The 540,978-nt window shown below is 50.2% G+C and overlaps 175 protein-coding genes across 175 annotated transcripts in view; 85 read left to right on the top strand and 90 right to left on the bottom strand.

Annotated features, from left to right (window-relative positions):
* The window catches only part of J7T55_013091 (glycoside hydrolase family 28), a gene marked incomplete at both ends in the record, with an annotated part of 1,729 nt that extends 1,096 nt beyond the window's left edge, over positions 1-633 (bottom strand). Inside the window, 2 exons of the mRNA XM_053141745.1 lie at positions 1-21; positions 146-633. The exon at positions 1-21 is cut by the window's left edge and continues 122 nt beyond it. Coding sequence (XP_052995436.1) covers positions 1-21; positions 146-633 — 509 coding nt within the window. The remainder of the gene's footprint in view (positions 22-145) is intronic.
* Positions 634-3,316: 2,683 nt separating this feature from the next.
* J7T55_013090 (uncharacterized protein) lies at positions 3,317-5,709 on the bottom strand (the record flags this gene model as incomplete). The annotated part of the gene is made up of 5 exons (XM_053141744.1): positions 3,317-4,462; positions 4,518-4,883; positions 4,951-4,972; positions 5,031-5,371; positions 5,488-5,709. The coding sequence occupies 5 exons, from the start codon at positions 5,707-5,709 to the stop codon at positions 3,317-3,319; spliced, it is 2,097 nt and encodes a 698-aa protein (XP_052995435.1).
* A 4,237-nt stretch (positions 5,710-9,946) lies between these two features.
* Positions 9,947-10,315, top strand: J7T55_013089 (uncharacterized protein; the record flags this gene model as incomplete). The annotated part of the gene is made up of 1 exon (XM_053141743.1): positions 9,947-10,315. One exon carries the CDS (start codon positions 9,947-9,949, stop codon positions 10,313-10,315), a length of 369 nt encoding a protein of 122 aa, XP_052995434.1.
* Positions 10,316-11,914: 1,599 nt separating this feature from the next.
* On the bottom strand, positions 11,915-13,491 carry J7T55_013088 (uncharacterized protein; the record flags this gene model as incomplete). Its single annotated transcript, XM_053141742.1, has 4 exons — positions 11,915-12,088; positions 12,157-12,281; positions 12,603-13,371; positions 13,435-13,491. 4 exons carry the CDS (start codon positions 13,489-13,491, stop codon positions 11,915-11,917), a joined length of 1,125 nt encoding a protein of 374 aa, XP_052995433.1.
* A 2,421-nt stretch (positions 13,492-15,912) lies between these two features.
* J7T55_013087 (uncharacterized protein) lies at positions 15,913-16,761 on the bottom strand (the record flags this gene model as incomplete). The annotated part of the gene is made up of 1 exon (XM_053141740.1): positions 15,913-16,761. One exon carries the CDS (start codon positions 16,759-16,761, stop codon positions 15,913-15,915), a length of 849 nt encoding a protein of 282 aa, XP_052995432.1.
* Positions 16,762-24,675: 7,914 nt separating this feature from the next.
* J7T55_013085 (uncharacterized protein) lies at positions 24,676-26,481 on the bottom strand (the record flags this gene model as incomplete). Its single annotated transcript, XM_053141739.1, has 2 exons — positions 24,676-25,382; positions 25,479-26,481. The coding sequence occupies 2 exons, from the start codon at positions 26,479-26,481 to the stop codon at positions 24,676-24,678; spliced, it is 1,710 nt and encodes a 569-aa protein (XP_052995431.1).
* A 1,126-nt stretch (positions 26,482-27,607) lies between these two features.
* J7T55_013084 (uncharacterized protein) lies at positions 27,608-29,422 on the bottom strand (the record flags this gene model as incomplete). Its single annotated transcript, XM_053141738.1, has 1 exon — positions 27,608-29,422. The coding sequence occupies one exon, from the start codon at positions 29,420-29,422 to the stop codon at positions 27,608-27,610; it is 1,815 nt and encodes a 604-aa protein (XP_052995430.1).
* A 1,118-nt stretch (positions 29,423-30,540) lies between these two features.
* Positions 30,541-31,623, top strand: J7T55_013083 (uncharacterized protein; the record flags this gene model as incomplete). The annotated part of the gene is made up of 2 exons (XM_053141737.1): positions 30,541-30,955; positions 31,040-31,623. 2 exons carry the CDS (start codon positions 30,541-30,543, stop codon positions 31,621-31,623), a joined length of 999 nt encoding a protein of 332 aa, XP_052995429.1.
* A 784-nt stretch (positions 31,624-32,407) lies between these two features.
* J7T55_013082 (uncharacterized protein) lies at positions 32,408-34,573 on the bottom strand (the record flags this gene model as incomplete). The annotated part of the gene is made up of 1 exon (XM_053141736.1): positions 32,408-34,573. One exon carries the CDS (start codon positions 34,571-34,573, stop codon positions 32,408-32,410), a length of 2,166 nt encoding a protein of 721 aa, XP_052995428.1.
* Positions 34,574-35,027: 454 nt separating this feature from the next.
* J7T55_013081 (uncharacterized protein) lies at positions 35,028-36,609 on the bottom strand (the record flags this gene model as incomplete). The annotated part of the gene is made up of 5 exons (XM_053141735.1): positions 35,028-35,192; positions 35,253-35,680; positions 35,806-36,229; positions 36,285-36,359; positions 36,589-36,609. The coding sequence occupies 5 exons, from the start codon at positions 36,607-36,609 to the stop codon at positions 35,028-35,030; spliced, it is 1,113 nt and encodes a 370-aa protein (XP_052995427.1).
* Positions 36,610-38,863: 2,254 nt separating this feature from the next.
* Positions 38,864-40,765, top strand: J7T55_013080 (glycoside hydrolase family 76 protein; the record flags this gene model as incomplete). Its single annotated transcript, XM_053141734.1, has 4 exons — positions 38,864-38,956; positions 39,229-39,340; positions 39,394-40,109; positions 40,160-40,765. The coding sequence occupies 4 exons, from the start codon at positions 38,864-38,866 to the stop codon at positions 40,763-40,765; spliced, it is 1,527 nt and encodes a 508-aa protein (XP_052995426.1).
* Positions 40,766-40,977: 212 nt separating this feature from the next.
* Positions 40,978-41,873, bottom strand: J7T55_013079 (uncharacterized protein; the record flags this gene model as incomplete). The annotated part of the gene is made up of 2 exons (XM_053141733.1): positions 40,978-41,774; positions 41,837-41,873. 2 exons carry the CDS (start codon positions 41,871-41,873, stop codon positions 40,978-40,980), a joined length of 834 nt encoding a protein of 277 aa, XP_052995425.1.
* Positions 41,874-45,234: 3,361 nt separating this feature from the next.
* On the top strand, positions 45,235-47,652 carry J7T55_013078 (uncharacterized protein; the record flags this gene model as incomplete). Its single annotated transcript, XM_053141732.1, has 2 exons — positions 45,235-45,560; positions 45,639-47,652. 2 exons carry the CDS (start codon positions 45,235-45,237, stop codon positions 47,650-47,652), a joined length of 2,340 nt encoding a protein of 779 aa, XP_052995424.1.
* Positions 47,653-49,371: 1,719 nt separating this feature from the next.
* On the top strand, positions 49,372-50,439 carry J7T55_013077 (uncharacterized protein; the record flags this gene model as incomplete). The annotated part of the gene is made up of 3 exons (XM_053141730.1): positions 49,372-49,601; positions 49,656-50,103; positions 50,395-50,439. The coding sequence occupies 3 exons, from the start codon at positions 49,372-49,374 to the stop codon at positions 50,437-50,439; spliced, it is 723 nt and encodes a 240-aa protein (XP_052995423.1).
* A 678-nt stretch (positions 50,440-51,117) lies between these two features.
* Positions 51,118-52,864, top strand: J7T55_013076 (uncharacterized protein; the record flags this gene model as incomplete). Its single annotated transcript, XM_053141729.1, has 4 exons — positions 51,118-51,123; positions 51,346-51,495; positions 51,555-51,771; positions 51,828-52,864. 4 exons carry the CDS (start codon positions 51,118-51,120, stop codon positions 52,862-52,864), a joined length of 1,410 nt encoding a protein of 469 aa, XP_052995422.1.
* Positions 52,865-53,083: 219 nt separating this feature from the next.
* J7T55_013075 (uncharacterized protein) lies at positions 53,084-53,362 on the bottom strand (the record flags this gene model as incomplete). The annotated part of the gene is made up of 1 exon (XM_053141728.1): positions 53,084-53,362. One exon carries the CDS (start codon positions 53,360-53,362, stop codon positions 53,084-53,086), a length of 279 nt encoding a protein of 92 aa, XP_052995421.1.
* A 323-nt stretch (positions 53,363-53,685) lies between these two features.
* Positions 53,686-55,200, top strand: J7T55_013074 (uncharacterized protein; the record flags this gene model as incomplete). Its single annotated transcript, XM_053141727.1, has 4 exons — positions 53,686-53,837; positions 53,901-53,956; positions 54,051-54,407; positions 54,545-55,200. The coding sequence occupies 4 exons, from the start codon at positions 53,686-53,688 to the stop codon at positions 55,198-55,200; spliced, it is 1,221 nt and encodes a 406-aa protein (XP_052995420.1).
* Positions 55,201-55,440: 240 nt separating this feature from the next.
* Positions 55,441-56,749, bottom strand: J7T55_013073 (AB hydrolase superfamily protein B1A11.02; the record flags this gene model as incomplete). Its single annotated transcript, XM_053141726.1, has 4 exons — positions 55,441-56,040; positions 56,097-56,157; positions 56,278-56,621; positions 56,687-56,749. 4 exons carry the CDS (start codon positions 56,747-56,749, stop codon positions 55,441-55,443), a joined length of 1,068 nt encoding a protein of 355 aa, XP_052995419.1.
* Positions 56,750-57,210: 461 nt separating this feature from the next.
* J7T55_013072 (uncharacterized protein) lies at positions 57,211-58,181 on the bottom strand (the record flags this gene model as incomplete). The annotated part of the gene is made up of 2 exons (XM_053141725.1): positions 57,211-57,765; positions 58,038-58,181. The coding sequence occupies 2 exons, from the start codon at positions 58,179-58,181 to the stop codon at positions 57,211-57,213; spliced, it is 699 nt and encodes a 232-aa protein (XP_052995418.1).
* Positions 58,182-58,511: 330 nt separating this feature from the next.
* J7T55_013071 (uncharacterized protein) lies at positions 58,512-59,595 on the top strand (the record flags this gene model as incomplete). Its single annotated transcript, XM_053141724.1, has 2 exons — positions 58,512-58,700; positions 58,774-59,595. 2 exons carry the CDS (start codon positions 58,512-58,514, stop codon positions 59,593-59,595), a joined length of 1,011 nt encoding a protein of 336 aa, XP_052995417.1.
* Positions 59,596-61,282: 1,687 nt separating this feature from the next.
* Positions 61,283-62,261, bottom strand: J7T55_013070 (uncharacterized protein; the record flags this gene model as incomplete). The annotated part of the gene is made up of 3 exons (XM_053141723.1): positions 61,283-61,828; positions 61,906-62,187; positions 62,241-62,261. The coding sequence occupies 3 exons, from the start codon at positions 62,259-62,261 to the stop codon at positions 61,283-61,285; spliced, it is 849 nt and encodes a 282-aa protein (XP_052995416.1).
* Positions 62,262-63,640: 1,379 nt separating this feature from the next.
* J7T55_013069 (uncharacterized protein) lies at positions 63,641-65,529 on the top strand (the record flags this gene model as incomplete). Its single annotated transcript, XM_053141722.1, has 2 exons — positions 63,641-64,756; positions 64,807-65,529. 2 exons carry the CDS (start codon positions 63,641-63,643, stop codon positions 65,527-65,529), a joined length of 1,839 nt encoding a protein of 612 aa, XP_052995415.1.
* Positions 65,530-65,892: 363 nt separating this feature from the next.
* Positions 65,893-66,192, bottom strand: J7T55_013068 (uncharacterized protein; the record flags this gene model as incomplete). Its single annotated transcript, XM_053141721.1, has 2 exons — positions 65,893-65,982; positions 66,082-66,192. The coding sequence occupies 2 exons, from the start codon at positions 66,190-66,192 to the stop codon at positions 65,893-65,895; spliced, it is 201 nt and encodes a 66-aa protein (XP_052995414.1).
* An 801-nt stretch (positions 66,193-66,993) lies between these two features.
* J7T55_013067 (uncharacterized protein) lies at positions 66,994-67,203 on the bottom strand (the record flags this gene model as incomplete). Its single annotated transcript, XM_053141719.1, has 1 exon — positions 66,994-67,203. The coding sequence occupies one exon, from the start codon at positions 67,201-67,203 to the stop codon at positions 66,994-66,996; it is 210 nt and encodes a 69-aa protein (XP_052995413.1).
* Positions 67,204-68,091: 888 nt separating this feature from the next.
* J7T55_013066 (uncharacterized protein) lies at positions 68,092-68,949 on the top strand (the record flags this gene model as incomplete). The annotated part of the gene is made up of 3 exons (XM_053141718.1): positions 68,092-68,232; positions 68,483-68,548; positions 68,608-68,949. The coding sequence occupies 3 exons, from the start codon at positions 68,092-68,094 to the stop codon at positions 68,947-68,949; spliced, it is 549 nt and encodes a 182-aa protein (XP_052995412.1).
* A 1,636-nt stretch (positions 68,950-70,585) lies between these two features.
* J7T55_013065 (uncharacterized protein) lies at positions 70,586-71,689 on the top strand (the record flags this gene model as incomplete). The annotated part of the gene is made up of 1 exon (XM_053141717.1): positions 70,586-71,689. One exon carries the CDS (start codon positions 70,586-70,588, stop codon positions 71,687-71,689), a length of 1,104 nt encoding a protein of 367 aa, XP_052995411.1.
* A 118-nt stretch (positions 71,690-71,807) lies between these two features.
* Positions 71,808-72,986, top strand: J7T55_013064 (uncharacterized protein; the record flags this gene model as incomplete). The annotated part of the gene is made up of 1 exon (XM_053141716.1): positions 71,808-72,986. One exon carries the CDS (start codon positions 71,808-71,810, stop codon positions 72,984-72,986), a length of 1,179 nt encoding a protein of 392 aa, XP_052995410.1.
* Positions 72,987-73,109: 123 nt separating this feature from the next.
* Positions 73,110-73,525, bottom strand: J7T55_013063 (uncharacterized protein; the record flags this gene model as incomplete). The annotated part of the gene is made up of 2 exons (XM_053141715.1): positions 73,110-73,264; positions 73,363-73,525. 2 exons carry the CDS (start codon positions 73,523-73,525, stop codon positions 73,110-73,112), a joined length of 318 nt encoding a protein of 105 aa, XP_052995409.1.
* Positions 73,526-74,410: 885 nt separating this feature from the next.
* On the bottom strand, positions 74,411-76,321 carry J7T55_013062 (uncharacterized protein; the record flags this gene model as incomplete). The annotated part of the gene is made up of 4 exons (XM_053141714.1): positions 74,411-75,950; positions 76,009-76,124; positions 76,182-76,214; positions 76,280-76,321. 4 exons carry the CDS (start codon positions 76,319-76,321, stop codon positions 74,411-74,413), a joined length of 1,731 nt encoding a protein of 576 aa, XP_052995408.1.
* A 4,426-nt stretch (positions 76,322-80,747) lies between these two features.
* J7T55_013061 (mucoidy inhibitor-like protein) lies at positions 80,748-83,372 on the bottom strand (the record flags this gene model as incomplete). The annotated part of the gene is made up of 3 exons (XM_053141713.1): positions 80,748-81,890; positions 81,969-83,183; positions 83,259-83,372. 3 exons carry the CDS (start codon positions 83,370-83,372, stop codon positions 80,748-80,750), a joined length of 2,472 nt encoding a protein of 823 aa, XP_052995407.1.
* Positions 83,373-84,408: 1,036 nt separating this feature from the next.
* Positions 84,409-86,251, bottom strand: J7T55_013060 (DNA repair and recombination protein pif1; the record flags this gene model as incomplete). The annotated part of the gene is made up of 7 exons (XM_053141712.1): positions 84,409-84,549; positions 84,623-85,134; positions 85,216-85,357; positions 85,415-85,506; positions 85,571-85,702; positions 85,762-85,881; positions 85,954-86,251. 7 exons carry the CDS (start codon positions 86,249-86,251, stop codon positions 84,409-84,411), a joined length of 1,437 nt encoding a protein of 478 aa, XP_052995406.1.
* A 1,198-nt stretch (positions 86,252-87,449) lies between these two features.
* On the top strand, positions 87,450-89,822 carry J7T55_013059 (major facilitator superfamily transporter; the record flags this gene model as incomplete). The annotated part of the gene is made up of 8 exons (XM_053141711.1): positions 87,450-87,700; positions 87,849-87,916; positions 88,035-88,124; positions 88,184-88,198; positions 88,246-88,496; positions 88,607-88,781; positions 88,886-89,654; positions 89,708-89,822. 8 exons carry the CDS (start codon positions 87,450-87,452, stop codon positions 89,820-89,822), a joined length of 1,734 nt encoding a protein of 577 aa, XP_052995405.1.
* Positions 89,823-90,627: 805 nt separating this feature from the next.
* On the top strand, positions 90,628-91,458 carry J7T55_013058 (uncharacterized protein; the record flags this gene model as incomplete). The annotated part of the gene is made up of 2 exons (XM_053141710.1): positions 90,628-91,001; positions 91,125-91,458. 2 exons carry the CDS (start codon positions 90,628-90,630, stop codon positions 91,456-91,458), a joined length of 708 nt encoding a protein of 235 aa, XP_052995404.1.
* Positions 91,459-93,447: 1,989 nt separating this feature from the next.
* J7T55_013057 (high-affinity nicotinic acid transporter) lies at positions 93,448-95,166 on the top strand (the record flags this gene model as incomplete). Its single annotated transcript, XM_053141707.1, has 4 exons — positions 93,448-93,956; positions 94,012-94,196; positions 94,287-94,671; positions 94,737-95,166. The coding sequence occupies 4 exons, from the start codon at positions 93,448-93,450 to the stop codon at positions 95,164-95,166; spliced, it is 1,509 nt and encodes a 502-aa protein (XP_052995403.1).
* Positions 95,167-99,195: 4,029 nt separating this feature from the next.
* On the bottom strand, positions 99,196-100,910 carry J7T55_013056 (cytochrome p450; the record flags this gene model as incomplete). The annotated part of the gene is made up of 2 exons (XM_053141706.1): positions 99,196-99,273; positions 99,345-100,910. 2 exons carry the CDS (start codon positions 100,908-100,910, stop codon positions 99,196-99,198), a joined length of 1,644 nt encoding a protein of 547 aa, XP_052995402.1.
* Positions 100,911-101,717: 807 nt separating this feature from the next.
* On the bottom strand, positions 101,718-102,248 carry J7T55_013055 (uncharacterized protein; the record flags this gene model as incomplete). Its single annotated transcript, XM_053141705.1, has 1 exon — positions 101,718-102,248. One exon carries the CDS (start codon positions 102,246-102,248, stop codon positions 101,718-101,720), a length of 531 nt encoding a protein of 176 aa, XP_052995401.1.
* A 1,711-nt stretch (positions 102,249-103,959) lies between these two features.
* On the top strand, positions 103,960-105,543 carry J7T55_013054 (gdsl-like lipase acylhydrolase; the record flags this gene model as incomplete). The annotated part of the gene is made up of 4 exons (XM_053141704.1): positions 103,960-104,216; positions 104,284-104,816; positions 104,908-105,095; positions 105,163-105,543. The coding sequence occupies 4 exons, from the start codon at positions 103,960-103,962 to the stop codon at positions 105,541-105,543; spliced, it is 1,359 nt and encodes a 452-aa protein (XP_052995400.1).
* A 402-nt stretch (positions 105,544-105,945) lies between these two features.
* Positions 105,946-108,021, bottom strand: J7T55_013053 (glutaminyl-trna synthetase; the record flags this gene model as incomplete). Its single annotated transcript, XM_053141703.1, has 4 exons — positions 105,946-106,026; positions 106,098-107,344; positions 107,396-107,577; positions 107,636-108,021. 4 exons carry the CDS (start codon positions 108,019-108,021, stop codon positions 105,946-105,948), a joined length of 1,896 nt encoding a protein of 631 aa, XP_052995399.1.
* A 527-nt stretch (positions 108,022-108,548) lies between these two features.
* J7T55_013052 (macro domain-containing protein) lies at positions 108,549-109,431 on the top strand (the record flags this gene model as incomplete). Its single annotated transcript, XM_053141702.1, has 2 exons — positions 108,549-109,201; positions 109,263-109,431. 2 exons carry the CDS (start codon positions 108,549-108,551, stop codon positions 109,429-109,431), a joined length of 822 nt encoding a protein of 273 aa, XP_052995398.1.
* A 381-nt stretch (positions 109,432-109,812) lies between these two features.
* Positions 109,813-114,616, bottom strand: J7T55_013051 (uncharacterized protein; the record flags this gene model as incomplete). Its single annotated transcript, XM_053141701.1, has 8 exons — positions 109,813-109,885; positions 109,974-112,129; positions 112,251-112,493; positions 112,550-112,939; positions 113,161-113,316; positions 113,393-113,474; positions 113,573-113,640; positions 113,714-114,616. The coding sequence occupies 8 exons, from the start codon at positions 114,614-114,616 to the stop codon at positions 109,813-109,815; spliced, it is 4,071 nt and encodes a 1,356-aa protein (XP_052995397.1).
* A 692-nt stretch (positions 114,617-115,308) lies between these two features.
* Positions 115,309-116,139, bottom strand: J7T55_013050 (isoepoxydon dehydrogenase; the record flags this gene model as incomplete). The annotated part of the gene is made up of 2 exons (XM_053141700.1): positions 115,309-116,036; positions 116,100-116,139. The coding sequence occupies 2 exons, from the start codon at positions 116,137-116,139 to the stop codon at positions 115,309-115,311; spliced, it is 768 nt and encodes a 255-aa protein (XP_052995396.1).
* Positions 116,140-116,971: 832 nt separating this feature from the next.
* J7T55_013049 (uncharacterized protein) lies at positions 116,972-117,883 on the top strand (the record flags this gene model as incomplete). Its single annotated transcript, XM_053141699.1, has 1 exon — positions 116,972-117,883. The coding sequence occupies one exon, from the start codon at positions 116,972-116,974 to the stop codon at positions 117,881-117,883; it is 912 nt and encodes a 303-aa protein (XP_052995395.1).
* Positions 117,884-118,858: 975 nt separating this feature from the next.
* On the top strand, positions 118,859-120,361 carry J7T55_013048 (nkyrin repeat-containing; the record flags this gene model as incomplete). The annotated part of the gene is made up of 1 exon (XM_053141698.1): positions 118,859-120,361. One exon carries the CDS (start codon positions 118,859-118,861, stop codon positions 120,359-120,361), a length of 1,503 nt encoding a protein of 500 aa, XP_052995394.1.
* A 2,273-nt stretch (positions 120,362-122,634) lies between these two features.
* Positions 122,635-126,260, top strand: J7T55_013047 (uncharacterized protein; the record flags this gene model as incomplete). The annotated part of the gene is made up of 3 exons (XM_053141696.1): positions 122,635-122,789; positions 123,180-126,119; positions 126,179-126,260. 3 exons carry the CDS (start codon positions 122,635-122,637, stop codon positions 126,258-126,260), a joined length of 3,177 nt encoding a protein of 1,058 aa, XP_052995393.1.
* A 1,240-nt stretch (positions 126,261-127,500) lies between these two features.
* On the top strand, positions 127,501-127,904 carry J7T55_013046 (uncharacterized protein; the record flags this gene model as incomplete). Its single annotated transcript, XM_053141695.1, has 2 exons — positions 127,501-127,572; positions 127,698-127,904. 2 exons carry the CDS (start codon positions 127,501-127,503, stop codon positions 127,902-127,904), a joined length of 279 nt encoding a protein of 92 aa, XP_052995392.1.
* A 1,128-nt stretch (positions 127,905-129,032) lies between these two features.
* On the top strand, positions 129,033-129,581 carry J7T55_013045 (uncharacterized protein; the record flags this gene model as incomplete). Its single annotated transcript, XM_053141694.1, has 2 exons — positions 129,033-129,167; positions 129,243-129,581. The coding sequence occupies 2 exons, from the start codon at positions 129,033-129,035 to the stop codon at positions 129,579-129,581; spliced, it is 474 nt and encodes a 157-aa protein (XP_052995391.1).
* Positions 129,582-130,104: 523 nt separating this feature from the next.
* J7T55_013044 (uncharacterized protein) lies at positions 130,105-131,981 on the top strand (the record flags this gene model as incomplete). The annotated part of the gene is made up of 2 exons (XM_053141693.1): positions 130,105-130,716; positions 130,788-131,981. 2 exons carry the CDS (start codon positions 130,105-130,107, stop codon positions 131,979-131,981), a joined length of 1,806 nt encoding a protein of 601 aa, XP_052995390.1.
* A 2,878-nt stretch (positions 131,982-134,859) lies between these two features.
* On the top strand, positions 134,860-136,959 carry J7T55_013043 (uncharacterized protein; the record flags this gene model as incomplete). The annotated part of the gene is made up of 7 exons (XM_053141692.1): positions 134,860-134,997; positions 135,051-135,121; positions 135,178-135,313; positions 135,375-135,435; positions 135,492-136,068; positions 136,173-136,353; positions 136,555-136,959. 7 exons carry the CDS (start codon positions 134,860-134,862, stop codon positions 136,957-136,959), a joined length of 1,569 nt encoding a protein of 522 aa, XP_052995389.1.
* A 432-nt stretch (positions 136,960-137,391) lies between these two features.
* Positions 137,392-138,788, bottom strand: J7T55_013042 (uncharacterized protein; the record flags this gene model as incomplete). Its single annotated transcript, XM_053141691.1, has 5 exons — positions 137,392-137,458; positions 137,581-137,674; positions 137,733-138,137; positions 138,186-138,527; positions 138,584-138,788. 5 exons carry the CDS (start codon positions 138,786-138,788, stop codon positions 137,392-137,394), a joined length of 1,113 nt encoding a protein of 370 aa, XP_052995388.1.
* A 1,675-nt stretch (positions 138,789-140,463) lies between these two features.
* On the top strand, positions 140,464-142,693 carry J7T55_013041 (uncharacterized protein; the record flags this gene model as incomplete). Its single annotated transcript, XM_053141690.1, has 7 exons — positions 140,464-140,711; positions 140,771-140,961; positions 141,019-141,236; positions 141,562-141,668; positions 141,735-141,854; positions 141,912-142,048; positions 142,479-142,693. The coding sequence occupies 7 exons, from the start codon at positions 140,464-140,466 to the stop codon at positions 142,691-142,693; spliced, it is 1,236 nt and encodes a 411-aa protein (XP_052995387.1).
* A 601-nt stretch (positions 142,694-143,294) lies between these two features.
* On the top strand, positions 143,295-144,986 carry J7T55_013040 (tp-dependent rna helicase; the record flags this gene model as incomplete). The annotated part of the gene is made up of 1 exon (XM_053141689.1): positions 143,295-144,986. The coding sequence occupies one exon, from the start codon at positions 143,295-143,297 to the stop codon at positions 144,984-144,986; it is 1,692 nt and encodes a 563-aa protein (XP_052995386.1).
* A 5,425-nt stretch (positions 144,987-150,411) lies between these two features.
* J7T55_013038 (uncharacterized protein) lies at positions 150,412-150,849 on the bottom strand (the record flags this gene model as incomplete). Its single annotated transcript, XM_053141688.1, has 1 exon — positions 150,412-150,849. One exon carries the CDS (start codon positions 150,847-150,849, stop codon positions 150,412-150,414), a length of 438 nt encoding a protein of 145 aa, XP_052995385.1.
* A 901-nt stretch (positions 150,850-151,750) lies between these two features.
* On the top strand, positions 151,751-153,809 carry J7T55_013037 (uncharacterized protein; the record flags this gene model as incomplete). The annotated part of the gene is made up of 3 exons (XM_053141686.1): positions 151,751-152,147; positions 152,224-153,147; positions 153,208-153,809. The coding sequence occupies 3 exons, from the start codon at positions 151,751-151,753 to the stop codon at positions 153,807-153,809; spliced, it is 1,923 nt and encodes a 640-aa protein (XP_052995384.1).
* Positions 153,810-153,910: 101 nt separating this feature from the next.
* Positions 153,911-154,696, bottom strand: J7T55_013036 (acetyltransferase; the record flags this gene model as incomplete). Its single annotated transcript, XM_053141685.1, has 1 exon — positions 153,911-154,696. One exon carries the CDS (start codon positions 154,694-154,696, stop codon positions 153,911-153,913), a length of 786 nt encoding a protein of 261 aa, XP_052995383.1.
* A 610-nt stretch (positions 154,697-155,306) lies between these two features.
* Positions 155,307-156,350, bottom strand: J7T55_013035 (kelch repeat-containing protein; the record flags this gene model as incomplete). The annotated part of the gene is made up of 1 exon (XM_053141684.1): positions 155,307-156,350. The coding sequence occupies one exon, from the start codon at positions 156,348-156,350 to the stop codon at positions 155,307-155,309; it is 1,044 nt and encodes a 347-aa protein (XP_052995382.1).
* A 2,029-nt stretch (positions 156,351-158,379) lies between these two features.
* Positions 158,380-159,509, bottom strand: J7T55_013034 (uncharacterized protein; the record flags this gene model as incomplete). Its single annotated transcript, XM_053141683.1, has 3 exons — positions 158,380-158,700; positions 158,762-159,205; positions 159,267-159,509. The coding sequence occupies 3 exons, from the start codon at positions 159,507-159,509 to the stop codon at positions 158,380-158,382; spliced, it is 1,008 nt and encodes a 335-aa protein (XP_052995381.1).
* Positions 159,510-161,458: 1,949 nt separating this feature from the next.
* Positions 161,459-162,736, top strand: J7T55_013033 (major royal jelly protein; the record flags this gene model as incomplete). Its single annotated transcript, XM_053141682.1, has 1 exon — positions 161,459-162,736. One exon carries the CDS (start codon positions 161,459-161,461, stop codon positions 162,734-162,736), a length of 1,278 nt encoding a protein of 425 aa, XP_052995380.1.
* A 998-nt stretch (positions 162,737-163,734) lies between these two features.
* On the top strand, positions 163,735-164,772 carry J7T55_013032 (kelch repeat protein; the record flags this gene model as incomplete). Its single annotated transcript, XM_053141681.1, has 1 exon — positions 163,735-164,772. One exon carries the CDS (start codon positions 163,735-163,737, stop codon positions 164,770-164,772), a length of 1,038 nt encoding a protein of 345 aa, XP_052995379.1.
* Positions 164,773-165,370: 598 nt separating this feature from the next.
* Positions 165,371-165,972, top strand: J7T55_013031 (ubiquitin-conjugating enzyme; the record flags this gene model as incomplete). The annotated part of the gene is made up of 2 exons (XM_053141680.1): positions 165,371-165,394; positions 165,493-165,972. 2 exons carry the CDS (start codon positions 165,371-165,373, stop codon positions 165,970-165,972), a joined length of 504 nt encoding a protein of 167 aa, XP_052995378.1.
* Positions 165,973-167,309: 1,337 nt separating this feature from the next.
* On the bottom strand, positions 167,310-171,251 carry J7T55_013030 (uncharacterized protein; the record flags this gene model as incomplete). Its single annotated transcript, XM_053141679.1, has 1 exon — positions 167,310-171,251. The coding sequence occupies one exon, from the start codon at positions 171,249-171,251 to the stop codon at positions 167,310-167,312; it is 3,942 nt and encodes a 1,313-aa protein (XP_052995377.1).
* Positions 171,252-175,712: 4,461 nt separating this feature from the next.
* Positions 175,713-176,636, top strand: J7T55_013029 (uncharacterized protein; the record flags this gene model as incomplete). Its single annotated transcript, XM_053141678.1, has 3 exons — positions 175,713-175,795; positions 176,230-176,309; positions 176,383-176,636. 3 exons carry the CDS (start codon positions 175,713-175,715, stop codon positions 176,634-176,636), a joined length of 417 nt encoding a protein of 138 aa, XP_052995376.1.
* A 767-nt stretch (positions 176,637-177,403) lies between these two features.
* J7T55_013028 (gnat family protein) lies at positions 177,404-178,200 on the top strand (the record flags this gene model as incomplete). Its single annotated transcript, XM_053141677.1, has 2 exons — positions 177,404-177,716; positions 177,830-178,200. 2 exons carry the CDS (start codon positions 177,404-177,406, stop codon positions 178,198-178,200), a joined length of 684 nt encoding a protein of 227 aa, XP_052995375.1.
* A 38-nt stretch (positions 178,201-178,238) lies between these two features.
* J7T55_013027 (uncharacterized protein) lies at positions 178,239-180,197 on the bottom strand (the record flags this gene model as incomplete). Its single annotated transcript, XM_053141675.1, has 2 exons — positions 178,239-179,473; positions 179,582-180,197. The coding sequence occupies 2 exons, from the start codon at positions 180,195-180,197 to the stop codon at positions 178,239-178,241; spliced, it is 1,851 nt and encodes a 616-aa protein (XP_052995374.1).
* A 947-nt stretch (positions 180,198-181,144) lies between these two features.
* Positions 181,145-182,639, top strand: J7T55_013026 (Clavaminate synthase-like protein; the record flags this gene model as incomplete). Its single annotated transcript, XM_053141674.1, has 5 exons — positions 181,145-181,442; positions 181,501-181,805; positions 181,864-181,942; positions 182,012-182,105; positions 182,174-182,639. The coding sequence occupies 5 exons, from the start codon at positions 181,145-181,147 to the stop codon at positions 182,637-182,639; spliced, it is 1,242 nt and encodes a 413-aa protein (XP_052995373.1).
* A 625-nt stretch (positions 182,640-183,264) lies between these two features.
* J7T55_013025 (uncharacterized protein) lies at positions 183,265-186,203 on the bottom strand (the record flags this gene model as incomplete). The annotated part of the gene is made up of 7 exons (XM_053141673.1): positions 183,265-183,392; positions 183,454-183,649; positions 183,718-184,080; positions 184,155-184,673; positions 184,777-184,858; positions 185,241-185,712; positions 185,765-186,203. 7 exons carry the CDS (start codon positions 186,201-186,203, stop codon positions 183,265-183,267), a joined length of 2,199 nt encoding a protein of 732 aa, XP_052995372.1.
* An 857-nt stretch (positions 186,204-187,060) lies between these two features.
* On the bottom strand, positions 187,061-188,396 carry J7T55_013024 (uncharacterized protein; the record flags this gene model as incomplete). The annotated part of the gene is made up of 3 exons (XM_053141672.1): positions 187,061-187,212; positions 187,296-188,074; positions 188,152-188,396. 3 exons carry the CDS (start codon positions 188,394-188,396, stop codon positions 187,061-187,063), a joined length of 1,176 nt encoding a protein of 391 aa, XP_052995371.1.
* A 494-nt stretch (positions 188,397-188,890) lies between these two features.
* J7T55_013023 (uncharacterized protein) lies at positions 188,891-189,242 on the bottom strand (the record flags this gene model as incomplete). The annotated part of the gene is made up of 2 exons (XM_053141671.1): positions 188,891-189,000; positions 189,071-189,242. The coding sequence occupies 2 exons, from the start codon at positions 189,240-189,242 to the stop codon at positions 188,891-188,893; spliced, it is 282 nt and encodes a 93-aa protein (XP_052995370.1).
* Positions 189,243-190,061: 819 nt separating this feature from the next.
* J7T55_013022 (potassium ion channel yvc1) lies at positions 190,062-192,158 on the bottom strand (the record flags this gene model as incomplete). The annotated part of the gene is made up of 2 exons (XM_053141670.1): positions 190,062-190,133; positions 190,206-192,158. 2 exons carry the CDS (start codon positions 192,156-192,158, stop codon positions 190,062-190,064), a joined length of 2,025 nt encoding a protein of 674 aa, XP_052995369.1.
* Positions 192,159-194,295: 2,137 nt separating this feature from the next.
* On the top strand, positions 194,296-196,503 carry J7T55_013021 (uncharacterized protein; the record flags this gene model as incomplete). The annotated part of the gene is made up of 3 exons (XM_053141669.1): positions 194,296-195,139; positions 195,284-195,976; positions 196,046-196,503. 3 exons carry the CDS (start codon positions 194,296-194,298, stop codon positions 196,501-196,503), a joined length of 1,995 nt encoding a protein of 664 aa, XP_052995368.1.
* Positions 196,504-198,702: 2,199 nt separating this feature from the next.
* On the top strand, positions 198,703-199,740 carry J7T55_013020 (uncharacterized protein; the record flags this gene model as incomplete). Its single annotated transcript, XM_053141668.1, has 2 exons — positions 198,703-199,337; positions 199,392-199,740. The coding sequence occupies 2 exons, from the start codon at positions 198,703-198,705 to the stop codon at positions 199,738-199,740; spliced, it is 984 nt and encodes a 327-aa protein (XP_052995367.1).
* Positions 199,741-200,090: 350 nt separating this feature from the next.
* On the bottom strand, positions 200,091-203,149 carry J7T55_013019 (phytanoyl- dioxygenase; the record flags this gene model as incomplete). The annotated part of the gene is made up of 10 exons (XM_053141667.1): positions 200,091-200,304; positions 200,394-201,104; positions 201,317-201,370; positions 201,449-201,575; positions 201,626-201,844; positions 201,944-202,033; positions 202,178-202,312; positions 202,361-202,741; positions 202,800-202,997; positions 203,125-203,149. 10 exons carry the CDS (start codon positions 203,147-203,149, stop codon positions 200,091-200,093), a joined length of 2,154 nt encoding a protein of 717 aa, XP_052995366.1.
* Positions 203,150-203,810: 661 nt separating this feature from the next.
* On the top strand, positions 203,811-204,326 carry J7T55_013018 (uncharacterized protein; the record flags this gene model as incomplete). Its single annotated transcript, XM_053141666.1, has 1 exon — positions 203,811-204,326. One exon carries the CDS (start codon positions 203,811-203,813, stop codon positions 204,324-204,326), a length of 516 nt encoding a protein of 171 aa, XP_052995365.1.
* A 387-nt stretch (positions 204,327-204,713) lies between these two features.
* Positions 204,714-205,019, top strand: J7T55_013017 (alpha beta hydrolase fold protein; the record flags this gene model as incomplete). Its single annotated transcript, XM_053141664.1, has 1 exon — positions 204,714-205,019. One exon carries the CDS (start codon positions 204,714-204,716, stop codon positions 205,017-205,019), a length of 306 nt encoding a protein of 101 aa, XP_052995364.1.
* Positions 205,020-205,294: 275 nt separating this feature from the next.
* Positions 205,295-206,151, bottom strand: J7T55_013016 (uncharacterized protein; the record flags this gene model as incomplete). The annotated part of the gene is made up of 4 exons (XM_053141663.1): positions 205,295-205,363; positions 205,428-205,494; positions 205,589-205,944; positions 206,008-206,151. The coding sequence occupies 4 exons, from the start codon at positions 206,149-206,151 to the stop codon at positions 205,295-205,297; spliced, it is 636 nt and encodes a 211-aa protein (XP_052995363.1).
* Positions 206,152-208,182: 2,031 nt separating this feature from the next.
* Positions 208,183-209,343, bottom strand: J7T55_013015 (sorbitol utilization protein sou1; the record flags this gene model as incomplete). The annotated part of the gene is made up of 5 exons (XM_053141662.1): positions 208,183-208,297; positions 208,373-208,505; positions 208,576-208,959; positions 209,047-209,247; positions 209,310-209,343. The coding sequence occupies 5 exons, from the start codon at positions 209,341-209,343 to the stop codon at positions 208,183-208,185; spliced, it is 867 nt and encodes a 288-aa protein (XP_052995362.1).
* A 1,067-nt stretch (positions 209,344-210,410) lies between these two features.
* Positions 210,411-212,543, bottom strand: J7T55_013014 (cell cycle control protein cwf19; the record flags this gene model as incomplete). The annotated part of the gene is made up of 1 exon (XM_053141661.1): positions 210,411-212,543. One exon carries the CDS (start codon positions 212,541-212,543, stop codon positions 210,411-210,413), a length of 2,133 nt encoding a protein of 710 aa, XP_052995361.1.
* Positions 212,544-212,899: 356 nt separating this feature from the next.
* Positions 212,900-214,087, top strand: J7T55_013013 (tpase npa3; the record flags this gene model as incomplete). Its single annotated transcript, XM_053141660.1, has 1 exon — positions 212,900-214,087. One exon carries the CDS (start codon positions 212,900-212,902, stop codon positions 214,085-214,087), a length of 1,188 nt encoding a protein of 395 aa, XP_052995360.1.
* Positions 214,088-214,525: 438 nt separating this feature from the next.
* Positions 214,526-214,839, bottom strand: J7T55_013012 (metallothionein-i transcription activator; the record flags this gene model as incomplete). The annotated part of the gene is made up of 2 exons (XM_053141659.1): positions 214,526-214,550; positions 214,610-214,839. The coding sequence occupies 2 exons, from the start codon at positions 214,837-214,839 to the stop codon at positions 214,526-214,528; spliced, it is 255 nt and encodes an 84-aa protein (XP_052995359.1).
* A 497-nt stretch (positions 214,840-215,336) lies between these two features.
* J7T55_013011 (HIT domain-containing protein) lies at positions 215,337-215,978 on the top strand (the record flags this gene model as incomplete). Its single annotated transcript, XM_053141658.1, has 1 exon — positions 215,337-215,978. The coding sequence occupies one exon, from the start codon at positions 215,337-215,339 to the stop codon at positions 215,976-215,978; it is 642 nt and encodes a 213-aa protein (XP_052995358.1).
* Positions 215,979-216,759: 781 nt separating this feature from the next.
* On the bottom strand, positions 216,760-217,708 carry J7T55_013010 (aldo keto reductase; the record flags this gene model as incomplete). The annotated part of the gene is made up of 2 exons (XM_053141657.1): positions 216,760-217,633; positions 217,686-217,708. The coding sequence occupies 2 exons, from the start codon at positions 217,706-217,708 to the stop codon at positions 216,760-216,762; spliced, it is 897 nt and encodes a 298-aa protein (XP_052995357.1).
* A 2,608-nt stretch (positions 217,709-220,316) lies between these two features.
* On the bottom strand, positions 220,317-221,069 carry J7T55_013009 (guanyl-specific ribonuclease; the record flags this gene model as incomplete). The annotated part of the gene is made up of 5 exons (XM_053141656.1): positions 220,317-220,468; positions 220,573-220,635; positions 220,712-220,775; positions 220,837-220,998; positions 221,067-221,069. The coding sequence occupies 5 exons, from the start codon at positions 221,067-221,069 to the stop codon at positions 220,317-220,319; spliced, it is 444 nt and encodes a 147-aa protein (XP_052995356.1).
* Positions 221,070-223,251: 2,182 nt separating this feature from the next.
* J7T55_013008 (uncharacterized protein) lies at positions 223,252-224,226 on the bottom strand (the record flags this gene model as incomplete). Its single annotated transcript, XM_053141655.1, has 3 exons — positions 223,252-223,487; positions 223,966-224,040; positions 224,223-224,226. The coding sequence occupies 3 exons, from the start codon at positions 224,224-224,226 to the stop codon at positions 223,252-223,254; spliced, it is 315 nt and encodes a 104-aa protein (XP_052995355.1).
* Positions 224,227-224,900: 674 nt separating this feature from the next.
* On the top strand, positions 224,901-226,178 carry J7T55_013007 (uncharacterized protein; the record flags this gene model as incomplete). The annotated part of the gene is made up of 1 exon (XM_053141653.1): positions 224,901-226,178. One exon carries the CDS (start codon positions 224,901-224,903, stop codon positions 226,176-226,178), a length of 1,278 nt encoding a protein of 425 aa, XP_052995354.1.
* Positions 226,179-226,478: 300 nt separating this feature from the next.
* J7T55_013006 (uncharacterized protein) lies at positions 226,479-233,497 on the bottom strand (the record flags this gene model as incomplete). The annotated part of the gene is made up of 9 exons (XM_053141652.1): positions 226,479-227,106; positions 227,256-227,572; positions 227,652-227,970; positions 228,027-229,028; positions 229,095-229,188; positions 229,697-229,765; positions 230,198-230,285; positions 230,465-232,943; positions 233,043-233,497. The coding sequence occupies 9 exons, from the start codon at positions 233,495-233,497 to the stop codon at positions 226,479-226,481; spliced, it is 5,451 nt and encodes a 1,816-aa protein (XP_052995353.1).
* Positions 233,498-235,619: 2,122 nt separating this feature from the next.
* Positions 235,620-237,117, bottom strand: J7T55_013005 (uncharacterized protein; the record flags this gene model as incomplete). Its single annotated transcript, XM_053141651.1, has 2 exons — positions 235,620-235,679; positions 235,738-237,117. 2 exons carry the CDS (start codon positions 237,115-237,117, stop codon positions 235,620-235,622), a joined length of 1,440 nt encoding a protein of 479 aa, XP_052995352.1.
* A 2,772-nt stretch (positions 237,118-239,889) lies between these two features.
* Positions 239,890-242,154, bottom strand: J7T55_013004 (transcription initiation factor iib; the record flags this gene model as incomplete). The annotated part of the gene is made up of 1 exon (XM_053141650.1): positions 239,890-242,154. The coding sequence occupies one exon, from the start codon at positions 242,152-242,154 to the stop codon at positions 239,890-239,892; it is 2,265 nt and encodes a 754-aa protein (XP_052995351.1).
* A 3,481-nt stretch (positions 242,155-245,635) lies between these two features.
* On the top strand, positions 245,636-246,901 carry J7T55_013003 (aquaporin; the record flags this gene model as incomplete). The annotated part of the gene is made up of 3 exons (XM_053141649.1): positions 245,636-246,130; positions 246,190-246,490; positions 246,558-246,901. The coding sequence occupies 3 exons, from the start codon at positions 245,636-245,638 to the stop codon at positions 246,899-246,901; spliced, it is 1,140 nt and encodes a 379-aa protein (XP_052995350.1).
* A 1,249-nt stretch (positions 246,902-248,150) lies between these two features.
* J7T55_013002 (kinase pkk2) lies at positions 248,151-249,858 on the top strand (the record flags this gene model as incomplete). Its single annotated transcript, XM_053141648.1, has 2 exons — positions 248,151-248,553; positions 248,633-249,858. 2 exons carry the CDS (start codon positions 248,151-248,153, stop codon positions 249,856-249,858), a joined length of 1,629 nt encoding a protein of 542 aa, XP_052995349.1.
* Positions 249,859-250,840: 982 nt separating this feature from the next.
* Positions 250,841-251,494, top strand: J7T55_013001 (uncharacterized protein; the record flags this gene model as incomplete). Its single annotated transcript, XM_053141647.1, has 2 exons — positions 250,841-250,916; positions 250,980-251,494. The coding sequence occupies 2 exons, from the start codon at positions 250,841-250,843 to the stop codon at positions 251,492-251,494; spliced, it is 591 nt and encodes a 196-aa protein (XP_052995348.1).
* Positions 251,495-253,531: 2,037 nt separating this feature from the next.
* J7T55_013000 (uncharacterized protein) lies at positions 253,532-254,536 on the bottom strand (the record flags this gene model as incomplete). The annotated part of the gene is made up of 1 exon (XM_053141646.1): positions 253,532-254,536. The coding sequence occupies one exon, from the start codon at positions 254,534-254,536 to the stop codon at positions 253,532-253,534; it is 1,005 nt and encodes a 334-aa protein (XP_052995347.1).
* Positions 254,537-256,661: 2,125 nt separating this feature from the next.
* Positions 256,662-257,911, bottom strand: J7T55_012999 (uncharacterized protein; the record flags this gene model as incomplete). Its single annotated transcript, XM_053141645.1, has 5 exons — positions 256,662-256,729; positions 256,803-256,980; positions 257,036-257,464; positions 257,522-257,743; positions 257,822-257,911. 5 exons carry the CDS (start codon positions 257,909-257,911, stop codon positions 256,662-256,664), a joined length of 987 nt encoding a protein of 328 aa, XP_052995346.1.
* Positions 257,912-259,149: 1,238 nt separating this feature from the next.
* J7T55_012998 (microsomal signal peptidase 18 kda subunit) lies at positions 259,150-260,081 on the top strand (the record flags this gene model as incomplete). The annotated part of the gene is made up of 7 exons (XM_053141644.1): positions 259,150-259,204; positions 259,264-259,300; positions 259,360-259,454; positions 259,547-259,655; positions 259,743-259,801; positions 259,859-259,909; positions 259,969-260,081. The coding sequence occupies 7 exons, from the start codon at positions 259,150-259,152 to the stop codon at positions 260,079-260,081; spliced, it is 519 nt and encodes a 172-aa protein (XP_052995345.1).
* A 754-nt stretch (positions 260,082-260,835) lies between these two features.
* Positions 260,836-261,318, top strand: J7T55_012997 (uncharacterized protein; the record flags this gene model as incomplete). The annotated part of the gene is made up of 1 exon (XM_053141642.1): positions 260,836-261,318. The coding sequence occupies one exon, from the start codon at positions 260,836-260,838 to the stop codon at positions 261,316-261,318; it is 483 nt and encodes a 160-aa protein (XP_052995344.1).
* A 1,992-nt stretch (positions 261,319-263,310) lies between these two features.
* On the top strand, positions 263,311-264,513 carry J7T55_012996 (glucanbeta-glucosidase; the record flags this gene model as incomplete). The annotated part of the gene is made up of 1 exon (XM_053141641.1): positions 263,311-264,513. One exon carries the CDS (start codon positions 263,311-263,313, stop codon positions 264,511-264,513), a length of 1,203 nt encoding a protein of 400 aa, XP_052995343.1.
* An 856-nt stretch (positions 264,514-265,369) lies between these two features.
* Positions 265,370-266,322, bottom strand: J7T55_012995 (uncharacterized protein; the record flags this gene model as incomplete). Its single annotated transcript, XM_053141640.1, has 2 exons — positions 265,370-265,951; positions 266,032-266,322. 2 exons carry the CDS (start codon positions 266,320-266,322, stop codon positions 265,370-265,372), a joined length of 873 nt encoding a protein of 290 aa, XP_052995342.1.
* Positions 266,323-272,289: 5,967 nt separating this feature from the next.
* J7T55_012994 (uncharacterized protein) lies at positions 272,290-272,661 on the top strand (the record flags this gene model as incomplete). Its single annotated transcript, XM_053141639.1, has 2 exons — positions 272,290-272,433; positions 272,530-272,661. 2 exons carry the CDS (start codon positions 272,290-272,292, stop codon positions 272,659-272,661), a joined length of 276 nt encoding a protein of 91 aa, XP_052995341.1.
* Positions 272,662-273,178: 517 nt separating this feature from the next.
* On the bottom strand, positions 273,179-274,940 carry J7T55_012993 (sugar transporter stl1; the record flags this gene model as incomplete). The annotated part of the gene is made up of 2 exons (XM_053141638.1): positions 273,179-274,763; positions 274,840-274,940. 2 exons carry the CDS (start codon positions 274,938-274,940, stop codon positions 273,179-273,181), a joined length of 1,686 nt encoding a protein of 561 aa, XP_052995340.1.
* A 2,952-nt stretch (positions 274,941-277,892) lies between these two features.
* Positions 277,893-278,203, bottom strand: J7T55_012992 (uncharacterized protein; the record flags this gene model as incomplete). The annotated part of the gene is made up of 2 exons (XM_053141637.1): positions 277,893-278,011; positions 278,071-278,203. The coding sequence occupies 2 exons, from the start codon at positions 278,201-278,203 to the stop codon at positions 277,893-277,895; spliced, it is 252 nt and encodes an 83-aa protein (XP_052995339.1).
* A 1,174-nt stretch (positions 278,204-279,377) lies between these two features.
* Positions 279,378-281,242, top strand: J7T55_012991 (uncharacterized protein; the record flags this gene model as incomplete). The annotated part of the gene is made up of 5 exons (XM_053141636.1): positions 279,378-279,744; positions 279,882-279,986; positions 280,047-280,286; positions 280,342-280,600; positions 280,657-281,242. 5 exons carry the CDS (start codon positions 279,378-279,380, stop codon positions 281,240-281,242), a joined length of 1,557 nt encoding a protein of 518 aa, XP_052995338.1.
* Positions 281,243-284,536: 3,294 nt separating this feature from the next.
* J7T55_012990 (glycoside hydrolase family 62 protein) lies at positions 284,537-285,505 on the top strand (the record flags this gene model as incomplete). The annotated part of the gene is made up of 1 exon (XM_053141635.1): positions 284,537-285,505. The coding sequence occupies one exon, from the start codon at positions 284,537-284,539 to the stop codon at positions 285,503-285,505; it is 969 nt and encodes a 322-aa protein (XP_052995337.1).
* Positions 285,506-291,447: 5,942 nt separating this feature from the next.
* Positions 291,448-292,586, top strand: J7T55_012989 (gdsl-like lipase acylhydrolase; the record flags this gene model as incomplete). Its single annotated transcript, XM_053141634.1, has 2 exons — positions 291,448-291,733; positions 291,802-292,586. The coding sequence occupies 2 exons, from the start codon at positions 291,448-291,450 to the stop codon at positions 292,584-292,586; spliced, it is 1,071 nt and encodes a 356-aa protein (XP_052995336.1).
* Positions 292,587-293,830: 1,244 nt separating this feature from the next.
* J7T55_012988 (lpha-mannosyltransferase) lies at positions 293,831-295,555 on the bottom strand (the record flags this gene model as incomplete). The annotated part of the gene is made up of 1 exon (XM_053141633.1): positions 293,831-295,555. The coding sequence occupies one exon, from the start codon at positions 295,553-295,555 to the stop codon at positions 293,831-293,833; it is 1,725 nt and encodes a 574-aa protein (XP_052995335.1).
* Positions 295,556-297,062: 1,507 nt separating this feature from the next.
* J7T55_012987 (uncharacterized protein) lies at positions 297,063-298,878 on the top strand (the record flags this gene model as incomplete). Its single annotated transcript, XM_053141631.1, has 5 exons — positions 297,063-297,578; positions 297,631-297,716; positions 297,916-298,399; positions 298,505-298,741; positions 298,816-298,878. The coding sequence occupies 5 exons, from the start codon at positions 297,063-297,065 to the stop codon at positions 298,876-298,878; spliced, it is 1,386 nt and encodes a 461-aa protein (XP_052995334.1).
* Positions 298,879-299,200: 322 nt separating this feature from the next.
* Positions 299,201-300,973, bottom strand: J7T55_012986 (laccase; the record flags this gene model as incomplete). The annotated part of the gene is made up of 4 exons (XM_053141630.1): positions 299,201-299,419; positions 299,574-300,360; positions 300,503-300,894; positions 300,953-300,973. The coding sequence occupies 4 exons, from the start codon at positions 300,971-300,973 to the stop codon at positions 299,201-299,203; spliced, it is 1,419 nt and encodes a 472-aa protein (XP_052995333.1).
* Positions 300,974-302,975: 2,002 nt separating this feature from the next.
* J7T55_012985 (uncharacterized protein) lies at positions 302,976-303,941 on the top strand (the record flags this gene model as incomplete). The annotated part of the gene is made up of 2 exons (XM_053141629.1): positions 302,976-303,217; positions 303,410-303,941. The coding sequence occupies 2 exons, from the start codon at positions 302,976-302,978 to the stop codon at positions 303,939-303,941; spliced, it is 774 nt and encodes a 257-aa protein (XP_052995332.1).
* Positions 303,942-306,189: 2,248 nt separating this feature from the next.
* Positions 306,190-306,809, bottom strand: J7T55_012984 (uncharacterized protein; the record flags this gene model as incomplete). Its single annotated transcript, XM_053141628.1, has 2 exons — positions 306,190-306,452; positions 306,524-306,809. 2 exons carry the CDS (start codon positions 306,807-306,809, stop codon positions 306,190-306,192), a joined length of 549 nt encoding a protein of 182 aa, XP_052995331.1.
* A 412-nt stretch (positions 306,810-307,221) lies between these two features.
* On the top strand, positions 307,222-308,915 carry J7T55_012983 (uncharacterized protein; the record flags this gene model as incomplete). The annotated part of the gene is made up of 5 exons (XM_053141627.1): positions 307,222-307,224; positions 307,313-307,521; positions 307,813-308,155; positions 308,333-308,446; positions 308,697-308,915. The coding sequence occupies 5 exons, from the start codon at positions 307,222-307,224 to the stop codon at positions 308,913-308,915; spliced, it is 888 nt and encodes a 295-aa protein (XP_052995330.1).
* Positions 308,916-309,783: 868 nt separating this feature from the next.
* Positions 309,784-312,662, bottom strand: J7T55_012982 (rip defective; the record flags this gene model as incomplete). Its single annotated transcript, XM_053141626.1, has 4 exons — positions 309,784-311,020; positions 311,078-311,448; positions 311,538-312,164; positions 312,222-312,662. The coding sequence occupies 4 exons, from the start codon at positions 312,660-312,662 to the stop codon at positions 309,784-309,786; spliced, it is 2,676 nt and encodes an 891-aa protein (XP_052995329.1).
* Positions 312,663-313,614: 952 nt separating this feature from the next.
* On the bottom strand, positions 313,615-318,056 carry J7T55_012981 (uncharacterized protein; the record flags this gene model as incomplete). The annotated part of the gene is made up of 2 exons (XM_053141625.1): positions 313,615-314,113; positions 314,200-318,056. 2 exons carry the CDS (start codon positions 318,054-318,056, stop codon positions 313,615-313,617), a joined length of 4,356 nt encoding a protein of 1,451 aa, XP_052995328.1.
* A 3,019-nt stretch (positions 318,057-321,075) lies between these two features.
* J7T55_012980 (carbohydrate-binding module family 50 protein) lies at positions 321,076-321,385 on the top strand (the record flags this gene model as incomplete). The annotated part of the gene is made up of 2 exons (XM_053141624.1): positions 321,076-321,208; positions 321,279-321,385. The coding sequence occupies 2 exons, from the start codon at positions 321,076-321,078 to the stop codon at positions 321,383-321,385; spliced, it is 240 nt and encodes a 79-aa protein (XP_052995327.1).
* Positions 321,386-322,251: 866 nt separating this feature from the next.
* Positions 322,252-324,371, bottom strand: J7T55_012979 (cytochrome P450; the record flags this gene model as incomplete). Its single annotated transcript, XM_053141623.1, has 7 exons — positions 322,252-322,268; positions 322,396-322,672; positions 322,738-322,971; positions 323,029-323,095; positions 323,147-323,252; positions 323,474-323,821; positions 324,038-324,371. The coding sequence occupies 7 exons, from the start codon at positions 324,369-324,371 to the stop codon at positions 322,252-322,254; spliced, it is 1,383 nt and encodes a 460-aa protein (XP_052995326.1).
* Positions 324,372-328,254: 3,883 nt separating this feature from the next.
* Positions 328,255-328,948, top strand: J7T55_012978 (extracellular serine-rich protein; the record flags this gene model as incomplete). The annotated part of the gene is made up of 3 exons (XM_053141622.1): positions 328,255-328,324; positions 328,395-328,746; positions 328,819-328,948. 3 exons carry the CDS (start codon positions 328,255-328,257, stop codon positions 328,946-328,948), a joined length of 552 nt encoding a protein of 183 aa, XP_052995325.1.
* Positions 328,949-329,569: 621 nt separating this feature from the next.
* Positions 329,570-330,287, bottom strand: J7T55_012977 (uncharacterized protein; the record flags this gene model as incomplete). The annotated part of the gene is made up of 2 exons (XM_053141620.1): positions 329,570-329,934; positions 330,047-330,287. The coding sequence occupies 2 exons, from the start codon at positions 330,285-330,287 to the stop codon at positions 329,570-329,572; spliced, it is 606 nt and encodes a 201-aa protein (XP_052995324.1).
* A 979-nt stretch (positions 330,288-331,266) lies between these two features.
* On the bottom strand, positions 331,267-332,824 carry J7T55_012976 (tp-dependent rrna helicase rrp3; the record flags this gene model as incomplete). The annotated part of the gene is made up of 3 exons (XM_053141619.1): positions 331,267-331,527; positions 331,590-332,135; positions 332,189-332,824. The coding sequence occupies 3 exons, from the start codon at positions 332,822-332,824 to the stop codon at positions 331,267-331,269; spliced, it is 1,443 nt and encodes a 480-aa protein (XP_052995323.1).
* A 500-nt stretch (positions 332,825-333,324) lies between these two features.
* On the top strand, positions 333,325-334,803 carry J7T55_012975 (brix-domain-containing protein; the record flags this gene model as incomplete). The annotated part of the gene is made up of 2 exons (XM_053141618.1): positions 333,325-333,768; positions 333,823-334,803. The coding sequence occupies 2 exons, from the start codon at positions 333,325-333,327 to the stop codon at positions 334,801-334,803; spliced, it is 1,425 nt and encodes a 474-aa protein (XP_052995322.1).
* An 88-nt stretch (positions 334,804-334,891) lies between these two features.
* On the bottom strand, positions 334,892-336,671 carry J7T55_012974 (major facilitator superfamily domain-containing protein; the record flags this gene model as incomplete). Its single annotated transcript, XM_053141617.1, has 6 exons — positions 334,892-335,115; positions 335,169-335,648; positions 335,698-335,785; positions 335,843-335,884; positions 335,940-336,129; positions 336,283-336,671. 6 exons carry the CDS (start codon positions 336,669-336,671, stop codon positions 334,892-334,894), a joined length of 1,413 nt encoding a protein of 470 aa, XP_052995321.1.
* An 862-nt stretch (positions 336,672-337,533) lies between these two features.
* Positions 337,534-339,851, top strand: J7T55_012973 (uncharacterized protein; the record flags this gene model as incomplete). Its single annotated transcript, XM_053141616.1, has 3 exons — positions 337,534-338,775; positions 338,833-339,529; positions 339,664-339,851. 3 exons carry the CDS (start codon positions 337,534-337,536, stop codon positions 339,849-339,851), a joined length of 2,127 nt encoding a protein of 708 aa, XP_052995320.1.
* Positions 339,852-340,317: 466 nt separating this feature from the next.
* Positions 340,318-341,655, bottom strand: J7T55_012972 (uncharacterized protein; the record flags this gene model as incomplete). The annotated part of the gene is made up of 2 exons (XM_053141615.1): positions 340,318-340,473; positions 340,798-341,655. The coding sequence occupies 2 exons, from the start codon at positions 341,653-341,655 to the stop codon at positions 340,318-340,320; spliced, it is 1,014 nt and encodes a 337-aa protein (XP_052995319.1).
* A 659-nt stretch (positions 341,656-342,314) lies between these two features.
* Positions 342,315-343,176, top strand: J7T55_012971 (ino80 chromatin remodeling complex; the record flags this gene model as incomplete). The annotated part of the gene is made up of 2 exons (XM_053141614.1): positions 342,315-342,365; positions 342,580-343,176. The coding sequence occupies 2 exons, from the start codon at positions 342,315-342,317 to the stop codon at positions 343,174-343,176; spliced, it is 648 nt and encodes a 215-aa protein (XP_052995318.1).
* Positions 343,177-344,036: 860 nt separating this feature from the next.
* J7T55_012970 (leucoanthocyanidin dioxygenase) lies at positions 344,037-345,195 on the bottom strand (the record flags this gene model as incomplete). Its single annotated transcript, XM_053141613.1, has 2 exons — positions 344,037-345,062; positions 345,160-345,195. The coding sequence occupies 2 exons, from the start codon at positions 345,193-345,195 to the stop codon at positions 344,037-344,039; spliced, it is 1,062 nt and encodes a 353-aa protein (XP_052995317.1).
* A 1,390-nt stretch (positions 345,196-346,585) lies between these two features.
* Positions 346,586-348,362, bottom strand: J7T55_012969 (uncharacterized protein; the record flags this gene model as incomplete). The annotated part of the gene is made up of 2 exons (XM_053141612.1): positions 346,586-346,914; positions 346,973-348,362. The coding sequence occupies 2 exons, from the start codon at positions 348,360-348,362 to the stop codon at positions 346,586-346,588; spliced, it is 1,719 nt and encodes a 572-aa protein (XP_052995316.1).
* A 4,188-nt stretch (positions 348,363-352,550) lies between these two features.
* J7T55_012968 (serine carboxypeptidase s28) lies at positions 352,551-354,396 on the top strand (the record flags this gene model as incomplete). Its single annotated transcript, XM_053141611.1, has 3 exons — positions 352,551-352,820; positions 352,881-354,297; positions 354,353-354,396. The coding sequence occupies 3 exons, from the start codon at positions 352,551-352,553 to the stop codon at positions 354,394-354,396; spliced, it is 1,731 nt and encodes a 576-aa protein (XP_052995315.1).
* Positions 354,397-355,427: 1,031 nt separating this feature from the next.
* J7T55_012967 (snf5-domain-containing protein) lies at positions 355,428-357,339 on the top strand (the record flags this gene model as incomplete). Its single annotated transcript, XM_053141609.1, has 2 exons — positions 355,428-357,167; positions 357,244-357,339. The coding sequence occupies 2 exons, from the start codon at positions 355,428-355,430 to the stop codon at positions 357,337-357,339; spliced, it is 1,836 nt and encodes a 611-aa protein (XP_052995314.1).
* Positions 357,340-358,074: 735 nt separating this feature from the next.
* J7T55_012966 (uncharacterized protein) lies at positions 358,075-360,537 on the top strand (the record flags this gene model as incomplete). The annotated part of the gene is made up of 4 exons (XM_053141608.1): positions 358,075-358,127; positions 358,205-358,273; positions 358,409-358,555; positions 358,632-360,537. 4 exons carry the CDS (start codon positions 358,075-358,077, stop codon positions 360,535-360,537), a joined length of 2,175 nt encoding a protein of 724 aa, XP_052995313.1.
* A 582-nt stretch (positions 360,538-361,119) lies between these two features.
* J7T55_012965 (cytochrome p450) lies at positions 361,120-363,122 on the bottom strand (the record flags this gene model as incomplete). Its single annotated transcript, XM_053141607.1, has 6 exons — positions 361,120-361,233; positions 361,306-361,863; positions 361,948-362,014; positions 362,076-362,196; positions 362,306-362,758; positions 362,954-363,122. 6 exons carry the CDS (start codon positions 363,120-363,122, stop codon positions 361,120-361,122), a joined length of 1,482 nt encoding a protein of 493 aa, XP_052995312.1.
* A 970-nt stretch (positions 363,123-364,092) lies between these two features.
* Positions 364,093-365,582, top strand: J7T55_012964 (S-adenosyl-L-methionine-dependent methyltransferase; the record flags this gene model as incomplete). The annotated part of the gene is made up of 3 exons (XM_053141606.1): positions 364,093-364,399; positions 364,459-364,588; positions 364,808-365,582. The coding sequence occupies 3 exons, from the start codon at positions 364,093-364,095 to the stop codon at positions 365,580-365,582; spliced, it is 1,212 nt and encodes a 403-aa protein (XP_052995311.1).
* A 357-nt stretch (positions 365,583-365,939) lies between these two features.
* J7T55_012963 (ion transporter) lies at positions 365,940-368,229 on the bottom strand (the record flags this gene model as incomplete). The annotated part of the gene is made up of 3 exons (XM_053141605.1): positions 365,940-366,551; positions 366,613-368,050; positions 368,123-368,229. The coding sequence occupies 3 exons, from the start codon at positions 368,227-368,229 to the stop codon at positions 365,940-365,942; spliced, it is 2,157 nt and encodes a 718-aa protein (XP_052995310.1).
* Positions 368,230-369,937: 1,708 nt separating this feature from the next.
* On the bottom strand, positions 369,938-372,274 carry J7T55_012962 (uncharacterized protein; the record flags this gene model as incomplete). The annotated part of the gene is made up of 7 exons (XM_053141604.1): positions 369,938-370,173; positions 370,246-370,473; positions 370,559-370,670; positions 370,739-370,834; positions 371,020-371,663; positions 371,978-371,994; positions 372,129-372,274. 7 exons carry the CDS (start codon positions 372,272-372,274, stop codon positions 369,938-369,940), a joined length of 1,479 nt encoding a protein of 492 aa, XP_052995309.1.
* Positions 372,275-373,059: 785 nt separating this feature from the next.
* Positions 373,060-374,280, bottom strand: J7T55_012961 (ldo keto reductase; the record flags this gene model as incomplete). Its single annotated transcript, XM_053141603.1, has 3 exons — positions 373,060-373,473; positions 373,563-374,057; positions 374,116-374,280. The coding sequence occupies 3 exons, from the start codon at positions 374,278-374,280 to the stop codon at positions 373,060-373,062; spliced, it is 1,074 nt and encodes a 357-aa protein (XP_052995308.1).
* A 714-nt stretch (positions 374,281-374,994) lies between these two features.
* Positions 374,995-376,676, top strand: J7T55_012960 (Aquaporin-3; the record flags this gene model as incomplete). The annotated part of the gene is made up of 5 exons (XM_053141602.1): positions 374,995-375,037; positions 375,133-375,346; positions 375,408-375,523; positions 375,577-376,310; positions 376,434-376,676. 5 exons carry the CDS (start codon positions 374,995-374,997, stop codon positions 376,674-376,676), a joined length of 1,350 nt encoding a protein of 449 aa, XP_052995307.1.
* A 10,794-nt stretch (positions 376,677-387,470) lies between these two features.
* On the bottom strand, positions 387,471-388,455 carry J7T55_012959 (uncharacterized protein; the record flags this gene model as incomplete). Its single annotated transcript, XM_053141601.1, has 3 exons — positions 387,471-388,153; positions 388,339-388,351; positions 388,426-388,455. 3 exons carry the CDS (start codon positions 388,453-388,455, stop codon positions 387,471-387,473), a joined length of 726 nt encoding a protein of 241 aa, XP_052995306.1.
* A 228-nt stretch (positions 388,456-388,683) lies between these two features.
* On the top strand, positions 388,684-390,298 carry J7T55_012958 (uncharacterized protein; the record flags this gene model as incomplete). Its single annotated transcript, XM_053141600.1, has 4 exons — positions 388,684-389,110; positions 389,166-389,485; positions 389,543-389,993; positions 390,165-390,298. The coding sequence occupies 4 exons, from the start codon at positions 388,684-388,686 to the stop codon at positions 390,296-390,298; spliced, it is 1,332 nt and encodes a 443-aa protein (XP_052995305.1).
* Positions 390,299-390,480: 182 nt separating this feature from the next.
* Positions 390,481-391,011, bottom strand: J7T55_012957 (uncharacterized protein; the record flags this gene model as incomplete). The annotated part of the gene is made up of 1 exon (XM_053141597.1): positions 390,481-391,011. One exon carries the CDS (start codon positions 391,009-391,011, stop codon positions 390,481-390,483), a length of 531 nt encoding a protein of 176 aa, XP_052995304.1.
* A 546-nt stretch (positions 391,012-391,557) lies between these two features.
* Positions 391,558-393,145, bottom strand: J7T55_012956 (criflavine sensitivity control protein acr-2; the record flags this gene model as incomplete). Its single annotated transcript, XM_053141596.1, has 2 exons — positions 391,558-392,576; positions 392,767-393,145. The coding sequence occupies 2 exons, from the start codon at positions 393,143-393,145 to the stop codon at positions 391,558-391,560; spliced, it is 1,398 nt and encodes a 465-aa protein (XP_052995303.1).
* A 717-nt stretch (positions 393,146-393,862) lies between these two features.
* J7T55_012955 (membrane transporter) lies at positions 393,863-395,769 on the top strand (the record flags this gene model as incomplete). The annotated part of the gene is made up of 4 exons (XM_053141595.1): positions 393,863-394,054; positions 394,118-394,929; positions 394,991-395,044; positions 395,244-395,769. The coding sequence occupies 4 exons, from the start codon at positions 393,863-393,865 to the stop codon at positions 395,767-395,769; spliced, it is 1,584 nt and encodes a 527-aa protein (XP_052995302.1).
* Positions 395,770-395,928: 159 nt separating this feature from the next.
* On the bottom strand, positions 395,929-398,691 carry J7T55_012954 (uncharacterized protein; the record flags this gene model as incomplete). The annotated part of the gene is made up of 1 exon (XM_053141594.1): positions 395,929-398,691. The coding sequence occupies one exon, from the start codon at positions 398,689-398,691 to the stop codon at positions 395,929-395,931; it is 2,763 nt and encodes a 920-aa protein (XP_052995301.1).
* A 3,213-nt stretch (positions 398,692-401,904) lies between these two features.
* J7T55_012953 (histidinol dehydrogenase) lies at positions 401,905-404,237 on the top strand (the record flags this gene model as incomplete). Its single annotated transcript, XM_053141593.1, has 5 exons — positions 401,905-401,937; positions 402,110-402,272; positions 402,352-402,515; positions 402,821-403,894; positions 403,965-404,237. 5 exons carry the CDS (start codon positions 401,905-401,907, stop codon positions 404,235-404,237), a joined length of 1,707 nt encoding a protein of 568 aa, XP_052995300.1.
* Positions 404,238-404,486: 249 nt separating this feature from the next.
* On the bottom strand, positions 404,487-405,658 carry J7T55_012952 (Pectinesterase; the record flags this gene model as incomplete). Its single annotated transcript, XM_053141592.1, has 3 exons — positions 404,487-405,000; positions 405,115-405,476; positions 405,536-405,658. 3 exons carry the CDS (start codon positions 405,656-405,658, stop codon positions 404,487-404,489), a joined length of 999 nt encoding a protein of 332 aa, XP_052995299.1.
* A 2,040-nt stretch (positions 405,659-407,698) lies between these two features.
* On the bottom strand, positions 407,699-408,299 carry J7T55_012951 (uncharacterized protein; the record flags this gene model as incomplete). Its single annotated transcript, XM_053141591.1, has 2 exons — positions 407,699-407,816; positions 407,890-408,299. The coding sequence occupies 2 exons, from the start codon at positions 408,297-408,299 to the stop codon at positions 407,699-407,701; spliced, it is 528 nt and encodes a 175-aa protein (XP_052995298.1).
* An 838-nt stretch (positions 408,300-409,137) lies between these two features.
* J7T55_012950 (uncharacterized protein) lies at positions 409,138-410,832 on the top strand (the record flags this gene model as incomplete). The annotated part of the gene is made up of 1 exon (XM_053141590.1): positions 409,138-410,832. One exon carries the CDS (start codon positions 409,138-409,140, stop codon positions 410,830-410,832), a length of 1,695 nt encoding a protein of 564 aa, XP_052995297.1.
* Positions 410,833-410,935: 103 nt separating this feature from the next.
* On the bottom strand, positions 410,936-411,691 carry J7T55_012949 (ribosomal protein s5 protein; the record flags this gene model as incomplete). The annotated part of the gene is made up of 1 exon (XM_053141589.1): positions 410,936-411,691. One exon carries the CDS (start codon positions 411,689-411,691, stop codon positions 410,936-410,938), a length of 756 nt encoding a protein of 251 aa, XP_052995296.1.
* A 691-nt stretch (positions 411,692-412,382) lies between these two features.
* J7T55_012948 (ATP-dependent RNA helicase dbp-7) lies at positions 412,383-414,758 on the top strand (the record flags this gene model as incomplete). The annotated part of the gene is made up of 1 exon (XM_053141588.1): positions 412,383-414,758. One exon carries the CDS (start codon positions 412,383-412,385, stop codon positions 414,756-414,758), a length of 2,376 nt encoding a protein of 791 aa, XP_052995295.1.
* A 1,065-nt stretch (positions 414,759-415,823) lies between these two features.
* Positions 415,824-419,315, bottom strand: J7T55_012947 (uncharacterized protein; the record flags this gene model as incomplete). The annotated part of the gene is made up of 1 exon (XM_053141586.1): positions 415,824-419,315. One exon carries the CDS (start codon positions 419,313-419,315, stop codon positions 415,824-415,826), a length of 3,492 nt encoding a protein of 1,163 aa, XP_052995294.1.
* Positions 419,316-422,386: 3,071 nt separating this feature from the next.
* J7T55_012946 (uncharacterized protein) lies at positions 422,387-423,331 on the bottom strand (the record flags this gene model as incomplete). The annotated part of the gene is made up of 1 exon (XM_053141585.1): positions 422,387-423,331. The coding sequence occupies one exon, from the start codon at positions 423,329-423,331 to the stop codon at positions 422,387-422,389; it is 945 nt and encodes a 314-aa protein (XP_052995293.1).
* Positions 423,332-425,187: 1,856 nt separating this feature from the next.
* J7T55_012945 (phosphomevalonate kinase) lies at positions 425,188-426,808 on the top strand (the record flags this gene model as incomplete). Its single annotated transcript, XM_053141584.1, has 2 exons — positions 425,188-425,462; positions 425,734-426,808. The coding sequence occupies 2 exons, from the start codon at positions 425,188-425,190 to the stop codon at positions 426,806-426,808; spliced, it is 1,350 nt and encodes a 449-aa protein (XP_052995292.1).
* Positions 426,809-427,627: 819 nt separating this feature from the next.
* Positions 427,628-428,272, bottom strand: J7T55_012944 (uncharacterized protein; the record flags this gene model as incomplete). Its single annotated transcript, XM_053141583.1, has 3 exons — positions 427,628-427,910; positions 428,047-428,105; positions 428,162-428,272. 3 exons carry the CDS (start codon positions 428,270-428,272, stop codon positions 427,628-427,630), a joined length of 453 nt encoding a protein of 150 aa, XP_052995291.1.
* Positions 428,273-429,283: 1,011 nt separating this feature from the next.
* J7T55_012943 (ldehyde dehydrogenase) lies at positions 429,284-430,844 on the bottom strand (the record flags this gene model as incomplete). Its single annotated transcript, XM_053141582.1, has 3 exons — positions 429,284-429,397; positions 429,458-430,342; positions 430,440-430,844. 3 exons carry the CDS (start codon positions 430,842-430,844, stop codon positions 429,284-429,286), a joined length of 1,404 nt encoding a protein of 467 aa, XP_052995290.1.
* A 480-nt stretch (positions 430,845-431,324) lies between these two features.
* J7T55_012942 (pre-rrna-processing protein esf2) lies at positions 431,325-432,320 on the top strand (the record flags this gene model as incomplete). The annotated part of the gene is made up of 1 exon (XM_053141581.1): positions 431,325-432,320. The coding sequence occupies one exon, from the start codon at positions 431,325-431,327 to the stop codon at positions 432,318-432,320; it is 996 nt and encodes a 331-aa protein (XP_052995289.1).
* Positions 432,321-433,193: 873 nt separating this feature from the next.
* J7T55_012941 (nonsense-mediated mrna decay protein 3) lies at positions 433,194-434,771 on the bottom strand (the record flags this gene model as incomplete). The annotated part of the gene is made up of 1 exon (XM_053141580.1): positions 433,194-434,771. The coding sequence occupies one exon, from the start codon at positions 434,769-434,771 to the stop codon at positions 433,194-433,196; it is 1,578 nt and encodes a 525-aa protein (XP_052995288.1).
* Positions 434,772-435,328: 557 nt separating this feature from the next.
* J7T55_012940 (uncharacterized protein) lies at positions 435,329-436,311 on the bottom strand (the record flags this gene model as incomplete). The annotated part of the gene is made up of 4 exons (XM_053141579.1): positions 435,329-435,401; positions 435,641-435,653; positions 435,711-436,032; positions 436,282-436,311. The coding sequence occupies 4 exons, from the start codon at positions 436,309-436,311 to the stop codon at positions 435,329-435,331; spliced, it is 438 nt and encodes a 145-aa protein (XP_052995287.1).
* A 1,752-nt stretch (positions 436,312-438,063) lies between these two features.
* J7T55_012939 (polygalacturonase 5) lies at positions 438,064-439,286 on the top strand (the record flags this gene model as incomplete). The annotated part of the gene is made up of 3 exons (XM_053141578.1): positions 438,064-438,279; positions 438,332-438,913; positions 438,966-439,286. 3 exons carry the CDS (start codon positions 438,064-438,066, stop codon positions 439,284-439,286), a joined length of 1,119 nt encoding a protein of 372 aa, XP_052995286.1.
* A 438-nt stretch (positions 439,287-439,724) lies between these two features.
* Positions 439,725-441,829, bottom strand: J7T55_012938 (gmc oxidoreductase protein; the record flags this gene model as incomplete). Its single annotated transcript, XM_053141577.1, has 3 exons — positions 439,725-439,774; positions 439,991-441,455; positions 441,506-441,829. 3 exons carry the CDS (start codon positions 441,827-441,829, stop codon positions 439,725-439,727), a joined length of 1,839 nt encoding a protein of 612 aa, XP_052995285.1.
* A 1,915-nt stretch (positions 441,830-443,744) lies between these two features.
* On the bottom strand, positions 443,745-446,210 carry J7T55_012937 (exo-beta-D-glucosaminidase; the record flags this gene model as incomplete). The annotated part of the gene is made up of 2 exons (XM_053141575.1): positions 443,745-443,850; positions 444,118-446,210. 2 exons carry the CDS (start codon positions 446,208-446,210, stop codon positions 443,745-443,747), a joined length of 2,199 nt encoding a protein of 732 aa, XP_052995284.1.
* Positions 446,211-448,401: 2,191 nt separating this feature from the next.
* On the top strand, positions 448,402-449,694 carry J7T55_012936 (uncharacterized protein; the record flags this gene model as incomplete). Its single annotated transcript, XM_053141574.1, has 1 exon — positions 448,402-449,694. One exon carries the CDS (start codon positions 448,402-448,404, stop codon positions 449,692-449,694), a length of 1,293 nt encoding a protein of 430 aa, XP_052995283.1.
* A 3,377-nt stretch (positions 449,695-453,071) lies between these two features.
* J7T55_012935 (fungal fucose-specific lectin) lies at positions 453,072-454,715 on the top strand (the record flags this gene model as incomplete). The annotated part of the gene is made up of 2 exons (XM_053141573.1): positions 453,072-454,302; positions 454,360-454,715. 2 exons carry the CDS (start codon positions 453,072-453,074, stop codon positions 454,713-454,715), a joined length of 1,587 nt encoding a protein of 528 aa, XP_052995282.1.
* A 423-nt stretch (positions 454,716-455,138) lies between these two features.
* Positions 455,139-455,908, bottom strand: J7T55_012934 (cetyl xylan esterase; the record flags this gene model as incomplete). The annotated part of the gene is made up of 2 exons (XM_053141572.1): positions 455,139-455,312; positions 455,372-455,908. The coding sequence occupies 2 exons, from the start codon at positions 455,906-455,908 to the stop codon at positions 455,139-455,141; spliced, it is 711 nt and encodes a 236-aa protein (XP_052995281.1).
* Positions 455,909-457,105: 1,197 nt separating this feature from the next.
* J7T55_012933 (wd repeat-containing protein) lies at positions 457,106-458,521 on the bottom strand (the record flags this gene model as incomplete). Its single annotated transcript, XM_053141571.1, has 1 exon — positions 457,106-458,521. One exon carries the CDS (start codon positions 458,519-458,521, stop codon positions 457,106-457,108), a length of 1,416 nt encoding a protein of 471 aa, XP_052995280.1.
* Positions 458,522-462,401: 3,880 nt separating this feature from the next.
* J7T55_012932 (uncharacterized protein) lies at positions 462,402-466,025 on the top strand (the record flags this gene model as incomplete). The annotated part of the gene is made up of 4 exons (XM_053141570.1): positions 462,402-462,612; positions 462,675-463,379; positions 463,465-464,968; positions 465,068-466,025. 4 exons carry the CDS (start codon positions 462,402-462,404, stop codon positions 466,023-466,025), a joined length of 3,378 nt encoding a protein of 1,125 aa, XP_052995279.1.
* An 845-nt stretch (positions 466,026-466,870) lies between these two features.
* Positions 466,871-467,889, bottom strand: J7T55_012931 (haloacid dehalogenase-like hydrolase; the record flags this gene model as incomplete). The annotated part of the gene is made up of 2 exons (XM_053141569.1): positions 466,871-467,798; positions 467,873-467,889. 2 exons carry the CDS (start codon positions 467,887-467,889, stop codon positions 466,871-466,873), a joined length of 945 nt encoding a protein of 314 aa, XP_052995278.1.
* Positions 467,890-468,310: 421 nt separating this feature from the next.
* On the top strand, positions 468,311-469,341 carry J7T55_012930 (tetratricopeptide repeat protein 1; the record flags this gene model as incomplete). Its single annotated transcript, XM_053141568.1, has 3 exons — positions 468,311-468,442; positions 468,521-469,156; positions 469,237-469,341. 3 exons carry the CDS (start codon positions 468,311-468,313, stop codon positions 469,339-469,341), a joined length of 873 nt encoding a protein of 290 aa, XP_052995277.1.
* Positions 469,342-469,903: 562 nt separating this feature from the next.
* Positions 469,904-471,742, bottom strand: J7T55_012929 (uncharacterized protein; the record flags this gene model as incomplete). Its single annotated transcript, XM_053141567.1, has 1 exon — positions 469,904-471,742. One exon carries the CDS (start codon positions 471,740-471,742, stop codon positions 469,904-469,906), a length of 1,839 nt encoding a protein of 612 aa, XP_052995276.1.
* A 685-nt stretch (positions 471,743-472,427) lies between these two features.
* On the top strand, positions 472,428-474,305 carry J7T55_012928 (mfs quinate transporter; the record flags this gene model as incomplete). The annotated part of the gene is made up of 2 exons (XM_053141566.1): positions 472,428-472,518; positions 472,882-474,305. The coding sequence occupies 2 exons, from the start codon at positions 472,428-472,430 to the stop codon at positions 474,303-474,305; spliced, it is 1,515 nt and encodes a 504-aa protein (XP_052995275.1).
* An 898-nt stretch (positions 474,306-475,203) lies between these two features.
* Positions 475,204-475,758, top strand: J7T55_012927 (uncharacterized protein; the record flags this gene model as incomplete). Its single annotated transcript, XM_053141564.1, has 1 exon — positions 475,204-475,758. One exon carries the CDS (start codon positions 475,204-475,206, stop codon positions 475,756-475,758), a length of 555 nt encoding a protein of 184 aa, XP_052995274.1.
* Positions 475,759-476,835: 1,077 nt separating this feature from the next.
* On the top strand, positions 476,836-478,645 carry J7T55_012926 (cellobiose dehydrogenase; the record flags this gene model as incomplete). The annotated part of the gene is made up of 2 exons (XM_053141563.1): positions 476,836-477,118; positions 477,195-478,645. 2 exons carry the CDS (start codon positions 476,836-476,838, stop codon positions 478,643-478,645), a joined length of 1,734 nt encoding a protein of 577 aa, XP_052995273.1.
* A 142-nt stretch (positions 478,646-478,787) lies between these two features.
* Positions 478,788-479,704, bottom strand: J7T55_012925 (sir2 family histone; the record flags this gene model as incomplete). Its single annotated transcript, XM_053141562.1, has 2 exons — positions 478,788-479,305; positions 479,386-479,704. The coding sequence occupies 2 exons, from the start codon at positions 479,702-479,704 to the stop codon at positions 478,788-478,790; spliced, it is 837 nt and encodes a 278-aa protein (XP_052995272.1).
* Positions 479,705-480,676: 972 nt separating this feature from the next.
* On the top strand, positions 480,677-481,963 carry J7T55_012924 (uncharacterized protein; the record flags this gene model as incomplete). The annotated part of the gene is made up of 1 exon (XM_053141561.1): positions 480,677-481,963. One exon carries the CDS (start codon positions 480,677-480,679, stop codon positions 481,961-481,963), a length of 1,287 nt encoding a protein of 428 aa, XP_052995271.1.
* A 1,236-nt stretch (positions 481,964-483,199) lies between these two features.
* On the top strand, positions 483,200-484,379 carry J7T55_012923 (uncharacterized protein; the record flags this gene model as incomplete). The annotated part of the gene is made up of 4 exons (XM_053141560.1): positions 483,200-483,273; positions 483,473-483,566; positions 483,659-483,701; positions 484,198-484,379. 4 exons carry the CDS (start codon positions 483,200-483,202, stop codon positions 484,377-484,379), a joined length of 393 nt encoding a protein of 130 aa, XP_052995270.1.
* A 723-nt stretch (positions 484,380-485,102) lies between these two features.
* Positions 485,103-493,278, top strand: J7T55_012922 (uncharacterized protein; the record flags this gene model as incomplete). Its single annotated transcript, XM_053141559.1, has 15 exons — positions 485,103-485,239; positions 485,421-485,640; positions 485,738-485,833; positions 485,897-486,001; positions 486,065-486,205; positions 486,357-486,619; positions 486,669-487,134; positions 487,267-487,509; positions 487,563-487,592; positions 488,326-488,365; positions 488,681-488,772; positions 488,950-489,197; positions 489,680-491,605; positions 492,003-492,077; positions 492,132-493,278. 15 exons carry the CDS (start codon positions 485,103-485,105, stop codon positions 493,276-493,278), a joined length of 5,229 nt encoding a protein of 1,742 aa, XP_052995269.1.
* Positions 493,279-493,673: 395 nt separating this feature from the next.
* Positions 493,674-494,981, top strand: J7T55_012921 (pantoate-beta-alanine ligase; the record flags this gene model as incomplete). Its single annotated transcript, XM_053141558.1, has 1 exon — positions 493,674-494,981. One exon carries the CDS (start codon positions 493,674-493,676, stop codon positions 494,979-494,981), a length of 1,308 nt encoding a protein of 435 aa, XP_052995268.1.
* Positions 494,982-495,177: 196 nt separating this feature from the next.
* J7T55_012920 (glycerol-3-phosphate acyltransferase) lies at positions 495,178-498,045 on the bottom strand (the record flags this gene model as incomplete). Its single annotated transcript, XM_053141557.1, has 4 exons — positions 495,178-495,675; positions 495,736-495,786; positions 495,895-497,881; positions 498,014-498,045. The coding sequence occupies 4 exons, from the start codon at positions 498,043-498,045 to the stop codon at positions 495,178-495,180; spliced, it is 2,568 nt and encodes an 855-aa protein (XP_052995267.1).
* A 365-nt stretch (positions 498,046-498,410) lies between these two features.
* Positions 498,411-499,118, top strand: J7T55_012919 (ribonuclease p protein subunit p29; the record flags this gene model as incomplete). Its single annotated transcript, XM_053141556.1, has 1 exon — positions 498,411-499,118. The coding sequence occupies one exon, from the start codon at positions 498,411-498,413 to the stop codon at positions 499,116-499,118; it is 708 nt and encodes a 235-aa protein (XP_052995266.1).
* Positions 499,119-501,039: 1,921 nt separating this feature from the next.
* Positions 501,040-502,143, top strand: J7T55_012918 (uncharacterized protein; the record flags this gene model as incomplete). The annotated part of the gene is made up of 3 exons (XM_053141555.1): positions 501,040-501,739; positions 501,825-501,877; positions 501,961-502,143. The coding sequence occupies 3 exons, from the start codon at positions 501,040-501,042 to the stop codon at positions 502,141-502,143; spliced, it is 936 nt and encodes a 311-aa protein (XP_052995265.1).
* A 2,780-nt stretch (positions 502,144-504,923) lies between these two features.
* On the bottom strand, positions 504,924-506,824 carry J7T55_012917 (uncharacterized protein; the record flags this gene model as incomplete). The annotated part of the gene is made up of 2 exons (XM_053141553.1): positions 504,924-505,906; positions 505,963-506,824. The coding sequence occupies 2 exons, from the start codon at positions 506,822-506,824 to the stop codon at positions 504,924-504,926; spliced, it is 1,845 nt and encodes a 614-aa protein (XP_052995264.1).
* Positions 506,825-510,194: 3,370 nt separating this feature from the next.
* On the bottom strand, positions 510,195-511,851 carry J7T55_012916 (uncharacterized protein; the record flags this gene model as incomplete). The annotated part of the gene is made up of 3 exons (XM_053141552.1): positions 510,195-510,443; positions 510,552-511,600; positions 511,701-511,851. 3 exons carry the CDS (start codon positions 511,849-511,851, stop codon positions 510,195-510,197), a joined length of 1,449 nt encoding a protein of 482 aa, XP_052995263.1.
* A 1,605-nt stretch (positions 511,852-513,456) lies between these two features.
* Positions 513,457-516,462, top strand: J7T55_012915 (kinesin motor domain-containing protein; the record flags this gene model as incomplete). Its single annotated transcript, XM_053141551.1, has 6 exons — positions 513,457-513,819; positions 513,905-513,991; positions 514,057-514,266; positions 514,401-514,426; positions 514,497-515,229; positions 515,281-516,462. 6 exons carry the CDS (start codon positions 513,457-513,459, stop codon positions 516,460-516,462), a joined length of 2,601 nt encoding a protein of 866 aa, XP_052995262.1.
* Between the last annotated feature and the right edge of the window lie 24,516 nt (positions 516,463-540,978).

Below are 540,978 nucleotides of genomic sequence, written 5' to 3'. Positions count from 1 at the left end.
ACCTCCAGTCCAGCAAACTCACTATTCATTTGTTCGTTAGCAAATGTGGAAAACCACTCGCCGCAAGAGCCTCCTTTTTCTGGAAATTTTTTGAATTTTCGAATCAGGCATTACGGGTGATATGGCCTTGGAGATGAGCACCTACTTCCACCATCTCTGCCCATTGCCATTCAGAGTACCCTCGCCGTAGATTTTGATATTCTTGCCACCCCATTTCCAGAACATAATCGTCTTCTGAAATGGGTGCGTAAAGGCAACGCTCTGCCAGTAAGGAGTGTCATTGGTGAACTTGATCTCCCCGTCAAGATGAACATAGACGTCATCGAGGAAGGTCAGGTCCAAGGGCTGGCCGATGATGAAGGTCTCGTTGGCTGGCAAATAGAGCGTTCCTCCATGGTTGGCGCGCTGGAGGGCCTGTTTGAAGTCTGAGGAGACGTCATCTGTGTCGTTGCGACTGGACCGGATCGTTACGACGCGTCTCTTGCCATGATTTCCTGAGGGCTTCGACGGCTTGTATGGGTGTTTTTCTCTAAATTCCAGGATCGACCGGGGGACACCTGCAGGCAGGGCGATATTGCTGGCTGCCGCGAGGACGGCCGCTGTGAAGACGGCTGTCACGGTGGCGAGCTTCATGTTGGTGTAGTCGTCTGAGGCCCAGAAAAGATATTGTCACTGATTGTCACCAGATTGGTCACCTGGGCAAGGACGGTGAGGATGAGGTGAACTAGATTATCGGGTCGAGAGCTATCTTTTTGTATTTGGTAGAGATGTTGCACTCATAGGTCTGGGCCGAACGAGATCAGCCAGGAACGTGGTCACATCGTGGGTAAACGCATGTTGCCCATACCCCATCCGACTCCAAATACCTGGTATGGGCTGCATCGTCGGTTTCCCCATAGATAATCAAGGATCGTCTGCAAATACCCTGCAGTGGTCAGCCAACGGAATCTTAGCAACGGGAATTTGACGAAGCAAGATCCCGCCTATCAAGACGACCCGAGGCAAAATCCCTCCGTGACATGTCGACTCTTCGAGGGGTTGGTCATCGAACTTCTTTTGCAGTAGTTCATGAAATAGAGTCGTCACTTTAACCCTCTTAGAAAATGTTGTCATATGGGCCGGGCCAGCTCCATTAACCGTCTTGGCTCGACGCCTCGGACCCGTAGCTGCAGGAGATAAGTCCAATTCTCTTCTGTTATTGATGGAAAATGATCAAAGACATTTCTCCGGCTCTATCAGATTGTGCAGTACCCCAGGTTCCCCCTAACCTTCCTTGTTCCATTCAATTGCTCCAAATCTCCGCCATCAAGCTTTCCCCGCATGTTTCCCAATCTGGGGGAGCAAAGCTGGGGAAATGTGCGGGGAGGAGGAGGGCCAATCTTTTACTGCCCTGTCTACTATAGATTCTCTGGCACTAGCTATTTGCAGTAAATTCAAGGTCATGACCAGATATTCCCATCACCTTTCAGGGACAGTAAGTGTGGCAAATTTGGCCGAAGCGTGACTGTTCCAAGTTGGCGACTACGAACATCTGGGTACCTTTTATAATTTATACGGCGTGGTTCACCGACACCTCTTAACTCATAACGCAAGACATTCACATCTGTTGCTTCAATCACGTTTCCATATAATCAAGGAAGAAAAGCGAGGAAGTTGCATGCTGGGAGCCTAGTCCTTGGACCAAGAGCTTGCGGGATTTCGCTATCTCTCATGCAAATGTCGCCCACACATGGAAAGCTTCCATGCTTGCAAATTGTCTAGGTAGACGCGGACTCCAAGGTCAATGCCAACAAGCGATCTCAAGAGCTTGGGCGCATATGTGCGCCCTGTCACAAGCAGTTTGAACGCATTCGCGCCCCCATCTGGCAGCTATGTGGCATTTTGGAAATAATTATTCATGCACCATTTCGAAGATTGAGCGCTTCATCAAGCTAAAGAATGACAGAAGCGATTTCCTTGGGACATTGGTAATAAAATGAATAGGAATCAGAGATAATGTTCGGGGTTTTGATGTTGCCCGCGCATATCGCTGAGTTCAGTGTGAATCGACATTGATTGACACCAGGTGTACAGGAGAGTGCTATCTATTTAAAAGACAAAGAGCAGCCTTTTATGATGTTCATTCAATCTCTCTTTAGAGACTCTTGAATATGACTTGCGCAAGACGAAGTTCCCCACACTTGGACGGGGAAAGTGATAGCTAGACAATTAACACATGCAAATGGTTGTTCATTACACCACGCTGAGCAGTATCAGATCAAAGCCTATCTGATGGTCAATTCTGAACCATTGTGTAATTTTGGGAAGAGTCGCTCGTCGTCCACTCAGCACGTGTCGTCCTCTTGTGGGTCACGACGTCGTGATCCCGGAAGTCTATTCATTAGCACCTCGATTGAGTTCACCGAAACAGCTTGGCAAGGATCCATGGTAATGCGTGAGATTGAAGCTTAGTTGAGCCTCACTAAATGCGCTATCAATCAGATCTCCGTTTAGAAACATGAGAGCTCATGCATGGCTGCCGAGACATGTCTCATCTGAGTAGCTCTGTTCTGGGAAAGACCAATATCACCATTGGGAAGGAGATGAATCACGGTAGTATGACAATTCGGCTATTGGTACATGTTGATGCATATTGATGCATCAATGGGAAATGTTCGATCTTGCTGGCCAGACTTTCGGGCCGATGCTGCATTTTTCTTTTCTTCTGGAATAGTATCCGGCAATGGCTGTCCTCTTAGCTCGCATAAATTTCTTGAAATAGCTTGTCAACCGCTAAGAACTGTGACAATGCGATGGGCTAAGTGGCTCGCAGAAGTGGATTAGTTCTATTTGGATAATACCAAATGCTAGACAGTATTTGCTTCTGTTCTGAGATCGTTATCGTAGCGGATGGGTGACTAGAGACCCCAATTAGAAGGAGCCTCTAGGACTGCAAGTAATTCAAGTATGAACAATCCGATGAGATACCCCAAGCATCTCGATTCAAATTCACAGACTATCATTGGAAAAAAAAAAAAATGGAAAAAAGGGTATTCGTGAAGACTATCTCGTACCCCTTCGAAACATTTTTGCTAATTCGATAGCTCTTTTACTAAATGGAGAACATTGATTGAGTGCCCAAATTGCAGGTTTTGCTTAAAACTTGAAGAAAGTTTGGGAGAGTTGATTATATACTATCCAATACTTTGTATTCAAAGATCGCTGTGACCCGCAACCCACAGAAACGTATGTATATAGTTCTTGGTATCATAAGTTTTCAACGTGCAACCTCAATTGTATCCCCCTAATAAACGAGCGAATGAAGTGAAAGATAGACTCAGTCCTCCGTCTCGAAAAAGCTCCCCTGCATGCTCGCCCGGTTGTTCAAAAAGGTTAAGTCAACCCTGCATGCCATCGTCCTCCCGTCCAACTTGCGAATATTCTCCTCATACATCCACCACACAGCAGCCAGAGCGGCTGCCACGAGGACTTGCACCACAGAGACGCCGATCCCGGTGCCCTTCAGCCCGGCGGCGGAGGATGGCCCCACAATGGCGGAGGGAATCGCCATGGCGAAGATGCCCGCGAATAGGGCCCGCCAGACAGTCAGCCCGGCGTCCATATCCGCGATGCTGCGCAACGAGATGGCCAGGTTCGGCGAGGTGAACTGAGCGGAGCGCTTGAGAAGGGGCTTCGCTGGCGCATCGAGGATGTAGGCCCCCGCTGCAAGGAGGCCCAGGAGAAAACTGACCGCTGAGAAGCGGAGGGTAGAAGCATTATTATTAGAAACGTAGAGGCCGAAGCCTAGAATCCCGATAAAGGATAGCGCCGAACCGGCGCCGAGGACATAGATATGAGTTGATCGGGTCTTGAAGGCCGTCATCGTGTTAGACCATGACGGCCACAGCCCGAAAACCGCGACGGCGGTTGTGGAGAGAGTGAAAGGAAATGCAAGGAGGGGCCCGATGGTCGCTGGGGAAAGCGAGGCGGGCGCGGGCACGAATAGGCCCGAAAGGGAGGCAGAGAAGCCCCAAAGTAGGGCGTAGGGCAGGAATGAGGCCATGAAGGCGAGGACGGTCGTCGGTGCGGCCATCGCGCGGGGCGCTTGGAGGAGAACGTCCCTGCTGATGACACCCTCCGAGGGCCCGTGGTACGACACGGGCCTGGCGACCGTCTTGACATAATTGATGACTGTCTGCTTGCTGAATCTCCTCCTCGCCCATAGAGGGAACTTGCTCCCCGCAGCGGTAGACCATCCCGTCGTGGGCGTCCTGAGCATCGCGTTTGTGCGGTCGAACATGGTCTCGGGAGCGCCCAGCACAAGCAAGGGGATTGAGACGATCTGGAAGACGGCGAGAATTTCGAACTGCAGGCTGAAGCCGGCTTTGGTCTGGGAGGTGACTCCTCCAATTAGAGGTGGGCCCCAGAGGGTCGCCACTGAGACGATACGATGAGTGGCAAGTTTGGTGGAGCGTTCATGTTCCTGTGTGTGTTTTGTTAGAAACAGGGAGAAGAGGACTGAGTTCGCGAGGTCTTACAAAGTAGGTGTCGATGATTGACCCAACCACCAAAGTATCGAAGGCGCCCCAGCCGAAACCCTGAAAGATCCTAGCTGCCATAAATTGTCCGTAACTTGTGGTCACCCTGGTGTTCCACACCAAACCGATGAATAATACGACCATAGATGCCAAAATAACTGGTCTCCTTCCCCATATTCTGGCGGCAATGGAGCTCGCCAGTCCCGTAATGGCCGAGAGCATGAGTGGCACGCCTGTAAGTGCTGCCACAGCTGTGTAAGAAACAGAGTACTGTCGCGCCAAATCCTCGTTCACGCTGATCAATGCTGTCTTCATGACGTTGCAAATGGCCACAGTCGTCAGCAGAGCATACAGGTTGAGCTCTTTCTTTAAAATCGACCAGCTCTGTTTGACGTCAGTAGGGCTCGGTCCTTACTCACGGCAACGGACTTACCAGGGGATCGTCAGGGTCATCACTGGGCTGTGGAATCAACTCTGTAGTGGCATACTTCCCTCGCCCATACTTGATCCGACCACCCTTTCCTGTTGTCGAGGTACTGTACGTCGTATATGAGGTCTTGAGCTGAGACCGATTGGACCTTGCGGTAGACGGCCTGCTCGAGTCGACGATGACCACCCTGTCCGTCGTAAGCGGCCCATCCCGTGTCAAGGAGGACAGACGTAGCGAGGATGGCCTTGCCGGCCTCGTCGGCGCTGGAATCGAAACTTGTGGTGAAGCCGGTCTGGTCAATTCTGGCGGCGACATTCCTAAAGGGTGAGGCGTAGGCGTTGTGTCTTTCGGTTTCGTCGGAAATATATTTAATGTTGAAGCAGTGATCCCTATCGGTATGGCCGCCGATGTGGCCGAAGTCCATCTCGCCAGATCAATATTGTCACCACTTTCTTCTTGTTGTTCGTCTTCTACCGCCCTTGCGTCCGTCTTCCCTTGGCTTGCTCCAGGTCGGCTTCCCTCGTCCCCGGCATAGTCGACTTTGCGCTTGATATAGATACTGTCTTTTGCCGGTACTGGCGGTGGAGGTCCATATGCGGATTCCCGAGGTAGTACTGCGGATTCGGCGAAAGACTCTGCTAATGACTCTCTCGTATCTGGCTTCTGCTTGATTACTCTGCTGTCCCGCTCGTTCAGACCCAGCTTTACATCCGCGTTGGCCAGATACGACAGATCCCGCAGATCATCCCCCTCATGATCCATGATGAGCGGCGATGAGAACGGCGACGTTCTTGGGTATCTCGAGATTACAAAATTAAATAAGAGAAAGTGCCGCCAGCAGCAACCACGTCGACGGCCCGGTCAACGGTTCAAGATGAAGCAAAGGGACCCAAGAGATAAGGCATGGGTTGAAAGAAAGTAGAGGGTAGCAACGAAGCAACAGTAGGCTTTGCTAGGTGACACCAGAAGGCAGCAGAGTAAGTATTCGTGTTAGAACACGGCCGGCTTCTCAGGCAGACTGGCCTGCAGTGAAACGGGCATTGACGCAACGGGTGCGGGTGGCTGCCCGGGTGGTCAAGGCGTTGGTGTTATAAGATTATTGCGGGTCGGGCGGAAGAAGAGAACGTGCAGGTGTGGGACGTAGGGCGTCGTCCAGACCATCCTAGTCGTTTTTCTTCCCAATATGCATTGCATTGGTTTGGTTTGAATAGTTCATGTAGACTTATGGCCGTGCCCTCAGGTAGCGGGACAGATAGGCTGAAGGAGATGGGACGAGATGAGATGAGACTTGCCGCCACATGCCGACTAGGGCAGACACATGGAAAGAGGGGCCATGTGTGGGCCTGGGCAAGGACGACCAAACGAAGAAAGTGACGGACGGGCCGTTGCTGAAGCGCAACCTTGTTGCACACGCAACATGCAGGCGAGCTGGTGGAGGAGGAGGAGGTGGTGGTAGTGGCCCCCTCTGCACCGGGTGGGAGCGGAGCTCAGGACAGAACCAGCCGCGGAACGGGCGGAGTGACGTTCTTGACGAACGGTGTGGAGCCCTTCCGTCTGTCAGTCTGTCAGTCACACAGCCTGTCTGTCAATCGCTGCCTCGAAGACTGCGGGCGTGGACGAGGGTGTACGGCCAAGGTGGGTGTAAGGACATGGACGGACCCCTGATGGATGATGGACATGGGCCCCTGATGGACAACGTCGTGTGCCTCACCCTGGCTGTCCCCTGGTTGTCCCCTGCCTCCTGAACCCCTTGTTCCCGACTCATGAGAGCAGGCACACTTGAGATCACCGAGAAGAGTTTGGCTCTTGGCATTTGTGCCACGGGCGTGTCTTGCAGGTGACAGTGCTCGGGCCTCTCATGCGGCTGAAACAAGCTTGACGTTGGCCCGTCGTCGCGGTGAGGGGTGATCAACGGCCGGCCAGCAGGCCAGTGAACTGCTAGCTGCTAGCTGCTAGCTGCAATGTAATGTAACGACCATGAAATAGTGGCAATGGGAAGACGAGCTGGCCTTTGGCTACCAGCCTAGCACCTAGGCATGCAGCCGAGGCCAAGATTGCCATCTCGCCGAGTCATCGATCACTGGTGGTCACGTCAAGCAGGGCAAATCGACGCAGACCAAGACAGAGACGGCAGGGGTCCTGTGACAATGACCTCGACCTCTGACACAGGGCCGGAGGGCCCAGAGGCAACATGTGGGGCTGACATGCCGCCCAGGGATCAAAGCTTCTCGGTAAGGGCGTCCGAGGTGACAGGAATCCTCCGAGTGGACAATTGGGGGCGACCCCCGGAGTGGAGTATCTCTGGTCTTGACTCTTGAGCCAGCCTCATTTTTCGTCTTGCACACTCATCGATGTTAGTCGATGTCCATCCCAGCCATTTGGCCAAGACCTGCCAAAGACAGAAGTGCAAACAACAGCGCAAACCTTGGAAAAGATCGTGAGCGTATCTCACGACTGCCGTTGTCTGTGTGCCCTTTTGCCTTTTTCCCTCTTCGTTTCCGTTTCGACTTCTCCAATCCACGCTGTCCACGCTGTCAGACTCGGAGGATGAACTGGACAGAATGGTCCTGGCCCTCTCTCACCGAGAGAAAACAAGGCATAGTCCTGCACACCTAGGTACAGCACGGCTTGGTCAAGCCGAAACTCCCGTGCATATAGACTAGGGCTCTTCAAAGCTAGATCCGCTCCCTGCACATGGCTGTCACTTGGCAGCCGGATGCTGGCTGCAGATCTCCAGGCACGCGCTCTCGGCCCCGTCCTGCCGGTCTCTCTTTCGCTATCCGGCCGGGAACCTCATGATCCAGGGCCTGAAGGAGTAGACCAGTGATCAGGCTGAATTGCTTCGTCGCTTTAACAAACTTTACGAGATCAGTGGCTTCGCTAGAGGTGTGAGACCAAGCTCCGTGGCGGCCAGGCCAAGCCGTCAGCTATTCTCATCGTCCGAACACCTCCTCAACCGCCAACGCAGCCACCGAATGTGTAACACTCAGACCTTTAGCACCGCACCATCCGAACAATTTGCACACCCTCGGACCATCTGACGGAGCGCCGCTATTATGCAGAAAAGCTGCAACGTCCAATTCCAGCCAACGCCACAGGAAACAATCCTGTTTCCATCTCTTCGCTGCGCTGCCAGTCGCGATTGGCTCATCAGTGTCTTCCATCTGCATCTGGATCGTATCCATTCCGGCTGGCCTCAAGCAATGGTCCGGTCCGGCCAGACAGGCACTATCAGCTAAACTATCAGCACGTAGCGTTAAATGGACGGACTTCGGCCCAAGCCCAGCAGGTATGGGATGGGTTGGTAAGGAACGATTCTAACTTGTTCCATGGCTAGATTCGAATATTTGATTCGAAGTCTTGGCCACAGGAACGTCTTTGCCCAAGAAGCATCGTCCTCTTCAATACCATTACCAATCCGAGAGAGTCCGTTCCAATTATATTAAAGGTTTCCTCAATACGCATCGGACCATGTTCGTCACTCTTCAATTTTGCCTGATAATTGTAGACCTGAATAGTATGTAATCAACAACACCTCTCTTCACGGCCTCAACCCTTCTGTATCTAAATTTCGGCATCGTAATGACAACTCGGATCGAGAAGTCAAAATGAATGCGGCTTTTGGTGAAGAAACACTAATTACCCCTCACGGCTCCCTCCCTTAACACCTTATAAACAACGTCAAATAAGTGTTTGTGCGGCAGGACCCGTCGCAGTCAAAGATATCACTTTGCATACCTACTGCACTGAAAAGGCTCTAGCTTAGCCTTTGTAACGGCGATCATACTATCACACCCTTTATACGTGAGCCACACTAAATGTGTACACAAAACGCCCACTTAGTCCGCAACCAATAGGTGGGTGCGCGAGCGTTGCCACTAGTCACCGAGATCGTCGGCTCTAATGCAACAAGAAACGTCAAAACGGCTTGACGGCGCATTAGTTTCTCCAAAAAAGACATATATACCGCCCACATATCAACCAAACAAGAGCTTTCCTCCGAGCAAGACTACGGCCAGCCAAGGGCCAACGGCTCCGGGGCGGTGTGACAGTGTCAGTTACGTGTATTTGGAAGAAACAGTGTGGGGGTTATAGAGGAAAGGAGACTAATATCACCTTCCTGCACCAACAAGGCTCGTCAAACCCCGTGACCGGCCTCGACGACGACCAGCCGATGCAGCCAAGCATGCAGGCGTCCCGGGAGCGCGTCCCAGGTGCAAACTCAAAAGTGATGAGTTGGTGGCCATCCAGTCCTGCCCTCAAATAAACGGGCCCCAGCCCCAGCCCCGGCCCAAAAGCCATCGCCAGATGTGACCCAGTACCTAGGTACGTAATGAACGTGCACATCCCGAGCCAGACGAACGGCGAGCTGTCAGATGCAATTTGTTTTCGGTCCAGAAGAACAGATCAAAGACATGTGCGTGGCGATCGTCCTCGCTCGGACGGCCGGCAGTTCGACTTAAGTTCGCGATCCCATCTCCCACTGGGAGCTAGGCGCCTCATATAGGCCGACAGACTGCCTGTGCTCGAGATGGCACCAGAGTGCCCGTCCCAAGTTGCAGATAAAATACTGCGCATGTGTAAACATGCACGTGTGCAAACAGACCGAGCTGTTTGTAGAACATAGATTGGATCGAGCTGTATTGAGAACTCCTTCACATAGCCATTTGCCGAGACGCACAACGATTGGAATTACTGCATCAAGGAAGTTATTGCATCGGGGTGGCGTTGTGCTGTAGAGCGCACGTTGCATCGACATAGTCAGGATGGAACACCTCGGAGATTACTGTTGCCTATACTGAGACGTATAGGATTCTTATACGTTGATTGCGCATGTAGGCTTAGATTTCTGCGCAACACTATTGCAATTCCCGGCTTTCAAAGAGCCTCACTCTGAGAGGAACCGAGCGCCAGGACGACACCTAGTCAACCTCGAACAGCCCGTATTCTCCTCCACACTGCTCGGGACTCGATTGACCAATTGGCCAGGCTGCTCCTAATGATCTCGGCTTTTGCTATACTCCTTCGAGGCCTTTCGTCCGTCGGCATCTACATCCTTGACGGCGACCTGCATCCAGATGCGTCTCACGAGCCGTATCTTCTGCAGTTACCTGCTGAAGAAGCCGGCCACAATACCATCTCGCAAGAGCTATTTACCGAGCCCAAGGTCTCCTTAATCTCCGAGGCTGTTTCCGATTTGGAAGACTACACGATCGTGTGTTCCGACGGCCACGATTCGCACGCAGGTCCGATGAGCTACAGCTGTGTATTTGACACACTCGATGGAGGTGCTGAGGGTAACAGAGAAGGTATTAGCGAGCTGCTCAGGCGTTTCGTAACGGAACAGAAATTGCCCAACCACAAGTGACAGCCTTAGAAGTGCCCCATGTCATTGTCTGTGACTATTTCGCTGCGTTGCATCCCTGGCTGGTTGGTCTACGAGCTAAGATATTCTCAAGTATCAACGAGCTGCGGGATCAATAGTAAGTTCACTGAAAGGTACCGATCATTTGAAGATCGAGGAGGAGGACGAAGGGTGCTCACACGCGAGATACTTCTACTTGGAACGCAGACAATTTGCTCTTTATCGATTACATTCTTGGTTTCGCTATAACTGTGATATGTCTGCATATGCAATTTGGGATGACTCAATGAATTGTATAGGTCTCATTCCACCGCAATTTGTATGACAGAATCAGACAGTGCTCACATGCATGAACTATTCTTCTCCACAAAGCCGATGTATTTAATTTATTTCCCCAGACGTTCTAGAAGGGCATGGGATATCATTCGTCCCATAAACATTCAAAACATTCAAAAAATAGCTTTTCATAGATGGGGAAACAAAAGAGCGACGCTCCGAGTCTCAGAAACCAACGGTCGCTCTGGCTCGTGAACCTAGCTTGCATGGCCTGATCCTGTTTTGCAACGTCCTCGTCTCGTGGTCCTCTCTCCACGCCCGCTATTTGGGAAAGCCGTAATTGATTGACTTCGGTCTTTGACAGAGATTTGGTGAATGTTTACAGCTTGTCACTCAGTGAGGCCGCTTCCTCGTCACTACACTTACCAACCCATTTGTAGTGTGTGGGCTCTCTCGGGCCACTATAGAAAGAGTGGTTCTGTCTCCTGTCGCAATGAACGATAACAAACCCAATCTTTCGAATTTATCAGTCGTTGCGAGAAGACTGGCCTTGTCCGTGCTTATTTAAAATAGGCTCGGACTTGGATTTCCATTCCCGGACTTCATTGACATACTCCTGTGGCGAACGAAGCGTTTCAAGCGGAGATCACATAAAGTTTACCATCACTTCGACGAGATACTCGGGCATACTAGTATGCTGCGGCGACAAGGTAAGCTACCCTTGGCAGGACCAATGGAGATATGGCTTGCCTTGAGTGGTTTGACTTTCTCAGTTGTTGGGGGAAGGTCTGAATGTCTGGCATCTTGTTTGAATAGTAGTTTGGAATCTATGTTCTCCTAAGTCTATGTGCACCCAATATTCTTCCAGAACTGGATAACCGGCACTCTAGTTGTGTCTAGCACTGCCCCTGGTCTGTGGTAGGTAGCATGCGCTTTAATGTCTATGTTTGCCCCCAGTCCGTACCAAAATTCGCCACTGAAAGAACCTCGCAGACTATTCCTTCCGAACTCTTTGCAGGAATACAACGCGGCGCTGCAATCCTGCAGGCGCAGTTGAGTCCCAACGTTCGGGGAATTTGAAAACTATCTTATGTATTGCCCACTCATTGGTCTGTTCACGGATAAAATCCTCCTTGATTGGAGTTTCGTGCCCCAAGGCATGACAGATCTATGGGTATGAGGGACGGCCGCGACGTTGCAGCAGGACCTGTCCCGAAATAAGGTTTTCTCAGCGGGCTGCAAGGGGCGGGTTGCGTCCACAGGTCCGCGAGGACACCCTGGTGAAGTCAATCTAATCTTGGCTCCACTTCCTCGATGTCAAAACCTTCAGGTTTTGCCTGGCGACTCTAGCCTGTTTCCGTTTCGCTTTCTTCGGATGAATATCGGGATGTCTGGTTTTCGTCCGTGTTCGTGCGACGAGGTTTTCGGACGGCTGAGAGCGACCCGTTGCGATTCTGGAGTGGCGATCGAGGGCGAGAGTGCACGTTCGGTGGTCCGTGACTAATCTCTCGTGGGTGATATTGTGTTGATGAAAAACATTTCGAAGAAGTCATTCAGGCGCCACCTACCCAGATAGAAGGCGCCGATCCACCCCAAAGTTGTCGGTCGTAGGTATTCGCGGGTGGCATCCAGAAGTACATCTGTTGGCCCTTGCAGGGGACTTTGCTGCCGGTTTCGCGCACAAAACCGAGATCTGGAAGAGAATGTGAGTAATCATGATCATCAATATCCTTAATTTCGTCCATTTCGTTCTCATGGCGATGGTTCAGGTTTATAGGCCTAGAGGCGGCATCATCCTTGTGGTGTCGTCGACGTCGGTCTCCTTGAGCCGGACTGTATTGCAGTTCTGCTCGTTTTGACGGAGGTGCAGTGCCGTGCACAGCGCGCAAAGAGCCTTGCCCCAAACTCAATGCGTGACTGTTTTCGAGCCTGGCCATCCTGCCAAAACGATGCAGCCATGATCCCCTTCTGGACGGTCTATCCCCTTAGAGAGATGCAATGACGATTGCTTTACCTGTATTGTGGACTTCCTGGTCCTCTGCCTTCTCCACCTTGAGAAGCAGCTGGCCCGTTCGGACCAAAACCTCCTGGTACTCCAGCTCGTATGACACGGGGAGATCCTCGTCCTCGTCCGCCTGGGTCCAGATCGCCGGGCCGGGTCTCGCACCAACGTTCTCGCGAACCTTGAAGCGCAGCCCGACGTTCTTTTGCCGGTCGGTCCACAGGATCTGGTCCTGCTCCTTCAGCTCGCCCTTGTGGCACTGTCGCAACCACCGCCTGAACACGCGCACCACGCCGTCGTTGATGTTGACGTGAGAGAGGAAGAGGCCTCTCCTGGACGAGTTCTTGACCATATTTGTGACTGTGCACAATTGGCTGAACATCTCGCCATCGTCAAGATCCACCGTCACCGTTGCAGTGTCGTCACCCTCAGCAGCACCACCACTCACGCTGGGATGTCTCGACCTTGACCTGCGGTTATCCTCCTGCAAGACGGGCCTGAAGCGCGAGTAGAGTTGCCCAAACTGGCCAAAGCTCAGCTGGTGGTCCTCCTCGTAGCCGCTCAGGCCGTCTGTACCGAGGTAATTACACTGCAGGTAGGGTGTAGAGATCTTTGCGGAGGGGTGGTAGCATTCGAGGATGAGCTCATGCTCTGGCAGGAAGGCTGCGTTCGTCAGGCGGGTGTGGATCAGGCGAATGGCCAGGTCGTGGAAGCGGCGGTTCACTCGGGCGAGCGGAAGGAGCTGGATGGTTGTCATGGGAGAGAGGATTTGCATGAGGATCTTGGGTTGCCTTGTTAGCTGTGCTGCAAGAAGTGTTAGGGGCAGGAATGTGAGAAAGCTCACCTCGCTGGGAAGGTCGTCTATGTTCATGGGTATGGAAGCCATGTTGAGCATGTCCATTGTGATAGTGTTGGTGGTGTGTTGCAAAGAGGCGATAAGGCCGACTTGGCTGATAGAGCTTGGTTGGATGGTTGACGAAGAGTCTAAGTATGGTGCAGCAGACTCTCCGGGGGCAAGATTCAAGATTGGGGGCTCTGTTGATATTTGAATGGGCAAGTGAGGCGCAAGCAAGGACGGCTCGATGGCTCGATGGCTCGACGGGTGGCTTCCGAGCCGCAAGTCACCCTGGGCGTGCCCGATCAGGATGGCAAGGGCAGGGTGGCCCAAGCTCGGTCTTCGGTGGATTGGATGTTCAAGGCGTTGAATGCGCTGAGTGAAGGTATCGAGAGGGCTAGGTAGGGGGTGGTTGTACAAAAATGGATACGGATGTGGTGGTGCGATTAGGATGGTGGGCAGACAATGTCGTATGGTATGGGACGGTCAGGCTGTGGTGGTGACGGTTACTCGCAGGTGGCTGGTTAACAGAGGCAGGGCCAGCTTCGCGGTTGAAGCAGGCCAGATAGGGTGATCAACTGTTAAGATGGAACTTTAATGCATGGGTCGCGGACGGGAAACGTGCATGGGACAAGCAAGGTCGAGACTCGACAAACGGACGAGGTGAGGTGGATCTCGCGCCGCGAGGTCGCGCTTCCAGAGCTGGAATGGCACTGAGTGGCCCGCGGGTGGGGGCGCCCCTGGGCCTTCCCGCACGCTCCCGACAGTGAAACGGGTCGCCTTCAGCCCTACGGGCGGGCCTGGCTCGGGAATTCTCGACAACAAATTCGGGCGGAAGGCTGACATGACACCACCAAATCTGCTTTTCCCTGTCTGGCCCTGACAATGACAACAGTCTCTTCATTTTCCCTCTCTCCCTTAATAACTACCAGATAAGCTGACCTTGACATGCTTGACTTCCCACCGCCAGACCAGCACAGCTACCGCTCGTCACTGGGCTATTCATGCGCAAGCATCTTACCTATGCCAAGGGCCAGTTCCGCAGACGACTTCCAGATCATGAGCACGAGGCTTGCTGCGAGGGTGCATCCCATCCATTTCCATCTATCTCGTTTCCTCCCCCCCTGACTCAGCTCTGCCACCTCGCTCCACCACACTCCACCAAGCGAGCTGCGCTGGATACACGATAGATGATAACAATCAGCCACCATGGCGTTTCGACATGCGCATTGATAGTTGCAGTGCAGTGCAGAGCCTTTCACATGTGCGACGCAACGCGATGGGCCACGACTCGCTTCGCATCGCGTCTTGTCTCGCTCTTTTCTTCAACGTCGACAGATGCCGAGTCAGCCCACATTCGGAAAAGACCGGGCCCGAGAGGCCACGGCCGTAATGACTGCATTTGCATTTGATGGACGGCGACGACGTCAAGTCATGACCATCACGTAGAATGGCAAAATTACCTGCTTTTTTTATTTTGCATCTCCAAATGATGAGAGTCAATGAATTGCCTGCCACGGAAAATTCGCCAGAATGGATGCCTTTCGTGGTCACCACTCCTGGATTGAGCAACGTGCATCCTGCACGGCTATCTCCGAACAGCTGGGCCTCACTCAGCTGTGGCTTCAACGCCACCTCTTCTTGTGCGTCCAAAGGACAGCCAATACAACTACACACTCTCTCTACGTCTCACATCAGGATTGCCCTGCCTAAATTTTGAGATTTCTTTGGACTCAATACTTCTAAGAACACACCTCCATCGCAAAAATGCATATACTGCAAGCCTGAGTCATCATTGCTCCATAGTCGTCCCAACTCAACCCTCCTCCAGAGTATCCTACATGGGCCCACGTACGCAACGCATTCTGTATGGGCCTACTCATCACAAACCGGTGCGGTGCGCCAGGTGAAGTTGCGGTTTCCGATTTCGGATGAAGTAGGTCTGTCATCACTAGAGTCTTTCTTGACTGCGCCTGGGCAGCATCTTCTGCTTGCTATTGTTGCAAATGCGTGTCACAGTGGGGAATGGGTTCCAGGGCTACGATGTTTCTAGCGATGTCGTATGTAGCTATGTTTGTTTCGGAGTACAAAGGACCCTTCAAGCATTGAAATCTTTTCCGGCCCACCGAGAGAGAGGTCTGACCCCCTGTCAGCACTCCATGAGTACTCTACCAAGGCGATTCATACAATTGTAAGTCATGTAAGTCACCGCTTTGGGCTCATACTGGATCCAACTATTGTGGATAGCGTAAAGATCCTTGCCATCACGACGCCCTGGGATTTCATCGCGAACCCAGCAATCGACGGAGGGGCTAAGGAGCCCCTGTTCCTGCTCCTCACTTGCAAATCCCTCTCGCATCACACCCACAAATCTTGTGCCTTCCATGATACTCCCACCAAGGTGCAATATAAGTTGCGTTGCAGAGGCATTATATCGCGCTTTAAACGTGCTCTGTACATTGCGAAACCTCGTGTCCACTCGCCACATTAAGCACGCCTCAAGAAGTCCTCAACAGCGCCGTTGAATTTATCTGGGTTCTCATAGAACATGAAATGGCTGCCACCCTCCTCCTTTTCGAAGTTGACCAGCCTCGCTCCCGAGATCTGCTCACTTACCCACCTCACCCCTTCAGCAGGGAATACGCTGCCCTCAGCGGCGACGACCAAAGTCGGAACATCCAGGCGCGGCAGCAAATCCCTCCAGTCCTTGGCTGCATGGTCGCGCAGCAGTGCCGACGCCGCCTCGTCGCTCATCAGGTTGCTCCTTTCCAGCGCGAAGTCAACATCCTTGGCGTCAGCCGCCGCAGTGAACATGCCCTTGATCAGGCCCGCGGTGGCCGGGCGCATGTCCTTGCCCAGCTCGAAGCTCGTGCTGGGCGAGAAGATGGCCGACAGCTGCTTCGCCTGCTCGGGTGTCCAGGCGGGGTCGGCTATCATGCAAGGCGACTGGTCCACGAGCACGACGCTCGCGAACAGGTCCCGGGCCTGAGCTGGGTAGATATCAAAGAATGCCCAGATGATGGAGCAGCCCATCGAGTGTGCCACGATGTGCACCTGTCGCAGCTTGAGTTGTGTCAGAAGGTCTAGTAGGTCTGCTGCAAACCGGTATACGCGATAGCCCGAGTTTGGCTTTTCTGAATCTCCATGTCCGCGGTAGTCGTATGTCGTGACCCGGTAGGAGCCTTGGAAGTGGGACACTTGCTTGTGCCACTGAGCGGCGGTCTGCCGCCAGCCGGGGATAAACAGAAGGGTTTCTCCCGAAGCTGGACCAGTCTGAGTGTATGAGAGACGAACACCATCGTTCGTGGTGACATGCCCTGTGGTGGGTGGGTCCATGGTTGATGCGCCAGCCGAGGCCAAAGTCTGAGCTGTAAAATGAGGCGATTTGGGAGATTGACGCTGGCTAAATCCACAGCAAACGAACCTCTTGCGGAAGTATGCGGCTTATATACGGTCTTGGGTAGCACCGCTGTGCCCCCTTAGTAAGCACCAACGTGCTTCAAGCTGGTCAGAAAGTAGGCTTGGCAACAGGCTTCGGTTGTAACCTGTCGTCTTAAGAGCAATACAAGCAGAACTCTAGCAGGAATACCTGGGCGGTCGTGAATGTTTTAAAACCTCTCTGTCTACTAACTGAGGGGCACGACGATGGACGCAAGACACGGCAGCACAGCTTAGGACCGCTTGACTAGCACAAGTGGATATAAGTAGGCCAGACTGCCAGCACATAGATCCAGGTTAGGCTGCATCTGGCTCCACCAGCAGGATCACCTAGAGGAGTTCTCACCTGGAAGCGGTAATCTCACTGCCCCCTGTACGATTATCCACACGGGGATGCCACAAAGGAGGAGGCTTAAGATATCTCCCAGTGGGCGTAGTTGCTCGTGATGAGTTGCCGACACTAATGTCCTATCCATCGACAAGTGAGTGCGGGGGTGCCTTGCTATATAACAGGCATTGGCGGTTGGGCTCCCGAAGATTGGCCACAGCGCCGAAGAGTTCCGGACAAATTGACACTATCGAGCTTGTTTCAAAGCTAAGGGCCTCTCCAACCAGATGGCTCGTGTTTGGAATAGAGTACTGATAATTGGAAACATTAGGGAAATGGACTTCAAAGTGGGAAAAGTTTCTCCAGTCTAAAATGCGGTTAGCTGGCTTGGAAGGATACAACGGATTGCGATGTTAGAAGAGCTCTTTACATAAATGCCTTAATTGATATGTGCGAGGACAATCTCAACTCTTCGCAGAATTCCTCGCAAAAGAAACGTTAGCTTTGAATGTTTACATACAGCATTCAAAGCACTGCGTGACTTCCTTTGATTTCAAATGCAAATGCCGTCACTCTATCCACCGTTCCCAACTCTGATATACTTCTAGATGTTGCATTGCGATCGTCCTCATCCGTCAAAATCTAGAGGATCCGAAGAAATCGTGTTCGTTCGGCCTCATCGATTGTTTGGTCTGTCCAATCGAAGCATAAGTCCCACTTGCCTTCACATTGTGATCAGTCTGTCCTGCTGAAATGTTGTGGTACGAATGTCCGTTACGGGTGTCGAGGGAAAAGCAAGAGGTGCATATCATGGTACAAACGCACAGCTGAGCTCTTGTCTAGAGGAAGGGGCCTAAGATTCCCCGTTCAGCAGACGCGTTTGCAGAGTTCTCGACTAGCTTGCTGTAGAAATTAGGACTGTTGACACCACTGGCGCCACGATCCCTCATAACAACCATGAAACTTTAAAATTTGACACTTTTCCCTGTATTTGCCCTCCTTAACCAAGCCTGCGATTACTTATCCTGTACCATGCAGGCGGTCTTGGTGCAAGGATAAAGTGGCTCACGCACCCAACCCGACCCAAGCTTTACTCTGGACCCGGGCGAAGGCCGCATCTGAAAACGCTTTTCGTCCCCTTGACAAGCCCATTCTAAGCTCTTGACCAATCCCTCCCAAACCAAAAACTCCGGCTTGGATCTCTCTACCAGTGCGTCAGGGCAGTCTCCTGTCCTTCCCAACAATAGAGTTCGACCTCATCCAGATCTAGAAGAGTTGACATCATCGGCAAATCGTCATTCTTGCACCCCAAGCCTCTAAAGCAAAACTGACTTGGATCAGCCTTTGAAATAAGATATGTCTGTTCATTTCATTCTTCTAGGCCTTTGTGCCTACCTGCTTCACGTCGGCGCCCTTCCCAACGTTCGAGACGACCGCCACTCCTGGCGCGCCCCAGTCAGCGGAAACAATATCACAAACTCTCGCGCCATAATCACGGACCATTCCGCATTTGACTACCTGACCCTGCTCTCTGCGCCATACGCTGTCAACAATCCCAATCCTGTCGACCAAGGTTATGTCCACGATAATTCTGATGGTCAGTACTCCTAAAAGGTCAATGATTCCTTGGCGAATTTGGATATGACTTCATCAGAAGCTTGCTAGCTCAAGACATCCCCAACTGTGTTCCTTCTATCTTCGTTAGTAGAATGAGTTGGAACTGGATTTCTGACAGAGCCTCAGGTATGGGAACTACTATCTTCGTCCTCGACAGTGGTTTCAATCTTGAACGATTCCCCGAGGAGCAATGCTTGGATCAACGAAGGATTGATACGGCCTTGGTCCCACGTTTCGTTCGTTTGCAGCCTTTGACCGATGATCAGGTGCGGGATGGCTACTCATTTCCACCCGATAATAGTGAGTAGCTTCTCGCTGTCTTCGGGGATTCCTGATGTATTGAGACCGCCGCGAGGCTCTTGAAATGCATCCCGTGCGCCAGAATCGACTAACGCCAGATATCGTAGTGGACGACACGGCTTTGGTAACACCAGACAAAAAGTACCATGGACACGGAACTATGGTCGCGATTTTCGCGGCCGGCTGCAAGACTGGTGTTGCACGCAAAGCCAATCTATTCCTCATCAAGATCTCCGAGACCGTGTTGAAGAACGGAGATCCCGTACAATCGATCATGTCGCCACAGGCACAGATTCTGGCGCTCAAGCGTGTCGTCGCCGAGGTTCGAGCCTCGTTGAATGGCGGTGCTCACCCCCCGGGCAAAGCTGTAGTGGTGATGTGCTCTGGGAATTGGCTCCTTGATCAGATGAGGAGAGAGCTTGGTACAAAAGCAGATATCATCATGTCAACCTTCGAGGACACGCTGAAACAGCTGGACCAACTTGGAGTCACCGTACTTATTTCGGCAGGTAATGCAGGCACCTATCAGGATCCCACGAAGCCCGACGACCCACCTCCATTTGCCGACCAAATATTCCCAAAGAATTTTGCGACAGCAAATAGTCCAATGCTAATGGTCGGCGCTACAAATAAGAAAGGTCAATTATCGTCTTTCACGAGCCCTGGTCGAGGAGACAACCCTATTTCTCTCTACGCCCAAGGCCAAGATGTCAGCTCCTACGACCTTACAAAACCCGGGCCTCAGCTCTGGTCAGGCACCAGTTATTCAACACCCATAGTGGTAAGTACTGTTATTCTAGAGCCCCCGACTCAATTATGCTGACGCGTTCAGGGTGGCCTGGCTGCATACGCACTCGGCCTTCCTTCCAACTGGAGGCTCTGTCCCTATAACCCCTCGCCAGCTGCTGGCGAAGACTCAGTGGCCATGTGCCTCAAGAAATACCTGATCAGGACCGCGTTTCAACGGGTCACTCCCGACAACCTGCTTGCAGATGATCCTTCAAAATACAAGTACCCTATCCCGGCGAGCATTCTTGTCGCACACAACGCTGCCAGCGCACCCCAAGCCACACAAACTTCAAAGGGAGAACCATTTGGCGATCCTACTCCTTGTTGGTCGGATGAGACTCGGAATGAGTGCAAGATGGCAAGAGCTGATCGCAACCGACCTCGGGAGTAATGAACAGAACAATGATTTTGGCCTTGGGCTCGGGACACAGCAGGGTGGCAGATTGATGAGTTGGTCAGCAGCGACCGATAGCGCTTTGGAATCCTTCATTTTTTTTTTTTTACCCGGCTGCTTCTTTGATCAAATAGATCACATTCACTGAGGTAGCTTTGTGCAACTGTGCGGCGATCGCCGTCGAATCGATTGGAATTGCCAAACGTGATTCGTTTCGGGTTGTCAAGGACCACTACCGACTGCCAAGTGACATGTACCCGCCGCTAAAGTTTCCAGAGCTCTTGACCTTATCTCACCGACAATCTGCCGTCTCGACTTCTGACACCACTCACTTTGAATTCATAGCGACGCAAACTAAGATACTCTCAAAATAAGTTAACAACCGAGCCTTGCATCATGGCTTGTGGATCTGGGTGCTGTGCGCCTCCAGAGCCTATGCCTATACCGCCCGCCGCCCAGGATCAGCCCATGAATGGAGGCCCCTCCACTGTCGGCGTAGAGACCTCTACCATGACGGACAATTGCTGCGATGCTGAGCGCGGCACTGTCTCCGAGGACTCCTGCGAGAAGGGATGTTGTGCCGGCGAAAGGCCCGCTTCTCCCGAGCCAGCGCTAGCTCCGAGCGCGGCAAGCTGCGCGGATGCTTGCTGCGCCGAGGACAATGAGCAGCCCAAGGCTACAACCGAAGCCAAATCCAACGGCACCTGTGAGGATGGATGTTGCGCCGGAGGCCAGTCCTCAAAGACCAACGCGCCTGACCTCGATGCCACGTGCGGGGATTCCTGCTGTGATGAGGAGAAGGCCGTGGAGGTCGTCTCAGACGCCTCTTGCAAGGACGCTTGCTGTGATGACGCTAAGCTTGCGCTGCAGGACCCAAAGGATCCGAGTTGTTGCAAGGGCAAGACCAACCCGTGCTGCGACGTGTCCTGCCTGGACCGCATTGCTGCTCGCGAGTGCGGAGGGCAGACCACGGGCTCATCATCGAAGGGAGCCTGTGACAAAGGGCGAGACGGGAAGCCATGTCGGCAGCACAGTCAATCGACTCGCCAGAAATACGCAGCCAAGCTAGAGGCTCTCGGCTGTCTCTGTCGGGCCCTCCTGGCCATGGGCCAGGAATCGTGCTGCCCACCCCCCAAGAGATCCTCCCTGGAGAGGAAGCGGTGCTCTAAAAGGTCATCGTCAGTCTCCCGCAGATCAGTCGACTCCTGCTGTGCCACAGGCGCTGCCGCAAAGGGTTCCTCACCTATGCGGACCAGAGTCAAGGGAAAAGCATGTGCCCAGGATTTGGGACAAAACCCCCAAAAGGACGACTGTACAGACAAGGGCTGCTGTGCGCCAATCGCAACAACCACTCGTCTTTCTATAGAGGGCACCCGTTCCAAAGATATCAAAGGTCTAAGGCAGGGCGGGAAAAGTTCGACCGACCTCGAGAGTGGGATTTCGGGCAAAGACCATGTCATTCTTAGTATATCTGGCATGACCTGTACTGGATGCGAGACGAAGCTCCAGCGCACCCTCGCAAGTCTCACCTCAGTCAAGAACCTCAAGACGAGCCTCGTCCTCTCGCGTGCCGAGTTCGATCTGGACCTGAACACAGGATCCGTGGCCGAGGTCATGAAACACCTCGAGAGGACCACTGAATTCAAATGTGAGAAGGTCACTAACAAGGGGTCCAACATCGACATCATCATTCCAGGCGACGCGGCTGAATTTGCCAATGACAGCTGGCCACTGGGTGTCACGGATGTTTCGGTGCTTGGAAAGAACGTTGTGAATGTCGCTTTCGATTCTAAGGTTACAGGAGCTCGGGATCTGCTGGAAAAAGGATGGGACACCCCCATGACCCTGGCACCCCCTAGAGGCGACCAGAGTCTTGCCGCTGGCAGCAAGCATGTTCGAAATGTTGGATTGAGTACAATCCTCTCCGCCATTCTCACTATTCCGGTATTAGTACTGGCGTGGGCTCCCCTGCCGGAAAGGGAACTCGCCTATGGGTCTGCGTCCCTTGCACTGGCAACGTTGGTCCAGGTTTTGATTGCTGGGCCATTCTATCCCAAGGCTCTCAAGGCACTCGTGTTCTCGAGGGTTATTGAGATGGATCTGCTCATCGTCCTTAGCACGAGTGCCGCCTACATCTTCTCAGTCGTTTCCTTCGGCTACCTCGTCGCTGGTCAGCCGCTTTCGACAGGCGAATTCTTCGAAACGAGCACCCTATTGGTGACTCTTATCATGGTGGGGAGATATGTTGCTGCGCTGGCCCGTCAGAAAGCAGTGGAGTCCATCTCCATCCGGTCCTTGCAAGCATCTACTGCTACTCTGGTTGGAGATGTGGAGCGCGAAGTAGACGTCAGACTCCTTCAGCACGGAGACACCTTCAAGGTTCTCCCTGATTCCAAGATACCGACAGATGGCACAGTTATCTCTGGATCCTCTGAGGTCGACGAGTCGATGGTCACCGGAGAGTCGAGGCCTGTTGAGAAGTACGTCAGATCCGCCGTCATCGCTGGGTCGATCAATGGTGCCGGGACCTTGATGGTGCGGCTGAACAGGCTTCCGGGTGACAATACGATCAGCGCCATCGCCAATATGGTTGACGAAGCCAAGCTTTCCAAGCCCAAGATGCAAGAGATTGCCGACCGTGTCGCTTCTTACTTCGTCCCCGTGATTGTCACGCTCACCATCATAGTCTTCTGCGTCTGGATCGCTGTCGGCATTACGGTACAAGGCAGACCCGCATCCGATGCTGTTATCCAGGCCATCACATTTGCAATCACGGTCCTGATCGTGTCTTGCCCGTGCGCTATCGGCCTCGCAGTCCCTATGGTAATTGTCATTGGAAGTGGCGTGGCTGCCGAAAGAGGTGTGATCATCAAATCTGCCGATCCATTAGAGTTAGCCTACAAGACCTCCCATGTGGTGTTGGACAAGACCGGAACCCTCACACAAGGGCGTCTTACCATCGCCCGAGAAACGTGGTTGGGAGATCAAGAAAGTCAAGCTAGCTCCAAGTCCTTGCTACTGTCCTTGCTCGTCAGCAGCAAGCACCCCGTATCTGCAGCTGTAGCAGCACGACTCCAATCCGCGGGTGTTGCTCCTATTGCAAAGGCTCTGAATGCCAGCACGTTGACTGGGAAAGGAGTTGAGGCAACCACGTCCTCAGGATCCATTCTTCGTGCTGGTAACTCCCGCTGGCTTGGGCTCGCTCAGGACTCTCGGGTCCAGTCCATTCTCTCCGAAGGCCACACCACCTTCTGCTTCACCGTAGACGGCACCCTCGTAGCGGCATTCGGTCTGCAGGACTCACTCAGACCGGACTCTCTCGGCACTGTCGAGGAGCTGCACAAACGAGGAGTCGCAGTCCATGTCATCTCGGGCGACGATGACGCAGCTGTGCGTGCGATCACGAGGCAGCTCAGCATTCCGGACGACCGCGTCCGCTCTCGCTGCACCCCAGCAGACAAGCAGACATATATCCAGGACCTTCTTGCCTCTCCTAACGGCAAGTCCGCCCCAACCGTTATCTTCTGCGGCGACGGCACCAACGATGCCGTGGCCCTGGCTCAGGCGACTATCGGCGTGCACATGAACGACTCCAGCGGCACCGACGTAGCCAAGTCCGCGGCGGACGTCGTCCTCATGCGACCTAGCTTGGCCGGGATCATCACGCTCATCAATGCCAGTAAGAAGTCCATGGGCAGGGTCGCGTTCAACTTTGGCTGGAGCTTCGTCTACAACATCTTTGCGATCTTGCTCGGCGCCGGCGCATTTTCCACCCTTCATAACGCCAGGATCCCGCCTGAGTTTGCGGGTCTAGGCGAGCTGGTCAGTGTGCTGCCTGTCATTGTTGCCGCTATGTTGTTGAGGTGGGAGAAGATCTGATGGATGCCGTTGTCTTGGTGTGATGCGCTATTGTGACGGTGCTTCAACACGTGCAGTTTGCGTTGGACACATTCAACATGGGCCCAAGATTTGTTTGCTTTCAAGTACCAGGAGGAAGGGGAGAGAGGTTAATCCGCGTCCGGCTTTTGACGAACATCATTTTTATTCTTTGTTGTTAAGCTCTCGACCCATGTCGGGCTCACCTTCTTTTTGCATTTCTCAACTCTTTGAGAATAGGCGTATGTCGCCCTGGTAAACATACCAAGGAGAAATATAAAATATTTCCTTGGGAATTTCGCAAATATCGTTTCATAATGCGCAAGCTATGTGGCTGATCAGAAACGAGTCAGCATTTGCCTTCGAGTTGATATGCATGCCCCCGTAAATCTTGGCTTGAATTTTGTGGTGAGCGCACCCGTAAACTCCTATCCCTCCTTGGATGTAGATTTCGTGTCCTTGATTATCAAACTGGCTTGCATTATTCCTATACACAATGAGAGCAGACTCAGGCCGCAACCTTCCGCAACCTAACATAACAGTCCTTGGGTCCATGGACAACTCCATCAACAGCATCGTATCTAGACAACTCCGCGGGGCACTTTTGAAACTCAAACTTCCACAAGAACACCGTCAACAACAGCCTCAACTCCAGGTACGCCAGGCGGCGGCCATAACAGCCTCTGGTTCCAAGACCAAAGGGCATGTCCGGTCCAGCTTGGCTATCAAACACCTCCCTACCATTCTCCTCCGTAAGCCACCGCTCAGGCTTGAAGGCTCCGATGTCCTCGCTCTCCCAAACACGCGCCTTGCCCTCCCGGGCGTGCGGGCTCCTCCGCGACTCTTCGATATCAAAGGCCGGCTCGAGGAACGAGGGCCCATTGGCCAGGAAGAACACTTGGGTCCCCTTGGGGACAAAGTGGCCCAGGAGGGTGGTGTCCTGGACGGCATCGCGGTCGGTTATAGGGACCGTGTTGCCCACGCGCAGGATCTCCTCCATGGTGGCCTCGAGGTATGGGATGGACACTTTGGTGATCTCGGTGACGGAGGGCAGTCGGCCCTCGGCCTTGGCCTCGGGGAAGGCGGCTTGCATGTCGTCGCGGACGCGTTGCTGGACTCCTGGGTGGTCTGCCAGGAGCTTGACGCCCCAGCAGAGGGTGGTGCTTGTTGTATCGTGGCCGGCGATGATAAAACCCAGGATCTCTTCCAGCATGTCTGGAAATTAGCAGAAAACGTTAGCAATTTGTGCATCAGGGGTGCGCTTGGCTTCAGGAAGGCTTTGGGCGTGGATCTTCGAGGGCATTTACATACCTGGTGAATGGGGATTCGATTGTCGCCCTTCCTTTTCGGCCACACGAACTTCGCGATCGACCATGTGATCGACCGCTGACTGGACCCATGCGTCGTTTCCACCTTGCCCGTTCTTCCGTCGAGCTTGGATGGCCTTTTCGATTTCCCCGTGGATAGCTTCATCCTTATCCTTCTGCGCCTTCTTGAACCCAGTCTCCTTTTGAATGAACCACCACTTCAAGCGCATGCTAGCAGCCCCCCTCACGCGCTCCACGGACGCGGTTAGGAAAAGTATGCTAGAAATAGCTGTGCCCAATGTCGCGGTCGGGAATTTGACGGGGACGTCCGCCCCGCCGGCAGCGATCTTTCCGCGCTCGAGACTCTGCATCAGTTGGATCTGGCGCGTGGTGGCGTCCTCCTTGAAGCCGATTCCAAATGTGAAAGCCAGCACAGCATCCAAAGCGGCGTGGAAGATGTCCTTCGAGGCCAGGAACGGCCGCCCATCAGCGAGGTCAGCCTTCAGCTCCCACAGCTTCAGGATATTCAAGCTGCTGGCATAGACAGTAGGTGCGGCAACGTTGTGAAGGAAGCTAGGTGACATGAGGTCCTGCAGAAGTTTCCTGCGAGCCTTCCATTCAGGCCCAGTCTTCATCGTGATATGGTGATTCTTGCCCGTCCCGTAGAAGAGCTCGCCGACGAACCTGGATCTGTCGAACTCCTTGCCCCGGTGGAGGAGGACATCTTGGGCCTCTCTGAAGTCGCAGACCAGAAGAGAAGGCTTTCCAAAGGGCGTCATAAACAATTGGGTGATTGGGGAATTGTGCTTCCTGCTCTGCTTGCGGATATAGTCCGCGAAATCTCCAGTTTTCGAGACCTCTTTGACGAGTTCGGGTATATCGCCGAAGATGTTTTTTGCGGAAGCATTGTTGTAAGGAATGTCGGGCAGTGGTTTTGGGAGTAGCCACTGGTATAGGCCATACAAGAAGAGTGTAGCGAGAACACCAACGATGATGACGGTCGCCATGATTGAGGATACCGACGTGATGTTGTTTCACCGACTTTAGTGTAAGGAACAAGGAATGGCCTGGAAACTCACACAAAAATCAAAGAGAAATGGGCCTGTGAATGTTGGCTAACGCAGTTGTGGTGGCTCTGATGCTGGACCAACAGGACAAGAGCTGATAGGGCCTTACTTATCTAGGCCTGGTCAGCGTCCATCGCGGGTTCTTTAAATGGTTGAGGCCTTGCACTATGTAGGGATCAAGGTTCAATGGACGGCCAGAGCTTCTTAATTTTCCAACGGAAGGATCCAATATCCTCCGCTGGTGGAGATTGTGGATCTCATGATATCAACGAGGGAGCGAGAGAGGCAACAATTAGGGAGCCAGAGTAACAATAGGGACTTCAAGACTCCCTGGAGCGTGTAGATAGATGTAGGTGCCGAGGCCATGCCTTAAAGTTCAAACTCAGTGAGACCCACCCAGCCGACCGGCACTGACTCAACCCGCGGTGGTGAACAGGAAGGTCGGCCGAACTTCATGCTCCGTCTCCGGGTTTGTTTGGATATCACCGCGATCCCAGACGGAGCATAGCAGATGCCCCGAGACGGACATTGGGACACGTCCAATGTATAGAAGGACAGTAAGCTTGGGTATGGAGATAGAGTTTCCGGAGCCGAGGCACTCCGCACCAATGCCTGAGGTGCCGGGTTAAAGAGTCAAATCACATCGAAGAAGTCCCAATGGCCATCTATGACTTTGGCTTCCAGCCCGCCCGAAATTACAGATGGTTTCATTCATTGGCATCTAGATGATCCATGATCCACGACCAAGCAGTGACCTGGGCCTGGAAGGTTGCCCCGGTTATGCCATACTAGGCTGTGACTCCATGATGGAGATTACTCGGAAGCAACAAGTATGCAGGCGACTGTTGAGTTGGCGTGGGACCGGAAACTTAAACAAGAAAATGCTGTATCCCGAAAGAAGCATCCAGAATAACAAGATTCACTAAAACTGGTGGACGGCCTGGTAACTGCCCATAGTAGTTCTCGTTCCCCAAAGTGTGAAAAAGGTGTCCATTCATCTTCTTAACATCTCATACTCTTCTAGTGTGTCTCGTTGAGTTTTTCAAGGCCTTGGTTCCGCTAGGCCTCATCTCTTCAACCGCCTGAATGGGTGTGCCTCGGTGTTGAAGACAAAATCATCGAGGCTGACCAAAGCCGGATCACTGAAGATCAAGTAGAAATATTTCAAGGTTTCTCCCAACCAGAAGCTCTCCATTGAGTTCGTCGCTGACGGTTTCTCCGGAGTCATGACATCCGCAACCGCCGAGTTCCCAAATTGCGTCGATGTCACCCTGTCAATAGCCGTGAACATCTCCCAAGCCGTGTCTAGCAGATCTGCGCGACCCGTCGCGCGATACAAAATGAACACACTTTCGATCGCCTCGGGCCGCAGGATATAACGGCCGTCCGGAATTTTTGTGAATCCTTCTGGCAGTCTTTTTTCGGCGATGATTGTATTGGCACGACCGATGTCAGAGTCGAAGTCGCCAGTGGGCTGTTCGCCAGCCGCAGAAAGCACTTGCTTCTTCCATTCAGCCCCATTCCATTCACAATCGTCCTTGGATCCGCATGATGCCATGTACAGTGTCTCGGGCATGACCCCATGTGGTGACGCTTTATATGTCCAAATACATCCTTCGGTAAGTTTCCTGGCGATGTCAAGATGGTCTTGCCTATCGTAAAGCTTTCCCCCAAGGGCATAAAGGCCACCGACAAAACAAACAAGATGTTGACCCTCTCGCTGAGGGGTAACATAACTGGTACCTCCCTCCTGGTGAGTTTCGATGTGACCAGAAATGAGGATGTCCTCATTTGTGGGCGTCATTGGGCGGAATAAAAGCCAATCGCTCGCTACATCCATTGCTTTCTCGTACATTTCCTGGTACTCTGGGAGTTTCCCTCCCAGCAAAGCCGACATCTTTGGCAGATACTCAAATACAGAGTCGGCCATGGCTCCCAATGTGAAATGAGACCCCTGGTTGAATACCTCCTCCTTGGCATTCACGACCAATGGCCACATACCGGCTAGCGAAGTCGTCATCTGCTGTTTGTGGAATATGTCGGTGATGCGCTGCACTGCGTCGAACCACTTTGGATCTCCTGTCAAAATCGACAGCCTTGTGAATTCCATCGTCAAGCTGCCAATCTCAGCCACAAGTACACCATCGGGTGCTTCTTGTCTCTCGCCTGCTGCAGCGGAGTTGATGTGCCACCTGGTAATTGGCATCCTGTTAGGCGTGTCGAAGGCTTTCATCAGCATCTCGCCGACCTCATTTGCTTTCCTTAACAATCGCGGATCGCCACTCTGGTCATAGGCTGCCAGGAATCCACCCAGGTAACGAATAGTGGTCTCGAAGACGTTAATTTCTTCATGCTGGCTCTTGGTGAAGTCGATTGTGACTGCAGCGTCGACTGCCTCCGCGAACTCGGCCTTCAAGCCCATGATCCACAGTGTGTCAAGCGAGTCGACCAGTGTTGCGCCCCAACCGCCAAAAGTGTTGCGCGACTGGCCGCTGACAGGCGTGAGTTCGTCAGAGAGCCAGGCCTTCTCCCTGTAAGACTGCCAACACTTTTTGAAGACCTGCTTGACCGTGTCCCGATGGAATTCACGCTTTTTGCGTTGTTCTATCGTCTCGGTTGGGAACTTTTTCGCTTGAACTTGGGGGTACGGTGCGGCCTTCCCTGTGGGAAGTGGCCGTATCGAGGTGGCGGGATAATGGGTCGGGACTTGTTTCCAGAAGTAGTCATCCGAGACCTTCCATTGTGTGCTGTCTGGAGCCGAGAAAGAAGCTGGCGTGAGCCAGTATCGTGGGCTGTCATTGTTGAGAAGATAGAAGGTTGTGACGAGGGAAATCACAACAGCGGCAATAAGCCACCTGGGGCTTCTTCTAGCAGCGAACATGGTGGAGATGGTAACCGCAAAGGTCCTGGCGTACTACACCGCCAGCTCTTAGCACATTGGGGATGCTGAGCTGCGAAGACTTGGCTCTCCCCTTCGAGGTGGGCAGAAGTGGTCCAGTCTTTGGCGGCAGTGATGGCAAAGGGCGGTAGTAAATCCAACAAGAGGCACAGCCTTCAAGGAATCGGTGAAGCGCACAATTCAGTCGGACGACAAATATCTTGAGCGTTGATCAAAATGGAAGATTGATGATGTCTTTGCTTCAGAATCGCGAACCGAAGAAGGCAAGGAACTCTGCGGTGAATGCTCGCTTCAACGGAAGGAGCTGGTGAGGCACAGCAGCGTTACAACCAAGAAAGAGCAATTTCGCCTGGGCGAGGACAAGCTGCAGCTCCGCGGCGTTTGTTTTGGGAAATGACTCGGACCGCGCTTCAACAGCCAATTGATGCACTTGGCGTAACAGGAAACATGGGTCTGGAAATGGAGAGAAGGCGGATTGCAGGCAGGTCGCACGCATGCAAGCCTGGCAAGTTGAGATATTGCAGTCCCACCGCAGCGGTAGGGGGAGCCTGCCTATTGGCCTGGGGGCAGCCAACCTCTTGGCGTACCAACGTGTCGGGACGCCGTTATCTTTATTGATGTTGGTTGAGCGTGCAGTTGGTTTGCACCCTGTCATGCCATTTATATCCGCAGCGCACTCAGTTCTGCCGGCTCAAGCGCTGGCTTGTCTGTGCGAGCTACGGAAAATACCTGTCAGGTCCTGCTCTCGTACTGTGCAAGATGCACACAAGGCATCCTTTGCTCGCTCGCTCACAATTCGGCTAACATCAGCCTGGCAATGCGGCGGCCCACGCCCATTCCCTTCTGGTCAGCCAACAGCTAACAACGGTGGGGCTCCAGGGGTCGGTTGATTTTTTCTTGTTGTTCTCTCGCAGACCATCTCAGTTTTCCCGCCCTGCATTTCCGATGAAACCTTGTGGCGGGCCAACAGCTCAGCCTAAGGTTCAAATGACTACCACGCTATCCCCTGTGGCAGGAGGGCCGCAGCCTCACTCATACTCCTTCCGATTCTTTTCAGACCTCAAAGTAGAGCCTATTTCTCGTGGATGTGAAAAGAGACCATGGCGGCAGGTATACGCATGCTTGTTGTATTCCTCTCACTTCTAGTATCCCAATGCTTCTCAATATGCTACTACCCGGACGGCTCCGCAGCGTCCCAAGATACACCTTGCAACGACGAGACAGCTGAATCGGCATGCTGTGGACAAGGGTACGCCTGCTTGTCCAACGGTGTCTGCCAGGCCACTGGAGAAGAATTGCAAAAGGCTGGAGCATCAATATATGTACGCGGCTCTTGTACAGACTCGAATTGGCGAAGCTCGTATTGCCCGAATTTCTGCGTCAACCCAGAATATGACAACGTGGCCGGTGGAGAGGGCATGGGAATGTGTGAGGACACATCCCAGGTCTTATTCTATTGTATCGATGGGCGATCGGTCAACTGTACCAGTCAGGAGAATGTGCTGCTTTTTGTGGGTAAGTGAACGAGTAGCACCACCGTTCAGCTAGTATGGAATTGAATTGGACTCAAGTTCGTTGACTGATGGAGCGCTGTGACAGATACTCCAACTGTATTGACGACCATCGGCATTGCGGCCTCTACATCGACAACCGCTTCAACTTCGAGCACTACGCCGCTGACTACCACCACTCATTCATCATCGATCCTGTCCACAACGTCAACAAGCACAAGTAGTATTATAGGTTCTTCAACAAGCATCTCACCAACGGACACGAGCGTCTCAGAGAATACGAGTCAGCCAAGCCAAGCCACCACAATTGGTGCTGCGGTGGGTGCCTCCATAGCTGGCATTGCAGCTGGTGCTGCAGGCTTGTGGTTTTTCCTTCGCGCCCGGAAGAAGCGTAGGCAAGCGATTGCTGCAGATCATACCACGGGTGGACATAACAATGACTTTTCGTTGGCCGAATATCCATCACAGGGGTATTGGGATCCTACTCAGATAAAAGGCACGCAGAATCACCCAAGTCACCAGAGCCACCCCAGTCACCAGAGTCAACAGAGTTACCAGACCTCTGAACTGGACTCGGTTCATCGCAATTACCAGACTTCCGAACTGGATCCCACTGCCGTTGTGCAGTCGGTGCACGAGCTACCAGCTTGGGGGAGGGAAAGCCGATATTAATTTGTTTAAGAAGATAATAGACATTGGTATCCCGAGATGCACCATTTGGGATCAACATGCGATGTCGCAGTCTAAAGTACCTCACTTAGCGCTTGTTCAACCGCTAGTCTCAGTATCGATGCAGATGTGCCGGCTAATCCAAATCTGTGAAAAGTCACGTTATGTGTCTCGCACGAACATATCATGCCTGATGAGTTCCGACTTGCAAAATCTTTCTTGAAACCCTGTAAGCTTTTACCACGAGCAATTTCGAGTTGCTTCCAGGAATGAAGCGACGGTAGAGTCAATGAGCTGCATTAGCAGTTGTCAAGTTGAACCACGTCGCGACTTTTACATAAATCTGACAGATATTTCATATGGCTACCATGGGTGCACTCGCAAGAGGGGGACACGGTTCTGATGAGACGGCAGTGGACGAAAGACACATCAAGATGGCAGGACCGGTGGAGCATATCTAGGAACTCAATAATTACGCACTACTGCGATTTATAAAACATATGCCTTAGATGACATTTGGCCTTAAGAGCGAAGCAACTCAAGTGCCTGAAGGCGAGGATTCTACAACACTAAATTTGCGAGATTCAAGAAAAGGATTGAGAATCCATTGCGAAGCGGATCAGGAGGGAAACAGAGTCCCACAAAGGTGGAATAAATAGCTTCCCAGGTAGTGTCTCGATCACATTCATTGCAGAAAAGTTTACAACCCGTTCAAAAGGCGATTGACGGCACAATTTGATTAATAAGAGCTAATTATAAACACTGGGATTGGAACAGCGTATGGAAATCACATGGCTCGGTGTCTCTTGGGGGGAGATTTCCCCTCATCGATGGAGAAACTGCCCGCGGATGTCCTTCTCTTCCTGCCAGGAACTGGCCTGTAGTTGCAATGACTCTGAAGAACGTATCTAAGTCTGCTGAGTCGACAAATAAAAGTTTCCCGTCTGTCTGAGTCAATATCGCCAACGAGGCAAATGTCTTCGAGTCGACTGCCGAGGCACAAAGGCGTATCAAGGAAGAGCCCCAGGCACGAGTCCAAGGGCGTCGAAGGGACAGTAATGGAATACGTTGTTTCGCCATCAGCAGTCTGGAGTTGAACGCCTACAACTCCCATGCGGTGTTGGTCCCATTCGCGAACTTGCTCGCCGATTCTCCTCACAAATCCGTCTCTTATACCAACGAAACAGAGTTCGAGGGCGTACTTCATGAAATCATTCGCGTTGTGCAATAACTCCTGGCGATTAAAATTCAGAAGCAGGTGGATCAGATCACTTACCTCGGCAGTGTCAGCGCCGTGCCGTAGAAGCAGATCCACGGCCCCAACGTCAAGCCGGAATAGAGCATACCTGAGCGGTGTAATGCCCTCAATATCGCAAGCGTTGGGATTTGCACCGTTCTCCAGCAGCCAACGAATCAGTTGTGGTTTGTGGAGTGTTTGCCGAATATACCAAGCCTGGTTGTTTCCCATGGACCAGAATTTGTGCTCGTCTACTGGAGCGATTCCCGACAGGATCTGCAAAAGTGGCGTCCGTAAGTTCCAGTCCATCGTGTCAATCCAAGAACTACCAAAAAGTCTCGTCAGTGAGTCAGCAATATCCGGCGATCCCAAAAGCTCATCGTGGATGAAGGAGAAAACCTCGACTGGCAGCCCCGATGACTCTTCCATAACCAAAGGGAGGTGATGCTGGCCAATTCTTGCCTCAAGCAAGCGCATTCCGGCGTGTATCTGCTCCTCCACGGCGTAGACGACATTCTTCAAACCGGGTGCTGCTGCTTTTAAGAATGTTCGCTCCTGGTGCATTCGCGATATCATGTCCTTGTAGGTGGACCCAGCAGGTAATCGAATGTCCCTGTTTGGAACCAGGATGGAGCAGCCTCTTTCCACAGAATGAGGCCATAGTCTATGGCCGAACAGCAAAGACATCGTGGTAAGATCTGTGAATCTAGTCGACGCTGTAAGAGACCCGTTATCCACGCCCAGAATATTTGCAACTGCTCCCCTGCGAATCAAAAAGTCCATTGCCTCGAGATCTAGGCCCTCGGCTGCGAAGTCGAGCGGCGTTCGGAAGTAACTCACCAAGGGGTTCACATGATCAAGGTCCACAAGCCCACCATCAGGCTGGTTGACAGGAACGCCAGCGTCAAGCCAGGCTTCAAGGGTTTCCAATCGAACGTCATTCCTAGCCTCGGGGTGTTGTCGCAGCATCATTGCGATATGCAAAGAATTGGATGTCCACTGCCGCAGTCGATCTGGTGAAGCGTGAGCCACCACATAAGGGGCCTCCGGATAATAGCTCTTGAGCTCACAATGAGGGTTGCCGTTGACGCCGACAAAGGTCTCAGGATCGCTGTATCGGGACAGCATGCGAATCGTCTCGGGGTCAATCGCAGTTTTCCGGCCGGAAAGCCCAGCCACAAGAGGTGCGTCGTCGAGATCCCAGAACTGTCGTGGATCAAAGTGCGTGGGCCAGCCGGGTGGGAGGGATTGAATATTGAGGGACTCAACAATGTAGCTAATGAGGTCTGATCTGCCATGTCTAATTGCCTCGCCGAGAATGTTGTTGCGTCCGCCTTGATCATTGATCCAGGGGTGACTATCCGTATAGTCTAGAAAAGCCTGAAAAAGTACTGGAACTGTCAGAATCTTAAATACCTCTTCTGAGGCGTGCTCGACAGCGTATTGCAGGACAGATGTGGTCTTTCCCTCTCTCTGATAAGATTTGTTGATATCAAAGACCGGGGAGCGAAGGACCTTTTCGAGGAGTAGAAAATCATTGTTTCTTGTCGCACTGAAAATGGACCTGCCATTTTTGCACAAGTCTTTACGCAAAGCTGCGGGCGAGATGACATTGTAAAGTGAACGAGAGGTATTTGCTAGCTTTAGCATAGACTCGACGTCAAGAGAATTCGCAACGACGTACAGCACATCATCGTTCAGCGATTGGCCTATCATGATTGCTTTACAGATGTCGGAGATGCAAAATCGCCAAAAGTCCTGTTCCACCAAGCCGCGAATGGCACAGCCTTGAGTGTTTGTGGGTTTGAAACCGGTTTCTTGAATCAATAACAAGTGCTATGATCTAGAAAACATGCACGCTTATTGTGGAAGATTATATGGTCAGAATAAGAACACCAACAAGCCGTTTGTTCTGGTCGTTTCTGTTCAAGAACAAGGAATTCTTAACACAGAAAATCTACTGAAAGGACCCAGAGAACAATATTTATTTTAAAACAACTTCAGCAGACAAAGGCGGATCAATTGTTCACTTCATGTGTCCGAGGACTCGGTCAACAATCAATACAAATGGTTGGGACGGCCTGACAGCATCCCGGCTGATCACGGGATTTGTACGATTAATAGGTTGCCAAAGTAGTCAAATAAGTGATATTGATTATTTATAATCGTTTCAGCCTTCTGTGCTCGGCCTCGAGCTCTGTGGCCATCCCATCGTCAAGGTTGATACACGCGGAGAGCTCCAATCAAGGGTCGGTAAAGGTGAGGTTAGACCTGTCCCGTTTTCTTGGAACGGATGCCTTGAGGTTTGTGGGTTCGATGACGCAATTGCGTCTCGCTATTGAAAAGTTAGATTCAAGGCGACATGATTTCATCCATTGTCAATGAATAAGCTTACCTCTACTGATAGAGGCGGCAGAGGCTGGGTGGTACCAAAGGCAACAAATTCTGTCGTCTTCGTGATTCCTGCCTGAGATGATAGGGCACTGAGCCTCGGAGAGAAATGGTCTTTCGGCGACATTGTGTCACTTCCTTCTATCGTAATATTGGTCAAGCTTGTGTCGATGTCTGGCCGCAGTCGAGGTGTGCGTTTTGGACCAGATCCTTCTGACCGAATATATGTCCTCCTTCCACGATTTCGTTCGCGCCATCGAAGATTTGCCGGGGCTTCCGATGACAGACCTGTCCTGTAACAGATAAGTTGCCAAAGAGGCCGCAGCGTTGCGATTGAAGCAGCCATGATTCCGATTCCAGGCTCGACAGTACTCCAAATAGCAATATCAGTCGTCGACCACAGAAAGTCGCCTTTGTCGGTGAGATGGTGCACTTTGAAATCTAAGTCAGCTGCTATAAGCCGATGAATGGGGCTTTGAACTAAATGAGGGGGGAATCCACCACTATACCCGTAGTATGCCTCATAAAGTCCGCTTCGACGGATGATAAACGCTTACAGTAAAAGATTCGTACGATAGTGGCAGTGCTGCCAATAGCTGCAAATCCCAAGATGAACATAACCAGTATCTTGGATTTGATCGGCAAATTTAATGACCAAACAATAAAGACTGGCAATGTGCCAAAAGCCCAGTCTGCTAGGCAGTTTATTGCAGCTGCTGTATAGGTCATAATGAGGACAACACGGTCGTTCCAGCATTTCCCAGGCGTGCGAGGGTTTTCATCCCAGAAGGTATTGACAGGTCGGCATTGGAACATGACCATGAAGAAATATGTGCCGCCAAAGAGGACCGTGCCGAGCATTAGAATCCGGAGGATGTGGATGTGTATACGCTCGATGGTAATGCGAAGAAGGAGGAAGCCGACACTGATTTTTAGAAGACACGTTGAAACGATGTAGAGGAGCTCGCAGATGTACCAATACTTGAAGTGATTTGACGTTAGCTGGAGAATGTTCGTAAGTAACACACTCACTTACCTTCAATGCCGTAGTTGTGTCCTCAGCTGACAAGTCAGACGCGTGTTTCCCTGTACCGTGCTTCCATGCTGTCAACTGTGAAGCGAGATATGCTGTGAATATAGCCTTTCTTCCAGTCAGCGTTCTGCAAATGAGAAGGCAGTTGAGATAAAGACGCTCAAGTACGGGGTGGGTTGGTTACCAAGAGCAAGAGCAATAATTGATCATCTATGCCCATCGAATGTATCACCTGCCATCGACAATACGTCCGGAGAGAGACTGTGATCCAACACAAAACGAAGAACAAGATGGCCACAGCCATCACCTCATCGCTTCGATCATCCATTCCGAGACTGGTCGCCGCGACCAAAGGACGTCAAAACATCTGGGTCGAATTGATGTGGATCAAAGAATTAGTCCGTGAGAATGGAGAGACCTGGTCCATAGTTGCTCGACCCATTATGAGGTCCAGCATGCTGAGCGTTTATCAACGGCTTGCTGGCGACGTTGGGGTGCTCATAGCTCTCGGTCCGTCCCAAGTACCGGAACAGCAATGTTTGACACTAAACTAGTCAATGATCTTCGCGGGAAGGCATCGTGCGCTGGCGAGTCTTGGAATGGCTAGTTCCACTTGCAGCCACGAGCCATCGATGATCGTTCATGTTGGCGGCGCCCGAGCGGGAGCTAGGCCTACCGTAATTCCAGTTGTGTCTCCATTCGGAAAGTCTTCTTTCCCGAAATGCTCTTCACTCGATGATTATAGCAGAGGTATGACGTGAATAGCCGCTCGAAGCTCGCTCGTAGTCCTCCTCCTCAGGGCTTCTCCTCGGCCTTCTCCGCGACCATCGCCGAAATCGCCACCTACAACCGTCATTTGTCAAAGCCTTCATCGCACGCTGAACTCCCGAACGTGGACTGCTCTGGGCTATGGCGCACGAGCTGGCCAAGAAACACGTGCAGGATAATGGATGTGTTTTCTGCCATCTGCGTCAGATCGCCCACAGCACTAAGTCTGGCTCTACTGAAGTACTAAATGTATTCCATGGTATGCCAATCGGGCTGTTCGATGTAGGACAACCACCTCGGGCCAGGTCGTCCCGTGGTCACTATATCTTGTGCCATGCTTGCTTACAAAAAATACAGCCCTGTAATCCCACGTGCCCAGGTACTAATAGCCGTGGCTTCTAAGACACTCTCGTCCATCGATCTGACACAAGGCCCCTGGCATACTGCGTTGGCCTGGCCTGGCCTTTGGAAAGGGAGTTTGCGACCATGCCCCACTACATGGACTCGATTTATCACATGCAGTTTCCGTGAAGGCAGAAGTAAGTCAGCTCCTCATGCCTCCAACCTCCAATGTTCGGGTCCGGGAACAACCACACCTACACATGACATTGTCTCGAGGACAAAGTCAAAAATGCTAGCGCGCGTTTCAAAGTCTCTGTAATCCTGCCTCTTCCATCAATCAAGCGTTCCAGTGAGGTATACTGTACACACTATGAGGGACCTCTAGTATTGTGCTGTCCTCTCTGTCAATTGGAATCAATGCGTTTGCGAATTTTCCGTAAGCTTCAGCCAGTCGAATCTCCAAATAGGATTTGACTGGCGCCGCTGACAGGCTTGTGCAATGTGTCGCATGGCCTCGGTTGTCGTCCTGTGCTGATGTGTCACAGTGCTGTATTGAGATTATAGAGAGAATGTGTTGGTGAGCGCAGAGAGGAAGTTCAGAAGATGACGGGCCAGCGGCTTGGTCAAAGTCAATTTTTACCTAGTCGTTCTTGGATGAACCCCACGAAGGAGAGGCCAAATGAATGTCAAGTTGGCTGGAGTCCTTCATCGTGGAGACGTCCAAAGAAATGATTCCTCAGTTTCAAGACGAAATCCGCAACTGCGTCGACCAGAAAATCCTGGAAGTGTGTTCAATTTGATCCATAGCTTAAGCTTGAATACTATGACACTAGACTTGATGGCGCAATGGCCTCCAAGCACTTATAGATGCAAAGAATCCAATACTGAATTGCCCTGCAACTCCTCAGCCGGTACTGGTGCTAAGCATTGAGCTCGGGGCCTTCTTGGGGGCTGTACCGTAATTGTTACTCGAAGCTTTCATACAAGTCCGCTGTGCCGAGCAGATCGCCCGGTCTGGGCACGATCTCTTTAGCCTTGGCTCCTTCGAACCCCTCTCCAGGATTTAGGGCGACTTTGCAGGTGTTCAACAAGACAAGGCAAGACTTCTGGCGCCCCTCTTTGCCCAGCCCTTGAGAGCAAATAAGCACACATGCACCATGGAGAGATTTGTTCATTGGCTGCAGTGATCATGCCGGATTGTGGATAAACAAAGGCGACATAAATGTTGCTCGCTGACTGACAAAGCCTCGTAGAAGAGAAGAAGGAATTGGCAGTCCGAGACAAGAGCCAAGTGAGATGTGTCAGAAAAGCAGTCGGTGTAAGATTGCCAGAAAGGCATGGGTGTCTCGTATCCCAATCACGCTGGAAAAGGCCCACATGAGCATTCCCTCCACACTGGATCTGCAAGCTTAATGGACTTAAACGGGTTCTGGGGTAGCATTGTCGGTCTGGGCCGAGTCATACCACCAAAAATGACAAACGGAGCCTGCGGGATCGAATCCTTCTGCGGAATAAAGTGGCAGTGCAAACAGAATGTCAGTTTTGGCCGGCTGCCCAGCGGCCCTGTAAGCCAACACGAGTAACCGTTAACGTCCAGTGGCTTTCCATAGTGAATACAGTCAGCGAAATGTCAAGAATGGCCAAGATCGGTAAATGTGGACACATGAATTCACTGTCGGCTTTGTGGTTCTCTGCACCCGTCTCACCCGACAGTCTCATCCTCCCTCGTACTTCGTGCCACACCAATATAACAGACCTGACTGCGCACCGCGACGGGGCCAGCACGGTTTCTCGACTTTGACTGTCAATATCCCACTTCATTTTGTTCTCTGTGTAGTTGATACTACAGCAACAGAATGAAGTCTCGCCCACCATGAGGTTCATACTGTTCACGCTGGCATCGGCCAGTCTCACCCTCGCAGCTCTCGATGTTGACCTCACCTCAGCAGGTATGATCGCGCGTGTACCAACGCAACTGTATTCACTGACATTTCGTCTGCAGACTCTATCAAATCCGCCGCCAAAGCAATTGCCGAGAATCTAATGTCCTATTACAAAGGCGACCAGCCTGGTCAGATCCCCGGTATTCTCCCAGGCCCACCACCTGGGGGCGACTACTACTGGTGGCAGGGCGGCGCACTGTGGGGTGCGATGATAGACTACTGGCGTCAAACTGGCGACACGACATGGAACGACGCTATACAGCAAGCTCTGCTCTTCCAGTCCGAATTCAGCTACATGCCCAAGAACTGGTCCATCTCCCTGGGAAACGATGACCAGGGATTTTGGGGGATGAGTGTTCTGCTCGCAGCCGAGAACAAGTTCCCAGACCCGCCCCCAGACGAGCTTCAATGGCTGGCACTCGCCCAAGCCGTCTTCAACACCCAAGCTGGCGCAGATCGACACGACAAGGAGTGCGGCGGAGGCCTGCGCTGGCAGATTCCACCATCTAATCGTGGGTACGACTACAAGAACAGCATCGCGAATGGTATCTTCTTCAACCTTGGTGCAAGGCTCGCGAGATATACAAACAACGCGACATACTATGACTGGGCTGTGAAGACCTGGGACTGGGAAACTGGAGTAGGTCTCATGGATGAAGCATATAACATTTACGACGGCGGCCACGTCCAAGTAAACTGCACAAATATCGACAGGGCACAATTCTCATACAATGCTGCTGTCTTCTTGCAAGGTGCCGCCTTCATGTACGACCACGTAAGTTGCGCTTGACTTCTTAGTGGGTCCACAGCTGACCATGATCTCAGACCAATCAATCCGACCTCTGGCGCGGTCGCGTCCAAGGCCTCGTCAATCAGACCATCAACATCTTCTTTCACGACGGCCCGGCGGTGGAGCGGTCCTGCGAGACGCCCGAGAAGGTAGGCTGCACGACCGATATGAAGAGCTTCAAGGGCTACCTCCACCGATGGATGGCAAACACCGCCCAGCTTGCGCCATTCGTACACGATCAGATTATGGAGACACTCCGGAACAGCACTGCCGCAGCGATCAAGTCATGCACAGACGGTGTAGACAACGGGAACGGGGTCTCAACCGCCACATGTGGCTTCAGGTGGACGACGGGAGAGTATGATGGAGACACCGGCGCTGGCCAACAGATGAACGTGCTGGGTGCCCTGACGAGCTTGCTGGTTGACTTGCAGCGGGACGAGATCAGTGGCCCAGTGACGAATTCCACAGGCGGCACGAGTGTGGGCGACCCTAACGCAGGTGAAGAGCCTGATTACATGAAGCCGGCTCCACCCCCAGAAGCGAAGGACAAAGCAGGCGCGGCCATCATCACGTCGCTGATGCTTATTGCTATGCTGGGCGTGCTAGGGTGGATGAACTCAAATCGTTTTGAGGGTTGATTGATGCTTATAACTCATGGGCTAGGACGGTTGATAGGAGACATCGCCCAGTTTGCCGTGTGATGGATAGACACGACAGACGAATGAGAAGAGTTCCTGATTTTGAGGACTTTCTGAGTACTTCAGTGAGAATGAGCGTCTTTCATTATTCGCAATTTCCGATCTACCGAGACAACGGGAGAGCTATCCAAGTTGATCGCTGACTCTGGAAGCTACCAGGTCTGGATCATGTTACTCCTGATGACTTTACCAGTGTCCTGGTCCCTCTTGCCCTGGACAACATCTCGTACGAATTGCCCACCGACAGATGGATCCAGGGCCCCCATCTTGAGCAGTTGTTCCTTGCCGACACCTCCCAGCCCCGTAGCCAGGAAGCCGGGGCTTATGGCCCAGACTTTGACTCCGTCTTCCTTCAGGATACGTGTCCATTCGCGCATCAACATATTCAAGCCGGTTTTGGTAGAGCGGTAGCTCGTGATGGGGTTGAGCTCCTTTGCCTTGGGCCAGCCTTTCTCGGGCGACCCGTTGATGCGACCCAGCATGTGCTTCAGATCCCCCCAGTTCTCGGGCTGGGTCTCGGCCATCGACGATGTGCCCGATGTAACGAACATTAGCCGCGGGTCTGAAGACTTGAGCAGCAGCGGCACGGCCAGCGTGGTTAGCACTTGAGTGCCGCTGACGTTCGTATCCCAGGAGGCGTTGAAGGCCTCGCGGATAGACATCTGGCCGTCGCGCAGGTGGCCATCGAAGCTGGCACCCGCGTTGTTGATGAGAACGTCGAGGCGGCCGTGCTTGTCGGCGATGGTCTTGACGGCTGCCTCGAGGGAGGCATCCGAGGCGAGGTCTACCTGCAGAGTGCTCAGGGTGGAAGAAGAGCTGGCGACCTCGGTTTTGAGCGTGGCAATAGCGTCGTCGCCCTTGGAAAGGGTGCGTGTGCCGACAATGAGCTCGTAGGGCACGTCTGTGGCGTACAGAGCTTTGACGACCTCGTAGCCCAGGCCGGAATTAGCTGCATGTATGTCAGTCTCCCGATCATTTGCAGGTGCAGCTTATGAGATGGGCAAGATTTACCGCCAGTAATAAAGATAATTTTCTTTTCGGACGCCATGTTAATTTTATTTCGTATACGATAATTGATAGTGGGTGAGATATGGTGATTATTTCCTTGGTTGGCGATCTTCTTGGAGGCATGTGTAGGGAGCCATAACATGAATTATGTACCTCCGCATTAAGCAATGCTTTCGCGCTTGGTGCCTCTTAAGCCCGGCGGAAGGAAAACATTAAGCTAGATCGGGGAGGTTTACTTGAGCGGCTAACTCCGAAAAGCGAATTGCTGGCCGCAGTGTTCGGAGCGCGGGACTAATTCTCGGGCGCGACAGGGAACCGCTCAGTAATGATGCTTTGAAATGGAAGCACCGACGGCTCCAAAGCCTCCAAAGCCCAATATAATGCCGAAAGCGCTAAGCAATGCTAATAACCGTCAACCTAGTCGCTGTATTGTGCTTTCTCTTAACTCCACAGCTCAATCCGCGGATACTGCGAGGAGGCATTGCCTGATAGCTTTTCTTGAAAACATTTGGTGATAGGTGATTAACAAGCAGAATTGCCGATTGTTTTCTTTACCCTCGGTATTTGGGTCTCTGTCAGTTGATTCGAAGCGCTAAGGTCATCGGCGAAAGGTCGATTACACCGCGGAAATAAGGCTTTGTGTGTTTGATTGTTGACTGGGTCTCGGCGTCATGGGTGATGCCTATGTATTTTTCCATTTCTCTCGTTCCAGCATCACATCGCCCATGTACGGCATGGTATTGGAAGCGGAGCAAAAAAGTCTCATCGTTTGGTTTGATTTACTCGGGATCGAGGTTTCTTTCAACGCGCAGCCCTTGCAGCGAACGGCGGCATCGCGGGGATGCAACTTCAAGCCTGCTGACTTGACCATATGCATCCCGCTCCGGCCACATGCCCATAGTTGTATTGCGGTAGACCATTCGGAGACTGTTCGTTGACTGAGATTTTCTGCATTCTACAGTCATTGTGCAGAAGTACTCTGCGGCCGGACGGGTTCTTGATCTAGGGAGCTCTTCTCAGCAGAAGAGCAAAAAGCCGGTCCGGCAGCTTGCAATCCGTTCTCATGCTCTGCTTTACATCCTCATTTTGGGTCTCGCTCAACACAGCCTCGAAATCGCGCGTGAAGGTATTCGGATACGACTTGAACCAGTCAGTCATGAATCGAAGAAGAATGAACACGGTAGTCGCTGTCGTATCTATATGCCGGAGCAAGAGGACGTGTTTGATACTATGAACCTTGGCCCAGGTGTAGCTTCTTCTAGATGCACCCAAGCCTCCAGATCAAGGGAAGCGAAGCATGGAGAAAATTGTGTCGAGAAGGAACTGTGCTTGGGGTTCCGCGTCGCGTCGTGTCGGAAGGACTTAGACCTGTCATCGACAGGGGACTGTCCTAGTTAAGAAGCTTGTCATCAGCTCCTCTAAACTCTTCTCGGGTCCATTTCAACTTTTCCCGTGCTGCCAGAATCAATCAGCCTTTGTTACCGGAACCATTGCAGTCTTGGCCAGTCACCGCAGACCACTTTTCTCGCCTTGGAGCTCTGTGGCAGGAAGTCAAGGTCCAGCAATGGCACTCGTAAATATTGCAAGAACTGATTACCAGCTTGTTCTGGCAACACCTCATTCGACACGGTAGAGAAACCTCGACATGAATTAGTCGCTGCTGTTGATATGCAGATGCTGGCAGTACACCAACTCGAGAGCGTCGGCTGAAGGCTTAGGAGCCCGCCATCTGGGAACCAGATCGAGGTCGGTGTCTGTCGTTCACCAACACTTCTCAACTCCGCTCGGGTACAGAGCACCCAATTGGGTCGGATTATGGTGTGAGAGTGTCAAATGGCCGACACGATCGATGTGAGCAGACAGACAAGGACAAACAGCTATTGGGGGCCAGTCTGTGTACTCCACCCACACGCCAAGACCTTTTCATGATTTATTTATCCACTTCAACTCCCACTTCCGATTATTGAGGCGGGGAGGTTTGGTAGTAAAGGCTGGAATTGTTGCTCTCTGGCGGTCGCAATCGCGGTCATATGTCCAGTGCAACCTGACTCGACCGACACTGACGCGTGTCGTTGTCTCCTCGAGTTGGGTGGGCGTGGGTTTCTTAGAGGACTATCAGAAATTGCCTATCGCATGGTGGCGGAACTGTTAGTGCCCTGACGGGTGTGCTGGGCCGGCCAATCTCCTTATTTGTGTCTGCACATGTCTGTTTCGCAATACGTACCTCTCTGCTCGAATTGTTTTGTTTCTCTCTTCACTACTGCCCTCGATTTGTTCATCCAGTCGAGGACTCGTAATGTCTGTAGATCGAGTACGACCAGCAACGCCAAGAACTGGATCACGTCTTTCTTTTTTAAGAGAAATTGAACAGCACCCGCTTGCCAGCTCACATCATTACGCTTCGCCCAATTCTCTCAGTAGTGAGTGGGACGGCTTGCACTTGTGTGCTGTAGACTAGGCTGTATGAAGCTGCATTGGACATAGGCGAGTCGAGGTCCACGAAGGCGACGATGCAGTCCCCACGAGCACTCGCCCGCCCACGAACCGATCAAGCGCTGACCCCTGAAAAAGCGGCCCTCAACTGCCGATCAGTGGCTCCCTACCCCGAGGCAACAGAGTCGGATCTGCTCATGCAATGGGGTGATCCAGGGGCCAGCGAGGGCACTGCGCTCTGAGAGCTCACCAAGCATTTCCTCTTTCGTCCAAGACCCTTACCATGCCATCTCCTATGTCGATCAAGAGAGATGAAGGGCAGCCCAGAATGGAAGCGCTACATCACCAGAGATCACCCAATGCCACCGCATTTCAGCTCTGTGCTCTGTGCTCCGGCACTGGCTGCATCCATTTGTGGGGAAACAAGCATATCTTGCCTCTGGGCACCCGCCATTTGACGTCCTTCAGCACCAGCGGCCGAGTGGCTGTGGTCTTTTCTGCGGGCCCTTTCGACTGCCCCTGAGATTCCGATCGGCAGCCTCGCCGTCAATCCTCCTATTGAGTATGCTCCTCAGCATGGCCCTAACGGCCGCCAGGGCCACCACGGCGCTTTTGCATCTGCCATCTTGGGCTGGCGGGGCTGCTCAAAATTTGGATCTCCTGGCCTGGTGGATCGTGAGATCCGGGAGGACCGCTGCGTCTGTCCAACCAAACCCGTCATCTCTCCATACGAGGGCTGCCATCCTGCTGGGCGCGACTGATTCAAATAGTTGCGGTGCTTCGCTTCAGCCTGGCACGAGTTTCCTTCCTTCTGCAGGCTCTCACCTCCCAATCCAGTCCCTCTTTTCTGTGCTCGGGTTGTTGTGTTGAATCTTGTTTTCGGGTGGTATTCCTTCGTTCAGTATTACCCTGCTTTCACTGCATCTTTGCAGTAGTCATTCCTTAATTCCTACCGCACACAACAAACCATGCATTTCTCACAGTATGGGGCCCTTCTGGGGCTCCTTGGCTCCGCCGTTCAGGCCAACCCAGTAAAGCCTGGCAGCGTCGTCGTCAGGTCGTCCGAGAACGAGGCCAGAGGACTCTTGACCTCTCTGCTCGGCGGCTCTTCGTCTTCGGAGTCCTCCTACTCGGAGACTTCTTCCTCGGAGAGCTCCTCGGAGTCCTCCTCTTCGGGCTTGCTGTCCTCTGTGACATCTTCGACCTCGTCCTCCTCCTCTTCCTCCTCCTCCTCCTCCAAATCTTGCAGCTACGATATCTCCAGGTCCTGGGAGAACGACATCCTCTACGCTGGGTTAGTACATTCTCAAGTGCCTAGATACATCCTCCGGCATCCCGAGCCTCTCCATCATACTGACAAGACTCCTTAAAGTGTTGCTGCCCCCAAGACCGCCGAGACCGATGCTATCCAGCTTGGTCTCGCCCTGAACGCTGGAGCCTTCGCTGGCTCTATCGATCTGTCGGTCGAGGATAGCTTCCTGCTCAACCCCACCGTCAAGGTTGACCTTGGCGGCGTTCAGACATACCTTGAGGTGGCCCTCGATGCCACTGCTGGCGTTGCCGAGTCCATCGAGCTGATGTCCGACCTGTCGCTTGAGCTTGCCGTCCCTGGCTTGGCTGAAATTGACATCGAGGCCGGTTTCGCCCTCGACTTGATCTTCTCCGTCTCCGCTGCCATCGACGTCGAGGCAAGCTTCAATGTCTTCTTCCCCGAGGGCTCTTACATCGAGATCGACATCCTCTCCAAGGAGATCGTCAAGCAGGAGCTCACTGGCCTTGTTGTCGAGTCTATCCCCTTGAACTTCGGCGCCGAGATCTCCCTCGCTGAGGACATTAAGCTCGACGTCGCTCTGCGCCTGCGTACCGGCCTTGCCATCTCCTCCGAGGTTGACATTGTCGGCCTCAACATTGGTGCGGGAGCTGAGGTTGCCATCTGGCTGGACATCTTCAAATACACCACTACCTTCTCTGAGGGCTCTTCCAGCAGCGAGTGCTCTGCTGCCGAGATCTTCTCCTTGACCGCTGGTATCGCCGTCGAGCTCGATGTTGAGATTGAGGAGCTCACCCTGGGTCTCGCTCCCTCCGTCATCATCACTCTTGCTTCTTCCACCACCACAACCACCACCGTCACCATTGGCGAGGGCTCTCAGTGGCAGTGGGGCTGGAGGCAGACCGCCAACGGATCTGGCTCCAACGGATCTGGCTCCTCTGGAAACGGCACTGAGATCGGAAGCGGAAGCGGAAACGGCGCCGGCTCGATTGGCTCTGGCTCCGGCTCTGGCTCGTCTGGCTCCGGCTCTGGCTCGTCTGGCTCCAACTCTGGTGCTACTGGCTCTGGCTCTTCGGACTCCGGTGCTGACTCTGGATCTGACTCCGGATCTGACTCTGGCGCTGACTCTGGATCTGACTCTGGCGCCTCTGACAACGGCTCTTCTGGCAGCGGTTCATCTGGATCAGGCAGCTCCGGAGAGGGTGCCGGCAGCGGTTCCCCTACCACAACCGTCTCTCTCACCGGATCAGGAGCTGGCCGCCCGACTTCGAGCGCTGACGCCCTGGCCCACAGCGGCTCTGCCCTGCCTGAGGGCATGACCACAAGCACTCTGACCACGACCAACACTTACACCATCACCTCTTGTGCGGCCTCGGTCACCAACTGCCCCAACTCCTACACCCAGCAAGTTGTCACCTCCATGGTCGTCTCCTACACCACCGTCTGCCCCGTCACTGCGACTCAGACCGGCCCCGCTGCCACTGGCGGAAGCGGAACCGGTGGTGTGCCATCTGGCGCGGCCCCTACCTCGAGCGTTGCTGCTGTCACTGGTGGATCTGCCCCCTCCCTGTCCGTCCCTGGCGAGGAGCCCGCACCTACCGCTGGCAGTGTCACTCCTCCTGCCGTGGCTACGACCGCAAACTCGCCCGTCAACGTCCCCACGCCTGCCACCCCCGTCAGCCTGACCCCCTACGCGACGCCATCTACCTCTACTGAGGTTATCCCAACGACTGTTACCACACCGGCACCCACCGTGGTCATCACTGATACGACTACCGTCTGCCCCGTGACCGCCACCCAGACCGGCAAGGGCTCCAAGCCCTCCGGAACCGGCGCCGTCACTGCTACCGGTGCTAAGTCTACCGCCCCCGTGTGGCCCTCTGGTGTTGCCGCGCCCTCTGGCTGGAACCGTCCCCAGGGAAACAACGGCACCATCCCTCGTCCTACCGGACCCGCTGCCAGCGCGACTCCCCCTGCGGCCACCGGCGGCAACGGTGCCACTCCCTCTTCCTCTGCTAGCAAGCCCTCCGGCACCGCGGTCCAGGCTTCCGGTGCGGGCAAGGTCACTTTCGGTGTCCTGGCTGCCATTGCGCCTCTGTTCGTCGCTCTGATCTAAGAGCCCGAGTGGGGCCGTTAACCATGTGGTGGGTATGCCCGCCAGCATAGATGGGTGTGTGTTTGTGGTGGGGGATGTAATGCTGGTGTGGATACCGCATGATGTGATTTAGCGTGGCGCTGTTGGCCTTCATTTGTATATATATCCATATCTATTAATGTCTTTTGTCGACCAATTGTCTCACCTACATTGCAACCTTGAACGTGACATGCCAGGTCATTGGACTCGCAGCTTAACCTACCCTGCTTCTCCACTGCTTCGGGTGACAACAGAAATCCGCCACGTCGGAATCCTGTCTAAAAATGTCCATGCATTGTAGATGATATCTCCAAGGAAGGCATTTTCGAAGTAATTCCTTTTCAGGTACCCCGGCATAGAGAATGGTCGTATTGCTGTTCCTCACTTGTTCCTCACTCCGTCGCCCACTGGCACGTTTCACCGATCAAGGCTGGTAGGGCCTCGATAATAATACTCCCAAGACAGATCTTGTTCCGAGGTCGCTGGATCCATATGATATGACTGATATTCACTAGTAAATAGAATGCATTCTCTGATGTGTGAGTAAGTTTTGGTACGCGGCTGAGTATATTGAGCACTGCGTTTGCATTGCTGAAGTTTTGGCCCTGGTCATATGAAATGGCAACATGGGAGGTCGGCCACGATCCGAGGTTAAAGTCGGAAAAATGGCTTGACATATTGGAGAACAAGGTGCCAGCATCAGCATTACTTGGCGCCCCGTGAGCTTCCCATCCAGCCTCGTGGTAGCCGACGGGAGAGTTTAAGAGCCCGAATGTTTCAGAGGATTGACAAATGCGCCGATAATCCCATGCCTGCGTTGTTAAATCTGACTCGCACTCGACGACGATCTTTTTTAAGGCCATGTCTCGTGAAATGTCCCTGGCAGCTGGCCCCGTCCGAGATGTTTCAGAACGCACCGCCTGAGCCACCTAAACGGGCGAATGTGGAGCCCCATGTATGAATGCGGTCGTTGACGTCGGGATGTTCACTGACTGTGCGAGTCCGGACCCTGTCACAATCCATGGCGTGTGGACGTAATTCCACGTTCAGCAGCACATCTCCTAGGTGCGTTAAGCTTAATCCACCTGACTCGCTATTTGGGTTCATTCCGAGGCGATATCGTTCCCTGAGCCGCAGTATCACGAGCAGACCTCCATCGGTACCAGGCCCTCGGGCAATGTGTCCACTCCTTCATCTGGTGGATACTGACCAGGCCGCTGGCTGCCACCTCCTCGTCACAGAAACCTTGCTGCTGCCACTCTTCATTTTCATGACGCCCTTATCGGCGCCGAGCCTACCGCTTCGCTATGGTCAATGAGCGCGCGCGATTCCCCAGCTCCGATGCAACCGTCGGGACCCATCCGTATATTCTGGGAATGTCCTTCACGTGTGTTTTGGCGTGGCATTGGTTGGAAGTGACATGTCTTAAATAAGCATCTTTCAGGGGTCCCTTGAGCCTCCCTCTCGAGACGAACCCTCGGCATAGATCCTTCTTCCAAGAATAAAAGATTGGACGGTGCCGCTTGAAACTACGTCTTGTGGCGCTTGCATAGCCAAGCCCCTTCTCAGCTTCAACGTAGGACCGGGATCCTCTGTTTAACATTCATATCTTCCAGCGCTTCATCTAGGCTTAAACCTACTTCACCTTGAGGTCTTCTTCTTCAGTCAATCTTGGCATAGTACCGTTGCAGCAGGACGACCATGTTATTCCAAACTCTGTCATCACTTGCTCTGGCAAGCGCTGCGCTGTGCGCTCCCACGATAAACGCACTAGGCCGCCGGGGTGAAGTAGACCACGACTCGCTTAATCCGATCGCAACAAGAGTTCAGAGCGGTCCCCTCGGTGCTGCCATAGAAAAGTTCAACCCTCGCCTTCACATTGCCTCCGGCTGCCAGCCATACACCGCCGTGGATGATTCCGGCAATACCAAGTAAGTGACGACTCCTGTCAATCATCATTACAATCCTTGCTAAATATGACGTAGCGGTGGTTTGAAGCCAAGTGGAAGCCAGACCGGCGGCTGTGAAGACACCACCAAGGGTCAAACCTACGCAAGAGCAACACAGTCCAACGGCAATGTAGCAATCATGTATTCGTGGTACATGCCAAAAGACCAGACGATCGATGACGTCTCGACCGGGGCGCATAGACACGACTTTGAGAACGTGGTGATCTGGCTGAGCAACGACACGACGACCGTGCTCGGCGGTGCAGCGTCAGGCCACGGCTCGTACAAGATCACATCTGGCGCCGTCCCCGGGGGCGACAGCCCGACTGTCGAGTATTTCGCGACTTTTCCGACAAACCACGAGTTGCAATTCACCCAAACAGTAGGAAACACTTACCCTGTCTCGGACTGGGATGCCATGCCGGATGCTGCAAAAAGTGCTTTACAGAACACAGACTTCGGGTCGGCAAACCCGCCTTTCAAAGTTAGTGAATATTCTCGATTTTCCATCTCTCTAGTGCTCTACCCCGTCATTGCACCACGGTGCTTTTGCTCCCTAGTTACCATGTTCTTCCAAGGACATGAGCCCCACCACTGCTTGTTTCGTGACCAACGACAATTTGTGTGAGCCTGCTCTTCGCATGGCTATTCCATTCGCCCTGAGTTGAACCGATCACACGGTTTCCCGTCCTTTACACTAGCACAGTCTAAGGGAAAGAATGATCAAGCACCGTGCAAGCTCAGTTTCCAGAATATCTCGCTAATGTCTTATTAGGACGGGAGTTTCGAAGATAATCTTGCCAAGGCGGCGTTACAATAGGTCAAACAGTCTAGCGGTCTCTTGGATGGAGCACAGGTGCTATCTTCGATTCTTGTAATGATACATTTAAGGCATCATAGCCGTGTTTGGATGTTACGGCTCAGTAAATAGTTCAACATCCCCAGTTGTCAATTCAACATCTCTTGGAACAAGAGCCTGCCCTTGCCTAAAAACTTTCTAAGCCATCACGCCAGGGTGCTCCACCTCAGGCGTGGTTTATGACCACGCATATTTGATACAACCCCGAGGGGAACAAATCTCTGGGCCACAACATGGTTGGTATTAGCCTCACTCTGAGTCCGACGTGCATACTTTGGTCCGAGCACGATAGTTGGTATTGTCCATGGTTGCATTCAATACCTTTCCCACGGGGTCTAGCTAGGTATTTTAGAAGCTTGGCGATGGTCGCCGTCGCTTCTAGTGCTGACATTCAGGTTGCATTTTGCAACGATTAGTTCTCATGCTGCACGAAATGTGTGATAACGAAGCAAGTCAGCATAAGATGTCACTGACTGCGAAGCATGCCTATACTATAGGTAGGTCTGCGTATGGATACATAATTCGACCCCGCGCCGGCAATCCGGTCGGACGTGCGATATCTCACAATCACTTTAACTCAAAAATACGACGAACGCGTGGAGTTCAGATGCGAACCATAGAAATAAGCTCAACCACACAATGCCTGTGAGTATCTCTGACTCTTAACAAATGCTTTACAGGAACCATTCTGCTAAGAAAATCAAGCGCTATACACTCTTAAAAGGGCTGCTGGTCCTGACATGCCTTGTCAGTGCATCATATGGGCATGAACCTGAAATAAGAAAGTCCAGCGGCATATCCCTTCCCGATCAGGCTGTTGTAGGGCGATATTCGGATACGGAATCCAATTTTACTGCTTTTGTTAAGGAGCTCGGCCCTCAACTCTCCGCAGAGGCATCTATCACACTAGTTGGCTCCCAAGACTTTGACGAACTGACAGCGAGGTGGACCGCTTGGGCAGCTCCGAGCTTCAAGGCTACTGTCCAAGTCTATACAGAGGAGGATGTGAGCAATACGGTAAGCGATTGATCTGGAACATGCTCATGCATGCACATCCAGCTGAAAATCTCACCCAGATTCAATTGTCGAACAAATTCGAGCTACCTTGGCTGGCTGTGTCTGGCCGCCACGGAGGGATTCGATCACTGAGCAAATTGGATGCCGGGGTGCAAATCAACTTAGACCACTTGGACCAGCTTGTTATTAACTCTGATGGCAAGACCGTCACGATAGGCGGGGGCATGACGACGAAACGGATAACGGATGCGTTGTGGGAACAAGGAAAATGGACAGGTATGTATCTGCTGAAAGCCCGTAATGTATTCTGCTGATTATACTTGCGTGTCAAGCTACGGGGGCCTGTGAATGCACCTCACTTGCAGGTCCGATGCTCGGTGGTGGCCACGGCTTTCTTCAGAATCGATTTGGTCTTGCCCTTGATAATCTCGCCTCGGCAAGAGTTGTGCTTGGCAACGGAAGTGTTCTGACCGCCAGCGATGAGACGCACCAGGATCTTTTCTGGGCTCTTCGGGGTGCCGGCCACAATTTCGGCATTGTCACAGAGGTTGAGTTCCGGATACACGACGTGCCTGTCGACAAGAACTGGATCTTCGCCGACATGTTTTTCACTTCGGACAAAGTAGAAGAGGTTTTTGAAGTCACAAACAAAATCAACAACAGAGGTAATCAACCGATCGAGATTGTCAACATCATTGAATATCGCCACATGCCTGACATCGACCCCAAGTTGCCTGTCATCGAATTGTTATTCCTCTATGAAGGCACACAAGAGGAAGCAGAAACGTATCTCGGATTGTATAGAGCAATCGGCACAGAATCCTCGACAATAGTAAACGCAACGTACCCTGACTTCTCAAGACTCTTCCGGTTCAGCGAACAAGATGCTGCCTGCCTCGAAGGTCAACTGACGGTGCAGCGTTTTCCTGTGGATCTGGAAGTCTACAATACAACGACGCAGAAAGAGGTGCTGATCAAATTCGGCGATATCATTGCCGAAAACCCATTTCTCAATAACTCGTTCATCTTGTGGGAGAACTATGGCAGCACTGCAGTCAAAGAGGTACCAGATGAAAGTACCGCTTTCCCCGACCGTTTCAATGCCTACCTCACCTCGCCTGCCCTAATATACGTCAACAGCACATCAGAGAAAAATGAGATTGCGAGACAGGCAGGTGAGGAACTCCGCTCTATGACAGTCGCAGGACGCCAAGATGGTAAGCTCTTCGCGTATGTTAACTACGCGAATGGCTACGAGACCTTGGAAGAGCTGTACGGGCATGACGTCTGGAGGGTTGAGAAACTAAGAAAGCTCAAGCAAGTGTATGATCCGGACTCACGGCTGAATTTCTACGCCCCTATAGCCTAGTCTGAAACCAATGGTTGGAGAGAAAAAAACGCTGAAATCTTCACATCGAACTGAGTCTGCAACGCCTTCATCGTTCTGATCTAAATTGCTGAGAGGACCTTCGGTGGGAGAGTCTGCGGTGAGAGAGTCTGTTGTGAGATGGTTAGGTTGCCAAAGACCCGCATCAGCCTTCTGATTTTGAATTCGGACAGCATGCAAATGAGTCAGTCAATCGAACAACTAAGCAATTCGCAAAGGCCTGGGTGGGCCGAGAAAGTCGCCAGCATGGAGCCAAGATTTCGAGTTGGGCGTTGACGGCTGTTCCCGCCGGACCAAGGAGCTTCTGGCATGCTCCAAATTCGTGATCCGGAAGCTTTTACAAGCCACCCGTTCAGTTCCAATTGCTAGTCTCCTGCCTCGTGCATTCGCCCCATCGATGGAAGATGCGGCTTCCTTGCCGATGGTCAGCTGCCTCACCCAGTCCCCAAGGACGTTGAGCTTCCGTTCCAGGACAGGCATGGTTGGTGGAGAAATGGGATGGGTACCTGCGACCCCAATCCTCGACTTTTACTCGCCAATAAGTGACGAGGCCATTGCTCATTTCCGGACAGAATCAGGAATAGAACCTTTAGGGTCCGGAACTCACGATCACTTCTCCGATAATGTGCTACCTTGTGCCATGAGCTGACGAGTCCGCGGACAATACCGCCGTTACAGTTGTATTCGACGGCGACCAAACGTGAAAGTGTATAAACATTCAGGTCCCCAATTTGAAAAAAGTTGACCTGCTGTGACAAATTTCCCAGGGAACTTTGACTACCTGAGTGAATCCATCCCTCAACATGTATTTGAAAGCTAGCGTTACGGCTGCGCTCCTGGCCGTTCCGGCCGTCAAAGCGAACCTGAACCAACTAGCTCAAGCTGCTGGAAAATTGTATTTCGGCTCCGCAACTGACAATTCCGAGCTTTCCGACTCCGCATATACTGCTATTTTGTATGGTTTCCAAGCCGGTCAAGAGTTTTGTCAAACTTCGATTTAACAAACAAAATTTTCCAGGTCGAACAAGAACGAATTCGGACAGGTGACGCCTGGAAACACTCAGAAATGGCAATGTATGTTCATGATCACTAATGAGGTTTCTGGGTCCCAGGTTCTGGAAATGATCTTTTCGAAATCCGTCGCAAAAACATAATTAACACATCACAGATACAGAGCCGACACAAAACACTTACAGCTACACCCAGGGAGATGTCATCACAAATTTTGCGGCGACGAATGGGCAAATTTTGCGATGTCACACCCTGATATGGCATAACCAGCTACCATCCTGGGTATCCTCGGGTACATGGACCAACAGCACCCTTGCCGCTGCCATCCAGGCTCACATCGCCAGCGAGGTGGGCCACTACAAGGGAAAATGCTATGCCTGGGACGTCGTGAATGAGGCCCTTAATGACGACGGAACCTACCGGACGAGCGTCTTCTATAATACTATGGGAACATCCTATCTTCCAGTGGCCTTTTCTGCTGCTGCTGCGGCTGATCCTGCAGCCAAACTCTACTGTTCGTACCCCGCCCATTGCAAAGATTCCCAGTCGCCTTGTCATCCATGTTTCTATTCATTTCATCCATGCCTGAGAAAGATGGGCTCATAAAGTCTCGTTCGTGAACGAAACAGAACGCTAACAGCAGGCTAATAGACAATGACTATAACATCGAATACTCAGGAGCCAAGTCCACGGCTGCCGTCACCCTGATCAAGCTTATCCAAGCCGCAGGAGCGAAAATTGACGGAGTTGGTCTCCAGGGTCACTTCATCGTAGGGTCTACACCCAGCGCGTCCGCACTCACCAGCCAGCTTAACACATACGTCGCCCTCGGCCTCGAGGTAGCATACACCGAGGTCGATGTCAGGTTCTCCAGCCTCCCGTCAACAGCATCGGGGCTCGCGCAGCAGGCGACAGATTACGGATCGGTCGTCAGCGCCTGTCTTGCGGTCAGCAAATGCGTCGGAATTACTGTGTGGGACTTCGACGACAAGTACTCGTGGATCCCCAGCACCTTCTCCGGTCAGGGCGACGCGTGCCTATACTGGTCGAACCTGACGACCAAGCCGGCGTACGACAACGTGCAGAAGCTGCTCGCGGCCGCGGCGGGGACGACGTTGCCCACGAGCACGGCTACCACGCTGTCTAGCAGCACGACGAAGACGAGCACATCTGCTGCCACGCCAACGACCACCAACACGGCGGTACACTGGGGGCAGTGCGGAGGTGCTAGTTGGACCGGCCCAACTGTCTGCGAGTCTCCCTATACTTGCACTGTTGTGAACGCTTACTATTCTCAATGCTTGTAATTTTCGATGTATATATGAAGGGGAGCTCGAATGACTTGTACTCCACTGTGGTCGCTGACTGCTGGGGCTTTGAGCTTGATGTAGACTATAAGTTTATATTGATTGAGGCAAGAACAGTGTTGTGGCACTAGCTAAGTAACCTGCATCTGTGACCAATGAACTCACTATCGCGAGGTTTTCTTCCTGTTGTGAGATGAGCATGACCCGGGCTCAGCGATCAAGCCACAGTGCATGCATCATTCAAGCGTCAGATGGTGCCTGTTCCAAGAGCCATCGAACTCCTTTTACAGTGTCCTCAACAAACCGCTTGCTCGCGTCCAGCAGAGGAAAGTTCGTCCAGAAGTAGTGACCAAGTCCAGGATAGACATCTAGTTTTGTCTTTATCCCTGCCTCCTCTCGAAGGACTCGCTCGAAGATCAAAGCCTCGTCACGGAGCGGGTCAAGGCCACAGACTTGGAAATATGCTGGAGGCAAGCCTTTGTGACCGCCCACTTTGTGACGGTAGAGGAAAGGAACGAACAATGGATTGTTGACGTCTGCGCCCACTGTACTCAACATTCCACGTGGGTGGCGGCTGTCCACCTGCAGCACTGGATCGATGCAGGGCGTGACTGAGGGATGGCTCAGGTATTCGGCACGATATTTCTCGGGCATCTCTTCAGAAGGCATGAAGCATGTGATTGCAGGCACGCAAAGGTACTGTCCCGAAAGGGGAGGATTCAGCTTGCCGTCCCTGGCCAGGTGCGCAAGCACCGCAGCGATGTTTCCTCCCGCACTGCCGCCGCCGACAATAAATCCGGCCCGAGGATTGGCACCTAGTGAAGAAGCGTTGTCGGCGGCCTGGCTGGTCAGCAGAGCGTCATTGAAATCTCAATAGGACTGAGAGACTCGCTCACCCATTTCAGAGCATCCCACGAGTCGTTTATTCCAGTGGGAAATTTATACTCTGGGCCCAGCCTGAGCCTCGTCAGCCCACAACTGCACTTCAGCGTGCCTTCACCTGTTATACTCGTTCCATGGACCTTTTCCTGACTCCTGGACTCATGGTGCGGTACGGAGGATCACCTGGACACTCACCTGTACTCTACATTAACACAAACAGCTCCCAGGTCACGACTGAAGAGGCGGCAATTCGTCTCCTCATCTGTCAGGTCACCCATGGACCACCCGCCCTCGTGGTACATGACGATCAAAGGGCTGCCCTGCGTGGGGACGCGAGACTTCTCAGGCTGATAGACACGGACAGTGATCTCGGAACCGTCGCGAACCGGTATCTTGCGGTCATGCTCCGCAACCTCCTTGATGGGGCGCGGGAGGTAACGGAGATGATGCTTCTCGCGCAGCATGGCAGCTCGATGCTCGCGGAGGGCGAAGAAGCCCGATTCGGAGGGAGGCTCTGGCAGCGGAGCGGCCCTTAGCATCTAGAAGCGGGTGAGATCATGCTTTCTGCGGGGCTGAACGCTGACACTGGGCCGGCCTACTGTACCTCTTTCAGGTGGGGATCCATTTCCCCCATTGATCGGAGCTCCTCGGCTGAACGGGATGCCATGATGGAGTTGTCGCAGGATGGTTATACCGAGGTGACTATTCGCTCATTGAGTGCGTGCCCGGACACTGGCAGAGATGTAAGAGCTAAGCCAAGAACGTTGTGGAGAGGCCAAGATAGGTTGATAGTGGTATTGTAGAACGTTGGAGGGATTGGTCGACGTCAAGATTTGTCAGCCAACTATGTTTATGCGAGCACATACAGAAGTGAGAAGCTGTCACGTTGAGAGTTCTGTGTTTGATTTTCGGTCTATTTGTGCTTTAATGGGGTCCAGCACTGGGCCTCTGAAGGTCTAACCAGGTTCTCAATACCCGATCCGCGCCCAGTTGGGACACCAAAGTAAGTTCTCCATCAGAAGCCTCCCTTTCCCCAGCAGAAGACTCCTCTAGACGCACAAACCCTAATGTGATTCCATGTTTCTCTTCAATGACCCAGGGAAAGTTCCCAGTCACCAACATGCCTTCTCAAGAATCAGCCTGCTTCCCCCCTTCATCCTTCAGTTCCTGCAACGCCTTCTCCGCGACTCGAGTGCCCGCCATGCCCGCTGGCAGCCCAGCATAGATGGAAGCCTGCAGGATCGCCTCCTGTATCTCCGTCTCAGTCACGCCGTTCTTAATCGCCCCCTTGACATGCACGGCGAGCTCCGCGTCCCTCCCCTGGGCGACGAGCAGGGCCACGTTGATCAGGGACCGTGTCCGCCTATCGAGCCCCGGCCGGCCCCAAATCAGGCCCCAGCCTGACTGCGTCGCTAGCTCTTGCATTGGCCTCGAGAAGTCCGAGGCGTTGGTCCACGACCGCTCGACGTGCTGCGGGCCGGTGACCTCGGCGCGGATGGCGAAGCCTTCATCAAACAGGGTTTGACGTGCTTGTGCCGAAGACGATGAGGTGGAGCCACCGGCCCCGGCAGCCTTCTGCTCTTGAGACATTTTTGTCAACTCTGGTGGCCCTGGGTGGTTTTTGTTCGGCGCGGCTAGGTTCTGAGCTTTCTTTTGTGCTTTGAGGTAGTTGCTCAGGGCACGCTATAGGTCACGAAAGCACGACGTAGTCTCTGAATCGCGTCGCCGGGCTCCCTGAGGACCCCGCTCGTATTGGGTGACATCATTGAGACAGGAACTCTCTCAAGCTTTTCAGGGCGGGTTTGACAACTCGTTCTAACTGTAGCTGGAGAAGTCGCATAGTCACCTCAACGGCGACCAGAACAATGAATTGGATTAATTTGGGCATTTCATCGTCGTCCCTGGCCCAGGGTCGGGGATCAGATACCACCCCCACCGTCCCCCGCTCTACATACGCGTCTCGAGGGACCACAGATGGCGTTCCATTGTTTTTGGAAGTTGTACTTTGTCTCAATGGGGAATGCATGCTTTGAAGGGGACAGCGTGCTCGCAAAGTGGTGCTGGTTCGCATCACATCCCCCGATGCTGATGGTCAGCATAACCTCGCGGGCTGTCAGCCAACCCACCGGGCATCAGGCAAAACGGTCACAGACACTGCGGGACTTGATAAGCTTGGTCAACCTTTCAGAATAGGTTTCTGAGAAAATGTTGTCAGCACAAATGGTGGCGGCACTGTCTAAAAATGGTATTTACTCGGGGCGAATCTTCCACGCGCGGTGATGACTGGCTATGCCCTGTCCTTCTCTCCCATACTCGGTGCCCCCAACAAACCTGCCCTGCTGCTGTGAATGTTTGAAGTGACCGTCTGCAATTCCCAGGTGTGCCCGACAGACATATTCAAATCCCTGCAGCGAGCCTCCGTCTGCGATATGGCGATGCTCCACCCAAAGCGTTGGACTCAGATTTTCCCGCCAGCACCTACGTTTGGGGTGAAGGATTTGGGGCTCAAGAAAGGACATGTCTTCATAGTGACCGGTGGAAATCAGGGGGTTGGCTTCGAGCTATGCAAGATGCTTCGGGGCACCGGAGCGACTGTGTATATCGCCTCACGATCCAAGGTCAGTTCCGATGCGACAGCCTGCCTTTCCCGATCTGTTAAAACGACCGCGGATTGCTGACTTTCTTCTACAGCAACGGGTTGATATAGCCATCGAGACGCTTAGATGTATAGAGCCCGAGCCCGAGTACCTGACCATCTTTAAGCCGCTTCTACTCGACCTTAATGACTTGAACTCGGTCCGAACCGCAGCATCCGAATTTGCCGTGCAGGAGAACCGCTTAGATATCCTCTGGAACAACGCAGGCATCGGTGCCGACGCCGTGCCCGTCCAGTCAAAGACGGCACAGGGCTTGGAAAAATTCGTTGGGATGCACTGTGTTGCGGCGCTCCTATTCACACAGCTCCTTCTCCCCCAGCTCCAACACGCAGCGAAACTTTCCCATCCAGGCGCCGTCCGCGTTGTGTGGCTGTCAAGTATCATGGCTGAGTCCCACGTTCCTGCGGAGGGCATCGATTTCAAGATGTTAGCTACAGGATGTCCGAATGGGAGGCGTAACTACGCCAGGTCGAAGGCTGGAAACTGGATTCTGGCCCATGAGTACGCTCGCAGGTATGGTCAGCACGGGATTATTAGTGTTGCTGCAAACCCGGGCAACCTCAAGACGAATGCGTTCCAAGGTGCCCCGTCGAAGTTTATGGCTGTGGCGGACCGCTTGTTCCTTTACGATCCGAAATTTGGTGGGTACACAGAGCTTTATGCTGGCTTCTCGCCAGAGATAACTCTCGAGAACAATGGTGCGTACATTCTTCCTTTCGGCAGGGTACAGCCCGAGGAACAGATCGGCAGGCCGGACATATTGGCGAAGTTGAAATCGGAGGAGGATAATCTGGGTGACAATTTTTGGAAATGGTGCGAAGATCAGGCGAATCGGGCAGTAACAACGGGGGCGTGACAATCACTGGAGTGGCGAAGAGTGACGTGGTAATACTAGGATTGTTGAGATGAGGCGACTCTTCTGGTTATTGAACTTTCATGAAGATGTCTCGACTAGCATTTCCGCGAATCAAGCGCACTTGGCCACTGCTGTACGCTTTCGCCGGAATGCTACTGTGGGATTGTTAGAGAACGAGGCTTGTTCTTTGGCTTCATCCTCAGCTCTGGAAAAGCCTGACGCGCGCCGATGCCCTTGATTTCGCATTCTGGGCATATCGTGCTCTTTTGTTGTGACCATTCTTCCTGCACGGTAGACTGCCACTCAAGCTCTGGGAACGTCGCCGGCCCATGGATGTCCCACCATTCCGGTTCAAGCGGGAGTATCCTCAAGCACCGGCTGCAAATGGCCCGATGAGGCATTATTCGCTGCAGGAACATGTGCACATTCCTGCACATCGCATGTGAGCGGTGTTGATGTGCCTTGAGCGAGGGAAAACGAATCGGAGCTTGTAGGGTAGCGCTGAGATTAAGAAATAGCTTGCAGGACAGGGCGAGACAGAGCCCATCAATGGGATCGAGATGGTGGAAGATCATGTATAGCAGCTCGCGAGGCAGTTCGTAGATCGGGCTCCTCTCTGCATACGAATAGCCTGGTATTATGAACTAGATACGTTGGTCACTACCACAGGCATTGGAGAGAAGAGAGGTCCGGGGGATACCTGGGTCGGGAGTCTCAATTGTATCTCCTTTTGGCATTTTTGTGCTCGGCATTCCTTCCTATTCCAGCCTATATCCCTAGAAGGGCCGCACATCTGGGTGGCTTCGGCTTTGTACCAGTACTCAAGCATGGCAAAGAAACCAGTTCCGTCTGACGACATTTCCTCGAAGTTACAATTAACTTTGACATGCTCTGGAGTGCTAGATTTCTTCGTCCTGAAGTTGGAATTGAGTGAGTGATGGTTGGGTTCTGGGTAGCGCGACGGATGACTTGTTAATATTGTTGACTGGAGCAGGGACTTTGAGGGAGTTTGGAGGCTTGCCTAAAATACGCTGTCTGTACACTAGCTCGCTGGCTACCGAGTAATCTGTGGGGATAGGCCGCTGAATTAATGGGACTTATCACCTCCGTCTAGGCATGTTGATGGCTCTTATCGACAGGTGAGTAACAGACAGCCGTTTGAGTATCCCGCGTGACTACTGAGGGACTGTACTTATCTCTTAGAATTTCTTGGCCTATTAGAAGGAATCAATATGCATTTTCCCATGCTCAAACATGGTTTCACTGGGTCCAGATAGAAAGAAAGAAGCCCCTCGGTCGTATATTGTCTAGCGACACATTAAATGGAGGCGGACTACATTTGGGGAAGTTAAAAGGGGGGCCGGGGGAGGGGGGGTAGGTTGTACCCTCTTTTCAGCAAACTCAATTCGCATGTCTTCCATTGCCCTGACAGAACATGTCTCTTCTGTTCGAGATGCCTCTTTGTCCCAACCAATCAAGACTCGGATATGATCGCGATAGTGCTTTCTGTTCACTCTCTCATCTTTGAAAAGTAAACCTCTCCTCGCAGTAAATCTCAATTCAAATGCACCATCGCATATGGGAAAGCTTTTGTCCCTTGACGGAATGAACTCCATAACGCAGATCAAGACCCCTTGCATCATTGCCACGAAGCCGAGAAGACATCCGATCTTCATATTGTAGACTCTCAACTCTTTTTACCCTTGTGATTGGCCAGCCAGGCTTTCACGTTAGCTGGAAGCGTATCTTGAAGACCGTTGGCTTCGAGGTAGTCGTAAAGTGCAAAGGCTGCCTCCATGTACTTTGCCTCCGTCTCCTCGAACTTTCCGTGGAGCTTTTGTGCTGTGTGCTGTTTGACAGGGCTCATCTTCTTGAGATGGGCGTTGTATGCGTGCTTTAGGCAGTAAATCGTGTGAAAGTGAGACAATCTCTTCTTCAGGTCTCTCTCTGTGGTCTTGAGGCCCTTTAGCTTCGACTCAGAGATCACAAGCTCACGAATTAGGTGGTCCTCGTGCTGCTCCAGTGTCTCAACCTCCTGTTGAAGTCTGACGACCTCTTGGTCGATGTCGATCTTAGCTTGGGTCCTGGCTACCATGAGCTCCTCTTCGTGAGTTCTTGCGTCATCTTCCAGATCCTGCACTCTCTGAGTCGCAACTCTCAGTCGCTGCTCTAGCTCTAAAACCTTTCGTTGCTCTGGGGTAGTGATCTCGAGACTGTCGATTTCCATGGACATCTAGTAAGGGCGAGGGTGGATTCAGCAACCACGAAACCTCTGTTCCAGTATTGCAGTAGGGCAAAGATATGACCCACCTTGTAGGCGCGGGACTCTGTGGCCATTAGTCCGGGCGAGGCGCCGAGAGAACGAGCATGGTAAGATCTAGGATCAGCAAGGGGCTCACTAGCCATAGAATGGAATGCCATTGGGAAGTCAAAACCGTCATTACGACGAAGCACCTGCGATCCTTGGAGCTGCACTGGATAGGATTGACTCGTAGGAAGTCGTCCCTTCGCAGATGTATCAAAGGTTTCTGCCTGGTCAACGTCTTTCCGTTTGCCCTGGCTGAGATTGAATTTCTGGGCGAGTTTGCCCATCTGTACCTATCGTCAGGTTTCTGCTGTCAGATGTGCGGGAGACTTGGAGATACCTTCAGCTTCGGACGATCCATATTGTCAACTCCTGCCTCTTGCACAAAAGAGCAAGATGTTCAGTTCAGCAGAGGCGGGATGGGTGGATATGCATTTGTCGTGAAAGTGGGTGGTTGAAGAAGAAGTAGGAAGCATGAGCTAAGAGAGTGAACAGATACAAAACATGAGGATCAAAAGTGGGGCGAGTTCACAAACACAACCATCATTCGACTTGGGTCTTGATTTTGAGTTCGTTTGCGTTAGTGGGAACTCCATATGAAAACATTCAGTGACTGTAAAACCAGTGGGATGTTTTCCCTCGATCTTCAAGCAGCCAACCACTGTTTCTTTTGCTTTGAGGCGTACGGATCTGACTCTTGCTCCTCCTTGACAGCACGAGCGTCTCCTTCCCAACGTACCCGCGCTTTGATCATTCCGAGGCCCTGTTTCCTTTCTATTGGACAGGCATTTGCGGAAGACTGAGTATTACAATTCTAGTGGACCACTTGGTACCTGGAAATTTGAATCTAGGCGAGAATTGCTTTCGTCAGAGGGATTAGGAAATCAGGGTGCTCATTTAGAAGGAGAGTTGATGAAGAGTACTACAGATCGAAAACAATCAAAAAAGGTCTTCCCAGTCAAACAGTTGAAATGAGGAGACAAAACTTTACCAATATGTGCCTAGAGGTCACCACCAACGAGAGCCTTAGGCCGTCCGGTGCTTCAAGCATCAGTTTCAGCTTACGAGTGACTGTCTAGAAGCATCTCAATTCCACTGTAGACTGAAAGCTCCCCGGGCCATGGGCTCAATCTGTCCCTTGGAGATGATCACTCCTTCAAGTCTTCGATCTTGATGGTTGCATGTGTGGAGACATGCAGGATGGACGCCTGTTGCACGGTCGTCAACATGGTGGAGCACATTAGAAGTCTAAAAAGAAGCTTAACCGAGGCCCTTGCTACTGCCTGTGGACCGTTGGCCCGATTGGGTGCTGAATGAATTCCTATCTATCATTGCAGGACTGAGATTTCGAAGAAACCTAGCACTTGTTGCGGAAATTTTGTATCCACATCAATTTTTACCAGTGACATCCGGAAGGGGCTAACATTGAGGATTCTTCACCCCTGTCGAGACAATACCTTTTATGGTGTAGCTGCCCTCATCCTGGTCGCAGATCATCCACTAAGAGACGACCTCGTATCCAGCTGCACCACACCCACTCCCTCTTATCGCGGCTGACTACAGTGCTTACTCAAATGTGGTTCGATATGGCCTGCTCAAATTCTCACGAATGCATCTTCAGATCTATGACTTCAGCCAGAGGCGCGGTGGAGCAACTCTTGTGGCGTGAGCCACCGTGTCAAGTCGGCCTTTGACCCAGTTGCCCTGGGAAGAAGCCTTCAAAGGCTTTAGTCCGGCACAATGAGACCGATCCTCCTCCCGACAATCGCGGCACTGCTGTCTAACGTGCTCGCCGACCCGACATGGCCGTCCCCGATCGATGACTTGGAGGAGATCATGTACCAGGGGCGGATATTCAAGTCGCGGAACTTTGCAGACACCATCTCGCCGTGCTCCAACGAGGCTTCTGGGCCTGGAAGACAGGTCGCGGCTGAGTGGCTCAGGGTTGCGTTTCACGACATGTCAACTGCCGATGTGAGGACAGGAAACGGTGGATTGGATGGATCACTACAGTACCAGCTCGATGATGGTGAGAGCAAAGGGCCGGGTTTCAACTCTACGCTGAAGTTCTTTTCGGACTATCTGTCAAAGAGATCGAGCCTGGCAGATCTCATCGCGCTTGGGGTGTATGCCTCGGTCCGTTCATGTGGTGGTCCTGTCATACCCGTTAGAGGTGGTAGGGTGGATGCACCCGGGGCCGGGAGCATGGGAGTGCCTCAGCCAGAGCATTCGATCGCACAATTCCGCGAGCAGTTTTCCCGGATGGGCTTCACCAATGAGGAGATGATCCAAGTCACTGCGTGCGGACACACGCTTGGAGGTGTGCACGGCACAGAGTTCCCCGAGCTGATCGAGGACGGAGAGGCACCATCTGACTCAACAGTTTCCATGTTCGATGAGAAAGTCGTCACCGAGTATCTCGATAACAACACAACAAACCCACTCGTGGTGGGGCCGGCGGTTTCTCAGGGCAAGGACTCGGATGCTCGAATTTTTGGCTCTGATGCCAATATTACAGTCAAGGCTATGGCGGACCCACAGAGCTTCCAGGATGTCTGTCAAAAGGTGCTCCAGAAAATGATTGAGGTTGTCCCCGAGACGGTTACGCTGTCAGAGCCCATCGAGCCCTATGTGGTCAAGCCGGTAGACTTGCGGCTTACGTTGGAGCAGGCTGCAAGGCATCTACAACTCAGTGGCAACATACGCGTGAAGACTACGACCCTTCCGGCCATGGAGATTGACAAGGTGGAAATTCTCTACAGGAATCGAAACGGTGAACAAGATTGTGGCCCCGGATCTTGTCTAATTGCTGCCACCGCTCATGGCAGTGGCTACGGACTCGACGACAGCTTCGCTGTGAGTGACTCAGATGCTGTGGGCAAGTTGTGTGCTGACCTTTGACACAGTTCTTCCCAGTCGACGCGACGATCCCAGTCGACACGGGGATCTCGTCCTTCACTTTGACCCTCGTCCTAACCAACGGCACTAGACTGCACTTCGACAACAATGGCAACTCCTACCCAATGCAAGACGCTGTTCTTTTACTCAGGCGCCAGACCTGTCTGCTGCAATACACGGGGAAGATAAACGTCACGGCAGCTGTCCGCAATGACAGAAATGACCTTCCCACCAATCTCACAATCTCCTATAAGGTGCCTCGGCCAGGTCTGCCTGTCGCTGGGCTCCACGAGATAACCATGGCCATGAATAAAGGCGACTGCGTCGGCCCATATACATTGTACAACACCAACTGGACCATCCCAGGCGGCATCAGTTACTCCTCTAGGACGGATGTCAGCAACGGCCAAGGCGAGAGCCTCCTCGTGGATGACTTCACCTACGGGGCCGATATCCATGGCCAATGTGAAGAGTTTTCCACCCCGCCAGCGTCTATGTGTACGACCATTAGCATCACGACCACTCCTTTGACTCCTACGGCAACTCCTATTTCTCCCTCAAGTACTCTTTCAATTAGCTCAACCACACCAACGAGCATTGCGCCGACTTCGACGGCTGCCTCTGACTTGGCGCCTGAGGCGGGCGGCCATGAGTTCAGCAAATCAATCTTCAGGCCTGTATCTGGGAGCATATGGGAGACCTTTATGCAATTTTTCAATAGCATTTGGTAGGCAGGCTTTGTTGTGGGTGCTGTATTGTTGCATGGCACGGTCTGGTTTAGCATCGGTACGGGCGTGCGCAGCCTTTGATTTGAGACCTAGGCAGGAGTGTCGCCAGTGCTCAGGGGGGCTTGCGTCTGGTCACGGTAATAAGGACGTAGATCAAGCAGTTGAATAGAAATCAAGCAATTCGAATATCTCTCGAGACAATCTTTGCTCTTCCCGCGTGGGTTTGAAAGTTCCATGCGTGTCCCTCAATGCCTAGACTCAGCGTTTTCGCCGACGGATGGGTTGATCATTGCGCTGCTTCCCGGGATTCAGTGAATCACCTGACGCTGCCAGCTTAGAATCTCCATGTCTCCATCGCGGCAGCCTTCAGCAGCACGTCTCATGGCAGTTGCAATGTCCACGGCAGCAGTTGAAGCCAATGGTCATGCCGCCCCCACGAAGCTCAGGTTCCTGCTTCTGCGCAACGGGACGGGGTTCAGCTTTCTACAGAAGCTCAGCCCTTAGTCGCCCGCTCAGCCAAGGTTGGGTTTCGGATGCGTTAGTGCCAGGACTTACAGGTGCTTTGGTGATCGGGCCCGTTATGCCGTGGGATGCGTCCGCGCTGCTTGATGAGGTGGGGCGGGCCTCCATTGGGGCCTGGGGCTTGGGGGCCTCTGGGGTAGCCATTTCGGGACGAACTTGGTGTGTTGACGGGTGAGACAAGTGTCCTCGGTGGTGTTTCTTTGCTTGTAGTATTTGATCGACGTCGGTATGGGGGCACAAACGTTCCTGGGGGTAGTTGGGGAAGAAAAGACGCACGTCGAGGATCTTGGGGAGAGAGCGGTGGGCAGTTGGGATTGGGCACAGCTGCCAAGGAATCTCTCTGGATGCTTGTTCGTAGTCTGGACGCTGATCGCGCCGGCAAGCTCCCAGCCACGTGTGACAACGGGTCGTGGCCGCCAAGGGCTTGGCCTTTCAAGCAGCAGCAACGAACAAGGCGCGTCACCCGAAAGACTTCGAATCACCACAACATCTGGCGCACCTAAAGAGTGGCGCAGTTGATAGTGACCCCAGATTATTCAGGATGAATTCTCATGGCTTGCTAATGACAGCAGGGCGGGAAAGAGAGTACAATGAGATGCATCCAACAACTAGAAGGGTCTAGGAGAAAATATCATGGCCCAAAGCCGCACATTATAACGTAACGTTTATAGCAACTACTCGCTCTTCAACAGGTATTTGGGGAATAGGTCTTGAGGCGAGCGGATCAGCAGTCTACATTACGCCGAGCACGCGGGCTTTAGGTAAATCACTTGGGGACAGCAATGGTTTGCTTACTCAAAACGATGAGTGCAATTGTATTTCGGCTCTCTCGTTGTCTCTGTATCCATGGCATGTTACCACCTTCAAAACTTCGGTGGGGTATCTCGAACATGAGACGACCAACAGTCAGCTCCACCAAGCGTTGTGAAGATCTCCTCTTCAAAATCAGCGGAGATCACGAGTCCACTCCAGGATGGCAGCGATCTGGCGGCCCTGCTCCTGCACCTTGTCAAAGACAGAAGTGAACTTCTTCTCAAATTGATCCTCATCGGCTTTGTTCTCGAGCATGCCCTTGATGCCAGAGGGGACTCCTCGATGGCACGCTTCTTGGAGGGAGCGCCCTTTCTCGCCACCGCTCTGGCTGTTGGCACCCATGGTTACGATCGTCGCTTGGTTGCTGATGGCTGTAATGAAGCACTTGCAAAGTGTTGACTGGTCGCAAGTTGCTGTAGGGAACGAAGGTAAGGTCAACAGGTAGGGAAGTTGGGAGATTGGGACGGGGACGATTGTGATGGAAAGTAAAAGGAGGGGCTGCCGTCTGGCCATGAAAAGCCCGAGTTTCTATCAGACCCTGCAATGCTTGTGCAGCTGGGACTAAGTCGCTCCTTAGAAGTGAAGTGAAGCTGGCTGGCCCCACTCTGTGACGAGGCTGTCTGCTATTCCACCAGAACCGTACAGAATAGCTTAGTACGCTTCCTTGTGCCACAATGTAGACACAATGAAGTAATTCGTCATGTCGGCCTCATACTTCATTGGTGGGTCCAATAAATGAATCCTTGATTCCGTTCGCTGCTGCTCAGCCGCATCAATAATATGACAACGCTGTTGACTACGCATTCATCCCCGGTATTCTGGTTTACAGACACATTGTGTATTCCTGGGAGACCATTTCGTCCCGAAGGACCAGCAATGAAGGGCAAGCTTACGAACAATGAAGTCCTCGCATTCGCTTGTTCTTGACGAGAGTTTTGAACAATCGGACGGAATCTTTCTGACCTCTGAATCACGGTAGGCCATGACATGCGCGCATTTGCATTTGGCATTTGTTTCTATTTTAGCGTGGATTTTCAGGCGACTCGGCCGTGAGCTGGGAACCACGGCCCGTTTTGTTTTTCAGATATCAGGCAAACATTCCCCTCCACACCTGCGGGCTGGCACTTTCACCACCGACATCAACCGCCCACTCGAGCAAGAGCATCATCTTGCAACTATCAAGATCTTCAGCTGTCACTTCATTCATTTTCCTCTCTTCATCTACCCAACATGGCAAGCAAGACCGAGAACGGTGAGAACGATGCCGCTCCCGGCACGCCCAAGGCTGCTGGTGGTGGCTACAGCTCCCTCACCACACGCGAGCAGGAGATCCTGGCCAAGGCCATGACTTGCCTTAAGACGGCTCCTGAGGTAAGCACTTGCAAGCCGATAAACTTCCCTACTACCACTTCGCGCAATGTTTTATCTACCGTTCGTGTGCCCTAAGGCGCCATTTCTGACAATCATGTTTGTTGCCAAATGCCACTGTCTCGCGCTGACAGCGTCGTCACATCACCTACATGCGTTGTGACTCCGCCTCATGTTGCGCGATAAACTTTACGTATCGTAATGTGCGTTTTCCTTTGTGAAAATTTGCTAACTCACACATTTTAATGTACAGATTGATTTTCCTAAGCTCGCCCTCGAGCTCGGCATGACCAACCCTCGCTCGGCCGTCAATGCTTGGGTAAGAACCCTGCGGCATGGGCACACGTACATCCATAAATCACTGACATTTTACCACAGTCTACGATCAAGAAGAAGATGGACTGGACTCTCAAGGCTCCTGACACCCCCGCTGGTGGCAAGACCACCGGCGCGGGCAAGCGCAAGAAGGCTGTGTCCAACGACGAGGAGGCCGACGATGATGATGAGGCTGGTGGTCCCGTAAAGAAGGCCAGGGTCGCTGCAAAGCCACGCAAGAAGGCCCCTGCCACCCCCAAGAAGGGCAAGGCCGCCGCCGCCAAGTCTCCTGTTGTCGCCAAGGACGACTCAGAGGAAGACGAGATCGAGACTGAGGACAAGGCCGATTCCAAGGCAGACGTCAAGGACAATGTCAAGGAGGAGCAGGACAACGGCGAGGTTTAACTCCCGACATTGCCCTTCTGCAAACACTGTCATCGGTCTTTAACCTCAACATCTCCGTGTTCTGGTACGATAAGAGGTCGGCTGTCACAAATTGGTAGCGCGGATATCATATCACATCTGAGGCGGCGGGGCAGATGAAATGGTACGATGCTATGAAACATTGAGGTCTGGTTTCAGCGATGGCGCTGGTTTTGGAGGGACTGTTGGTTGCAAAAGGCAACAGTTTAGGCAGCGGATAACTCTTTTCAGGGAACTTACCCTGATACTTTGATAATTTCCCATACGATGAATTCGGCAGCTGCCTTGAATTACTGAAGCGTTCTCATGCCAAATTTGCAACTTATGAGCCTCATGAAAGTGGTTCCTTCGAGAAGCTTGTCCTGCGACTCATCCTACGACCATAGATTGTCATTTCCAAAGCGAATCCCGTCCCTCGTCAACCCTTGCGTCCTACGGCTAGTATGCATGTCTCTCATACCCAGCCCCTTCCGACAAGTGACTGCGAGTGCCGTTTGAGTTCAAAGATCTAAATACTTACCTGCTGGATGTTTCTTGCTGCAGACGCTATGCTGAACATGCATTGATGCTTATTTGTTCCTTTGAAAGGGCCCCACGGCCTCACTGCTGGAATCGAGCCTCACCATGGCCTCAACACACATTCGAGGTTTTCCCAGACTACCTGGGAAGCCGAAGCATCTCTGGCACTGCGAATCTCAACACTTTGGACTCGCGGTTCTCAGAATCGAGTCAGCGAGTGCGAGAAATATAGCGAAATGTGTGAGGCATTTCACCTCAAGAGAGAGGTGCTTACCCGAGCAGCAGAACGGAAGAGATGTTAGGTCCATTGATGAGGTGCGTCTTTTCGCCCAAGCAATCGAGAGGTCCGTGTTGCATTAAGCCGTCAAGGCTGTCGGTATTGTGGAAGCCTCTTGCCGATTTACTGCCTTGGAGGCTGTGGAAGATTGGCATCCTGGATTTTCCAATGTCTTTGCGCCAGCTGCAGCATCTCAGGCAGCGGTTGTTCCAAGCGTGATACCGGACTGCTCAAGCCCATGCTTCTTCCGACCGGAATGCTCTCAATTAGACAACGATAGGCGGTTGATTCTGACTTGTGGATCCAGAATTCCTGCTTGGGGGCGACTTTGTTCCAGTTCTGATCACTACCCCATTGGTCAGGTCTTGGTAGACGGCAGCTGACGATCTATTATCAGCTCCTGCAGTCAGACTGCTCCACCGAGTCTGCTCAATCAGCACTCACTGGTGCAACCATCATTTATTACAGGGCACGGCCACGCTTTTCTGCAAGTGTGGAGATTGAGCGTATATCCCACGTTGCACAATACCCTGGCTGAGTTCTCATTCGCGCCAAAGGGGCTGTGTTCTGCGACAAGAATCTTCCCACGAGTTTGATTAGGCCACCGAGGGTAGGATGAGCGGAATACATTCTCGTTTTCGATTCTTTACAAATCATACCGACACCCATAAGACTTCCTTTCCTTTCTATTAACTAGGAAGATGTATGGGAATCATGTAGCCATACACATACGTGACGCAGGCCCTTGAGGAGGATGCTCGTGAACAATTACATGGGTCGCTTTTTATTTTACGTCAAGCTCGCGATACGCAAGACTTCAAAATGGACGAACAGGCTCAGCCAAGAGCTCTATCACAATGCTCGACAATCCTGCCGGCTGATCTACGCGAAGACGTCGTCGTCTCTTGTGCAGACAGCGAGGGTCAGAATGGGACCAGATGCACAAGGATTTCTGACACAGTGACCCTATTCAGCCTGAAGAACAGCAGCCAGCAGTGCTGCGACTCAAAAAGCAGTGCTGGGCACTCTCCGAGCAGACACCCTAAACAAATTGATCTCCAACATGATCAGAGCACGAGCACGTCGGAGGAAACAAAGGTCATTTTGACCAACAGCAAAAAGCGAGCAATCCTCTATTTCCTCGCCATACATTTCCTGCCTGTCGCCGCAACTCTGACGTTGTTCTGGCTATATCTCAAAAACCTCCAATGGAAAGCAAGTGATATACAACTGAAGAGCCTGCTATTCGCCGTCAAGCTCCATGAGACGTTAATACTGGTATCGTTGGGGGACATCCTATTTCATCGAATCCGTTACCACCTGTTGACCAGCCGAGGGGTTTCATTCGGCCTGCTGGTCTCACCCTTCCGCATCTCGGACCCTTCTTTCCTGTTCCAGAGCCCTTTCTTGGCCTCGGCAAGCTTTACTTTCAAGAGTGCCCCGGAGCTCTTGACAATATCACTGGTTTTGCTGGTGTCGGGATTGGGATTGCTGGCTGCTCCTAGCTCAGGAGTCCTCATGACGCCACAGTACAACTGGTGGCGTATTCCAGATGAGGGAAAGGCAATGGCAACATTCACGAAAAAGGAGTTGGAAGATGCTAAATACATTGGTGCATCATTTGAGCATTTGTTTCCTTTGCTCATTGATGACCGTTTTGTTCCGGATCAGACCAAAGATGATCGTCTTAGTTCCTCCGCTTTTTCTGACCGGTTTGAACACATTTTGTCCGGACTGGACCAGGTTCTCGTCGACGATAGCTCGGGAGCGGCTGCGAATGTCACAGTTGTGGATCGTGCGACAGTCGACTCGTTTGCACTGACCTACCAAGAGCAGAGTCTGGACGACTGCGAGCTCATGACTTGCCAGAACATATCCTCGAGGCTAAACAAAACGATGGACATGATCAATGAAAAAAAGCGATGATTGCTTGAACATGGTCTGCGAGTCATTGAGTACTCAAGTTACTTCGCCTTTGGCGTTCGTCACGCAGGAGCTGTTTAATCGCTACCGTGCTTGGATATCCGTCTCATCAAGCGCTGCCATGATCAAGGCGAAACCTTTCAGCAAGACGAAGAGAGACCTAGACTGGCGGCAGCCATCAGTTTCAATGCAATGCAGCACTGTATTGCACAAGAATCCAACACGCAATGCTACCACCCTCCTCCGTCCAGTTTCCTTCGAGAACTTGGGCTCGTTGCTCCCTTTTACTCTTCACTTGGACAACACGTTTCGGCATATAGTCAAGCAGATTGAGGAGCAAGGCAAGCCCAACACAACATACATCGACATTTCTCACCTGCTTCCTCCTGACATCACGATCTCTACGGCGTTATTCATGTATGATGGCAAGAGCTCTTCCGTCTATCATCCAGTCTACCTATGTCTCGTTGATGCGAGATGGATCGAGTCCCAGGTTTGGTTCACAGCGCCATATGCAACAATAATGCGCTCAGGCATTTCCTTGGATTCTATATCAGCTGGTATCGGAAAGAATACTTCTGCACAGGCCAACTCAATAATAGCGATCACTACTCAATATGCCAACTCGCTTAATTCCGACCTCACTGTCGACTCGAAGTACCAACAAGGGCCGGGCAAGACAGCCCAAGTGCAACCCTTTGAACTCATACACCGTTATTGTAACCAAAGCGTTCCTTATTCCCTAGGGCCAAAATGCGGAATGCTTGCTCATGCACTATACTTGACGGACTCACTGAGGAGAGCACAATCCTATTTCAGATATTATGCCGCATCGGACGTTACAAAATCTGATCCAAATACAGTAGGCTCGCCATCATCCAAAGCAGACCACATGACTCGACTTGATTACCAGCTTTACCACCAGCTGCACGCCTACAAGTTTGAAGGATTGATTGTGAAGCTGTCGATGAGTGTCCTCTTACTGCACGTCATGCTGGTCTATGCTCATTTACTACTACTCGTCCTAGGCGACGGCTGGTACAGCAGGGCATGGTCGGAGCTAGGGGAGTTGATAGCGTTGGCGATGGTCTCTCAACCGAGCTCGCTGCTCCATAATGCAGGAGGCGGAATCAGGAACTGGAAAACATGGAAATCACGAACCTTCATAAGGGAGGTCACTCCTGAAGGCAGGCTGGAGCTCGTCCTGAAGGAAACGATCGACTCGCCGATGATTTTGGCGGACGAGGAAGGACAAAAGAGGGTTCACGTTGAACCTGAAGTCAATAGGAGGTATGGTTGAGAGTGATCAGGTTTGGATGAATGGCATCGTAATATTTATACCGGCTGAAGCATAAATCAAAGATCTCCCTAATTCCACTTTCACAGAAGGAGTTCACATTATCCTACCCCCATCTATCACATCTTAAAATGCCCGACAGCTGCCACTCTCGATCGCCTGGGGTGGGGCGACAGTGGCACTGTTAGCACCGACAATGGTAACGGAAGCCCCATCGATTCCGAAGAAAGAGCAAGTCGCCCCGCCTTGCGAGCTTATGAGATCGACCGCAAGGTCGTTGTCTGTTCCCAGCGCCACGTCAGAATACAGTGTTTCACGGGCACATCGCGTCAGAACCAAGGACTTTCTTTCATTCTTGTTTAGGCCCCTCTGTACTTACTCGTCTGGAAGAGAGAACCATCAGTGGGTACCTGGAGGGTGTAGGAAGCGGCAGCACCGGTAAAGGTGACGATCGCCTTGAATTGGCGAGACTCAGCTGCCGGCGCAGCGGATGTGAGGCCGGAAAGGGCAGCGAAGATGGAAACAGCCTGGAAGTACTTCATTTTTATGATGGAATAGTGGGTCGGGACGTTTGTTTTAGTTTAAATAAGGAGATTATAGCTTCAGGTGTGCAGAAACGTTCGCAGATGAGCATTGAATCGTAAATGGGAAGGAGAGGCGTGCTGCTGTATTTATGTTCAGACTCCAGGAAGTATCGCTCATATTACACCTGATGTTTCGACACTGCGCTTCCCATGTCAGACTACAGATCGGCACATTTGCTACGCAGAAATGGCGGCTCATCACGACATCGAGGTGAAGGGCCGACTGTCTTTGACCAATGTGGGCACGACATCGGCCACTGTCTACGTCTCAGCTCAGCGCGATACAAGGTGTGCAACCGTGGGTCAGCCTTGGTAGGCACGTGTTGCGCATCTGACGGTGAGGCTGGAGGCTGTAATTATTCCTTGTATGATTTCTTATGGACAGAATGATTCCAAACACCGCAATCATCTTGCGGCGCAGCGAATCTGAGTGGCGTGCGTGGCCTTAGTTCTATGGGAGTTTGTCGTAGACTGCTCACATTCTTTTCACGTAATATCTGATATGATTTAATCCAGTATCGGAAGATTCGGATTGCAGTTCGTGCATGCTTATTCGACGAAAAGCCGAACGGTGTGCCGTAATCCAAATTTGTGACGCCCGACTTACTTCAAAAGCTTATGCTTCCGGTACATGCTGACTAAACCCTTTGACTACCTATGTAGCACTACTTGTATTTAATTGTTCAGAGAAGATATTGACAACCTGAATTGAAGGTGAAATCATATTACGAAAAGCTGATCGTAGAAAACGATGAAAGTCAAAAATTTCAAGATAGGAGTTCAATGGCGGAAAGGAGGAAACAAGCTACTATCGATTGTTGCTCATGTAAAACCTGTACTCTCCTATGTCTCCTTCTGCTCTGGTTCAGTGTCTTGTGCGGCATTAGACCCCTCGGTCTTCTCAACGTTCTCCGCCGGTTGTTCAGTCGCTGTCGTAGCAGCGCTCTCCTCCGAAGCTGTTGACTTCTCTTTCTTGGAGAAGAAACCAGCACCTGGCACACTGACACTGGGAAGGCTCACGCTGGGCATGGTAGGGATGCTCGGCTTCGGGATCGCTGGCAATTTTGTTGGAATGTATCCCTTCACCCCAGAGCCCGCTTGAGAGATACCCGTGCCGGTTGACTGGGCGATTCCCATGAGATATCTGTAGTATGACTGCTTATCCTTGACCTCGGGCACAGAATCGCCCTTCGTGTCCTCAGCATCGTCTGGCAAAGGGACGAGAGAAGCGGCCGCGGCAATGTCGAGTGGTGACTCGTCGGGGATCCCGTCGCTATCTTCTGTGCCTTGAGTGTCAGCATTCTCCGTCGCGGACTTTTCTCCTTCGACTTCGACACCTTCGTCCGTGGCTTTGATTGCATTTTCGGGAGAGTCGGCTGGTTCCGGTTTTGTAATTTCGGGGTTATCAACAATCTCAGAGTCGTCGTTGAACCAGGTAATCACTAGCTTGCTCGCCTTGTCGACCATGAGTTGGTATTCTTCATTCTTGTCCGGATGGAACAAAGACATGTGTGCCTGGATTTCATCCTCCGCGTTTTTGACGACATGCCTGGAAAATAGATTGCTGGCAGGCTGATCGTCGGCCGGAATAGCGCAGAAAGTTCGCTCTGGCACGAAATAGCCGCCACTCCAGTACCCGTTCTCACCCATCGAGCAGTAGATATCGTGAATACCAATGCCCTTCAGATTTGCGAGCCGCTCGAGTCTCTTGTTCAACTCTTGTTGTTTCATGAGCACGCCGACAAACGTGAAGTGGTCACTCAGCCAAGCAAAAGACTGCCCGACATTGCCGCGATTGACGTAAGCGAGGCCTTGACCGAGGCGATCTACGCCCTGCTGGTATCCCTCGACAAGGTCTTGCTTCTTCAGACCTCTCATATTTTGATAGCCCTCCTTGATCTTCTCTCGGTGAACATAGGCAGCCACGCCGCCGGCAGCGATGGCGCCAACTGTCCCTGTTCGCACGGCAACAAGCTGCCATGTTTTCCAGGCCGCCGGGTTGGTGGCTCTGTTGGAACCTGGAATGGAGCTTGCGCCGCGCTTCAAGGCCATACTGATGCTCGCAGGAGCGGCGGAAAGCGCTGTCATAACGTTGAAAACAGAACTGACTTTCTGGTAGTTGGAGAAGCCGCCGTAGACAAACATGGAGCGTGCGAGGCCGTTGTATGGCGTATCGAAGGCCAATATTCCCTGAATCATGGGGAACAAAGGGGCGGATTTGTCGTCGCTATTTGCGCGCTCGTCCAAGATATGAAACAGTGCTTCGCTGGCCACAAAACCGCCCATGGAATGGGCAACGAGGACGACTCCGACGCTTTTGTCATTCGGCGGCCAGGGCTTTTCGAGCTTGGCCTTCCTAATCTCCATCACCCGTTCTTTGAGCCTGTTTCTGTGTCAGTCATGGCAATTCTTCAGGAATATGGGTGTGTACCCAGCCCTACCATTCGAGAAAGTTGACGCTGGCTTCGGTGAGCTCTCCCTTGGTGGCGTATTTGGGGTAGATGACGGACTCGACATTGTGGTCAGAGAGTTGACTGCTCAGGCTTCTTTTGAAATCCTAAGTAGCTTTGGTCAGACTATGAATATGGCCAGCTGGACATTGAATTTACCATACCTCAGGGAAAGTGCCAAAGCTGTCATCGTCGCCCTGGTGTTGCAATATTAATATTGGTGTGATCCACAACTTCAAGTCCCGCCTCATCCAGAACTGACCTTGAAGCCATGCACATGACAAAGGAGCAATGTCCGCGACATTGTCAGGGGTAGTGTAGGTGTCTGTGATAATGGAATGTTTTCCTAGGTCTCACGCGAGTATGGGATCGAGGTAGGAGTTCTGTAGGTGTTTAGGAGGGATGCACGATACATGTACTGATCCTCTCCAACTTAAAGTGTATTTAATTTTTCTCCCTCGATAAGAGCCTCTCGATGTCGTCAGCCACACCTTCCCACCTGCACACACTCGAGGAGGCAATTCTGCAGGCAGGAGGACGGGCATGTGTGGCGTGACGAGCCACAACGTCACCCACGACGTCACCGACAGCTTGGGTCACCCTAAAGCTAAGAGATGTGGTGCATGTGAACGTCTGAACCGAACACACACAAGCTCATTGGACTGGGGCGCGGCTTTCCAGGATGTCAGCTCCAACGTGCAGCAGAAAACTTGATTTGAATGCGCTAACGCAGGCAATGCGGGAGGAATCTGTTAGCCTGGCGACCTGACTGTCTGGCCATCCCGACAGATGTCGGAGGTCCAACGGCCCCACTTCTCCGGGTCCTCACCACTGCCGGTCAAGGTGCGGAGCCGATGCCCGGCCATGCTATGATCAATCTGCGTGGTCTATTGTCACATCTTCGACCCTGGAGAGGTCTAGGTCTCTACTTCCGACGCAATGCATAATCATCCACCTGATTCAGACGTTACGGCATTGGCATGTATCACACCTCTCGTCTTCCAACGCCAGTATTTCATTGAGTGACACAGTTGTTGTCACAGCCTCTCTCTGTGGTATATTTGTGCCATCGCCGAAGCCATAATGCACATGATAGCCACCAGTTCACCCGTCCACGGGACCACAGCCGACAACAAACGCTCTGCACCCACGCGTAGAAAGGAAGAAATCGCTGTGGAGCAGTTTGTCAAGGAAGCTTTGGAAAGGAATGTGCGGGCTGAAGTTGAGTGGAGAATGATAACAAGGACAACTGCAACTCCTTTTGCCAAGTAGTTGCAACTGAACTTCGAAAGATACCTGTCTCGATTGTGGTACAGTATTCCTTACTCGCAATGGAACCTAAAGGACTGACTGTTCGCGATGAATGACATCAAAGAATTTCCGCAATTTGCAGCCTGTCTGACAATGAATGAGCTTTGCAATGTGACTGCTACATTGTTCAATTGTCACTATCAGAACAAAACCAGATGGCCAGAGAGTGGAGCGATAATTGTTGGAACGTGACACAAAGTATGCTATGCAGATCCAATGAATTACGGCCTACAAATCGATGAGTGCCAGGCTGGACTGTCTTCGGACACTAATATGCCCGCATAGAAATGTAAAGTTGTGCTGCCTGGTTTCCAACGACAAGGATCTCTGGAGCAGACGTGGAACAACAAAATTTTAAAACGAGCAGGGCTATATCGTCCTTTGCAGGGTAGAAGCTTTTGCTTTCTCCAAGGTCTGTGAGCAAGTGTCAATGAGTCGCAGCAACATCCCTGTCTCTCCACGCCGGTCTCTCTCTTCTTGATATCGTCTACTTAAGTTGTCCCCATCGAGTGTCTTGAAAGTGTCGGCATATTAGGAATGTTGGCGTCCAGCCAGCTCAGAAAAGATTTTCTCGAGGCTGTAGTCCTGCCTGCTCGCTTTCGTATCTCGTAGTGGCAATCCTCTCCCTGTTTTCATATGCCAGACTAGCGATGCGCCCTGGTCGGACGGTAGCTATATGAGACATGGGATTGCATTGATATGGCGCCAATGAAGGGCTACGGGAAGCTTCAACTCCGGTAAGCAATTTCAAGTAACGTAGTAAGTAGAGAGTATTGGGGTCCAGACGTCGCCTAAGTCCTCGGACTGATTGAAGTGGGACAGTATACAAAGGAGACCCTGTTATCCCCTTAAGTGGACCCTGAGAGCGTGGCCCCTTAGAGCGCCTCAATAGTCACATTTGCTAGGCTTAGCTAGGCAGAATTCCCTGGTGCCTCCTAGCGGAGTCTAGATAGCATTTTAACTCAAGACCCCGGTTAGGGGATCTACCCGAGAACCCCTGAAGATAGGCCATGTTGTATGAGATAAGCCGAGCTGCGCATTGGTGGTGTATCCTAGGGTAGCTGCGGTACTACTTCGTGAAGCTTCATCGTGCAGGGTGATTGAGATCGAGGTACGGAATGAGTTCCGGGATTTGTGCGAACACACTGTGGTAGCAATGCTGTTGCCAAGGACTGTATTTGCCTCTGAGTGGAATAGTCCAGCCGCTATGAAAAGGTTATTCTCTGTCCGAGTAATTTGGGCCGAGTCGCGGAATCTTTTGCTAAATCACAGCTGCACCGGAGACACGAGTTCGCGTGTCGCCCAAATTCGCCGTCGACGAGGGGTGGCGGGTTTCGCATGCATCGGAGCCTGCACTTTCAGATTCTTGGAATCCGAATTGCAAATCAAGGATTCTGGGTGGGTCTGCATAGTGGAAAAGGGGCCACCGCGGCATTCGCACCAACGCCAAACCTAGTACTTACAAAAAGTACCGCAAACGGGTGAATTACAGAATTTCGGTTGTCGGATAAAGCGATGGCACGCCGCATGGTGCACCTCAGCCTGAGAAAATCCATACGCTTCATGGTGTAGAGACGATATAGAGGGAAGAGCGAAGCCGCTCGCTTATATAAGTGCCCTCAATGGCTAGTGCAACGTCTCGCCGCCGATTGTGAATTCGACGATTCAGGGGCTCGGGAATTCGAGCGCCACAAGACCGTGTAGCGAGGCCCACCTGCGGTTCCTCGGTAGCTTCGATCCACCTTCTATGGGGCTTCTGTAAGATTAATCGCCAATAAGCTACCGCAACTGGCCGGAGAGCGATTTTAAGACCTTGCCTCACACGGTGTGGTCTGCTTGGGGAGTGTGGGTTTGCAAGGGACTTGCTTAGATTGGGCATTTGCCCACGAGACTACGGTGTCTCTCACAGGCCTCCTAAACCGTACCCTCTGGCCATTGTATGAAGAATCCTACCCCGTCCAACACAGAAAACCCCCCTGCGGATTGTAAATAGGCCAGAGTTGGCCAGAGTTCGCGAGCGGTCAAGGCCATGCGGAGTGCCCACCGAAGGCCCCCCGGGCAGCATCCGAGATTAAAATCGGAGAGTGCGAGATCGTGACGTACCGGCACTGGCGCTCCTTTTGACTTTTTATAAACTGCATCGCAGCCGCAAGCTTCACAGGTGCGCGCCGAACTACTCCGTCCCAGCAGCCTTCACCCAACGTCGACCGACATAATCACCAAAGAGGGCCCGCTCGCCAAGCCACCAGTACGACCACCTCACCAAAAAACAACCCGCCCCTCAAGATGATTATCGTCGCCCTGTTCTACGTCGAGATCTTTGTGATCCTCCTTGGTTTCGTCCTGGCGCTGGTCATCACTTGTGGGCGACTTGGGGATATAAGCTTCAGGAGGAATTAAGCTCCAGAAGCCAAGTCGAAAAGCGCAGGCCTAGCGCAGGCCAAATCCGGCCCGGGCAGTCGGGTGCGGCCGTCGGCATCCACTATGCGTCCGTGAGCAGAACGCAGGGAATAGCTGGGTGCGATATTGTGACTGATCAGGTTTGTCTATTTGTCGACTTGAGCCTCAAGTCGTTTTACCTTCCACAAGACAAAGGCTTATATTTCGTATCAGCTTCAGATCCGTCAGCATCCTGAAATTGACCGCAACATCTTGGTCTCGAAGCCTCCGACGGTGAATAAACGTGAATGTGCTGGTGGCACACAGCTATACCGATATGCCCGTGAGGCAGTGTAATTTTGTGGAGTAAACGGGCATTTCTCGGAGCATACAACGGATTAGGGGAGTCAAGGAGTTTGGCAGCATGCATTGGGATGGATAAACGGGCAGAACCACGATATGGTCAAGAGGCTACCGCGACATTCCAGCACAGCCCTCTAAAGGGATATTGTCTCCCTCGATACAATAATTTTCAATATGACGTTCCAGAAAGGAGACACACTCCTCTGGCGTCCCCGACTTGCATCTGACCTTCTACCTTATGCTGCCGGAACTGCTCGGTAGCAGCACCCATGTGACACGGTAATAGAGCAGAAAACTACCAGTTCGTGATAATTGGGATAAGAAGTATGTGTCTAATTAAGCTTCTACAAAGAGACAGGCGTTCAAGAAATTCTCTCGGGAAGAAAGGCTAAAACAAAGATGTCTGCTAAAGATGTCCGCCACAGATTTCACGTTTATCACTGGCAAAGGGAGCTAGGAGGTTGGACAGCTTTGCTCATTTGGCTCAGGTTCGTCGCAATTTGGTGACACACCACTGACTAACTACCTAAGTCTATCTACATAATACCCGAATGCAAACAAAGGCCAAAGGTCTTCAGTCAGCAATGGACTACGGCCTCCTCTTGTGTCCGATTCGCTAGCCTCGAATATCATTTTATGGCGCAAGTCTCTCCCACTGGGGCTTCTGCAAATCAAGTCTACCAGCGAGGAGTCTCGGAAACCTGAACCGGTTGGTCTCCAGCAGGCATTGAGACACCGTACTCCAGGTGCAGCTTGACGCTTTTACCGGCATTCAGCTCAACGTTCCAGTTGACCTCGCCACTCTTCTTTAATGTGGCGTCAGCCTTGCCCCAGTCCTTGCTATCCTTCGCATTTCCCTCCTGTACTCCGGCGCTGACGCTTTTGCCATCCTCGACCAGGCCGCGAGGCTGCTCGACCTCGACCCTCAGCTTGTCGTCCTCGCTGACAGGTACCTGGTCGACAACGAGCAAGCGGACTGCCTTGGCGCCCGCCGAAGAAGCTCCGCGGGTGTTCTGTATGATGATGGTCCGCATATAAGCCGTGCTGTTCTCCTTGGTGAACATACCGCTCGAACTTCGCTTGACGTCCGCCTTCGGATAGACGACCTTGATCGCAGGATCAATGCCAAGGCTCATGGTGAACAAGTCTCCCGAAGAACACCGTGGCAGCGTCGAGCGACCCAGGAAAGTGCCATCCAGGGTAAGGCCGACAGGACCCTTGAGAAGGGACACCTTGCTGGCGTTGCGCAACTTGGCCTTCAGGAACGCAGCGGGTCGATACTTGGCCACGACAGTGTGGCTGAACGCGACATTGCTGAAGGAGACATTGGCGACGCGCTGCTTCGACGCGGTGGTGCTAGGGGCGAGCGTCTTGGATCCGGGGAGATCGTAGGTCGTAGTCAAACCGGTTTCCTCAATAGCGGACTCCTGGAAGGCAAGTGAGGGCTCAGGCTCGAGGAGCGTGACCTCAGGCTCAGGAACCGCAGCTTCTTTGGCGCGCGACTGACTTACTTGGCCAAATAAGGATGACACAGCGGCCGGACGCGGGGCCGGAGCGCCAAATGCGCTAGATTGGGGGGCGGCGGTAGGTTGACCGAATGGGTTGCTAGCAGGTGCAGAGCCAAACAATCCACCACTGCGGCTTTCAGACGGCTGCTGCTGCTGCATCTGCTGCGCCTGCATCTGCTGCGCCTGAATCTGCTGCACCTGCATCTGCTGTGCCTGCACTTGCAGCTGTTGTTGATGTTGGTATGCTTGCGTCTGCGGAGCGCTACCGAATAACGTTCCCTTTGCTGGATCAGGGATCCCAAATAGGTTCCTCTGCTCAAGTCTGTTAGCTGCCTTTTGATCTTGAAGTGCTAGAGACGTCGCAAATGGGTAAGGGGAAAGGTGAGTTACCTGGTGCATGAAAGGGCCAGGGCGGAGGCCAATGAGGCTGGCACCTGTGTTCCCATGGGATCCAGAGGCGGGCAATTTCTGTGATTTGCGCCGATATTCCATCTCTTGGCTGCTGTTTGTTATGTCCCCTTGAGCCCCGGAAAATCTTCCAGCCAGCTTGATATGCCAAGGGACGAGTTTTGGGATATCATCTTGTAGCCCAGAGAAGACAGCCTGGGAGGTGGAAAGGATGATCTTGCAATCCTTCCATGCTTCAGAGGTGTTGTTAGTCAATTGCGCGTCAAAGAAAAGTGTACCGGTGTTAGCGGTTGTATTAAGCTGCAGATCGTAGGACGGCGACCAGAAGGCTGCAGATGTGACATAGGAGATCGAGATATCGCAGGCCGGAGACGGGGTTTCGGTCATCGTCGATGCAGAATCAGCGGGACTATCGACGACGGGCTTCACTAGGTCTGTAACAGAGGAGACTGAAGATCGGCGAGAAGATATAGGCGTGTAGTGAGTTGCGTCAAGAGTGATGCGGACAGTGTAGCAAGAGCGTGGCCAGAACTTCTCTCTCTCGTTGCGAATTCGCAGCTTCTGTGCAGCTTTCTTCTGCAGGCGGACAGCTTTGAGTTGCTCTGCCTTGCGCTTGGATTCCCGTTGCTTGATAGAAGCCTTGTTGCGTTTGTGGTCTTCCTTACGGACTTGCGCATCGAGCTTCTCCTCGGTCTTTCGAAGGCGGACGAGTTCGTCACGGAGCTCGCGCTGGCGAATTGTTCCGTCCATGTGGTCCTTGAACGTCTTGCTTCGCTGATTGGTGTAGACATCAACGATGTCGCCGACCTCTGCTCCAGCCTTGGGCTCGAACTTCTTTCCAAACTCATCAAGCATACCCAAACGCTTCTCTGCGCTTGAGACCACCTCGTCTGCACGCTTGGCATCGTCGAGTAAGGCCACTATCTCCTTCTTAACCGCCTTCAATGCTGTCTTGGCAGGGCTGAGAGTGTCATCGTCTGTAAGCTTTGCCGAACCACGCTCACTACCCTCGTCGCCTGATGTCTCAGAGTTGTCATCGTTGTCCGAATCAGGGTAGATCTCCTGGAAGATGTCTGAGTTCTCGACTAGCTCGACCGAAATATCACTGATAACTGCGGAACCAGTTCCATCTACCTTGATTGAGTGCGCATCGACGGTAGGGGTCAATCCGATGACGGAAATCTGATTCAGGCCGGGCTGGAGGCAGAGTTAGCATTCACTGTACTATACAGAAATGATCGGCTCGCGATTGGGACTCAGGGACTATCTTACCTTGAGAATCACATCCTTGATATCTCGAACAACTTGAGTGCGGGTCGGGAAGAGAGTGATAGACCGTGTAGGCAGGTCGCGGATGCGATACTCATGCTCGTGAATGGTGTCCATGATGGTTCAGTTGTATTCGGCAATGCTGATCGCGTACATTGACGGGCCACACAGGACCTATCTAGTGAGAACCGGACTGGTAGTTTTGTCTGCGGAGGAAGCAGAAAAAGATTTGGACAGAAATGAGACTTTCTGCTGATGAGTGTTTGCAGTCCGAAGAGCTGTCAGCACAGGACCAAAGGCTGCAAACAGTCGAGATGCGCTTCGCCTCGTCTCAATGGTTTACAGGACAAGAAAGAAATGAGACGCAGGTCAATTATTCCAAAGTAAATGCGAGCACTGAAGGCACTGATGAACAAGATGGCGTTTGGCTGGTGGATGAAAGGAGAGGAAGGAAAGCAGGCAGCCTGCTCCCCCTCGCACTATAAATACAACGCAGGATGTTAAATGTGGCCCGTGCGCTACCATGTGAATGTCAGCAGTGACAAGCGTTGCACAAAAGTTCCTGCCTGGAGGCCTTGTGGGTTTTGGGTGACTCACGTGCAGCGGTCTTGTCGATGAAACAAAGAATATCCTCCTCCATGAGAAATGTCTGGACAGTGATTCGGTACAGTTGGCAAGAAAACAGTTGTTTGGCCGGCGGGCGCCCTCTTCCCAAAGCCAGGCAGCAACGAGACTGCATTTTCTGTTACACGCTATTGGTTGAGCACAGCCCCGAACCCTGCCTCTGATGACAAACCAAGTTTGTCCAGGCGCCACCCCCCTCCTGGGGGGGGGGCTCCTCCCGTACCATGACTTGGCCCATGGCCACCATTCTTTCTAGCAAGAACTCATCGATCAGAATCAGGAAATCCGTACATTTGAGTCTCCTATCTACGTCCCGGCCTTTGTCTCTGATCTGCTCTCTTTTTTCAACTCCAAGAGCAGCCAAGGTTCGGCTCAAGATGTTGACTCTAAGCTTTTGCTCCATTCCACAACCCGAGGATGTGCGTTCACTTTCCTAGCATCAAACCCGATGACTTGAAGCCCTTCCATGCTCGACGCACGAGACAAAGCCACATAACTCTGTCCTAGAGGGTGTATTAAGACTTCAGCTTCAGGTTGAACGTTCGGAGATCAGCGAGCGGTGTTTCCCCATACCTTTCTCAAACACCTTGCTCAGATCCACCTTGACGCGCTGGATGGTCTGGCCTTGAGCCTTGTGAATTGACACGGCCCAGGCCAAGACGAGCGGAATCTGGACATACGACAGAAACTTCAAGTCAGCAAAGTTGCGACGGCGAGTCGACCGGTGCAAGACGAGACCATACCTGGACACGTCTTGCGAGCAATTTGCCTTCGCTGTCCTCGGCTCGGAATTCATCACGAGACACAAGCATGGTCTCCTTGCCCTTGAACGTGCTAAACTCGACAAGCGGCAGCAGCTCATCATCACCTTGGGACTTTTTGTCCGGCGAGGGGCAAAAGTCGAGCACCTTACCCACGCTTCCGTTGACAAGAGTCTCGCTAATGTTCTTAACCAGCATGACTTGCGCATCTCGCTTGAGCTCAAGCATCCGAACCGCCATCATGTTTTCGAGCAGCTTTTGTTTCTTACCTTGTTCCGCAGATCCTGAATCCCTGGCCGTATATGTGTGCACCGGGCCGCCGAGAGCCATCAAGCGAGATGCGTTGGCACGGTCGACTTCGGTACGCAAGGGGAACAGCTGGGTAGGTAAGAGGCCATCGCCGTGCGTCAGGGGTCGGGACAATCCAGTCAAGATTTTCCTCGTGGCTGGAGAAATCTCGCCGCGGCGAAGCTCATTGAGCAAACCAATGAAGTCTGCCGTTTGAGGAAGGCGTGTTGTAAGCACTCATAGCCGATCATCACCGGTGTTCTTTTTATTTGCTGAAAACAACTAACCGTTGTCCTTCTGGCGAAATACTTTCGTAAGTGTCACGGTATGCTCGATGCTCTCCTTCCATGCGTCGCTCTGGAATGCGAAGAACACTTCGTTCCCCCGGGTGACCGGTGGGAGCTGAAAGAAGTCGCCCGTGACAACAATCTTTTGGCGGTCAGTAAGCACAGATTCCAGAAGCACATTCTCAAACATTGGGTGTACCTGAATTCCCCCAAAAGGTTTGTTTGTTTTCTTGCGTAGCCTTGCTGCAAGCGCGGCCAGGAGGTTAAAAAGCTGACCATCAACCATGGATACTGAGTCCGGCTGCGTTAGTACCCCCGGTCAGAGTTTGGTCTAAACGAAGTGTTTTGATCTCACCTTCGTCAATAATGAGAACCTTGACCATTTTCCATCGACGATGAGCAGGTCTGCATGTCTTGATGAAGCTGATTTGCTTGTCAAGGTCAAAGATGCCCGGCGTGACGGCACCCCAGGCATGTATGGTTGTCCCTATTTTGACAAATTTAGAACCAAATTGAGCGACTATCGAAAGCTACAAGACCACAAACCCCCAATATTCTGTGCAGCCATGCCAGTACTGGCGCAGACAGCCAGACATTCAGACTTTTCGGCAAATTTCTTTCTGAGCGCCGCTATGATAGCTCTCAGTAGCAACGATTTGCCAGTACCTAATTGAATTGTCAGCTTCCTTGTAAATGCACGTAGCCTCCATTCAATGGTCAAAGAGTCGCGCTACAAACCTGCCGAGCCGGTAAAGAAAATGTTCCTCTCATCGTCAACGACCATACGCAGCACGTTCTCTTGCTCGGCGCTGAGCCCGGCGTCTCGTACACCTGTCCATTCCTGCTCTGCTGAACCTTTTGGCGATGAATGCTTTTCTATAATATTTTCTTTCGCAGCAAAAGAAGGCCTTGTCTGCTTTGGGGCAAAGAAAGCATCCAGCGTTATGCGCTGCTGCTTGATGGGACCGCTCGACTTGATATCTCCGAAAGCATTCAGAGCTTTCCGCTTTGATGTTCTTGAGCTCGGTCCTGGCATCACGAATTGTGCCTTGCGTCTCGTGGGCAGCCTATTTAAGGGCGGCAAGGTTTCGCCGGTCGTCAACTCTGCTGGTGATGAGATCGCGCTATGCACGCGTCGACCCACAGAGCTCTTTGTTTACTTTGGTAACAGCAGCCCATGTTTCAGGGTTAAACCCTATTCATATCCTATTACATATCATCACACCATATCTTGCTCTTCGAATAGCTACCTTTCACCTTTGTGACACTCCATGGGCTTGTTTTGGGGCAATGCTTGAAAAGCTCGGAAGCAGATTTGATATTATTTTGTTCCAAGATAGCACATATTCAAACCCGAGGACGGGATCAACACAAAGTTTGCCTTGGGCTGCCTCCTGAATGCATGTTACTTTCGTCGCTGGCCTTCTGCGAATATGGTCTATTCCGTGTTTTCAAGAACACCAGATCGCAGTCTCGAGCAGTCTCAGTCTCATTATTCTTTGTCATGATCTGTTCTCACCATCAGAGCAAGGGTATTCTACCGTCGAATTACGTCTTTTTATCCGCAAGCTGTGTGTGTCTGGCCCATTGAGGTTGACCACTGGTTTCACGTCTCTGGTTTGAATATAGGTCCACACTCGCTGATAAACCATGTGAACTCGAGCCTGTTGAAGCAATTGATACGAGGAACATGTCAACTCTATATTCTTCGCCGAAAGCATGGCTTCCTTTTTCCCTCTACGCAAAACCATGAAGCCGCCGGACAAGCATATGGAGCGCAATTCGGCACCCGTGTAGAAAAAGAAAGGGGGGGGGGGGATAGAAGCTGGTAGTTCGCCAGGACCCCGGGAGTGCAGCGAAAGAGCATGTAGTGTGCTCCGCTCCGCCATCATAACCCTGTAGCCTTCAAGATCGCACTCGTACGCTCAGCAATGCAGTAGGGTAAAATTTATCGGAAGAAGCGTTCTCATGCATTGCACTTGAATAACCTGGTGTCTGAACATAGATAACTTTTGTGAACACGACCCTCTGACACATCTGGTTCTTTGTTGTCTCCATTGCATATGTTCTCTTTGTATTCTATGAGTTGACTATCGTTTGCCGTTGGTTCTGTTTTCTGTTGTCTGCATTGAAGGATCAAGCATGTCTAGCCAACAAGTAGCATTGCGAGTCACATCCCTCTGCCGAACAGTCATTCCACACAATTTCCTCTTTCCGAGTCTTGCCCAGGCCGAATGCGCAACTTGCGGCCACATGCCCCACTCGTATCTCTCATTATCATGCAGACCGGGCCATGCAGGTCGCTCACCATTCTCGCCAAGAGTCACGAGGTTTGGCTCCTAGAGGAGAGCCATACTGGCGGGTTCGGGTGGAACCCCCACTTCCGGCGGTACTCCATGTCAGAAGCGGGACTCTTCCCACAATTACAGGCCCAATTCAAGGGTGGTCTGTTATGGCACAAGCCCGACAAGCTCTCACGCAATCGGTGAGCAAGAACAATTTGACTTGCAAGGAACCATATTACTTCCTTCATGTCCAAGAATTGCAATAATGACATCGAAGCAGTTGGACTGCTCGGGTTCTGCAACTTTTAAATTCAGTCTGTCACATTGACCGTCAAGTCATATTGACAGGAGCCCAACAATGGCAACAGACATGGTTCCCAGGCAGAAATGGTGGAAGATCCAATGGTACTCTGACGGTAAGTGTTTCCCGTGCTGTTGACTCCCCAGTTCAGTGTATGGTACTCTATCCCAGAGTGTATCGAGCGACTTTAGGACATGCCAGGAAAAGGATTAGGTTGCTGACAAGTGACGTAGATGATACCCCTGAAGAGCGCAGGTTCATCGTAAAGTTGGACCTGATTGTAGTTCCGTACGCTGTACTCGCGTACTGGGTTAAATACATAGGTTCGACGCCATTGCCTCCCGACTAGGCGTGTCAAAAGCTAACCAACTATATGTTACAGACCAGGCAAACCTGAGTATGTGTCCGATAACCACCAGCCCAGTCCGTCTCTAACTGTTTTAGACAATGCCTACGTTGGAGGTATGAAGGAGGAGCTCGGTTTCAAAGGCAATGAGCTAGTGGAACTACAGACTATGTACACTGTTGGCGCTGTCGTCGGCATGGTCCCGTTTATGTTCATCTTCACTTATATCCCAATGTATTTTACGATCCCCGCCATGGACGTACTCTGGGGAATTTTCACCCTTCTACAATATCGGGCGCACTCATTTGGAGAAATGGCTGCTTATCGCTTCTTGGTTGGATTCTTCGAAGTACGTTCTGCCCCATGATCGAATCCTGTCGTTGCATTATCAGTAACTTATATTTCTAGGCTGCTTTCTTTCCAGCTATGCATTACGTTTTTGGTAAGTTTTACCCCCAGCTCATGGACCAAGTCGGGTTTCTGATCAACCTTTCAGGCTCCTGGTATCGAGGACACGAGATCGCTCGCAGGGGCGGGATCTTCTATACCGGTTTAAACCTGGGCACTCTGACGGCCGGTCTTATTGCAGCCGGAGCCTCGCATCGTCTGGAGGGAGTCCAAGGAATGTCGGGTTGTAAGCACAAATGTTCTCCTTTTACGGTTCCTCGTCTATTTTGTTTTGGATTGTTCCAGAATGCACCACTTTAGGATCCATAGCAGACGATTAACACATATCAGGGCGTTGGATGTACATCATTTGTGCGGTGATAACCATTCCTATCGGGATTCTTGGCTACTTCCTATTACCAGGCACAGTCGAACAACCAAACCGCTGGATACTCAACGATCACGACATCAAGATTGCAAAAGCGCGACTAGAGCGTGGTGGACACGTCACACGCGGAAAGTTCAAGCTGGGTCACCTCAAGCAGATCTTTCTCAGCCCGCAATTCTGGACTGTTGTCCTTGTGGATATTCTCTTCTGGAACGCCGGCATCCATAAAAGCACCGGCAGCTTCCTCCTCTGGATCAAGAGCTTGGGTCGATACAGCCCAGCCCAAGTCAATGAGATGGGCACCATCGCGCCGGCGTTGGGTATTTTATACAATCTCGTGGCTTGCTTCCTTTCAGATTTAGTTCTGGGTCCAGCATGGGCGATCACGTTCTCCTCTCTCTGGAATGTCACCGGTCTTATCATGCTCGTCATCTGGGATATTCCCGAAGGTGCTAAGTGGTTCGCCTTCGCAACGATGTATTGGTCCAATGCACTGTCCAGTGTTTTACATGGCTGGGTTAATACCATTCTCCGGGACTCCCCCGAGCAGCGGTCGTTTACATTAGTTCTTATCACTATCATTGCTCAGTCTTCGACGGCTTGGACACCGCTACTGACCTTCCCTACTGTCGAGTCCCCAAATTACCCTAAAGGCTTCTCTTTCTGCCTCGGCTGCGCAGTGGCGCTGATTGTCGCAACACACATCCTGGATGTTTACATTAAGCGGAAGGAGTAAGATTCCCTCGTCCTAGAATCGCAAGTCGTGGGCTAACATGGGTAAATAGGAAAGCAAAGCTCGTTCAACTGGAAAGCGACAGCGATCGTGGGGACAGCGTCAGGACTGTCCCAGGAGTCTCAACTGGCAAGGGAGCGAGTGCAGATGTTGCAACGCTGTCTTAGAGCTTCGTGGACGTACGTTCATGTCACTTCCATGTCCGAGTACTTGTTGAGCCAAAAAGACCATTGAGTTACTATTGCTTGTCTTCTGGCCTCTTTCGCATTATCTTACACAGAAGACACGACCAAGAACCTAAACGGACATCAATCAAGTTGGAGAGCCCTCCAAAATATTATGCATTGCATTTGTTGCCCATAGACCTCCACCCAAATGAGGGATACTCTATGGAGCGGGATTGGTTCCTACGAAGTCCATACCCCAGGGCTGAACTTGCTATGGAACTCGGACCAAAATATTCGGTATCAGACCTCGATCACTAGATGTCACAATGCTGAGTCTACCCTGAAGTCCAAGTTATGACAAAACTAAGTCGTGACAAGTCCTATCCCAACTGAAGTGCTCAAACCCCCGAGTCCAGACTTCCATGCTTAGTAAGAGTCAAGTATGCATCGCCAACTTATGAGGTTCGACATCTCAGACGGCGTGCCTCCCTCGGTTGTATGCAGCCCCGGCTTGCACGATAAACCTTTGAGGTACTGTGACGTAACACCCTTGGCGCCCCGCTGCGGGCCAATACTTTGCCTGTGCACCCCGAGTCTCCCCTCCCCGCCTTTGACTGCACATCCCAGGTGACAAGACAGCAGCAACATGGGAAGTCCTTGAAAGCCTTTTTGTTGGCATTTCATTGAAGTATCTTTTCCCTGGACCTTTCTTGTATTTTCCTTGAGCTCAGCGAGGCGCGAAGGGCATCGAAACACAACGATCTCAGCAAGCATTGACACTGTCGTATATCCTAGCATAGTCAGCATGGCCACAGAAGCATCGCCAGTGACAGTCATCCGATATAACCAGCCTCCAGGAGAAACATCAGCATCCAACCAACCGGGATTCCCACCTCCTAAGCCCAGCATGTCCGGCGCCTTGCCTGATACCTGGCAGCCTACCAAGGTCGCAGACACAGGGCGTCCCGGACAACCTTTCTCCAAGCCCGTCCGAGTGTACTCTCCCCAAGAGATTCCGGCAAATATAAAGACTGCTCGTTCAAGCGTCGAGTACGGCTTGAAAGAGTTGATTAATCTCCAGCAGCGACGATCTCGGATTGACGGGATTAGTTTTCTTGATCAGTTCCGCTTACAGTCAGCAAATGTCCTTGGCGACCTGAACGCGCTGCGAGGTGAGCTGTCCGATATAATTCAAGCGGCAGAGCGACATCGATGGCGGAAATGGCTTTTAGGGGGTTTGGCGTGAGCTAGGGTCCTCACTTGCTGCTCTGAGCATTCAAAACCAACTAACATTTACCAAAGCGCCGTACTTATACCGGCAGTGAGAGCCATTTGGAAACGACCGCAGCATGACAGCAAGTCATCCAACAGCACGGAGTATGCATTCCGGAAAAGCAAGTCACTCATCACGCGCATTTTGAGCGCTGTCCGAAGTACTTTCGGCGGCTTGGCATCTGTTACTTTCTTCGTGTTTGCGGTGCTATACGTCTTCCAGAACGAAGTGTCTCTGCGCGTGGCGAAGACGGTGTCCAAGAGGCTAAAACGGCTCCATACAAAGGTCGAAAGAGGCGACCAGGAAATCACCGAGAATGATCTGAAGCTACTTCGTGGGTGGCGATGGAGGGTGTTGTTGTGAAAGCACTGGAAGACAGATTAGCGTTGTGCAGGTGCAAAATCGCTTCAAGCAACCGTTGAACCAAACCGAAAATATTCTTGCCTAGGTTTGAGGACGAAACAGAGCTCTGCACAGCAGTTGAAAGATATCACCGTTATCCTTCTCGGCGCTTGTCTAGCGCGTCTCATGCCAGCACACAAAGCGAGCGGAGGCGGCTTATAAGCGAAAAAGAATTCATTTTCATTCCGCCGCACACAACGTGGTTCCTACCAAGCTTCTTTGAGACACCCGGTCAGCCGAAGAGTTGATCTTACAGGCGCCATCTCGCAGGCGCCATCTCGCAGGCGCCAGTTGAGCTCTGTGAGAGCTTATACGAAGTCTTGCCAGAAACGCATTGGTCAATCCCACCAACAGTGATCACTTGAAGTCTGGTTCTGGGATGTGAGCTAGCAACCAGGGGTGGCTCACGAAGCCGTCTTGAGTAAACACCAAAATCAAGGCATGAACAAACCTGAGGCGTGTCACGAGCTTCTCCCATCTTAACATTCCGTATGTCCGGACATTCTGGGTTCAGGCGCCAAGTGCGAGGTTCTCTTGACTGACGTCTGAGATCAATCGCTCGAGCACTGCCACGAGCTTGTAGCCCCCAAGATCTGGGGAAGTCTGTGGGGGAGGACTTGGCGGGCAGAAACCTACCAGACTGCCGGCTCCCCACAGAGAGCACCAAGTCTAACCGCCGAGCGCCAACAAGGGGCGAGAATCCCTCGTTCAGAGTTTCCTTCTAGCACCCTTCCCAGGTCTCATTTCGCTTCCTATGAAACCTAGTCATTTCCTCCATTCCACCGGCTGGGCGCCCCGTGCCTAGAAACGCCACGCGGTAGGTAGTCGAGGCAGAATGCACAGGCCATTTAGGACAGAATACGCAACACGCAAGCAAGTCCGACATCTCGGATCCCTGCCCTTAGGCATCTCGGACTAAGCCATGCCTGCGCGTTTGATGTGACTTTCCCGATAGTCTGGGTCAACTCCCAGTGGTTAAATAGACGAGCGATCTCGCATGCGATGTGACCAGTACCAGCGTCTCGGGCGCAGGGGTTGCAGCAATAGTTCTTTTGCATTCGACGCCATTGTTCTGGACCAGCTCCGGGATATTGTGAAGAATGCGGGGAGTGAGCACTTGTATTGCCAAGTCTTGGCTCAAGCTGGTGGCTTTGCAGAGGCGGCTGATATTGGTCGTTGGGCGAAGATTCCAGGGATAGTCCGTCTTGGTCCGGAATCCTTACCAACTCTCTCTTATCAAGCCAGCTTTACACGAACGAATAATAAGCGCTTTCTCCCCTTGGGCCAAATGAAGGCTGGGAGTGCAGTGCAGCTGTATGTCTGTTGCTATCAAGATACTCGAGGGTTACACCACTTGCCGTATTGATCACGATGTGTGAGACATTGACCGTGGGCAGCGGCCGCTCTCCTACTGTCTCGACCGGCGGCCCTGACGCCAACGGACCCAACAAGCGACCTGATGGAGGAACAACAATATACCTTTTTGGCGTCTTGGCTAGGGCTTGTGATGTATTCTAAGTCGCTGTCCCGGACAGAAGGGGCACCTAGGTTCTGAGCAGTAACCAGTGAACTAGAGTGAGACCCCAGGTGGCTTCGTCTTGGCTATGCATTGGCGTTTTCCTTCGGGCCCCGGGGCACAACCCATGGAAGGCTTTCTCGCGGTGTCGGTACGCCCAATCAAGACCGTTGTGCATCATCTTCCAAGATTACCTTCGGACTGCGGGCCACAAATGGAATATCATTTCGGAAGGTGTGATTGAGGTCCAGCAGCTATAAAGTTAAAGCCTTTCCCCGTAGCCTTTTCTTGATACTGCCTGATAGCTTTGACACCTGCCAGTAGCTGAGCTCGCGCGCCGGTAACAGCGAACGTTTCTTTACACCAATACCTGTTCCGGCGTTGGGCAAGGTCCTGCCAACTCATATAATTATTTTGATAATACACTTGTGGTCATGGCGGACATAAATCCCCGAATTGATAGCTCCGGGACGAGCATGGAAGAAAAGCCCGTGGGAAAGACTGTCGAAGACGTTGGCGACACTGATACCCAATCCGTTGAGGGCGCAGGCTGGGATGAGTCAACGACCAAGAAGCTAATTCGCAAGATTGACTACCGCCTAATTCCTTTTCTCGCACTCCTCTATCTCCTTTCCTTTCTCGACAGGACCAACATTGGCAATGCCAGACTCGACACTCTGGAAGCAGACCTTGGCATGCCCAAGACTAGCTTACAGTACAATAATGCTCTCGGCATCTTCTTTCCCTTCTATGTCGCGGCCGAGGTGCCTAGCAATATGGCTATGAAGAGGTTTCGCCCAAGCATTTGGATTCCTATTATTATGATCGCTTGGGGAATCTGTACAACACTCATGGGAATCGTTCAGAACTATCCTGGGCTCATGGCTGCGAGAGCGGCATTGGGTCTTGCTGAAGGTGGTCTCTTCCCTGGTATTACCTACTAGTGAGTGCGACTTACGCGTTTTCGTATCCAATTCTGTCAGCTGACTTCATTCTAGCATCACAATGTGGTATGCTCGCCATGAGTGTGGTCTTAGAATGGCCATCTTTTTCTCTGCTGCCACAGCAGCTGGTGCTTTCGGAGGTCTGCTGGCGCGCGGTATCATGGAAATGAGAGGAGTTGGAGGATTGTCTGGGTGGCAGTGGATTTTTATCCTCGAGGGCATACTGACCTTCTTCGTGGGTAAGTCTCAGTGATCCTACTCCTGAAGCCTCGGAGGCCCAGGTGACTCCATTGTTTTGTTGAGCCCGCCCAAGTAACCCTTCGTTGCAGCTATTTCCGCTTTCAAGTTTATGTACGACTACCCATCAACCGCGCCCTTCCTCAGTCCACCGGAGCGCAAAGAGGTCACAGCGCGTCTCAAGCGCGACCGATCCTCACTCGCGGATGAGTTCGACATGAAATACTTCTGGGCTGCCCTCAAGGACTGGAAGATCTGGGTACATATGTTTATTACCATCGGAGTGTACACACCGCTGTACTCATATGCTCTCTTCCTGCCGACAATCGTTGCCGATCTTGGCTACCGAAACACAACCGCACAGCTCCTGACTGTGCCCCCTTACTTCGTGGCATGCTTCTTCTGTATCGGTGCCGGCTACCTTGCGGACAGATTGAAGACACGAGGCATTTTCATGATTGGATTCATGATCATAGCGTAAGCAACGAACCTTGCCTCACTCTGAATAGCTACTTTCGATGATACTAACTTACGCCTCACAGCATGATTGGCCTCATCATGCTTCTTGCCTCGAATACCAGCGGGGTCAAATACGCTGGCTGCTTCTTTCTCGCGACCGGAATTTACCCTAATGTCCCACAAGGCGTGGCCTGGAACGGTAACAACATAGGAGGATCTCTCAAGCGCGGCGTCGGAATTGCCATGCATGTGGGCTTTGGAAACCTGGGTGGCCTGATCGCGGCATACATCTATTTAGCCAAGGACAGGCCCACCTATCGCCCCGGTCACGGCACCTTGCTCGGCTTCCAGGCCATGGCCACAACCCTGAGCATCTTCATGACCATCTATCTCCGAAAGGAGAATGCGAGGCGCGACAGGATGCACAAGCCACCGAGCGAATACACTGAGGCGGAGCGATATGCTGAGAGAGAACTCGGGGACAATGCAACCTTCTTCAGATACACGGTCTAGGTGTTTCTTGGTTTTTGATATGTTAGATTCGTCCGTTAGAGGATTTTATCGAGGCATGCAGATAGTGGTATTATATCTGCAAATTTTACTGGGACTGGCAATCAACTAGACCTCTATCCGTTGCGGCAGATTTGAATCAATCAAAGGGATATGCGGAGTGCTTGTCCTCTGCTACAGTGTCTTTCCTGCTAAATTGATGCGACACAATGACAGCATGCACCACTCCATTCTATATTCCCCCTAACGACCGGGGCTGGGTAAAGAACTCAACAAGCACGACAAAGAAAATGAAAAGGAATAAATGCCTCTATTTGACTTTCATTAGTAGGCGTAGGACGATTCTTCATGTAATAGAACGTGCATCGCACGACTTCTTTTCCTCTTGAAAATAACGGGGACTGCTACGATATCTTGAGTCTTTGGGCTCTCCATCAGGATAAGTGAGAATTCTCTGGCACAACGTTCTCGTATTTGTCTACTCGTCCTGAGTGCTGCCTCGTATTTCATGCAAGCGCTCCCCCACCCCCATCTCAATGACACGGCACGCGCATCAAACAATCTCAGAAAATGGATGCCTAGAGGGGCTCCCAGCTGAATAGTAACATTCACTCGAGTTGACTGACTCAGAAGTCAATAGCATTCTCTGAATATACCTTCGACACCAAGAATAAACACAGGCACAAATTTTGGTCGCGGGCTATTTTTAGTACAGAGAGACTGTTAGACGATAGCACTACCGAGCCTCCCTGCGTATTCGGTACTTTCCCGACGATCCTAGAGTCGCCAGCCGACGATACCACTGGGCGCTGAATGGGGCTTGAATAACTTGTGAGCAAGGGTGCCGTCCATGAAGCTCTTTGGAAGTAACCTATTTTCCTTGGTCAATCCTCAAGCTTGAAACTACCTAGACATCCTCGAGCACTGGTTGATCGTTGTGAAAAAGTCAGGTTTGGAACAAAGGAGTCCTGTCTCTCCCACCGAAAGAAAGCCACCTTACAAGGCGTTGAAAATTGCAGAAGGGGTTTTTTTTGGGTCCATGTTCCTTATGTCAATTGCATTGAGACTCTTAGTTTTGAAAGTGTCCGTAACTTCAGATCCGAAGAGGTTTGAACCTTGCCATGTAACGTCGAGACCGAGGCAAGAGGCGCAGTAAGGCCAGTACTGGGAGACTCTGCTTACGCCAAAGCCACCTCTTATTCTCCAGGTATATCCTCTATTGTTTCAATGTGCTCCTCTTGACTCAGACTTTTGTAGTGACAATTTCCAAATGCGGGGCCGTCGTGGTATGCCGTGCCGGCCTTCAAGGATATTTGGTTCGGGCGGGTGGTCAATAATACTCTGGAGTACCTAGTCGCAGCAGATAGCCAACATCTCCTTCCGCCCATTCGACAATTGTGAGACATCAGGTAATTACTAGGGACCAGGTAATCTCACTGAGGCTCCTGAGCCTGAAAATATCAAGATCGACCTGCCGCCAATGTTTCCTCGATTTGGCGTCTTGAACCTACCGGCAAACCGACGGCCACCGTTTGATTTTGATTCTCCATACATCAGTGGAAATATGGAGACGCGAGACCGGCAATAGCAGTGGATATTGGCAGTGGATGATGCCACTCGAGAATGTGAGGCGAGTGGGCGGACGGGAAGATAAGCATGTGAATCATTCAGCCCTGTTTCGCCGATAAGTGCCCAGAAGGCTGATCTTTTAAGCCGCTTCATATAGATTCAGCTCGCAGGGGTCTGGCGACCTTGAGAAAATGCCTGGGAGCATGCAGAAGGGGGCAAAGAAGGGTCCACTTAGGTCCAGACGTTCATCCCAGAATAAATTACAACTCATCCTGTAAGTTAAGGCAGGTGTTTCCGTAGGATTTATTCTCGAGGACAATATCCTAGTAAAGTTTATTCTCATGGAAGGGTATGCTGGTTAGCACGTCATGAACCGATGTTGGAATCCCTGCGAGTTTCACGCCAAGCTATCACTCAGATGCTACTCAGCCAGATTCCGCCTGGTGCTAGACGTTGGTGCCACGAACTACTAAGAAACCCGTTGGACGTTGCCAGCACGTAGGAATAACCTAGTGTTAATCTTAAATATGTAGTTGAACGGGTCCATGGACCCTGGAGTCGAGATCATCGAACGATGACGAAAGCCGCTGGCAAGAAAGAGCCGAGCGATCGCGGTGACGGGAAATATGTGCCCACAGAATCGAGAGACGGCGCAATAGTGTGAAACAAAACGGATAACCCGAGGGCGATTCGCAAGCCGAGGGAGAGCTCCACCGCGAGGTGATCGTCGCACAACATTGCATGGAGGGAGCGTGGGGAGCCACGTGAAGAGAAAAAAAAAAGTTCGCGAACGAAACCCAAGCGGAGCCAGTCCCAACGGTCTGTTGCCGGCCAGGCCCTCCCAGGGCTGGGGTGCCGGGGCCGCCTGGGCCGTTCGGGGAAATCTCGTGCCAGGCGCCCCAGTGCGCCCAGCCAGCCTGCTTACATTTTGATGTCTCCCGAGCATCACCAAATACGGACACGATAAAATTTGCCCACCACCATTATTATTAAGACCAAACAAATTCCGCGCAAGAGCGGCAGGGCAGAGGGTTCATTATGTGGGTTCCCTAGCGGCCCCTCTCCTGGCTCTAGCACCAAACTGAGGACCATGAGCGCATCGCTACTGGCTGTTGGGAGGACGGCCTAGTGTCTCGAATAAACACAGGCAAGTCGAGACAAGACTTCTGCCTAAAGATAGAAAAGAGGGCTGGGTGGGTACCCACTTGGGCACACCCCCCACATGCGCTCCTGATGAGCAAGCAGAAAACAGCGGAAATCTCGAAAGACACACAAAAAAAGGACCAATAATTGGTACCAAATATAATACGTACGCAACGCTGTGTAGCATGAGACGTACATTTGACAGGCCCGGGGGAAGAACAACCCCCCGCTCGGCTCAGTAAAACACTCACTGTAGGTAAAACCGACTGGCTGCACCCAATTCCGGGGGGGTTGCAAATTAGCACGTTGTCATGATCAATGATTGGGTTCGTTTATCTTTGACAAGCGAGTACGTCATATGGCATGTGTACAAAGGCAAAAAGTTGGCGAATCTGAGGCGAGCCTTTTTTGCCCATGGGAAACCTGCACAGAGAGGGTGGATATGTAATGGTTTCTTCACGTCTCCCGGGGTCTGGCTCGACTGCGCAGTTTGACATAAGATGGGGGCAGTGCCCGCCCGCCCTCCGGTTCATGGCCGTGGAACACCTGGTGATCGACACATTCCCTTCCTCTAAGCCATATCTTGAACACTGTTTCTCCTGACGACGCTCGAGAGAAACCATCCCAACATATAACGAACCTCGAGGCCCGGCAACGATCAAGCTCGGTCTTCTACACAGAGACGACCACGTAGCGTAGCTGTACAGTTCAGACCTCCAGGTAAGATCCCGGAAGATCTTGGGACAAGCGACCAGCCCACGAAACGAATCACCACTGACACCAAATCAGCATCAACCAACCAACCAACCCTACGAGGTACCCAGACTGAACAGAGCTTCCGGACTCCGGGGCCTAGTATGCAATCATGATAGCTACTCCAGCCAAAGCTCTAGTGCGGGACGAGGCGGACTGGAGGTGTGGTTGTGGGCACCTCAACCCCGATTCGGAGAGTGTGTGCGGCGGTTGCGGCAGGAAATAGGACTACCTGGGAGCGATGTGTTAACACCTCGACGACACCAAACTTCCCGACGTCGATTTTTTTTTCTTTGTTCGAGTGTGCAACAGCGGAAGATACCAAAGTCTTTTGAGGCAAATCAACGGCAGAAGCCTTTTTCCTTCGCAGATTGTCAGGAGCTGGGAAGGCGGTTATCAGACAACCGAGGTTCCCAAGAGAGGTCGCCGGGCGACGGGAGATTCCGCTGACGGGAGACTGTCAAATCTCGATAACAGGGACAAGGACCAAAATAGATCTTCTGGCGAGGATCCAATTTCATTGTGTTTCTGCATGCAGGTACCTTTTCAAAGACATCATCACATGTGTCAGTTTTCCATGGCCTGCTCGCTGAGCTTGACCTTCATCATCGACCGATCCACTGGCTTAGCCGTCACCTGGATACTCTGTGGGGTGGATTAGCCACCAGTGCAGCTGATTCCAAAAACCATGTTGCTGGGTGTGTGGAGGAACTTACATTGAAGAGCTCAGACTTCGTCCGGTAATATCCCTTCTCATCCAGGATGGGCTTGCCCCGACTGTCCAACTCCAGCTCACCCAGGCCGACCTTTTGGAAATCATAGCGTCTTGCAGCACAGGCCAGGATGACTTTTGCCTCGATGTTCGCCAGCTCCAACCCGATACAGGCACGTGGTCCTTTCTCAAAGGGCCTCCATGCGCTGGCCGGCAGACCTGACGTATCACCAAGCCATCGCTCGGGGATGAAGTCGTCAGCAGTCTCCCCATATACCTTGCGGTCGCGCTGGATCACATTGCTGCACAAGTACAGGATGCACCCGTCCGGGCAGACCTGTTTGCCACCGGGCAGGGTGAGCTGGAAATTGGTACCAGGCTGGGACATTCGGACGGACGCAGCGGGAGGGTGGATGCGCAAGACCTCCTTGATGACAGCAGAGGTATAGACCATCTGGCTCAATATCTCGGTGCCACCAGGAGCGAGCAGCTTCTCCCGGACGACATCTGGGTCCGCGTCTGTGCCGAAAAGCTCGTCGAGCTCGGCATGGAGTGCCTTTTGTTGCTGTGGTGACTTTGATAGCTCGTAAAAGGCCCATTGCAGCAGGATGCTTGTCGTGTCATGGCCGGCGAAGAGGAAGACCCGCAGGTTGTCGCTTGTCTGCTGCAGAAGCTCAGGGGTGAGCTGCTCAGTGCCTTGCAAGCTTAATGCCAAGACGCTGCGGGATTTGGTCCCGCCAGCAGTGATCTGGGCGTACTCATCACGCACAATGCCTTTCAGAAGCCGGTCAAGCTTGCTGGCGAACCGTCGACGGATGCGTTCTCGCATCCAATTTGTGCCGGGGATACTGGGGCCTCTGCGGCTAGTATACTGCTCCATAATCCCCCTGAACGCAAGAAGTATCTCGCTTTGCTCTCCCGGGACTTGGGCCTTGAAGTCCTGGCCCATAGTGACGGCTCCGATAATATCGAAGGTCAGTGTGACACAGAGCTCGTCGAGACAAAACTCCTCGCCAGTACGGGAGTAGCGGTCTAGATGATCCAAGAAAAACCGTGTCTTATTAAGAACGATGGGCAGGACGGTAATCAGGTGCTGAGGAGCAAAGCCGGGGTTGAGCTGTCGCCTCTGGGCCTTCCAGTGGTCCCCTTCTGAGGTTAAGATGGAGTTCTTCCCAGTTAGATGCCATATGTCGCCCAAGGTGGGAGATTTAGGGGTGCTCGATGACCACCTTGGGGAGGGCTTCGTGATCTGCTCGGCAACCTCGTGGTCGCACACTACCAGCATTGGGTAGTTGAGCGGCCGCAGATCGAGGAAAAGAACTGGGGGGTTTCCCAGGTGTGGGAGGTAATCTCGTATCACGTCGTCGAGGTGAAGCCTCCGGTCTGGGGCGTTCTTGAACAATTGGCCCATGAGTTTCATATGTCCCCAAACGAACGAAGTCTCCTCAGGCTGAGGGATGCCTGCATACTGCTGGAATCGCTGATATTGCCATTTCCTGATGGTTTTGATGGTGTAGGCGATGAAGAGGGCGAGGGCTGTCCACAGGACAGGCCCGTATTTTTCTAACATAATGTCGAGGACTGTGCTTGGGCTGAAGATATATATATGCGATAGTTACAGATAGGTGACGCACCGACTAAAAAGGGGGGTTCAGGTCTGGTCGAAGGGCTCAATGACCACCGAGACTGAGGGTGAGGTTGAGGTTGAGCTGGACGAGGTTGGCATTGTCGCTGGACGGGAGCGGAACTGAGACACGTCTGGGCTGCATATGATGCGTGTAGTGACTTAGCGAGGAGCTCATATCCCTGCCAGACCGCAACGCCCCTTCTCCCCTTGAACTAACAGCGTCGCAACAAGTAGCACAATGTGCTGTACGGTACAGCGCCACGAGGGCGGAATTCGAGCACCTGGGACCCCGAGGTCTCAAGAGCCGGGAACCTCGACCGCCCGTTTGCAGCTGCAGCTGTGGCCCGGCGTCACGCAACAAAACAACCATCTCTATGCCAGCAATTGGCAGCCCCAACCCGAGCTGAGGGCATCTCGACGCGTCTATGACGCATTTTTTTGGTTGCCACCCTGTGCTGCTGGACATGCAGGGGACCCCACTCCTTCACGGCACATTTTACATCTCGACAGGTCTGCCATGCCCGGTACCTGCATTCGTACTTCTGCTTCGACTGGCTCAGTTGCATTGAACAGACTGTCATTGCACGTGGGCAACGATGACAATGCTACATAGCAGTCTCACATCACCAATACATCTCCTTTGCATTACATTATAAGATATATGTACTGTACATATACCCAAGCTTGCCTGAATACCTGCAGAACCCGCACGGCAAGAGAGAGCCTGCATATACCACCGCTGGATTACACCTAGAACATAGAGCCAGTCTTGTACATGAAGTAGAGTAGAGCCAGCCAAGCGAGTATCAACCAGATGCTCACGCCAAATACCGTGGGCGCCGCGCTGGTCTCCCTACTCAGAAGCACCGTACCGACGACCTCGCCGCCGTCCTCGGACCTCTTCAGCCTCAGCTCCCGCTCTGAGCCGCCGTCCAGCGGCGTCCCCTCCATCGCCGAATACCTGTTGTCGTCTTTGGGCAGTTGTGTGGGAGTCTGTTCACCCACGGAGCCGGGCTGCTGCACCATGGCTTGTGTAGCTCTCTCAGCGCCCTCGTCTTTGTCCGTCTCATGGCCGATTCGGTGCCCTATGTGGGCTACAGGCGCTGTGGTGTCTTGTGCCTGGGCCCAGTATTCGAAATCACCCGGATTGGGCTTGTGCACATGAACGATATCGTTGCCGAGGTTTGAGCTGCTGATGGCCGACGCAGGTCTTAGCAGCAGGCTGGCTGCTGCAGCGAGGAACACCGCGGTTGCGGTGCTCGCGGGGATCATTATCTTCATGTCTACCGGTTTCAGCCAGCTCTCATACAGGCCTTTCCGATTACTTGAGGCAGGGCAAGATGGTAGTGTAGTAGCTTGAACTGTGCAATGCTGGGAGGATGAAGGTTCGGTTTTTGATGTCGTGTGTACTCTGGTGAACCAGTGAACGAGCCATGGAGATGTGATCCGTGAGGTCAGATCAAGGTGTTTGCGCCAACCAGACCTGTGACACTTTGGAACCCCCTGACATCCAGCCCCAGCGGCTCGAACCCTGATTATTCAGAGCAGCGAGCCCCACCCCCGCCCTTCACTCAAACCCTGGGAAGGTGGGCAAGGCAACTCAGGATGAGTTACGCTCTTGAACCAACCATCACATGTTCATCCCCAAGCTCATGACTGGCCCTACCACCTACCAGTACAGAATACTCTGGTACTAGAGTCACATAATTCAGCTTCCAGACAAGCAGACCTTCACTTCAGTCTTGCACAATAACGTCTCGTGTCGTTCCTTGGCTTTCCCCACTCCCGCAACAATGTTGAATTTGACAAGCACCTCAAACCCGTGACAGAAGTTTTGTTGTTTCCACTCTGCCAAAGATTCCGATTGGTACTTCAGCTTCACCCTCTGTTCTTGTCCCTCTTCAGCTCATATTACCACAGAAGGGAACCCAAATGGATTATCTCAATGGAAGGTTGGCACATTACCCTTGAAGCCTCCCGAAGCGCAGATGGGCCTTGGGCCAGAAAGACTGCTTGTTTCCCCTGTCGAAGGCTCTCTCATACCAATGATATAAGCCATGTTCGAGGTGAATGTCTCCTCACAAGCTGGATGGAGCCGCACACCACCTCGAGACTATGGTCGACTGTGTGCGTCGGCCCGTACCGAGACGTCACAAGAGATGAGATGAACCCACGCAACAAACTGCAACAACTGTGGAGCCCTAGGGTCATGGATCTGAATCTGCTGTGCATCAACACAATGCAGTGTTGACCTTCCCAGGTCCCATTTTCCAGGCCAAGGAAAGGTTGGTCCGCCGGAGCTGTCCCCTCCGCGCTCAAGGATGCGGAGTCACATCGGGGCCTGGGCCGACATTCCCCATTGTCACTGGCCCCAGCCCAGCACCCACAGCATCCCTGGCCGTCTGCGCGTCTCCTTTGGCGGGGAAGTCGCTTTTCACACCACCAGATCACCCTCACCTTGCTGGACAGGCACTGACGCGAAGTCAAAACTTAACTGCGCGAGCACCATCCCTCCACGTGCTCTGCCCTGCCTGACCCGGACGACCGGAAATTGGACGCACCGTTGAGAAGTAACGTGCCGCCACTCCCGACACGATGTACATCGTGTTCGTACGTAGTGGACTAGGTTCTGCAAGTGCTACCACTGCACATTATCGTCATCGACGTACCCCATCCTTCCCCGCGAAGGCGTCCCTTTCGAGCCTGCTGGGCAAGACTTCCAAAGACGGAAACAATGGGGCACGCACCGGGCCACGGCATCCACTAGGCTGGCCTTAGCAAGCCCTCTATATTGTCCGAAATGGCGGCCCTCAATGCCTCCATTCGAATGAGTCGACCGATATGTCGGTCCATGGCGACCCGAACTCTGCATCCGCCTGCAATTACATGTGTAACCGTATAAGTATGTAGCACGACTGCACGAAAATGGCCATGTTGTTCCCCTCTTTGATTTTGACTGCTCAAGTGTTGCAACGCGCCACTGTCTTTCACGATGCGTCTCATTTTGTGCCAGGCACTAAGCCTCCTCCTCGGGAGTGTAATAGCAACTGGCCTGCCTAAGCCTCATGAAAAGAGATTCCTACAGGACATTCATGAGCGGACCATCTTGCAGAATGGCCAGGTCCGTCCTACCGACTATCCAGACACACGTGTCGACCCTGCAGAGTACTCCTTCAATAGCTTCCTCCCCAATGCTACCGAGATTTCGTACAAAGGCAGATGGGACTCGAAATACGTGTCTTGGTGGAGGTAAGTTCGCCATTTATGCACTCCACCGTCCCCTTTCGCGTAGAGCAGACACTAACACAAACAACAGCGCACCTGGGATCAGATTCGGTTACACCGGCCAGACAGTCGCGGTGAGCTTCGGCAACCTTACCTCAGACGGCGTGCTGGTGGGCTACCGCATTGCCGGCCTCGACTGGCAGTTCACCAACATCAGCGCCGGCGCCACGCATCTCCTGGTCACGCCAGACACGCCCGGCTCCAACCTGACCTACCCGATTTCGCCCGTCACCTTTGAGCTGCGCGTGACGAATTGGGCCTATGGCATCCAGCTTTCCGCAGTCCATGTCGCCGAGGGTGAGAGCCTCGTGAAGATCCCAGAATATGGACGCACAGTCGAATTCATCGGCGACAGCCTGACGAGTGGCATGTACACGACGTACGAAGGCCTGTCTAGTTTTGGGTATGGCATAGGCGCCGGCCTGGGAGAGACCGAGTACAGTGTCACAGCATATCCTGGTATTTGCGTCAGCGACCAAAATTGCTGGGGCAATGTGCGGGGCCAGTCGCGCCAGTGGTTCTACAGTTGTGACACAAGTGGAAGAGCGGTCGAGCAATATGGAGGTGAGCAGAGGAGTTGGCACTTTTGATTTCTTCCGTGGGGCTGGGCCGTGGACCAGACGAACGTGCAAACAGCGACTAATAAGTGTCACAGCGAATCTCGAGAATGCGGAGCCTTGGGACTTCTCGAAACACACGGCCGCAGATCTGGTCGTTATAAATATCGGAACAAACGACCAGAACGCGTACAACAATGTCTCTGCACAGACTTACCAGGACAGCCTCACACGGCTGATTCAAGGTGTCCACGGCGTCTGGCCCAATGCACACGTTGTCATAATGGTAAGCTTGCCCTTATGAACACAGACGTCTTCCATGCCCTTACTCACATCCCAAACCACACCCCCAGACACTATGGCTCGGCTTCTACCAGTACGGCAACAACTACTTCCCGAGCTCAGGCGACGGCTTCGTTCCCCAGATTCAGGCCGTTTATGACTACTTCAACTCGCCCGCCTACTTGGCGAGCCCCGTGGTCTACGACGGCGTGACGAACCGGACGTGGCACCTGAACACGACTAGCGAGCCCTTTGTGCATCTCTTCAACACGAGCGGCATCCTGCAGCACAACGACATTGGCCCCCAGTACCACCCCACCGACGTCGGCGCCATCAAGGTCGCCAGCCACGCCCTGCAGTATATCAAGCTCCAGCTCGGCTGGGAGCTGCTGGCCAACGGGCCCGAGATCCAGCACGACACGCTGTACTGGAACGACGACCAGAACTACTAGATCACTCGGTGGGTCTAGGGAGGGGACTCGATGGGAGTTCGCTATACACTAAGCAATAGTATCTTGGGATGTAGTGGGTCACTTGCTCCAGATTTCGATGCAGTATCATCAGCGGGTAGCCTTGAATTACATGCCAACCATCACGTGAAAATCATTTATCACGCTCATGAACTTGTCTCTCATAAACCGTGCTTCTGCTACCCTGGGGCAGCGCGCCTCTACTAATGTAGCTACCTGATTCGGAAAACCCAGCTCAGTGTAAAAAGACGTGATAGAGCGCGATCGTGTTATTTCCCTTCTATATAAACTACTGTGACAGCACTGGCTCCCTGGGTGGCCATTGATAAGTAGCAAACAAGGTGCGCAGATCAGCTAATCTGGACAGGCTCTGCGGCGAGACAATTAATTCTTGCCTGCATCTTCCTTCAACGACACAATTCTGTTGAGGACGATCTTGTCATCGGTGCTGTCAATGTCCATAGCCTGTGGAAAGCACACATTAGCAAAAAGTCCGCCAAGGCGATAGCTTGACAGTGACTCAGGGTTGAACTCACAAAATAGGCAACTCTCATTCCCTGGAACCGGACGGACTCCGGTCCTCCCTTGCCCAGCTCGCTCTCGCCTGCCGCCTCGGGCCAAGGCGCCCGCCGCTTGACCTCGTCTATGCCGGACTCGATGATAGCATCGGGGTATATAACCTCACTCTCGGGGTTGAGATCGTTCAAAAAGCCACCCTCAACGGCGCTTGGGTTATCGCTCTTGAAAAGCTGGTTGTGCATGCGCACTTCACACCGGCGAGAGCCGTCCGTGCCGACCCACTGGATATACGTCTTCGGTTTCTTCGCCTCGCGGTCAAACACAGCACGCACCTCTGTCACCTTGCCAGTCGCATCGTCCTTGGTGAAAGATGTTGCCTTGATGGGGTAAGGAACCTGGAGCAAGCCAACGGTCTTGCCGGGCGCCAGACGGAAATAGCTGGGGTCGTCAACCTCGCGGAAGTCGGAACGGTCAATGTAGACCGTCTTGGTAAGCTTGACGTTGTGACTGCCCATCTTGGGATTCTTGGGCGAGAAAGGCAGCACGAGCTCCTTGTTTTCCTCATCCCCAATATCCTCAATTACGACGGGGATGGGGTCCAAGATCAACATCAGCCGCGGTACTGTTCGCTCAAGGTACTTTCGGATAGACTGCTCAAATCGGACGATCTGGATGACAGTAGCGTTGGTCGTGACGCCAAGCTCGTTGACAAATTCGAGGATCGCGCCGGGCGGCACGCCTCTCCGCTTGATCGCCATCAATGTGTACAATCTCGGATCGTCCCAACCTCGAACGATCTTGTCCTCTACCAGCTTCAGAATCTTTCGCTTCGACAGAACCGTGCCACTTAGTGAAAGACGTCCGTACTCGCGCTGCATGGGCTCGTAGACTCCAAGAGTCTTGTTCAGCCACTCGTAGCTGACTCTGCTGAGGATGAATTCGGTTGTACACAGTGAGTGAGTGATCCCCTCGAACGAATCGCAAAGACAGTGGGTGAAATCGTAGGTTGGATAGATCTTCCAGGCATCTCCTGTGCGATGATGAGGCTTATCCAGGACGCGGTAGGCAGCAAGATCCCACATCTGAGGGTTGCCGTCTGTTATGTCCTGTTTCATGCGGAGGAACGCTTCCCTAGGCTTGTATTTGCCGTCCCTCATATCTCTGAATTTCTGCAGATTTTCTTCCACCGACTGCTCGGCATGTTTGCATCTATATCGGGGACTCTCGCCTTTTTCGCCTCCGCGCTGCAGCTTGATTTCCGCGTCTAGGATCTTGTCAGTCCGCGTGTTCACATTCTGGGAGCCATGTCACCGACCGTCACAGTGGCACACATATGCCTTGTCAAGCCCTATCAGCTTCTCTGCGAGATCGTACAGCTTCTGGAAGTTGTCGCTTGAGTATGTAATTTTGTAGGGTTTGAAACCAAGCCACTTGATAGTGTCCAGGATGGCAGTGAAGTAGATCTCCTCTTCCGCTTCGGGGTTGGTATCGTCATATCTAGGAAATGAGGAAATGTTAGGCCTGTCAATGCAAATGAAGGGACCTGGCATCGTACCTCAGGTAGCACTGGCCATCATGAAACCTGGCGAAGCCAAAGTTGACTGCGATAGCTTTTGCGTGACCAATATGGAGGAATCCATTTGGTTCAGGGGGAAACCGAGTGAAGACGGGCTTCATAGTCCTCTCTTTGAAGACTTCGGCCAGGAAACCCTGCTTGAACATGGCATCTGTGTCGATGACTTCCTCCTGCTTCTCCTTAGGCTTTGGCGGTGCCTTTTTCTCTGTTGGGGGCGCATCCTTTGCACTGGCCTCCTTGGCAGCCTTCTTTGCTCTCTTCTGCATTCTCTTCTTCAGCTCCCCCTTGGAAACCATTTCTCCTGTCTCCTCGTCCAGCTGGAGCTTTGCCAGGGCGGCATTGGCGTTCTCAACTTTGTCCGCCATGGCTGGAGGTGGTGGAGTGGTGTACACGGTCAGGGCGGTCGGTGCGGTTTCAAGGGTCAATTGATCTTGTATAACAAGTTTCTGAACGTATGGCTTCGCGTAGAGTAAGTCGGGAGGCAGACATGAAGTTCGTTGACTTTCCTGTGGTCGTGGTTGAATTGTCGAATACCACGCCGAGATGACTCAAAATTCCCAGACATACATGCAACCCAGGGTTGAAGAACGAGGGGCAGTGCCACTGATAAGATAAGCACTGTAAACTGTGGTCCAGGACCACTGGAATGTTCAAGCTGACCCTTGCAGGCGGCGGAGCTTGGTTGGAGCTACCCACTACTCAACCCCCCACTGTCGTCATCCCCGTCCCTCCGTTTACAACCAGCGCTGGCTCATCTCTTGTCCAACTCCGCAATCCGAACGCTTTACACCACTATCAACACTTGTGCAGCTGACTGCAAATCTGGACATCGGCAAGTTGGTCACTCCACTACTCGATGCTATTGCGCCAATTTGCAACAAAAGCTGTCAAGATGTCCCTCCTTACAGCCGACGAGATCCCAACGCTCTCCTTGCTCTACAAGCTGGGCAAGCTCCCCTCGACTCCATCAGGCACCAAGATTCCAACGACCCTCTCCTTCAAGCCCGCTGGCCCCATCACCCCCTCTAAGGCCCTTAATGACCGCGTGTGCCTCGTCCGGCACGACGTGACGAAGCTCGAGGTGGACGCCATTACCAACGCCGCAAACAAGTCACTCCTCGGCGGTGGCGGCATCGATGGCGCCATCCACGCTGCCGCTGGCCCTGGCCTCCTCGCCGAGTGCCGCACTCTTGGTGGCTGCAAAACCGGCGATGCGAAGATCACTGGTGGGCATAACCTGCCCGCGAAGAAGGTTATCCACGCTGTCGGCCCCATCTACGACCCCATCGATCCTAAGGAGAGCGAGGAGCTGTTGACGTCGGCCTACGAGAAGGTGCTGAACTTGGCGGTGGAAAATGAATGCAAATCACTGGTCCTGTGCGGTATCAGCACAGGCATATATGGCTACCCCCCTCACGAGGCTGCGCCTGTCGCCATATCAACTGTCAAGAAGTTCTTGGAGGGCGAGAAGGGACAGAAGCTTGAGAAGATCGTGTTTGTCACGTGGGTGAGGCAGGATGTCGAGTCTTACGATAAGTTCTTGCCGTAAGTCTATGTGATCCGGGACATGCCACTGTGAACACGGCTAATATTACCTGTCTCCCAGAGTTTACTTCCCCCCAGTCGAGGACGCCGCGAAGACCGAGTCGAAGCAAGAGGTGGAAGCCAACCCCGAAGACGTCGAGGCCGCGAAGGAAATTGCCAGCAAATTACCCGATGTTCCTACATCTGAGCCCGGTGAATCCGGGCATCCCGAAAAGAAGCAGAAGCAGTAATCCGGTCAGTTTGGGTGCATAAAACGGAGTTCATGGGTAGCAATCGGACAAATTTGGGCGTTACGGAATGGAACATTTGATCGAGCACATGGATTACGACTGGTGCCTTCGCATAATGGCATGCCATCTTGAAATACCCCTGAGCTGTTGTCAAGGTCGGTGGAGCAAGTGTTATGCGCTCGGGCTGACAGATGACAGAAGAGCTAGCAATGGATTCTGTAGTTACTTCCAAGGATGGCCTCGTGCTGATATTATACACTTTGCAGACACCGAGAATATGTACACCTCGACACCTTTCTGAAAACTTATCCATGACTAAGTCATTTCTCATTACGGCACCTTGCTTCCTACCCTGTGTCAAGCCATCCAAATGGTTTGTCTTTACGAGTGGACCCGAGTCGTTTGGTATTTATGGTGGTGGAGGTTGTTGCGGTCCTTGTGGCCAGGACCCTCCCTGGTTTTGGAACATTACTGGAGGCGGTAACGGTCCCTGTGGAAAATTCCCTGGCTGCTGGTTCTGTAAACTCCCTTGGGCAGCTAACCCCCCTTGTGGAAATGCCTGGAAGGCATTGCCTCCGACAGGGTCATAAAGCAGGTTGGGCTGGGGAACGACGCCTCCGGGAGCCTGTTGGCCGCCTCCTTGTGCAGGTATTGCTCTCAGGGTGGCACTCGGGTCTGGTCCCAGCGCTTGTTGCCTGATCACGGCCTCTAGTTGCTGGAAAGCCATGCTATGTTGCGAGGCTCTCCTGCCAAAGAGATTATTGGCACCTGGTACATTGTTGTTCGTAAGGGCCTCCCCGTTCGGCCCTGCAACGGTCTGCAAAGCTTGGTTATAGATCGATGGGACAACTTGTCCTGCTAATGCGGGGTTGGCTTGCAACTGCCTTCCTCTCTCATCGATGAGATCTCTCAGAGCAACGACGGCACTAGCTTGGCGAACCGTTACCGGACCGTTGGCATTGGGAACATTGACACCAGCGGTGTTTAGAGCTGGTAGGCTCGGATCGAGAGACATGGGCTGGCCGGCAATCGCAGGTGGAACATTTGGGACAACAAGAGACCCTTGTGCCCTTTGGTTGATTACGTTCATGAACCCACTGAAAGCATCTTGTGTTTGCGGTTGAACCTGGCCACCAGCGATTGGAATATTTCCGGCACCCGGCGCCAGGGCCCCTATGAGATTGTGGCCTTGGGCTTGGCCCTGCGCAGCCAACATGGGGTTCAGTGTTGGCCCAGACTCGTCGGGAATGTTTGTCCTGTGGAACCGGGTAAGCCCCGTCAAGGGATCTCGGTACGGCACGTAGCCTGACGCTTCGGCGTACAACGTTTGCCAGGTATTAATCTGTCCCTGTGGGGCCGTATTGAACCGCTGAATCCGCATGGACGCATCAGGCAGACTTTGGTTCTGCTGCAACAACGGGGTATTCAACATTCTTGTCGTATTAGCTGCTGAAGCAGGGTGTTGCGCCGATACCGATTGTTGCTGAATCTGGGTCATGTTATCAATGAAATCCGCTGTCCTGGTCAAGTTCGCGTTGATCGCAGCTTCTGGTGAGCCTTCCGCCGCATTCCTGAGTCTGTCGCCTTGGCGGATGATGTCCAGCCACCCTTGAGCCACCTTCAATAGGGGCCCCCTCAAGGTGTTGAGCTGCCTCCTCGCCATTCTCTCGATCCGTCTCGCAGTGTCTACTGCGCTTATAGGCACGACACTCGCGAAGTCTCTTATGTTGAAAATATATTGCTGAGGATTTTCATCGAATGACTGTCTTACGGGACGGATCAGCTGCTGCACTGCAACAAACTTTTCCCTCAGAACTGTCCTTTCTGTGCCCAGCAAGTCTACTGCTTGCCGGCTTTGGCTTATTCTCTGCAGAACCATCGCATCGACGGATTCAAAGAGATTCAAGAAGTGGATGCAGTTATTAGCAATTCGGCTGTGAATCCCATCTAACCGTCTCCTCAACTTTTCGCCGTAGAAGTTCTGGATGTCGTTCTTTGTTTGAGGATTCTGTTGTCTATGATAATCAACGGTGATGGTCTGGTAGAGTGTTGCCTCTTGGCTCAGAGCTCTGTGCATGCTTGACAAGGCGGCGAAGGCCTCCCTGAAATATCTGTATTCAATAGGTGGTGGAGGGTCTGGCATGGGCTGCGAAGAGTGAAGTTCGTCATACAGCTGTTGCAAGTACCTGACTGCTGCGTCCGCCCTGTCTGCGCACCTGTTTCTCAGGGTCCACAGCCACTTGTCCGTCGACTTCCAATCTTCCTGCTGCTTATGCCATCGAATCATGCACATTTTGGGCTCGACTGCGGCTTTGGTCAATTGAAACAGCCAGTCCCAGAGCACCGCATGTTCGTCATCATGTGCGACCCGGGCTTTCGCCTCAACTAACCACCGCTTCGCTGGGCGGCCAAATTGTAGCTGAACCTGTCTCCAGGCGAAAACTGTCCAAATGTTGATCGACTTCGGTGCGGTTAAGGGCCAGATCTTCATCGCCTCAGGTCCCCACTTCTGAAGCTCTTGGTCCCAGAAATTCTGCGAGAAGAACCTCTCAATCATGTGGAAGGGTACGGCCTGATAAATGCTTTGATTCAGAGTTGGCCACATGTTAAAGCATCCCATGAGCATAAGGTCGCCGATGAACCGCGTCTCTGGGGTAGCGCTACCAGCGGCTATGCCTGTCGAAATACCACCGAAGTACTGAATTTATACCAAAAGAGACTGTATCAGCATTTCGTGATCAAGCGGAGATATCTATGGACCGTTGGTCGTTACAGGCACCGCAACGAGACCTGTAAGACGGATGGCGTTTTACACTCACCTGGTTCTCTGTTGCCCAGCCTTCCTCAGAAGCATCCTCCCCTTCGAGGTGATCATGCCCTTGCTCTTGACGAATTACCATGGCCGCGTCCGAATACGGTGAGTCATCCCACACCTGTCTATATCCAAACACCCTTAAAAGCCTGATCGCTTCACCACCGATTTCACGGGCCCAATCCCTATTAAATCTCAACCATATTGCGTTTTCGTCAAAAAGTTGATTTCTTGCATTGACTATGGCGTGCTTGACGAGCAGTCGAGGTTAGTAAATGACGAGTGCTGCCTTCGGCGTCCACTTACAGTCAGCTCATGCACTATGGTCGCCGCCAAAGTAAAGCTGCAACACGCTTTCTCGGCTGGCGAATACTCCTCGATCAACAGTGGCCATATAAAATCCACGCTGATGCTGATACGAATCTGGAAAGGTCGATTCGGCTGTGGTTTATGGCCATCTATGACCGTGAAGGCCATCTGATGGTCCCATGCTTGGCTAATTCCACTGAGATCGGTGTACTTCGCATTAAACTCCCACACGAGACACTCGCGCAGGATTTCGCAAACCCAGCGGATAGACTCGAATCCGAGTTCCTTCAATCGCTGCTGTTCCGGGAACCATTCATCAGGATCCTCATCAAGGTACACGGAGAAGTAGTCTTTCCGGGTGACTCCATGGGTGAAATGCGTGGCGAGCTGCCGATAACATTAGTAAATTGTGACCCCATCAGATATTATTGATTCTTCGGAGGCATCCCCCGCCGCCTCGTCGATATTTTCACCCTCAAGTAATAATATCCAACTGTTTGAGTTCGCTTTTGTGATTGCCAGCAACTTTATCTCAAGGTAAAAGATAATTTGTTTCAAGACGATCTGCACCATTTTCAACGAACAAGGGGGAGCGTGAGACATCGTACCATGTTTTGAACCATGTTGGGAGCTCGACGAGAATCGCTGCATGGGCGCATTCTGTAAATATCTGCCCAGGCGTATGTTGCTGGATGTTCGCTGTTGAGGATATTAGAAGCCAACTGAAGAGCAGGTTGGATGGCGAGCCAAAGGTAGTCATTTGCCTTGAGAACTACCGTCAGTATAACATTTCTCGCCTGTTTTAGCCAGTTCAAGACCCTCGGGGAAGGGGAGGCATACTGCGCAGTATTCGCCCTCTTGTGTGGGAAAGCTGTACACCGTTCTTGTCTCCTCAACACCTCCGCCGGGACTAGCATCGCCTCTAGAAGTAGTCACCTGCCATTTATCCCTCGTCAAAAAGCTGTTTTCTCTTAGTATCTGTCTCACATGAGCCTATACAGCGGATATCTTTAAACTCACTCGTGCAATGGAGTGGCTAGATCAGTGTGCGCATCTCTACCCAGGGTCCATACACCTGACTGCACGAGCTACGAATTTCGCTGTCAGTGCGACAGTCTACTAGGAGTGAGATTCAAAAGTCCGAGCGCTGCATTGACTTACTTCGTCAGATGTTTGTCCGCCAAATACAAGTCGCTGGTACTCCTCTCGTGCCTGCCATCTATCCATCCTGTCTATGATCGCCAAAAGTCCATTGGCGATGTCAACGTCACAGGCTGCGCCCAAGATAGTATTCAGACCGGAGGATGCATTGGAAAGCACTTGTCGGAACCCGTCTTCGGTAGGATTTGCGCCCTGGGTACGCATGGCGTCCTGGTACTGGGCAAATAATACATCATAGTCCTCCTTGCCAATCATTCCCCTTACTCCTTGGTTGCTCGGCGTCACTCGGGGGTTTGCAAGAGGAACCTCGAAATATGCTTGCATCGGGGTGAGACCCGAGTTACCATAAAGCGGATCAGTCACCTGGGTGGGCTCCACTCCGTATCTCTTTGCGGCATCCGACGGCATCCTCACCGCGTCTTCAGGTCGCAGGGCTGGGCGCAGGGTCTGTAGCAGCCCTGATTTCGCATAAAGCTGATACTGAAGGTCATTTACAGGGTCTCTTCCAGGCTGCCCCGTGAAAATAAAGCGGTCTGACCAGTCAGGATCGGTCCAGGGCGGAACGAACTCGACATGCTCCCATTGACCGGGGGTGCCTGACGCCGCCATCGCCCTCACAGCCTCTTTTCGAAGCCGTCCTATTGGCATTTCCACGGTCTGAGGAGCTGGCCATATTCCATTGGGGTCTAAAAAGTCATATGGGTAAAGGGACTCGAGCCTTCTTGTGTTGATAAAGTCTCTTTCACGCGCTGTCTCTGTGTCTGCTGGTAGCGAGTCATCGGCCTCGTCGATACCAATATCATGAGGCTCATACGTATCGACGCCAAGAGGAAAGCCATTTGGATAAATATCGTCCTCATCTGAAGAATGGGTGGATTCGCTCGCACTGCTGGACAACGCCATTATTCTAGATGGCCTTGAGTGGCTAGAATTTCAATCTTGATCTTAGATCCGTAGCTTAGAAGAACATTGCAGAGATTGGCAATTTTTGGTATCAGAAATTGACAACAGAAGTCTACGTGGATATTAGATGCACCAAAGGTCTTCGTGGGTGTGGCGTTTTGTCCACACTTGCGATCATACGGACAAAGCACCCTCGCATTGAGTACCCAACTCAATCTCAATGCTGAAAGAAATGTGACTTGTCAGTACTTCCGGAAACAGGTGCGTCCTCGATTCTCATTATACAAAGAGATGCACTGTAGACGGGATTATTTCAATTGAATGTTGTTTTCACATGCTTGTTCTGGCCAATTGTGCAGCTTCCAAACATATCACGCACAAAGTTGGCTAGGCACTGGAGAAATTGGTATTTATAGCATACTATTTTTAGGTGTGTTTGTTACTGCATAAAATTCTCTTCGATCTTATGATGAAAATAAGCCATCATTGGCAACATGTAAGTAATGTCGTGCGATTTGTCCCGTTTCCAATCTTGTCCCTTTCGCCGCTTGATCTGTCATAGCAGTCGAAAGAAATATAGCCATGATCTGCTGAAGCATGCCCTGAAACAATACAGGTACCAATCGGCACGTTTTGACATGTGGGTGGAGGGTTTGGGGGGGTTGGGGGGGGGGGGTTTCGTGTTGCCAGAATCAGAACTGCACGCCAGGGGAGACTGCCCCGTCGACCATCAGGTTGGTCCCGCTCACGAAGCTTGCCCTGTCGCTCGCCAGCCAAACCACTGCATCTGCAACCTCCTCGGGCTTTCCCATCCTCCCCATGGGGTTGTCCTTGAGCTGCTGTGCGAAGAACTCGGGCGTGTCCCTCTCTATGTTCCCCCAAACGCCGTCCTTCACATAGATGTTCCCAGGACTGACGGAGTTGGCTCGGACACCGGAGGGCGCAAGCCTATGTGCAAGCTGCGAGGTGTAATGCACCAGCGCGGCCTTGAAAGCCCCATAAGGTGAGAGCGCAGTAAAATCAATGTAGCGGCCCGAGACGGAGGAGATGGAGACGACGTTGCCCTTAGATTCCTTGAGATGGGGAAGAGCAGCGTCGATCAGGGTGTATGTGCCTGCAATATCGGTCTGATATGTTGCATCCCAGCTCTCACGACTATTGTCCACAGCCAGAGCAGAAACATTGGACACGACGACATCAATGCGGCTGCTGATTTTGACGCACTCCTTAACCCAGTCAGAGATTTGCTCGGGACTGGTTATGTCCACAGCGTGACCGTGGGCTTTTCCTTGGCCGTAGGATGAAGATAACGACTCCTGGGTTGCGACGACGTCTGATTTGGTACGGGAGCAGAAGTGCACGATGGCGCCCTCTTCAAGAAAAGACTTGACGATAGATAGGCCGATGCTTTTGGTGCCGCCTAGACAATGTCAGAATTGGCTTGGGTGTGTCGTGCCTGTTGAGGCATCGCATCTATGCGTACCTGTTACCAGCGCGACTTTACCCTGGAGTCCGAGCTGCATTTTTGTCGAGGTGAGATTTGGGCAGAACTTGGTGGGCTTGTTCGAAATAGACAATCGAGAAGATGGCCGTCGTTGGATTAGACTCGGTCAACTCTGCGTGTCTTTTAGGGAAGGCCCACTGCCGTCGGGCGGCTCGGTTGCAGGCGGGGACACTAGCGCAAAAGAATTCAACATCTGCCATTGATATTATGTCAACTACCGCACTCGTATTTGGACTATCACTCTATATTCTCGTCGTATGTATAGTTTCTCAATGTCCTTGTTCTCGCTTCTACAGCTGGGGCGAAACCATCGAAGGAAAACAGTGTCAGCTGTGACGGTGAGGAGCACCAAACCCAAACCCTCCCTGCTTTGGTTCGCCCTAGGGATGTGGGCGGTATCTGTTTTCAGAGCTTCAGGGGGTCAGGCTCTTCCTATCTCCGTCTCTGCGTGACGCATCATCGCCCCTTTTATTTGCAGTAGACAAACTTAGCACCCATCGCAGGAGCTGCTTACCTGGCTGACGCTTCCTTCAGTAAAAAGCTTCGCATGGTTGGCTGAGATTGCTTTGTAGTTTGGGTCCTTTCTTGGCTCTGAAACATGCAGCTTCTGCAGGGGGGGATTCGTACTACAATAGGCGGTTTGTTTCTTCGACGGCAGTCCAGGGCCAATCATTCTCAACCGCCCATGGCTGCCCACCAGATCAACCTCCAGACATAAGGGCGGCCAGGACGCCATCTTCGCGGCCATGGAGCAGACCGCTGGAGGAACAAGCTTGATCTTGCACAATATTTCGTGTAGCCAAAAACTTTGACGAAAATTGCAGGTCAATTTTCCGTACCAGTCACTCATTATGCACTGCCTTCCAGCGACTCTCGTAACCCTCATTCTGTCCATCGTGGGCACGACCACAGCAGCCAGTGGCAATGGCCTGCCCCAGGCGAGCAAGTACATCGACAGCAACTCAAACATCACATTCCTCGGCTACGCCAACAAAGGGTTCAGCTTTGGCATGGCCCTGCCCGCCGACCCAAAAGACGACCTCATCGTCCAGCTGGTCTCGCCGTTGAAAGATGGGGGAGGATGGGGCGGCGTGGACTTCGGTACATCCATGACGGGTCGCCTCCTGCTCGTCGCCTGGCCCAACACGGCCAAAGACAACACCGTCATGGTCTCGCCCCGGATCGCAACGGGCTACGAGATCGACAACGGAGCAAACGTCTACAAGGCAAACCCGATCACCGTCACACAAATCCCCGACGGCACTTTTGTCAACGACACGCACGTCTCCGCGACGTTCGTCTGCGGCGGGTGCCTGAACGCGGACTCATTCGGCGCCGCCAATGCAACGACCACCTTCAGCTACGCCTACGCCTACGACCCCGTCGCGGACCCCAGCGATGTGGACTCACAGCTCTCGGACCACACGGCTAACGGCGAGCCATACGGTCCCTTCGATGTGACGATTGCGCAGGCCCAGAGCAGCGAGTATTCCACCTGGGCCGCCCTAACGCAGGCCGCCAGCGCCTCTGGCACGGCCGCTGCGGGTGCCTCTTCGACTGGCGGGGCCGCCGCGTCAGCAGAGACCGGGTCCAGCTCGGGCTCCGGGTCGTCGTCTTCTTCTTCCTCTTCTTCCTCTTCCGGGGGCGGATCTTCTTCGTCGTCATCAGACTATGCCGATGCGTCCGGGCTGAGCCTTGGTGCCATTTTCGCTTTGGTGGGCGTTGGTCTGGTCTATGTGCTGCAGGCAGTGCAGATTCTTTGAGATACCCCTTTCACAATTCATGGATCAGAATCACAGGTCTTGTCGGAATATACTGTTGAGCACTGGTCCTTGGGTGGACCCGGTGGTGGAGTTACTGGTTTGCTGTTTTGATTAGGATTGATCAAGAGATTTTGGGTCTTAGCGGTTGCCCTCTGGATGTCTCCGGGAAACGAATTCTAGAGTGAAGGATGCGGAGAGAAATTTCATATTCACAGAAATCGATGTCAGTGACAGACATTCTTCGATCTAATGTGAAATTCATACCTGTGAAATTGGCAACATTGAGGACGATCATCCACCAGTTTGTATGGCCGACATGCTTAGTATAAATCATTTTCTGGCTGCATGAAGAGGTACTTGCGCTGATATAGTATTCCCGTGTTACTTATACCGATAATACCAACCTGATGTAAGTGTGGCCAGGGCGGAACCGGATACATGGTTCTTGCGTCGTAAATTATTGTATTTTCATCTCTCTTGGGCTTCTGAAGGTGATTTACATGCCCTCTCGATAATTATGGTGATGGCGTTAGTACGGACATATGCAACTATCATCTATCAGGGTATACTTAAAAGGTCAAGGTGGCCCTGGATAATCTGCATTGCCTCATTGCTTGCTGCCTTGGTGGCTGTAAGCTGACACCTGCCTAATCCGTACTAATTTCCCAATCATTTAATCCTTCAGTTTGCACACTTCGCGAGCCGCCAAGAGGCGGTGAGTTTGTTCTATTACTTTGAGAATTGTTGGCATTCTAAGAGACTTCGACTGACGTGGAGACTTCCGATTCTTCGAGCTCTTGCCCAAGAAATCTGACCGGAAGACATTCGCACTCGGGCTAGGCTCCGCCTCCTTACGGCGTGTGAAGGTCTTGGCAGAGCGTCGGGCGACTACTAGGAAATCAGCGTGCAGACGCCAATCCTTTACAGACTCCTGGTCTGGTGTCAAGGACTCGAGACGCGAGGAATCACGAACCGATGGAGTCCACGCTTCAGTGGCTTCCGAATGAGCTGCTGGACCCCATCCTCGACGACCTCGACCTCCACAACATAGCCAGATTAACACAATGCAACAAGCGCCTTCGCGGACGGCTCGAAGCAGAGCTCTGGAAGAACACGGGCCGTGTCAACCGGGCCATAGAATGGGGCTGCAAGACTGGCAATCTCGAATGCCTTCGGGGGGCAGTGCGTCATGGCGGGAGGTTCGACGTCTTTGCGCTGTCTTTCGCAGCCAGGAAGGGCCAGGATGAGGCCTTCAAGTTCATGCTTGACCATGACGCTCGCATCGAGGTTGAACCAACGGACGACAGGACACTCAGGCACCAGGTGTGGAAGCTGACAAAGTCCCTCAGCCGGCCGGCCAACTTTGGTATGATGAGACAATTCTACGAGGCCGGACTTGACAAGCTTGCGCGTGATGCTGGTGTATGTCCGCAGGCTGTCTGGCCGCTCGAAAGGGTCATTGCAAATGGAGGACCGGATGTCCTCGAGCGACTTCAGCTGGTCCTGGGCCAAGGAGGGATCAGACTGGATATTAGCTGGCCCAACAGTGGCTCACTTATCTCGATGGCGATCGATGCAAACTCGTCAGACACGGTTGACTTTCTTGTCGCCCAAGGCGTCGACATACACGGCAAAGAAGAAAGTAGACCAAAGTCATTTTTCGGGTCGAGGGCCTGGCCTTGCCACGTACCAGTTTTCGCTGCAGCACATGCGATGGCGAGGTCGAATCATGGTGTCGCCAGGATGCAGCAGGTCTTGCAGCATGGCGCAGACATTAACCATTGCGCAAAAGTTATTACTTGGTCTCGTCCGAGTTACATGTTAATCAGAGACTATTACTGGACGACGCCTCTGCTTGTGTTCCTTGACAGCGTCTCGTCCTGGAAAGAAGGCCCAGGGCCGGATCTTGTCGAAGGGCTCAAGTTCTTCATCAATCATGGCGCACTGTTCCAACTTCCTGACGTGGAAGAGCCAGGGAACCTCCTGCCGCGGTTCAAAGATACCAGACGTCCCAAAGGACGTCCGCTGCCCATCGATCTACTCTTGGCACGCTGGGGCTTACAGGCACTCAACAAACCACGATTCTTGACTGTCATCAAGTTTCTCGCGAACCACGGCTTGCAAGGCGCAGGGCTGTCGCCGGAAGAAGTGGCAAATATGATAATACAGCATACCAAGACTCCAGTTTTCTCGGTCGAGTCCAGAGCGGCCGTCAAGGGACGAAGCTTGCTTCTTGATGCTCTATTGGATGGCCGGACCGCGTCGGAAAATAATAAAGTGCTTGACTGGCTGCTCATCAAGACCGGACAAACGATAGACTTACTACGAGTAGACTATGGGCAGGCACTGGATAGCTTAGTCGCTGCTGGAGCGACTGTCGACCCTGTCCGTGTCGCTAGTGGCAGCGGGAGGTCAAGCGATGTTGTCAGATTATTGGCAATAAGGGGACGGCCTGCGGATGACATTATTTCCCGTTGAGTGTCTAAATGACCCATGGAAGTCTCGAAAAGGCCACACGCACCAGTCGTCCAGGTTGGCTATCTTACAGAAGGTAATCTATGAAATTCACAAGTGGAATGTGCAAGACAACTCAACTACCAGGGATCCGTTGCATTCAAATTTTTATGTTGCCCGTCGCATGAAGAGCCGTAGGATTAATGAGCACCAAGCTAAAGGAGCCAAAACCTGGGGCCCCGCGAAAGTTCAAAGGGGACCCGACCCCGGGACTGGGCAAGGGTCAGCGGCAGGGCCCATGTCCATGGTCGTGTACCTATCTATGTAAGCATGAGGGATGCAAGTGAGCGTGCCGTCCGGGTTGACGTGGTAATATTAAGGTCGATGGGATTCTCGTGCCACACCAGTGCAGAGGAGAGCTGACGGGCTGAGATGCTGAGATGCTGAGATGCTGAGATGCTGAGATGCTGAGATGCTGAGATGCTGACGGCTTGCAGGTCTAGGTACATAGCCACATGCAAAGCGGAATTCTGTCGGGAGTACAGCGTCAGGGTCGGGACAGGATGAACTAAATGGAACAAAGCAGTCTCCTGCGGTTCGCACGATGTCCTTGCTTGGAGACTGATTTAGCTGCAAAAGGATGGTCGGAAGCAGCACCGCCCAGCTGGTGTTCTGCGTGCAATAGACGCCGGGTCTGTGCCTGGCCCTCGTTTGGAATTACCGGGATGTTGCATGCTGTAACCGTCTGGCTGTGCTTCTAATCCTGGCGGCCAGACATTCTGGACTCGGAGGGCCCGTGGCGGACTGGGCTGACCCGACTGGCTCGAGAAAGAGACATCGGAGGATGAGCGTGAAGCCTGCAGTTCTGTGGCCGTCTGAAGATGCTCTTCCTCAAGCACACTGCACAGACAGCGTCGAGAGGCACGAACACGGGACTTGCATGTCAGATAAGCCGAACACCGACGTCCGCGATGTTTGTTGCAAATGATATAGGTCAACTAGGTATGTATATAGGTAGATACATGTTCCGAGCAAGGAAGGCTCTGAATCAAAACAGCTTATCACTGCTGATAACGAAAATGGAGATTCAGGTTGAAACAGGGCTTGCTGTTCCCCCTCTGCAAGGAGAACAAGTGAATGTTGATGGCTTGAGCCAGATTGGCAGCAGTGACGTCGTCACGAATGTTGCAGCGTTCGAGTCGTGTAAACGCTGGCGAGGGCAAGGTGGCGAAGTTTGCCGATGAGACAGTGTGCGATGCCAGTGTGCAAGTATGTATGCCTCATGCTCTGAGATGCAATGTGTGTACTCTATTCACTGCCGAAGGCGACTGGCGGCGATGCGAATCCAGACGGACGGGAAAGTGAAATGCCACCACAGCAGCGTCCTGCTGCCATTTTCCCCTGTTCACTCTGCCCCTCTGCCCCTCTGGGCTGCCGCATGAAATTTGCCGCCTTCACCGCCTTGACTTAGTTCCTCATCTGTACTAGCGTCCCTTAGCGATAAGCGATAACCAGCCAATCAATGGTGGGGTAATCCTAGCTGAAGCATGGTGAAGTGGTGTTCCCCCCCCCAAAGGCCCCCCCCCCATCCACTTCCATCCAGGGACCCAACGGCTTGCAGAGGGCAAAGGGCAGAGGGGCGAGGGATTGAAACAGAGGGACGGAGAGAGACTGGACTGGGCCGGACTGGGCACCTGGGACACCTGGGCACCCCGGGCACCACTGCAACACCACCACCACCAACCGAACATTTTTTTGGGCAGAAAAAAAGTTTTCCAGCCTTTCCAAAATTCCCACCCTTAGTCAGTCAGCCTGCTGCCCGCGCTGCCTCCGCCCTCTGCGCTTTTAATAAAGCCACATCTTCCATCCTTCCCACCCCGCGACCTCTTCCTCCCCGACACATACCCACCTCCATTTTCTTTCCCTTAATACCCATCCTTCCATTCTGCTCTTTTCCTGCAGACAGTTGTGGTCACCTCGACGACAACGACAGCAGCCGAGCACTCCTCCACTCGGTCTTAGACATCTAGACTCGAGGCTCGGAACCCTTTGGTTAGAGACAAACCAGAAAACCTCGATAGAGCAGCAGGATTCGACCTCCATCGACTCTCTTGCTGTGGGTTTTCTGTCTTCCCTCGACTTCTTTCCACGGATCGCGCCCCGTTTCCGACACGATCTCCCTGCTATCTTGAATAGACACTCCTCGGTCCGACACCTTTCACGGCTTGTCTACAGTCTCTACATAGATCTTTTTCCCGCAGATTATACCGTCATCTTTGACACCGAAAAACCCCAAAATGGCTTCCAAGGAAAACGCTCAGAGCATCAAGGTGCTCGATGAGCTGCTGCAGAAGCTCAACATCTCCAAGGATGCCGCCGACATCAAGGGCTCCTCCCTCGAGCTGGCCTCCTTCATCAACGGCCCCATCCAAGACACCGATGTTCCTATCAAGTGAGTAACCGTGCACTGCCTTGATTTATCTGCACTGTCGCAGAAGTGTGGAATTTCACAACCTGCGGCTTTACATTTGCACCGATTTGCCCACTTTGCGCTACTTGTTGGTGCGGGTCTTTTTGGCCTGCAGTGCAAAAAGTATGCCCCTCGCCTCGTGCGTTGGGTTTGCCGATGCAAAAATTTTGCATGTGCGTTTCGGGTGGCAATTTTGGGCGCTGCGACCTTGGGGTCAGGCTCATTTGCGCCCCGAAAACCCCGCTGGACAAGCAGTCCCGTGGGCGTTTGGCTGGACTTTCGGGTGCTGCACCGCTTACCCAACCCACTAAAAATCCCAAGCCCCCGGCAATATTTGGTGGATTACAGCGGCTAACATGTGAATCCCTGCAGGACTATCGAGGGTCTGAAGAAGCAGCTTGCAAACAAGAAAGATGCCACTGCTCGCGAGAAGGCGCTCAACGCCATCGAGGCTATCGCTCGCCACTCTGAGGTCTCCGCACATGTAGAGCCTTTCCTCGTCGCCCTCCTCCCCGGCGTCCTGGCCAGCGCTGGTGACAAGATCACCGCCGTCAAGACCGCTGCTTTCTCTGCCGGTCTGGCCATTGCCGAGGCCATCAACCCCAACGCCATCAAGAACCTCATCCAGCCCCTGGGCGAGTCTCTCCGAAATGCCCAGAAGTGGCAAGAGAAGATGCTCGACCTCGACATCCTCGACAAGCTCGTCGAGACCGCCTCCGTTCAGACCACCTTCCGTGTCCCCGATCTTCTGCCCGTCATTTCCGAGGCCATGTGGGACACCAAGAAGGAAGTCAAGGAGCGCGCCTACAAGGCCATGGAGAAGCTTTGCACCCTCATTTCCAACAAGGATATCGAGAAGTTCATTCCCGAGCTTATCAAGTGTATTGCCAAGCCAGAGAACGTCCCCGAGACCGTCCACTTGCTCGGTGCCACCACTTTCGTCACCCAGGTTGAGCAGCCCACCCTGGCCCTCATGGTTCCCCTTCTGGACCGTGGTCTGGCTGAGCGTGAGACTGCCATCAAGCGAAAGTCTGCCGTCATTGTTGACAACATGTGCAAGCTTGTCGACGACCCCAACATTGTCAACCCTTTCTTGCCAAAGATGTGGCCTGCTCTGAACAAGAACTACGACAACCTGGCTGATCCCGAGGCTCGTGGAAAGACAAAGCAGGCTCTGGACACTCTCGTCCGTGTCGGCAACATCCAGAACGGCAAGATCCCCGAGCCCACGCACCACAGTGAGATCAAGATCGTCTTGGGTCACCTGAAGGAGGTCCTTGGTGCCAAGCACAAGAACGTCACCGCTGACAAGTTCAACCCTGTTCTCGAGCACATCTCTGCCATCGCTGGAGAGCTCATTGACGAGAAGGATGTTGACTCCAGGTCCTGGGTTGACAAGCTCAAGACTTATGTCTCTGTGCTCGTCGGCGATGACAACGCCGAGGCTGTCATTGAGTCCCTCCGCAAGAGGGCTTCTCCTGAGGCTGCAGCAGGCGGCGACCGTCCTGAGGATGAGGATGATGAGAACCCCGACCTCTGCGAGTGCGAGTTCTCCCTCGCCTATGGTGCCAAGATCCTGCTCAACAACACTCGCATCCGCCTCAAGCGTGGTCGTCGTTACGGCCTCTGCGGTCCCAACGGTGCCGGAAAGTCCACCCTCATGCGCGCCATCAACAACGAGCAAGTTGAGGGTTTCCCTAAGCAGAGCGAAGTCAAGACAGTGTTCGTGGAGCACGACCTGGACGCTGCCGACACTGAGATGACCACCATCGAGTGGACAATGAAGAAGCTGGAGGAGGCCAAGGTCTCGGCAACCGAAGTTGACGTGAGGTCTCGTCTCAACGAGTTCGGCTTCACCGACTACATGATCAACGGTCTCATCACCTCTCTGTCCGGTGGTTGGAAGATGAAGCTCGCCCTGTGCCGTGCTGTCTTCGAGAACCCTGATATCCTGCTGCTTGACGAGCCCACCAACCACTTGGATGTGAAGAACGTCAAGTGGCTCGAGGAGTACTTGGAGAACTCTCCTTGCACTTCCATCATCGTCTCCCACGACTCTGGTTTCCTCAACCGCATCTGCCAGTACGTCATCAACTACGAGCGATTCAAGCTCAAGACCTACAAGGGTAACCTGGAGGAGTTCGTCCGCAAGAACCCTGCCGCCAAGTCCTACTTTGAGCTTGGTGCCTCCGAGATGGAGTTCACCTTCCCAGAGCCCGGTTTCCTCGAGGGTGTGAAGACCAAGGCCAAGGCTATCCTGCGTGCCAACAAGATGTCCTTCCAGTACCCTGGTACAAGCAAGCCCCAGATTACGGACATTACCTTCCAGTGCTCCCTCGGTTCGCGTATTGCCGTCATTGGTCCTAACGGTGCCGGCAAGTCTACTGTCATCAACGTTCTGACTGGTGAACTCATTCCCACATCTGGTGAGATTTGGGCACACGAGAATATCCGTATCGCATACATTAAGCAGCACGCCTTCGCCCACATTGACAACCACCTCGAGAAGACCCCATCCGAGTACATTCAATGGCGATTCCAGACTGGTGAGGATCGTGAGACTATGGACCGAGCCAACAAGGTCATCACAGAAGATGACGAGCAGGCCGCCAGGAAGATCTTCAGGATCAACGGCACACAGCGTCGTATTATCGGCATCCACTCCCGCAGAAAGCTCAAGAACTCTTACGAGTATGAGTGCTCTTTCGCGCTGATTGAGAACGCCGGCCAGAAGAACGAGCGCGAGGTTCCCATGATGACTGCCGACAACGAGTGGCTGCCCCGTACCGAGCTGCTGGCCTCTCACCAGAAGCTGGTTGCCGAGGTTGACATGAAGGAGGCTCTCGCTTCCGGCCAGTTCCGACCTCTGGTCCGAAAGGAGATTGAGGCTCACTGCGAGAACTTTGGTCTCGACGCTGAGCTGGTTTCCCACTCTCGTATGAAGGGTCTCTCCGGTGGTCAGCGTGTCAAGGTTGTCCTGGCTGCTTGCTCCTGGCAACGACCTCACTTGATCGTCCTCGACGAGCCCACCAACTACCTTGACCGTGACTCTCTCGGTGCTCTGTCCAAGGCCATCAAGAAGTTCGAGGGTGGTGTCATCATCATTACTCACAACTCCGAGTTCACCAAGGATCTCACTGAGGAAGTCTGGGCCGTCATGGACGGTAAGATGACACCTTCCGGCCACAACTGGGTGCAGGGTCAAGGTTCCGGTCCTCGATTGGACAAGAAGGAGGATGACGAGGAGGACAAGTTCGACGCCATGGGCAACAAGATCGTGTCCACCAAGAAGAAGGCCAAGTTGACTTCCAGGTTAGTAGCATCCAATATTTCTACCCGTCAATCTATACATAAGCTAACTTCTCCCACAGCGAGGCACGAAAGAAGAAGAAGGAGCGTATGGCACGACGCAAGAGGGGTGAGGAGGTCTTCTCTGATGAGGACGACATCTAAAACCCTTCTGCGTCACCAGTGGATGTGCTAGAAAAGAGAAAAGTTCCGGGTTTGAGGGGCTTCGGCGTTCAATTGGGTCTGGCTTAGAGCATTGTCTATTCTACGAATTATGTGGCCCAGAGGTTCAACACGCAAAGCAGCTTTTCTGACCTGTCATAGAGATAGACACAAGATCTATAATGTCTCCCTCCCTGGGAATGGAGGCCCGCGAGCGGGAGGCATAGGTCTCAGTTGTTTGTTGAGGATTTTGGCTGGATGGGAAAGTCCCAACGCGTGCGCAGTAGAACCAGATACCAGTAGATGAAATAGAAGGGCAATAGACGAGAGACGAGATAGTTCTTGAATCATCAAATTCACAAACATTTGTCCAACATGCGAGCACCGAGATCAATATACGGGGACGCCGCCTCTTAAATAATGGTACAAAGTCTTCCAGTAATCGGTTGGTCTGAAGTGAAACTGTCTGCGACTTTTTTGCGAGCAAGCCAGGGAAACCGAGACAGGCTTGGCCTTCATGCCTGCGCTCACGATAACTCTGCGACTATCCTGGGTGTGGCGATCGCTTCAAACGTCTGTCCCGTCTACGCGACGGCAGTGATTCGACGCGGACCTGAGCTGCTTCTAAAGCGAAACATGTGAAAATCAATAAGAAATGGCAGGCGGTGTGCCTGGGGGGATCACATTGAACGTTGCAATGTTTCCGGGTTTTAGTCTGACGAGAAGACTTCATGGGCCAATTTGCAGAGGTAAGGTCAAACCATGTCCAGCCAAGAACAGGAGAAACAAGGCCAGATTTGTATGATCGAAGTTGCGGGAAGGGCAGTGATATATACTAAGGCTATCGAGGACACATCTGATGGCTCTTCAAGACCAGTCGACTTAAACCAGTCACGACCAGGAGAAGGTAGGTCATGTAAAATGTTAAATGGGCCTCCAGGTCGGCACCTTGCTTCCATGAGCCAAACGGGAGATCGACCGGGCCGCAGGTGATGGTCAAAACGTGGTGTGGTCGATGTTGCGGTCGAACGACGCACTTGGTGTTGGATGACGTCAAGTTGTCGAGTACGTCATGTTAAACAGCTTCAATCTTACGCCTACAATCTTACGCCTACATCAGCTCGCCCGTTCTCGAAAACTTCTTTGACGACCTCATACCACGAGTGTCAATATTACAACATCGGAATACAAAGCTCAACATAGACCAGTGTCTTGAAGCATCTCGAATATCCGCGATATCAACATGTCCGATAGTCAGAACCAGCAGCCCAGCCTCGTTGGAGGACATGCTGAATACGTCAAGGGTGCCACAGAGGTCAGTCCTTAATAGGTCTTAATACTCTCGGCCTTTCTTCACCACTCATCACCCAAATCACTCTCCTCCGCCTTTGACCCGGAAGCTCGAAGGAGAATCTTACTAATACCTTAACAAATCAACAGGCCGCCATTGGCAACATCACAGGCTCAGAAGCATGGAAAGCATCGGGAGAGCAGGCCAAAGCGCATGCCGTGTCGGACATGAAGGCCGCAAGCGAGGGCCGGGATGAGAGCAGTCAGGGCTTTGGGAAAGCGGAGGAGCTGGCCGGCAAAGCAGTGGGCTGTGAGGGAATGGTCAAGGAGGGAGATGCCAGCACAAAGAAGGATTGAATAGGCTGCTTCCCGATAAACATAATCATGATTGATACTTGACTTCTACTACCATTAGAGTCTGACGCCGCTTCGGTTGAAGATGTCATGGCCCTCAGTGATATACGGCGCACATCTGGCTTCTCTGTTGGATTAATGTTTTGATTTTGGGAAGACATTTAACCATACCCATGACTGTCGAAGTTTGGCCTTCACAAGTCTCAGAATGCGAGACTATTCACCATTTCCACCTAGGAATCTGACATCTTGTGCGCCTGTAGAAGACAGCAGTGCATCCGTTGTAAGGGGACGTCCAAGAGTTTACGGATCGAAATATTTCAGATTGAGGCTTGTGCGAAGAATTACAAAAAGCCTGGTTGGCTGGAGTAGACCTAGCCTTTGAAAGGCTAGTACGCCGCCATGCGGGCTGTGATACCTGAGTGCTAACGAGCAATATATTAGATCTGGGGCTAGAGACTTAATAAATAGCAAGAATAGAAATTCCTGGACCTGCATTATTTTTGAGAAATAGTTCCAGAGAAGTTGTAGTATACCTAGTAATTATTCATTTATTTAGGCTGCGGCAAGTGTGCCACTAGCATGCATTCGCTCTGGATCTCCAGCACTACACACGTTCACTTCCATTCAAATTTTATAATACCTGCTCCCTAGTTGTAGTGTTGGTCTGTGAGATTCAAATCTCAGGAGTCTATATGAACTTTTTAAGACATGACAGATAAATTACCTGGCCAATTCGAGTTTCGTGACTGATACCAAAGCGTTTTTAAGGGGCGCTAGACACGCTCTATCCAGGAATCCGGTCGCACTTCCTCGAGCTGTTTTGCGATATTTATTCCGTCGCAAATTCTATCTTTGATTGCTGTTGATTCAAAAGGTATCCAACTTGCGGTTCTTTCAGATCAGTAAGTAGCATACTCAAATCTCGGATTCCACGGAGGATACTGGCGGACGTCATAACCTTACAACTTTCTTCGGATGAAACAACCCGACGAACAGGAGCCTCGGGATTCGCTGTTTCAAGAGATCTCTTGTGCCGAGATCACTTTACTTTCTGTTCCAACCATGACACAGAAAACACATACAAGGGGCTTTTCCCAATCCTCTTCAGCAAGGGTGGCATTCGAAAGCATGGCCCAGAAGGATGACTTAACCAACGGCCTCGGCTTCATGTATCGCCAAGCCGACCGCATCATGAGCCCGGAAACGCGCGACGAAGTATACCAGAGAAGTAGCAGTTTTGCGCGTGATCGACCATTCTCTTTTGTAAGCCGAAGTGTTCAAAATGGAGGGCCCCATTGTCTCTAAAGGCTACTAATGATTGTAATTTTCAATATCCAGTCGCTCCTCCTCATCGGCCTCGCTGTGCTCCTCGCACCGGTTCTCGCAGCCGCGACCCTGGGCCTTTTCGCCGCAGCCTGCTTCTGGTCGCTCTTGGCCTGCCTTGCGATCATATTCATGAGCCCAACGCTACTCCTGATAGCGACTATTGCCGCGTCGATATGGCTGACCCGCACCGCCGTGCAATGGTCCACTGGCCTGTTTGCAAAGGTGCCTGTTGGCTCGGGAAACGAAGGTAATCAAGTGCTCATGAAACCGGAAGCTGAGGCGAATGGAAACGAAGCTCATGCAAAATTGGAGGTGAACTTGGTGAAAGTTGGGGAAACAAGGGACGCGTAGTGGAGCTTGACGACTTACGACTGTACAGTGGAAAGCTCTGGCGCTGTAGATTTGGACTCTGCTTCTCTACCAGCCAGGAATCTGTCTGAGCAGACTGGTAGAGCAGCCAAAATTACGCGGTTTCTCAGACCAGATGATTTCAGCGAGGGCTTGTGAAGTCGCTTGTTAGAGACATGAACCTAGGGAGGGTCAGCCTGTACAGCGGCAGGGCGGTCGACGCCCAGATGGAAACTTTAAGACTTTGTCTCTCAGTTATTCTTCGGCTGAAGACCACAAGCACGAAAGGAGTAGTCGGCGTCCGCCAAGAACGCCATCTTTACACAGTCAAGAATTGAATTACCGAATTTATGAGACCGTGTCTAGCCCGTGCCACTATTCAGCCCCAGCGAGATATTATTTGGACCCGTGTCATCTTCGTGGAAAGATTATGTGTAGAACTACTTACCAGGAGGCGTCTGGTTGGCTTTCCACAACCTTCTTTTGAGGATCCCGAGGGTGCAACACAGCATCAATCCTGAACATCATGATCGGTTCCCGGGCCTGCTTGGCCTTCACGCTCCTTTGCCTAGTTTACTTTGTGGCGCACTTTGAGAAATATTCACTTCTTCCCTCAGTAAAGGTGAATTGGGCCGAAGGCACGCGATTGCCTGCGATTACCTGGGGTGATGAATCGAGAGCGAATGATTTCCCCAATGATAAACCCCCAGGCTCCTTCAACAAGCAGCCATTCCATTCGGATTCCGCTATAGGACCTGACACCGATGGAAGTCATCTGGATTTGTCTGAATTGGAAGGCAATGACAGTGACCAGAATTGGGATGGCAAGGAGGATGCCGATGATGCCGACGATGCCGACGATGAAATGTATACCAGCGTTTCATTATCCTTGCACGGGTGGCTGATGAAGAGGGGTTTGATGCCAGGCAAATCGATACCAATTGTGACGATTGCAGACTCATCATATCTTCACGTCTTACATGCGATGCAGCAGCGCCTCGGAAAATGGGGTTATGATCGCGACCTCGTTGTGTTGTGCTTGGACCAAGCCTGCGCCGAGGATACTGAACTCTTGAACCCCTACCCTGGATATTTGCTGGAAAATGACGCTGCAATGCATGCCGTGGCGTTTTTCAAGGTATTCTCTTTACGGATATTGAATGATGACTTGGAATATGACCGGTATAGCTGATGCTGTGGGCGATTCAGTTCATGACCAACCTCAATCTCTCTGAGAACGGATACGACTTTGTTTTCCTTGATGCCGACGTCTTCTTTACTGGCTCACGCGATCCATTCAGTGCCATGCTTCCTCTATCAGATACGTCATGGGATCTCCAATTCCAACCCGACAACGCCCCAGACGAGCTCAACATTGGCTGGTATTTCGCACGATCATCACCTGCCACGCAGATGTTTTTCCGGCAAAGCTTTGCGCATTGGATACAAACTAGGACGGAGAAGTGGGATCAACTCGTCATGAACAACGTCAAAGACGATATCCTCCAGAAGCAAGCCGCCCAAGCCGCAGAGACAGCCGGGGGTTCGAATCAGACTAGCAAACCAAGTACGCCACCGCTGCGTATACACATGCTTGAATTGAAATATTTCAGGAACTTCATGAAAGAACTGTTGTGGAGCACAGAGCTTTTCGGCAACCAGACGGCCACCGATGACTATATCTCGACCGCAGCCGCGATCCACTATACATGCGTGCAACACGACCTCAAGGAATACTTTGGGCTGTACTACAATGGTTTTGGCGATCTCCATGGGTACTACAGTGACCCGCCGCCACTATTGCGACTCGTCGGAATCAGCGGCACTTCGGATATCGTGTATAAGCAGGTGGCGTTTGCCCTGGCTTTGGGCAAGGCAACTAATCGCACCGTCGTCTGGCCGGACTCAGTCGCTGTATTCCAGCGATGGCCCGATGGGACTCATCATTTGCTGGCGCGCATGCCAAGCGTCAAGGCTGTCAGCTTTCCATCGGCCAAGAGCGCTGGATACGCTGTCGTGGAGGGACAGTACCTGCATAATCGTGTACGCAACGGATTGGATTCACTGACAGAAGTCCACTGGAGTCTGAGGCAATATGTCGAAGAGGCGACTATTGAGACTCAAAGTGGCTGGTTAGATTCTTTGGTAGGGAGCTTGAGCACTGATGACGGTTTCCCCGTGGTCACCTTGGATTTCAACGATGTTGGCGTAGAATGGAGCCGTTTGATGGATCTCAGCGTGGCCAGCAGCCCAGAATTTGATGTCTTGGTACGTGAGGCCGAGGCAAAGTTCTACGCAGCATTCAAAGAGTCGGGCATGGAAGCATTTTCGATTTCGCCATTGGCAGAGCTGGGTCGGTGCCGCTGGGTTGATGGCGGTGATGGATGCTTGCTCAACTGTTGAGAGAGTCTTTGATGAGTCAATCATACGTGTCTTGGCTCAAGGATTCGACATCAAAGATGGGTAAAAGTATCCAACAGGCTAGCTTTCTACTAGTCTCATAGATGTATACTCCTACTCTCGGAGAATAGATAACCACAACGGTATTTCCAATCAAGGGGCATGTTACTGCTGAGCCTCAAAACTTCAGAATGGACTAGTTCCTCATCTTTCAATTACCATGCGAAAGAACACGCTTAATTCCGATTGAGTAATCGACGGCGTACACTGAAATTATTCAAACTTATATAATCCAGCTGTTACGTGTTGGTACAGAAAATCTGATGATCGGCAAGCATCGAGATTGTTACTGTTGAAGGCAGATGTGGCCTGCACGGGTGTTTCTTTTCTGATACAAGCGAATATCATTGCAGACTGAGTATGGCATCCTTGCCCATGTGGGCAGAGTCTATACATCAAGATGCTTGTGACTAAAGCGCTTTCCCCGCGCCGCTCTTCTGAGGACAACAATGATCCACCGCCCACGACGTGTTCTTGGAGATACTCTCCTGTCTGCCATCTTTGGTTTTTAGACTTCTACTCTCCTTGTCAGAGGCAGTCACTTGAACATTGTATCCAATGTCATCCCATCTTGTCTGGGGCACAGCCCACTTGCTCGCAGGTTCTTGTTCTGTCCGGCTCCTTGATTTCGTCGGCGAGCCTATGGATATGGAGACCGCTGGAATCTTACCTGATTGATTCGAATTATATTTCGGTATTCGAAAACCATTAGGACCTCCGTAGTGGGTGTTCAATGCTTCCATGAAAGTCCTTAGAATAGGCGTAGTGGTTGCGAAAATGGCGAAACTAAGCTGTATTTGCGTGAAAACGGAGGCTAATACGCCATCAAGAGATGGGTCCAAGCTCGAGTACTGTATTTTCAGCCAGTGAAGACGAAAAACGGCTGGAATTATAATACTGGGAGAACCTGTAAGCAATTTGACGGCGATGTGCACTGCAGATCTGATGACTGACGGCAAACGAAGCGCAAAGGCGAAGACTACGATTAGTGTATTTGCGAATTTCATCTTCACACCTCGGAGCATGTACAGTGAAAGCCCGAATAGAAGCATCTCAGTGATCACGTCGAAAGCCGTTATAGCTTGCCAGCGGGGTAACTGTGAGCACGTCAGGGTCCATTTCGGTGCGGATGGGGACATTGGGAAAACAAGCTTACCAGACCACTGCATTGTATTCCAACAAGTATCCACGGCCGTGATACATCACATCGAATTATAGTCAATAACTCAGAGATGATCATCAAGACGGTCGACCCTCCCAGGACGATGTAGGAAGCGTTGTTGTGTCTCGTGTCAGGAGTCAGGCGAATGAGGAGGAAAGTCACGGAGCATTTGGTCAACCAAAGAATAAAAATGTATAATATATCGCCAGCGAAGGCAAACTGGGTAAATCAGAGTCAGCACCGTTCTTCCTACTTTCTTCTGACTGGGACGTTCATTTCGACAGGGCTGCTTACTTTCTGCCACGATACCAAATCTGAATTTGAAAGGTCCTCAATCATCTTCCCGAATCCATTTCTGACCTGGATAAAGACAATCACAGACTGTATCATCAAGAAAACCTTCACTCTCGGGCTGAATCAGTCTGGTCCGATTGTTGAGATACGGGCAAATAACTAACCATCGAGGAAACAGAAGCAACATCATCCCATCCTAGGCGGCCTTTGCGAAATTGTTGCCTCACGAATAACCGTACGATCATGGAGAATATGCCGAAGAATAGGCATAATGATGAAGAAATGACCACAATACCAGATTTGTTCGCGTTTGTCAAAGCCGCTAAGGGAGGTGATTGTCCGGGCAGCAAGCTAGGCGCCAATGACTCTCTGCTCGTCGTAAGGGAAGCCATGTTATATGATTCCGAGGGCAGCATCTGGCCAAGTCTCCAGAAGACTCCGTCGTTGGCTCTCGTGAAGTCTTGGCACACCTTATTGTCGTCGCCGAGATCTCAAATTAATACTCAGGACATAGTCGCCTATTTCTGTCGCAACTGTTGCTTTGAGGCTGACATCGCCAGAGGATTCCGAGGCTATACATAGGATAAAGGTGAAAAGCCTGCGGGGATTGGCAATGACTTACCATGACAACTTCCGAGACAAGCGATTGCATGCAGTTACACGCAAAATATCTACCTTCTGCACTAGGTATGTCTCTTCATGCGCCTGTAAGTGACAAAGAACTACGGTGGCGACTCAAATTTGACAAGACGAGGATGCCAATCACTGTGTTACCAAGGTAAGTGGAGAGGAAGAAGCCACAACGTACGATCTGAGATAAAACAAAGCCATTCATGTGCTCGAGGAGGTCCCGGAAAAGAAACTAGAGGGCTTTAGCGCAGCCCAGTGGTCTCCGGGCGGCCGGGTTGTGCACGTTGCAAAAGGGGTTTCCCGTGGACGGCTGAAATGGTTGATCAAAAGAGCCGTGATCGGCTCAAGGTCTAAGGCAAGCGCGTTGAGGTTGCCAATAGAAAATGAGTCGTGGTTCCACTGTGTGAGACATTACTAGACGAATGCTTCTAATTCCCGAAATACCAGCTTGGACTGGGGACTGGGACTGTCTACTTGAGCTCTAGCACAGTAACCTGCTGGCACTCAATTTTGATGCAGCTGAGGAGCTCTGCAACGGCCGTTGGTCTTGGTGCCTGCCAACCTCTAGTGCTCTATCAGTCCCTGAATCACATGTCTGCATTCGCTCAAAGAAATGCTTCACCTGAGATGCACATCAATTTGTGTCCAATACCATTATTCTACAGACCAACTGCATGATCTTCTTCTTTTACACTTCATGCAAGCCCCACTGTTGTTGCAGGGTTCGCTTATGAAATGAACAAGAAGCTTCTTGCGGTTAAGAGCTCTGATGAGCCTCTTACAGACATTGAATTGCACAATCTCTCTCGCAACGAAACGATATCGCAAGATGAACATGAAATGACAGTGCTAGGCCGCACGCAGGAGCTGAATGTGAGTAAATGGACCCATCCTCTAGACCCAGGGACAAAACTGATTTACCACAGCGGAACTTCCGTTTTATATCAATATTGGGTTTCGCATGCACATTGATGAGCACGTGGGAGATTTCTCTTATGTCAGTTCTCTATATCCCAAAGCCTTGTCAGATGTCTGACGATGGTGGTTATTTAGGACAAGCTTCTATGGCATTTTTAACGGAGGGCCTGCTGGTCTGGTGTGGGGCTACCTAATAACGTGGCTCGGCTATCTCTTGGTATTCGCCTCAGTGGCGGAGATGGCTTCTATGTCTCCAACATCAGGAGGCCAGGTTCGTCCGTCCTCGGATTCGAATCGTTATGAAAGGGGGTTTTGGCTGACTGTAATCGCAGTATCATTGGGTTGCTGAATTTGCGCCTGCGCGGGCCCAGAAGCTTTTGAGCTATACGGTCGGTATGTGATCTTTAGTAGTTCCCGCGAACTCGGCAGTAACTGATTACATCCATTAGGATGGGTCGCAGTATTGGGCTGGCAAGTTGGCCTCACATCTTTGGCATTCCTTGCGGGAACTATGATACAAGGCCTACTCGTCTTGAACTACCCCGAATACGTCTTCGAACAATGGCATGGCACTCTGCTTGTCGTCGCTATAACGGCATTTTGCATAATATTCAACACGGTCCTAGCAAAGCGGCTTCCAATGGTTGAAGGCACAATCCTCTGTATCCACATCTTGGGATTTGCTGGCGTTCTAATCCCACTCTGGGTCTTGGCACCACTAAACAACCCAGTTCAAGTCTTTACCGAGTTCTTAAACCTTGGTGGATGGGATTCAAACACTCTGAGCTTCTTCATTGGTCTTCTCGCCCCAGTATACACACTGATCGGTGCTGACTCAGCGGTGCACATGTCTGAAGAAGTCAAAGATGCGTCGCTAGTACTCCCCAAGGCAATAATGTGGGCAGCAGGTGTGAACGGTATGATGGGCTTCATCATGATTATTACCTTCAGCTTCACCATGGGCAGCGTCTACGACATCATCGGATCTCCTACAGGATATCCCTTTATACAGGTCTTCTACAATACGTGAGTACAAATTTACACATGCCACGATGCTTTATGCTGTATCTTAAAGGGCCTTCTAGAAACCGTCGATTTGAGCTCTGTAACCCGAGACTGATGTTCAATAGGACTCGAAGCTACTCTGGCGCTTCCATCATGACCGCAATCCTGATCATCAACATTACATCCGCATGCATCTCTACCGTAGCCACGGTTTCGCGTCAGACCTGGGCTTTCGCCCGTGACAACGGCCTCCCTTTCTCGTCATTCATCGCTCATGTCAAACCTGGCTGGAACATACCTCTGAACGTAAGTTGCTTTCGGGTACTCTTTCAATATTTTAGAAGAACAAATCTGCCAACCGAGGTCTGTTTTAGTACTTGTCCCTCTTGTCCCAAAGCGACTGGCCAGGATGCAGCTTGAGACATACTATGGGCATATGACATCGTACTCCATCAGTCCTCATATGCACGTCTTTAGTATCCTGATAGCTAACTCCGCAAGTTCCAGTCTGTTCTGGTTACTTTCACAATCACAGCATTGCTCTCGCTCATCAATATTGGCTCCGTAGTTGCTTTCAACGCTATAGGATCACTTGCGATAAGCGCCTTGCTGAGTACTTACATCATCTCCTTCACTTGTCTGATAATACGTCGCTTCCAGGGGCCGATGCCTCACCATCGATGGTCTCTTGGCTCTGCGGGGCTATTCATTAATCTCGGTGCAACTCTGTTCCTGCTTGTGGTCTGGACCTTTATCTTCTTCCCTATTTCGCCGAATGTTACGCCACAGACAATGAACTGGAACTCAGTCATCTTTGGCGGTACAACGATCCTTGCTACGCTGTATTATGTCCTGCATGGGCGCAAACATTATAGATCTCCGAGGCACTTGATCAAAAGGGATACTATTTAGAAAGGGAATCAAACGAAACAATTCACCATGAGTGTCGACCGATGTTGAAGAGGCAGGGTCAAAAAGGTCCTGACATATCAATGGATGGCGTAGCTGAATTTCATTTTAATTATTCAGGAAGCTAGTTGCAATCTCCAAGATGACTGCTTGGATACAATTGTATTGGAAAATCCACGACGACCCCTCAGGTGATGCTTCTATGTCAAGCTTTTTAAGAGACTGAACATGCAGGAGGATTCGAAGCCATTCTTTGCACATGCAACCCGAGTCATAGATGCCGCGTATGGTGTAGATCAATTTGGGTTATGTGAATAGACAATGGCTTTATATTATCTGAAACCAGGTTTAATAGCTGTGAGTGGAACCCCCGTAACATTGTACTTGGAAGCTACGGCTCGCATATAGCATCACAGGATTTGGCCAAACAGCCACCTACTGCACAAAAGGCAGACCTAACGCGACACGCCTGGACGAGCTCTGTGGGTCAAGATACGGTCTCCTGTTTGTCTTCTCGTTAGCGCCTAAAGCCACTTCCCTGCCACATGGGTAGATACGGAATAATCTGGCTTGGAGACTGTATCTCATGAACAATGGGTGTTCTTGAAAGAAATAAGGACATACTCTCCGAGTCCAACAGCTCGGTTTCCAAACCGGTCGCCTAGGCCATCGTAGTCGAATGTTGCCGTGTGGAAAACACTGCGATTGTCCCAGATCGCTGCCAGCAAGTAAATTAAGACTTTGTTATCACGCTGGCTTCCAGGAAATTGACTTACCGATGTCATTCTTATTCTGCCACTTCAAACGGACTTGTAGGTCGTGGTTCTTGTAAACCAAGTCAAGGAACCATTTCAGGAGATGGTCACTTTCTTCCTGCGTTACGCCGTTGATGTGCCTCACGTGGCCTCCCACTGGGAAAATGCTCTTCCAGCCAGTCACCGGATTCGTACGAACGATGGGATGGATTGCCTTGAGCTCGGTTCCGACGTTTTCTGGGGCGCCGCGGGGCTGATCATAGAGTTCGAACCCTCCTTTCTCGGCGACTTCCTTGAAGAACGGCTGGGCGAATGTGCCGGTCAATCCCTCGAGAAACTTCTGATATGGCTCGCTGATGCGATCATAGATCTCATAGCCCGATGCCCACAGGGTGTCTGCTCTTATTAGCACCTCGAGCCCAGAAGCTATTGTATCAGAGGCCGCAGTATGGAAAATATCATCGTAAAACTTACCGCCACCAGTCTCTGGAAGCTCGACCAAGCGCAGCGAGGTATAGTCAGCTGGCACTGGCTCGAAAGCAATATCGGAGTGCCACTGGGCACTATTCTGCTTCTTGGCGCTCAGCTGATCCACTGTCTCTCGCTTATAGAGTTTGCTATGCTGTACAGAGCTGATCGTAGATATTTCTTTGTCATTTCCACCCAGCTCTCGCGAGTCGTTGAGAATTGGGTGAATATGAAGGCCGGAGGTCTTAGGACGCCCTGTCAGTTCTCCGAGTCGCAGTATAAGTTTCTTCTGGAGGTCGTTGGTAAGTGCATCCTGAGCACGGAAGAAGACGACCCCACGCTGCGAGACTAGAAGTTTGGTATTAGTTGCTCTGAGTATTCTTGTTTGGTTTTTGGTAACCTACTAGTGATTGCAAGGTCTGTCAGCAGCTCGTCTGAGTTTTCCGCATCCAACCAGTCTACAAGATTGGCCTTTGGGAACTCCCGGCCAATAATAGGCGTAACATCGAAGGACTCAAAAGCTTCCAGAGCCCCAGACAACTTCAGGGGCTGTTTATGCTCCGCTTTGTGCCTAATAGGCGCCTCAATATCGATAGCGGACGGAGCCATGTTCGAGCTGTCGGCTTCGACGAAGCGTTGTGAAGTATAATTGTGGAAGTGATAAGAAGAGGTTGCGGAGTCACTTCTTCCCAGTCCCACCGAGGAGTCGACGTAAGACCGACAGAAGAGGTGACACTTGGGCAGATGCAAACATGGAAATAGACAGGAATTTTAAAAAAGAAAAATGTCACACTGCGCGGATATCGCTGGAAATCGATAAGATACCTGGAGGAAAGAGACCGAGACAGCTCAGACTAGCCCGGCCATACCTTCAATTAGCTTGCATGTTCACGATGGTGGAAGACAGCCTGATAATTCCGTGCTCTTGAGTTGGCTTGTAACCTGTGGCTCGTCTTGTTTATGCAACCACCTCAGATCATCAGCCCAATCGGAAACGGGTGCATCCCGCGCGGGGTTGATGCCGTGTGACTGGGAGAAAGCACGACGACGGTCACGTCAAGTTTTGGATGTTTGAAAGTGCAGAGGGAGCGCTATTGGTACTACTCCGAGTACACATGCGACAGTTGTTTAAATCTTACGGGACCAAAAATGCGCGAGCAAATTTGCTTGCTACAGAATAATTCTGAGCTCTAAATAACTAATTGTTGACTTGCCATCCTTAACATTCAAGTCAGACGCATATATAAACTCTGGCGGTCGAACTTCGGGCATGCTGTTATCCCGAATGCATGCCTCGTGTTGTTGAAGGCCGAGGTAATGCAGAAGTATGCGAAAGCATGTAACAAAGTCACCCTGCACCTCTCGCTTTGGATCGATCAATCGCACTCTCGTGGATACTGCATGGCTGCATTGATCGCGAGGTCGACATATATGTAGGCCATCACGCCATCCCGCCAAGCACTACTTCGTCATATTGGGTGGGATTGAGCACAACGTTTTGAAGAATGGGGTACAGATAAGCTACCTGGCTACCGAGTTAACTTTTACTCATAAAATGACGAGCATGACCGTAGTATCTAAAGCTGTAGATCATCTAGACTGGCGTCTGTTTGAGCCTGAAAGTTGCCGATCTAACCGGGGACGCGGAGACAGGCCTTTGATAGATACCGAGCTGTAAGACGCGAATACTAGGCCGCTCCTTCTATGAATCCATGTTGGTCATTTTGTGCATCTTGTGGCTGTATGGATAGACCCCATCCAATCCTTCGCCTTGAGCACCTTGATCCTCGTGTACCCCTGCACTCCTCGACTCCTGTATCTCGACGGTCCAAATTCAAGAGGATTTATCAAGCTAGAACTCAGCTGGTCTAGATCAGAGCTTGCGAAGCAGTGTGGCCATACCAAGCACACTTAGAACACATTGTCCGAAAGCGACAGCCGAAAGACCAGATCCAGACCTCGGTCGCACCAAGGACATATCACTGGGGCGACATCGGAATATCTGATTGTGCCGGTTTTGGGGCGATGTGGCTGCTTGTCTCTTCGTGATTATGCGGGCTGTCTTCGCCATCGATAATCATCAACTAGAAAAGATCATATCAAGCTAGACACACTGCCACGTGGGGGTTCTCGTTTTCTCAGAGTCAGCCGCGAAAGATTTGGTCCATTCTACAAATATGATGCTGAGCTTTGACTTGGCATAAAAACCGAGAAGCAGCCGCGATACTCCTTTGGCGACAGAGTCCCATGCAGACAAGGCGCGATTAGACTGAGAGCAAGGAAAATGGCTACAGTTCTTACGAGAAGCCATCCAGTCCCTCAAAAGCGAGCTATCGAGGGTGAAAGCGGCAAAGATGAGCCTGCAATTTCGACCACGTCCTTGTCCGAGGGGTTGGCTCTAGGGGTCCCCATCAAGCAGAAGAGGTTCTTCTGGCAGACGTCGAGGTCCTACGACCCGAATGCAATTGCGACACTTCCAAGTGTTTTCGACGATCCCGAAACTGCAGAGAAATACCTACCCAGGTCTGACTGGTAAGTAGGATACAAAATGAATACTATTCATCTTCACTCCTAAAGCTGAGTCGAATTAGGGAGAATTTTCACCGCTTCGATCCTACAGCTAGGTGGACATGGGGGGAAGAAAACAGACTCGTCCGCAAGATCGATCTTAGGATCATGCTCTGGGCAATCGTAATGTTCATGGCACTGGAGATCGATCGAGCGAATCTTTCACAAGCTCTGACCGACAACTTTTTGGACGATCTCAAACTTTCCACAGACGGTACGTTGTGGAGTTTTCGCAACTCGAGGTCCAGCCCAGGTACTAATCTCAAGACAGATTACAACCTTGGAAACACCGTGTTCAAGCTTGCATTCCTCTGCTCTGAGCTTCCTTCTCAGCTTGTATCTAAGTGGATGGGGCCAGACAGGTGGATTCCGAGTCAGTTGATTCTCTGGAGCTTTGTGGCAGCAGCTCAATTCTGGCTCAGTGGTCGAGAGTCGTTCCTTGTCTGCAGGGCACTCCTTGGTGTGCTGCAGGGTGGATTTATTCCCGATGTAAGTGACGAGGATCCATCACCGCTGAATTGAAACTACTACTGACACTATACATTCATAAGGTAATCCTCTATCTCTCTTACTTCTATAAACATCACGAGCTTTCCATCAGAGTGGGGTGGTTTTGGACTGGTATGAGTATTGCAGATATTCTCTCTGCCATCTTTGCCTATGGGCTTCTACACATGCGAGGGGTTGCAGGCCAGGCCGGTTGGAGATGGTTGTTCCTGATAGAGGTGAGCTAATGCCGGTTCTGAAAATGATTCTCGTTGGGCCGTCATGTGACCCCTTGATCTATAAATACCATAGTACTAACAGTATATAGGGTCTCTTCACGCTCCTAGTCGGTCTGCTTGCCTTTGGCCTAATGCCTGCAGGGCCGTGTCAGACAGCCAGCTGGTTCCGGGGCAAGAAAGGCTGGTTTGACGAGAGGTTTGTGCTCTTGTCCAGTTCAAATCATTATCAATTAGGACAAGCCCTGACTTCTTAACCGCAAAGAGAGCAAACAGTTATCGTAAACAGAGTCTTACGAGAGGATCCATCGAAGAGTAATATGCACAACAGAGAACCAGTAACACCAAAGCTGTTATGGCAGAGTCTGAAAGACTTCGATCTCTGGTCAGATATACAACACACTTCCTGTTTGCATTGACACATCAACTGACGGGTCTTCAGGCCGCTATACATCTTGGGTCTAGCGTTCCAGATTCCCATGACGCCTCAAACTCTTTACTTGACACTGACTTTGAAGGGACTTGGTTTCGATACATTCCAAACCAATCTCCTCACAATTCCGTACTATGCTGGACACAGTGAGTCTATCTATTACCCTGCAGCGAGCTCTCCGCCTCTAATATGGCCACAGTTATCTCGATGCTTATCTTAACATACCTGGCCGAGATGTGGAACGAGCTGACTTTTACGGCTATGATCGGCCAAATCTGGGCACTTCCACTACTCATCTGCTTAGTTGCTCTCAACTTGGCGACTATCAACAGATGGGTTTTATACGCGCTTCTTGTCCTCTTGCTTATCTATCCTAACGCTCATCCAATCCAAGTTGGGTGGAACTCTCGTAATTCGAATGCTGTTCGTTCTAGAACAGTCTCTGCAGCATGTTACAACATGTTTGTCCAGGCGGGAGGAATTATAAGCAGTAATATTTATCGTGCAGGTAGGTCCTAGATTGGCAATACCTAGGTACGCAGTGCAACGGCCATGCGAGCTGACTATCTACGACAGACGACAAACCATTGTACAAAAGAGGCAACCGACAACTCCTTGCCGTGTGCTGCATGAACATTGTTTTGTATTTCCTAACGAAGGCGTATTACGTCTTTCGAAACAAACAAAGAGACAAGAAATGGAACGCTTTGACAGAAGACGAGAGGCTGGATTACCTTGCAAACACGACGGATCAAGGCAACAAGAGATTGGATTTCAGGTTCCAGCATTGATATGGCGTCCTTTCCCAAACGCTGCTAGGTGGATTTTGGGGCAGTGAGGTGGTGTTGCATTGACAAAGTGCCGAAGCAAAGAGTGACAAATGTCCGTGAGCTGTGAAGGAGATATATATATATATATATATAGATATGGACAAGTAGTACCTCAGTACTCGAACAACGGCACAATTCAAAAAATTGGCGGCTCGTTGCAATTGTCTGGAGTTGTGATACCACGCCAGGCGGTTTTCCTCCACATCACACAGGAACACGGCGGTGCTAGACTACTGCCTACAAAGGGGCGGTATGTGGGTCCCGTCAGGGGGCAGAGATAAGCAGTCCTTATCCCTCATCCTTATCGATAAGGATTTTCACCCTGGCTGAAAGATCTCATTCTGGAAGCAGTGCCTGGGTTTTTCCCACTGCGAACAAAGCCATCCCAAAGCCCCCCAAAACCTGACAATCCATCTCCCCCCTTATCTTTTCTTTTCCCCCACTGATGTCTCAGCGGATTTTGTCTGCCTGCCGTCTTCCGAGTCTTCAATCAACAATCGCATTTTACTCCGTCATTCGGCGTACTCGTCCTGTCCAGGGACTACGCTCGTTCTCGGCAATCATGGCCTCAAACGGTGACCGCACAGCGCGCACAATGAAGCCATCATCCTCCGTGGGCAACAACTCGCCTGTAGGCAGGGGAGGTCGAAGAAGGCAAAACAGAAAGCACCCGTATCGCCCCAGCGACAAGGCGACAGTCGCTTCCACCTCAGATGCGTCCTCCAAGCAAGCATCGCAAGCACAGGCTGTACCGATCCAACCAGCCAAAGTTGACGCGGCGCCCGCTCCTCTTGCCTCTCCTGCCGACACCACAGGCCTCACTCGGTTTGACGATCTTGCGAAATACAACATCCATCCCACACTGCTCAAGACTATTGCCGAAGACCTCAAGTTCGAATACATGACGCCCGTACAGGCCGCTACTTTGCCCCTGCTGCTCTCCGGCCGCGACGTCCTCGCACAAGCCAAGACTGGAACTGGAAAGACAGTGGCATTCCTTTTGCCAGTTATTCAGAAGTTGGTCGCTAATAAGAACAACGTGAGGCTTCCATGTTTGCTCGTCATCTCCCCTACGCGAGAGCTCGCTATGCAAATTGCAGAGGAGGCGAAGCAGCTGCTGCAGCGGTTCCCGAAGTACAAGGTGTGTACTGCCATCGGCGGCACCAACATGCGCTCCGAGACGAGTCGTATCCGCGCGGGTTGTGACATTCTCGTCGCAACTCCAGGGCGACTTCAGGATCACCTCACGCAGGAGGATGGGTCCATTCGGGCAATGATGCAGTCACTCCAGAGCTTGGTCTTGGATGAGTGCGACCGACTCTTGGACATGGGCTTTCTTAGGGACCTTAAGAAAATTATCGGCCTCTTGGCCGATCAGAAGACCTCTCAACGCCAAGGCATGCTTTTCTCTGCCACCATCGCCCCTCACGTTTCCCAGTTCGCCAGTCTTGTCCTATCCGATGGGTACCAGTTCATCTCGACAATTCCCAAAGGCGAGGCACAGACCCACGACCGCGTCCCGCAACATGTTACCATCGTTCCCGAATTCTCTGACGTGGCAGCCGGGGCAGTCGGAGCTATCCGTCAGGAGATGGCAAGGGTCGGCAAGGGCAATTTCAAAGCCATCGTCTTCGCCCCAACGGCGGCGTTGGTTGATTTCTATGCCGATGTGCTGGGAACCTTCCGGGATTTACCCCCCATCTGCTCACTCCACTCCCGCATGACGCAGAGTAAGCGAAGCAGAGTTACCGAGGACTTCCGAAACGCCTCGAACGGAATACTTTGTGCTACGGATGTGGTTGCTCGCGGGATAGATTTCCCTGCGATCTCAAATGTTTTCCAAGTCGGCCTTCCGATGGATAGAGAGTCTTACATTCACCGACTGGGCAGAACTGCTCGAGCGGGCGCCGATGGCCATGGCACCTTAGTGCTCACCTCTCATGAAGCCTTCTTCCCGCGGTCCGTCCTCAAAGGCCTCAAGCTAGATGAGACACCGGCAGACTTGAGTGCCCGCGCTGATGTGTCTGCCTTTACTAAGAGGATGGAACCTGACAAGCAAACGAAGGTTTATCAGGCTTGGCTCGGGTACTACAAGGATGCTAGGAATAAGATGAACTGGTCTGTTAATGAATTGGTTCAGCAGGCAAACGACTTTGCGTTTCAGGGACTCGGTGCGCCTGGCGTGCCTGTCTTGCAGAAGAAAGTTGTTGGTAAGATGGGACTGAAAGGTGTCCGAGGGTTGAACGTTGTTTAGGCTGCGGATGAAGTTGTTATGCCATGTTTTGTTCTGGTCGCGTGAAAATGAGATGGATCCAACGAATGGGAATATAGAGGCGTTGCTCTGTAATATTAGAACTTCTATTCGGGGTTTTTCCTTGTTAAGGCTGTCTGGCAATAGGGTGACGGCTCTGAACCGGTCAGGTGGATACAGGCTAAAGAGCAATAGATAGTGATACCCAGCTTCTCTGTTCTCTATTTCTATTATGGCCACAAGAATGTCCGTCCCGTGAGGGTTCCAGCCCTAAGTGACTAATTTGAGCATCATTAAATAGTGTGTTCATTGCCAGCGTAGTCGATCTGCCTGTGGCTGAGGATAAGACATCGGCCTCCACTGTCGATTTGCACTTGGTTCCGAAGGCCCTTCCAGTCCCTCTTCTGGTCTCGCCCGCTCCGGGCCATTGCCGTTGTCGGTGCTACCATCCGTTGAGGTCCCACCTGGACCATCAAAGACAGCGAGAGAGAAGCCATCGGTGTGTGGCGATGGCGTCGTTGCGATGGAGTACGGCCGTGGCCCTTCCGGACTATAGGGTTTGTGAGGCGACATGGTGTTCATTACAATGTCTTCGGTCGGTATTCTTTGCAGTGTCCTGTCTCGTGAGATGTCCGTGGACTTGCCGAGCTCGCTCTTGGTCAACTTGCTCCCGGTCACGTACGATAGGCTGTTGCTGAGCCGGGTCGTGTACTTCGAGATGATTTCTGGCAGGATTGGTACGTATTTGACGACTACCTGCCTGGTCGCCGGGAGACAAGCCACCGTTACGCCAGTGGTGAGCTCGAGAGCTGACCACAATGCTACGCCGAAGAAATCCACTTCGCAAATTTCTCGTCAGTTCTGAACATACAAGAGTGGCTAGTTGGGTTTGCCTGTTCCTACTTGTTGGGTTTTGTGGAAAAGCAAGGGCGAAGCCGATCAAACTCCTGAGCCTAATGATGCTCACTATGGTGATACTGTATCGAAACAGCATTAGCATTGTCGTTTAGGTGTCTCTAGAGATTGGGCACCAGGATTTTTCATGGTGAGAACTTACAAAATACCCAGTCCAAACATAATCATCACGCCAAGTTTCCTTCTCAGGGGCATATTAAGCCCCCAAACCTGGCTCGCTGGGATCGCCAGCATCCAAATATCGAGGACGATGTTAATTATGGCATGAGACCAGGCCATACCATAGATATTGATACAACGACCGACGTGTTCTCCGCTTTGTAGTAACCTCGTCAGCAAATCTGAATGTAGGCATGCCGACGATCGTGAAACTGAAGAGACTTTCAAGCCTTCCAATTAGGTGCCGCAGGGAGGTGGTAGTTTTATTACGTACTCCCACATATCCCAGAAATAGCTTATCGGTTGACATTGCGCGAGGTCGACTATCACATATGTCACGACCAGCAAAATATTGAACACCTGGGTGGCCCAGAGATAGCGCCGGATCTTTCTGTCAGGGAACAGCCGGAGGAACAAAAAACAAATAGATATCTTGATGATCCCGAGGGTGAGGGTGTACAGCACCTCGAAGATGAAGAAGATCTGGAGAAAATTTGTTATTTGGTTAAAAGGGACAAACCAAATGTCTATGCCAAGCCCGTTCTGGTTGGCTGTATATGGTCTATCAGTTCTGGTTGACGATGTCATGTCGAAGTCTGACCTTACCAATGATTCCGCCAGCAAGAAAGACATTTTGCAGTATCTGCTCTACATCATTAACAATCGGCAATTACAAATGGAAAAAGGCATACGGACCCATGCAATTACTATTGTTGTGTCATCAGCTCCCCATGGTGCCAACTTCAGAATCCTGGACAAGATTCTGATGAAGAAGAAAATATCTTGAATGATTGTCACTACTATTTGAAGCACAGTGACAATAGGTCCGCGGTCGACGATCGGGAGGCTACAGTTCGTCGCTGTAATTCGCTTAACGACTGAATGACTGTTAGCAAAGCATTGTTCAGATGCTACCACCTCCATTTGTTGAAGTGGCAAGGGGCTGTCGAAGAATGCACCCAATTGTTCTTTAACCGCGCAGCCCACGATAACGCAGTTCGTCACAGCTCTATTGTAGACCGGATCAAGACACCTGCTATGCGTTAGTAACCTGCTACGGAGCACAAATGAATCAATCTGGAAGATTTGAATGAAAAACGGGTAGGCAACCGTAGCGGGAAAAGTCTTATACTGACAGGCAGGTGTAATCGGTGAGGGCACAACTCGACGATGAAAGGGAGGAAATGATGCAGGTAACCTGGGGCCTACGTCAGTACGCTGTCGATGGACTGAACAGAGTTTTGGGCTGAACTTACACCACATTGTGGGACTCCTGTCAGATTAAACGACATCTGGAGTTTGTTCCGCCAATGTTCACGCCTGGAAGAAGAGGCAAGCGAAGGAGGAGTGGACTTAACAGGGTTCGGGCAGGTGCTGGGCAGTAGATGTAGTCTGGAGAGCATCAGAGTACTGTTTTTTTTTGTACCGAGTCAAGGCTTGTGGGTAAGTGACTAGGTTCTTGAACGACTACATAAATGACAAGCCAACGTCCGAATCCAGCAAGTTTTACGAAGATTCGCACCATATAAGATGGTCCCGATCGTATTAAGAAGAGGAGGGGATCAGACACGATCCCAGTGTCCCACCCCTTGTGTTTTCAACAGCTACCTTGTGGTGCAGATCACAAGATTAGTGGCACTAGAGATATTCTCCGAGTATCAGTTCACTTAAGCCTTCTGAATGGACAACGCTCACATCGCCTCCGCCACTTGACTTCCTCGGCGACCTGGGGTTGTTCACACAGCCCTGTGGAAGCAGGTCGACAGGAGCATGGTCCAATCCAGGAATTGTCAATGCCGTCAAGCCGGGATATCGATTTGCCAAACTACTGGGGTCGCTACCTCAACGGTGAACTACGGCTCGTTCCCCTAGTGGCTTTATCAAGGGGAAAGCGTCCAGGGAATGGGCTTACCGCCGGCCGAAACACCAGAGCCAAGAAACTAGTAGATACTCGCCAGAGTAAGGTTCCCCTACATAAATGCTTTACAAAGCAGATGAGTGGAGAAATTCGCGAACGTGTAACCAGCGACTGACTGATTTCCACTCGAGCCGGTGCTTAGCAGCTACCGGACCCAGATCACGTTACATCGAAGCAAGAGCCAAAGGTGGGCCGTGCCTAGGTACTGTATACCCCAGACCGGGCCTGTCCTGTCAGGGCGGCCAAGACGGAAAGCTACCTGAAATGTCATGCTTGACAGCCGTAAAGTTTTCTGTCTCCCTGGATTTGACACCCTCGACAGTCCGGGCCCTCCAGGGCTCTCTACGACAACATTTCGTTGCAGCTGCTGAAACGGTCAAAATCATACAACGTCCCTTGTGGAAATTGCCGCAGGCAGACCCAGCTCCCCTCTTCTGGCTCTGATGGCGACAGCCATAAAAAAAGCCCAGGGCCAGGCTGACCGTCCGTGCGTGCAGATACTCGAGCTTGGACTGTCTTTTCAGTTTGGAATAAACAAGCTACAGGCAACCACTTCCCTGCGGTTCAGGAACCCGTGGACGCTAGTTCCGTACTATATCCGCGCAAATGCTCGGGGCATACCTACCGATTTAGATAAAGTTTCTCTGTAAGATCTGACTTATGATACTTCTCCAGCGTCCACACCGGCCCGATGTTACGCATGGCGAACTTCGTCCGTGCGCTGTGTGTTATACTGTCGATCTCAGCGTGAGATCTTGAGGAGCTATACTGCGGCAACCCACAACATTATTTCGAAGCCTGATTCTGTGCATTGAGAAGAGGTACTCCTGCTTCAAATGGGGGCCATTAAACAGATACATGTGTCATTTGTGGGGGCATCAAGACGAGAGTGCGTCGACTTGACACGAGGCTATAGCAGACCGTACAGATGCATTGTCTCTCGTAGGACCTTGTTCATCTGCCGGTGAATGCAGTTTGGTGCTATATATATCGATGACAGTTCCTTCACTGTACCGAACGACACAGCCTATGTAGTGGGGTGAAGGTGAGCGAGCTGCAAATTTGCCAAACGCAGACCATAATGCAGACAGACCTTCAACAGTGCCGTGGCAATAGCACAGACAAGCCAGGCCCTTGCCAGCCCATGATTCGTCTTCTGGGATAACTGGTTGTTTTCACGAGATAATGGGTGGTACATCTCAGGTGGCCATCTTCGATGCACACTGTTCAGCCCCTCGAACCCCTCCCCCCTGGGCCGAGCTTGCTCCCGCCACTGCTGTCGTCGTATCCGGGCTCGATTGGCGATCCGAGGTAGCATTGGCGAATCGACTATTCCAGGCTCAACAGACGACATCAGACGATATCAGAAATCTGAAACCTAAAAGGGTGACATCGGACAAACGGTCGATTTGGAGCGGAACAGTTACCCTGCTTATCGGATTCATCATTGGTTTCGCACATTACTAAAGCATCTCACGAACTTGAAACTTCTGGCATGAGTGTCTGTGCATTTCATATACTCTCGGTCATGTGGCCTGCTCCTGGCGATCTTTAGTTTGCCAAGGGCGCGCGCGCGATGATCCTTCGAAAGGGGAGGTAAAAGAGGTGGGGTGGGGGCCTCCATACTTCAGGAATATTTGTGTGTTGCAGGAATCAGGCACGGACGCATCGCTTAGATAAATAAGTAGCGACTTTCGTCGGCGCGGCGTGCCGGGGCAGCCTAACCCCGGAGAGACTGGCTTTCCAGGCATCCTTGGAGCGGATGAGCAACACGGACCAGGCGGTTACATCGAAGACATCACTGACCCGTGAGGCCGGTTCAGTGCGGCGTTGAGTATGATGTCGTAACGCGTGCGGGAAAGTGGCCATGGACACGAGGGTCCACGTGGGTTGCACTGATGCCCATATGTCGCGCACCTCGCCTTGTGCGGCTGGAAGGTGGCGTCAGCCAAATGTGACCAAATATGTGAGCAGATATACTGGCTGGGATCATGTCTCGCGTGAAGGAGGAACATGGGGAGTTCGCCAGCGCAAGCGCAGTTAAGACCTGGACTCCGGACACCTCGATCCCATCCTACGGGCCGGGAAAGATCCGAGAGACATTGAAGACAATTGAACGGGTTTCACGACATTTGTACACAACGGTCTACCTCGGCGACAGGCACGGCATGGTTGATGAAATAAGCTTGTTTGCATTAGACTCCATTAGCATCCCAGGGCGGGCCAACAGTCCCGAGATCCTAGCCGCATGTGGTTGAAACCATATAATTATGCCTTCAACGCGATGGACTCGCCTGAGAACAAGCGGCGAAATCAAAAGTCGTGTTTTATACCAGTGTTTGAATAAATTGGAAGTGAGGTCACATGTCCTCCAACTCCGCCCAATTCCTATTGGAAGCAATCCTAGCGAGAACTGTTCTGAGTCCGGTCGTGAGCCTAGAAAACCAGCTGTGCAAGGCGTCCAGTCAGACCGGCCAGCACAGCCGAGCTCGTAACGAACATAGAAAATCGGACCATGACCTTGTTGACCAAAGACTGGAACAGCGAATGCACGATCCTGATCCCGACGTAGCTCCAGGCTGCATACTTCGTATATCGGTGATTGTCGCCGACGATGGTTAGAGCCAAAGCCACAGCGTAGAACGTGGTTGGCTGTTCATGGAGATGGTTGTAATTATCAGCGATTTGACGAATATTCATGGGCACTTTGGTATTCAAGTCGTTTTTGACTTTGTCTGGATCCGTGGAAACCTCATACTTGTGCATCGCTGGAATTCGCGTAGCATACATGAAGGCTTCCATCACGAAAGTCCAGCCAGCAAGGGCGGCGACGGGCTTCACAAGGGGGGTCGGTAGGCCTAGATACGATGCCATCTTTCCAATTGGAGTAGGATCAAGTCTGATGGTTAAGGAGGTTTGGTGATGATTAAGTTTCGATGGGATCAGTTGACTGCTTGTCACTTGCAGAAGGAGAGAAATGACGGCGGACGATGAGGAGAGGAGGTCCAAGTGGAGTTCGGTCCTCTCCACTTCGGCCAATTTCGGGCCTCAAAATATGACGTCCTCCACATCTGGCGCATCCTCCTAGTGCGTACCGCAATCGCAGCGAATTCAAAGTCGTGTCTCTGGAGCACAAAGTTGCCATTAAACGATGTGATAGACAGCAGCTACACATCATACAGGTCCTTCGAACTTGGTTGGCCCTTCGCTGCGCCTCACTGACTCAATCACAAATTCGTGGTTCGAACTGATCCTGCGACGATGGACGGAACCGAAACCCTAGCCCGTCCATGAGCTGTCTCGCGGCATCAGACCAAAAGCGTACAAGCGCAACTGCGGCTGACAGTCTTCATGTAAGATGTCGGACAAACCGCAAACCGTGGAGCGCCGCAAAGCTGACGAAAAGGACTGTGATCCACCGGCCAGGCACCTTTTTGGAGGCCGCGCTTATCCCAAACGGGATTTATACCACGAGAGGCTTCTCGCGATGCTGTGGCACAGCTGTATCATTTGCTCCTTTGCGAATATCAGCACTGCACTGCGCCCTAGTCCACGTACCAGCGAAAATCTAGTCCAAGGCGGCCTCATCTCAGTATGATCAAGATAAGACTAATAAGGCTCTGTGTGAGCAAGAGACGTGATGGACGTCCGTTGTTTTAAAAGGCCTGGTGTTGCCTCTCTCTGTGTTGACACTTTTGTCATCCAAAAATACTCTATTCCACGACAGCTTCATCTGAGTTCGAACTGACGCCCAGGCAAAGCCTCAACATACACAATGATCCTCGCATATCGTTGGGCGCGCAAGAAGTACCAGGAGCGCCAACAAGTGCATGACGATGAGCCGTTGCAATCGCCTCCGACCAACACGATAGAGCTCCCTCGGCAGTCGCGTTCAGAAGCCGCGGTGCGAAATTTTGCGACAAGGGAGACTTCCATGAGCTTCGACTCGCCCTCAAATCCAACCACCAACAGCAGCCCGGCCGTCACTAAAGACGCCAAGGCCGGGAGCAAGACCGAGAAACCGGAAGCCTCCCCGGAAGTAAAGGCGGAACAGCGACGCCGGAGGGTCTATCGATGGAAAATTGTCGTTGGCCTCGTTGCGCCCTTCACTCTCCAGAGCCTTGATACTACCATCATTGCCTCTGCACTTTCCTTCATAGCATCTGACTTCAGTAAGCATATTTACCAGCGTGGCCTGATTACTGCACATCACCCACGAAGACAGAAACTGATGCTTGCCACCCATAGATCAACTTTCACAACTCAACTGGATCATCTCTGTCTTTAATCTCACTTCCGCCGCCTTCCTCCCCTTTTGGGCTCAAATAGCAGACATCTTTGGTCGGCACGCTACAATCCATGCAACCATCGTGCTTATGATGATCGGTTCCGCCATCTGCACCGGTGCTCCTACCAATGCCTTTGGTGTGCTCTTACTCGGCCGAGCTATTCAGGGCGTCGGCGCTGCGGGCGTCAATATCAGCGTACGAGTTATACTGGCGGATAAGGTCTCGCTGGCCGACTATGCACTTAACTGGACGGTGTTCGCTCTCTTCTCCGGCGTGGGCTTCAGCATAGGCCCCGTAATTGGCGGCTACTTGACACAGGCAAATTGGAGGTGGTGCTTCGCCATCAACCTCCCTGTGGGAGTCCTCGCGATCGTGCTCGTCGTTGTGGTCCTGCGCCACGAGCTGCTGGGCCCGCAGCCGATACCCGAGCTCGAGGGTGAAGGGAACCGTCCTATGGGCAGGCGCGCGAGGTTCGGCGCGAGGCTCCTGACCATCGACTATATCGGCCAGCTGCTCTTCCTCTTCGGCCTGGGCCTGCTCATCCTAGCATTTACCTGGGCGGGCGACACATATGGCTGGGGCTCGGCCGCTGTACTCGCGCCACTTGTGGTCGGTAGTGTGCTCAGCGTCGCGTGGGTCCTCTATGAGTACTCGATGGCCCCGCCTCACCTAATGTCACGCGTTTTCCGCTCCCAGAGAGCAATGATGCCATGGGAGCTCCTCGAAAAACGGGATATATCCTTGTTGTTCTTTGTGAACTTCGATCTTGGAGTATCCATGTTCGCTGTGATGTATTTCATGGATCTTTACTTTGCACTTGTAGAAGGCCACAGTGCAAGTAAAGCTGGGTTAGCATTGTTATACTTTCTCCCCGGGCTCGGAGGTGAGTGATATCATCCTTGACGCTACTTTTATGCTATTGCTAACACCCCTTATCACTCAGCTGGTGCATATACGGCCATGTTTTCCATTAATGTGTGGCCACGTCAAACCCTTCACCCCCTCCTTCTCGGGGCCATTACATCTTCTGTGGGTATCACAGTCCTGGCTTGGGCAATTTCAGCTGAAACAACTAATACAATCTACGGCATGATGGCGCTCACAGGCTTCGGTGTGGGCGTTCGTCTCAGCCCTGCTTCGATGCACGGTCTGGCTTACTTCCCGGCCAGCACGGCTGCTATCACCTCCTTGTTCTCTTTTGCTGTGCCGTTCGGGGGCATGATCGCCTTGACGCTGATGAGCACCGTATTCAACAACAAGAGTGACATGGACCCGAAGAGTGGAATCTCGTGGGCTTTCGTTGCGTTGATCCCAATTGTATGGCTTTGCGCACTTCTGACCACGTTTCTTGGTAACGTCTGGGTGAATAAGGAAGGAGATCATGAGGTGGTGAACGGAGCGTATTTTTGGAGCGTTTTCACGCGGAAGAGTCTGAAGAAGGAGAGGAGAACGCGTGATGGTGCTGGCTGGGGAGGTGTTCTTGCCCGCACTGAGACTCAGACCGTTGTGACTGGTGAGGATCGCAGGAATGCCGAGACTGTGTGATCTACAAGAAGTCTATCGCGTATTTTTTTAGTCAGGTTTAGCTTCTGGGCTGTAGCATGTTATAGCACAAAATTAATTTCCCGACATCTTGCCCGGTATGTCTACGCAGCCTTGGGCTGCCTGATCATATATTTGAACGTATAAATGCCCCATTTGTCGTCACCAGCTGGTGGCTTGATCTCCAACTTCCTTGCCCAGTCATCCAGGTCGATTTGGAGTGTATCGTCCTCCTCAAATCCGCACTTTTGATACGTGTGAACCCCAGCCTCGCTCGAGTGAACCCAACAGAATACGCCCTCAGCATCAGCTCGGTCTGTGCCTTGTTTGATCAAAGCTGGACCAACTCCACGGCGTTGGTGATTGGGATGCACGGTGATTGTGATCACATACATGCACCTAACGCCATTCGGCATCACCCGCTCTTGGAACGCGGCGAGATGGGACGATGTCATCTCTTCGAGTTGTTCGAGGGGGTCAGGACTGGTGCCTTGAGACGCAACATCATCTGTTGACGAGGCATTGTTTGGCTGTTCGACACTGGCCTCCGCACCCTTATCGACTTCCTCTGCAGGAGGGCCGTCTTCGGACTTGGTTTGCTTTGTGTTGGGATCAAGGCTCATACCCCAGCAAACGAAGCCCAGAATCTCCCCTGTCGCATCGTCTACTGCCTTGGTCAACTCCAATTTGCCGGCTGGGCGACTAAGCCAATATTCAAATGCGCCAGTCATCCCTGCAGCATGATCGTAGGGATTTGTTGGGTGAGCAGCCTTAAGCATTGTGTGCCTGTCGTGCTCAAAAGCTAAGCCGCACATCTCAGCCATAGCTGGGAAGTCGGATGGGACGACTGGCTTCAGAGAAAATGACGACGTGTCAGTCGAGGACGACATGTTGGATTTTGATATGATGAAACAATAGAATTAAGCTCTACTTGTACTGGGTATGTTGTGAAGAACGAGATGACGCCCAGTTTTATGGTGGTCAAAAAGCGGTCCTGCAGTCATGCTCATTTGGCCTATTCCTAATACGCTCGCCGAAGAGCATGCGCTTCAGCAAACTTTAGTGCAACAGCCTAAGGCTAATCCGGACTAACTATCAATCTCAACGGTGTATCCCGGATTACCTGCGACACATTTTGATCGGCGTAACACAATTCTGCCATGGTGTTGATTCTTTCTGTTTGTGTTCGTTGATTTCTTCAACGTTGCTCTGCACGGATGTGGCTCAACCCAGCATCTTGACACCATAATGGTGCTCCACGGAGATGCCACTGAAAGCCAATTATCAACACATGTCAGATTTCTTATGAATGCAAGACTGCAACAGAAGACCACTTTCGCCAATTCCACCCTGTTCAAATCATTGTCACCTCGACATATTCAACAAAAACCTCTCCGTCAGAACTCCAGGTGAATTTGATATAAATACACTTTTCTATAAGTTGACAATGCAGGGATTTCAAAAAGAGCTCTAATGTTTTTCCCTACAGCCTTTGTCTGCTCAGTAGCTGGGGAGGATGTAGGCATCGGTGTAGTTAGTAGGCCAGGCGTTGTTGCGAAGGCCACCACCAGGGAAGTATATGACGCCGTCGATGACTACACCGTTGCAACCATGTCGCGGTACTTTCATGGGTGAGAGTGAAGTCCACTCAAGAGAAGTCGTGTTAAGAACCTCGACCTCGTCCCAGACACCCAATCCGTTACTGCTGTTGTAATTGACTTCGCCTCCGAAAGTCCAAAGCAGGTCGTCCTGAATGGCGAAGAACGATCCGGCACGGGCAGTGGGCATATGGGAGTCTGTAGTAACCCAGCCAGCCTCAAGGTTGTCGAGGTCCAAATAAAAGGTGGTGTTCCGCATGTTAGGCTGACCATTGATGCGGCCACCTGCATAAAACAATTTATTCCCAACGATACCACCGACGCCGTGGTCGCGAGCCTCAGGCAAACTGGCAGCAGCTTCTGGGAGGTCTAAAAATTCCCCAGAAGTGACGTTGTAGGCCGTCACATTGTAAGTCGACACATGGTAACCGCCCACTCCTGGAACAAGGAGCCTGACACCGCCGGCCATCCAGATCACATCATCCTTTACAGCTGTTACCGAGGCACCTCTGTACGTGTTGTCAGGCAGTGTTGTAGTGAGGTTGGTCCAAACATCTGTTTCTGGGTCGTAGACAAACATGTTGCCAATTCCATGCCAGGCGTCCGGCAACACATGGAGACCACCGAGAGAGTACATCTTGCCATTGACCACGGCGACATTAAGATGGTTCAGGGCCATCGGAACACTGCTCTTGTTGGACCAAGTGTCCTCAGAAATACTGTAAGATTGTACAATGTTGATGGTAGTGGTAATGTTGGGGGCCGCCGGGTCGGTGGGGATGATACCGCCCATAATGTAGAGTGTCTCGTTATCCAAGGCAACCACGAAGTGCTCCTGGCGCACATTGTATGGAATCTCAGCAAGTGTCTTCCAAGTTCCGTCGACGATTTGAGATAGGCCACTGGTAACGAAGCCCAGGAGGGCAAATAAACTAGCAGGATGCATTGTTAGGAAGTTGACCTGTACTAGCTTGGCTTCAGAAGTAACGGTTAGGGGTCTAGTTGAAGAGGCAGGAGACGAAGGAGAGCTATTTGCCAAGTCACACCTTGAGCCTTATATTCACTTGGCAGAAATTTGTGTGCTAGGGACTGCTTCCTGATAGTTCATCCGCATCAACATAACAGAGAACAGCCCCACTCATGATGAAAGGCTGCAGTGACTTATGCGGTGACTTATGTGGCTCCGAGCGATGCAAACCTTGAGTCCCAAGATTAGTATTGGGAATCGTCTTTTCCACGGGTGAGGACGGCAACTCGGCTCGACCGTGGGCATTATACCGCGGGCGGGGTGAGAGCATCGCAATGCCACGAGTCAACAATGTCTGCAACCTCATGATGCACGTCTGCTTACTGATAAAGTCAGCACAGCCACGGACGCGCATGCTCATGTGCGCTTGAACCCGACAGTCTTGTGAAGAATAGTACTCATGTTACTGCACCTCGGCCAGATAAAAACATGCATATGTAGATCGGGCTAGTGGAGTATAGATTGATCATCAGGCATACGCCATAGCAACTCATGAACTGGGGCTGCAATTACTCGTCCATGGCTTTCCATCAAACTTCGGCCAGGAACCAGGGAGTCATGTTCTGGGAGGTATTATTCATACCGTGTTGTGGTGCACAATCTTTTCTTGAATACTTGCCGGAATTTTCCATGAAATGTCCGCATTTAATATCTGCTAGCAAAGCCCAGATCAGATTGAGCAAAGCTCTTCAGAGAATATCTTATGACTGACCACGACGCGTAAAGCTATACACTGATTCAGCACTTTAGGCCTCTTGTCAACGATATCGAGGCCAATTAAGCTTTGGAGACTAGTCAAGCAAACGGCAAGCCGGCACAGCGGACATTTCTGGACGCTCAGGGACAGGTAGCAAAGCCGCATCTCCGCGTTCTTCTATCATGAGCAAAAACAACAACTCTAATTTGGCTTTTTGCAGCAATGCTGCCGAGCCTTGACTCTGCTACCATAGTATAGAAATAACGTTCAAGAATGTCAGCGCATTGCATCGGTAATTTGGCCCGAATGACTAGCTCACAAAACAATCTTTTGGAGCACACACATTCCGTGAGGCGTTCCCTCGGTATTCCACAAATCGAAAAACCGTTACGTAGGTACGTGCCAATCCACATGTGCTGGACACTGCGACCACTTTCAGTACATTGAGCCAGCTAGTGACAATTATCTGTAAACACGGCCCCTGGAGATACAAAGCAAATCAACATTTCCAAACTTAGCAGCATATTCATCCTCTGTACTAAACAAGAATTTTCGACGCTGCCTTCAATGGGAAGGCCTATATCGTAGGATGTAGCACGGGCTGCTGCGATTCTATAGATGATTGTGTTGGGGGAGGAAGGCCATCCCTAGCTGGCCACGGCGCCTAAGACCGGACAGGCGTTTATTTCGTCCACGCTCGAGCACTGTATGTTAAGGCTAGAATCTCTCACTGCAAATAAACTGATTTCGAGTTCTGGAAAATTATTCAATTGCCGTCCCCGCGCTGTTGTTCAGATGTTTGGGGTCTACCAGTACGATATGGCTATGATCGCTCGGCGCAGGAAAGCAAGGTCATTTCTTGTAAGAGACTTCAAGCATTGGATAAGTGACTTTCACCGAATAATGTCTTTCCTGCCTTTTTTCACTTTTGGAAGAATACGGAGGTTTCCAACCAAATGATGCAGCACAGGAAGCACATTATCTTCTCACTCCGCTGGCTACGTAGAACGGTTGGCCCTGTTGCATGTTCAAGGGGAAACAAGGTTTCAAGTGGCAAAGATGGCACATAATGGACCGGAAGACACTCGACCAACGTACAGAGCACAAACCTCCATTGAACAATAGTAGGCTCATGGGCATCGACGACCCGTCACGCCACTTCTATCTACATCCATCGTCTCCTGGCCAAGCCATCTAAGTAGTCACAGCGATACTCCTCTCAAGCCTACCAGCTCTAGCATGCTTTCACAATTAGTAGTCGTAATCGTAGCAAAGGTATCCGCCTTGAGCATTCATGACCTCCCGAATTTGAATATCGGGAATGATGTTCTGCTGCTGGATCGTCGTGTTGAGCGAGGCTTTCACGCCGGCTTGTTGGGGGTAGAGAGTCTCATTGACGGTGTTACCGCTCATGTCCCATAGCCGCGTCTCGTTGTCTGCAGCTTGCCACTTCCACCAGAGACGGTCGATGTAGTTGTGGTGGAGGTAGAAGACCGGGTCGCCCGGCGAGGCATCTTTGTCGGCCATGAGACCTCCTGTCGCCGTGTGGGCTCCATGATGAGGCCAGTAAGCCTGTGGACATACGAATTAGTACAAGGGCCAGTTCTTACGGATCTGCATGGAATCTACGCACAATACAATACCAAAAGTCTTCGTACGTCTCGTAGCTGTTGCAGAGGTTGATGAGGGTGCTGTTGCCGGTGGTGATTCCGTATTCATTGTCCCAGATACGCTTTTGGCAGTATGTCGTGTACTCAAGCATGGGGCCGATGTATTCGGTGGTGTTGGCGAACGGGCCCTCGGTCAAGCAACCATCAGGTTCGGTGCCATTACCACCAAAACCAGTGTCGGCATCCCACATATTGGAGCGGAAGAAGTTGCCGGAGTCAGCATCGGCTTGCTCATCCCACCATGGCATGGTACCCGTGTAGTTGCACTCGTTACGCATCAGAGTCTCAAATGCGTGCATCATCATGCGATGCCATGGGAGGAATTGACCGACATAGTGGATAATGTCGCCGTAGATGGTATCAGTATAGGACCTGTGAGATCCTTGAAGGTCGCTGAAGCGGGAGGTCTTCAGACATTGAATATTAGCCACATCCCACTCAAATTGTGGGGAGAGAAACATAACATACGACTGCCTGCAGGCCTGACTGGGCAGGAAGCTTGATCAGACACTGTTGTGCCTGAATATAAGCCGCCTTCTCCTCGGCACTTAGTGTACGCCACTCTCTTCGGATAGTTATGGTTTCTGGGGTACATGAACCATTGTAGAACCTTGGGCTGGTACTGTTGGTCTCTCCTGCACTTAGTGGAGCTGCTGTTACAGACTCCGTGGCGGTGAGAGCTGCCAAGATGAGGAAGACGGTGACCTTCATGGTGAACAAGAAGTTTACGTTTGGGGACGAAGGAGAAGAGGTGCAGTGACAGGTCAGCTTGAGTAATATTGCAGCTTCGCAAGCCGGCAGCTTTGTAAATATATATCATTTTTCATCAAAGCGATCCTGCCGGGCTTTGATGTAACCATTCTCTTAGATCCCATCTCTGCTTTAAGTCAGTAGCATAAGTCAGTGTGTATACCCTGGAAGGAGCATCGAACAGGGTAAGAGGCCCACATTTCACAAGCCCGCAGCTCGAGTCCGTCGCTGTCAGATATCTGCCATGATGGAACTTTCAGTTTCCTCGTGAAATGATGAAGACGTGGTGGTAATTTCTGGAAAGCTATGCATTCACAAGTGATTCCAAAAGTCCACTCTACGCATGGTTATGTATTCGAATGATATATATTTTTCAGAAAACTTGCTCATAGCACAGGCGACACTATGGTCTTGGCGACATTGTGCAAATCAGACTGGTCTACAGGTAAATACGCGAGTCCAGAAATCTAGCGTTATCTGGATTAAGCGTGGATCCTTAACGCAAGACATCGAATTGAGCTGTGCTTGGGGTCTCATTAAGCTGGGAGATAACGGCGGGTCTTTACCACACATTGATAAAATTTCATTCGTAAGACCATCTTCGTCTTGAAGTGTCAGCAGAATAAGCATGTTTCTGACTCGACTCCAACGACGTGCTCTGAGGTTGACGAAATGGATAAGCTGGTAAATCCGGAGTACATCAGTCTTGTCTTTCTTCTCTGGAGTGACTCAGCTGCCAGAAACAAGGTTTTGATCCGAATCAGTGAAGAACATAAGTTGATAAGGTTCATCCAGAGATTGACATCAATTGGCTGACTCTAAACAAGCTTTTGAGGCTCGAAAAGACGAACCTGTGTAGGTGGGGCCGGAACGGGTTCAGCAACGGACGTGCGATATAGTTTGGTACCTGAATAAGTTTACACCCGCTTCACTAGGACCCTCGCATTCTGTGTCTGTCAACCGCACGATCCTTTTGAAAATGAGCGGTAAGTGGTGTCCAGCAGGCTTGAGTAATGCATGGGTAGGGGAGAAATGGAATATCCAGATTTTGATAAGGGACACAGCAAGCTTGACATCTCACTTTAGAGTTCCCAACCAGTCAGTGCGATTCACCCTTACCAAGTCTCTGGTCGATCAAGAAAAAAGGAAGATGCGTGTCGGCCGGCGGAGAAAATGCCGAATTTGAGGTCTCTGCTTTCGTTCTCCACTCAATGAATTGACTCGGATTTGGAGACTGGCACAGTCAGAAAATGTAGGCAAATGGCAGATAGGCGGCACCACCCGTAAGCTTGAATCCTCGGGTTTAGCAGCAAATAAGAGTGTAATGCGGCCTTGGATAGAAAGTATTACCAGCAAGATCACTCATCATTATTCATTCTGACAACTGTGACGGTGTTGCTGTTGGCCGACTGCAAGTATCGTTCGGCCGCATTCAACTGCTTTCAGCCTTGCGGTCAGCTCTCGCTATGTGTGCATAAATGAAAGCACCAACGATCTTTTTCTGATTCAGAAGATATCTAGGATACTCCTCTTCGTCATTCCGAGTCATTATTCTATCGGTCACTGCTCAACAACCTCGCAGCAAACGAGTCGGCAGGACTCGGACGTGAAAACCCAATGGAGTATTTACTCTCTGATTACTGCCACCTATGTCATAAGAATTGGCTTTAGTTCCTACTATAGAGAATCCAAGATGTCTTTCATTCGAAGTTTAATTCCATCGTTTCGACTCATCGTGCAAAGCCTGGAGCCGTCAGTCCGACTCATCGTCCGGCGCCTCGAGCCACTACGACGACTCCAGCAGCCGACTGCACACTCATTCACCAAAGTCCACTTCAGCCGTTCGTTTTAAATTCATCTAAAGACTCTGCCCTCTACAATTCTCAATCTGAGCAGCAGAGTCATTCACCATGAGGGCCTCCGTATTCCTCGAAGCCATCTCCGTGTTTGCCGGGTTTGTCTCGGCTGACAGCATCCTGCGACGCGACAATGGCACCTATGGGCCGGAGCTCGAGGAATTCCACTACTACTTCGGCCAGTGGCCTACTGGTCATGCGGTATCATCGACTGGTCGCCTCTTCGTCTGCTACGTGCGAGGCGGAGGAGCATCTCCCTTCACACTGGGCGAGGCCGTCAACAAGACTGCCGAAGAGGCATATCCATCTGCGGACTTTTCGATCCCCACTACGCATGTCAACACCACCGTCAACGGAATGCAATTTGGCTCCTCAAACTCCACCGGTTTTATCAGCGTGCAGGCGCTGTACATCACCTCTGAGACCGACGATCGGCCCGAGACACTCTGGGTCCTTGATACCGGGCGGCCTACCGTTGCCACTTCGAGCGGCAGGCTCTCTATGGTATATGGCCAACCTGGAGGCCCTAAGCTTGTCGCAATAAGCCTGACAAACGACACCGTCTATGCGACCTACACTTTCCCGGCCGAGGTCGTCTATCCGGACAGCTACCTTAACGATGTCCGCCTCGACCTGCGCCGATCCGCTGTGCCAGGAGGCAAAGGCGTCGCCTACCTTGTCGATTCGAGCGCGGAGGGACGTCCCGGGTTTGTCATGCTGGACCTGGGCACGGGCGAATCTTGGCGGCGTCTTGATGGCGACAAACACGTCTTGCGCGAAGATGGTGACGTTGCTTCGTACAACGGCCAGGCTTTCTACCAAGTGCCTCAGGGAGGCGGCTCATTTGCCCACAACAAAGAGGGAAACAACGGAGTATCTCTGTCACCGGACTTGGAAACAATGTACTTTACGACTTTGACGGGCAACACTTTGTTCGCCGTCCCTACCGCCAACCTTCGCACACGTGACGACGTGCCCTGGGCCGAGCAGGCTGCGAAGAACAACGTGACCAGCGTCGGCCAAAAGGGCGGCAACTCCAACGGTTCCGAGGGTGACTCGAATGGTCTGATCTACATGATCATGCCCGAGCACAACGCCGTCTATTACTACGACCCCAAAGACCTTAAAGTTCACACTTTCGTCCGCGACCCTCGCATGCTGTGGCCTGATCCACTGTTCATCGCCGAGGATGGATACATGTATATAAACGTTGTACAAAGCTACTGGAGTCCGAGATGGAATGGTGGGAAGGATTTGAGGCAGCTTCCAGGCGCTGTCTTGAGGGCCAAGCTTCCCAACAATGGTAAAAAGATGAGGCTGGATTACGCGTAGGATGGTAGTGCTTTTAATTGAAGACAAGACACTAGATTTGTGTAGAGCCTCAGCATATGGCCGAGATCCCAGACAGTGGAATAATTCATTGTAATGCACCTCCTACCCGAACATCAATTAATTCATGATTGTGAAACTGTGGGGAAGTTTTTCACATGTCATTTTCTCCTTCATGACAGCATCTCTGTTCTTCAGCCAAAGGTGAACAAAATACGATGAGCAGACGCATAGGTGCCGACTTGCTTGACGGATCCGATGCTAATAAGCAATAACACAGCCATATCAAGAATCTTTTTCGCCTTGTGATTTAGCATCTGTCGTAGACTTCCAAACCGGCCAACAACCCCCCAAGCCCCCTAGACGCGTGGCATTGTGAGATCATGTAATCTTGGTACTCATGTAAATATAGTTTGCATTACGCATCTACACCATTGTTAAAGAGGAATGAACCTGCCCGTGCACAGAGTTACCGCCCCGTACAAGCTTTTTAGCCGCTTGTAACTAGTCGGGGATGACCCACACCAGAGATATAAATCACCACGGAATCATCTGCAGCTAGTCAGTGGTGTGTATTTCTCCGATCAAGAATAGCGAACGCAGACTCAGGGTGAGAAATTCTATTTGAGTCAGTCCAGGCTGCTATACCCGAGGACAGCATTCACTGCGCTGTGTAGATTGTTCTCGCGAATTGCACGTGTCCGTCGGTAACCTCGTCCATATAAGAATACCAAGACAAGATCCTCCGACTGTCTTGTGCCTCGTAGTCCTGCATGGTGTTGATTGTGACTTTACAGATTGTGTTGTTCACTGCCCTCGGACAATCCCTCCGTCTCCTTCGGGCTTGGAAGAGCAATATTCAGCTCGAACAGGTCCTAGACTGTCTGCTACGTCTGTACCTTGCATAAATCTCCGTTCAAGCTGGGCAGCACGTTGGTTGCGTACCAACCTATTTCTCATTTCTCATTTTAATTCTTTCTGAAGCCCAAGCATTCGGCACAATGCATTATTCACACTGTCTTGCCTTATTGGGCGGGTTGTCAACCGCTTCAGCTGTCATCACGGATGGCACATGGGAAGAGCTGGCCGAAATCCCGCTGTACCCACGCCAGGAAGACACTGGAGTCGTGCTCAATGAGACGACCTTTGCGATTCTCGGCGGAGTCATTCCGTACTCGCCGCAGAACTTGACAGTGGGCAACACGACGAGCATCATGCAATTCTACGACGTGCCGTCTAACACGTGGACTCGTGGGCCGGACATCCCGCTGCCGCGGAACCACGTCAACGCGGTCGGCTACAAGAACAAGGCGTATATCGTAGGGGCGCTGCAGGCGCTCAACAACAGCTACTGGGCGGGCGACGGTGCGTCGTATGAGTGGGACCCCGAGACCAACGCGTGGTCGAACCTGACCAGCCTGCCGGCGGGCACGGAGCGCGGTGCCGCGCTCACGGTGGCTTACAACGACGTGATTTGGGTTGTTGGCGGCGTGGTGTCGCTGATCCCGGGGCCGGGCAACCCGCACCACACGGTGGCCAACGTGTCGGCCTTCAACCTGACGTCGCGGTCGTGGGTGGACCTCCCCGCGGCGGCGGCAAACCTGCCGGAGCCGCGAGACCACGCGACGGGGGGCATCGCGGGCACCAGGCTGTGGCTGGCGGGCGGGCGCATCAACGGGCAGATCAACATGCGCGGGACGGTGTACTCGCTGGACCTGGAGGACCTCGAGGCCGGGTGGACGACGCACCCCAACGACATGCCGACGCCGCGGGGCGGGGCGATGTTCGCGATGGTGGACGGGCTGCTGTGGACGCTGGGCGGCGAGAAGAACGTAAGCAGCGTGTCTGGCATCTTCAACCAGGTCGAGGTGTTCAACACGACTAGCGAGACGTGGACGCAGCTGTCGCCCATGAAGGTGCCGCGCCACGGCTTCATCCCGGCCTACATCAACGGGTCTCTGTACCTGCCGGGAGGTGCCACCATGGCGGGCGAGTATCCGACCACGTACCATGACAAGTACATCTTGCCTTCTCTATAGGTGTGTGCTTGCGAGACTCAGAGATGTGATGGGGTTTGGAGCAAGCTGGGGCTCTGAGAGAAGGACGTCATGTTGTTGGTTGGTTTGTTTTATTCACAGTACGTTTGTAGCAGACCTAGACTAGGACTAGGACAGCCAGTGCCTGGGTAAAGTACGTAATAATCAAGGGTACCCAGCAACTTGATCGTGCTTGAGTGAGCACCTCTTTGGAGCTCTTCCGCCCCACCCCACTTGCTCGGACAAGGGTCAGTGCCCCTCCTCTGGTCAACCGCCCGCCGCCCCAGCATCTGGACCGTCATTGCCCTCGGCTCACCAGCATCACTGCTGCCTTCACGCACCCACGTTTCTCAGCCTGATTCACCGTTTGCGACAACAACACTTCTCCTTCCTATTTAAGCCTCGTGCTCTGCCGCAAACCCATCGTCCTTCTGTTCTCCATTCATTCCGTCCGTCATCGACCAGCGCGCAACGACGACTTCAGAGAAAAGTCCCAGCAGCCGCTTCTACGTACACACGTTCCCCCCCCCACCACACACACCTATCTCCTCCACCACACCCTTCCTATCATCTCGACCACATATCGCATCCCATCGTCAACATGTCTCAGAAACGCATTGCCAAGGTTCGTGCTCCCATCCCACAGCTCCAGCGATAGCTCCAGCTACAGCAACAGCCACAGTGGCACCAGGCCTCAGAGACTGACCACCGTCGTTTGTCCAGGAGCTTGCCGAGTGCACCACAAACCCTCCCACCGGCATGACCATCACCCTCCCGTACGAGTCCAACCTGCACCTGTGGCACGTCGTCCTCCAGGGCCCGCCCGGCACCGTCTACAGCTCCGGCCAGTTCGGCCTGGTGGTGCAGCTGCCCGGCGAGTACCCCTTCAAGGCGCCGCTCGTGACCTTCACCACGCGCATCTACCACCCCAACGTCACCAACGACGACGCCGGCAACATCTGCATCGCCCTGCTCAAGCCCGAGAACTGGAAGCCCGCCAGCAAGCTGTCCGCCGTGCTCGAGTCCGTCCGCCAGCTGCTCGTCGAGCCCAACCCGGACGACCCCCTCGAGCCCCGCATCGCCGACGAGTTCCGCTCCCAGCGCGCCCAGTTCGACAAGACCGCCCGCGAGTACGTCGCCCGCTACGCCAAGGCCGCACCCCGCTTCGACACCGGCGCCGCTGCCGCTCCCGCTCCTGCATAGTCTAACAGGCCCAAGTCTTTGGAGGCCTTCCGGGGGGAGCTGCGCGGCGAGGCCGAACCAATACTGAGGTGGGCTCGGTACTGATTAGGCAGGCTCCAGGACAAACCTGCCAATCGAGACACAATCACGTACGAAGCAGTAGCCCCTCAAGTTCTGGACCTGGTGTATTGGCCTTCTGCCAGGCTCACATCATTCCGGAGGGCCACAGTATTTGTGCCATGCGGCTCGTCAAACGGAATTGGCGAAAGAAACAGAGTGGCACTGCTTCAGTCGGTGACCGTCGGCTAGGATGGCTGCCTCAGGACCTCAAATTGACATGAACGTGGAGGCAACCCAGGGCAAGATCCAGTGAGAGGGGTGTCAGCGGACCATTTCCCGCTATTTGCATTTCAAGAGGATTCTGGGCGATCATTTGGCGTTCCGGTTGTGGCTTTGGCATGGCCATGGAGTCCTTGACATCTCAATTACGATACCATAGGCCCATTTTGGAATGAAGTAATGACAAATTACGATAGATCTACACCTATATCTTGCTGTGTGACTGGTCCCGGCGAGGATATTGAGCCAGCCTATCACAATGTTGTTTTAGGGGACAAAACCGTGAGCATGAAGCTTACAGGCTATTCGATCATGCGTCGGCGGAAACAGAATAGTCTGGCTGAGGTCACTGAAGGCGGATAATTTCCAATCGATGAGCTGGTAAATGTCTTCTGATTCTTTTTCTTTAACCAGTTGCTACCAGGTGCGGGCAACACCCCGTGTTCTTTTGAAATTCTCCTTTTCCCGATCTTGTTTTGACTCCCCAAGTCTTCCATATGCCGACCAATGCAACGAAGGAACATCTTCCGGATATCTATCTGTACAATATCAACAACAAACAGCAAAGTGAAGAAGAAACAAATATAAGAATGTCGTAAAAAGAGACCAGTGTGATTGTCCAGTTCAACCAGAAAGCAAGGAAGCGACAAAAAAGAGTAACGCCGATGCTCTACCGTCCATCCCAATGCGTTGCCAGAGTTTTATTCGCCGCCTGCTGATGCATGCTTCACGGTCCACGAAGTGACCGGCAAGACTTCTGTTTCCTTCATTCCTTCTGCAGATATCCCTTCAACGCTATCGTTCATGTTCACCATCAGGTGAAGCTCGTCGTTCCCTATCCGTGTCGACAGGTTCCCCGTCGTATTCAGAAGGGTAGATCTCATCCCGGAGATCCGTCGACACCATTAAAATTATACAATGAATCGAAGAGGGCGCCCTTGCACCCACTAAGTCATGTCGCCGCCATCGAGCTGATCTCGGAGGGTTGGCATCGAAGGACGTCGCCAGAATCCGGGCCCCTAGACCTCGAGACTGCGCTCCTTGGTGTGCCTGCGCCCAAACAGCGTGTGTTTCCTCCGCACACTGCTGCTGTCGCCCGACGTAACGCTCAACATGTCTGCATTACGTGTCCTGGACACCGCTATCGTCGCAGCTGTCGCAATCCCCGGGGCCGCCTCTGCGGCGGCCACGGCCTCCTTGCGCTGGATCTGCAATTTCTCCTTCCGTTCTGTCCTCTGTTGGTCGATGACATCGCTAGTAAGGTGGTTCAGGCCGGAGCGCTTCTTGAAGCAAATGTCCATGAAGGAATTGGCGTCCACCATCTTGCGCGGGAGGCTCTGGACAACAGCGAAAACCTCCATAGGGTCGCTGATGGACTTGATCTCGTTCTCCCCAGCCTTAAAGATGGCGAGTGCAACTCGGAAAAGCGTCTTGGACCCTTCGTAAAAGAATACATCCCACACGCGGAGTGTCGTCTCGATGGGAAGAGTGCCAATAAAGCACGACATAAACCAAGCCGTCAGTGCGAGGGTGACAGGTGGGAGGTTGTCGCCGCTGACCGAGACACCATGTTTGTGATATCGAGCGCGTCTAGACTTTTTCTTGCTGGTTCCAGAACCGTCATCGGATATCTTGGTCCACACGTTAGGCAGTACGGATTCCAGCTCATTCATGAGCACGCTCAGGTCAACCTTTGATCCTTCGAGGTTCATCTCGTGAGTCCCTGGAAGATAGACCCTCGTGATGATGTTGAGTAACCAGAAGGCTTGTTCCTCTGACTCAACAAAAAGTAGAAGCATGCCACCAAGGAAGTTTAATGACTGGCAGTATCCGATGCTGGGATTGAAGATTGCGAAGGCAGACAAAACCCGACGGAGGCTTTCAATGATCGCAGGCTCGGAGCCTGGGGCTTTTGGCGTGGGGTTTGCAGACTGCGTCGAATTATTGCGGCTATGTACCGGAGTGTTGCCGGGCGATGGTGACTGCGACGACGCGTGCCCTGGTGTCAGGCCGGTGGGCATTGCCGAGCGTCGAAATTTGACGTTGTCTGGGAATGTCCGATACAAATCTCGCTCGATGTCGTCCCTGCACACTTCTTTCAAGTCTCCGGTCTGTGCGCGTTTGACCAGATTGTCATAAACACCACGGTTGTTTGCCAGAATCTTGGGGCCACCAGCATAGTAGAACCATGCTGCACCTCTCCACTCTGGTGGTATGCCCTTCCTAATGAACCTCTTTGCTTTGGCGGAGTGCTGGGGGAACCGGTTTGGATGATCGGTCATCAACCCATTCTCTTTCAGAAAAGCGTCCCATTTCTTCCTCCTCCTGGCAAGATATTCGGAATACGGCCCATTCCAGTCGTCATATTGCTGGCGTGTGACATACTGGTTTGATTTCCGGAATCCGTATCGATCATTAGCAGTAGGATCTAGATCTTCTGGTTGACTTGCACCCTGCACAGGCTGCGACGGCGCAGGCATGGCAGGCTTTGGCTCAGTCGAAGCTGGCGACAGAGGAGATAGTGTTTCCTTGTCTGGGAGCGTCGGCGTGCTGTCTGTGGTCGCGACCATGGATTGTCGTTTCTCCAGATCGTCGATTGAGGAGTACTCGTCGTTAGGGCCGACCTCTTTTCCTGAATCATGCCTGCTGTGTCGTACACTGTCCGCTTCGAATGCTTCGTCATCGTCTGGCTTCTCGAAGTCGACAATGCCAGTCTCCTTCAGCTCGGCATTGATGTAACTCAGCCTCATATCTTTGGGCAGAGACGAAGCCAGACTCTTTCGGAAGAAGGCGTTGGTATCACGAATGTGAACAGCACCATCGGCATGTAGAGGGAAGCTTCGACCAGGAATTGCAATCGAATTGGGCTGATTCATGGCTGCGATTAGGCGGCTCGCGGCCTCACTGTTGTGGGAGATGGCCGATCCTGGCCTCGATTCGTCCTGGTCGTCCATCCCTCCCGGGGCGAGCCGCACCACTGGTACGTCGGGGTCGACGCTAGACTTCCGGTGGAAAAGGTCCATATCGCTGTCGTTGAAGCCTTGCTCATACATTCCCATCACATCGTCCACGCTGAGGCTTTCCCGGATTTCGATGCTGGGTGAATGAGGACCGAAGAAGGGAGAGTTCCTATTTCTGTTGCCTGTGCTGAAGATGGAACTTGTTTTGGTCATGACACTGGACCTCTCGGGTTCCGTGAACAGGGTATCCTGGGCTGTCGACGTCGTAAGCTGACTCCGCATGCTGGAACGCATCTCATCCTCGTCTAGATACGGGAACTGGGCCCAGGGGCCTGAACGGTTTCGTAGTGGAGACGGCGGCCGGACCGCGTGGGGGAGGCCCATATAATTACCTGAGGCGGAATTCTGAGACACGTTGCGAGGTGCAGCACCAAGGCGGTCGTAGGAAGGTTTATTGTAAAGGCTTGGCGCAGGCGAGGCAAATGTGCTCGAAGACAGATTGGAAGCGATTGAGGGTTGTCGAGCAGGCCTTGGCCCTGCACTGTAGGGTACGTAGCTCGAGGCCATGGTCCTTGACTCGAGACGGATGGAGTCCGAGTTTGAGGATTTGGCTGTTCCAGGTCGAAGGTACATGGGTGCAGAGAAGTCGGGACGGCTCAAGCTTCCCAAACTGGGCTTTCTCGGACGAGAAAAGTTATAACTGTCAGTTGCAACACTGTAGGCCGTCTCTCCAGACTGCCGGCTGTCTGGCCGGTACATTTTGGAAGGTGAGCCGGGCGTCACCGCGGCTGCGTGTTCATGTCGATTTGTATCGGCTCGGTCGAAGTTCCAGTCGATGGGTTGGTCCTCGGGAATTTGAGGATGCGAGTACAAGCCCGCCGGGGAGAAGGTTGCCGACTGGGGTGAGCGGATTGGAGAAGGAGGTAGCCCTGAGGCAGAGGCTACAGGCGCAGTTGCAGTGTTCGCAAAACCTGTACTGGTGTGTTGCCCAAGGCTATTCTGACGCCTTGTTGGTAAGGAATCCCATCGAGGGCCCGGATAGCCTGGAGAGGTTGGGGTAACTGGAGTGTTTGGAAGCGACCGTTGCTTGCGGGTGGTGACCACGTTGGGGGGTACCTGTTCCGGCGGGTGGCTTGGGTTGCACGGAGCCTCAACGTTGTCTCGACTAGAGGACGTGCCGTCTGGTTCGATGCGACCGTAGATGGGATGAGTTTGTATTGGGGAAAAAGGCGCGTAGGACTCGGAAGGGTATCGTGTTGGTGACTGCGGAAACTGAGCCCTCACAGGAGAGAATGACGAGAAGGACAAGTCGGGCTGCGGGTGTGCTGGCGTCGCCGTGTGTTTTGGGTCGTGGGAAATAAAATGAGGGTCCGTGTGATGGAGGACCCGGCGCTGCCGTGGTGAAGCTGGGACCCAATGCTGGTGTGGGTGCGGGTGCGGGTGTGGCGACGAGGTGAATTGATCTTGTCGCGGGGACAGTGCGGGCAGAGATTGTGGTTGCGAGCGACTCGGCCGATGTTCAAGGTGAGCCTGATGCTGGTGATAATGCATTTGCGAGTACTGCGAGACTGAGGGCAAAGAACCCTGTCGTTGTCGCTGCAGCAGCCGAGGCTGTTGGTGTGGCAGCTGTGGCAGCTGCTGCAGCGCCTCGAGTTGCACGTTTTCCTGTGATGGCATTTGCGGGTGGTAATCACCCGGGCCTGGGTTCGATCGCGCCTCGTGCTGATCGGCCAGGGCAGGATTCTTCTGGAAGGCTTCGAAATGGCCGCTGGGCTCGCCTTGGGCCCGCTCGACGACCTCAGGCGGATCGTGGGTTTCGACGCCCCTGGCTCGTGGCGAGTTGAGGTGAAATTCTGCTGGTGGTACTGCGATTTCCACAGCACTCTCGCGTGGTCGGGACCAGGTGCTCGTCTTCTCTCGGTTGGCCCTGCCGAGATCCACAGCTATCTTGTTAATCAGAGACCCTGTCCCCCCGGTTCCAGCACCTCCTTGGCCTGCCATGTCTGGCTGCCGTTGCCCGTTCGCTCCTCAGTCGTCCCGCGTGGTGTGGCCTCCAGTGTAGGTTTGTTGGCGGTGGTTGGGCATGGCGGACAGGGAGGAGAGTCAAGAGAAACGAGGCGAAGACGATGCGATGCGATGCAAGGCGAGGACAAGGAACTAAGAGCGTCTATCACCTTGTCGGGTGCTCGCACTTGGCGGGGGAGATGGTTTTAATTAGACCCGGCAGCTCCTTCGATATTGGGCGAAGGCCAGAAGGTACAATCACCGAGTACCTGCGCAGGCCAGGCGGAACAAGAAGGAAAGGGTAGCGAAGGAAAAAAAAATCTTGTGCTGATCTAATGATACATCACCTCTCAGCACAGATTACTGCAGCGGCAATGTACTCATTACGAGCACTGATTGACTCCTACGTATGTACTCCTCTTCCTCCTGTCTCGCAGCAGCTGCAAAGGAAGGCGCCACTGCAGGCGTCAAGAGGAGCAGAGTGGGGATGTGCCGCTGCGTGCTATTGTTGATGTCAAATGTAACGGGGCACACATGGATGGATGCGCACATGTGCGGCCAGATCTGACAATCGACTCGACTGGCAACCCGTCAATTGGCATTTGACAGTGGGATTGGCAGTTTGGATTGGCAAATGGCAATTGCAGCTGCATGAATGATGGCACCGCGCGTTGATTTTAGCAACGCTCTTAGACTAGCACACTAGCGGGTGTGGTGGGAGGAGAGTAGTACAGACTACGCCGTACCTGCGGGCCAAGCACCTTGCACCGTTCCTAACTTCCAAGGTTCCAAGGTTCCAAGGTCCAAAGATTTCAAGGTCTAACTGAAGGCCCCCCCCAAATCCCCCAAGCAGCACAGCTCGTCACTGTCACATTTCATTCATTACATTCGACGGCCGGCCCACCGCGCCCAGACTAGCTGTCGATGGGCTCGGCCGTTGGACGAGGGGGGGCCCCTGGTTCCACCTCAAGCTCTTTTCGCCTGCCACTAGCAAAAAGCAAATTGGGCCATCTGCTTCCGTCTCCTCCTCGCCGCGTCCATCGCCCACGCAAGGTTGTAATTGCACACCTCGCTCAGACCTTTGCCGAAAGCCAAAATGCACTGGGCAGAGTTGCCAGCATCGAATTGGCTTCGGCGTCACGATCTTGAATTGGTGATACACGCCAATGCACGCACGCACGCACGCACTCGCGCACTGGGGAAGATGCCCGTCGTCCGTGGCTCGCGCTCGCATCGCATGGCTGACGGCTGACGGCTGATGACTGATAATAATTGATAACTTGGGTGGTGAAGGGGCAGAGAGATTGCGATTTGCGACCGAGGGAATCCTCCTGCGGCTGCTGCGGTACGGGACGTGTACGTTTGGCGTTTTCTCATCTGTTTCCATCACGCTGCCAGCTGCCCTACCACACACAGGGGATGCTTGGAAAAGCCTGAGCAGCCATTTGAGAACTGACCTGAGGTTGAGATGCCTGGATGCCTGCAATGCCCGCAATGCCAGATTGCCTGCAACTGCTATGACCTCACTCCCGCGGTGCCCACTTCACCCTGGCACGCCTCCACATCATCAGCGACGTTTCAATTTGAGAGTTTGTGAACAGTCGTCCATCCCACCTGCAAGGTGCGTGCGACCACAGTCATGACACGCATCTCAACAAGTCTACGGATTTGAGTCGTCTCTGACGGGCCTCGAAGCAAATGGGCCGTGGCGCCGATACCTTGCAGGACGACCACAAGAGTCAAAGAGGTAGAACAGACAGACAGACTCCCGCCCCTTACCCCTTTCAGCTCCCAATCAGACTGCCCTGAGCCTCCTCACTTCTCCTATATCTATTCTCATATTTGTTTGCCAATACTGTGCCGCAGTATGCACATGTCATCATCGCCGTGACCGGATCGGCTGCTAAGTCCTCGCGACCCGGGGTTTTTACAAACGGTCGGTCCCAACATGCAAGGGGCTTCCATGCGGCCTCCCACCTCTCTATGCCCGTTCAGGCCGACTAAGTATTTTCTGTTCCTGAACCATTCCCAATACAGCCATGATCCCCATCGCCCTCTGTCCTTCAGCTGCGCCAGCACTCGGATCCGAAACCCCCCTTTTTAACTTTGGTCTCGCGCTGACCAAGGAAGGCTTCCATCATTCGTTCCATTTTAATCCCACTCGACGATTTCAGAGCTAGAGCTGATTTGAATGGAATATATGTCTCGAAGAAGATTCCATGGGAATATAAACCTGTCTTCAGCCCAGCCACACACCCTCTCACCGACTCACCTATCATCATGTCACCATTGGCCCGAACATCATCATAGTCTCAAGCAAACGAGACAAGGCTACTACTATCACAACGAAGCCCTTCAGGGCCCGGTCAGACCTACGATCGGTTGATATCTCTTTAGTCCTGATGAATCCAATATCTTGCGCCGACAGACGATTTGGAAGTTTCAACGTCCAGCCTGCCAGCATCATCGGCTCGCCTCAGCGCAAGGCTTGTTGACTTGAGCCGGTTTGGCACAGCTCCAAATATTCACACGTCTAGTCTGGCGGCAGTCGTGTGTGGTGGTGGCGAGATTTACTGCTTCTTCCCGCTCCTGCGCACGGGGACATATTCGAAGGCTGTGCAACCAGCGGGTAGTGGCACAGACACGGGAGCGTGCCTCGAAGTCGGGGTGACCCGCCCGACCGTGCTCACAAATACTGAAAATTCCTCCCGCGCAGACCGGCACAGCATAGATTCGACGATGTGCTCAATTGTCGAGCCCTTTTTATACCATGTTGTCGTCTTCTTAGAGCGCGACAGAAGCTCATCTATGGGTTGCCGGGCTGCCTGATCTACAGGTCCGGCCCGTTTCATTTTTATTCGCCGAATGTCACCTCTCGCAGCATATCTGGGCATTGGGGTCACAAAGTCTCGACACGAAGATCGATTTCATTTTTTCCTATCCCCCAAAGAAGCACGCCTCCCAATTCTCATCATGTCTCTGTCGGAACGGGTGGGAATTACGGCTTGGTCACTGTATGTTGTCAAGCGTTCAAGATCCATCACCTGCAAGTGCAGGCCACTGTTCCCTCAGGATCGAGAAAGATGGGGGCCAAACAGCGTCTTGGAACAATGACCGCACCCGGCAGGCACAGCACGACATGGCACCTCCGTTAGTCGGTTCCACCTAAGTCCTGTATGCTGATTTTCACTACACACATACTGGCCTTGCTGGCTATCGAGACTGAAGCATTTGGAGCCAGACATGCCTGTTTGCCTGGGGTGCTTGTGGACGCAGACACGTGCAACCGACCCCTCAACACGACGCCAGACGACCTTGGGAAGCTGGGGAAGCTGGGCTGGGGGCAGAAGGTGGGGAGGTCCGAGCTCCCATGCAAATCACGCACGCATTTGCATGCATGTGCTGGGCGAGGGCTGTGGTAGCCGGTGGGGGCGCCGCCGGTGCCTTTCTTAACGATTGCTTATTGCCCCTTATCGGCTTATCGCCCGCTCTCCTTCCCTCTCCCTCTCCCTCTCGTCTCCTCTCGTCTCCTCTCGTCTCCTCTCGTCTCCTCTCCTCTTCTGACGCACTGGCCACCAAACGGTACCAGCCACCACCAACCTGCCCAACCATCCGCGGAGAGCTGTTCCCCTTGCAGCGAGCTCCTCTAAAGGTCCCCAGTCCAAGTTAATGGGCGGCGGTGTCCACTTCTGGGGAAGTACACTGGACTTTCACCCGCTTCCTTGGTCACATCATTCTGGAGGTTGGCGGGCTGGCAGGTGGGTAGGTAGGTAGGTAGGTAAGTAGGTAGGTGGTTGAGGGAGTGAGTGAGTCGGCAGAGCAAACAAGCAAGCAAGCACTGCACCACACAGTCTGCAGCTCGCTTGGTTGAAGCAGCAAGCTGAACCTTGGAACCTTGGAGAAGCTGTCCCTCACTCCGTCACTCCCTCATACTCACCCACACACACACACACCTCTCTCGCTCCTCGCACCTCCTCGCACCTCACAACAAGCTCCCCGCTCCCTTCCCATGCCAGGCAGTCCAGTCCAGCCCAGCCCCAGCCGTCCCGGCCCAGCTCTGGCTTGTCCGCTTGCCCACCCCCCCTCCAAGATTCCCCTCGAAGTCCCTCGCCCCCTTCTTTTCCCCCTCAGCCTAGAGCTCTCTCTTGCGTCCATGCCCGCTCCCACACCCAAGCCCCCCAAAGTACCCAAGCATTGCTAGCACTTGCCTCAGTCTCATGCATAGCTCTGGCCCTGCCTGCGCGGCAGCACAGTAGCTCCTGCTCCTGCTCTCCACACCAACCGACCGCGACCACCCCCCCGAGCTGCCCCCTTCCTCTCAGCCGTCCGTCCCCTTTCCTTTCCTCTTTTTTACTCCTCCATCGCTCTCTCATCTTCACAGTGCCAAATCCAACGTTTTGAAACTTTCTTATACCCCCATTTTGTCCAATTGGCAGTTTTTCTAGCCAACATTTAACAATGTCGTCGCGCAAGAGAAAGGCTGGAGACGAGGAGGAGGAGCTCGTCAGCTTGCCATCCGGCGATGAGGAATCCGAAGAAGAGTGAGTGACTGTGTTTATTATCAAGCCCCATGTACCTTTTGCGCCTTCATCGTAGCTGGCGCATAAAAAGCGCCACTGCGGTTGAGCAGTCGAGGTGATATGCGCATCCGCTTGGAAGCAATGCGCCGTCACAGCTCCCAGCTCCCTTCCCTGTGATACTGCACGGAACACTTTGCGGGAAAACGCGCAAGGACTTGCGCCCCAGCACCTGCAACCGGAACTTGCTAAGCGGCGCATCGACTGGCGAGACAACGTCAAGGGAGAGCGCGCTGTCCACCACAGCCTTGATCGCGGCTCTCTCGCGTTGGCACAGGGTGGTCGCTCGGGCGCCTCGTGGTGTCCAGGCATGTGTCACGCTGCCTGCACTCCCCACATGTGTTGAAGTTCCAACTACATCTCAGACGAGCCTTGCACTAACGTCCACCATTCGGCAGGTATGTTAGCGACGAGGAGGATGAGGATGATTATGAAGACGATGAGGAGCAGGAAGAGGACGAGGAGGCCCCAGCTGATGGTATAGTCGCCCCCAACCCTGCCTGCGAGAATGATGCAGACCAGACATCTAACATGGCTTCTCCTTGGTCCAGACAAAGCCCCTCCTGCGAAGAAAGCCAAGACCGCCCCGGCCGAGGAGCAGGAGGAACCCGAAGAGGAAGGTGAGGAAGACCAGGAAGAACCCGAAGAGGAGTTCGACGAGGACGCCGGCGGCGCCGAAGATGACGACGACGCCGAAGTGGTTGGTAATGGAACCGAGAAGGCCACGGCCAAGGCCACCGACGCCCCTGAGGTCGTCGAGGACGAGGAAGAGGAGGTGGCCGCAGGTGAGGATGACGAGGAATAAAGGTAGATCTAGTTGGAAGTTACCGTGCTATCTTGGCAGCAGAACTCGCCTCTGACGATTTATTGCTTTATCCATTCCTTTTGGCTGTCGTCGGGTTGCTACTTGCGCAATCCTTGGATCGGGTGGGCGGGGCTTTGTTCAGGAAACATTTTCTGTTTGGACCATTCGTCTAGAGTGGTCCTTTCTCGTAGCTTCCCCGGCCATAATAATACAAAGTGCCTCTAATCAGTTGTTGAAATTACCCGATTCGGCCTAGCCTGAGTATTTTATATCATTTTTCTGAGCATGGCATACTCACATGGCAGCTGCATTCTAGATTCTGGGGAAGTATAAGTGGAGACTAGGTACTTATCGCCGTGCAGTGCTCGCGCCGACTGGCTTTCCCTCTTGTGACGCGTCCAAGAACCACCCAACGCCGACGTCTCGACAATTCCAGTAAATATTTGGTTAGGTATGCTGTGACCGCGACAGCCTGGGGTTGGTCAGTTCTTACGTGGTTTTCACTGCCGTCCACGGGCCTTGTGTGGACTTGTTCACTCTGAATTATACCCTCAACCCAGCCTCATCCCCATGGACTTGTCGCCCTGCAAGTATGTCAGCAAATGCACATTGCATGGGGAGGGGATAGCCCCTCCACACCCACTTGTCAGGCACGTGTCGGAGTGATAGCTCTAGGCCAGACTTATATATGCTCAACGTATGAGCGCTTTCTCTCAGTACGCACGATGACTTGGATTTCTTATCTGATCTGGGCCTTATTCCCTGCCATGATGGACGTCAAGATTCGGCCGGCCACAGTGGATGATGTCGACTTCATTACCTCCACAACGATCCTCTCCTTCTCCGCCGACAAAGACTGGCAGTACCGTTATCGGTACGCCGCAGAATTCCCAGAGGATCATTTTGCGTTCACCCGGCACCGCATCCTCACACGTACCCAGGAGAGCACACGGGGCGCCTTTCGGGTCGTGATCGCCGAGGCTGCACCGTCTGAGAGCAGAGCTGACGCTGCGGTGACGCGGGTCGGATACGGCGTCTGGCACTTGCCTGGGCAATATGAAGCTGTGCCCTCGCCTCTGCGTGAGTGAGTCCCTTGGAGTGGTGCTCATGTCCTTTTGAAGCCAGGAGGTGATTGTGCTACATGTCTAGTTATCCGCCACAAAAGCTGACTTTTCAACCATCGGCACAACCAGCCCCGCATCTGCAGCACGAACGAAAGGATGCCGATCCTGAGAGGCTGAAGACTTATCGCGCCATAACGGCCAAGGCCAAAGATGAGGTTTTCAGATCTTTGTCTGGAGGGAACAATATCGACCTCGTTCAAATTGCGGTGCTCCCAGAGTTCAGGCGGCTCGGGGTCGGTGGCTGTGTTGTCTCCTGGGGATTAAGTCTAGCTTCTGACATGGGAGTGCCACTCACTCTCTTCGCAAATGACAGCATGAGCACTTGGTACGAAAAGAAGGGATTCCGAAAACTTGGCACTGTACATGTCCAGGTAGATGGCGAAGATCCCTCCCTCGAGTCGATCATGATGGCCAAGGATTGTTCTCCTTCAGTACTGTAAAGAAGATGCCAATTGCTACAATGACTTCAGCCTGGCTGCTACTTTCCCACAAGACTGTTTTCTGCTTCTTGAAGCAGTTGCTGGAGCTCTCCGAAAGTGGGCCGGCCCTTCATACAAGACAAAATGCTCTTATCACTTGCCAACGCCCCTTTCAAAACTTTCTCGCGCTTCCTCGCCATTAGGAATGACTCCGCCGTTTGTAACTCATGCACCCACCATTCTCTAGCAGCATTTTGGGTGTCCTCTGACGTCCCCGTTGGATTATTGACATCTGTCAGCTTATTCCGCGCCCATAGCTTCCCTTTTAACTTCACAACAGCTGGGAGTCGTCCTGACCATTCCGGGGCCCCTCGCGTGCACGTGCTGATGATCTTTCGGATAGGCTGTGGTGTCGTTCTAAACTCAGGAAACACAATATCGCACTCTTCCTCACGGAACGTCTCCAAGTTGAGTCCATTGTTAATTGACCCTTGTTCCTCGAAAATGTACCATAGCAACTTTCCGAGCATGTACACCTGCGCGGCCTCGCATTCTCTCATTGACAACACGTTCCAAGCAGAACTGTATCCCTCGGGGCGGACCGCGAACTTATGTTGAGGACCATCCGGTATCCAGCTCCCGTCGTATGCACCAATCAGGCGGGCAGCCCTCGACCGCATCTCGCGTGGTGCGCGGTCTGAGTTGGCTACGAATTCGACTGAGCTGAAGTGGTATATTTCGGGAGGGACCCAGGTATAGCGGCCGGTTCGTTGCTCGAAGTCTATTAGGACTGGGGACAAGCTATTGATATCAGTCGGGCTGTTGTCCTCGCCGCCAGCGGGCTCTATGCGGGGACCCATGACGATGTTTATGTGCTTAATCCCCGGGTAGTAGGTCCCGCACAGCTTGTTAATATGGATCACCCCATCGATAATTTCGCGCGCCCAGCGAAACTTTGTCTCTATAGTTAGCTCATTCGCTTGGGATGCGCAGCGCGCAGACCGCCAAAGCGCGTCGCGCAGCGTCCCATAGGAATAATACTCCAGGATGAAGCCGCACACCCCGACCTTGCCACCGAAACGACACTTCTTGGTGACGACGTATAATGGACGAGCGATGATATTCGGGTGCGGTTCCATCGTCAGTAAGAGTCGGAGCTCGTGGTACATAGCCTTGAGGTCGTTCAAGACCGCCTTGAACACCAACTTGCGCCTCCCCTGCCGCTTAGGAATCGCCACAATACTGATGGCTTCGTGTGGTTGTTCTAGCAGCTGTAGCTCACCGAGATCGATGACTACCCAGGAGTCAGCCATCGTTATCGACTGGAAAAGAAACTTATTAAGGGGAGTATCTGAATTTCGTGTTGGAGGGGAGGGGGTTTCTATTAGTTCAAAATACGAACTTTCGGAGTCATCCAAATCCACGCCGGTGCCCCAAGCGGCGCGGAGCTCGACAACCGACAGCCACGCCTGCTCTGTGTCGTACCGCGGCGCCAGATGCAGTACTGTCTGCCTCACGTCGGCAGCGATACTTTCGACCAGAATCATACTCCCGAACGGCATGCTCCAGTACTGTTGCTCGAAACCTCGACTGTTCCGTTCCCAGTGCTCAAGTGCGCGAAGGAGATGCTGGCAAAGCGGCGTGCCTCCTACCTGTCGGCTCTTCAGGCGCATTGACGCGGCCGGTTGAAGGACTTCGACAAGCGAGGAAGGCATATCATACTCATACTGCTCGGCCAGGTACATGTCGATCCTCAAGGGCGGTCTTCCAACGGCAAATGAAGGAACAACAAAGAGCCTGTGTCCGTCTGCCTGGACCCCATGCATCGACCAAGTAGGGTTGGTGACAGCGGTGAGAGAATTGATGCGGTTTTTCGGGTTGAGATACGACTCGGGCCATGGCGAAATGGGTGTTGTTGGCTTTTGCGACTGCGAGCCTGAATCTTGTGAAGGACAGTCATCTGCAAATGCTGCCAGAGGGTACATGACCCTCTCAATCATTCTGACTGTTGGCTCCATCGCGGTCACGACAGGATATTTGCTGAGGCGCGAAGGCGGATAAGATGATGTCGAAAGTAAGTCCGTTGGATGGTGACCAAAGACTTCTTGATATTTCAGCATTTCACCACAACAAGTTTCTCGATATCAGACTATATGCTTTCGGAAAGTAAGTTTCCGGTATATCTGGATATGAGCGAGCCTTACGGCGCTGGTGATCTCTCCGGGCCAGGGTGGGCACCACCGAAGACCCTGAGAAAGCCCTTCTGCAAAAGACAGTTGAGGCTCAACTCATTTTTCTAGTATTCTTTACGCATCACTACCTCAAATCACCGCCATGGCCTTAAAACTAAAATTGAGCGTGACTGCATATTTGGCTCGAATTGAGCTGGCACTGCATATCACATATCATGTCACGGGCGGGTATTTCAGCACATTGCTAGGGGGAGGAAGTCAGGCAACCACTCAGCTCAGCCAACGTCTTCCTTGAATCAGGCTGCGATGTCGCACAATTTGTTCTAGCCTAGGCCACATGTGCACCTTCGAATCCTGAAGCGGGGAATCCCCATAAACAACCAGCCAAGTGACTAGGCAACCCTCCTTGTTGACCGAAATGGTGTTCTCCTTATCATGTGGCTGACGCCCGGTTGCAGTGTACATGGGACAGAGCTATGATCAAAGGATGATCGGGGTGGGCAGGGAGAAACATGAAGCGCTCTTCATGCCGAGCACGGTAAATACCTGAGGGGTCAGAGACTCTGAAAGTACATCGATCGCAGGGCAATCATAGACTCCTCTTCAGCTTATAAAAAGGGGGTGATATTTATTGCGCCTCATCTCTGAAGTCGAACCATTTGCAACTCCTGCTCCTCGCGCGAGGCTTCGAGTCATTCTTGTTTGTTTCTAGTTCAAGTACAGTTACCCTTCTATGCCAATTCTAAATTGCCTAGATTTGAACAACACGTATCATGGCAGCTGTCGCAGTTCCGAACTCCCAGGAGGGGCGTTTGCCGCTCTTGCATAAGAAACCCTTGTTGGACAACCACATCGAAGTCATTGAGACGGAACTACCCGCGATTGAGACGCCAGAGGTAGTTAATCTCGAAGATCAATTTGAACCCGTAATTGAGAACTTGAAACTCGCCCCCGAATTCGTTTCTCCTCTTGCCTGGACTGGTTCGGATTACAAGGATGATACCAAGTACACCATCACCTTGACCGAGACCGAGATCCAGGAGATCAAGGACGGCCTTACACATTTCAAGAGTACGTAATCAACTTCAATAAGATACTTGATGATCTGCTTTTTGACACGATTTTGCAGGCTTGTGCAAGTGGGGTGACGAGATCTCTCCCGAGACCTTCCCGCTTCCAACTCTCAAAAGCAAGTTGAAAGAGCTCAAGGATGAGATCTTCGAGGGAAGGGGCTTCTTCGTCCTCCGTGGCCTTGATCCAGTCCAACTCTGCATCGAAGACAATATCCTAATTTATATTGGCGTTGCAAAGTACATTGCCGGCCTCATAGGCAAGCAGGATGATGGGGGTCATGTCCTTGGCCACGTCCGCGACGCTGCTGAGTCCGATGTCAAGGACCACCTCAGGCCGCATCGTGATTCAAAGCTTCCGCTGGTAATTACTTTCCCATGATATGTGGCTGGTTATTTGACTGACCATTGGTATTCTGAAGACATTTCACACGGACGGATACGCCGAGGTCCTAGGCATGCAGGCACTCAATGTGGGCGCCACTGGTGGTCAACACCTTAGTGAGTCGAGGCTTGACACAATGAAGTCTTGTTCCCCTACTTGGAAATCCTCCTAAACTGATGTTTTAGTCTCATCTTCTTGGACCATCTACAACCATCTCCTGCGTACCCACCCTGAAATGCTCCGCCTGCTCCTCGCTCCGGAGTGGAAATTCTACCACACGTAGGTCGTTCAAATGTCTTCATTCTCAGACTGAGGTCCACGGATATGGCTAATATCAGCTCTTGAAGAAATGGATGGCTTGAGGAGGGAATTCCCCGCCCGCTGTTTTATCTGCAGAGCAACCGACTTATCACCAACTTTGCCCGATACCCCCTGCTGGGGCGATCTGGCGTCCCAATATCAGAAGCTGGGTCAAGAACTTGCACTTCCGCGCAGGTCGAAGTTCTTGACAAGCTTGAGGCTCTCGCACGTGAAAATCGACTCGAATTGGACCTGAAGCCTGGCGACATGTTGTTCTTGAACAACTTGGCCATCGTGCACTCGCGGGAAGCATTCGAGAATGACCCGGAAGCGGGAAAGGTGAGGCACCTGGTGCGTCTGTGGATGCGTAATGAAGAGAAGGCATGGGAGCTGCCGAAAGAGCTCAAATTTGGTCGGGACAAGGTGTTCTACAACGAAGAGTTAGAAGAGAGCTGGAATATCACACCGCAGCCACGTCTGAGGTTCAAGATTTTTGAGACCTTGTATCCATGAAGAGGGAGAACAGTACACTTGTGGTGACTTGGATAGCGAAGGCGACAATGTGTTGAGCAACTGTAGCCAGATGTCGGATTTGGTTCTTCCCCCATTTCCCATGTTTTCTATCACTACGGAAACTGGCTTTCACCCTTTTGCAGTTTCTATTCCTTTTTGATATGATTCGACGACGAAATTCTGCACGATTTCACATGTATGTCTGCTGTTCTATCGTACCAAAAGATTGATTTATTCAACGAGATAGCCCAGATATCGTTGAACCATGGCATGAGCAGCCTCTGATCAGACCCACGTATGATGACTCCTAAGATTGTAGATGTGAACTTTTAAGGTCATCATTCGCGGCGTGTCCTGTGACAAACTCGCTCGAGGCGCATGAGCATTGCATATTCCAGTCAGCGACACATGCCTCTGCAAGCCGTTGAATTCTCGGCTTGAGGTAAAGGGCCCCGGACACTGCTATGGCAACACGGATATTTGCAAATTGGGCATGAATCTTACACAAGGACTAGTCTGTTTTGAGAAGTGCAGCATATTTGGCTCCCATATGGGCTTAATATTGCATGACGGCATCCATTCACCGTCATGAGAACCAATACTTAACAGAGTCCATTCTCGCCTCTCAAGAGTCCACGGCGCAAGAGGCAACAGTCAGCCCTGGAATCTTCCACTTCAAGTCGAACATTTGAGCGACAAAATAAAGGTCATGATGAAAAATTCCGGAAGCGATGATGCGTTCGGTTTCTCTGCCTACGCAAGGATTCAATCAACATAGTTGAAGTCTCTGCTAAGATGTGGTGCGAGGGCTTACCAATTCTATTCTTATGTTGTGACGTATCCCGCAAGAAGGATGCCTGCGATTCTGATAAGCCCAGAGCCTCTATATGCCTTTTCGACCAGCCATCCTCAAAGGGTCCACTTCCGTTGCCACAGAAGTGGAAGTGTGTGAGCAGGATGTTCGCGCTCCCATGCAGGGCTTCCAGCTCACGAAGTGCAGAGTATTTTGCCTAATACGACTGTAAGTCAGGCGTTGAAGTGTTTTGGAAATTATGCTCTTCGGAATGATCTGACTCACGTGTAGACGCAAATGCTTGGCCTTTCGGTGGTAATATTGCGTCACCAAAGAGTAGCTATGCAACAGGATGAAAATGCATAAGTAGATCGTGAAATAGCGGTCCTTGTACTTCTCTAACATCTTTGCTAAGCCGTTACGGACCGAGTCACGAAGGGGTCTCAAAATCAGAACCTCACTTAAGATGGAGATCTGGACGCTGATCAAGGGTGGCACTGGCACCTGGCCATAGTCACTCCTCGTCGTATCGATGCGCTGAGGTTGAATTTCAAGGGTTTCAGGACTTGAAATGCGTGCCGGTTTAGATAGCCTACGAGTCGCGACCCAGAGCTGCAGGACTTTTCTGATGAGGCGCCTTTCTGCGACCTGCGAGAGCTGGTGGTCAATTTGACACGTAGAATAAGGCCGCAGAGACGCGAGCGACGAAAATAAGTACCTACATCGACGTTGTCATCGACTGAGTGTTTCTGAGCCATCTTAAACGTGTCTCGGATGAGGCGGTCAGAGCTCTTGGTATAATGCTCGATCATATCGGTAATATGGTCATCGCAATTTCTCAAGATGCCTCTGGCTGCTTCGGCCATATTCTCAATGGCGTATGGGGTCACAGGATGGTGCATTCGTTCCCCGGTGGCCTTGGACAGCCATTGGCGGGTCATCGAATCACCCTCAGCCGGAACCACCTTTCTGACTTTGTAGGTGTCAAAGGCTCTGCCAATGTCCTGCGTTGTGTTTATGATGCGGATGTCCACCCCGTCCCAGCCTTTGATTTCTTGGATGGATCCTTCAACAGTCCAGCTCTTCCACCGTTGCGACCAATACTGCTCTGGCTGCGATCTTTCGGGATGAAAGCTCGAGTCCTCGATCTTTTTCCGAATACACGGCATGTTCTTGATCGGATTATCCATACGGCGACAGGTGAGGCACTCGCCGGATGGATCGCCATCATCCGGGACACACTGATACCATTAATTTCAATATTGTCGAGCGAAAGCGTCACTCTGGCATTGAACAGGGACGTACCTTCTTTTTGAGTAATCGGCAACGAACACACGCACGAACTCCGCGGGTGACCTTGGCCTGTTTGCGTTCATCCTCGGTTAAATGCCGCCTCGATTTGCTCGACTTCTGAACCCTCGATGTCCTTGTATGGAACTCAGCGGCAGCATGTCGGGGCTGGAGTGGTCGTTGCGAAGGAGGCACTCGGTTTTGGGAACGCCCCTGTTGCATGGTTTGGATTGGATGGTGGTGCTCACCAAAACCCCGTTGCCCAAGCCCAGGGTTAAATGCAGGGAAAGTTCTCAAGTCATGAGTTCAGTTTCTCATTCTAGAAGTGGGGTTAGTTAGGAGAATTAACTCACGATCGGTCACTTTCCAGAATTGGGGATAGAGTGGCCATCAGAGAGGGTATATCTTGCGTGTGAGAGCACGGCATGCCTAAAAGGGCATCAAAGATCGGCGAACGGCTACCACTGATGCTTGGACCTGTTCTAAGTCTAGTGGGAGGACTTAATTCGGAATCATACCTGGGAGGCTCACCAGTCGCGCCAGAGTCTCCTGGCATGGGCAGAAAGTTGGAAGGGCTTGAGGCAGCAATGTTCATATCTTGGTGCTGGGTAAAGGAGTCCCACATGAAGTAGTCCGAGTGATCATCCATGAGTCCATAAAAGTTCAGACTGTCATCAAAGTCGGCATTAGACAGCAGCGTGCTCCGATTTCCAACCACGTCGGAGTTGAGAATGGTTATTTCTAGTGAATCAGGCAGCGGTCCGGGCTCTGGGCCTGACAGTGACGCTCCAGCTTCGACAACGAGGCTGTCCATAGTTGGAGGGCTCGGCACTGGCGTCCTAGAGCTCGATGCTGATGGCGTTATTATGAGTTCATTGTTCAGGTTTGAGCTGGATTGCGCTGACGAGTCCACGCCCGACCCTGAAGGAGGAGTGAAGATGGCAATGCTGCTACGGCCAGAGCTCGACTGCGCTCTGGAGTCCTCATTCCCTGGACGCATTGTCAAAATACTGTTTGTTGAGGTTCCATGAGACAGAACTACCTTCAAAATGTTGGCCTGTGCCCCTGGTCGTTTTCGAATGGGCCAGCCATCCACTGGACCCATCATCTTCTGATTGCACTAATCCCGGGCCAGGCTTGTCAGAAGTGGTGATGGCGGGAGCCTGGTCCAACTTATCCTGAGATTTTGCAGGTCGCAGAAGAGCAGACATTTTAACCAAGTCTGCAAGAGATATGTTCAAGGCTTTCGCTGCCAGATTGACCACGGTCCCCTGAATGTCATTCCACTGAGGGAAGATGTTTTGCTCGTCCGCAGACGAGGATTGGCCCCGCGAACGCATCAACGGTACAACACCTAATAGGTCATTGAATGATACATTGAGAATGTCCGCTGCATGTTGTACAACCCGTTCAGAGTCGGAATCTAGTGGAGGCTTCTCGGGTGAAACCAGGCCTTGGTCACCACTTGCACCCGGTGACATATCTGTTGTGGGCCCGTCACAAACGGATAGCACAGGAGAATGATAAGTTTTCAATCCAAAGCGGGCAGGAGAGGCTCTTTGACTTCAAGAAGGGCGTGTGAGAGGTCAAGCAATTAGCAACACACTGTCCGCTAGATCGGATCTAACACGAGGTTGAGTAGATAAATAACTGTGCAATTGGAAAGAAGTTACCTTATGGCTAGTTGAAATCAATCAGGGAAATAGAATATATCAATCCTAAGGAAGGGCAAGATGTGTTCTCCGTAGAATGGAAGGTCAGGAATTGTCGAAAATGGAGCCAAACTGCTTACGCCCCAAGGTTTGGGCGGCGGACACTTATATTCTTGAGACCAGTGGTCCTGGTATTCGGGGACAGGGAATGCGGGGAATTGTTCCGCAGCCAGTCGCTTCAGCCAGGGCTGAATTGGGCCTGCATGCACGAAGGAAAAGTCGCCTCAGGCTGCCAGGGCGTACAGTGTACTTAAAATTTGCCCAACCTCGGCCACTACAGAACCTTCGTCCCACTTACAACTTGCAGAACAGAGGCCAATGTGCATGAACAGTCATAGATGATTGGGTAAGGGCAGTTTTGGATAATTATATTAATTTCGAGCCATGATCAAAGGAGGACGTTTTCCTTTCTTTCCTCCAAGTGACTGCAACCTGGGTTCTCAATGTGCTTGATCCCATTCCACTGTTGGTGAGGAAGAAAAGCGAGTCTTCGAGCTTGTTGTCCCGTCCAATCAAAAATGTCAACTTAACTTGTGTTAGTGTTTCTTCCATGCGTAGACTAGATTTTGGGCCTCTCCAGGCCCGAGTGACTGGTCACTTATCAGCAATGGTCTAGACACATGAAATCAGGGGTTAGTTCTATACCCAATGGGAAATTCGAAGGGGCGATGCAGCCTGGTCGTGATCTCGACGAAGTCGGGCAGATTTCCGGCGTGCAGCAGGCCGTGGCGGACGAGGAAGTCAAGGATCACAACGGAGTATGACGGTTTGAAATTGCCTGCATAAGGGAGACTTGCCGTTAGTGAAACATCTGTCGGCAGTGCGCATTTTTGAGACAGTGAAGATGCAATATGTGGTCACCTTTGACTAGTTCGTCTCTGATCTGATTGACATCGTACAGTTTGAACCACTCCACCTCGCCGTCAGAAGGGCTTGGTTCAACATCGGCCGGCAGCTCGAGCTCGAACAGGAACTCGACCTGCGGCTGGATGAGACCGACCTCTCCAACGGCGAGGCCGTCGCGCAGGTGCATGTACGACACCGTTCCGCAAGGTTTGATGTTGGTCTTGACGATATCTAGACCCAAAGATGCCTCTTCGGAAGCCTCTCGGGTAGCAGTTACAAGTGGCTCCTCGTCGATGGGCATGCCTCCCGCCACAGTGTTGTCCAAGAAGCCTGGGTAAAACTTGACATCCTTCGAGCGTTTTTGGACCCAGATCTTGGGTTGCTCACCCTTGGCAGGCCTCGTGAAGGCAGTAATTTGGATACCGTATGTCAACACTCCCAGCAGCGGTGCAGCGGCTCGCTCGATAGCGAACAGCATCTGACCACGGGGGCCGTAGACAGGTTTCACCTCATTGCGCCAACGGGACAGGATGACGAATTTACCCTCGGATCGAAGTCTTAAGAGAGTCTCCTCAACCAGCGCTGATCTCGATTCTTTGTCGTCACCACCAACCAGAGCCAAGGTTCTTGGGGCGGCATCCTCATCCAGAACCCAACCAGGTTGGTCACGAAAGGCTGCGGCCACCGACGGAACCACGTAGCCCAACGTGACCCCGACCGAGGGTATGATAAAATGATAGTAGCTGTTGATGGTATCTGTGTACTTCTTGAGATCCGCTTGTGGGATGGGAAAGCTATCAAGTAAACGATGGGGTCAGCACGATCACAGCATCATGTGCTGGCGTAGCCCTGCTGGCTGCGGCAGACAAACGGCGTGAGGGCTGCTGACTTGTCACAATCATTCAGGACCTGGAGCAATGACTTTTGGGTCCTAACGTCGGAGTTGCTGGGGTTCGACATGGTATGTGAGTTGCTGTGGTAGTTACTCCAGATGCGCTGGATGTTGGATGTCTGAACGAAGCAACACGAGGCTCGTGACGGCAAGTAGAAGCCAGAAATCTGGGACAGCGACACGATGGAGGCTGAGCAGACTCGGGAGGAGATCTTCCACCTCATTAAGGCTCTGCTCATGATGGGGCTTAAATACTTGTGGAGGTTCCATGGCAGAGAGCCTGATCGATGCCAGCAGGCGTCAATAAGGCAACGCCTGCAGCTCGGGATGACCAGGCTGCGCCGTGATTGGGCTAACCAGATCACCGTGTCCTGCAGTGTGCTGATTTGATGTCGAACTCACCGTACACGTGACAACCTCCGACGGTACAGTGTGGAAACAGTGTAGTCAGATGATGGCACTGTCAAAAACACACATGTGCCTGTGGTGCTTCTCCGTGTCTAGTCCAGGCAGAGGTCAAGATCGATGCTCACTTTCATGAAACCTTGCAAAGGAGCCACCGGAGAGTAGCAGTGTTCAGTGAGTGTGATGTATATTCAAGCTGGGTTCATCTGAATGCTTTAAACAAATGAAAATTATGGCCAAATGAGTGTTTCTCTTCGTATCATCATCCGCGGTCACACAAATCTAATGTGTGCTCCGTGCGGAGTTGCTGCCTTCAGGCAGTCCCATTCCCTGCATCGCTCGCTCCAGTCTGCACCTCCATGGACCATGCATCCCAGTTTTCTCCATTCTCACGCTGCTGCCCATAATCGATACCCATATTCCCTACAAGGTGTAGCTCAGATTAGCACATACAGCGATACTAGGACCAGAAAGTTGAGTTTAGATCACATACCGTTGAAGCTAACGAGTTGAGTGTAAGAGACGACAGGGCCAGTACCGCTGTGGGCACTGGCCTGGCCGTTGGTCTCGCTGCCTGTTGAGCCGGTGTACTGCGACTGCCCGCCAGCCTGCAGCCTCGAGACTGGGGCATTGTTGCGCTTGGAAGACTTCTTGCTGCCAGTCATATTCACGGCAGACCTATTATTTTGAGATGAATATATATAGAATACTGGATGAAGCAGTGGTACGAACACTTGAGTTTGAAGGTTGGTTGACCAGAGAAGATATCCTGGTCTTCAATCATTGTCCTCATTCTCCCATCTCCTTCATAAATACCTTCTCTCATCAGGACCCGGTGAGCCCAGCGGGCTTGGGAATTGGTACGGTGAGGGAGTTGGGCTTTCTATTCTCAAGCCGGTAATTCCTGCAGAGGATTTCATTTGCGAAAAACCACAGCGGTAGCTATGGGTGCTGGACCTGTCATCTCTCCGGGGCTTCACCGTTCCCGTACGGTGAGCTTACAAGCCACCTGAGTGACTGGCCTAGCCACCGCACACGTGCCAGGCAACCTCGACATCCTACCATGAAGATGCCAGCACTGGACCCTGCGACCATTCTCGGCCTTTCTCAGGGCTACCCAGATCACGGTCGGTGGAGCGAGGAAGTCGCTGTGCACGCGCTCAGTCTCATGTGATTGAATAGCGATTACTGCTTTACTCCTTGTTGCATTTTCCATTAGGTCATATCCCAAGAACAGAGGTAGCCAAAGTCACTTCGCTAAAGACGCCTGCGCAGGTGAAGCCCAGCCAGCCAGAAACAGCGGAAAACCCAAACTCCTGCCGAGCCAACCAAGTGAGCAATCAATGCCAGTACATTCATTTATCAACCTGCCACACCATTTCCACTGATTCGCCAAAGTGTGGCTATGTGGGAGATCCATTCCTCTGCATTCCGAGTTCCACAGAAGCGTTGCTCTGAACAACGTAAACCAATGCCCTGCTACGTTACTCCATGGGATCAGTCTCGAGGTGTCCGCCGCCATCGCCCGTTTCCGTGGGCTGACTATCCGCAACAGCCTGCAGATGGAGTTTAGCAGTTGCTCATTCATCTCTCACGTGCCAATTCGAAGACTCCAAGATGTCACTTACCGTGCTGGTCCTACTCAGGTGAGAAGTTGACTTCTCCCCATTTTCGCCGCCATACCCGCCTGCACCCTTGCCCATGGTCTTCGTCAGCTGGAGGACCAGGTCCTGCAGCTTCTCCACCTCGGACCTCAGCTTCTGTACCTCGGCGACCGTGGCGTCGACCTCGAGATTCGTCCTGGCCTGGTTGACCGTCTTGTTCCAACCATCGCTCTCAAAGTCGACCTCGTCCGCCATCTGCTCCCACTCTTCGATCGTGTCGTCGTCGTCTTCGCCGCGGGCGCGGTTCGCACGAATCTCCGTTGCATTCTTGGTCTCGAAGTACGCCGCCACGAGTAAAAGTGGGAAGTATATGACCCCCATCACTATATCATTGATGCGCTCGTACTGCTTCTTGGGCATCCACCACTCGAGTGGGAGGGCCAGGAAAAACACCTCAATTAGGTTGAATGGGGCGATGAACACATTCTCGTCCGGCGCGCGCACAAATTGCATAGTCTTCTGTGCAAACAGGGCGAGATACTCGTCGTTTGCGTTGGTATAGATGTCCTCGTACGCAGAGTTGTACAAAGCAATCAAAATGTTGAGGAGGACAACCATGACGACGAATGTGAACAGGTAGTATAGAATTAGTCCGAATGGGGCCCCGAACCTGTCGAAACCGTCAAATTCGGGCGACTGCATCAGCGCGTTGGCCATTGCTTGCGAGATGAACTTCAAGTCAGTGACATTATCATCGGCTTTGTCCAATCCGATGAAGGCTTGCAGGAAGCCAATGACGATGACGCCCAAGAGTGCGAAGAAGATAATAGATTCCTTCATCATGACCTTGAGGACGACTAGCATTGCTCCGAAGAAGCGGAAGCTGTCAAGGTACAGCAGTAGGCGCATCCAGAACATCGGCGCGCAGCAGGCGAGGAAGTTGTAGGATAGCACGTTCAGCTTTTCGCGCGGGCCAGGTGCAGCACCCGGCGGGGCCAAGTCGTGGCTGAGAGCAGTAAAGCGGATAACGAGACTTGTCGTAAGCAGGGCGTAGAGAACGGCGTTGAAGGCTGTCCAGAAACCCCAAATGTGGTAACCGGCTTTCCAGAACTTGGTGAATTCATCAAACACGAAGCCCAGAGTGAAGATGTAAAGCAGGATCTCGACGAAATCAACGTCGGCGTCCCTGTTGATCGAATTGATAGCGCCGGTATACAGACCAAGGTAGATGAGCGAGATGAGGAGTTGGGCAGCATTCTGATACATCGGGGCGCGCATGCGATCCGGATCGAGGTGGGTGATAAACCTGACATCGTCCTTGTCCTTGAAGTCGACGAAGCTGGCCGGATCATTCTCATCCTGCACCAGCCAACCCTTCCAGAGGTAGCTCACGCACTTCTGGTACCCGGAGGACCCAATGACGCGCAGAGCGTGCAGGTCGACAGCCTTCTCGATGACGTTGCTCGGCGGCGTGGCTTCGCCGTCGATGACGATCGAGTACCGCTTCAGCAGCACCGAGTGTAGCAGGTACTCCTGGTCCTCTTCGGTCTCGATGATTTGCTTAGAGATCACCTCACAGGCGGTGGCCCTCAGGCCATGCAGATCGCAGTCCCAGAGCTCCATCAACGACTGCTGCTTGAACCAGCGCTTGCAGACGAGCAGGCAGTAGACGACGCATGCTTTGTTCTGCGAGCCGCCAGCTTCTTTGGCGGCCTGGATGACCTTCTTGGTGATGACTTTTGAGTGGGGACGGGTGATCTGCTCCTCGTCCAGCTCGACGGGCACGGCCTCCTCGACAAGGTGGCGTAGCCGCAGGGCGATCTTGGTGACTTCATGCGCGGGGATGGCAGATTGCAAGGCCTCGTCCACGTAGCTGGGGAGGAGGCGCTGATGAGACTCGTGCCACCAGTGATTGTGGGAGCGCGGGTTGTCAAAGCCGAGGAAGTAGCGCCAGTTGAACCACCCTCTAGGTGCCATGGTGCAGGTTGGAGAAGACAACAGAGTCTCCTGAGCTTTAGGCTGGTCGGCGAGCAAGAATGTGGTCGCGTGAAGCTGCCGCGAGCTCAATCAATATGAGGGGAGATCGGCCGCGTCACGGTAGTGGGTGATAAGGGCAATGAGATGCAGAACCTGGTGACGGCGAGGTGGACAACGAAGTAGAGCCTGATGGCAGGTCCCCAAAGGCCAATTGAGTCTTGAAAAGCCTTCTTCCTGAGCCCGTCCTTTCTGGTCTGGCAGCCCTTTCTTTTTTTGACAGTGGGAGGAGGTCGCGAGGGCGCAAGCTTCTTCCCAAAGGGCCTCGTTTTTGGCCTGGTGGAATGACGTGGGCTCGGCAGGGGAGGTGCTAACACTCAAGCACCTGCATCATGTCGGTAGTCTGTTAAGCGCGGCCTCGAGCCAAGCAAATCTATGCCAAAATCAGGGAACCCGCCTTAGGCGCTGCAACCCCAGAAACAGTCCGTCTTGCATCAGATGCAAGATTGGAGCTAGCCACCTAGATTCAAGCTTGACAGCTTCATAGCTTCATGGACCCCACAGCCTCAAGATCTGACCGTGCATATGGGGCCGTCCAACTCTCAAGGCCAACTTTCAGGCCGCACACGTGAGATGTGGCCATCGTATCGACCTGCATTTGTTTCAATGGCTATATCCAGCACATCATGGTATAGGTAGCGAGGCGAAAGCTCAACCCTATCTTTGCCCCCATCCACCATTCTCATTTTCCCTTCCTCCTGTATCTGCGTAGCACTCCATCACCTCGTACCTGTCTTAAGCCAGCGATGATTTTCTGCGAGTGGCACATTTATATTCAATGAACGTATATCGACTTTCGGGGATGATTACGTAGTAGTCCCCAATCCAACCCCGGTCCTCGTGATGCACAGCCTATCGCTCTACTGCCGGCAACACTGGTCGGTCCGTTCTTGTATATACTCATCCGCTGGACGCTTCTGACTCTTCTTCGCGATCGTCTTTTCTGTCTGTACCTCGTATTAAATCTGTTTGATTAGCACATGATGATTTGCGACAGTCAGGTGATGAAACTCAGAGCTAGGGGGCGACGTTGAACTTGGCTGGCTGACCTTGGTCCTCAGTCGGGGGAAGTGTGCATATTAACAACAGATTTCAATCATTCAATTCAGACCTGACATACCTAGGAACTGACCTCAAGAAAACCAGCATTATACCATGTTCACTATTACTACATTGAAGATATACTTTCCTAACACAGAACAGCGCAGACTAGGGGGACCGAGTATTCAGTCGTGGTAAAATCAACGGCTTGACCTGTAGCAGAGTTGTCTTGGGCTGCTCATTTAACCTCTGCCAAATCTCTTGTCAACTGTGATCTGGACTCTTTCGTATCGTACAGTCCGATTAAAGACTGTCAGGCAAAGGTGCACATAAAAGTCTTCAAGAAAAAAATAGCTCGATCAAGCCGCCCCAGTTCTTGAAGCTCAAGAACTACTCCCGGTGGGTGGGTACTAGTCGAGCTGTCTGGGTATGGCTCGCAAGACCTCTACTGAAATCCCGGAGGGTAGACCGGGGGATTTCAGCCTCGTGGGCCGTGCAACGTAGTTTGATGCACACCTACATTAGGTCAGGAGAATGGCTCTTCTAAACGGTTCGACGTGGGACTTGAGTTCCCATCGTCGGCATCTGCCAGGCTACTCAAGCACCAAGCATCAATGCACCGAGTCTCCGGAGTACAGATAAGACGAACATATCTAGCCTAAAAAAGGCATAAAAAAGAACATCAAAAGAAGCATCACTTCCTTCTCCACTATTTCAGTTCGTTCCTCCTCATTTCCGCTTTGGGACAAGTGAATGCAGTGGAACCCTCCGCTGCCTAAAGAGCCCCTCCTTGGGACCAATGGGCGCTTCCATCCTCGCGCATGGAAGCCTTGCGCCATCACCTTTTTCAACCTCCGTCGGACTTCACCTCGCGTCTTTGCAAAGCATAAAAGATATACTCTCGCGGACCTAGACCGCCTGTCGCCCCGCGGGCTTTGTCTCAGCTATATTTCAATACCTCACGCAACACTCGCCTCCCAAACACTTCGCTCTAACTGCTCCGTATCATTTGGCCACGCAAAGCCATCACTTTACCAATATGGCGGCGTTGGAGCTTGGCCTTGAAGAAAACTTTGACAATACAGGGGACGGGCAACTCAGAGTCCCCGGTTTTGTCTACGACTATCGATTCGAGCTGGACGACCTCAAAAGGTTTCGCCATGGAGCTAACGATTTTCAACAGGCGCCCCGGTTGACAGCCAGGGAGGTGGCTATGCTAGGGGTAATGAATGCTTTAACAGATAAAGCAGACTGGCATCTGAAAGTATTCGACGAGGAGATAGTAGGGAGATGGAAGGAGGAGGCTCGTGCTGTCCCTCTCATCAGCGATAAGGCATGGGATTGGTGCATGGCCGAGCTGCGGGACAAGGCAACGAGATTCGAGAAGACTGGTCGGGTTCAGGTTCTCGATGCGGCATCAAGAATCTCCAAGTCTGACCGGCGAGTTCCGAGATCACTGATTCAAGACTTGAGGGATGCTGTCAGTCCACTGTTAAATCGACCCAATGCCGAAAAGGACTGGCACCCTGGCTCGGACGATAAGGTGCTTAATCTTGTGCATCCATCTCTGTTCCCGTTGGTCTATGGGAAAACAAAGGTTCTGATGAAGGGAGGCAAGGTGCCTCTCGACTTCGCCGATGCTGGAGCATTTGACGGTGCAGAAACTGCTCCTCCGATCCCAGTCTCGAGGCAACGCTTCAGACCCGGCCTTGGGATGAATGTCCAGCGGGACACATGGTCCCAGAAATTTCAATGGCTTCCTTGCGAAGTTGAATTTACTGAAGACGCTGGCACCGACGTTCAGATCTCATCTTACATCAACAACCTTCATCCCTCACATCATGCAGCATACACGGCCATTGAGAAAATCATTTCGCTATCAAGTGAGTAATTTCCAAAGAACAGTCTTTACTTGTCTAGAATCTTGGAGATCAGATCTCCTGGAAACTCAAAGAAGTTTCTTCGCAACCACTATTGATGTTTGCCCATCCTTTAGAGCTCTCAGCAATATGCTGACCGGATTCTAGTTGCACCGTGGAATGAAGTCCTTGTTGCTGCATACCGTGGACGGACCCCACCACGGATACTGACTTACGGTGCGCAGTTCACGCCAGATCTTCCCGAATGGCACGAGGATCTTTTTGAAATCCAAAGGAACCAGGAATCGGACCCAACGGCCTATGAGGAAGCTCGAAAAATGGTTTTGAAATACATTGGTCAGCCCGAAACCGCTGATGACTCCGCGGATGAAGAAGATCTTACGGAAGAATCCGATGAGGAGCCTGAATTCAGTATTGAGGATTACGGACTTTCGGGCGTTGTTGACGAATTCTACAAACAGAAAATTCGAAAGGTCGTCCATCCTGAGCCGGGAGTGTCGTTCTCCTTTGAGCAATGGAAAGTTGGGCTCACTAGCGATGCCATCATCCAGAGGAACGGATTTTATGGATCATCGAGACCAGACCATGTTTACTATCCGCTTCGGATCCAGGATAGCTTCCGCGACGAAGGGCTCCAGGTCATCGTCAAGCTCGCTAGTATAGAGCTAACACCTGAGAAGCCGAGGTACGATGGTGGGAACTGGCACATTGAAGGCTTGTTGAACGAACACATTGCGGCTACGGCTATCTACTATTACGATGTTGATAATTTGACTGAGTCGAAGATTTCATTCCGCACTGCAGCCGATTTGGATTCTATGGATTTCCATTATGAGCAGGGTGAGTGACGAGAGTCAGAACTAGCAATATTTCACTCTCACAGGGTGTCTAACGCCATTTTCTTTCTAGACGACCATGCCCCAATAGCTGAAATCTTTGGCATTTCGTCTGGCAAACTCAGACAAGAACCGGCTATACAGAACCTGGGTTCTGTCACCACTCCCGAAGGCCGGCTCCTAGTCTTTCCCAACACGCTGCAGCACAAGGTGGAGCCATTCGAGCTGATCGATCAGACGCGACCAGGCCATCGACGGTATTTGGTTCTCTGGCTGGTGGATCCGCATTATCGCATTTGCTCGACACGCAACGTGCCGCCGCAGCAGGAATCATGGCGGGCCGCAGCCGAGACCGAGTCAGCGCCTGATTCTGATGATTCAGATAGCGAGACTATGGGAAGCGAGGCGGACGACGATTGGATGTCGCTCGAAGAGGCGAAGAGATTGAGGTTGGAGCTGATGGCGGAACGGACGAGGGCTATGGAGGACGTTGAGAGGGCTACAGAGGAGTATAACTTTTGTGAGCACTGAACTCAGGCTCTGTTTGATGATGAGCGCATATGGTCTTCTGCTACGTGCACGTAGTTCGTATTCGCAGGCAGGCATGAACCAAAGTAAGAAAAATAGATCATGCTGTTACGAAATATGAGTAAACATCTGATTTTTGTCACGCCTTCGCTAATGAGATGTAGATACTTGAATACTTGGAGCTCGACCAAGTCGCGGAAAGAAGTCCGGAGATGGATCAATGCAGTAATGGTATTCGGTGAAGATTGATCCACGAAATAGACACAAATAAACATTCCCGATATTGCTGGAGCATGGCTTGGGTTTGAATGCATTCGCCGCGGACGTCGATGGTAGCTGCAAACCTACAAGCAATCCTGGGACGCACAGCACTGGAACCTTGGCAAGGCAACGAGAGCAATGCAGCAACTAATTCACAGTACGCTGACCAATGATGAGTTCGTAAAAACAACGAGCCTTGGTATTCATGAGTGAAAAATGGAAGAGATTACAGGATCCATTTACGACTCAGTAGTGCCCACGATTACGACAGGTAACCGCACAGGGCCACCTCCGTAAGGGGTACCTTTCACCGAGGGCATCTTCAGCGACTCGGTCGCCGAAACCGCAATTTAGTCGGATATTCGAGAAAAGCCGAACAGTCCGTCTCCTGGTCACGGTACATCAAGTAGTCTTGGCTCGGTTGGACTTTGCTCTTGCCGCTCAACTGGGCAAGCCAGAAAGGTGTGGTGATCCCACGCCAGCCTGAGTCTACCACCACACTCTTGGCGCGCTAATAATCTCCCTGGTTACCTGTCGTGAGCCCGGCGCACTCTTCAGATTCAGATGTAAAGGCCAGAACTCGAGGAGAACGGAGTCCACACACGAGTAGGCGGCGGCGCCCCATGTGTGCCTTGCCCGTGTCAGTAGATATGTGCCGGCCAGGCGCGCACCTGCGTCGGCTTATGTTCTCACTTACAATATCCCACTATTGTCCTGGATACGCTTGAGTGGCGTCCAAATACATCGGAGCAGGACAACGTATTAGCCACTCATATCACAGGTGAGTTATAGAGCAAGTGTTGAATCATCTTCAGTGGCCAGATGCATTCTTTAGTGGCCCAAGTCGAATGCAGATTGTAAAGCTTATGCCTTCTGAGGTCACTTCGGTGAGCATGTTAAAGTTGCCAAAGCTTATCCAAAAAATCAGACAATAAACAAATGGTTCTGCCCTGAACTTCGGTAATAGCCCCCGTGATCGAAGCCAATCTAAAGTACTTGCCGCCAATGTGTGTGCCATTAAGGCGAGACCTGAAGAAATGCATCATGAGAAACTATCGATGGGCCGTGTGCTGCAAAATTGGCAGGCCGTCTTGGCTCTGAACCTTCGTACCCACCTTCATTTCTACGTTGCTAGATGTGCCCCATAGCGAGGGTTTGCCTGAAAATCAATCATGAAACATTTCCAACGAACCCGGATGACACGCCAGTCGCCTTTTGATTGAGACTCTCATCGTGACCTATAAATTGGAGTGTCTGGGTCGCATTGCACATAACTTTCAAGGCTTGATCAGTGCGATCTGGTTTACAGCTAACTCCTATCTAATAGCAATTGCGAAGACTCCACAAGACAAGTTAGACACGGGCTTAGGGGCTTCGGAGAGGCTGGGTGAAGAGTGCAGTAATTGACTCGTCCGCGATACCAGATTCGGACTCCTGAGACACTAGAATGTTCATGTTGTGCACATGGGCTACCATGCTCGGACGTCGATCAGGGCACATCAGGCGAAGACATGATTCGTGCATGAAATAAGCCATTCTACTCTGAGAGAACAATGTCTCCCTCCTAGCAACTGCGGTGGCCGAGGACATCGCTGCGCAAATCCCGTCGGCACACCTACCGAAGTCAACCAGGAAGTCCTGTCGAGTATTCCTTGGGGCAGATCCGGGTTACTTTCTCTTGCCCAGAGCCGCATCAAGGGGCAGCGTCAACTTCAAACATGGCTGCAATAAGGTTATTCGGGACATCTAGCAACCCGTTGAACGCGCGCGCCCGACATCCCTTCCTATAACAAGCCCACTCGCCTGTCACCCGCGACAAGATGTGTGATCGTCTCATATCGTTCTTTGACGGCGCTACTTTGTATTCTAAACCACCATTCATTCGTTGCCTTGCTAGTACTAGGCCCCACGTTCCTTTCGTTCGCTAGAAATAACTTCAAGATGTTCTCTCAACGACTTCTCACTCAAACCTCCTTGTTCTCACTCGCGTCGCTGGCGGCTTCGCAGTCTGCTATCCAGTTTGATGGGCGTGTCCCTGCTGGCACTCAGCTCTCTGCATTTGATTCAGAGAATGGTCTATTCAACCCAAGCAATGTCTTCGGCAAGAACTTGACCTTCAGCCAGCTCTTGCAGCTGCCCGACGTCCCCCCATCTCTCTTTGATGCTGGCACTGTTCCTCTCGAGGTCACCATTAGCGACCAATCCATTTTCGCTCCCAGTGCAACCAATGTTCAATTGGGCTTCCGCCGTGCCGAGCTTCTTCCTGCCAGCAACAATGGTACCGATCCGTCCACCTCCGGCGTGAAGAGCCTTCACTTCAGCTTGATGAAGGACACTGCACGTCCGCTGAACCTCTCGCACGAATATCAGCTTGCATTCGTGGAGAGCAACGATTTCAGCACCAACCAATTCGTTCTCAAGACCGGCACCCTCCTGGACACAGCGACCCAAGGAGGTGTTGACCCGGACAGCCTGATCCTGTTTGGTAATGTCAAGCAGAGCCAGATCCTCTTCAACACTGCTTTCACCGAGGGCGTCTTCCACAACTTTGGTCTGACCCTCGACTTCAACGCAAAGTAAGTTAGCATGCCACTTGGGGAGTTCCACATTGGCTGACTTATCTCCCTTAGCACGACCCAGGTCTTCTACTCTACTGGAAACGATCCTCTCGCTCAGGTCACTGAGCCACTCACCAATGACATCAGCGGCCAGGGCCAGTACCACTTTGGCGTTCTGAAGAAGGGCGTCAACGGTGGTGCTGATATTACTAAGGATGCCTTCCAGCCCTCCGGGATCAACGAGGGAATCATCTTCGGTGGTATCTTCCAGGAGGACAGCTCTGCCAGCACCATCACCCTCTCTTCTCAAGCTGGGGCCAACGCGACCGCCGCTGCACCAAATGGCACAGCCGCGGGATGCACCAAGAAGAGGTCTGTCGGTAGCATTGCGGGTCGTCTGCAGTACGTGCGCGAGGATTGAACATGGCCTAGATAAGGCCCATGGGTTGCGTCGGGCAGAGCCAGGCATGTCTTGTAATTCTACTAGATCTTCATTCCGACTCGATCAGTAATCACTTAGAAATATACTGGCGACAATTTACCAAATAATTTTTGCATGAAGCGGCACTGAGTAGTTGAGAATCTGCAAGGCATATAGACAGGCAATCAGATATGGTACCGTCCGCGGGTCGACCAGAAAATAAATCCCTATGTTCTGTTTGCTCTCAAAAAATTTCACTCGCTTGAGATCGAATGCCGAGGGCCTGCCTGGTCATCCGTTTTCGGACACCACGCAACGATGACTGCAGGATACTTTTATGTTGGCCGGCCTCACTTCTCCTGACCAAAGTCGTAGCTGTTGCCAAATTCCCTTTGCAAGTAAGACCCCAAAACCTTTTCATTCTTCACCCAATCCACCGGAATCTCCAACTGCGACTCTAGCCCAGCCAGTAAACCATTCACATCCTCCCCGAGCTGCAGTCTCATCGGATTACGATACCACGGCGCAAAGTGGATCATAGCAAGCATGACCCTCACCTCCTCGCTCATATTAGGCATTCCAGCATGCCAGAGTCTTAGATCCCTCAAAACGATGCTTCCCTTCCTGACATCAGGTTGTGATGGACCTCTTACACCCCGTCTATCAGCCAGAAGACTTTCTTTGATCCGTCCGCTCGCCCGCTCGCCGTGCTTGCCCGCTCGCCGTGCTTGCCCTCTTGAGCCGAAACGTCGGCGGTATGCGTGCCGAGCCAGAGCTCCGTGGATCCGTTTTCAGGCGTCATAGTCACGAGAGGGATATTGATAACTAACGCGAATGGATGTGAGGGGTGATCAAAATCGGCGTCCGAGTGTACAGGCTGCCGCTGGGGTGAGGCGCCGGGGAGGGGTGGCATGGCCGAGTTGGCGGAGCAGAAGGTCCATTTTGGACGGGGCCCGAGGACTGTTGATGTGATTTGGGTTGCGATAGGGTCTGTTGCCTTCATCAACACTAGTGCTTCCATGATCATGAGGTAAAAATGGGGCTGACTTGTGAAGATGGATTTGTAAAAGTACTCAGCTACAGGCGGAGGGTCTTGTTGTAAGTTTCCTTGGTTGTAATTGAAAGGCCCCTTGTCGCCAAGGGATTGCAAGTATCGCGCATCTTTGGTCATCTTCTCGTTGAGGGCATCCAGGTCCTTGTGGGGTACGACATCTTCGATGACTACAAGCCCATCGGCATGCAAATGTCGGACAGCGAGCTCAAGATTGCGCGGCCCAAGCAATTTGTTGCGCACCTCGACATCTGAGGGGCGGACGATGAACGGACGGGCTGGTTGCGGTTGGCGTGTAAGTGATGCCAGACCTCTGTGGGCGCAGCTCAGAGAGAAAGCTGCTTGCTGGCGGAACAACAAATTTGAGGTTTGTGCGATTGTTCTCATGGTGTCTACGTAAGAAAGTCTACTGATCAGACGTGATGAGAACCCATCTTTTCTGCATGCATTTATGTACTTAAGAATCTGTGGGAGGTTCCGCGAAGTTGTCCCAATCCCGAGCTCGGGTTTGCTCACCCCACTAACCCTCCAAATCCGAGCTCGGGATATGTTTCTCCTCTGAGCCTGTCCATCTGGTCCCTAAAGGCTTGCCCAGATCGTTGCAAATGGAATTAACTTGATTGTGATTGGTTGTTTTCTTGGAAAGCTGCTGAAGACGGTCCACTCCACGTAACTTGCAGGTCTGAGATGAGTCGTTGGACCGGCCACCCGGTGGATCGCTTGCACGCCATGAGACGACGGATGACCTCTTGCTGCGAGGCTTCGTCACGGATGAACCTTGCACCTGGTGCCCATGTTGGTTTCTCATTTCTAGCGAGAGAACGACTTGCTTACAGAATGCAATTGGGCCAAATGAATTGACCAAGACGGGAGGCATGTTTGCTGTGAAAGCGATGCCGCAAAGGTCAAGTCCACATTTTTCTAAGATTTCTGCTCTCGTATCCCCAATCTCCTGTGTGTTATTCTGTATACTTTTCAGCAGCTCAATGTTCTCTGGCGTTGCTTCGGTGCAAAGTATGGCCATGCAGACGAGCTGGTAATGAAGCGCAGATGCTAACACCACTTCAGCTCCCAGTCATCATCTTTGGTAAAACTTCAACCTACCATGGCATTTTCTGAGCATTCTTATGGACGGAAGAGAAAGACCCAGACCTCGATCCTCTCGTGAGTATGGTCTGAAACGAGCTGGCAGATTTACGGACCAACTGCGAAGCATATCAAACAGAACAACCCATGCCTGCTCTGTTATCGCGCCCGAAAAGCATGCATTGATGATGCGGCCGAGAATGAGCGATAAAGTGTTCAAATAGCTGTGATCTGTGTCGTGCTGGCTCGGCAAGGGCATTTGATCTAAATCGATTTTAAGAGGACATCGCTGGAACAAACTGAAAGTAATATCCTCACGGAGATAGTTCCAAAACCCTGCAGTCCTAAGACCGGATCCTAGGTAATCTATGAGGGGGCTTCGATAAGCTGCCAGTGAGTAGGCGCCTCGAAGGTGCCTATTTGGATCGATCTCTTCTGCGAAAGGTCAGCTGCAACACGCTCGTCTCACATAGCCAGGCGTACCACTGAGAATCTCGTATGAACGAAGAAGACAGACAGAAGCAAGTGCTAAGCCTTGCGTATGCACCTCGCCATCCTCTTCATCTTTCATTTCGATCAAGATACGGACGCAATGTCCATGATAAAACTCAGCTGCTACCTTCGCTGAAGGCGCAGTCGTTTGGCTGATATGCACTGCAGAAAGAGCCAGAATCGCGGCAAATGGCAGTGAGCTTTCTAACGCGATCTCGGGCAGCTTTGTCCCAAATAAGTAAGAACTGTCGCTGAGATCATACCAAGGCGCAATATTAGTGATGTAGTGGTGAAAATAGTGCGCGATTGAAGGATTCAAAAGGGCGTTTCGTGGCTTTTCCGGCGACGGAAGCGTTCCTGGGGCCAAGGCTTCTGAGCTTGATTAGTTAGTAAGCTATAATTTCACCATTTAAAATTCACTCAATCGCACGTTCAGCTTCGGTCTCATCTTCCATGCTCTTATTGTGAAATCGTGGAAGAGATGTGCTGCGGTCGCAGTATCGCTTTGCCTTGGAGCATCGTTGACAGATCGGAACTGCTTCGTCGCCTAGCCTCATGTAAGACGGGGCGCCAATGCTATGGGTCCATGGGCTTATTACACTTGACCTTTCGCACTCGACAGGTGTTGCTGAATTTTCAATGTTAGCGTTCGCTCATGGGATGAACACGTGCTGGAAGTCCGAACCATGCTATCTCGATGTCAGTAACATGCAGTCAGTCTTTCTCTCGACGTGAAGTAGGGCCGAATTTCTCACCTGTTGGATTGAAAATACGAGGCATCGCGGCCGTGTGATGACGATCATGAATGAGGAACAAAGGATCGAGCCGTATTGACCAGCAAGACCCCTGGCAGCGGCTGCGACGAAGCCCGTCGGGCGTCGGGGGTTTCAGATGAATAAGGATAGAAAAAAAGTCCAAAAAAGCACCTAGTGACAAAACATTTTCTGTCCGGAGCGTCGGCACCCACAACCCGACCCCAGGAAAACTCTCCGCAGCCGGTGACCCCGCCATCTCGGAGCAAACGGCGCCATGCCGCCAGTCCGTAGGGTGTCCATCGATTTCCAGTTGTCTTGAGATTTCCGCATCTAGGGCTGGGAGAGCTTAGGTCCCGCTGATCTTTGAGGCTTGGTGATGTTAGTGCTTAGGAGACTCGCGAGTGCTGTGGAACGCTCTGAGGATGCACGAAAATAGATGGCTTGAAGGATCCGAGGTGAACAGCCTCAAAGAATTCGAGTGACTTCACATTGACATATTGAAAATCTTGAGAAACGTTGCATTCAGATCCGATCAAGATGAGAAGTTGTATATAAGATGAAGAAAGATCCGATGAACGAATTTGTTTTGTCTTCATCGAATCAACTCACCCAAATACACCAATCTCGTCAACATCTCATTACCATCCCTACTACTTGACAACTCTCAACAACAAAACACCTTCAATATGGTCATGCAAACCCTCCTCCAGGCAACTATCCTCGCCGCCGCGGCCACGGCCGCTAGCATCCCCGTCAGGAGCACCTCGATCCCTGATGCCTTCCGTCTGTCCGCCACGGTCACCGGCCTGGATCTTAACCCCTCCCTTCAGGGCCAGGAACTTACCTACGTGTCCAACGCCGACTGCCAGGCCAATATCGTCTTCGCACCCGCCGGCGAGGGCGCCACCTTCTATACGACCGGCGAGATAGTCGGCGTCAACCACTTCTCCGATGACTCCTCGCCCGGCGCCGGCATGATTGTCACCCCTGGAGGCACCGCGACGGTGCCCAGCTCCAACGTGGTGGAGCTGCAGTGCTCAGCCAGCACCACCGGTGTCTCAGTCACTTCTGCTGGACTTCAGTACCTTGGCGGAGCGTGGATGGCTTGCCCGAGAGATGGCGCTGTAGTCTTGAGCTTCAAGCAGGCTGGGCAGAGGACGCTTGCTTCTTGCGCTGATGTCCAGCTTCTTCCCATCTACTAAGAAGCTTAAGGAATTGTTTCCCTGAGTGGTATAGTAAACTCGACTGCATATAGAGGATGCGACATTATAGAAATGAACATCAACACGGTTGGGGCACCATTCTCAGGAGCATTTGCGTTTTTACGGACTTCCATTCTTAGCATACCACGTGCATATAGTTCCATTTACACCATAATTGAAGACCTTGGCCAGGTACACAAACTTTTCGTTCATTTTATTCCCACTTGTGCATACTCTTGAGGTCTGTCCACACCCCACTAAATCATCTCAACGGATACACAGTTCAACAAATTCCCCAATCTCTTTGTTAAACTTCTCGGGCGCCTCATAAAACAGTCTGTGCTCAGTTCAGGCCTATTCTTCTTAGCCTTTCTCATCGTCTCAAGCATGCCCTCCAGCGGGAATCACTCAGACCGCCGTCCTGCCATGACCAGCGCCGGGACACTGATCATCTCCATCGGCTCACAGTACTCGTACCATGTACGGTCCGTCAACAACCTCGCCAACCAGGTCTGGTGGCAAAGTTCGCTAGTTCTCGTAGACCTCCTCCTCCTCCTTCCTCTTCTCTACCTAGATGTCGTCCTTGGCACGGGACGCAAACACCCGTCAACGAGGCCAACAGGCGCCCACTGGGAGGGAGGAGTGGGAAGTAAGTACGGCTACCTAGGCTCTAGATTTTATGAAAAGCGGTAAATGGTCTGCAACAGATATGCGAACACGATTTTTGTGTCAAGTGGCTGATGCATTTGTAGAAAGAAAAAAACTCTTCAGGTCTAAACGAATGGATATCATTAAAGATTAATAGCAGTCTATAAATCAAACGCGTGCCCTAATACAACTACTCCAGTCTCCTATTATCCACAAAGGCAATCAGCCTAAGTCCGACTTCCCGCTCAACCAAATTGCCTCCTATCCATTTTTTAGTCTCCAGTGCTTCCAGAGGGGCCGAAGTCAGGCCCAAAGAGCCTCTAAGCACCGCAGGTCAGATCACCGGTACCCTTGTCAAAGGTGCAGCGGCTGCTGTAGGTGTAGCTCAGCTATAGGTAGGCGTGGTTAGCTTTCGCTGTCACGGGCGCGATACAGTTGGGGAATTTCACTTACGTTGATGAAGCCACCCTCACCCTGAGTGTAGAACTGGTTGTTCGCAGTCATATACATGCAGTCGTAACTGGGAAGAGCGCATTAGTCTCTACCGACACAATACCAAAAAAAGTGAAAGGGGGCGCAGGTCAGTTGTGGGATTGGGCCATGAAATCACTCACTCAGTGTTCAGCTGCCCCAGGGTCAGTTTCGCTGACACCAACCCAGTCGTACCGGCAGGATCCTTCAGCTTGTATCCCTTGTTGTAGCAAACGGCAGCCGGGTACTTCTGGTAGTCCGGGTTGCGAGCCCACATCTCGGCCGTGGTCTTCTTGGAGAATTCCTCACGGGCCTGGTTCCATTTGCCGAGGTCCTTAATAGTATCGGCCCCGATCTCAACAGCGATCTTAGTGAGGATAGCCGCGCCCTTGACAGCGGCGATACCAGCTACGACCACAACAGGTGCCACTCGCTTCTGGAGGGCCTCGGAAGTCTGGTCCTCAGGAGCAGGCGCAACGGTGAATTTGCCATCCGTGCCCTAAGCGACAATATAATCAGCAACCATGATAGAGTGGAAAGCGTTCTGAAAGGCCTGAATTACCTTCTGGCCGGTTAGATCAACAGTCGTGGAGGCGGGAATGTTGGCGTTTGGAGGAGTAGGAGCGCTGCTGGCTTGAGGAGCTGGAGCGGCCAAGGCAGAGGCACACAGAGCCAGCTGGGCAACGAAGGAGAGGGTGAACTTCATGGTGAAAGTTTTGGTAAAGAAAGATCTTGGAAATAGGAGTGAGTGTTGAAGAGGCTGTATTATTGGGGTAATGCTGTTGATGAGGCTTGATGCGATGATGTTGTTCAAACGAAGATATGGAGGAAAACATGGCCCTCTTTATACACTTCATCGTGGACTCTACACAGCCGAACGACGATATCTGGTTCTGTGATCCCTCGGCAGTGCAGAGGTAGGAATACAGCTGTCGCTACTATTCTCCGGTCTATCTTCCGCCATTTCGCCGGTGCTAGAGGTAGTTGTAGGCTGTGTTGCAGGCTGTGGAGGTGGGATGAAGCAGATATCGCCAAAGCTGACTCTCGGAATCTTCTCCCAAGATGAGGCGAAATCTAGCCAAAGTTGGATGGAACGGTCTTCTACGATCTTCTGTACTTCGCATCATGCGCAGGGTGGCTCGCAAAGCTTACTGACAGCACTTGATGTAAGCTACGCTTTGTGCTTTCATAGAGGCAGTGTAACTCTTTGAACCGTTCGTGCACTGGATCGGACGAACACCCAAACACCTCCTGACAGACAGTAGTGCTCTGCCTCGCCCTACTGAACTACTGTGGACGAACTCGTCGAGCTGTTCTAGCCCGTTCCTCTTCCCAGGACTGGCTAGCTTGTCCCGCACGGCAGCAGCGGGCTGGAAGCTTATTCTCGTTTCGCTTGACGGTTGCCAATCGGATTCGCGAGCCAGAGGAACACCTCAAGCTCAAGGTATCCACCGTTGAGGCCTCAATCATGCGGCTGAAATGCACGTACGACTGGTTCATGATATATCTGGGGCAGCCAATCGGGCTCTCCCGTAGATCTGGATTCTACCGGACTGCCGGGGAAGCATCTGCCGTTGTGCGCTCTTGCGCGATCCATCTGATTGCTGGGGTTTCATTGACAGGTCGCTTTGCCATCCACGACTCATGTCCACAGAGTCACAGCGCGCGCGACAGTCGCAAACCCCCCAGATGTCATCCGAAGTTCTTTGAGGAGAAGCGTTTGGTCAAACATCTAAATTGATGGTCACCCCATTACTGCCGGAAGACGCCGTAGTCTAATCACCTTACGGGGCAAATAAAGCCCTATCGCTAGTTTCACAGTATGTGCAGCTAGCCGACGGGAGAAAGCTAAATCTAGGCCGTCTAAGCCCATGTTGGGAGCCACTCCAATTCAGTTCTGACAGCACTGCATGGTATTGGCGTCGCCGATTCTAACACCAGATCGACAGGAAAACCTTCCTGAGTCCCGGATTATCACCTGACCCAAGAGGCTTGGTCAAGTGTTTTAATGGTCCGTGAACACGCAAGTAGTGTGATTGGTTCCTCATTGTGAACTTAGACATATTAGCTGTGAGAGTGCATAATATGCGGCATTCAACGTGCAGGAAGCAAACCCCGTTATCATTTGTTCCAAAATTAGAAAGGTGCACCTAGAATACTAAACTTGCCAGATTGCACTGCCGTGTTGCTTTAAGGTGGCAGGTTGAAGAAATCACATCGTCTGATTCCTCTCAGCTGTTTGAACTAGGCGTGAGAGGCTCGCTACCAGACAAAATGGAGCACCAAATTAGTGAGTCAAACCCCCTGACCATTTCCTGAACTTCAAAGAAGCATAAACTCGCATCGGGATAGTAGAACCGGATAGTTTGCCAAGGAAGTGGTTGCAGTGTCGTGCGTATCTGGGTAAGGACTTAGAATTTGAAAGTGAAGCTGTGCAGTCGAAAGACGTCCTAGGACTCCACTCCACATTAAACGTTCCCCTCAACTTCGAAAGAGCCAATCGCGACTCGAATGTGGCTCACAGTATATTCCCGTTCGACAGCTTTACCCGGAGCTTTGGCTTGGGTCTTTTCTTCTGTCTACTGTCTGTGTGCGGAAATTAGGGTGGTCCAACAAAATATTTTGCATGAACAATTTGTCCGCGTGTTGCTGCGTTCATGTTGGAGCCGAAGGCGATCTTTTGTTTTTCCGGCTTAAAGCGACGGCAGTGTCTACTATAATACTTGTCAAGGATTATTTACGGCAAGCAGTAACCACCATCCACAATGATATCTGTTCCCGTTGTGTATGAAGCCGCATCCGAGGCGAGGAATAAGTAGGCCCCTTTCAGCTCATGGACCTGGCCCTCTCGGCTAAGAGCAAGGAAACATGTTAGCAACTAGCTGGTCTCTTGCTGACAACTCAAAAAATAACTTTGAGCAACTTACCCCATGGGAATCTTGTCTTTCCAAACGTTCTTAGTGTTTTCAGACACGAATGTTGAGATCTCTGTAGCAATGTAACCTGGTGAGACTGCATTGGCGCGGGCAAAGCCAACCCATTCAACAGCAAATGATTTGCCTAGACCCCAAACCTCCGTTAGACAATGTGTTCCCTTCGATATCCAGGGATGAGGGGCCGAATAACTGACACATATGGCTGGCACCAGCCTTGGCCGCATTATACGCTGCTTGCAATTGGGGAACGTTTACAATATGGCCAGACATGGACGCAGTAGCAATGAAGCTGCCGCCATTGAAGTCCTCCAGCTTCTTGCCCGCCAAGTCGAGGCCCGTCTCTTTTTGTCTCTTCCAGATCTTGCCGCATGTGCGCGCGCAATAGAAGACGCTGTCGAGATCATTGGCTACGACTTTGTGATAGTGTTCGAGCTCTCCGTCAATGGCGGGACCCTGTGTCCATGGAATGCCTGCGTTGGCCACGAAGACATCGAGGCGATTGTTAAACTCTTTGATCTGGGAATTCACAGCTGCCTCGACATCCTCGGCGGACGTGACATTCACTTGATATGCGCGACCTGTGGCAACGTCAGCTACTCCAGGCCCGAGAATTTATGGGGCAAACATTTGAAAGCTCATTCGTATATGCAATCACAATGACTTACATTTAACGCCGTACTCGGCCTCGATTTCTTTTGCGCGCTCTAGCGCCTTTGCGTTGCTATTGTACCAGATTATCACATTCGCGCCCGCTTCGGCGTATGCGTGAGCAACGCCCAAACCGATACCTGCGCCGGCACCCGAGACGATAGCTGTCCGGCCCTTCAAGGAAAGCAGGTCGAACACCTTGGTCTTTGAAGACGCCGCTGCTCGTGATCGATTGTGTCAGCTGCCCGCCTCTATACACAATGTGATGTGGGTTCCTAACCGGTGACATCGTGTTCGAATTTGCCGTCCTTCATTTTGTCCCTATGTTTCCAAAGACGAATCTCTACAGCATCGTTTTTGAGCGCTTTTTCACGTGGAATGGCTGGGACTTTTACCACGTTTATACAAAAGACTCTGACTCGCGTCGGCTACCATTGCTGCCGGCTGCTAGCTTGGCGAGGTCCTAGAGGCGACGCTGTTTCGTTGCATCCGCGGCAAGATCCACTTAGAAGCCATAGTCACAAACAGGAAATCTCCAGGACTCTATGTGACTGAAGGCCCATATCTTATCCGATGCCCCACGGCAGGGCCTTAGATTGGATCCCTGATATGCCTCCATGCCGTAAGAAGCAGTTCCGTCAGGTATCAAAGTGAGCCAGCCACGCTGTCGAGGGCGGTGATGAGTTTGCTGTCCCATGACACACCGATCGACAAGATGCAGAAGCCGCGAGTCAACAGTCACTGGCATTTTCTTGTACTGTGTAGTGAGAGAGGAAGACCAGGGACATCACCGAGGCTGATTGAGTTTTTGTAGACAATATTTGAGCGATCTATTCGCCTAGTTGTCTTCTTCGTGCAAGACGTCACCTGGATGTTGTCAACTGTGTCGTTGTTTGATTTCTGGCCCTACGCCTCAAGTTGGTGAGAATCGATGATGAATTTGCACGATTACAGTGCTACTATCTAGGCAAGCCTTATCTGGGCCGCCTGTGTACTTACCGACCCCTCCATATGCCTGCGTCTTCCAACGGCCGTTGTGATAATAGACTACTTTTTTTTGCCCCAATATTGCATTGATTCCTGATATGTTGCTACAATGGGGTTCAAGCTGCCGGATGGACTCCATCGGCGTCTCTCTAGGCAACGAGGAGGATCATGACCCGCCGCACACCCATCAATTAGCTCTCCTATCGCGAGGTGCGCTAAAGGCTTTTCAACCCGTGATTGTCGGGTTTCCTACGCTCATATATAATTACTTGGCAAAAAGGGCTCCTAAAATGTATCAAGCCAGCCAGTGCGATGTTTCACGCCGCACGGCAACATCGATGAAACAGGCACATGCTTCTCGAACAAGCGAGACGACAGTATCATGAGATCCTCCTTACTGACCCTCTGTCAAAGCTCTGGTCCAGTCAAACTTCCGCCATCTCTTCTTGAAGCCGTCGGCTCGCGGATCACCTCGACTCCATCTCCCTTGCTTCTTGATGTTATCCGGCTCACAGTCCAGCATACCGCCAATGATTTCCCTGGCGAATAAATCACCCTTGGGCCATCTCGAAGAGTCTTCTACAATGTGTCCCAACCCGCCGTCGATGGTGAACCACACGTGGAAGTACGGCATCTCCTTGGCTATGCTCCTCCGGAACGCGAGCTTGCCAGCCCCCTCCCTTGCCTTCTTGCCGGTGTCTATGAGCTTCTTGTGCTGGCTCCACTCCTCCTCCGTTGAGAGCACAGCCTCGCGGAAGAAAGCAGGCGCTGTATCGCCAAGGTCCCACGGGATGGGAACTGCAACGAGTGCGGCGTGTAGTCGGCGATGAGGGGCGGCGGCGTTCTCGTAGAAGAGCACCTCACGGCCTTGCTCATGGTACAGCCTCGTGAGGCTCTTCATGAAGTTGCGCATCTCCTCCCACTCATCATCATCGCATTCCAGAAGATTTGTCCGGTGGCTAATGGGCACGACGACGGCCCCGCCTTCAGCGCCCTTCAGCTCTGGCTCGGTGGCCAGCGTCAGGTACACGCGCGTTCCAAGTGCAAGTATGGGTGCAATAGGCAAATCCTGAGGTGGCTGCCGGTCTTCATGGTGGCATAGTGGGCAAGTCTCAAGGACTTTGTTCATCTTCTGATACTCGCTCACTGCCATGTTCTTGAGGTTAATTTCAGACTTGTGCACGCGCTTGGCGAGCTTTTCGGCGTTTTCGTCAAGATACTCCAAGTCGTCGTCGAACTTAGCATCTTTGGCAATGCGCTCTGCAAGTCGGACGCCCTCGCCGCCTGCTTGGCCCCTGGTGCGCCGCTCTTCGCGGACCATATCATCGATGCTCATATCCTCGTTCGCCTCAACCGTGCCACGCTCTCGTCCGCGCTTGTTGTCAATTGCCTTCACTTCATTTCTGGTTCCAGCGAGCATTCGACTGTGAGTCGCGTCCAGTACCACGGCCTTGTCCCCACTAGCTGTACCGTTGAAGCGAGCCAAGGCCGCATTGTACTCCTCTTCGAGTTTTGCAGCGTCCGGCGCCTTTCGTAGTTTTGCCTTCATTACTTGTGCGCGCATGCGGTTGAGGGTTGTCTGGTCGACAGGAGGAACGGCATCCTCCATGACAATCCCTTGCTCTGGCTCGTCGTCTGGGCCAATGGCTTCTTCTTGCGGTGGCGGACGGGTTCTGGCCATGCGCTCTCGATACAACCCCCCAGTAGGCTTCTCTGCGCCCTTGTAGCCCTCTCCATAGACTTTGCGTCTATCCATCTCAGTCTTCTCCTCCCGCGCATCATCGAATTCCTTCAGGTTTCCGAAACGCTCCTCGCCCACTTCGTCCACCAAACGGCCAGTCTGTTCTGCTACCCTGTAGACTGCGTTCAGTTTTGTCATTCGCCACGAAGAACCCTCATCGCCGAATGTATAGTCCACCTCGCTCGTGGTTTCGTCCCGGGAATTCGCTGAAGCATTACTGCCATCTCCCAGGCCTGTGTTCAACTCTCTATGGTGGATTACACGCTCCGGAACCTGCTTCGGAGGCGGCGTCTTCTCCTTCTTGCCGCGATGGATGTAGTCGATGTCTATTGCGCCGGTCATCCAGGAGTCCCTCTCGAGAGGCGTGGCTTCGTCTCGGGGTAGCTCTTCGTCTGGTATGGGAAGCTTCTCTTTAGCATCTGTAGATGCAATAAAGTCTGGCTCTTCATTTCCAGCCGGCTCTCTGTCCCTGTGTCTGTGTCGGTGCCTCCCAGAGTCGCCGTCGTCGTCTCGTTTCGAGTGTCGAGACCGCTTATGTCGGTGACCATCATCTGAATCGTGCTCCCGAGAGCGATGGTGCCTGCTTCTATGGCCGTCTCTGTCTTTGGCCCTCTCCCTGTCGTCTCTGTCGTCTCGATCACGGTCACGCCTGTCTGGCGATCTCGAGCGTCGATGATGGTGGCGATGCCTATGTTTCTTTTCCCGTCTCTCCGCACGCTCTTCTGCTCGTTCTCTTTCGGCCTTCTCAGCAGCAAGCTGCTTCTCGAAATCGTCAAGTCCGTCCATTGCAGGAGAAGAACGGGACTAGAGGAAGGCCGATGGTCTAGTGATGCTCTGAACAACGTGGACTGGATGGCCAAGAGCTTCAGAGAAGCACCTCGGGGAAGAGAGATATTTCCAGCGTTGAGGCTATGTGACGTGATGCTCCCCAAACCCTCTCCAGGGTAGCTCCAGAATTGAAGTGGCTGCAGGGCTTAATGTGTTAGCGGCAGGCAACTGGAGCGTGGCTCCCCACAGTGACATCGATGCTGCCCCGCAGACACTGGGGAAACTTTTCATGTGAGTTCGCTTTCCCTTCCCAACAAGCAACACCCGTTTGCCAAAGCTTGGATCACTGCCCTTTCAAGGCCAGCCGAAAGACAATGGCATCTGCTTCGACGGCATCAAACAGCCAGCCCGGTGCTGAGAATGGGCAGCAGCCCGTCGCTATTGTATGCGTCGGCATGGCCGGGTCGGGCAAGACGACCTTCATGCAACGCATCAACGCCCACCTCCACGGACAGAAGGACCCGCCATACGTGATCAACCTCGATCCAGCCGTCCTGAACGTCCCTTTCGACAGCAACATCGACATCCGAGACAGCGTCAACTACAAGGAGGTGATGAAGCAGTACAACCTGGGCCCAAACGGTGGCATTCTCACGTCCCTTAACCTCTTTGCGACAAAGGTAGATCAGATCCTCGGCCTCCTCGAGAAACGCACACAGCCCGATCCCGCCAACCCGAATCGGAAGCCGATCCACAACATTCTGGTCGATACGCCAGGTCAGATCGAAGTCTTCGTGTGGTCCGCATCGGGGACGATCTTGCTCGAGAGTCTGGCCTCGAGCTTCCCTACCGTCATAGCATACATAATCGACACGCCGCGGACAAGCTCGACGTCGACCTTCATGAGCAACATGCTCTACGCCTGCAGTATCCTCTACAAGACCAAGCTTCCCATGATCCTCGTCTTCAACAAGACCGATGTCAAAGACGCCAGCTTCGCCAAGGAATGGATGACGGATTTCGAGGCATTCCAGGCTGCGCTCCAAGATGATGAGAATAGCAACGCATTCGGCGGGGCAGAAGGCGGCGAAGGTGGGGGCAGCGGGTACATGGGAAGTCTGCTGAACAGCATGAGTCTGATGCTGGAAGAATTCTATGCGCACCTTAGTGTAGTCGGTGTGAGCAGCATGACAGGCGCCGGTGTCAACGACTTTTTCGAGGCGGTAGCCGAGAAGGCTGAGGAGTTCAAGAGGGACTACCAACCGGAGTTGGAGAAGAAGAGGAAGGAGAGGGAAGATGCGAAGCGGGCGACAAGAGAGAAGGAGCTTGACAAGATGATGAAGGGCATGTCTATGGCTGGTCTTGCTACAGACGAAAAGAAGGATGGGGACGGCGATATCGATGTTGTCAGCGATCAGGACTCGGAAGATTACGACGACGACGAGACAGACCGCGCGGGCTTGCAGGCGAGGTATGAGTCGGCAATGGAGGGCGGCGAAGAAACACTAAGTCAGGAGGCCAGCTTTGCAAAGTTTCTACACCAACAGCAGAAACAAGGCTAGCCGTTGGCATGTTCAATGGTTTCTTCGGTATTCGTGCCCGTACCCTCCGGGCGAGTATGGTTATCAAAATTGCATGTTCAGAGCCGGTCTACTCAGGGACAAGAGTCGGCATCTGTGTGGCGTTCGGTGTAGGGTCTTGATACCATCAGACATTGTCTAGAAATTCATTCGCAAGTCATTTACTCCTCAACTCCACATGATGTTGATCAAATGCTCCATCCGTTTCAGCGGTGTCGGCGGCTGTCTTTTTGGTTCCCATGCTCTGTACAGTCAACACCACAATGTTCCGCAGGCCACCCTTGCCCGTCCCAATGGCTCTCGATGGCCCCTCATTTCTCGCCAGGCCGCAGACTACGACTCGTCCGTACATCGCGCCGTTCCGCCCGCAGATTTCACGCCAGGCACTGCTTCATTGCCAATGATATTTGAAAGTTGTCTCTACCGGGCCTCGAACTGGATCATTCTGGATTTCATCGGTATCAGCCAAACCTGTCTCCCCTCGGCATACCCGACCTGACTCACCTCTTTGTCCGTTCCTTGTAGAGCACACGACATCCGCAGTCCTTGCACCGGATAGGGTCGGCCTTCTTGAGGTGGGTCGAGGAGCCGCAGTCGCCGCAAAGGTACTTCATTTGGATGTTGTCCTCGCGGAAATCCGGGTTGAAAGCACTGGTTGGTTTCGCGGCCAGGGCAGCGCCGCCGAAGCTGCCGCCTGGCGAGCCGGTTGGGACGGTGTAGCCTTCGCGAGACATGTCGAAGAGTACAGGATGGGTTTGGAGAGCACTATCGACTAGAAGAGATACGGCGCGGCTGATGACACGGAAGAGGGAGCGACGGCAGGTTTTGTGGCGGGGTATTGGCTGATGTATGGATGTCACCAAGATGAGAAGAAGCTATCAGTGAAAGTTGAGGCCTAGACACTGAGAAAATTGGCGGTCGGGATCGACACCGGCAGAATTCTAGTTGCCTGCCGCAGCGCCCCTTTGACCGTTGCGACAGGGGCGTGGGCACGAGCCGAGGCTTAATTCCAGGAACCTGCAAGGTTCATGACGTGCTGCCGCTGCGAGTCTGCTTGACCAGCCTCTAGCCGGCAGAACATTTACTAGACTCCCTGGGCCTGGCTCTGGGAGCTCGAGCTGTGAAGCTACTTCATGATAACTACCTGATATTTTAGCTGTGTCAAGTCCGGACGGACCCTTGTATCCCAATCACAAAGATCTACGTCCAAGCCGGGCTCAGGGCGGGCACGATGGCGCCTCATGTGCCAAACACAGCTTTCGACAGACCTGGGCCTTCGAATCCAGCATCGACACCAGCGGTAGACGAAGACAGCGCTGCCAATTGCCCGTTCTGTCGCATAGCAGCTCTCTACAAGCCCTACGACCCGACCGCGCCCCCGGCAGCCGACTCGTCCATCCTCTCCACCACCAAGGCAGACCCAAATCCCGAGACCTACGTCCTGCTCTCGACGCCACACGTGATCGCGTTTCTCGACATTATGCCCCTATCCCGAGGCCACCTGCTGCTATGCCCCCGCAGGCACTCCCCGAAGCTCACCGGCACCACGCCCCACGAGGCCCGCGAGCTGGGCTACTACCTCCGCGTTCTCTCCGCGGCCCTGAGCAGGGCCACTGGCGTGGACGACTGGAACGTCGTGCAGAACAACGGCGCCGCCGCCGCGCAGGTGGTTCCACACATGCACTACCATATTATCCCGCGGCCCGAGATCAGGGCGCAGGGCCGCTGGAGTGAGAAGTTCACCATGTTTGGCCGCGGCCAGAGGAGCGACCTTGACGCCGAGGACGGCGAGCAGCTCGCGGACAGTGTCAGGGCAGAGGTGGCGAGGGTCTTGAGGGAAGAAGTCCAGTCGGCAGTGAAAGAGAAGCTTTGAGCAGCTACACAAAGGGCGCGCAGCCCTTTGGTCTATAGACGAGAGGATTTCGACTGAGCCCCAGAGCTGAATCAGCCGTGATGCAACGGCGCCGTGAGTGCCACCTGCGGTGCTTTGATTTGGGATGGTTCTTTGCGCTAATTCAATGAAGGACTATCTACCAACCTTCGGCATCTGACTCAGGTTGATGTTGTGGTGGCAGAGTCAGAAGGTGGACATCATAACACAATAGAATGTCCGTGGCTCTTAATATGAAGACCCGGACAAGCAGCTGGGTGTGAGCCCAACGGCGGTATAGGACTGCGTTTCGTGCTCAGTTCTGGCGACCAACTATACGCCATGGACAGTCGGCCAAATTCAACTTGCAAAGACTTGTCAGGTCCTTTCCCGGAACCAGCAGTGTGCGCATACTTCTGCGGGCGTCTGAAGGGGCGGCACAAAAGCAGTTGCGCAGGAAAGGACTTCGTGCCCACCATAAAGGCACGCATTTTGTGTTGCATGATTCTCTAGTGAGATTGGTTCCGCCAAACATGGACAGAATCGTCTGTGAACGTTATGGACACCGGCTCTTGTTGGGTGGACGGCAGAGCAAGAGATAGACTTGAGTTTCGCAAGCATTTTGCAGCACCTAGAATGATATTGGAAATACAACCGTTGGTTACATCGTTTAGGAACATTCGGACAACGCTACTGGGTGTACGGGTGATGCTTTTCCAGTAAACTTTCGTCACTGATCTTTGCAGATGTATTCCTTTCTATCTGATATATCGTCTAACAACATCTACTCGTCATCCCCGTGGAATACCCTAATTGGCAACCAGGCGTCACCGCAGACCTTGAACCTGTCTTGGATGCCGTCCAAAGCGGCGACCTCCTCATCAGTCAAGCTCCAACCGTCCAGCTCCCTGTTGGCCTTGATGCGCGACTCAGTGACACTCTTGGGCAGGACGGAGAAGCCCTTCTGGAGACCCCAAACGAGCAGCACCTGCTGCGGCGACTTGCCCTTGGCCTTGGCGATAGACAGGAGGGCCTCATTCTTGCCAAGAGGCGAGTCGGTGCTGCCGAGTGGCGAATAGGCAGAGGGGTGGATGTTCTTGGTCTTGAGGTACTCGATGAGCTTGGGTGAGGGGTTGCAAGGATGCAGCTCGATCTGGTTGACAGCGGGCGTGATCTTTGTGCTCTCGGCATTGAGCAGCTTCTCCATATTTGTGATGTCGAAGTTGGATACGCCGATGTTCTTCACCTTTCCCGTATCCAGCAGCTTTTGCAACTCCCTCCACGTGTCAACAAAGTTCCAGTCCGGGTAGTGCTTCTTCAGGTCGTCAGGGTCTGTGGAGCTGGGCCAGTGCATCAGATACAGGTCCAGGTAGTCGGTCTGCAGGTTCTCGAGGGACTTGTTGAAACCCTCTGTGACGCGCTTGTGCCATGGGTTGTCCAGCTTCGTCGTAAGCCAGATCTCGGAGCGGGGCACGCCCGAGGCCTTGATGCCGTCACCGACTTCCTTCTCGTTGCCATAGGCGAATGCCGTGTCGATGTGTCGGTAGCCCGCCTTGAGGGCTGCCTCAACAGCGTTCTTCACCTCATTTGGCTTGGATTGCCACGTCCCAAGGCCGAGAGCTGGGATCTGGGCACCCGTGTTCAGGGTGTAGGTCTTGCTGGTGGTGTATTAGCAAAACATGGAGTGAAAGAAGGAGGAGGGGCACTCACGTGGTGTTCTTGACGGCAGCCATGATTCTTGACATTCAGTGAGTGCTTTGACGTCTGGGTATCGTGAAAGTGAGGGAGAGATGAAGAAGTTCAACGAGGGCTAGAGTTGAGTGAGCGGAAGAACAGGTATTTATGAGACTTGGTGGACGACCCCCCACCAGTGCCAGACTACACTACGGGACCAGAACATTACGATAAGAAGAACATCAAACGCAATAGCTCCGCCGCGGTTATCGGACCGAACCATTGGCAAAGACATTATTAGGTAAGGGGCTTTCGATTTCAAAGCTGGGAGGCCATTAAGCGATCGGTGATCTGCAAAGCCGGGCGAGTTCTCACAACGGGTGCCAGTGCCTGTCCCAGCAGCGCGGCCTGCCTGGCAACCAGGCGATCACTAGGAAGGTCGACGCGTGGGATACAACCCCGCCGTGGGGCAGCCTCTGAGACCCACCAGACGTCATGAGGATGGAATCCTCTGTCATTGGTGCGGGTGAGTCGCAGGGCACTGGTTTGCCCCTGCACGTCCATCTTAATTCAGCCGCCTCGGGGTGTCTTCATTTAACCATGATAGTTCAGGTGTTCAGCTCAAGCTAGTTCTCAACACTGCCTGTCTGACATGGATATATTTTTTCTTGATTGGGTCGGCCGATCTTGGTACACTATGACCCGTGGTTCAACGCCTTTGCCAGCTTCGATGATACATTCATAACACAGTGGCTGCAACTGGACCAATTGCTGGCATGGTAGGCGAGCAAGCAGCATTTCTGAACAAACGGCTTCCGTCTAAGACCATTCCTCGCCGGCTGCTGTAAACTCTCTCCGCCTTCTCTCGTCCCTCGCCTGCTGCCTCATTATCTCACTTATAGTCTGCCGTCTTTGCTGTTGTAATAGCCTGCCCAGCGCACCTGGAGCTCGCCTATTTGAGGTTGTGGCTCTCGCCTGGCATATGTTAGACAAGTTCGATGCGGTGAGCCTTTGGGAGATGTCATCGTGAGCTCATACCTGGGCAGCTTCCGCCGCTCTTAGCCTGGCGTCATTCGGCTGCGGCCCGGGAGAGCCATCGCAGGAGTCATTTCCTGGAATCACCCCAAGTTTTCGACCCCGTGTTTTGCAGCCTTTCTCTTTGGATTTTGCTCGTGGTTTAGGCTGCGCAGGCACAAAAAAAACCTTTCGAATTAAGAAACCTGAGATGAGAAGCGCGGCAAGAGTGGCGCCGACTCGCAGGACAGGGGACTGTGAAGGCATTTCCGCAGTGCATGTCGGCTAGATGCCGGTGCCATGATGTAAAGATTTTTAGGGAGCTGTGGGATGGACACATATATAATATTCATGGAATGACCTCCAGAATCCTCGGCAGGGCAGAATTAACTTGTGTCTCAACCTCATGCTGGAAGGGGTACCAACAAAAGCAAAGACTCGGACCAACGCCTGTCGGTTGTCTTTCCGCTTTTCCTCCGCCGCGCGATGCATATGTCGTGGTTGAGCTATATCCAGACGTCTGTCCTCGACTCGTAGGCAGTCCTGGGCGCGAGATGCACACTGAACGCCATGCAAAAAGGCAAGACTTAGAGAGCAAGGTCCAGATACTTGTGTGTCCTCGATCCGCATTGATCACAAAGTCGGGTACGATGGTGAAGAGTTATCTGGGCTCAGATGAGCGAGCATACGCATGAGGAATAGATGCAGCGGCGAGGCGTCCTAGAAAGCCCTAGTAATGTTGCCACAAGGTGACCATCGCGACCTGGCTGAATGGCCCTCCCTTGGCCTGGCAGGAATGCGCAAACCAACAGTCAAGGCTGACTTCCTTTCCGCGTCCAATTGCATTCGGCGCCTAATACTGCCGAATTGTGGAGTATAGCACGCTGATGAGCTATTCCGATCAAACGTCAAGATCCTGGTTCTCTGCTTGATTTTGACACGCAATCAACTCCTCCTGCAGCGCCTCGATATCGAAGCAGGACAAACCATAACACGCAGATTGCCAAACCCTTGAGAGGTCCTGGTGGACTACCAGAGCCCTGGCACCCGACTTATCACGTATGTAGGTGTGTCGGGCTCCATAAGCTCATTGTAAATACGTTCAGTTTCAAACCTCCGGCTCCATAGGGGGGTCAGATTTGACATGGGGAGTCTGAGTCACTGCGTGACCACTGCACAGAATAGCAAAAGAATTGCTGAAGAGTATCACGCTGAATTATGACTCTGTAGATTCAGCAAAACGAAGTCATACCATGGTGACAAGAATTGTGATAGGGACTCAAAGTGCAAAGCATATGTCAGCAAATCCACACCCACATTGGCAGGTATCATCGGCCAGTTGCGTGTTTGGGCAGGGTTGCATTACAGTCCCTGGTTGACCCAGTGCCATCTGATTCGGCCACGAAAATACTAAACTGTGAAAGACTGGCTCGAGTTCCACAAGGGAGTCCGCGAGGTGAGTTACATCTTCGCGGGAGGCTGAGACCGACAAAATGTGCAAAGTGCCTTACGCATGGTGTCAAAATATGCCTGGTGGCGAGAGGCACACAAACTTGGAACAACATATTATACAGGGCCAGAAGTCAAGGGCCATCTCGCGATGGGGAGAAGTGATTCAAAAGCTTTTGATGAGTACTTAAGTACTAAATGCATCTAAGCCTTCTTGCAGGCAACAAAGTCATTGCCAGATGCACCAGTGTGGGTGATCAATGCATCAAAGTTTCCCTTCGTGTCGAAAACAATCCGATCCGCGCCAGGAGAACCGCCTGTGTAGACCTTGTACGTTGAAAGGATTGGGAACTCATCTGCCATATGTTAGTTACCTACTACGGAACCCGGAACAATGCATACTGGGAGGATCTAATAGAAAACGGATGGGCAACTGCAGCGAGAGAAGGCTTATACTTACACCATGGCGCCGCGGTCGGAAAGCTGAACCCTTCGTAATTATTGTACTGGTGAGGATAACCACCTGCGGATTGATTGTGAGCTGTCTGATCCTCTAATTTCGGGGGGTCTCCCGTGACTGGAGAAGTTAATTGACATACCTGGGGCGGAGCCCGCCTTGTAGTCCTTGTAGCCCTCAGCCAGTGCCTCGTCAATGTCCACTTGCTAAACAAAGGTAGGGTTAGCGACGATCGATCAAATCATAATTTGAATTCCAGCTGCTTACCCAATAACACACTGAACCACAGGTATAGACGCAGGTATCACGCGCCTCGACCCCAGCCACGGCCACGGGCTCGGCAACAAGATCCACCACGGGCTCGACGGTTGGGATCACCGCTGCAAAGGCGGCAGAAGCGGACAACGCCGCGAGGAACAGACCTTGAAGCTATCAGGGACATTTGTTAGTTGCCTTTGTCTTCTGTCTTCTGTCTTCGTTTGGCTCTTTAGACTGACCATGGTTGCAGCTTTGATTCAGCGCCTCAAAATGCTATCTTCAGAAGCTGACCTCGGTGCTTCAGATACCCACTTGGATGTAGAACGACGAACGAGCGAGGCTGGAGGGAGTATCCAACATTCCGTTCGTGATGAGCTTCCCAACGCCTCTACTTATGCTTCAATTCGAGATCTACTAAGTCCGTCTCAAGCTGGATACAGGAACTCCTCCCTCATTTCCCGCTCCCAGAGCCACGCCAGTAATTTGCTACGCTTTAGGAACGTAACAACCGGCCGGGTCCTAAATCCGAGACGGGAAGGACAATAGCCAAAGACATCCCGCCCATTCATACACGTGAGCGAATGTGTGGCATTTAGATAGCTCTTATCAGCGCGAGTCAACAGGGTCGAAAGTGGTCCCTTCAATGCTACCTTCTCGATCCATACAAGCTCTGCCAAGAATTTTGGCAGTGAGATTCCGAATAGGAGACCGAAGATGTCCGCCGTCGCGGGTCGTCGGCGGAATGGCCACATTCCGAGCATTGATTGGAGCAAACGGCGCCGGCAGATCGACGTTGCAGGGAGAAGCGAACCGCCAATCACTAGAGGGACTTGGCCAGAAGGAGAAGAGGATGCCGGAAAACGACCAGGCGAAAATAGAAGCTTAATTTGACGGCTCCGGTGCCAAGATAGTGATGGATGCCCCACTGGTTCTGTATCAGGATGCTCTAGATATCGCGAGGCTGACGGACCTCACCGATATTCTCCTGGACCTGTGAGCATTGCAGCTGGGCGACTCGGCGTGATCTAGTATCAATTCAGATGTGGGTCTCCAAGCCCGCGATAATTAACGCAAGCAGTAACTTAGGATCAATCCGCGATCTCTTTACTCGCCCCAAACTGTATCCGTCTAAGCCATTATCCCCCTCCATTCTTTGATGAGCCAACCGCGCATGCAGACACCGTCTGGGCACGCATCCTCCCCACCAACACCATTTTGCGAATGCCAAGTGTCTTATCACAGCCTAGGCCCGAGACAGTACTGAATGCGCTGCAGTCTACACAATTCAACCCTCGTGATCGTGCCCACTGCCTTTCAGCATCTTCTAGTGGGCTTGCCATCCCCTGAGGCGGAGGCAGCCAAGAAGTTCACTATTCTCATCGAGGTCATTGTCCGTCAATAGCGCGAGCCGCAGGCGCTGTTGCGGTGATTGCCGAGTCTGGCTCGGGCCAGACGACATATACTCTAATCTTTGCATGACCTCTGGCTTTGGAAGAAGGTCTGCTAGCGTTTTCGTGATCCGCACACGCTGTGTGTTTTAGTAGATGATTCTCTGCGAGCACCACCCCATTCGCATCAATGTTGTGGCCTGATTTGGCACTTATTTCAAAGTTTGAGTCAATGGTAATTCCTCGAGCAGACATACGTTACTGGCCTGTACCGATTTGTGCTTCAAGAAAGATGTATTTCCTCATCAAGAAACAATTGGTTGGACATGATTCATGCCCGTGAGGCAGAAAGCCTGGCTATTTTATGAAAGGGGAACTCGTCATTGTCCTAGAGCAGCGACTCGCCAAATATTGCCGCTTCATCGAAGAACCTCACATTTGTGACATCTACAATCGCGGCTTTTTTTGTCATCTGCCAGCCGACAAGAAATCTGCATTGACTAAACTGAATTTTAACAGCGAACTCAAACCAATGCTCGTGGCGGTGTCCGACTGGACAGAAAAGAATATTCATTCTCACAATTTGATGAATTGTCTACGGAACTGTGATACTGTATCAGTTTGAAGCTAATGAGTTAGATCCCACGGGGTTTTACAGCACAAGACAGTCCTGATGAAGAGAGCAAAATTATAGCTCACATACGACGCAAAGCATTTAGCATGTCTTCATGCTCAAATTTCCCCAGTGCTAGATATTTTGAATTACAGGGGGGGGGGTGAGTTTTACGCCCAGCACCACAGCGCGTAAAGATAACACGGGTTCTGATATGAAGGGGAAAGAGTCAGGAAGCGATACAGGTTCATTACTTAAGTATTCAGTAACTCATTTTTAATATTTAATTGATTCTAGATAAACTGAAGATTAATTTGCTTAGTATTACAACAGCCTCTCATGACAAAATGCGAACATGTGTTGCGTGCTACCCCATGTCTCTGGGATTATGAAGTGAAATGGTGTACTGCCATATCAAAATCATCAGCATGGATTGCATCCCTTGTGGTTGTTTGCGCCCAGCTCGTATTCTGCTCGTAAATCAGCATGGGATCCGCGTTTCCTGATAGAATGAGCCTGCTCGCCGTTCTGGGATATGGCATGCTGGAAATCACCAGGCTCTGTCGCCCTGAAAAGTGGCGACACATCCTCGAGTGTAGGGTCCTCACCCATAGACGTTGTTGGCACTTCTTCTGCCCATTTCATAATTGTCTTGTTATCTGGATGAAATCTATGTTAGCTTATCCATCATAATTATGGTACGATTGGTACCCTGCCTCGTTTGTACCACGCTACATGAGCCGAAACCTCCCTTTTTTGAGCGTGTTTAAAGAGGGCAAAGTAATGATGAAGATGTCAGTGCTGGCTGTTGATACTTACTCCAGTACTTTGAACAATTTACCCTTGTGTCACCGAGATGCGAATCACTCAGGAGAAACTTCTCTGCTGGCATCTTGTCTAAAGTTTTGTAGGGTTTTGCGAGATTAAGCTTTCTGGGAATGAGATGAAATTTGAAATTCACTAGCAAACCAATGGTTTACATTATTACAGCATATATATTTTGTAAGAGCACATGATCTTGCTCACTCGAGGCTTTTGTGAATCATTAAGTTGAGTTGCGTTTCACATCTCAGCAGAGACTACGGCCAGGATGACTGTAGAAATAGTGTGAGTGCCATGCCCGATTTGCTTTCTTACGATTGAAGGGCCCTGGCTCATAGAGGTCCGAATACAAGACTTCTCCATAGCGGATACCGTCCTTCGTACCGCCTTCTGGGGGTGTGCAGCGTCATTGAGGCTGGTCATAGGTTATTCAAGTCATCTCAGTCAGGTTTCCGAGGTTCTTACATTGGTGAACATATATCCTTGATATTGGAGACCGATTTAATGAATACATGTGCCCAAGGTCATGTGCTTCTCCAGTCACAGATATCAAGGGATTCTTCGAGACTCACGCATCGTGATGAAACAACCTTTACCGTTCCATCGACCATGATCACGCTCGAGAGCACGAAATTCTACGGTCCTGGACTTGACGCGCCTCTGACAGACAAAGTTGAGTGCTGGATGACAAGCCTGGTCCGTCAGGTTCTACTGCTTTATTAAGATCATCTTCAAGACCAAACAACTCAATAATCAAAAGGTCGAAAGATATAATTGGGTCTCACACTGGAAACCGTAACAGACGCGAGATTAGGTCTCCATAGAATGAGATATGCAATACTGCCGAAAATCTCGATGCCCAGGTATATTGATGTGGTAAATCTTCGCAGGTGCTATGGATATTCGCTAGGTCTCGACATCGCGTGCTAGTAAGCTCAGATATTGACATTAGGCATGTAGCTATTCTTTTGTGCAATTTTTGAAGACACCTTCGTTATCAAATCGAACCACTGGAAATGCATAGATGGTGTTTGTTTTCCGACCTTATCTACTTGTACTATGCCTTGTTCTTCGCTTACTAAGCATGGTGGTCTGAATGGTGAGACAACTGAGCGGGAAAAATTCATTTGATGCCACAATCGATCTCAGATATCATCGACATCAAAATCGATCGAGTCCTGAAGAAACTGAGCCAAAATCACTCCAATCACAAACAACCAAGGTGGAAGATCTTCATGGACTAAGCAACAATGGGAAAATACGATCGCAAGGAAAAATCGCAGCCAAAACACGGAAAGCCTCCAGACAGCGGTGCGTCTAAGGCGCCAGCACGGATAACTCCCGGGATTCCAGGCTGGAAGGGACCTGGTTATATTCACAAAAAGAAGAAAAGCCGACAGGCTGCAGACTCAGGGCTCACATCCGCAGAACCACCCAAGTTGAATCATGCCCTTCCTGTCGAGCTCGAGCAGCTGGTTCTCGACGTCTTCCGCACCACCTTTCCTGCATCCAATGACTTCGAGGCGCTGAAGCCAACGCTACAGGAGATCAAGGATGCACTTTTCAGGAGAGACTTTGATACAGCTTTTGGAAGAGCTGAGTTCCTGGAGGCATACGCAATTCGTTGGAGCCCTAGTCGTGCCCTGGGATACGCGCAGCTGTTGGCTTGGATCTGTGAGGAGAGAGCTGACGACGCTTGCATTCAGCAACTGGTGGCCGGCGGTAATGAACAGAAACCAGCCAGGGTGATATGTTTCGGAGGTGGTGCAGCTGAAATTATGGCCTTGTCAGCTCTTTTACGTCATCTACGGCTCTCAGACGCAGGCGGTAGACCACAATCACTGTCTGAGGATATCTCAAAAGACTTGCAGGGCTTGTCAATCTCAGAGGCTGATTCTTCGCCGACGCTTCTCGAATTAAACCTTATCGACACAGCGGACTGGGCGTCTGTGCTCTCCAAGCTGCATACATGTCTCAAGACACCTCCGACTCTTTCTAAGTATGCAAGCGCATCAGCTCGCGCCACAAATGCTTCGTTCCTCTCGCCCAAAGCTATCAAGCATACCTTCACACGCACCGATATACTGGGCTGCAGTAACGAGGACCTCCGCGCAGTCATCGGACCTGATCCGGCGCTTCTCACCCTTTTCTTTACTCTGAACGAGCTCTACACAGCTTCAATGCCACGAACCACCGCTTTTCTGCTGAAGGTAACAGAAGCTGCTCCTAAGGGAAGTTTGCTCTTGGTGGTGGACAGTCCTGGATCTTACTCTGAGACAGCGATTGGCGGTGTCAAAGAAGGGGAGCAGAAAAAGAAATATCCCATGAGCTGGCTGCTGGATTATGCTCTTCTGCCAAAACCGAGGAAGAATACTGAGAATGAGGAGGATGTAAGCGAGGAGGCGACTGGTGCATGGCAAAAGGTTATTGATGAGGACAGCATGTGGTACCGACTGGAAGAGGATTTGAAGTATCCGGTCAGCCTGGAAAACATGAGATTCCAGGTTCACATGTTCAAACGTGTATGAGCGTTATAAATATCGCAATGCAGCAATCGCTCAATGGAGGAGATGTGCTGCGACGAAGGGAACATAAATCCTAATTAACCGCCATTCATTATAAATTGGCCTTTCTCCATTCCTCCTCATTATTCGGGATTGACCAATGCTCAGTCTAATATGTCGTGAGCCTATCTTCTCATACTTCTGAAAACAATGAGAAGACCTCTCCACTCCCTACGGGCATACATATGAATCCACAGCTGTCAAATTATGGTCAAAAGTTTCCAGCAGCCATTCAAGGCACTGACCTCTGCACTTAACAGGTCTCTACATTGTTGCTCCAGCGGGCTCCTGACCCCTGACTAAATTTGACGATCCTTGCCTGTCATCCGGGCTTACCAGGGTGATAGTCAATTCTGGATCTCTGGAGTAGACTCGGAGACAAGCGATACAGACAGCGTTCCACCGTCGGTCATCATTGCCTGCACTGTCAGAGTCTGAAGACTCATCAGCGGAGTGTACATCGAAGTGCTCGTTGGTGCTTAGGTTTTTGTCATCTTCGACTACTGTTCCAGCTTCATTCGAATTCGTCGGAAGGTTTTCCCCTCTCTTTTCGGGCCCATCTGACTCATGGCCCTGTTGTTGTTCGCCATTTTGCATCGCGAGCTTCTCCCTAGAGCAATCTCTGGGATGTTCGTTCCCGTCGTGTTCTCGGCATTCAAATGAAGGTTTGGTGTCAGCCGTGGGGCCTTCCGTTGCATCCTGGAACTCGTCAAACTGGTCTTTCTCCTCCAACCTGGTGTCACTCCGCTCGCTAGGCGTCTGCTCTTGTTGCGACATGACATCAAGTTCAAACTCTACTAATCTTCCCCGAATATGGGGATGACGTGACTTTTTGAAAAGCTTTTTCTTCAACTTGGGATTCTTTTGCTCGATTTTCATGTCTTCATCAGGACTATAAATCATGGGTTTAGCAAAGGCTCAATGGGTATCGAACACCGACAGCTGGAAGACGATTCCACGGACTGAAACCAGTCCTCTAAAAGCCGCACGGGCCGACCGTCTCGTGTAATTCAGAGTTGAGGAAATTTTGAATGGACTTACATGCCTCCCTTTGCATGAGCAAGATCGTATTGTAGCCCAACTTGCCTAAGCTTCTGTGGGTTCGTGTTCGCATATCGGGGTACTAAGTACTCGACAGTTTGCTCTTGCTTGAATCGAACCGCGGTTATCTGTGGTATAACCTCGTACTGCCCTTCTTCGAGATTTTCTATTTCGCAACTGATAGATCGGTGGTCTCCTCCGGGGACTGGGCGCACTCGGCAGATGTAATCCCCGATTTGACTTCCCTGCTTTTGTACGATGAAATGCAGACTGAATTTGTACTGGCCTTCCAACCCTTTGAAATACCGTTCATCTAACTAGACTTCGAGTTAGCATCTGGTGCCGCATAAGCCATGCCCAGTCTTGCGAGGGTCGACATGAATAGCCGCAACTCACTTGCGCTAACACAATCACAACCATACCAGCCTTCTTGACGTCAAGTATGAATTTCGTTCGTAAGTAGCCCGTGACCCACGAGACGCTGCAGCTGGCCCACTGTTGGATGACCGTCCAATTCTCGTCGAACAAGCGTGTGCGGTATATGTACTTGAATGTTGCGAGCATGTCACTGTATTCCATCCAAAAAATCCCGTCATTCTTGAACCTGTGGTCGAGTTTTGCCATCCAGTATGGCGTCCACTCCTCAGAGCCATCCGACCACCTCCCATTCCACTCGCCTTCTCTGCCTCTGACATCTCTTTTACCCCAGGGGTTCCTGAGGAAGTTAGCAAATTTGAAGATTGGAAGTCCTTGGGAAATGCTAGCATGTACCTAATCTTGACCAAGCGCACCGAGCTCTTCCCGTCTTCGGTATCCTCTTCTACAGCTCGAAGTATTGTGTAAGCATGGCCAAGAGTCACTCCTGAGTCTGCCTCCACCCTTCCAAAGCGCGAATGAGCAGATATACCGAACACAAATTGTCCATCAGAGCCGCTCAACTCTTTCCACAGCCTATCTTTTCTCAGTACTTTGTTAGTAGCAATGGGTGTAGTGACACCTCCGGTCATATCCTCTACACCATCTCCAACGTAGCCCCCATCGATTGCCTCATAATCGTTGTGAGCTTTTGCATAAGCCTTCTCCAGCAGTGGCAGCCATGTCTCGTTCTCCTCAGTGCAGCGACTAAAGAATAGCGCTTCCGACCCTCTCTGGTTCAACATCTTAAATTTTGCAGCCTTTGAACCATCGGGGTCGAAGTCTTCGGGATGCAAATCTCGGAAGTCTTCTGAAGAGAGATATAGATTGTCGTCGACAATCACGGAAATCCACTCTCCGTCACGCTGGAAGACAAATCCATAAACCCCACACTCCTCATCTCGAGCGACGCAGATCCTATCCATGAGGTCCCTCCGGTGGGCAATTGTTGAGATAGCTGCTAGCCACCAGCAGTCCCCGCCGATTCCTTGTTGAACATCTGTGTGCGAGTACCCATTGACAGTGAATTGGGGATTCCTGAAGATCCAATCCAGGCGATGAACTGACCCCGGATGTGAGCTGTTGCTGGAGATGCTTCTGGCAATGCTGGTAACAGTCATGTTATCGGGAGGAGGTGGGGGCGGGCGGGGTGGATGCAGTCCAAAGAGACAATTGTTCTTGGTCTCGAAGTCGGACTCGATATCGAAATCCGGATCCGTGAATTTCTCGTTCGTCCGCTCGCACTCCTCCCTGATCCGCTTGACCATTTCGCGGCACTCCTTGGCTGCGATGTCGTAGCTTTCGGCTGCATTGCGTGCCGACGATGCACCACGGGGGTCATCATGGCGTGGGAGCAGGCTGGCATATAGCAAACGGGGAAAGATGGATGTTACTTTACTTGGTCGTTTGCGTGAGAAGCTTGACCAGAAATCGTTGACCTCTCCTTGCGGAGTCCTAGCGGGTCGCCGGCCACCGTGGTGGTGAATGTCATCCATGTCAATGTTTTGTTCAGGTAAATCTAGAAAGTTAAGAGTTGTTAACGTCCAGTAAATGGAGGAGGCAAGTTGGTCGGCAGAACCCCGCCGCTTGAAGCATGTGGCTGGGTGGTTGTAGGTGTGCGCATCCAAAGGGTTCAAGAGCGTCACTCAGCGACTCGAGGGCTAATCAAATGCGAGGGCAATTCACCAACATCATTCCATGGTGGTTGTGATAGGACAGCCTAATGTTGGGATGCGGCACAGCTGCAGAGCCCGGCCTGGGCGGTTGCGACACTGTGTGTGCCTAGATAATGCCAGGCCCCATGCTCTCGGCGGGCGCTTATATGCGTGCAGCGGGGCCTATTTTTGGGGTCACATTGGTCCTCCTTACAAGCTGCTTCAAGGACGACTTATTTCTTCCCCCGTTCAGACTTCGCTGTAAGGTTTCATTTCGATAAAGAATGAGCTGTATCAAGAGCGATAGCATTGCTGCGCAGTCTCCACTTTTTAAGACCATTAGATGTTCGAAGGATATATACTGTCGCTTACAACAATGGCAGTTGAAAGTCATTGCACTTCGCTCGTCGAGCAGGACGATGCACAGCTCGGGACTGTCGGCTGATGTTAAATTGATGTGATTTTTAGGTAGCAGTAGGATACGATTGAATATCTGTATGACTTAGGGAGACCGTTTGTTGGAAATAAATCCTGCACAACATTACTTGGTGGATGTGTGACTATTGATTGCATCGATTCATCTATTCGGCCCTATCCTCAGCACCACCAAGGGCAGTCATAGAAGAACAGTCTTTCTTGCTTCTCGGCAAACAGGCGAATTTGAATTTCATTAAAACTCTGCCAAATAAAAGACTTCACTATCATTGATAATCTGGTTTCTGTGTAGCAATATTGTATGAGAACTTTATTAGTCTCGACTGATATTAAAAGCTATTAATTATTGGTAAAACCCAAAGAGAGAGAGAGAAAGAGAAAATTTATTATTGCGTATTAAACTTCTTTGTTGCGCCGAGGCTTAGCTGAATTGCCTACTCGTCTCCCATAAGCGACCCATCCATTTCCGTTTCCGTTCTGCCTTCTCCATGTATTTAGCTTTCTGTCCCTTTTCTTCTTCGTCTTCCTTCGCTCAGCTATCACGAAAGCGTCATGCTCAAGTTTTATACTATGATACAAGGCTGCTGGAAGTGACCTCTGAAGGCTCCGATAAGCAGACTTCACCTCAATGTGTTCATCGTGCATTCGCCGTAATAGCCTCGATGATACCTTTCCCAAAAGACGAGCACTTCCTATGTGGCTTACAGAGCCGCGACTCTCTTTGAAATTAGACATCTGCAGGAAGAATACCTCGAGCGGACACGTGGATGAAGATTGCATTGGGACCTGCAATGCGAGATCATCCTTCTTAAGGAATGCGTCAAGCTCACTCAGATACGCATCCTCTTCCGAAGGCTCACACGGGACACGAAAAGCTGCCATGAGAAAGTCGAACCAGGGAGTTGAGTAAAGGATTCCGTCTCTTTTTATCAGTACAATGGGGTCGGCGCCAAATCCAAGAAATAGGGAGAAGAGTCTCTGACGGAAAATTGGTGCTGTACAAGTCTTCCAAGGACCTCCATTCCAAGGCAAAGCGAGAGAAGAGAGTTTCTTGAATGGCGTGTCGGAGTTCTCATCTATCCCATTTGGACCGTGTCCTTTTTCCAGGAGGCATCGGAGCGTCGCACAAATCTCTGTTGGCCAAAGATCGCTCCTAATATCCAATCCATCGCTTTGCGAATCTTCTGGAGCAATAAATGCGTCCAGAAGTATTGACAGTGCAGGTTTTTGCAGACCGTGGAAATAGGTCGGATCGCGCGACAGTGTTCTGTCTAGATATAAAGCCAAGGCGCTCTGGAGTATGTTCGTTCTGAAATTCATGAGTACGGCTTGCGGCCTATTGCTATAAGGGCTAAGGACATGGCTTTCCAATTCTTGAATAGTCGTATCGATCGCGTCAATGTGGACAAACATGGCTTGGTGGCTGATGGAGTGACAACGAAGAGACCTCTCAATTCTCGAGGCCGCGAGCAAAGCTTCGCCTGTGAGTGTCTGTATCTCAATCGGGTTGTAATTTTCCGAATCAGTGACAGTATAATAGCGATTGTAGACCTTTTGAAGTGTTCTGGTGGTAGTCTCGTATGGTCCTAAAGATAACTCGTCCTGGAGGTCCTCTGCACCCTCATGTGATCCACGTGCGAGATTCGGAAAGTTCCCACTCTTGATCCAGGCTGTGTAGGCTTTTAAGACAGACAGGCTGGTGTCGAAATTAGCAGGCGCCTTCTTTTTCAGAAATTCCACCATTTCTCCAGTTCTCAGGAAATCAGCCACGGTCCTGTGCAGAAAATGGACTTCACGACCGTGGACTTCAAGCAAACCCTTGCACCATCCATTGAGGCGGCGTTCGACAGTTTGATGCTGCTTTTTCACCTCTATCTCGCTGAAGCACTTGACCTTCATATCTAGAGCGTAGTCTGGATTGTCGTATTCTTCTTCGTGAAAGGCGTAGACCGAGAGATTCATTGGATTCTCCGCCACCAGGGCCAGTTGTAGTGCTGTTGACATTTTTTGATGATAAAATCCGTCAACGGATTCAAGCATTTGGATGAAGAAGCGCTCAAGATCTGGAGGGAAATTCTCGACTCGCCGACAGAGGTCTCTCATGCTATCGCTGTTACTCAATCCCTCGCGGAGAAGTTGAGTAACAAGGAATACCCACAGAAAGACACCCTCGGCTCTCTGTACGATCAGCTCTGTAAGCTCCTTGGCCTGAGCGCTCCTTCGCTGTCCGTATATCATGCTCCATTCTGGGTGCTCAGAGAGTCTACTTCTCGTGTAACCTCTGATGTCGTCTATTGTCAAGTCGTGTACCATGATCTTCTGGTCACTGTCGCCAAATGCCAGCTGAAACTGATTCCATGGTCGACTTGACACACACATCTTGACGCTTGGTGAACCTGCTAAATCTTTGAGGATTTTGCAGATATCCAGATGATCCCCCTCATACTCATCCAGGCCATCAATGAAAAAGCAAAACTTCGTGTTAAGAGGTGGTTGTCTGGCAAGAGATTCAATGATAGCCCGGAGTCTTTCGTATGTCCAAATTTGGGCACTCTGAGTATCCAACTGACCAAATGAAATGGCTTCCTCCCATTCCTCCCGACAAGCGCTTTGAATCAGTTCGGGACACTTTCGGAAGATACCGTAGAGCAGCACCCGAAGCAAGCCTTCCTGGGACTTTTGTAGACGAGTTCCTGTCCACCAGAAGTAGTGGCTAGATGTGACGACCCTACTCTGAGAGTCAGCCCACCTTGATAGCTCTCGTTGTGTCTGGGTATTATCGGCGATGAATTTCATGAGAGTTGACTTTCCAGAGCCAGGCTTGCCTGAAACCCAGAAGACACCCTCGCCTTCCCGTAGCCACTTTGAAAGCCGAAGCCCCTCGCTCCTGGTGTGCTTAGGATCGAAAATCCATCCAAAAGTCTTGAGGTGGGCTTCGGTTATGGCATGATACCGATCGACATGGTTTTCGAACGTCAAGCTCCGCACCACATGGAGATCTCTAGACAAGCCCGTCTCTGTTATAGAAAGCTTTTCGAATTCTTTTTTCAGATCTTCAACCTCTGAAAGTGACAAAGCCATATTGGTTTGGTCTTTCTCGGTAACCGCGCGTTGAATTGCGCTCAGCATGTCCGCTAGGTGGTCAAGCCTTTTGGATAGATCGATTTCCAGCGCATAAGCCTGTCTCCGTAAACCAGCCAACACAAAAGCATGTTCTTCATGAAAATGGCTAAAAAGGTATTATCAGCCTCTTACAGAGCAATATATGTCTTGGGTCACTTACCGGGCAATATCACATAAGTGGAAGGTCATTTGTGTCTGAAGTGAATGCAAGCTGACTTCAAGCTCCGCAATGCGTTTCTCTTTGCGTAGAGCCTTGCATGCTATTCGAAAACTCCGGAACAGCCGTCCATTGCCATTCTCCAGTTTTAGCCCGGATACAATGTCCAGTAGCGTCTGACAATGCTCCTTACACACAATTCTCAATTGAGCCAGTGATGTTATGTCTTGCTCGATATCCTGATGGAATTGTCCACCAGATACGCATAATGACGATTTGTTGTCCAGCCTCGAGCTGAACTGAAGCAAGATGTAATATTGTTCCTCTAGCTCTTGGGCTCGATCTGTTGATCCAGCCGCAGAGGCATGGATTTTGTATGTCTGATTAATGAGTGATGTCGCAAAGTTGACAAATTGAACAATCGAGGCAGCCAGGCTGAATGATGTCAATGGATCCATTCCGGCAGAGATGTGGCTCTCTTACCGGTATGTGAATAACTGAGCTTCAACACAGGCTGTTGGTGTCTACCTGCGTAAGTACTTAGCATGTAATCTGATGAATGGGCTTAATGCATTCAGCAACAGCGAGTGAAAATGTTTCACTTCAGTTATATAAATGCTTGACTCTGATTCTGAACTCACAAAATTTCACGCTTACTGTGACTTTCTAGGTGGTCTTATTCCACAATGGCTGTGTACAGCGGCTGACAATTCTAGAGGTAGAACCAAAGTCGGCTGTGTAGTCACACAGCAGCAAGCATGCTGGCCATTGTTCTTGACAACCTTGTATTATAGGCTAGGTCCGCCCCCGGTCAGTCTTAGTAGAGATGTCTGCATATTTCTGGATTCAAGCCACTGGGCTGTGCAGCCACTTAATTTCAGTCAGTCCGCAGAGTGGCAGCCAAGAGAGGGTGTGACTAGCAATAGGTTGCAGGGGACCAAGAGCGCCCTTGCAATTGGCTTTCTGCTTGCCTGGCTCTGCCACGTGCAGTAATAGAGCCTTCGAAGTGAGGACAACATGGAAGGTAGACAAAAAGCCTAATGTAGAACGGCGGCGGTAATGATATTACAACCCGGGATGCAATTAAATGCAAGGATAAGTATATAACCTATGAACTCCTTATAATTAACACCATTTTTGTCACGAGGAAGGTAAATTAACAGATATTGCTTAAGAGGAACAACAAGAACGAGACAAAATCTTGAACACTGAGAATACAGCCACGTGAAAAGTGGAAAGTTCAAAACTTGATAATCGTTTGGTGCCAAGATTGGATAATTAAACTGATTCCCTGACCTTTCAAATATATGAGAAAATCATATATGTTGAAATACTTTCTGCATTACCGGTATAAATTTATTAATTTATATAACTGGTTATCTGTGTGTTAATGTATTTTATTAGTAGTTTCACAGAGCTTATTATATATTTTTGCCTCGATTATAAGTCTAGATTTTTTTTTTGAATATTTCTTATAACGAAAATGAATGGATAGATATTTTAGATGCTTATTATTTAGTGCTTAAAATCTTACATGGTGCAGTAGCTGATCAGCTTTTCTGCCCGGCGGCTCAAGAACATCCACCTATATACCTGTCTTTTACAATTTATATTGTCAACCGCCCCTATCAAATCAAAACGAAATTAGCCAAAGATAAACTTCAATTAGTCTGCAGAACAAGAATACCTATTATTGTCGTGAGTGATGATTGTTATGTCTGAGAGGGTGCGTACGTGAGTGAAGCGCAGCCGGCAGGCAATTGCTTACATAAGCGATCACAGCCCACCAAGCCTTTATTTACTTTGGACCCTACGGCCCCTAGGGCTTCCCTTTGGATAGAAGGTAGCGCAGACTTAACTTCAGTTGACGTATTGATGACAGCTACTCGTGACAATATCACTTTCTCTGTGGTCTGTTCGCAACATGATGAATCATGAAATCTATCAAATCAAGATTCACAACACAGTAAGACTGTCGTTCAAAACCTACAGATCAGGGTTATGTCCCGCGAAATCTCTTTGTGCTGCGAGTCCGTCAGATAATACGGCTACTCGCCGCACGATTTGTCTATTGAGTGAGAGTTGCCGTGGTTGCTGCCAGACTGTTAATGACACACAGCTTGAGTCTCACCTTTGATATTACTAGTACGTACCGTGCATATCCCAGATTTCCAGATCTGGTTCAGGAAATAAGTCCCCCGCTGACTGTGAGCAGCTATAATGCAACGATGAAATGGCTGTTGCGAAACTCCTACCGAACAGCTTCACCTTGGCCAAAATATAGGCGAAGTGACAAGCAGGGTAGAGACAGCTGAACAATGAAAGCACAATTCCTACCCGCTAAGCAAGGATTACCTCATATATTTATCTAAGCCAGTCACACAAGATAAAGCACGCGCACACAAAGTTGTGAAGTATTTTGATGATCATTTAATTCATTCAACTCATTGTATATACATTTGATTGCCCCAGATTGGTGGTGCAAAACAGCATGACCCCAGGCTGATAATGACAAAAGTCGGACCTTTGTCATTTTCCTTTGGCCTGGTGGGTATATGGTCTGGCTCGTCTTATCTCCATCTAAGCCAAGGGGCTGCATGTGAAAGCGCCACGGACAGTTCCAGCTCGGTATTGGTCGATCTAAATGCGAGGTTAGCACCAAACCTCGAAGGCCGATAGGAGTAGGGAGACAACTTACGATATCCTGAACACTGGAGTAGGTGCCAGCAACGAGGATAATCATACCGATGACGAAGATGATCGCGTTGGAAATCGCGAGCAGCAGGTTCTCCTTGCTGTACCACTTGCCCTTCTTGATGAGCTTGAACCACATCCACGCAGGGAAGTAGAACGTGAAACCACTGATGAACAGGCAGGAGCAGATGGACAGCAGGTCGCTGAAGAACGGGATCGCCTCGGCAATGACCCACGCAATGAAGGTGATAATGGCGATGAGAACGATCCACGTGATCCACCCCATCTTGGTGTTGATGAACCGGATGACGGAGTCCTTGTACATACGGGCGTGGATGTATCGTCCCGCGGTGGTACCGTTGATGGAGCCCGAGATGAAGATGACGGGCAGGGCTACGCCGAATGCAATCTTGGACAGCAGGTCGCCGGCGGAGAGCAGAGCGGGCGATTTGACGGATTGGCCGACAAAGACGTAAATCAGAGCGCCGGTGACAGTGTAGATGACGATCTCGATCATGCCGAGCCACCAGATGGACTTGACGAAGTCCTTAGGAGTGTGCATCTCGTCCATAAATGAGAATTGGCAGACGGCGAATGAGTAGGCAAAGATGATATTGCCAACAGCGATAAAGGCCTCGACGAATGTCAATCCTTCCTTGGGCCACGCCGACCAGTCCGATTCAGGGATCATGCCCTGGCTCTGCTGTACGCCGGTTCCGATAATAGTGATTCCTATGGCAAGAATGATGGACACGAAGTCGATGTATCCCAAAATGGCAACCTCAGCGAACGAGGGCGGGAGGGCCAGCAGAAGCAGGATGATAGCTGACACGATACCGAAGACGAGGGAGCAGGCACCGTTGTCGGTGATGTTTCCGAACGCGATAGCTCCCGTCAAACTGTGCGAACCAACCAGGAAGATGAGCTGGAGCGCAAACATGACACCAACAAGCTCGTAGCCGAACTTGCCCATGAGAAGCTGACCGGCATCGGCGTAATGGGTGATATGCGGGAACGCGAGCTTGACCTGGCCAACAACATACGAGGTGTAGATGGCGATGAAACCGAGCGAGACGCAGAGAATGACACCAGCAACCATACCCAGGGACGCGAAGGCCGAGGGAATCGACAGGGAACCAAGAGCGATGGCCTCGACGATGAGCACGACGGTCAGTCGTTTCCAGCCCAGCCGGTGGAAATTTGCGTGGCCCTCTGCGGCTTTGCGCTTCTCCAGGTCGTTCCAGTCCGTCACCTCGCCGACCTCTGTCTGGCCAAACATGCCAGAGCCTGAGCCTTGTTGGCTCTCATTGGCGCTGACTGTCTTTTCGGCCTTCTTGTCGGTGGAGTCCACTTCGTGAGCGGCTGTGATGTTGTAGTCGGCCATCTTGGGGTGTGGAGCCGAGTCGTTGGGAAATCGTCGACAGCTTGCGAGGGGAGGCCAGAGGTGGAGGGTCAGACTCTGCAGCTTTGTGTAGTTGATGCACAGCTGGCAGTCGGTAATCAGTCACGAGACCTGGACGTTCACAGAGAAGTTTTGCTTGTCTGTTCTGATACGGTCTGGTCTGATCGGCTCGCGTGAAATCGGGCCGCCGAGGTTAATTTTTCAAAGTGGCCACGGGGAGGACGCGGCGATGACGTCCCTTGTCGGCGTTGAAGCTCCGGACCGGATTTAAGAGATGGGGAGGGCTGGCCTTTTTGACTCCTGCCGAGGTCACAGAGATGGGAAAGAAAAAGGGAGAAAAGCGGTGGCAAAAGTGCTCGAGGGAGCAGGCAGGACTAAATATGAATGAGGGTCAAGCTTATCATGAGAGGAGACTTGAGTCGACCGATCAACGGTTGTAGTCCGAACAGGACGTGTAAGTAACTCGTCAGCATCTATCCGCCTCCCCATGCCCCGGTCGTGTCCTGTTCTGTTCTGTCCTCCCGTGCCGTGCCATGCCATGCCCTGCCATACCCGGTCGCGCTTGCTGGCTGGATGGCAGGGCATGGCTGGAATGGACTGGACCGGGCCTCCAGGAACGGCAGTCCTTGTATCTATCCATGGAGAATTCCGAGGTTAGAACCTGACCACCTGACCTGCCAGCATGATCCATACCGTATGTACCGGCACTACCAGTTTGACGGGAGAACTACATAGAACGGACAACGCCTCGGCAGGTTGGTACCGTTGTACTCTGTCCCGGTAGCGCGAATAGCGTATTTGGCAAAAAATGCCGACAAGCGAAGAGGCGCCGAGGCGCATCCGACTCGTGCAGCAAAAATGAGCGAGCGCTCCTAGCCCAACTGCAGCCCCGATGGGGTCAGCTGGCATGCATGACGCACATGGCGAGAGACGATCACTCCCACGGGAGGTGAGGAACAGGTCGCTGCTGGGGCGGCTGGGCGGACGGCCCAGATGGACCAGATGGGGTGCTCTATGCGTCTCGCCATTCTGGCCATTTTGGACCCTGAACAGCCCCGACCCGGAGCACCAGGACCATGACAAGGACCAGGAGCGCCCCGCGTGGGGGAGATAAGCACGGATTGGGAGAAAACTTTAGATCTAAGATCTTGTCAGAAGTACTTGGCTCGTGAAGATGCAAGGGCACGAGCCAGTCGCACTGGCAAGCGTTCATGCAAAATTGTGCGTGGGTTGCAGCTTGTGCAAGATATTGGCCGACTTCTCCCGTCTTCAACGGCGAGCAGTTGAGGGATCAGCCAGGTACCAGCAGGTCAATTTGGACGCATGAGGTGGATATTTGCTCGTAACACGGTGGACCCGAGGGCAAACTCTTATGAAAGAGTTAGCTGACTGGTTGCAGGGGCAAAGGTGACGTCGGGCGGCGCATGCGGCTCTGCGGTGAGCGACTTGGCATGGCGAGTCATTTGGTGTGTAATGGCAATCCGGAAATAAAATGGACGCCGCCATGGGAGATGAAAACTTCCCGTAATAGAATCCACTTCGGCCCTGGCCCTACCCGCCACCCCCCTGCCAACAAGGCTTGTTTCTCCAAGTACCGGCCCACCCAGCCGTCCTGCTTTCTCTCATGATCTTTTTGGCTGGCTCGTCGTACACAAAAGAGAACGCCAAGAAACAGTCCCGTCCTCGTCCGAACTGAAGATGAGAAATCTTTCCTGAATCCTCTCTATCTCTCTGAAGATCTCGGGGCCTGACTCGGCTGAATTAAATGTTCCTTCTTCTGGCCTGTTTCAAAGATAAGAGACATAGACGCCGTCCAACCACAACCGACCTGAGTGTCATACGCAGTGGTAAGTCCAAGGATGCAGCCACCGGGCTATCCGAGGGTGTGGGAGGCCGGCAGCATCGCGGTCAGCACATTGTTGCAGCAAGACATGGTTACATCGTCGACAAGCAGTATTCGTAGTTCCAACTCAGGCTGAATTCTCGTGGTTATTCCTTCCAGATACGGTCACCGATCAGCCGACGTGGTGTCTAGCACAGTTCTCGGCCGAACGCAGGGAACATCCTCCTCTTCTCGTGTAGTCTGTACCTTGCTTCGTATTCCCAAGCTTTCCCTGGTCGACAGCTTTCGTGCCTGGGCGGAGCTTAGCACTGGTGATCGTCGCTGCGGCCACTGGCATGGATTAGCACTTAATAAGCAGGCCAGCCGCGGCACATCCTGGGACCAACGCCTGCAGCTTCGTGACTTCGTGACATCGTGACATCGTGACCTTGATGCCAGTAGCGCTCGACCATCCCCCCATCTCGCATCCAATGGCGCAGCCAGGCGAGCACGAGGTTTGATGCTAGCCGAAACCTTGGGATCCAATGCCATCGAGGGCCCCGTAGCCCCCATGGGGTAAGATGAGTTCTGGGTATGTCTGGTCGGTATGTCCCGATCGCTTCCTCATCTGGGTTTAACGAGCCAAGGGCCGAGCGTAGCCGCCGTCATCCGTCTATCCATCACAACACATCAGGGCACGACGGGCGCGACAAGTACTTTGCTCAGCTTGGATTCCGGCCACTTGCTTTAGCCGTGCTTTTCAATCCTAAAGTAATTTCCTACTTCTGCCAACTCTACTGGTATGCGGTCTGGGTTGGCAGACTTCTATGGGTATCTTGAATACTGACAAGCATGCTCGCAAGCAGGGTGGTCTGCTGTCCGTGCCTCACGTGTGGAATGCCTCCACTCGACCATCCCTCTTTCAATAACCACTAGTCATCATCCCCGAAGTCCTCGGCATCGTACTGCTCTCCCTCTTCGTTCTCATCACCCTGGGTGTCGCCAAGGCCGAAGTCATCGTCGTCGCTGTCCGAATCAGAAAGCTCGGCGCTGCCAGCGCGGCTGGTCTGCTGACTTGTGATTTCGCTGCCAATCAACGATCCTGGACCCTTGCGGTCCATGTTGGTAAGGGCGGCGTAGTTGATCTTGGTTGAGATTCCGCGCCGGTTGGCCGTTTCTTGAGCCGCCTCCTCTGCCGAACTCGCGGGTGTGGCTTGGCCCTCTCCAATGCGTGGCTTGCGCGTGTGTTGCTTGCGCGGCTTCTTGACCGGCGCCATCTTCTTCTTGAACTCCTTCTCCTGCTGGAGACGCAGCCAGTCCTTGTTCTCGTTAAGCCACAGCTGCTCCTTGATCTTGCGCTCATCTTCATTCAGCAAGCAGTTGAGCACTTCCGGGTCGTCAGCGAATTCGTCCTCTGTGACCTCCGGCGCGTCGAGCAGCTGGTTCTGCTGGTAATTGGCCGGCCGCATGTTTTCGAGCTCATCCATCAGCTCTTGGGTGCGCAATCCGGCCAGGTCTGCCGCAGCGGCCCAGACCTTGGAGTTGATGTCCCTAATGTTGCTGAGCATCTCCTCGGCCATCTTGTTCTCATCCTCAGTCCACTCCTCGCTCTCATGGAACAGGGCTGGATTACGCAGGGCACTTCCTTGCAGGCGGTTTCGGTGACTCTTGGCCCCAGGAGCCACAGCTGAGATCTGTGTTCCGGAGCCGCCTGGCTCGCCATTCCCGGTATTTAATTCAGGCAAAGGAACGTCGCCGTACTTGGATGCAAGCGCGTCCACTTCGTCCTGCTCATCTGTAGGCACGGCCTCACTAATGTCATCCTCCGTCAGGCCTTGAGTGCCTTGACTTGGGGGGCTGACAAGTTGACGTTGAGGCAGTGCAGGAATAACAAATCCGTCGGCGTCAGTCCGCGATTGCTCAGATGGGGCGGGCGGAGTACCGTCGTCTTGAGAAGAGGAACCAGACTCCGGCTGGCCGTCTTCCCGTTGTCTCTTGCCAGGCACCAGGGGTTCGCCAGTCTCTTCGTCAATAATTTGTCGCTTGCGCTTGCGACCAGGTTTATTCCTCTTCCTTTCCATCTCCTCCTGGTACTCCTTGGTCTGGCGGTAGAATGCTGGGGGGTCGTGAGACTTCTGTTGACCAGGGAATTCTCCCTTCATGAAGTCACTGATGCGCATCTGCGCGGCCTCGAGCCTAGCGAACTCATCGAGACGGAGCTTTAGGGTAGCCGTCGTGACCTTTGCAACGAAGGAAACCTCGAGAGGGGTTCGACGGTAGTTGAACATTCTGGCAGCAAGGATGAGGGCTGATCCGCAGATTCCGGCGGGTTTGCGGCCAAGCATCATCCAGTCGCGGTCCATTCTCTGTACAATCCGCACAGCAGCTGCCTGGATGGTCTCGGTGTCGCCGTAGAACTCGAGGCGGCTGGCAAGGCGCCTGATGATGTCTTCGGGAACCATGGGCTCGAATGGGTAGTTGGCCTCGTCACCGCCGTAGAGCATGTGGAGCATCTTCTTGAAGGTGCGGCCGAGCAGGAACACGTCCATCTTGACTACATCGGCAATGTCAATGAGCATGACCGGGGTGTTGCGCTCTTTGCGGATAGCCCAATACACGCAGACACTGGCAACCCTAGCCACACTTCGCCCCTGACAAAAGTTTCGACCCAGGACTTCCTTGAACTTGTTGAAGGCCGAAAGGTAAAGCTGGCCCTCGACTTGGCCCAGGTCAAGGCGGTTGAGCAGGCCGATAATAAGATCGCGGCCCTCAAGAATTGACTTGATGCGATTCTCCCCCTCGCCGCCGCCTGCAGCCCGGCGAGGCCCAAAGCCAGGGCCACCAAGGCGGGGACCTGCCTGGTCGTGTCCGACGGTGACACCGAAAGCGATTGCTTGGCCGTTGGAAGCCTCCCCGAACTGAACGTCGGCGACGATGTTGCTGTCGTCGATGACCGCACCGCAAGACTGGCAGGTTCCGTCGACGACATTGGGGGCTGAGCACTTTGGGTTGGGACACTGCGAGCGAGCATTGGTAGGAGGCGGAGAGCCGGCAGAAGAAGAGGCCCTGCTGGCGTTGTACTCGGCAATCTGCTTGCGCCGGTGGTCTCGGTCGTTAATTGCTCGAGCAGGGTTGGGGCGCGAGACCTTGGGTTTGGCGGCCGGCGCCTTGCGGGGGTTTTTGACCATAGACGACATGGCCAGCCGACAAGAGTCTGCGAGCTTGATGACCAAGTAGAAGCAAACAGTAGCGATTTGGTTGATTTGAGGCACAAGCAAGGATGTGAGTCGCCTTGCTGGCCGAAAAGATGAGGCCCGGTGCCGAGGGCAAGAGAAGGCAAATGGATGAGGTGAGGCGAGGTGAGGTGTTGAGTCACCCGCCGAGGGACGACGGTGAGACTGGGGTCGGCAGTAGTCTGTATCCCCGTACGCTTCAATAGAACTCAAGTCAAGAGACGGAGAGGGCAACAAGTGAAAGTATCCCAGGAGGGGTGTGATGCCATTGGGCGATGGGTGTAGATGGTGGATGGTGGATGGGACTGCTGTTGACGCGAGTTGGGTGTTGCGTCGGCGAAATTGTGAGCCGCGCGTGTTGGATTTTGTCGGCTGGTTCAATGGGAAAATTCAGCGTGCAAATTGGGGAAAATTGCAAGTCGGCGTGGGCCAGAGCGGGGCCCCACGCACGGGCCCACAAGCATTTCTCTGCGGGCGATCTCGCTTAGTCAGGCGGGGCCGGAGCCTGCACCTGTTGAAAACAGAAACAGACACGACAGGCGACGGGTTCGAGCACAGCTTGCTGCCACAAAAAAAAAGGCAGAAGATAAAAAGACTCGAGCAGCAACCGAGCCCCCGTTTCTCAGCCAAATACCACACACAGTACTCGCCGTCCCTTGCACTCTACCAGGGACCTCATCCACAAAATCCATCCCTCCGACTTTACGATGATCTAAATTTAAGTCTATCGAAATTGTTCCCCCAAGTATCCCACCGATCTTGTGCTATCTCACCTTGTCGCTGATTCCCCCTACTTGGGTAGAACACTTTCAACTGGGCACTGGTGATTCCAAATAATTACTGAGGTACGTTTTTGAAATCTACTACTTGACAAATCAGTCCTTTTCTTCTTTTTCTTCCGAGTGTTGCTACTCGCAAAGACAAGCGGCTTTTCCATGCTCGCGAGAACCGACATTGTCTCTCGCTTCCTTCTGACCTTTCCTGTCGATCCATACAGTTCACAGCCATTCTGCGGCTTGACCCATGGCAATCAGCTCGCTGCCCCTTCGTGACGACACGGCTCCTATTTTGGCATTGCCGTGTTGCCCAACATCCCTACGAGATAGCTAGAAGTCTTAGAAAAGGTCCAATCATTTTCTGCACTGCTTTGAAAACTCTATGTGCTTGCAGACCAGGTACACAGTGACGAAAGACGCGTGAAAACATCGGACCAAAGTACCGTTGAACAATTGATGTGAGTAATGTTCCCCAACTTCGGACGAGAACCTGCGTTGTGCACATTTTGGTTTGCTGGAGGTTTTATCTGTACACAGTACACCCTATTTTCCTTGAGCACCTACCTATACTACTTAATCACTGCATTTCGAGCCACGTATGTCTCGCACGGTTATTCAAGAAACTGCACGCTGAATAGGAAGACCGGTGACCTTGAAAATATGTTGGCACTGGATGGTCAAGCACACACACGATCACTTCAGCATGCTGAAACGGCCATCGAGTGTTGTCTGACTTCCTTGAACCGGAATTCGCACGCCGGCTTAACAAACTCGCGTGGCGTGTTTTCAGAGTCGAAAATGCCAACACTCCAAGGTTTTGGCTAGTTTTGTTCTTGAATTGAGCCAATGCCACTCGACAAATTAAGTCCTAGTCCAGGTGCCCAACACCCTTAAAACTTTGCCGCTTTGCCAAGGGGTCCAGCTCCATGAATGCTAAAAGAGGTATTATTAATTTTGGATGCGAATCAGAGGGCAAGCGAGCGGTACCAAGTTCGCAATTCTGCCCAGATACATTTCTACCAGGGGTTCTGCGTCACAAAAGTCCAAGCAGCTGGCATGAAGAAGCTGCTTTTGATCGAACAATCCCGCTGTTAATGTCTACATATTGCACTTTGACGACTCATCGGTCCAGAGGTCTAAATTAGGCAGGCTTTCACGACAGCGTTTGGAACGCACCTGGAATTCTACACATGGGGAAGGCCGGCGTCTCGGATCTCGGTGCTTGTCGCTCGAAAACCTTATGAATGAAAACGCGACTTAAACGCCGATGAAAGGCCCTCGCCCCTGAAACAGCCGCACAGCTTGAGGAAATTGAATGTACTCAGGCATGTACGCAGTAAAGCCCGGCTGGGCAACGACACTGTCGTTTTCCGCCCACTTGCCTTCGCCTTAGGTGCCGTTTGGCACTCGGAATGAGCCGATGTTCCAGGTCCACTTTTTAAGTCGGCCAAGACTTGCTTGAAGATCGCGAGTCTCTTTTTCTTAGTGATAGTTCAGCCCGGTCAAACTTTAATGATCCCCAATGTCACATTCTATTAGCAGCCTCGCTATATCTGAAGCGCAATAGGTTTCGCACAGTGGGTCTGGATCTTGTTGAGACCTCTACGGCCTGATCGCTGCTTCGCAAGAGCCTGGTAAGTTACCTTCATACCTGGTGTTGAACCGTAGAGCTGATTATCAAAAGACAATGTCACGAGACTGCTGAGGACTCTGCTAACATAAAAATGCTGCAATATTTTTCCTCTCAAAAGCGTTCGTCTTCATGCTCATCACTGCCATGGTAAGTCGCATATTGAATAGATATGGCTGTCCAAATCTTGCGACTGGACAACTTGTGGTCGCAATTTCAAATCTCAAATTCAGCAAGACTTTCTTTTCTCGTCCAAGATCTCTATGGGCATCGTATCAAGCCACGCTCTCTTGCTTCATGTTGGCAGTCAATCACATGCTAGATACCACGGAGACTCTGCAGCAAGGTTTGAGTTCCTTCGACTCTGTTGATCTTACATGTGGGATATTTAGCACGAACTTGGTCACCAAGCACGTCAATCTTCGGTGCGGGAAGCTTAAATTTTCTCCGGTATACTGAACAGGGGTGAAGGCCCATCTAGGAACGTGTCCCAGATACTGCTTCATGTATCAGTGCGATGTGCTTGAGCCTAGACGAAGGATGGGCGGCAATGCCTGACAATGACACCCACAACACTGCAACGTCTGGGCCGAAGTATCTGCAGCCAAGGGGGCCATCTTCGCCTTCCATTGAGCTCTCAGACGTCTTGCATGACGGGTCACCATCACAAATAAACCGACGAGCTACTTCGATGCCGTTTCATCCCTTCGCCTGATAGCAACTCTCCAGTTAGGCTTTCAACTTGAAAGCTACCTTCCTCCTGTATCGGATGACGAAGAGATCGGATCATGTCAAGAGCTCAGATGGATTCCTGAGGGATGGAGATCCGCGCTGGCGCGTGATTTACCTTTCATGTCGGAACTTTGGAACCTCAAAGCTAAACCTGCGGCTGGACGTCGCCTTGGCCTAGTTGGCTTTTCAGGAGCATAGAAGTGGTTTGATCCTCATCTAGGCAACATCTCGGGGAACCATCTCGAGGCTTAGAAATGTACAATAAAGACCTACCTACAAGTCTTATAAATCGAAAGATAGCATCACAATGCCCGCAAAAGTTCGCATACAGGGACTGTCATCATCCGGTTCCATTCTCTTCGAGAAAGACCCGCCACGTCGCACCTACAACAAAATGGCATCCATTCCAAAGGCTCACATTGAGATGCACCGAGGAGGGGACGATGGAAGCCCGCCTCTCATCATTAAGCAGCCGGTGATGCTCGAGCCGACCGAGCTCCGCGCCGGTGTCCAAAGGCCGAAACAGATGTTCATGTCGCTGAACGACGCTGTCAGGGGTCATCTCGTGGCTATGATAGGGGAATATCTCGGCACGACCATGTTTCTCTTCTTCGGATATATCGCGGCGCAGACGGCGAATGAGAAGCAAGACATTACCCTGCGTGCGTCCATTGGGGCGGCTGGCGCGCCTGCTGGGCCCAGCTTGCTACAGATCTCGTACATATCCGCCGTATTTGGGCTCAGCCTTGCTGCCAATGTTTGGATTTTCTACAGAGTTAGTGGCGGAATGTTCAACCCATCGGTGAGTATTGTCAGACTTCTTGGGCCATTCTCACCTTCTGTCGCTAACACCAGCGACAGATTGCCTTCGGCTTATGGTTGTCAGGCGCGTTTAACTGGGTCCGGCTTGTCTGTGTTATACCGGTCCAGTTTCTCGGGGGCATTACGGCAGCCGGCCTTGTTGCGGGCATCCTTCCAGGACCACTCAAGGCTGAGAACTCCGTCGGTGAGGGCATCAGCACAGGCGGAGGCTTCTTGATGGAAATGTTTCTCACAGCGGAATTGATGATCACTATCTTGATGCTTGCCGTTGAAAAGAGTCGAACCACATTTATGGCGCCCCTTGCTATAGGTGTCGCTCTAACGATCATCCACCTTGTCGGTAAGTGCGTTAAAAAGGGTCTTAAAAAATCTGGCATCGGATGAGGCTGACAGCTGTGAACGTGCAGGGATAAACGTCAGCGGCGCCTCCGTAAATCCAGCACGCACACTCGGACCCGCGGTGGTCAACAACAACTACGTATCGGAGTTCTGGATCTATTTTATTGGTCCTACCCTCGGCGCAGCCATTGCGGCAGGCATCCGTCACTTGCTCAAAGCCCTGGCCTATCAGACCGCCAACCCAGGTCAAGATTCCGATGGCATGGAATATTTCCGTGTGGTGGCTTCCTCGTCGCAGGGATCAGTGTATCCATCACCGGCGTGGCGCCGTAAGCCAAAGACATCGGAGGACACAGAACTGCTCCTTCAAGACATGGTGAAGCCGAGAGAGGTCTTGCATGATTTTCCTTGAATCACAGGCGGAGTCCGTGATTGTGACAACAACAGAAATTCCCTACCTACACATGGTGGGCTATATGCGCTGGTATAGAGTCGTGAGCGAATGTGTGTCTTTCCATACATTGTTTGACATGTTTTGGCTGGCAAATTTGAATTGACAGTTGAGCTTTACTTGCGAACATGCCGTATATACATCAAGGGGGGCTAGACAGCTGCGTGAAGAGACTAGGCTTTCGGTAAAGTCATCTTAATGAGAGAAGATATGACCTGGACTGGCAAAGATGGATATCGAAATGCTTCAATATTCCGATGTGCTCATGTTCTGATCAGCAGCAAGTCGAAACATCAAACCACAGAAACTGTCAACAATTCTCAATGCAAAGGCTTGACTTATTTTCTAGTATTCAAAAAGTAAAGCTTCTGCTGCCGGGTCTACAGGAGAAATACAAGAAAAACCTTCAGGCCCACCGATGATTTTACCGCACATGTCTTTTTTTGTATCGTGCTCCAGACCGCATGTTAAGCCGCTCAGTGGGCGACAGAGAGGATAGTCAGTCTGGGCAAAATATTCAGTAGAATGTAGGGAATCATTGGTGGCTTTCATTGGAGCTGGAAGAAAAGATGCTGTGGCATTGGAGGGCGGCAAGCAGATGGTAAGGAAATCTGGCGGGACATTTTAATTGCCCGCAAATGCCTACGTGACATCTGTTTGGGCACATACAGACTGTGACTTACTTGTGCTTTGTTTTTCGAACTTAGCTCTGAGGTAGCTCTTCATTTGTAAGTCAGTCATTCACAGCTTGGGTGCTTCTGCGAACCCGCTCGACCTGCCCCTGTCTGTCGCCTCAAACCTTTGAATTACGAGCGAATTAACAACCCCAACGTAAAACCGTCTCCACTTCACTTTTTGATTTTAAATCTTCCTAATCCTTGGAACAGGAGCACCTCTCTGCATCTACTAATTAGAAAGAGATCGATGACTGTGGCACGCGTTGTGTAATCCTCTGGAGGACTAAGTCACATCGTAACCTACAAGTAAGTCAATTACACATGTCGTGCGCAAACAGTTCACCTGCAAACTGACCAATTCAAAACAAGCAGTCTCATCATTTACTTAGAAGCTTCTGACAACCACGAAGACAAACCCTTTTAGTGTTGGCCCCGACACGATCTCACCCCACAACCATACACGAAAGTGAAGGGAACCTTCAATCTCCCCGTCGGTCGACTCGACGCCACCAAAATTCGAATAAATTACAGTCATGGCCGACACTGTGGACCATCTGGCGCGGCTGCCAGCGAAACTACTTGATCAAATTGCCAAGGACTGCCTGTCACCTAAGGATCTTGCTTCTTTAACCATGACGAGCTCGCACTATGCGGCAATGGTGATCCCCATACTTCGCAAGAAGAGGACCAGAGATGAGTGGGCAGATCCATACAAACCTTCGACAATCCAAACATCAGCTGCTGTAGTTTCTGGTGACACTCAAGGTCCAGATTACCTGGCCAAACTGCCAGCTGAGATCCTGCTGCACATCGCCGAGGACTCCTGCCTGTCGACCAGAGATCTCGCTGCTTTCGCACGCACGAGTTCACGATACACTGACACAGTCATTTCGGTCCTCTACAAGAAGAATATCAGGGAAGAGAACGCAAATGCCCGTAAGCTCTTCCGTTATACGGACATCAGTTGCCCTCTACTGGTCATCTTTGAACACACACTGATAAAAGAATTACACAGTTCTCTGGGCTACCATAAAACAGAGTACCAATACCCTGGCCCTTCTGATTAGAAACGGAGCCGACATCAACAATGTGGACGCTTCGATGCATCTAGACGAGCCCTCGCCATACCAATGGGTCGAGCATCTCCGCAATTGGAATCCACATGCAGAACTCCAAACGAGCGCTGCAAGGTCCCTCTCGTTCTACGAAGACGATAGCACCAGTCAATGGGACGACCGTTTGTCGAACGTTTCCTCTTCTGACCAGGTTGATGCAAACTACGCACCTGCGACTTCAGTCACTCCAATTACGATGCCTGCCATTACAACACCGCCGACTACATTTCCTGCCAGTACAATGCCTACGGTCTCAGTTCCTGCGGGCCCCCTGACTGCGGCTCAAGCTGGATCATACTACGCCGCCGCGTTTCTGGCTCCTTTGCCTTTAACTTTCATACCTGCAACCCGACCGCGGAGCCGCCCAGAGGCACCGAGGAAGTTCAAATACACTCCCTTGACGTTGGCTGCTCGAAGAGGCCGTGCTAAAGCGGTTGATTGGCTGCTCAAAAACGGAGCTGATACAGAGATTCCAGCGCGCGACTTGTGTGGTTGTGACAACGAGCTGCAAATTTCCAGGGGCATGTGGAGGATTCGGCCACTGGTAGCATCAACCCTGGAACGGCCGGAGTGGACAGCACTGCACCTGGCTGTTCATTACAACCATAGCAGTATCGTCCAGCTGCTCATTTCCCACAGTGCCAATACTCAGCAAATCTGTCGTGTCGAGGACGGTCCTTGCACCGTACTCCACACTGCCTTCGCCCACAAGCGCAAGTCCATTATCGAGTCCTTGATATATGGGCTTCAGGGAACCAACATGGTCGAAATCAATGCCAAAGGCCGAGGTGGCATCACCCCTTTGCACCTTGCCTACTGTATGCGAGACGAGGCGCTCATAGAACTGGCACTGAAATTCGGCGCCTATATCAACCTTGAATACGATGTTGATGGAAATCAATGGACCCTCTTCTCGATGGCCTGCGCGCAGAGCGACTGGGCTTTTGCCTTGAGGCTCTTGAAGCTCGGTGCCAACCCGGACTTTGATCTCGCAAGAAATCCTGGTTGGCGTTTGACAACACAAGACTTCATAAGTCCGGTCACTGCGGGTTTCGATGATGACAGACGAGCTCTCAGAGATGAGATAGACCATATCAAGCGAGACCAAGAGGTGGCTCGCTTGTGAAAGCAAAACCCACAGACTGGCATGTGTGGCGGGAATGGAGCAACTGAGTTGGAGAAGGGTCACGCTGGATGTTTCTTGTCGTTGGTCACCGGCATGACAACTCTTGGTGGAGACTTGTTTGAGGTAGTCTGGGTTTGAATCAGGAGGTTGGCCCAATAACGGACTAAGCTCATCACTTTCTACCGACAACGACGCCAACACCCAATTAACGGTGACTGAAAATATCAGAAGGCAATATCTGTTTTTGTCTGAGACGAAGGAGTCTTGCGGCTCTTATACAATCGTTTTATACATCTTGAAAATCGACAGATGCTGGACCACCAAGCAGTGGATGGAATGAATGACTGCCTGTGGGAGAGGTTAGGTGTCAAGTCAATCGTTTGCGGGCTCGATTCTTCGAGGGTCCTCATCGTCTTTCTGCACGTTAATTGGACTGCATAGAAAGAGGTGATGTGGTTGAGAGGTGGGAAATCGCATCTAACAGTGGCCTGGTCAAAGTTCTGGTGCCTATGATGGAATTCCGATGTTGCACTATCGCCGGTCCATGCATTCGATTGGACTAACACAATGACATGCCAGTTGAGCATTAGATTGAGGAGACGATTCAGGTGGTAGCTAGATGCAGTCATCAATATTGCACTGTTACATTCACGAACGCCAAGAGACCGATAATTGCGCCGTACGTATGGCCCAATAAAGGAAATCCACCTGTCCTTTTGAGTGAATAAGAAACGTAAACAGGAGAGAATCCAAGTAGAGAGAGAGAGTAAGCATCGTGGACGTTTGAGTGCAAAGGATCAACCAAGGCCCACAGCTCGGCATGACATTGCACCAACGCTGGTGTCCAAGTCCAGCGCTTAGTTTCTTACCCCGCCATTCAGTTCATGATTACAAGAAGACACCTACACCTCGTGCAACGGACACAGCAACACAGTCAGATTACAGAACATCCAGCTAATCAAAACGGAATCTTGAGCTCACAATGTCTTCCTTCACGATCAAAGCATCGCCTGACACCGATATTTGGAGGAAGCCGCCTTCAACAGACGTGTTCACTGGTACGCCTGTTCCCAGTCACTTCTCATCGATGAAGCGAATTACAACTGATTGATTTGTCCCAGCCCCTCGAGGTGCTGATGCTGGCAGCAAGACCACAGCGCCATTGTCGTCCTTCAAGTCGGCCCGTGTGTCTTTCCTGCTCTACCCCAAGGAGCAGTACGATCAAGCCGGCCTCGTGCTGTCCTTCAAGTCCTCAGGGGCAAGTGGTCCTCTATCCGGCGACTCCCCTCCCAAGTGGCTCAAGACAGGCGTCGAGTATTACAACGGCGTGCCCAAGGCTGCGACTGTAGCTTGTGACTCATGGGCTGACTGGAGTCTCGCCGACGTCGTCAAAGGCAAGGAGGGTGACTGGGTCACGGTGCTTGTGGAGAACGGGCAAGACGTCCTCGGGAAGAGCTTCTGGATCTACCAGGTCGTAGACGGGGAGAAGGTCCCATTGAGGGAGGTGTGTTGGGTGTTCGGCCACGGCGACCCAGAGAAGTGGGAGATCAGTGTTGAAGCGTATGCCTGCCGGCCAGCCAAGGAAGCCGGAGATCTTGTGGTTGAGTTCAAGGATTTCGATGTGCAGTGGACCTAGAAGGACGCTTTCACCAGGGAGATTAAGGATACCAGACGGAAGGTGCACAGCTCTGACAAGCCACATTAGACTTTGCAGGAGTGAGGATTGAAATGTGATACGAAGAAGTAGGATGGTGAACTGCCAGCCTGATCGCCTCCTTCCCTGACTGCTCATGGCAGAGCCAGACTCGGAGAAAGACGCTGAGCTGGTCAACGTTCCTCCTACCAGAAGACCACACAATTGGACACAGTCTCATTGATACAAGAGTAATACCTAGGTACATGTGTAGCCGGAGCTGGTGAAAAGTAGATACAGAATAAGACATCGCATTTCACTTGACACACAAGCAGAACGAAAGTCAGCAACGTGTGACATCCAAGGAGAATGAACGGATTACTGATGACCAGCTTCGGGGTCAAATATCGGGACAAGGCGGCCATGCGTTTAGGCAAGTCACCCGTGTCAGCCGCCAGCATATCACGAACACCAGGAATGAATTATGGTCATGGACAAGTTTTGGAGGTGGCCGGATCTCCCATTACCAAGGCCCCCTCAAGAGGGCGCGTTGCTATCTAAGCAGAGCCAAAGGCGCGAGCGCAAATAGCCCGAAGTAGAATACATAGACATCATACAGTACACGAAGGAATGTTGGTATCATCATCGAACTTCGTCAGTCGTAAAGCAGCGAAAGACACGCCAAAGCTCTGCTAAACAACGCGCAAGGGTTTAAACACCAAGTTGCAGGCCACACACGTTCAGGTACAGAATCGAAAAAAGAATCGCTGCTCCATCAAGTTCATCTCATAACTTTCTCCTCCTCAGCCCTCCAGCTTCTTCCCCTGATCATTTGACAAAGGAAAAGTAATCAAGGCCTTGTCGAAAGGTCGTCGTTGTAACAATTTGGTTCTTTGTTGCTGTGAGATGCGATGTCGGCAGACGGAAGAGACAGTCAGGTCACAGCAGGCAGCTCGGGCTGGCCGAGTTGTGCTGTTGTACCGGTGTAAAGCATTCTGGATGATTTGTTGTGTTTTGTCTCCTTTCCGGCCGCCGTTCTGGAAGAAGCAGGGATCTTTTCCACGATGAGACAGTCTAGTTAAAGAGTCCGCATGAGAAACAAGAACCCGCAGAAACTTTCCCGAACATGAATGGCAAAACCAAGAAAAATCATTGAGCTGAGAGATAAACAATCGCGTAACACAAACTCCAGGTGTGTGTGTGGTGTGTAAAAGATGGATCGGGGTGGGTGGTTGTTGTTGATCCGTGTTGAGGAGCGGAAAACTGCCCGTGAAAAAATCAAAACAACGCTCGCTTCGAGATATCCTCTGAACGCCGGCTCGCCATGCGTTAAAGAGAAAAATCAAAACCCTGTCCCAAGATCCAATTGTTCCAAAAAAAAAATATCAGCGCTTAATGAAACACGCAAGGCATCAACAATCGTAAGCAAGGGGAACGAATGCAGAAAGGAGACGGGCCACTCGGAGTAGGTGTTCTTGTGGGATCCCGCAGTGTCTTGTCCAAGATCATCGTCCCGATCTTTCCCGGGCAGGATGGCATTAACGAAGCGAACCCTGTCCCTTCCTCATGTTCCCCTTGGTAAAAATTCAAAATCAAAATTGGTGAGATCGGCCAACCTCCATAGAGAAGTGAAGAAGCAGAAACAAATCTAGCATCTCCCAAATGGCCGCGTGTTCCAAACTTGATGTGAGTTTTCGACCATGGGGGAGGATAAAAGCAAAGAACGCCTCTGAAAATGCCGGATCAGATCAAAAATCGTGGAGTAGAGCAGAGCAGGTTCCCAAACTGAAAAGAAAACCAGATACCCAAGCGTGTATCCCATGTGTTCCTCAAAAGCAGACTCCCTCCATAGCTGCAGAATCAGGAACCTCGCATAGTGTATCATTCTCTTGTCTTTAATAGTGGAAACGCCGACGGAACGCCCGTAGGAAGAAATTGGGATTCGGATCCACCTGCTCATCGCGAGGTCTTCGTATGTCGACCCGGACAAGCCTGACAGACTTCTCCTCGGGAACCCTCCTGGGCGGAGTGGTGTTGCCCTCAAATAGTCCGCGGCGAGCCCTTGTTCCCCGCCTCGATGACGTCGTCGAGGTGGTTGCACATCGCGACAAACAAGTCAAAGTACAGTTTGCTGCCCTCTCCTCCCTTCTCCATCTCGGCCTGCAAGGTGCCCGACCTCTTGAAGGTCTTGCGGCACCGGATGATCAGTGCCAGGTAGTGGGCGCGCAGGCGGCTGTCCGAGTCCGGGGTGTGGGCATAGCAGTACTGGGCTGACCGCAGGATGGTGCCCACGTCAATACCAGACTGAAGCCCTTGCTTCCGCAGCGCCAGCCGCTTCAGCTCTTCCAGCCCGTACCGCTCGGCCGCACAGTAGACCACGGTGTCCCGAAGGAGATGATGGCCCACTGACGGCAAGAAGAGGGTAGCCTCGACAGCCGCAGGTTGATATGGTGATGATGCTGCGCGGCCACCTCCGTAGGTATTTTCTGAGTTGATTTTGGGGGATGCGTTTGGTGTGCCCCCTCGGCGCGAAGGAACGCTGTCCTCGAGCTCCCAAGAGTTGCGGTGCTTGTTGTGCAGCAGCCGCGGGTAGTAGTCACCCTTGTAGAGGTATTCGAGGACCGCCGAGAAGACCTCCGGCTCCTCATCCGGGAGCGCGATTCTCCTGGACTGCGCGTACGACTGCTCGAGGTATCCGCCCTTCAGGGCCTGTTCGAAGAACGGGCTTTGCAGGAGGACGTCCTCGTGAGCCGCGAATAGTCGCCCCTCCCTGCCGATGGTCAAAGTGACGATAGGTGAGGGCGCGAGGTTTGCCTTGGAGGCATCTTGTGCTTTGGCCGAGTCGGCCTTCAATCGTGAAGCCGACCCGGAGGCCTCGCGTTCGGTAAGCGACCGCTGCAGTTTCGACAACTTGGTAGGATCCCGTACGGAACCCGCATTCGTGCCCTTCCGGGCCAACCTCGCCGACTTGTCCACACGGTGCTGAGAATCCATTGCCGCACCAGCTTGCTGGGTGTTGGTGTTGGACCTCAAGCGCTTGAACATCTTGGTTGTGGTGACGTAGTATCGGTCGTCGGCGGGTGTTTTGACCTTGACTCTTCGGCGGCGGAGCTCCAACTTTCGTTCGTGTTGTAGCCTCGCCTGTTCAAGTTTCTTTGGAAAGCTGACTTGCGAAGAGCACGCGGATTCGAGTCGCACGGGACGGCGGAAAGACAAAAACGAACAGAACGGGAAAAGCACTGTGGCGGATTCCGCGGTGTTGCTGCCTTGTCCTTCGGGTGATTCGGTACCAAGAGAGTGACGAGACGAACGAAAACCAGATAAGAAACTCCCGCGATCGAAAGAACGACGGAACGAGAGTTGGGGAAAACAAAAGCAAACGCTGACACACAAAAGATTGACGAGAGGGCCCGTGAAGAAATACCACTGGTTGCACGTAACGATTGTCCAGCTCAGTAGATATCCTATATGCACTTGGCGCCCTGTGTGTTCGTGGTGGGGGGGAGGGAGAAGAAAGAGGAGAAAGATTTGGAAAGGTATGGGTGGTTGACGGGGATATTTATGCAGCAACGCGGCTTGGTTGCCTGCAAATGGCTGCAGCCTCTCAGATCAACCGTCGAATCAATTGGGATCTGGGGGTTTGAGAAACCGAGTGCAGTGCCAAGGTCAAGATGCAGTAGTGAAGCTCTAAGCTAACCTGTGCCCCGGAAAACAAGGTGGGATCAAGGTGGGATCGCCAAAACAGCGTGCCGTCATCAGAGGGCAGGGTGGATTCCCAGCCCGCCCTGCCATCCTTTTTATAGAGTTGGCTTTGGAGTCCTCCCGTCACCGTCGCAGCCCAGCCTCACTCGAGGCCTACGACGTTGAAGCCCGAGGAAACCCAAAGACGACGTGTTAACTGTCTGCACATGGAGGTGAGTCGACTGATTGATGACCGACGTGCAGGCATCATCGCTCTGATGTTGGCTGGTGAACGCTCTCAATGACGCGACGCGGTGCCATCGAATTGGCGTTGCCGTGCATTGGGCTGACAGCACGTGCGAGTGACAGTGCGTCTCCCCAGGGATGCAGCGTCAAACATTGTGCGCCTTATCGCTGGGCATGTGAGCTGTATGACTGCCACAGGCACAGAAAGAGATGTGAACGAAGCACATCGAAGTCGCAAGAAGGTTCTCACATCAGCAGTGCGACGAATAGAGAGCCAGGGCCGGGTGAATGGTGCTTTTCAGAATAGCCGCCAGACCGTTCCGCAGGCCGATGGGCATGAAGTTCAGGTATCAAGGTTACGCAGAGCTAAATGCAGTGGACGTGATTACAGCCCAGTAGGACTTTTGGGGCACAGCCCGATTCCCAGCGGTGGTCCCTGGTCATTGTAGTATTCCATATTCTCGATCTTGGGGTCGAACATTCCATCGCCCGTAGGACTCGAGAAGTCTGCTGGTAAACCCATTTCAAGATGGGCGAGCATCGCGACTTGCCCCATTTCCCCTTGTGGGCGGATGCAGAAGATGCCCGGCGAATTCACTGCCATTCACAAACGCCCTAACAAGGGGGTGCTTGGCTCGCTGCTCTCAAATGAGAGTTGAGAATCCTGATTTGCCTTTCCCATCCTCACAAGCTCGGACTTGGGAGCAAGGGATGCCCTGTCTCGGTTCCGACTGGCTGGATTGACGCTTATCTTGGGCTGCCACCTGTCAAGGCGGGGGTTGGCGGGAGTCCCTGAACGGTACTTTGAGGGTGGGTGGAGTGTGTCTCGCCCTGTTCACTAGCTGCCGAGAGAAGGAACCTCTTCTAAGACAATGTGGTGGCTGGATTCAGGGGTGCCGCACGTTCTGCATTGTGGCGGCAGCTCTGTGGCAAGTACTGTATGATGAATGCCAGACCAAACTGCGAAGAACAATCGAGACAAGCTGTGTCTGCAAATACACTCATAGGTAAGGCGCATGTATTGTCAATCTGTACTGCGCGGTCTTGATACAAGAAGCATATTTCAGGTAAACCTGTGGTCAATCAACCAAAACCCATCGAGGAAACATCGCCACCATTAACTCCCGTCTGCCACGAATGAAGAGACAACATGCATTACCCATCTATCTGCGTGCCCATTTGGCCCGGCGCTGAGGAAGCCCAATACTACTGTGACTCGCAGCGCGTCGTGTCTGGTGACAAATTATCGCGAATGCAGACGGTCAGAGACACTTTCGCGCATGCCGACCAGACCATAAAGCGTGGCAAAAGCTGTCGGCAGGTTAGTGAGGAGCTGGTGCTGATGCCCAATATGACCGAGTATCGCATCCATAGGCGCACTTACATGCAGCTGCCAGGGCAATGAAGCCAGCGCAGTATGCTGTCACCTTTTCTTTGCTGCCGACGATCGACTCATCCAGCCAGAAGAAGGCATTGTGGCCGGTGACTTTCGCGCCGATCGCCGCGTATACTAGATACAATGCAGCAAATCCCATGCTGGTGAATAGGTGGGTCGGGACGGGCTGTAGCAAAGGTCAGTCATCGCGGTCGAAGGTGTTTAGCAGAATCCATGCCTACCTCAGGTCGTCTCATGCTGTTCAAAACAACTGACTCGATCACGACCTCAATAGCCGGGAAGACATAGAGATTGAACAGACAGTATATGGGGAACCAGCCTTGGGAGTAGATATCCTTGAAGGGATTCTTGCTGTCGCCGTATCCATAGATAAGAAAGGCGTTACCATTATCGTCACCGTCACCTCCATCGCCGCCGCCCTCTCCGGGAGATGGCAAGTGAGCACGGCCGTTGGGTACCTGGATCGTCCAGTACACAATGACATTTATGAGGGCAAACACATGGGTGACAACATGGAACAGGCTGAAGTAGATGTGGCGGCGATCATCGGCAGTCTGTTCAGGGGGCGACATGAAGCGGAGTAGTCGCGACTCCCAGCGGGTATCATTCTCATCAATGTCGGGCCAGTGCATGTGGGTGATGGTCCAGGACTGGGACGAGATGTCAGCCGAATCTGTCCAGGCAGGTGGCAGCGCACTCGCACTTACAAAGACAATGATATGATAAATGATCAGTAGGAGCCAGGTGACAGCGGAGAACTGGAAAGGAATACGCCATTTTGTGTCTTCGCTCTCCCGATGTTTGGTCTCGTAGTCGATCAGCATGCCGGCTGTTGCGATCAAGTAGGCCACGAGAGCAGCCCGGATGTAGCCCAAGGCATTCTGGTTGAGGGGCCTCCATGGCGAATGAGCAGCACGAAGGAAGATAGGCTAAAACATGTCAGCAGACTGTCACAGTGGACAATATTCAGAAGTGCTGCCGGGAGAAGCTGCAGTCAAGATACATACGTGATCACCACCAGCCGCCTGGCCTTCCTCGTCGTCCTGGCCCCTGCCGACAAGGTTGCCGACCTGTGAAAGCAAAGGCTGGCGTTCCATTGTGCGGCCGCTTGCTTGGAAGTCTGGGAAGGAAAAGTACCGGGAAGGAGGATGCGGAACCGGTTCGTGGGTGTTGTCGCGTTGTCTTTCCAGGATTGTAGGCTGACCTGAGGTCAAATCAATGTTTACATAAAAACTTGGGATATACTCGGTAGGGTGGAACAGATGAAGGTCAGCAAGGGGGGCGCCTTAGAGAGCAGAAGGGAAGAAAGTTCGACGAGAACCCAAGAAGACTCGAACAGCGAGGTCAGTCAACAAAAGAGAGGCACCTTCCTCGGTAGGAGCAGGCTGCACTGTGCTGTTCCTGCACTTGGAGAAGGAAGAGAACGGCACATTTGGGAAGCTGTCTCTGATGACGAGATGCACCTCCTAGAGCCAGGCGCATGTTCTACCTTGCGGTTTCCTAAGGCATGGAAACCTTGGGCGGCTCCAGGAGCCTCAGAATTGGCAGGAAACTCCACATGATGGCTGGCAGTCCTTTCCTTTGTCGTTTTGATCACCGAAAAAGTCAAGTGCCTGGCAAAGCTGCAAGGTGGTAAGACCATGAGGATGGAAGCCACTTTGCTCACCCATCACTTGCCAATTTTCCCAACTGGTCAGGTCAATAGACCTCGAAGACTCTATCAACTCAGAGAAAGCACAGCTGTGAGTTTACAACAGTTGTTGTTCGATAACGATCCAACAACGTCGAGGACAACAGGCACGTGTCATGGCGGCATCATTCCACAAGAACAGGAGGAAATCGAAAGGTGCAAGACCATTGTGGAACAATGTCTCGATCTCAGTGCATGATTCTGTTTGCAGGCGTGGAGAGGCTCTTGTCTGGCATCGGCCACTCCCAGGTGCAGCTTTAAATTCGTGGGTGGGAGAATAACATCGCTCGTCACACCTCATCGTGTTGAAATGACTGGGTTGAAAAGATGTGGAGGTGTCGTTCCTGAAGCTGGTCCCCACATCAGCAAGGTCCTCAGCTGCAGCTTGCAGCTGGTCTGTACGTCGCTACGGCAGGTACCGAGGTACCCACGTAGTCTACCTGGCCTGCCCGCATGCCTGGTACGTACCCGCAGTTTGAGGACAGCTTGTGAAGCTCCCCACAGGCCACCTCTCGACTTCTTGGGCCACATTTGCGACTATCATCAGCAGCAGCCTTTTGTTATTTCGTCCACCGGGAACCCGACACTTCTGTACTATGCAATAGCACTTGAGACAGAAACGACAACACCGCATATCAGAGCATCATGCTTTCCGTCCTCGGAAACCCGCGGCAACTCGCCGCCCAAATACTGAACTTTGGTACAGCCCTGCCGCCCCAAGCTTGCCCTGGTCGCGACACTGACATGCGCCGGAACCAGGTCTGATATTGTCGACGGCCTTCATGATGTGGAAAGGGTGCGATTATGATGCCTCACCTCGGCTTTTCGTGAACACAAGCTAACCATTGTGCTCAGCCTCTCCGTTGTCACCGACTCGCCCTCTCCCATCGTTGTTGTCTTGTCTGGATCCATGGAACCGGCGTTCCAGCGTGGCGACCTTCTCTTCCTCTGTACGGCCGCCCTCGAGCTTCCCATCCGGACTCGGCCCATTCCCGAGGAATAAAGTAGGCGATGTGCAGGGCTGACTGTTCAATTTCAACAGGGAATCGGAACATAATCCAAGAGACGGATGTCGGCGAGGTCGTGGTCTACAACGTGAGGGACAAGGACATCCCTATCGTCCACCGTGTTGTGCGCAAATTTGGCACAGGGTATGCTGTCCTTGAAGATAGTGTTTATGGGTGGCAGTAGCTGTAGTGTGCACCAGGGGAGGGATCCTGCTAACGCTGTTCTTCCAGAGAGCATGCCCGACTACTGACGAAGGGTGACAACAACCAAGCCGATGACACTGAGCTTTGTATGTGCTTCCCTACGTGCCACGACAGAACAGACGGCGGCTGACAAACTTGGGCAGACGCAAAAGGGCAGGACTACCTGGAGAGGCAAGATATCATCGGCAGTGTTGGTATGTTTTGTAGCCCTGGTCCAGCATGTTCGCTCTGTGGTGACTGACATCTGAAACAGTGGGATACATACCGTTTGTCGGATACGTGACAATCATGCTATCCGAAAACCCCTGGATGAAGACGGCAATGTTGGGAATAATGGGTCTGATGGTTGTCTTACAAAGGGAATAGCCGTCTTGGGAGACGGACAGCCAGTACCTCACTGATCGGTTTCTCATCCACCTAGCTTAGTTCTATTGAACAGCATTTTATCGGAGTTGGGCGATCGGCGTTCTTGGAAAAGTATCGATCCCTCAGCGATCTTGTGTTGTCAGCCGGCGCCGTCCAGGGTTGGACGTACTTGATGACTGTTCTGTCTTTAAAGATCTGCGAGTTGCGAATCCTGTCAATCTCTTTTGCACATCGACATCAGAATCTGTACGGGGTGATGTGGCCTCCTCGGAGACCGGGCCAACACATGCGTTCTCTGTCTTCTACACTTGGCACTCTCATCGCAGCATTCGCTCGCTAGATGGAATTCGGGCTCATGTCTCCTTGTGTAATAGGTGCCTACATAGCCGTTTTGATGGTTCCCCCAGTTTTTCTTAAATCCAAGCGAGCCGGTAGTGGCCAGGTCTGTATTGTGCGGGCCTCGACTACGTTAGGGATATGCGAGACACTACTATCGCAAGGTGATGTGCGAGACATAGACAGCTATTGCATGCAGGAGGCCTACCTACAGAGAAAACACCCCCTCTCCTTCCCACTCTACAAGATCCTGTTTAACTAGCTTCACGCTCCTCAATCAATCGAGATTTTCACAAGATCCTCTTGAAGATCACCAACTCAGTCTTCATTTAACCTCATTCGCGCTGACAGAACCCGTCACCTCGAGGCTGCTACCCCGAAGCAACCCCCCCCCCCCAGCCATACCATACCACCGAATATGCCACCCAGAAGAAGGCCACGGAGGTCGGAGGAAAAGTACTGCACCTTTCCCTCTCTACACGACGACGTCTCCGCCCTCCTCGAGGAAGACGACCTGTACTTCGGCTTCCACGACGAAGACGACCCGAAGGGCTGCATCAAGGAGTACGATACGAACATCATGGGCCGCTTCGTCTGCCGCAACAGCTCATGCAGCTGCACGGGCTGGAGCAGCAAGAAGATCGCGATTACGATCCGTATGTACCCGGGTGCAGAATACAACGCGCGCGTATACAAGCAGCGGTGTCTCTCCTGCAAGGCCCTCGGCGACTTATTCCTGGAACACGGCGGCTCGTACGCGGACAGGGTCGCGTATCGGATCAAGAAGTGGTGCGGCGTGAAGATGGCACTGCCGACGTACTTGGGTGACAGCAAGGGTCCGCACCAGAGTGAGCTATGCGAGGGCTGCAAGGCCGGACACTGCACTGAGGCCAATATCTGACAGCTGTTGTGATGAGGCGGTAGAGATTGTGGGTTTTTCTTTGTTCTCGAGTTCCTGCCTGGCAGGCTTTATCCATGCTTCACCCTGACCAGATCTCCGTGTGGATGCTTTCCTGGTAATTAGAGGGCATGCTCTTGCTGGAGATTTCTTTCTATATCTTGGTATATCCGGGTGATTTTGGTTGTATTTGACCATATTGACGAGTACAATAACATCACACCATTGTTCCTCCTGTCAGTTAGGTTCAAAACGAAGAGCAAGGCAGTACTAAGAGCACTACTTTTCAAGTATTGGTCAGTCTTCGGGATGATAGCAATACTTTAGTATATGCCAGCCTCATGTGTAGACTCGGTCAGACACCCTAATCGAGTTTCGATATGCGAGCTATGGTACTACTCGTCATCGAGAGCCACTTGAAAGATTATTTGCTCAAGTGGAATCTCTTATTATAGACACGGCAGTAGCAGAACACCCAGCCAGTCTCTTCCGTACAACAACTCGGTGCCTCTCAAATGAAGGCAAGGAGAGAGCGAGGGAGGCAATGACTTCTGTGTCACGAGGGACGCAGGGCACACAGATATATCACGAGTCGCCCAGGCATAGCGAACAGGCCCATGGAGCAAAAGCGACGTCCTCTCACTAAAACTTCGCCGTCCATAGCTGCTGCTGAGTGGTGGACACCGGCTGGTCAGCACATCAGCCAGTATAGACAGCGATGTACTCGCAAATTCGGACCGCTCGTCCACAGTAACTTGAGCTGGATTTGATCTGCAGGCTGAACAGAAGGCACTTGGGTCTGCAATGCGTTAGACATCGGTGTTTTTGTACCCTAGGTGCTGACAGGCGGTCGGAGGTTGAGGACCTGCCCAGCAGTACATGCTTATGAGAGCGGTTTCTTCCAGCCAATGCACGTACACGGGCGACTAGCGACTAGCAGATGGTGACCATCATTCGACAGCCCATTCGTGCGTTACCTCAAATGTCGGATATTGTCTATGGCTGGCCGCATACAGTGGTTGTTTGGAGGAGATGAACTCGGCCTGGGTGACCCGACCTGGGCTGGCAACTGCTTGGCCTGGCAGGCCTGCTTCAGACCGTGCTGAGGGGGGTTCACAGCATCTGGTCTGGGGGCGATGCAGCCCTACTAACACACGACCCGCAATATAAGGGGCGAGATTGCTAGGTGCCAAGCTTAATTCCCCCCAGAGGCCCACCTCGGCGTGGCCTGCAGTCGACCCATCGAGTTTCAAGCCAATTCAGCTCTCAACCGACGACCTTTCGAGCCAGCCTTGGTGGTCCTCTGTTGTTGGTCGAGGGTGCCGAGGTGGCGGGTGGTCAAAGGCGATCCGTCCCAAGGGGCGGCATAAGATGAAACGAAACGTTTTGACAGCACCGCGCCGGACCTGGATGGGCCAACAAACAACAAGCAGAGGAGGATCTCCAAGCTGCCAATACACGTGGATCTATATAATGAGCCAAGGTCCCATATGAGATATAAGCTTGTCGCATGGTTGAGCCCGAGGATCCTGTTCGCGCTCGTCTCTCTGGTGCCCTCGCGTATCGCAATTTCGCAGTCAGCCAGTGCCAGGCAAGAAGTTCAGCACAGCATTTCGTATCGCAACCCTGCCAGGGCCCACCCACGTCCGAATTCAGGGGTTCGCCAATAGCATCCCTGCCCACTGCAACATTGGGGGCCCTCAGACCCTGGAACTTTGAGGAGCAGGGGCGAGGCCTCTGGGCTGCATAGAATTGAATTCCATCCCATACATTCCCAGCTGTGACTGGCTCCACGACTTTATTCTTTCACCTTCACCACCAACTCACCACCACCACCGTCATCACCAACCACCAGCCGTCGAAGTCCATTCCTTCCTTCGTACGACTTGCCGGTCTCTCTCTCTTCGTTGACATTCTTTTATTCATTCACCCTTTGCTCTTTCAGAACAAACAACTGCTCTTCAGCACCCCCTCACACCCGCAAAATCATTCACCATGCAGTCCAAGCTCCTCACCACATCCGCCTTCGTGGCCGGCGCCTCTGCCGCCAACTACCTTGGCTTCAACTCCGGCTCCACCCACGGCTCCGGTGCCGCCAAGGTCCAGAGCGACTTCGAGTCTGAGATGAAGACCGCCCAGAACCTCGTCGGCGCCCCCGGTGACTTCAACGCCGTCCGTCTCTACACCAACATCCAGGGCGCTTCCACTGCCGACCCCATCGAGGCCTTCCCGGCCGCCATTGCCACCAACACCTCCCTCCTGCTCGGTATCTGGACCTCCGGCACCGACAGCATCGATAACGAGATCAACGCCCTGAAGGCTGGCCTGTCCGCCCACGGCGACGACCTCGCCAACCTCATCGTCGGTGTCTCCATTGGCTCTGAGGATCTCTACCGTGCTAGCGCCACTGGCGTCAAGAACGATGCAGGCATTGGCGCCAACCCCGATGTCATCGTCAAGTTCATCAAGGAGTTCAAGAGCGAGTTCTCCAAGTACAACTTCAAGATCGGTCACGTCGACACCTGGGACGCCTGGACCAACGGCTCCAACTCTGCCGTCATCGACGCTGTCGACTGGCTCGGAGTTGACGAGTACCCCTACTACCAGAATGGTGATGACAACACCATCGACAACGCCGCCTCCCTCTTCGAGAAGGCATACGATGCCGTTGTGGGAGTCTCCGGAGGCAAGGACGTCTGGGTTACCGAGACTGGCTGGCCTTACGAGGGTCCCGACTGGGACCAGGCTGTTCCCAGCGTCGAGAACGCCAAGCAGTTCTGGGACGAGGTCGGCTGTGCGAAGCTGTTCGGCAAGGTCCCCACCTTCTGGTACAACCTGGTCGACGACTCCCAGACCAACGAGATGTCCTTTGCCATCACCAAGGATCTGAACACCACCCCTCTCTTCAACCTCACCTGCCCTGCCGTTTCCAAGTCCAGCTCCAGCTCCTCCGCGGCCTCTGCCACTGCCACCGGCACGTCCAGCTCTAACGGAACCTCGTCTGCCACCGGCACCAGCGCGACATCCACCGGATCTTCATCTGGCTCTGGCTCCGGCTCTGGATCTTCCTCTAGCTCGGACTCCGCCGACTCGTCCTCGTCTTCCAGCGTCGCGGCCAGCGGTGCCTCGGCTGCCAAGCTGGGCTCATCTGCCTTCGCCGCCGTCGCTTTCATTGCCGCCGCCTTTGCCCTCCTCTAAGCGGCACGCGTCGACAAGCATGACGGGAGACAAGCAGGTGGTCGTTAACAATTTGGTTAGCGAAGCGTTGAATTCATCCTTGCGTTTGGTTGGTTAAGACGGTGTGGATGTGTCATCTGGCATGATATGATTTCTGTCGGCCATGTCTTCCACAATCGGAGTCGATACCCAAATTCTAATAGACAGATAAAATTGGCATGGTTTTTGAAAACATTATTCTCTATATTCCTTGGCTTTTCTTCATTGCGTGATAATGTGAATGGTGATATCTATGTCCTAGGTACAGCGTTGGCAAGAAGCGTTACCTATCTGCCGGTTGCGTTCTCAGCACCTACCGTGTATATATATATGAATCACTTTGACTGGCCTTGCGAGTCATCAAAATAGGCCACATTGGTCTGACGACGTCAACACTATATTCCTGCTCGGCTTAACAGCGACTCCGTCAATTATCATTTCCCCGTACTCTGCAACAGCAAGTTGATGAGCACAGTCACTATTCCTAAGGATCAGCTAGCACCACCCAATAACCAGGGGTGAAGCGCTTTTACTTCGCAAAAGTCCGTGTGGTGCCATCGCTAGATTCAGGGTTGTCTGCAATATCATAAGTTGTTGAAAATTTTGGAGAGAATTTCAGGCTTCTTCTGCTGATGCTCACAGTGACCATATGGGGTACGAGGTAAAGATTCTCGATTCTGTGAATTAGTCTAAAAGGGTATCATTTATCATTACAAATTATGTAATAAGCCCCGTCATCGTTCCATCCAAAGGCTCATTCAATCCACAACCACAGTCATTAAGAGTCTATCAGTTCCCCATCAATACAATCCCATCAGCCCTGCCTGCCCCTCTGTCTCTATGCCGCCGTCCCCGGAGCCACTCCAGAGGGCGGGGCGTAATAGCCGTGAGCTCCAGGATCGGCATTACCCTGGTGGTGGGCAGGCTGGGGCGCGAGGACCGACGTCCTGTTCCCCTGGGAGAGGGGCGTGTAGTACATGCGCCCGTCAGTCGGCCCCGGCGCGGCGACGAGGTACACGACCTTTGTCTTCTTGCCGTACTTCCTCCTGCGGTCCGTCTCGACGCAGGCCATGACGAAGAGGGTGAAGTGCGAGATGAGCAGGAACACGCTGAAGGCCGTCAGGGCCTCCATCATCTGGAAGTACTTGTTGGCGGCGGCCTGCGAGGGGAAGCTGTAGTAGTCGCAGTAGAAGTTCGAGGAGCTGTAGTAGCCCGTGTTGTTTTCCTCGCACTCGCTGTCGATGGTGTAGTCCCTCAGCTCGTAGACGAGGCTCAGGCACAGCGAGGGCACGATGAGGATGGCCAGGACCCACAGCACGAGGTGCACGCCCACGTGTGCGCCCGGGTGGATCGAGCGCCAGCTGCGGCGCACGGCGAGGGTGATGTGCTCAGCCAGCTGCCAGATGATGGATGCGACGGCCTGTGGTATTCGTTAGCATTCGAGGTTCCTGCTTCCGGTTCGACCATGCTGTGAGGGTAGAGGCCGGAACGGGTACGTACAAGGGATAAGCAAATGATCACGCCGATGAAAGAGTCGAGAGAATAAGATGTCGTGACGAGGCCGAGCGTCAGGCCGAGGGCTACGATGGCGAATACAAGGTTGAAGGAACCCAGCACCAGCTTGGCGACGGCGAACGGCTTGCTGGTCTTGAATGGCTCGGGTTTTGGCAGCTCCATGGGCTGGAACTGTTGCGGAGCGGGCTGGTTGTTGACGGCTTCGTGAGGCGTGCTGAAGCGTGCGGCAGCAGGCTTCTCGGGGCCGCTGGGCTGCGTGCTTGTTGAGTTGTCCATGGTTGGTGAAACGAACAGAGATAGACGCTGGAAAGTGAGGCGAGGTGAGGTGTGGTGTTGTAGGCTGAGAAGAGTATGCGTGTGGTGAACAATTATACCAGGACGCAGGCACAAAACAAAGCGAATGTGGTCAACCAGAGGCTGAGTTAAGACTTTGAACGAGGGACTGTCTCACCAAAATAAGTAAGAAGCTGACGATGGGGAGAGGAAAGAAAACGATCGTCACGAAGATGGGGCCTGGGAATGACTTCAAGTGTCCAACGTTGCCCCATTGTTCCTCCTGACTCCTTCTGCCATGCCCTGCCCTGTCCTGGTTTTGGCTGCCTGCTATGCATTTGCTGTGTACCACAGTAGACGGCAGATTCGCCCATGCGGCGGCATCGAGAATAAAATTAGCCGGTGGTTGCCTGCAGAGCTGGTTGGCTGAGTACTGAATCCTTCGTGAGGCTAAGCTCAAAGCAGCCTCAAGTGTCTCCTTGGCATCTCGTCTTCGCTAGGTCCTTTGTGTAGCGCGCCACGCCAGGAGAGAGGGTTTAGCGCGCCGGGAGGCGGAAAAAATCGTGAAAGAAAAAAAAAATAGGCGAACGATTCGGCTGTCGCCTGAGAGCGGTCCAGAATATGCGATGCCACCCTTCGTGTCATCTTTCTGAACCGTGTTGTTCTGTCTGTGTCAGCTGCCCATACGATACCAAGTATTGTCGGAGTCTGCGTCCGCAGTGGCATAGAGGTAGCACTGAGGTGGCCCTGACTAAGGTTCCAATCTAGGTACATCGTGAATCGGGTCACTCCTTCACTAACAGGCACACAGCATAGCCAACCCCTATTCTGTTAGCTGCTTTGCTATCTTCAGCATCTCAGCCCTAGCAACCTAGGAACGTTGTCACACCGTCTCAGATCACCATTCACTCTGTGTGCACTCAGCATCGTATTCGACCAGCAAAGTTGGCCGGCAATCAGCTGACTCGAGACATGTCCAAGACCCGGTCATCTTACCGTTGAACAGCTCAGCAGCTCAGCAGCTCAAAGTTGCTGGGCCGTCCTCCCATCCGCAGTCCACCACGGCATCTCCCCATGCTCTCAATTTGAGCGATCTCTGGCAACGCTTCGCCTCTGGCTGAGAATGCAGGACTTGCAGGACTTGCAGGACAACTCAACTGCGACCAGCCTGGACTCCACGCAGGTGCAGACGCACTATCCTACCACGTTCGCAGTGCAGATCACCGTCGCTGAGAGAACCATGCCATACGTATACGACGATCAGTGGAAGATATAGCTCGCGCCAAGCAGACGAGTTGTTCAAACATGTAGAAAGACGTCGCGGAGAGATAGCAACAGGGGGCGGCCAGCCCATTCGTCATAGTTCCCACAAGAGTATGATGCTGCGTGGGACGCAAAAGTGAAAAGGCCAAAGATAAAGCTTCTGAAGAAGAAGCAGGCTCGGTAGTCCAAAGATCGAGCCACAATTGAAGTAGAGGGGCCTAGACTTCAGTTTGATACCGAATCCATAGAGGCTGAGTAACTTCTGTAAAGAGTGTGGGGTAGACCTACCGGGGAATTCTCCTCTCCTCTATGGGGGCGTCTCATCTTTCTTTTGGTTAGAGGCGATCAGGTGCATAGTAAAATGTGTGGGACTAAGGTATTAAGAAAAACAATGAAAGAAAAACCCTGCAGCCCTGCCGCCTTACAAGCAGTGCTATTATCTTTGATGTTTGCCCGAGTAAATTGTAGCAAAGTTTTTGCCATGTATGTGTGCGCACCTAGTAAATAGTGGACCACGTGCTCCAAGAACCTGGATGTCCGTTGACCAAACATATTTTACTTAAGTTATCCATCAATGGACCCATGAGCATGGTCTTGGGGAAAGTTTCTTCCTCACGTCACGAGTGAACCCATGAGCGCAATGAAAAAAGCATTGTATTGGACCATGTTGACAAAGCAGCGTCGTGGAGGGGGTGAACCCTCCTGGCTTCCAAGCGATACCTGACAACGGATGGGAGAAAAAAGATCCGTCAGCATTGCCAAAGGCATCGGAGCAACAGGCCAATTTCTGAGTCTCTGTAAACTTTTTCCACCACTGTCCACCTGTTGCCTCGTGCGTGTTGGAACCCCGATGGGCGGTCGACGAGGCATCATTCGCTCTTGAGCTAGAAGTCGCAGCCCATTCAGTCGTCGTAATTCGGCTCCCTCGCCACTGCTCACAGGGCTTGCATCAGGTTCCCCACCAAAGGTGTGCAAGACAGCCTAAGGCTTCTTCCCAGCTCCAGAGCTGCAACTGGGCTACCCACGACGAAGGCGTCGAACGGCTTCCTCCCTGCCTGCCTTTGTTGTCTGGATTCTCGGGGATGGAATAAATGGGACGAAAAGAATTGCGCCCTCGCCACTGCTCGACAGGGCTTACATCAATTTCCCCACCAAAGGTGTGCAAGACAACCTAAGGCTTCTTCCCAGCCCAGAGCCGCAACTGGACTACCCGCGGTGAAAGCGTCGGATGGCTTCCTCCCTGCCTGCCTTCGTTGCCTGAATCGTCGGGGGATCGAATAAATCGGAAGCGGAAAAATAAATCGTACCCTCGCCACTGCTCGACAGGGCTCACGTCAGTTTCCCCACCAAAGGTGTGCAAGACAACCTAAGGCTTCTTCCCAGCCCAGAGCAGTGCTGGGCTACCCGCGATGAAGGCGTCGGATGGCTTCCTCCCTGCCTGCCTTCGTTGCCTGGGTCCTCGGGGGATGAATGAATCGAAAGCGGAAAAACGAGTTGTGCCCTCGCCGCTGCTCGACAGGGCTCACGTCAATTTCCCCACCAAAGGTGCACGAGACACCCAGGCTTCTTCCCAGCCCAGAGTCGCAACTGAGCTAGCCGTGAAAGGCGTCGAGTGGCTTCCTTCCTGCCTGCCTCTGATGCCTGCTTTTGTTTCGCCAGCAGCTGCAAGCTGGAAGCATTGATATCCCACCCCCCCTTGTGTCCTCCGCCATTGTCGGACCTAGCTGTCGTCGTGTTCTGGAGTGGAGTGTAAAGAAAGGACAAGAACGAGGTGTTGGTGATGTGGGTAAGTGTTGTGGGAGAGAGGAATGGAATGGTGAAAGAATTTATCAAACGGAGGGAGCGACTGTGTAAGAGAAAGGAGGGACAGAAGTGTGGGGTAGGTGAAAGCACGATACGTTGCGAAGTAAAAGTTGATAGCAGTGGGGTGGAAGTGATGATTAGGGTGGCAGGGGAGAAAACAAGAGTCAAGGGATAGGAAGGGGCGTGTTAGGCGAAGGGACTTACTTGGCCGTTGTAGATGGTGCTGCTGGCGTTGATGGATGCCTGGGCTGGGTTGGGTTGGAGGGAAAGAAAAATCAGAGGCGAGGAACGAAGAAGGGGGAGCTGGGTTTGAATACTTTCTGGTTGGGTTGGAGGGAAGGGAAGTCAGAGGCGATGGATGAAGAAGGGGGAGATGGGTTTAAATACTTTTTGGTTGGGTTGGAGGGAAGGGAAGTCAGAGGCGATGGGTGAAGAAGGGGGAGCTGGGTTTATATACTTTCCAAGCCCACACGGGTCCTCAACTGATGACGAAGAATTGGGAAATATTCACTGTGTCTTGCGAACCTGAATGATCAGAATATTTCCATCGTCTTTGAGCTAGCCAATGAGAGGACAGAGTCTTGTAGAGTCAGAGAATATTTGCAGTGTTTTTGCGAACCTGAATGGCTAGAATATTTCCATCGGTTTTTAGTCGTCCAATGAGAAGACAGGGTCCTGGGATTTCATGAGTGAATGGAGAAAAGCAATTGAATTTGTGTGCGCTTGAATTGTAGTGCCAGGTAGAATTGAATGGAAAGTCCTAGACTCGTGATCAAAATGGTCTGAAAATGATGACCACTGACATGTAAATTGCTGCTAAATGGCTACGGGCAGCGGAAAAAGCGCAGTATTGCACGGGTTTCACTTGAAAGTTACATATTGATCATTTTTACATTAGCCAGCTAGTTATTTTCCTCTCTGTGTGCAAACATGTGTCCCTTGCTCAAAGTCTGAACACCAAGGGAGTCAGATACTAGTAATCAGGTCTGAGTGTTCGTGCCTCGTACTTGAACTTGAGCTTAGGAGTTACTTTCCTCCCGGCTTAAACCTCTATCAGAGGGTGGAGCGACGCATTTCCACATTTTCCACCCGAGGGGCAACCTTCTGTTAGGTCTTGAAAAAGTCATTGAAAGCCATAAAACGTCCTTGTCATTTTACGTCACCATAGCCTTGAATACTTTAGCTGTAGAGATTTTCAGATGCCTACAGAGGTATGCATCATTCAACTACTTATTCTGTTTGGCTTCAAAGTTGGCCTGGGTTTTGGACATTCCAGTTTCCAGAACTTTGCAGAAGCCAGTCATTTCACACCTTTAGCCAACCAAAACAACGACTTTCCGTTTGTCTTCTACTTGCATTGTCGTTTAATTCTACCGCGCCCTGTGCCGACGCAGATAATCTATCGAGGCGGAAGCATGGTGCAAAGTCCGCAGCTTCTTATCTCCACCTACTCGCATTTGAAACTGATCCTTTTGGGCATTGTTATCGCAAGTGGGAAGGAAATTTCCAGTTGGCTGGTTCAAGCTACCTGGGTTGGGAGAATCGAGTCCAGGGCCACGACAATCAGAAGTCAAAGCATGTAAATCGTATGTATGGTTTTCTTCAATCTAAGATGTTCAAAAGACGAGTTTTACCATCTGTGGAGAGTCTAGCACGTCGACCAGATCAGGAAGAGCAATGATGTAGTTCAGAATGTGTCAGCTGGCGGCTGTCTAATAAATATCCCCATTGCCAGATCGTATCGCATGTGTGTGACATATGACAGCCCCTAGCTCCCACTCATGGTAAGTGTTTGCTCAGCTCTGTTGGTGGCATGGACAGCTGACGGCCCTGGCACACATGCAAAAGCAGCTCGACCGTGGTCCATTTTCCTGGTGAGACATCCCCATCATGTGTGCGTCCAGCTCATCTGGTGTCGCCTTTAAGATGCTGAGGTTGAAACTCGGGTGTTGATGCAAGCAAGCCAGATTTGCACTGCAGAAAAAGGACGAAGTGTGCACGCGACCATATCATTTCTTTACATGCTATCAAAAGGCTGTCGATAGCACACACGCATGATACCCAGCGGTCGTGTGCGGGGCTTCCACAACTGGACTGGGGCTCAGGGTCCATCATCCAGCAGCCATGTCTAGATCTGGGGTAAAAAAAAACGCTATCGGGTCTCGTTTGTGTGAGGAGGGGGGTGTCAGCCGCCCGTGCCGCCCCCCAGAAATCGCCGACGTGATCTCGTTGGCTGCAACCTCCCAGGGCCCTGGAGGGGGAGCGACGGAGCTACTGTGAGATCGGATGGCTCGTCAGGGGACCGAGCACCGCAGTTGGCTGACATGCTGCCATCAAACTCAGTCAAGACAACCTCACAACAGTTGAACCAAATCCAGCCCAAGTGCTCCTCTTAACTCACTCACTGCGCAGTTAATTCTGTCCCTCGCCCTTGTCAAGGCAACGTTCAGCCTTTGCCCCAAGCCCTGCTGACCGCCTCTGCCCCGCGATGCAGCCCTATTGTTTCGGCCCTGTGCTGGGCATGAATGAGCTAGGTTGGCCGCGGTCGACAGCCCCTTGTCGTACGGTGCATCGTGTGAGGCGCATCAGGCGGTCTACCGCGGGTCCAGGGGGGTGGTGTCCCAAGGTGAGGCACAGAATGGGAGCGGTGACGGGAAATTAACCCACAACATAACATCAAATGACATCCCTCAACAATTCCCGTACCTGCATGAATGACACGATGGAGAAATCAAATATTGAAAAGTAGCGATCCCGCATGAATCTGGACCTCTTGATTGCATCTGTTGTATTCTGCTCTGTTCTGCCTGCTGGATTTCTCTCTCGCCTTACCTCTTCCCCCGCCTCTCTGTGAGACTTGGGCAGAAAAAAGATAACACAGCAGCAAAGCAATAACAAATCAACATGCCGCACTCGCGCTCCGTAGTCCCGGTCGCGCTGGACAACCGCATGCAGCACTTCGGCAGACTGTATGTAAACAACATCCGCGCAGCCCACAGGCCGCCTCTAGGCACATCCGAGGCCATCTACTCAAATCACTACACCTCGGTTTGTCTACCCCACAAAACCCTGTCCTTTCTCTATCAGCCAGTTTATGCTGGGTAGATGAGTTTTCTCTGGGCTGACACACTTCGCCGCGCTAAGGCTTTCGTCGAGGAGGATGTGTTCGTCGCCAAGCTGCATTGGCTCAGGCATCGCGCCAACGGTCTCTTCCGCCGCAGGCCTGACCCGGATGACTTCCGAGGCCGGCCACGGTATCGGGATTGGGAATATTAGCCTTTTTCCAGCACCGGAAACAGCAGAAAGATTCTTGCATTATGGGTTTTGATTTCATGGGGGCACGCTTTATATATGGATGAAGCTCTTAATGGAACAAGGAGTCAGGGGAGTTTTGGAAATGGCCCAGGGCATTATGGAGCGCCGAGGCGGGCGGAACGGAGGGCACTTGCATTTGGTGCATAGGAGGACATGCAACACAACGACATGAGCATCACCACAACGGCATATTTACAGCGCTTTTTAATCAGGAGATCGTTTGTATACACCCGTCTATTCACGGTCTCCGATCTAATGTCAAAAGATCGTCCCTTGGTGAGGTGACGACCGGGTATCTAAGAAAATTATTACGCAAGACAAATCACCGCCACAGGTCACAAAGGTCGACTGAAATCAACCTCCTCTCACGTGCCTGACACTCAATATCATCAAGCAGTCGTGTATCAGTGACTCTCGACCCATCTTGCTTCCTCCACTTCTTTTCATATCACCAGCCGCGTCACCGACGCGCCTCTAATTAGTGAGTGCTGACGCCGCTCGCGGCGGCATCGGCGTCGTCGGAGCTGTTGCCGCTCCGGTTCTGCACGGCGTACGCCTTCTCCGAATCGGACGACTTGCGGCCGGCAGCGGTCTTCTCGGGGTCGGCGAGGTGGTGCGCCTGGTGGACGCGGTCGACGGTCTCGATGAGGCCGTAGCGCATGGCCTCGCGCTCGACCTCCTCGTCGGTCAGGTAGGGCAGCTGCTCGGCGGCCTTGACGTACGACATGTTCTCGACGCTGCCCTTGGCGAAGATGATGTCGATCTCCTCGAGCGAACGGCGCGCCGTCTCCGGGTAGAAGAACCAGATGACGGGCAGGAAGCAGGCGTTGACCACCGCGAAGAAGAGATACGTGCCCCAGCCGATGTTGGAGATCATGATGGGCGTCACCATCACGATCAGGAAGTTGAACAGCCAGTTGGTGCAGGTCGACACCGCGTTGGCCTTGGCGCGCGTCTTGATGGGGTTGACCTCGGCCGGGTACAGCCACGGCAGGGGCAGCCAACTGGCGCCAAAGCTGGCGATGTACGTGAACAGGCCCACGGCGGCGCCCTTGGCCGCAGTTTGAGTGCCTGGGATCAGGCAGGCGAAGGTGATGATCATCGAGGTCATCTGACCGATAGTGCCGTACAAGAACAGCTTTCTGCGTCCCACGCGCTCGATGATGAACCAGGACACAGTGGCGAAGATGGAGTACACGATCATGTTAACACCACCGAGGATGAGAGACAGATTCCGGTTACCGGGCATAATGGACTCCTCGAAGAGAATAGGGAAGTAGTAGATGACAGCGTTGCACCCGCCAATCTGCTGCATGAGCTGCGACGACGCGCCAAGCAGCATCCTTCGGAAGTGCTGTGTCTTGCCATTGGTGAAGAGCGTGCTGTAGGGCGTCGACTTGGAGAAACCACCTGAAGCGCGGATCGAGTCGACAATGACATCGCGCTCGAGTGCCGTCTCGGTGCTTTCCAGCTCGTAGCCACGAAGCGCGGCAATAACGATGTCGGCCTCCTCGTAGCGCTCGTGGGTCAGCAGCCAACGCGGGGACTCGGGCAGGAACCACATGGGGATGGAGATGATGAGCGCAAAGACGATCTGGAAGGCGATGGGGAAGCGCCAGGTCAGGTCGTCCGGCCCGTAGCTTGCGCCGTAGTCGATCCAGTAAGCTATACAGGTGCCGAACGCGATGACACCGCCCTCGATACAGATGAGCAGCCCACGGTTGGTGGTGCGGGAACACTCGGCCTGGTACGTGGGGATGGTGGACGTGTTCATGCCGTTGCCGACACCCATGACGATACGGCCGACGATGAACTGCGCGAACGGGGAAGAACTGGTGTGCATAGAAGTGATCTGAATGATCACACCGACGGCCATGACGAGACCGCCCACGATGATAACGCGGCGACGACCGAGCAGATCGCCGACTCCGAGCACGAACATGGCACCAAACAGACATCCAATCTCGTAGATGGCGGTGGTGAACCCTTGCATGGTACTGTTGTTCTTGGTTGGCGTGAACATGTCATTGAAAGGGACTGCGGTGATGATACCGCTCATGACACTGCAGCATGGCGCATGTTAGCATTACTTTTCATAAGCCGGCGGCGAGAGGCGCAATAACCTCTGGACTAACTAACCCTTGATCATATCCGAACAGCAGGAAACCCGTGGTCGCGATGGTAGACACGAGGAGGGAGAGTGGCCGCCCTGACAGGCCGAGAAACTTGGGAGGCGCCATGTTGTCGATTCTTCACCCTTTGGGAGGGTGGTGTTGAAGAGGAGGTGGGCAATACTCTTGACAATGTGATCTTCAACAACACAGTCGGTCTGCAGACTGGGGGACAGACAGACTCGAGGGACCTCAGGGAAACTAAGGAGGAGAGAGGCTCACACGTCGATGAGGGGTTAAGGGAAGGCACCACCATCGCGGGTCAGGGTAGCACGAGGGCAGGACATCTTATATTTGTATCGCAGCGAATGCAACGTCTGGCGCCCACGTACCGTCCCATGCATCCATCCATCCGTCCCATCAGTTGCTGCTAGCCCCCGTCAGGTCCCATCGGGGGACCCATCGGCCATCCGGGGGGGTGGTGTCCCATCGGAGACGTCGAGGGAAAACGCCAACCTCGGGTATGGTCGGTCACGAGTAGCGAGGCCAGGCTGGGGGAGGAGGCAGATGCTGCCGATGCCGATCCACTTCGCCCAAGCTCGGGCGGAGCTGATAGGCGGCGGTAGCAGAGAGGTCCCTGAATATCTGACCGACAATCTCCTGCGAGTGCAACGGTGTTATTGCAGTCCCGTGGGGCCTAGCAGGCGCAGCGTTGTTTTGGTCGACTCATGCAGCGGGTGGGTGAGTAACAACAGTACACTACACTACACCACAGCACTGTACTCTGACTGTATGGTATGTGAGGATCCCGGTCGCTGCATGCTGACAGCTTGCGCATTGCGCACGATGCTGTCGGCCTCCTGCGAAGACGTGGCCCGGTTGAGGCTCTGATAGGCCAAGGCGGGAGGGATGGGCGGATCGCGTGCGGTTGAGGCGCCCGGGCTCCACCGGCTCTTGCGAGGGGGAGGCAACTGGAGGCAACTGGAGGCACTGGAGGCACTGGTGAGATGGGGTTGGCGATGGCTGAGAGGCGACTGCGGGCGTGCGACGGCATGAGGTCATCGTGTGGGCGTCGTTCAAGGTTTCAAGACCTGCTCGGCCAAATCACTGTCGCCTGTCTGGGGCCAAGAGACGGCTCGGCTTCCCCGCTTTGGCCAAGATCGGCCTGAAGCCTCTTCTCGTTCGACTGCATGCCCGGGAGTTTTGTCTTCTTTCGGCCTGACGTCCTAATTTCTGCTGCACCTGCTCGTCCCCCTGGCGCTGGCACTGGCCTGTTTTACGTGACAGAAACTTTACAGAATTTTCCACAATCATCAAGTGCTTCAACTAATGCGACACCAGGGCAATTTGAGATCCGGGGATGACCCTTGCCCGTGGTGTTGTTGTGGCTTCGTGCCTGTGTGTCTGTGTGTCTGTTGTGCAAAGGACAGGAGGACTGCGTGCACTTCCACCTCGTGGCATCTGCCGTTGGAAAATCGTCCAGCCCAACCAACATCGAATGCGACCCTGCACGCACAGCACTGGCTTCTTAGCGCTGTTCTGTGCCATGGGGATTTTGTGGGACACATGCGAGCCAGTTTTCTTGGTGCCATGGGGATGCAGCAAACTTGGTCCCTGTTGACTCGTGCAAGCGACCCAAGTGCCCGCCGATCAATCAACGAATGCGGAGTGGAATTCTCAGATTCGCAATCGCTGGAGAATCCCCATCTCTCTGCAGCCCACCTGCACAAGGACGGATCCCAGCGCCCATGCGAGAGCCTCCAGACCTTACCACGACTCCCACAGGACGAGCCGGTGGGTATATTTATGGACACTCCCCTTATGTCCGCGCCCTGGGTGCTCCACACGGCCTCTGATAGCAGTTGCCATCGTTCTTGAATCAGAAGAGGCAACCCGGCCCAGTCATTGATCAAGCCGAATCCCAGACGCCCCCGCGGTTCCGCCGCGGGCGTTGGACGCGCGGGCCTGACCATGGCTGCCGACGCAGATCTTTCCGAGATCTGGGACGAGACGCCCGCTGCTAACAGGGAAGCTCCTTTAATCAAGGTTATCGGGTTGTGTCTTCCAGGGTCCTGATGGGGTCCCGGCTGCTGTGAACCTGTATGCCAGTGTCAGACACCGGCCTTGATGGTGGTACAGACTGATTTGACGACTCTGACAACACTACCATCAGCAAGACAAAACCTCGCTTCAAAGACGACATGAAGTTGGCAACGGGGAGCCAAACCCTGAATAGGCGTGCAACATATCAAAGAAACCTTGGTAGATGGCAAAGCTGGAGAATTGCACATGTGTGGCCGGGCGTTTCATCTTCTGTTGTCAACATTGACCCTGTCTTGTCGGTCAATAAGATTCAACACACGAACCACCTGCCAAGTTCTTGTGCAAGAATGGAGCCGCTTCACGGCCGGTTTCCGCTTTTATATCTCCGCTTTAGATAAGATGCGTCTAAGCTTCGTTGCATATTAAAAGCGGTGAACTCTATTTGTCGCCGTCCGGTCGCCAAGCAGCTTCTAGTTGACTCGTCCTACCCGCGTCCTTCGCAAAAAGGCAAAAAAAACAAGCAAAAATCCTGAGCCTCGGCACACCGCGGCGGAAGATTAAAGAAGCATCGCCCAGCCTAACAAGCATTTGACTTCCCGGCGTGACGTCAGCATCGGTTCATGGCTTTTCCTTAGTCTTCCCCGTCATGACCAGCTTCTGAGACCCGTCGGCACGGCGCTGCCTGCATCCTACTCGGCCAACTTCCGGGGTTCGCCGTGGAGTTGGGTGCACTAGTGTTAGATGGCGGGACAAACTGGATGATAGACAGGAATCGATGCGCTCAGCCCGGGGTAGAAGGTGCCGAATATGAGTTGCGATACCGTTGGGCTGTATATCTGCCTGTGGGCAAAAGACTTACCGCGACTCGTCGTGCACATGTGGTTGATGCAGTGCATCTGATATATCCGTGGAGTGGAAACATGGTGGAAACATGGTATAAGTGAAACAAGACTTCCATTCAGCATCCAAAGTCTATTCAATCGCTACTATGGATACAGATGCCAGTCTACCGCATCCAGCCTCTCCGGTGTTGTTCACCTATGCTGGCAATCCCTCGCCATCACCAGGCTCACGGTAGGAGCCAGCCTCTGGCTTGGCGCCGCGGGTACGACCATCGACAATGTTGGACTTGTCGATAGCCTCGTTGTCATCACGCTCTAGTTTTCAACTATGAGTAATAATGGCCAAGGGTGTGCTTCTTGGGTGCAATACGTACCGAGCTGAGCGTCCGAGTCGGCGGTCGCAGCATCGACACCCTCCTCGACGGGGGCGCTGTCATCTTGGACAGGGATCTCACCACCCTCGGTCTTGTAGTCGTTGTAGGTCTCGTCGTTCTGGTTGGAAGACATGGTGATGTTAACTTAAGGTTTAGTGTCTAGGCGCACGTGGGTTTGTGACTGGAATTGTGGTCCGAAAATGCGGTTCTCGTGGGGATGTCTTGGATGTTGATCTGATGGAGTGGGTTTATGACGTTGATCGTGTGGCGAGTCTCCAGCGAGAATCCGGGGATTCCTCCCAGCCTTATATGCTCGACATACAGACTTCACCAACTTCAGCTTAACGACCAATTACGCTGGTGAATCGACTCGATCAGTTTCTGGACGACTGGGCTTTGTCGGTCATGACGCCGACGACTCCTGTGTCCTGCGCCGGCGAGTCTAGTACATCATCGTGAGCCGCACGGAGACGATGCCTACATGATAGCACGGCCTGGGCCTGTCCCGAATTGCAGGCACGCACTACACAGACAAGGTAAAGACAAGCCATTCGATCAATTTGGTTCCTGTCGATCATTGCTACTGTTGCACCAGGACGATGTTGAGACGGGAAAGTCATGACGAACAGGGCCTGTGAATCGGCCGATTGATCGTTGATTCCGCGGCCGGGAGTCGATTGTCGGTCCAGACTTCAGCGGTGGGCTTTGTCCTAGGCGGGCTTGGACACGATCGGATTGCCTAGCCTTCAGACAACGGTCTTGTTCCTATCCGTGATGGTGCAAGGTGAGGTCAGCGTCAGAGTATAGAGTGCAAGCAGCCTTGAATGCGTCATTGACAAGGCCTGCAGAGGCTAGAGAAACGGCTTCAGCCTCAGGTCTTGGCGGGTCCTGCACCAGACGCGTCGAGCGTGCCATTGTAGACTGTCTCTCAGTAATGAAGGAATCGGCTCCAGCTTCGTCTTCGCTCGTGGAAAATTGGGTTGATTGCGGCCTGGTCGTGCTCATTATCGCAGACGGCTGGAGCTCGCAAGACGGGACTACTGACGTCCACAGTCAGGGTCAGACCCTAACATAGGTGGGGGGTGGGTGAGAGTAGGCGGCTGTTCGCTAATTCGGCCCCCCACATCGGCTCCGCACCCTGGCACCACCTGAACGCCGCAGGCCTCGGCTTCGCCATGTGACTTGCCCAGGTGGTGACAGTTCTCACGCGGCCATGCAGATTTCACGATGGTGAACATCAATGAGAACTCCTACAGTACTTTCTGAGAGCTGCAGCCCATTAGGCCGTGGCCAGACCTGTCCTGGGCATGGCTTTCACACCTGTGATCATAGGCGTCGCAGACGTCAAAAACAAGTCTCATGTCCACAAGGAGCCCGCCACACTGATGTTCGAGGCAATCTCACACGCGATAAATGACACAGGTCTCGCATCTCTTGCACCAGTCGCATCACAGATCGACAGCATTGATGTCGTCAGGACGTGGACCTGGCCATACGCCGACCTCCCTGGCCTGCTCGGGAAGTGGCTGGGGCTCGACGAGAGACCCGCGTGGACGCGGTACACGGAGCACGGAGGAAATGAACCGGCGAAGCTGGTGGACGAGGCAGCGGGACGTATAGCCAGGGGCGAGAGCAAAGTGGCTGTTGTGACTGGAGGCGAGGCGCTGGCTTCTGGTGAGTGAGCACTTGCATTTACCTGGGGTGTAGGCTTTGGAATTCATCCTGTCACGATCCTCTGCAAGACCGGAACTCACTGCAAAAGTCCATGCGCACCGTGCGATATCGTGACTGATGGTAACGCCATGTCTCAGTGACTGCATGTGCGAAAGCTGGTCAAGCCGAGCCACCGGGCTGGACTAAGCCAGCGACATCAGTGGATGAAGTGTTCTCGCCATCAACCATGGATCTTGGTGAAGGTTCGTTAAAAGGGCCCTAGACTTCTAGTGCAATGATTGATGTCTGCTGACTTAGCCCAGACATTGGTGGAATACACTCTATTGGTGCACCAATCCATATATATCCACTCTACGAGAACGGTTTCAGGGCGCACCGTGGCCAGACAATGAAGGAAAACAACGACGAATCTGCCGCCCTGTACGCAGAGTTTGCACAAGTCGCTGCAAGGAACCAGTATTCATGGAATTATGGAAACCCCCCTGCGACGAAGGAGGAGATAGGGGTTGTGTCGAAAAGGAACCGCATGATTTGTTCGCCATGTTCGTTCCCGATGTTGCGGTTGCTTGCGAGAAAATTTACTGATCTCGTACCCAGATCATCTCCTCATGAATGCCTTCAACACCGTCAATCTCGCCGCGGCCGTCGTCTTGACATCGACGGAAAATGCTAGGGAGCTTGGTGTACCGGAGGACAAATGGGTTTATCCTTTGGGCGGCGCTGGGAGGAAGGAGAAGGAGCGCTTCTGGGAGCGACCCAACTTCCATCGCAGTGAAGCGATATCAATCTCTTTGGATGAGTGCCTTTCACGATCAGGAATCACGACTGCGAATATCGATATTCTGGATCTGTACTCGTGAGCATCAGGGACTCAAGGAAAGGCGAGACCCTGTCTAACTTTTGTCTTTGCAGATGCTTCCCGATAGTCCCGAAGCTGGCCTGCCAACATCTAGGCCTTCCGATCCTCAACAGCACTAAGCCTTTGACGCTTCTAGGAGGTCTCACATCATTCGGTGGGGCCGGCAACAACTATTCTATGCACGCCATCACTGAGATGTCCCGACAACTGCGCGACGGGAAAGCTAGGAACGGACTCATACTCGCCAACGGTGGGGTGCTGTCGTATCAGCACGCTCTATGTTTGTCCTCAGAGCCGCGAACAAAAGGATCGCCGTATCCAGACAGCCGTGGCTCTTCTGCCGCCATCGTAGGGGCTCCGGCCCAGGTCGAGCCATTTGCTCAGGGAGAAGCCATCATCGAGACATACACCGTACAGTTCGACAGGGATGGTAATCCAGAAATTGCTTTCATCATCGCCCGTCTGAAAGACAATACTCATCGATTCGTTGCCAACCATGGCGATAAACGGACGCTGCAGGAGCTGGCATCTGATGTCGAGGAGCAGATTGGGAAGTCTGGGTACGTTGACATTAAGCGGGATGACAAAGGAGACCCCGAAAGCAATGTCTTCTATTTGGGGCCTAAGCCGAGGATCTAAATCGTCTAAGCGTCATTGTGAGGCTGAATGGAATATCGCCGACGACGAGACCGGGGCTAGTAGAGGCTGGATATCGGGGCCCAGAGAAGAATGTTTGCCGGACGAGCAGAGACAAACGTGGTAGAGGCGACAGACAACAATGTTCTCAAATGAGGTCCTTGAAGAACGTACCTTGGTGGGAATGTCTAGAAGGCGCCACATCCGCTCGCGATGCTGGATTTGGCCACGGACTCGCTGTCTAATTAAGAGACAACTTCACCATCTTGAGGGAAGCCACAGCCCTTTCTCTTGATTCCAGGATGCTGGAGTAGATGTGTATAGATAACACTTGGTCGAGAGACCAGCCAGTCAACCTATCCCGCATTGGAGCTGCACCGGGTGACGGATCACCGATAATGGTAACCGTACCTTTAGAGAACCCGCAAGTGCAGGACTCGGTGATTAACACGGTTGATCTGTCCTCACATCACTATCTGTTACAGCCTCCTCGAAAGTCAGGCTTGCGAAGCCTAGGCCCTTTCCTGTTCAATCTCGGAAAAATTGACGCTGGATGATTTGAACAAGCCTTGACCAGAGGCTCTGAAACCTGCGGAAGAATAGTGTGGAAGAAATTCTATAATAGGATTCGTCTTGCTCTCTGTTGAGAGACATCTTGCTCCTTTGTTGGATTTTAAAACGCTCTTGATGTGACGGAGCATTAGCCATCATACTCGTCATTTTGGAGCCAGAACAATTTTTTTTTTAAACCCCCCCCCCCCCCAACAAAAATATTACAAGATATTCAATGCTGAATTTTTTTTTTTTTAATAATGTTTTGTAATCTTTTTTGCGGCTTGTAAAATTTGAATGTCTATTGAAAAGTGCTTGGGATATAAAATATAGACAAAATTGGCAAAATAGGAAACGTTCTCGGATACGGGGAATCGAACCCCGAGCTGGTGAGTGAGAGTCACCGATGTTAACCATTACACCATATCCGACTACGGTGTGAGAACTGATACGGTGTGAAACGGTAGCATTATAATTATGATCCTAACGGAAACGCTAAGCGGGACGAACTTTTATCCAAACAACTTGATAACACAGAATCACATTCAAAGAATTAATTAAACTAAATGTTACACAAATTTTGCTATAGTATTGGCTATATGAGAGCGTAACTTATAAGCCCGACGGTTAAGGGTTGTGCTTTACTTCTTCCAATACGGTGGCTTTCCGACCTCGCACCTTCTTAGCTACGTGCCTTCCAAGTTGATATGCTATTCCCCTTTCTCACGGATTTAGTGCACTCCTATCAGCATAGTCACTCCTCATCACCATTCACCCTAAAACTTAATGTGAGTATCATGCTAAAATTTGGCAGCTCTAACCTGAGGAAGGGGTGAGCTTAGAATGACATTGACTGAGCCCTGCCTGCGCCTGTGGTAAACTCGCCTGCCTGGACAGCTCGCGTGCCTTTGAATCCCATACACTATTGGAACAACACCGCTACACTTTCAAAAATGGCAATACATTATTACGGAGCTCCCCGGGGCTTACATCCCTATTCAGATTTATCGTACAAGAGACTATCCTATAGCTGATTATCCTAAAGGAAATTGTCCTCTAGAAGGTTACCTTATAAAAGCTTATCCTATAGCAGGTCATACTATAGCAGGCTATCTTATGTGATTTTATTCTATATCAGCTTATTCCATAGGAGGTTTTCTTACATTTGCCCTGTTTCCTTTGAATTGTTCAGAGACATTGTGGCTGCGAAGCGGACACCCGAGCTTAGGCTCGTATTCTCCTAAGAGAAGAGGCGCACAATCTCTGATTCAATTATAACGGCCCCGATGCAAGACTGGCCAGTACCAAAGCTTAGAACAACCCCCAATGGATCAAACACATCTGGTTCAAGTTTTTCATCCCTAGTCTCTGGACGTTGAACATCTGGGACTCGGCAGCATTTACCGGTGCTGTCGCCCCTCGCCCTAGCCGGTCCTTCCAATTCTATTACAGGACCTGCGACGCTGTAGTTTGATTGCCAAGTCTCGGAATAATTCAAGTACAGAGCCATGGTTATGGACCGAAATTTGTTTTCTGAGGTCTTCACGTTCAGGTGGAACCGCTATACCTGAGTTAGAGGGTGCAGCTTGTCTGTTGCAAGGGGTGAATAAGATTCAGAGGCTCGGGTAGCTCGGGTGCTCGGGTGCAAGCCGAGGCGGAGGTGCTAGTCTGTTAGTCCCGGCCGCCACGGTTCCGGACACCCCACTGAGGACCGTTGTTGTAGTCGAGTACGAATTTGGTATCAATTATAGCTCGGAAGAAGCCTGTACGACTTATCCACCGAATTACCTTTGAACCTTCAGCGATATTCCCACACAAGGTTTTCTAAACATGGGTTGTCCTTGGTGGTAGAAAATGGAAGCCCACATTAGCGGTTCAACACCAGGGAGGTGCCTCTCGCCTGTCCTTTGATGCGGATGACAGATCGGAGCATTTCGGTCGCTACCATGCCATTACCGAAAGAAGAAAAAGGAAGGACAAGAGATGATCACCCGTACGTTCTCTAGCACCACAAGTACCGGATGCGATGGCACCTGACCCCGGCATTTCCCCTGAGCATTTGCAGCCAACGGTGGGTTTCGATACTCTTTCGGTGAGTTTTCCAAGGATGCGAGAGGCTTGAACCCCAATTTGGATAAGGCAGGCATCAGACGCCCGAGAAAGTTGGGATGACTAGGACGAAGACTCCCAGGATTGGTGCGGCAAGGATCTTTCATGTGTTGCGCAGCAGGGTCCTAGGAAAATAATCACGGCCCGTCTCGCATAATGTGACAGACAAAATGCAACCCCTTTTGCCATCCCTATCACTGGGACCCAGGTCAATTCTCCGCAGACTTCCATACGCGTACCTATAGAAAAGCTTCCTTTAGGCGTGGCATTAAAGGGGCGGCTATACACTTGCACTAAGATTATGGGCCCAATCCCCCGCGGTAGCATTCTGGGCGCGCTTAGCACAACTTTCGTCCGTGCTACGGGAGGATGTTTTGGTTAAATTCGCTGCTGGTCCCGTATTGACGGAAGAATCGTCCGTCAATTTCGAATGTGACTCGCGGCGCGGAGAGGCCAGCCCCGCCGTTTATATTGTAGGGCGCCGATGTGCTTCGGTCTATGGAATTCAACTATGGCTGTGGAATACAAAAGACAGAGTCATCATCCAACGATGCTTACTTCGGAAATCATCACCTCGAACTTTTGCATTTCCCTCGCTCGTGCCCTGCCTCGTGAACAGAATCGAACATCGTCAGGATGAGATTTTCAGGGACAATTATTGGGGGCCTGCTGGCTTCGATGACGGTTGCTGCTCCTCAAGCCTGCACTCTTCCATCGACATACAAGTGGACATCGACGAGTGCTTTAGCAACCCCTAAGTCGGGATGGGCCTCGCTCAAGGATTTTACCCACGTCGTCTACAATGGCAAGCATCTTGTCTACGGGACATACCACGATACTGGATCGACTTGGGGCTCCATGAACTTTGGTACTTTCACCAATTGGGCTGACATGACCTCTGCGAGTCAGAACACCATGTCTTCGGGCGCGGTTGCACCGACAATCTTCTACTTCGCCCCGAAGAGCATCTGGGTGCTCGCTCATCAGTGGGGGCCGACGACGTTCTCCTACCGGACGTCGAGCGACCCTACCAACGCGAACGGATGGTCCTCGGCCCAGCCGCTATTCACAGGCACCATTTCGGGTTCCAGCACAGGCGCCATCGATCAGACGGTCATCGGCGACAGCTCCAACATGTACTTGTTCTTCGCTGGGGACAACGGCAAGATCTACCGCGCCAGTATGCCTATTGGCAACTTCCCAGGCAGCTTCGGCACGGCATCGACGGTAGTCCTGAGTGACACGACCAACAACCTCTTCGAGGCGGTCCAGGTCTACACCGTCTCGAGCAGCCAGTATCTCATGATTGTCGAATCTATCGGTGCCAATGGGCGCTACTTCCGCTCTTACACGGCTACCAGCCTCGGTGGCTCATGGACTGCCCAGGCCACGAGCGAGAGCGCTCCGTTCGCCGGGAAGGCAAACAGCGGCGCCACATGGACGAACGATATTAGCCACGGCGACCTGATCCGCAGCAACCCGGACCAGACCATGACCATCGACCCGTGCAACCTACAGCTTCTGTACCAGGGGCGGTCGCCTAGCTCCTCGGGAGACTATGGCCTTTTGCCATACAGGCCTGGTGTGTTGACTCTATCGAAGTAGAGGGCCAGACTCATGACTGTTATGTCGTGTTTGTCACTTGGAAAACTGCCGGTATGGCTGTCTACTAGTAGCAATCTAAACTAGAAAAAAAGAACAAACATCACCAAGCTCTCCAAAATAATTTGCTTGGTGTGAATCTGTAACTCTTTCAATGCTCTTTGGTTCTGGGAAACTTACATTGTACACACTGATATGTGGACCCGTCGGACGGATCCAGATAGCCTATCTGCCCCTTACGATTCTCCGCTCTGGACCCAGCGAGCATGGCGATGACCTTGAACATTACCATTGACGAAGCTGCGGCAAGAAACATATCTTTAAGAGGTGGGATGATGATGAGGGAGGAAGTCAGTCATTGGGTAGCTAGGTTCTGAATAGGCGCAGACGCTGGCGAAGGGTGAATCGGAGTGAAATCTTCTGATACGCATAATAAGGCAGAGAAGAAGGACATGTGTAGCTAGCATCAACTCAACGGGGCCCAGCAGCTCGTATAAACGAGATGCGCATTTCTAGTAGTATAACGATATTCCATCCAGCCGCTAGCTAGCTCGCAGTTTTTGGCCGGTCCCTGGTCGAGAGCACTAGCTATGGCGCCTATGCCAATTAGCTAGGTATGTGCTTGACCAGAGAATTCGCTCCGATGGACCAGGTATACTGCCTTCCATTGTCAACTGTGACACATGCAAGTCTATAGGGAGTGGCATATATGGGTCTTCGTGATCTCAACTCGCAGACTAGTGAGATGTTGATGAACGGCTATTCACCTTTGGTGGTATCCTTATGTGGCTGTCATAAATCTCACGAGGCACGAAAAGTTTTCTTGGCAGACAACGTCTATGTGACAGGCATCAATCTTATTTATGATTGAGGATAAATCAATGTGAGTGGACTTGTGCCGTCCAGGTTCTATGAAACGGTTGCATATGCGCTGGACCCTGCTCCAAATTACTCTTTTTTCTTTTATATGTGCTACCTACCTAAATACGCTGCGACCTCACAGGGGTCGACTTTGAATCAGCTAAGATGCTCGCAGTGGGCAAACGGCATCGACAAGACGCTTCCGGGCCTGACTGTGCTCAAGAACACTGTACAGTTTGTCCAATTTCAATTCGGCTACGGATGCCTGCTTTGAGTGTTATGCACAAAATATTTCATTTTACAGCCACAATATCTACGCTGGCTTCAATCATTATCTTCTTAGACATGGCTCTCGATGGAATCATGGTGGGTCTGTGTATCACCAGTTTCGCACCCGCTTCATGCCGCTGAACCAAAAGCCGCCAATTTCATATTCCCCGGAAGACACCGAGCGGTGCATCGACGGCTCATGGAGATCTCAAACACTCGGGTAAAACTTGAAAAGTAGAATGTCCTGTAGGATAACTTCCTGCGGGATATTATTCTGTTGCGGTATAATCTGCTATGAGATAATCCACTATGGGATAATCTCTTGTGGGAGGATGACCTCCTACCTAGGTATGAGGCGACATCCTGTGAGACAAGCTCTTGTGACATAATCTCTTATAAAATAGCGTCCTATATGATAGCCTTATCAATCATGGGATGATCTGCTACAGAGTAATTTCATGTCTGTCGCAAAACAACTTGTTGGTTAGCAAATTGGGTGGGCTCTTCCGAGTATTCGGTACATGGCAAACCTTGAGGTGTCACTGCAGGCTGCAGAAGAGCAGAAACCCCAAGCCTTGTTGGGCGCTATGCCGTATAGTTTATGAGAGCGTAAGGTCTTCATGATGTTGCGGGGCGCTCTAATTCAATTCCGTGGCCAAGGTTTGTCTGCCAACAGGAATTACCTCCGGCGAACAACGATCAAGCACGAGTTCATTGGCCACACGAACAGGAGGACGCAGGTCAGCATGCAGTTCAAGCGATTTTCAGACTCTGAAAGGCCATCACGTCAGCAGCGATGCTGAGGCAGCGTAGTTAGAACGAGAGGACGAATGTGTTCTGAAGCCGAATCGGGAGCAGTAGAAGAGTGAGTGGCCATGTCTTTCATTTCCATCATTACCAGTGACGCGTTCTTCCCTGTTTTTTTCCTTTTCCCCTTCGAAAACTGTCTTGTATGACAGGTGACTGCCGGAGCTGAAGGCGGTGGCTAAATGGTTCATAAAGCCTTCATCAATCCTAGAAACATCAGTGCTAGCCGAAAAAGGACAATGGAAAAGGCAAATCATCAGTGTCACTCCGCAGAATACTTGAGCATCTCCCGAGAACTTCACAGGCGTGGATATTAACCTTGTCTTCTGGGGTTGCGCGATAATTAATCGAAATTGGCACGATGGAAGGAAATGTCAAAGGCGCACAAGAAAAGCACAATGGCAGTAGGACTTGACTGTTGGAAATGAGACTGTCCCCTTTTCCAAGCACCGGAGACTTCAAGTAAAACTCACACGCAAACATAAGTGGCTACCGGGTGCGCATTGATTGATGAAGCACGGGAGACTGTTTGTCGTACAAGTCATCGTCCCAACAAAAAATATCGTGATTCCCTCCGCAAGTGGCATTGACTTAAGATGACGCATTCCTGGTCCAATACGACACTTTCAAACGCGGCCGTGGTATTACTTTTCACTTCCGAGGTGGACTTGGTCATGCAGTAGCATTTGCAAGCCATTTGGTTCTGCGGACATACTGGGCTGGCCCGATAGATCGACACGGCACCAGCGGCTTAAACTCAATCTAGCCCTGTGTGATAACCTCGGGAACAGGCCATCAAGCGGTTGTTTCAGAGGCTACTGCGAAATGAAGCGAGAGAGAGACAATATCGTTCTCCTCCTAAGATACTGAAGGCAAACTCGGTCTCGCTAATCTCAAGCGTAGTATCGAGGCCATCATCTGCACTCGAACCTCTCATCAGTTCGAGTATGACCCAAAGTCATGATTCCCAGGGGATTCTGTGGGAGACTCTAGAGGCTGGGCTGTGACTAGAGTTTGGAAAGTGGTGGCGAGTGCATTGTCATCCTCAGACGAAACTCGTCCAAGTTAGGCACACCATCCTCCAGCCCCAGGTTGGCCAACCCAATGCCGTGCGACAATGTCCCAGTCTTAGAGCTCATGGAAAATTTCGTCCCTTCTCCCGCCCGTGGTTCGCATCAGCCTTGCTTTGCACGTGTCCCGTTGCTGAGTTCATGTCTCTACGACATCTACTTTCCATCCTTCAGGGACCACCCGTGCTCGAGCTGCGACACCAGGCCGAAGTGATGAAGATGCCAGGATCCGAATGTGCATAACGATTAAGGCTGGGATTATCTGATGCTCTTCGGCCGGTATACCTACCTAGGTGGTGCACAATTTCAGCTCGGCAATAGGAGATTCTATATTCACAGGCATACTGGTCGGATACATCAAGACTATGTGACATTTACAAGTGGCTCGATGCCACCTTAGAGATGCCTTCGACTTGTTAGTTGTGACAGATGTTTGCCAGGAAGAGCCAAGCGCGATTGGTTTGGTGCCAAGGAAACCGATCCATCCAATTTGAGAAACCCACTTGCAGCCGGGCGAGCATCGGCTGCAATTACAGATTCCGACCGTGTCACCAGCAGCTCGCTTTGGCATGAAGTATGGTGAGGTTCCTCTGAGGAACACTGCACATCGGCAAATGTTGCCCCTTGGGAAACGTTTCGTCCAGGGGTGACAGTGTCAGATCTGTGCCAAGTCCTAGGCCGGTGGAGATCAATGGCGTGGGTGGGCCGCAGGGAACGAAACATGGGCGAGCCTAAATCGACCGACGTTGAACACACAGGCCACACCTGGGGCTTAGCTTAAGCTTTCCGTATCTGCCGTGTCTTGTTCGGATCTTCATAGTCGGTGTTTAAGATTGAGGGGCAGAAGGGTGATGACGGCTTTCAACAGGCTAGAATTCCAAGTCAGGTTTCGAGACACGATCGGCGTACAGGGACGGCCATGCTCAGTGCAAAAGAGCTGCCAGCTTGTCTCCGGGGCAGGTGGCAGCCAATTATGACACTCAGGATACAGAAGAAGGGGTGGGGGGAGAGGAGGGGAGGTGGATGGTGGAAAGTGGGAACGCAGTGGAGTTTGAACGAGACCAGAACCAGACTCGCCCAGCAGAGACTGCACCAGACACATTGCGGTCCGTTCCAGCCTCAAGACTGCATCGAGACAGTTTCACAGCAGTCGTCGACGAAGCTAGCGAGGGCGACCGAGGTCTTCGCGAGTCGAGTCGGACTGGTCGGGTCCCATCAATCGAGTCGAAAGAAATGCAAGACATGCATCAATCACATCACACCATGCTGATTCGCCCAAGCTGGCATCTGGATGGCGCCAGCCGCTGACGATCCCGACCCCAATCGAGAGGGTTAGAGGGCGCTCGCTCCAGGAACAGGCCAAGCTCATCGCATGGGCTGCGCTGCAGATCACAGTAGCTGGGCAGCATGGCACCTAGCAGCCAAGCAGCCAAGCAGCCCGGCTCTCTGGCTCCTTGCTTTTTGAGGTCATCATTTTGACAACACAGCGTCGTTCCAATTTCTGTGGAGACTCTGACATCGCCAGCTTGCGCGTTTTCCCCCCTCTATCACCTATCACCCTGCTGGCCGCTACGGTTGTGACGGCAGATCGACTTGCCGACGGGAGTCTGTCCGAAGGTGAAGTCATCTATCGAGCTTCTGTCCTTGTTGGTGCAGATAGCCTTTCAGCACGTGCCATGGGACGTAATGTCATAGACTTTCTTGCCTTGCGTGCCGGCGGCGGTGACGGTCATGGTGACGGTGATGGGCGCCAGACCGCATTCTGCTCCATCTTTCGAATACGACGGCGACCAGGACCACAACGACAACACGCTCAGCCTCACGATACCTCTCTGACCATTATTGCAGGACTGGACTAGGCTGGGCTCAGGAGCTGGACCCCGAATGTAAGCTGTAGTCAGCACGAAGCGAATGGCGCCTGAGCAGGGCTCAGCGGGTATATTTCTCACTGTCGCCAGCGACCGTCCATTCACGAAACGAATCTGCTGCATGCGAATAAACTTGAGGCCAAATATGGGTTAGGATGGATCAAAATGGGACGAGGGACGAGGGACGAGGGAAAGCCAATGCAGCAGCCTAGAGCCAGTGCTACTCTGACCTTTTCCTTCTCTCCCCTTCCAGCCAGCCCAGCCCGTCCCTTGCCCCATTCCTACTAGTCTGCTAGACCATGCAATAGCTGCATACACACTGCAGACACAGTACATGCGGCTGCCCAGCGGCCCAGGGACCCTGCCCCTTGGGCCCTTGGCTCAACTGCCCTTGAGCCAGCTCCAGCTCCTGCTCCTCCTCCTCGGCGCGTTCATCCCACGTCGAGCTACGAGAGCTTAATACCCACCACGTTTTGCATCTTTGCCCCCTTTGGTGCTGGACGCCCGGCGGCACACGGCACGCAATGTTCCTATGTGCAAGCCCATGTGCATGTGCGTGCGTGCGTGCGAGCGAGCATGCCGTGCGTGACAGATTCCAACGCGCGACCCACCTCTTGTTCTAGTCTGCTGCTCCCTTCTGCTCCTCTTCCCGCCCTGCCTGGACCATCCTGGACGTACTAGTTACACAACTCCGTACCGTGGTCTACCCTGCGTACCTTGTCCTGCACACCCACCCACCCACCGCTTGCTGCACCCTTCTACTCCGTCCCGTCCCGCCATGTCATCGACCTTTAAGACCATGCTCGCCTCCCACCCCCAGGGTCTCGTTTTCCTTGGCATCTCGTCTATGGGACCTTGACGTTTTGATGAGACCTTACTTATATACTTACTTGCCATATACATGTTATTCTCTTCCTCTTGTTTGAACTGCAACGACTCACCTCCTCCTGTTACTCAGTCCAAGTTCTGTTCGCCTGGTCACCTCGTCCAGAGGCTCACTCACTTTCTCACAAGTGAAGGTGACTGACATTCACTTGTGCACTCGTTCCAATTCAAAACGCACTTCACGATGCCCTCAAAAAACATGGACTCCCACGAGGGAGTCACCGCGGGGCTACCAGGCCAACAAAACCGGTACCAACACCAACGCGAGCCATCAGGGCCCTTGGACGACGCCGCCTCGTCTAGCTCAGCATCGAGCAGCTCATATAGTCGAGACTTTAGCAAACCCACAGTTCCTGCCAGGCCGACGAAAGCATCATTCTTCTCAAGACTCAACCCAAAGAACTGGACCCGCAGAATGAGGGTTTTCGCCATCGTCAGCTTTGTGCTGACCATCGTGGCCCTTGTCCCAGGTGACTACCCTCTTCATTATCCTCAAAACTGCCCAGAGGCTGATACTTGTCTTTTCCGCGCCTGCTAGCCATCGCCGTGCCGCTCACACTACAAACAGGCCACAAGGACGTAGACAGGCCTACTCTTATAAACCCACCCGCCACTCAGCCCATCGCCAACAACATCAAGCTCAGGATCATGCCGCTGGGCGCCTCAATCACCTACGGCTTCCGCTCATCCGACGGCAACGGCTACAGGGACGAGCTGATGCTGCTCCTCAACAAGGGCGGCAGCAAGCACGTCGAGTACGTCGGCTCGCGGCAGCACGGGACCATGGAGGAGAACGCGGTGGAGGGCTGGCCGGGCCTGCGGATCGACCAGGTGCTGCCCAAGGCGCAGGCCTCGGTGCCCCAGGACCTGCCGAACGTGATCCTCCTCAACGTGGGCACCAACGACTGCGTGCAGAACTTCAACATGAACAACACGACCCAGAACTCGACCGTCGCGCCCGAGCTGACCGCCAACGCGAACTACACCGTCGGCACGCGCATGCGCATGATGGTCGAGGATCTGCTGGAGTGGAGCCCCAACGCTACAGTTGTCATGTCCACGCTGATCAACAACAAGGTCGACAAGACGCAGGCCCGCGTGCTTGTCGCCAACGACCAGTTCCGCGCGGTTGCGGCGGACCTGCAGGGCAGCGGCAAGAAGGTCGTGCTCGCCGAGATGACCGCCGCGGTCGGCGGTCCCAACATGACCACCATGGCCGACATCACGCATCCCAACGACGTCGGCTACGCCATGATGGCCAACCGCTGGTACCTGGCTCTGGTGGAGGCCAGCAACAAGGGCATGATCACGGCGCCGCAGTAACGGATCGACGGGGGCTCATTTAACTCTGTTTGATGAAGCTCGGGTTGGTTCATGACTAGCGTGGGGCTTGGGCTGGGCTGGGTTGTGTTGATTTGTGTTTAGAGTTGGGGAAAAAGCTCCACGGAGGCGGGAACACCACCGGCGGAGATGGTGAGATGAGGGGGAGCGGGAAGGGTGGTGGTTCATGTTTCGCGCACGTTGCATTCGTCTGGGTTGACCTTGAAACAAGCGAGGCGTTCCGGGCTGGTCGGTTCTACTCTATCATACCCCCCAGGATTGGTGGACTCAATTTTGAGGGCGGCGTTTGTGTGCAGGGGAAAAAAAAGGCCTTCCTCGTACTTTGTTTCTTCATCATCTTTCTTTTCCTTTTGTTTGTTGCGGATACCCTCGCTCGATCGAGTTAGAAGCACCGGAGCGATAACAAGCGTATTTTGATCCCTAAAATCTTTTGATGACCACCTTTCGTGTCTCTCGTGACTCGCCAGACTTAGAGTGGTATGGCGCAATAAAGAGTTATTTTGAGCAATGGAGCGGCAAGCCTAATTTGAATCCTCACTACTGAGGCCCCCAAGATCCCGGGCGTCGATCGGTTCCTCCAGGGCTGTGCCAAGCTTTTTTCGAGCCAAGGCTCCAGAGCGTCGGCGCGCCCAGGGGGGATGGTCCTTTGTCGCTCGCTCGGGGGTGGACGGGGTGGGGGGGAACGTGCTCTGGGGGCCTGGGGCGGGTTCTAGAAAGCGGACAACGCGTGAATTGCTGACTCCCGGCACAAGGAGGATGCGCAGCACAGCAGGTGATTGGTGCTGGCGGACCATGACACGAGGTAGGTGGAACCTGCTGTTAAATGGCGCGCTGTGCCAGCTGAAAACTCCTCTCAGTTTTGCGTTCTGACCACCGCACCGTAGTTGAGGAAGGGCGGTAAGAAATTGTGGCTGAGATGTGCCTGTTTAGTCCAAGCTCCTCGCGCGAATTCTGGTGATCATGAACAACTGCTGCGGTCTTTGCTTGCAGGTCGGAAATCTCGTTTGTCAATTCGTAGGTGCTTCATGCTAAATACTGTACATCCAGAAGAATCGAATCGAGTATCAAGGCACGTGTCATTATATCAAGCCCCGTGTACATCGATCCTCTTGAGTAAGGTAGTAAGGCCCATAGTCATCTCACAACTCCGTCGTACGGTGGACATCTTCGAGGTGTCCTGTATGCCGTGTCTTCGTGTCATTGTGTCATGGAATGAAAATCCCACGTCATGGCCCAAAGACCTTTTTATAGTGTTCCGTGAGCCTCTCACACATCCTCTCCCTGCCCTTCCACTCTTGTATGATGTCCTGAAGCTCGCATCCCGTTTGGACCATCAGGTCCCAGATACTCTGCTCCACGTCGAACCCGAATCTCTTCACCAGCTCATCTTTCGAGCCCAGCAATCGGAGTCTCGTTTCTCCATCGGCTGCCAGAAGGTCGCCCTCATCGACCAGGTGGCCTGCATTCATTTTGGGCGTGTTGGAATGCAGGAACATCGGGCGGATGGACTCATGGCCCGTGGACTCATGTTTGAGGTCGTCCGAGGGAAGATGTTGCACCATTGCAGTTCCCTTCTGCGTACGACCGTCATGTCGGCCGAGGGATGCGGCTGGTGTCTTTATCCTATAATATGTGGCATTGAGGGCAACCGCGGCTGCGAGGAATGTCTCCTTGTCACCTTGTCCGAGCGCGCCCTGGGACAAGAGTGGATAATAGTAGTCGGGGCCAAATATGTTGTAATACGTCGCCAGGAGAAGAGGTGCCAGGTGAGTGGCCTTGTTGACAGCCAGCTGGCCGGCCTCACTCGCCGTCGCCGGCAGAAATGATGGAAAGTCTGGTTTGCCAGCTATCTGCCAATATCTGGGGCTCTCGGTCGAGCGCCAGTAGTCGGGCCAAATAACCATGCCTTTCGACTTGTAAGGTTCGGTTTCGAAAATGTTGAGGAGAGGGTCGAGGACGGGGATGCTATCGCTATCCAAGAGAAGCACCTCGGAGTAGGAGGAAAGCAGTAGAGCCAGCGACTTAAGCTGGTAGTGCGTAATCTTCAGCTCTGCGTCGTCCTTCTGGCTGACCTTAATCTTGCTCTTGTCGAGTATGCGTGAGAGCACCACACAATGGGCACCCAACTTCTTTAGATAATTCTTGCACAGCGCCTCCTCGTACTCGCTCTCGTCGGGCACAAAGACCTCAACTGGGAGATTGCTGCCCGTACGACGCAGCATGTGAATGCTAATGATGGCCGGGCCAAAGTACTCGCCTCCGCCAACCATGACGACTCCCTTTCCCTTGAAAATGCCCGAGCCCTCCCATTGCCTCTCTTGTTGCTCGCCGTCGATTGTATGATTCCCGAACTCTTTCTCCAGCCCACTGACGAACTTCCTGTGCAACAGACGCAGGATGTCAATGTCCTCTTCAGCATTGCGAAGGTGATCTCGGTATGGCTCCCGTGATACCTGCCCTTCCTTGGGCTTTTGTGTGTGTGCGCGGCCGCCCAGGGCTATCTTTGGCACCTTTGGACGTGATTCATAGATGGCACGGCTCCATTTCGCCCAGAATGCCTCAATGTCTTTTGTGTCTCCAATAGCCTGGTGTATTGTATCATGGTCGCCCTTGCTGCCTCCAACTGACGGCGATCCCACCGAGTGCTTCGCGTCGGCCTGATTCGTATCTGGAGCCGGGTCGGAGGAGGGCTTGTCGACGCCGTGGGCCTTCTCTTCGACAGCCTGTGCGATGGAGGCCTTCTTCTCTTCGTCGGACTTTTCAATTGGCAGGATGACTTGGGGCAGCTCGCGATTCTTGGCTTTGGCCTCTTCGTCGGCGGCCTTCCACTCGGCCGAGACTTCTTGGATGGCCTCCTCGATTGTGTGCTCGACGCTCCGGCGATATCGGACCAAGACGACAATGAGGGCCAAGAAAGCAACGACGGCCAACAGTCTCCTGGTCAACCGCATCTTGGATGCTTCACCGCTGCTATGTCTGCATCGTTGGTGGCGGAACAGCCGGCGGACGGAGGCCAATGTAGCACGAGACCAGAAGCAAATGCAGGTGCAGACACAAATGCAAATGCAGAGGGATGCGATGTAGCAGGCGGGAGGGAGATTTGGGAGGGACTGTGCAAGCTGAAGCAGGCAAAGCTTTGCACGAGGATTTGCTTGGCTCGGCTTGGACGCGTTTAGCTTGGAGTTTGGTGGTGTTGATTGATTTGATTTGATTCTCCTTATCGCGCATGGCTGGCAGTCCTAGTCCTTCGCCATCGAAAAGTGGGAAACGGGGCGCAGAACGCTGTGCCGTGCCGTGCTATGCTATGCAGTAACACCTTGAAGACCCCTGCTCGGACGAGCCCCCAGTGGCCCCCGGCTCTGCTCTCAGGGGCTGGCCTGCCCCGAGGCAAGCATCCCGGTTGGACGAGAATAGAAGCGATGAATGGTACGATGTTGAGTGTAAGTTTTGGCCAAATTCATAAGAAGCAACGTGGTTCTGTGTTTCTGGTCTGCGGGCCAGGAGACGAGGAGACGAGGAGACAGGAGACGAGGAGACAGGAGACGAGATGAGATAGGATGGTTGGGATTGAATATGGGCACGAGCCGGCTGAATTGAACACAAGTGAATGAAAGTGCATTTTGCCGCTGTTCTCTGCCTGACAACCAAAGCAGCAACATGGACACACCAGTCCCCCCTTTGGTAGGCAGCATGGGCCACCTCTGGAATCTGCACGTGTTGAGGTGCAGTATGCTCTGTGCTGCATGCATAGTAAATCTCACCGCAGGAGAGCAAACGGAGATGGATTGAGTCTTGCCGTTGGCAGCTGAAGGACCACATTGACGTCACCAGCACCCACCGTTTACAGCTCACAAACAAAACATGTGCGCCCATCAAACCTTATCGCCCACAGGCAAGCTTTGAGACAGCGTGTGCTTAATTCAATTGAATTCATCTCATCTCATGATGAGCGCAGGGAACGGAATTGCAGCTCTCACCGAGAGAGGCGTCGGCAAGAAATAAGCTTCCGGGAGCCAGCCCCTGGTCCTCTGCAGATGGACGGACGGGTCAGTCTGCTGCATACCCGTAGGCACCAAGCACTACACAGTAAGCTCCAATTCGAGAGTCAAGCATGTCAGGACGGCCGTCAACTGCTGCTACCGTACCGTAATCTGGGACCTTGGCAGGGGTATGCGCCGTCTGTGCCGAGCGCTGCAGCAGCCGTTTCCAGGCCGGGAAGCATGACCTCATCAGCAGCATCATCAACCACCAGCTGGACCTCGCCTGAGCTCACCTTGTTTTTCGTAATGATCTCCACCCAGAGGCCACTCTTGTTCTCATGGTTGCTATATCAGCCGGACTTCAGTCCTGCTTCCTAGCACAAAAAGCTTAGCTGGCACCCATTGCCAAGACGTATCATCCCTACGCACACCTTCGCCCTCGCCCTGCTCAGCTAGACAGACCTGGATCAAGATCGAAATGGTTGGGAGACATGGTCTGAATGCCTTTGCGACCGGAAAACCCAGCACGAGCTCCAGCGTGAGCACCAGCACGGGCTCCAGCACCCACAGGGACCATGGAAATCCGTTCAGGCCAAAACCTGCAATATTCCGCTTCCAGGACGGTGCGAACCACGCCTTGGAAGACGAGAGGAGGAATCAGCTCAAGCACAAGCTCATAGATTCGGTCCAGGCCGACGAGCTGGAGAAGTTCAGGAAGACAGAAGACCAGCTCAAGTCTATCAAAGACAAGAGCATCAGGCATTTCTACGAAGGCCAGAACGAGACCCTGGATGACTGGCTCGAGGTCGACTCGGTCGTCCGCAGCATCGCAGATGACATCCTCGAGTCTTTCGACCCGGACAGGGACCACGATGGTCATCGCGAGCACGCCGGTAATCTGCAGATGCAGAACGAAGACGTGGAGGCGTTCCTCCCACAGAACCAAATCGACCAGCGCAGAAAAGCTGCAAGAAATGCCCGAAGGGCCATTAATGTGAGTCTCCTCACTTCTTCCATGAGATTGCCTCACTGACACACCACTCCAGGTGAATGTAGTAGCCAATGTCTTACTGCTGGCTGCCAAAGTGACGGCTTGCTTCTTCTCGTCGTCGCTGTCGCTCATCGCTTCAACGTAAGCAACTTTCGGCTACAGCCTTAACTTCTCCGGGGAGAAACATATGCCATATTCATGGTTTCTTTCACTGCTTGCTTTGAAGACCTTGCCAGTCTGCAGCTTTTGAGATTGGAAATGTGTATATGGTGGCTTGCTTCGGTCTTTTTTCAAGTAAAGTTTGGTGTTCCGGTGTGTTGATCGCTAACTCTGTCCCCAGTGTAGATAGCGCCCTGGACTTACTTTGTACGATCATTGTCTGGACCACCAACCGCCTTGTGCAGTGGCGTCTGACTGCCCTTCAGCGTCGGTTCCCTGTCGGCCGCAGAAGGCTCGAACCACTTGGCATCCTCGTTTTCTCCATCTTTATGATCTTGTCATTCGCACAGATCTTACAGGAGTCTGTAGAGAAGCTCATGCCTTCAGGAGACCACACGACCGTCGATCTCGGGGTATTAGCAATGGCTGCTATGGTTGCAACGATTGTCATAAAGGGAATAATCTGGTTCGGATGCATCAAGGTTAAAACGACACAGGTCCAGGCCTTGGCCCAGGACTGTAAGACGGATGTCTATTTCAACATCCTGTCGCTCTTGTTTCCCCTGATAGGAAAGCAAGTCGATGTCTGGTGGCTTGATCCCACTGGTGCCTCTATTCTATCTCTCTTCATTATTTGGGATTGGGCTGGAACTGCCCTGGAGAACGTGCGTCTTTCCCCTTCTCCCACTACAGTTGCCTATCTGTCTTTCATTAGAATCTTTCACAAAACATCGTTTCGGGCTCCAAAGCAGGTGACTAACGCACAACAGGTTACGCGGTTGAGCGGCTCTGCGGTCGACGACAAGTTATTTCGGAAGCTCATATTCCTCGCCTGGCGATTCGCGCCGATCGTGGACGGCTTTAAAAATCTGCAGGCTTATCATGCAGGCGATGGTGTCTGGGTTGAGGTCGACATTTTATTGGATCACCGCACTCCGCTTATGAGATCCCATGATATAGCGGAAACACTTCAATATTGCCTTGAGGGTCTACCTGAGGTCGACCGAGTAAGTGATTGGCATTCATGAATTTTTTTTTGAAGCTTTATTGTTCATTGTGTCGCAGTTGCTAACAGAAGTAGGCATTTGTAACAACAGACTACGCCGAGTCAGGCCCGACTGGCCACAGTTCCAACATGTCTTGAAGGAGTAATGGAAAGAAAGGGAAATATAGTGCACTCAGCAAGACCAGACTTTGCTGCCCCTCAATATCAAGCTACCGTGTTAGATTTGGAAAATATCATTTAATACATACTTACATATGAAAAAGAGTTGTGTCACTACAGGGAATGAAAAGTTGAACTTCCCCTCATGACCTGTTGATAGCTCCCTGCAAAGAAACATAATACAGTAAAAATGAAGATGCTGCTGACAAGCTGATGCAACGAAAGAACACTAAACAAAAGAGCGTGGCGCCTTTAAAAGGTCGACTGGGCACAACGAACTCATCCGCACCGTCCCAGGTCCTCAAATTCCCGAATCGTCCTGCCGAACGACCTGGTTGAACGCACCCCATGCCTGGCACGTGTTCTGTAAAGTGGCCTGGTCTCCGTTTCGCAAGTTTCCGGTGATCTCGCCCTCCCGCTCCACGAACTCGAGCGCGAATCCACCGGACGCGTGCCATGCGATGTGGCAGTGCGCCAACCAAGTGCCTGGGTTATCCAGCTTGAAAGCTATAGCGAGATACTGTTATCTTCTTTGTTAGCAAACAGCCGTTCAGTGGATCTAATCACAGCAATTCGAGCGGATTTAAGGCAGTCTTGTGGACTCAAGGCCCCCAAAAATACCTCGAAACTTGGGGAGCTTAGATGGACTAGACATCTCATGAAATCTTACTTACACCATTGCCAGGGAGGGTCGCGACGTCGCGACGAGGCGGATTGGTGGTAGTGAGATTCGTCGTAGCCGGGTCAAACGTTCCAGCAGCTTGGGCGACGATCCAGAAGTCGTGGCCGTGAAGGTGGATCGGGTGGAAGAGGCCGAAGCCGGTCTTGTCCTGGATCACGAGCATAGCCCAGTCCGAGGAGGTCCCGTTGACTGAGACGACGTTGTAGTCGGCCGGGAAGGTGTTGTTCCCGGCCAAGACGTTGGGGAGCGTCGGGCTCGCCCAGTCGAGCAGCAGGGTGGAGTCGTTGAGCGTCCACTTGAAGTACGTGTCGAACTTGAAGTTCAGGTTCTCCGTGGCCGTTTGTGTCACTGCGCCAACGTCCATGGCCACATGCGGCACGAGGCTGGTGTATGGCTCATCCTCGCAGCTGGAGGCCGTGGTCACAGTGGAGTTGCTGGTTGGGGACGCCGTGCTGCTATTATCGTAGCGCACGATGCCTGTTATGCCGTCGGAGTTGCCGTTCGTCATGCATGCGTCGACCCATTTGCCTCGGAGCCAGTAATCACCTGGGGTTGCATTCGCCTCAACGATAACATCGTACCGCTGTCCCATAGTCAGGAGAACGGAATCAGCGGTATATGGCCGGATGGGCACGAGGTCGTTAGCTATTACGGTGAGCGAGTGGCCGTCGATGCTGAATTGGAAATGCCCATCAGTGGCAACGTTGACAAGCCGTATACGGTATTTCTTTCCTGCTTGGAACACAGTCTCAAACTTCTTCCCGATTGTGCCTGTGCAGCTGTCTGTGGATGTACACGTGTATGTGTTGGTACTATGATTTAGGTGGACTTGTTAATAAACATTCTAAACTCGGGAAAACTCTATTCAATAGAGCTTGTAATACATCTTTGAATTTATCGAGTCGTTCAAGGAATTCTTACCCATTTATAAGACCATTCTCCATGGTCGGCGGGGCTCCTTGCTTTGCTGTGTCCCAGAGCGCAAAGGCTGTTTTGTGTCCCCAATCCTGGAGGAACAGTGCTCCGAGGTCCTCATCGTAGTCTGCCGTTGCTGGTCCATTGATGATCATGGGGCCAAAGAGGCCTAAGCCATATTGCAACGACAGATGGCTGTGGTACCAGGTTGAGCCGTACTGCGTCAAGTGGAAGCTGTATGTGAGGGAGGTTCCAGGAGCGATAGGACACTGCGTGATACCTGGAACACCATCCGCAGCAACGGAGTTGAGCTGACGAATGCCATGCCAATGGATCGCGGTTCCATTGACGGGAAGGTTGTTAGTAACATGTATGTTTAGCCGGTCCCCCCAATCTGCCTGTATTCTGATTAGTAGAGTTTCATTGAGTGCGATCTCAGTGATATCGATATCTTACAATGATAAGAGGCCCGGGCATAGTGCCATTGATGGTCTGACACGTCGTATTGTACCCATCTGGGGCACAAGGGCCCTCTTCAATGGAGAGGTAGTATTCTCGCGTGACCCCAGTATCTGGGAACACATCATAGCTGTAGTATTCAGAATAAGCAACCAGAGTACCGAGGAAGATGTTTCACTCAAACAAAGGTCGAAATATATCATTATGTTCACATTGCGTGTCCCAAATGCTGCAATCTTGCAACAGGCCTCAAGGCAAACAATGAAACAGATCATGAATACAGCAGATATTTCTCCCTGGACTCAGAATTATATGGGAGAACTGCTTACTAGTTGGTGTCGACTGAGTAGTTCCCCCAACAGCTACGTGATGTAGCAGTGTTTTGGCAAGAGGTTTGTCTAGGCATTAAACCAGAAGACAAATCTTGAAGTGAAGGTAGAGTCATGGTCATTGTGCTCGGGGCAGCAGCCAGGAGCGATAGAAGTGAAGACTTCATGTTGGTAAAAGGACAAATAAAAGCTGTGTAGAGAATGTGTGTTGCCTGGGCACCAAAAGTGAGGGTAGAGAGCGGATGAACATCGAGGTTTGGAAACACCTCACTTCAGTGGGAGCCATCTGTTTTATAGTATCAGCCTTCACCACTATGGTGAAGCTCTGAAGTGCCATTGCCAGCTACTGTAGGATTTTAGACCTAGCAGCAGAACATAGCCCACCTCTCTGTGAGAATGATGCTCGTGACAACTATGCTGCCCCTTTTCTCTCGGAGATGCATCACCTCACAGTGGCCGACAACCCGATGCCAAGAGCGTATACACCATCTTCTGCCTTCTTCAGCCCATTTCAGGTTTGTTCAGTCCTCGGAGCCGTGCATCCTCGATGTCCGATGTTCTAAATGTGAAGAAGGCACATGCCCATGCATGAGGACCCTGATATGTACCTTGGTATGCTCCACAACTAGAGCGGCCAAAGCATTGGGGGTCAAACGTGGGTCAAAGGGCCCTCGTGTTGCCCTGATGGCTCGGGATGCCTAAGCCAGGAAAGTCGGGACCCACGGGAGCCAAGAGATCAGGAGGCATAGATCCAGAAGGAGGCTATGTGAGGCCTGCGGTGGGTCAACAATGCATACTGAGCTCGTAAACCTACAGCGTCACTCTACGCCCTGTGCCCGCCGCATGCAAGAGCCCCTTGTCCACGAGTAAGAGTCATACCGTACAATACTACACTGCATGATCCCGTCCAGATGAACGGACTTAACATGGGATGAAGTCTGTGAGGAAACTGGGTCGGCATAGCACGAGTCTGAGCTGTGTGCTGGGAATAGACTTTCGATAGTATCATGCCCCCAGTCGGGGGTTGCGGCTCTGCCAACATGTGTTTCCTAGATTTCGGATAGCGATTTTTTTTGGAACCTTGATCCGGGTTGACTGGAAGCTTGGGATCTTTTATCTTTTGTCGTTGCATTAAATGTCACGTTTACTTCGCTTGATCGGCCGTCGGCTGTCCGACACTCGGCGCCCAAGATGTTGTTTAAGCTCGATACGGTAATGCAACACTTCAATAGAGAGAAAATCGTACCAGACCAGACGACGTTGTCGACAGATTAGAGCGCGCATTTCCTGTCTCGCACCCGTTGCAGCAGCTTGCAAAAGTAGTGCGTTCATCAGCCTGGCCTGTATACAAGTCTTTAACAGCTAGTGTGTCAATCAAATGATTGATCGTCTGTGCCTTGCAGAGCCATACGCGTATGCAGACGTATTGAGACCCACATTTCCAATCGGTTGATGTCGGTGTGCGCAAGATTCAGTAAAACTCCAAGATTGGATGCCTATCCATGACCTGTGAGACGGTAGAAGATGCCTGCGGCAGCAAATAGATGCCCCTACCCACATCAACATGCATCATCACTGATCGCAGCAACCCTCCACATCCTCGCCATCGTGGGGTGGTTTACGGTTTGGGTTAGAGCTATACACGAAGGTTTAGTTTTTGCGGTTGCTTCCGCACCGGCCAACCAGGCCATATGGAGAACGGACTTTTCCAGAAACATCGGTCGGGCTTTTCGTCCCTGGTCGACATCGGCATATTCAACTATGACTATGCACAAGGAACATGGGCCCGGGGAAGCCATTTTCACAGATCAGCCAACCTCGTATATGTTATTTTTGAAACATGCCGCTTTGCTACGACTTACTTTTCGATGTACGACAGCGTCGCTTTCCGCGTATTGACCAGTGTGGCTATGAGGCGCTTTGTTATGCCATTGTGAGCTACAGCGATGAGCCAGCAGGATGTCAGCAACGTTCGAACGGCATGTCTTGGGTCGGACCCGAGGGGATGTCCCGGAAAGCTAAGAAAAGGGGAAGCTTCACGTTGTTGCCAATTAAATGTTTCCAATAGTGAAGTCTACAATGCATTGCCAAGTCGCGTGGGAAAGTATGTGCATGCATGTGCCAGGGTTGCATCGGCTACACGGTCCCCTTATTCCCACGATCTAATCGCGGATCTATGGAGTGACCCAACGGTCGCTGTTCACGGGACAGATTTCAAAGTCAATTCTCAGTCTAGGTGCGGATCTGATCCCTCGCGGGCTTACGCGTCGATCTGCAAGGCGACACCCGCACCATGGGTTCCCATGGCGTGTGACCGAGAAATGGAGACGCAAGAAAAAGGGAAACCTTGCAACAGACGGAAGCTTGTGCGTCGCAGATACTGTGCAGGTGGCCTCCGCGGATACCTCCCTACTCCGCCCTTGAAGACTGTCGATAATTTTGACAGCCAAAATGGGGTTCGACCTGATCGTTGGCCCTGGAAATCAGGTACAACGACCAGCTCGGCTTTGTCAGAGTCGCCCGAAAGTTCCGAATGCAACCGCCGCATAGCCGACCAGTGGCACCAGAATTGGGGCTCCTACGAACAAGATGAGTCTGCACGCGACGCGGAGGAATGTACCGAAATGGTAGGCTACGTATGCTCGCCTGTTGTGTAGTACTGAATGAAATAAGCAGTGGCCTGAGCAATCTATATCGTAAGAAGAAACCCAATGAAAGCCAGGTGGAGTTCATCGAATTCTACGGTGCCTTTGTTGCATCACCGAACAATGTTTGGTAGTTGACTCGCCCGAGTGACTGTGCTCAAACATTAGTAAACCATTTGATGTGCTTACAAAATCGCAGTCCCAAGAATCACAAGAGCCGAAGGTTGCAATCATTGTGGAGGCCATCCATACAAACCCAGCAAACGAGCAAAGGATTCCTCGGAGATGTGACCGCCTGAGCGACAGAACAGATTCACAAGTATATGTTCAAGGAGAATACTTAGTATCTACGCGGCCTTTGATATATGGTTGCGTTGCCGTGTGCCAAGTCAGACATTGATTATTGAAGGGCTGCACTACAACGTTCAAGTACAACCCTCCTAAGAGACATTGTATATCCGTGCGACAGGAAACTCAGAACATGTCATCTGGAGTTTTCACGCTCTGTGTGGGGTGGAAATTGCACCTGGACGGCTCCTTCCAAGCTATCAGGACAAGGCCGCTTTGTAGAGTAGTAGAGGCGTAGCCTAGGTACATTTGTTGGTTGAACACCACTCCAACAAGATACAAGTGCTCTGTTGACAGTTTTTCATAGTACTCGGAGTCTATGCCGGAGTCTCGGGGAGCTGAAGGGCACCGCAAATACAAATGACCGCCCGAATACACAATCCAATTATTTATGACTCAGGGCAGTGCATAGTCTTTACCAAGGAGCCCTGACACGGACTTGAATCACCCCCGAATACTACTCAACCAGTGCTTTAAGTATTCACAAACCTTCATTTATTTATTTAGACTCCTGGGAGAAAACGTTTCTCATACCCGACGACTGGGTCAGGGGCCCTGCTTCAAGAGGAATCATCCAAATTGATTCACATCTGCACAAAGTTCAGGACGATCCCGTGTTATGCTTATTTTGACAGATTCGCCCCAGGCAGGGTCTGGTTCTGAGACTCAACCTAGTCTCAACCTGATGGTGAATTGAAATGGTGAAAAGACAGATTTAGGGCTGGCGTTTTGTTGGTAGTATGAAGCTGACCGCAAAGAAGATGACCCTGATGGCGGTATTAAAAAGCATTTGCGTACAAAAAAGCATTCCCTCTCTGACGCTCACACGCGCGCACAATGGCAAGGAGCCAATGGCCGAATCACCATTCTGTACTACCCAGGTAGAGTGGAATTGACGTGGCCGATGTGCTCGCGCATCACAATATAAAAAGGTAATCTGGACTCGAGAAAATTTAGGATACCGGCTATTGAAATCTGCTGACATAATATCAATGTGGAAAGTCTGCTGAAACTTCAGTCTATATTGTTATTATACAGGGCAGCCAGTGTATCACGCAATGCCAGCTACCTCTCTCATGTCGCAGATACTCAATCTCATGGTAGTGCTCCAATGGCTTTGTGTGTTCTAACAAAGAGCTGACTCCTTATCTAGTTTCTCATCATGCAAACGTCGCTTGCTCGAACCGTAGAAGTTCGTTCCAGCGTTCCTCGCTCGAATTGCAGAACCCTACACTGACTATCAAATTATCTCGGCCCCAATTGTACGAGAGTTACAGAAATATTTTCGTAGCTGAGAACAAGACCTGCTGCCTGGCCCAACCGATCATTTCGAAATCACATTAGCCCGCTTACGAGGTGTTGAAACGCCAAACTTCGCGTGATATGTGTTTCCTCTGTTTTCCTCCGGCTCGCCAAGGCTCATATGAAGCATCTGATGGCGAGGGAGGTGAAACAGGTGTCTGACACAATGTCCCACGTGCTAGATAAGCAGGCAAGGAAGAGCCTGATGTGTTGAGTAGTGATCAATTCCAAGAATCATTCCCTCGTCCAAGTTGGTAAGGCTGGTTTCCCATGGAAAATTGTGAACAAAAGTTTTGGATTAACCCATAAATGCGTTTTGACTCTATCATAACTTGCGGCCAAATTAAGGCGGGTCTAAAAATAAAAGAAAAATAGGGAATATCAGGTCGCGATTAACAAAGTTGCCGCTTATGCTTTACACCACGAGAACCCGACGAGGTATTATCGTGAAGACCAGTCAACCTCCACCCAGCCCATCCTGCCGACCACTCCGCGCATGATCCCATCTTTGAAGTCCAAAAGCACTCCTCGTGCTCCATAGATCCTTCCATTCCATCGTGGCACATGAGTAATTAGGGTATTCGAGAATAAAAGTCGCCATAGAAGACGATTACTCGGCCGGTGTGACAGCTCCGGCGGCCTGCTGGTTGTTGTCGACGATGATACCGACGCCGGCCGCTGGAGTTCCGAGCTGGATCTTGGGGCCCTTCTGGAGAGCGGCCTCGGCGTATGTCAGGGCTCGGTCGAAGCCGTTCTGGCGCTTCATCAGGCCACCTTCTTGAGCACCGTCCTCCCTAGCCTCAAGCTCGGCTACCTCGTCCTCATCCTCCTCATCCTCGGCCTCCTGACGGGGGTCAAGCTCCTTGGTTACGCCTGGAATTGGAAGAGACGCCTGTTAGTTTGGAGAAAACATGAATTAGTGATCGCAGTTAAGGGTAACATACCAAGAGAGCGGGACCTTACCGGCTCGTTGATAACCGAGGCCTGCTGGAGACCCTCGCCGGCGGGGGCGGCGGCGGCGGGGGCAACGGCCTGGCCTTGGGCAACGGCTCCGTTGCTGGCGGCTGCTGCGCCTTGAAGGGTGTTCACAAGACCCTCTGCTCCTTGGGCTCCGGCGAAAGAAATTTCACCATCACCGACCACCAAGGCGGGAGAATAAGCGCCCAGGTTGATGTTAAGAGGGGCCGCACTGGCCGAGGCGGCGAGGAAGGCGACGAAGCTGTACTTCATTTTGGCTTTGATGGAATTGGAAGTGGGTATCACGACGGAGAAGTGCGGTCTGGATGACTGTGGATCAACTGGCTTGGTAGAACCAAAGAATGTTGGAATAAATGGGGGAGGGTGGAGCGATATTAAAAGAAAGTTTTGTGGTTAAGAGAGTAGGGCGATACCAGATCTAGATCAAGAAGAGAATGACTGAGTAAGAAGAGCGCAGCTCGAGTGGTTGAAGAGAAGTTCATTCGTGAGAACAAAGTTGGGACGACATAGAGTTTTATCCACGAGGACCTAGAGAGGCCTTGACTCGGATCGGTCTTCTTGTCCACTATCGACGGGCTTCCAGGCCCCGTGAAGGTGTCGAATGGGACCGCACGGCTTGCTTGCGCTCCGGCAGCCAAGTAAGCAGCGTGTATGAGACGTCAACATGGTGCGCCCTCAGGACCTATTCTTGATCTCTTGGCGGTGATCGACGCTGGCCTAGGGCAAGATGGGATGTGACAGGTCGGTGATGGTAGAACGACAGGTTGAAACGGCTCGAAACGAACCCAAGAGCAGGAGGGCATACCCAGGACGGGCATGGTGGCAAGACTCACGGTCGATTTCCAGCAAATTGCCAGCAAGGACTGAACGTTGTTGAGCTCTGTCGCCGCATGGCTGGTTCACGACTTGGCGTCTGGTCTTTGACGGCCAAGTCGCCAAGAAAAGCTTCTGAGACGCGTTGCATGTTTGTACGGACTTGGCTCTCGCTGCTTGGGGAGCTATTTGTGGGGAAGACTGTCTGGAAAAGTCCAAAGCGCCTCGCTTTTCCGGGAGCTCTTTGGGTTAGTATTGGTTGGAATCCTCGCTGTCGTCGTGCCCCCCGGCTGAGACGCTGCCAAGAGGCTCTGTGCGACTCTTCCTAAACACGCCCACGCTGCCTGCTTGCATGCAACACTGCTCTCTGCCGTCCCTTTTGCTGTGTGGTAGCGGACCCCGGGGCCCATATTTCAAGGCTAACCAAGAGATCTGTCGAAAGGCTTGCGTATCCCGGGGTCGGGCCAGTGGAGGCCGGTACTGCTTCATCTGTTCGCCGGCCTGCCTCACCGTGGCAACGCAGCTCTTCTAGCGTGAACCCCACGCGAGCTCGTCAACAGCGGCGGTCATTTTTTGAAAAGCCGTCCGTCTTATCGGGACCAATACCAAAGCGTTCCGACTCTTGCCCGCTTCATCTCTGGTTGATACCCGGATTGATTATCTGCTTCGGGCCCTGGGCCGAGTCACGCCTCCGCAAACCTGATGCACATGAGCTGCTGGGTATCCGAGCCAAGCTCTGCCTTAAGCGATCGATTCTTTTGCCTCCCGTATACTCAGTCCTGATGGTATGACTGGTTGTTCCCACGTCCATTCGCGCAAGCTGGCTCAAGCGTGCTTGGTCGAGTTATCTATTTGACTTCCCGCTATGTCCAGACCATTGAGTCAAGGGGCCTCAACCAGGCGTGTGAGATGTTATTTTCAGAGCCATTACGGGCGTCCTTAGTCTTCTTCAAATGTTCTAGCAGCCCGCCCAGGTGGTCGAGGCCCTCGCGGGCCATGTTGCCGAGGCCTCTACCCGAGGCGGCCTAGCCGCCGCATTCATGATTCCGGGAGATCGGTCAACTAGCCAAAGTCAAGTTAGTCAGTCTCTCAGTCCCTCAAACAAGCCACAGGTCGAGGCTTGATTTCTTGCTATAGTTCAAGCTTTTTCTCTTTTATAGGAGCAATCCAGACAGGGCCGGAACTGCTCGTTACGTTTCGCCAAGTCATACCTTCAGATGTCTGGCCCGTTCTTGGCCGGCCCAAACTATTAGGCCAGGAGTACTGCAATAATAGCCACCCCTAGAAATGTGGCTGAAATTTCTTGTACCTTATTGGTGAATGCAGAAGCCCAAGAAGGCTTCTCATTTTGCCGACGCGGAATCGACCTTGGCTGGCGAGAAGATCTGTGTCATGGCGACTCAGGGCCACGTTTCGAGAAGCCCCAGCAGAATGGTCATTGGATCCCAGCTTATACCAGATAAAGTCAAGTTAATGCGCGCTGCCAGTTCACCTCTTCACTACGCCCAGGTCGTAGTAGCGCGACTGGCGGCCCATATCGTGTAATCATGAGAGTGCTTCCAACTTGGCTGTCTTCCAATGTGCTATGCTGGTGTATAGTCCTGATTTAGAACGATTACTCTATTCCTAATTTATCGCCTCTATTAGCCCGGATTTACTTGCGATGGTGGTGTCTGACTGCCTCAAAAACAACCAGAGATGGCGCCAGTTACAGATTTTGCGTTTGAGTCATCGGCACTCTGATTTGAGCAAAAGAATCTTTTCAAATTCTCGGCACCGAGCTGACTTCCAAGCGTCCCAGAGTTTGCACCAGAAAGACTAAGAACCTCCTAGTTGCATGGGATGGAATCTGAGCATAAAAATGCCGCACCAAAGGCACGCAAAAGCTCGACGAACGACCCAGCATACTAAGGGCCGGCGCCTTACGAGATGGACACCGCAGTGATACCGATACGGAAACTTATTTCCAAGCTCTCGAAGGGCGTCACTAGAAGCGCCGACGCCAGTGATCGTCGCACATAATAGCACATTGCGCAAGCATACCTGGAAAATTTTACAACTTTCGAATTTCAGTTAGAGAAATCTACCTCTATGGCGCAAGCTTTGTTAGACAAGTGCCCAAGAATATGGTGCGCAGCGAACCGACGGCTCGAAGCTCTGGTAAGGCTGTACGAAGAAGTTACAACCGGACGATAATCAGACGAATGCTACCTTCCAAGGAGGTATTCTCCACCTGCACTCAAAGATAGAGAGTACTGACACCGAAGTTTGACGAGGGCAACGACAAAGGCAACACCAACAACTGCAATTGATGGCAATGGCTGGCGAATCAGCAGCGTGAAGACAACCGTCTCCCTCAACAATGCTTCGCCACACTTCCCCAGCAAATTTGAATGCCTCAACTAATTGCATCTCAGAACAGCCACGTCTCGTCACCGCACGCGCTGGTCCGATCAAGAGTGATTAGTCCGCCGAATAACGACTGACTGGGCTTAGACAGCTCTGTCGTAACTCCTCGAGAAGATGAAGACCCCTTTCCTAGCATCGAGGCGTCGGTTTGCGAGCCTTGAATGCCAGCCCTCTTCAACTCACCGACGAGAACGTAATCGTCGGCACCATCCGTATCCCGAATGCTGGCATACTGAGGTAGCCTGCTTGGGGCTCTGTTGACAGTAACAAATCCATCCCTTTCATCCCCGGCTTCGACTGTGCGCTCGCGCTTTGGGGGAGATGCTCCGTCCATATTACCAACCTCCCCATCCTGCATCGAGTCAAGACTGCGCTTTTGCGAGGCTGCGCGACAATGTGGGAGCGGTTCGGGACTGGGGCTGAAACCAAGCGTAACACTTCGCGATCTACTTCGAGAAGCAGCAACAGACACAGCCTTAGGTCCGATGCTCATGCGCTCCAGGAGCGGGGCAACCACTGTTGAGACAGTCAAGTCTTGCTGATCTTCGTCGTCCGAGAGCTCAATCACGCCAGTTCCGGCGGGTGGATAAGGCCCACGCTTGCTCTCCTGCAAGGCCAACTCCAATGCTTCATTCTCATCGAGGCCACCATTTAGCTGGTGCCGAGGGGCGATAGGTAAGACCGCTGGAATGCTTCGACGACGATGGGGTAACAGTTCCACAGCCCGTGGGACTGGGCGTATGGCATGTGCGGACACTCCCTGGACGCCATCCACTCGCTTCAGCCAATCTCGAAGATGTTCGTAGATCACCTTCACGACACAGGAAGGAAATGCATTGCCGATTTGTTTCTTGATGGCAGTCTTTGTTCCTTGGAATTCATGCGAAACAGGAAACCCCTGGAGACATGCAATCTCGCGCAGGGTGTAGTCCCTGAGGCCGCTGAAATGGTAAGCACCCTGTGTACCGGAGCAAGTTATAGTTTTGCTGAATGGTGAGTTTCCATCCCTGGGTGGCGAGTTGCGAACAAGAGCTGTGGTTACATCATGTAAAGACACTCTGCGGCGGTTCAGATTCTGGATAGCCTGAGCTTCGGTGACGAAAGGCTTCTGCCCTCCGACCGGTGTGGCGCTGTGAGTCGCGGGAGGCCACGGAGGCAATTGTTCTCCTGGACAGGCACCAATCATGATCAGCCGCTTTCGAGTCTGTGGTAGGCCATAGTCAACAAGAGAGACGATCTTCCTAAAGAACATGTTAATTTAATTAATTGAACCAATGGTAAACTGAGGATGTATTTACCACTGGACGGAATACCCGTGGCTTGTAAAGCCTTGAATGAGGGCATTGAGAAACTCTGCATGTGCTGCGTGTGTGAGACCAAAGGTCTGCTCAAGGGTAAAGAGCCGTGGGCGAAGCTTCTTGATGAGCTCGGGGCAGGAAAAGAGAATCGCCATGTTCTCTTCGTTATTTCGTCCAGCCCATGGGTATGCAAGAGGCGACCAGAACTGACAGGGCGGTGAAAGATGAAGAATGTCGATGGGATGAGACCGGTAGTCGACTCCTAGGTTGTGGATAAAATCCGTCGCATCCTGTTCATATAGACGAATACCTGGGAAGTTGCGTCGCCATGTTTCACAAGCGACGGGCCAGTGATCAACACCAAAAGAAAGCTAACAACAAGTCAGAAAAGCCCGAAGAAATCATTCTCAAACCTTTTGCCCGAAAACGATGAAGCCCAAAAAAGAGAAGGAAGACTTACCTTCAATCCAACCATGACAGCACCACGAGAGGCACCTCCCGCACCACAAAATAAGTCGGCAAACGTATATTGCCGGTCGCTCCTAGCCATAGGGACTCCAAGCCCATCCAGTTGGATAACATCAGGTTTGTAAGAGCCACCAAGGCTTGTTCTGCCCCGCCAAGCTGCTCTGATCTCTTTATCAGAACATGCGAATCGTTGGTCGACCTCTGCCTCCATCATCCTCACAAGGACCCAAGCATCAGGTTTGCCATATCTTCGAAAACGAGCATCTCGGTACTGAACACGGTACCTCCAGCGGCAAGTTAAAGGCCCCTGTCTTTCTCGTTCCAATGACGTCTTGCTGTTCCAACGTGGGTCATCGCCATATCGGTGTTGAGGATAAATTGCATTTGTCTTGTGAAGAGTCCTAACTTGTAAGATCTGCTGGAGGCTGACTTCAACCAGGGCTTGGGTTTCGTCGGGACGCTGATCGTCAGCATCAACCTCAATAATCTGGCAGACCTCGTTTCTCTTGTTCTCAAGCGCTCCGCGCAGGTTGCGGTTACGGGCGTAGCCAAGGCCGAGGATGGTGACCTGTCCGTCAGTCCCAGAAGTGCAGATTGATTTGACTTCCAAAAACTGAACCTATTCGAAAGCGGTCAATAAACCCCTTTGTTAACAGTTATAGAGGGGCATGCATACCTCCCACTTGCCAATAGGCTCACGAAGCTCAACACAGGAATTGACCTTTAAATCGACATCTCTGACTTTGCAGATCGAGCTTGATCTATGTTTTAATCCAAGGGAAGCGTTCGGTTCAGAGCGTCTGTACCGATAACGGCCTCGGCTGTTCTGTCTCTCGGTTTGCTGGCCAAGGTAGCCATCTTCCGTGAGATCGATTACTTCATATTCCTGAAGAACAGCAGCCTCAGCCTCCTCGACATGCTGCTCGTGATCTCCCTCCAAAGTCGGATCCTCGTCGAGATGGACAACAACGCGGTTTTGTGCTTGTGCGATTACCTGTCGTCGGAGATTCTGAACTCGAGCATAGGCTTCCCTACCCGAGTCATCTGATACAGTAATGGGGTAGCTCGCGGAGCCTCGAGCTCGGAGCCCACTCGAATGGTCAGCATGTGGTCGCATGCTGACTGATGTTGAGGAGGAGAAAATGCGAAGAATAACATTCAGTAAGGCCGCCGAAGTACAGGAACACTCTGACAGAGCAGAAGGTTCAGAAATGGCGAGCTTTTCGGCCAGAACGTGTGGCTCGTAATCTCACAAATGGTGTTTGACCTTATTGAAAAGCGCAAGTGCTAGCAAGCGTGAATGTCAAAGATAGTCGTGGGGCAGAAGTTGGTGAAAGGAACAGTGAATCGGAGAATGTTAGGGAAACTCGTTGTGCTGTGAAAGCAGTTGCCTAGAAACACAGATCAGTCAATCCAGACAGCTTCCAAAAGGTGGTCTCACTAGCAAGTGTGGCTGAGCTTACAATGAGCTTTGTGGATAAGTCGAAAGTCGCTTTTACAGGTCTGTTGGGAACAACGAGATACTGGCACGCACACAAGCGGGAGTTGTTGATCTTGGAAAGGGTTCACCTGGGCGCAGAAGAAACCGAGATACGGCCTAGAGATAAGGCTGTCAGAGGCGGCAAGTAGATGGGTGCTGATGTGTAGAAAGAGTGGCAATGGCAAGAAAAGAGCAGAAAATTGGAAGGTCTTCTTTGATTGCTTAAAAAGAGAGGGGTTTCAAAGCGTACGGCAACTGAGAAAAAGGGGACAGGGAAGGAAGTCGAACGTACAGTACTTGGAAAAGTTGGGTGTTTTGGTTGACTGGATCGACTTTGAGGCTTGTAAATGTTTTGGTTAATTTCGAAAAAAGCAGGCAGAAAGCCAGGCACCCGAAGCATGTTTTCTTCCGTAAGAAGAAGCGGCCTGAAACGCCCTACTGCCGATGAAAACTTGATATCATTATTCCAAGATGAGCCTGCCAACTGTAGATACGTCAAAGGTAGGCTCAAAACCGCAAATCCAACCAGCCCCCCAATACTATGTTCTCCTTGGGTATCATCAATGCCAGAACATGCCCGAATCGACCTTCATGCACGGCGTTCTTCCTCTAACACAAGCTCTTCCACTCCCTGATCAGTATCGATAGCTCCCTCGCCGCTCTCCTCAGCCTGCAGCATGCTTCTCAACCTCTTCGTTACCAGAGGGTCCTTCTCCATTTCCTGCCATAGGCCTAGGTCCCAGTTCTCTAAATGACTCTCCATCCAATCTTCCTTGCGGACTTTCTTCCAAGTCTTAAGCCTCTTCCACCAGCCTCGTCCCCACTTCCACAGCCCCATGATGGTAAGCGTACGTTTCGCCATCTTGAAGCCCAATTCCAGGACAAAGAGGACAATCAGTACAAGCACAAGTGTGACCCACCATCCAGGATCCTTCCCAAATGTACCGAAAAAGCCATTACGGACATTATAAGGCGAGGGCTGTTGAGCGTAAACTCCAGCAAGGAACGCTTGCCAGATCCACCAACCGCCGACAGTAATAAGGAAGGCGCTTAGAACGACATAGGATTTGAAATGTGTCTCGATGATCCTGTCAAATATCAAGTCAGTCATCCTGCGACCCAGATGCATCTTTAAGCGTAGATGGGGGAACAGATACGAGCCGAGAATACTTACAACAACTTCCAGTTCGTCCACACGATGCATACCGTGAAAACTAAATCGCCCAACGCAAATAGTCCCTGATCTCTCAGCCCTCCGGTCTGGCCAAAATAGCCATAGCCGGCCCAGCAACCAAAGAACGTTAAAACACCCTCAACTGCTGCACCAATCATCCATCCGAGGTAGCGCGACAGATTGAGTGCCTCTCTACGTTGTCCATATACGTAAAGCTCCGGCACGGCAAGCAAAGTCTCTTGGCTCAAGTCCTGCTCCCAAACTCCGGGCACAATTGTGGCTAGACTAGTGAAGAGCACATTCAGCACGGTCAAGCTCCAGCTCTCATAGAGAGACGTGCCCGTATACCCAGTAAACCGTGTGAAAATTTCTTGCGGCATGTAGAAGAACATCTCTTTCCAGAAAGTCCACAGCACGAACTTGGCCGTGCGGACGTAGTTCCATCTACCATGAACAAGAAGGAGGCGTTGAAGGAACCGGAACTGAGCGATAGAGTAGTCTGCTACCCGCGCAGCCTGAAGCCCTTCGTGGCCTGAGACACCAATACCGACGTGTGCTTCGGCGATCATCGCGAGGTCGTTGGCGCCGTCGCCGATGGCGAGGGTCAGAGTTGGGGACGTGACAGGGCGTTTGGAAGAGATAGTCTTGCGAGTCGCCCGCACGATGAAGGCTTTCTGAGCCGGAGAGGCTCGGCAGCAAATGACACTGTCAATGTGTGGAATCATGGCGAAGAGAAGATCTTTCAGCTGTGTGTCGCTTGGATCGGTCGGTGTCTCAATACAGCCGAGCGTGTGCCCATCAATTACGACAACGGTATGATCGCGCGATGCGGTTGTAGAAATCCCGTCAGAAATTCCTAGGTCGTCCATTATATTCAGCATCTGTGCCTTGAGATCGCCTTGTGTTGCGTCGAGTACGTAGACCTCGGATTCTGGGAGACATATCCGCGCCGAGTGTGCGATGTTGATGGCAGTTTCACGTTTGTCACCAGTCAACATCCAGATCTTGATATTAGCCCGACGAAGTTTGTCAATCGTCTCGGGGACGCCTTTTTGAAGCTTGTCTTCAATAGCAGACGCGCCAACAAGGTCCATATTCTGCTCGATGAGATCACCCGCTTCCTCAATGCGGTTCTGTCTGTCGACCAGGCTTGTCTCCGCCGCATGAAATACATCTTTCCAAGCTTTGTAGTCTGCTTCAGTAATGTATTTATGTGCGTAGAGGAGGGTTCGCAAGCCCTCTGTTGCGAAATCGTCGAGTAGCTTAAAGGAGCGCGCGAAGATAGTCGCCTCGTCGCTGATGGAGGGGTCGTCCAGAAAAGCGAATTTGTCTTGTTGTCGACCTGCGGCGGATCGCGAGTGGAGTGCCAAAGAAGATGTGACGTCCAGAGACACCCCTCTATTGAGTGATGGACGGGAACGATCGACAGAGCTTCTATACACATTACTAATCTCGAATGATTTGCTCCTGCCATATATTGGCGGACGCAGGCTGGACGAGCCTGCGTTGACTTGTCGATTTACTCCGATACTTCGACGAATGGTCAAGCTCGGACGGCCTCCAAAAGAATTCCGTGGTTCTTGGTGAAGGCTCTTCCTCTGCAACGCACGCTCCATCTCTGCGCTTTGTCGAACCTCATGCGCCTTTTGTAAGGCAATATGGGCCGTTTTCAGACGTGGTATAATCATCGAGTCGGCGCCTTTCGAAATCAGCCATATCCTCCCATCAGGACATCGAAGGACAACGGACATCCTTTTCCGTTTACTGCTGAACTCAATCACATCGAGTATTTCATATACTCGCATAGTCTCTGATCCACCACTAGATACCCTTAAGGTGATCTGTTGCGAGGAACGCTGCACAACTGTGAATCCTAGTTGCTGAGCCGCTTGAACGAGAGCAAGCTCGTCTGGCGAGGAGGCTTGGTACTCAATCTCGCCATTCTTCAGCTCAGGAAGACATGTGTGGCAAAGAGCCATCGCAAGAATATACTGCGTAGCTTTTCTGGCAAACGCGGAATTTGGTCTGGCGCGAATGAAATCGAGCAGCTCTTCTGTTGTGAAATCCGAGTGTGGAAGTTGTGGGCGGGCCGACTGCGATTGAGACTCTGACCGGCAACTTGTTGTTTGAGTCGCAGTTAATTCCTCAACTTTATCTGGCTCGACCACAATCTGAGAGATATCGTGCCCGATGGCCAGAGATTGAGCTTTAATAGGCTTCGTCTCCCAGTTATCGCTGGCATTGGTGTCGACAGCCCGCTCTGCGCTGAGGTCCATCTCATGCAGCCAGGCTGTCCCAGCGATCGTCATTTTCCTGAACTTCATGATGTTCTCGGTCAAGGTTCCAGTTTTGTCCGAGAAGATGTACCCGACCTGGCCCAAATTCTCCAATATCGTGTTTGTGTTACATCTTGCTGGTGTATCCGACACGGCGTCGTACATGCCAATATCGCCGTTGAGCATCAGCATCTGCCCAATCTTGACAATTTCCAAGCTCACGTACAGTGCCAGCGGAATTACGTTGTTAAACATTATTGCATATCCAATAATGATTTCTTCAGCCGCCACCCGTTGTCCATTGACGTACCAAGCAGACTTCTCGCTGCGCCTCTGCCATAGCAAATAGCCAATAGAGCAGCCCATTGTCAGACAGATGACGTAGAAGACCAAGCTAAGGACCACCCGGTTGTAGACTGCCTCGAGCGCGGGCTTTTTTGCCTTGGGATGCCGATTCGCATTCATGCGTATTTTAGACTCCTCGCCCGTGTTAACCACCAGGCCAACAGCACATGGAGTGTTCCGAAGAACGCTTCCACGGTAAACAACCTCGCTCAGCGTGAGGGGGACCGTCTTTCCGTTGATGGCGACCCTGCCGTTGAAGTTGTAAAGATCGGCATTGGGGTCCTCAGTGATGAACTCGGCTTGGCATTCCAGGATACCTCGGATCGTGTCGCAGCGTTCGAACTCGGGCAAGACTTGCTTGCTTTTGAGATTGGTTTCGCCGTCCAAGGCCATGGTCTCAACATATGCCAACCCATTCTCACCGTCGGCGTGGAGGAGGACGATATCTGCAGGGACCTCGTCATCCCTAGATAGCTTGACGACGTCGCCGACCCTCAGATGACTCCATTGGGTCCTTGTCCACTGAAAGCCGTCGACTACTTCAGAGGTGCTGGAAGCAGGGCCGTCAGGCTGCTTGGCGTGTAGTCGCCTGAGCCAAGAAGCCGTCCGTAGCCACGGCCGGCCGCCTGGCGTGTCCGTCGCCGAATTCTCAGCTGCGCGTCGCAGGGCAGTGACGGGCTGAGCATTCTCGACATTATCCAGTCGGTGCCTCTTATAATCATCGTATCCCTCTTTGGCGATGGTGAGCAGTACGAAAAAGAGAAGAGGTAAGATGGTGGTCACGTTTCCGGTAGTACTAATGCCCGGGATGGTCTGAGGGATTCCCACGCAGAGAAAATAGAAGTTGCCCAGGCGGCTGAACTGGAAGAAAAGCTGCTTGGGGAAGAAGTTGAAGACACTGTAGCGAGATGTGCGAATGGCGTTTGAGAGGAAAGCATGGCCACGACGCTCATCGACAAGGTGAGACGACCGGGCCGGATCAAGCGGGATCTGGCGGCCGTTGGCGGACGGGGCGAGGGGTTTCTGGCGGAGGATGGTCTCAACAACGAGGCTATGGTAGCACCGGCGGATGAAGGACTTGACCTGGTGCGAGGGCAAGAGCTGCCTCTGAGGTCGTTGTGCAGCTGGGTCTGGTGCCCGGGCGGAGTGGTGTGAGGGCCGGGGCCGTTGACTCAGGTCCTTCTCGCTGGTGCTGCGAGCATCAGTTGCACCAGCGCCGCCATTGAGGACTCTCATAGCGCGTTGGAGATGCTGGGGCGTGTCGCACTCATGTCTTCAATCCAAAAAAGATAGGACAAGGCGGGGCGGTCTCTGGAGGCGACAGTCGTGGTCTGAGAACACCTCGATCTGTGTCCGGAACGTCGGGGCGTCGCGTCAGACTGACTTGGCCAGTGCTGGCTGTTTAATGTCCGATGCGAGATTTCGCTGTCCAGGTCAAGGAGTCCGAGTCTGACCCGTGCCAATCTCCGCGGCCGAGGCAGCCTCCGATTCCAAACTTGGCCAAAAAAATGGAACGAAACGAGAGACGGGACTCAATTCAATGAGAATCGAGTTGCAAACAGACAGCAACAGCAACGGCAATGGCAATGGCAACGAACGTCGTGGGGAGCGGGAGTGGAGAGGCTTGGATGCAGTGCCCAGTTCCAGGGACGAAAATCAAGGTCAAGTTAGTGCAGACTCGCCCCCACAAGGACTGATCTCCTTCTCTTCCCGGTCAAGCCCAATCATCACCTCGGAAAGGACCCACATGCCAAATCCCATTCCTGCCCTTTTCTCACGCCCCAAGCTACAGGAACTCCCCTAACCCTGGCAACGTCATCCCGTCATCCTGGGCATCCAGGTGTCGGGGAGAGAGTCCAAACCCTGCTGGGACTCGGATACCATGTGTTGATCGTGTTTGTTGATTCATTGAACCAAGACTTGGATCGGCCAGGTCATACTATGATGGCTCCAGCTCTTTGAGAGCCTTATTCCATCTCGGGGAATGCATGATACACATCAAGCTGTCAAAAGTTACTTAGGCACTCATTCGGCGCACGTGTGTTCTCACCTAGTAATTCCCCTGTCAATCGCCGATGGAGACAATGATATGAAGATGCGGCTGTGTCTTTCAACTACAAGGCATAAGGACCCACAAAGAAAACTGGAAATGAGTAGGGCAGTCACACTCGAAAGATCCAGGCCCATAGGACATGGATGATCTGCCCAGAACACGCTTCGATCCAAAGCAATAGCCGCCGTGCCATTGTACAACACACACGTGGAGACACTGGAGCTTGTCTAGAGGGGGCTGAAAAGCAGCATTGGCGGACTATAGAAGATTGACGGTTTTTTAATATATTTCTTTTTTGACCTCAAAATTGATAACATGGCCCCGTAGGTGCCGTCAGAATCCCACAGTATTTACTTGTGGATTCTACGGGAGCCACGAAAACCACTTGCTTTATACCCCACTCGCATTGCGATCCGTCTTGCGTAGGAGAGATTCAGCTTCACCCATTCATTCCAAGATAACTTATACAGGCCTCGCTCTGGTGAAAGGAGCTCAGCGTCCTCAAAGCGGTCTTTACCCTCGTGTGTCACACTCGAGCAAAGTAGTATCACGTTAGTTGACACGCAAAATCTACTGCAAACATGCGAATGTTCGGGATCAAGCGGCTAGGTCGAAATCCAACATCTAGGTAGCCTGCATATTCTAGAAGTATGCGAGTAAGATTTACAGCCACGGGTATCCGGGCAAGTGCTACCTCTGGTTTAGGCAGGGGGCAGAGAAGCTGACCTTTGTCCATGTGCTGTGCCAGGTTGCAAAAGTCTAAAACTGAATGTATGAAAGTCTACTTCAGTGTGTTACCATGGAGCCCTCCCTTCGAAATGACAGGCCCCTGCCTTCGGTAGGTCATGGCCAATTCACCCCCAACCCAAATTGAATATGGGCAGTTTTAATTCAACTCTCAGCCTGCTCATGTGGGCGTATGGGTTCATCTGGAAGGCAGTCATTTCATAATGGGTAGCGCTTCCGGGATGAGATACCCACAGATTTCTCCTTCCGCCAAAGTCAGCTCGGTAATGCATGCCTGTCTTATCACCTAGACTCGGGATAGCGGAACCAGGGTCTCGTGCGTTTCGATTTTGAGCCCATTGGGTCACTGAAAATGATGGCAAAGGGCCGCAGATGTAGTCGTGCTTTTATAAGTATACTCAGACCAACTGCCACAAATTGCTTGCCGAAAACCATGTCATATGCCCTCAGCTTGGGTTGGGGGAATGAATGGAGTTCATACGAAGACGAGGAGTGGCTGTTCACCGTTTGAGGCTTGATATGACGAGCAGGTTGTTCTTTATACCATTTACAGCGGAATGGACTCTTCACCGAGTGTGTTTCACAGCGCATCAGGTTACTGTAGTAATGGGACCAAGAAACTTTGACTCTAAAACAGCTGCGGGCAACGCCGACGTTCTAAGGTCATTTGCGCGACTCATCTGGATGGAAGGACTAGCTTCCTTCAGCGAAAGGCTCCACGCAGGCTCCATCCATACTCCACCAAGCAGAATCGCAACTGGTGTAATTGCAGTCATAGAGACTGCCGGGAAGCGCGCGAGTAATCCGCTTCCCAGGTCTTCCCGGTTCTTCCGCAGAGTTGCAGCATATTAAGTGTTGAAGCACTGAGAAGGGCAAGCCTGTAAAAGATGGAGCACTATACCAAACAAAGAGATAGAGTCCATTTCAGGAGGTATTTCTCTTTTCTATCTCTTCTGGTTTTTTCTTTTGTTTTTTCAGGAGAGAAAAAAAGATTGAAGAACACATTATTGTGCGGTTCGTGCAGCGAAAGCCCTTTTGCCATCGACGACGGCTGACCCAGCAAGAAGGCGCTTCGATAACACCCCAAGATCGATTTCATTTCCTTTCAGCTTGGATTCATTTAAATCTCACGATTGCGTTGAATTAAAGAGGCTTTTGAGTCAGTTGACCGCTCGCAGCATTCGTGCCGATTGGGAGGATTAGGCACGAGTGGAGACATTTGTATATCCAGAGTGAAGGACGATTCCACAGGCACGAAAGGCCAGGATATTGCGTAGCATCGAAATAGCGTGGCATATTGAGTTACCCCAGATCATGATATGTTAGAAGCATGTTGAACCAGTACTTAAAGCCCTTGATCGGCACTGCCATCGGGACAAATAGCCATGCACCTCAAAAGTCCTCTCTAAGATACATAATTTTTGTAATACACCCACACCCACATCATCACCCGAAATGCGTTCTTTCATCACCCTCTCTGTCCTCGCTCTTGCAGCCTCTGCTGTTGCCAAGAGAGGATGCCGCCACGACCCAAACCACGCCGGTAGTGGATGGTACCAGGTCGTCTCAGGAGACACGTTGAATGACAGTGAGTGATGCCAACTCCTTACTTTTGAATTGTGTTTTGGGCGGCTATTTGACTGACATGAATACTGTAGTCGCCGCGGACTTTGGCAGCGACGCCGACACTCTGGCTGCAGCCAGCGGCATCGCCAATAAGGACGTCATTTTCCCTGGGGATATTATCACTGTTCCGTGCCCATAATTTTGCCGGCTTGACTGCATTCGCTGAGGTTTAAACAACATGTGTCTTTTTGTTGGAAGACTCTCGAAGAAACAGCACGGTCCTACTGATTAGTAATTCACAATATGAATATACCCTCGCGGAGAACAAGTGCAAAATCCAGACAGCTCCAATCTCGTGACTGCATTCTGTCATTTGATAATGAAATGTTGAACAGGCTCAGAACACGAATCCATCCACTGCATTTCATCGACTACATGCGCTGCATGATGTTATTCAAATCTGCCACTAGCTCATTATAACGCCGGGCTTCCCAACAAGAATCATGCCTGCCATTATGAAAATATGCCTCTTTCAATACTTTAGACCCTGATTATTGTCGTGCTATAATGGAAGTGTCTCAGCATCAACACATGATTCCGTGCACACGTTGCTAGATTTGGCCTGCTATGGGATAGATATCAAGGGTAAATCAGATAGCGCTGACAGAAGTTGAAACATTGGTTAAGTTCTATGGCATCACAGGGTTCGTGTAGTATCATCTCTTTCACTTCCAACAACGATAACATGAGAACCATGAAAGAAAACAGTGACCTGATAATGTGGCAAATTTGCAACTCAGCAGTCTGACTGCTAAGTGCAGTGCGTCCTTTTGGATCATAATGAGAGCGCACACTGTGTTGAACGCAAAGCCCCAGAGAAGCCAGTGGTAAGTTGAAAAGATGCGCAAAAATCTCCGAATTTGGCCGTCTCGTGCACTCTAAGCATCATCATCCCTTCTAATCATAACCTAGGCTCCCTCTGTCACCCGAACCCACATGTTGTCTTCGACGAAGACATTGTAGCAACTTGAATTCCAAGGTTTAGATGGATAAGCGACAGCGAAATCAAAGTGACGGAACAACTGTCAAAGGACGTAAGAGTTCAGCAACCCGGTAGATAGAAACGACGTGTTCGGACTGACGGATGTAAGGGGTCATGACTTACCTCAAAAAAGGTTTTAAATAGCTCCATAAAAGCAATGGGCTTACCCGCACATATCCACCTCCCGGATCCGAACATCATCTCAACCTGGCGTTCCATATCGGCCTGTTCATCTTCTGAAACCTCCATCCATCGTTCAGGACGAAAGAGGCCAGTGTCAGGGCCAAACAATTCTGGAGATCGGAGCATGTAGGGTACATTCATTGCGATGATCGTGCCGCCAGGTATGAACTTTCCCTGGACTACCTCTCCCTCGGGTGGCACTACCTTTGGGAAGGCACCCACATTCCCTGGTCGCATGCGCATGCCTTCATATACCACAGCCTGTTGCGCCTCGGTCAGGACCTTCTGATATTCTTGCTTCTTGGGAACTGTGAAAGGAGACTTACTCTCAGATACGGTATCTCTTTTGCCTCTCCATAGGAAATTGGCTCGGACACAGTACCGCTCTTGACAGCTTCCTTCACCACAGCTTTCAATTTGTAATAGACTGGTGGGCTTGACAACAGACACAAGAAGGTGATTCTTAAGACCGAGGCAGTGGTTTCGGAGCCAGCAATGATAGATAACATTCCTTCGGCCTCGCTCTCTTGTTGAGTGAGTCCATGCTCTATCCAGGATCCCTGTTGATTGCTGTCAGTTCAAGATCGTGCTTATCAAGAATGTATGCAGTGACCCACCAGCATGTCATTCCGCACTTGAGTTTCTGGTTTAGCGTACCGCTGATGGACAATCCTCACGACACCTCTGTGATAGGTCGTCAGCACTGACTGACTGTACAATCGCAAGCACACTTACGACATGAGCTTTCCGATGCCAGTCTTGTCTGTGATATTGGGCCCAAAAAGCTTGAGGTACGTCTTCGAGTAGAAGAAGCTGCGAAGAAAAGGGGTCTCGTTCACCACTACAGCGTTCGGAGTTAGCAAATAAAGTACTGAGTGAGAGTTTTGGTTTAAAAGAAAAAAGAAAAGAGAAAAAGAAGGATGAGGTACACTGCTGCATAACCCAATGTCCGTCCCAGAGTCTGTAGCCTGACAGAGGCTTCAGAGCAAACAGTGAAGATGACCACGGATTTGGGGAGTTTTCCTCTCTAGAGGGTTTAAATTGCATTCGAACACTACTTACAGGCAACCATAGGCCAGAGTTGTCGTAAATCAGCAAGAAAGCCGGTGACATCTGAATTGGTTCTCAGATGTCCAAATTCCTCTCCAAAGGCCGCCCGGGTAATCACATCCATAGTCAGAAACGAGGAGAAGTCGCTGAAGTCGAGCAGTGGAGGGTTGCATTTCTCATGTTCGGGCAGATATCTTGTTCGCAGTGTATCCACCATCGCCAGCACTTGCTCGTCGATGCTTGGCTCGATGAGGTCGACCTCCCGACCGGTGATATTATAGGCGATGGATATTTGTTCCTTTCTCTTGTCATGACTCACGTAGTCTTGCAGGGTGAACACGCTATCCATGTACGGTTGCCCTGATGAAGTTTCTCGTCAGTCATTTTGCAGAAGTGTCCTTTGAAACAGAAAATCTCCTCGCTACTGGTTGTCATGATTATTGAATTGGTAAATCCATACTCTTGAGACAGCTCATTCTCTTTGTGGTGGACTTTGCCTCTTGAGAGGACCGTTCCCAAGAGAGCATGAGATGGATATTTATGTAACAACAGAGTCAAGAAACGAGAAAATCATACATCTGAAAGCGTTGTACCACTGGCTCTTGTTGTAGGTTCCTCGCGCAGCCGACGTTCTTCGCAGGAAGTCGGCATCAGATGTTAGGATCTGGTTTGGCCCGATCCTTACAAGTGGGCCGTATTTCTCTCCAGCCTTTTCGAAGACTTCAGCTAGTTTCTTGCTAGTAGAGGCTTTGATAATCCATAGATTTGAGATGGAAGCAATCCAGGGCCCTGGTATATGCCGTAGTCGATACCAGGCGGTGAGTGTTGAAACCGAGAGCCACAAGAATATGACACTGCCAATGAACAGGGAGAACTGTGATGTAATTGTTTCGATACCAATTCGATCCATATTTGACTATATCTCATCCGGTACAGAAAGGCACTGCTGGATGCTTCGGATCTTGTATGCGCACGAATCTCCTTTGTGGAGCACCAGTCGCTTTTCGACACAGGGAGTCGTCACTTGATTTGTTTGTGAGAAGGCTAGCAACCAGAGGACATCAATGGGATTCGTACCTATATAACATCATCAAGATATCTTTACGGTCCGGCAAGTGGTGTCCAAAAACCCTCACTTCAATTTGACTGGCTGGGTGAAAGCATGCCATGTAAGAATTTGAATGAATCCCGATGCATAAGAGACGCGGTAGAAAGGTGCCGCTGTGTTGTTCACCTGCAGTACGACCCCCCACACCATTTGATTGTCTCAATCGGAACCTACATGTGTCTGAAAGAGGTATTCCCGTCTGACGATCAACGTGAAATATATGAGAATTTATCCAAACAACAGGTATACACCCCGCTTTAATCTGTCAATACATGCATCTGTAGGTCATTTGATAAACTGCAGGCCGAACAGAGAGCCCTTGACGTCAGTAGCAATGCTTCCCCAGGCAGGAGAGTGCCTGGAGACACACGGAGTCAAATTATTCCCCGCGGCAAATAGGGACGCAGGAACGTCTTTGTTGCAGAACTTGATCTGTAACATGCATTATCAATGGATAATCAACAATGACTGATTTCTTGTGGGCAGTCTCATCAAGTCAAGCCTCACTCTAAAGTAGGACTGTCTAGAGGCCCAGCTCCGTACCTCTACTCTTCCCTGCACACATTCTGCTGGACACTCGTTTGACCTCGAAATGTGAATGAGCCTGGCTCTGCACCGAAACCAGCGATTTATCATCCCATGATTTGATCCAGGCTGTCTCAGATCAGGCGTAGAAGGCCATTTGGTAATAAAAGTGCATGCAACAGCAGCATACATGTCGAGAAGTTAGTCCACTGACAAAGTGAACATGGTTGCTGCCTTTCACATGGGTGTTACTGAAGAGGGGGTGGGGGTTCAACCTAGATGGTCTTGGTAACGGGAGTCGGAGCATGCGCTGGGACCCCGATTCGGGTCACCCGGCTGGGACCATTGCTGACCTTGCAGAGTCGACCTTGGCCGCCCTACTTGATGCCGCTAGTAAAAATGAGGTTTTCGAAGACGGTGAATGAATCATAGAGTTCTAGCCTTCTGATGCAGCTGAATGCCTGAAGGAATACTGCATCAGGGACGATTGAGGTAGGCATCTTGGCCTCCCTAGGCAGAGTTCGGATGGCATGGTGAATAAGAAATGCCAGAGTCTTGTAGATATCGTACTCAGAAAGAAGGCGATCAACACCATTGATATACTGTAGTATCATGTTTAGCATTCGAATCATTAAGAAAGCAATAATTTCAGAAGTTTGTCTTCCGAGCTGCCAGCATAGCTGAGATGATCAGAAGTAAGGCATGGGAAGATGATAGGTACATCAGACACAGATCTTCAATGACAACACTTACCGAAATGACTTTGTCAATACGCAAAGCATCCTTGTTGGCTCATTGATTCGAGGGCATCCCAGGCGGGCTCGAAGCAAGGCGAAGAGTAGTTGCATGATGACATCGACGGAGGATGCTACGATGTCCATACGCCATTCCACCACGGTCGAAAAGCTTGAAAAGCGGCTTGCAATTCTGACGCTTGGGGCATATTTGAGGCGAACGACATGTTTGCCTGCTGATCGTTGATCATCTGTGGCCTGGCGATCTGGGGTCTGCTGCGGGAGCTTTAACGCTTGCTTGAGTTTTTGACTGAAGCACGAGGCCAAGGTCTCGTCTTCACACCCATGCTGAGTATTTCTCATCTGTTATCACGGAAGCTGGGAGAGGTGTGATTGTCGTCAGAGCAGCGACCGTACTACTAGCCTTGAAAACTCTTTCACAGGCCTTGATTGAGTTGGAGACCAGTCTCTACTACCTGAAGAAGTGATCAGTGAGCCTTGAGAGAAGGCGCAGGTCAGATGGACTTTTTACTGCCTTGAGTCACCGGTAAGCGAATGATCTGGAATGAATTCAAGTCGGGCAGGGACTGAAATGCTCAAGGGGGTCGATTTGTGAAACAAGGCTTTTGGGTGGTAACAAGGTGACGAGCCATTGAATGAAGGCATCTTTGGTAGATGAAGTCACCAATAAGAGAGAGTATGGCTTGATGAGAACTCCAGCGACCAAAGAGTGGTGTCGGGATGTTTGGGCGTGACCGACGCTCAAGTTGAGGTCTCGTCTGTGGCAAGATTTGGGGGACCCATATCAGGTAGTTTTAGAAGGTGCTGGTACTTGAGAGAAGATGGCGACTTCCATGAGATCCTAACTCGCAAACAAAAACAAGAAAAAGGCAAGCTTAACAAGGCTGACGCTCACTTGAGCCCTGATCCACATCAGCCTTTGCAAACCTCATCATCACCTCTGTGCAGCAGCTCTGCCAGTCCAAGACATGCTTATGAACGTCCATATCCAGAATTTTGTCGAACGGTATAAAAAGTTTGTTAACACGCGATTTATCACTCGACTCATCTTGGTCTAGCCGTACCTAGATGCCAACAAATGCCAGCGGGAACCTTACAACGACTTCTAACGCTGCTACGAAGCTTGACATGAATCATGTGAATTGCCTACAAAACAACAAATTCATGTCTTGAACTTGAATTTCAGACTATTTTAGGCAGATGTTGTGGCTTGGACGTATATCTATACATGACACAATGGGAGGCCGGATCAGCTTAAAAAGCGACCAGCTATAACAGCATTCCCACCCCCTATCGAGGTGTTCTTGAAACATGACCCCTTGACAAGTTTTTTTTTTGTTGGAATTCAAAGCCCTATTAGTATTTCTGTAAGCTTACATAAACTGTTCATGCGAGCAGCATCAAGATATTGGCCGCTGTATGTGCTAAAAGTCGTTCAAAGGGGGAGCGATGTTTTATCTGCGTATTAGAACACGATTTCCAACGACTTTGAGATTGTTAGTTGTGATTGATCATCACATGACCAGTTCACCGAAGCCGAATATGGTCAAGAAGAGTTCACTCAAGTTGAGTCGAAGGGAAGGGGTTGTTTAACTAGGAGCCTCTCACATTGGTACGCTGCACTCCTCGTGGATTTTACGTGGCTGCCCTGCCTCGCCGTAGGCTAGTGGTCGCATTTGGAGCTAGCATGTAATGCCATCAGATCTCTCGAAACATGGACTGAACGAAGTTTTTGTCATCTCATAGCGAGGTCGAATTGCTTGGTAATGCTTGACAGGTTCTTGGGGGATGAAAACTTCCAAGAGGACGACCGGATGCAACTGGGGAACGTCCGCAGCTTGTTTTGAAACTCAACAGATCAGACGAGTCAGTCCCGCGACACAGTAGCCGTACTGTTGGGCTTTTCTCGGTTGTCCGACGGCGTGGAATATCCGATTTGAGTAATTATATGTTGTTTGTCACGGATCGATACCTCGATCGCAACCCGGTGATTGCTTCAACGTTCACAGCCCCCTTCGGGCTCGGTGCTTCGCGAAAACGTGAACGGGTCCTGAGATGTGTTTCCTGCCAGTTTCCACAATCCTTTTTGCTTGCATCCGGTTGGATGTAGCCAGTCTCTTCGCCCTATGCGTGCATTTCAAGTAATTTTTGACACAGGCCGAGCCTGCGTGATAGCATGTCTGTCGTGATCTGACAATTCGCTCCTAAGCTCTACGTCACCACACAACCTCGGTGCCTGGTTATGAAACATCACTCAGCCTGGTCAGCGAAGTTTGTATAAGTGTTGGCACTGCTCCATCAGTGATCCCTCCTTTCGTGTGTGCAGCGTCTACTTCGGTAGGAATCGAGACCCCCCCCCCCGAGGCATTAATAAATCTGGCAGCAGGAAGCCTTCAATATTCGTCATGTTGGGCCCAAAATTCTTCAGTTTAGCGGTTGTCGCTATTCAGTCGATGGCCTTTACGTTGCCGAGACGTAAGGAAACTTCCACAACAGTGCTGGTTTGGGTCACAGCAAGCGGTGTTATTGCTGACTTCTCACGCAGAAGAACACACGCAACCAAGGCTCATTCCCATCGCCGTCGGCAGTATGAGTGTTAATACGTCCCTAATCTTCACCCCGAACGAAGTGCAAGCCAACCCTGGCGACGTGTTGCAGTTCCAGTTCTTCCTCACAAACCACACGGTGACGCAGTCGGCTGGGCCATCAAATCCTTGTTCCCCCTTGCAAGACACTGTTCCTGGAGCGATCCATTCGGGCTTCATCCCGGGAGCGATGCTCAATAATTCGGATACGGTCGGAGCTTTCGATGTCATGGTCCAAAACAAAGATCCGATGTATATTTATTGTGCGCAAGGACCACATTGTCAGCTGGGACAGGTAATGGTTGTCAATGGGTAAGTGACAGAACTCATATATAAGTTCAGGCGTGATCGAACTGTGATCTGACGTTACTTATTTCTTTCTAGGAAACCCGGTGATCTGAACGCCTACAAGACAGCCGCGAAAGCAGCAGCGGGCAATACCCCAGGCAAAGTTGTGGCTGGGGGCTCTGTTGGACGAATACCAATGGCGAATGCTATTGTTCCCCCTGCTTAGACGGAGTTTTATCGATCACTCAAAGGGCAGGCCCCGAGTTGCGTGGAAATTGGAACACCGAGCGAGGACGAGGCATCTCAACCAGAAATTAAGTGCCATGATTCTACAACGCGACCTCTGTACCTGGCGGCTAGATAGAGAGTTCAAAAGACGATGGAATCATCAGTGCCTTAAGCTGGCTCCCTTTCAATGCAAGTTGACAGCGATGAAATCAGCATGATATTTTACGTTTACCGAATGCGTCGATGTGCACGAGGTGCTCTATCAAACACGGCTGGCGTTGGTGAGCACTTCTAGCCGTGCTACCAAGGCCCCAGGCCTGAACTCTCCCAATAGCTCTTGACTGCGGTGCGACAAGTCGGAGCTCCATGGTGTCTGCGAAGGTCTCTTCGTTCGATTAGTAGGTAATATCATGGGGTTTCCATCCTTCCCATTGTTTCAAGGTCTAGCCACCGGGCTGTCTGTTGGCAAGAGAGACCACTGAGATACATCAAGCAAATTCCAGGACAAATAAAGTTTGTGGTGAGATCTCTATTTTTGGGCCCACTTGAGGAATGCCACGATCTACTGACGGCCTGAAACCGTAAACTGATGCCAGATACAAGGAGCAGTAAGACTCCTTCACTTCCCACTATACCCAACACTATTCTTGTAACCGCCATAAGTGTACTGCTTGTCAATCTTCCTCTTCCTCACAGCTTCCAGGTAAGCTAGGACGGTCTGTGCGAGCTGCACAATGAAGAATGGGATTAGATTATATTGCCATCCCCTGGCGATTCTGTGAATTCGCTGAATGTCGTTCCTGTCGGTATGGCTTGCAAGGTCCAGCTTCAACAAAGCGTCGAACCAGCTCTGTGGTGTCCACGTCTCAGATGAGTACGCCTTGCCATTGAGGCCCTCGGCCACCGAGAGATCGATCCTCTGCCCGTCGTGAGCGTTGGCCACGGCGAAGGTAAAAGCCAGGGCGCCCAATGTCAACAAGAGAGCTGGAATATTGAGACCAAGCCACAGCCTGTACCACCCGCGGCTGAAGAGCCCCACGGGAGGATTTGGTGTGGTAGCTAGGGCGGCTACGCAGCCAGAGGGCGAGGATGCCACAGCAGCCGATAACAATAAAGGCCGTCCCTGAAGCACCGTTGCTGGTATGTCCTTGGTCGACGATGAGTTTTGCAGGTTCGCCGGAGATGGGAAAGGTTGAATCGCCAGTCTTGATGTCGAAAGTCCCTTTGGCTCGTTGCGAGAGGAAGCCAACGGTAGCAGAGACCAGGGAGAGTTCGATGATGGAGACGACCATGAGAAGGCCTATGGCCACATTGAGAAGCAGCGACGACAAGGCCATTTTGTCTGCCTGGTGCAGATACGTGGCTGATGCCGGGCTGACAAAGAGAAGCCTGTTTGGATTTCTGATGTTGTGTAAGTCCTGGAAGAACAACAACAAAGTGTTTTCTATGGGGAAAGTGTGAACGTGGAACCCATAAGAGGAACAAATGCTCAATACAAGAGCGATTGCAACCAGCCTTTATAAGGCTAGTGGACAGTGGCTCGCATCAGAAATAGGGCTCTGGTCCAGAAATAACCAACAGTCAGAAAAACAACCAAACACAGGTGAAGGAGCCCAGCGCTATACGGTAGCGCTGACTGCAAAGTGGTGCCGCATCACACGCATGTTAGTTGCTGCGCCGCAGCGAGCTGGAGTCGGTTCAGCCCAAATGTTGCTCAGCTCTGCGATGTCACTAAGCTTTTTCAGTGCCGGGATTCGTCATTGTTGGAGGGTGGGATGTCCGAAAATATAAAGTTGGTGGGGAACAACCATGGTGTGGAGATTCTAATCATCCCTCCGCCTCGACATTTGTCCAATCGAGGGGGCCTGCGACATGTGTTGGTGAGATGCAGGCCTAACGTTGGAGGCGACGGTACGGCGCAGCATCGTTAGTAATTACATTTGTGATGGCTCACTCTGTTTTACTGCGCGAGGCCGGGCGACTGAGCCTGGGAGCCGACCGGCGGGTCAGCCTAGGATAGCTGAGAAGTGAGGTCCGGAGGATTGAGAGTAGTGAGTGATGCCTGTCTGAAAGCAGACGAGCACTTACTGACTGCAGCGTCCACATAGTGCGGAGTACATCATGATCACTTTGGTAAGATCTCGAGTCTGCTTCAACTTTTGCGAGACAAGCACGCCCGGGCAAATCCGACAGAGCTTCGGCGGCGAGACATTTCTGATGTTACAAGGTGAATCAGAATCGACTTGTAAGAATGACCTAGTCAATTAACGCCACAGAGCGGCATAACCTCTTTCGAGAGCTGAACTCGCAGGACAATCAACCCTCTTCAGCATCCATATCGTCACGGCGCCTCTTCCCACCTTTTCCACTTTGACCTGGCCAGTGCCGTCCCTTCAACACAGCGCCCTTCTTTCCACTGTCTCGATCTGCGTGGAGGTTCTTCATCTCGTTTCTCGCATGCCGTTGTGCTTCCTCGACGCGGACCTTGAAGACAAACACTTCATCCTTTTCAGTAGGATACTCGCTCTGCTGTTCACCAAGAGCCGCTTCGATCCTCTTGAACACTTCAACGTCATACTGTGCATGTGTCAGCAATCACTCAGCAATCAAGGCATCCAGTGCAGCCAAACGCGACTCACCTGTGTCACAATACTGAGGGCGTGGCCGCTCTTGCCCGCACGCGCCGTTCGCCCGACTCTGTGAACATACGTCTTGCTGTCACCGGGGAGGTCGTAGTTTACCACGAGATCGACATTTGGAATATCCAGACCACGTGCCGCAACATCTGTCGCCACAAGAATGTTGCGGTTGCCCGCCTTGAATTTGTTCAGGGCACCAAGTCGGTTCGACTGACTCAGCTGCCCATGCAGCGGGATGGCCCCAAGCCCTAGTGTACGAAGAAGGATGGCAAGTCGTTGCGTCTCGTTGACAGTTCGTGTGAAGATGACGGCTGATTGTCCCGTGAACTCGTTCGCCAGAAGATAGACGAGGTAAGTGTCCTTGTGGATATGAGGAATAAAGATATAGTTCTGAATCAGGGTCTTGACCGTCTGATACTTAGTGTCTTTGACACTGATCCGTACAGGCTCGCGAAGGGATGCACGCTGTAGACTCTCGACTTTTGAGCTCATGGTCGCACTGAAGAGGAAGGTATTACGCTCGCGGGGCAAGAACTTGAGAATTTTCTGTCGCAAAGGTCAGTCAAGTGTCTGAGGAAAGGCACTGATGATGTACCCACCTCGATGACCGGACCAAATTCGAGCTCCAGCAGCCTGTCAGCTTCGTCCAGCACGAGGTACTTCAGGGCGCGCAGACTGAAGCCCTTGGTCCGCTCCATGTGATCCAGAATTCGGCCAGGAGTGGCAACTATTATGTGTGGCTTCTTCCCTAGTGCAATCTGCTGCGGTGTAAACTCCATGCCTCCCACGATAGTACACACTCGTAAAGATATGACTGCGCCCAAAGCCTCGAACGTCTTGCCGATCTGAAAGGCCAATTCGCGCGTAGGGGCGAGAACAAGGGAATATAGAGGTTGCGGTTTGTCGAGGAGCGTCTGCAAGATGGGCAGTGCGAATGCAGCGGTCTTGCCCGAGCCTGTCTCCGCAAGGCCGACTATGTCTCTGCCCTGGAGGGCTACGGGGATCGCCTCGGCTTGGATTTGGGTGGGACGCTCGTATTTCAAGGCAGCGCATGCTTCGGCGAGGGTGTCGACAACGCCCAGATCCTTGAAGGTCTTGGTGACCTCCTCACCTTGGACAGCGACCTCTTCATTGTCTGAGCCACTCGAAGACGAGGAGGATGCGCTCGATGGAGAGGCTGAGCGAGGAGATCCATGAGCGACCTTCTGTCGCTTGGCCACCTTCTCGGTCGCCATGATTTCGTGTCCAAAACCCAGTATAGCAAATGCTGTTGCCTCGGAAGATTTGGTCAGGAAATCGAACGATCTCGTCGAGGCAGTTCGTGAGGCTCGTGTGGAAGGTGTTGGCGCAGGGTATGAAGTGGGGTGTAAGTGAGTCTGCCGGAGAAGGCAGACAATCCATCCAAAGATGTAGACAGTGATCTTTTTTATGGGGTGCTAGTGTTTCTTAGGTTGATGCTTGTATTCGAACTAGTAGAGCAGGGATATTTTTGCCCAGTTGTGCATGCTGAAGTGCACCATGGGCCCGTCCTTTTTGGATGCGCATGCAGCAGCAGGGATTCTTATCAGTCTTATCCAAGAGCCCCCACTTGAAATTTTTCTGGGTGAGCCCTGCAGATTGCCCTTCTCGCAGCGTCGCTAGAAGCCTGCCTCGTCAATTCCAGGACGCAAAACATACGCACCTTTCCATCTCCGAGCTTACAAAGGCTCAACCACCACCACATCATCCGAGCACAATGGCGAAGAAGAGAACTAAGAAGAGAACCCATGCTGCGGCAAATCCCAATGCCAAAAATGGCGCCCCTGTCTCAGCAGGCAAGATCGACAAGAATGATCCGAAGAGCATGGTCATCCGGATCGGTGCGGGCGAGGTCGGCTCGAGTATCAGCCAATTGGCCACGGATGTGCGCAAGGTGATGGAGCCCGGTACGGCAAGTCGTCTGAAGGAGAGGAAGGCCAACAAACTTCGAGACTATGTTACAATGTGCGGCCCCCTGGGTGTCACGCACCTACTGCTCTTCTCGAGGTCCTCGTCCGGAAACACAAATCTGCGTGTGTCCACCACACCTCAAGGCCCAACACTAAACTTCCGAGTCGAGAAATACTCGCTGGCAAGAGATGTCAAACGGGCACAGAAGCACCCCTTGGGTGGTGGGAAAGAGTATATCACTCCACCATTGGTACGCTCCACTTCGTCAACCTGTTAATGTTGGAATGCGCTGACTCTCTCATAGCTCGTTATGAACTCGTTGACCAGTGAGTCTGGCAAAGGCTCCGACAAAATACCTCGACACCTTGAAACACTTGTCACGAGTGTGTTCCACGGCCTCTTTCCACCGATCAACCCCCAGGTTGCGCCCCTGAAGTCGATCCGCAGAGTGCTGCTTCTCAACCGCGAACGATCTTCAGAAGACGACGGCTCATACATTATAAATTTCCGACACTATGCGATCACGACCAAGGTCACGGGTGTTTCCAAAGCCGTCAAGAGGTTGAATGCAGCTGAAAGGTTAATGAACAGCAAGAGCCGAAAGGGCAAGCTTCCCAATCTCAGCAAGCTCCAGGATATCGCAGATTACATGATAGGGGGTGAAAACGGTGACGGATACACAACCGATGCCACCAGCGGGAGCGAAGTCGACACAGATGCCGAGGTAGAGGTTCTTGAGGCTGACAAGCGCAAGAAGGTCGCGGCAAGACGAGCTGCCGCCGCCGCCGCCGCCGCCGAGGAGGAGGAGGAAGAAGAGGATGAGCCAGCTGAGTCTAACGATAGGGTGGAGCGACGGGCAGTCAAGCTTGTCGAACTGGGGCCGCGCATGAAGTTACGACTGACCAAAGTGGAGGAGGGGCTCTGCGGCGGGAAGGTCATGTGGCATGAGTACATCAACAAGTCCAAAGAAGAAATCAAAGAGCTCGAGAAGGTATGGGAGAAGCGCAGACAAGAAAAAGAAGCCCGCAGGAAAGAGCAGCGGGAAAACGTTGAAAGGAAGCGCAAGGCGAAGCGTGGACAGAAAGCTGGGAAGGATGGCGAAGAAGATGATGTTGATGAGATGGACCTCGATGACCTTGGAAGTGATGCCTACGACTACATGGACGACGAGGATGGCTTTGACAGCGAGGGACTCGAGGGCGACGCGGAGGCCAGGACGAATGAACAGGCCGAGGCGAACGGGGAATGGGAAGATGAGGAAGAAGAAATAGCCAACGGCCGATAGCGAAACCCCGGGAGACCCGAGCTGCTTCGGAGGAAGGTCACATCATGACAAACAAATCCAATCATACCCTTCTTGCCTGAGTACTCCGTCACGGGACGTCAAGCCTCTTGCTCAAACTTGCTTCACCCTCCCCTATATTCACTCCATGCTCTCCTGCCAATTCGCCGCCTGCATGCTCGACTTCTCTCTGCAGACCACAGGAAGCTCCATCTGAGCGGCCCAGGCTCCCCCAGAACCCAACCAGCAGCGCAACACCCGCTAGTAAGAGGGACATCGATGCAGAGGCAAAGACAAAGCACCGGAAACGTTTGCCTGTTTTTGCTCGTCAACAGTTATTTGCCTCTTTGTCGACGTGAATCACTTACCCTCGGCCGTGATTCCCAGCGCGAGAATCACGAAAACAAATAAGGGAATTTTCATCAGCCCGTATATCCCAGCGCGGCTCTTGCTATCAACGACCAACCCACGCATATACGCCATGCTGGGCACGTATATACCATTTGCAACCTCAAATGCCAAGAACGCGTAGTAAAGGGGAATCTCAACCTCGAGGACGCCCAGCAGCCATAGGCTGAGACTGGCCAGGGTGACGGCGCTGAGAAGGAGCCAGACGGGAGCGGCCTGGGTCTTCATCGACTTCGACGAGGCGCTGAAGAAGATCGCTCCAATGATCATCGCGGCCATAAATGAGCCGAAAATAACACCATAAGGGATCTCGACGGAGGTAGCACCAGCAGACGCTGCTTCGTGAGCACCCTGCAAGACGCTCGGCCAAAGAAAGATCACGAGGAACGCCGTGCCCTCGAAGCAGCACGTCACAAAGGTCAAAGCCCATATGCGGCCGTCTATTTCTGCTGTTAGCACCGGCACATAGGCAGCAAGTGTTTGACTTACCACCGAGCCGTCCGGTGCCGCTGCTGTCGGTTACAACACACTCCTGATCGTTCTGGCTGAGATGTTGCTTCATGCCGAAGTTCTCGTTCTGATAGGATTGTTAGTGCTCGTGTGTGCATCACTCGCGTGAATTAAAGGTGCCTACCCATCGTTTCAGCATCAAGACTGCCGCGACGCCTTGAAGGACCTAGAATAGGCAGTCAGTCAACTGTTACACCCAGCACTATGCGGTGAACGCTCACTATTCCAGCCCAAAACGGCCATATCTTCGAACCTATTGCCGAGACCATGCAATGCCCAAACAGCCCGCCTACGATAGCAGCCATACAATTCGTCGTAGTCATCACGCCAAACATCTCGCTGAGACCTCCATACCCTCCTTCCACACCATTCTGGTCTAATCCTCTCGCGTTCCACTCTGTAACCATCCAGCTTTCAAAAACAGTCCATAGTAATGTCAACGCCGTGCCCGCCAATACCCGACCGAGGAACAACACAGGGAGACAATCGCCCCCGAACACAACCGTCAGGCAAGCGCAAGAGTGGATCAAGCACTGAGCTAAGCATGCCTTGCGCCGTCCGTACCGATCCGCAAGAAAACCCACACCTAGCGCAGATATCGCAGCTGATGTGTACGCGGTGGCGTACAGCCCAACCACGACCGATTCGGGGAGTTTCCTGTCGTCGCGTAGGAGGGCGTACAAGTACGGCCCGGACAGCCATTCGGAGGACATGACAAGCAGGTAGATGCTGAGAAAGCTGTGGTGGAACTTTCTCAGGTCGTCTTCTCTGGATGTTGGCCCTGCCTCGTCAGCATCTTGCGGTGAGTGGTCGTCGTCTTTCTCGTTGGATTCGATCTTCTGCCATCTTGATTGGATCCGCGCAAAGGGTCGGAGTATGAAATTGCGGCCTGTGAGGATGATGACCGTCGGAAGGAGGATCAAGAGCGTCGTCCAGTAGATGTCGAGCTGCATTGTGCGTGGTCTTGATTCTGCTGGTCAGAATTGTCAAGTCAAAGCAAAGCAACCGAAGAGGGGGACAAAGGAAAGCCTAGGAAGACAAGATGTTTTGATGATCTGCTATTAAAATGATGTGCCCTTCGCTAGGGGCATTCTTAGGTATGCATTCCTGTCGCGACTTGTGATGTCTCAGGTCAAGGCTGTAGCCACGGATACGAATCTTGGTTTAGACCAATTTCCAAATGATCTTCCCTAGATTGTGGTAGATCCATCGGATCTTCTACACTTTCTCATTCATGTCCCGCAACGTTGTTGTGGAAAGTGGAAGCTGGGTCAGATAACTGTGTTCATCCAGGTCTAAACATTGCAGATGTGTATACATAACCTACAGACTGATCAATACTGTTGATCACGGGTCAATTCACAAATCCCTGTACTGATTGGCACTTGAGAAATTGGTATTAGTAAACTATTTAGTCTTGTAGGTTTGTAGAACGATAAAATGATCGATCCGCATCAATCCGCGTCAATCGGCGCAAATCGGACTGCCTCCAAGCATCAGACCCCAGCCGTCTATGTGCCCACAAGAGAAGTGCAAGAATACGTGCTGAGCAGCAGGGCAAGATGTCGGATCCGACCGAAAGTGTGGCGCCTCTGAATGGAGTTTGGCTGCCTGGGGAATAGTCGGTTGGTATTGGACAGCTGTGTGGGCTTAGCCTGCATGAGCTGATCCTTCAATGTTCTGTCAGATCGGCGTGTCCCAGTGACGTCGACTTCAGAATTCTTTCGTCTCTGACACAAGCAAGCCGAGTATAACCAAAATGATACTCGGGGGAGTCGAAGGGAAATAAGATACAGTGTTTGAGAGTCGGCGGTTATGGACAACCTCCCGGAAGACCCATATGACATCCTTGGTATAGATGAAGACGCAACGCAGACGGAGATCAAGAAAAGCTATCGAACATTGCTGTTGAAAATTCATCCTGACAGATCGCCCGACCCAATCGAGAGAGTCAAAAGACGGCCTGAGTTTGAACGAGTGCAATGGGCGTACGAAATACTATCAGACGAGGATGCAAGGCGAAAATACGATCGCATGGCGAGAGCGGAGGAGCTGAGAGAGCAATCGATGAAACGATCCAAGCCCGAAAATACTTCTAGATACTTCGAATCTATCAGCGCAAACACTCCGCCTTGGAATACAACTCTTCCGGTAAGAGGATCTCTGTCAGACCGAGTGTATAGTATTGCATTCGATAGCGACAAACGTCGGATTGAGAAAGACATCAACGAGCGCAATGAAAGAGCCCGCAAATATCTCACTGAAAATGTAGGAAATGATGCGCCTTGGGAGAAACAACAGGAGGGTCCAGGGCAGACCCGGGTAGACAGGCTGAAAACCCTGACCACGGAAAAGGACAAGAAGCTCTCTTCAGTGCCAGCCACCCAGCTTGGACTGAGGGTGATGAATCCAGGATTGGTCGATGCTGCAGTAGACATTGTCGCAGTACATGGGCTAGGCGCCATACCAGAGATCACATGGAAAGACAGCAAGTCAGGAGTCAACTGGCTTTCCGATCCTCAAATGCTGCCAAGCTTGACACCAGAGGCTCGGATACTTCGGTTCGGATACGATTCTCTCTGGCTCGGGAAAGAAGCTATTCGGACAAGACTGCCAACAATCGCGGACAAGCTTCTTCTCGTTCTGGCACGGGAACGAGAAGAAGACCCAATGCGACCTCTGATTTTCATCGGACATTGTTTTGGAGGACTAGTGATACAAAGGGCGCTCATCACAGCGAAGTTATATCCTGAATCGGAAATCGAAGAAGCCATCCTCAGCTCAGCAGTTGGAGCCGTCTTCCTAGGTACGCCGCACCGGGGAACTGGGGCTTTCAGCTCCCAAAGCGCTTTGCTCGCAGCCATCGCAGCACAGTCTGAACTTTATCCTTCAATGGAAGCCGGCGTGCTGGACGCGATGAAAGCTGAGCGAGGCGAGCTGCTGGACGTGTCCGAGGACTTCCTCAAACTCTCTGCTCGGGCAAAGATGCGTATCACCTGCTTCTTCGAACAGAGGGAGTCCAACCTCGGCAAGATGATAGGCCGAGATGACATAAAGGTGACCGACGGAGACAACACATCCATATTCAAATTACTAGCTAATCCATTTACGCAGCAATTCGTTGTTGATGAGACTTCAGCGAAATTGGGGGCGAATCGGGCAATCGGCCTTGCCACTGATCATTTCCGACTTAATAAATTTGCTGCCCCTGAGGATGGAAACTACCTCGACGTGGCAGGAGAAGTAGCTCGATTTTATACGGCGGCATTGAAACTGGCGGACGACAGACGTTCTAGCAGAAGAAAGTCGTCAGGAGACCTTGAACAATATCGGCGGCTTGTAGCGAAGCAAGAATTGAAACTCGAGGAGGCAGCGAAAGAGGCAGCCCTGAAGGAAGAAGAGTTCGAAAAAAAATTTCAAGAGAAACTTGCTAGCGAGTTGAATTCGCTTTCACTCAAGGAGGACGTGACAAAGAGAAAGGAGCACGTGGAACGCTTGAAGAGGAACATGAGGAGATACGGCCTGGGCAAACATACCGTCCGCAAAATTTTCCAGGATAATCCACCTCCCAGTATTGAGAGCATTTCTCAAGATGAAGTTGAGGAGAGTGACCAATGGTACCAAAATTCGCTAAAAGGATCACTCTTGGAGGCGGGGCTGGAGGAAGGCGAGGTTGACGCAATAATCCATGACACAGGCGAGACGATGGTCATTGAGGGCGTGCGGACGAGTATCACCAGGATGTCAGACAGGTGGCTCAGCGAGCGAACGCTTCGGCGATACGACATTCCTTATATGCGAGATCTTGTAAGTTTGTTTTGATTTGGGATATTACCATGCCATTGAATCATCTAATTTCCAATGATTTAGGAAAAACCCTCGACTCTGATCATCAAGCGTTGGGTTCCCCTTTATGAGAAAGAATTTCTTTGGGACCACACTCAGGAATTGAAGTGGAAAAGACAAAACGTGGAGTCATCTCGACTCTCTGGTACAGTCGAAGCCTCGAAAAGTCCTTTTTCCCCACCTTTTCGAAGAAACCAAAGTTCCGAGTCAATACGATCCAACACAGACAGAGAGTCAATCCTTCGCCGACGGCGTGCAAGTGCGGAGTCGATCCTGTCACCGCCTAGTAGCGAAACTGTAGCCCACCGGAGAAATAGCTCCAGGACCTTGCAGGAGCAGAATCGCAGTCGTCGAAGTAGCACCGATTCTGCTGCTCGGAAACCTACAGGGAGCAGAAACTACATGCGTACTGACACAGAGCAAGCGAGAGAAGAAGCACTGCGAGACAGGGGCGAGGAAAGAAGGGAGTTGCGACGACTAGAGCAAGCTGAAAGTAAACGTAGAGAACGAGACTTGGAAGCACAAACAGCAAAGGAAAGGGGAAGAATGAAGGAAAGAGAAGTAAGACGAAGACGAGGACTGGCAAGAGAGGCAGAACGAGAAAGCGATATAAATGCCCGAGGGGCTGCGCATCTTGATGAAGGTGATCCGGTTGGGAGATCACATTCAGAGTCCTTTATTCAAGCTTGGAGATTTCTTGGTAGAAAGAAGAGGGGACAGTCACCAGCGCCGAACTGGTAGATATGCATGGACCTAATCCTGATAGTGAATTCTCATGGTTGAGACAAGAAGGCTTGCAAAACAGATATCAAGCTCCGGATTGCGCTCTCGGACCGGCAGCAGGTACCAAAATACTGCTGCAGAAATTTCATATCGCGATACGTAATCCTCCATGTTTACACCGCAGTACTGCTGGCCGATTATTCTCCCTGCCCGGGCAAGCAGCGAAGTGTTGAAAGAAATTAGTTTTTGCACCATCTCAACCACACACGCCAACAGATCCTAGCTCGAGAGAGAGAAAGGGCAGACCGATTGAGAATCACTGAATCGGGATGCTCTTCATCCAGTCCCGGTAGCCCACGCAGCCCGGCGTTGCTCTTGCCAGCGTTTGTGTCTTAATGTGTGGACCACATTAAATAAGAACAGTGCAACATATAACACAGACACGACAAGAATAATGAAAGCTACAGTTACTAGACACCACACAGCGATGACACATGATAGCCTATGTACGGCTGCTGATGTGCTGAGGATATCTGTCGCCAAGGCGACCTGTAAAGCTGAAAGAACGGTAGTGCAGAAAGCGAAAGCGAGGACGATCCAACGAAACCGTCTCTGGAAAAAGTCGCTGTACGTAGGATGCCTGACTCCACCATAGCCCCAGAGTAGATCGCCGACTCGGTGAGGAGGCATGAAGCGAAGAATGTGATCCAGACGATTCAATCGCAAGCCCCCGTAATGAAATCTCCTGTGGACGCCAGCTAGACTGTTGACATCGATGCATCCAGACTGGCGGATGTCAAGCATCGCTTCCACCAAAGAGCGCCATTTTGGCCAGCTCACTTCCGGTGGAAGAAGATGGTTTTGACGTGCAATCCTCCAGTCCTGCTCGCTCCGCAGAAGCCAGACATACGAAAGCAGAAGGCCACGAGCTGAAGCAGCTAGATCCTGATCTGGAAGAAGATAGGCTGTCCAAAACGCATGCGACAGTATGTATGCGGGCAATGGCCTGAGAAACAGCCGTGCAGTGGTTGGACACCAAACAAGGTGCAGGTCTGCGCGTTCCGTAGAGCAGACGGTCCGCCCGAGACTGCTCACCTGTCTCTGAAGTGATCGGGCTGGACCTTGGCGGCCGCTCCACCATAGATAAGGGTATGCCTCGTTCAATCTTGAGAAGTCGAGGTCTTTTCTGAGAAACAGAGTCATGTGCCGAGAAGTGAGGAGGAGCTCGTCAGTGTCGGGGTCAATGAAGACACAGGGAAGGCTCTCATCGAGTCCGGCTGGAGGATCCTTGCATACCAGATCCCATTCCACGAGTTCGGCTTCTTGGGGAAATGGGACAGCCGGTACATGTGCACTCTTCTCGATCATTGTGATTGATTGGTAGAGACACCGGACTGGGACAGTTCCTTGACGGTACCGCTTAGGACCTCAAGTTCCTTGCAACCCTGTTAGCTTTCAAGGATCACCGGGGTGTTTGTTGTCGAGTGGGAATGAAGGAGATTTTTGCGGCGTACAAAGCTAGACTAAATGGAGCAGTCTTATTCAAACCATGTAGCCTATGCATACCAGCCCCAGGAGACGAAGAACTTATAGGTGAACCGACGGGATTCGAGAGCCTCTAGCCAGGCAGCCAGTTTGAGGAATCTCGCACACCTGAGCGATGCTGCTAGGCTCGTATGTACGGTATATCAAATAAGTCTTTTCATGAATTCAGCAGAATCTCTGGTCCAGATGAGTCCTATTGAAGTCATAAGCCCAGGCTGTGCGAGAGTAACTATGAGCACTTGGGAAGTCGAAGATGAGGATGGAGGATGACTGCACCGGGTGGGTGCGGCTGAAAAGCCGATGCTGGCCGGGTTAGGGTCTGTACGGACCTCCGTAACTTTAGAAATTTTGGTGGCGTTCTGAACGCCGGGTTCGCTCTGCCGTCAACTTACGTGCACTTCTCTCGGCTCTGAAGAGCAACAACACCGCGAGACAGCAGGCTGTAGAGGGGAAGAGAAGCAGGCGAATCAAATACGACAGTCATGCCTCGAAAACTGGACAACGATACGAGGATACATTTTCGAACTTACGAGGTAAGTTGGTCTGGATGGCTGCACCCTGGTCTCTCTCGCTGCAACCGATGCATCTCGTTCGCCGTCAGACGAAAGCTACAGCGTTCTGAACGCCGCATCGATCCCAAGCCATGCCTCACATGGCTATCCCACCCCTGACACTACCTCCCACCATCTCCCACCATCGATGCTAGCATCCCCTACAGTGTCCATGCTTGACTAATGTCGCCTCCAGGATGAGGCCCACGCCCAGAAGCGCGCCTTCTGCCTCCACTGCAACAAGGACGCTTGCGCCGACAACATCCAGCGCATGAAGAACCATCTCACCAAATGCGAGGCCTACTTGAACAGCAGCGGCAGCGAGCCCTCCTTCGCGTTCGATCTGGATGGGCCCATCGCGCCCGACACGCCCATGGCGGGCATGACAGGGCCCTCTGCCATTCCCGAGCCTGCCAACGGAGGCGACACCGCCGCCCATGACCCCAGCCTCACTGCCAATCCGAGCATGGCGCCCCCACCAAGCAGCGGCACCTCCGCCGTCATTGGAACGCCTTCGACTGCATCTTCAACAGCACCCTCGGCGGCGATGATGAAAGCCAGCCAGGACAGCCTGAACAAAGTGCGCACAGCGATGGCTAGGTCCACCAAGCGGCTGGAGAGCCTGGAGGCCGTGCTCAAGACCCAGATCCAGGATGGCATGCACAATGCCGCAACCCATGTCAGGGCCGCAATCAGAGATGAGAGAGACCGCCTGTTTAAGCTATCACAGACGTTAGTGAAGCAGGAGATGAAAATCAGGGATGCTCAGACTGCCATGGGTGTTCCAATGTGAGCCGCTGGGTGACGACGCAGCATTGGGCGCCGAGAACACCCACAATACCCGCCCTGGAGTCTTGGCTTTGGGATTCTTTATAAGTTACGTACGGTCTTTAATTCGGTGCCCTCAGGAAGAGAGTCAACTTGTCTTCACCTTTATTGACGTTGTTACGGTCACCAGGCTCGTTGTTTCTCAGCATGTACTTCCCACAGGCAGCACAAAAGCAGGAGTAAGGAAAGCATTATGTCGTTAAAAGCCTAGTATGATCACGCTGAATTGCACTTCGGAAACTTTTCAATGCCTTTTTAGAACTGTGCACGTCAAAGCTATCCCTTCCTAGATAGGTTGTTTTATATTGGTCTTTGCTGCTAGCTAAATTGCCTACGCTAGTCCGAAAGAACGAATTATTTAAAAGCTGCCTGCAGACTCATTGACGGGAATCAAAATACATGACACATGACTTATGTATGCAACGTGAGTGGCTTCTTAAGGCACTGACGACAGATGTGAGCTTCTTTGTCACAAACCCCCGCAATATCACGCATGCATATTTTCCATCAGGCATAAATGTTGTCAATGAATACTCAGCTTAAGGCTCAAGGGGCTTATAGCCGGGGTAAAGACAATGGACTTAAGAATGCTACTCCTACAGATCTAGACAAGAGCAAATGAAACTGGTTTTGGTCAATAATTCGGACCTTTGATCTTTGAAACTAAACTTCAATCTGATCCCAGAAACCGCTAGCTTCATACTCGGCAAAGTCGGCAAAAGGCTAAAAGCCCAAAGTCTGTGAAAGTTGAAGATAGTAGCCCTTCCTGATATCAACAATCTTCAGGGCCATCTCAACCCGTCGAAACAAATGCTTTTCCTCGTCTCAAGCAGTAGCCTTCACAATCTGTGCTCCCTCTGTTGTCGTTGTCTTGCCCACCTGTCCGTCCTTATTCTCCACTTGCTTCTTCAAAGCCGCGAAATGCGTATTCATGGCGTTTGCTATAAATTGCCGCCCCGTTATCTCCGGATATTTCTTATTCGGCCCCTGAATGAGTGTGTCCTTGCTGGGTTGGTTGAAGAAAGCAATCGAGTACCGCTCCCCGTAATAGTCGCCCGGCTCCGTGGGCGCCTTCACGCGGTGGAATGTCGACTTGAACCGATCGTCAGACCAGCGCATCAACATGTCCCCAATGTTGCAGATTATTGCTCCTGGCTCAAACTCAACCTTGGTCCAGGTATCCCCGAGCGCGAACTTGGTCACCGCCTCACGTCCGGGGCAGATCTCGAGACCGCTCTGACCTTCGTGCTGGAAGAGGAGCGTGAGCAGACCCCAATCAGCGTGCGCGCCCGCCCTGTGCCAGACCTGGCCGTCGTTCGACTCCGGCGTGGGGAAGTAATGCAGCAGGCGGAGAACATTCTGGCACCTAGGATCTGATGGATCGTGGGACTCGAGAAAGTAGTTATCAGGGAATCCCAGGCTCCGAGCGAGACAGACCATCAATTTGTTTGATACCTGCTGGACCCGGTGCATGAACTCCAGGCAGTTGTCTTTGAATCCGGGCAGGTGAGTGTCGCTCATCCACATGCTGGTGAAGCCATCAGGACCTTTCCCACCAGTGAGCATGTTCTCACCGAACTGAATCTGATATGACTCCTTCATATCTGGTGCGCCTGTGGATGGTCTTATTTGGGAATTCTTCTCCCAACCGACGTTTTGAGGGTTCCAAGCTACGGATGCCTTGACATCATCCGCAAGTGAAAAGAAGGCCTCGGAGGTGGCGAAGGCCTTGTCGACCTCAGTCTGGGTGATGCCGTGGTCAACTATCGAGAAAAAGCCGACATTCTCCGACGCGTGACACAGCTCAGTAGTTATCTCATCTATCCTGCTATCGAAATCTCGCAGCGAGATCTTGTAGTATGTTAGTAGCCTGCAAAGCAACAGGTGCGGCCCTCCCAATATTTGCCGATCCAGCCGCGGTCAACAAGTATTTAAGGACTTCACTCACTTTTGGGATCTGCCTTTCAACGTACTTCGTCGCCATATTGATCTTGGACTGATATCGCGGGTCCGTGGAGAGCGAACGTGAATTTGCGGCGGGGATTTTGGGAAGTCCCGGATGTCTTGCTGACCTCCGTCTGACATTCTGACTGGAGAGATGAGAAAAGGAGTGGCCTGCGGAGAGGCGGCTTTTATAAACGTTGGGGAAGCTATTCGTGGTACACCTGGGCACGGCTAGTTCAATGTTGATAAGCTACAAGCCATCGGCCCCCTCCGACGATAATGCCGGGGCGCATGTAGTTACACAGTCGGCCTCCTAATTAATGATTTGACTTTCAAATTTGTAAGGCGATAACAGTTCCGTTGGTTAAGCTGCTCTTGCCTGGCCTGTCTCTTCGGAATCCGCCTTGGACTGTTCTTGATGGACTGCCGCGCAGTCCAAAATGGGGTTGGGGGGCTCCTCTGCTTCACTCTCGTTTGTTCACTGAGTCCACACCGTTGCCCCAATATACTATCCAAATGTTGACCAATCTTCAGTAAAATTTTGAGAGGATCAAAATCACATTATGGTATATATGTACGATCAGAATTTTTGAGAGCGCAGAATCAGCCACAAAATAAAATGGTTCGGGAACCTGCAAACATGTCCTGCAGCTTGTCTTCACCTTCGAAAGCTTGGCGGACGCTGTGGCAAAACAGAAACACGAACAAAGAGTCTGCTCAAATCAAGGCACTTGGTGCTGATTGTCAGAGGAGCTTCGCTGTGGCACTAGGTGGCCATCACATGATCTCGTTATGCCAATAGACGGGCCTTACGTTTAAGATAGGGTGAGGAGCACACCTCTCTATTGGAGACGAAATGATTGGGGATCCAAGTAGGGACAAATGTGCTTGAAACTTGCAACAGAACATGACAAGATGATCTGAGAAACAGAATCACTCTGGTTGAAACCAAGAGTTTCTGTGCTTGGGATGAGGCATTATTATTTGTGACCCTTACAAATCGAGACCGCCTCCACTGTTTGGGAAGCACTTATTTATAGATACTGCTCTGGCAACCTCATCTAAGTAGAAGAGAATTGGCCGCAAAGACACATTGTGATATAGCAGAAAGCGAATGGATTTGATTGGAAAGCTATCAAAGTGCATCAGGAGCGGCGCAATATCATCATCATAGAAGCTAGACACATGCACTTGTGCAAGCTGAACATGTATCCAAGTTCAAGTAGTCAAATACAGTAATTCAGTCACCCTGGCTCTCCAATGTGTCACTGTTGCCCTTGATCAAGCCACGGTCCAGTCAAATGTCTATCAAGTATATTGGGTGACAGAAACTTCTAATATTGATACAAAGTCAATCATGGTTTAAGCGCAAATCCTGGGAATCTCATGACCGTGAACGCCTCGCCTCATATAGATAGTAAATATACACGTCAGTTGGTCGCCACGTCGGATGTGAAAATCCAATTAAGCGGATCACTATCGTCGAAACGGTACTCGTAGATGCCCCCGTTCGACAACCCGTAGATCATCCTGTTCTGCGCCGTGGCTATCGCTGTGAAGTTGGTCGAGCCCGACGAACCGCCGCTGAGATTAGGGGTGCCGCGCGTCCAGACACTCTCGTTCCAGTAACTGGACGTCAAAGTCCCGTCCGAGGCGAGGTACATCACGATCATGTTCGTCCACCCGTGGTCACCATATGAAGTCGATGCTAGTCCCGGGCTCGGGTCGATCATCGCTGCAGCACTGCTGAGCGCGGTGCCTGGGACATTTTGTCAGTTCAGAACTCGGTATCGCTTGCTTTTGCAGAGTAGACTTACTGGAGCTGCCGTCCACCCAGGTGAAGTTTGTTTCGGGCCCTTGCATGATCTCCAATAGCTTCCCTGAAGTGTCGAAGTGGTAGACTCTTAATGCATTGTCGATTGTACCATATCGACCAGCGCCGTCATTATCGGTGAATGGGCGTAGTGCGAGTCCCGTCCCATTGGTAGATAATTCGGTGCCAATTGGACCCGCAAATGACCAGGTATTGTTGGTGAGGTTGCAAAGTTGGATACTGCCGCTCGGCTCCTGATAAGTCAGGAACAATGAGTTGGTACAGTTTTCGCAGATCTGCCAATATGCAGAAAGCTTAGATCCTTCCATGGCCTGAGGCGCAAGGCGTGTGCCCAGCTCTCCTGCGTACCATACTTCGCCAATGATATCCGAGGCCCATATCTCCGCCACGTGGTTGTTGTTCGTCAAGTAGTACAAGCTGACCTGGTAAGAGTTGGTAACAGCTGCAAGCGGTGTTCCGGCGAGAACGTCCAAGGCGTCGGCCCCCGTCATATTCATTACCGCCTGCGTGACGTTGCTGTAATACCAACTATTGCTAATTGAATCGCGGAGGGATACCAGAATGGTGCTTTCGGAGTCTTGGTAAAACACAGCCGATCGAGCAGTACCAGTGGTGTCTGTCCAGTTCACCGCAGCTAGTTGCGATGTATTTAAAATCGTTAATATGTCGTGTGTTGAGGAATCACTACTCGATTGTCGTCCCTTCATGGTCAAAGTTACGCCCAGGACAGTGGCAAGCAGTACCAGGACGAAGACCAGCAGACCAATCGCCACACACATGAACACCCGGCTTCCCATGCCGCAGACTTTCACCTCGCGCACTTCCTCATCCTGTATTTGCATTTGATCATAGTATGGTGAACTCGGCACGCTTCGATCACTGGTTAGGGGCACAGTGCTGAGATTTGACGACCGGTACCTGAGGCTGTGGGGATACGCTGGGACCGGGTCTGCCAGCGATGGCGAAAGCATCGACGCTGGTATTTGTCCATCCATGGCAGCAATCTTCTCGCTTGCGTCATCGGTGATAACTGGCATTTTGCTGTCACCCAGTTCCCAGGACGGCGGGATAGCTTCCACCACCTCCGGCAGGTCGCTGTAGTGGTTGTCCATCACGACAGCGGGTCTCGGGGGGTCGATGTCCGTTGTCGACCGTGTCGATTGACCACGTTCGATTACTGTGGTTCCCTCCACACTCCTGGTCTCCATTTCCAAGTGCATGCTGGCACTGTCCCCATTCATCGCAGTGGTCTCCGTCGGTGTCGTATTCAGGTCCCAGTGCGTGGTTCCTGCGCCCTCGTCTACTACAAAAATCTCCGGCGTCTTGGCTTGACTTCTTGAGCCGGGACCGTGCCTGGCAGTGTCCTCCTCCATTTTGTCGATGTTCGCGGGAATGTTTCGTCAAGGAGCGCTTCAGTCGACAGAGATGGGGCGGAGAATGAATGTTCTTGGTCCTTGTTCAAGCCAAGCTTTTGCAGTTCCTCATAGTTCGTAGGCGGTAGGCTCATTCGTCAAGCCATCAACAACTCTAAGTTGCGGCCACGTAGAAAAGGAGTGACTGAGGTTGGGCTCGATATCAAAGCGCACCCAGCGCGCAACGCTGGCTTGAAGGAAGAGTCGCAGATGCAATGATCGTAAATCAGCTGGCTGAGAAGGGGAAGAATTGAAAGTGATAGCAATCCGGGCCAGCCTGGGAAAGAGATCGACACCACGAGGGCAAGGTTCCGGGCCGGAAAGAAAGAGAGTTTCGAGGGCAGGGGATTGAGAGGTGTAGGAGATGTCGAGTCAGTGTGGAATCCCCATGTGTCGCTGTGACAGGGTGGTATCCAGAACAGGGAGTTCATCTCCAAGCGAGGACGGAGACCGAGCACCAACCTGGCGGAACAGGCCGGCGCGACGTTGAGCCTAAAAAAGTCACGATAGATTGCCGAATAGGACCTGGAGGCGGCGAGGCCGTGCTTGGCAAGGGACGCTAAGCCTTCCGCAAGCGAGCACTTAAGGACTGCTTAGTCCGGAGTTGAGACGGTGGTGAGGCCTCTGCTTTCCACGCTGGTAGCCCTTCCATCTGAAGGTCGGTAGGCGTGAGTCTCTGCCGAACTACAGGTGGCTTCGATGTTGAGATCAGGCGCGCGGTGATTTAATTGCCGGGTCGCCCGCTTCCCGACTTTGCGAAGGCCCTCACCCTCCAGGTCGTTGCGAGTGGGGTGATACAGGGACAAGTAAGACGCAGGGGCTTTAAATTGAGCCTTGCTAACAGGGGTCATGACTCTTGCTCTAGGCATGAAATCTGTCGCGTGGACCAGCCTTAGCCGCTTGCGGCTCCTTCAGCCCCATGGAGTGGAGGCAAAGTCTATGCCAAGATGCTTGTGTGTCCAGGGCCAATGGAAGTGACATCCCTAAGCTTTGCTTAAAGTTTCCCCTAGATTGATGGTGAATATATAGAACACCAGGATTAACCGGTTGATCGATGACTGATCGGTCATTGAGATGTTGAGATGGATGTCTGCGAACATTGACGGATAGAAACTCTAGATCCAAAGTTCAGATGGGTTCCATATTGATTACCGAGTTTCGTCTTGCCAGGAATCTGGCAAGTCGGTTCAGCTGGTTTCAGCGTTGCAAGAATCAATTACGCTTGAGAGTCATGGCCAGGTGGTCACCCTGGGATCACGGTGGTAGTTGACCCGAAAGGCCAAGCAGCAGCGGCTGGAAGGCAGCGGCTTTACAGCATTCAGGTATTTCTGAGGCGATGAGTTCGACTCGAGAGATTCTTAAATTCGCAGACACAGCGATCTTTAACTTAACGAGATTCTTATGGTCCACATAGCTCCGACTGAACAAACAAGAGAGCATGTTGGATATGTCCAAAGGAGCCACCTGGACGATAACCACGACCAGCATCTCGGGGATCGCCTTCCCAGTGCCTGGTGGTTGACAGTCTGTCTAAATGTGCCCGGGCTCACCCTGCAATTCCAACTTGATATGCTGTGGCAGAGCCCAGTCAATGGGGGGAAAAAGTTCTATATATCCAAGTCAGAAACGAGGGCTGGCCTTGCTTTTTGTCCACATTCCTTTCTCCTTTTAGGATGTCTAGTTGGCGATATTCACTGATGCTAATGACACCCACCAATACTCACCAGCTCAGAATAAGAGAGAAAGGAGGATGAGTCATGCCAGGGATTAAGGACAAATTCTGTGTAATGTCCTAGCTCTGGTAAACAAAGACCTCGCTACAACTTGAGATAACAAAAAGACAGATTCAATTGTTAGATTTAACTACTTGGGCAGGCGTTATTGACTAATTTCCACTTGTCCGGTCTCTCATTTCTGTAGATGCTGTCGGAACTGCTAACAGGCACAGTGGCTTCCCAGCATCTCATTATACTTGCGATGAGGATTTTGTAACTACTCGAGACAGCGCGTTCAGATGCCACCACCCCGTAGCCAGTTAGGTGGAGACGAAGTAATACGCATTTGCCCTACCTCGGCCTCTGCGATGTCTCTGTCGTCTACCGGCCCCCCGGCGTCTGCGTGCTGTCAGCAGGTTGAGAAGCGTTACTTCATATGCAATCTCCGGCCAATTTCTTCCGCTGTGAATCTGATGATTTGAGCTTCTGCTTGGTGGCTCATTCCTCTCAGACCAGTCTCGGAGGACGTTAAAATGCGAAAGGATCCCTTGATCGATTTGAAATAGGAGAACGGCGATCTGGTGACAGGACCTTGCTAGTGATTTAATAAGGCCCCAAAAAGGTCTCTTGTCCCTGTGCGTGTATTCTGAAATGTCTTGGAGCACCTTTAGAGTCAGCTCTTCCTTTTACTAGTTTGACACTGGGATCACATGAGGGCTAAACAAATAGTATTTTGTCCTGTGTTGCTCCTCCTTCCCAGGTTAATGTTTTTTTGTTGTTGTTGTTGGGGCGGGGCATACTTTGGTAGGAAAGGATAACGTATACAAATCGAAACCTAAACGAAGTACTTTCGCCTTCTCACGGGAGCCAGCACAGAGCTCGTCGTGGCTCACCTCCTCTATAAAGTGAACCATTCCCAACTGCCACCAGTGATTTTCACCCCAGGAGTCTTTGGTCGGCAGGCCATCGATGATGTCTGAGTATGCAGACTATGCGACCTCAATGACCAATATTTTCTTCAACGCACTGCGAAACGTGACCATGTGCGTTGCGTCTAGCTGGTCAAGGCTGGGGAGCCGATTCTCTGAGTCCCTACTTGATTCGGGATCGGAGGGACTCATTCTACTGGATCTGACGAGAGAGACAAATGCGAACTCTTTCTTTCAAAGTCACGAGCTGAATGGATGAAGACCTATAGTTAAAAGCGTGAGGAAGCGATGGCAGGTAGCTGTAGGTATTGGTTAGAATGAGCCCACGCCACCGGCAGTCTTGCGGGCTTGTTCTACCCAGGTGTCCACCTGTCCAACCTCAGCATATCAGAAAACACATGACAGTCAACGCAATGGTAGAACGTTATGTGATTTTATGAAATTTAACTGGATTGGTGGGATTGATTAGTGTCTATTCTTGTGATAATCCCCGTAAGCTGCATCCAGCAATTGATTCCCACGCGCATGCTTCGTATGTGACCTGCAGCTTTCTTTCGCTAGCCCTGCTCGTGGAATCCCAAAAGCGGGGGCTTACGCTGCAGAGCCGAGCAACCTGGTGTGGACGAGCGATTCTGGGCGAGATCAACACATTGTAGTCCTTGAAATCGCGCATGACTGAGCCTGGATTCCAGCTTTTGCTCAACAGTGTGCGAAATAATTTCGCGATCGTGTTCGGAGTCTTTTGCCGGTTGTCAATGCATTGTGCTATATTTGTGCAGCGGCTGTTTTTAGACTGACAGATATCGTGCTAGGGGGTATAACGGCACAACGGGCGACTTCTGCTAGCAGCTGGTGCCTTTCAGGGTCCAGCCAGCTGCCGACTCTGCTGCCCTGTTAGTCATCCATGCCCCTGTGTGTACCTGCGTCCGTGGACACCAGCCATGCCTGCTCGACGTTACCGTGGGTACGTGCTGTTTGCTGCCTGCTCGAGCTCGAGCTCGAGCTCCCCCCAAGCTGCCAAGTGGGTGGGGGGCCTGGGGGAGCCATCTCACCTGCCCCATCAAGGATAGGCGCGAGCACGATATCGACCCAGAGGCCCGACTCATCCAGCAATCCCGCCCAGACACGGCCGCCACCGGCTCTCTCGCCTGCATATCCTGTCCTCTTTTGACGCGGTGGTGCTGTGATATGCTTTTTTGGTTGCCGTGAATACGATCGCGACGTAGTATCACCGGCACTGGGCTCGGGCGGAGGTCGCGTTGGATGTCCCGGGATTGCAGCCCATCACACACACGCACACGCACACACCACAACTGCACGCCTCCTCATGTGTGCAGCAGCATCAGAGACTCGGTGAGTTTGTCTGTTCCCCTCCCTACTCACTCCCCAATTGTTGTTGAGAGGTATATCAACACCTTTTGCAACTTCCGCACCGAGCAAGTCAAGATCGCTCGAGCTGGGAGTGTGCCTGTCTGTCGGCCTGTCTTGCCTTTGAACCGGCCAACATGGAGAGCAAGATTACCACCAAGACCCTCCTTGTCGGGGCACTGGCTCTTGCAACGGGTGCCGAGTGTCTCCGCACCGCCTTCTCTGTCAGCGAGCTTGAAAACATCGCAGCAGGCGAGGCTTTGCTGCAGGACAAGTACAGCAGCTTCCAGGCCGCCCCTGCCATTGCTGCTGCTGCCGCCGACACGGACCCGAGCCTATTGTACCCAGCTCACAACCTCTCGGTGCCCATCGATCATTTTCATAATGATAGTTTGTATGAACCACACGTAAGTTGCTGATTCTATACCTAACTCAACCACCGGGTCGCTAACTCGGGCCAATCCCAGACCAATGACACTTTCAATCTGAGATATTGGTTCGATGCGAGCCACTATCAACAAGGCGGGCCTGTCATCGTCCTACAGAGCGGAGAAACTTCCGGTGTTGGCCGCCTGCCATTCCTCCAGAAGGGCATCGTATCCATACTCGCCCAAGCCACCGGTGGGCTGGGAGTCATTTTAGAACATCGCTATTATGGCACTAGCTTCCCGGTTTCTGATCTAAGCATCGAGAGCCTGCGATTCCTCACAACGGACCAGGCCCTGGCTGACATGGCTTATTTTGCCCAGAACATAAAGTTCCCAGGGCTCGAGGATCTCGACCTCACGTCAGCCAGTACCGCCTACATCGCATATGGAGGGTCTTATGCTGGAGCATTTGTGGCTTTCCTCCGCAAGCTCTACCCGGACGTCTATTGGGGAGCCATCTCGAGCTCCGGAGTCACCGAGGCTATCTATGATTATTGGGCCTACTACGAAGCAGCAAGGCTCTTTGCCCCAGGTGACTGTGCGACCACGACCCAGAAGCTGACCAACGTCGTGGACAACATCCTCATTGGCAAGAACGGGACGGAGTGGGTGCAGAGGGTCAAGGACGTGTTCGGGCTCGGCAACGTCACCCGAGACGACGACTTCGCGAGCTCCATCCAGGGAGGTATTGCTGGTTTGCAAAGTACCAACTGGGACCCGGCTTTGAACGACACGAGCTTTGGAGTCTACTGCGACACCATATCTAGTGATGCGATTGTCTACAATGCCACAGTGTCAAGAAAGGCAGAGGCAGTCGAGATCCTGAAGGCAGGAGGGTATGAGGACCAGGTCGACACGCTTACCAACCGGCTGCTCAACTACATTGGCTACATCAACAGTACTGTCGTTGCCAGTTGCGCGTCCCGGGGGTTGAGCCAGGACGAGTGTGTGACCAATTATGACTCCAGCTTCTACAAGCAAGATGATATCACACAGACTTGGAGGGCATGGCCTTGGCAATACTGTTTTGAGTGGGGATACCTTCAGACCGGCTCGGGCGTGCCAGAAGACCAGCTCCCTCTCATTTCTCGCCTTATTGATCTCGACTACTCATCGATCATCTGCAAAGAGGCATTCAACATCACCACCTCCTCGAAGGTCGAGCGCATCAACCAATGGGGAGGTTTCAATATCTCATACCCGCGATTGGCCATTGTTGATGGCGAAAAAGACCCCTGGAGACAAGCGACTCCTCATGCTATCGGCCTGCCAGACAGGGTGTCCACTACGAGCGAGCCGTTCATATTGATCAAGGATGGCGTGCACCATTGGGACGAAAACGGACTGTTTCCCAATCAGACTACAACAGACCTACCTCCTGCTCCAGTCAAGGATGCTCAGGCGCAGGAGGTTGCCTTTGTGAAGGCATGGGTAGAGGAGTGGAAGCAAGCGAAGAGTACGGCTGGATAAGGTATCTGGGACCATATGATGTGTTACTAACCAAGCTACAGGTAAACCCGAACACGCTGTGCCCGAGGCTGAGATGGAGCTGTAGAAATGTGATGTGTGTTGAGAGCTAGCGAAATTCGGGTCTATGCGGGATTCAGGTCGATCTCGAGAACACTTCATTTAGGTCAACTCACATATGCCAATCCAATCAGATGTTCTGGTCAATCGTTTCTGAGTGCAGTTGTGACGGTGATGTTCCGGAGCGTGCTTCAGTCGACGGACACAGGGAACGCCTCCCATGTGTCCCTAGGGCTCAGTGACCACGTGTTCTAGCTTCTTAATGCAAAGGAGTGCTGTGAGATCGTACAGTGTCCGATATACAGGTGCTCCAAGCCGGTCCAGGAACCGTGTGAGCATTACACAATGGCCTGACTTAATACACGATTGGACAGGCCAGACGCCGCAAGAAGGCTCAACCGGCGGTTCATTCGGAATGATGCACTGATGAGCCCTCCTTCTATTATCCTGGATACCAACCCTCAAGTCGTTTATGAACAATACCGAATGGCACCATCTATAAGTGTCTTCTCCTACTGTACCAAGGTAGGACAACTTGCGCTGCCTGCTGTGTGCGGTGGCCCCCAGACTACCAGCAATCTTGGAAGTACCTTGGTACCCAGATAGGCTGCTTAGGAACAAGCACATGTGGTCCGTGCGCTCTCAAGGACCCCCCGCTGTTGGCTGTTGGAGGAGCCTCTAGCGGCTGCTGGCTTGAGCGCGACTCAGCTGGTCGACAACGCGATAGCAAAAAAACTGCAGTGAACAATCCATCCATCCATCGTTCGCATGTAATCCACTCGTCGTCATTGTCGCCCACTACAACCACCTCTGCTATCTTTTTACTCCCTGCTTCCCTAGATCAACCCGTTCATCTCCACATCTGGTGCCAATTGATTGCTCTGCGGCAAGCTGCAGCCCCGCCGCCGGGCCCAGCCTGACCCGGAAGCCCTCTATTTCTCTGTCCTCGTCCTCGACCTCCCTTTGTAGCGCCAGCGCTCGCGACCGTCCCCATGCGATAGCACCTCTTCAAGGTTCCTCCAGCATCCCCCCAAAGACCTACTTCAACACACGGTTACAATGTCGTCGGCTTCGGTGAGAGAGGAGCCCCAAGCTTTCTTCTCCACCTATGCGCCCCGACTGCGCGCCTACAGGAATTCGCTCCTCACGCCTGTTCTTCCCTCCTCGCAACCATCAGGCCCTCTATCTCGAACTACCAAGCGGGGAACCACAATCATCAACTATGCAGAAGACGGCTACGACTATGATGTCTCCGACGACGACAACTCGCGACGGCGGCCGACCGGACTGCGCAGTCTGCGTCGCGAAGACAGCAGCGCCCAGCTCGACCCCGGCGACAAGTTCGACAAGGAGATCTACGAGCCCGTTGAGGTGCAAGGCGTATACCGAGACTGGATGAACAAGTCAAGGCAGGGCCTTTCCGACATGCAGAACTACGCGCAATCCTGCCTACCTCTGACCCTCATCCCCATCCGCATCGACCTCGACATCCCAGCCTTCACGCCTCTCCCGGCGCATCCTCCACCGGCCCCCAACATGCCAGGCATTGACTACACGGCGCCGCAGTACAAGTCGGGCGAGATGACCATTCCATACAAGCTCCGAGATACGTTCTTGTGGAATCTGCACGAGACGCTGATGACCACGGATCAGTTTGCGGCAACTCTTGTTCAAGACCTCGACCTACCTAACAGGAATCTGGCCATTGCCGAGATCAGCAAGCAAATTAGGACCCAGCTTGAGGAATACGCCGGCGTCGCCCTACATCCCCTTTTCCACTCACATGCCAGCAGTAGTGAATCAGGCCCTCGGCAAAATGGCACCAGCATACCACCTACCCCTCTGCTCAAGGCATCTGGCTCCACCGGGCCTGATACGCCTGTTCGAAGCGGTCTGTCCCACCTGCCTGCGACGCCTTCGGCCCTCGGAACGTCGACACCAGTCCTTGGAGCTACGACTGCACCGACGCAGGAGACGAGCGCCCAGGTCACCGCGACCGCGGAACATGTCACAGCCGACTCAGACGACCTCAACCCTGAAGATACCTACCGGTGCATCATCAACTTGAGCATCAACCTCGGGCACCAGCTATACACAGACAAGTTTGAATGGTCGCTCCTCCACCCCGCAGGAACTGCGGAAGCATTCTCCAAGCAGACGTGCGCTGATCTTGGCTTGACTGGCGAATGGGTTCCAGCGATGACACACGCGATCTATGAGGCTGTCCTACGTCTGAAGAAGGAAGCCTGCGAGTCCGGCGGCGTGATATCCGGCTGGGTGGGCGCAAGCGCCATGAATAGCGGCGACTTCCCAAATGACGCAGCTATCACGGCGCAAGGGGAGCGAGCTGGGTGGCGGTATGACCCGGAGCATCTGGCGGACGAGTGGGAGCCTAAGATTGAGACACTGTCCAAGGAGGAGATCGAGAAGCGTGAGGGCGACCGAGAGAGGCAGATAAGGCGACTGCGTCGCGAAACGGCGCGGTTCTCGAGCAACACCGGCATGATGGGCGGTGTGCCTGCTGGCTTTGGCTTCACGGGTCTGATCGAGCAGGAGGAGGAGCGGATGGGGCGCGGCGAGCGGAGCAAGAAGAAGCGGCGATTCAGGAGCCTGTCCCCGCTGGGGAGGGCTAGCACGCCGGGAGGCAGGTTCACACCTGATGTTGGTGCCGGCGGCGGTGGCGGTTATGGCGGTGGCGGCACACTGACGGAACAAGAGCGGTTCACATGGAGATGCTACCACTGTAGAGTATGGGGCACCAGTGTTTGGGCCGTTCGTGATGGGCCCCATGGACCAAGGGTGAGTTCTCGAAAAAACCCATCCCAAGATGAGATATTTCTGTTATTTCTTGGGAGATGCTAACGCCAGTCGACAGACTCTATGCAACAACTGCGGCTTCATGTACGAGCGGGACAGAAAGCTACCCCGGTGGACGAAGCACCTGCACATCAAGGACTCAAGACCTCAGTAGAGATGCCGGGCGGTTATGTTTCCTATTCTTTCTACGACTGACTGAAATTTCGAGGAGTTCCGAGGGTTCACACATATCTATTGTACGAAACGGTGGTCTTAGGAAATTCTTTCGGACGAGGACGGAGTCAAGAGTAGCGCTCCCGGTCCTGTATGAGTACCTAGATAGATGACGGTGATGTTAATAGCCTCCACCACAGCTTGCCGGCCTGGACGATAGGCACGCTGGGTCCTGGCGGAGAAATGGATGAATCAGAGCAGGAGAAAGCTCTCCGTTCGCGTGACCTCTTGAGCTGCTTTACATGATTCCCCTAGGCTATAGTTGTGCACTATGCTTAGAAGGTGTAGGTGCATTTTCCCCTATAGTTCAACAATTCACCTGTTCACAATTTCGCACTCCATCGAATTGCACATATGAAGTACGTACCTAAAAGTCAGGTACTGCAGCTAGTTCCTTACGATCTCACCCCAACGAACCTCGCTTGTCCGTCCTTGCTGCCAGACGAATCCCCACTAGCGCCCACCTGCAGCTGGGACAAGCTTCCCATATGGGTCGTGGGAGGTGGGGCGCCAACGTCTGTGCTTCGTCTTTGTTCACGTCCGAAATCCTTGAGGCCCTCGACTAGATGCACGATCGACCGATGTCGAAGTCCAGATAGATGCTTGACTGGATTTGATCTTTCTTCAACGAATTGTCTCGAGCATGCTTCGGGTTTGGTAGAGCCCTGCCGCGCGCATGATGCAGAGTCAGGCTGAAAGAATGTCAAACGGCGACGGGCCAAACCCCCTGTGAGACCATGACCGCGACCACATCCACACAACGGCTTTGTTTTCCGTTCACTCATGTTGACCTGAGAGTCGAATAGATCTGTTGAGGATGCTGTCGGAAACGCTTTCATACAACTGCTGGCAGAGGAGAAGGGTCTTGATCAAGGGTTCGTGTTCAGGTCTCCCTCTGTACCGTACCCGCCGCCCCGTTCTTTTCCCTTTCTTGTCCCTTGTTTTTGTTTATCACGCCCAGGTGTAACTCTTGATCGACGGCCTTGGATACTAAGTAGCAGGATTGACAGTCATCCCAATAATGAGGCGATTCAAGCATTCGCAAAAGATGTGAGGCGCCGGAAGGAACAACCTCTAGGGTCCTATGATGACTTTGTTGAGCTTGCTGCCTCGGCTGCTGTGCATGTGCTCATGTATGGTTCAAATAGCCCTGACGAGTACGTTTTATGGATTTATACCCTCTCTTCGTCAAGTCTCACAGTGGGTTGGTCCTAACACATGTTTGTGATCTAGTAATCGCCAAGACCCTGCGTCTCTCACTCTCTATCGGAAGATGCTCTGGCTCGTAAAACGTGCATCATCAGGGATACCATCCGAGTTCGTCCCCCCTAAAACTAGGCCCCAGAAGGCCAACTTGCTCACAATTCACAGTCCAGTTACCGGTCAGCAATATGCGGCGGAGAACATGAATGGACTCGAAGGTATCAGACGGTTCGAAAATGCTGGGCAGCAGGAACTCCTGAACGAAGCCTACGACTCAGGATACTCGGCTGGATTTGAGGCGGGCATCCAAGCAAAGGCTGCTAAGCACCAGGCGTCTTCAGCACAGAGGGAGGGAACTTATGCTCAAGGGTTTGCCGCTGGCCAGCGTCGCCTGATGGATTCTGAGATCGCGTTTGCTTTTGCCAGGGGTCAACTGGCCGAGCAGCAGCGAATTCGCGCCTTCCTTGACGAGGGAACGAAACAAGCCGGCCAGGTCAGCAAGACCTCAGGAGGTTCACGGGAATCAGTAACAGAGTTCTCGGAGGCGACACGACAAACGAGGCCTACGGATGTGTCGACAACAAACACATCAGCACGGCAATACGGCCACCCTTCAAGCAGAGGCTCAGAGTTCAGCCATGCAAGTCCCCCGGTCAGACCACCAGATGCATCCGTTGCATCTGGAGGTTTGCATTCGCCCCCCAAGAGCTCCCTTCGCGCTGTGGCGCATGACCAAGCCCCAGCACCAATCCCCGAAGGGACCATTAAGGCCAGGCGACGCGTCGGCCGTCCAAGACTGCACCCCGGAGATGTCGATGGCCGGCATTTGGTCGCCACCTGTGTATTCTGTGGTCTCGAGCTCTCACAGAATTCAATGTTAAGGCATAAAAGAAGACACCATGCTGCAGAGCTGGCGGCCGTTGGCGTTCCGCTGAATCAATTTCCGTGCTGGTGGCCTGGTTGTGGTCAGTTGCCGGACAATCTCGTGCTTAACCAGCTTACCACGCACCTACAGCGAAAACATAATTTCACGCCACCCGGCGAATCGAATGCCTTCACCGAGAACCTCAAATACATAGGACGGATGCCCATTGACCTGCAGATCAGCATCATCGCGGAAGCTGCACAACAACTAAACGCGGTCAAGCTACGAATCCAAAACCTGGAAACCCAGCTTCGCCGGCGTGACCCGTCATATACCAGCCAACACGGGTTACCTGATATACATCACCTTCATGAATCACGACGGCCGGTTCTCTCAGCGATACTAACAAATCGCGAGCGACTACCACTTATAGTGCAGGAGCTGCGACAGTTGACGAGGGCTCGCGGCACGAGGAGCCAGATGCGCAAAGACGAGGGTACATGGTGGGAGGTCGCCGACGACCTGGAAGCGGCACCTGATCCTTCAAGCAAGCTAGCCCAGGCTGTCATCGCCCTTTCACCTCCGGGCGACGGACCAACCGTGCATCTCAACCTGAACGTCTTGTCTGACCCGCCGAACATGAACGATCCATCTTGGAGGCCGCAATACGTTCTACCTTTGCAGCCTGGCTGGGAGCTTGAAGATCTTGAAACTGACCTTCATTCAGTGCCGGTAGGCTCCATTGTACATAGAAATAATTTCAGGGCCGTCAAGCCTTCGCCACCTCATTCCATGGCTGTGGTCCTGGATGAGGTGGAGGACGAAGAAGAGGACCTTGGCTATCAAAAGCTCATGGCAGAGATTTCGCGCAGGGTCCTCGATGATAAACCCCAGTCGGATTGGGATAAAACAAGCAGTAACGAGGACGGAGAGGACTCAGGCGATGCTGAAGATGAGGTCGTCCAGCAGGCGCCTAATCAGCCCACGAGAAGAGAAGGATCAGGACGACGGAAGAGATCTGTGACCACGTCCTCTCCGCCAAGGAGAATCAAACATCGCAGGGACTCTTGACACATTGGATGGATACAACCACTCCATTTACTATTCCGTACCCGCCTCATCTCTCTCCAAGGTATGAGTGTGCCCCATGGATATAATTAATTTTGCCAACCTCTCTCCACCTCGACGCGTTGTTCTTGGGCTAAGGGAAGTTGCAAACGGTGAACGGTGTGCTGTTCAAGCTTGACCACGGAGCGCGAGGAAGTGTAGAGGCGCACATTAGTTGCGACTCCGCCGCCACGTATTACTTTGGCAGCCATCCCTAAGGTGTAGGCTATCTCCATGATTTACCTCAATACATACACGCTTGATGAGATATTTTCTCTCATTGGTGCCCTTGGTTGTTTAGTCGACACCATGCGCCTGCTAAAACTGCACACTTCATCTCTGCTACCAACCTCAGAACTACCATAGCCGTCTCACTTGACTAGTGCCTTACGGCCACTCAAATCAGATCCCTCCCGGCCTAAATACCTTGGACAGAAATAAGCCCAGAGGAACGATGATGTCGAGCTAGGAAAATATGAGAAAAGGAGAATCGTGTCGTTCAAGGAGCCTAAGCTGGCAGTTCGAGTCATTTGATCCCGATACCTTCTACGCAGATTCCGTGACCTTCAATTCCATGTTCTCGTCGACCCAGACAGGCCAGCTAGCAGAGTCCCAGGGCGTCATTGGATGGGCTAGTTGCAAGTCAAAGTTGCGGAATAACTGCCAAAAATGTTAGCATTGAGCAGAGCCTGCTCTCGGATTTCTTGTCTCACGCAATCCAAATGTGCTTACCTCGAAGAAGATTTTGTTCAGCTCCATAAACGCTACCGGCCTTCCTGCACACATCCAACGGCCGTTTCCAAAGATCAACTCCACATTTCGCTGCATCTCAGACCTCTTCGTGTCATCGACCTCGAGAAACCTTTCGGGACGGAACAGGTTGGCATCCTCCCCAAAATGTCTCGTGCTTGCTAACATCGCTGAGGTATTCATGCCAATTGCCGTTCCCTCAGGGACAAACTTGCCACAAAGGGTGTCACCTCCTGCTGGTACGACCTTGGGGTACAACCCTGGGGCAGGTGAACGCATACGCATTCCTTCATATATCACCGCCTGCAGATAGGGAAGACGCTTCGCTTCTTCTATTTTGATAGGTTGATGAGAGACTCTACCGTCTTTGATTGCTTCCTTGACTTCGTTTTTGAGACGGTGGTACACCATAGGTGCGGACAGAATGTGTAGAACGGTCACGCGAATGACGGAAGCTGTGGTCTCAGATCCAGCGACGATCATGAAGAGAGCCTCGTTCTCGCACTGATCCTGGGTGAGACCGTGGGATAAGAAGGAGCCCTAAACTTAGCGTTAGTCGAATCCAGCTGTCTTGAGAGCATTGGAAACATCTTCATAGGTCTCATCAGTCGGCATATTACTTACCAGCATGTCGTCTACGCGCGCGCTCTTCGGCTTCGCCATCCTCTTCTCTATAACATCGTGGCCTACTCTGGTACTCGGTGTCAATATTCTTATCCTGAGGTGCAGAGGGCAACTAGGAAACAACTTACTTCATAAGTTTGCCCAAACCCTTTTCGTCTGTCATCCTGGGACCGAGCAGCTTGAGGAAAACGGACGAATAGAGTATGTCTCGAAGCCAAGGGACGTCTAATGTGATACCCATGAATTGCCCTTTTCTACGTTAGTCACCTGCTACGAAGCTCAAGTCGACGCATTTTGAAAAAGTCTTCAAAAGGAAAATGCGGTCGTGCAACCGCACCGGGATAAAGGATATACTGACAATTATCACGGACCCCGGCTAGGAAGTCAAATAGATCTTCCTCTTTCTCAAGATACCCGAACGCTTCACCGAACCCGGCTTTCGTGATAACATCCATGGTGAAATATGATGTCAGCGTCCCAAAGTCAAGGAGCTTTGCGCCGTTGAGGTATTTATTTCGGACAACTCCCACGAAAGATGTGATCTGAGCATCAACACCCGGCTCCAATGCCGAGTTCTTGTCACCGTAACCGATTGCAGTCTTCGCCTTGATATCATCGTGAGCTCTGGTATCCAGCGTTGTGAACATACTGTACGTATATGGGTTCCAACGACCACCAGTGTACCAGGCATCTCGGGTGTACTGGGCCCTGGCGGAGGTTAATCTGCGGAGGACATCGGGGTCGTCTGTCGTGAGCTCGTTCGGGCCGACGCGAACCAAGTGTCCAAACTTTGTCAGCTCATCACGGTAGACTGCGGCATTTGGGGTTAGCAATCAAGTCACTGAGGGAAAAGCTTTGATCAAAAGTATGTCGAAGCAGCCACCACATGCCTAGTCTCGAAAGTTGCAGTCTGACAAAGTGCTTCGATCCAAGCAGTGAAGCAGACTGCCGGTAAAGCAGGTGATTTCACCGGGGTAATCTAAAATTGAATCTGGAAGCTGCTTACTGTAGTACTGACGACCACTTTGTTGGAGATATGCCAGATACAAATATGAGAACCGACCAAAGAAAGGCCCTGGTATGTGCCGAAGGCGATACCACGAATGGATTGCGGTTACCAGATACAAGAGTACAGACAAGGACACCAAAGCGAGACCTGCTTGGAGGAGACTCATGTTGTGAAGAACTGCTACATCCATACTGGGCGTTAGGCATTTACTTTTCAAATTCACGAGCTCAGGACAGTGGTGAAAAGCAAAAGAAATATAGTTTTCAGAATGTCTTCATTGCGACTGCCGAAAATTGATGGTCAGCAACGGTCTTGGCCAATCTTTTGAACAGCATAGTGAATAGTGCTTACTCTTTGTACCCACTCTGGCATACCAACGAGGTAGTATCCGGCCTGTCGATCACGGTAAAGGCGCCTGTTCTTGATCCATGTAGTTTCAAATACAACCTCTCATGTCAATAGGAATTATCATTGTGCCTGCACACCCCTCACTTCGATGCTACACATAATCAGTGCGCGTGGGTCTTCGTGAGCTACTCATTGGCGATCTTTCCAAATTCGAGTATGACAACGGGACTTCCTCGCGTGAGGGCATGGGTTGGCTAGACTGGCCCAGTCACAAGCACTTCTTGAGTTCGGAGCGTAGCCGCTTCGAGTCCTGTGAACGTGTTCTTGGTTGCGTTGGGCAGGAGTTAGCGAAGATGTCATCCAGGTACGCGTACACGCACATGCAGGACTATCCCAGTCAATGAATCAGATCCCTTAAATCAGAGGCTGACAGAACTGGGCCTGGCGTGAAGAGAATACGCTGCAGGGAAGTGGAGATGGAGAGCTGTCATATTCATGTCAATTCATGTCAAAACATTATTCGACCCTTGGGAGCAGGAGGGTCCACTGTAAGTCAGTATTTATGGATGCCGAGAGAAGAAGTCACGCGATATCCACATATATCGCGCTGCTTCGCAAACGTTGTCCGGTGTTAGTGCCTGGCAGAGAGTATTGACCCTGGTGGGTTGGCATTTGAGGGATATGAAAGAGCGGAAGCACCTTACCTTGATCAAGTTGATGCTGATTTTATGGCTATCATCTTTCCTCCGCACTCTCTCGATGAAGTGTCCAAGCTCATCACCATCTAAATGGATACCAAGCCCCACAACGTGGTCGAAGTGCTCGACTCCATCTCAGGGCAGTCGTTTGATACAAACGCTGATCGTTACGAAGCAAAGGAGGCGGCAAGGCGGCTTTTGGCTCGTATAGAAACTCCATTCGAAAGATCATGGGCTCTATCATTTGAGACGCCAGTGCTCATAGCGGGACTACAAATTTGTCAAGATCTCGGTATATGGTCCACATGGGCCGCCAAACATGACAATAATGAAGATATTCAGACTCTGGACGGGGTCATAGATATGTGTAACGTTCCAGTGCAGCCAAACCTCCTTCGTCAGTCCAAATTCTTCCCTTAACCATTGAACCATGTGTCTCATCTTTTATTTTCAAAGGCCGGTTCTTGAGACATCTTGCTGCAACAAATGTGCTGGAGGAGACCGGAGTCGACACGTGGAAGCTCAGTCCATTTGCGAAAGCCATAGGAAAGGACACCACTAACATCGGTCTTTCTGTACAATGCGGGTAAGTTCGAGATTTATTATCACCATGAAGTGTAAGATGTTATTTGTTGGTCAGTGACACCATTGACCCGGTGACAAAGTGGTCTTGCTACTTGGACATTGGAAGGTAATACCAGACCGCGTACAATGGATCTGGAATGTGCAACCGAGTTCAATGTAAAATTGCTACATACTACATCTCTTTAGCTCCGAGGCAAACCTTGCTAACTCAATTATTCAGACTGGATCACACTATTCCCTGCGGCGTAAACCTCGCAGGTTTTCTCGCCAAGCATCGCTATCAAGAACCTCTTGATAAGGCAAAATTTGATAATTATACTGATCTATTCGGGAGTGACTTCTTTGACCTCTGCCAACGCAACCCTTCAGTCGGTGGGAGTTTTATTGGGCTAATGACTGCCCTCGCTAACCATAAAATGGATTGGACCGAGGTCTATAATACAGCTGGTCTTGTTCAAGGCGCGGATCTGTCTAGTTCAGGGCCAGCTCTCTTTGTGGACATTGGTGGAGCACACGGGCTTGACACTGCTCGGTTCCTTGCGAAGCACCCAAACCTGCCAGCCTCGGCAAAATTAGTTGTGCAGGATCTACCAGAGGTAGTTTCCACCCATGCGAAAACGGCACTGAGCCCAAGAATTGAGAGAATGGCATACGATTTCTTTCAACCGCAACCGTTGCTGGGTGCAAGGACCTACTTTCTGCATGCGGTTCCGCACGATTGGCCAGACGGGGAGTGCAAGCGGATCTTCCAGAACATAAAGACGGCGATGCTTAAGGGCTATTCGAAGCTTCTGATATACGAGGTCGTATTACCAAACAAGGGAGCAACAAGCCTAATGACAACGCTTGACTTACAGCTCATGAACCTCACGTCTGGATTCGAGAGAACTGAAAGGGGTTGGGAAAAGCTGTTGGGCGAAGTTGGTTTTGGAATCCTTCAGATTTTCCGACATCCTGGAGCTGTGGAGAGCGTAATTGAGGTTGAATTACTATGAGACTTTTCAGGTAACACTATATATGGTCTTGCATGTCAAACTTTGAGATGGGCCTAAGTGCTTAGTCTTCTATGGTCTACCTAGCTATGGCCCTGTCGTCACATTGAAGGTTTTATCTCCATCGAGTACAGAATCGTCATCATATAGACAGTTTGCGAACCTAGATATACCGCGAGACTGGACCAAGTGGTTGGTCTTCTACTGTAGTTCCAGTTTATGCATGGCACCGGATTGTCCAGCATGGAACCATTTTGGATTGCATGATGACCTGAGTGGACTTTTCCTCCTCGGTAGTTGTGGACAACATGCAGATGAAATTTTGAGCTGCACCAATGTCTCAATTCGCCCGCTGATGCGTTAATCGGATGGGCCCTGGTCGTGCTTCACCAACGCGGCTCTCACTTCCTCAACCTGGGTGCTCAATTCCTTCAACATGCGCATCATTTCGCCCAAGTCAGCCGTATTTAATGCCTGTGTGGCTGGTCCTGTCGCTGTCTCAGCAGCAGGACCCTTTGCTGATGCTGGCGTTGCGGCCACTGGCGAAGCAGACGCTGGCGGCGCAGCAACAGTAGTGGATGTCGTCTTGACCCTTCCATTGGTGTCTTGGGAAGCCCCAGTCTTCTTTGTTGGCCTCTTAGACGCTTGAGATAGCAGAGCTGCGGGCACCTTCAGTTTTCCAGTCTTAGTGAGGCTGTGTTTCTTGCTTGATGACGCGGTATTGGTTTTTCCCTTGATCGGCCGAATTTGATTTGTGCCTGTTGCGGAATCGAGAGCATCGAAGCCGAAACTCATTGCCGCCCGTTCAGCCTCCTCACGCTGCATGGCTAGGGCTTCCCAGCGCTCAAATACCCAGATAGCACCGATGAAGGGGACGTGGGTTGCTTTGAGCAGGATTATGCGTATCTTATGCGCTGTCGTCTCCGAGACAACAAAGAGAAGGGGTCGGAACAAGACCACTGGGATTAAATTCTGGAGATATTTAGCATTAGATGTGAATCGGTGGTATTTGTTAGCAGGGAGTAACACTTACGAACGGAGCCTGGAAATAAGTCAGCTTGTCTGAAGTGACTGCTTCCAGGACATAGACTGAATACACATAAAGGTATTCTTCGCGAGATGAGTCGAGTACTTGACGCAGACTATTGCTAATGTGTGCCATCATGGAGGTGATGAGAAGCTGGTTGGTCAAACACACAAAGACGATCATCACCGGTAGTCCAAGGTATGGCGAGACTTGTCTAGCTATGTCAAAGCCAATAACACCCGCGCCGAAGAAAGCCTTTAGCACGGTAATGGAGAGCGCGTCCAGCGGATAATGCCCCCGAGCTAGCATGATGAAGGTGGTGAAGAATCCAAGATAGATGATCAACGTAAATCCCAAGAAGCGGATGAACTGCTTGCCCATCTCTTTCAAGCATGGCAAGAGACTACCATAGTAAGGACTCAGGCTGACCAGTGAGAAAATCCGCGGAGTCAGAAGCAGCGAGTGGAGCGCCAAGATGTTGAACGCCCATTCCATGGTCGTGTCGCTACCAGTGCTCAAGCCGATCATACGTAGCACAAAGAAAGCGATGCCGATTAGTGCGATGCCAATATCCCACATTGACCAGATATCTGTGGCGTAGAAGTAAATGCCAGACTCAACGAAATCGTCCAGTTCGTCAAAGACAAAACCCAGAACGAAGACGTAAAATAAGACCTCCCATCCAGTGACATACTCCTTGACTCGTTCCAGGGACACGATATAAAACAGCCCCAGGAAAGAGAGGAAAAAGAAGATTTCGAATATCTTCATGTACCGAGGTACTCGTAGTCGGCACCAGTAGTCCCCAGAGTTCTTGCTGTGGAAGCGCGGCTTCTTTACAGCGTTCACCCTGAGCCTGTTCCAGAAGACAATCTTTCCGTACCAGATACCATCCACGATGTCTTGGATAGCTCGCTGACTGAGGAACTTCTTGGCTCCGGAAACGGCTGCGATCTCAAGAGTATTGAGATTCATGAACGGCTCAGAGAAGCCTTCGCCATTATTGGCCTTGTTGTCGTCTCCATTCACATCGTTGCCATTGCTGTTCCGATGCCCGTTGATGAGGTGAGCGACTCGGCCGTTGGTGTGTGCAGGGCGACTCCTGTGAGACAAGAGGCCAGTTTCTTCATCATCGGAATCATCATCTTCGTCGTCATCGCGCAGTTCAAACAGCAAGTATTCCAGAGCATCTTGCTTGGACAGCGTCAGAACAAATTGCCAAGCCACCAGTTCGCTGGCAAAACCACGCGATTCGTTGATGCCGCAGTCATCATCAGACTCGATGGCCTTGAAGTGGCCCTTCAGGGCGACCAGAGCGGCGACGATGGCATTGTGATGACATTCCGTGGCCAGGTAGTCAATAAGCGGTTGAAGTGGCTGGAGGTGCTTGCTGCTACGAAGGTCTTCCCAGCTCAAAGGTGAGTCGACAGCCTCAATGATGTAGCTAGAGTTGTTCAAGTCAGCTCGACCTTCACCGTGCCTGACCGCAAAGAACGACATAAAATGATCGACTCACAGTGCTAGCTTCTTCGAGATCTCGGCGAAGGTGTCGTCATCCTTGATAGTTGGCACGTCCGGAAGACCAGGAGCGTTTTGCAAGAGGGTTACCGATTCCGACGCCATGGCTGCTGACGGTGAATTCAGGCAATGTCGACAGAATCAAATCTTCTTTCCCCACGAGCCCGAAAGTTATTTACGTGTCGAGAAGATCACCGCAAAGGAATTTTAGGGGTCCGTTCTGACTCCACCGGAGATCCACAGCTGAGGTTCGTTGGCGAGCAAGGTGAGCACGGTTCAGGCGGACCAATTTCAACCGCGATTTAGTTCAGCTCATCTGACGTGTCAGTACATGGCCAGTCGTGTATGCGGCTAAAAAGGGGTGAATGTGAAACTCTGTAGTACTATAGCCCTCTCACCGCAGGATTTTGACTTGTAAGTGCAGCGGATCCCCTAGAGTATCCTTGTGGCTAGAAAAGTGGCTATAGGTTGACAGCAAATCGACCGTGGGGCCACCGCCGCCAGAGTTTTCAACCCTCTATATTTCTCACGCGTTCGGACACGTCTAATGCAAGAAGACTATGTGCAGGGTTTCGATCTTGCAACAAGTTACGTACAAATCTCAACTCAGCCCCATGCACGGCGAGTTGCCTGATTCCGGAACCCACAAAGAGTCCGGGGCTTTACTGGGCTGAGTCGAGAAATCTTGCGTGCTTCGTCTCTATGAGCAGCAGCCAGATTCTTGAAAGCCCGCAGGCCTGTGTCCTCGTTTCGTGCTGGCTATGGCGGTTTTTTTTCTCTTTCGGAATTCTAATTTTCGAAAACATTGCTTTCTTTTCCTATCCGTTCATGATCACGGGTTTTCTTTCGGCCATCGGATAGCCGTCAAAATCCCACGGTCAGTTGAATATTGTCCATTGTCGTGTCTGCCAGATGCGTGGTCTTCTCGCTGATCAAACACGGTACAGAACAAAAGTGTCGTGGCGTCAATGAGTCTCTGTGCATAGTGCAGGCTGGATATGTTGTAACATGGCCAGTGTGACATGGAATTATCTATATCATAGCAATACGGAATCCAGGTTTCATGAGACTTGCAGTACAATCTGCTTTTGATATGCTCCTCGACCTCAAGTATAACATCTTCCGGTTTTGTGGTTCCAAAAAGAGACGCCAACTCGGCAGCGGACGGAAGTTTCGTTCTATTCCGTATGAGTCAGGGAAAAGGTTCGCACTCCTCCGCACGTGTAGCTCGTGTGGCATGCATACCGTAGACGATGCGGTGGGCACAAGTTTGTATGTAGGTCCTGAGTCGCAGCAGCAGAGTCTTGGACTCGGAGATTCCTGGCTAAACATTTTTAACATTTCTTCTTGCATATCTAGTACTCCAGCACCTAGCCCTGCAACGTGTGAGGCTAGCTCCCACTAAATTTGGACTTGTGAAGGTATGCATCATGTCCTGAGTCGACATAAGAGCGAAGCTACTCTGCAAAACGTAAATAGAATAGTACCGTTGATACCTGGTTCGAGACAGCTGCCTTTCATAATCAATTCTTTTGACCCTCACTATTCCAATCTGGTCTGAGCAGGTTGTCAAGTTGCCCTGATGATAGCGAGGCGGTTCGTAACCCTACAATAGTGAAGCGATTCGCGCTTAGCCCAACTATAGAAGCCCCTTCAATCTTTTCACCCTCGCACAAAAATAGGGGAATGACATTCACTAGCACCTTTCACAAAGGACGTTGATGCAAAGAATACATTGCGTTGGTTTTTCATTTTGTTTGTGTCTAACTACTCGTGCTAGGCTTGAAGTATATATATATATATATATGACGCTTCATGCAGCATCCATCCAGGACCGAACGTGGTCGTTTCGGGGGCTCTTTCGTTTGACCGTCGAGCTTGTGAGGTCTATAGTCACATTCTGAGTGCTACAGCCCGCAACAGGATAGTTTTGGGCATATGTGCCACCGAGAACGCTAGTGAGCCAAAGCAATGCCCTGGGGCGGCCGTTGCTATTCTCCGGCCCGTGAGTACCAGCGGTGTTACGTTGATAAAAGATGTTGGCACCGACTCCACGTGAAATGTCAGCATTACTGCTTTGATAATCGCATACATCGCCAAGGCTGGATTTTCGAGGCTTACTGTTGCAATACCTATCCACCAAAGCATCTGTATCTGCAATAACACTGATCTCGTCCTCGATAGCCTTGTATGCAAATATGGGCATCTGTGGTACCCCGTGGTAGCCCATGATCCCGTCTTTTTCTATAATCCCTATTATCGAAGGACTTGTGATATCAGCGATGCCTCCGATGAAATAGTCCCCAATGTCCTGATAAGCATATACTGCGGATGCCTGCCTCACGGTGTCTATTTATGTTAGTTACACGCGATGGAATTGAGCGCAAATTGTGTATCCAGCGAAGCATCGCAGCTGGTATCAAGCTGTACGTACAATTGAGCGCTGCTAAGAATCCGGTTGCATTGAAAGGGCCCTCAGTTTTCAGTCTCGAGAGCAAAAACTCTCTCTCCGTAGGGTATTGACTAGAAAGTCCCAAAAAAGAAGACTATGCGTATTATCATGTCAGCAAGTAATTTGAGAGGTTGGGCACTACGCTCCGGTACGTCAACTTACCGGAGCCAGTCCAATTGCATTGGACTTGTTGATAGTGTACAAAACGCTCGTCACATTAGGTGTCAAGCCTCCGAGAGCAGCACCACTGAAGTTCATCTGTTACGCGCCAGGAATCAGCTTTCACAAGAGCTTCCAGAATCTCAGGCGCCATTCGAGGGGCGGAGGGTTCCAGATGACGAGGGCTCCTGCTTCTACCCAATGCCAGTCACGATGCAGTCCGCTTAGGAAGATAAGAGGCCAAGGAAGTTAGATGAAGCGTGGATTGAAGACAGGGAACTGACCTCTGGCGCATACTGAACCGCCAGTTCGGCCGCCCACTCGCTTGCTAGAGCACCACCTGAGTAGCCCCACATGGCAAATCTCGCTCCACTATCCAGCCCGAGCGTTTCGTGCGCATTGAAAGCAGCGCGTATTGAATCGATAGTTGCATGTCCAGATTGGACCCCGGCAGTGAAACTGGCAAATGGCCCTTCATAATCCGGAACATTCACAAACCAGCCAGATGACAGGCCCGTGCTAATGTCGCTGAGAGAGTCAGTACCGTCAGTGGTATAGAAAGCGTAGCTAGGACTCGCATCGAGCCAGGCCGAGTCGTATGGGATCTGATACGAGAGAAGAGCCGGGGAGACAGTGACAGGCACAAAAACGGTGGTTACAGCCCAGTCAGGCTTGTATTGACTGTTGGTCGTCCGGTAGAGAATGTTGTACGCGGAGGAGCAGTTGCTAGCGAGCGAAGTAAGATTTCCTGGAGCCTCGCGAATTCGTAAAATGTCCCCTGGTTTCGCGGTCTCAAAACCATCAGGGGCGGTATACCACGGGTCCTGGAGTGGAGGGATGGGCGCTACCAGCGTGCCGCTGCCCTGCTGCTTCTTCGAGACGGTGGAAAATTGTCTACTAGAGGTGGGAGAGGCTAGACTCCGGGACACTAGGCATGCCAAAGTCAGCACTACCGAGAGATATGACAGCATCTTGGGAGGTGAAAGTGAAGCAAAAATTAAAAGCTTCTCAGAATCCTCATGTGTGTGAAGGAATCGGTGTTGCTGTCGAGAATCTTTGTTCGGCGGGAGCAACATTGAACCCACAGGGGGCTAGATATATGGATACATCATGACTATGCACGCACCCTTCCGCTTAGATTCACCGCGTCAGTCTCGGCGTCAAGTTCATGTTAATCCAACGGATCAGCCACTACGGTGCAATGGTTCCTGTGCAGATTCCGGCCTCTCGTCCAAAGCGGACGCCTCACTGCGGTTGCACTGCAGGCAAGTAGTGTCGATAACTGTTCGTCCTGATTCTGGATACTACTCCCCCACCTGCAGCTGGACACCGCTTAGTATTGGCGCATCTTTAGGGTTCAGTAGCACGTAGCTTTGACTACCCAGGCACGTACCAGGTATCTCGGGCACCTCGGGTCATGGTGAGCAGGGATGTGACCTTTACCTTGCCCAACCGCCTCGTTCCTGAGGAACCCTCTGCTTTAGGCAGGTGTTCAACTGCGGGGAACTCCAGGTCAGACCTCGGAAGGGTCTGAGACATCGGGATTTTTCAGAGGTAGATATGACGCTATATAGCATCGCCAAGGTAAGAGGAGCAACCTGATGGAACACAACACATCCTACCAGTATGAGAACAGCTTTGTTTCTGCCCCCTCTTGCCTGGCCCTTTCGTCCAGCTTTCAATGGGATCCGGAGCCATGCAAGTAAGCACCTTACGAACGCAGATTAGCTGCTACCAATCCGACATACTTAAGTAGCACATGATCTGAACTCAGAAGAAGATCAACTTCCGTCAACTTTCTCTTGGCTATTTCACAGACTTGACTCTTATCAGGGCAAACCAAATCTGGAACTCAATTCCGGCATTGATTGAATCTCTTGACAGGACATGCACGTCGACTGAGCTCCGCAGGGACTATGCGAGTTTGTAAAGTCAACACTAATGCATTTGGTCAAGCCCCATCATGTATTCAGATCACGCTCTACGTGCCCAGAGACCTGCAGACTGATAGCCTAACCAGGTCCTACCTGGGACATTGCAAGGCGTTACCCCATGGACCCAGAGAAAACAGGCGAAAGCTCTCTGGAGCTGAGCAAGCGATGGCGTCGCTGGTGATGCCCTATAATCAAACACTCCTATCATGATGAAGGAAGCCGTAGTATGGCGATATACTCTCAAGAGTAAGAGGAAGAGGAAGAACAACTCTTAGAGACTTCTCTAGCTTAAAAATTTCACAGTCTTTATTGCATAATGACTTTTCTTCTCCATATCCTTTTTGTAACCTCTCTTGACAGTAGTAAGTGCTTGACATCCGCATTTGACAATCATGTGTGACCCGAGATCTTCTTCGGCTCGTAGAGCTCCTCTAAGTACTTGACCTCCTCTTCGGTCAGAACCTTCCCTTTCGCTGTGACAGCCTGGTCGATTCTCTCCACCTTACTGAAGCCAATGATTGGGCTGGTGACTTTGGCATTGATCCAAGCCAAGGACACATGCGCCATTGGCCAGTCTTTCTTTTCCGCAGTCTCAATGACCCTCTTAATGATTGCCAAATCCGTCTCAGGAATTTCTGAATTGGCTTTCTCCCCCTTGCTGCGTTCTGTTGAACCGAACTCGTCGGGCCGTCGTGCAAGGTGGCCACGGCACAAAGGTGCCCATGGGATGAGACCAACACCGGTGTCGTCGCAGAATTTGTTCATTTCACGCTCTTCTTCACGGTACAGAAGATTGTAGTGGTTCTATTGCGATTATTATTAGCCAAACCAGAAGCAAATAAAAAAGAGGTGTGAAGGGATCTTTATACAGCCTGGGTCTGCAAATTACTCACCTGCATACTTATGAATTTCGTCCACCCATTTTTCTCAGCGCAAAACTGAAGCTGCGCGAACTGATATGCCCACATGCTGGAGGCACCGATATAACGGACCTTGCCGCTCTGTACAAGGTCATGAAGGGCTTTCATGGTCTCCTCGATTGGTACTGTGGCATCAAAGCGGTGGATTTGGAGCAGATCAATGTACGGAGTGTCGAGACGCTTCAGTGAAGCCTCGACCTGGTTGAATATGGCAGATCGCCCTAGACCAAACTGGTTCTGGTAGTCCTTGGACGCTTGGAAGAGGTCCCTCTGCATAACATAGCGGCCTTCGGGGTCTTCTGCGACGGCGCCGTAGCATTTGCTGAGAATGACAATCTTATGTCGCGGAATGCCAAAGCTTTTCAGGGCCTTTCCAATGATTTCCTCGCTTACCCCATTCGAGTAGACGTTGGCGGTGTCCCATGTATTCAAACCCTCATCGTAGGCCTTTTTCAGAAGTGGCAGGGCCTTGAATAATCAATTAGTAACAGAATTGACCTAGTTGTTCGGGCATTCACAAACTGACCTCCGCCTCACCAATCGCCCACGGAAGAGTCCTTGGATCACCAAAGCTCATGCAGCCAAAAATTGGCACCGAGACGCGAAGGCCACTCTTTCCAAGCTGGCGGTACTCGCATTTCGAATTCGCTAGACTCTCCTTGAGCTTGGGAGGTACTGGTAACTGGGCCATGATTTATGGAATGGTGGACTGGGAGAGAGTTGTTTAGAGAGGTGATGGTTGTGAAAGGTTCAGTCCGTCTGTCTACTTCTAGCGAGTTTCGCAAAACACAGTGACGCAACTATTTAACCGGTCCAAAGAGTAACGAAGCGGGGTTGCATCGAAATGATGTTTACAGTCTCGGTGTTTGTCCCCGGCTGCATCGGACTTAACCTAATAACCGGCCGTCTGTCTGCCTCACATCGTAATCAGTGTCACTCGAAATTTGACAACGATGAACCTAAAATGAAGGTATCACAGATTACAATTACATATCAACAGTCTCACAGAACGAAGTGACCCGTCATTTCACGGCGTATCAATATCCTATGTCAAGCAGGACATCCACATTAGCGCAGTATTTGAGTTACTTGAATCCACTTGTCCAGGGAAGAGTTCCTGCCGTGCTCTCGGTCCCCGCACGATGGCATAACCCCAGCTAGTGAAAGAAATCGGTCTCTTGGAACGCAGGAGTGGCCTCGTGCCGACTTCCGAGGGGTATAAGCTTCCTTGGCCTTCGGGAACCACAAAGACTGGCTGCTGTGGCTGCCGTGGGGGTGTCACTGGAACTCCTAACCTTATTTACTGCAGCATTACTTTGCACGTTGATGTTCTTGCAGGCGCGGTTTCTCGACAGCCCTGCATACTGAGATTTGAGCCGCGAAACGAGAAAAGAGTCAAAATGTCATGCTCGATCTAGAACCAGTGCTCAGTGCCGAGTTTCAGGCGCGTATCCTTACGGATATTTCTTCAACTATGGCCCTAGTTCGGGGAGGCTTGACCCATCCTCGGTCCTTTTACATTCGGTAGCATCAAATTCCCCAGATTCTGGCCCCTTTCCAACTTCGTTCCCCACGAATTACCCCAGGTCGAGTCCTTGCCCTTCCGCGTCACGACCAATGGGATGTCGTAGTAGCGTCGAAGGGAACCTCGGCATTGTGATGGCATCAACAAGTGTGTTCCCAGTCGCCACTAGTGCGGCAAGCCTTTCCCGGATGAACCACAATGGCCAGGGACACCGCATCCTATTGTCCGTGCTGTAAGCAATTAGCAGTACGTGCTTCTTGGTGCCACCAAAGTATTGCCTGGCCCTGTTCAAGATCAATGACGCCGGAGCTGCGGATGTTCGAGGACGGCATGCTCATCCTTGAGTTGCCCCTCCGCCGCCGCCGCCTACAATATGTGCTTGCCCCCAATCTCATCCATAGAAAGGGGGGTCTGATTCTTTGCTTGAGACCGTGACAATCAATTTAACTTGAACTTTTCCAGAAAACGGTTACCGCTATTCTCCAGCACTCTTTCAACTCTCGAGTTGGGGTTCTGACCGTTCGTCCCTCAGAATGTCGGATATCAACCGCCTCCAGACCAACGACCTTGAAATCGGTGTTACAGAAGCTGTCGTCGGTCACGTCAGTCGCCAGGTCGTGCAGAGGAAACCCGTCTCACAGCGCATTCTCGACTTCGAACATGCTCGACCGCGATGGCTCAGGGAGTGCATGGCGGAAGCCACAGGGACATTCTTTTATGTCTTCCCGGGTATCGCTAGTATCGCATCTTTTACATTGAACCTAGAGAACCCTCTCGGAGTCACAGCGTTTGGCAGTATCTTCCAGATCGGATGGGCGTTCGCAGTTGGCATTGCCTTTGCCATTATCACTTGCGCATCAACGAGCGGCGGCCATTTCAACCCGGCTATCACGATTGCTCTTGCGCTCTGGCAAGGCTTCCCGTGGAAAAAGGTGCCATATTATATCTTCAGCCAGATATTCGGCGCTTTCATAGCTGGGTTGGTTCTTATGGGAATGTACTGGCCTGAGATACAACTCGCAAACGAGCAGTTTCTGGCAGCTGGAAAACCACTGGTTGCTAATGGAGCACCAGCCTCGATCCTGTGCTCCTTTCCTAACCCAAATCAAACAAATTTAGGATGGGTCTTCATGACAGAGTTCTTTGTCGACTCTTTCATCGGAATTATAATCTGGAGCTGTTTGGATCCAGCAAATGTAAGTTATATTCGTGAAGAGTCTCCCTACTTGCTGTTGAAGTCCTAATCGGACTGAGCGCAACTCTCTGTCTCTTGACTCTTTCTAAACCCTTGCTTGGAACAATGACTGACCGGCTCATAGCCTTTCGTTTCACCATACGCAGCACCGTTCATCATTGGTCTCGCTTACGGGAATATGGTGTGGGGATTCGCCGATATCACAATTAGTACCAACCTCGCAAGAGACCTAGGCACAAGGCTTGTCGCCTTGATATTCTATGGCCGGGAGGCCTTCACCTACATGGGTTACGCCCCTATTGCTATTCTTGTTAATATCCCTGCAACCTTGTTCGCTACCGCTTACTGTAAGTACCTCTTCTGTTAGCTAGGTCACGTATTCGAATACGATGTGTGTTTGGGGATGTTGGTGTTTATTTGGGTGTGGGTTGCTTACTTGGTTATAGGAAGCAGCTAAAGGCTGCATCCCTCTAAGGCCTACTTATAGCTATAGGCCTAATAGACTAATCAGCTTGCTACAAATACTAACGCTATAATTTATATACTAGTAGTCTTTTATTAAGTATATATATATACCTATAGGCATTAAAAACCCCTTTAAAAACTATTTTTTATATAACTTAAACTTAAAACCTTAATAATTAAAGTAATTGCTTATATATTTTAACTAAGTGCTTAAACAATCTAAGTATTTAATTTCCCTAAATCTATCTAAGGGTTTCTAAAATAAGCGGGTTTATTAAGTTTAAATAAAAATTACTATAATACCTTTATTACTAAAATTGCTTTTTAAGTTAATATCTAATAATTGCTTTTGCCTTATAAATAACTTTATTTTAAAATAGTTTATAAACTTATAATTCTACTGTTTAAAGGATAAATAAATAAAAATAAACCTTTAAGCTAAGCTAGCACTAGCTAGTCTAACTAATAATACTAATATAACCTTATCCTAAATATTAAGTAATAATAAAATAAAATAAAATAAAAAGAAAAAGTATAATTAGCGGATTTAATAGATTTAGTAAATTTAGTAAATAGTAGTAAATAATAAAAATATAAAATTAATTAATTAACTAATTAACTTTTAGTATATAAGTATTAGTACTATAAAATCTAACTAAAGATACCTATTAAATATTAAATAGCATTTAGCCTATAGGATAATAATAACCCTTATTATTTAAACCCTTAATATATAAGCTATACTATAAAAACTTACTATAAGGTATACTTTTAGGATAAATTTAAGGAAATGTAGCTTGGAGGTATAAACTGTTAATTAATATAAGCTAATTTAAGGGTAATAAGACTAATCTAAAGTTTTACTACCTAAGTCTAATATACTTTATTATTACAAATTAATTCCACCTCTAATAGTCTTTTCTTTTATTAAGTTAATTAATCCTAATCTATATAGCCCTTAATTTTAATAATTAACTTATTAATAGTTACAAACCATTCAAATGCTTTATTTAAATTAACTTTAGTAAATACATTTACTAAGTTATTATTACTATTAATCTAGCACAGCTTATAAATCTTTTGCCGCTTATATAACTATTAAAGTGCTATTATATCTATCATTAGTCACTTCTCTTTAATAATTCCTAACTTAATAAAATACTTATAAAAAAAGTACAAGTCTATATAGATTATTAGCAGTATTATAAGAGTATTAAGGCAAGCTATAATCTACTAAAGAATTGCAGTAAGTACAATTCCTATATTAAAGCCATTAACTATACTATAAATCTCTAAAGTAAGTATACTTTATATAACTCTCTTATACTTAATTAAAAACTAGTACAAAATATTACTAATTATCTCCCACTCCATAAAATTAATACCTCTCTTCTTATTAACTAAAATAATTAAAAAGCTAATTTAAGAACTAAAATCCTAGTTATTTATAAAGGAACTATCTATAAAAACTACAAATTTAGCTAAAGTAAGGTTAATAAGAATATATTATAATCTACAGCTAAAGTTTTATACTTACTATTAAAGCTAACAATTAAGTTTAATATATACAGCATTATCCAGATCTCAAATCTAAACAGCTATAAACAGATTAAAAGCTGCTTCTAATTAATATATAAATGCTAAATATACTCCACAAACACATTATTCAAAGTATTTCTAAACATAGTCTAAAAACTTAATATCAACTAAATTAATTTTTACACTTTAACCCTTTTAAATAAGGTTAATAGATTTATTAGGATCTATAATAATCTTTATACTATTAAAGTTAAGAGGGTTATCAACTGCAAATCTAATCTTTAGCTTACAGCAAATCTATTCCTCCTAAATCTTCTCCTCTTCCAACATCAAAAAGGCAGGAATAACTACTAAAAGGGTATTATCTATCTATATAGCTACAATACCAAAGCAATCCTAATTATAAATAGAAATCAAAAGGCATAAGTTATAAGTAAACATTTCCATACCCAACTTATTACAGTAATAGCAATAATATATCGCCTACTAATAAACGCCTATTTTAGTAATACTATAAATGTAATAATTATAGCTGGTTTCTGGCTGATAAACCTAGTAAGCGGGTTTATATTTAGGGAATATTTAAAGTGGTAATATTTTAAGTAATATATAACAATAGTGGATTAAAAGCTTTATAGCTATTCTAAGTAAATATTTAAATTAACTACTAAAAAGCTATTTTAAGCTAATATTATTTACTAGTAATAAGTATGATTTATATAGTTTATCTTTTTAATTAGAGTAATAGGAGTATTACTTTTAGCAGCTTATTTAAAGCGTTACTTATTTAGAGCAGTAGGAGTATTAAATTATTTAAATTATTTAGAGTAAAGCGTTGCTTTAATTATTTTAGTTATCCTTTTACTTTATTATATAACTTGCTTTTATTATATAGTAAATCCTTTTAAGCTTATTTTGCTAGCTTATAGGGTTTATTTGCACTTTTAAAGGATTAATAATACTTTTTTAGTTTTATTTCTATTATATTTATAATATTATTCCCCTTTTTTATTATTTCTTTATTTTTAAAAAACCTAAATAAGTTTTTTTTTCTCTTATTTCTTTTTATATATTTATTATATTTATTTTACTAATAATTATATTATTATATATAAAAAAACTGCATTTTAAGAAATTAGATTAATATAATTAACTATTTACATTTATTAAATTATTAAGTTTTAAAATTATACTTTATTTATTTTATTTTATAAAAGGGTAGTTTTATTAAATAATAAAGGGTATTTTCTATTGTTTTGCTTATATTAAATAAAGTAAGAGGTATAATAGCTTTAGAGTGCTAATAAGTACTTATAAGTTTTAGTTTTCCTTATTTTTTTGTTTTTTTTTTTTTAACTATTTTTTTAGTATTTTAGGTTATTATAAAAGAAAAGAAGTTATATTTTTAAAAGCTTAAGGCTTAAAAAGCTTTATATAAAGCTTATTGTTAGGTAAGTAAGGCGATAGTTTGTTTAAATTATTTATATTATTAAAGGGAGTTTTTAGTTTATTATAGGGCTAGTTTAGTAAATAAAGGTTTAGCTGCTTTAAATGTGTTTAAAGAGGCTGATTATATTAAGGCTATTAACTAAGTTGTAATTAAAGAGTTTAAAGCTGTTTTTAATATTTAATAAAATAAGGGTTTTAGTATTATAGATTAAGGTTTTATAATAAAGTTTATTAATATAAATTTTTCTAGCTAGTTATTTAGTAGTATATTTAAAATACCTTTTAATAGTTTATTAAGTTTTAAATAAATTTTTATAAATTATTTTTATTATTATAATTCTTTTATTTAATTAAGTATTTTATTATTCTCTTATATATTTAGTAGTTTAAAATATGTTTTACTTTATATTTTAGTTTATAGTTGTTAAGCTTAATACTAATAGCTAGTATTGTATTAGCTAATATAGGTTTTAATATAGAAATATAAAAAATTAGGTAAATTTTTATTCCTTTTAATAGTATAAGTTTATAGTTTGTTTTTAATATTTTTTTTTTAACTTTAAATAGTTTAATCTTTTTAAAATTAAGTTTATTATTAAATTGCTTAGTTTTAATTTATTTTTTATAAAGTAGGTAAACTATATTTCCTTTTTTAAAAGTTAGTTCCTTTAACTTTTATTAGTTTACTTATTTTATTATATATTTTTAAATAAATCTTAAGTTTACTATAATTTTTTTATAAATATTTTTAATTTATTTTATATAGTTAATAGCTTATAGTACTTTTATATTAAAAATTAGGTATTAATAAATGTTTGGATTAAATTTATAATTAGTATAGAATAATAAAATATTAGTAGTATATATATTTGCACTATTATATATAAATTATATTAATAATAATAATAGTACTTAATTATTTTACTAATAATTAATATAGTAATATATATATTATTTTAATATTTAGTTAAATTGTTTTATTTACTTATTTATTTATAAATATATTATTATTAAAAGTTTATATTTAGTTTTTAATTATTTTATTAAAAAGGATTAAAAGTTTAATATAAATAGTTTATTTTAGTTAAATATAATTTTATTTAATAGCTTATATTAGCTAACAATTATTTTAAGAAATATATAGGTAAGTTCTTTTATTATACTAGCTTTTTTATAAAGTATAAAGTATATATATTTTATAAATTTGTTTATTATAACTAAAATGCTATTATAGCTAACTTTTATTATTAGTTTTTTAGATAAAGAAAGTTTAATAATAAAGTTTAAGCTAATTAATTTCTATAGTTTATTTAGTATTAGTAATAGTTATAATAGCCTATATAGCTTATATTTTATAAGCTTGTTTTTATTATAAAGGTTACATTTATTAATAATTTAGGCTATTTTTTATTTTATATTAAGGAAGTTTTAGTATTATTTTAGCTTTAAGTATATAGCTTAAATGCTTTAATAGCTATATACTAGTGCTTTATAAAGTTTTTTAATAACTTTTTTTTAAAAAGCTGCTGGAAGGTAGTATTTTCCCTTATAGAATAGGGTTTTATTTATATCCTATAGCTACTTTTTTTTATTACTTAGGATATTTTTATAGCTTTGTTTTACTTAATTAAGTTAGTTTATAGCAAATTATATTTAATAGGCTATTACAATTTATTACTTTAGTAGGTTATTTTTTAGTTAGTTTATAATAAATTGCCCTTTTAAGTACTTTATATTTAGGCTTTTATTTAGGTTTTTGTAGAGTATTGTATAGGTTTTAGGTGGAACCTTTTATTAATAGTTTAACTATTTGCTAAAAGTATTTGCTTTTCCGTTTTTAGATTTCTTTTAATATATAATTTTAATATTAAATTATAAAAAGTATTTTAATTATTAAATTTACTACTTATTAAGTTCCTTAATAGTTATAAAGTATACTAAGTTTTTATAGTTTATAAATATTTATATTTAATATTTTATTTTAATTAAATAGTATTCCTATTTTTTAAATACTTTAATAATTACTATTAATTTTTTATTATATATTAAATAGTTTAGTTTAGGTTTATTAAGTTTTTATAAAAAAAATGTAATAAGGTGAAATTGTTTTTATTTATTGCATTATCCTAGTTTTTCTTTAATAGTAAAGTCTAAAGCATTAGTACTTATATTATAAACCTTTTTAAGGTCTGCTTTTATAAGTATAGGTTTTAAAAAAACTTATTTTTTAATTTTATTAAATATATTTTATTCTTCTTTTCCCTATTTAAAAAATTAATTTTTTTTAATAAAGTTAGTTAATAATATAAATAACTCTTTATAGTTCTTAATATATTGTTAATAGAAGTTAATATAACTTTAGAAGCCTTTAACTTCTTTAATATTAGTTAAGGTTAGCTAATCCTTAATTACTGTAATTTTAAAAGTTTATATTTTAATTTTTCCTAATTGGATTATATATTTAAGGAAGTTAACTTTTTATATATAAAAGTAATTCTTTTTTAATTTTATTAAAAGTTTAGTATTTTAAAGAGTTTAAAGGATTTAGTATATATACTATTTATATTGCTTAAGTATTTTTAAAAAAATTAAAATATTATTTAAGTAAACTATTATAAAGTAGTTAAAGTATTTCTATAAAATATTATTAATTATTATTTAAAAAGAGATAGGTATATTAGTAAAGCTAAAGAGTATAATTAAGTATTTAAAGTAATTATACTTTATTTTAAAAGCAGTTTTCTATTTTTCTTTATATTTTATTTTAATAAGGTTATAAATACTTTTAAAATTTAATATTATAAATTATTATACTTTTTAAAGTTTATTATATAATTTCTTAATAAATAAAAGGGGGTATTGATTTTTAATTATAATTTTATTAAGCTATTAATAGTTTATATAAAGGTATAGCTTTCTATTTTTTTTAAGTATAAAAAGAATAGGGTAGCCTATAGGTAATATAAATAGTTAAATATATTCCTTTTTTAGGTTGTTATTAAGGTATTTTTATAGTATTTTAAGCTATTTTTTATTAAGGTTATAGATTTTATAAAATTTAAAATGATTTTCTTTCTTTAAAGGTATTTTATAGTTTTATTAATTATATTTAAATAGTTTAATATTAAATATTACTTAAAATAGCTTTAAGTATTTTTAATACTTTTTTAAAATTTATTTTAAATTATTTATCTTTTTCTATTATTATATAAAATAAATAAACTTTTTAAATAGCAGCTATATTATTTTATAGTATGCTAAATATTATTGTTTTTATATTTATTATAAAGTTCTTTCTAGGGATATAACTGTAATTTTTAGGATTTCTGGTAAATAGTATACTTATTTAAGTATTATCTAGATTTTTTATATTTACTATTATATTATTTAGGCTAGCTACTTTATTTTTTTTTTAGTTTATAGCGGATTAAGGTATTACTACTATTTATTTAATTTATTTAAAGGGTTAGCTGTTTTTACTTTAGTAATTAAGTTTTTCTTTTATTTTTAAAGAGGTTTGCTATATAAATCTATATAAGCGCTAGTATTGCAGCTATTTTTAAAAATTGAATTTGTTTCTTTATTTTTAACTTTCCTATTTATTAGTTAGTTTTAATAAATTTAGTTAATAGTTTAGTTAATTTAAGGGTTGCTTTTTTTAAGCTATAAAATTTTTAATATAATTTTATATTTTACTATATTTATAATATTAAATTAAATAATTTTTTTATAGTTATTAAAGATAATTAGTAGATAATTAGTTTCTATATTAATAATTTTATTTTTATAAAGTACCTTTTATTTATTAATAGTACTAAATATATAAAGTTTTATTTTTTATTATTATAGTATTTTATATTAATTTACTATTATTAGTAATATAAAGTTTTTTTATATTTTACTATTTAAAAGTATTATAAAGGGTTATTATTTAATTTATAATATAATTTTTATATATTTATATTTTTTAGTATTTATTATATAGAGAAACCTTTTTATATTAGTTAAAGCTAGTTAAGGCTTATTTAGATTTAGCTTTAATTATTTTTTATTATTTAGTTTTTTATTAAAATCTTTTTAATTTATTAAATAGCTTTTTATATAAGCCTTTTTACTGCTTTTAGCGCTTATATTATAATAGTAAGGTTTTTTAATATTATATTTTTTTTATTAAGCAGTAAAACTATATTAGGTTAGTAATATTAATATTAGTTTTAAAGTTTTAATTTAAAATATATTTAATAATTAGTTTATAAATAATGCCTTTATAATTTAAAGTTTTATAGGTAATATAGGGAATAGTTTATTTAAAGTTTAAAAATTATATATTTTTAATTTAGGGAATATTATTAAATACTTTAATATTATAATTCCTTTTACTTATAAAGCTTTACTATTTTTATTATACTTAGTTATTTAAAAAAGAAATCCTTTTTAATTTTACTTATATAATATATCTTATACTTATTAAAAATATATAAAGCTTATAAGATTTCTTTATAGTTTAGGTGCTAATAGTATATTTAAAGGTTATTATTAGGAAAACACGCTAGTAGTAGTATAAAGAGTTTTTTATAAATTGCTAATATTATTATACTTTTATTTTATTTTAGAATTATAATTTAAGTAATACTAGTATTAGGTATTATAAGGGGTGTTTTATTTACCTATTTATAAGGGTTTTAGTTTTTTAGATTTAAAAGTACTATTTAGTTAGTACTAACTATAATTATAAGTAGCTTTTGTTTTACTATTATAAGAGTTTTCTAGCTTTTAAGTACTTTTAAGAATTATTTTAACGCTTTTTTACTTAAAAGGTATATATTGCAGTTGTTATTATAGCACGCTGTTTAGCTTATAGATGTATGATTTTTTATGGGTTTTTTAGTAGCTAGGTTAGCTTATTATTGCTTTAGTATTAATTTCTAGTTATCCTTTTTCTTATTTTAGTAATTTTATATAAAATATTCTTTTTTATTATAATTATAGTATTTAATATCCTTTTTAGGTTTCTTTTAAATAGCATTAAGTTTTATTAAGCTTAAATACTATTTACTAGCTATTATTTATAGTTAGTACTATTTTTTAGAGCTTAGTTTATTTTACTAGCGAAAAGGATATATTAGGTTTTACCTTTTTTTTTTAAGTTTATACTTATAAATTTAGTTATTAATTTAAATAGCTAATTCTATATATTAAATAAAATTGTTTAGTTAGTTTAGTTTAAATAGTTTATTTTTTACTTTATTTTTTAACTTATTATAGAATATAAAGATCTTTATAGTATTAGTATAGTTGATTTTAATATAAATTTAGTAGAATTCTGTAGTATAAGTTATAGTGAATTCCTTTTAATATAGTTTTATAAGTTTCCTTTTTATTTGCTATTCTTTATTTAAGTTTTAAAAAAGTAATTTAAGGGTAAGCTTATAGTTTTTAAAGTTACTAAAAATGTTTTAGGTTTTTTATTTATATTATTTAAATTTGTTTTTTTTAAGGAAGTTTATAAAATAAGGTTTAAACTATATTAGAGCTTATTCTTTTAAAAAAAAGGCTATATATATAACTTGTTTTTTATTAAACTAATTATTAAAGCTATAAAAGTACTAATAAGCCTTAACTTAAGTAAAGTAGGCTTATAACTATCTTAGGGAACTATTATAAGAGGTTAAGTTAGTAAGTTTAATAAATTCCTTAGGTTTAACTAAAATATTAATAATATTAGTAGTGCTTTAAAGTATTTTAATTTTAGCTTTAAGTTTTTCTATTTTATTATTTTAGCTAGCTTATTCCTAAATATAAGTATAAAGTTTTTTAATTTTTTTAACTATTTTAAAATACTAGGCTTATAAAAGTTTAAAATTATTATTATTTAGCTTTTATTAAAGGTTTTTTTAAATATAGCTAAAAGATATATTAAAGTAAAGGTAGTAACTATATAAATTATTGCTTAGGGTTTATATAAAATATTTAAATAAAAGTAGTTAAAATATAATAATTATAGCTAGTTTTTAGCTAATAAACTTAATAAGCAGGTTTATATTTAAGAAATATTTAAAATAGTAATATTTTAAATAATATATAATAATAATAAATTAAAAGCTTTATAGCTATTTTAGGTAAATATTTAAATTAATTATTAAAAAGCTATTTTAAACTAATACTATTTACTAATAATAAGCATAATTTATATAGTTTATTTCTTTAGCTAAAGCAATAAAAGCATTACTTTTAGCAGCTTATTTAGAATATTGCTTACCTAAAGTAATAGGAGTATTAAATTATTTAAATTATTTAAAGTAAAGCGTTATTTTAATTATCTTAATTATCCTTTTACTCTATTATATAACCTACTTCTGTTATATAGTAAATCCTTTTAGGCTTGCCTTATTAGCCTGTAAAATTTATTTATACTTTTAGGGGATTAATAGTACTCCCTTAGTTTTATTCCTGTTACATTTATAATATATAGCTATATTTAAAGTTACTTACTAAGTATATAGTAAATATATATAAGTAATAGCTTTTCTTTTATATACTATAGTATTACTAAAATATAGTAAATTTACTTATTAATAAAAATAAACAAGGAATTTAGAGCTTAATAAGAATTAACATTTAATTTAAAGTATAATAAATGCTTAAAATAATTAAATTAAAAAGTATACTTACTATATTTAAATCCTTTTAATTATATAATAATTTATTAATATTTATAAAAAATACTTATAATAAATATAAGTTTATAAATATAAACAAATATTAGTATAGCTGCTTTATAAAAAACATATACAAATAATATACAAATCCTAAAGCAGTAAACTATCTCTTCCTATACCTAGCTATCTATAATTACCCTTATAACTACTAATTAATATTAGCTAAGTTATATATTTAAATATAATATACATTTAAAAATGTTAGTGTTTATTTAAGTATAAGTTATTTACTTAGTTATAGGAAACAGCTAAAGGCTATATCCCTCTAAGGCCTACTTATAGCTGTAGGCCTAACAGACTAATTAGCTCGCTATAAACGCTAACGCTACGATTCACACATCTTCTTCTATAATTCTTATGGCCCTTGGCTCTTTCTTTTCACAACACCTGAGGGCCTATCCTTTGAATAGTTATACTACACTCTTTTTGAGTCTTCTTTATGTGCAAAGACTAAACTCGCATATGAAATAGATGAGCTCTTGTTGAGGGATTCCTTCATCACTATCGGAAAAGGCCATGCTCAGCACCGTGAGGGCGACGAGGGCTTAATGAGGCACATTTCCAAGACTGGAATACTCAAGGAGAATGATCTGCGTCAGATCACCAGCAATAATGGTGATGCTAAACTGCCTAAGATTGATCACATGGAGAGATGATTTGAGATGTTACCAGTTCTATGGCCAGAATGGCACGAATAACACGGCGTATCCCTACTCAGTACATCAAAGCATGATTGCATGCATCCGGGGGGCCGGGCTGAGTATCAGAATGAAGAAAAAAAAAAGAGTAGCTAGACGCTCTTGGAATATTGCACATTTCAGTTCATGCTCACATCAACGCGTTTTATATAAATTCTACACTTGCCCTTGCACAAACAAGTTTGTTTAGGATGGCCATGCCAAGAGATCTCATTCCTTCCATGTGAGGCTACGTGAGTGTTTCATGTTGAAGTCAAAATGGATGGCCGTTGATGCCAAACGTACTGCCTTTCAACAGATGTCACTGTCTGCGTTGTAACCTGCTGCAATCAACCTCTTTCCTGCCTTCCATACCTTACCCGGAATGTCTTGCGAAGTTTGGAATCCCCTCTCCGGATAGTCCTTGATGCGTAGAAGGGTCTCAACCATGGCGGTGACGAACAAGGTCCTCGAGATAGCCTGACACGGGTATTCGTCAAAGTCGAGCTGGGGCGATGTGACACTGAATAGGACTGCTTCGTCGGGCCACTGTTTTCTGAAAGTTGAATATGTCCTCCTCTCCATGTATGATGACTGTACGAGTAGCAGCTTCTTCAGACTCAGTCCCATTGTCTTGAGCAAGTTGTATGTGAAACGGACATTCTCGCCCGTATTTGTGGACTCCTTCTCCATAATTACCCTGTCTTTCGGGACGCCCCTCATCAATGCAATGTCTGCGAAGACTTCCGCTTCTGTCTTGGAGAAACGATTCACGGTATGCCTGCCGTAACCACCCGAAAATATCAAATACTGCCCCTTGCCCCAGAGGTCCACGGCGCGGTGCGCAACACGCAGGTCGAAGCTGCAGAGGGTGAAAATGGCTTCTGCGGATTGCAGGATAGGCATATTCAGGCGGTGATAGTTGTACAAGGTTCTTGCGTCTTGTTCAATGGCAGCGCTCATAGGAATAGTAGTGATTGACATCTTGAGGCGTTCTTTGCGTGCCACGTGCCAGGATGAGTTGTCAAGTAGGTGGATTTCGTAGGATTAAGACAAAAAGAAAGCGATGCAGGAAAGCGCACGTCAAATGAGGTGGTAATCGGGACAGTGTGTATCGAGACTGTCTCGATGCCATCCTCTAGATGCCTGTGGCGTGCTTTCTCCTGTAAGCCAGACTCACCTCGATAGGTGACCTGGCAATGACAACAGCTCTTTCCGATTTCTGTGCGAAGGTCGTATTTTGACAACCGCATCTCACGGCACGTACACGCCATGAGCGACTGACTTCATGTACCATTTCTGATTCACATGGATTTCCATAACAAACATTGGAAAGTGCCTGCGGCTCCCTCCTCCGCAATGACCACGCAGCACGTTTGCGGCCTGTGTTTTTCATGAGGCCACCCAAATTCCAACTGCGTGCTGCCTTTCCTTGCAGTGAGAATTATAACAATCAACATTGAAAATATCATCTTCTAGAAGCCCTGACCAAGCACCCAGGTCACACTCGCAACGCACTCAAATCATGCCGGAACTCTCCATTGCAACAAAGCAGTTGACACGCTGTGCCGTACTCCTCTTTTCATTCCTCTCCTTCGCTCACTTGCACCTTGCACAACAGCTGCCCAACACTTTGTACTACTCCAATGAATCGCTCCACCAAGCTCTAAACAACCAAAGCACTGACGCAAATGGCATCTGTTCACCAGAAAGGATTGGGGCTGGCCCTCGACCCGAGGTCGATACTCCCGAAGAGTTTCTGAATTTTACCACGCTCTTCGCCACAGCACGCATCGCCAGCACGCCCCTTGGATATAAACTGGTCGGCCAAGCGCTAAATGGCTCCATGTATGGAAAGGTTTTTCAAGGTCTTTACTACCTCGACGAGTACAATCCTGCACTGTGTGCGTCGGAATGCAACGAAATTGAAGATTGCAGCGCATTCAATGTTTGTAGGTGAAACTCGATGCGACTTCTTTAACGATGATAGCTGACGCGGAGTTCCAGACTATGAACGAGACCCAACCATCAGTCCAAGTTACAACGGGTGTCCGAACCCTCCGTCTACCACAAACATCAAATGTGTCCTCTGGGGTCAATCCATAAATACGGATATCTCGCTGAATTGGGGCGAAGACAGATGCGACTTCAAGGTTGTCATCGCTGGGTCAAACTGCTACATAAAGCAAGCCGCACGCAACAATCTCACTGACCTTGGCTTTTTTGGACCCCGTGGCGAGTATGTCTCAATTCTCTGGGATAGTTCTCTGCCCCAGTATACAGTCAACCTTGTTTCAATGACCAAGGCACTTGTGAATTATAGCCAGGTCCGCTGACAAGTTCTTCATAGTGCTGTACCAGGATCTACTTTCCCTCACAGCCAGATGATTGAGCCTGAAGATGGCTACCTGACCTTCCTCGAGGTCTATCGCGAAATTTATGCAACAGACGGCGAAGGCCCCAGCTACGATCCCGCAGTATGTGCTGAGAAGTGCAATGCTCTCACCAAGTACAACAGTAAAAACAGAGTCAACCAGCATCCCTATATCAACGGCGCCTATCCCAAATGCAACATGTTCAATATGTTCGAGGTGTCCATGATTTCCGACAACAACCCCATAGCTTTCGTGTGCTTCTTCTACTCCACGAGCTGGGATAGCCTGTATTCAACAGAGATGAGTGGCGTAGATCCCGAGGGCAGGCACTTGCATGCAAGTATGGTCAAGGTATACCAACGACTTGATTACACAGACCCTCCGCTGTGTGCTCTAGAAGAGTGCAAGGGGGCACAGTATTATCGGGGTGGTAATTGCTCAGGATGGGGCCCTGAGTATTGTCAGCATAAGAGTGATCTGCTGGAGTAATTGACAGGTCGACCGACATACGGTCAGCACATTGGCTCGCTTTCTTGGATTCGTAAACTTAGCAACTTAAATCCTGTTCCTATTGCCCTAATTAGCCTTAGTCGTCCTGGTCCCTTGTCTGAGTGACCAGTACCGTTATCAGCCGATTCGTTTCCAATCACAAGCCCGACATCTCATGGCGAAATCGTGATCACTTTGACTTGGAAATCATTGAATGAGTATTGTTTGATTTTCGGCCAGCGCCTCGGCTTTGACTACATATGCAATGGATATTAGAAGTATTAAGCTGCATCATTTTCAACATGAACGCCGTTGTTGTTGGAATCCAGGAAGATTCATATACACGGCGTAGCCATATGAACGCATGCATATCATGTTTGGTAGTTCAACAGTTGTCCAATAAAGTTATGAGGGTATATCAGCGCCATCTCGATTAACACCTCCTCAGCTCAAACAGTCTACAGATTCCTCGCTGCCTCGCAGATTTCTGTCAAACGATCAATCAAGTGATCGTCACGCCCAAGAATAACCTCAGGAGATGTTTCACCTTGGAAACCTCCATGGATTTCCATCCAGTCATTCCAATCCTTATTCATTTTGTTCCAGAGGATATCCTTGCCTCCTGCACGACACTCCTGACGATTCAGCCATTCGTCCTTGAGCTCTGGTCTGGGATAGACACGGATGTAACGCAGGCCAGCCTCTTGCATTCTCTTGCGGAAGTCCTTGTGGCAACTGACCATAACGATACCGTGGGGCTCTGTAACAGCCTCGATGACCTTTTCCAAATAATGCTGCATCCATACCCCTGCTTTATCTTTGTGGTCGTTTTCTCCGGAGTCGAGATAGTAGACTTTCAAATCAGGCCTATTCTCCTTGAAGTACGATTTTCCGATGCATGGAAATCCGGAAATGATTATGGCACGCTGTATGAAGGGCTCGGAATTCGAATGATTATTGGTGCATGTCAGTCGAGGGGCACGAGGCATGATGAGCTTGCAGAATCGCTGTTTTGATCTGCTAGGATGACCAAGCTACTGCTGAGAAAGCCCACAGAAATTGGCAGTCGAGACAAATGTATTATCGTGGTCTTTCTTCTTTTTTGATTGTAGGTTTGTTTCTTTAAAGTGAGGTCAGTCGTTGATGAACACGATTTAAATATTCATGTTCGGCGAGGTTGTGGCTGCAAATTCAGTACCGAAGCTGTTGCTCACTGGACCCGATTATTCAAGTCGGCTTGACTGGACGTCAGTCTGGTCACAGACTCCCTTTCAAATCTACTGATACAAGTCTAAGTGACTGAGTCGCCTTGTGCACAGTCGTGTTACCCAAAATATTTTGCTCAAGGGAGCAAGCCCATAATATCTGTACTTCGGGGAATGCCTAACTTCATGGCATTTGAGCCCACACTCGCTGAATGCTAGTTTCTTAGCTGTTCACTGTTTAGCGAACTGTCTTCACTCGTATTATTGCCTTCTGCTGAGCCAAAATATCTTTGTATGTCCTCGCACGATTTACAAGCATCAACGTTGTTCTCACACGATCAGAGCGTGGTCAGAGGCTGCCTTCAACTCCTGCAGCCAGTTCATACCTGAATGTCCACCATGCTTGGACTTTGCATCTTTGGTCTCCCATACTCGCTGCATCATGGTAATGGCAGATTCGACATAGCCCCAGGGACAAACGAAGGCGTTGGATAGCCAAATCTTGTGCATCCTTCCCAAACACCACTGCCTTTCCGCCAGATCATTGGTTTGGGCACCCACCATAAAGGTCGGCCATATCAGACCCTTGGCTAACGCGTGCTCAATTGGCACAGACGCCAGCTGGTCTAGAACCTTTCGGGTTTGAGACTCCGCCGTGATCGACTGGTCAGAGAGTGAATCTCTTTCTAGGTCTGGGACGGCGAGGAGAATATAGAGACATGTTGCCGCCCGGTGCGCATCCGCTATTGACACTCTCACTTCAAGGTCATCTTTTGGTGACAGCCCCGGAATACTATACACCCAAGTCCTGAAGTCTAAACCACAGAGCTCATCCATCAAAGCTCCAGCTTGACAAACATCATTCTGAGACAGACGGCTTGCCCTAGATAATGTCTCGAGCATTATCGGCGGGTAACATCCATAGCTAAAAGCCGCTGCTCTCTGTAAGACGGAGGTGATGTCGATGGACTCGAACGCCGACAAGGCTGTGTCTCCAGAGCTTGCGAAAGCGGAGCCGAGCACATGGTATGTGATGCAGTCCGCCACAACAATGTCTGCCAGGTTAGCGACACTCGGCGGTATCTGTTTCCTAATCTCCATGGCATGAATGGAATTCAGGAGGTTTCCGGCAGCTTCGACATGTGTTTTCCAGCAGCCGCGCCCTGATTCGATGAGATCGAAATTGATGAAAAATACCACCGCGACCACGGCAATCGGCTTGTCTACAGCGGCCAAATTGTCAAGAGCACGACGGAGGAGGCGAAATGCTTGGCCTTTAGCTGTGAGGGCATCCACAAGTTCCTTTTGATATGTAAGCCCACGCGCACGGCGCAATGTGACCATGTGAACTGCGGAGGTGGCGAGAGTGATCTCGCGAATATAGTCAAAACTATCTATTAACGAGAGCATAGAGCGGAAGGGATTCTGTGTATCTTGATGGTCGAAAGAGACTAGATCTTGACAGACGGTTCGTGTAACTTTTAATACAAGTCAGACCTGTGCACCGAAAATTGCTTATTGAAGTAGCATGCAACTCACAGTGACCAATGTAGACACGGTGTCGTGGTGCGAGGTCGATCAGCAAAGGGTCAATGAGACTGAGTTGAAGAGGCTGAAATTCCGTGTCTGGCGGCTGCCGCCTCCTTGGGTGAACAAGATGTGAGGCGACAACATCTTTGGTATGGCTATGCACGGTGTGGCTTGGGCGTTGTGATATCTGGTCGGCGAGATTGCCCCTGACAGCCACAGCGTTCGTCCATCGGAGGAGCTTGCCGTAGCCCAGACACTTTTCTCCTTTGCTGGTACACTTTTGACAGTCTGGGATGGACCTATCGCATCTCAGTCGCTTCCGACGACAATTGTGACAGGATTTCGAGGGTGGGGACACGTTTGGCCGGGCCAGATCCGAGTCTATCATCCTCCTGCAGCGTTGTGCGTCACTCGCGGGCTTGGTATGTTGGGCTTAACGTAATGCAAGATCGAGACATAGTATACCGCACAAATCTATCCCAAGCGGAACAGATCAAGCTTCTAGAACGAGGCATGTGCTAGGGGATAACAGTGGAGTTCCCTTTTCATGGTATGATAGGGAGTCCAGGCCGAGCTGTTGGACGAAACAAAGAATCTCAGGTTTGAGGACGAAATGTCATGCCAACGCCATCAACCCTCTTTGTCAGCAATTCCGTACGTAATAAGCTTCTGTCTATTCTGAATTAGGTAGCCAAGACGCACGACGTGCATTAGTCCCACCGCCGACCCACTGTCCCGGACGAGGGACTAGGCCCTGACGTCCCTGACTACGGGACGACGCCCTGTCCGTCGCCCTTTACCGCATTTGGTAGCAAAATGGCAACCTCTGCATTGCAAGTCGTCATTACCAAGGCTGTGACACATTGTCTTCACCGTGTATTTCAAAGAAAAATTGGAAATAGGAGGCCGAGACTGGAATGACCACGAAAACATCTTCCTCCCATTAGTCATGTCGTTCCTCCCGACAAGTGGAGTCGAAAAACGTATTGATCCACCTTGACATATAAGATGTCGCTACCATCCAGGCATTCAGAAAGATGGATTTTGGTGACAATTTTGTCAATAGACGCAGTGAAGCATCTCCAATTCTGTGTGAGCCGACAGCATGAGCCTTCATGATATGTCTACTTCGCCGGAGCCGGACTCAGAGCACAATGTTCCTCCCACGATACGAGACCCAGCGACCTTCCAAAAGGCGGACCTGGAGCGTTTAGGGCGCCAGCGACCGGACGAGTTCAAGACAGCCGTCTCTGAGATATTCTTCTGCTCATCGATGTTAGTATCGATGCTGATGTCGGTACGTCTGATTGCCAAGCATCGACTTCTTTTGCCCTTTTACTCTAACACATGATTATTCCAGGAATACTTCATCTCTGGCTTCAACATTGTTCTCCCGACAGTGTCAGAAGAGCTCGATATCCCAATCGCCGCCCAAATATGGCCTTCGAGTGTCTTCGCCCTCATCGTGGGCGCACTGCTCCTTCCCCTCGGCAGAATAGCCGATATATATGGCGGCTTCATTGTCTTCAACTGTGGGTTGGCCTGGTTTCTGGTCTGGACCATCATCGCTGGCTTTAGTGTCAACTACAAGATGCTCATCGCCGCCCGGGCTCTCCAGGGCCTTGGCCCGGCAGCATTCCTGCCCACTGGCATCATGATCCTGGGCAAGATATATCGGCCTGGCCCCAGGAAGAACCTCATCTTCAGCCTCTATGGTGCGTTTGCGCCCCTGGGTTTCTTCTTTGGTGTGATCATGGGCGGTGTGGCGGGTGAATACTTGTCGTGGAGGTGGTACTTCTGGCTAGGCGCCATCGTTGTGGGTCTTTGCGGCGTGAGCGCCTTTTTCAGCATCCCGCGCGGCGACTTGCAGACTGCCGGTGTCGAAATGGACTACTGGGGCGTCGTCACCACAGTGCCTGCCCTGATCCTGATCGTATTTGCGGTGACGGACGGCGCACATGCGCCAAAGGGCTGGGCAACGGACTATGTTATCGTCACATTCGTCCTGGGTGTAGTGTTGCTGGGGGTATCTTTCGTCGTTGAAGGCTGGGTCGCCTCGCAGCCGCTTTTGCCAGCGAGCCTCTTCAGGCCGAAGTACGTGAAGACAATCTTGGTGGCCCTCGCATTTGCGTACGGAAATTTCGGTATCTTTATGTACTACGCCAGTTTCTAGTGAGTCTTTTCCCATCCCCTTGTCTTCTCAGCCAGCACGCTAACCACTATTAAATCAAAGTCTTTTTACAGTTATGAATTACAGCGTCATCTCAACGGCACTGGCCTTCATCCCGTAAGCAGCTTCCACTTTTAAGTCTCAACTTTGCAAGAATAAAGGTCTGCAATTTGAAGTCTGTTTCACTACCTGCCTCGAAGGCCTTTATCAGGCTGCAGTCTTTGAGACAGACTATGAGTACATGGTGTCCTAATTCACCCGGTTCCTATTACAACTTCTCCTTCAGTAAATTGGTAGCTAACTCCAATTGCTGCAGTATGGCGGCGGGTGGTATCGTCCTCGCAACTGTCGGTGGCTTTACTCTCCACTTGCTCCCAGGCCGTATTCTCTTGATCCTATCAGGGGCAGGGAGCATTATCAGCGTGCTGCTCTTCGCACTGATCCCGGAGGATGGCTCTTATTGGGCATGGATCCTACCGGCGATGATTGGCGCAACAATTGGGGTTGACATCGCGTTTAATGTCACGAATGTCTTCATCACTACCAATATACCCCAAAAAGAACAAGGTGCCGCGGGAGCCCTGATCTACAGTATCTTGTTCCTGCCTATCAGTCTCTTCCTAGGCATTTCGGACGTGGTGGCAGCGAGTTACGAATGGAGGGGCACCATGGTTAGCTACAAGGCGGCGTTTTGGTTCAGCACGGGCTGTGCTGCCGTCTCGCTGGTGCTGTTCTGCTTCGTTGATACCGGCAAGGCGGAAAGCCAATTGAGGGTTGAAGAGAAGGAGGCGTTGGAAGAGGGCCAGGAGGAAATAGGCGTCGTTCATGGTTCCAATACATGAGGTCGGCCATGTGACATGCATTAGAATCGTACTATATTTGCATTGATGGTATCATTCAATAAATCACAACGCTCCCCTTCCAAGCTGCAGTGTCCAAAAAAAGATATACCTATGTTCCTTGTCCCCTTTGGCACCATCTAGCCATGTTATTCGTCCCTCCTATCGATGGAACAAACTTCCTTCCCCGTGTCTCTGGTCTACATCTCCCTTGAGTCCGAAGCCACACCTCATATCAGTCGAAAACGCCCTCCTCCTACGGAAGTATCCTGAGCTCGATCTTTCTTCGGAGACCATACGCTCGTTAAAGCCTTCACCTTCAACTCCAACGAGGTTGGGATCCGGTCCGATCTCCGGAGGCGGTGACCACGCGCCTAGCCCCAGCTTGCTTTCATTCATAATGCCGTAGCCGAGCCTAAGGCTCTTGACATCCTTGGGAACATCTCCCCTGTCTTGAAGCGGGCCCATCCAGGCTACCTTCTCAAGCGCAGGACCCCTCGTGGCGGCGACGATGGATGAAAAGCGCGTGTTCCGCGTGACGCCCCCGTTCTCGCGGATCGCCAAGCCACCAACAGTGACACAGATCAGTGTTAGCACCACTGCGATGCCGTATACGATCCACAGGTCCCGCTTGTGGTAGGCATACGCATTAGCGGTGCGAGTTTTTGTGCAGTTGTATTTGTAGTCTGACTCGTCGCCGGTGCCGGTCGGCGTGCCTGACGATGCGGGTACTCCGCCGTCAAGAAGGGTCCCGGACTGCTCAGAGGGCCTCGCGGCCCAGACGACCTCGACGAACTGCGGATTGCTGAACATGGATAAGATGAGGTCTTCATAGAGGCCTTGTACCATAGGCATGAGGTTGGAGTAAGGGAAGTAATTGTTGCGCGGGTCAAGCAACTTAGTCTGGATGGCTTCGGTATTCTGGATAGGGTTGATGAGTGTATCCTCAACCTCAACTGTGCCATTAATAAAGTTTCGTAACATGTATCCCAGTGAATGGTACGCAGCGACCCGGCGATAACGGGCCGTGTCATTGGGATATATATAGTTCTCCTCGGGTATTGCGGTAATGTTGTCGTCCGTCCCGTCGTTGGCCTCTATACTGGGAATAAAAGTGGTGTTGATGATTGGTGCGCCGAACTTGCGACTGCTTATGGCGGCGGACTGCGATCCATCGGTGTAGTTGAACGTTGCGATGTAGTCTGTCTCACGGTGCTCACAGGCAAATATCTTCGGTGTGAACGCATCTTGCCAACCTGGATCAGAACGATTGGGCTGTACTTCACCGGGAGAATTTAACACGACGTATCCAATCCAGAGAATTGGCTCTACCCTTAATGCACCGAAATGGGCTGGCAATTCAGAATTGGGGATGTTCGGAATGCCGCTCACCCCGACGTTCTTTAACTGCGTGGTTGAGTATTCCCCGCCGGTAGCATAGGCATAATAGCTGTGTTTGCCCTGAGGGAGTAGGAAGTCAGTGCCGAAGGGGGCTTCGGCCTGGCCAGATTCTTGGGTGAGGTTTGCCGGCGTCGAGTTTACTCCGCTTGCTACCTCAGTACAGTTGTATCCGGGTGCAGTGAACTCGATGTTGAAGGTGCAGTTCCAGCCGGAGCCGCAAACCTCGTAGGAAGCATTCTTTCGCGCTACAACTTCTTGCAGGAAAGCACCGAGTGTCGCTGTCTGCTGGAAGTTGGGACTCGGTCCGGTGTAGTAGTCGAACCAGTCATCGTCGGTCTGATCATCCCGTTTGGTAGTGTTCCAAATTGACACTGGAATCTCAAAAAGCCCATCGATCTGTTTTGGTTTCCTCCAGTCGTTGAGATCTTCGAACGTAAAATTCAAGGTCCGTACTGAGGCGCACGTCGTATTGTTCACGATCGTTCGTGGCTCCACCAACAGGGTATTTGCTGTCAGGATGACTACCAGGGGCGTTGTCCAAGCAAAGAATACCAAAGCGAAAGCAGCTTTTGCATCCTTCAAGAACTCCCAATTGATCAGGGCAGCCATATCCTCAGCCGCAGCAAACATGGAGTCCAGTGCGGAGATGCTCATGAACCTCGAGCGAACAGTGACCCATATGCGCTGCTTAAAGGCTGAGATAGCAGCTGCACTGAATCCTGCCTTGGCCGCATAGGCGAGGAAGGTTCCATATCGCAGCATCTCAGTCTGGCTCTCGGCGGGCTCACCGTCAAGCGAGGCATAGAAGATGTGATGGCCAACTGCGCAGAGGAGCCCGAAGATGAAGCACACGTACATGCCGAGCGAGGAGTGCCACATTGGCCTGCATGTCCGAGGGCGCAGACTGCTGCTCCGATTTGGGGGCTCTTTGCCCTGGCCAGGATACATGAAAGTCGTCGACGGACCGAAAGAGACGGAGCGGGCTGAATGCCGGTTCCGCTGTGAATCGAGGAGCAGCTCTGCCTGGGAGTCTCTCTGGGGTCCCGCATACTGGCCGCTGTAAGGCTCGGGTGTGTAAAGCTGCGGCGTGCCGGGAAAGGACTCGTCACCGTGAAAGGGCATGCGGGTCGAAGATGCATTCTGTTGGTGGTAAAGAGGTTGTTCTGGTCCCGGTCCGGGTCGGCGGTCAGTCGCCCCCGCCTTCAGGGAGCTCAGGTCGACTCCATCGTCATCCATCATGGCCTGGCCTGCACCACCTGTAGGTATCGCAGCATTCTCAACTGGCTGCAGTGATAATCTGTCCAAGGGGGAGAGCCACTTCTCGTTGCCGGAGGACGTCGTGGAGATGTTTGAGACTGAAATATCAGAGGCAGCGCTTAGTCGGCGGCCTGCGGACGGTTTTGCTGTGGGCGCCGGAACGCCCAGGCGCTGTACCTGGTCATGGTGCTGAGCCGGATCAAGATCCTGGTGGGTTGGCACCTGATTGTGACCAGGATTTGCCCCTGGCTCAGTTGGCGTTGTCATGCTGTGCTGTGCTATGCTGCCCTATCTGCCCTACTACCCGCCCTAGTGCTCCCACTCCCACCCTCTGGCGATGTGTGATAAGAGGGGGTTGGCCAGGATCCCTACAGTAGAGGCTCACTCAGCTGGCTGGCTGGGCGGAAACGTTGGGCTTGCTTAGCGTAGGAGTAAGCTCCAAGTGCTGGGCGCCCAGCTCCGTGGACCTAGCGATCGATGCAACCCTCCCTGCGCAGAGTCTCGGCTTGAATCGCCGCCCATGCGGCTCGTTCATCTGCGAATGGGCTGAGCAAGGCCTGGGCAGAACAAGGTTGACAATACAGACTTGCGGTGGAAGCTGTCAGCTTCGGTGGAAAAAAAAAGTTTGGTGGCAAGCCAGGGGCAGGCGGGCATGATAGGTAAAAAAAGAAAAGCACACGCTGATGCTGTGCTTTTGGTATTTCATCATTTCCACCTCAGCAAAGTTGTTGATTAGGATCTGCCAGGATCGTCAGCCGAATTGGCAAATTCCGATACTGCGGTGCGACTGGTCGACCGCGAACAAAGTTTGTCGCGGCCCATCTTCTCGAGGCTGCCTGCAGCTGAAGAAGCGTCACCCACGCGACTCAAGAACGGTCCATCCACCCCCGTTGTCGACCCGTAAATGGATCCTGTTGGATTCCTCGCCTGTGGCTTCTTGTGCTTTTGCTGGCGAACATGGTGTGACTTGCAGAGTCGAAGCGGGCATGGAACCGTTCCTGCTAGTTATGCACACGCTGAGACACAAGCGTAGCCAAGCCCAATCATTTTCGCCGATCGGGAGACACTGACGATGGTGAGCCGCTGTCTTGTTGATCGATGTCTTGCCCCATACATGTGTTGGTCAACTTTGCGTTCCACCGCTTACGGCCCGCGTGGGCCCGGTACCATTGCTGACAGCGGGCTAGTTGGCGGGGGGTCGGGAGTCTTCCTGAGTACTGTGTACCCTCTGGGACACAACAAATCAAGGAGCCCTACTGACAGGTGGAGAAACTTGAAGGTCTTATAAATGATATCAACAGGTAATAGTAGCCTACTCCGGTTATGAAAGCCCAACCATCTCCTGTTCGAATCTTTTAAAATGCATTACCTTTAAATTTATGAAGAATAAATGTTTTTTTTTAAAACAAATAAACATTTACATTTACATCTATACGGATCAATGATATGGATCGAGTATGATTTGTGGTATCGGGGTGCGTAGTGCTAGCCTCGGTACGAGGTGTACAGCTTTGATTGCGCAGCACGGAATTCAGGGTGCAGTCGAATTGGCGCCCACGCCTGTCTGTCGCGTTCTGGGTCGGGTACTTTCTTGATTTGGAGCCATCGCCTTCAACTGTTCAGCGTCTCGGTGCCACAAAGTCACTCACGTGCTTCAAGGATGCAGTGAAAGCGGCTCGAAAATTGGACTCCACGGATGATCTGCCCGAGAGGGCGAAGCCTAAAAACTCAGGACCTATTCCGTCTACGTCGACCAGTGCGTTGACCATGTCTATGCGTCTGCGCTGTTGATCGCGGCAACTCCGTACGGTGCGCTGGGCAGCCAGGCGAAGTTGTTCACTCGAAATCAAGCATATCTCCTCGCTTTAAATGATGGATAAGGCTCATGTCTTGCAGTGTGTCTTCAATCAAACTATATTCCTTTTTGCCTTCGACCCAAAACAGCTGCCGGCATTCCGCGCCTTGAAAAACCTCGAGTGGCCTATTGTTCTAATAGACAAGCAGTTTCGAATGTTGCCAGGTCTTTTTGATCCAGGACATTACAAAACCAGACGCCAGCACCTCTATTGCTAGCACGGTCGAGATGTGGGTTATGTCCAATGGCGGCTCGCCATCACCACCTCAAGATTATTGGCCGGTCTTCCTCAACATACCAGAGATCAGGTGCGAGAAGTTCTCGAACTCCAACTTATCTATCAACAAGGAGATGTGGGAGAGCTTTTTCAAGATCCTCTGAGCCGATTTCCTATTGCCAAAAGCGGAAATTCGAGTCGAGTAGCGAACACTCTGCATCCTCAACCCGTATCGAGCCATGACCAATCATTTTTGGGAATTCGTGCGCGCATGAGGTCTCGATCTCATAGCCTCGGTACTCAATCAATTGCGAGGCTGACGACAATCTCGTCGGTCCAGGTCGCGGAGGCACAGGAGGTGGGTCTTCGGTTGTAGCCGGATACGTGGATGAGGAAGATTTGGCCGGCACAGATGGATCGGAGCCAACAGCTTGGGTGCATAATCCAATGAGCATGGATTGCGCCACGATTGACTCATACCAGGGTCAAGGAAAGGACCTAGTGCTCTTTTTCAGCACTGAGTCCGCGTTGTTCGGTCCCAAGTTTGTCACTGATCCAGATCGGCTTTGCGTGGCCTTCATCAGAATGAGACAAGATCCAATCGTGGTCAGCAATCTGAGTACTCGTACTGAGGGCAAAACCGCAGTGATGGATAATGGGCAGCACCAGGACAAAAAATCTTTCAATGAGCTCTGGGGCTGATTTGCTAAGAACAACAGCGTCGTGCAGCGGGAGTCTATTGATACGCGTCTAGACAACAAAATCAGGGACCCTCTTGAAACGAAGGGACGAAAGACAGTGAAAAGATGGCTTGTAGTAGTTGTAGGGCAATGGTAACAAGAATTTAATATCGAATGGTCGGCAAGACTCATTAACATAACCTCGATATCTCTATACACAGTACTGGTGGACGTAACATCTCATTGATCACTGGTTTTCTTTATCGTTTCGTGCGATAGAATCCCAGTCGGAGCGAGGAAGACCGAATAAAGGAATTTTAGGAATTCGTGCAATGGACTGGAATTTCTGCTAGAGCACTTAGTGCAACCCGACTCCTGGAAGCAGAAAACCTAAACGTGAGTCCTCATCATACTCTTCCTCACTCGTCTCGCAGCAACACAGGAAAGCTCTGTCTTTGCGCACCGCTTATTCTCTTAAGTATGTGGCACGAGAGATTTGAACTCCAGTCGCGTAGTTCTGAAAGCTCATCTTGTCGAAGTATGGCACAACTAGGCTACAGACCGGACAGTAGTCTTACTCGTCGGCGGATATGGATTTCATATACTTGCTCACGAAGTGCCAAAAGAAGCTGATTATAGAAGCGCCACAACAGGCTGGCAGGACGAAGGTTATCTGATGAAAGAGAAAGATCTAGAGACTGCTCTTACAAAATATCCGAGTTGGAAACATGGTTTATCACAAGATTGTTAAAGTGACCCCGGTATGCACGGCCATCCAAACAAATGACTGTCATTTGACGGCCCGCAAACGTGTAATCGTATGGGAACGCATCGAATCCCGTGGCAACAATTTGCCGTTGTCTCTTCTCTCTTATTTCTAGTGATTGCTTGACTTGAGAATCGTTCCAACTGAATTGAGACGCCTTGCCGCAGATAGAATATCGGGATGTGGGCGACAGTCCGGAAGACTGGTTGTACCGCTGCTACGGGCCGACATGCGGAGGTGGGGAGATGGAGGATGAGGTGCAATGGACTATCCAAGTATGGGATCCCCCAAATTTCGGAGTTGGAGTCGTGGACGGTGCACATGGACAGAGTATGTCACCTCGTACCCACCCAGCAGTCGGATCCTAGCTTGAGAGCAGATTGCCCTGACAGGAATAGATGGAATATAGCAGCAGATATCAATGTGCTTGCGAAGAACTTTCAAGACAACCAACCTCAATATGCAGAGGTCTCAAATGTCAAATCCCGGGATGCTGAAGACGGGATGGGCCAATTCGGCTGTCCCATGACGGGTCCGGCCCCACCGGGAACTTGGGAGCTCGGCTTTCACCCGGTCAGTAGAATTCCTACGGGCTAGAGACCGACGTACTCGGAAAATCTTATGCCTTTTTCAGCTTGTGCTGCTGTATCGTCATATTCACAATACACTCTTGCCGGGATGGTGCCGACAATTGTTTCGGGTTTGCTTGCGGCATCGGCTCGGCGAGATGTGGTGTGCACGTCCTGGCTGTATAAGAGTGGAGGAGAACGCTGTTGGAGACGCCGTGAGGTGTGGACATCATACACATGAATATTACCCACCTTGACGCTTCTCAGACCGGATCGCTGTAGCTGAACTCAACAAGAGAAATAAATCAGTCCGTCAACATGGTCGCTCGTCGTCTCAAGTCTCCTCTTGTCGGGGCAACAGCCAGCTTCGCCGCCTCTCAGAAGGTCACCGAGATCGTCAAGTCTGTCATTGACGACATTCGAGCCAACGGCGACCAAGCCGTCCGGACTTACTCTGAGAAGTTCGACAAGTGGGCTCCACCGTCATTTAGGCTATCAGACAGCCAAATACAGGATATCATATCAAAGGTACCAGAGCAAACAATTAAGGACATCAAAGAGGCGCAGAAAAATGTCCGAACTTTTGCCCAGGCGCAGAGGGACTCTATTAAAGATGTCGAGATAGAGATACAGCCGGGCGTCTTCCTCGGCCACAGGAACAACCCCATCAGCACAGCAGGGGCTTACATTCCCGGAGGTCGCTATCCTCTCCTCGCTTCAGCCCACATGACCATCACTACTGCCAAAGTCGCCGGCGTAAAGCACGTTATAGCATGCACGCCGCCTATCAATGGCCAGATCCCTCATGCAACGGTAGCCGCCGCCCATCTCGCCGGGGCGGACGAGATTTTCATCCTCGGCGGGACGCAAGCTGTAGCCGCCATGGCGATCGGCACGGAGACCATCAAGAAGGTCGAGTTCCTGGCCGGCCCAGGAAACGCCTTCGTCGCAGAAGCCAAGCGGCAGCTCTTCGGAGAGATCGGGATTGACCTCCTGGCCGGGCCAACAGAGACGCTTATTGTGGCCGACGAGCACGCCGACCCCTTCACCGTGGCGACAGACCTGCTCTCGCAGGCGGAGCACGGCCCGGACACGCCTGCCGTGCTGATCACGACGAGCGAGAACGTCGCACAGGAGTCGATCAGGTTCGTTGACGAGCAGCTCAAGACTTTGTCCACGGCCGAGCTCGCGGCGACGTCGTGGCGGGATTACGGAGAGGTGGTCGTCGTAGACGATCTGGACGAGGCTTTCGCGCTGGCTGATGACTTCGCAAGCGAGCATGTCCAGATCCTAACCCAGAAGCCGAGGGAGGCTCTGGAGAAGATGACAAATTATGGCGCATTGTTCTTGGGCGAGAAGACATGTGTGTCCTTTGGTGATAAGGTGAGCCATTCTTGACTGTTGATTTCTGTGCTGCTCTCTTTTCAGGATTGTAGTGCTAACGTATCCGCAGTGCATCGGCACGAACCATGTCCTCCCAACTCGCAAGGCAGGCAGGTATACTGGTGGGCTCTGGGTCGGCAAGTACCTCAAGACTCAAACGTATCAAGAGGTCGTTTCGGAAAAGGCGAGCGGTGAGCTTGGTAAACTCTGCGGCCGGTGTGCCAGAGCAGAAAATTTCGAGGGCCATGCACGGTCAGGGGACCTCAGGAGTCAGCTGTACCTCAAAGATCAGTACGATTGGATTGACCAAGCCCGGGCTGCGAAGCAGGTCAATGGACACTGAGTCGCGGATGTCTCGAGAGCGATAAAATGAAGTGCGTGACGTTCATCAGCTATTTCGGTCAGTAGGTGGACAGTCCTTAACTCAAACGATGGCCTGGGCTTGGGAAATAGTAGCATAGTGATAATAGTGTGGCCATAAGCCTTTCCAATTTGATCAAATCACTATATATACATCACAGGTCGTACGGGAAGAAAGCTATGTACATAGAAGTAAAAGTGATTCATGCTGGGTAACATCCCCTTTGCCCGCTTACAGGTAAGCGGAGTCAACCCATTCAGCATAGTCGCTGCCCAAGATCGTGGCGATGGTGATGGCACTGCTCAGCTTGGTCGAGAAGCTAGCCCGTGTGCCCTTGGCCCCATCACCGGTGTTGCTATACTCTTCGAAGGAGACATCCTGTGTCCTGGTGTCGCTGGTGCTCCAGACCTCCCACCCAGCAGAGTTAATAATGTTGCTGAGCGAGCACCGCTGGAACGCAACCCTGGCATATGCACCCCACGGCCTGCCCAGATAGACCGTGCCTGCCGCCGGAGCAGTCGAGCCCGCCTCAATCGTGCTGTCCGTTATCACGTAGTAGGACGTGTCGGATGAAGACGCCCGCCCGCTGGCGGTGATGGCTCCGGCGCCGATGGAGGCGATCTTAGAGTTGGTAATCCAGGCACGGGCGTGCTGCCCAAAGATGTAGTCCACAGCGCCCTCGATGTAACAATTGGCGTAGATTTGGTTGCCAGTCTGGGCGAGGAGCGTGTCTTGGTATCCATACCTGAAATATGGTCAAGTCAGTAACTTGGTGTACCTTGATTTGTGCTGACAACGGATACCTAGTCGATACAAGGGAGAGAGGGATTTGGGGAAAAGCACGTGAATGGAAACTTACAAGCCGACACCGTAATATCCCTGCTCAGTGTTATAAGCAGACAGTGCAATGGCCTGGCCATTGCTTCCGGTAGGTTTGCCATAAGTGTTCTTGATGTTGATGTTATACACGGCCACATTCGGTGATGTGTTAATCAGTGCGGCGGTGTGTTCATCATCGGCGGCCCCCGTGGCCAGAGCCGACTTCCATTCCAGGTTGACGACGTTGCCCGAATAATCGGTGGTATCCGTGGTGTATCCATATATGTTGAGTTTTCCACTTAGCACTGGAACTGTAACTTGCTCGGTGTAAGTTCCGGAGTAGATGAAAATGCTGTGCTCATCTTTTGAAGACGTGGATATGGAGCTGACTGCCTTTTGGATCTGCAGCGTCTTGTCAGCAAAGAGGTGTGTTACATTCCATGGTCGCACAAGGTACGTACAGTGTTGTAATTGCAGCCGGAGGAGCACACTGTGATGCTTCCACTAGGAGGGCTGGTTCTTGAAGCAGCAAGGACCGTCACGACCAGTGCGGCCACGACACCGAAAGACTTCTTGAAAGTCATTTTGATTCCACGACGGACAAACGATGAATAACTGTCTTCAAGCTAGACTCTTTTGGTAGACCGGATGATTCCTGTACAGAGATGTCGACCACAACCGTCGATCAATGGCTTGGCATGGTGTTTATATACATGGACAGACAGGAAAGGGGCATCGTGGGGTCTCAAACAGGAAGTCAGCAGAACGAGGTCCTGCCATCAATGGCGGGAAATTACAACGGCCCATTTGCACAATCCCCCCTTCACTTGTTCATGATGGGCCACTTGTATGGGCTGCAAACCTTAAGCGCGTGTCTCTCTCGGGAGCGAGTGACTTCTCTTCTACATGCGGCATACCTCCGTGGGCCTACGTCGATGTGGGAAAAGCTTGGTCTCAACTTTAATGGAGGCGACCCTGGTGACCGGTGGTGATCTCCGGAAATTGGCAGGGATACGCAAGTGAACCCCCAATATTTCCACCAAAGACATCTCTTGGCGTGGGGTCGCCTGTGGGTCCAGCTGCTGTACCCTGGGCGGAGATCCATGTATCACACGCGGACAGTGCCGTACCATTTTTGTTTCCATCAATTGTTGTCGTTTGTCGTTGAGCAGTCTGTGTCATTCAAGTCCCCAGACTCCATAGTGCCGTTGACCAATCTCATTGTCGTACGGGAAGCACCATGTCAGTACGTCTCGTGGGCCCAATACATTTGGCATTCTTTTTTTGACGAGACTGCGGTAGCCCGCCCCACACCACGAAGCACGGTTCCTGTACGTAGTCTCTCCACCATCGTGTTGACGGTGCCTGAACTCCCAGATTTACGGTTCAGGTGGCGCTAGGGCTGAGCTTCGGCAGACCCGGATTGAGTACACAGTAGAACACTTGGGCGGGAGGACTTTGATGCCCCATATTCAGACGACACGGACACGAACGTAGCTTGCCGGTTTCCGCGGTAATTGCAGCGTAGGTACCATTTCGTATTCAAAATTCAACACAAAAATGGCGAACTCAACTTGCTGTCTGAAGGCTTCCTAGTCATGCATAGGCAGGAGTGGAGAGCTAGCGTCTTGAACTCCTGGCAATGAATTCGTCGAGATCTGGATACTCGTGGTTGTATTATTTGTTCGAAGACATGGCACCAACTCTGTCAAATTATCTACACCAGCCTTGAATTTGCGTCGGCAACCTGTGGAGTGAAATGTCTAGGCCGGATCGAAACACAAGGGAAACTATCTTAATATGTGGGGAAGTCAGACATGAAGCTACAGCAAGGAGGCGACGAGAGGTACTGAAGTCTACCTTGTATATTGCTTGGCGTAATTAATACTTAGGAATAGTAGGCGCCGCATACCGGCCGGGAGTTGGGTTTTGGACTCCACTGGCCGGCGTGAAAAGGGAATTCTTTAAAGAACTAATTAGCCAAATAAATTAACTGGATCCATGGCTGCGCGATTTGGTGAGCCAACGCGTTCGACCGCAAGCCTGTCTATTCGATATCTGCAGATCTTGAGGTCATTTCGAGAAGTGGTATTTGGCACGTACCTGAAACTACACCTCGGCAGTGATTCGTGTTAGGGATTCTAGGATATGTTCCGGTCCACTAGTAGGTAATTCCTATTCGCTTATTCTTTCTACACTGATTAGGTCAGGGTGTCAAATACAACTGCCAACTATTAGGCATCATTCTCAAGAGTAATGCTTTTGGATCTTATTGGTGGCGGCCGCAGTGGTAGCTCTGAAGACCAGAATCATTTATTGTCCACAGTTCCTCTGAATAAAAAAGAGGGGCCCATTCTTCAATCAGTATACTACAGAACCGAAAATCGAGTACTTTACACAGATGATACCACTTGCTCAAGAATCATACAGGCATCTACCGCTTGGGAAACGGCCCGCATCTGTGTCCACTAAAGTGTGTGCTGCCGTTTGATCATGCATTTCAGCGGGATTTCACCGATGAGCACGGCTAGTACATGGATTGGTTGTTGTAGAGAGATGTTTCTTCGTCTATGATAGCACGGCCCAAAAAAGTTGACGCCCAGCCGCAAACGAAATGTGACAAATTAGTCTACCTGGACACCACCTCTCACATTGCCACCCGCAGATCCTCCATCCACATCAAAACCCGCTTTCCGTGCCTCCTTGACCTCGTCGCGCGCAGCCGCCTGCTCTGCCTTCTTCCTGTAGCAAAGAGGGTGTCAGTCGCCAAGTCCACAAAAGTCTTCCAGTGTTCGCAGCACGTGGGCATCCATACCTGTCCAAGTCACTTGCATAGTCGTCATATTTGACCTCGCTGTCACCGGGTGCCTTCTGGATGCCACTCTTGCGCTGCACCGCGTCGGCCACCTTGCCCTCGGATAGGGTTGCTAGTTGCTCTGCATCCACATTTGGGTTTTGCGGCCTGTCTTCATTCCCGCTGGCGCTGGTGCTGGTGTTTCTCGCCTCCTTAGCGTCCAGGGGCCCGCTGCCGTTTTGTGCACCGCTGCCGAGGGAGCTGAAGGTGCCCTGGTCCTGATGGCGCTCGGAAGGGACACTCGGGTTCCCTTGTGTCGATGAGTGGTTTTCGGCGAGATTGTTGGCCGCTTTCTTCTCCAGAGGTTCCCGCGTTATGGGGTTGCCTGGCTGGATGTAGGGTTCGATGTTGGATGGTTGCTGGTCGGCCATGGTGGTTTAGTGCTGATGGCTTGCTGGGACGGGATGATATGCACGGCAATGATCTTGTGTTGAGATATGTTAGAGTGATGGCCTGCGAATTTGTTATGATCAAGGCTTTAGACGTGTCTAGCAAAGAGTCGCAGATTTTCATTTCCCTTTTCTTAGCGACCCAGTGACGTTGATCAGGGCCCAGTCCAGCACCGCGGATCATGACAATCAATGACGTCGTGGCGCGTAGCGGGCCGCAAGCACAAACACAGCGATCTGAGGCCCTTTGCCGCGCTTGATAGATTATCTTCTGAATTCACTTGTACAAACAAGTAGTCACAGTTATTTCTATCGTTTTGCTCTGGTACAAAGTCACATTTGCATTGTGCGAGCTAATTTTCGTTTCGGGCCTCTTGGGCCAGCTCGCACTCAGTCACAATGTCAGTGGTACTGGCATTTTTGAATACTCGGAACTGTCCTTTGATCACTGGATGGCCGGCAATCTTTTAATCGTATACCTTGTTGCTCACCCTTGTCAGGACAAGTGTTCTTCTTCCTTCCGGTCACGCCAGTCTATCCTGAACCTGATGCCCTTTGTACCGTCCAATCAGATATTGTTGTCCATACCCCGCCTGTCAGCTTTAGCATTGGGGGTACGCATGTCAAAGGTGTGGCCTACCTAGGTAGCTCGAAGTTCTGGACACTTGTACGTCCACGCCACATGATTATTCCTGAACAGTTGCCGGCCCGAGAAATTTCAAGGTGTGACAAATCGAATTCCGTGACCCTAATAGACCCTTCGAGAGGCCTTCACTGTCAAGAGACATTCCCTTCTGACGCCATCGCCCGAGTCCTTAAAATGGCGAGCCCAACTGTTCATCTGCATCTAACGCCCGAAGCCGACGAAATCGGCGACATCGTCAGCTTGACTATCAGAATCGAATTCAACAGGCCATCGCTTCAGCCTGGAGATATTCTTTGCACCTTCGGTCGACAAGGCGTGACCAAAGAGGAATCATGCTGGCATCCCTGTCACACGCCGCACAACATCCTGACAGTATTTTCGGACGGAGACGGTCCTTTGACAATCTATGAATCGGATATAGGGCACGGCTATCTCGTTGAGAGACATACCCTGGGCGATGTTGTTGCAGAATGGAAAGTTCCATTACTTGAAACAAGCGATGTTCGTGAAGACTGTCCAGGCTCTGTCTGTCAGCTCCTTCGTGACCAAGGGGGCATGATGGGTGCGGGCAAGTATTTCATCCCACGATTTAATCTGGGCAATGGAATTCTGATTGCGATTGAATGGGATCTGTCCAACTGCCCCCGAGGTTCCAGAGCCGTGACCAGCTTCGGGGAAGGTCCGGAACGAATCGAGTTCATGGGCAACTCTGACACACTTCTCGAGTGCGTCTTCATGGCCGGGCAAGTAAGAAGCGACAACCAGGGTCCAACATCATCAACTTCAGCAACTCACAGCCCCTGTGGCACGTACTGGTTTGGCGACCTGCCCTCGAACTTGGACGCCGTCACGGACTATGCGTCCAAGATTTTCCCGCGCATGGCCGAGCATTTCAGTGACCAATCTGGCTCGTATCGGGCCTTTCTCCGGCGTACCTCAAAGGGCCTCCGCGGCACAGCCTTCCAGTCAAGCAGTATAATCGAATACGACGAAGAAGCCAAGGAAGAGTTTGATTGGGATCTTGTGAGGGTCCTCAACTGTTCCATGGCGTCCGCCTGGGCACGTTTAGACCCCGAGGATGACGGGACCACAAATGAGTGGTTCACTGATGGGCTGTCGATGCTGTACACGGTGTACCTGCCCTTCCGCTTCGGCCAGCGCGGACCGGATTATTTCCGTGCGACGGTCAATGCATTCTTGTCGGCGTACTACACCAACCCGCTCGTCGCAAGACCACCGACGGACTCTCGGCCCTTCGACACTCGTGGGCTCAGCTGGTACGCTTCCTCTGCACAAGTTTTCCGTGCATTTGTGTACATGTTGAAGATGGATTCTTTCACACGGCGGGCGGCTGTGGCGCGGGGGTCTGACTTGTCAAGGCCGATGGATGAGCTTATACGCGATCTGTTGAGTCGAAGACGGAAGGGGGAGAAGATTCAAAAGGAGCACTGGTTGAAAGGTCTTGCATACTGGCTTGGAGAAGACGAGGCTGATAGAAATTTTCGCGAGATGCTTGATGAGAGGGGGAAAGCCAACGAACTGGACGACATGTTGTCCAGCTTTGGGGCCAAGTTTGGGCCGCAGCCTGTTGAGCAGGAGTTTCTGGACTTTGGATTTGACCGGACCAGTCTGGATACCGGGACTGTCACGGGCGTGGATCAGGGCTCGAGGGCTTGGGAAGCAGGCCTAAGGGATGGGGATCGGATTTTGTGGTATTCGAGGCCCGAGGCATGCGAGACCGAATTTGAGAAGAGGCTGAGACTGAAAGTTGAGAGACGAGAGGAGAATATTAACGTTGAGTACTGGCCAAGATCCAGGGAGAAGGTTACGTGTTGGCAGGTGCTAGAAGGAAAGTATGAGCCAAAGTAAGCTGAAGTCTCAGCCGCCGCAGACATTGTCAAAAGAACACTCATGGGGATACAATTGGTTTCATTATATATTGATAGACCTCTTGGTAACAATTCTTATGGAATTATTTACGAATTGTGTCCCTGACCTTGGACAAGTGTAGCTCCCCTTTCCGGCCCCAGCCCTTCTGCCCTTTCGCAACATCCGGGCGAAACTGTTCATAAAGATGGAATGCTTTCTCATCCAAGTCGTCCTCCTCCCCTCTCCAAGATTCCAAGGCTTCACTCATCGCATTCTTTGCCTCCGTGTAAGTCTCGTCTGAGCCGTACTTTCTAACCAGACTGACCTCACGTGTCGTTTTGGGCTTTCCCTTGACCATGACGCTTTCGTCCTTGGTCGTCATGGGAAAGCCCATGACCTTGAACATGGCGAGGTTATCCCCAGTCTGTTTGTTCTTGTCTTTCGAGTCCTCTTCCTTTGATTCGTCAGACGGCGCGATGGTTCCAATCGACCGGCCTTTGGAGATAGCTGTGATGGTGGAGATGCTGCTTCCTATGCTGAGGCACAGATTCCAAGACAGGTCTGGGTGGAGGAAATGCGCCACACATGCGCCCCAGAGCTCGAGCACAGGAGCGCGATTGATGATGATGGGTTTCTCAAGCTTGTCAATGGATTTCGTTGAGATTTCGGTCTGTCTTAGGTCCTTGTTGACCGGGGGTGAGTTTTTGGAGGCTCGAGAGCGCTTGGTGGGCTTTACATTAGCAGCATCATCGTCATTGGCGGCGGTTGATTTGCGCTTTTGTGGTGCGGTGCTTGTCCCAGATGCCTTAGATTTGGCTGTGCCTTCTGAGGCGGATGAGCGATTTTTACGAGGCGGCATATTGTACGCACGAATAGGGCCGAGAAATCAACGATAATTCCAGTTCAAATGCTCTGCATGGCGCAGGAAGCAGAACGCAGTAGGCTCCCACAACAAACCCCAAGATGGGCTATCGCGGTTTTGGTGTCCACGGCACAGGGAGAAGTAGGCTTGACGTCACAGTGTCGACCTTGAACAATCAACCAGAGTGAGCGTCTTGGACGTCCCGCGAGCCTTTTTTTTTTTTCTTTTTTGACAGGTACACTGATAAATGATCTGCTTCGTCTGGATCCGAACATTGCTAATCCATGTGGATGTTTGCACAGTGGCGCGGTTCTGGTTCTTTTGACTTGGGTTGGACTCCAAAAACCCTGCAGCTCATGTAATAAGACCTGTCTGTCTGGTTTACATATAACTCTATATCTCATAAGAAAATATTTTAGAGGAGACTGTATATTTGTGAGATTTGGACAGTGGGCAATGGTTCCCTGTTGCACCCTTCACAGGATCGTCAAGAGAACCCCCATGTCTTGTAGCGGCAAGGTTCAATTAGAGCGGCTGTGCACCAACCAACCGATAGCACGGGATAAACACCAGACCCACTAAATTTTCGGCGCCCCCAAGCAGTCGGGTGCTCTTGGATGGAAACAGAGTCTTCTTGTTCCTCCATTCCCCTCATCCTCACACTGGCCATACGACGCCCACATCGACAATGGCTGATGATCTGGTCCTCAACTTGGCGCCCATGGTGGACGCCTCCTTCACTGCCAAGAAAGTGAAATATGTAGGAGGGTCTTGGAGAGATCGTCGTAGGGCCCAGAAGAAGGACACTGCCCGCGACCAGGAGAGGAGTGGCCCGCCATCGAAACCACCGCCAACCGACGACGCCTCTGCTCAATCTTCCGGCGGCTTCTCTTCTGATCGGCCGCAAAAGCGACAAAGAACCGACAACTGGCCCGCCAGCCGCCCAGGTGGTAACCACAACGACCCCTCCAAGCCCTTCCAGGTCGCCTCCAAGCTCTTCACCTCCAACCCGACAGCCAAGACCGTTTTCCACGATGCCGCCCCGGCGGACGAGCCCGAGCCAGCGGTACCCTCCAATGCGCCTCTTTCTGAGGAGGCATCCAACTTCCATGCCCTGGGTCTGTCGCGGAGGATAGCCCAGCACCTGTCTTCGAAGCTCGAGATGAAGGCACCCACATCCATACAGAAGAACACCATACCGCAGCTCGTCGACGGGGACGATGATGCGTTCCTGCAGGCACAGACGGGTTCCGGAAAGACCCTGGCCTATCTACTTCCAATAGTGCAGCGCATCGTCGCTCTGAGTCGGAATGATGACGGGAGCACAACTGGCGCGAACATACACCGGAATTCGGGCTTGTTCGCCATTATCCTCGCACCAACCCGAGAACTGTGTAAGCAGATTTCTGTTGTGCTGGAAAAGCTACTGCGATGCTGCCCGTGGATCGTCAGCACCACCGTTATGGGAGGCGAGAGCAAACACTCGGAGAAGGCGCGCATTCGCAAGGGCTGCAATATCCTCGTTGCCACGCCTGGTCGGTTGACAGACCACCTGGAAAACACGAAGATTCTCGATGTTGGAACGGTTCGCTGGCTCATCTTGGACGAAGGTGATAGGATGATGGAGATGGGCTTCGAACAAGACCTCAAACAGATTGTGACTGCAATTCGTGAGGAGCCTCTCAAGGAGAAGAACAAGGAAGGTGTGCTGCTCACAAAGGCCATGCCAAAGAGGAGGGTGACGGTCCTCTGTTCTGCAACAATGAGGGCAAATGTCAACAGGCTTGGCGAGATCAGTTTGCAGGACGCCGTCCACATTACTGCATCCACTTCCAAGGACGACGCAGAGGGAGATGCAAAGACAGAAGCAGTGTTTGCTGCACCGGCGCAGCTCAAGCAGACATATCTGGTTGTCCCGGCAAAGCTACGCTTGGTCACACTCATAGCACTCCTGAAGGACGCCTTCGCACGGAAAGGCTCCGTCATGAAAGCAATCATCTTCATATCCTGTGCCGACTCGGTCGACTTCCACTTCGACGTACTCAAGTCCACAGCGCCGGCTCAGGCCCTGGCACCGTCTTCACCGCCCCAGAAACCCAAGCCAGACCACACGGCCACCACCGTGCATCCTGCGGCCTACATTACGTCCCCGGCCAACCCGACCGTCCTCCTCCACAAGCTTCACGGCTCGCTCAACCAGCAGATGCGTACTTCGACGCTCCGTTCGTTCTCGACTTGCAAAGACCCTGCCGTGCTCATCACAACCGACATTTCCTCGCGTGGTCTTGACGTCCCTGCCGTGGAACTGGTCATCGAGTATGACCCCGCCTTCGCCATTGCCGACCACGTTCACCGTATCGGACGTACGGCTCGTGCTGGCCGGCCCGGAAAGGCCTCTTTGTTCCTGCAGCCAGGTTGTGAAGAAGGATATATCGACATGCTGCCTACCACCCCGCCGGCAGTAGCCCAGTCCTACGAGACCGTCCTGCAAAAAGGCTTTGCCACCCCAGTGGCGCTACCCTCCGTCCCCGGCAAGGATGAAGAAGAGCAGCAGCAGCTACCGCAGAAACAGTCTCCCCATGCCAGAGCCGAAGCCCTACAGCTTCACCTCGAACAGCGCATACTGGCGTCAGAGCCACCCAAGCCACCACCGACCAAGGGTGGCAGGAAGCCCTTGCCGGCACCGAAACCGCAGGGTACCGGGCCAGTGATCATTGACTCTGCCAGGCAGGCCTTTAGGTCCCATATCCGCGCCTACGCCACCCATGTTAAGGAAGAAAGGCACGTTTTCGACATCCAGCAGCTGCACCTGGGCCACATTGCCAAGAGCTACGGGCTGAGGGAGGCACCGGGCGGCATAGGAGGGGGCGTGCAGAAGCGCACGCACAAGAAGGGGGCACCGGCCGCCGGCGGTGCCTCTGCCACCTCTAGCGTGGGGAGCAAGAGAAAGGCGGACGTCATGGACGATGCGGACGGTGGCGACGTGGATGCGGCTCTGGCGAGGAAGAAGATGGAGGACATGCTCAGGAAGATGAACGCGGCCAGCGAGTTCAATATTGCATAGACGGACTCTTACTTATTATCATTAGCGTTGTCATTTCTCTCATACAATATCTTGACAATACTGCAGTTTGTACGAATGCGCTAAATGACATTGCACATGTGACTTAACGCGCACAAAGGTTCAGGGCTGTTTGGTTCGCCATGTGCGCGTTTTGACTCAGAAGTTGTAAACCGTGTTGCCGATTCGGCATCAGCCTCGCAAGAACTTCACAGCTCGGTTTATCAGCCAGTCATGTATAATTCCATTCTCTGTCATCTGAGAAGGTGATAAATACGAGCACACAAAAATGAGAAACAATCCCACAAGTAGCTGTTTGGACAAGACCCAACTTTGCGTTGGCCATTCATCATTATCGACGATGATTCTAGATACTGTACACAAGCGACATGCCTACCCGGCATCTCGACATCGCCCATCATCTCTAAATGCCTGCTGTGTACGAATACACGTGCGTCCTAACCAGATGATGACCGACCCAACCGACCCGAGCCGCCATGCCAAAATCCGTTCCAAATCGCCACCGCTTGTTTAATATGTCCATGTCTTGTTCTTGCTGATATGCAGAGTAGAGATTTGTCTATATGCCGCCAATGGCGACAGATGCGAGCAGGAAGATCGTGCCTCAACTGCTTCGAAAATAAAAAAACAAAAGCGTTCCATGTCGGACCTCCGTTCCGTTCCCTTCACAACGATACCGCACCGGGTGTGGCAAACCATGCCCCGACCAACCAGGAAGATCATTCCGTCCCAGGTCATTCATCAGCCAGCGTGCCTCTTGGGCGCGGCCGCTTTAAACAATTTTGAACACACCAACGCCCGCTGCAAAGGACGAGACATAGGAAATTGGACAGAAAGGAAATAGCCAACACGTGCCGGCCTTGCGGTCTTTGACAACCCCTTGCTCTCGTACATCCACCGGACAGTGTTTCTTGTACGCTGTCATCCTCCGTTGTTATTCGCGCACCGTTTCAAGGGGTATCAAACAAGACAGCAAACCAGAGGCGCGACACAAAGGAAATAAGTGACAGAGACGATCGAGGAAACATGTTTCCTCAGGTAAACGGCTTAGACAGCTACAGCCTCTTGCTCACCACCACCAACAAGCTCCACCACCTTGCCGACGACAGCACTGGGATAACCCCGTCCCATCATCTCCGAGACGATGTACCTCGCCTTCTCCCTGTCCTCAACAGCGAGATATGCGCGGGTCATTGCCTCGTACGTGCTCGGCTCGCGACGCTCACGTCCCACAGCACCATAGATGTCCTCAGCGCGGGCGATGTTGCCCTCAGAAGCCCATCCGTGGATTAGGGTATTAGCGATGTAAGGAGTAAGTTCGACTTTCCGTCGGCGCATCTCCATAAGGAGTGGCTCAGTGTCCGAGACACAGTGGTTGGCCACCATGCTCTCGAACAACGCCTGGAAGAGGGAAGCCGTCACAGTAACGTTGCGATCACCGATGACATTATTGAAGATCTTCCGGGCTCCAGCCATGTCGTGCAAGACACAACCACGCGCGTGGATCAAGGAAGCGTAATGCACGGGCTCGGGCTTGCCACCACTAGCACGAATGCTGTCCAGAACGGACTCTGCAGCCTGCATGTCCACAGGCTCGAGAGTCGCGTGGGTATCAACCAATAGCTTGTAGGTGTGCGCGGTGGGCGAGATACCCTTAGCCTGCATACGTGCATAGTACGCCAGGACCTTTGACTTGTCGCGCTTGGTGGTCAAGAAGAACTGCATCATGCTATTGTAAGGTGCAGGCCGAGCCTTGTAGTTGGGCATGGCCTCCATCTCATCGAAGAGCTCCTCAGCAAACTTGACATCAGACACACGGCAAAGAGCGTTAACAATGGTGCCGTATGTCACAGAGGTCGGCTTGATACCAAGGGCGCGCATCTCAGCAAAGAAGAAAAGACAGTCATCGATACGGCGAGCCTTTCCCAGTTTGCCAATTAGGGCGTTGTAGAGGAAAGAGCTTGGTTCGACGCCCTCAGCCTTGGCGCGGTGGAAGATCTTTACCGCCTCGGAAGCCTCGTCGAAAGTCTTGGTGGACTCCTTGAGCGTGGTGATGTACAGACCGTAGGTGTTGGCCGAAGGAGTCGCACCCATGTCCAACAGTTCCTGATGGTATTGCTCAGCCTGTGCTCGGTAGCCCAGGCTTAGGCAAGCACCAACCATTGAGTCCAAGATTGATGACCATCCGTAACGAACAACGGCGTATTGAGGCAACAATGGAACATCAGTGCGAGCCATGTTCAGGATGTCGTTGCACGTCTCCATCTTACCCTCGCGCGCCGCAGCCGAGATGAGCTTGGCATAAGTGATGTATCGCGGGTGGCGGCCAGCACGGCGCATGTTGCGGAACCGAGCAAGGGCGTCGTTCAGCTTGGGACCCTTGCGGCCATGAGCACCTTCAAGCTCGTCGGATATAAGCGACGAGCCTTTGAAATCGGTATTGTGCGCGTATGGATCGAACGTGTCTTCGTAACTTGAAACTGAGGGGGCGGATTGGTATGGTGAGGCAGTACCAGTCTGGGAAGCCAGCTCTCGAGGATCAGTAATACCTCGAGACGTCATGTAGCGTGAGACAAAGTCCATGCCCTCCTCTACCTCAGCTGCCAGGTGTGCATCGTCCGCGTTAGATGAGCGTATCCGGTGGAACATTGCCTCAGCCTCATTCAGACCCTCAACAACTTGCCCAGAACCAATCAATGCGACAGCAAACATGGCTGTGGGCTCAATGAAAGAAGGACTGACGGCACTCTCGGGACTGCTGAGGATCTGCCAATAACGCCATGCTTCCATCACCTCACCACCACGAATGCTTAGTGCCAAAAGAGCCATCGCAGGAGCGGCAATGTTGTTGAAGGTGACGGGAAGGTTCGCGAACGCGGCAATGGCTGTGTGCTTGTCACCGTTATCTGCCGCAGACACTGTGAGGTCGGCCATGGACTGAGCCCGTGAGTCGTCCTCAATAGCTTGAGCCCATCGGAGAGCTTCATGGTAGATGCCTCGATGGACTAAGCCCTTCACAAAACCTAGGCTGATGATGGCATCTTTGATGCTGGCGGCGCGCACACCATACTCTTGCACAATTTTCTTGTAGAACTTCATGGCACCGTCGAGCTTGTCCGAGACAACGTAAGCGTTGATGACAGATGCGTAGACCTGAGCGTCGAGACGGTCATTCAAGGTAACCTCACCATTGTCGTTGGCGATGGCAAGAGTTCGATATTCGGTATAGCACTCCACAGCGCTGACCAGGTCTCCGCAGTTGGCAAAAGCAGTGATCATAGCTGGGAATGTCGCAGCGAAAGGTGTAGCCTTGTTGGTCTCCATGTGCTCGTAGAGGTGGAGCATGTCCGAGACGCGACCAGATTGAGCGCATGCCGAGATGAGCTGGTGATAAGTCTCGGGCGAGAACACATCACGCTGGCACGCAACAGAGGTTTTGAAAAGCTTGATGGCCAGGTCGAGGCGGTCGTCCTCGGAGAGTATCGCGTGCTCAAGCTCGGAAGATGCCAACATGAACTTGCCGGGCTCATCCATACCACCGTACCGGGCGCGCTTGTCCTCGAGTCTCTTCTTGAGAGACGAGACCTCGAGTGATCGGGCGGCCAACAGACCGACGAGGATGTTGTACGTATCGCTGTCTGGGGCGACCTTTCGGCGCATCATGTCGGTGTAGACATCCAGGGCCTTGGACACAATCTCGATCTTCTCGGCCGGAAGATGAATGGCGGCCATGAGAAGAGCATTGTAAGACGTAGCCAAGGGCTGGATACTGGCCACCAACATGGCCTCGAAGACAGCTGGGATCTCGGCATAACGTCCAGACTCGGAGAGCTTAGTGAGATGGTCCGCATAGCTCTGAGACTGAGAGTCGACCGGTGGTGTAACGGAACGGGCGACGCTTGCCGGTGATCGGGCTCGCGAAGGCGAGATGGGCTCGGCGACCTTTCCTGGGGCAGGTGTTGATGCCCTCAACGCCGAGACATCCTCACTAGCTACATGCTGGCGGGTCTCAATCTCCTTGGCAAGGGCGGCATCGATATGGGCCAGGGCGGCCTGCTCCTCTTCCGAGAAAGCAGACTCGCTGAACCCATCCTCATCAGCCTCCTTGGTCTCGAGTGCTGGTGCCTCAGAGCCGAGAAGAATAGAAGCCGGCGTGGGCTTCCACTCGATCTTGTCCTGGAAACGGAACTGGACCCACTCATTCTCCTCCGAGTCTTCGATACCCTCCTTCTTCTGCAGGTGCTCAAAGTAGGCGTCTAGCCCTCCATGGTTATTGGCGAGCTTCTCGTGCCGATGCTCGGTTGGGAGGCTGGAGGACTGGTGGGCGCTGGTGTGGAAGGCGCTCTGAAGCTGCTGGAGGCGACTGAGGCGGTTTGTGGTCTGTCGTTTCCGGGCCGCAAAGGACGGCCGGTTCTGAGAGTTTAGAACATGGGGATGGGTGGCAGCTACGACAGACTGTGCGTAGCCGTGGGTGAAGGATTTGGTGAACCCAGAACGGATAAAGTTCGTGTATAAGTTGTTGTAGATAGATCCAGGCATTTAGGTGAAGCCTTTAGAGTGGGGGGACTATAAACGCGAGAAACTCTTGTCAGTAACATGTGCATTGGACGGGCTGTTGAATTTCTCTTTGTATTGAACAAGAATTGGGGGTCCTGTCGTGAAGAATTGCCTGCGCGAAAGTGGGTGGTTGTGCAACCTCGACGATGCTGAATTTCAGATCTGCAGCACCAAACTTTGGGTCCTGGCGGGCGACAAAAACATTCCGCAGGCAGACGCAGTACACGTACAGAACGTCATGGACTCGGGTGGAACCGAAACAAACGAAGAGTGGGTTGGCTCGACTTACTCGGGAGAAGAGGTGAAAGCGCAACTGCAGGTTCATTTGATGCCAACGAAGACATCAAACAAACGCGCTATTCAGATAGGGTGTATTGACCTTTTGAAAAGGGTTATGTGAAGAAGTGTAAGAGGGAGTGAAGGGGGGGAACAGACACAGGAAAAGTGAAGGAGGGCGAGAAATCTGGAGGGTAATATGAAATCGCATACGCCCTGCGACTTGGAATTCGGAGGCGACGAGTCACACACTGCTAACCCGCCAGTCTGCGCGACAGAGCAGTGCAGTAGCTGCTCCTCCCCCAAAACCTTGTTGTGGGGTCCTGGTGGTGGGTGGTGGACCGCCTAGACAGGGGGGAGGAGCGAATTTCCAAGGCTCATGATTGGCCGCATGAAAACATCCCGGGAGTCCTTGCAGGGAGGACTCGGAACCTGGGGGGCAGACCTGGCAGAGCCCGAGGCCAGGCAAGCCCTGTAGCCGAGACATTGTGCCCTGGACTTTACGGACTTTGGCACAAGTTGGCCCTGAGGCCTGCAACCTGCTGCCATCCCAGGTCCTGTACCTGGCCTGGATACCTGGACACTTGGGCAAAGTATCTACGTACACCACGTAGTCTAGTCTATTGTACAATCTCCTCCACCAAGAAGCATGAGGAACACAAAAGAAGACTGTCAGCTCCAATTTCCCACTTCAAGACAGAGCACATAATACTGTCCCCTCCATTGGCTGCTGTTGACAAGAGTGTGGATTCGGTATTTGAAATTCTCTCGGCCCCACGACATGCAGGACGGGGCTTGAACGAGCACGAGAACGAGAGGGACTGTCGAGTGTCATCACTCACCCACCGCAGACTCTACCTAGTAGGTCTGGTCTACCGATACCTGGGTAGTACAAGGTACCATGGGAAGCCCTCCTTCAGGCCGGAGCCAACGATACCTGCGTTTGCATGTGCACATACGGGCATGCAATCTGTCCTCACCGGCTACCAGGCACCTGGTCCCGGGCTGTCAGGCTGCCACAATTGTCGATGATGACGACCATCATCGCCCAGTCAGTCAAGTCGTCAAGACTTTCATCTTGGCCTGAAGTCTGCGGCAGACGGAACCCTCGGACGCGCTGCGCCGCTGCCAGTCGCAATCCCGCCCTAGCGCGTTTCCTGCGTCTTCTAGCGAAGAAAAGAAGCCGGCATCAAATCTCACACGCTGCAGGGGCTTTCCTGTCAGGCCTGTCAGGCCTGTCCTCTGTGCGTGGGGTCTCCCAGCATACCGGTGCTGCAGGCGGTGGCTGACAGACCTCCGGCTGCCTTCCAATTGGCAGGCCGGTGTCTGCCCCCAGGAAGAAGCCGGAGGGCTGCACGGCACGAGCCCAGCCGCTTGGGAATGAAGGTGTGCTCCATTTCTGGTAGAGGGAACCCGTCTTGTGAGAGTCGCCCTCGCTACCCCCATGCTGGCACACCAGCACGAACAGGTACTTCGACAGCCGTAGCAGAAGCTAACAGAAGCTCTTTGCTTCTGACAGCCAAACGAGATGATGTCTCAAGCAGGGTTTGCCTTTTGGGTTGGTCGCAGGAAGAATCCCACATCGATAATTCCAGCACCAAACCTGCAGCATCAACGGCGATCACCAAGATACCGTCGGTCACCTGGACCTGCATCGAGAATTCCCCGCCGATCTCAATCACATACAGCCCGTGGGCCTGACAGCACAGATCCTCCTGCTAGCCTCACGGACCGGCTTGTCTGATCTGTCCGTCTGACCCGGCTCCAGCGGCGTTCGCGAAGCCCGCTCCCGAGCCCGACTCGGTCCACCGAGCTTGGACTGTTCGCTGTTTTGCGGGGAAATCGGGGTTCCATCCATCTGCCAACGGCTATGATCTCACTCCCCAGATCTTGGGGCCGAGCGAGCACGTTTCGCTTCCGAGGTATCGTATGATTTCTGGTTCCTACGGATCTTATCAGATTGATCTCTTCCAACGTCAACTCTTTTGACCTCGTGCCATTACGCGTTAGAGCGTAGTTGTTCAACGATTGGTCTCCCGCCTCACTGTGGACAAGCGTCCGCGTAGAGTTATGTCACTTTCTCGACCATCGAGATCAGTTTTCACCTTCTTTCTTACTTTGCAACAACAGTACTTGGCTCGGATATACCGAGTCGGCGGTCCTTGTGTCGGATGCCGCGGCCATGTCGCCGTCGAGGCCAAGAACGCTGCGAATGTTAAGCAAAAGTAAGTATGAGAGAGATGTCAATGCTAAATCCACAAGTGGCAGTCAGAGTGGGCTTTCATTACATCGCGATCCGTTATCACGTGTCTCCAGCAATGCAAACTGTTATCTGCGTGATACTTCCATGTAGCACACAATTCAACTGCAAACTGTGGGCAGGCATCTGCACCAGACCTTGGTCGATGCCGCAAGGCCGAGGGCAAATGGAGAACAGCAAAAGAAGTCTTGGTGTTATCCCAGGCCTCTCTCGGGCTCAACAAATTACTCCGAAGGATGATTCTTGTAGCTGTGTCGGGCGAGAATACGATCATCAGTCTAGGTCTCCAGTGGGACTTAACTGGTATCGAATTCGACGCGACAGGAGCGCTCATTTGGGCGAGTCCATGCCAACATTACCAGCCTTTCATCAGAACCATGATATAGTCCTCACACAATTTTTATCCAAACAATTCATAGGTCCAGAATAATTATGTGATTACTTTTCTTTAGGGTATGATTACGTTTCTTTAGGGCATGATTACGCCTCAACCATCTGATTATCCCACACATTATGCTCAAAACAACAGACTACCCACGCCCAACCCAACGCCCAGTCCCAACAGAGGAGCCATACCTAGACCACCACCGTAACCGTAACCATAGCCTCCACGACCATAAGGCCTGTTATAAGGGCCGACCGGCCTCGTATACATATTACCAGGGCCTGCCATCATACCTGGAGGGCCCCCAAAGTACCCTCCCCTGTTCCACGGATTGACAGAATACGCGTTGTCACGCCTGAGAGGCGCGCCACGCGGTGGCTCGATCCACACCTCCTTGCCCTCGCTGTCCCGGCCCAGCAGCTGCGGTTCCCCGGTCTCGACGGCGCGCCCGATCTGTCGCCGGATGTGCTGATGCTGGTAGTACGCCTCCCGCTCGGCCTCGGCGCGCCTCTGGCGCTTGGCCGCGCGCTCCTGGTGGGTCGAGCTGGTGAGCTTGTCCTTGAGCTTGCGGCCGAACTTCTCGGGCTTGGAGAGCTTCTCCGGGCCCGTGTCCAGGAGGCCGGGCTGCTGTGCCCCGGCTGCCCCTCCTGCGGGTTGGCCGTGCCCGTGCCCGTGGGCGGCGTCGTCGTCGCTGCTCTCGGCTTCGATGTCGGATAGGCTGTGTACGCGCTGCATGCTCTTGATGCGATCCCTCTCGCTTTCAGGTAATGAGGCTAGGTACTGTTCGTCGTCATAGGGATGGTGCCAGATGGAGCGCGGAGGGGTGGCCGTAGTGTCGACGAAGAATTGATGGTGCGTCTCTGTATCGTATTGCCTCACCCAGCCGTTGGGGAGGGCTCGGGCAGAATCCTCCATGCTACGCCTCTCTTCAGGTGGAATTCCATTACGGGATCTGAGGGGTACAGTGAGGTTGTTTGTGTTTTGTGGAGGAATCTCTGTGGTATGGGCCGGTTGAGGCTGTGAGGAAGTGGAGGAGCTGGCCTCGTACGGTGGAGGAGGATCTTCGTATGCTGGCATGTTGTTTGTCGAAATCTTGGTTTCTAGGTCGAATTCATTGATGAATATCATGCGGGGGTAAGAAGCATTTGCGAACTCATGATAGATGGCCTCTGCTAGATGGACGAGTGTTACCTCGCACCTGGATGGTGGTGTTGCGCATCATGACGTCAAAAAGGTACGTGAGCTTCTTCGCCTCAACGGTGACTGGGTAGCAGCACACCAGAGCTTTGACGGGTGGCCACTTCCATATGTAGGCGACACGGCAATTGAGGACGACATTTGGTTTAGTAACGTATCCATTGGGGCCTTTCTATGATGGCATCCGTATGAATTGTAACGCAAAGAGGTGAGTCTTCATGTGTGTCCCTATGCCACTCAAAACTTGACTTCAGTAGGCAGGCCCAGGCCGCCGGCCCTGCGGTCCATCTATAGATAGTCGAGGTCCATCCTGAACCGAACTTCAGTTCAGGATCATCTACTGATCAGGCAAAGTCCAACCCATATAATATACAACTTGCCTCCGTGTTCGCGCGGAAGAAGTGGGCTCTTCAGAATGTTGAATGCAGGCCAGATCGTACACACTGAACACCAGCGCAGATTAAGACTGGAAGTGGAAGAAGAAGCAACCGAAACCTGTCTTCGGAGACAATGTGACGGCCTTATGCAGAGACGGTATCAAAGCATGACAAGCGCCGACGTCGACGTTAGTCATTCTGTCACGACTCAAAGAGCCTCGAAGTCGTTATTTCATTCACATGGGTTGTAGGTCAGTAGGGTTAGGGTAGTATTGCTATCTGACCCCGATGCTTCATGTCGACCATATAGCCTTGTCCCGCTGGGCACGGACAGAGTCGGTCAGAGTTGAGGACGAGGAGAGCGAAGATGCTGTCCTGGAAGTGTATTCCGTCCCTGGTCGATCACTGGCCGTGGCTGCTTGCCCAATGGGGCCGGTATGAGGCTCTTCCCGTGTAAGTTGTTCCTACGATGACGACCTATTCGAGCATGCTGCATGAGATTGCATTTGTACTGGGCTGCCCGTTTTACTATTTGTACCACGAGCTGTACAGACAAAGAGCCCAAGCTTGGCAATCAATCCGTCATGGTGACTTCACTGGTTGTAGTGGCCTGGGTGCATACTAAGAAGGCATATTTGAGTTCAACGGCTGCCACTAGCTGGCTGGCTAGCAACGGCACCTGGATGTACCACAGTAGCTGCTCACGATGAGACGAGCTGAGCTTCGCTTCCTGGGTGTCTGAGCTCTCTGGGCTGTTCGATAGGGTTACCACATGTGGCAATGACGGTGGGGGAATCGAAGGAAAAGGGGTGCAAGCCTGTCTGAAAAGGGGCCAGACTCTCACTGATCGCATGTGCATGCAGGACTTGCCCCGCAGCCCCCCACAGCACTTTGGGTGCCTTATGTATGCATGGACTAGGAGCTTCTCAACCCCAATTGAAGCTCCCCCTCCATCCAGCGTTGCCCGAGATCACCATTTCCATGTGTGCCTGAAGATCCCATGTCATATGTGTGCACCACCTCTGCGATTAAACTTTGAGGATCGCCGCTGTCGTCATTGAGGGCATCGTGTCACTCACACAGGGCAAGTTGACGCCTGCATCTGGCGGGGCCCCGCCGATCTCGCTTGCTCATTTCACGTCCCTCGGGGTCCTCCCAAGCTGACCTCGACTGAGACTGTATTGTATCCATTGTACCGCCAAGGAGCCCTGTACCTACACAAGAGTCCCACCAGACTGACTGCATCCCGATTCCCGCATCCCATATAACAGCATACCTGAGTGCTCAACCTTCAGGGACAGACACCCGCAGCATCCGTCTCGTCATCAAATACCACACTTATCACACACACACCGCACCATGACCGTCCAGTCCGAGAACCCCACGACCGCCGTGTCCGCCCCTGGCAAGGTGCTGCTCGCCGGTGGCTACCTCGTCACCGACAGAGACTACACCGGCCTTGTCTTCGGCCTCAACGCCCGCATCAATGTCGTCGCGCGAGGCATCCCCACCTCCCAGGGCGTCCAGCTGACCGAGATTGTCGTCGAGAGTCCCCAATTCATCGGCGGAATCTGGCGCTATGGCTATCATCTTGCCCCTGAGGACGGCGGCATAACTGTCACTCAGCTGCAGGTGTAAGTGACGTCTCGTCTGAGAATAAGCTGCCTATATGCTTCAGCCTCAAAACCTTGTTCTGATCTTTCTGGCCCCTCCACCTCCTCCCCCAGAATCACTGCTTCACTGCTTCACTGCCTCACTGCTTCAGATACTCACATTCATGTGCATTCGCTGTCGTGTTGTATGAATGAGATATGTCCCCAGCCAAACCCCGGCTGGCCATGGAGCACGCCAATTCTAGATCAACTCGTCAACCTGGACTTTCATCGCAACTAACCTCCATAAAAGCGGCTCGACATACCAAGCCAACCCTTTCATCGAGACAACTCTCACCTACGCGCTCACATATATATCGCGCGTAGCCCACCAACGGCCGGCCCACAGCATCAAATCCGCCAGGCTCACCATCCTCGCCGACACGGACTACTACTCCGCCTCATCATCATCCACCGCTGCTGGCCCATCCAGCAACAGGTTCATTCCCTTCGGCACGTCTCTGAAAGACGCCAAAAAGACCGGCCTCGGCTCCTCGGCCGCGCTCGTCACGAGCCTGACGGCCGCTCTGCTGTCCCACTACCTGGACCCCATCCACTTCGACCTGGGCACCGACAAGGGCCGTACCGTGCTGCACAACCTCGCCCAGGCGGCTCACTGCCGCGCTCAGGGCAAGATCGGCTCCGGCTTCGACGTTGCCGCCGCCGTCCACGGAAGCTGCCTTTACCGGCGCTTCTCACCCTCCGTCCTGGACGCGGTCCCGCAACCGGGCCAACCGCACTTCGGCACCAAGCTGGAGGAAGCCATCAACGGCAGGCGGTGGGACACTGAGATCCACAAGGACAAGGTCAGCCTGCCGCGCGGCGTCGCCATGCGGATGGTCGACGTCGAGTGCGGCTCGCAGACCGTCGGCATGGTCAAGGCCGTCAACGCGTGGCGCGCGACCGACCCGCAGGGCTCCAAGGCGCTGTGGGACGAGCTGCAGGGCAGGAACGAGACCCTGGCGCGCGTCTTGGCCGAGGGGAGGCTGGACGACCTGCCCGCCGCCCTCGCCGCAAGCAGGGAGCTGGTCCGCAGCATGGGGGCAAAGTCCGGCGTGCCAATCGAGCCCGAGGCCCAGACGGAGCTCATCGACGCCCTGTCAGCACTCGACGGCGTGTACGGCGGTGTGGTGCCCGGCGCGGGCGGGTTCGATGCCGTGTCTTTGTTGGTCAGGGACGACGAGGAGACGGTTGCGCGGCTGGAGCGCTTCCTGGAGGAGTGGTCTGGGAAGAAAAAGGACAGCAAGGTCAAGCTGCTCGGGGTCAAGGGCGAGCTAGAGGGAGTCAGGGTTGAGAAACTGCGGGAATTCGATGGGTGGCTTTCTTGACGTTGCTTTCTGGCATGCAAATCGCGCGGCCCTTCTGCCCTTCTCATAAAACTGTTTCGCTTGCGCCCAAAAAGGGGAGGTCCGAGTCCAACATGTCCTAATATACCACGAAGCCAGTAGGGCGAACAGGAAAAGCAATTGTGTTCAAGACCAATGTTGACGCTTGTTATTGAATCGAAGCTGCTTAATTTCTAGCTTCGCGTGCTTGAATTATGGAGGTTGGGTCCCCAGCGGATATGATATGTGAGTAATGCTACAGTAATTCGTCTCAAAAGATCGTTTCTCATGGCTGGACATCCCCCGCCCAAGAAAATGTATCTTCTCCAAAAGTTTCTCTATCTGACAGCCGGATCAGGGTGCCGATTCCAAAAATGAGTGAAAGAACAGAATAGTCAGTTTCCTGCACTCCCTTGTCTCTTGGCGACCCAGACCCACGACCCAGATCACACTGTTCCCTGTTTTGCTTGAACAAGGCCTCAAAATGATGTTGATAACAAGTGTATGGTTTCTGAGTCGTCATCCGGGTGACTTGGTCCGTCTTCTCAATCTTCTGTCATTTCTTTCCGGTTCCAGGCGAGGTCGTAATCATTCCGCAACATTATTCCTTCTAGTCTCGGGTAATTCATGATCGTACAATAGCATTATACTGGGCTATCTGGAGTTTCTTGCCGTTGGAATTTGCAAGGCCAGTAATCGTAATACCAATTAGACAAAAGAACCAACTCAGGCTCCTTCACCTTGTTGCTGTGGTATTCATGGTGGTGGTGGTAAGCTTCAGTTCGTCTAGTTCAGGATGGGTCATGAGAGAGGGATCAGGCTCTAGATGAGTGTCTCCTTCGCTAGATCGCAGCCGTGGTCGCTTCCACCGCTCGAGGACGCTGTCGTGTGGCTCAGCTGGGAAGCACTGTCCTCCGCCGCAAAAGACTGCGTGATTGAAGGCCTCGAGGCGCTCAGCGGGGACGATGTGAGGCCGCGGTAGCCAGCGCGGGTCTTGTTTGGCCGGGCTGGCTTCTGGTGGAGGTCATGTTGCTGCTGTTGTGCAAGCTGGGCGTCGATGGTGGAAAAACGGCTGGCTATAGCTTTCTCACGGAGGACCTGGAGCCTACAAGCTGGTGTCAGCATTGTGCCAAATTAAGTTTCCATGGTTTTCCGTTTTAAGGGGGGAGGGCGGGGAGGGGGAAGGCTCGCCGGTGCAGCGACTCTTTACAGCTTGGACGGCATTTCAACAGAAGACTTACTCATCCTCACTAAGGCCTTTGATGTTTGTGGTGACATGTCTGAAGGCAAACGGCTCGGACTGCGGTACTGTCAGTATCGTGAGAAGAGGACACCAGGAAGCGGATGATGTCTCACAATCTGGATTGAGCGCCTCTTCTTCTCCTTGCGTAGGCGACGGTTGACTACGTTCTTCACCACACTCTGGACACGCGCGAGACGCAGCTTGAAGGAGTTGCAAACCTGCATTTTGGATGGCGTCGATGATCTTGCTTTGGAGGAAAGTCTAAGGAATGGCGGGAAAAGAAAAAGGCGAGTCGTAATCAATATTTTGTTGCTTAGGTCTTGAGGGAGTGACAATTGAGAGTTCGAAGAGAGTGTGACAAAGTTGGCTTGGGACGAGATGCCAATTCGAAAGGAGGGACGACTCGTCAGTAAAAGAAGGCGACGATACCCTTGTGGGAGAATCGAAGAAAGGGAAGCTTTCCCTCTGCGACTTGGGTGGTTGGTCGAAGGGAAGGTCGAGCTGGGAGATGGCGTTGCTCAGAAGGCTGACCAGGCAGCTAGATAGGGCAAACGATTGACAGGTACAGAAGATTTTGGATGCCAAGTCGGTCGAGAATATAGGGACCAAGTAGAGCTGATAGCTTGCAGCAGAAGTTAAAGCAGCGGAATGTACAAGCGATCAAGACTCGGACGCCAAAGTGGTCGTGAGCAAATGAGCGCGATGATAGTGAACAAAGGAGTGGCCTAGATCGACCAGTAAAATGTGATACATCCCGAGGAGAGGGGTTCACGAGGCTCGAATGTCCAAATTAAGAAGTGATTGCCTTGATCTAGAGGAATACAAAGGAAGAGACTCGAGGACGGCCGCGCAGGTCTTACAGAGGTTTGACACCTTACCGTCAAAGAAGAAAGCTCTGGACGGTCCAGGTGTGGCTCGCTCGAGGGATAATCCACTGCTGCAAACAACATCTGCGAAGGGGTGGTGGATGAGTCGCCCTTCTCAGCAAGATGTGTTGGAATGTTTGGTTTGATGTTTGGCAAGCTCACGGCCACCTGATGGAATGCGCACGCGTTAAGAGGAAGAACGCGAGGCAGACGCGTGTGTTTAATTGGTTTCGCTCGCGCCAGAATTGAATCACGAGGGAGCAAGTGAGTGTGATTGAGATGAACAGTGCCGTGCATGTGGTGCGATTTGATCTAGGCTGTTCGTAAAGGCATCCCTTGCCTCGGCCGATTTCTCACCACCATCTCACCTTATTTGGGGTAGTCCTTCAGGTGGAAGCTCTTCAGCTTAACAAACTGGTCGAAACCAAATCGGCTCAATGTCTGTCCCTTGCCTGAGTTCTTCCAACCAGTCCACGCCAGATCCTGCAGGTGTCATCGTCAGTGGGGGCGGTATTTCATCATCGGGTCTCAGCAACAACTTACGCGACTAGGGAAGTCACAACGATTGACAAATACGGTACCCGCCTCGACCTCTTCACTCAGCTCATAGGCCTTGGCAGTGTCCTTGGTCCAGATGCTGGCTGTCAAACCAAACTCGCTGTCATTCATGAGCTTGACAGCCTCTTCGTCGTTCTTGACCTTCATCACAGGAACGACGGGACCGAACGTCTCCTCCGTCATGACTGCCATCTCGTGTGTGACACCGGTCAGTAATGTCGGCTTCACGAAGTTGCCCTTCGGAGGAGGGTTGCTGAACGATTCGTTCTCAGGCGTGGCATCCTTCGCGCCCTTGTCCAGTGCGTCTTTGATATGCGCCTCAATAGCTGCCTTTGACCTCGTTGAGATGACGGGGCCAACGTTTGTGCTCTTGTCAAATGGATCGCCAAGCTTGTAACCCTTGAGGACGTTCTGCACAGCCTCGACGAATTGGTCGTGAATCTTCTCATCGACATAGACCCGTTCGATGGAGCAGCAGCTCTGGCCGGAGTTGAACACAGCTCCGTCGACAATTTCCTCTGCCGCCCAAGCTATATCCACGTCACTTCTTACATAGGCAGGGTCCTTGCCACCGAGTTCCAGGCCAACACCCACAATGCGGTCTGAAGCTGCTTTTTGCACGGCAAGACCGCCAGCAACTGAGCCGGTGAAGCAGACCAGAGACACCAGAGGGTTCCGGACAAGGGACTCAATCGTAGTGGGTGAGCCGCTGTGGAAATACTGAAGGACTCCAGAGGGTAGGCCCGCCTGGGTGAAGGCTTTGGATACCTGCTCTACAATTGTGGGCGTTTGCGGTGAAGGCTTCAGGATGACTGTGTTGCCAGACAGGAGAGCAGGGATGAGGGAGTTGACGAGGATGAGATACGGATACTGATCAGTCAGTCTTTGTGAATCTCGCCTTTCGGACGCTTTGGTGGACCTCGCCAGGGGGTCAGGCAATCAAGGGAGCCGTTGGCACATAACTCACGTTCCACGCGAAGAGGACAAGCACTGGCCCGACAGGGACCTTGCGAATGAACCTCTTGAAACCCTTCTCGGCCTCTCCATCGGTGTCCTTGAGCACCTCATCACTTATCTTGACGAGATATTCGGACCGGCTGATGGCTGTGGCAACTTCCTTTGCTGTATAAGCAATAGGTCTACCCATCTGGGTAGTCAACTCGAGGGCCAGCTCATCTGTGCTGTCGCCAAGCAGTTTGAGCGCCTTCTTGATGATGGTCTGTCTTTCCGCCAGAGATGTCTTGCTCCACGTCTTGAAAGCATCGGCGGAAGTCTTGGGCAAGTTCTCTATCTCCTCGGCAGAGGGGCCATTGCGGGTGATGATGGCTTCGTTGGTGTTGGGGGAGATGGTCTTTATGACTTCGACAGACATTTTGGATACTAGTAACAAGCGGCGAGAGCAAGTGTATGGTTATTAATGAGCTGGGTCAAAGGCGGAAGAAGGCGTGTTGTGTGTCCCAGGGGTCCTGGCTGAATCATATACAAATAGATTTTCTAGTTCCTGGTGTCGAATGCTTGGATCGCTCGTGCTTGTTATCCATCGCCTGGCCCGACCCCTCCATGACTTTGCTCTGAATGACGCCCGTCCCGTTGAGGTCGCCCCACGGAGCCGATCTCGGCCACCCTCGATAAGATAAGGATTAGTGGGGCATGCAGGCGGAAACTTGGAATTTTGGCGGGCAGCTGCAGGGGCCCCACTGAAATTTTGAGGCAACATCCTCGAAAGCTGTAAGAAGATTTCCAATTCATTTGACAGGCCGAATCGCCACCACACAATCCATATCTACGATCCATAGCGCCCTGATTCATTCAGTCAGCCGCTTCCGACACTCACCTGCGTGCAAATCACACCATGGCGCCCGAGAAGCGGAACCAGTTCCTCGATGCCGAGGACAGCGACGATGATGCCGTCCAGGACAACTCTGAAGACGAACTGCAAAAGGGTGGACGCTCGGCAAAGAGGCGCAGAGTAGAAGATGATAGCGACTTGGACGACGAGGAGTTCAGCGACGACGCCGGCCCAGACGCCGAGGGCAGTGACAGTGAACCTGAAGATGGCGAGAGCAATAAGCCACAAAAGCCAGATACTGGCAAAAAGAGACGTGAAGAGTCAGGGTCGAGAGAAGAGGACAGCAACACACAGCCTGATGACATCCGCCTTGTCAAACCCTTATTGAAGAAGAACCCAGTTGCCACAGAAGCCGCCATCAAAAAGTCTGGCGTTGTATACATCTCGCGCATCCCACCCTTCATGAAGCCCCACAAGCTGCGCTCCCTCCTCGGAAACTACGGCACGATCAACCGAATTTTTCTCGCCCCCGAAGACCCTATGGCACACCAGCGGCGGGTACGTAACGGTGGAAACAAGAAGAAGATGTACACCGAGGGCTGGGTGGAGTTTGTGAGCAAGAAGGACGCTAAGGCTGTGTGTGAAATGTTGAACGCGCAGACAATCGGCGGCAAGAAGGGGAGTTACTACAGGGACGACATATGGACATTGAAATACTTGAATGGGTTCAAGTGGCATCATCTGACGGAACAGATCGCTGCGGAGAATGCAGAGAGGAGCAGCAGGATGATGGCAGAGCTCACGAGGGAGAAGAAAGGAAACAAGGACTTTGTGCAGAGGGTGGAGAGAGCAAAGATGCTGGATGGTATACAGAGCAAGAAGGTCCAGAAGAAAGGCTCGAACGACGGGGGGGCGGAAGCAGATGCGCTCACGCCCGCAGCCGAAGCGACTGCCACTGAGAAGCCCAGAAAGTTCAAGCAGACCTCGTTGGCACAGAAGAAAGCGGCGGAATCAACTCAACCTCAGAAAGCGAGCAAAGCGCTCAGCAAGGTTTTCTAAACCTGTCCGCAGGAAGAAAGACACCCACTTGTGTTGATGTGCATCAAGTGGCCTAGAACAACCGCAACCTGGTCAGTAAAGCACGGCGCCCGATGCCACAAGGCTGCTTCGTCGCATATGTATATATATATGCCCTTGCGAGACACCGCTGTGGCTCCGGTATGTGTCGTCTCCACGGATCTCAAGTCAAGACCGCTCAGCGCATCCCTCTGGCTTTCTCCCCTGTGCGAGCTGTGGATTTCACCGAAGGGCAGCTACAAAATGCCACGGACATGGTCGTCTGCACCAGGTTGTGTACAGGAACCATGTGTTCCGTGAACAAGGGGCGACTTAGATCCAGCGTTACGGTAACCTCGAACGTTGAGCCTCGCCGTTCAGTACTGAGAGTTACAGCATGGGATGGATGATGGTGGACAGCTCTTACAGCAAGGCAGGGAAGCGGCCGGCTCAGGGATGAGTAAAGCAGAGATATGAGGACTCGTTGTGGCAGTGTTCACTAATCTCCAGAATAAACACAAACGGATGGCGGGATTTTATGCGTAATAGCTAAGCGAATCGGGGCCTCCTGGTGCTCTCTGCGGTCGAATTGGTAGTAAAGACTATGAGGATGGGTTCTTGAGTTATTGAGACAATCACGAGGTCGTATTGTGTTACTCTAGACGCCGACGCTCTGGTCAAAGATTCATTCGAGAAACTCTATGAGCACCACGTGGAGGTGGAGTCACACAATGAGGAGTCAGAAGCCCGGTGATGTAGTCATGTATCATATTCATCTAACGCGCCCATTGACGCAGTTGTGTGCCCTGTGACAGCCAAATCCCACCGTGCTAGAACGGTCTCTTTGAAGCAGTTCGCCAATGCGAGGAAGTCTCTCTACTCTTGATCCTGCATCGTCATCTCCTCAAATTCATCCAACAATTCGTCCATGTTCACCTTCGGCACTTCGTCATCGTCACTGGCGCCAGTTGCCTCCGTATCCGCAACACTCTGGCCGTCCACGTCCATTTCACCCTCCTGCTTCTTCTTATTCTTGTTGGTGTTCTTGTACAACGCCAACGCTGCGCGCAGCTCCTCATCCTCTTCAACATCACGCAGGAACGCCTCGTATTCGTTATCCAGGCGTTCCTGGTCTGCCTTCTTGGGTAGCAACTCGCCCTCGTCCTTCTCCATACGCTTGAGGCGCCACTTTCTGTTGCGGTGCTTGCGCTTACGCGGGAAGTGCTTCTTCACCAGTACGACGTCTGGTATTCTTGAGCCGTAAGTGTGGGAGTTCTCGATCGCCTCGAACTGGGGGTTGTTGAAGTTGGTACCCGTGAGCATGTAGCCCATGACTGAGTCGCCAGGGTTGAGGAAGTGACCCAGGTGCGTCCGTACGTTGTAGGTCGTCTCCATATTATCTACCCTCGTCACCTCGACGTCCGCAACAAGCCATTTACCCTTCTGGGGGCCCGTGGGTTCGATATTTAGTACCATGAACTCGACGAGGTCGGGTGCGTCGGAGAGGGAGAAGAATGGCACACGCCAGTAGATGTCGGGACGTAGCTCGGCTGTTTGGAGGGTGTTTGGGTCGAGGAAGTTGACAGAGGTACCAATCTTGTGGCACAGGACCAGTGGCGAGATGTTGCCAAGCTGCTTTGCCATAGTGATTGGAAGCGCGACGAGGTCGTCTTTGCAGATTGGCACCAATTCGACGGAGAAGGCAAACTTGTAGCTCTTTTTCGAGGTGTGAATATCTTCGGAAATAAGCTCTTGACTCTTGACAACGTTGATTGGCACCACCGACTTCAAGAAATCGACGAACTTCTCGGCCTGATTTCGTTGGGAGAAGAAGAAATCGATACCGTCCTTTGTTTCCTTGATGTTGATCGTGTCGCGATGGGCGCCGTGTTTCAGGATCAGTTGCTCCAAGAACAGGAAGGTTCTCTTGTGCAAGACCTTTTGCCGCACCTGTACGCACGCTCTCCAGACGTTGGCTGTGTATGACTTTGCGCAGTCGGGACACTGCTGGTAAGCGACGACGTAGACGATTTCGAAACTCTGCTGCAGCAGGACGCCGTCCGACACAGCATCTTGCACTGTGAGCTTAACTTTTATTCTTCGGGAGTGTGGCTCGGTCCAGATGAAGCTGGCGTCGATTATTCGAGTCTTCCCGAGGCCCCGCAGCTTCTTCAGACACAAAGCAAGCAGTTCTCTCGATTCTGGCGCGGCGACTAGCCAACTGTTGGGGGGCAGGAGCCAACGATCGCAGTCTCTGCAGAAGTTGAGGACGGCCTCCCGCTGGATGCCTTGTGATATGTCGTTGGTCAGCTTGACGCAGTCATAACAGAGGGCGCCGGCGGCTGTGGTTCCGTCGATGGGTGCGCCGCAGTTGCAGCAGAGGATGGTTGCGCCGTTCATTGCAGTCCCCGTGGGGGCTGCAATGGAGATGGCACCTTCCATATCCACGTCCATGGTCGCTTGGCTCGTGGAAAGATGGTGGTGTGTGTGAAAGGTGATGTGATCTCTTGTCAAAGTTTCTGGGTGGCGCCGAAAGGGAAATAGGAATAATGGGTGGAATGCGCTGCAGTCCCCTCCAAAAATTCCACGGGCGCCCCACCAAGTTTGGATTGATAAGCATGCACTGGAGCCGATAAGACTTTTCCCAGTCCTGGGTCTCCACCTGCAGCTCTGGTGGCGATTTGGCGCTGCTCACTTCACATTGTGGGACTCGACTCTGCGGGCCAGTTGACTCAGCAACCAAAATCGAAATGTCAACTTGAACATCTGGACTAAATAGCCTTCTTCAAAGGAGACTTTCAATCCTTCTAGATTCCCAAGCCCGTCATTTGCCTGCTCCGGTGGCTTAGTACCAAGCGTCAAATCTGCACCAAGCCCTGTCGTTTCGTTCTTAGCAATCCGCAACACATCACCCTGATCACGCGTGCTAACTGACATTTTCGTATGAATCAGAAGGCGGAAAATAGGGCTAGTAGAGTCTGACAAAGTATACCCGATCTCATTGTCACTGCTCAAAAGATATCTTTCAGATATGCGGTCTTGACGATGAGCGTCCAGTCTCCTAATACTCCGTACACGAAATTGCTAATGCTTCCAAGTAACTCATGCATGCTGGTTCGATTACATGGGAAATGTACAGTATCTAAGACGAAAATGAGAAAAGCTGTCTGACTCCAGTCAACTTACTGTGACACAATGTCTGGCACAGCATGAGAGGCCAGAACCAGTACGCCATTCATGGACAAAATGCGACGCTGGCAACCTTGGAGTGCTAGACAGCCAGCCAACATAGATAGAGCTGATTACGTCCTCCTCCCACATACTTCGATACATACTCTGGGTAACAACAGTCAGCCATGCCAGGAACTTTTTCCCACTATTGAATAAACTTACGTAGCCCATCTGTCACAGCATCGATCACAACATCGGTCGCAGCACCGATCACAACACCGATCACAGCATCGATCGCAGCATCGATCGCAGCACCTGTCGCAGCACCTGTCACAACACCGGTCGCAGCACCGGTCGCAGAGCCGGTCACAGAATCTATCGCAGCATCGGTCGAAGAAGCACCAGCTTTCCCAGAAATCGGACAAGCAGTCCCAGATTCCTTCCTGGGATGTGTTTGTCTCGCGGCTTCTCCGGAGTTTGCGGGACATGAGTACTTCAACGTCGGATCTGCCATGATAGGCACAGCTCTCTGGCAGAGAATCGCCTTGAATTCGTTCAGGTTGGTATCGGGCCGTCATTGGCGCAACAGATTGCGGCTGCGCGGTTGTTGGCGTCAAGAGCTCGATTGTGTCATCGCGAGGAATTCCGACGACCAAACGAAACGGTCGGGGTGCCATAGCTGCGCAGGAAAGAAGAAAAACGGAGGGGGAAAAAAGAAAACCTCTGAATATTAAATGAAATGTGAAAGAGCATGTACAGCTGGTTGATTCATTGAGGGAAGAATGAAGCTTACTTGCGACGCTGGTTGCTGGCTGTCATACATATCGTCCAGAATGTAATGAAGTTCTAACGGCTTTTTGAGATCAAAGCCAATCTCTGAAGTCAATTCGCGTTGGCACTTCTCGGGTGCGCCGCTTAACGGCGTAGATCAGATGAAACTCTCGCTGATGTTTAATTGCTTATAGGGCGGGTTCTGGGTTAAACCACCCCAACGGCTTCTTCGAAACATCATAGGTCGGGAGGCTTGTCTTCCTTGCACCTTCTCGGCGAAAGCACGGGAAAAACATCAGATGGCCTTGCCCAGCACATCTAGGGTGCCATGAGAAACATAGCAGATCTGCCTGAGTATATTGAACTGTCTGTTCATTCTATAAATGGAACGGCAGTTGATGTCGACAACAGCGCCTGGGGAATAACAAGAACCTGGAACAATCATCGGGTCACGCTACGAACGATATTGTAAATCACGCGCTGAAACGTACGGTCATTCGTTGCAATGCCAAGCTAAAGTGCGAAAAAGACAAATTGATTTATCACAATGAGTCCCAAATCACCTTAGAGGCCAGTCACTCAGGCCAGCTGTTGTGTTACACTTCGGGGAAACTTTCACCGACTGGCTGCAATGCAGTATGCCTCATTGTGGAAGCCAACACATCTGTCTGCCTGTCTGAGAATAGAAACATGTGACAGAGCTTCCAATTTTGGAGGTCTCGGTGTGTTCGGGCTTGCAGGAAGAACGATCAGAAGCAAAGGAATATGTGTTGGTGCGTACGTGCAGACATGCCGTTTAGTCCTGATCAACTGCCTGTCCTGTTGAATATGAATCAAAATTGAGACATCTACCAAGTCAGCTCGTACCTGTACTTTCTATAATTCATATCATTTTTATCGTTGATCTTTTCTGATTCCATGTAGATCTCATCACCATGAGGACTGCCGGGGCTCACCAAGTGTCTTCCTGGGTGCATTTGTTCTGGACGAGTTGATTGTGAATATGAATTGTTTGTGCAGTAATGCTACCGCGTACAGGCCCAACAACGCTAATGTCGAAAACGCCTGTACATAACATACAATGTTAAAAAAGTGTATAAATGTAGTATGGTTGAGAATTTGCTGGGGGCAATCAAAGTAATAAAAAAAAGAGATGGTCACCGAAACACGTAGACTGGGTTATGGTGAGAATGCAAGTCGCAGCCATGGAGCTTCGACTGACCGTCTCCACAATTAGTGTCGAATCCTCGAAAATTGCCCCTGGATCAAAGCAGATGCACCCGCTTGGGTTTAATGGCCTCCCCCTCGCGTCGGGAAACGGATGCAGGCTAAACCAGTATTTCCCCTGCTTCATTATGAACCTGGAGCTTTCCCCCACGTCCAGATATTCAATTTCAGATCCTCTGAATCGATACTGTCAGAAACAACTTGATTCGATGAGTGGCTCTAGCCTGTCCGCATCTGAGGTTGGCGTTGTTATCTGCGGCTCGTCTTCGCTTTTGGTCGCCAAAGCTTGTTGACCGGAGTTGCTTCCGAAGAAACAACAAAAATTCCACGAATCCGGGATAATGAAATTTGGTAGGGGTCGCTTCTCCACCACAACGCATCATGCCCCTTTCACAACTGGGTGCGCTCTCCAGGGGTCCAAGTCGAGCAAATTCGCATCACCCGATTCAAGGCCATGGAGGAGTGTGTGGCTTTTTAAAGAGGACGTCTTCTGCAATCCGTGCGCCCTTATTGATCCATAGATGATCTTCTTAACCATCTTAACCATCCGTCAAATCTGACCCGTTAGGTCGCCAAGATGCCAAGATCTCTCGTCGCCGCAGCCGCCTTGCTGGGGCTCGCCTCAGGCGCCTTGGCTGCTGACAACACCACCTTCGACTGCACGTTCAGTGGCCCAGACGGCTATCTACAAATCAGCCAGGCCAAGAACTCTTGCTCCAACATTGTCCTTGACAGCCTCCAGATTCCTGGCGGTGTGACTTTGAATCTCGAGAAGCTCAACGACGGCACAACCGTGAGCACCGTCCTGGTTGTAATGGCGAGCTCTATACTAACAACTGGCTCAGGTCACCTTCGAGGGCCGGACTACTTGGGCTTACGCCGAGTGGGAAGGAAGCTTATTCTCTGTCTCGGGCAACAATATCACCGTTAAGGGCGCACCCGGATCTGTTCTCGACGGGCAGGGTGCCCTCTGGTGGGATAGCCTGGGGGGCAACGGCGGCGTTGTGAAACCAAAATTCTTCAAGGCGAACAACCTAAATGACTCCGTCCTTGACAGCATTAATATCCTTAATGCGCCCAAGAACTTCTTCAGTATCAACTACGTGAACAACCTGCTGGTCACGGATGTCGTTTGCAACAATACTGCCGGCGATGAGCTCAACGCCGATGGAGATACTTTGGGGCACAATACCGATGCATTCGACATTAATAATGCCGACGGCGTAGTGATCCAGAATGCGAGGGTATGGAATCAGGATGACTGTGTCGCGGTGAACTCGGGCCAGAATGTCCTGTTCAAGGACGCATTATGCAGCGGTGGGCATGGAGGTTCCATCGGCTCTGTTGGCGGCCGCACAAACAACATCGTCAATAACATCACTTTTGAGAATATCTTGTTCGAGAAATCTCAGCAGTCCGTCAGAATTGTAGGTCGAATATTCCACCCGTGGTTGATGATTCAGCTAATTGTAATTGCAGAAAACCATTTCCAATGCTACAGGAGAGGTCTCGAACATCACCTATCGCAACATCGTCATCGATAGCGAGTCTGACAATGCGGACTATGGAATCATTGTGACGCAGTCATACAACGGCGTTAAGGGCAACCCCACTAATGGCGTGCCGATCAAGAATTTTATCCTCCAGAACGTCACAGGCTCAGTCAACAAGAATGCACTCAATGTCTATATTGAGTGTGGCGATGGCAGCTGCTCCGACTGGACCTGGACGGATGTTAAGATAACGGGCGGCAAGAATGCTACCAACTGCCAGAATGTTCCTGAGGGCATATCGTGCTAAGTAGCTACGCCTGAGATTTCAGAGAGACGGTGGGGCCGTGTCGACGGATTGCACTTCGGCTGTATATATTTGGCAAATATATCGAGGCCAATATGAAGGTATTGCGAAAAGGCTTCATATAAACACACATAGAATCAGACCTTGTCACCAATCGTGCGTGTCCTCAACAATGCCTCAAACCAGGAGTCAACAGGCTTTCGATGTGTGAAATGTGCCCAAATTGTGCACCAAACACACCACGTCTAATGGTTACTCAGCCTCAGGTGCTCTCGATGTAATATCGATAGCAATGTCCAATAACCCGTGTATCAAATTTGCGCTGTCGAAGACTGGCTGACCGTCACACACCCTCAACTGAGTCGAACTCCTTTGAGGCCAATCACAAGCAGCAGTGCCGCTGAAGCTTGTGCTCGAGTCCTCGCCTAACGGCCCGCGGCTCTATCTGCCTGAGGACCCGTGTTCGAAGGTGAGATCTCGGACAACCCCGACTAGAGAAGGTCAGGTAGTCTTCGGCAGTTTGACAACCAGTGAATATGTAATATTATATTATGTACTTTGGTGTGCAAAATCGGCGTACTGATTTACAAAATACAGCCTCCAGAAATATTGCAGGCTATCTTCTCAGCGAGAGCGTCTTATCAATTCCGTGTTAGTGTCATACCGTGACTAGGATACAGAAGGCATGTTGGAGAATAAAGACTTACAGATGGTTGACTGAGGATGCCCCGGTGGCAATAATGGAAAAGTCGACGCATCGACAACGCGAAGACCCTGCACTCCGATCACTTTTGCTTCGGAATCCACGACGGAATTAGGATCATCGATCTTTCCCATTGCACAAGTACAGGCAGCATGCCAAATAGTGTTGAACGAGTTACGAATGAAGCTCTCAATCTCCGCGTCGGTAGAAATTTCGGAACCGGGAAATACTTCCTCGCCAATGACGAGGCCCTGCAGAGCGGCCGTTCCCCAGAATTCTCGGGCCCGTTTGACGCCCGCTATCATCATATCCATGTCGGCTTGATTCGTCAGCCACTCGGGATTTATCGACGGGTGTACACTTGTGTCGGCGGAGGTTATGGTGACACTTCCTCGCGAGATGGGAGAGGCGAGGATGACACCGATGGACGCATAATTTGTGCCATCAAAAGGATCCATAAGCTTGTAGACCTCCTGCTCATTGACGTACGAATTAACTGTCATATATTCGAGTTCCGGCCAATCATCTGGGTACGCTTTGAGGACGCCATTGGTCGCGTTACTCCAACTGGCTCTCAAGTCTTGTGGTACTTTCTCCCAGCCTAGGACATCGCAATTGGGGCTCGAGTAGATTCCAGTGGCTGGATAGCTGTTGAAAAGAGCTTGTTGGCCGTAGAGAAACGAGGGGTAGCGTAAAGAAGAACTGGTTTGAGCGTTGATAGGGTATGCTAACGTGACCCAGACGTGGTCTTGCATTCCCTTGCCCACCCCGGGTCGGTCAGCAATGACCTCTATGCCCAATGAGGTCAAAGTATCAGCAGGGCCGACACCAGATGCCATTAGAATCTGCGGAGACGCAAAGGCACCCGTGGAAACGATCACTTCCTTTTTCGCTGTCAAAGTGTATTGAAAGCCTTGTGTGTCAACCAAAACTCCGGTAGCTTTCTTGTTAGAATCAAATAAGATCTTCTTGGTCATAGTTAGGTGATAGACTTGATAAGCATTGTATTGCAATGCCTGCCGCATGAATGCAGTCTCCGAGGACGATCTGAGCATTGTGCCGCTGTCAATGGTGAACATGCTGTATGCATAACCAAGTAAACTTCCACTCTGGAAACCATCGATGCCCGATAGGTTCATCTGCTTCATGCCTTCGACTGCGAAAGTCCCGTACGCTGAGGGTGAGTTTGGAAACCCTACAGATAGAGGACCCGTACCGTCTCCCATCACGGTCTCGTCGTATTGAGGCGTTGAGTTTGCAAATCGAACACTCATATCTGGCGCACTGAAATTGATACTTTTCTCGAAATACGGTAGTAGGTTCTCAAAAGTGTAGTTCTGGTCCCCAACTTGGTCTGCCCATTTCTGGTAAGATGCAGTGGTGCCCCGTTGGTAGATCATTGCATTCCTCGCCGAGCTGCCACCGAGTGTTTTGCCTCGCGCATAGTGTAAGGACGCGTTGTTCGCACCCTGAGCGCCATCAGCATAGATTTGGCAGGTATCGGAAGGCTGGGACTTACTGCTTGAGGTGTCGTCATGTATCCCCAATCGATCAACGGCTGCCAGTCTAGAGCAGACTTTCCAGCATAATTAACACCCGGACCTGGCACTTGAGACCCATTTCCGTTGGAAATCTCATAAAAAGTGCCTGCTTCAACCACTGCCACGCTTCCTGCGTCCTGCTCGACAAGTCTAGTTGCAATGGTGAGACCTGCGGTTCCGCCACCAACAACAACGTAGTCGAATGTCGCATTGAGGCCTGGTACCCCGAACGAGGAGCCAAGGAGCTTTGCTTGCACAAACTCAGCCGAGGTGGCAAGCAGCCACAATTTGACAAAGATCATACTGGAGACAAACAAGACTGACACGTGGGGACGGAGGTCTGAGATTAGAAATGAAACATTCAGTGATGTTAAGTCAATCCTGAAGTCCAGCGCGAGAACAGAGCGCTCACAAAACACAGATCACGGTTGCACCCAATCAGGATGACGAAGACGCAAACCCAGCGTACTAGACTGTAGAAACATTATCTGGACGTATGTGGCTGGACCCTGACATTGCAGACTTTATCGCCCTCGTCTTTCCGTCACACTGAATTCAATAATACAGTTCCGATGTCTCTGGTAGGCCAAGCCGATTCGTCCATTTCGGTCATTACTAGGGCTCAGATCTAGCGGATGCTTATTCCGGATCAAGGAGGTTGTTGAGAAAGGATCAGTGAGATCGGCTAGGGCGCTACGGGAGAGGCGTTCGTCCCTCAATATTCTCTGAAGGGGTCTTCCTTGGCGGGCTTCTGCTGGGTCAGGGGTTCATCAGGACGGCCATTTCAAAAAGTGGTGACGAACTGTAAGATTGTGAGAGTCAATGCGGCGCACCGGGAACTTCACGCAGGCATGTGGGACTGTGCAAGTTGCAATCTATTCGCATCTGACGCCAATCTAGGAACTTCTCCGCAGGATCTCCGCTTATACACACCCTTCCACGGCCAGGTTTTCTCCCTGCATAGCGTGACGAATTTTAGGTTGGCCCATACTTTTCCTCTGGAACTCGTATTTAGCCTTAAGAGGTCAATATTCGCTACGACGTGTCGTCCGTCCAGAATGGTTGGCCTGGGTTCGTGTGCCCTGTCAAATCGAGCAAAAGCATGAAGCACACCACATCAGGGAGTCTGAAGAGTCGGACACTGGACTGTGTGTCAACGGTCAACATTCATTCATTCATTTGTTCTACTCTGATTCTAACAATCTCTCAGGCCAAGAATATGGTTTCATCGTCCTGAGCTGGCCTTTCAACGGCTGCAACTAGACCGTAGCGCGAGACTCGGAACCTTCCCCCGCTGGCTAAGCAGTAGTTTATTTCGTTACTTCGTTACATGAGGCTTTTGCAGGCGTTTGCCATGGTTCCCCCTTTTCTGCATCGACGTAAACACCAGTGGTAGTGCCCAAGACTTTCCGATAACGGGTTGCCTCTACCTAAGGAACTGATAAAACACCCTTACATTGGGTCGAGGATGGGACTTCACCGTTTCGTTTTTGAGATGGCCGTGGATGGACAAAGGGATTAACTTTCTGCAAAGTTTTGCTGATGATATGCGTCCTCAGAAGGGGTAAGACCTTCATCTCCGAGCCGCACCAACGGGCAGTACAACTGCACTTGATCCCTGACCAAGTGATCTTGTTTGAGAACGCAGACATTCGAAATATCCGGCGATCTCACTGAGTAAGAAGTCAAATTCGGCTCTGATGCTGCAAAAGACTAAACCAGAACAAATGTAAAGCCGAAAGTAAAGACAAACAATTGGACAGACAGACCAATGTCTTTTCTCGGTGCTTCCCTTTTCTTTTCTTCAAAAATGGCAAAGAGTTCTGCTCTAATGAATTTCTATTTCCTAGCGTGAGTCGATAGGACCTCTACTCCTGGGAATCCGAGCAGACGCATCATATACCTAAGTACACAATGCGACTCGCCGCAATTAACCTTAAGAAAGCCAGCCAGACCCTATCCGATAGGAATCTCGATTTCGTGAACATTCTTCCCATGGACAAACACGGCATTTGCATCTTGTAATTCCTTCATAACGTCCGCATAGAGAACCATTTTCTCATGAGGCCACAGAGTGACGTAGTTATCCGACCATTTCAAAGGAGTGACATGTGCCCATTCAAGCTGGCCCGGTATCTCATTTTTGCTCTGCTGCACCAAACTTAATCGGATAAAGACTGCAGGGAAGGGCGAGAGATTCTCCAAAGTGACAGTGACTCAGCGCATGTTGGTTCTGTCCATTGCCGCTGAGATTGACACATTAGCTGGGAGAATTCCATTTAAGGCAGTGTAGTCGGCGTATTTCTCGACCGGCGTGTAGTACCTGTTCAGCTTTTGTCAGACAAATTTGCCAACCACGATAATGTAGAGTGGAAACAGCGATGCGTCAACATCAGACGCAGACATGGAAATTACTGTGATCGGTAAGGGGAGAGACGAAAGACCTTCCAGTCAACATACAATAAAGTACGAGAGCCATGAGGTTGAGGGTTTTCTTCTTTTTTTATGGGGGGGGGGGGTCTTGTTGGATATGACCTACCAGTTTGATCTGTGCCAAATCAGTTTATCAGATTTATTTGACAACCAATACACGTTCCGACTTAGCAGTTTGTTGTCGCTGCCATTTTTAAGAACCAGACGGAGGAGCACCATATCCCGTATATGTTTTAACTCCTTGATCTTGAAGAGTCTTCTGCTGGAATTGGGTGTCGTGAAAAGCTGTACCGTCCTTTTCAAGACGCGGTTGCCGTGCAGATCAATAACATCTAGCTCAAGAATTCTGGACCCTTGCTTGTTCGCAGAACGGTTGATTATGGACACTTCCTTGTGCACATAGTCATATGCTACATGCTCGAAGCGGTTCCCTGTCTTTGCGCCAAAGTACGATCCGGCTGGGTGTAAGTAATAATCGAACAGCTCCCAGTGAAGACTGGGCCAAGCACTGTTTAGGAGCCAGTAGATCAACCCCGTTGCAGGTCGTTTCGCAGACCAGTTCGAAGAGTAGGCCTCGAACTGAGCCCTCGTTGCCTCATAATCCATCATCTGAGCGCTGAGGAGGTACTCTGACAATCCTCTCGGTGCGCCAAATCGACGCCAAAGGGCCTTGTTGTAGATTTTTCTGCTTGAGAACGAATCTGCAGGCGACATGTGGTAAAGATCCTTGCTGGGTCTCCGCCAGAGGTCATTGATTCCAGGCCAGTCGAGAAATTGCGATAAACTTTGAAGTTCTGGTGTGCCAACTCCTGAACCCAGTTCGGAGCCGAAGCCAAATGCTGCGCCCAACCGATTTTCGTACCAGTAATTTGGAGGGACCCAACTATAGGGGCCCTCCATTTTGAGACCTGAGGGATCGAGGCCCCTTGGGTGTCCCCGCTTTGAAGCGGCAGCGAGGATGGGGGTTTCCCAATGGCAGTCATACAACGCGTCCAAGTAGATGGACGTGGCTCTTTTGTTGGGCCATAAGTCGCTTCCAATCAGGAATCCAAGCACAGCTGGGTGAGTCTGCATCATCTCTGCCTCATGTCTCATGCTGGCGTTCGCTGTGATATAGTCATTCGGGCCCCAGAGAGAATCTGATAGTCCTTCCTCCTCGGTATAGCTCCATGCTTCCCATTTGTCACAGCATTCCCAGCCTGGAAGAATCATAATTCCCAGGCGATCGCATATATCATACAGCTCAGGATGCTCCATATTCCCTTCAAGACGAATAGTATTCAACCCAATATCAAGAATATACTCGGCAATACTTGTGAAGCGCGAGGAGTCCCACCGAAGAAAAATATCAGGTGCATACCCTGCGCCAATCACTTGAAAGGGAAAGCCGTTTACCTCAAACACTCTGTCGTTGTAATTGTTGAGGCGCGAGGTGACCTTGCGAAATCCGAATGTGCTGTTGCGCCGATCAGAGGTTATGTTCTCAACTGACACGCTCAGATGAGCCGCGAAAAGTGGCTGAGCTCCCCATTGCCTGGGCCACCAAATGTCTGCTTCCGTAAATGGTATATCAAGATCTATTTTTAGCTCTTTCGAAGCAAATGGGGCCAAAGATATGGTCCGAGAAGAAGTTTCTCTTGCACTCGGACCATTCTTTTCTCCTGTCGTAGTGTTTCTCGAGGGTCGCTCTTGATCGACATGTATCGACGAGGTACCGACCTGAGAGATGCCTTCGGTCGTGCTGGATTCAGATCCAGACCTGAAAACACTGGCCATTGGGAGGACCTCTATTGTGTGTTTCTCAAGATTGCGGGCAAGTGCTCGGACAGACACTCGGGCTAAAGTACCAGATGTCTTGAACTCTGTCGTGACGCTGAGAGGTCCCAATGCCGCCGGCCCTGTCTGTTTGACATTAACATCTCTCCAAACACCAGAGCCATGATCTGGTGGAGCAGGGTTCCAGTCATTAAATCCCTGGGCCAAATCGTGATTATAGTCGGTGGGGTGAACTCTGATTAGTAGCGCATTGATATCTGACGCCATTGGTGTGATGTCGTATGCATGGCCACCATAGGAGCCTGACTGGAATTCCTTGTTTGCGATCTGCCATCCATTAAAAAATATGTCGGCTTTTGAAGTGATGCCGTTTGTTTCGAGTAGGTAGTGCTTCCTGTGGTCTGGATCTAGGAAGAATTCTTGACGATAAAGCCACGGTTCTTTCCAACTCTTGTTTGCTCTGTAGGCTTCCATATTGTCTCCAGTGAAAATATGAGCAAGGTCATTCCAAGGACTCACGCCTGCGGCCTGCAAGCAACCGATGAGAGTGCATCTCGAAACTGGGACATGATGCCAGTAGGCCAGTTTCCCGTTGCCAGGCATCGAAATATTGGAAGCATGCTAAGCACACTTGAGTCAATATCATTTCAGGGAAATAATTATACAGTAATTAGGAAGCGAAAAATAAAACTCCGCTGCGTATTGCAAATGAGAGGAATGATGCGCGTGGAAAACCATAACATGACGGAGGGTATCGTTAGGCAACAGAATGGCTTCTTGAGATTGTCTTTGTTCTAGATACTATTGTCTCTTACGACGAGTAAAAGACCAAAGACCTCACAGGTCACCGGTGGTATAAACGTCTCCTGCTGCCCTTAGAAACAGAGAACAGTCGGTAATATCTAACAGTCTTGGGAGATATTGTAAGGAGAGAAATTAGGCTTCGGCGAGGGTAGCTGCTCTCAATAAGCTTTGGAGTGCGGCGCTTTTGCAGCAGGTTATACAGATAATAGAGGTTAAAAAGTACTTACATCGGATAAAAGAGATTGAGGAGCCAGGTCCCAGCTTGGAATTGGCATTACCTCGCTGTTATTGGACACAAGCAGGGGCAAAAGCTTTTTGGCTAGCATCTTCCTCGCGAACTGTATATCAAAACAGCTTGAGAAAAGAGGTATGGAGCATATTTCTGGGGAAACTTCTTGGACAGGAACAGACAGAAACAAATAGTTTACGCCGCACGCTCGAGCCGACTAGTCATGCTTGGCGAATACACCATGTTGCAGGTGATAAATGCGCGGCTGCCGGCAAGTGAAAGCCCTTGTAGCTTTGGCCCAAAACTTAGCTGTTGCTTAGATGCTTCGCTAAGCATTATAGGTTCGCCATCAAGGCGATACAAAAAAAAAGGCTCTGTGCTGTCAATGGCAGGCGTTTCATTTCCTCTATATTTGAGGAAAACGGGATAACCCACTCCGAAAAGATTATATAAGTAGTGCGCCTTTTCCCTTTACCAGACAAAAATTGATTACAGCAAGAGTCCACCTGGTCCCTTCCCAGTCTTCTCCGACCTCTACCTAATGAAGGCCCCAAACGCTGGATTACCTACTCCATTGATTTACCGGGTCTAATACTGGACCGCTTGTCTACCGAATGAGTTGCTTAGGCGCTCTATTGGACCGCCGTTAGAAACTTGACATGAGTCTCCCGTTCCAGTGCTACAAATTAATTCAGATCAGTGGGAAAATGGGTTTATATCTGCTTAGCTAGTAGTAGCTTTCGATGAAGCTGGCCCATGTGACCTCCTTAGGTCCTGCGCTTGGGCGCCCAAGCAAGATGATCAAGCTCTCCGGGACATTTGGCAGGGCTGGGCTCATGCAGTGATAATATACTATGTGGCCGTGGGCCTCTCAACAACACGCACATATGTCTCAGACACGGTGGAGAGCATTCAGATGCTAGGTAATTGTATTTCAGGGACCGTTCTGTGACCGGCATCATAGATCCGCATCCGGACGAACATGTATTGGAAATGAGTAACGCCTTACCTCAGTGTCGCACAAAAGCTACCGTAGCCCTTGGCCCGTCGGTGTGTTGACTACTATCAACCAAAATCATTTGCCACCTCCAGGCCTCGTTGTAATGTGGAGGCTACATGCAAGGCGCGGTGACGTTCAATTGTCGGGTGCGCTTAATTTGAGAGGGGATGCAGGTTTGCAGCCCTGACTTCTGATACCGACTAGACTGGTCCAGACCCCTCGCTGCAAGTCCATCACCACAAGCCACTACAACCAAATATGGCCATTAGGTTGCATCAAACAAAATCGTCCAGACTGTTGAAGATGTGCATGGGTGATTATTAATGCTAGGTTTGGTGAAGTCAGAACTTGCACATATAGCGAAATGATACCGAAAGCCGAGCGCTCCGAGCCATATGGGTTGGAAGGAGAATTGTTGATCGCCCCTATGACGTTATCTGTACCCCAGAATGAGAAGTCATGATGCTGAAGCTCTGACGCATTACATTTCAGGATTGGTGAGAATCACTGGATTGCGGTACTGGGAAAAGTTCTAGATAAGTATGGGAAATTGATCCAAAGGAGTTTTGACATTAATTCTGCAGGATCTTGAAATCTTCCTGCCAAAAATAGACGACACAAGCTTTGCCAAGATGAAGAAACCCGTTCTCGCTGTTATTGGATCCGGATGGGGCGGTTTCATTCTGTCCCAGAAGGTATCTATGGAGCAATACCATTTGAAGATTATCTCGCCAATCCGCACGATTCAGTACACACCTCTGCTGGCCAGTGCAGCTTGTGGTCTGTTCAATTTCCGTCTAGCAGAAGAGCCGGTCAGGAGGAAACAACGTACCGAAGTTGAATACTACAAGGCAATTGCACACAACATCGACTTCGAGAAACGCATCGTCCGATGCAAGACAGCAGCCGAGGTAGATGGGGAGGACCCGAAAGACTTCGAAGTCGAATATGACAAGCTCTGCATCGCACCTGGGTGCGATATCCAGGATTTCGGCACGCCGGGGGCCAAAGAACATGCTCTCTTCCTGAGGACAACGAACGACAGTCGGCTTCTCCAGCAACGTCTTCTCGAAATGATGGACCAGGCTTCTCTTCCCACCCTTCTCAGCGACCCCCAAAGACAGCGTGATATCCTGAATATCCGGATAGTTGGTGGTGGCGCCATCGGCATCGAGGCTGCTGCTGAGCTTGTCGATCTGTGGAACGAAGACATGCGGTTTCTTTTCCCACATCTCGATGGAAAGCTCACTATTACGATCCACGACGTGGCGCCATCTATTCTGACGACATTCGACCGTTCGCTGGCCGAATATGCCACCGAATCATTAACCAGAGGCAAGCAACATATCATCCAAATCAAAACAAGCTCGCATATCGAGAAGGTCGATGCTGGCGCGATCTACACCAAAGAAGATGGCCGACTGCCGTATGGAGTTCTTATTTGGGCGACTGGTAACAAGGTCAACAAGCTCGTGGACACAATATCGGATCGCATCCAACTTCCTGAGAAAGGGCTGCCGAGAATTCTGACGGACAAATATCTGCGCGTCCTGCGTTCAGACGGAAGCTCTATGGACGGAGTTTACGCTTTAGGCGACGCGGCGGATATCAAAGGAGAATCACTTCCTACTTTAGCTGAAGTGGCGTTGCAGAAGGGCGAATACCTCACAGAAGTCTTTAACAAGCACAGCAGCGGAGACTCCGTAGGCCCGCCTCCTTTTGAGTACAAACAACGCGCTCTTTTAGCGTATCTCGGACAACAGGACGGTATCATCGCAGGGAAGGAGGACTGGACTGGGAAGGCCGCTTGGGTCGCATGGCGTTCAGGTTCCTTGGGTTGGACGAGGAGTTGGCGAAGAAAATTGATGATTTCGATCAGTTGGCTTTTTGTGTGGTTTGGCGGAAGAGATATCGCAAGGTACTAGCAGAGGAGCAAAGTCGCGATAGATTGAGAGCATGTGAGGACTCCAATCTGAACAGTCATGTGAAGCATCATAGTATTCAAAAACAATCAAACCTGAACCGAATAATCAGACGGACAAAAACGACCTGTTCACTCGGACTGCAACCCAATGCGTGCCTTGTTTACCGCCTTTTCCGGAGACCTTTGGGTGTTTTTGCTGGACTTTATATGGTGTCTCAGTAATCGGTGGTCTTCCCTTCCAAGGCTCATTTTCGCCATTTTTTGTCTCCCATTCGTGGCGATTTGCTTTCAACTCGACAGGGTCTGTCACTCTGAATGCAGTGGTCTCCATCTTTGGTATCTTTTCCCAGTCCCACCACCATTTTGGTTTTGGTTTCACGGTCGAGGCTACTATGCGGCCGCGGACAGAGTGTAAAGGTATGGGACCAAAGTGCCTACTGTCCAGACTAATCCCTCTGTTGTCCCCAACGACCAATATATGGTCTTTAGGAACTTGGAAGTATTTTCGGTTTTTGACACCTAAGAGGTAAGACAATCAATCGGTAACTCTCAGAAAATGCTGGGATACCTTCATCCAGGCGAGATATGCTTCGGGCGAGTGTGCAGCATCTCACCAAAGGATCTTGGCGCGAGGAGGAATTGTCGCCTCTGCTCAACCTCACAGGCATCTGAAAGCTCGTAATGGGCTCTCAGAGGGATGAAAGAGGCTGAGAATGCCAACATGGAATCTAGTAGGGTACGAGTTCAACTTTGCCCATATTAAGACGTTGACGTTATTGGGCGTAACTTATTCCGCCTGACTGAGCAACCAAGTTTGATGTGAAATGTAAGCCGCTGACGAGAGCGGGTGCTTTTTCCGTGCTGGACGCTTGTCCTGCCGAACAGGACTCACAGATACCGTCTCCAAGGCCAATACAATTGGTTGCCTTCTTTTAGTGTCTCACTTCTCCTTTGCTGCCTGGCTTTCTCGGCTTTTGTTTGACATGCTCCTGTCTGGGCTGCGGCTGCCTTTGTGACACCGACTCTCTAAGGGCTCGACACAGGTGATGACACAGAGTCTGCCAATACGTCTGTCCTGCAGAACCGGGTCCACCCACAGGGAGGACTAAGAATTGACCGAAACGTTCGATGTCATTTGTGGTGTGTTGCTTGCGCATGTGCTGCAGACACCCTCACTAGAGAAAAGCCTGATGAATGTTTAATTCATGGCTGTTTACCTATCATACCTACTTCAATAACCTCGGAATCTCCCTCACGGTCAGATGAGACAACCGAGATACTCTGGGGATCCACGTGCTTCACCTTATCTTGGAAATCCTGGAAAACGTGTCTGAAGATCTGGAAGGCTGACTCGCCTACTTGCTCTTCATCTAGCGTTGGACTTGGTGGATATCTCCAACGCCTGTAGATGTTTGTGAAAAGAACCGTCAATATGATGCTACACATTTGGATGACGAGTAAGTGATGTATCATCGCTTCAGAAACTTGCGCCGAGAGTCTCCGGACTCCATCCTGACACAGGTGCGGAGGTCCTCGAAACTGGTGCAAATACAACTCTATTCCAACGCCAGATCTGGTCCGGTCTCCGGGTGCTCGTGATGGAAGTCTCTCCAAATGCTCGTTTTGGTCAAGCTTTCGTCGACAAGCTTGCATCTCATTGTCTGTTCAAGAGCGGCCAGTGGAAACGATTACTGACACTTGTCTCCAGTTGGCTTCTATAGATAAGCCTCAATAGGTAGAAACTAGGAACGATGATTCACTTTAAGCCACAATACCTGCACCCCTGTAAACATGGTATCCCGACAGGAAGATTTCGGGCGTCGTGTACAACAGCATGTATTGAAATCTGGAGATGGAACACCTTACCAGACAGTATTGATATCGTATACATCACAACGCCACGAAATCTGATTGCTCAGACAGGTGGATATGAGCCAGCTCGTTCAAGGAATGAATTATTGTAGACCCGAGCACAAATTTCTCTCGTGTTGCTAGTGCATTTCTGTGCAACCTATCTCGAAACTGTTAATAAACTCCGAAATTCTTGCCCTGACTATGTGCTGCAGTATTGTCAAATGATAGAAATGAAGGGGACTTTTCCTGAGCTGAACAAAGAGCCTTATTCCAATGGGCACGTCGAAGGCTTGAAATAGAAAGCGCAACGTTCCAACCTCCTTCCACCAGCGCTAGAGACAGAAAAGAATGGTAATGGCTACGCGGAAGACAAGGGAAGAATTTCTTGGAAAAGCAATGCTTAAGTTCACAGTCAGCGCACGCATGTATGAAGGTGAGCTGACAAATGCACAGGTTCCTCCCATCATCCCAACTCGTGGCAACATCATGACGGCTGCCGATCTTATTTGCCTTGCGGATCTTAACAATGCGGACTTGAGCGAAAGCTCCTCGTCCTTCAACGGCAGAGAAATGTGGCTTCGCCAGAGCGAGTCAGGGCATTCTGCGTGGTGGGCCAAGACTTAAGCTTTACGCATGTGCCAATCTGTCTCGGTGAGGCTACCGAAACACCGATGTGGAGATCAGGGGCCCGCTGTCATTCTGAGGCAGGAAGGGCGGGCCACCGTACCGAGATCGATGCCTGTCACAAATGATCTCGCTCAATCACTCAGCTTACACTGCAGAGGTCTTCACTGGGCACCGACTTCCCGTAGAGCTAAGGGCCTATTGAACCTTTCTCTCTATGCCCGGGGACTCATAGATTGCGACCTAAGTTGCATCTGTAACCATATCTGCACATCAAGAACCAAACCAATCTTTCTAACCCGCCCAAACTTTCGCACCTCGCCTCGCCTCGCCACACTGATATGATACATCTGATACATCAACAAACCTGATGTACCGCGCGCGCTTGACTCGTGAATGCCTCATGCTTCCCCTCGTCCAAGGCTGAGCCCCTCGACAGCCCCTTCCCTCCCCCAGCTCTCGTTTGATCCGAGGATCCGGCAACCTGGGTCCGATTGTGGCCGTAGCCCTATGATGGCAAGGGATCTGTCTCTCGGAGTTGAGACTTTCCAAGGCTCCGTCATCTAATTGTGACCTGGTGAAGTCTGAATTATAGATTAGCCCTGGTCCCACTGCCCCTCGTCTAGCGTCCCGCCCTCTTGGTTCTCTCCCACTGTCCCTTGGCCTTTTCTATTGTTGTAACAACCCCTCTCATACGCTGGTCGTGATCTGTTCGTCGTCACTCTTTTTCCTGTCTGTCGCTCCTTACTCGCTCTAGTACTGTGTAATTTTGTACCACCGTCCTGTGTATCTTGCCGAGCTCACTGGGCACGGTAACCTGGACACAAGTCAATCATTCAATCTGATAATTGCTTAATATCCGCCCATCATCACCACCTCACCCTCACACCCACTTCGAGAATGGACACCCGGGAAAGGAAGAAGTCCTACTCGGACCTCGAAGCCATCATTATCCCCAATGAGACCGCTGCTGTGCCCAGCCCAAGCTCAACCACTTTCGCACCTTCCGGCCGCAAATCGTACTGGAACGAGAAGTTCGCCATATCGGATGGCAGCAGTGCGAACAACAACGCCAACCCATTCTCAGATGACAAGGCCGCCGGCCTGTCTCCGGTGGACAGCCCGCAAGTAGGCCCTCCCGCATATTATCTGGTCGACTCAAAGGGTCAAGCACAGGCACTATACGCTGCGCCTACCAATGATGTAAAAGACCCATTGCCCACACCTGGTTCTCTTGGAGGGATAGGCGGAGCAGGGATTTTTGGCGGCGGCAGTGGTGTTGGAGAGCGAAAGACACTATTCGGTTTGCGAAGGAGCACTTTCATCGCGCTGTCGGCCGGCATCGCTTTTCTGATCATCGGCCTGCTGGTGACCGTACTCGCAGTCACGGCGCCATGGACGAAACATACTGCCGTGTCCTCAGACAGCCCTCCCGTGTCATCCGAGTCGGCGGGGATCACCATGCCCGACTCGAGGCTGGCCGCGATGAACTGGACCGACGCCACGGGCACGACGTACACGGGCGTCTTCTACCAGAGCTCGAACACCACCGGCAGCGCGCTCATGGCCGCCGTCAGGGCCTCCACGGCTGACGTGTGGATGTCGATCAACATGAGCGCGTCGGCCAACGCTGCGGGGCTGGACGTCCTGGACGGCACGCCCATCGCGGCCGCGAGCAACAACGGCCTCTGGAACGTGTACTACCTCACTCCGGCGCGGCAGGTCGCCGAGCTGTACTCGACCAACCCCACGTCGTCTTCGGGCTGGCTGCAGGGCGAGATGGGCTCCAGCCTGGGGAACCCGGAGGTTGCCCCGGGTAGCGGCCTCGCGGCCATGTGGCAGAGTTGCGACAACTGCACCGACAGCCTCCTGGTTCTGTACCAGGACGCGGGGACGGGCCATGTTCAGATGGCCAATATGACGAAGCTGGTTTGGGCCATGGGAGACGTCGTCAGCACCAGCGCAGCGCCCGGCACGGGCCTCGGTGTCTCGGCTTTCACCGACTTCAACGGCAACGGATCGACTGGGACAGACCTGAACGCCGTGCGCATGTACTATGCAGACGGAGGCGACCTGATAGAGAAGCTGAAAGGGCCTCTGACCGACTTCCGGCTGGAGACGGGGAACTTTGGTAAGCCTTGAATCGTATCCTGATTGGCTCATGAACAGCCATGACTGACCTCCATAGGAAACCAAATCACCTCAGACCTCGCTGTTAACCCTTCGCCGGAGATCGCCTCCCTCACCTTCGGCAACAACGGGTGGACCAACAACATTGTCCTAACGCTCGACCAGACCACTGGCGCACTGCAGTCCTCCGTCTATCGCGGATCCGACTGGGCCGTACAAACGCCCTCCCTAGACGGCAGCCCGGAAAATGTAACCGACGACGGATTCTCAGCCATCGCGGCGACGCAAACAATGAAAATGTTTGCTATCGGAAAGGCAGATGGATTGATTCACGAGTATCAGACGAACACAACGAATCCATTCCAATGGAATTGGCAAGGTGTTGTGGACGTTCCCGGGTTAGTGAGACCATGAACAACTCGTATGGGTGGTGATGGCGGGGATGAACAGAGATGTGGTGGCTCCTTTTTTTGGAAATGGGCGATGGAATTGCGAATAAGGTCACATCGACGCTGTTCCATCACATATAACCCTCATCTAGCTCGTGCTAGCCGAGATCAATGGCGAAGGACGACAGACGCGGATTTTCCTGGAATTCCATGTGTTATGAAGTACATCACAGTCGATAGCCAGAGACAGGCGTGAGCTCCTGCTTTGCGAACACATCAATGCCTATTTCGGGTACAGCAATCACAGCATGTATCATTCTTGGGGTATGTAGTTACAAGTAGATTCATCATATGTACAGTAGAAAAGGCGACGCGAAGTCAGCCAAAGCAACGCGTCGTTGCTGCCATGCTCAATTTTGTACCAACATGCGGAAATGCAGGTGCCAATTTAAGCAGCGATCTTGCTCTTCACAAAAGTGAGAGCCTGCTGCCCGTATTCACTCCCGTAACCTTGGTGCGTGGCAGCGTTGCTGCCGTTGCAGCAGTAAGGATCAGCTGCGTCGCAGTACGACTGGATCTTAGCGGCACTTGGGCACGAGAAGCCCGAGGCGCGGGCATCGAACTATGAGAACAAGAGAATTAGCAAATACAGAGGCACACAGCATGAAAAAATGAACTTACCCCTCCGGCCTTGCAAGTGCCAACCTCGTAGGAGAGACCGGCGACGAAGCGAGGGTCACCCATGAAGATCGCAGCCTTGATCTTCGCAACAGCCGCCGAAGACAAGGGAACGGCAGTGCTGGTGATGCCCTCGGCGGTATCGCCTCCTCCGCACAGGGCGTCATCAAAGATCTGGCCGCCTTGGGAGTAACCAACCAATACGAGATTGGTGTTGGGGCACTTCGTGTTGAAAGCATTCACTGCGCTAACGACGGCAGAAACACCCTGCTTGACCGAGTCCGCATAGCTGACGCTTCCACAAGAGGCCTGGCCGCCACAGGCAGGGTAGCTGATGGCTTCAGAGGTGGAGCCGGAGTAGGTTTGTGTGATCAGGTTCACAACGGTACCAGATGAGCCAAAACCCGGGGACACAGTTGTCTCGCGGGCACCGAATACGTGGACGCCCGGGCAGGACTGGCGCTCTTGGACCTCCGGCACCGGGTTACCGGCAGCGAGGAGGGCCTGAGTGGCAGCGAGGACGAGGGTGTTGGCCTTCATGGTAGCGAATATGGATTGGAGTAACGAGTGAAACTGAATGGACAGTGTGTGGAAAGATGGTGTGTTTGGTCGAGATGTTTGAGATGGCGCAGATCATTGAGGTCACCTGCGAGGTGAGAAGCACTTTATACGCAGTGAATCAGCTCCTGTTGTGTGCGAGTCGTCATGAATATGGAAAGGGGCCTGAGATGCTAAAGAGACAAGCTCCAGTCACGCGCCGGCAGATGGGCTTAGGTTGCATTCCGCTACCCCGCTGAGCCTCTCTTTTTTCTCCATTTGGCAGCATGCCGTCTGCCGACGACAGTTGCAAATTAATGAGGGCGCCCAAAAAGCTCCGTGGCAAAATGCCCCCCAGGGGTGTCGTGGAAGAGTTGCTCTGGCTCAGGTGGGCCGAACCGCGTTCTGGACACGGGGTAGTAGGGGCTAAACAAGCTGTGGTCTCCGAGCTCTCCAACAAAAGCTGGCTCTCCGGAGCGAAGTTCGGATTTGTGGAAGTCCCCATAAGGAAAAGACCCGGTCTGAAACGACCTAGCAAACAGCCTGAAAGAGCTGGCTGGTTGTGCTAAATTAACGTTCGAGCTTGATGAGATCAACCGCCCATTGCAAGCCACTGTGGGGGAGCTTTCCAGGGGTCCAATCGGCCTGTGAGCCTGGTGTCCGGGGGTGCGATGGCATGACCGTTGCCCAGCGTGCTATCTGAGACAGGGACAGGGCCAGCTCATTTCGGCTGTTTTCAGTCCAGTTTTATGCATATGGAGGTAAATGGTCCGCATATGTGTGGCAGAAATCCCACCCCTATCGCCGCACCGCCTCGAGTGCAATCTTATATAGGCATTACTCCAAAGCAATAGAGATGACGTGAACACTATACAGATCTGAATGATCTGGCATATGCAGCAATGCTTGGCTGGCCTTATCGGCATTTAACTGCCAGTGCCGACAGCCGTGGTGAAGCACCCCGGAAGAAATTCCTGGGCGCAAGAACCCCGAGGGAAGGCCGTCGCCTCCACTGTCATATCTTCCTTGCAGTCTAACAAGGCATTGTGCCGCAATCAAGTACACGGAATATGTCCATTGGGACGTTTGAGGAGGATACAGGAAGGGTTGTGGCTCAGATTGAATCGCAGTCCAAAATCGTGGGCGTAGTAACAGTGACTTCATCTGGGGAGGTATCATCAGGGAGGCAACTCGAGGACGTTAGAACATGTCCCACAAGCTCACCTTGCCATCTTTGCTCCCAGCTGCCAGCCAATGTGCATTCATGGCTTGGTTGATTCGTCTCTCCTTGACTGTCATTTTGAGCATCCGCGAAACGACTTTTGTCGCCGAAGGAGCCTCCTCGTCATTTGACTGATGTTGTGTGGGCCCGTGGTTATCGGACTGGGGAAGTGTGACATCTGCAAATGCTACAGAGAAACAACCGACCGTGTGCCATTTAAGGACGGCGACTTCGCGCATTGACTTGGTCGAGTAGACTCGCGTTTTTGAATCCCAGCCTGCAGTGGCAAAGATACGCCCATCAGACCGAATCCTGAGGCCCTGTTGGCCAGAGTGCTTGGTATCGACGGATTTGATGGGCTGCGTCTGGATCTCAATTCTCTTCCTAGCCTTTGGCCGCGCGGCTGAATCATGGTTACCTAGCGCTGTTGAGAGGGCGGAGGATGGGTTTCCCTGCCCTGTTCCTGGATCTGCGTCCCCGTCGCCTTCCGAGTCCATGATCTTGGAACCGATCTCTGTCTCGGGCACATCTCGGATAAGGCCAGCGACTCGAGGCAATTGCGGAAGGAGAGGATGCTTTGCAATGACGGCGTCAGCGCCAGTGGTCAGAAAATACTCTCGGTTCGGTGCAACGTCGAGTGAAAGAATGGGTTGGCTGTGGCTTTGGTTGCGGTATATGACGGTCCAGAAGCCATCGTCATCGCCACTGCCATCGCCATCGAGTTGTGCAACAACTGCCAATCCATTCTCGTAGCCAACAACGAGTGTGAGCACGCCATCCAGCCAAGCGAGCGCAAGAGCCATGGCCATGCCGTTGTCTTGGCCCAGCCTGACAGTATGGATGCGCGTCTGAGACGGGAGATGGTAGATATCGACAGCCTCAGAGGCCAATGTATTAGGCACCGCAATCAGTAGCTCTGAAACGGAGGTTGATGGCTGCTCAGAAACAAAGTCTGGTGCGGACGGCGTGGCAGGTGAGACGGCGGAAGAGGCAAAGGAGCAAAAGTTCATGGTATTGACCTCGAGAAGGTGCAGCATCCATGGCTTGGGTCTAGGCCCAGACGCCGTGTCCAAGGGCAAGGTGGAAGCCAGAGCGGGCTCGTCGTCCAAGGTCAGCCTCCAGACAATGAGCTTGTTGTCCCTCCCATGAGTGATGACCTTGTCGGGCCGCCACTCCGATATGCCCAGGATGGCATTTCCATGAGCCTGCCACACGGCTGTTGGCCTCATGATGGCCAGGTCCCAGGCCACGACATAGCCATCGGCATCTCCGGTGAGGAGGCGCTGGTTGGACCTGATGAAGGCTGCAGCGTGGACCTGAGCTTTGTGGCCGCGGAGGATGGCTTTGGGCTGGGGAGGGAGATCAGGATCCAGGCCTTGGTCTTGGTTGGACATGGCTGATAAAGGTCAGGATGTCGACTCAAGGCGTTTGGCCCATGGCATGGCGTCGCTAGTAAAGGGCTGCTGCTGGCAAAGGGATCAATCAGAAGGAGATTGCCATGTTTCGGGAGGGTGCAGACGCAGGCGCAGACGCAAGATGCAGATGCAGACGCAGTTTCTCGATAAATTGGTGTACCATACAGCTGGAGTAGGGCACGGTGCAGGCAGAACGAGGTGCGGAGGGCCTGGAGGGTGGTGTTGAGTGTGTTGTGTTGTATTGAGTTCTGTTGAGTGAAGACAAGATGAGATGGAAGTTCCCTGTCTCTCTCCAGAGCCGTGGCTTGTGGGCAACGAGATTGGTGAGTAAAGTCGCCAACGTCGCTGCTGCCTTTTTTGTTTGCCTCCTGGGCCAACCAAGCACTACTAGACTGCTGTGTAGTAATGCTTTTCTGCCTATTGCCCCACTGGTTACCCCACAGAAGGGACCAAGGACCTCGGTACCCTTGGCTGCAATTGCCAAGTACACACTTGCGAGATTGGCAACGTACTGTATGTGCAAACAAATACTGAAGATATCGACATCTCATCACAATGCAGACGTTGAAGAACAAGGTTGAATCATCTCGATATTGATTACCTAGGTAGGTATTGTCATTGCCTGGCGCCTGGGTAAAGCCGTGCTTTTTGTTGGGTGCTGCCGCCAATTCTTTGTGGCTTTTTTTTCTTCTTTCGACTTTGCTTCTTCCCTTCCGACGACTGGCTTCTCCCACTTGCCGACCTCCCCCGACCTCCCTCCAGCTCCCCTCGACCACCCCCCAGCTGCCCAATACGGACCCGCCTCTGCAGGCTGGCATCGTGAAACGAAATGCCATTCCTTGGCAGCTCCATTCATGCGACTCCATTTTCCTTCTTGTCGCCATGGCCCCTTCTTCTGCGCCTCGTGTGCAGTGCAGCGCAGCGCAGCGTAGTGCAGTGCAGTCATTCCGCGCCTGTCGCTTTGGCTTCAACGGGGGACCCAGCCCTGAGGTTGGACAAGAAGGATTCCAGGATTCCAGGACCTCAGGCCGCTGCGCAGGCACTCTGGAGGGCGCGGCCATCTCCGCTCCACCACCCGCGTGCGTGCGTGCGTGCGTGCAACAGCAAGCCTTGACGGTTGGTAGTTGTGGCCGCAGAGAGCGATGCTACGCCTTCACAACCTTCTAAAGTTGGGAACCTTGGGAACCCTGGCCATGCACAACACCTCGGGGAATTTTGGCAGCGGGAGACGGCGCCCGGCACTCATCCCCTGCCCACCGCAAGAACAGAGCCAACGAGACTACCTAGTACATGCCATACAGTGTATCAGGTGGTGGCTGGCTCTCAGCCCTGAACGAAGGGAGGGTGTGCATTCACACTACTCACACTACTGTCTGTCAGTCAGCCCAGGGGTCTCCACAGCGGGCTGAGCGGGTGAGCCCGAACCGGAGAATGGAACCTTATTCTATTATTGCCTGTTCCACCACCCACACCTCGAGGGCAGCCATCGTGGCTTGAATCTGCGCATCATGACATCGCGAAGCCCCTGGGGCCAGGGCGTTCGTTCATCGAGAGCAGCAGGGTCCCCGAGAAAATGACCAGAGTCACGTCCACCTCGGTATCGCGTCTAGCCTACCATTGATACCCTCACCCCTCTACCGCCTCGCAATCCGAACCACCATGACTTCGACCTTGGGCATGTAGGCACACATCGTACCTGTCATCCGTCAACAATGGTGGCATTCCCCCACGCTCCTAGTCAATCTGAATGAACGCTTGCCTACCCACCCACCTATTGGCAGAGATAGGCGAGCCATGCGGCGACGTGCCACAGCAGGATCGCGCGCCCACCTCGAGTCTCTTTCTCTACACCAACCCGCAGCAAGGGCCTCGGCTCAGAAACAAAAACTCACCCGCCTGCCCTGCTTCACCATGACTTCCCGTGAAGCTTCGGCCTTCTTCTTATTTGGAAGCCACCAGGCCAAGCACTCCGGCGAAGCTCTGCCAAGAATGTACTGTGTATCATGGTTGCTCGGATACTCTTTCCCTCCGTCTCATCTGGCCAACTGCAAAACATCGGCCGATACAGCACGACGGCTCCGGCCTGTCTCCACTATGCACTTTCGGGACGATCTACTGCCGATTTCAGAGCCACACCATGCGATTCGACCTGCTGCCCCCTTCGCCGTGAGAGCGGCCGGCGGCGAGATATAGTAGAATGACCACGCACGAGAGACAGCTCTGCCCTGCATTTTCCCACGTGAATGGATGTCATGAGGGGCTCGTGTTCCAAGCTCAGGGCTCCTTCAGCAAGGTGTCGTAATGATGCGTGCAAGCTTTGCTTCTCCGGGACCCAACACGAAAGCCGCTACGGTAGGCCCACAAATGCTCCTACTGACTGGCCGAGTGGAAATGGACGATCAAACATTGACAACATTGCGAAGAATGTTTCGTCCACAACGTTCCGCGCCTTCAAACGGGCTGGGATCCCTGCACGGACATGCCAAACAAGACCTGAGGTCGCAAGCACCTGAGTCTTCTGGCCTCTTCGCCTGCCAGCGCTGTGCATGGTCATGGCAGGTGCGTGATCAGTCTCGCGAATGCTGCAAGATCAAGCTGGGCAGCCCAAGCGCACACCGCCGCCGCCTCGGCATGTCTCGCTGCACGGCACGCCCGCAAGCGTCTTTCTCACACGAAAGACTCGACAGGCAGAGTAATGGCCTCTGAGAGCCGACGACAGTCCTCCTTAGATCTTAAGCTTCTGCCCTGGCTAGGCGCCGCAACTTGTATTTATCGATGCGACAGGCGCCCTGGCCTTGCCAGTCGGGGCTGGTTTCTGAAGCTCCAAACCTGGGGATTGATCTTCAAAGGACCGACCAACAGGGCCCTGTTCTCCAGAGAAACGTATGCAACCCCACCCCGGGCAGCGGACACTAGCTACCAGCAGGGAGAGCTCCTAGAAAGGGCCTGTGCTGGTTGGCTCTTGACTGGTCTAAATGCAGAGCTACTGCCGCTCAAGCGACCTCCATCTTTCGGGAAGAAATCCCGAAGCCTAGATTTTCCCAGGTCTCGACTTCGAGGTCCACGATCAAGCCTTGCTGTGTCTCTGAAGCTCTTTCGGTGACTGTCTTCCCAAGCAGAGCTCCTCATTTCCCGGAACACAGTCTGTACCACCGTGCAGGACTGACGCTTCGGCACCATCTCGAACGCCCAATTGTCTCTCATACTGCTTGAGCATTTCAAATTGCGCGAACTCGTGTGCGACGGACTCTCAGCTGGGCCACCAGGCCATATCACCTCGAGAGCGATTCTGAACACCCTCAGGCGTCTAGACTGCGCCCCCGGACTGGATTGTCCAGAGCACGACGTCTTATCACGGCTGTTTCCTCCCTCACTATGGATGCTCAGTAGATGTCGACGGCTTGCCCGGAGGTCCCCAGCAGTGATTCTCCCTTCGACTTCGAGCGCAGCACCGCCAAGGACTCCGAGGGAAACAATCATAGACGCCACAAGCAGTCACAACCTCGTTTGCGTGCCCAGTTCGACACACTGCGGTGAGAGTAAAGTTGTGGTCACATGGGGGGCGCACCCACCCTGCTTTCCTGTACAAGGTCTTGCGACTTCCCGGCTCCGTTCCATACTCTCTATACGTCCCTGGGACCTTGAGCAGGTTGATGCCGATTGCCCGGTCGCGAATGCTTCGGCCTACGATCGCAGCACACGACTTTCGCATACTCAAAAATATCAAACCTGCCGCGCCAACAGTACACTAGGTTGGATAACTACTCCACCAAGGCCGTCAAGTTCCGGACCCGAGGGAGCGAACTGCGGGCGCCTTGCAAAACCCTGAATGAGCAGGACAGCTGTCGAATCACTGTCCATGCTCTCCAACTCATCGGCGCCGGCACAACATCCTCGTCTCCACCCTCGATTCCGGCCACCATCATCCTACTTAAGTCACGTCGGCCATTGTCGGGGGTATTTTGAGAGTACTGCGAGTGCTCTAAGCCTCGGCCAACCACTCTTTTCGTCCCTGTTCTCCTTTCTGTTACCGCATCGTCCCCCTCGTGCCATCGGTCCATTCCAGGCCGGTACGGCACGGCACGGCCCCTGTGCCGCAGCCCTTTTCCCTTTCAACCCGGGATATCAGTAGCCGTGGCGGCTTACGGGGCACCTCCTGGTGCTGTCTCGTCGGGCTACGGCCCTGACGCAGGCGCAGTGGTGGCTGCACGGCAGCGACATCAGTCTCGTTCTCGTGGCCAGCACCATCCTTCGATCCCCCCGTCCCCATATTCGGCTCATCACCACCTTGCAGGCTCGCAGCCGAATCCCTACTCTCCCTATGGAATCGACAATGCCTCGCCAACGTACACGACAAGTGCCAGCAGCGGTGGGGGCAACTACACCACAAGCCCGGCACCGCATGGCCACTTCGAAATGCCGGCTGCTAAGCGCCAAAGGGTGTCTGACGCAGGTATTTCACGGAGGCCCAGCCAAACGACTGCCCATTCGGGCACTGCCAGCCCGAGAAAGTTGCACGCGGTGGATGGGCCGACTCCACCGCCCTTTCCCAGGGGCAACGAGACCTCTACCGGACGTGAGAAGACCGCAAGTGGGCGGGAAAGCGAGCCCAGGGAAACAGTGCCATCCGAAGTGTCGCCAACGGTGGCCAAGCCGAAGCGTGTGCGAACGGGATGTCTGACGTGCAGAAATCGGCACCTGAAGTGTGACGAGGCCTTGCCAACCTGTTTGAACTGCCAGAAAAGCAATCGCAAGTGCGAGCGTGGTATTAGGCTTAACTTTATAGATCTTAAGGTGGAGCAGCCGCCCGTTTTGCTACCACCCGTAGATTGGAAAGGTGAGACCAAATGAGGGCGCGTCGAACGCCTGGAGAAGTGCACCGAGTCCACAACTTCGAGCATTACGCTAACGAAAGTTTACAGTTAAATTTCAAGATGAGTCTCGACAGATTGCTTCAGAGTATGTTGGAGGCGCAGCCAGATATGCCAAACTGACTTCGGGACCTGTTACGCCCTCACGGGAGACACCAGGCGCCGAGTCACGACCACAACGTCCGAGCAATCCCATCGGCCCAGGCTCTAGCCGTGTCGTGGAAACCAACAGGGCTGCCCCATTTGCATCCGCGCATGCGGTATACTATCCTGGGACATTACACCGCACCGTCCAAGAGCAGACTTTCACGGGCTACGAAGAGCAATTGTCACACACACACTCACGAAAGAGCAGTGATGCGTTCCTCGCTTTGAGCTCTGGACCCACGCCTGGATCATCCCATTCTGGAGGCGGGGGAAGAGCACCGTCATTCAGCCTGGGCCCGCTGCACGATCCATACAGCATGCGGGAGGAGGCTTACCAGACAGGTTATGGATATAGGTCCGGCGACGGTTCCAGCGTAGCATCTTCGCTCGTTCCCCAGGGTGTTGCTGCGTCCTCTTCAGGATCTTACAGACATGCCACGGGATCCGGCGCGCCCGATCCTCATGACGGACTCATGACACCGCAATCTGAGAAGACTGGAGAGCGGGACTACTTAAACACCCCAGAGGAGATTCATTACATGCAGGTCTTTATCGAAGATGTGGCGGTGTGGATGGACAGCCTGGACAACCAAAAGCATTTCGGCCGCATCATCCCATATTTAGCGCTGAAATCGCCCATGCTGCTCAATGCCTTTTTTGCCTGCGGCGTAAAACACCTGACTCTGGTGGACGGCGGCAGTTACAAGGACGATAAAGCCTTGTATTACTACGATACAGCGACAACACAACTTCTTCGAAGTCTACAAAATCCGGAGCGCGATACAGAGGAGTGCGCTACCACTGCAGTGGTATTGAATGTGTACGAAATCATGAGTGAGAGGCCCGCTGCTAGAATGAACCACATTGCTGGTGCAAGAGCCTTGATCCGCGAATGCAAATGGAACGCTAAAAGCACTGGAATCGGAGCAGCATGCTTTTGGCTTAATGTTGGAATGGAGATTCTCAGTTGCCTGGCGTTCAACTGGGCAATAGCGTGGGATCCGGATCATTGGGGCGTGGACCCAAACGAATTAATGAACATGACACCCGACTCGCCAGGTCGCGAGGGAAAAACGCCGAATGCGAGCGAAACCGGTCACCATACGACTGCACCAGTAACCGAGGATTCGCCATTGCTTTTGAGCAGCATTGCTGGAGTTGGTGACGAGGAAGTCTGGGTTCACAGGATCCTATACATCGTGGCCAAGGTGGCCAACTTCAGAGCGAGCATACCGCAGTTCCAGGAACCAAGTCCGCATGATGAACAGGTCAAACTGCAGAGCCGGTTCCAGGAGTGGCAGCAATTGAAGCATTGGTGCGACACATGGAATGCTAATTGTCCAAGGTCGTTGAGGCCGTATGGCTATCTCTTTGCCGCCTCAACCAAATCAGCATTCCCAAATGTGTGGTACGTAATTCACTCCGATCTTTCCGCTTCAGGAGCTGCGCATGGGTTTCCGGATGCCCATTTAACAGAGAAAGCAGACGTGCTGACCTCTAGACACAGGCTCATCAAACGCGTCGCCATTGTAGGCCGCCTCTTCTACCATACCGCCATGTGCCTGCTCGCTCAAATCAACCCATTGAAACCTCCCCACCACGATGACGAGGAGTCACGAATACAGCAGCAGCATCACGCTCACCAAGTTTGTGGCATTATTGCGCACACCAAGGATGCCGGTGTCTCATCTGTTGCAATACGGTCACTCGCAATTGCGGGAGCCGTGCTGAGGGACCCCAGGGAACAGAATGAGGTCCTGGCCATGGTGAACCGGATTTACCGATTGACTGGGTGGAATCTTAAGGGAGTCATCGGGGAACTGAGAAGAGCATGGGGGTGGGATCCACCAGATGTACCACCAAGTACGGCAACTTCGACAGCTCCGTCCCTGCCTCCACACGCCGCGTCTGCGCCTGTCATCGCCCCTGCTGCACAAGGTGGGACGCTGGGTGCCGCAGCGGTGATCAACCAGCTCTTTGGGCCACGCGACCCCTCGGGGCATTCCACAATGCTACAACAGCAGCAACAGGAGGACACGCGGCGTACCTCGCAGCCGCCATTGCCACCGGTCATACCCTCCGCGGCGGCGGCGGCGGCAGCAGCAGCAGCCGAACGCCACCGCCACGCTTCCCTAACCAGCAACCCGCCGCCGCTACTCCCGTCGTACTCCATGTTCTCAGCAAGCTCCAACACGGCAACGGGAGTTGCCAGACACGGTAGCATCGCAAGCAGCAGTCACCCCAGCCCAGCCGGTACGGCCCACACACCCGCCTCGATGTCGGTGTCCAGCACGGCGGCGAACGCGCCGACACCGCCCTCGCGGCCGATGGTGAACCCGCTGCTGGCGCAGGCGGACTTCAACCAGCCGAACCACCCATATCGCGAGTGGTACAAGCCGCCAGAGAAGGGAAGCGCTTCACACCACTCATTTGGGTCAGGTGGAGGAGGGCTTTGGCCTTACTAGGATAGGAAGCTCATTGGCTGTCGGTGTATCGTGGCATGGACCGAGGGTGAAGACCAGATCCTTCCGGTCGATTATTGTTATTGCGTTCTTTCCGCCTGGACGCTGTCTAGAAGAGGCCTTTGAGCGAGTCTTTGGTTCTCCCTGCTTGGGTATGGGTATATATATCAAGCTGGCGTTTTCTGGAAATTGATAGGTGGTTTGCATGGTCATGGCGTGAGCAATGGTATTTCAGCGGGGTGCTGTTTAGGCTCAAAAGGAAACGGGTCAAGTAGCGGCCCCCTCGCTGGTGAGAGGGACAGATAGGTTGTGCATGATACCCATTCTTATCAACAGGTATAGCGAAACAAATCTAGAAGCAGGTTTTCCCGGATGAATATACGAACGGGTGGGGAGCTCCATTGTTTTGCCATGTGCTCGGTTCATTATGAGTTTGTTAAATGTTGAATCGCCTGCCGTTGATTGTGGTCTCTATACCTCTGTCCCCCAAGCAGCTGTTTTGCGTGTAGCCGACTGCGTTTGATCACGTTCATTCCTGCTCTCAGAGGAAAATTCCGAGTCCTTGGCCACCTCCGTGCCACTCAAGAGACGGGTGCATGACAGGTGGTGGGGAGCACAGAGCATTGGCTTCAGCTGAGGTTTATCATTTCATCATTAAGTCTGTCTGCCGGTCTGTCTAGTGGTATGTAAGTTCTATGGCCCTCTTATCCGTGAACTATTCAGCGTCTAAGAACCTGTTATGTACTGGCTTCAGAGCGTCCCACAGCCTATGCACCAATAGATACACTCAGACGACAACGAACTATTGATAGCTTCTGAGCATCTCTTCGGTCAGCCACAGTCTAGCATCAAACCTTCGGGCCTTCCTGGACCGCTACTACATCCGTGTTGGCCGTCTCCTTCATCCTGGGATCTGACTCGACATCTTTCGGGGGGACGACGATGCCATAGGTATGATATGGGAAGTCGACCAGGTCCGGGAGGTACTGAGCCCAGCCGTCGTCAATCTCCCCAAGCTGGTGCTCATCGACACCCACGCCGGCCTCGCCCGTCCTGCCGGCCAGCACCTCGGCATCGCGCCCTGCGTATTGCTCCTTCAGCCCCGGGTGCGGACACCAGACCACGCGCATCCCGGCCCTCCTCCCGGCCTCGACGCCGGGCACACTGTCCTCGAATACCAGGCACTCCTCCGGCTTGATGGGTGCCTCGCCCGGAGGCAGCGTGGAGTTGACGGTCTCGAGCGCAAGCAGGTAGATGTCCCCCAGCGGCTTGCCCCGGCCGGGTTGTATGCGCTTGTCGTCGCCCAGGACGCGGTGCGGCGACTGGAAGACGGAGAACAGGTCTGTCAGGTGTGCCGTCTTGAGGGCAAAGTTGGCGCTGTGGCTTGATGTAGCGAGGGCTATATGGACTCTCTTTCCCTCCTTCTTCTCCCCCGTCGTGTCATTGCCGCTGGCGACATCCCAGTACCTCGTCCGGCCCAGGTCCTGGAGGAGCTGCTCGACGCCGGGGAGGGCCTTGGCCCTGGGGAAGTGCTCGCGCTGCAGGGCAGAGTACTCGGCCATGTACTCTTCATTGGAGATGGGCAGCTGAGCCCAGTTGTGGAAGAGCTCGTTGGCCTGGGGGCCGGGGCGGCCCTGGAGCCTGGCCTTGATGGACCATGGCAAGGGTGGTCGGCCGTACTTGGAAAGGAGGATATTAATGCATTCGGTGTAGATGTCTTCGGTGTCGAGGAGGAGGCCGTCCATGTCGAAGAGGCAGGCCCGTATGGGCGGGAAGCTGGAGGCACGGTCAGTCTGTCAGTCTGGAGTCTGGCAGGGCAGATGGGTGTGGGAAACCAGGGAGTAACTGACTCTGTTCTGGGGGCCATCTTGGGAATAAAGAGTGACAGGAAGGAGGGAAGAAACCCGAATTGCAATATTGTAGGTTCTGGACAGGATCTCTCCTTGTGGTGGTGTGATGTTTGGGGATGCGGCAGATCTACATCATTGCCGCAATGGATAAATCGCTGTCGAGGTCACCGATGACTCCCACTCTGGCGCGTTATGGAGGGGCATCTTGGAAGTTCAGGGGTCCCAAGCTCAAACTGGTGGGGTTGAGACAGGGGTTCTCAGCCTGTGGGTGTGGGGTTCAAATGGAAGGGAAGGACGGACATCGTCATAGCCTTTGCTGTTATATCTTTTTCCGATTTGGCTTCACCTACCACATTTGATTTCCGTAGCATCTGAATCCTTGTCTTAATTTCTCCCACAACCAGACATAGCTCTTCTACTAGGAAGAGGTCCATCACGATGTCTGGCAAAGCTTCTGCCGCGGACCCTGCCGAGTATATCAAGAAACCCCAGTCCGAAAGCGCTGCAAAGAATGGGGAGGCTTCTGACGAGGAGCCTGAACCGGTGAGATTCTCACCAGAAGAGGAGGCAGTAAGTATAGCTAAGAATACGACCTCTGTCCACATGTCTGCTCTTTACCATCTTTCTGACAATACCAACCTTCTTAAGGAGCTCCTCGACGAATCAAACACCCACAAGACTGAGGCAAACACCCTCTTCAGCTCGGGCAAGTACGACGCCGCCATCTCCAAGTACGACGAGGCCGTCGCCGTTTGTCCCAACTACCTCGACTTTGAGCTCGCCGTCCTGAAATCAAACGTCTCCGCCTGCTACCTCAAGCTGCAGGAGTGGAAAGACGCCAACACTGCTGCCACCGCTGCCCTAGGAAAGCTCGACAAACTCGAGTCCCGACTCGCAGAGGAGGAGAAGGCCGCTGCTGAGGCCAAGAAGCAAGAGGAGGAGGAGGTCGAGGATGAGATCATCAGCGCTGGTGCCGAGAAGGCGGGCCCCGCAATCCCAGCAGACGAGAAGGAGGATCCAGCTCAGGTGGCGCGGGACAAGAAGAGGGAGGACATCAAGCGCATACGGTACAAGGCTCTGATCAGGCGCGCCCGTGCCCGGAGTGAGGAGGGTGGATGGACAAATCTCGCCGGCGCCGAGGAAGACTACAAGATCCTTGCCAAGATGGACAACATCACACCCGTTGATAGAAAGCTTGTACAGCAGCAACTAAAATCACTGCCGGCACGCGTCAATGAGGCCAAGGAGAAGGAGACCGCTGAGATGTGGGGCAAGCTGAAAGACGTGAGTGAGAGTTAGGCTTATACTCCTTCTCATCAACGATGACCACGTTTTCCCCTGATTGACCTTGCCTCATGCCGCAGCTAGGAAATGGGATATTGAAGCCGTTCGGGCTATCGACAGACCAGTTTCAGATGGTGCAGGACCCAAAGACGGGGGGATATAGCATGAACTTCAAGTCGAACTAGCTACACGGAAGTACGGTCGCCCATCCGTCTTGGTCCTCCTTCGATTGGTAAACACAGAATGGCCTCTGGGTCTCTCCCGTACAAAATATCTCTAGCATGCACCCTTGCTTCAGCTTGTTTCAACTCCAGGCTGTTGGAACCCCTTGGAACTCACTTCGTCAGTGAGTCCATAGAACGATCCATCCGTCTTGTCCACAGGAAGGTATCAGCTTTCGTGTGAACCACCATTTGGACACTGTTCCATGTCGTCGCAGTCGGCAACCCCAATTGAAAATACAAATGCGACGACTGATCTATACCGGTTTGGCTCTACGATATGTATTCTTCAATGTTACGCACGCCGGGGAACCCCTCACGCATCGACGCAGGTGGCCAGGGTCTATATTGCGGATTTGAAGCCGGCTGATGTTACGCCTATGAAGTACGATAGCAACGATGTATGTGAGGAACAGACTCTCTCGAAATTTCAATAGATAAAACAGAAGGCGGCAATTGACTGGTGGTCAGCAAGTCTTCCTTTTCCCCTTGGAGGAGGTGGACATTTTGCCTATCTGCAACTCAGTTACAAGGCCTTGACCTGTCGCACAAATCTTGGTACTTTCTTGGTGAACTTGGCCGGGTCTTCCCTGGCTCCGTCCTTCCAGTATTCATATTCGATCCATGCGTTTTCAGGCATCTGCTCTTCCATCGCCGCCATCCAGTTGCCCAGGTCCTTTGATAGCGGAACCACTCCAGTCTCCAGCACATACTGGTCCCATAGTTTGATAAGCTCCTTCAGCCTCTGTGGCTCTTGATCCGCCAGATCATGGATTTCTCCCGGATCTCTGGCCAGATTGTATAGCTGCCATTTCTCTGGGCCTTTAGGCTTTGGGATAAACACGATCTTCCAGTCGCCTTTGCGCACCGCTGCCCGCCCACACGTCTCCCACCCATTCACAAAATCCTTTTCATGGATTCTCCCGACTTCTTCTTTGAGGTAAGGCATCATGCTTTTCCCTCGCATGCTGACAACTTCCCTTTCCTGATAAACAGGCGCAGGATGCCTAACGCCAGCCATGTCTAGTATCGTCGGCGCAAGATCCATAACGGTACTAAATTGGTGCGTGATGCCGCCTTTCTCAATGCTTCCCTCCCACTCCTTCGGCACCTTCATCATGAATGGCACGCGGACGCCCCCTTCCGTAGTGTAAGCCTTGTACAACCTCGATGGAGCAGTTGCGGCCTGAGCCCAGCGAGGGCCGTACCAGATGAAGGAGTTACCGTTGCCGAGGTTGTCGATGTGGTTGTTGTAGTACTTCTTTAGATGCTGGATCATACTCCCCTGCACAATAGGATACGCCTCATATGCCGCCCCCTCAGCGCCATTGTCGGAAAGAAAGCACACAAATGTGTCTTCCAGCTCGCCCACAGACTCAAGGTAGTCGACAATCTTGCCGACATTTGCATCTATACACTCCACCATGCCTGCGAACACCTCCATGGCACGGCAGCTGTTTGCCTTTTCCTCGTCGCTCATATCGGCCCACTCCTTTACCTCGTCGGCCACAACGGGATGTGGCTCGACAGCCTTGTCCACCATGCCCAGCTCCTTGAGACGCTGCAGGCGCTTCTGCCTCAGCGCATCTGGGCCGTCGTCATAAACGCCTCTGTAATTCTTGATGTAGTCTTGTGGCGCTTGCAATGGCCAATGCGGCGCGGTGAATGGAAGATAGGCAAAGAACGGTCTCTTGTCTTCCTCCGCCTTGCCCTCGCTCTCTTGCTTCCACTCCTTGAGGTACGATAGCATCTTATCCCCGTACCCGTCACTAGAATACCATCCCTCGGGTAACTTCCTGACATATTCACCGTCCTCGCTGTGCAATGCGATGAAGGACATTGTCATAAATTCAGGGATCTGGTCCGCGCCCTCGAGCTGCGGCTCGTAGCCGTAATGGTTGCTACAGGCTGGGAGATGCGCAAAGGACTTCTCGAAGCCGCGCACCTTGGGTGATCGCTCCGGGGTGAGGCCAAGATGCCACTTGCCCGACATCAAAGTAAGGTAGCCGGCGTCTCGCAAGATCTCTGGCAGCGTGGCGACGCGCTCGTTGAGGTAGCCTTCGTAACCAGGCATTCCTCGTTGAGGGGCCGTAGACATGCCGCCCTTGGGATCGTTCTGTCCACTTATGTTGGTCCATTCGATGAGATTGCCGAGACCGGCGATGTGGTGGTCGGTCCCAGTCAAGATCATTGCGCGTGATGGGGAGCAAGCTGCTGCGGCGTGGAAGTCTGTGAAACGCAGGCCATTTTGGGCAAGCTTGTCCAGATGTGGTGTGTTAATTTCACCGCCAAAGGACGCTATATCGCTGAAGCCCAGGTCATCTGCGACGATTACGAGGAAGTTTGGGCGCTTTCCGGGAGCCATTGTGGTATCTCGAAGTTGGAGTCACAGACGAATGATGTTGGTGGAAGTTGTATTTGACTCCGAAAACAAATTGGGCGTTCCGTGGGCTGGACTCAACTAGTCCGGGAACTATAATAATAAGGATGTGAAGCAAGATAGTGTGGTCGAGGAAAGCGAAATCCTTCTGCTCTCCGCAACACTTATACTGGCTATCGACGCAAGCCTTACTGAGACGCAGCATGAGCTGGCAAATAAATAACGTCTACTCATCAGCCAGGCGGCTTCAGACAAGAGCAATCTCCAGCTGATCACACTGGGGATCGAGAGGGGAAGTCGGGCCAGATTACGACTCCAGTGTAAAACGATTGGTCTCTTCCCTCATGTCGGCTTTGTGGTCTCCGGTACGTGGTGGGCCCGCAACTGCTCACTAATTCACCAGCTGTGTGCATGTACCGTGACAGACACCGACACTTAACATCGGCGATCCCTGGAAGTCGGTCACATTGCAGATTTGGGACCTGTGACGACTTGCATCCGGAATGCGGGGGTAGGATGTCGGCTGGTCGCTCCAAAGTTGGCCATGCTTTGCTGGGTCTCAACCCACCTGTTTTCTTTTCTAACTGGCTGAGCTGGATGACATGATTGCCAGGATCTATCACGACGATTCCTGACATTGAAGGACATTCACCAACTCTGGTAACCAGCAATGTCGCTCATGCATGTCAGAGGATCTAGCTCGTTGGGAACGGCAGATTTCATTTGCAAGTGGCCAGCCACCCTGAGCCTGCCAACGAACGGTAAGCTTGGTGGCCGATGGAGAAGCGAGACACAAGGATCTTGGCTGGTTTGGGGAAGCATAGAACTGAGGAGTGCGTCAGCTCGCCGAACGTTAAAAGGCTGGACAGTGCTCGATCAAAAGACGTCTGTTCGACACCTGTCCCTACCCTCGAATCTGACGGAGCGCTGCTAGGCCACAGTCTAGTTCCCCGTTGAGAGAGATTCGTCTTGCCCTCGAATCACCCTTGATTGACAATCTTTTCAGCGCGCTTCTCATACCTTTGCATAGACAGCCAACGTCGTACTCTCCCTGACAAGACTGGGATCGTCCCACTTAAATATGCAAGGCACCCGGCTAGGTCGAATCCGCGCTTTTTATCTAGCCAGTGTGATCTGCATAGGAGGGTTCCTCTTTGGCTATGATTCTGGTATTGTTGGCGGCGTCTTGACTCTCAAGTCCTTCCAGCGCGACTATGGCTACACCAATGCAGAAGCAACACGGACCAATTCGCTGTCTGTCGGACTCCAGCAGCTCGGGGCCTTCGTCGCATGTTTCCTCGCCTGGCCCTTGACCGACTTCCTCGGGCGCAAGAAGGCGTTGATGATCTCCAGCCTGGTCTTCTGTATCGGTGCACTCATACAAACTGTGAATACACACTCGCTGGCGGCCTTTTATGTCGCGAGGGTTATAGCCGGGCTGGGACTGGGCACGGCGACGGTGGTTGTGCCTATGTTCAGCTCAGAAATGGCTCCCAAGGAGATCAGAGGACAAATAGGGAGCTTCTTCCAGTGGTTCTTTACCTTCGGTATCTTTACCAGTTACTGGGTCGATTATGGCGTGGCTCTGGGTCCGAGCAACGCGCGGCAGTGGCAGATCCCCGTCGGTCTACAGCTGGTCCCTGGGGCCCTCCTTGGTCTGGGGATGTTGACGCTCAAGGAGAGCACTCGATGGCTTACCAAGAAAGGCCGTCATGAAGAGGCATTTGAGAGCCTGAAGTGGATCCGGGCAGACGACTCACAAGCCGTGATCGATGAGATGGAAGACATTAGGCTTGGAGTCGAGATGGAAGCTCGCGCGACCGAAGGCTTCCATGTCACGGAGCTTCTTCAGGGTGATAACTTCAAGCGAGTCTTCACTGGGTTCGCCATATTTGCAGCACAGCAAGCCACTGGCGCCACAGCCTTTGCCTACTTTGGACCACAGTACTTCAAGATCCTCGTCGGGTCGGGCAATAAGGACCTGCTGCTTACTGCGATCTTTGGGGCTATCAAGGTCGTGGCCTGCGGACTCTTTGTTTTGTTGGTCTCGGAGCGGGTCGGCCGGCGAAATGTGCTGATTGGAGGAGCAGCATTCATGGCCGCTTGCCAGATTACCACAGGTGCCGTCGTCAAGGCGATCCCGCCACCGGAAGAAGGCAAGGTCACCAGCGCGGGCATCGCCACGGTTGCTCTGATCTACCTGTTCGTCATCGCGTATAACTTCAGCTGGGGCCCAATGCCGTGGCCGTACGTGTCTGAGATCTTCCCAGCTCGTATCCGTGAACCAGGTGTCTCCATCGGGGTCGGGTCACAGTGGTTGTTCAACTTTGTCTTCTCTCTGACCACCCCTTACATGATAACGAATATGGGTTGGGGTACTTTCCTGCTGTGGGGCGTCTTCGACGTTGTCATTGCAATTCTCGCTTTCTTCTTTCTCAAGGAGACCAAGGGCTTGTCTTTGGAAACCATCGCACATCAGGATTTTAAGAAGGGGAGCTCGGAGAACGACATTATACAAACCAAGCAGCATGACGAGACCGCCCTATGATACGGGCTATGGATGGTGGAGTAGATAGATGATGTGATATTCGCGGTCAGGCCTTTTACTTTCCGTTGTTCAGATTCATGTAGTCCTCAATATCAATCACTAAACGTCCCTTCCCTGCCCAGCACCGCTGTCACCGGTCACAAAAATGCTCGCCTCGCCCTGGGACCCAGAGACCATCCAACTTAACGATGGACACGGCCATAAAGTTTCTAATTTTGTTTCCCAAAATTTCCTTCCCGCACCGGACCACTGACCATGTCAATGAATGGCATTTGTGGCATTCGTCGAGTCTGGTGCAAATCACTATTGTGATGATTGAAGGTCGACCTCGGGCCCTAAGCCCGGCCCGTCTTCACACGTTTTTGTTGGTGTTAGTGGGTGCTACATCGTACCTGAAGTCGGCCACAAATTCGACCCGCCTCAGCATCGAGATGCCAAAACCCAATCATTCCTTCGGAGGTCTGCAGCGCGGCCCCCAATTTTCAGCCGCCCGACACAGCCAGCCAATGAGGGCTGCATCCCATGAAACGATTCTGATCGACATTTGATGTGAGTTTCGACCGCGGCCAGGCTTATTTTGTCGACCTGCTTCAACTTGAAAGATTTCGGTACCTGCAAGCATCCGGGTTGATTTTCATGAAATCCAGACCACTTGGCCATATTGAGGGCTCCAAGTTTCGATTTCAGGTCACACCAGGCCAAGGAACAGACTTGTCGGGAAACGGCACATACATAATAACGACATGATCCGTTCTCAATCCCGCTTGCGTCTAAATCTTTTCCGTCAAACTCTTTTACACGCACTTGATGCCGTCGCGAACGAACAATTGCATCCGCGCTCATCGCTGACAGGATCCTGCTCCTTGGGATTAAAGTAACACAACCCGAACCGTTCAACATGGCGCCCTTCATAGTGGATCCTGTATCAACCTTTATACTACCCTTGAGAAGGAAGTCAAAGATCAGCCACACTACCTCCCACTCAACAGGTAGCAAACTCTCCAAACCAGCGGCTATAGCCATTGTCGTTGTCGTCGCAGTAATACTCATTATCGCCATAATCGCGTCCATCCTCGTTCAGAGAAGACGAAAGGCCAAAAGCAAGGCCAATAAGCACAATAGCACGGTTCCTGGATATAGCGCAGATAACAGCGGTGGGTTGTATGGCGGGACGCCTGGTTATTTCGCTGGGAGGAACGGGCAACAATTCAACGAGGAGGGTGCACAAGAGAAGCAGTCAATGGACCCTACCGGCTATCAGGGCGAGTATGGCAGGACTAGCACGAGCGGATACCGTGGCGTGGATCACGGCGGCCAGGGCGCGGCAGCTTCTTACTATGCTGAAAGTCAATACGCGCAGCATGGTGTGCAGGGCCAGAGTTATGGGAGGGGGAGTCATGAGATGCCACAACGGCCGCCCATGGCCTTTAACCCTTCTCCCGCTCAGGTATGAGAGATTGCAGTGGCAAGATCGGCACGAGAAGTGGTTGTGGTCTATGGTGTACATTGAAGAAGTGTCTGGCTCAAGGAAGGTGGACAACTTTGTTTTGGATGTCTTGCGGAATCTTTCCGAGTACATGTGGTCGTTTTTCCGTCTGGTTCCTTGGGAAAAGGGGCGTTAGAAGTATGGGGTTCAGGAGTTCAGGCTTATTGATACGAGGTATTCGGCGGCCTTAGGCATTCTGGTCGAGCTCGAGGTGGATGCGCGTTCAGCCAACGATTAGCGAAGATACTCTGAGGTCGTTGGCAGCGGGTGCCCGAGTTCCTCGGTGGCATTCCGTATTCAGGAATTTTGAGCTAGGCGCAGCATCAGCTAGTTGTACAAATATTCATCGTCTCAGCGTCTATGCTACCAGGTCCGCAGTCTGTTCCACGACAAATCTATTTGAGGCACACATGGTGGCAATTCAGGTCAGCGTCCTCTCCGAACGGCAACAGACTGCATCGGGGTTCCCGTTGAGTGGAGTTTTCATTGGCCTCGTATTGCGCGGGACGGGATGGATCTAAGCTGACAGCCTTAACGATGCAGCTAGTCGCCAACACGACTCGCCAAGAGATCTGCGGTGCATACTAGACCTCTGAAAAGTATAGACGCAACGGCATATTTGGATAGGGCCAAGCTAGCAAACCCGAGCGATAATAATAACGTTATTACGACAGAGGCGCAGACAAGGGGCAACGGCTATGTCATAGCAAGTAGAGTTGCAGCAGCACAGGGCAAGTCATGGCTTTGCGTGACTGGAATGCAGCTGATGTCTCTAAGATTCCCACTGCCCCTTTCGGCCAAGACCCGCATCTCATTTTACGATGCTATTTTGATACTTTGACATGAGGATTCCGATCAAGTCTCTAATCTGCCGCGACCCGCATGCGAGCTGACATTCACCGAGTTGATTTTGAAGCTTAAATCAAAGGTTAAAAGCATACATTTACCCCCCAACGTGGTAAACGTCTTGGCCTCACCTCACCCGTCACCAAAACACCGTACCGACCCCCTCGAGCAGCCGGTTGATCAATACTGGTAGCGACAATGAGAGGATCACTCAAAATCTCGGCATTGGCCCTGCTGCTGCAGCATGCGACAGCGGCTCCTGTGACTGGGAGGGCCGAGGACTGGACGGCTGATTCCTACGATTTCATTGTGGTAGGCGCTGGACCTGCGGGTATAATCGTCGCGGACAGGTTGAGTGAGACGGGCCTGAAGACGCTGCTCTTGGAACAAGGAGGACCATCATATGGAATCACAGGTGGCACAGAGAGACCCGACTGGCTCGCCGGCAGCAACTTAAGCCGTGTTGACGTCCCTGGATTGTGTAAGTCCAGACCCACGCCTTCCGTGGCTCAGGAACATCTAAAGCGCTTGCGAACTAACACGTCCATTTGGCATAGACAACACCATCTTCACAGGATCTGAGACCCTCACATGTGGCGATAGAATAAAAGCCTACGGTGGCTGCACCATTGGCGGCTCAAGCGCCATCAATGCGGGCTTGTTCTTCGAGCCTCCCGCATCGGACTGGGATGATTTCCACCCGGATGGTTGGAAGAGCACTGATGTGAAAGCGGCAACTCAGAGGCTGTACGCGAGACAACCTTCCGTCGAGGTTACGTCTCCATCCAATGTACAGACCAGCTATGAGGCAGCCAGGAAGTGGCTTGTCGATGGAGCAGGATACTCGGAGGTTGTCTTCAACGATGTGCCAGATCAGAAGCAGGCTGTCTTCGGACACACCTCTTACGACTACAGCAACGGGCAGCGCGGCGGCCCCGTCACTACTTACCTGCAAACCGCCCTGCAGCGACCAAATTTCTCGCTTCAGAGCAATGTTACAGTCTCCCGAGCTGTGCGTACGGGCTCCAAAGCTACGGGAGTAAAGGCCATAGTCGAAGGCGTTGAGACCACCATCAACCTCAGCTCCACTGGCCGCATCATCTTCAGCGGTGGCGCAGTTGCCAGCCCAGCACTCCTGATGCAATCAGGAATTGGACCTGCAAACGTTCTCACCACCTTGCATCAAGCTGGCGCCCTGGACCCGGCTATGACACCCGAGACGTGGCTCAACAACAGCGACGTTGGTGCCGGACTGTTTGACAACCCCAACACATTCATTGAGCTGACCGCCCCAACTCTGGACTCGTACACCTACTCCTACAAGTCTCCCATCGAGGCTGACCGGGAGCTGTATTTGAACAGCCGCTCCGGGGCCTACTCTTACGCAGGTCAGACTTCTGCTTTCTGGACCTATATCAATCATACCGATGGCTCCGCGCCAACCGGTCTTCAAGGCACAATCGGCACAGCCGGATACTCCGAATTCACCAACGATAGCACGATAACGCTTAATATCTATGGTACCTCCGGTCTCCTTTCTACAGGCCAGGTTTCCCTTGTCCAAGACTCAGAGACGGGCAAGTTCATTCCCAGCGGTGGTAGCGGTAACTTTTACTCCGACCCAGCAGGACGCGACGCCGACGATATCGCCCAGTTCATCTGGGACCTGTTCTCGGCGCTGGACAAGAGTGACTCCGGGCTAGTGCCGCTCAATATCGCCAAGGGCGCGACCAAGGAGGAGATCAAGACTTACATCACGACGCCGTCTGACTACGCAGTGGGTATGGTCAACCACTGGAGCTCGAGCTGTCGAATTGGCAAGTGCGTGGATGCCCAGACGAGGGTGATCGGGATGGAGAACCTGCACGTGGTTGACGCGAGCATCGTCGCGCCGCTGACGGTCAATCCGCAGTTTGGTGTGATGGTTGCTGGTGAGAGGGCAGGGGAGCTAATTAAGGGGCTAAACAACTCGACCGAGGTGGGAGCCAAACTTGCTGTTAATTTGTAAAAAGATAATACCACGCGATGATACCCGCTTAGATAATTAGACAACGATGGCTTTCTTTTCTTTCCATCACTCAAGAAAGGCTCTGAACATGCTTGCTGCCCATTTAGTCGAGTCTCAGGTGCCAGAGTCAGAACTTTGCGTATCAAATAACCTTGGCAAACAGCTTGGGAAGAATCTCGGCCGCATCACCCTGGAAGAAGAAGTCCTTGGATCCCAGTCCCGCGCAAGCACCTGGATCAGGATTGATCACCGCCACAACAGCACCCTTCCTCTTGGCCTTCTGGGTGTAGCCTGCTGCCGGGTACACCACAGCTGCAGTACCAATAACCAACATCAGGTCAACAGGAGCCGAGTCGATCCATTCATCTGTTTGGTCCAGCATCTTCTCATCTAGTGACTCGCCAAACCAGACGACGCCCGGGCGTAAATACTTATCTTTGCACTTCGGGCAGTGAGGCAAGTCCTTGACGTCGATCTTGGGCACTGGCACCTTGGGGTCAAGCAGGGGCAATTTGCCGGACTTGTCTGGTGCCGTGTTCACCGCGGATGCTGCCTCTAAGGCGGGACAGAGGGGGTCGGAGAGGTTGTCTTTCTCGATATATGTGCAGCCATCGAAGCACTTCAGATCCAGTATGCTCCCGTGGAGGAGGTGTAGGCGGTCTGTGGGGTGACCGGCTCGATTTGATAGGCCTCAAGCAATGGTCAGTTTCTATCCCATGCGGGGTGCAGCTCGTTCTTACCGTCGACGTTCTGCGTCAGGCAAACGAAATTCTCCTTTTTTCTTGCCAACTCTGCAAGGGCGTAGTGACCCTCGTTGGGCTGTGCCTTAAGACACATATGTCGCCTCCAAGCGTAGAAGAGCCAGACCAGTGAGGGATCCTCTTCGAAAGCCTCGGGCGTGGCTAGGGAAGTAGGCTCGTGGTTTCTCCATAATCCGCCTGCCCCTCGGAACGTAGGCAGGCCGGAGGCTGCTGACAGACCAGCTCCGCAGAGGGCGAGGATGCGGTTGCTGGACTTGATAAGGTCCTGAAAATCCTCGATTGACGTACGTGCAGCCATGGCGGGCCTTGCTTCAGATGAGGTGCTGCTGGACCAGAAAAGTCGTGGAGTGTTGCTTGATCTCGAGAGCAGTGTCTGAGATGGCTGAATGCACCTTTTGACTAACTGCGTGGGGCTGTGCAGTGCTGCCTTCATACCAACAACAGAATCGAGGGCAGAGTGGGGCAGGCTGTGATACACGTTACATCACACCTGAGCATCTATCTTATCGAGGTGAGTCACTGGCAAGCATTGAATGCATGTAGCTCTTTCTCTGGATTGATCAGGTTGAGCCAGGGGCCAGGGAGCTCAACGGAAGTGCATGGAGATCCGGTGTTGAGGCAGCGATGAAAGGCAAACGCTGCTTGCTGCCTAGGCTCCAATGTTATGTCAGGCCTTGATGCTTATGTAATCTGGATCTGAACCATCTTTGGACATAGATCTGAATGATCTTATTAGAAGACAGGATGTTGGCATGATGAGTGGAGAAGTTGATCACTTTGAATACGATCACTGTAACACTCCCGATCTCTGGGTCGTTGTTATGGAATTGTGTTTACATGGTTACGTCGTGTCTATCGAGGTGTGATTCAGTGAGCCTCAGTTCCTCTCGTGACAATACTAGTATCAATGGATCTCGGTGCTCGGATACGCTTTATGCGAGCCGGGAAATTGCGCCGCCAGCCCCAGCCTAACTGCATGTAGCTATGCGAAACTCCGACTTGGGAACAGGTCAGAAACGAGCCAACTGAAGTCGTCAAGTTATTAGGGGCAAACTAGCGCTGCTGTAGACCCGGGTCTAATTTAGTGCTTGCTCTCTCTGGCCGTTGAAGCCCGGCGATGCTGAAAGATAACGTCCGAGGTTTGAATGGAAGGCCGAATTGGTCCGATGGCGCCTTGCATATATACCTGATGCAAGTACCACATATCACACGACTTGCAGGTATCAATACTTTCCCCAATGCTCTCTTTACGGATATAAGATAGGTCACAATGTCTAACCTGAAAGTGCTTGTGGTGGGCGCGTCCATCGCAGGGCCAACAGCAGCCTACTGGCTGGCTAAAGCCGGCGCCAAAGTCACTGTCGTCGAACGCTTCCCAGAGCTGCGAATTGGTGGACAGAATGTCGACATCCGCTCCGCCGGTGTATCAGTGATGAGGAAGATGCCAGGGATGGAAGCAGCCGTAAGGGCTAAGACGACTGGTATAGAGGGCATCAGTTTCGTCAACGGGGACGGCCGGCCATTTGCGACCATGAAAGCTACCGGCGACCCGAACCAGCAGTCGCTAGTATCCGAGTACGAGATCTTTCGCGGCGATTTGGCACAGATCTTGTTCGACATGACCAAGGATAACGAGAGGATCAACTACGTCTTTGGCGAGCAGATCTCTTCCATGCAGCAAGCCGAGGAGGCTGAGCTCATCACAGTCGAGTTCGCAAACGGTCATCCAACAATGCAATACGACCTCGTCGTGGCCTGCGACGGCGCCACTTCACGAACTCGGGCCATGGGACTCAGCTGCGGTGTTCGAGACCATATAAGGTCGCTGAATTGCTGGACTGCATATTTCTCTTTGGAAAAGGATCTCCTTGATGGTAGCAAGATAGGACAGGCGTGGACTACCACAGGGGGTCGGTTCCTTGCGGTTGGCCCAGATCCCACTGGCATAAGTCGGGTTGTTACACAATTTATCCATCCGGGAAGTCGGGATGCGACGCTGCCCTTCAGAGAGGCATCGAAGCAAGGGACTAATGCTTTAAAGACCTACGTCGCTAAGCAGTTCTCCGGGGCCGGCTGGAAGACAGACGATATACTTCAAGGAATGATGCAATCGACTGACTTCTACGCGTCGGAAATGGTACAAGTCAAGGTGCCGAGTCTCCACAAGGGGCGTTTCGTCCTGGTCGGTGACGCTGGTTATGCAGCTGGTCCTACTGGCACTGGGACAAGTCTCGCTATGGCAGGCGCTTACGTGTTGGCAGGTGAGATCAGCAGGTATAGGGGCGACCTTGCAGCTGGCCTCCGCGGATACGAAGAGCGTATGAGCCCTATAATTGAGGAGCTTCAAAAGATCCCACCTGGTGTCCCTTGGATACTTGCTCCACAGACGGCTTGGGGTATTTGGCTACGAAATACAGTTCTTGTCGTCCTTTGCTGGGGCATGGCTTTCAGCGGTATGTTTGCATGGGTCGGTGGGATGTTTGCCAGCGCATTTGGGGATGATAAAACAGGGCTCCCTGATTATGAGTGGGCGGTCGAAGACAAAGACGAGCCATGACAGAGGCCCTCCAAGTGCATAGTCAACGTGCAAGTTGGATCGCCACTTGTTCGTGACATCGCATGTTTGAAACATATACCTTTTGAGTCTTCTATATACGTTTTTTTCTTCATGTGGTATAGCACGCGGTTTTTAAATTATAAAAGAAATTGATGTTGTAAAAATGTTATGTTTTCACATTTTATCCCTTCCCCCCAAATGCGGACTGGTCCATGTCCTTTTACCCGCCTTTGAAGACTTCGACAAGCAATTGACAAATAGTCTGAGGGTCAAACTTCATTTCAGTAACTGTGACAGCTAAGATCTCCTCTGAGCTCAATCAACTTTGATCAGCTGATCCCCCGGCCAATGTATCCAGCCTTCGACCTCAAGTATGGTGGGGCGGGGGGGGGGGGGGAGGGATCGCTCGTATCAAATCCCACACCGCTAGATGTGTCATCAGAATTTGAGTTGGCATCCCTTATAAGATGCAGACCACATCATTATACCACATCATTCTCTGGCCAGGCTTAGCTTCGTTGCTTGACTCTTGTCTTTAGTGGCTCTGAACACAGGGTTGTGCTTACGCTGGAATAGCAGAGTTATGACAAAATCTGATCTAGGCACGCTGCTACCTCACAGGTCAGCATCCTAGCCTTTCAGTTGAAGAGTTCAGTATTCGATGTATAGCACTTGAGATATTGCTTTCATTGTGCTAACTACCGTACCGCACAGCATGGGGCCTGTAAAAACGGTGGATTTGTCAAGCCGGTCGGGCGACGAATAAGAACGACAGGTCCATCCCTTTTTCGAAGGCAGTCTCGAAGAATCTCGGTTTTGAAGGAATACTGATCTTCAGATTTCAGATCTCAAGATTACGCTTAGGCACAAAAACTAGCCAGCAAAGATTTTCTCTCTCATTTCTCTAGTAATATTCTCTTCAAAGATGAGCTTCTGATTGTAACTCTTTGATTGAACTATTGAAATAAATTGATGATCTTCTCAATTTCTCCCCCAAGAATATTGAGGAAGGAGCACTTTAGATAGGTAAGAGGGGGCCTGTTGAAAAGGGGGAAGGTCTCTTTGATGCAGATAGTCTTCAAAAATAAATGGTTTTGAAAAGAATATCGTTTGGGGCAATAATTGTCGCCCGACGGACGCCAGAAAGGGACCGTTTTATCGCCCAAGGGATGGTCTAGGGGCCGTCTTCACGAGACCCATACTGCGCGGTACGGTAGTCGCCAAGATTACTGTAACATGGCCAAGGTAGATCTGCTTCAATTTGCCCCAAATGACAAGGAAATCGAGTCGCAGACATGGGCCCGGTCTCCGTAGGCTACCTGAGATGTCTAATGGGAAGTTCTCAGAGACCTGCGCTTCTTCACGTGCCACTGGGGTATTTCTAGACCTGTGTGGACGTAAGTAGCTATGTCTGTGTCGAAGATTTTGTGTCTGTGTCGATGATTCCACGCGCAAATCGAAACAAGTCTTTCGTCTCCTTATCGTAGGCAGTCTAACTTCGAACATTAGGCAGGCGAGCCTTGCCAGATATGGCGGTTTTGACTGGTTTTTCGATGCTGATTGTCCGAAAACGGAGCAGGCTGGTTATGTCACAATAGATGTGGTATGTCTGTCCCACATAGTACTCAGGGTGCTTATAAGCGGTTCAACTGCACGGAAGTCTTGGAACTGATCGGGATCTGCATTATACACCAGGGTGGCAAGGGGTCCCAAGCAGGAACCTTACACCGTGTCTCTGGTAAGCGTAATAAATACTGATATGCCTGAGGCGCCACAAGAGAAGAGGATTGGAATCGAATCCGGACGAAAGGCAGAGTATTGGTCTTGTGCAGTCAGTGGCTATAGTCCACTGATTTAATTTGCATCTTTGCGTTCACGCTTCGTTCATTTAATTGACAGCCAGCCTCCTGACGTGCATGAATGGCGGGAAACGAGATGTCATTTCTTCGCTTGTCCCGAACCCTAGCTGTTGCTGTATTGGCAATCGTGGGATCTTACCAGCATTTTCGGAATCTAGCTGTATCTGCTGGACTAGATGCAAGCCGTGGGCCATAGTTCATCGGTTGACTCTTCACTTGCGGCCACTTTGGTCAAGGGAAAGTCAATGATTTAAAGTAGGAGCTGGCTCGTCACCGGAGTGGTGGACGAGCTGCTTCACGACGGAGGCTGGTTCAAATCTTCATGAAAACGCCGAGCTCATCACGCCAACTGGCCTTGCTGATCATCCGTACTAGCCTCAAACGACAACCCATGCGTACCCGCTCAAACCCTGTTCGAAGAGGGGCGCGTGCGATCTCGTGTGGGGATCAGCGCAAATAGCTTCGGTGTGGCTTGTGACTATCGCTTTGATATCCTGCAGATTGTAGAGTCGGGGAGATGCCAGGTGGAGAGAGCGGTCGACTCCTTCACTACGTGAAACCGATGCTGGGACACAGATAGGACTTACTTTGCGAATTAAGCACGTTACCGTTCGGCAGACGAGTCACGGGTTCTCTGAACTTCACTTTATCGTGTGCACAACACATGCTTTACCTTCACTCTGGATCCAAATCTCACCGGAGTGCCCACCAGCACAGCCCAGACGATGGGTATGGGGCGGTTGTCGACGATAGGAGACTTGGCGGCTTGTTGAGGTCACATTTGAATCCCAATGCCTAAGATTGGGGATTCAGAGTGAGGTCCGAAAAGTCAGTTGCTGATTTTCATTCATTCAAGTCAAGTCATGTATGAGATGGGTGGCCACGGCGACGGGACCTAGATCTGTCGTGCCTTGCGAGATCAAAGTCAAGATATCCACACCTTCAGGTACAGATCCCTGCCTAATCAGGTGATTCTCCGGAAAGGGGGAACCCTTCGCGTCTGCACCTCACTTATAATACCCGCTGCTATGGCAGGTCCCGCTTAACAGGGCCAAAGCACGTCTTGATTCTTGACTCGATGCTGTAATCATTGGCCACGATATTTGCCGGGACTCGTCACACATCTCGTTTTGCAGGGTCAAGAACATGCCCAGGTTTGGCGGCCTGCGAGCTTTGACCGCCTCGAAAATATGCATCTGCCATCCCATATCCGAAGATTCTAGGTTTCGAGATGCCATCTTGTGACATTGACTCCCACCCCTCTGTTCCGTTTCCTTAAAATGTCCCAAAATGGCAATTCAACTCCGAGGGCGTTCTTCAAGTCAGGTCTCTTGTGCCTCCCAATGACTTGCAGCGGAACACTCCACTCATCAACGTGTGCGGCGGAGCTGAGGGGTGCCCATGCCCAGTTTTTCCTGTGATCATCAGGGGCCCGTGTGGACGTGATCCACCAACCCACTACCCGACCCGGAAGCCTATCATGCAGGCGGGCAGGATCACAAAAAGGCACGCTCCCCGGAGCCATCAACGGCATTTACGCCTTGGCAATGTAGATGAGCCCGAATCTATATCGATCACCCGCCGGCCCTAATTGACAGGTCAACTCTCGCTGACGATCTACGATCTACGTTCAACGACCCACGGCCGACTGCACACAACTTTCCCAGCGGAGAAGAATATCAAGTTGTCGACATTTCAGGCGATGATACGATCATGGCACTGTTAACCGACTTGATCGGTGCACACGATAATTTGGATGAGGAGCCTATGTTCCTAAACCACACTCACAACATCCTCGGAGTCGTTATAAGCTTCATGGTATGCGCAATCGGATGATGGATCGACCGCCTTAAATTCGCTCGGATTGCCGTCTCCTCGAAGGGTTTCTCTGACAGAAATTTGTTGCCGTGAACAGGTGTTGACATGGATTTGTGCCCTGCTGCGACTTTACACTCGACTTTTCATTGTGAAGTCGCCCTGGTGGGATGACTTCTTTATGGTGCTAGCAGTTGTACGTGTTTTGGCATACGGTCAGGTGATCGCAGAGCTTGTCAGAACTAACCATGTGCCACAGGCTACGACATCTGCTGGTTCTATATCAATATGTCTTTCAACAGCTGCTGGCTTTGGACAGCATTTTGTGCTCCTCGGAGAAGCAAAGATGGCTGAATATCTAAGGGTTAGCATACCTCTCACTTCCACCTGCACCGAGATGTGAAGCTGAATTTAGCTCCGGCTCTAGATCTTCTACATCGCCAACGCCACATATCCAAGCTCGGCGGGCTTTATCAAATTGGCATTGCTTTTTCAGTACCTCAGACTCTATGAGAGAGGAACACGTCTATGGTATATTACCGTAGGGACCATCATAATTGTCTCTGGAGTATGTAACCCTACGTGTTGTCGGCCGTCTGAGCCTAAAACATCCCAGTGCTCCTCGTTAAGCACATGCACCACTAACTTAATCACCCCCCACCTCCCCAACAACCCAAATCTCCGTGTTTCAACGCATACTAATCGCATGCTTCTGACAGTGGTGTATAGCATACGGATTCCTTGCCTGGGTGCCTACCGTTCCCGTCGAAGCCTATTGGAATCTAGCAATTCCTGCAACACGATACGCGTTCGGATCACTATCGGTAGACACTTTTGTTGCAACTTACACGAGCTTGACCGCAACCAATATGATCTTGGACATGATGATTCTTGCTATTCCTGCACCCTTGCTACTATACAACAAGACTAGCAGCAGGAAGTCACGATGGGCTTTGGTTGGTCTCTTCAGCGTCGGCAGCATGTAAGTTTATATATGCCGGATATGTTCCGTCCCCGCTAATATTTCCCAGGGCCAGTATTTTCTCCATTTGGCGTCTTGCCTCGATTGTCGAGACACGAGCAGCCACCTCGCCAACGTTTGATCCCACTTGGTATGGCCCAACACCGATCGTCCTCGCCGCTCTCGAAGTCGACGTTGCGACGATATGTGCTGCACTACCGGTGTTTTGGCCCGTACTCTCACAAATAGACATGTCTCAGATCCTGGTGACACGCGAAGTCAAAGTGACCCTTGAGCACCGCCGCCTCAGCACAGGTGGCACAGAAAACGACCCTGATGACGACGGAATCGAGCTGCAGAGAAGCAAGAGTGGGCTACAGGCTCAGAGTAGTAGGGGTTACTACGAAGACCCTTATGTGGCGCAGCAAGTCAACCCATTCAAGGAAGCAGAGGAGTTCGGTTCGAGAGCAGAGGTCAAGAACACGTCTCAGGGCACTAGCCATTCAAGAAAAGAAAGTCTGAAGGGCATCGTGAGAGTAAGGCCTACTGGCAGCTTCGCTTAATGTCTAAATTTCAATGAGATTCCATCCATAAAACACTTCAACTGCCCAGTTGCTTCAACCAGGTCCAACACTTTGACCCATGTCTCGTCATTCAGGTGTTGAAAGCCTCCAGAATCCAGGATGCAGAGTAATGCACTGGAAGAGTTGTGCGATGATTGGTTTCAAGGCACAGTCCTTGCCAGGTGCCCAACTTCGAGCAGCACTGCAAGGGCCGATGCGAACAAGTCTGTTGAGGTCATCTCCAATGTGACGACTGTGGCTGGGACCATGGGTTCGAAACCAGATCGAATGTTTAGCAATATTGTCTGTGGAACTCTCCCCAATGGTTGTCTCATCTACGCCACAGCTGTATTTAGCACTGCCCGCTTTCGCACAGTTGGGTTGCCAGCTGGCGGCCCAAGTTCCCCAAGATCCACACGCCCTTGGATCAGGTACGTTGCGAGTGATTTCTCGGGCCGACTTTCATCGGCAACGTTATCCAAAAATAAGTGACTTTCACGATCGTATCGGCTCCATAAGTTATTGCAGGAGTGTGGCTACCTCGACCAGCCTTTGCATAACTGGAGAGGGTAGACAATCAACTCATCTAAGGTTTGTCTTGATTTCTCACATCCTCCAAGCCAACTAAACTAGCCACAGCAGACTGATTCACTCTAGATATTCCTGTCGCTCAGGTGCCTTAGCTAAAGGTTTGGACCAGGAATTATAACCATTTCGAGTCTTGTTCAAAATTCGGTTCAAGTGCTCACACATCACTCTTTATCTTTGAATGGAGCGCACAAAGCCTTTCACCGTCCATCAGGCCCATATACAAATATCTTCAAAGGGAACAAGCCCTATTGACCATGGTTCGGGATGCAACGTAGCAAATAACATGACTTTGGCATAATTTTGACAGTGAGGCTAGCTTTAGCAAAGCCAGTTGATCATTGCTTCAGAAGAAGATGGTTGCCCTGCAAAATTGGAGTTCCCAGTCTCAAAACAATGTGAATAGAAGGTAGGTGTCGCATTACTAGGTCCGCAACACTAGTTCAATTCAAACAAAATTACGTACTTTGATAGTTCCCAGTTCGTTTACAAGGCTGTACAGGAGCCACAGAAGCCCAAAACATATTTATCAATCATACAAAACTTGTTTCCTGAAGTCATGCGGCTGACTCTTAGTGGATTCCGAAAGTTGTTGTTGACTCGGCGCGAAATGCTAGTATGCTGTGGACGTATTTGACTACCTGTACATCGCAGTACGCATATCGGCCGCTCATTCCTTCAAGCACTGGATCAGCGCGAGCTCGAAAATCCGTTTGCCAACCGCCTGAGAGCTCGTTAATACACTCTCTTGAAGCTTCCATCATACTGTTCCATTAGTGAGCCGCCTTTTCCACAAAGAACAGGACTTGGTCATTAAAATGACACCTCTAGCAGACCGCTAGAGACACTTGATATCGGCATGGGTTTGAAGTTGCACAAAATGGGATTGTTGACGCATGTTGGCTTTATCATTTGACAGGCTACTTAACAGTAATTGCCACCTCACGGGGTGGGGATCCGGATGGAATTGGCATGGCGCTCATGAGGTTCTCAGCTGTAGAGCATTCAAACAATATGGGTGCGGTGAGACACAGAAGGTACAGTACTTGACCCATTTCGCCTTAACCTTTGACCAAGGAACTTCGGGACTCTGGAGGCGCGAGCGGATTTCGTCAATGACTGTGAGATCTGTCGCAAGAGCTGATGCAAAGACGACAGGACGGGATTTAACGTGATGCAGGCAGAACCATCCGGTCCTAGAACTTGGCCTGCGAGGCCAAGTTCTCATCGTCCGTGTGCCAAAGGTTCCGGTCCTTCGGGCCACCTAAATTTAGCAAATCCACGGATACGCGAAACCTTGTTGACGCCAGCATCAAACTGGTCAGCAGTCTTCCCATCATTCACTTTTTCACAGGCGCCCTTTCCGTCTCGAGCACCACATTGACTTTCCCTACAGACACTCTGCAGCCTGTCAAATTCCAATTGGTCAGCTTCCTGCTCCCTCTAGGGTAGGTCATCCGTTCAACATTGAAATTCGCTCCTGGAGGAGGGATGCATTGCAACATCTTGGTATCGGTCACCGTTCATCCAAGGCACCAGAACCAAGAAACTCCCATTTTTTGGGTATCAGTTTCATTTGATGTCGGAGATTCCCCGGCCTTTATAGCTGTCACCACATATAGCATTTTTGCGCAGTCGTCAATAGTTCTGTAATAATTTGGAGCTCGTCATGCCTGCTTACGAACGGGGCCGGCCCATTACCTAGGTAATGCCTGCTCATGTGGAGTTACCGGGGCAATGCAATGCTTGCCGCGGTTGCATTGCCCAGGATTGTAAGGGAATAACCTGATTTATAGCCTCTAGCTTCATCTCCAATCCCCCCGTAGGATCAGGCCAACAACAGGAAATCATGGGACATAGCCTTGTTTTCACCATGGGCTTACCCCTATCTAAATGGCTTTTTCTAGCTCCCGTTGGCCACAGGAAGTAGCGCTTCGTTGCGAGCAGCATGCATTGGATCAACGCCAGCAAACTCTACCGCCAAAGTCAGTATGTCTACCACCTTTGTGGTCAGTGGTGACGAGAAAGAAGCCGAGCGGGAGGTTATCACCGTGTACCACCGACGATCGAAGTGCAGTATTACAGAGATCACCACCGCGGAGATCAGCCTCCCTGACAATGACCAACGGCCTGTCATATATGCCGGTCATCCCGTCCGAGAGGCACATCGAGAAATTCGCTTGCTTGTGCTACTGCCAGCTTCTACTTCGCATGATGAGGTACGCTGCGAATTTCGTGTAATATCTCTGGGGTCTTCCACCAAAAGCACCCCGACGCCCCACGCTTCACGGTACGAGGCATTATCATACACCTGGGGAGAATCAACCAGCAACCGTTCGATCACTCTCTGTGGCCAGACGAATTTTAATGTCACGGATAACCTCTACGCCGCTCTGATTCGCCTACGCCGTGCAGATGCAAAGAGGATTCTCTGGGTCGATGGTTTGTGCATTGACCAGGACCGCAATGCCGAACGAAACTGGCAAGTCGCTCTCACGGCCCAGATATTCAGGACTGCCGACACAGTTCTCATCTGGCTGGGAGACTACGATGTGCACTACGAGCCGACTGCGGACAGGGAGAAGGACCAACAAAATTGGCTCAGACAAAGCGGCAGGGCGTTAGGACATGCGTTATACGAGCCCCTCTGGTCGGAAGGCGCTTGGTCCATCCAGGCAGCAGTCCTTGCAACTGTTCCTCCGACATTTCAATTTGGATCTTGCTCCTGGAGTTGGGATGTTCTCGTCGACGAGCTCGCCCAGTGGCCGCGGCGAAAACTACCGCGCGACGCTATCGCGAAACTTCGAAGGCTTCGGGAACAAATATATGAACTCGATAGGTTACGAAATCAATTTGCATCTGGAGGAGTCCGAGAACGAGAAGACACAGCCGGTCTGATACATTACCTCCCAAGCCTAGCACGGCGCGAAGCTGCAGACCCCAGAGACATGATTTATTGCCTCCACGGCTTGATCAAGAAGGAAGAGAGCGACGCAATCATCCCCAGCTACGATGAACCACCCGCGCAGTGCTATAGCAAAGCAACTTTCGCGCTTATCTCGTCCGAGAAGCACCTCGCCTGCATGGGCTTAGCCCAGCACGGAGACATACCATCGTGGGCTATCGACTTCACGCTTTCAGGCTGCGAAGTTGACAATGCGCAGCTGGAGTTAGCAAAAGGCACATTGTCGAAGATGAGACGTCGCGAAATATGGCATGATTATCTCTTCGAACCGCCGCCACCACCGTCACTCAGTGAGGATGGCTCTAGACTTCGACTCTCCGGCTTCATTCTGGATCGCGTAGCCCAGACGACAGTTGCAAGCCGACGCTGTGAGACCTGCCTGGGCCTCGAAGAATATCGCTCGTCCCTCCAAGGTCTGTTCTCATCGATGCCTCCCGTGCATCCACGTCAGGCTCTGATGCAGGGCTATCGCCCTGTTGCCATTGAACCAGGCCTGTTAAGTCCTGACTGGACAAATCTCACGTCTGTCTTTGATTACCAGCTACTCGATACCGAGAGACTTGGTTTTCAACTTGCCGACACCTGGTACTCTGCGACGGGACTCGAGAGCCCCTTTCTCACCAGTCTATGGTGGAAGAGCATTCTTGACTACACCAAGATCGTATCAGACCCTGAGCCGGTATGGTTTCGTACATCATATGGCTTTGTCGGTTACAGCCCTAGGCTTCTGGAACCCGACGATGTGTTATGCCTGGTGACTTCTAACACACATCCGATGGTTCTCAGGAGGGCTGAGTGTGGATATACCTTTGTTTGTTTTGCTTGGGTCCCAGGCCTCATGAACCACGAGATCGACGGCATTTTGTACGAAATAGGCCCGACTGAGATTGAGTTAGTCTGAAGGTCTTTAGGCTTTGGGAGCCTGAGTACGGCTGACGTCACCACTGGGCCGTGAGCCAAGACTCTTGGGTTCGAACTTGCGAATTCGAGACTGTTGATTCCCACAGACGGTATTGCTGTATCAACAAAGTCTCAAATATAGGCGCAGAGGACGGATGTCTCTGATCCTGTTGCCCAACAATTGTCGATCGTGCTTAGGATCTGCACTTCGAGCCATTCAATCGAGTCAGATGCTGCCGAGGAGGCTCTCAAGCACAAAAGTCAAGAGCACAAAGTTTCCATCCACAATATCGACTATGAAGAGAAGTGCTGTCTCTAGTTCAAGTACATCAAAGATGAAGCGGAGACGCGTCGAATTACCTGAATATCACACAACGCCATCTGCTAGGACAGAATCTGGAGAACTGATCTGGCCTGCGCCAGAGGAGCAGATCGAGTTGGCCAGAGATTTCATACTTGAATGGTGAGTGGATAAATCCGGATAGCGTGCATTTACACAAGACTGACGAATCAACAGTGCCTCATCGGGGAAGAAGACTCTGATTGTGCCGGACAAGGATGCCGACGGACTCAGCTCCGGAGCAATATTGCAAAAGACACTTCTACTTCTCGGGTCAGATGCAGATAATATATCTGCACATTTGCTCCAGAAAGGAAGCAGTATTCACGATAATGCTGAACGAGCCGCAATGGAAGCCCTTGACCCGAGTTATATCTTCGTACTCGATCAAGGGTCAAGAAAGTCCCCTCCAGTGATCGACAAACAGCACAGAGCCTTGATCATTGACCATCATCACGCTCTTGAAGACGATTTCCCGGAAGGCTCTCAGCATGTTACTGCTTGTAACAGTCCGCCAGTGGCAACCAGCTCGTTGTTAACTTACCTCATCTGCCGCGAGCTCCACGAGGATGTCCAAAAAGAATGCGACTGGCTCTGTATAATGGGCACACACGGCGACTTGGGCAATACTTTGAAATGGGAACCACCATTCCCTCAAATGAAGGATACTTTCAAGTTATATACGAAGAAAGCTATAAACGACGCCGTCTCGCTTGTCAACGCTCCTCGACGAACAGCAGCGTTCAGCGTGCCAAAGGCTTGGGCTGCCCTGACCGAGGCCAAGGCACCGTCAGACCTGCTCAAGAACAGAGAGCTTCTCACAGCCCGCGCAGAAGTCAATGCCGAGGTTGAGCGATGCACGCACACTGCGCCCAAGCTCAGCTCAGACGCCAAAATTGCAGTGTTCAGGATCAACTCAGAGGCACAGATCCACCCGGTGATCGCTACGCGGTGGGCCGGCCATTTACAGTCGAACAAGCTGGAAGTTGTCATGTGTGCGAATGAGGGGTATCTGCCGGGTATGGTCAACTTCTCGTGCCGGATTCCACGGACAGCCAGGGCAAGGGATCCGCCCGTAAACATCATCGAGGTGCTGGAGGGGATCGCAGCCAAGGCTACGGATGGGACACTGCGGGCCAGGCTGGGGGAGTCTTTCGCGAGAGGGCACAAAGAGGCTAGCGGGGGAATAGTTGCGGTAAAGGAGTTCGAGGAGTTGATGGAGATCATGCAGGTTGGAAAGAAGCCTGAGGGTAGTACGCCGAAGAAAGGGGGCGAGGTCAAGTCAGGAAACCCCATCACAAATTACTTTGTGAAGAAGACATAGCCACTGTCGAGGCCTTTCCCGTATGAGTACAAATTTCCTGCCTGATAAAAAAACGCCGTGCATGCGTGGATATGTGTATGTGTGTGTTTTGGTGTGCAATGGTTCCCAATGATACCATTTGTACAGAAGTGCAGGGAGTCGCATCAAGAAACAGGGGCAGGGCAGTGAAAGGGGGAGGGAGGGTCATCCCGTGGCAAGGAGGGTTCAACCCCGACGGAGAGCGACCGACATCAGTATCAGACGTCCTCAAAACTGCGCTGTAGAAATCTATCACGATGTCCACATAAAACAGCGGCCACGCCCCTGCAATGGGGCGACAGCAATTTCTTACCTTCTCTTGACCTAATCTTCGCCAGCAGTGATCTTTCCAGACCACTGACCCCCTATCCTCAGCTATGTTCGCCCGCGCGATGCAAGCTCATGCGGCGCCGCGTGCCGTCGCAACCGCCGCCCGCCGCACGCGACCCGCGAGCTTCAACGCGCCGACCCTGCCAGCACTCCTTCGAAGCTTCACCAAGAGCTCTAGTGTGGCACAGATGCTGGATAAGAGCCCACAGCTTCGCCCAAACTTCGTGACTCGCCAGCTCCAGGTCCCCGTCGACCCAACCGCTGCCCGCGAGCCCTTGGGCGAGGCCATCCCCGACACGCCAATCGCCGTCCTCCGCACCGTCACCGGCATCCGCGACTGGGCCTCCCTCTCCTGCGCCCGCTCATACAGCGACGATGACCAAGGTCTTGCCCTTGTGCCCACCATGGGAGCCCTGCACGACGGCCACCTGCGCCTGATCCGCGAGGCGGTGCGCCGCGGTCACAACAAGATCGTCGTGAGCATCTACGTCAACCCCGCCCAGTTCGGCGTCACCGAGGACCTTGATAGCTACCCCAAGACCTGGGGTGCCGACTGTGCCGTGCTCAGGGCGCTCTACGAGGAGTTGAACGCCGAGTACACGGCTACCGCGCGGCCGGGTCCCAACTCCCAGCCGCAGCTCGAGATGGCCGTCTTCGCGCCCACCACCCCCGAGATGTACCCCTCCGGCTTTCCCGGACAGGAGGTAGACTCGGACGGGAGCTTCGTTACCATCACCCCCGTGGGTGGGCTGCTCGAGGGCAAGACGCGCCCCACCTTCTTCCGCGGCGTCGCCACCGTGTGCATGAAGCTGTTCAACATCGTCCAGCCGTCGCGCGTCTTCTTTGGCCAGAAAGACGTGCAGCAGACCGTTGTCATCCGCAAGATGGTTCGCGACTTCTGCATGCCTCTCGAGGCCGTCGTCGTGCCCACCGTCCGGGACGAGGGCGACGGGCTGGCGCTGAGCAGCCGCAATGTCTACCTGGGCACGAGGAGGCGGAAGGTTGCGCCTGTGCTGATACGCGCGCTGAGTGCTGCGGAGCGTGCCTACGTCAGTGGGGCCCTCGACGCGGGCGAGGTCGTCCCTGCGGCGTTGAAGGTGGTCCTGGACACGCTGGACGAGCAGAAGGACCTGCCACCCCACGAGGGTGTCTTGTTCCAGCTCGACTACATATCGCTGGCTGACCCCGACACCATGGAAGAGATCGACAGAATCGACCCATCCAAAGGAGCGATTCTGAGTGGTGCGATCAAAATGCTGCCAGTGTACGCGGCACAGGAAGGCGAGGATTTAGGCCACAATAACGGGCCACCAGTGAGATTGATAGATAACATCATCTTGCCGCCAAAAGCTTAGACTTGGGCAAGGCCCGAGACAGACATAACCTTGGGCAGAAAAAGTTAGGATAGATAAGACGATACCCATGACCGCAGCCAAAGCTGCGTTACCAAGCAAGCCGCTCTATGCTCATCTCTTGGGCTCATTTTTGCCAAGTCAATGCGGTCTGCTTAATTTTTCAGAATGTATATCTCAAGAAGGCATTCCCTTGTATCTACAGCCGCGCCCTCTTCTCTAGGCTCCTCCGCCGGCGCTGCTCCCGGACAGTCCTCTTGAGAACCAGCGCATCCTCGCTGCTCAGGGTGGGATAGCTGGCCTTCTCCTTCCCCTTCCCCTTGCCCTTGCCCTTGCCCTCGGCACCGCTCACTGCCTCCTCGAACAGTTTGCGCCCAAGCAGGTCCGTCAGCCGAACCACTCTCGTGCTTACCGTCGCACCGTCGCGCCTATTCTTGCCCTCGCGCCGGCTGCTGGCGATCTTCTCCGTGAAGTTCCATAGCCGAGAGCCTATGGCGCTGAGGTCACCGGTCTCTGAGTCGCGGGCCGGCTGCCACTCGGGCGCTAGGCGCAGCCGTGGCGGGATCTTTGTGTCTCTGGACTTGACGACTTGGATAATGCCCTCCTCTTCGAAGCGTGTGTACGCGTTCTTGAGGGTTTCCTTGTTCACGGCTTCGAAGTAAGAAAGGTCGCCCTGGTGGTAGAGAGTTTTGCCGAGCTGCACGGGAGGTGTTAGGTCTCAGAGCTTGATGTGCGAAACTTAGGGGCCATGACTTACAATTTGAGCACTATTTTGTGCCTTGGATACCTCGATCCACACCTCATTCTGCTGTCCCAGGGGTGGTGTTAGCCCCATTAATGACACAGCGGCCAGCCAGCTGGCCTCTATAAACGGCCAAATGAGGAAGCAGTAAAAGTCATAATTCTCCCGACCAACCCTTCTCTCCTGGTCAGACAGCCCCACAGTCGTGACCTGGCCCTGCTCGTCCCGCTTTAGAGTCAGGACGCCGTCAGCTTCAAGGCCAGCGAGCGTCTTGTTCAGATTGACCGCCAGTCCTTCGCCTGAGAAGATGAACTCCCCCCTGAAAAGAGAACTGAGGAATAGGACTTGATCGTGCAAGTCCCTGTACGAAATGTCTTGGATGGCTGGCCCACCGCCCTGCTTGACGCGAGTGTACATGCCCGCCGAGACTAACGCCTCGGTTATGAACAAGTGGATGGTCATGTTCCTGTAAAAGCTCAGCTGGAAGCGATCGACAGCGTAGTAGGTCGGTTCCGGAAGGCCATCGACGACGCCAACCAGGTCCTTGCCGAGCACTTCGAGGCCTCGGTCGATCACCTCAGATAGCGGAGCATTGCCAAAGTGCGCCACACGCCCACCCTTAGCGCGAACTCTCTCGATAAGCCACTCTACCCTCCGTACAAGCTCGGTCTTGCCAACGCCACGGCCGCGCAAGGTCAACAGGACGGTTCCGATAAGGGCAGTAGGCATCACCACGGAGACGTCGTTGATGTCGCCCAAGACTCGATATCCGAGAATGCGGAGGAGCTTTTGGCGAATGCTGGGGTCTATATCTACCTTGAGAGATTTCGGAGGATGGTTAAGCCTTGTGAGCTGCTCGTTGATGAAACCTCGCAGGCTCCAAGGCTCGTGGAAACGCACGTCAACTCGGCCCAGTCTCAGTGATAATACGGACCCGCCGCTGCTCAGGAAGTCTGCAAGGTTCTCCTTTTTCTTGGGCACACCGAGCAACTCTGTGACATAGCCCTCGGTTTCAATAACCTTGTCATATTGTGTGCTGACCGGGCATATGATGGTATCATTGACCCGGCCGGACAACAGGCTGTCAATGATGAAGCCCAGTATACCAAATTTTGGTGACAACAGCTTTCCGGTTCTTGAACGTCCGCCCTCAATGAAACACTCAAAATTAAAACCACCCTGCAGTAAAGTATCGATGTAAGTCTGAACAAGGGTCGTGTATAGGGTGTCATCCCCAAATGCTCTCCGGATATAGAATGCGCCAGCGTGCTGCAGAAAACTGCCCACCAGCGGGAAATTCAGGTTGTCACCAGCAACGACAACAGGCAGAGCAATCCCAAGGCGATAACAGATGAGCTGCATGGAGACATAATCGACGTGCGACCGATGACAAGGCAGGAAGACGATGCTCTGCTTGTTGGCGGCAGCCTTTTCGGCGACTCTCCGCAGTCGCAAGACCTCCTCGGACGACACGTGTATCCCTTGGTGATATGCCCTGGTCAGGAGCTGAGTGACGAGATAGTAGGCGCCCCTGATGAAGGTCTTGCTCTCGAATTTGCAGATCATCTGGTCTGTCCATTTGTCGGCAACCTCCCGCAGGCCACTTTCGAGGAAACTCCGTCGCTGGGCCTTTCGGATGTCATACTCCCGGCTGTCCTTGGTTCTGTCTCCCAACAAGCCCTTGCTCTCCTCCACGGCCAGCCTCCGCTCCGCCAACTTGGATATCCGGGCGTTGAGCAAAGGTGCAGACAGGATGGCGTTTTTCATGTTCTCGGAGAAGCCCGAGTAGAAGATGGGCTGGCCAATGACATCGTCGTAGGCGCGCCAGCCTGTGCCGGACACATACAGCGAGACTTCGCGGAGGAACTGCAGAGGCTCGGAGCGGAAGTGGGCGGTGTGTTTCATGAGGGCCTCCTCCTTCTCGGCTTCGGCGTCGTCGTCGACAGTGGCATCGTGAACAGCGTGGCTTGGATGTGGTACGGGAGGCTCGACGTAGCCCGAGGGCTGGAGGGTGATCTGGTCGCCGAGGATCTGGAGGTCGGGCGCAGAATCGCGCGAGGCATTGTCATCGTCGCCGTTGGCCATGGTGGCGATGGCCAGGCGTGGGTAGGAGTGGAAGCGGATTGAGTTCGTCTCGTCCGTGTTTCTGTGGGAAGACGGACTGTTGGCAGCAGTGTGTCAGACTCGATTATGTCATGGCCGTCGTTATGTCCCTCCAGTGCAGATGTGAAAACAACAAATGCATTGCCGACGGAGTTAGTCGCGTCCAGGCACACCCAGATGCCGTCGTCACCCTGGCGCATAAAGCGAGGAATCCGGTGACATTGTGACCTTCAGTGTGGGGTGGCCGCTGCTTGCCGATGCCGAGCTCTCCTCGTGCAGGCTCTAACCTAGGTTCTAGCATGTGAAGGATGGTGCTACTGTGCCTAATCAGACTAGCAAAAGTTGGGGTAAATTGGGCCACCAGGGTGTCTGGGTGTCAGTGAGCGGGACCCTGCAGCCCAAGCTTTCGAGCCTCGCAGGCAAAAAGTTGGAGCTCGAGTCAACTCCTTCCGCCAACAATAAATCTCCGACCACAACGTCGAACTTCCTTCCAACACGACACGACACGACACAACACAACACACCTCACCAGCCCAAGCTCTCAGCAGAGACATGAGCCTCCTACAGAGCCACCATATCTCAACAACATGAGCTCAAAAAACCAACCCATCACCCAAGCCCTCCTCGCGCGCGCCCACTCTCCCACCTCGGCCGAGCGCATCTACTCAGACAAAATCCAACACCGCCCGCTCTTCCTGCGCCCAACCTCCCCTCCCCCACAAGCCACCGCCCGGCAAACCCGCCGCAAAGAGCGCGAGCGCAAAGCCAAGGAGCGCAAGAAAGCCCTCAAGCCCAAACCGCTATCTGCCAAACAACGCCGCCGACTTGGCCTACACGATGTGCCCCGCGACGGTCAGAAATATGTCGCATTCCTGCCGCTACACAACCTGTGGCTGGGCTACGTGAGGGAGATCCTAGGTAGTGAGGTCTACACCGGTGGTCAAGGTGCTGCGTCAAAGCTGAGCTCCGCCGATATGCACGGCGCCGAGGTCGAGGTCGTCAGGAGTGGCTGTGTGGGAAGAGTCGGCATCAAGGGGATTGTGATCAAGGACGCCAGGTTTGTGTTCGAGATAATCACTCCCAAAAACAAGGTCAAACTTGTGCCAAAGGAGGGGACTCTCTTCCGGGTCGAGATCCCACCCTCGGATGCGACCAAGGATCGCGAGGCGAAAGGGAAGGAACAGGCTCCGCCGCCGAAAAGTTTGACTCTTGAGATCTATGGGGACCAGTTTGCTGTTCGATCGGCCGATCGGGCCAACAGAAAATTCAAGCCGCACTTCCTGGAAAAGGTTTGAGGAGACCCCAAGAGCTCTGGCCGACTTGACAGAGTCTGCTTCACAGAACGATATGGTCTTCGCACCTTCAAAGACCGCTTTATTGCCGAGATCAGAGGCTTGCGAGCGAAAGGCTCGGGCAACTTGAATGAAACCCGAATGGCGGTACATATAGATGCGACTTGGGCTGACGAATTGGCAAGCATGATTCGCATCTACGACCTTGAGCCTACATTTCGCCTGCTCTTGATCTGCAAACGAATGAGAATGGTTGCGTAGCCTCTGCACAACAGAGAACTCACATGAGCCATGTCTACATTGAGCCACCGAGCGACGAAAACTCGTTAGCTGTGGTTACGTCGAGTGGGTGACTTGCTCCGATGGCTTCTGAGCATAAACATGGTCACCAAATCCGGGTGAGTTCTGGATCGTGGGATTTTCATTATGCCGATCTTTGGGATGTTATAAGTCCTGGAACATGTTGAATGCTGCCACAGCGTTGAAACTGCCGCCGAAGGGGGGGGGGCAGTTTCCCAAGCTGTATGCTACATGAGGCTACGAGCCTGGGTCCGCCGAGGGAGTTTTTTTGGGGGGGGAGGGGGGGGTTCATGATCCCTCATTACACAAGGTGCCAGCCAAACAGCCACCCATGTCAAACATGGAGATATTGTGCTGTTTGCTTCTCGTACCACGTGTCTCCAGACATACTGTGCAAAGATGAATAGGAGAGATGAAACAGGCATAATTATCGGTGCAGTTTTCTCTGTCTACATCCACTTTGGCCCAAGGAACAAAACCTAGTTCAGGCATTTTAAAAGACATTTCAACTCCTCTCTTTCGTGCACTCATCTTGCTTGAACCATGTCGAAAGCGATTTGTAAAATCACTGACTACTATATCTTACATGCTCCATAACCTTTCTCTTCTTGTGACCTTCGCGAATGTGATGAAAGACGACCTTGGTCTTTGAGCGTGTGGACTCTTGATCAATATTGAAATCATCCAGATGTCGTCTACTTATGATCAACGTTCTTGTGCTTTGTGCTGATCGCGCTGCGATGACATTGTGCAACAAATGGAAGTTTAGGCATCGCAATCCAGGACTACGGTCTCAAAGTCATACGCCGTTTCGTCCAATGCCTGAGAAACTCGACGAAACCTTTATGCTAGAGTGCCTTGAAAAGAGCGGCATGCTGATCGTCTCCACTCAGTCTCTTTCAATTCGATCAAGAATCGCAAGACCATTGCAAACGTTTGCAATCGCCTGCGCTTCCAAGGCGGGGGTACAGAAGACGGCGATAGAGAACCAACACGTCCGGGGAAACATATTGCATTCTACATGACTGAAAATTATGTGCAAAGGAGGATGAGGAATGACCGCGAGGTCTGAGACACGTCATCCCAATCCCAGTCCCATTTGCAGATTAAGCGAGACCCATAAAGTCCTGCGAGGATGCTATGCCACACTTGGCACCACTCTGATATAAGATTCTGGGCAGTGCTTGCCCCGTCGAAGCCGCAGTATCCAGATGGGCTTCATCGCTGACTCGTTTTGAAGACCCGCGTATGGGTCCATTCCTGGTAGCGACAATTGATGCCTGGAGTTCACAGAGGATTTTTGTGGCTGCACGTGCGGCGTCGACCGCCCTGCCTCAATGATCGTCGGTGCTATGGCGCCCGGTTGGCCATTCGCAAAACTAAGGATTCAAAAGGATGCTTGGCATCTTTCCAAAGAAAGAGTCTGCCGCCTTTTCACGTCATTGCAAGCTGTATAAGGAGATTTGAGTAATCGAGAGACGAGATATATAAGAGAAACTCAACAAGAGCTTTGCCCTTGATGACGACGTATGTAAATAATTGGAAATTGCCCGACTTCGACTCTCACTCACATGCACAATCTGATAAGCATTCACGCTGTAAGATTGACAAAGTAACTTCTACCATGTCTGATTTGCAATACACCCTAGTTGGCAAAACAACCAACTGCAATGATTCAAGGCTCTCCCTCTCCACGCCAGTCCTTCGCAACAACACAGGGACGCGCGTGTGCGGCATCCAAAGTGCCAATACCACCAGCATCCGATCCTGCTGTGATGGTGACGTCCAGCTGTACTGGTGCAATTCGTATTGCGAGACGTCCCTAAGCATGGCCGAGTTCAGCAAATGCTGGGCAAACAATACAAACACCAACGACACTTATCCTGGCTTCGCGTACTGCCAGCGCAGCATCAGCAACACTCAAAATGAAACGATCCAGACATCAGCCGGCCTACCTCGCACAGGTAGCCCATCACGCCTGCTGCTCGCCCTGTTCCTCACCTTGCTCGCCGTCCTCCCAGCTTCTGCCTTTGTGGTCGACTCCCTCGACAACGGACTTATGCGGAGGCAGTCAGACGACTCGCAATGCGACTTTGACATCGATAGCAACTACACCAGCCAGGGGCCTGGCGTCGTTCTAACGGCCACCTTCGGCGGCTCCAGCTTTTCCGCGGTGGGCACCGAGGTGACGACGGGCACGAAGCAAAACAACCGGACCGTGAACGACACCTCGGCCGCGGAACCACAATACGACGCCTTCTTTGGAGTCCTCGCGAATCTGACGAGTCGCAGGTTCCCGGCCTTGAGCGGCGTCAGTTTGTTCTGTATGTCAAAAGCCTATTCCCCTACGGTCCCCAGTCTCTTTCCATCATGGAACCTTGTCCAGATCGGGTTGCTAACTCGTCATAGTTGAATGGGCCACAGGAAGTACCGACACACAAGTGTACTTCTATCCCTATCGCGTAAGTCTTGGCTCAACGTCTGCCGAAATTGAAGCGTCTTATAGGATTCCTGTGGCGTACTGACTTTCTCGCTTCATTACTAGTACTGCGTCAACGGGACAGTGTCTAACTGCGCTGATGCATTTGGTGATGACCACGCTCCCCAATTTGTTGAAGCGTGCGGGCCGATCTTTGGCTCCGACTGGGTACCGGAGGGTGAGGAGGCCGTGACAGAAGGACTTGAGGCGGAGACACCCCAGGGGACGATACAGGTTGTGATGAGCTAAGGATTACTTTCCCATAAAAGAGACTGCTTTTGAAGCATACCTTAGGCTTATAGGTTTTTGGTACTTGGGTTTGCACCTCGAACCCAATAACAAGGCCAAAGCTTGACAGTCTTCCTCTTCATTAGATCACTGAATTCAGATACAATCTACATGTGAATCAACCTTGAGAGATGAACATTGATATCCCTGGTTACATGCCTCCCAAAACACACTAAGAGGACGTAAGTATATTCATCTTCCTCTGTAGCCAACTTGATATAAACCTGGCTCCTGTCTTGAATTATGCATATAGCCATCAAACTTAAACACTCTCTAGCTCGAAACTAGATTAGGATAAAATAATTCATATAGTAGTGGAAGGGCGAGAATAGTGAGAGTAGGAATCTAAGGATCTAGCCAGAGTCATCCTGATTCCAGCTTATATTGCATGAAGATCTAAGGGTAAGAGTTGGTATATCTGGTTATATAACTCCCAAACTATGCTCAGAGGGTGGAGGGGTGAAAATTGATTTTCCTCTATAGCTAACCATAAGGAGTCTACCCATTAAGTGACTGAGCAAACTCCATGGCATCTTCACCAGCAGACTTTTTCCAAGGAAAAAGAAAATGTAAAAGTAATGCGCCAGCCCGGAGTCGAACCGGGGGCCCATCGATGGCAACGATGGATTTTACCGCTAAACCACTGGCGCTATGAGGTCATGTGATTTGATCACAAATATGCTGATTATATTCAGTATAATACTCTGAATCTGGACAAAAGTTTTAATAAAAAGATTGAAATAGCTTGAAATACTATATATATTTTTTTTGAAAAAAAAAGAAGAAAAAAAAAAGGATATAATTATAGTTATAAGTTATACTTTTCTTTTTAGATACAATAGTTCAAGTTGGATTAACATGATGAAAAACTATTAATTTATTATCAAGGAACCTTTATTGTATAAATTAGACTGGGCTATTGTGCCAAAGGAGGTAGCGCACCCGGCTTAGCTGCCAGACTGACCGCTCCGGGGGCTGACTAAGGTGAGTGGTCCCGACGATTAATGGAAAGACTTCTCATAGACTTAATAATATGAGCCAGATGCACCATATGGTGATGTTTATATTGTCCTATCCCTGCTTCTCAAAGTAGCCGAAAGGTGTGCTATGTATCTCGATGTTCCTCTGTTCCGAGCAAGGAATATGACTAACCTCTTGTATATCCATTGAATTGAGCCTGGCTTGTTAATTGCTCTGCAGGCTATGTGTGTGATGTTATTTTCCACGATGAAAGGTGTTTGCTGAAATGAAATACGTACTGCATGGTCAATATCCACTGCGTTCTAGGCACCGCACTCCTTAGTGAATTTGGCATGAGACCTTGAACTTTCTACTATAAATATAGTCTTTTATTGCAGGTCATGTCAATTGTCCAGGCGGCAACAAAATATACGCATTAAGCGCGCGGCAGAGAGTCCGCTCCTATATTCCTCATCGATGGCGGCGCTGTAATAAGATTAATATAAGAACCCACGGGGATCCCTGCACCCACTGTCAATTTGTCATTGCTTTCTTGGACGATCCCAAACAGCGTAATCAGATCTTTACAACTTGTTCAGCATTACCTAGTATTCTGAAGCTCGACAGCTACAATTGCTTTCCATACCCACCGAACCCTACAAAGTGTGACGGTACGGCTCTTATATACTGCTGAATAGCCAATCTGGCGATTGGTTATTATGGTCTTTTGGCCGGCACACATAGAGTTGATTTGCAGCAGTAGTCAAGCTCCGTGTCACAAAGTGTTAGTTTCCACCTAGTGCGATGCGACTCTTGAACTGCAGCGACGACTGCCTGGAGCTCACGAAAGATCTGGTTCGCGATATCCCCAGCTATGCCATACTCTCGTACTTATGAGGCACAGAAGCCGAGGGGGTGACCTATCAAGACATGATCATTCGCAAAGAAAGATAAACCTGGCTGTGAAAGAAAACCAGGTTTTGCGCGGAACAAACACGGCGCGATGGCCTACGACATTTCTGAATAGAGACTTGCTGCATCGACAAGTCAAGAATTCCTAGGAAAGTAAGCATACGTGCTCAACGATTCTGGCTTGTCTGACCGCTTGTGTGTCACCCTTGGATAACCAGTGCCTGATGAGGTTCACAACACACTGCACAGCATTTCGGACGACTTAAAATAAAATGTGTTGGCGTTGACATTGCTTTTAGACTTTTAATTACTGGAAGCATTTGTTTTAGTACCCTTTCCATCCCAGCCAGGTCGCAATACTTTCATATTCCTAGTCGAGCGCAATAGACATTATGGCTAACAGCGTATCCGCTGAACCCAGAACGCACAAGTGCGCCCATCTAGCCGTCATGGCTGTCTATTTTCTCTAAACCTTCCCAAACTTTTGTCCACGTCTGCATTTCAAGCACTGGTGGGATTCGGTGGGAGCATGCGTGCAACTGGTCGAGCTATTGTTCAGATAGCTGGACTGCGGTTGTGCGAGCGAAATGCAAGATGCCACAAGGGCTCTGCAGCTCGTGAGAGCATATTGCAAGGAAAAAAACACAATGGAGTACCAACGAGATTTGAAGACAAAGTAATCAATGAAAGACCGGATCAGGTGGCGATAGAGTTTTGTGTTCATAAATGGAAGGGAAGAATCAGGCCAGGGATGACAGCGAGGATGTTCAACTTTGGCAGTGTGACAAGGCCCCGTAGCCATGCCGTCCATGAGCGTATTTGATGTTGTGTTGAGAAGAGCGGTGGAGACTATCGTTCTTGTCGAGCGTTCAGAGGTGCATCGTCCTGACGTCCGAAATGCTCCGCTGCCTCTTATGGGCTTGAGACATGTCGGAGGCTGGACCAGAAGCCTTGCGCTTTTGCATAACAGCCTCGGAGGGACTCTTGGCCAGTGCTTTCTTGTGACGACGCTCCGGTGTCAGAGGAGTAGCTGCGCCTCCAAGACTGCCGTGCTTGATACCACGTAAAGTACCATGATATAGCGGATTTGAGAATGCAAGAGACTCCTGCGTTGCTTGCCCGTTCAGAATCAGCTGCTGGTTGACCTGGTTGCGACGGAAGGCGCCAACGGCATCCGCGTTGTTGGTCAGGTGGCTGAGAAGTGGATGGACATCGTTGTTGGAATCGCTGAGTGCGCTGGGAGCCATGGAACTGCGACGCGAAGGCGTTGCGTCGGTATTTCCATCATCAGACTTGTCAGCCTGATCCTCTCCGTCTGATCCCACATCGCCGAAATCGAGAAAGTCTTCGATGTTCAGGTTTCTTTCCTCGGCATCCTCGTCGTCCTGCTCAGCATCCACCAGCCAAGAATCCTCACTGTCGTCTCCCATGTACGGTTCAGCACCCGACGGGAAGAAAGCCTCGGCCGGCCCGACAGTCTGGAAATCCATCATGCCGCCAGCAAAGAAGTTGGCAGACGACATGGCGCTCATCATGAGCGAGCCGGGGTTGCCCATGATTGGGGAAGTCTGGGTGGAGTTGGGAAACGTAAAGTAGTCTGGCTGGAATTGCGCCGGATCGAGGATCACGTCGAAACGACGCTTCTTCTTCTGTGGAGTGATTACCATCATTTTTCGGGTGACGGGATTCATGACAACAATTGGCTTCTTGATCGACCTCTTGATTGGCCGGGGTGTACCGCCTTCAGACCTCTCTGAATCAGAGCGCTCTCCGGACGTATCACGCAAAATCGGAATCAGCTTCTTACGAGGTACTGGCTCAGGCTCGTCCTCTTCAGTCGTCTCACCATCGGCTACCAGGCATAATCAGCATCAAAACGCGAGAACAGCATGCATCGACACAACTCACACTCATATCCGTCTGATTCGTCATCTTCCTCGGGCAACGGAAGAACAGGAACCTTTGAGTGTGTGGCGTCGTTGGACTCGTTCACGTTGTTGCTCCCGAATATATTGGGATACTCCTCGTCGATCCCGTATGGGTCGTCATCCGAGTCGTCTGGCACGCCAGCGGCGCCGGAGTAGTCCCAGTACGTGGCAGAGACTGACGAATCATCGTCATCATCCTGCTCAATCTCCCGGCGAAACCCAGAGTCGAGCGAGTCCTGAGCAATGAAAATGTCCGGGAAGAAGTCATCGACATCCTCCTCGGTCTCGTCAGAGTCCGACTCTGAGTCGGGGACGCCCGCAAAGCGGACATGACGTTCAACAGGAGTTGTACTGACTGGCTCGGCAGTGTGTCCTTGGGCTGGGGCGGCCTCGTCATTCTCAGACGTGAAGCCATTCCAGCTTACACTGCTAGTATCATCACCGTCTTCATCCATAGATTCGACCACTTGCTCGTTATCGTGCTCATTGTCATCTGTGTCATCATCATCATCCGCATCAGCGGCGGCTTCGTCCTCGTCAGAAGAGGTCGGCCGAGGGGAGCGTGGCGGGGCAGCATGCTGCCTCGCGTTGGAGAGTATGTGCTCCTCCTCGGCCGCAAATACATTTTCCTCGTCGTCGTCTGAGTCACTTACGTCCTCCACGCCGGAATAACCTTCATCGTCGGAAAGGTCGAGCGACGCGGATGACAAGGAGGAGGAGGATGCACGTCGCTGCTTAGAAGACTTGGGCGCCTTCTTGGGGCCCTTCTTCGGCGCCTTGATAGACTTGCCACCCGTGGGCACTCGATTTAGGCCCCGTTTGAGGACGATCTTGGGAGGCATAGCTGGAGCTGATTATCCTCTTCCGAAGGAGGGAACGATCTCAATTTCCAGAACAGAGTACAGTGGTAGTCAGTGACGCCGAGCCGGTGTATGCAGTAGAGCCTCGGGATTTGTGTAGGCAGTTTGACTTGGTGGGTATCGATCGGCCTGGAGCCCCGTCGTGTCGATTCGAGCCGAGTCGAGTAGGAAGGAGGGGAGCGCAGGAGCAGAGAGGTGGTTGTTGCGAGTATTCGAATCCGAGGAGAGGGAAGAAGTGAAGTGGAGCTCGGTCTCAAGGGTGTGGAAACGCTTTCAGGCCCGCCGGGAGAGGGCAAACGGTGTAGTTGTTGGATTCGGAGACAGGCCTCTTGGTTCCCTGCGTATGGGGCTCGACAGCAGTGTCAGTGCCGTGGATGCGTGGTGCCTCTGGGTAAGGTGAGGAGGCTCTTGACAGGCTTTCAAGGTCTGGATAACTTCGTCGAAGGACTCGGACTGATCTCTGATGCTGCGGGACTGCGAGGCATCGGTCGACTTTCACGCCGACCGACGCCGCGCAGTGGGCGTTTACAGCTCAGGGACAACCGAAGACATGTTGACAAAAGGGGTTCGACGAAGTTTGGACTGGGTTTATGTGAATCTCTGTGGATGGTATTGCGACTTCGTTGTCTGTTTGGGTTGATGGTGGTTTGGTTTGGGTGGGGAGGGAAGGGAAGGGAAGAGGAAGGGGAGGCCAGGGCAGGGCAGGGCAGTCTTGTAAGCGAGAGGGGCCCGAAATTTCTCAAGTGCCTAGTCAAGGTCCCAGAAACTTTTTTCTGGGGTGGGACCCAATGCGGGCACTGTGAATGGTCAATGAGCTTGGGCCAGAGGCTAGAGCCTGCAAGCCTGCGAGCCTGCGAGCCCATGCCCAGCGGATCAAGGGACGGACAAGCTACACCCGCTGCACAGCTGCACCCGCTGCATCGACCGCACCTCTGGGCATTGGCCTCCAGCCCCAGGTGCAGCCAGGCATGGCAGTCGTCTCACCTGCTCAGTGCTCACCTGCATATTCACTCACGGTGCTGCGACGGTTAATCTCACTGCCATATCACCATCATCATCGCCAACAGCCCTTGCCCAACCACAGCTCGACCCGGCCATCCAACCCGTCAGCTAGACATTCCTGGCGACGACTCATATCAGCTGTCGGTGACTCTTTCCTACGGTCGTGCATGGCATGAGCAACAGTGACTAACACACGCTTCATACGCTCACTCACACGACAGTGGGTCGTCCACATTGCAGACAGGCAACCCTGGGGGCAGTAGCCTCTTCACCCTCCTGTACAGTATCTAGTGTACTTCCTCCTGCAGACTGCATGCACCAGGCTCTGACTGACCCCTGGACGCCATACCCAATCAATGGTCTTGGGTACTGTGCGTCAAGTATAGTCTACCTGCCCTTGCGCAGTGCCGCCGCGGCAGCACACAGCAGCAACAAGCATTCAGCATGAACGACAGACGGCAGCAAAGTCCGCCTCCGTCCAATCGAGCACCTCCTCGACCGCCGTCACCGCCATTTTGACAGGCAAGGTGTAAGGTGGTTTGGTTTCTTTTCCCATCCGGCTGCGAGGTCTGACAAGCAGCAATCACCTCAGAACTCAATTCCTCTCCAGCATCGCAACGTTCCAAGCCCTCGCAAGGAGGAGCTGAAGAGCCCTGGTCTAACCCCTCTGCCAACTGTTCTGCTGTTGTGACAGCCAACCGCGGCATCCATATACAGCACACATCAGGAAAAGCCAACTGGCCATGTGTGGAGAGGCGAGGTGTACGTACAGGCGACGACGGCAATGCGACAAGCTGCCCGACTCGCCTTTCCAGGCCCATAAATCTGTCTGTCGCCTTCTCGATCTGGCCAGGGACGATGACACCAGCAATCAATGCTCGGGTCCACAGGTGTGACGATGTTCTGTCCCCACTTCTAGGACCCATCTCTCTAGGCTGGACTTCACAGTCCAGCGTTTGCAGATGACGACGAGCACACTTTCCCGACTGGCGCATCACATCTGCCCTGCCAACACCTGTTGTACTGTACGCACGGGAGCTGCTCACCATCTCTGCCTTGTACTCCTTCTCTTTCCGCCCACAATATGGGAGAGCTTCTGCTTCAGACCCCGGGTTCGATTCTTTGGTTCTAGCGGTCTGCACCTCAAGTCTGCGATAACTGGACTTGGGCGGCCTGGCGTGCCTAGGAGACGAGCGCTTCAACGTTCGTCGTGTGCCCCACACCACCTGCTCCGCTGGCCTGATTGAGGGCCGTCATCACAAAGTTATTTGGGCTTGGCGGCGACTGCCCCCCCCCCCCCCCCCCAAAGCGTCCAGATCCTGATTACAGAATCCCGATATGTCGCCTTGAGCTTCAGCGACGTCGACACTAACTTTTGCGCGTACTCCTTACATCATGATATTCATGGCGATAGTGGTGCAAATCAACAAGTCTCTGTTTGGGAGCTTTCCAAAATGAGGACCAAGTCTCATGACTGAACCCACAATACTGCGCCCATTGGCCATCAAGATCTCCCCTGCTACGGCTACCCACCGAGCGGGCGCCTCTTGAAGTGTCATCTATCGCGGCGGCGTCTGGCGCGGAACCGGGTTTGGAACGGAGCCTGCATTGTCGGCCTCCTCCGCCCTACTGTTCCCGGCAGCCAGGTCTACCTTGATTCATCGCAAAAGTCGGTATTGCCCGCACACGTTGAAGACTCTCCGCTACGATACGTTGAGCATGCGCTGCCCTCTATATCATGAAAAAGGTGACCATCACCCCAGCAAAAAAGGCATGGTGAAACATTTCATAAGTCGTCAGGCTTTGTCACAGTGTTTCAAGGGCCCGTCCGGAGTTTATCCCTCGTCTGGCTCACTGCTCTTAATTTGATCTGACGTGACCAGGACCCCTAAATTTCTGTTCCCCGCACCCATGGATACATCCTGGCAGCCCCATTGTCGATTGATACAGTGTGAACTTGCGTTTTTGCTATCCCAAACTGTCCCACTGGAAATCGCACTCCCGCTTTGCCGAGTGTATAGGTTCTAGAGCGCTTATGTAATACCGCCGTCGGCTGGTAACCATGAGGGATCACTTGAAGTTGGTCTCGAATTCTCGTTACATATCCAGCATATATAATATTCAAGGGCGAACTTCTCCACGTGGAAGATTTGGCATTCTGGAGCTGGGCACCACTGTGTCAGGAGCTATGTTTTGAGACGGCGCACACTCCAGACCTTCTGCACGCAATATCGACGTTCTCACATTCCAAGGTTCGGGTCCTTGACCGGGTATCACTATCACTGTCTATATAAAATAAGCTTGAAAGAGAGACATTACACCGTGCTCACCAAGCAGCAGCAACCGCGCGCTACACATTCCGCCATGCCTCCGACTTTGCTTTCAGTGCCTGCGCTGCCCCGGCGGTCGCCGAGCTAATGCGCCGCCTCATGTTCGCATTCACCCCGAAGGTCAGCGCGTTGGCGAACCCGACGAATTGGCTGGTGCTCTGCAGAGCAGCCACGGCGCGAGGATTCGACGGCGTGTTTCCTGTCGCCTCCATGAACCTGTTTACGATGCCCGGTATCCACAACAACACGTACAAGGTCGGGTAGGCGTTCTACTATTTGGTCAGCTGTGCGATGAGGAGCCCGGGGTCGCGATCCCGGCGAGCGTTCACAGGGGCTGGGCCAGGGCAGTGCAGCAAACAAACAAAGCTCATACGTACCAGGAGCAGCATTCGTCGGATCTCCTTCTCGACCTGGTGCGCTCGGGATTGGGCCCCAGCGTCCCTCTGTGAGACAGACATGTGTCTCTGGGGCTTCGAAGGCGCCGCACGCGAGCAGCGTGTGGATGTGATTTTAGTTTCGGTGTGTGGGGTGATGCGCGTCGACGACCCTGGCGGGATACCTGGTGGGAGCCACGAGTATGATTTCTTTGCGATGCTCACTCGCACGTCGACAGAGTGCCTGACCCGGGGGCAGATTTCGGGCTTGTCGCTTTCAGGCGTGGGGAAATGTCGGCTGTAGTTGCGTTTCGCGTCTGCATGGCCGACGCTGGGTGCTGGTATTGTCACGGTTGACACGAGATCCCGTTCTGTGCCAGTGACCTCTTCGATCCCCTGAATGGGCAATGAGAAGTCCGACATTGTCACATCGTCTCTGCCGTCACTTGAATCCTTCGGGTCGTCCCTTATATCGCTTAGAGGCCTCGTATCCATGTCTCCAATCAGAGTGGTCCCTTGGGACTCTTCCAGCCTTTCTCTCGTCAACTTGGCACTCTCTGTGTGCACGGCGCCAGTTACGGGATTGTAGCCATATCGAGCGCCCCTGCGAGAACCGAATAAGGCTCTGAAGTGGCGATGGACGAACCACCAGATATAGACGTAAAGCAGGACTGTGAGGAAGATGATTCCAATTCGCCAGCCGTGAGTAAGGCCGTATCGTAGATCTGGCCGCTTTGCAGTAATCCAACACCAATTTCCACTGACAGGCGTCATCACATTCAGTGAGACAGCAACAACGCTGGTGATGATCGGGATTATCCAAGTAGAAGCGCAGATCAGGGCCTTTGCCCAGACTGAGACGTCAGGGAGGTAAGTTTTACGTGTGATGGTTAGGAGCGTCACAAGGACAATTGCAAGGATGGTGAAGTCCACAGCTTGAACCGTCAGCTGCCCGATGAAGCCGTTTGCAGTGCAAGCAGGACCAGGAGTCAGCTTCCTGTTCTTGACATAAATGAAGCCCGATATGGAGTTGTTCAGAGTATTTATAAACTCTGCGTTGTGGGAGAGAGTCAGTACATTTTCCACAGGCAAGCATGATCCAAGACGTGAAGCAGGAGAGAGAGAAGTCATCAGCGCTGGGGGGAGGCGTACCAGCCATGGCGAGGTTCAGAATCAAGGCGTGCCGGAAGGAATGTTGCTGGTCGCGGAAGATGAGATAAGAGAGCAGCACAAAAGACGTTGCAATACAGGAGGTCATGCTGCCAGCGAGCGTAAAACTGGCAACGAGACTGTCGTAAGCCATGTTCGGAGACGTATCTCTCCCCCAGTCTCAACCAAAGAGCCCGACACGAGGTGGCTTGGGTGCAGGCGGGGTTGAGCCTTTTCGAGACGCAGTGCCATGATTAGAGACAGGCAATTGGCACAAGCTTTGGGAGGGACTTGAATAGATTTATTCGTCTCCAGCTCTGCCCTTCCGGAACAGTCGGATTGGGCCGAAGACAGCAGCATTGGCACAGAATGGGGGCGGCTGCGCTGCTGGTGAGATCCCCCTGCGGTAGGTAGCACCAGGACGATCAGCGACAAGTATTGTTATTGATTGCATGCCCATGTGAGCCATGCGTGCCAGGCGTGCCGTGGTGCTCGGCAGGGTGGGAAGTAAGGTGTGATGCATTGTGGACGCCCGCTCAGATGATACCCAATTATATTATCTTGGTCGGACGAACTCTATTTGACGGGGAACCGGCTTGCGGTGCTGCGCAGACCAGGAGTTCGAAGCCAGTCCTCAGGCTAAGGAGGCTTGGACCCCGACTGCGAGTCACGCTCGCTGGGCGGTAGTGAGTAGAGGAGGTCAAGGACGAGGTTGAGTAGTACCTAGATAATTCTAGGTGACACACATCGTGGCCATCGGCCGAGCGCACCCGGATAGTGTGATCCGATCTGAGTGAAGTTGTAGCGAGAATCGTGATCCGAGCAAGATACAGTTCCAACAATGTTGCGAGTCAAACTTCCCCAATCTCCAAATTCGAATTGACGACGCAGCAACTGGTAGGTGACTTGATCAGTGCGCTATGAAGGTTTCGGTGCAGCACAGTGCAGGAGCAACAGGCGGGCGCAATAGAACAAAGTTTCAACGCCTGCCGATGTGCTGTGCTTGTGCGGTGCGGTGCAAGTTGCATGTCGTGCAGTACAGTGCACAATGCGCTGCAGTCTGTCTGCAAGTGATTTGAGGTTTCTTTTTTCCTTTTCCAGACAGCCGTTGTAGTCTTGGCGCCCACTACCTAGAAATCTAGATAGATAGTGTAGTCTAGATACTCCCTAGATACTCCCTCCCGCAAGCTGGGCCGAGGAGCTAACGGTAGGCCGCCTGCCACTGGCCCCTGACCCTGACCCTGACCCTGACCCTGACCCTGACGGCCTAGTCTGAGGATCAGTATACTGTACATAGTGCACGTACACTGCCGTTGGGGAGGGCTTGGTCGCTTATCGGTATCCTTATCGCCCGCTCGCTAATCGGCTAACTGATCAGCCGCAGGGGTGGTTGCCCCGCCGATCGGTCTGTGCTTTGTTTTCTTTGGGGCGTGTATTGCTGACTGTTTCTAGCTGGATCCAGATCCAGATCCACAGCCAGATTTGGAACTGGAATTGAAACCGCATTGCAGACAGACCAGTTTGTTGCATCTGACATTCCATCTTTGTATCTGCTGCACGTTTGTCACAGCCGTCCTGAACTCTCGCCCGTTTCGTCAATCCATACCTGCGTCTGGAAACAGCCTTTGGGTTTTCCCGCCCCCACAACCAATCAACCCACATTCAATCATTGCCACCACTCACTTGGTCACGATCAACTCATCTTCCATCTTGGACTCGCGGCTCATCCCCCAGCACATCTAGAATCCTCACAGCGATCATGGACAACACGTCCATGGGGTCCTCCACGGCCCAGAAAACCCACAATCTTTTTCAGGTCTATCTGCGCCTGAGACCTCCTCAGGCTGGTGCGACAACGACTGAGCGATTCATCACTGTCGAGCCTCCGCCAGCCGACGCTCCTTCGACAGCGCCGACCCACATCACCCTGAATCCCCCAAACGACCGGAGACGCGCCGTCGAGAAGTTTGCCTTCACGCAGGTCTTCACCGAGGACGCTACCCAGCTCGATGTCTTCCACTGTACCAACGTCGTGCCCCTCGTTGAGGGTGTCTTGGCACCACATGGAGGCGATGGCACTGATGCACTTCTCGCAACGCTGGGAGTCACGGGGTCTGGCAAGGTATGTTTCACGCGTTTATCTCGAGGTGGGAGTAAAGTACTGGTCTCGGGGGTTCTAGTCGGGACACATGCTTCTCGTATGACAGAAGCGGCGGGTCCCCGTCGAAGACACGGACATGTTCCATACGACAGACCACAACGGCGCAAAACACAAGCTTAATGTTCTTGCTGGGGTAAGGACCACGTCGCTGACATTTTCCCTTCACAGTCCCACACGATTCTGGGTTCTCGATCACAGCGCGGCCTGACTCAGTTGTCTTTGGATGTGATCTTCCGATCCATTGGCAAGAACCTTGTGGATATCGACATGAACCCCACAACTGAAGCATCCATCAAGGCATCAGATGCCTCCGAGGCAACCATATCCAGCGCATCCACATTTATTGAGGCCGTCTATGGAGACACTTCAGGGGCTCCGCGGCCCTCCTCGCGCGCACAAACACCTCTTGTACGACCCCATGATTCCTTTTCTCATGCTGCTGCTTTTGTTCCAAGTGTCTGCTTTCCTGAGTTACCTGAAATTGCCGAGCCGTCCACTCCTTCTCGGCTTTCCCGACCGAAGAGTGTGCGTCTTGTTTGTAGAGAGGACTATACCGCGTCTTCTCCAGGTACTCCCGAGCAATTCCGTCACGATTGGTGTGTCTTTACCCATGGCAATACACAATCCATGACGGACAGTCGCCGGCCCCTCCAGGTGTGCGTTGCAAATGTCAACACCCCATACAAATCTCCTTCAAAGCATTACATGGGCGCCACTGCCTCCGCTCGTCACAAGAAGAGAAATGCTAAACCTTTCAACCTTAAGGGTGAATCAGTTCCGCCGACGCCACGACGGCTCCTGAACCGACCTGTGGCTTTGCCGCAGGTTCCTGATATTAGCACTGTCAACGTTTCATCTGATCCCGCAGCAGAATATCTGGTGTTGGTTTCGATGTACGAGGTCTACAATGACCGCATCTTTGATCTCTTAACTCCCCCAGTCAAATCAGCCGCCACTAAAGAGTTTCGGCGGAGGCCTCTGATATTCAAGTCCACCGAACAATCACCTGACCGGAAGTTGGTGGCTGGTCTGCGCAAGATTATCTGTAGTAGCCTGAACCAGGCACTTATGGTTCTCGAGGCTGGGCTACATGAGCGACGAGTCGCTGGAACTGGCAGCAATAGTGCTAGCTCACGCAGCCACGGCTTCTTTAGCGTCGAGATTAAGAAGCGACCCAGGTCCAGCAGCAAGCGGCACGAGTATCCTTGGGCAGGGAGCACGCTGACAGTAGTGGACCTTGCTGGGAGTGAAAGGGCCCGAGATGCAAAGACGGCCGGAGCGACACTTGCTGAGGCCGGGAAGATCAATGAGAGCCTGATGTACCTCGGCCAGTGCCTGCAGATGCAAAGTGACGTTGGAAGCAACAGCAAGGTGAGAAATCCGTTGGCTTTTCGAGGGCTGGTAACTGACCCTCCATTGCAGCCCGGTGTCGTGCCATTCCGGCAATGCAAACTTACTGAGCTGTTGTTCTCAAACTCGTTTCCGTCTCCGTCTTCTCTCAGTCAATCGCAATCCATCCGCCGAAACCCACAAAAGGCTGTAATGATTGTGACCGCAGATCCGCACGGTGACTTCAATGCGACATCACAAATCCTCCGATACAGCGCCCTCGCCCGAGAAGTCACTGTCCCACGCATACCCTCCATAACGGAGACAATCCTGCAGGCAAATACTGCGCATGCCTACCCTCAAGGTCAGGTTATTCACAGAAACTCTAATCAAGCCCACTCATGTTCAAGCCCAATTACGTCTCCGGTCCTGCAGTATCAGCGATCACCGTTCTTCCCGCCGGGGCCCACAAGCCCGAACCTGCATCGGACTCTCACACCACACAGCGTTATGCCGTCTGAAGACCGTGTTACTATGGAGAACGCGGCTCTGGAGATCGCACGGCTTGCTGAAGAGGCCAATCACCTTCGCGAGTCGCTGGCTCGTGAGCAAGAGGCCCGAGAAACGGCGGAGGCTCATCTTCTGACAATGGAGGACAAAATGTTGGAGCTAGAACAGGCAGTGCGCGAAGACTGCGTTGCAGAATTTGAGCAGCGGCTCGCTGTGGAGCTATCAAGGTGGAAGGCAGCCATGCAGATGGCAATTGAGAGGGGCGAGGAGCACTGGGATCGGAAGTTGGAAGTGTTCGAAAGGACCCAGATGATTGCAGCTGAGGCGAGCGAGGATGATTGTGTCGTCAACAAAGAAAACCTTTTGGTCGAAAACCTGGAAGAGGAGAACGCACGATTACGCCGCGAAGTCACAATCCTCAAGAGAGAGCTTGCCGGGCGTACTCCCAGTAAGAGAACCCCGCTGGCTGAGAGGGAGGACATCACAACAAGCACGAATAGCAGTCCTCGACAGGCGCTGGCGACCCGCGTCAGCCGAAACATCAATGAGAACATCCATCCGGAAAATCTGCAGCGCCGGATGGAGAGCCTGAGCCTGAAAGAAGGCCAGGAAGACCTCAGGAGGGTTGCGAGTGCCAACAACAGTCGGGCAAATAGCAGAAGCCGGGCGGACGCAGGTGGCAGTCCGGTGAAGCGGGTCCGATCTCGAAAGTTGACAGCGCGGAAGTGGGAGGGTGTAATGGACGACGAGGATGATGTCTTCTGAGAAGAAGCACACGTCGCAGCTGCCACCTGCTGCCCGATACTCCGGGCCATTTCTGTTCTCTGAAAGGAAACCGCTCCTTGGCTTTTCTTTTCCCCTGGGTAATTAATGAGTCACGAATGACAGGTGGTGGAAGAAATCGTGCAGGCAATAAATTGGGCAGTCAAATGGTAATGTAATGAGTACGGTCTGGTTAGGACGAGACCGGCATGGACACGACGCTATGATGATATGAAGGATACCCAACCCAAGGACTTAGAGCCTGGATCCCGGAAGAAATGGAATGGTTGGCATAGTGATGGTTTTAGATATACCCGGCCTGCTCTCTTTTTAATCACTCTTGTACGAGAATCACGGCTGTATTATAAATTCATTTTTGTCTTGCAAGATGCCTCGAAATTATTCACAGCTGCTCGTGCAAGTCGGGGAGTGGGTTTTTTTTTTTGGTTTTTTTTGGCTATGCAATCTGTACACCTTCAGCTGACAACCATCTTCGACAATTGCTTTGACCGTAAGATCTTATACTGGACTTGGACGAGATCAACAACGAGCCACTTGAGGCTTCTCGGCTTGATAAGCCCTGGCTTGAGTGATGATGCGTCTGTTTGCTTGCCATCTTTGCACGATGGCGGTGATCGAGTGACGAGTGGGCTTCATAGCCACCGTCCACCGAGCTCGTATATCAGAGACTGCTCTGAACTTTCTGACACAGAAATTCATACTTCATGCTCAAACGGATATCTACTCTCAATTTTCACAAATGCGGCGACTGTGGTTCGTTTTGTGCGGGTTTCTAAAATAATCATCATAAATTTATCAATTTTTAAGTTTCGAGGCTGGCAATTACTGCTGACAAAGAGCCACAGACAAATATGGAGTGGAAAGAGAACTCACGTTTCATGGTGAGATACAAGTTGGGATGCTTTCTCCAGGACCGGTAGTTTCAAGACCATGAATCGGATATTCACTCCGGGACATTGACTTCTTTGACCTCTTTGTACCATGGGTTTCTGCGGCATGTAAGGCATCAGCAGTCTAGGTTGAATAGAGCGCTCTTCTCTCTTCTGGAAGTAGAGGAATGGTTTGATAGGACAAACAACCAAATCATGCTCATTTCCTAGTCCATGTCGCTCGTTCTGTATATGCACATAGCAGACGATACACCTACACCCAGATTCTCTGATAGGTTTTGAGCAGGCCCGTTTTACGCTCTTTGTCCTTCACATTTTGATGTATGCATGTTATCACTCATCTTCCCATGATATACAGTTTGAGGACTAAGTTGATGATATAATAAAATGTAGAAGGAAGAACAGAATCCCTAGCATCAACTGAATCTCATCTCATCTCATCTCATCTCAACTTTGAATTGAGCAACCATTGATGCTAGAGCAACATAAGTGACTTTCCATCAAATTTTCTTTTAATTGGTTCCAGCTTGGTCATTGATTAGGGCATCCTTTGCGGGTGTTAGCTGGGTTATGTATTTGAATATAATGTGCGTTTGGGGATGTTAGTATTTATTTGGGTATGGGTTGCTTGCTTGGTTATAGGAAGCAGCTAAAGGCTGTATTCCTTTAAGGCTTACTTATAGCTATAAGCCTAATAAACTAATTAGCTTACTATAAATACTAATACTATAATTTATATATTAATAGTTTTTTATTAAGTATATATATATACTTATAGGTATTAAAAACCTTTTTAAAAACTATTTTTTATATAACTTAAATTTAAAACTTTAATAATTAAAATAATTACTTATACGCTTTAATTAAATATTTAAATAATTTAGGTATTTAATTTTTTTAAATTTATTTAGGGGTTTTTAAAATAAGTAGATTTATTAAGTTTAAATAAAAGTTGCTATAATACTTTTATTATTAAAATTACTTTTTAAGTTAATATTTAATAATTGCTTTTACCTTATAAATAACCTTATTTTAAAATAGTTTATAGATTTATAATTCTACTATTTAAAGGATAAATAAATAAGGATAGACTTTTAAGCTAAGCTAGTACTAGCTAGCTTAATTAATAATATTAATATAACTTTATTTTAAATATTAAGTAATAATAAGATAAGATAAAATAAGAAAAAAAAGTGTAATTAATAGATTTAATAAATTTAGTAAATTTAATAAGTGGTAATAGATAGTAGAAATATAAAATTAGTTAATTAACTAATTAATTTTTAGTATATAAGTATTAGTATTATAAAATTTAATTAGGAATATTTATTAAATATTGGGTAGTATTATAATAATTATAGCTAGTTTTTAGCTAATAAACCTAGTAAGCAGGTTTATGTTTAGGGAACGTTTAAAGTGGTAATATTCTAAGCAATATGTAATAATAGTAGATTAAAAACTTTACAGCTATTTTAGGTAAATACTTAAATTAACTGCTAAAAAGCTGTTTTAAGCTAATGCTATCTACTGGTAATGAGCGTGATTTATATAGTTTATTTTTTTAGCTGGAGTAATGGGAGTGTTGCTTTTAGCAGCTTATTTGGAGCGTTGCTTATTTGGAGCGATAGGAGCGTTGGATTATTTGGATTATTTGGAGCGAAGCGTTGCTTTAGTTGTTTTAGTTATCCTTTTGCTCTATTATGTGACTTGCTTCTGTTATGTAGCAAATCCTTTTAAGCCTGCTTTACTGGCTTGTGGGGTTTATCTGCGCCTTTAGGGGACCAATAATGCTCCCCTAGTTCTATTCCTATCACATTCATAATATTATTCCCCTTTTCTATTACTTTTTTGTCCCTGAAGAATCTAGGTGAGTCCTTTTCTCTCCTGTTTCCTTCTTTGTGTTTGTTGTGTTTGTTCCGCTGATAATTATGCTGTTGCGTGTAGAGAAACCGCGTTCTAAGAAATCGGATTAGCGTGATCGACTGTTTACATTCATCAAGTTGTTAGGCTTTGAAGTTATGCTTTGTTTGTTTTGTTTTGTAAAGGGGTGGTTTTGTTGGATGATAGAGGGTGTTTCCCATTGTTCTGTTTGCGTTAAGCGAGGTAAGAGGTGTGATGGCTCTGGGGTGCTAATGAGTGCTTATAAGTTTTGGTTTTCCTTGTTTTTCTGTTTTCTTTTTTTTTTTTTTTTTTTTTTTTTTCTGACTGTTTCTTTAGTATTTTGGGTTATTGTGGAAGAAAAGAAGTTGCGTTTTTAAAAGCTTAAGGCCTAAAAGGCCTTACGTAAGGCTCATTGTTGGGTAAGTAAGGCAATAGCCTGTTTGGATCGTTTACATTATTAAAGGGAGTCTTTAGTTTATTGTGGGGCTGGTTTGGTGAATAAAGGTTTAGCTGTTTTGGATGCGTTTGAGGAGGCTGATTGTGCTGAGGCTGTTAACCGAATTATAGCCAAAAAGTTTAAAGCTGTTTTTAATGTTTAATAGAATGGGGGTTTTGGTGTTATGGATTGGGGTTTTGTAATAGAGTTTGCTGATATGGATTTTTCTAGCTAGTTATCTTATAGTATATCTAAAGTGCTTTTTAGTAGTTTGCTAGGTTTTAAATAAGTTCTTATAAATTATTTTTGTTGCTGTAATTCTTCTATTTGACTAGGTATTTTGTTGTTTTCCTATATGTTTGGTGGTTTAGGATGCGTTTTACTTTGTATTTTAGTTTGTAGTTGTTGAGCTTAATGCTGGTGGCTGGTGTTGTGTTGGCTGGTGTAGGTTTTAATATAGAAATGTGGAAGATTAGGTGGATTTTTATTTTTTTTGGTAGCGCGAGTTTATAGTTTATTTTTAATGTTTTTTTTTTAACTTTGAATGGTTTAATCTTTTTAAAGTTGAGTTTGTTGCTAGGTTGCTTAGTTTTAATTTGTTTTTTACAAAATAGGTAAACTATATCTCCCCTCTTAAAGGTTGGTCCTTTTAACCTTTATTAGTTTACTTATTTTATTATATATTTTTAAATAAATCCTAAGTTTACTATAATTTTTTTATAAATGTTTTTAATTTATTTTGTATAGTTAGTAGCCTATAATACTTCTATATTAGAAATTAGGTGTTGATAAATGTTTAGATTAAATTTGTAATTAGTATAAAATAGCAAAATATTAGTAATATATATATTCGTACTGTTATATACGAATTATGCTAACAGTAGCAATAGTACCTAATTGTTTTGCTGGTAGTTGATATAGTAGTGTATATATTGTTTTAATATTTGGTTAAGTTATTCTGTTTACCTATTTGTTTGTAGATGTGCTGTTGTTGAAAGTTTATGCTTAGCTTTTAGTTATTTTATTAAAGAGGATTAAAAGTTTAATATAAATAGTTTATCTTGGTTAGATACGATTTTATCTGGTAGCCTATGTTAGCTAACGATTGTTTTGAGGAATGTATAAGTAAGTTCTTTTGCTATGCTGGCTTTTTTGTAGGGTATAAAGTATGTATACTTTATAAATTTGTTTATTATGATTAGGATGCTATTATAGCTGATTCCTGTTATTGGTTCCTTAGATGGGGGAAGTTTAATAATAAAGTTTAAGCTAATTAATTTTTATGGTTTATTTGGCGTTGGTAGTGGTTGTAATAGCCTATATGGCTTATATTTTATAGGCTTGCTTTTATTGCAGAGGTTGTATTTGTTGATGATTTGGGCTATTTCTTATTTTGCGTTAGGGAAGTTTTAGTGTTGTTTTAGCTTTAGGTATGTGGCTTAGATGCTTTGGTGGCTATGTGCTGGTGCTTTATAAAGTTTTTTGATAACTTCTTTTTGGAGAGCTGCTAGGAGGTAGTATTTTCCTTTGTAAAACAGGGTTCCGTTTATATTCTGTAGCTGCTTTTTTTTGTTGCTTGGGATGTTTTTGTAGCTCTATTTTGCCTGATTGAGTTGGTCCGTGGCGGACTGTACTTGATAGGCTGCTGCGATTTGTTGCTTTAGTAGGTTGTTTTTTGGTTGGTTTGCGGCGGACCGCTTTTCTAGGTACCCTATACTTAGGCTTCCGTTTAGGTTTTTGTGGAGTACTATACGGGTTTTGGGTGGAACCTTCTGCTGATAGTTTAACTGTTTACTGAAAGCATCTGCTCTTCTGTTTTCGGATTCCTTTTGATATGTGATTTTGGCGTTGAACTGTGAGAGGTATTCTGATTATTGAATTTGCTGCTTGTTGAGTTTCTTGGTGGTTGTGAAGTGTACTAGGTTTTTGTGGTTTGTGAATATTTGTATTTGGTGTTTTGCTCTGATTAAGTAGTGTTCCTATTCTTTGAATGCTTTGATGATTGCTATTAGTTCCTTGTTGTGTATTGGGTAGTTTAGTTTGGGTCCGTTAAATTTTTGCAAGAAGAATGCGATAGGGTGAAATTGTCCTTGTTTATTGTGTTATCCTAGTTTTCCTCCGATAGCGAAGTTTGAGGCGTTGGTGCCTATTTTGTAGACCTTCTTAGGGTTTGCTTTTGTAAGCATGGGTTTTAAGAGAACTTGTTTTTTGATTTTGTTGAATGCGTTTTGTTCCTCTTTTCCTTATTTAAAGGGTTAATCCTTCCTGGTAAGGTTAGTTAATAATATAGATAACTCTTTATAATTTTTGATGTATTGTTAGTAGAAGTTGATGTAACTTTAGAAGCTTCTAACTTTCTTGATGTTGGTTGGGGTTGGTTAATTTTTAATTATTGCGATTTTGGAAGCCTGTATTCTGATTTTTCCTGGTTGGATTGTGTATTTGAGGAAGTTGACTTCTTGTATGTGGAAGTAACTCTTTTTTGGTTTTATTAGAAGTTTGGCATTTTGAAGAGTTTAGAGGACTTGGTGTATATGCTGCTTATATTGCTTAAGCGTTTTTGAAAAGATTAGGATATTGTTTAGGTAAACTATTATAAAGTGGTTGAGGTATTCTTGTAGAATGTTGTTGATTATTGCCTGAAAAGAGGCGGGCGTATTGGTGAGGCTAAAGGGTATAACTAAGTATTTGAAGTGACTGTACCTTGTTTTGAAGGCAGTCTTTTATTCTTCTTTGTATTTTATTCTAATGAGGTTATAAGTACCCTTAAGATTTAGTGCTGTAAACTATTATACTCTTTAGAGTTTATCGCGCAATTCTTTAATAAGCAGAAGGGGGTACTAATTTTTAATTGTAATTTTGTTAAGCTGTTGGTAGTTTATATAAAGGCGTAGCTTTCCGTTTTTCTTGGGTATAAAGAGGATGGGGTAGCCTGCGGGTAATATAGATGGTTAGATATATCCCTTCTTTAGGTTATCATTAAAGTATTCTTGTAGTGCTTTAAGCTGTTTTTTGTTGAGGTTATAGATTTTATAAAACTTAGGGTAACTTCCTTTCTTTAGAGGTATCTTATAGTCCTACTAATTGTGCTTGGGTAGTTTAGTGTTAAGTATTACTTAGAATAGCTTTGAGTATTTTCAGTACTTTTTTAGGATCTGTTTTAGGTTATCTATCTTTTTCTGTTGTTGCATAAAACAGATAAACTTTTTAAGTAGTGGCTATACTATTTTATAGTGCGCTAGATGTTATCGTTTCTGTGTTTGTTATAAAGTTCCTTCTGGGGATGTAACCGTGATCCCTAGGATTTCTGGTGGGTGGTGTATTTGTTTGAGTGTTGTTTAGATTTCCTGTATCTGTTGCTGTACTGCTTGGGCTAGCTGTTTTGTCTTTCCTTTAGTTTGTAGCGGATTAAGGTGCTGCTATTATTTGTTTAACTTGTTTAGGGGGTTGGCTGTTCCCGCTTTAATAACTAAGTTCTTTTCTTGTTCCTAGAAAGGTTTGCTATATAAATCCGTATAAGCGCTAGCGTTATAGCTATTTTTAGGGACTGAATTTATTCCCTTATCTTTAATTTTCCTATTTATTGGTTGGTTTTAATAGATCTGGCTAGTAGTTTAATTAATTTGGGGGTTGCTTTTCCTAAGCTATAAAATTTCTAGTATGATTTTGTGTTTTGCTGTGTTTGTGATGTTGAACTGGATAATTTCCTTGTAGTTATTAAAGATGACTGGTAAATGATTAGTCTTTATGTTAATAATCCTGTTTTTGTAGAGTACCTTTTGTTTGTTGATAGTGCTAAGTGTGTAGGGTTTTGTTTTCTGTTGCTATGGTATTTTGTATTGGTTTACTATTGCTGGTGATATGAAGTTTCCTTGTGCTTTGTTGTTTAGGAGTGCTGTAAGGGGTTGTTATCTAATCTGCAGTGTGATTTTTATATGCTTGCATTTTTTAGTATTTGTTGCGTAAAGAAACCTTTTTGTGTTAGTTAAGGCTGGTTGAGGCTTATTTAGATTTGGCTTTAGTTGTTTTTTGTTATCTGGTCTTTTACTAGGATTTTTTTAATTTATTGGATGGCTTTTTGTGTGAGCCCTTTTGCTGCTTTTAGCGCTTATGCTGCAATAGTAAGGTTTTTTGGTGTTATGTTTTCTTTGTTGAGTAGTAAGATTATGTTGGGTTGGTAGCGTTAATGCTAATTTTAGAGTTTTAATTTAAGGTATATTTGATAGCTAATTTATAGATAGTGTTTTATGGTTTAGGGTTTTGTAGGTAGTGTAGGGGGTAGTTTGTTTGAAGTTTAAGGATTGTATATTCTTAGCCTAGGGAGTATTATTGGATGCTTTAGTATTATAGTTCCTTTTGCTTATAAAGCCTTGCTATCTTTATTATACTTAGCTATTTAGGGAAGAAATCCTTTTTAATCTTGCTTATATAGTGTATCCTATACCTGTTGAAGATGTATGAAGCCTATAAGATTTCCTTATAGTTTAGGTACTGATAGTGTATTTAAGGGTTGTTGTTGGGAAAACGCGCTAGTAGTAGTGCAGGGAGTCCTTTGTGGACTGCTGATGTTATTGTGCTTCTATTTTGTTTTGGGATTGCAATTTGGGTGATGCTGGTGTTAGGTGCTATAGGGGGTGCTTTACTTACTTGCTTATAGGGGTTTTAGTCCTTTAGATTTAGAGGTGCTATTTGGTTAGTGCTGATTGTAATTGTAAGTAGCTTCTATTCTACTATTATAAAAGTTTTTTGGCTTTTGGGCGCTTTTGGGAATTATCCTAACGCTTTTTTGCTTAAAAGGTGTGTATTGTAGTTGTTGTTGTAGTATGCTATCCAGCTTATGGACGTATAGTTTTCTGCGGGTTTTTTGGTGGCTAGGTTAGCCTATTATTGCTTTGGTACTAGTTTTTAATTATCCTTCTTTTTATTTTAGTAATTTTGTGTAAAGTATCCTTTTTTGCTATAGTTATAGTATTTAACGTTCTTTTTAGGTTTTTTTTAAATAGCGTTAAGTTTTATTAGGCTTAAATGCTGCCTGCTAGCTATTATTTATGGCTGGTACTGTTTTTCAGAGTTTAGCTTATTTTACTGGCGGAAGGGATGTATTAAGTCCTGCCCCTTCTTCTTGAGTTTGCGCTTATAAATTTAGTTGTTGATTTGGATGGCTAATTCTATGTATTAAATAAAATTGTTTGGTTAGTTTAGTTTAGATAGTTTATCCTTCACTTTATCTTTTAACCTGTTATAGAATATAAAGATCTTTATAGTATCAGTATAATCAACTTTAGTATAAATTCGGCAGAACTCTACAGTATAAGTTATAGCGGGTTCCTTCTGGTGTAATCTTATAAATTCCCTTTTTACTTACTATTCCTTATCTAAATCCTAAAAAAGTAACCTAAAAGCAAGCTTATAGTTTTTAAAATTGCTAAAGATATTTTAGGTTTTTTATTTGCATTATTTAAACTTATCTTTTTTAAAAAAGTCTATAAAGTAAGGTTTAAACTATACTAAAGCCTATCCTTTCAAAAAAGAGGCCGCATATATAACTTATTCTCTATTAGACTAATTATTAAGGCTATAAAAGCACTAGTAAGCCTTAACCTAAGTAAGGTAGGCCTATAACTATCCCAGGGAACTATTATAGGAGGTTGGGTTAGTGAGCTTGATGGATTTCTTAGGTTTAACTAGGGTATTAATAATATTAGCGGCGCTTTAAAATGTCCTAACCTCAGCCTTAAGTTTTTCTACTTTATTATTCTGGCTAGCTTATCCCTAGATATAAGTACAGAGTTTCTTAATCTCTTTAACTATCTTAAAATACTAGGCCTATAAAAATTCAAAGTTGTTATTGTTCAGCTTTTGCTAAAGGTTTTTCTAGGTATAGCTGGAAAATATATTAAAATAAGGGTAGTAACTATATAAGTTATTACTTAAAATCTATATAAAACATCCAAATAAGAGCAGTCAAAATGTAATAATTACAGCTAGTTCTTAGCTGATAAACCTAATAAGCGGGTTTATATTTAGGAAATATTTAAGGTAGTAATATTCTAAGCAATATGTAATAATAGTAGATTAAAAGCTTTATAGCTATTTTAGGTAAATATTTAGATTAACTGCTAAAGAACTATTCTAAGCTAATACTATCTACTAGTAATAAGCATAATCTATATAATCCATCTCTTTAGCTAAAGCAATAGGAGCATCGCTTTTAACGGCTTACTTAGAGTATTGCTCACCTGAAGCAATAAAAGCGTTAGATTATTTAGATTATCTAAAGTAAAGCATTGCTTTAGTTATCTTAATCATCCTTTCGCTCCATCACGTAACCTGCTTCTATCATATAGCAAATCCTTCTAGGCCTGCTCTACTAGCCTATAAGGTTTATCTGCGCCTTTAAAGGATTAATAATACTCCCTTAATTCTATTCCTATCACATTTATAATACTATTAAAAAACCTATAAAAAACTATATATTTATAAATTAAATAGTATATTATAATAATAATTATAATATATACTTTTTAAATAAAAAAGTATTAAGATAATTCTTAAAAGCGCTTAAAAGCTAAAAAACTTTTATAATAGCAAAATAAAAGCTACTTATAATTATAATTAATATTAATTAAATAATACCTTTAAATTTAAAGAACTAAAACCTTTATAAGCAGATAAATAAAGCACCCTTTATAGCACCTAATACTAATATTACCTAAATTATAATCTTAAAACAGAATAAAAGCATAATAATATTAGCAGTTTATAAAGAACTCCCTATATTATTACTAGCATATTTTCCTAATAATAACCTTTAAATACACTATTAGCATTTAAATTATAAAAAAATCTTATAGGCTTTATATATTTTTAATAAGTATAAGATATACTATATAAACAAAATTAAAAAGAATTTTTTTTTTAAATAGTTAAATATAATAAAAATAATAAAGCTTTATAAGTAAAAGGAATTACAATATTAAAATATTTAATAATACTTCTTAAGCTAAAGATATATAATCCTTAAACTTTAAATAAATTACCCTTTATACTATTTATAAAATCCTAAACTATAAAAGTACTATTTATAAACTAATTATTAAATATACTTTAAACTAAAACTTTAGAACTAATACTAATATTACTAACTTAATATAATTTTACTATTTAATAAAAAAAATATAATACTAAAAAACCTTATTATTATAATATAAATACTAAAAATAGTAAAAAAGCTTATATAAAGAGCTATTTAATAGATTAAAAAGATCTTAATAAAAAATTAAATAATAAAAAACAACTAAGGCCAAGTTTAAATAAGCCTTAACTAGCTTTAACTAATATAAAAAAGTCTCTTTATATAATAAATATTAGAAAATATAAGTATATAAAAATTATACTATAGATTAAATAATAACCCTTTATAATACTTTTAAATAGCAAAATATAAAAAAACTTTATATTATTAATAATAATAAATTAATATAAAATATTATAATAATAAAAAATAAAACTTTATATACTTAATATTATTAATAAATAAAAAGTATTTTATAAAAATAAAATTATTAATATAAAGATTAATTATTTATTAATTATTTTTAATAACTATAAAAAAATTATTTAGTTTAATATTATAAATATAGTAAAATATGAAATTATATTAGGAATTTTATAGTTTAAAAAAAGCAATTTTTAAATTAATTAAACTATTAGCTAGATTTATTAAAATTAACTAATAAATAGGAAAGTTAAAAATAAGGAAATAAATTTAATTTTTAAGGATAGCTGTGATATTAGTGCTTATACAAATTTATATAGTAAACCTTTTTAAAAATAAAAAAAGAACTTAGTTATTAGAATAAAAATAGCTAATTTTTTAAATAAATTAAATAAATAATAGTAGTACTTTAGTTTATTATAAATTAAAAAAAAAATAAAATAGCTAGCTTAAGTAGTATAATAGTAAATATAGGAAATCTAAATAATACTTAAATAAGTATACTATTTACTAAAAATTCTAAAAATTATAATTATATTCCTAAAAGGAACTTTATAATAAATACAAAAATAATAACATTTAATGTATTATAAAATAGTATAGCTGCTATTTAAGAAGTTTATTTATTTTATATAATAATAGAAAAAGATAGATAATTTAAAATAGATTTTAAAAAAGTACTAAAAATACTTAAAACTATTTTAAATAATACTTAATACTAAACTATTTAAATATAATTAGTAAAATTATAAAATACTTTTAAAAAAAGGAAGTTATTTTAAGTTTTATAAAATTTATAACTTTAATAAAAAATAGCTTAAAGTATTATAAGAATACCTTAATAATAACTTAAAAAAGGAATATATTTAACTATTTATATTACTTATAAGCTACTTTATTTTTTTTATACTTAAGAAAAACGGAAAGCTATGCTTTTGTGTAGATTATTAATAGCTTAATAAAATTATAATTAAAAATTAATACCCCTTTCTGTTTATTAAGAAATTATATAATAGATTTTAGGGAATATAATAGTTTATAATATTAGATTTTAAGAGTATTTATAACTTTATTAAAATAAAATATAGAAAAGAATAAAAAACTACTTTTAAAATAAGGTATAATTACTTTAAATATTTAGTTATACTTTTTAGCCTTACTAATATACCTGCTTTTTTTTAAGTAATAATTAATAATGTTTTATAGGAATACTTTGACTATTTTATAATAGTTTATTTAGATAATATTCTAATTTTTTTAAAAATATTTAAATAATATAAGCAATATGTATATTAAGTTCTTTAGACTTTTTAAGATATTAAACTTTTAGTGGAATTAGAAAAGAGTTACTTTTATATATAAAAAATCAATTTTTTTAGATATATAATTTAACTAAAAGAAATTAGAATATAAGCTTTTAAAATTACAGTAATTAAGGATTAGCTAATTTTAACTAATATTAAAAAAATTAGGGGCTTTTAAAGTTATATTAACTTTTACTAATAATATATTAAGAACTATAAAGAGTTATTTATACTATTAATTAACTTTACTAAAAAGAATTAACTTTTTAAATAAGAAAAAGAAGAATAAGATATATTTAATAAAATTAAGAAATAAGTTTTTTTAAAACCTATACTTATAAAAATAAACTTTAAAAAGGTTTATAATATAGGTATTAATACTTTAAACTTTACTATTAAAAAAAAACTAGGATAATATAATAAATAAAAATAATTTTACTTTATTATATTCTTTTTATAAAAACTTAATAAACTTAAACTAAATTATTTAATATATAATAAAGAATTAATAGTAATTATTAAAGTATTTAAAAAATAAGAATATTATTTAATTAACGTAAAATATTAAGTATAAATATTTATAAATTATAAAAATTTAATATACTTTATAACTATTAAAAAATTTAATAAATAATAAATTTAATAATTAAAATACTTTTTATAATTTAATATTAAAATTATATATTAAAAGGGATTTAAAAATAAAAAAGTAAATACTTTTAATAAATAATTAAACTATTAATAAAAGGTTTTATTTAAAACTTATATAATATTTTATAAAAATTTAAATAAAAGTTTAAATATAAAATGCTTAAAAGGGCGGTTTACTATAAACTAATTAAAAAATAATTTATTAAAACAATAAATTATAATAGCTTATTAAGTATAGTTTATTATAAATTAATTTAATTAAGTAAAATAAAGCTATAAAGATATTTTAAATAATAAAAAAAAGTAGTTATAAGATATAAATAAAACTTTATTTTATAAGGAAAAATACTATTTTTTAATAGCTTTTTAAAAAAAAGTTATTAAAAAACTTTATAAAGTACTAATATATAGCTATTAAAATATTTAAACTATATACTTAAAGCTAAAATAATATTAAAACTTTTTTAATATAAAATAAAAAATAGCTTAAGTTATTAATAAATATAATCTTTATAATAAAAATAAGCTTGTAAAATATAAGCTATATAAGCTATTATAATTACTATTAATACTAAATAAACTATAAAAATTAATTAGCTTAGACTTTATTATTAAGCTTTTTTTATTTAAAGAATTAATAATAAAAGTTAGCTATAATAATATTTTAGTTATAATAAATAAATTTATAAAGTATATATACTTTATACTTTATAAAAAAGCTAATATAATAAAAAGATTTACTTATATATTTTTTAAAATAATTATTAGCTAATATAAGCTACTAAATAAGATTATATTTAATTAAGATAAACTATTTATATTAAACTTTTAATTTTTTTTAATAAAATAATTAAAAGCTAAATATAAACTTTTAATAATAATATATTTATAAATAAATAAGTAAATAAAATAATTTAACTAAATATTAAAATAATATATATACTATTATATTAACTATTAATAAAATAATTAAGTATTATTACTATTATTAGTATAATTTACATATAATAATACAAATATATATACTATTAATATTTTACTATTTTATACTAACTATAAATTTAATTTAAATATTTATTAATATTTAATTTTTAATATAAAAGTATTATAAATTATTAACTATATAAAATAAATTAAAAATATTTATAGAAAAATTATAATAAATTTAGGATTTATTTAAAAATATATAATAAAATAAGTAAACTAATAAAGATTAAAAAAATTAACTTTTAAAAAAAGAGATATAGTTTACTTATTTTATAAAAAATAAATTAAAATTAAGCAATTTAGTAATAAACTTAACTTTAAAAAGATTAAATTATTTAAAGTTAAAGAAAAAATATTAAAAATAAATTATAAACTTATATTATTAAAAAAAATAAAGATTTATCTAGTTTTTTATATTTTTATATTAAAATTTATATTAATTAATATAATATTAGCTATTAGTATTAAGCTTAATAATTATAAATTAAAATATAAAATAAAATATATTTTAAACTATTAAATATATAGGAGAATAATAGAATACTTAATTAAATAAGAAAATTATAATAATAAAAATAATTTATAAAAACTTATTTAGAATTTAATAAACTGTTAAAAGGTATTTTAGGTATACTATTAAATAATTAGCTAAAAAAATTTATATTAGCAAACTTTATTATAGAACTTTAATTTATAATACTAAAACTTTTATTTTATTAAATATTAAGAATAGCTTTAAACTTTTTAGCTATAATTTAGTTAATAGCTTTAATATAATTAACTTTTTTAAATATATTTAAGGTAGCTAGACCTTTATTTATTAAACTAGCCTTATAATAGATTAAAAACTTTTTTTAATAATATAAATAATTTAAACAAATTATTACTTTATTTACTTAATAATAAGCCTTATATAAAGCCTTTTAGGCTTTAAGCTTTTAAAAATATAACTTTTTTTTTTTTATAATAATCTAAAATATTAAAAAAATAATTAGAAAAAAGAAAATAAAAAAATAAGGAAAACTAAGATTTATAAATACTTATTAATACTTTAAAGCTATTATACCTTTTATTTTACTTAATATAGGTAAAATAATAAAAAATACTTTTTATTATTTAATAAAACTACCTTTTTATAAAATAAAATAAATAAAATATAACTTTAAAGCTTAATAATTTAATAAATATGAATAGTTGATTATACTAATCTGATTTTTTAAAATATAGTTTTTTTATATATAATAATATAATTATTAGTAAAATAAATATAATAAATATATAAAAAGAAATAAAAAAGAAAAGAATTTATTTAAGTTTTTTAGAGATAAAGAAGTAATAAAAAAGGAAAATAATATTATAAATATAATAGGAATAAAATTAAGGAAGTATTATTAATCCCTTAAAAGTATAAATAAACCCTATAGGCTAGCAGAATAGGCTTAAAAGGATTTACTATATAATAAAAGCAGATTATATAATAAAGTAAAAGGATAATTAAAATAATTAAAGCAATGCTTTACTTTAAATAATCTAAATAATTTAACGCTTTTACTATTTTAAATAAATAATGCTTTAAATAAATTGCTAAGAGCAATACTTTTATTGTTTTAGTTAAAAAGATAAATTATATAAATTATACTTATTATTAGTAAATAGTATTAGCTTAAAATAGCTTTTTAGCAGTTAATTTAAATATTTACTTAAAATAGCTGTAAAGCTTTTAATCTACTATTATTATATATTGCTTAAAATATTACTATTTTAAATATTTTCTAAATATAAACCTGCTTATTAGGTTTATTAGCTAGGAACTAGCTATAATTGTTACACTTTAAATATAGCTATACCTAATTTCTTTTACTTATAACCCTTTTATTAACTGTAAAAACCTTAACTTCTTTATATAATACAATATCTACCCTTTATTTACCTATTCTACTTTAATACTTTATTATTAACAACTCCTATCAATACTATAATAAATAGCAAAACCGAATTTATTTTATTATTAAAGAATAAGCTATTAAAGTATAATTTATCCTTTAATACTATATAAAATAGTACTTATTTTAAATACTATTAAATAGAATAATTTAACTCTTCCTTATAGGAATAATCTATTACTTTTAATAATAAACTAGTTTATTTTAATACTTTTATTATATTTTATATTAATAATTATAAATATTTATAATTAAAAACAATTTTTAAACACTTTTAAAATAACTTTACTAAATAGTTGGAAAATACTTTTAAAGGTATTATATTTAACTATGCCTTTAAGCTTAAAAAAACTCTATATACTAAAAGCATCTTTACAGGTTCTAATAAAAAAGTTAAATATTTAAAGGCTTTAATAACTATTTTTAAATTAATAGATTTCCTAATATAGCCAACAACAACTCTTTAAGAGTATTAAAATTTAAATAAAATTATATTTAGCTATAACTTAAAGCTAAAAAAGAATAAGAATTTAACTGCTAGTAATTACTTTAATATAGAGAATTACTTTAATATAGATAACTCTAATTTAAATAAATTTAATTAAAAAAAGAAAAAAAAGAAAAAAAAAAAAAATAATAAAACCTATTAGTAAAAAGTCTTTTAAAAATAAATCCAAAAAAAAGAAAAAGAAAACTAACAGTAATCCTAATAATAAATTATTTTTCTCCTTTAATTTTAAAACAGATAAGGATAAGAAAAAAAAAAGGATAAAAAGAAAAAAAAAAAAAAGGATAAAAATAAAAAGAAAAAGGAGAAAAAGTAAAAAAAAAAAAAAAAAAAGGATAATAAATTTAGCAATAATAATAATCCTTTATCGCTATCAAACAGCAATAACAACTCCTCAAATAATAATAACTATAATAATTTATTTTTTTTTAACAATTTTATTAAATTTATAAACGCATTTAAAAGTTTTAACCCTTATTTAACACTTTTACCAGCTTTAATTATTAATAAACTATTAAATCTTATTATAATAGCAAATCTTAGTAAAACTTACCAAAATAATAAAATATATACTAAATAGCTATATAATATTTTTAATAATAAAGTTCTAATTTTTTTTAGTATTTATAAGAACTTAAGAATTAAGCCTAACTAGTTTAAAGCAGCTTTTTTATTTATATTTAAAAGCAATACTAAAACTTTTTACTTATATAATATTAATAAATTAAATAACTTTACTAAAGCTTATTATAAAATTAAACTCTAATTTAATATTAATATAAACTACTAAAACTATTATACAAACTAAAACACTATAACCTTCCTTAGTTTTTAATAAAAACACCTAAACAAAGGCTATACTAAAATTCTATAGATATTAATTAATAAAATAACTCTATACTTTTAGGTATTTAAGTACAATAAGCATAGTAATTAACCCCTAAAAAATAATATACTTTAAGCTATTAAGAGTATACTAGAATTTAGCTTTACTTTATATACTGCTTTAACTTTAACTAAAACTCTATTCTTTAATTTATAAATATTACTTAATACTAATATAAGCACTAGTACCTAATCTTTTAATATAAGTAATAAGAATATAAAAAAAGCTAATAACTAGTTATACCTTAATTAATAATATAACAACTTCAATCATTATAGCGGTTATTCCTAATATGGCAACTTCTAAAGTAATTTCCGCAATAGTTACTATAACAGCTAAAGCAACTTTTATAGCTATAGCGGCTATTAAGCTTTACAGTAAAATAGCTATTAAAATAATAGTAATAAAAAAAAGAAATACTTTATATATAATAAGAAAAAGTACTAGTTAACTTAATATAGCTTTAAAAAACGCTATTAGATAAGGACAACTTACTTTACTATTTATAAAAATAATAGTAAAAAAATTACTAATACTAATTTTACAGTATTTTTAACTAACTTTAAAAGTTTAAACTTTAAAAACTATAATACTAAGAACAATAAAAATAAAAAATAAACAACTTATTTTCTTACTAATTAAGCCTTTTTATATTTAATATCCCTTAATACAAATATCTTTATAAATAAGGATATTCTAGAATTTATTAATATTTTCACTTTAAAGGAATAATATTTAGCAATAAAGTTTTAAGGTATTATTTTAAATATTAGAGTAGTAGTATTTTCTACTATTAAATATAAGCAACTTTTTACTCTTTAGTAAAAAAACCTATTTATAATAATAAATACTTCCTAAGCTAATAAAGTTTCTATTAAATTTAAATAAGGCTTATAGCTTATATTACTTAGTATAATTTCTTTTTTTATACCTATTAAAATAATTACCTTTTATATAATTAACGCATTTACCCTTTTCCTACTTTACATTTAAAATATAAGCTAACTTTCTATCTTCTTTTAAAATACTATAAACAAAATAGTTTAATATAAGCTAAAATAGCAAAAAAAAACCTTCCTTATTGTATAAAAATAAAAACATCTATAGTTCTTTATTTCTATTAGAAACTAAGCTAAAAATATATTCTTAACTAAACTTAAGCTTAAACAACTATACTATTGTTTTAAATATTTATCTATTAAGCAACTAACCTGTTTATTAACTAATGCTAAGTATATTATTAAACCTTCTGCTTTAAAAGTAATTTCTAAATTTTATTATTATTATTAACTTTATAACTCAGCTCTAAAAAAGTTTAAATTCAACCTTAAAAATAATTTAAACTTTAACTATAAGCTTATTATTAATATTATATATCTAAGTAATAAGCTAATCTTATATATAGTTAACTTAGCAACTTTATTTTAAACTAAGCGTTTTTGTAACGATTATAGCTGGTTTCTGGCTAATAAACTTAGTAAGCAGGTTTATATTTAGGGAACATTTAAAATAGTAATATTCTAAGTAATATGTGATAATAGTAGATTAAAAGCTTTATAGTTATTTTAGATAAATATTTAAATTAACTACTAAAAAGCTATTTTAAGCTAATACTATTTATTAGTAATAAGTGTAATTTATATAGTTTATTTTTTTAGCTAAAGCAATAAGAGCGTTACTTTTAATAGTTTATTTAGAGTATTGTTTATTTAAAGCAGTAAAAGCATTAGATTATTTAAATTATTTAAAGTAAAGCGTTACTTTAATTATTTTAATTATTCTTTTACTTTATTATATAACCTGCTTTTATTATATAGTAAATCTTTTTAGGTTTGCTTTGCTAGCTTATAGGGTTTATTTATACTTTTAGGGGATTAATAGTACTTTTTTAATTTTATTTTTATTATATTTATAATATTATTCCCTTTTTTTATTGCTTTTTTATTTTTAAAAAACTTAAGTAAGTTTTTTTCTCTTTTATTTCTTTTTATATATTTATTATATTTATTTTGCTGATAATTATATTATTATATATAGAGAAACTATGTTTTAAGAAATTAGATTAGTGTGATTAACTATTTACGTTTATTAAATTATTAAGCTTTAAAATTATATTTTATTTATTTTGTTTTATAAAGGGGTAGTTTTATTAAATAATAAAAGGTATTTCCTATTATTTTGCTTATATTAAGTAAGGTAAAAGGTGTAATGATTTTAAAGTACTAATAAGTGTTTATAAATTTTAATTTTCCTTATTTTTTTGTTTTCTTTTTTTTAACTGTTTTTTTAATATTTTAGGTTATTGTGGAAAAAAAAAAGTTATGTTTTTAGGAGCTTAAGGCTTAAGAGGCCTTATATAAAGCTTATTATTAAATAAATAAGGTAATAGCTTATTTAAATTGTTTATATTATTAAAGGGAGTTTTTAATCTATTATAAGGCTAATTTAGTAAATAAAGGTTTAGCTGTTTTAAATATGTTTAAAGAGGCTAATTATATTAAGGCTATTAATTAAGTTATAGTTAAAAAGTTTAAAGCTATTTTTAATATTTAATAAAATAGGGGTTTTAGTGTTATAAATTAGGGTTTTATAATAAAGTTTGCTAATATAGATTTTTTTAGTTGGTTATTTAGTAGTATACTTAAAGTGCTTTTTAATAATTTACTAAGTTTTAGTTAGGTTTTTATAAATTATTTTTATTATTATAATTCTTTTATTTAATTAGGTATTTTATTATTTTCCTATATATTTAATAGTTTAAAATATATTTTACTTTATATTTTAGTTTATAATTATTAAGCTTAATACTAATAGCTAATATTATATTAGTTAATATAAGTTTTAATATAAAAATATAAAAAATTAAATAAATTTTTATTTCTTTTAATAGTACAAGTTTATAGTTTGTTTTTAATATTTTTTTTTTAATTTTAAATAATTTAATTTTTTTAAAATTAAATTTATTATTAAATTATTTAGTTTTAATTTATTTTTTATAAAATAAGTAAATTATATTTCCTTTTTTAAAAGTTAATTCTTTTAATTTTTATTAATTTACTTATTTTATTATACATTTTTAAATAAATTTTAAATTTACTATAATTTTTTTATAAATATTTTTAATTTATTTTATATAGTTAATAGCTTATAATACTTTTATATTAAAAATTAGGTATTAATAAATATCCAGATTAAATCTATAATTAGTATAAAATAGTAAAATATTAATAATATATATATTTATACTATTATATATAAATTATATTAATAATAGTAATAATATTTAATTATTTTATTAATAGTTAATATAATAATATATATATTATTTTAATATTTAGTTAAGTTATTTTATTTATTTATTTATTTATAAATATATTATTATTAAAAGTTTATACTTAATTTTTAATTATTTTATTAAAAAAAATTAAAAGTTTAATATAAATAATTTATTTTAGTTAGATATAATCTTATTTAATAGCCTATATTAGCTAATAATTATTTTAAAGAATATATAAGTAAGTTCTTTTACTATATTAGCTTTTTTATAAAGTATAAAGTATATATACTTTATAAATTTATTTATTATAATTAAAATACTATTATAGCTAATTTTTATTATTAGTTTTTTAAATAAAAAAAGCTTAATAATAAAGTTTAAACTAATTAATTTTTATAATTTATTTAGTATTAGTAATAGTTATAATAGCTTATATAGCTTATATTTTATAGGTTTATTTTTATTATAAAGGTTATATTTATTAATAATTTAAGCTACTTTTTATTTTATATTAAAAAAGTTTTAATATTATTTTAGCTTTAAGTATATAATTTAGATACTTTAATAGCTATATACTAATGCTTTATAAAGTTTTTTAATAACTTCTTTTTAAAAAGCTGCTAAGAGGTAATATTTTTCCTTATAAAATAAGGTTTTATTTATATTTTATAGCTATTTCTTTTTATTACTTAGGATATTTTTATAGCTTTATTTTACTTAATTAAGTTAGTTTATAGTAAACTATATTTAATAAGCTGCTATAATTTATTATTTTAATAGGTTATTTTTTAATTAGTTTATAGCGGATTGCCCTTTTAAGCACTTTATATTTAAGCTTTTATTTAGGTTTTTATAAAGTATTATATAAATTTTAAATAAAACCTTTTATTAATAATTTAATTATTTATTAAAAGTATTTACTTTTTTATTTTTAAATCTTTTTTAATATATAATTTTAGTATTAAATTGTAAAAGGTATTTTAATTATTAAATTTATTACTTATTAAATTTTTTAGTAGTTATAAAGTATACTAGGTTTTTATAGTTTATAAATACTTATATTTAGTATTTTGCTTTAATTAAGTAGTGTTTTTATTTTTTAAATATTTTAATAATTGCTATTAGTTCTTTATTATATATTAGGTAGTTTAGTTTAAGTTTATTAAGTTTTTATAAAAAGAATGTAATAGGGTAAAATTATTTTTATTTATTATATTGTTTTAGTTTTCCTTTAATAGTAAAGTTTGAGGTGTTAGTATTTATATTGTAAACCTTTTTAGGGTTTACTTTTATAAGTATAAGTTTTAAAAAAACTTATTTCTTAATTTTATTAAATATATTTTATTTTTTTTTTCCTTATTTAAAGGGTTAATTTTTTTTAGTAAGGTTAGTTAATAATATAAATAACTTTTTATAGTTTTTAATATATTATTAATAGAAGTTAATATAATTTTAAAAGTTTTTAACTTTTTTAATATTGGTTAGGGTTAGCTAATTTTTAATTACTGTAATTTTGGAAGCTTGTATTTTAATTTTTTTTAGTTAGATTGTATATTTAAGAAAGTTAATTTTTTATATATGGAAGTAACTTTTTTTTAGTTTTATTAAAAGTTTAGTGTTTTAGAGAGTTTAGAGGATTTAGTATATATGCTGCTTATATTATTTAAGTGTTTTTGAAAAGATTAGAATATTATTTAAATAAACTATTATAAAGTGGTTAAGGTATTTTTATAAAATGTTATTAATTATTGCTTGAAAAGAGGCGGGTATATTAGTAAAGTTAAAAGGTATAATTAAGTATTTGAAATAATTGTATTTTATTTTAAAGGTAGTTTTTTATTTTTTTTTATATTTTATTTTAATAAAGTTGTAAGTATTTTTAAAATTTAGTGCTATAAACTATTATATTTTTTAAAGTTTATTGTGTAATTTTTTAATAAGTAAAAAGGGGTACTAATTTTTAATTGTGATTTTGTTAAGCTATTAATAATTTATATAAAGGTATAGCTTTTTATTTTTTTTAGGTATAAAAAGGATAAAGTAGCTTATAGGTAATATAAATAGTTGGATATATTTTTTTTTTAGGTTATTATTAAGGTATTTTTATAGTATTTTAAGCTATTTTTTATTAAGGTTATAAATTTTATAAAATTTAGGATAACTTTTTTTTTTAAAAGTATTTTATAATTTTATTAATTATATTTAAATAGTTTAGTATTAAGTATTACTTAAAATAGTTTTAAGTATTTTTAGTATTTTTTTAAAATCTATTTTAGATTATTTATTTTTTTTTATTATTATATAAAATAGATAAACTTTTTAAGTAGCAGTTATACTATTTTATAGTATATTAAATGTTATTATTTTTATATTTATTATAAAGTTTTTTTTAGAAATATAATTATAATTTTTAAAATTTTTAATAGGTAGTATACTTATTTAAATATTATTTAAATTTCCTATATTTATTATTATACTATTTAAGTTAGCTGTTTTATTTTTTTTTTAGTTTATAATAAATTAAGGTATTACTACTGTTTGTTTAATTTATTTAAGAGGTTAGTTATTTTTATTTTAGTAATTAAGTTTTTTTTTTATTTTTAGAGAGGTTTATTATATAAATCTATATAAGCATTAATATTATAGCTATTTTTAGGGATTAAATTTATTTCTTTATTTTTAATTTTCTTATTTATTAATTAGTTTTAATAAATTTAGCTAATAGTTTAGTTAATTTAAGGGTTATTCTTTTTAAGTTATAGAATTTTTAATATAATTTTATATTTTGCTATATTTATAATATTAAACTGGATAATTTCCTTATAGTTGTTAAAGATAATTAGTAAATAATTAGTTTTTATATTAATAATTTTATTTTTATAAAGTACTTTTTATTTATTAATAATATTAAGTATATAGGGTTTTGTTTTTTATTACTATAGTATTTTATATTAGTTTATTATTACTAGTAATATAAAGTTTTTTTGTGTTTTGCTGTTTAGGAGTATTATAAAGGGTTATTATTTAATTTATAATATAATTTTTATATATTTATATTTTTTAGTATTTATTATATAAAAAGACTTTTTTGTATTAGTTAAGGCTAGTTAAGGCTTATTTAGATTTAGTTTTAGTTGTTTTTTATTATTTAGTTTTTTATTAAGATTTTTTTAATTTATTAAATAGCTTTTTATATAAGCCTTTTTGCTGTTTTTAGCGCTTATACTATAATAGTAAAGTTTTTTAGTATTATGTTTTTTTTATTAAGTAGTAAAACTATATTAGGTTAGTAATATTAATATTAGTTTTAAAGTTTTAATTTAAGGTATATTTAATAATTAATTTATAAATAATATTTTTATAATTTAAGGTTTTGTAGGTAATATAAGGGGTAGTTTATTTAAAGTTTAAAGATTGTATATTTTTAATTTAAAAAGTATTATTAAATATTTTAATATTATAGTTCTTTTTATTTATAAAGTTTTACTATTTTTATTATGTTTAGCTATTTAGGAAAGAAATTTTTTTTAATTTTGCTTATATAGTATATTTTATATTTGTTAAAAATATATAAAGCTTATAAAATTTTCTTATAGTTTAAGTGCTAATAGTATATTTAAGGGTTATTATTAGGAAAATACGCTAATAGTAGTATAAAGAGTTTTTTATAAATTGTTAATATTATTATACTTTTATTCTATTTTAAAATTATAATTTAAGTAATATTAATATTAAGTGCTATAAAGGGTACTTTATTTATTTGCTTATAAGGGTTTTAGTTTTTTAAATTTAAAAATATTATTTAGTTAGTACTAATTATAATTATAAATAGCTTTTATTTTACTATTATAAAAGTTTTTTAGCTTTTAAGTATTTTTAAGAACTATTTTAATACTTTTTTATTTAAAAAGTATATATTATAATTATTATTATAGTATACTATTTAGCTTATAAATACATAGTTTTTTATAAGTTTTTTAATAGTTAAGTTAGCTTATTATTACTTTAATATTAGTTTTTAATTATTTTTTTTTTTATTTTAGCAATTTTATATAAAATATTCTTTTTTATTATAATTATAATATTTAATATTTTTTTTAAGTTTTTTTTAAACAGTATTAAGTTTTATTAGGCTTAAATACTACCTGTTAGCTATTATTTATAGCTAATACTATTTTTTAAAGTTTAGCTTATTTTACTAGCAGAAAAAATATATTAAGTTTTACCCCTTTTTTTT

This window comes from Diaporthe amygdali (genome assembly GCF_026229845.1).
Source record: "Diaporthe amygdali strain CAA958 chromosome Unknown NODE_9_length_1275696_cov_64_842800, whole genome shotgun sequence".
Lineage (NCBI taxonomy): Eukaryota > Fungi > Ascomycota > Sordariomycetes > Diaporthales > Diaporthaceae > Diaporthe > Diaporthe amygdali.
This window is presented reverse-complemented; position numbering and strand designations above follow the sequence as displayed.